This window comes from Microcaecilia unicolor, chromosome 2, assembly GCF_901765095.1.
Source record: "Microcaecilia unicolor chromosome 2, aMicUni1.1, whole genome shotgun sequence".
NCBI classification, from domain to species: domain Eukaryota; kingdom Metazoa; phylum Chordata; class Amphibia; order Gymnophiona; family Siphonopidae; genus Microcaecilia; species Microcaecilia unicolor.
Genome location: NC_044032.1, coordinates 400,106,129 through 400,682,844, shown reverse-complemented (window position 1 = coordinate 400,682,844; position 576,716 = coordinate 400,106,129). Strand labels below are relative to the sequence as shown.

Below are 576,716 nucleotides of genomic sequence, written 5' to 3'. Positions count from 1 at the left end.
TTCCGCCAGAGGCGTTCGGCGGAGCGGGTACAGGAACGTAGGTAGCGGATATTAGAAGTCAGCCAAGGTTGGGGTTTTGTACACCTTACAGGGCGGGTCATCAAAGGTGCAAGAGTGTCTAAGGCAGAGGATAGAGTATTGTTGTAAGAAGAAACAGCCTCGTTGACAGATGTGGATGGTGCCACAGTAGAGAGGAGGTTTGAAACATGGGAGGATAGAGATGAAGGGTCAATATCGTGAAGATTCCTAGATAAATGAGATAAGATAGGACGGGACTGGGAGGGAGGAGATTTAAGTGTGAAAGTTATAAGATGGTGATCAGAGGAGGGAAGATCAGAGGCAAGGAAACTAGAGGGTGAACAGTTGGAGGAGAAGATGAGATCAAGACAGTGACCATTTTGATGAGTGGGGGAGGTGGAGCATAGTTGGAGATTAAAGGAGGACGTTAAAGCGAGTAACTTGGAAATATAAGAGTTGGAAGGATCATTAGCAGGAATATTAAAGTCACCAAGGATGAGAGAGGGGGAGGAAGGATCATGGAAGAAGGCAAGCCAGGCATCAAAGTCACTGAGAAAGGATGAAAGGGACTTATCAGGGGGACGATAAATGACCGCTATTCGAAGAGGCAGAGGAGAGAAAAGGTGGATAGAGTGGACTTCAAAGGAGGAAAAACAGTGAGATTGAGGTGGAAGAAGGGGTTGAAATCTGGAGGAGGGAGAGAGAAGTAGTCCAACACCGCCCCCACGGCCAGCAGGGCGAGGAGTATGTGAAAATAGATAACCGCCATGGCACAGGGCTGCAACTGAAGCAGAGTCATCAGGGCAGAGCCAGGTTTCTGTTATGGCGAGCAGATGGAGGTGACGCGAGATAAAGAGGTCATGGATATAGGCGAGTTTGTTACAGATAGAGCGGGCATTCCATAGGGCGCAAGAGAAGGGCAGAGAAGAGGAGGGGAATAGAGAAATAGAGATGAGGTTACAGGGGTCGCGGGGAGATCTGTAGAGTTGGGATAATAGTTGGTGAGGGGGGCCAGGATTGGGATTGATGTCACTGGCTGAGAGTAAGAGAAGGAGTAAAAGAGAACGGAGGAGAGTAGGAGAGGTGTGGCCACGAAGGCGTCGAAGGTGAGAGGTATTTAGGTGGAATGATGGAAAAAGGTCTCATTTGTCACTGGGATGTGATATCAATTATCAACACCAAATAGATAGGTGAATCCCGCTGGTGACTGATAAAATCATTGACCAAAAACCCCTTCCTACCTAAAAGTGCATATGTTTCTTTCCCATTAAGCTATCATTCTTCAAAAAACATTATTGGCACTCAAAAACCATAACGGAATGACAGGCAATTGGTGCAAAGCTCTCAAATGCAGTATCACTTGTCTGCAGTTTCCCACTTAACTTTGGGGCCCTTGTACAAAGTGGCGATAGGCCCAACGCGGGCTTACCGCATGCCAATCTGGAGCTACCACAAGCCCAACACGGGCACTAGTGATAGTTCCAGCCCCAGCATGTGGCATTTTCCATGCTAAGGAAAATAGGTCCCTATTTTTTAGCACGGCAGTTACCCAGTGGTAATCAGGCGCTGCTGCATGTTACCCGGTTACCTCCAAGTTAGCACAGGAGCCCTTACCGCCATCTCAATGAGTGGTGTTAAGTGTTGCCCCCCCCCCCCCCCATGGCCACATGGTAAGTGAAATCGTACTGCATGGCCATGTTTTTGTTAGCCTTTTCACCCACCACTAGTGCAGGGCTCTTTTTACCACAGCTTAGTAAACGGGCCCCTTTAGGCATGAGCACTTACACCATGTCAAAGGCTGGTGTAGCTGCTAACACCTAACTCCATAGTCTATAACATGTGTGCCTAACCCCTAGGCATGCCCTAGCCAGCCATGCTCCCATCCATGTCCACGCCCACTAGAAGCCACACAAGCAGCTTCTAGAATACTGACTTAGAGCAGAAGTGCACGCATATGCTAATTGGTGCCAACTAAAACCAATTTAAGCCAATAGCTGGCCGTTAACTCCAATTACAAGCCAATTATTAAATTAAGTTGCACTTGCAACTGCCCTTTTTCTATGACCTGCATGTGCATATATCTCGATCCTCATTGTTAGTTGTACTTAGGATAGCATTTAATAATATTAGTCAAATAAAATTCACTATGAAAATACTTAAGAGGAAATATGATGAGAAAAGTGATACATTTAATTCAAGTTTAGCAAGTTAGTTGTAGGAAATGAAGCAAAGAAATACTATTAAGGGAATTAAAATAACGAACGGTGTTAGTGGCTCCCTTGAATAAAATCAAGAATAATTTCTCCCCTTATACAATCTTTCTACTCATTTCAGGCTTCAACAACCTAGCAATTTTCAAGAATTATTTCAATGATTTGGATTTGCTTACTGTGCAGAAAGAACACAAAGTTAAATTAGATGTATACATTATAATGGCCAAGGCTGTCTGTGCAATTAAAAATTTAAAACCTGGAGACTGGAAAACATGAAGGTTTCAGCATCCGGTTAATAAACGTACCAATAAACATAAGATATTGCTGTTCTTGGCCAGACACTTTCAAGGATTCCTAGAGGCAGACTCTACCTGATTCCATGTGTTAGGCTATGGTTACTCTAATTTCTAATGGGGATGTCCCTTCCCCTCCCCGACATTTAACTATTTACTCCAAATGCTAACCACAGTGCTTAAATTTATATCCAAATATTTAGCACTGGACTGAATCCAAAGACCAAGTCAAAAATCCAGATATAGGATCCTTTTACCAAACTACAGTAAAAAGTTCCGTTAGCATGTCCTTACATGGGTCTTTCCTGCATGCTAAGGCACCACAAGGGTAAAATGGCCGAGTTTCTCTTTTTTGAATTAATGGCCACAAGCTAATTTTTCCATTAGCACATGAGCTCCTATTGCCACCTCTTATGTAGGCGAAAAGGGCTCATTTGCTAACTACACTTTAATTGTTTAGTGCACAGCAATGTAGCTGCACTAACCGATTAGTTCAAAACATGCTTGTTCTCTGCCTCCAGTCCTGCCCCAGCACTAAAAATAAGTTTTATTTTTTAGCACATGGGTAACGTCAGTGGCGTTCCTAGGGGGGACGCCGCTGGGGGGGGGGGGTGCCGCGCGCGCCTGTCCTCCGTTGTTGCATGCTTCTTCTCTGCCCCGGAACAGGTTACTTCCTGTTCCGGGGCAGAGAAGAAGCATGGAAAAACGGAGGGCAGGCGCGCGCAGCACCCCCCAGCGGCGTGCACCTGGCGGGGGGTCCTTCGTGGGGGGTGTCCTTTCACCGGGGGGGAGGGTCCACGCTGCATCGGGAGGGCGCTGCACCAGGGGGGCGGGGTGGATCGGCGATCTGCCCCGGGTGCCAGCCCCCCCAGGAACACCACTGGTAACGTGCACCAATCTAAACATTACTGTGGGATGCCTGAGTGTGTCCCACGGTAAGCCAGTTTTTGCAGCAGTAAGCACGCATTAGTGCTTACTGCAGCTTAGTAAAAGCAGTGCAATTTTTATAGCAAAAAAGGTGCTGGTACTCAAATGCCAGGCCACCCTTCATGGGTGGGGTGATCACTGAGGGACTCACTCCACAATAGCCAGGCCCCCTGCAATCAGTCACAGAATATATGACAAGGCAGAATTGGTGTCTTGAGCCTGAGCTCTTTCATTAAAACTTGTGGTCCATGGGTCAGTTTTAGAAGACACTGGAACAGGTGCCGGTACTCAGTACCCCCGAGTACCCCCTCAAAAAAAGCCCTGAGTAAAAGAACCCCATAATGAGGTCACCAGTATTTATCTGAGTACAGGCAATATTCAGACCAGTTCAGTCACTTTGCTGACCTAAATTTATCTGGATAGCTGTGCAGGGGCTGATACAGAAGGCATCATTGTAGAGCAGAGCTTTACTATGAAATTAGTTCTCTTAACATACTGTGGCATGCTATATGCAATGAACATGTAAATTAAAATATGTTAAAATCATGGCAGTAATTGACAGCTCATTGTATGCACTTTAATTTGTAGAATAGGATATGTTCAATCAATTTTGTGCACACAAAATTTCTAAACCACATTAATGAACCAAATGCATGCTAGTAAATATAAATCCCTACCACAAAGCAAACGTTGGACAGGCATGTGGGATCTCTTAGGGAAAGGAGGAGATAGTGGTTGATGAGGATGGGAGACTGGCCCTTATCTGCTGTCGTGTTTCTGTGTTTTAAATTCTCTAACATTTAAAGGGAATACTATAAAGATGTGGAATGATGACTCAGCTATGACACTGGCCAAACACTGTGAAATAAAAGAGAGCAGTACGTTATGCAATTAGGTTAATCTTCCATTTAATACTTTTATGTTTTCATTTATTGTGCTGTTTAACCTGTTTAATTTATACTATATTTTATGAATACTTTGTGTCTCTTATGTATTCTGCCTTGAACTCTAAAGGGCCAAGTAGAATAGTGATGTCTAATTAAATTAAACTATATTAAAACATGAGCAATCTGGAAAAGAAAAAATGTCAGATACTGGTAGTCCTAAGCCTTTCATCTATGTTTAACTATTAGCATAAATAATGCTGTTCCGATAGCATGGAATTGGACTTATATTTTGGGGGGGGGGGATTTTTTCAGTAGTTAGATTTTGTATCATAGCACTTTATGGATAGCTGTGGACCTGTTAGTCTTTTATACATTACAGAATAAAATTTCAATTTTGTAAAATTTAAACATACAGAGCAAAAGGAAAGGAATATCGGCAGGAGTTTTAATGATGTAGAGCTTCTTATGTGAGCCACATTTGCATCTTTTCTCACTGAAATAAGGCTCGGCTGTATTGTTCAGCCTGTATGGAATTCTCCTGGTGCCTTCCTGGCTCTCTGTATAGATACAGTATTTATACTTATATTGTTTCTCATCTAATTGATAGTTTGGTCCTAGGCTTGGTATCAAGCATTATTGATTTTGCCAAGGGATAGATTTTTTTTGGGTTGTTTCTGTTTTTGATTTATCTTTCCCTGAGAGTTAGTCTATTGTTTAGTGATTGTTCTGATAGCATGACAGGTCCTGCAAAAAGCAAGGCTAGTTGTGAGGAACAACCAGAGAGCTGGGGATCCAAAGTCACAAAGGTGCTAAAGTGTGAAATACTTGCTGAACAAGGAGTTTGCGTACTAACCGCAGTAAAAGGGGCCCTGCGCTAGTGGCGGAAGACATTTTTGCTGTGCCCTGAGGTCCTTTTTACCGCGGTGGGTAAAAAGCCCGAAAGAAGAAATGGCCATGCAGTAAGTTTGCACTTACCGTGTGGCCATTTCGGGGGGAGCACTTACCGCCACCCATTGAGGTGGCGATAAGGGATCTCATGCTAACCCGGTGGCAACCAGGCAGCATGCAGTAACATTTTTCTGGAATTTCTGGTAGCACCGGAAATGCTGCACACTGGGGACAGAACTACCACTGGAGGCCGCATTAGGCCTGCGATAGTTCTGATTTGCTGCACAGTAAGTCCGTTAACGTGCGGCAACCCTTAAGTAAAAGGGCCCCTAAACTCTGCAAAAGTACAGCAAATACACAACATAAAGAAAGCCTGAGTTTTTACAATGTTTAATAAATGCTTTGTCAGAAACTCTTTGTTATAAACTTTCAAGCAAAATCCACCATGCAAGGAAGTTTATGCAAATTGCCCATTAATGAGCTGTCACAATCCAACTGCATCCATTTTGTTAACATGCAGTTCTGTGAACATTGACTCATGAAAAAGGCTTTGCATGACAGTTTTAGCAGAATAAAAAATATACCTATATACCTCCCTGAGGTGTAGTTAACTTTTTTTTTTTTAAAGTGCCAGAGTAGGATTTACATGGACCCATGAAAATCCTAGGGGACCTCAGATACTCACACCAACAACCCCTTTAAATTAATATTCCTGCTGCACAAGAGATGCTTTTTAAAACGTTTCAGGCTATGGCAACCCATGAGAAATTTCTCATGAAATCTAGCTATGAGATTTTAAAAACCAGGAGCTTATTTGCACCCTGCAGACAAAATCTATTTATTTTTTGTGGCTTAGTGTACTTGTACTCAAGACATAAACGGTAGAGATTTTTTTTAAATATATTTATTTTATTGCAATGAGCTGCTCTTGCTTTTGCTTTTTGTGGCAGAGATTTTACGGAAAGGGAAAACAAATCCATCACTAAGGGCCCTGTTTACTATGCTGCACTATAGGTGCTCTAGCGTTTTTAGCGCACGCTAATTATAGAGTCGCCCATAGGAATATAGGGGCATCTCTAGCGTTTAGTGCATGTTAATTTTAGCACATGCTAAAAACGCTAGCGCACCTTAGTGAACATGGCCCTTAGCCTGATTTGGTTCTTAGGTTTATTTCTGATGAGCATGGTAAATAATAAGAAAAATGTATATGGCCCACCATTGTCCAAAGTTATTTTGGGGCTGCATTGAATGACTAAACAATTTAAAAAAAACAATAGATAAGTCAATCTTTGCATGACATTTCCCTAACAATTAGGGAAATATAGGGGCCCTTTTACTAAGCTGCAGTAAAAAGTGACCTGCAGTAGTTTGGATGTGTGAAATTGGTGCGTGCTGGGCCATTTTTTTACCACAGCAGGGAAAAAAGGCATTTTTTTTTAAAGAGGCAGTAAATAGCAGTGTGCTATAACATCAGCATTCGCACTACGCTGTGTTCACAAATACACACATACTAATAAACAAAACTACACAAAAAGTCTGACACAATAAAGGGCTGCAGCTTTATTAACAAATAATACTGATTAACAATAACAGTAAAATTGTTCACCTAATAACAAATAACTGCAATACACAACTGCAATAGAGAGGCCTTTTATAAAACTAGCTAAACATTTGTTTACTTTCTAAAAAGTATCTGGGTAGATCAGGACATATAACTGTTCACTGAGCCTCAGCAAAGAGATCCTACTCTCTCTTCTTCCTGGCTAAGACTGGGGAAAAAGCCAATAAAATCCAAATGAAAATGAGCTCCTGGGTCAATCAGAGCCCAGAACAACAACTTTTCAAAAGTTAGTTATATCACTGCAAGCATTTCCTTTATCTGTGTTAACTAAAGAAGGAAAGGTTAGTTCTTTGTAACAGCTTTAAACATAAATTGCATCACCTGCTGGCCAAACTAGAGAAATATACTTCAAGAATTAAGGCCGTTTTACAGGCTTAAACACACTGTTCAGTCACAGTTACTAATTGAGGGGCCCTTTTACTAAGACGCACTGAAAAATGGCCTGTGCTGGTGTAGACGCATGTATTGGACGCGCTAAGGTCCATTTTTCAGCGTGCCTGCAAAAAGGCCTTTTTTGGGGGGCTGAAAATGGACATGTAGCATAATAAAAATTGTTGTGCGTCCATTTTGGGCCTGAGACCTTACTGCCCTCATTGACTTAGCGGTAAGGTCTCATGTGTTAACTGGGCGGTAATCATCAGCATGCGTGCACTGCCGATTACCACCCAATTAACACCACGCAGTAGAAAATAAAAATTATTTTCTATCATTTTGGACACATGTATAAATTAGAATTACCACCTGGGGCATGCGGTAGCCAGGCAGTAGTTCTAATTTGATGTGCGTTGTACGCACGTAGGCGCCTATGAGCCTTAGTAAAAGGGCCCCTGAGTTTCTGCCAGGTACTTATGGTTGGATTGGCCACTGTTGGAAGCAGGATACTGGGCTAGATAGACCATTGGTATAACCCAGTATGGTTACTCTTATGTTCTACACACTTTTGAGGCCTCTAAGGTCCTCTCAAGGAGCATCACTATTTAAACCCTCATAAAAAAAATTACATGATGTAATGCCTTCTAGTGATCTTTCTCAGGAGTAGCTCCCACACTCTGGAACTTACTCCCATGGAAGCTACGTCTAACTTGAAACTGTCTCTATTTCAGAAACCATATGAAAGCCTGGATCTTCTCCCAAGCCTTTAATACATGTGGTGATTGACCATACACTCACTCTGTAGCTGGAGTAACTTGCTGCACTCTCTGTAGCTTAGGCCAGGTCCTTATATCTAGTTGTACATAAAACTTGCCGTGAGTTTAGCCATCCATGTATTTATCCCAGTTGTCTTTGTATTGCCCATCTTGTCCCCATCTATATGGCTGCATTGTATTGTGTTGTAGGAATAGCATTAGCATCCTACTATACAAATAAGCGGTGACCGACGTGCTGCGCATGCGCAGAACAGCTGTGCTGTCACAGGTCTCTCCCGTGCCTTGAAACTTGCAGGTCAGGAGAAGGAAGTGCTGGCGAGGGAAAAGCTGTTCGTAAGGATGCCAGCAGCAATTTGAAAGCCCCAGAAGGGCAAAGGGAGGAGCAAAGTGGCTGGCGAAGATGAAAATACGGGGCGGCAGAGCTAAGGTGAGTGTAGTGAAATGTAGTGGTGGGGGCGGGGGTGCTGAAATGTTCGCTGTCCAGCCTGCCGCTGCCTCTGGGCTCATTTTCCCCGGAGCCCACGAGCTCGATGCCGCACGCTGTGACTGACGCATTTGCTGAACATAGCATTTCCAGAGAAGGGGGGGGGGCTGTTTGCGAGTAATGACATCGTTCACAGATGAAAGGGGAAGCGTTAAACACCTCGCTCTGACTTTGGATCTGTGAAACGTCAGACTATGATGCACAGCTCTCTTCCCCCAGGTTGCAGTTGGCAGATGTGTGCAGCCTGCTGCTTTCCTGTCACCGCTGTACGGGGCTGGCACTGGCTTTTTTTTTTGGCTGCTTGCAGCGCAACACCTCCCCCGTCCCACCAGAGCGGAAGTTCTTCGCCTTTTTTTCATTCTCTCTCTTTTTTCCCCCCACCCATCCCTCTCCTCACACACACACACCTGAAAAACGAGCTCTGCTTTGTTGCAGCCTGCTGCTTTCCTGTCACCGCTGTACGGGGCTGGCACTGGCTATTTTTTTTTGGCTGCTTACAGCGCAACACCTCCCCCGTCCCACCAGAGCGGAAGTTCTTCGCCTTTTTTTCATTCTCTCTCTTTTTCCCCCCACCCATCCCTCTCCTCACACACACACACCTCAAAAACGAGCTCTGCTTTGTTGCAGCCTGCTGCTTTCCTGTCACCGCTGTACGGGGCTGGCACTGGCTATTTTTTTTTGGCTGCTTACAGCGCAACACCTCCCCCGTCCCACCAGAGCGGAAGTTCTTCGCCTTTTTTTTATTCTCTCTCTTTTTCCCCCCACCCATCCCTCTCCTCACACACACACACCTCAAAAACGAGCCCTGCTTTGCTGCCTCAAACAACTGGCTATAAGGAGCGACTGACCTTGCACTGTCACAGAGACTCCTACCATCTCTCTCTCTCTCTCTCTCTCTCACACACACACACACACACACACACTCTCTCTCTCTCTCTCTCTCTCTTAACAAGTGGCTATAAGGAGCAACTGACCCTCCACTGTCACAGGGACTCCTAGCACCTCTCTCACTCTCTCTCTCTCTCACACATACACACACACACACACACACACACACAGACAACTCACAAACGAGCCCTGCTTTGCTGCCTCAAACAACTGGCTATAAGGAGTGACTGACCCTCCACTTTCACAGGGACTCCTAGCAGCTCTCTCTCTCACACACACACACACACACACACACACACACATACACACTCTCTCTCTCTCTCTGAACTCACTCTCTCACTCTCTCTTTCAGACACACGCACACACACACACACACACACACACTTTCTCTCTCACACACACACACTGGGACAGATATTAAAAATCTTGCCCGTTTTAATGGGCTTAACGGCTTGTCATATATTATTTGAATGTTCTAATCTGTGCTTATTACGGGCCCTGTTTACTAAGCAGTGCTAAGGGCATGCTAGCTTTTTTAGCACGTGCTAATGATTAGCACACACTATAAATGCTAAGTCACCCATAGAAACATATGGGCAACTCTAGCGTTTAGCGCACGTGATAAAAATGCTAGTGCACGTTAGTAAACAGAGCCCTAAGTGTTCCATCGCTAGTATGCTGACATCGTATTATATGTTATTTGAATGTTCTTCCATGCTATTATTGTACTGACATTTATCATATTTCTCTAATATGATTGCTGTATAGTGCTGTTAAATGTGTATATTTCTTATTTCTATATCTCTTATTGATTACTTATAATAGTTTGCAAAGGTTTTCACTAAAACAAATGTGTGTATTTCTGATACTGTTTCATGTTAGTCCTATTACTAGGTTTCAATTCACCATTTCCAAGTTAACCTCATTGTTTGTATTTATGCTTATATTTGGTCATTTTACTACTGTTATGCTGTTAACAAAATTGTAATAAAGACAGTTAATAAACCCCAATAAATAAATAGTGGACATTCTGATGAAGACTGATATGACATTTTATTATTCCATTTATGGAATATCTTTTATATAAATCTTAACCATGCCCACGATGCAGGCCTTTGCCAACACATAGCTATGCTAGTTTTTTTGTTTTGTTATTGTTGTTTATAAGAATCCTATGCATTTATTAAAATTTTATCTTTTTCAGTATTACTGATGCATTTATACATTTATAATGAATGTGAATGTCTGTGGAATCCTTGTTTATCTTCTCGCTAGCTTTTGCTCTGAGTTTTAACAGAGTCATTGGGAAAGATGTAAATCTTATGACCATGAAATAATTGGCTTCATAGCTCCAGAATATAATTTCAAAGATTATGTTGTGGTAATTGCAAAGCATGTGTGGTAAATGCAGGGGACATACCCTGCCTCTGTCCTGCATTTTCTACACAGGGCACCCAGTTCATGCACAAAGGGCACCACATTAAGAAGCCCTTTTTATTAAGCCCAGATATAATGCAGCACTTATGGAGGTGGGGGGTTAAAATATATTTTAATGTAAGTCATGCACTAATGTCATTAGTGTGCAGCACCTGCATACAGTTAAGAGGGAGCATATCACTGCCTTGTATTTAGAAGGCACTAGGTGCTCCCACATTAACTCTGCATGTCCATGTAGTGAATACTAATCATAACATATCAGCTGATAACACGGGATTGTTTACTATCCATCTATGATATGCCCCTTCCAAAACTATTTTGAAAAAAGTCAATAATATGCTAGTTAATGCATGCAAACAGGCAAAATACTGCTAAACACTTTAATGCATTTTGCGGTAACCTGTTCTCAAACGTTAACCACACATATACCCCCAGATTCTATATAGGTTGCCAAAATTTGGGTGCTCAGGTCAGATATGCATGGAAATTAATTAGTTAAGAAATCACCAACAATCAATTATTGGAGTTCCCTCTAAGCTGAGCAGGAATCCTCCAACTGTATTACTGCCAATATTGGGGGGGGGGGGGGGGGTTCTCCAATGTTGTGTTTTTAATCTCTAAGGACAGGCAGTTTGCCTATTTCTCTGGAGTCCTACAGAGCTTGCCTGTCCCTCTCTTGCCTGTGTCCCCCCCCCCCCCCCCCCACACACACACACACTGGCAGGACTGTAGGCTGAAGAAACTCACTTAGCTTGGAAGAGTGACCAGGAATATCCAACAATTAGTTGAACTGCCACATTCTGGACAACTTGTGCTCTTAATGAATGCTTCAACAGCCCTTGAAAAAAGGAGTTACAATCATCAGACATTGGATATACAAATGCTTGAACCACCATAGGAAAGTTCACAGGGCTCAAAAAGTCACGTAATTGCCTAAGCTTTTTTAATTCAAAGAATACACGCTGGACCACTCCTTTAAGATTGACATGGGTGTGTCCAGTATAATGCCCAGATATTTCATCTCTCTTAAAATGGGGATTTCAGTTCCCTCAAAAAAAGAAGAAATCTGGAATATCTGGGTTATCAGAGCCTGATAAAAAAAAGAGCTTTTGTCTTTGCTGCATTTAGTCTTAACTTACTGGCTGTCAAGCAAGGGGTTGATATTCAAAATTATTTAACCAGCTAGAAATGGCTTCTGGATGGTTAAATCGCCTATTTGGGGCTAATTGCTGATTTTCATTGGCACTTTTCCAGTTAATACCACTGCAAAAAATGGTTAGCGCCAACCTGCAAACCAGTTATTTTGGGGGTGTTCAGGGGTTGAGTTGGCACTTGGCTGGTTAAATGCCAAATGGGACTGCATAAAAAGCTGTCCTATCTTTGGGGGTCTTTTATTAAGCCACGGTAGTGTTTTTAATGTGCACTAACTGTTAGCATGCACTAAACGTTAGAGACACCATAGTTATATATGGGCATCTCTAGTGTTTAGCAGGTGATAATCATTAGCGCTCACTAAAAAGACTACCATGGCTTAGTAAAAAAGCCCCTTTATGCAGTAACCCATAGCTGGTTAAGTGCTGAATATCAGACTTAACCAGCTATGTGTTAGCTGACTTTGCAAAACTTGATATTCAATGCAGGGCCTGGCACTGAATGTCTGGGAATAATGCTGGAGGCAGGCACCAAAGTGCTCAGTGCCATTACCTGAATATCAACCCCCAAGTTTTTATCAAATACAGGCATAAGTTCAGAAAGGCAAAAGTACCTGAAGGCATACCTTTGATAGGAAATCAGCATAACATCAGCATATAACCAATAGCTGACATCAAGACAGCCAAGAACCTTATACAATGGAGTAATATATATATATTGAGTAACAAAGCAGAAAGATATGAACCCTGAGGTATGCCTGACTGAATATGAGGCAAAGCTGAAAATTCGGAACCAATTTTGACCTGGAACTGTCATCCATGCAAAAAAAGAAGTGAACCATTTCAATACTTGACCAGAAATGCCAAAAGTCTGTAATGGCCTCAGCAAAAGCTCATGATTAATTGTATCAAAAGCTACACTTATTAAGTATAACCACGAGGAACTTATTCTCTTGGTCAAAACCATGATGGATGGGATCCAACACAGAAATCAGAAAGGTTTCTGTATTATGTTTTTTGTTCGAATCCACATTGAAATTGATCAAGAAAAACCTTTGCCAATGAAGTTTTGTAATTGTTCTATTGTGAGCTTTTCTAAAATTTTTTCCAAAAAGGTTAACAAAGAAATCGATGAAGAAATCTCCACTCTTCGGATCATGTTTCAAGTTTTTTTAAACAAAAGTCTAATTACTGCTTGATGCTTGCTTCAAAGGGCATGGAACAATTCCTTCTCAAAAATATTTTTTACAATGTCTGTAATGAAAGGAACTATATCATTATAAATAGATTTCATCACCGTTGTAGAACAAATATTCAAGGCACTTGAAGAGTTGTTGAGTGAATGAATTGTATCAGAAACCTCACCTGGCTTATTGATACCTCAGCAAAACTTTCCCAATGAGCAGCATCCTCACAAACAGAATTAACTGGAGATTCAGGTTGGAGCAGGTGTTTCTGTTGATGTTCAGGAGCTAGAGAATAATTTAGTTCTTAACTCGCAGCTGACTTTCGATGTTCAGCTGTGAAATTGGTGTCCTCAAACTTTTTGTACGGTAATGCAGGTGGTAGTTATGAACTACCTGAATTATTGTAATGTTTATTATGTTGGCCTTCAAAAAATATTGTTAGTTAAGTTACAGAGCATACAGAATTCAGCAGTAAGAGTGGTAGCTAGGCGTGGTAAATGCAAACACATTTCTCCAATTCTTATTACCATTCATTGGTTTTACATCCATTTACAGAATAGGTTTACATTGGTTGTTTGGCCTGTTGAGCCCGTGCTTTTTCGTACTTTAAGTTCTAACCAAGCTCAGATTTTTAAGCTACCAGGATTCAAGGTTTTTCAATCTATCAAACTGGAGCACAGCTGTTTTTCTAGAGTAATCACTTTGCTCTGGAACATTTTAACATGGGCACTGACACAGGACCAAAATTATTTGCTGCGCCACGCCACTTGAAAATGAGTGGGGTTTTTTTTCCTGATTATATATCAGTTAAAGTTCTGGGTGCTCAAATGAATTGTTCTTTGTGGCTAACTTTTCTTAGTTGAATTTTACATTTAATTTTATTATATTTTGATTTTCTTGTATTGTTATTTAGACTTTATTTTATTACAATTTTAGTTTATATTGTTATTTTCATTTGTTTTACTGTTTTTATGTATGACCTTAACCTCTGCTTTGTACATTCTGTTGTACAAAAACGTGGATAATAATTCTGTAAATTAAATTAAATTAAATCTGAAGAGACTGCATGGTGCATTTATCCCCTGTTTACAAACCCAAAATAGCGGTTGCTGTGCGGCATTGCCGACACAACCCATTCAAAGTGAATGGGCTGTGTCAGCAACACCGCATCGCCAGCCACTAGCATGGCTTTGTAAACAGGGGCCTTAGTGGCATAAGGGTAAGTCATATACACATCAAGGAAGCAACGTTTAAGACCTGAATGCCATTGGTATGTGTGAAAAGCCTATTTACATGTGTAAATTAGCATGTATGTATAAGTAGCAAATTTAGCAGAGGTGCTATTTACACACATATATGATGCAGTGCAGGGGTAATTGAGGGAGGCATGCCCTAAGTGTCATTCAAAACCATCTTGGGTTGCAAGAAGTTTGAGTTTTATAGTAGAGCTCCTTAAACCAATGTACAGATTTCCAAAATCCTCCACTTACATGTGGAAATGGTGCCATTTACATGCATAAAGAGCAAAACTGCATGTAGTTTTCTTCCACGGATAAAGGCAATAGGGCTTTTTTTACTAAGCTGCAGTACTGCTTTTGCTCGTGGTAGAAATAAGCTGGCGGTAAAAGCTGAGAAGCCCATAGGAATGTAATGGACATCTCTGCATTTACTGCTGGCTAATTACTACCGCAGCTTAGTAAAAGACCCCCTTAGTGATGCTGGTTTTTTTTGACAGCAGGATAAAGCACTGAGGTGAGTGAATATTGTGTTCAATTCTGGTCGCCACATCTCTAAAAAGATATAGTGGAATTAGAAAAGGTACAGAGAAGGGTGATGAAAATGATAAAGGGGATTGGACGACTTCCCTATGAGGAAAGGCTAAAGTGTCTAGGGCTCTTCAGCTCGGAGAAGAGACAGCTGAGGGGAGATATGATAGAGGTCTATAAAATAATGAGTGGAGTGGAACGGGTAGACGCGAATCATTTGTTTACTCTTTCCAAAATACTAGGACTAGGGAGCATGCGATGATGCTACAAATTAGTACATTTAATACGAATTGGAGAAAATATTTCTTCACTCAATGTGTAATTGAACTCTGGAATTCGTTACCAGAGAATGTGGTAAAGGCAGTTAGCTTAGCGGAGTTTTAAAAGGGTCTGGAGGCTTCCTAAAGGAAAAGTCCATAGACCATTATAAATAGACTTGGGGAAAATCCACTGCTTATTTCTGGGATAAGCAGCATAAAATATATTGAGCTTTTTGGGGTTCTTGCCAGGTATTTGTGACCTGGATTGGCCACTGTTGGAAACAGGATGCTGGGCTTAATGGACCTTTGGTCTGTCCCAGTGTGGCAATACTTACGTACTTATGAATCAATAAACACAAGCTAATTGTCAAACCAAGAAAGCTTTAATCCTTAGTAGTATCAATCAGCGTCCATGGTACAGAAAACAGACTCAACACAGCCGTGTTTTGGCAAACAATGCCTGCATCAGGAGTCATGCAATTCACCTTGGTGGCAAACCATGGTTATATAGCACTGTGCAACAAGTCCTCTGAGTCCCTGCTTCAATAATTCAACGTAACTGCATTTGCTGTCTGCCCAGGCTGATGCAGCACGGCTCACACTGACACCAATCACTCGCCTCACTGCTTTATCCTGCTGTTCTCTGCATGGGGACTTTATCCTTTCCTTATATACCACCATTCTTTTTTGACATTCATTTATAAGCTGGCTGTTACCATTGGGCATACTGTCCCATATACATATATACATATATTAGAAAAGGTGCTGCATTCAGAGCGTCTGTTTTTTTTTTTCTAAATACTGGGGTTTCTTTATAAACTCACAGACCTAATAATCAATTTTCCAACCTAGACAACCTATGCAAATTTATTTTCTAAACAAGTATCCTGGAAAAGGAGAACACATATTCTCTGTCTTAATGAGGATAACGAACCAACATCTGCTGACAATGTTCAAACGAGAAATCATTTGAACTATTATGAATAGGAAATGATTTTGAGCAGAATCACAATAGCACTCACTGTCAACAGACTCAATGTGCCTTTCAAAGGAGAAAGAACTGCAGGACAGCCAGAGGGACTGCACAGAGGGGTCCTTTTACCAAGCTGCGGTAATAAGGGCCAAGCAGAAGCAACTGAGGCCATTTTTGCTGTTCGCCAGGGCCCTTTTTACCACAGCAGATTTAAAAAAAGGCTGAAAATCGACATAGCCATGTGGTAAAATTGTATTTATTGCATGGCCAAGTGGGGAGGATCACATCCACTGACCATTGAGGTGGCAGTAAGGGCTCCTGCGGTAACCCGTCAGTAACTGGGCAGCGCCAATTACCGCCAGGGTAGCGGCACGCATTTAATAATTATGTAAAAAATGTCCATAATAGCAATGGACAAAAAAGTGAGGACAGTTGAAAGAGGATATCAGGAAGTCTTTAATATGAATAGCTTAAAAACAACCTGACGGCACCAAGGCCTGCATCAGGGGTCAAGTGAGTCTACATAAAAAATGAAAATCAAAACCATGACAACTAAACATGTTTTTGATTTTCATTTTTCATTTTTTTATGTAGACTCACTTGACCCCTGATGCAGGCCTTGGTGCCGTCAGGTTGTTTTTAAGCTATTCATATTAAAGACTTCCTGATATCCTCTTTGAACTGTCCACACTTTTTTGTCCATTGCTTTTGTTGTACGTGAGGATTCTTCTCCTCCCTTTTGTTTTCCTGCTAAAAATTTCCATAGCACCAGAAATGGCATGCACTCAAGGCAGAACTACTGCTGGCAGCCATGTTGGGCTGGCAGTAGTTCTGGGTTGCCACACAACAACCCTTTCATGAAAGGGCCCCAGAGTCTTCATTCATACAGAAGCATATTTCACAAAGAGAGATGAGAGAGTTTCAAAGAGCAAAACTTTGACATCAAATTGTGATAATAGTAAAATAGAAAGAGTGGGAATTATGTGGTCCAAACACATACATTTTATATATCAAATTGCAAGACAGAATTAAATAGGACAATATGCTTCTCTATGATAGTGTTAATGGTAACAAATTGATAACTGCAGGTTAATATGTTCCACTCACTAACTGGCAAGACTTTTTATGAGCAGCTGCTGTAGAAGCATTTTCAACTAGGAATTTAATTGTTGGGGCAGGATGTGATATGGGTTTGCTGCCATATTAAGATCATTAAAATTAGAAAATTAGAATAGAAGGTAGAATTAGATCTGTGTTAAAGATATTAGGACACATTTGTATATCCTATATAATAATACTCACCGCCAACGTTCCAACCTGCCTGGGACCGTGGGCCCCTCGATGTGGTCTGCTAAGCCGCTTAGAACGTAATGACGTAAGTAACGTCACTGACAGCTGAATCCAAGGCAAGGGGAGGAGTAGGGAAACACGTAGAGCGTGTTTCCCTACTCCTCCCCCTGCCTGAGAATCAGCTGGCAGTACTCCCTGCAACACAACTCCCCCCCCCCCCCCCCCCGCGCGCATCACAAAAGCAACCAAACAACCCCAAAGAACCGGAGGCAGGGCGAAAATGGCCACACTCTGGACCGGGACCAAGCAGACCAGCCGACAACGGATTACCCCGGGTGCCAAGCACACAACCCGAAGACGAGGCACGGAACAACTCCCGAACCTGCCACCGCCCACAAAAAAAATAAACAGCTGACGCCACTCCCAAAACTGCCGCCCTCCAAAAAAAAAAAAACACCTGAGGACACTGTCGCCCCTCTCTGGCCATCCCCTTCCTACAGCCGCCTGCTTAAAAGTTATTACCTCCTGCACGCAGGGACGCTGGCCGCTTCAAACAGCCTTTTCTTTCGCTTCTGTTTCTGTTCCTGTGGACCCGCCCTTGAGGGCGGGACCACAGGAACAGCTGAAACACAAGCGAAAGAAGAGGCTGTCTGAATCGGCCAGCGTCCCTGCATGCAGGAGGTAATAACTATAAAGCGACAGCCGGCTGTAACGAGGGGGAGGGCCAGAGAGGTAGGGAGGGGGGGCCTGAAATGACAGAGAGGGGGAAGGGGGCCCTGAAACGATGGGGGGGAGGGGATTCCTGGAAATCCACTGGAAGGGGAGGGGCGGGTAATGGAACTGGAGAAGGGGACGGAGGGTGCTAGATCAGGGGGTAGCATGGGGGAGGGGTCCTGTAACTCGGAGAAGGGGGGAGACGCAGAGTGGGAAGGGGAGAGGGGGGGATGGGAAAAAATGGGAGGGGGGTCCTGCAACTCGGATGGGAACACGTGGGAGGGGTTTCTGGAACTCGGACAAGGGTGGAAGGGGAGAGAGAGGGGGGAGAGATGGGGAGGGAAGAGAGAGGGGGGAGAGGGTGAGAGAGGGGAGGGGGGAAGGGGGAAGAGGGGGATGGGGGTTCTGCAAACTCTCGCTCTCACAGTCTGTGTATCGCATACATACTCTCACACTCACTCTCTATCAAACTCACTCTCTCACACACACTGTAATCTGTGTGAAACACACTGTCTCACACTCTCACACACACTGTATCTGTGTGAAACACACTCTCTCTCTCTCACACTCACTGTGTCTCACATACACACTCGCACACACTGTCATTCTGACACACACACTATCTCTCACAGACACACTCGCACCCAGTCTCACTCTCACACACAGTCACTCTCACACACACACAGACTCTCAAACATACACACTACGAGGAAAACCTTGCTAGCACCCATTTCCTTTGTGTCAGAAATGGACCCTAAATGGAGGAGGGGGGTGAAGACCCTAAAAGGAGGAAGGAGGGAGGAGGAGAGGGGGGAGGGGGAGGGAGAAAAAAAGAGAGGGAGGGGGAAAGGGGGCCCCTGCCGCACACTCTCACTCACACAGTCTCACTCTATGACACACACACTCGCACATTCACTCTGTCTCTCTCTCTCTCTCACACAGTCACTCTCACACACACTCTCTCAAACATACACACTTAGAGGAAAACCTTGCTAGCGCCTGTTTCATTTGTGTCAGAAACAGGACTTTTTTACTAGTCTATCTATAAATGTGTAGAGACAGAGATGTGCAAATGTATGTGAATGTGCAACACTGACCATACATAGGCATGGAGGGGCATTTTTAAAATGACATCTAAGTCTGATTTTGTACATTTTGCACAAAACGTTTAAGATCCGAATAGGAAACAAGGTCATTTTCAAAAAAAGAAAAACGTCTATCTTCTTTTTTTTCTCAAAAATACTGTTTCGAACAAGGTTTTGTGCTTTAAACGCTTTGTTTTTTGGTCCATTTTTGAAAACAAAACCTCAAATAAATGCAAAACGTAGAGATTCATGCCTTTGGAATGTAGGAGGAGCCAGCATTTTTAGTAAACTGATTCCCCATATATCCCAGGAGAGCAATGGGGCACCCTAGAGGGCACTTCTATTCACTTTATAAAAATGCTCCCAGGTACACATCTCACCTTTGCACTTTTTTCTTGTCCCCTGAGCCCTCCAAAACCCACTACCTCCCACTATACACCACTACGATATCCCTTATGTGTGAAGGGGGCACCTATATTTGGTTACAGTAGGTTTTTGGTAGCTTTGGGAGGGGTCACAGTTTCCACCACAAGTGTGACAGGTAGAGGAAGATAAGGACCTGAGTCCCCAATTCCATAGTGCACTGCACTGACCACTATACTACTCCAGGGACCTGTATGCTGCTCTAATAGACCTGCCTGGTTAATGCTGGGTTAGTGCAGGAGCCCTTAAATGGGTGGCAGTAAGTGCTCCCCCCTGTAATGGCTGCATAGCAAGTGGTTCACTTACCACATAGCCATTTCTTTTCCAGAAAAAAGATAGCTTTTTACCTGCTGTGGTAAAAGAGGGCTTCAGCATGCGTCAAAAACACACGCAGACACTACCGCAGGCTCCCTTTTACCACAGCTTAGTAAAAGGACCCCATAGTCTTCTCTGCCTAATATGACTGTATCCAAGTGATAGGATGTATTGAACCACATATCCATAACGGCAATAGCACCACATAGGGCTACATCAAGGAGGTTAGATTGAGAACAGGAGATGGTATGAGACTATTATACGGGTTGAAGTCAGTAGGCGTAGCTTGCTGGCAGTAGGCAGTCACAAGTCCATAAGTACATAGGTACGTAAGTATTGCCACACTGGGACAGACCAAAGGTCCATCAAGCCCGGTATCCTGTTTCAAACAGTGGCCAATCCAGGTCACAAATACCTGACAAGATCCCAGAAAAGCTCAATACATTTTATGCTGCTTACCCCAGAAATAAGCAGTGGATTTTCCCAAGTCAATTTAATAATGGTCTATGGACTTTTCCTTTAGGAAGCCTCCAGACCCTTTTTAAATCCCGCTAAGCTAACTGCTTTTACCACATTCTCTGGCAATGAATTCCAGAGTTTAATTACACGTTGAGTGAAGAAAAATTTTCTCCAATTCATATTAAATTTAGCACTTTGTAGCTTCATTGCATGCCTCCTAGTCCTAGTATTTTTGGAAAGAGTAAACAAACGATTCACGTCTACCTGTTCCACTCCACTCATTATTTTATAGACCTACTACTACTACTACTTACTACTACTTATCATTTCTAAAGCGCTACTAGATGTATGCAGCGCTGTACACTTGAACACGAAGAGACAGTCGCTGCTCAACAGAGCTTACAATCTAATTAGGACAGACAAACAGGACAAACGAGAGATAAGAAAATATTAAAGTGAGGATGATAAAAATAAAGGGTTCTGAACAAGTGAGTAAGGGTTAGGAGTTAAAAGCAGCATAAAAAGGTGGGCTTTTAGCTTAGATTTGAAGACGGCCAGACATGGAGCTTGATGTACCGGCTCAGGAAGTCTATTCCAGGCATATGATGCAGCAAGATAAAAGGAACAGAGTCTGGAGTTAGCAGTGGAGGAGAGGTCAGATAAGAGAGATTTACCCAGTGAACGGAGTTCACAGAGAGGAATGTAGGGAGAAATGAGAGTGGAGAGGTACTGAGGAGCTGCAGAGTGAATGCACTTATAAGTCAATAAGAGGAGTTTGAACTGTATGCGGAAACAGATAGGAAGCCAGTGAAGTGACCTCTATCATATCTCCCCTCAGCCATCTCTTCTCCAAGCTGAGGAGCCCTAGATGCTTCAGCCTTTCCTCATAGGGAAGTCGTCCCATCCCCTTTATCATTTTCATCACCCTTTTCTAGTTCCACTATATCTTTTTCAGATGTGGTGGCCAGAACTGAACACAATATTCGAGGTGTGGTCGCACCATGGAGAGATACAAGGGCATTATAATGTCCTCACTGTTGTTTTCCATTCCTTTCCTAATAACACCTAACATTCTATTTGCTTTCTTAGCTGCCGCAGCACACTGAGCAGAGCATTTCAACATATCATCAACAACGACACCGAGATCCCTTTCTTGGTCTGTGACTCCTAACGTGGAACCTTGCATTACGTAGCTATAGTTCAGGTTTCTCTTTCCCACACGCATCACTTTGCACTTCCTCACATTAAACATCATCTGCCATTTAGATGCCCAGTCTCCCAATCTTGTAAGGTCCTCTTGTAATTTTTCACAATCTTCTCGCAATTTAACAACCTTGAATAACTTTGTGTTGTCAGCAAATTTAATTACCTCAGCAGTTACTACCATCTCTAAATCGTTTATAAATATGTTAAAAAGCAGCAGTCCCAGCACAGACCCCTGGAGAACCCCACTATCTACCCGTCTCCATTGAGAATACTGACCATTTAACCCTACTCTCTGTTTTCTATCTTTTAACCAGTTTTTAATCCACAATAGGACACTACCTCCTATCCCATGACTCTCCAATTTCCTCTGGAGTCTTTCATGAGATACTTTGTCAAACGCCTTTTGAAAATCCAAATACACTTAATTAAGGGGCTCATTTTCAAAGCACTTAGACTTACAAAGTTCCATAGGTTACTATGGAACTTTGTAAGTCTAAGTGCTTTGAAAATACACCTCGGACCAACTCGCCTTTATCCATGTTTGTTCACTCCTTCAAAGAAATCCAATAGATTGGTGAGGCAAGATTTCCCTTTACTAAATCCATGCTAGCTTTGTCTCATTAATCCATGCTTTTGAATATGCTCTGTAATTTTGTTCTTTATAATAGTCTCTTCCATTTTGCCCGGCACTGACGTCAGGCTCACCGGTCTATAATTTCCTGGATCCCCTCTGGAACCTTTTTTAAATATCGGCGTTACATGGGCTACCCTCTAATCTTCTGGTACCATGCTCAATTTTAAAGATAATTTACATTTTACTACCAATAGTAACGCCAGTTCATTTTTCAATTCTATCAGTACTCTGGGATGAATACCATCCGGTCCAGGAGATTTGCTACTCTTCAATTTGTCAAATTACCCCATTTCATCCTCTAGGTTTATAGAGATTTCATTCAGTTTCTCCGACTCATCAGCTTCGAATACCATTTCTGACACCGGTATCACCCCCAAATCTTCCTTGGTGAAAAACAAAGCTAAGAATTCATTTAACTTCTCTGCTATGGCTTTGTCTTCCCTGATTGCCTCTTTTACCCTTCTGTCATAAAGAGGCATATTTTCAAAGCACTTTGGGAGGCTAAGTTCCATAGGTTTCTATGGAACTTTGGGAGGCTAAGTGCTTTGAAAATGAGCCTCCTAGTGATCCAACCGATTCTTTTGCCAGCTTCTTGCTTTTAATATATCTAAAAAAGTTCTTACTATGTGTTTTTGCTTCCAACACAATCTTTTTTTTTTTCTTTCCGAAAAGTCCCTTATTGCCTTCCTTATCAGCGCTTTGCATTTGACTTGACATTCCTTATGCAGTTTCTTGTTATTTTCAGTTGGTTCCTTCTTCCATTTTCTGAAGGATTTTCTTTTAGCTCTAATAGCTTCCTTTACCTCACTTTTTAACCATGCCGGCTGTCATTTGGTCTTCCTCCCTCCTTTTTAATGCACCAAATATATTTGGCCTGGGCTTCCAGGATGGTATTTTTGAACAGCATCCACGCCTGATGTAAATTTTTGACCCTCGCAGACGCTCCTCTAAGTTTTTTTTTCACTGTTCTCATTTTATCATAGTGACCTTTTTGAAAGTTAAATGCTAACGTATTGGATATCCTGTGTATACTTACTCCAAAGCTAATATCAAATCTGATCATATTATGATCACTGTTATCAAGCGGCCCCAGCACCATTACCTCCCGCACCAGATCATGCGATCCACTAAGGACTAGGACTTTTCTTTCTCTTGTCAGCTCCTGTACCAGCTGCTCCATAAAGCAGTCCTTGATTTTGTCAAGGAATTTTACCTCCCTAGCATGTCCCGATGTTACATGTACCCAGTAAATATCAGGTGTAGCTGGGTCCCACTTCCAGGACCCTGCCAGGCTCAACGCTGCTTAGCTTCCTTCTTCACCCAACTGTTGCCTCACTCCACACCACCTTGGCCTGTTCTGGGAACTCAGGGCCAGACCCCCTGAGAGCTTGCAGGACTTCCTCCTCTCTCTATTGTTTCCACAGAGGCTCAATCAAGGCAAAACGTTTATTAAAAAAAACTTTATTTTCTGGCTTCCATTCAGCATAGACACAAAAGGAAAACACCTTACTCCCAGGTTGTTAAGGTTTGCTGCCAAAGTCTCATTCAGGGTTTAAACAGTCCATTTAACTTCACTTTAGCCAAAATTATTTCTTTTAGGGAACAGTACATTATCAGAAAGAAAACACAATAGCTTGGTAGGTTGCAGGCCCAGACCTTTTCAGTATGAAACACTTTACACAGTCTTTCTTACAGCACAGCTACACAGCTTTGGTCCCACCTGGTTCAGACTGGGGTTTCAATTGTGTCCAGCCCTCTTTCTCTCCCAGGGGCTGCACCTGTTTCCTCTTTAGTAGAGATCTCCCCCAGCGCCTCAGTCTCTCTCCTCTGGTCTTCCACCTGTCTCGCCAAGGCACAGCTAGCCACCCTCTTACAGCAGCTATTCGGGTTTGAGCCAGAGCTCCAATCTCCATCTGTTCCTCTTCTAGTCCTTCAGTAACCTCCATTTATCCTCCTCTTCAACTTCCCCCGCCCCCAACCTCTCCAGCTGGCCCTCATCACCTTCCTCAGAGACCATTTCCCAATCTTCTATCTCCTCCCCTAACTCTTGCACAGCCGGGTGGGGAAGAGAGGGATTCTGGGACTGGTAGTTCCTCCTCTTCTTCCTTAACCCAGCCAACCTCTCTTCCTCCGGTAGCGCAGATTTCTGAATGTGGGTGTTGTGCACATGAAGTCTGCCCCGTTGGGGTTCCCTGGCTGCCTGCACCCCCCTTCTGCGTGCCTTCCTGGATCCCCTTTCACCTACCCTCTCATACAGGGCAATTGAAATCACCAATTCTTATCATGTTGACCAGTTTGTTAGCCTCCCTAATTTCCGATAACATTTCTACATCCGTCTGTTCATCCTGGCCAGGCGGACAGTAGTACACTCCTATCACTATCCTTTTCCTCTTTACACATGGAATTTCAATCCACAGGGATTCCAAGATGTGTTTTGTTTCCTGTAGAATTTTCAATCTATTTGATTCAAGGCCCTCCTTAACATACAATGCTACCCCTCCACCCTATCACTACGATATAATTTGTACCCCGGTATGACAGTGTCCCACTGGTTATCCTCCTTCCACCAGGTCTCAGAGATTCCTATTATATCTAATTTTTCATTTAGTGCAATATAGTCTAACTCTCCTATCTTATTTCTTAGACTTCTGGCATTTGCATATAGACATTTCAAACTATGTTTGTTGTTCCTATTTACATCAAGCTCAGTACTTGACTGTATTAAATTGCAATCTTTGTCTGATTTTTATTTTTATTTAAGGACACCTGGAGGCTCATTTTCAAAGCACTTAGCCTCCCAAAGTGCTTTGAAAATATGCCTCCTGATCTACTACGGTCTCTTTTGCAACCTCACTATCTGATTACCCTATCTTCCCTGTTTTGGCGATATCTTTAAAAGATACTTTATTCCAAACCATGCGCTTTTGAGCAACTGTCAGCCTTCCCCCAGTCTCTAGTTTAAAAGCTGCTCTATCTCTTTTTTAATGTATTTGAAGTCTTTATTGAATACTGAGAAATACTGATGCCAGCAGCCTGGTCCCACCCTGGTTAAGGTGGAACCCATCCTTTCAGAATAGCCCCCCCTTCCCCAAATCAATAGCAAACACTATTGAAAGCAATGGTAAAAGATTATTAGAAATAATGGACTGCCTATGTGTCATCCATCTGTAAAAAGTCAAAGGTATTCCAGTTGGATAGGCAATGCTTTAAAAGGTGGAAGACAAAGGTTTTTTTGTTTTTTTTTTACTTATTTGACAGCTTTTTAATTTATTTGAAAGCATCCCGTGTGTGAATATAAATATCATGAAATTAAAGTTCAATATCATTAGCTTCAAAAATTCTTCTGCTGGTGGAAGCAGCACTAATATTTTGTGCTCATGTTTCTACACTGCTCTATACAATACAGTAATAAATGACCAAATTCCAGTGAGGATATCCTGTTTACTGATGGGCTCATGTTAACTGTTGTTGTAATCTGGCTTGGGAAGCCTGGTGTTATAAAGATTGGAAGTAAAATTAAACTCTTCTTTCATTGCGGCACATGGAATCAGATCTTCACCTCATCTCTTTCGTACAAATTGATTATTCTGTTTTGAGCATGTTTCAGGGACTAGTGGTTTTCATAAGTCAAAATAATAAAAATAAATATTTTCTTTCATGCAGATCTCTCATTTGTTTAAACATAACCAAATGGGCTATAAGCCCCTAATGCAGTCCATTGGTTTTCCTATATTTTGTCCTTGTGATGGCTTATACTGTGCCAAAACTGGAAATACAGTGAGGCAGAATAATAGAATTCAGTAACATCCAAAACTTAATAAGCATTATAATTGTGTTTGCATTTGGGTAATAACTGAGAAAATGCTGTTGAAAACTGACTTGAAGAAGAAATAAATATATATCACAGAACTGGAAAATATTGGCACATTTAGATTGACTCTGGACTTCTGCATGAAGATAGTTCTGCCCTCATTATTTAGGGTCTTGTTTACAAAACCACGCTATAGGCATGCTAGCATTTTTAGCATGTGCTGGAAATTAGCATGCGCTAATGCTAGAGACACCCATAGGAATATGTGGGTGTCTCTAGCATTAGTGCATAATTTTTAGCACTCTCTAAAAACACTAGTATATCTTAGTAAACAGGGCCCTTAATATCTTTCTTTTAAATAGTAGTAATAAAGTATATTAAGTGAATTCTTATAATATACCACTTCATTCCACAAAACAAAATGAGCAAGTTCCCACAAACCATCTTTCTCTTTTAATCTAGGCCTAGGAAAAAAAAAAGATTTTAGCTCCAGATTTCAGCTTAATTCATGTTTAATGTGGAATTTAACTTGTTCCTTCTCACCCAGTACTTCCCTCGCCCTTAATTGTCTTGTCTGTCTGTATTATTTTAGATTGTAAGCTCTATTGAGCAGGGACTGTCTCTCTATGTCAGGTGTTCAGCGCTGCATGCGTCTGGTAGCGCTATACAAATGCTAATAATAATAATAATATAACTGCCAAAAAATTAGATAGATAGAAACCGTGAATGTTAAGCACCTGATTCTCATAACATGATGTCTGTTTTAGAGGCCCTTTAACAGAAGAAAAAAAAAAATCTCTGCACGAATATAGCACATGCTAGGGTATCCCTATAACCAGCCCCTTCAAATGACACACTGATTATGATTTATAACAAATTACTACTCTACCTATGACAAGTTATTCCTTTATTATACTTCCTCTGTGTACATCCATATGCTGCACAAGCTGGCATGCTTGAAAATGTAAATGAGATTAAATAAAAATGCCACCAACAATAAAGAATGACAATGTGAATGCAGCAGCTCATAGGTTTGTTTGCTTTATTTTGAGTGTACACAGAACAACGGCTGCGCAGGGAAGGAGAAACATAGATTAACCTAAGTGACTTCAACTTTTTGACGTCATGCCATCCCCTGTCCTCATTCAAAGCTCTTTGGGCTAGATTCAGTAAATGATGCCCAAATATGGGTACTGAAAAAAATGGGTGCCCACCGCTATTCTATTTTAAAGGGTGTGTATCTGTGGTATTCTATAATACTGTGCACAATTTTCTGTAATGCCCCTCACCCACCCATGCCCCTCCATTGGGAATGTCCCCTTTGCAGTTTTGCATGGATACACTTAGGTGCTACCCTATTACTGAGTGTGTAAGTGTATATCTATGCTGATCTGATCTGCCATTTGAGCCCCGTTTCAGCAGCTTGCATCCATTGGAACACATTTCTGTGCTGAAATTTGGGTGCGAAATTAGCACCTAACTTAGGCACCATTTAAAGAATTCTCCCAGTAGTGTTCCCTCTTTTAAAAGGTTCAACACATAACAATTGTGCTCCCATGACACACACAAAAAAATGGTCAAGTGGCCAAGTAAAAACAAATAAAATAAACATTCTGGAAACAACACGAGAAATGATACAAAATGAAAACTTTCTGGCTGCCCATCATTAATAGGCACTCATGGTTTAATGGAATAAAATCAACATGGATGTATCCAAGGGAAATTGTACCTCACCAATCTGCTACATGATTTGAAAGCTTGAATAAATGTGTAGGTAAGTGAAATGCAGTTGATGTGGAGCCGCATTTTAGAACGGACGTCCAACTCAGAATGTAGATATCCAAATCAGTACCTCACAAATGGACGTGCACCTCACAAGTTCTCAAATACATGTGAGATGAGCATGCATGTGCTGCATGAACATCCATTTTACAAACTGAAATTTCCAAATTATGAAGAGGGAGGGAAACAAGGTATTATGGCCATTCTTAAGAGATCAGCCTATAGATTAGAGGAGTAGCATAATGGTCAATACACTGAATGGAGCATACACTGAATGGAGCACTAAGGCTGAGTCAAGCAGGAGTTATTGCCAGCCAAAGGCAGTAACTGCTTGAGAGGAGTGCTCTGGGTGGGCATGGTGAACCCAGCTCATGAGCAGGAACAGGGAAGAGCCTGTTCAAGGCCAGAAGGCGCATCTCAATGAAGTGCATTTCTGGATGAGAGGACAGACAAGGAAGTCTGATCCTGGAGGAGTTTGCTGGTGACAACCAATGCTATCAGCACAGCCTTGGATTATACAGTCCAAAGGGATGGATGATGGACTGGAGGAGTTGTAGATATGTACATATTTTGAGAGAGCTATAAAAAAATGTTTGATAAATGGGTAAGCGGTATCAATGGTCTTGGGATTGCTAGAAAACCTCTTAAACCAAATGCTGACTGTACATAGGTAATTGTGGTTTGGATTAACTGCCTGTTTCAGAGTTCAGTAAAGTTTATATAAAAGATAACTCCTTGGTATGGCAAGTATTCCTTGAGAGAGAGAGAGAGGGAGAGAGAAAAGCCTACTCCTGGACTGTTTGAGGATATTCAAGATAAAACACAGCTTAACATCCTACGGCCTTCCAGATCTTTACCCATCCCCCGGCCTGCACCCAAGCTCAGGAGAGAAAGACTGAACTGTGTGTGGAGAGTGAGTTGTGGAAATTTTCTTTTGTGGCCTGGGTCAGTCAGAATTGAGCTGGTTGGTGAGACTCGGGTTACATACATAAGTGCTCCAAAAATACTAATGTGTTAAATAGAGTTTCAATATCCCAATCCAGGGGTAGGGGCTACAGATCTAAGATGGCTGTCAGTTCTTACAGTCCTTACCAAACTTGCCTGTAACAGCAGGCAGATCAAAAGCCCTAATTTCTCCCTTAGGCAAAGTGCTGACTAGTAGAATCTAGGGTGCTTAACAACCTCTATCTCACTGATCTGATACATAAGGCTTTGACATCTCAAGGCAGAGGTGGGACAACAGAGCTAGGATGGCTGTTGGCTTTCACAAGCACCATTTTTACTACCCAGACCACACCCAATAACAGGAGGTATCTCAACAGCCCCTTGGGGAAGAAATGTCTCCTCCAGGCCCATAAAAAAAGCAGTTGTTAGCATGGCATATTCTCTTCAGGGATTGGGAGGAAGAGAAACAAGGAAAAGTGTTTGTTGCTATTCTGGGGTCCCCAGATATCCCAGTAGAAAGGAATTTGAAACAATTTATTTCTCCAAAGTAGTACACAAGTAGTATTAGTAAAGGATACATTCAAAATGCTATCAAGAGTTGCCAATTGTTTGGAATGTATCAGATGATTGGTCGGTTTTTAATGGGAAGAACGTCTTGCATGCCTAAGATACAATGCAAAGGTAGGGAATCAAAGATTCTTGTTCTAATTGTAACTAAACAGAGATATCATCAGTTTCAGTGCCTTGCATCTACCAGCAGGTCAGAGGCAGTGGCACATTGTCTGAAAACAAACAAAAAAAAAACCCCATCCCACCAGTAGCTCTAGAATGCTTCAATTTAGATAAAGCTATCCGGAGAGGCTTAAAGCTCCACAAAATAAAATGGGAAAGCTGCCAATAAACTTGAGTATAGAATGTCTTGGCTTCTTTCAGTTTCATCCGGTATTCCTCTCCGTGTTCCTCATCTTGAGTTTTTCTGTATTTCAGGAATGCCAACTCTTTAGCCTTTATTTTCTCAGCCACTTGCTTGGAGAACCATATCAGTTTCCTTTTTCTCTTGCTTTTATTTACCCTCCTTACATAAAGGTTTGTGGCCCTATTTATAGCTTCTTTCAGCCTGGACCACTGTCCTTCCACTTCTCTTTCATCCTCCCAGCCCATCAGCTCCTTCCTCAGGTATTCCCCCATTTTACTAAAGTCAGCATGCTTGAAATCTAGGACTTTGAGTTTTGAGTGGCCACCCTCCACTCAAAACTCAAAATCCTGTGTGTGAAGGGGATATCCCACTGGGGGTGTATTGCTAGAGAAAAGTCTTTGGTTTGCAATTCTGTAGTTGTGGCACTACCTATATACAGGTTTTCATAAGCTCTAAACTGGTCCGCAATTTTTTGAGCTGGAGTATACAGGGTATCACCAACTTTTATACCATGGATCTTAGATGCTCTTTGTTTAGCTTTTAAGAAGTTGACAAGCATTCATCCTGATTTATTTCCCCCTTCTCCTGCTTTTCTTACAAAGTACACAGATTAAGATCTGTAAGTCTGTCCCCATAAGCTTTATGATGAAGACCACTGACCATTTTAATAGCTATCTTTTGGACCAATTCCACCTTGTTTACATCTTTTTGAAGGTGTGGTCTCTGAAATTGTACATAGTATTCTAAATGAGGTCTCACCAGAGACTTATACAGAGGCATTATCACCTCATTTTTCCTGCTGACCATTTCTTTTTGTGCACCTAAGCATACGTCTAGCTTTTGCTGTCACATATATATTTGTTTAGCTATCTTAAGATCATCACATATGATCACACTGCTTGTTATGTCTCCATATTTATGAAGGCAGGGTACTTTGTTATGTATATTTGACTATTATCTGTATTCAATTGCATTGTCTGTGTAATAGCACTATGTATTAGGACTGTGTTTCCTATAGTTTGCAGTATCCTGTGATTGAATACTTGTGAGCTTTCCCTATTGGCTACTAGCTCTGAGCTAGGGCCAGCCTTCCCTCTCTGAGAGAACCCAGTCTTGCTAGCATGCTTTGTTATCAGTAGCTGTTCTAGGGCTGATCCTTCCTTAATCTACTGTAATTCCATCAAGAGTTTTCACTGTCTCCCCAAGTCATTCCCCTTTTATTTTCCCTTATTCTCATTTGTGTGTTACAGCTTTTCCTGTCAGTTAGGCTGAGGTTCTGGTCATCTCCTTGCCTGGGGTGGCTAAATACAGACTCTGTGCAGAAGGCAGCAATTCTATCTAAGCAACTGAACTGTAAATTAGATTCTCTTTGTGTATTATAAATACTACAATAAAGAAGATTTCCTGAAGAATTGAGAGTCTACTGGTAAAACTTCTACTTGGGGATGGTTTAAGCCTATACTTTGCCTAGAACAGTACACTTCTCTTCTTTGCATACACAAAATCACTTCACCCCCTTGACTGTACTACTCCCTTGGATATTTGCAGCCCAAATTCATGCCCCTGCATGTTTTAGCATCAAATCTTTGTTGCCAAATTCTGAACCATTCAAGCGTTGCTAGGCCCCTCCTCATGTTATCCACACTATAAGGGGTACACTTATAAGGGGTTTACTCAGTGTTAAAAATATATTTTTTGTGCATTTTCACATGGGCAATTGGTCGTAGGACCATCTTGACACTGTTTGTTTGATGATCCACAAAACAGAATGGTACACTGTACAGTGTATCTCCTTGGAAAAATGGCAATGAATGCAAGAAGAGATGAAAGTTGGGTCCAGGTCTGGCATCTCTCCCACACAACTCCTCCCTTGCCCTCTAGGTCCTCCAAAGGCAGCAGTGGGTCATTGCAGAGACAACGCTGAAAGCTGCCTCTCTGGCCAGCGGGACCTGTCCTCTGCCACATCCCACTGCTCTGATGTAACTTCCTATAGGAGGGATACATCAGAGGAAAGGTCCTGCTGGCCAGAGAGGCAGCTTTCAGCACTGTCTCTGTGGCAACCCATTACAGCCTTTGGAGGAGCACGCAGGCAGGTGATGACCTGGGGGGGGGGGATGCCAGACTCCGGTACCAGTGGAAGAGATGCCCATAAATAAGCAATGGATTTTGAATGATCCTCCCTCAAACGTGTGCGGCACACCTGGAGACCTTCTGTGACACATCAATGTGCCGCGGCACAGCAGTTGAAAATCACTACATTAGAGAAAATATTTCATCACTCAATGTATAATTAATCTCTGAAATTTGTTGCCACAGAATGTGGCAAAAGTAATTAGGGTAGCAGGATTTTAAAATGGTTTTGATAAGTTCCTAAAGAAAAGTTCATAGACCATTATTAAGGTGGACTTGAGAAAATCTATTTATTCTTGGAATTTAGTTTACTCTAGTATAGTAGGACACACTTGATGGAAGTTGCTCGCATAGGTTGCACTCTGAATACATGACCTGACAGACCTTTGATCTGATACAGTATGGCAATTCTTATGAATTAAATGTAAACATGCTCTGCATCCACAAGAACCCTATCTCCTTCTGTTATGATTCTACTGAGACAGGCAGGGGAATGACTGGGACTCGCTTCTAATTGGCCTGTCAGGGATTGAGCTGACGTCTGAAGTAGCAGACGTCAGAAGTCAGACCTATTTAAACTTACCTCTCTCTACAGCGTACGCTCTAGCGTTAATTCCTGTCAGCTGAGCCTGGTTCCCTCACTCAGTCTGTGCTTGTGGCACAGTGTGTATTCTTTGGAGTTTGGTTGCTCTTCTTGTTGCTTGTGGTTTCTGTGTGTGCTGGTTGTTACCAGCATGTCCTTGATTGCTTTACTGCACTGTACCTGGCTCTGGTGTTGTTTTGTCATTGGTAAGCTTGTTCCTGCTTTGTTTGTTTCAGTTTCCCTTTCCTCAGTGTTAACCCTTTATGTGCAGAGCTTGATATTTGCCTTCTGTAAGCTCTGCCTCTGTTAGGCAGACTTTCTCTGGTGTCTGCCTTATCCCTTTCTGTACGCGTGTGCTTGCTTCTTTCCTGTCCTTATTTGAAAGCAGCCTTTTCCTACAGCCTGTTTTCCCCTGTTTAGCCATTCCTGTGGAGCTTCGCTCTTGTAGAGTCTATAGTGTCCCATTCTGTCTCTGGCTTTCCCTTTTTCCCTGTGGGGTTTGGTCTCTGCTACCTGAGTTTCTGTGTAGCCTTTGTTTGTATTCTCTCCCTCTGGTCATAGGCTGTATTTGCCAGTTTTGTCTGTCGCCCTTCCTTTGTGTCACTGGCTAGCGCGGAGTGCATTGCTTGAGCTCCAGCCCCTTCGGGGACCCCTCATTGTTCTTTTCCCTTCCCTAGTGTATGATTTGGTTCCAGTTCGGCCATGAGGCCCGTACTTTTGGACTCCATATGAGTGGGATCTGGATAGGCCGTGAGGCCCACCTGAGTGGTCTATCTCCCTTTTCTGGTGGTGCTTGTTGATTGTCCTGAGTGTGCGGGGCTTTGTGACCTGTGGTGTTGCTTAGCTAAATATCAACCAGGACCTGCATAAGCTCCAGCAGCCAACAATGGAAGAATTAGCCCCAGATATTTATTGCCTGCATGAGGCAGTTATGTCAGCCAGGACCTGCAATAAAAAAAAAAGCCCTCTGATTTCCCCCCCTCTCCCTAGCCCTGAATCCTCCCTCTCTGCCCCTCTATATTAGCCCCAGATATTCAGTGGTTTTTTTTGGGGGGTGGGAGGGGGTTGGTGACCACTGGGGGAGTAAGGGGAGGTCATCCCCATTCCCTCCGGTGGTCATCTGGTTACTTTGGGCTCCTTTTCAAGGCTTGGTCATGAACAAAAAGGGACCAAGTAAAGTCGGCCAAATGCTCGTCAGGGACGCACTTTTTTTTTCCGTTATCGGCCAAGGACGGCCATCTCTTAACCAACCCCCGTCCCGCCTTCGGTTCACTGCCGACACGCCCCCTTGAACTTTGCCCATCCCCGCGACGGAAAGCAGTTGAGGACGGCCAAAATCGGCTTTTGATTATGCTGATTTGGCCGGCCCTAAGAGAAGGACGCCCATCTCCCGATTTGTGTCGGAAGATGGGCGCCCTTCTCTTTTGAAAATGAGCTGGCTAGTCAACAAAAGTCAGCAATTAAAAAAAAACAGTGACCTTTTTCACAGTGCTACACATATTTTATTAAGTGATCTAGTTCAGCAAACCTAGTTTGGTAATACATGAATGAAACATCTGTTTTTTTGACAGATGCTTTATGCAAAGTTAGGCTGGATTTATCCCAAGTACAGCAATTGTAACCCTTTTGTTATATTCTTAGATACAATATATATTTATCAACCTGGGCTACCGTTAAGACATGTTATTTTACCACTAACTTGTGCTATTTTAGCACAAGTCCCATTTTATTCAATAAGACCTCATTACTAATAACCAGGGTTAACAGTACAATCATCACAACTTAACTGTAGCCCACGTCGGTAACTATTAATTTCACTATAGGGTGAAGTTATCAATGTGGGCTACTGTTTTAAAATGTGTTATTTTATTGTTAATCTCAGTTATTAGTAACTAGGCCTCATTAAATAAAATTAGACCTATGATAAAATAGCATGTTAGTGGTAAAATAACCCATTTTAATGGTAACACATATTGATGTCTCAATGCCACCTGAAATTAAATATGACCAAAACCGAGCTTCTCATTTTCCCCCCCAAACCCACCTCCCCGCTCCCCCCGTTTTCTATTTCTGTTGATGGCTCTCTCATTCTCCCTGTCTCCTCAGCTCGAAACCTTGGGGTCATCTTTGACTCTTCTCTCTCCTTCTCTGCTCATATCCAGCAGATTGCCAAGACCTGTCGTTTCTTTACAACATCCGTAAAATCCGCCCCTTTCTTTCCGAGCACTCTACCAAAACCCTCATCCACACCCTTGTCACCTCTCGTTTAGACTACTGCAATCTGCTTCTTGCTGGCCTCCCACTTAGTCACCTCTCCCCTCTCCAGTCGGTCCAAAACTCTGCTGCCCGTCTCATCTTCCGCCAGGGTCGCTTTACTCATACTACCCCTTTCCTCAAGACCCTTCACTGGCTCCCTATCCGTTTTCGCATCCTGTTCAAACTTCTTCTACTAACCTATAAATGTACTCACTCTGCTGCTCCCCAGTATCTCTCCACACTCGTCCATCCCTACACCCCTTCCCGTGCACTCCGCTCCATGGATAAATCCTTCTTATCTGTTCCCTTCTCCACTACTGCCAACTCCAGACTTCGCGCCTTTTGTCTCGCTGCACCCTACGCCTGGAATAAACTTCCTGAGCCCCTACGTCTTGCCCCATCCTTGGCCACCTTTAAATCTAGACTGAAAGCCCACCTCTTTAACATTGCTTTTGACTCGTAACCACTTGTAACCACTCGCCTCCACCTACCCTCCTCTCTTCCTTCCCGTTCACATTAATTGATTTGATTTGTTTACTTTATTTATTTTTTGTCTATTAGATTGTAAGCTCTTTGAGCAGGGACTGTCTTTCTTCTATGTTTGTGCAGCGCTGCGTATGCTTTGTAGCGCTATAGAAATGCTAAATAGTAGTAGTAGTAGTAGTAGTAGTAGATAACTACACCCGTATATGGAAATTATCTGGAAAACGTCTTGAAAGTTTCGTAAATATATGAAAACAGACAACAAGCTGTGAATCATATGCAGTTTGTTTATTGTGATGCCATTGTTTTTACTGCAAGATCAAAGCTGGAAATTAACACCAATTTTAACTTTCAGACATCTGAAGGACTTTTGCTCTGTCAGTGCATGATATACAGCTTTCTCTATTGTGAAAAACAGCAACGGAAAATCTGAAGACTGAATGAGAAACTCCTAAATTACACTCAAGAATTCAGTTTTAGTCTTTCAAATGCAATATGAAATATGGTAGTTTTAGTCAAACAGATTGCTCCACCAACATGATCTATAGTCTTAGGATGATGTCTATGGTATGTGCTGTGAATTGTAAAAGCTGTTGCTGGCTGGAGAGATGGCAGAGTGGAAACACAGTATATCAGATAGATATAAATAACATAATAATCTGCAATGAAATCTGACAGTTTACAACAATATCCATTAAAGCGCATACACACAATGATATTGCCTCATTCAGAAGCTGATATTAAAAAGAGATATTATCACAATTGCTTCACCTCTTCTGTCAAACAGCCTCTAGATTTTCTTCTAAGTTGTTTCATTGAATCTAATATTATTCCAGTCAATATTCAAAGCAATTTAAGAGGGCAAAAGAGGTTCCTTACCCATTAAATCGCCTGTCACTGCCTAACCTCGAAGCTTTCATTACTAATATTTTATCCTGTTCCACAGTAAAAGATACCAGGAGGATAAACCTTTCAGATATACTGACTTAACCAGGAATAAAACTCATTAAGTTCAGGTTTTTTTCTAACACCACTAGAGAAGAGAGAGTGACTATTGATTGATTCAGGAATGATACATCCATTGTCATTAAACCAGCAGATCAGGGAGGAGCTGTGGTGGTAATAGGTGGGGCCGCATACATTTTAGAAATTCAGAGACAGATAAGGGTCAAACATTTTACAAGAAATTGAATAAAGACCCTACTCCAGTCATTAAGGTAGAAATAAGTTCACTTCTACATGTAGCTATGGCTGGACAGTTCTTCACACATAAAGATATTGACTTTCTCCACGTATAGAATCCTATTACACCTACCTTATATATACTTCCCCAAAAAAACACAGATCATTGCAGTCACCAACTGGTAGGCCCATAGTTTCAGCAATTGGGTCCTTATTGGAACCATTGTCTGTTTTACTGATACATTTTAACCCTAGAACGCATGACGTTAAAAATATACATATTAACGTCATGGGGGCCTTTTAGGCCCCCATGCACATAATGTAGAAAAACACACTTAAATAACTTTCACAAGTTTATTTCAAAATTGCTCAATAAAATATGAATAGTGGACAACATTTTAATTATAATTTTTCACAGAAAACACCAAAAAATCTTTTTTTTCCCAAATTTCACGCAAAGACATGAAAACACACAAAAATGCATAGAAATCTATAGCAAACTAGCTGCAGCTACATTTTTATTCTAACTTTCTTTTCTATTATATTAGTCTTCCAAACAATTCTGACATGTTATTTTTTCAGAAGAGTGTTCTTTGCAAACAGTTTCCTTACAAGTGGAACAATATCGCTCAGTTTTCCTCTCTATGTTTCTTGGCTCTGGAGTAATCTGAAACTGTACGCCACACCGTTTCATTGCTTCTTTAGTTTTCTTTGGCAAGCATTTCAAGTCGCTTCGCTCTATCATGTGAGGTATTACAAGTTCATGACAAAGGTCCTTCAAGAATAAGCGTCTCCTGTCCTTCCTCTGTGCATGAAATTCAGGATGAGTTTCTGTATAAATAATGAATGAATTTAGGGCTGCTACATCAAGCATATTTGAAAATAGTACTACAGGCCATCGTTTTGTTTGCCTCTTACACGAATATTCTCCCACCATCTCATCCATTTTATCTACACCTCCTTTTGTTGCATTGTAATGCAGGATGATTTCTGGTTTCAATTTTTGGTTATTGCTGTCAACACTGCAATCGTGATGCATGGTACTGAGTAAAATTACAGATTTCTCCTTCTTTGCCTTGTAAGATACCAAAGTCGCTTTGTTATTGAATCCAAAGACACTCTCATAAAGTGCTCGCTGACGATTGTGTTTGAGTGCTGCTGGAATTTCTCGTCTGTTTTGCTTTATAGTACCAACAAGTGTAATAGCTTTTGCAAGCAGAAAATTGCCTAGTTCAACATTGGTGAAATAATTGTCCATGGTGATGTTTCTACCTGAATTGAATATTGGAACAGCAAGAGTTTTGACTATTTCAGACCCCAGATCCTTCTGTACTGGTGCACCAACCTCTTTGCCACAGTAGATTACGCCATTTATGCCATAATAATTTGCAGAATCACACATCCAGAAGATTTTTATACCGTACTTGGCTGGCTTGCTGGGCATGTATTGTATGAATTTGCAGCGTCCTCTGAACGGTACAAGTTGCTCATCTACAGTAACATTAGTACTAGGATTGTAAAGTTTTGTGCAATTTTTGATAAATATGTTCCAGATATAACTGATAGGGGCTAATTTGTCTGTTTCAAACCTCGCTGCACGAGTTCGCTTATCATCAAAGCGAATGATCCTTCTAATTTCCTCATATCTGCCCACTGACATTGTCGCCTTATAGTGTGGATCAGAAAGTGGGTCCAGAAATAATTCTCGTATTGGGACATCATACGATTTTTGACTCCCTGCCAGCAGGAAAAGTCCAATATATGCATAAAGTTCCTCTTTTGAGATATTTTTCCAGGACTTATTTTTTACTGAAGCGATACGTCTTCCTTCTAGGTTTGAACATAATAGGACCTCTTCTGCAATATTGTCAGAAAAATAAGTACAGAATACATCTTTAGGGGTAAAGTAACTGGGACTTCCCACAGCTCCTTGAGCCTGTCTCACAATATTGTGTATTGGAGTACGTCCGACTAATGTAGGATTACTGTCCCAAAAAACATTCGTTTTGGATGTTCTACTTATCACTTCTTGAGGATCCACTAGATTCACTTCTTCATCATCAGAAGAATCACTGGATGAGGATGTTTGATTAGCTGGTGGCAGATATTCTTCATCAGACAAAGATAGTTCACTTTCATCATCGCTTTGAAACATAATCGCTTCAATCTCTTGGTCAGTCAGACACTTGGAGGAAGACTGTGCCATTGCTGACTAGATGTTAGAAAATGAAACAGATTTCCTCTCAACAGCTTATCTTATCACAGGTCCTTCAGCAATTAGCTCACAGTGTATACTGTCCTCAGTGTTCAGAGGACCTGAGGTGATGTCATGGCCTTATCACTCCCTCCAAAAATCACATGACATCCTCACATGTTATTATCCACACCCTGGCCCCTCCACCAGCATTACTGAGTACAAATAAAGTAACTTGAGACACAAACACTTCTGAGAACATGATAAAAACAGCGGGGGCCTAAAAGGCCCCCAATTCGTACAGATGTAGTTTTCACCAAACAAGCATTGTTACACCATAATGCCTATGAAAAAAAATTATATGAACAACTGGATATTATCAACAATGACATACTTGAGTAATACCTTGAGTTTCAAAATTCTAACTAAAGTAATTTTGCAGATAATAGCAAAAATGTAAGCATGGGGGCCTAAAAGGCCCCCAATATGCGTTCTAGGTTTAAAGACCATTTGTGCAAAAGATTCCCTCATATGTCTTATGATTATGCTAGATAGGCAGGGGAGTGTTTGGGACTCACTCCTGATTGGCTTGTCAGGGGCTGAGCTGACGTCTGAGGCCACAGACATCAGAAGCTTGATCTACTTAAGCCTACCTTTCCCTGCAACCCTTGCTTTAGCGTTTGATTGCGCTTGATTGCTGTCAGTTGAAGCCAACTTTCCTCTCTCTCTGTTTGTGCTTGTGCACTGTGTTTACGTTGGAGATTTGCTTTCTCTCCTCGAAGCTCATAGATTCTGTGTAAGTCATGGGTGTTCCCAGCCTATGCTTGATTGCTTCACTACACTGCACTTGGGTCTATTCTCTGCTTGGTTGGTGTTGTATAGTTTGTGGCAGTGGCGTAGGAAAGGGGGGGCAGGAGGGGCGGTCCGCCCTGGGTGCACGCGCTCGGGGGGTGCCGGCCCCACTGGTTCCCTGCTCCCTCTGCCCCAGAACATGCTACTTCCTGTTCCAGGGCAGAGACAGCAGGGAACCAGCGGGGCCGACGCAGCTCCGAGTGACGTGTACTCGGGGCGGATCGGCCCTCCCGCAGGTAAGAATGCGGTCCGGGGGGGGTTGTGCTCCGGGGGGGGGGGGGGTGTGCGCCACAGAAGGGGGGGTCGCGCCGTGCTGCACCCAGGGGGGGGCTGCGCAGCGGTGACCCACCCCGGGTGCCATTAGCCCTCGCTACGGCACTGGCTTGTGGTAAGCTTGTCCCTTGTATTGTTCCAGTTTGTTTGTTTGTTTAAGTTTCCCTTTCCTTGGTGTTAATGCTTTTGTCAGCAGTGTAAGCCCTGCTTCTGGCAGGTTGTGTTTTGTAGCAGTCTTTTCCTTTTGCCTGCTTTTATTCCTTTGCTGTGTCTGTCTCCTGTTTCTGGTGAGTGCTGATCCTTATTTGATCTGTGTGTGTTTAGGCAACGTTCTTTGTTTGCTTACCATTTCCTTGTCCTTGTGTGCTGTGTGGCATAGCCTTGTATATTCCTTTATTGCAGTTCCCTTTTTCCCTTGTGTGTTGTGAGGCCAGCCTGGTGCATTCTTGTGTGTGGATTCCCTTTACCTTTGAGAGCTGTGTGGCACAGCCTTGTTTATTCCTATATAGCAGTTCCCTTTATCCCTGTATGTTGTGAGGTTAGCATTGTGTATTCTTGGGTGAGTTTCCCTTTCCCTTGTGTGCTGTATGGTATAGCCTAGAGTGTTCTGTGTGACTTCCTTTATCCTTGACTGCCAGTGGCACAGCCTTGTGTTTCCTATAGGAATGTCTGTCAGTCCCTTTTCCCTTGCGTTCTTAGCTAGCGCTGTGTGCATTGCTGGTGCTCCTGTCCCTTTGGGGACCCCTCGTTGTTCTTTCTCCCCTTCCCAGTGTATGACTCAGTTCCTGTTCGGCCTTGAGGTCCGCCCGGTTGGACTCTGTGCGAGTGGGTTCCTGATAGGCCGTGAGGCCCTCCTGAATGCTCTATCTCCCATTTTTCTGGTGGTGCTATTTGGTTGTTGTTGTGTGTGTGTGTGCGGGGCTTGGTGGCTGGGGTGGTGCGTAGGGCCTGTTCGATTTACCCTAGGCCTTGGTCAAAACCCTTTACTAGGCCTCAGCCTGGGCTCAAGGGCTCACGACTAGATTAACATTATGTTAGTGACTCCACTGACATCATAAACACTCTGGGTTCAATGCAATGTATAGGAAATTTTCTGCTGGTTACACTTAATGTGGAATCCCTGTACTCTAACATTCCATAGACTGATGCTATTGAAATAATTAGAAATACCATTATAGAAAGAGTTTTTAATCTTAGGATATCACAGAACAAAGCAGTAGAGATGGCCAGAAGCAATCAATGGTACAGTTGACTATGCAGCTGAGATTTTGGATGACAATTCTGTTGTAACTGACGTTTCTCTTAAATATATTTTGGAGAACGTGTATGAGTTTGTTCGATTTTATGGTAGGCTTTGGACCTACAAGGCTTTCAAGGCATTTTTCAGCTTGCTATGATATGTATGCAGACTCCTGATGCAGGCCTTACAGCCAAAACACGGCCCATGTTAAGTCATTTTAAAAGCATCTAATAAATCCAGCTGTGATTATTTCTGGTCATCTCTACTGTTTTGTTCTATGCTTTTGTTGTATGGAGATTGGTTCTTCTTTTACCTATGGCTGATAACCTTAGCATACTGACTGAATTTGTAATAGAGATTGCTACTATCACTCTGACAAAAGAAAAATGCTTCTGATGGTGCTCTTTTTAAATCAACAAATCTAAGGAACGGCCATGGGTGCTCTATGGCACTCTTTATAGCCAGAAAACAGCAGGAATAAAGGATGACACAAACCACACCCAGACTCTGTAAAGGGATCAGAATCCTTTAATGAAAGCACCAGAGTTGGACCCGACATAGTCCGTGTTTCGGCGGTGAACACCCACCTACCTCAGAGGTCAAATGCAAACTTCCACATGAAGGTAAGAAACAAGTGTGACTGGTGCAGTATTTCAAAAATAAATGAACTGGGTGATCCTGTCAAAGAAACAAAGCCATTGGAACTTGGATTGCCCATTTCATTTATTTTCAAAATAGTACACCAGGTACACTTGTTTCTTACCTTTATGTAGAAGTTCGCTTGTGACCCCTGAGGCAGGCGGCTGTTCACCACCGAAACACGAACCATGTCAGGTTCAATTCTGGTGCTTTCATTAAAGGATTCTGATCCCACAGAGGCTGGGTGTGGTTGATGTTATCCTCTACTCCTGCTGTTTTTTGGCTGATTTTATAAAGAGGCAACTGTTGCTTCTATATAAAATCAAACAGTTAAAACTGTTTGCTTGTTTTGACTCTCTGTAGCCAATCTGTATATGGTCAACTTTGAAATTTTTTTTACAGAACACCAATATAGCAAGAATATCACACTTTGGAAAAGATGCATCAATGATATTCTTATCATTTGGCAGGGTGATGTACCTGAACGTAATGAGTTTTATTCCTGGTTGAATCACATATTTATTTGCATTTTTGCTCACACCTTTTCAGTGGTAACTCAAGAGGAGTTGCATTCAAGTACATTGGGTATTTCCCTGTCAGGCTCATAACCTAAGTTTGTACCTGAAGAAACAGAGGGTTAAATGACTTGCCCAAGATCACTGATATTTCAGTGGGATTTGAACCAGCTACCTCTGGAGGTCAAGAACAGTGTTCTAATCACTAGGTTATTCCTCCATTGGCACTTTAATAGCATAAGTGTTCCTTTTTTGGACATTCAGATTTCCCTCCTTCATGGCAGATTCATAACTGATATTTTCAGGAAACCTACTGATATTAACAAACTCTTAGATTACCGTAGTTCTCACAGCCAAGCATTAAAGAGAAATCTCCCCTACAGTCACTTCCTCAGATTGAAAAGTCTGTGCTCCAGCAATGCGACATATGTAAAAAGGTCTAACGAAATGAAAAATAGATTTAAGGAAAAAGGGTAACCATCCAAATGCATTGACACTTGCTGTCAGCGGCCAGCCATCATAGATAGGAAGGAACTGCTGAAAAATACAGTAAGACAGAAATCTGATAGGATTGTGTGTCCCTTACCATTCACACATATGTCAAATGATTAAGTCAAGATTCTTAAAAATAACACTGGTATGTTATTCAAAATATTAATCATTTTTTAGAGAAGGGATTACTAATTGCTTATAAAAGGGAAAGAAATCTGAGGGACATGCTGGTTTCATATTCTTTATAGCCTGGTGTTACAAAAAAAGAAATGACCCTTTGGTCATTTTAAATGTGGGTCTTGCTCAGTATGTATAGATAATTAATTAAAACATTCATCCATCTGGTTCCTGGTGAAGAATTTAAATTGAGACACTTTCTAATTGCAAGACTGTTGGTGTGGTTCATGCTGCAATAAATCCCTGTAATCTCATCTATATTGGTAAGATCAAAAGAAGATTTAAATTGAGAATCATTGAGCATAAGAGTGCCATGAGAAGATGAATTAAGGAAAAGCCGCTTGTGGAACATACTATATAGGCTGGACAATAGGTCTAGGAGCAAACTAGATCTATATCACATGAATCAACAACGTATTTAAAACACATGAAAGCATATCAGTTATATTTTTAAATGCACAATTAGAGCAGATTATAGGACACTAGTGGAACCATGCCTGTTTCCTCAACAATGAAACGGGCCCTAGGAAGGCTGTTCTGTAAGCTTTTTTTTTTCTCTCTCCCCTGCCCTGCCCTCCCCTCCCCTCCATGTCCAGTGATTCTCCTCTTCCCTGCCCTCCCATCCGCGTCCTGCAATTCTCTCCTCTACTGTCCTCCTATCCCATCCATCAATTCTCCTCTGCCCTGCCCTCCCCTTCGCTTCCTCCCTTCCTCCCCTCGATGTCCTGTGATTCTCTCCTCCCCTCGATATGTACCTAAATGTTCTCTGGCTGGCTAGCATTGGCTTCCGTTCCATTCGTAACATCCCTCCTGACGTCAGCTCGCCTCCAGCATTCACTTCCCTCTCACTGTTCCGCCCTCTGACGTCATTACATCTTGTTGCGAGGGTGGGACAGTGAGGGGGAATGGAAATGAAACGCTGAAGGCTGGCTGACGTCAGGAGATGTTAGGAACCCAGGCAGCCAGACATGGAACGTTGGAGGTGCAAATTATTATATAGAATAATGTATCTATGTAGCACTGAAGGTGTGAAAAACTTCAAGATCAAATATATACAGAATGGAATTTTGAAAAACGACTTGAAAAGCAGTGACTAATTATTTAGTTTTATAATAAAAGAGGATTATAAAACTAACATAAAAATGAATAATAAAAGTGAATGCAAACCTAGTAATTAGAAATGTATGTGAGATCCTAATAGCAAAACTAATTATTGGGAGTGACATAAAATATAACTGAATGTGAAACTCTGCTAACAAAACCAAACTGGCATAAAAATTAATAATAAAAGTGAATGTAATACTAGTACTTAAAAAAATACGTGAGACCGTACTAGCAAAACTGATGGTTGGGAGTGGCATAAAATGTAACTGAATGTGAAATCCTGCTAGCAAAACCTAAATATAAGAAGTAACATGAAAATGACTCATGGTGTGATAAAACATAATACTGTTATGTAACTCACAAAAAATAAATGTGGAACACATAGAGGAAGCCCATTGAGATAGTAATATATGCCCTCCAGAAAGGAAAGCAAAGGATGCTAAGGTGGTAGAAAAAGACTAAAAATTTCAGTAGAAAGATAAGCAGTGCTTTTTATGAGGGGGTACTTGGAGGTACTGAATACTTTTTCTATTGTCTGCTAAAACTGATCCATGGTCGCCAAGTTTTAATGAAAGTTCAGGCTCCACACACCAATTCTGCCTTGTCATAGATTCTGTGACTGGTTGCAGGGAGCCTGGCTATTGTGGGGTGGGTCCCTCAGTGATCACCCCCCACCCCTGAAGGGTGGCCTGGCATTTGAGTACCAGCACCCTTTTTTGCTAGAAAAAATGCACTGAATACAAGTATATGATAGCTAAGTTGAATGAACTACAAGAGGCAATCCAATTAGTGCCAATAACAGGGTTATTAACAAGCAATTATTGACACTAATTAGATTTAATTGGATGTTATGCACATGAATGGCCCTGTTTACTAAGCCGCGCTGTAGGAGCATAAAGTTTTTAGCGTGTGCTAAAAATGAGTACGTTCTAATGCTAGACACACCCATAGAAATACAATGAGTGTCTCTATCATTAGCATGTGAGCTAATTTCTAGCCTGTGCTAAAAAGTTAATGCACACTACAGCGCGTCTTAGTAAACAAGGCCCAAAGTTAGGCGCAAGATCCATACCTAAAATTTACACACAGCCTGAAAAAGGGGGCATGGAAAAGGGATGGTCATGGTTGTTTTGGGGTGGAATGGGGGTGTGATTTTGAGTTACACTTGTAATTACAGAAATTGGTGCTCTGCAGATAAATTTAGGTGCGGGCAATTGCATCACATTTTTGTAGGTACAAATGGTGGCACCTAATATTAAGGAAGACACCAGAAAAGTAGAGGATGACACGCGACCTTCAAGCACGGAGTAATGGATAAAACACCTTTATTGTAGCACCAACACTGGAGAGCCGACATGGATCCATGTTTCGGCAGGCATGCCACCTGCTTCAGGGGTCACATTCAAACACTATGTATAAAATGATAAATTATGAATTGGAAATACAATTTTTACAAAATATTAGATTATAAAAAATAAATACAAACTTTAAAACATTATATAGATAAGACTGCTTGTAAAAAGGTGTGACATATTACAAGTGGGCTACCAACATAAAAATATAAATATGTGAAATATGTACAAGTGATCAAACAGTACCATATCTACAGTGCTATGGAGAATAAATACTAAATACAAAAGTCATCTAAATGCATAATTGTAAGAGAAGACAAAAACATAAAGGGCCAGATTCTATATAGCTGGGCAGTAACTCCATTTTGGCACACGTTGGGCACACGTAGATGCTTATGTAGCTTAGAAAAAGGGCTCCTTAGGCGCCAAGATATAGAAGAGAGCCTAAGTGCCCCTAGGGGCCCTTTTACTAAGCCATGTAAGCATCTGCGCACACCCAACGAGCGCTAAAATGGAGTTACCACCCGGCTACCCTATGGCTCTTGCGGTAACTTCAACTTTGGCGCGTCCAATACGCGCATCCAAAAAATGTTTATTTTTGGAAATGTGTATCGGACACGTACCAAGTGGGCATTTGACGCGCGTATGTCATTACCGCATGGTTACCGCATGAGACTTTAAGTCTAGATGAATGGCTGGTGATAAGGTCTCAGACTCTAAATGGACATGCGGCAATTTTGATTTTGCCACATGTTCATTTTTAGCAAAAATGTAAAAAAGGCTTTTTTTACAGGCGCACTGAAAAATGGACCTGCGCACGCCCAAAACCCACGCCTACACTACCACAGGCCGTTTTTCAGCGTACCTTAGTAAAAGGACCCCTTAGGCACCAAACTGCTGTTTCATCCTCATTTTGGAACTTAACATCCATTTAAGCGCCAAAAGTTAAGTAAATCAATAAAGCTAACCTACTATTGATGAATATTGATGTTTACTTTCCTTACAGAATAGGCTCCTGCCACATGTCCTCTGGCCGTCTAATTGTAGGTGCCCGGTTAATAATTGCCCCCATTGGAGGGGGGAATTCTATATATGGCACCATCAAAAATATACACATGGAAAACATTTTCACCTAAGCATATTCTATAACCTTTAGGCTTAGTACATTGGTACACATACGCTTAGTTAATATCCCAGCTCCTAAAACTATGCGCATCCATTTACGCCAATAAAAACATGGTGTAAATCCCAGCACATAGATTTAGGTGTACTGGGCCATATTCTATAACTACGCGCAAATTTTGGAATGCCACCCATTGACCTAGCGTTAAGGTCTTATGTGTTAACTGGGCGGTAACGGTCTATGTGTGTACAATGTCAATTACCACACGGTTAGTGTCGAGCGCTGGAAAATATCCAGCGTGCTTAGTGGACGTGTGTAAAAAATGAAATTACAGACCGGGCCACGCGGTAGCTAGGTGGTAGTTCAGATGCATGTAGGATGCACCTTCGCAGCTTAGTAAATGAGCCCATAAGTTATGTGCATTGTTACAGAATACGCTTGGATTTCGGTGCAGATCTCTAGATGCACTATATAAAATCCAGGAGATTATGTTTTGGTGATTGTACTATGAGGGATTGCTATTAAGTTTGTCTTTTTATGGAATTGGGATATTGTACTCTGCTTTTGATGTTGTAGTTTACCAATAAAAGAGAATTTAAAGTAATGAAAGGTTGGGGGCAGGGATACTCTGCCAGGGATTTTCTTTTTCTCTTTTTTTTAGATCAAGCCATATATGTCACATCCTGGAAAACACACTCCTTTAGTTTAACGTGAAACTGCTTGTTTACCCTACGAGATATCATTTCTTTGCAAGAATAATCATTTTCCTGGAAAATAGTTTTGAAAATATATAAAAGAGTTTTAAAAAAAAACACTATATTCAGACTGTATGAATGGAAACGTTTGGATATGCTGGATTTCAGCTCAGTCAAATGTTAATTATATCTTCACGCTTTATGAAAAATTAGGATGCATAAATTCACAGCAATCTTCAAGACTGGAAGAAACTTATATTTGAAAACTCAATCCCTCTCAGAAAGCCTCCATAGGGAATATGCTTCTTTCACTGTGTACAATTAAATTTGTTCTGAGAACAGGTTAGAATATTAAGGGTGAATGATAAATAAACCTCAGAAAATTATGCATTTTAACCTGAGGCATCCCATAGTAGTTTTGTCATGTATGCTTGCTTCCCATGTGCTAAATAATAATTTTACTTTTTAGTGCTGGGGGCAGAGAGTGAGTGTGTTCAGCGCTAATGGGTTACTGTATAGTCATTGCTGTGCGCTAACCCATAAGCATGTGATTTATGCATAAGCTCTTACTGCCTAGAAAATAGAAAATCACTCACGAATGGATAAATTAGTGCATGGCCATTATTGCTGATATAAAAAAGTCGACCATTTTACCCCCACGTTAAAAAGGTGGCTTCAGAGCACAGGAAACTCATGCATTAGTAATAACGCAGGCCACCTTTTAGTACAGCCTTGTAAAAGGGTCCCCATATTCTTTCCCATATTTATAAGAACTGTAAATTACATGTTAACATTTTTTCACATAAATTCACTAAGAAAACATCTCAAACAACCTTGACGTCCAAACCACAAATTAAAATAAAAACCCCTCTCATATTACCAAATGGCTGGTTCTCATTGATAGGTTTCCATTAATCTGTTTTCTCAGGCACCCATAAAATAACAATTTTGGCAAATAAAATTCACTACATCAGGTCCAAAAACATCTCAGCTCATTTCCCCAGGATCTCCTGACTCCCTGGGGACCAAAAATAATAATTTTTAAAGTATTCCTGGAGCCTAAACGCCAAAGCCCCCAAAATGACCCATAAAAATTAAAATAAATAAAAAGAAATCCCATGAGACAACTTACCTGGATCCCAAGATGTTCCTCAGGTAGCCATCACCCTTGATTCTGGTATGGCTGGACCCTCTCCTTTGCCAATGGTTGTCTGCATTCTTTCAAGGCAGCTCACCAGATCTAATTTTAAAATTAGGCCCTGGCTTCATTTTGGGCCTATTGGAACTCTAGACACCCATTTTCACATGTACAAAAAGCCATGCATGCTCAGAGCTCTGGCAAGCCAGACCCACAGCCTGCCATTTTCTCACTGGCTCCTGCCCCATTCAGCCCAGACTCCCAGCTGATGCGGCAGAGTAGACAGACATGTATGCTGCGACTCAGATACTGGCTACCCCCAGGAACATTCCAGACCTGAAATGGGTCCCAACTTGAATCCACTAGCCTGGGATCTGCCCAGGATCAGCCCAGAAGAAAACAGGACCGGCACCAACTCCCCTGGAGGGCAGGTAAAATTAACTCATCGGCTTGCGTTTTTCTTAAAATCAAGTGTGGTCCCTGAAGATTTGAAGGTGATCAATGTAACACTAACTTTTGGTGACAGGCAAAATGATTGTGACTTGGGACAGAGCCAAGGGAAATCTTACCTCACAAATCTGCTACATTTTTTCAAAGAGGTGAATAAGCATGTGAATAAAGATGAGCTGGTTGATACTGTGTATCTGGATTTTCAGAAATCCTTTGACAAAATACCTTATGAATGAATCAAGGAAATTAAGAGGTGATGGGATAGGAAGTAGTGTCCTATCGTGAATCAGGGACGGGATGATTGGAGGTAGCATTGGGACTAAGGAGCCCTCTTACTAAGGCGCGCCGAAAATGGCCTGTGCTGGTGCAGGCATGTGTACTGGACACACGCAGGTCCATTTTTCAGCGCACGTGCAAAAAAAGCCTTTTTTTTACTGAAACTGGATGTGCGGCAAAATAAAAATCAGCGTGCATCCATTTTGGGCCTGAGACCTTACCTCCACCCATTGACCTAGTGGTAAGGTCTCACGCATTAACTGGGCGGTAATGGTCTATGCGCGTATAATGCCGATTACCACCTGGTTAGTGCCGAGCGACAGAAAATTTCCAGCACGCTTAGTGGATGCATGTAAAAAATGAAATTACCGCATGGGTCACACAGTAGCTGGGCAGTAGTTCAAAACTGACGCGCAAAGGACGCGCATAAGCGCCAACGTGGCTTAGTAAAAGGGACCCAGAATGCTGGGCTTTGATCTGTCCCATTATGGCAATGCTTATATACTTATGTTCTTATACTTCTAATACATTTTTATTTGTGTTTTTATTGAAAACTAGTTTGAATGATAATTGTTTGAAAAAGGCAGTATATAGATATTTATAAATAGATAAATACATAACTAGATAAATATGTGGTTATGAAAACGAGGTATGACTGGCAGAATTTGGGAAGGAAAGCCATGTGTAGTTGCTGAGTGTGCTCCTCATGAGTATATATGAACTTTCAACACATTTACAGAAGACAAGTGCTGTGATGTGCTGCAGCAAGGAACAGGTCTGAAAATGGAAATATTTTCAACCTTTTTTTTGAGACTTTTTCAGATTTTGTTCCAATGAAATTATATAGTGTGAAAGAAAAGTGTATAAGAAACTGAATCTCAAAACGTTTCATGGGAGGAAAAGACAATTTAATTCTTCCCTTGGGAAATAATGGAAGCTATGCAGGGAGAATAGAGCTCACAACAAACTTATTGCTTAGCTGAACTGGAGTAAATATATTTGAGCTAGAGACCTCAAGCAGTTGAATAAAAGACACATATCTACAGGGTGAATAGCTCGCTGTAGAAGTGGATAGAGGCAGAGTGGCCCTGGATAATGGCGAGTATATGGCAGCTCTGCTTCCTGCGTTCTCCAAATATTTGTTTTCAACCTGTTCCAAATAAGGTTTCATTGGTATTATGTTGACATTCACATCATATCTATGTTATTTGAATATGTTTCCATATTATTACACTATCATTTGTATTATACTGACATTAATCATATTTCTGTTATATAATTGTTTTACAGTGCTGTTAAATGTGTCTATTTCTGATACATATCATGTTAGTTCTAATACTAGGCTTCAATTTGGAATTTCCAAGTTTGCCTCGTTGATTGCATTTCTTCTTATATTTGGTAATTTTACTATTGTTAAACTGTTAAAATGAATAGTTAAACTGTATCTGCTGTATTCTGCCTTGGGTGTATGTCTTCATAAAGGTGGTTAATCAACTCCAATCAAAAATAAATAAATAACCCAGTGGGCATCCAGATATCTTCCTTTTCAACAGTACATCTTAAGGGAAAACTCAACATTTGACTGTTCCTGACATGCCTCCTACTAGTTATAAATAAAAACTGGGCCATAAAAAAATAGTTCCTTTGAGTACAAAGGGACAGAACTTATTGACAGTGATAAAATAAGGAGCTGGAATAGCTTAAACATTTACAAGTCCTGGGCTGGAAATTAGATGTCAGGATAAGAAGGAAACCTTTCTTCAGGATAAGGAAGCCTGATTATTGTTTTAAAGAAATTATTCTGTCATAATTTAAAAGGGGAGAAAAAGTGTTTCCTAAGTGAGGAAGAACTTTGATATTGCTCATTTGACCAGCTTGATAGAGCAGAAAATTGTTTTAATGTTAGAGTGTCACTGTGAACAAATCAAAGTGACCAAAAGTGTGAATGCCTTATTGCTGAGGGGAAATGTTATTGTGGGAGGGCCATAAAGGACTCCAATTATCTTTTATTTTCCTAAAATAGCAATAGGGACCCAACTGAGGGACACTTACTTGATGCAAGCTTTGAGATTAGCTAGGGTTTTGCCTACATCAAGATACTTACAGCTAGGGAGTAGGTATCCAGAAAGAAAAGAAGAACAACACAGAAGAGAGCTTCAAGGATAAGAAAGTAGCAAACAGAAACAGCATATAAAAGGCTGGTGAGAATCTGCTGACACAGAGACAGAGACTAGGACAGACAACACACATACGAGGAAAGAGAAAGAAAGAAACACAAAAGAAAAATACTTACCAGTTGTTCTAATTCTTCGGGACCTTTACTTGTAGAAAAATAATATCAAAGAATCAGTTCTTTGCAGAGAAGGATAACTGTAATTTTAAGCTGAGGTTATAGGAAAAGCAATTTCTAACAACACTTATCTGATAATTGTCTTGTTACTTAGTTTGTAAGCTGGATCCAGTTAGGGTAAGCTAAGAGCAAAATATAAACAAATTATTTACATTTAAATCTTTGGTGCTCATTCTTTAACAATTTAATTTTTTTGGTGATAATAAGTTGTTTTCTTGCTTCTTTTCCCTGATTATCCTGTAGTTCTCTATTAGTTTACCCTTTTTCCCTCTTCCCCATTATGTTTATGTGCTTTGCCCTTTTGAGAGCAAAACACACCTGAGGTAATGGCCAATTAGATTACAGGTAACGTAGGCCATGGTTGGCCATGGAGGGCGGGTTACATTTACATTAATAAAATTGCCCTGGGTTAAATTCCTGTAAAAGGCAGCAATCAGAAATGTGGAGGGTAAATCTATTAAGAGGTGCCTATTTTAGGCGCCAAGAATGTGCCTATTCAGAGCCTATTTTATAAGGAAAAGTAGGTGCCTCCTTTTCTTTACAGAATGCTAGTATAATACTTCTGCCTACATTGTTAAAGAATGTGCGTGCATTATAGTATGTTTAAATATATACAGTGGGGGAAATAAGTATTTGATCCCTTGCTGATTTTGTAAGTTTGCCCACTGACAAAGACATGAGCAGCCCATAATTGAAGGGTAGGTTATTGGTAACAGTGAGAGATAGCACATCACAAATTAAATCCGGAAAATCACATTGTGGAAAGTATATGAATTTATTTGCATTCTGCAGAGGGAAATAAGTATTTGATCCCCCACCAACCAGTAAGAGATCTGGCCCCTACAGACCAGGTAGATGCTCCAAATCAACTCGTTACCTGCATGACAGACAGCTGTCGGCAATGGTCACCTGTATGAAAGACACCTGTCCACAGACTCAGTGAATCAGTCAGACTCTAACCTCTACAAAATGGCCAAGAGCAAGGAGCTGTCTAAGGATGTCAGGGACAAGATCATACACCTGCACAAGGCTGGAATGGGCTACAAAACCATCAGTAAGACGCTGGGCGAGAAGGAGACAACTGTTGGTGCCATAGTAAGAAAATGGAAGAAGTACAAAATGACTGTCAATCGACAAAGATCTGGGGCTCCACGCAAAATCTCACCTCGTGGGGTATCCTTGATCATGAGGAAGGTTAGAAATCAGCCTACAACTACAAGGGGGGAACTTGTCAATGATCTCAAGGCAGCTGGGACCACTGTCACCACAAAAACCATTGGTAACACATTACGACATAACGGATTGCAATCCTGCAGTGCCCGCAAGGTCCCCCTGCTCCGGAAGGCACATGTGACAGCCCGTCTGAAGTTTGCCAGTGAACACCTGGATGATGCCGAGAGTGATTGGGAGAAGGTGCTGTGGTCAGATGAGACAAAAATTGAGCTCTTTGGCATGAACTCAACTCGCCGTGTTTGGAGGAAGAGAAATGCTGCCTATGACCCAAAGAACACCGTCCCCACTGTCAAGCATGGAGGTGGAAATGTTATGTTTTGGGGGTGTTTCTCTGCTAAGGGCACAGGACTACTTCACCGAATCAATGGGAGAATGGATGGGGCCATGTACCGTACAATTCTGAGTGACAACCTCCTTCCCTCCGCCAGGGCCTTAAAAATGGGTCATGGCTGGGTCTTCCAGCACGACAATGACCCAAAACATACAGCCAAGGCAACAAAGGAGTGGCTCAGGAAGAAGCACATTAGGGTCATGGAGTGGCCTAGCCAGTCACCAGACCTTAATCCCATTGAAAACTTATGGAGGGAGCTGAAGCTGCGAGTTGCCAAGCGACAGCCCAGAACTCTTAATGATTTAGAGATGATCTGCAAAGAGGAGTGGACCAAAATTCCTCCTGACATGTGTGCAAACCTCATCATCAACTACAGAAGACGTCTGACCGCTGTGCTTGCCAACAAGGGTTTTGCCACCAAGTATTAGGTCTTGTTTGCCAGAGGGATTAAATACTTATTTCCCTCTGCAGAATGCAAATAAATTCATATACTTTCCACAATGTGATTTTCCGGATTTAATTTGTGATGTGCTATCTCTCACTGTTACCAATAACCTACCCTTCAATTATGGGCTGCTCATGTCTTTGTCAGTGGGCAAACTTACAAAATCAGCAAGGGATCAAATACTTATTTCCCCCACTGTAAATATAAATGTGTGCCCCACACATGCTGTACTCAAATGCCATCCATGTGAATGCCCACGTGCAAAATAAGGATTCCATCAAATATTGAAGTATATATATATATAGAATAGCAGATAGCCAGAATATGGTCATTAATATATGCATGTGCCAACATATGCACATATGTGACTGGAATACTGTCATTTATGGTGTTCTATCTAATTCTAGGTGGCTCCTTATAGAAATTGCATGCAAATGAGCTGCTTGCTGTTAGCTCATTTGCACACGATTTCCTTCCTAAGGAGGGGAAGTGTAGTTGACAAAATGTGGATGTTTCTGTGAGAAGGATGTCCATACCATTGCTATGCCTCTGATACCCTCTTTATTTATTTGGATTTTGGATCACAAGCAGCAGCAGTGGGATTTGAACTGGCCAGCTTGAGATTACAACACCAGTGTTCTAACCACTAGGCCACTCTACTTCACCCTATTGAAATTTGGCCATTCCTGTGTGGGGCAGTTGAGGATGTCCAAAATGTTTGAAAGAAGGACATCCACGTCTTCATTATGCCTCCGCTGACACACACATACCTCCCCCCCAGGCACCTGCATACTGCCCCCCCCCCCCTCACAGGGATGGCCAAATTTCAAGGAAGTGGAGTGGAGGTGTAGTGGAGTGGAGTGGCATGTAGGAGTGGTGGACTGGCCTAGTGGTTAGACCACTGGTCTTGAAATCCAGAGGTGGCCAGTTTAAACCCCACTGCTGCTACTTGTGATCCAAAATCCAAACAAATAAAGAGGGTGTTAGAGGCATAGTAAAGGCACAGATGTCCTTCTCACAGAAACATCCACATTTTGGACATCCTCAACTGCCATCGCAGGGACAGAGGCATAGCTAAGGACATACTCTAAAAAAAAAAAAAAAGACAAAAGTTTTTGAAGTTGTTTTTTTCAGGGTGGAAGGTGGTTAGTGACCACTGGGGAAGTCAGGGGAGGTCATCCCCGATTCACTCCGGTGGTCATCTGGTCAGTTCAGGCACCTTTTTGATGCTTGATCATGAAAAAAAATGGACCAAGTAAAGCCAGCCAAATGCTTGTGAGGGACGCCCTTCTTTTTCCATTATCGACTGAGGATGCCCATCTGTTAACCACGCCCCTGTCCCGCCTTCGGTACACTGCTGACATGCCCCCTTGAACTTTGGTCATCCCTGCGACAGAAAGCAGTTGAGGACGCCCAAAATTGGCTTTTGATTATGCCGATTTGGGCGACTTTAGGAGAAGGACGCCCATCTCCCGATTTGTGTCGGAAGATGGGCGCCCTTCTCCTTAAAAAATAAGCAGGGTAGTCTCAAAATGACTCCCCGCACTTCTGTCTTCAGGCATAAAATTCTTTAACTTGGGGGGGGGGGGGTGCTCTGGAGCACCGACTGAGATGGCAGCATAATTGCTGAGCTCCCTAAGACTCCTACAATTAATTGGATTATCAAACTTTTATAAGCAACTAACTACAATCTGACTGTCACATTAGTAACTTTATAGCCCATGGCTTCAGGGAAAAACAGCAAACGTCATCGAGTTGAGCCCGTCTCTCCACAGAAAGGGCCAACAGGTAAACCCGAAGAAATTGGCACAGTGGCCATTTTAGAGGTGATTCAAGTTCTTAAACAATTAATTACAGAAACTAAGGAAGGCTTAAACGACATTAAAGAGGAGATATCGCTCATCAGATCTGATCTATCTTTGCTAAATTCTAAGGTACTCATGCTGGAGCAGAAAATAGACATCTCGGAGACCAATATTAAAACATTACAAAAGCAAGCTAAGAAGATCACATTGCTTGAGAGAGAAATGGAAGACAGTAACAACAGATCCAGATGTAACAATATACTTCTTTTGGGCTTGCCAGAAAATCTAGAAGGCTCCGATGCTGTGCAATTCCTAGAAAGGTTCATACTAGACATTGTGGGACTCCAATTTGCTAAAGAATTCGAACTAGAACATGCACACAGACTTCCTACTCATCGCGGCCCCAAAGACAAATATTCTCGGCCTATCATCATGCGAGTACTGTGTTATCCCCAAGTAACCAAAATCTTTCAGTGCGCCAGAATCCATGCTCCGGTGAAATATGAAGGCCAAGAGCTACAATTTATGCCGGGTGTATGCAAGGCAACGGTTCAAGGTCGGAAGCAACTCCTGGCCTTCCGGCCTAAGCTGAAAGAGATCAATGCCAGATATGGCATGCTGTACCCTGCCAAGCTATGAGTAACATACAACAATGTTACTAAAGATTTTATCTCGGCTGATTTCCTGGCTTCTTATCTAGAAGAAATAGTTCCAAGTAAAATCGACGCAAGTTGAATTTTATTATTCTTCCTTATCATGGCTGCTTGCACTACAGTTTAGTCAGTATATAGGCTATAGTGTAACCTATCTGTGACACTCCTAACTATTATATGTGTTTTCTTTTTCTCTTAGTAATTATAAGATTGTATTTACACTTTTTCAACTGTATTGATAATCCTAGTACCATATATGGTTTCCTAAATCCTCGGAGTCAGTGAGAGGATGCTGTCCATCCGGGTCTCCACATCTCATGGTTGGAACATACTGTGTTTGTTGCTCATGCACTGTTATGTTATTTGTTAATGTACTCAGTGTTACAAATAAGATACTCTCTCCACTTACAACTACCCTGACTTTTGGGAATGTATACATAATGCTGTATTTTTCATTTCACATGCTAGATGTCCCATGACGCTTAATATTTTATCCCTTAATGTAAAGGGATTTAACAATCCAATGAAGCGTAAACTATTTTTAAATTCCTTAACTAAGCATGTGTACGACATAGTCTTTTTCCAAGAAACACATTTGTCGGAATGCGAGTCACTCAAACTTAAAACGTCATGGTCTCTAACCACAGTTTTTTCTGCTGCAGATGGCAAGAAAAATGGTGTGGCCATTCTAATCAGAAAAAAGGATAATATTAAATTAATAGCATATAATAATGATTCATTAGGCAGATGGGTTAAGATTCATCTCATGGTAAACGATGAACCCTTAATTCTATTGAATCTCTATACACCGAATACGGATTGCCTAGATTTTTTCCACACTATTGCTGACTTAATTGTAGCTGAAGGTGATAAGCCTTGTATCATAGGAGGCGATTTTAATCTCATCCTGAACCCTGAATTAGACAGAAAAATCCACGTTCTCTTACAAGAAGACCAGAGCCTGGTTTACATTGAGTGAGATGATACAACAGCTTAAGCTATGCGATGTTTGGAGCCTTCTGCATGATAAGGAGCGTGACTATGCATTTTACTCTCTGACACATAATTCTTACTCTCGCATCGATTACTTCCTAATTTCAGAAGCTTTATTGAGTAAAGTCTCTGATACTCACATTGATACTATACATTTATCAGATCATGCGTACATCTCTCTGCAACTCTTTGATCTTCTAACTAAGTCGCGGGCAAAAACCTGGCGGTTTAATGCTGGTTTACTAGCCCACCCTGAATTTCTAGAGGACATAAATGGCGACATTAACGAATACTTTCAACTTAATACGTTGGACGACACTAGATAACTGGATAACTAGATGGGACATAAGTACATAAGTAAGTACATAAGTAATGCCATACTGGGAAAAGACCAAGGGTCCATCGAGCCCACGGTAGCGGCCAATCCAGGCAAAGGGCACCTGGTGAGAAGGGACGCCTTCAAAGCCTATATACATGGCTCTATTATACGTTTCTCCGTCAAACAAAAAAAGATACAAGCAAATGAACTTATTGAATTGGAAAAATCTATTTCAGGTTTAGAGAAAATACATAAGAAAACACCCTCTGATTTAGGTACTCTGGAACAATTGCAAAAAGCAAGATATAAATACAATCTATTATTAGCTAACAATGCTAGTAAACATGAAATATGCCCAGTATTATGCTAACAACAATAAAGTTGGTCATTTGCTAGCTAGTTACTTAAATCGAGAGTGGAAAAAATGATATCTCTGTTATCAGAGGAGAAGACAATGCAATAATTACAGATCAACAAAATATATTAAAGGCTTTTCAGCACTTTTATGCGTCTCTCTACAAGTCAGAATCTAGCCTAGATGATAAAACTCTGGCTTTTCTTAAGGATCTTGAACATCACACTCTTGATGATAATGATAGTTTGGCATCGATGGCTTCCATAACTGAGCAGGATGTACTCTCTGCCATAAAGTCTATGGCAAAAAAGGCCCCTGGCCCAGATGGTCTTTCATTGGAGTTTTATCTAGCCTTTCAGGCAACACTTGCTCCCATATTAAGTTCATTCTTTAATCACTTAATTATATCTGGTGAGGTTGGGGGGAGTTTCATTGAGGCAACAATTATAGTTCTCCCGAAGCCTGGCAAAGACCCCCAATATATACAGAACTATCGACCATTGTCACTCATTAATTTGGATGCTAAGATATATGCCAAGATAATTTCAGAGAGATTACAAGTGGTTTTGCCCAAAATTATAAACACTAACCAAACGGACTTTATGCATGGTAGATATTCCTATGACAATACTACTCTGTTTTCAAATGTAATTTTACAAGCACAGACCTCAACTACTCCGCTTGTTGGGCTAAACGCGGAAAAGGCCTTCGACCGTGTGGAATGACCTTATATGTTTCAAGTACTCAAGTGGTTCGGTTTTGCACCTGCTGTCATTAGGATGCTCCAAGTCCTATACTCCCACCCATCCACTAAAATATTTATAAATGGCCTTTACTCTCCTTCGTTTTCCCCAACAAGAGGAACTAGACAAGGCTGTCTGCTTTCACCACTTTTATTTAATATAGCACTTGAACCCCTACTATTAACAATACTGCGCTCAGATCAGATTAAAGGTGTAGAACTAGGTAATATCTCGGCTAAGCTATCAGCATATGCTGACGATGTCTTATTGTACACAACACCCTCATCCATCCCACTCATTCTGGAGGTAATTAATAGCTACTCTAAAGCCTCTGGATACAAGCTAAACCCAACCAAAACAGAAATGATGCCTTTAAATGCAGCCAGCCTCCAATATGACTTCACTCAATCCCCCTTTAAATGGGCTCCAACAGGTCTGAAATACCTAGGTGTGTTATTTGGTACCACTTTGTCAGAGTCTGTTAAACAAAATTCTGTGTATCTGTTGAAGTGTATTACTGAACTGACTAACAAATGGTCTCCACTTAAATTATCGTGGTGGGGCAGGTTGGACACCATTAAAATGATGATTATACCCAAAGTGAATTATATTTTCAGTATGCTCCCAATACTGTTTGATGCCTGTACATATAAACGTATGGAACACTTACTGGTCAAATTTCTATGGGCGAATAAACCTCCAAACATTGCCTTAAAGAAACTCAAATGCTCCAAATAACATGGAGGGGTTAATTTCCCCAGCTTCTTGGATTACCACATGGCTTTTATGCTGAGACAGAGTTCTAAATGGATAACTTCCACTGTAACTGCCAATGAACCACTATGGGTTATATTGGGAGTCAGAGAAATACAAATCAGTGCCTTTGCATTTATTAGCTTGGTCATACTTGCCTAAAGTGGAGGAGTGGCCTAGTGGTTAGGGTGGTGGACTTTGGTCCTGAGGACGTGAGTTTGATTCCTGGCACAGGCAGCTCCTTGTGACTCTGGGCAAGTCACTTAACCCTCCATTGCTCCATGTAAGCCACATTGAGCCTGCCATGAGTGGGAAAGTGCGGGGTACAAATGTAACTAAAATAAAAATAAATCTGACAATAATCCAATATTAGCTGCTTCTCAAACAGCCTTCAAATCCATGGACTCCTATGTTCAGTATCCTTTTTATTCGACCATTAACTCACACATATGGAATAATCCAACCTTCAAGATTAATGACAAATGTGTCTCATGGCCTAAATGGATAGAGGCAGGCATCTGGTACATATAGCAACTTCTTGATCGAAGTAAGTGGATTCCATTTACAACATTACAATCGACATATAAACTGAACAACCAATGCTACTTTCAATGGCTGCAATTAAAACATTGCATATGGACTAGCACTGATCTTGACAAGTTAACAAACACTACACCAAGTCTATGTCATCAATTCTCCAATGGAAAAAAAATAGCTTCTAACTGGTATAAGCTGCTACAAGACTGGTCTTTTCCTACACTGTCCGCTGTAGAAAGCATATGGAATAAGGAACTTAATACTTCATTAATTTCTGATCAATAGGAAAAAGTTTGGTCTTCACTATACAAGTCCTCTAAACCAGCAGCATACACTCAATCATCTTTCTTTGTGCTTCATGGAGCCTTATGGACTATCTAAAATTGACAAAACTATCTAAAATTGACAAAAGTTCATCAAATCGATGCTGGCCGTGTAACTCCTCTATAGGCACTTTGGACCACCTCCTCTACTTCTGTCCATTGCTGGAAGAATAATATTGGTCTCAAATTTGGAAAACTATCTCCAATATTCTGAATATTAAGGCCACTTTATCATACACTATCATTATAACGGGAGAGCTTGGTCTGTGATCTTCTATGAAGCCATATGAAGCTAAATTACTCCGCATATTATTGCACATAGCAGTCAAGATGATTTGCCATAGCTGGAAAGACTTCACACAGTTATCATATGACAGATGGTGGAACATGGTGTGTCTGTCAAATATGAACATGCAGCGGCCGAAAGCTGTGGGTCCACCATTTCTTTTAAGAAAGTATGGTCTCCAATACAAACTTACATTTCTCAACACTAACAGTATTACGATGTTGGGTGCTATAGCTATACTCTTATGTATACATTTATCTTTTTGAACATTATCAAGCCTGATGTGGATAACATTAGTAACTCCATTTTCCTTTGTTGTATCATATTTGTTATTCTTGAGTTAATTTCATTACTGTATCTTGGCTAGCTGAGTACATATTATAACTTGTTAAGTTGTCACCACTGGCTATTTACACTTTGTAATTTTGTTATATAAAACCAATAAAACTTATTGAAATGAAAATAAAAAAATCTTTAACTCATAGCCCCAACTGTACCTTATTCCCATACGCATGTAGCAAAATCTCAAAAAGCATATCTAGAGTAGTTACTCTTCACAACAATGAATATTTGATTGTTTCCCTGGTTTGTCCCTTTTGATTGTTTCCCTGGTCTGTCCCTTCACGTGATTTCTGAGAGTTTCCAACTGATTCTTAACAGTGACAGCTGAAAGAAACAGCAAGGCTGCAATGATACTATTGAAAATTCTATTATAATTATTGCTCCACATGGGTGATAAAACAGCTATTCTGAAATTCATTACAATTCAAAAGCTTGACATGACACCCACAGCCTGCTTTGACAAAAAAAAAGTCTTTCCTGAAAGTTTCAGAAGCTTGCTTAATGGTAAAACATTCAGCATTATAGCAGGTGGCATTGGCAGCATTTTCCCCAAAAGACATGTTTACTTTCAGTTCAAAGAAACTATTTAATTATAAATCCAGTCCCCTAGGAGCTGAATCTTTGATCATCCAGGCATGGAAGCTTGATTTCCTGGCTAGATACTAATGGAAAAGAAAACAGCTTTTCATTCTGTGCCCATCAGGAGGAGCAGTCTGTGACATTTGCCTTTCTCTCATTCTTCAGAACAACATATATCCATCAGCAAGCCTGAATTTTTAAATCCCCTCAGATGGATAATACAAGTGCTGGTTCCTAAAGTACAATGCTTATTCTTTAAAGAAACCACTGCACCAAACCAGAACATGGAATTAAAGAACAGCAGACCGGTCTTAAGCAGTAGCATTCTTTATTCACTGCATATGCCCGACATGGCCATGCTTCACCAAGAGGGCTGCTTCAGGGGAAATAGGTTACCAATTTGTATTCAATCTAAATACTCAGCCTCTCTTACCTGAGCTTCTGAGTAGTGAATCTGGTTGAATAATAAGCAACATGGGCAGCTCAAACATATTACATCCAGCAAACTACCCCCCCCCCCCTGTTTACTAAGTCGTGTTAGCGGCTGCCGTGTGCTAATGCCGACACAGTCCGTTCACTTTGAATGGGCTGTGTCGGCATTGCCACGCAGCAGCCACTAGCACAGCTTAGTAAACGGGGGAGGGGGGTATATAATTTATTACTTTGGTTCCCAAATCTGTCCTGGGGAACTGCCAGTCAGATGTAAATTTTGGATATTTTCAGTGACTATGCAACAGACAAATCTGTATGTCAAGAAGGTAGTGCATGAAAAATGTTATGCAATTCTATAAATGGGGCATAAAATTGTGCACATGAATTTGGGCACGTGCCCAATGTGCACTTGCAACTTAATTGAATAATGAACCAATTAGTGCCGATAATTGGGAGGTAACAATCAATTATCAGTGCTAATTAGCATTAATTAAAAATTATGTGTATATTATTATTATTATTATTTATTACATTTGTACCCCGCGCTTTTCCACACATAGCAGGTTCAATGCGGACATTGTAATAAACATAGTAATAGTAAGGTTTTAAGAATATGTGAATTGAACATGGAAAGGTAAACAAGGTATGATGGGCAAAAGGAAAGAGATTGGGAGGGGTATGGTGTAGGGAGATGGAGAAGAGACGATGGGGGTATGAGTATGAAGAGTTTGGGAGACATGGGAGATGTATTTATATGCTTGGATCCACGCGTAATATTTACACATGGATCCAAAGTGGGGTGTGGGAGGGACATGGGTGGGTCAGAGGCATTCCCACATTTTGTGCACACTGCTATTGAATAAGGAGGATCCCTACCTAATTTAGGTGCAGGGATTTATAACAAGGTTTCTTTGGTGTAAATGGTTGTGCCTAAATGTAGTTGCAATTCCCAGTGCCAAGTGCTATTCTATAAACACTGCCTAACTTGTGCGCCATTTATAGAATAGTTTTAGCGTGTTTTTTTAGTTGGTGCCGATTTTTCAGCACTATTTATAGAATTCAGTCCTATGCATTTATTTATTTATTTTATTTATTTATTGCATTTGTATCCCACATTTTCCCACCTCTTTGCAGGCTCAATGTGGCTTACAATACATGAATGGTGGAAATATATTAGAAAATAAACATTTAGTGTTACAGAAGGATCTTGGTCAACATTATAATGATAAAACATGATAGTAATGTTACAAGCAGATATTGTAAGAAGTCCTGAATATATGTGGAGGAGTTGTGTGTATTCACATTGGTTGATCTTTGTGGTATGCCTTGTTAAAGAGATGGGTCTTCAGTAGTTTGCGGAAGCTCGTTAGTTCGTGGATCGTTTTTAAGTTGCGCGGCAATGCATTCCATAACTGTGTGCTCAAGTAGGTAAAGTTTGATGCGTGCATTAGTTTGTATTTTAGACCTTTGCAATTAGGGAAGTGCAGATTAAGGAATGTGTGGGATGATCTTTTGGCATTCCTGGGTGGTAAGTCTATCAAATCTGACATGTAGGCTGGCGCATCTCCGTGAAAGATTTTGTGAACTAGGGAGCATATTTTGAACGTGATGCGTTCTTTAAGTGGGAGCCAGTGTAGTTTTTCTCGTAGGGGTTTAGCACTTTCATATTTTGTTTTACCAAATATGAGTCTAGCTGCAGTGTTCTGGGCTGTTTGAAGTTTCTTGATTATTTGCTCTTTACAACCGGCGTAGAGTGTGTTGCAGTAGTCTAGATGGCTGAGCACCATTGATTGTACCAGGTTACGGAAAACAGTCCTTATACATTTGTCAGCCACCAGTTAACATTTTACAGTCGATATTCAACCCATGGTGGTTAGTGTTTAAAAAAACGCTGACTGTCAAAGGCAGAATTGGCCCCGGATATTCAGTGCTGGGCCATGTCTGGGCACCAGTACTCTTGTGGAATATTCTGCCTATACTTACTAGTACTACTACTTACTACTACTTATCATTTCTAAAGCACTACTAGACGTACGCAGCGCTGTACGCTACGTACGTCTAGTAGTGTAAACTTGAAGAGACAGTCCCTGCTCGACAGAGCTTATAATCTAATTAGGACAAATAGGACAAATAAGAGATAAGGGAATATTAAAGTCAGGATGATAAAATAAGGGTTCTGAACAAGTGAATAAGGGTTAGGAGTTAAAAGCAGCATCAAAAAGGTGGGCTTTTAGCTTAGATTTGAAGATGGCCAGAGATGGAGCTTGACGTACAGCTCAGGAAGTTTATTCCAGGCATATGGTGCAGCAAGATAAAAGGAACGGAGTCTGGAGTTAGCAGTGGAGGAGAAGGGTGCAGATAAGAGATTTCTGGACAAACGGGCAGGCTGGCGGGCGGGCCATCCTAAGGCTCGCCCACTAGCCTGCCCATTTGTCCAGAAATCTGAACAAACGGGCAGATTGGCAAAACCCACCCGGTTGCCCGGACATGTCCTCAAAAAGAGGACATGTCCGGGTAAATCTGGACATATGATAACCCTATCTCTGCTGGGGTTCAGATTTACCAGCCCTTAACAGGGCTCTGTAAACACCAGTGACAGGGTTCCCTCGCTGGACCCCTAGTGCCAATTGCACTCAAGAGGCCTTGCCCCTCACTCGATCCTTAGAGCCAATCACACCCTGGAGGCCTTGTCCCTCATTGGTCCTCTCTTCAAGAGAAGCCTCTGGGGTTTCTCCTTGCTAAGGTTCAGATTTAATAGCCCTTAACAGGGCTCTGCAACTATCAGTACCATGGTTCCCCACTAGAAGACTACCTCTATTCTTCTCAGCCCTAGGCAGCAAGAGTGCCCTTGCAGATGATTTTATTCTGCCCTGAATTGCTTCCAAAGGCCTCCTTTCCATAAGCAATGCTCCCAAGGGCTGCTGCTCCTTTTTCTTCACTGAGCTACTCCCAGAGGCCTCTGTACCTCGAGCAATGCTCCCAATAGCTGCAGCTATTCTTGTCTTCAGGAGGGCCTCTCTGCTAGGGTTCAGAATTATCAGCCCTTAACAGAGTTTCTTCTGTAAACAGCTGCCTCCATCTTAACTAGAAAGTAAGACCATTCACCAAAGATAAACATAGAACCAAAACCCCACAGTGAATTCCCAACCATGCCATCAATCTCCCCCTCCCCTAACCTCATGAGGAGCAGGGTTTCTAATTCCCTTATATTGATCCAGCTCTTTCCATTCAGTGTGTGTGCATCATTTATTCCACAAGCATTATTCCTTTCAGTGAATTAAACCACTCATAATATGTAAAAGAGCTCCAAGCATTCTGCCTGCCTGTCTCCATTTACATGCAGAGAAAGCTGTGGGACCAACCTTCCTCCTGCACATATAACAATGTTCAAACAGAAAAGACAAGGGAGGCAGAATATACAGTGGTGGAAATAAGTATTTGATCCCTTGCTGATTTTGTAAGTTTGCCCACTGACAAAGACATGAGCAGCCCATAATTGAAGGGTAGGTTATTGGTAACAGTGAGAGATAGCACATCACAAATTAAATCCGGAAAATCACATTGTGGAAAGTATATGAATTTATTTGCATTCTGCAGAGGGAAATAAGTATTTGATCCCCCACCAACCAGTAAGAGATCTGGCCCCTACAGACCAGGTAGATGCTCCAAATCAACTCGTTACCTGCATGACAGACAGCTGTCGGCAATGGTCACCTGTATGAAAGACACCTGTCCACAGACTCAGTGAATCAGTCAGACTCTAACCTCTACAAAATGGCCAAGAGCAAGGAGCTGTCTAAGGATGTCAGGGACAAGATCATACACCTGCACAAGGCTGGAATGGGCTACAAAACCATCAGTAAGACGCTGGGCGAGAAGGAGACAACTGTTGGTGCCATAGTAAGAAAATGGAAGAAGTACAAAATGACTGTCAATCGACAAAGATCTGGGGCTCCACGCAAAATCTCACCTCGTGGGGTATCCTTGATCATGAGGAAGGTTAGAAATCAGCCTACAACTACAAGGGGGGAACTTGTCAATGATCTCAAGGCAGCTGGGACCACTGTCACCACGAAAACCATTGGTAACACATTACGACATAACGGATTGCAATCCTGCAGTGCCCGCAAGGTCCCCCTGCTCCGGAAGGCACATGTGACGGCCCGTCTGAAGTTTGCCAGTGAACACCTGGATGATGCCGAGAGTGATTGGGAGAAGGTGCTGTGGTCAGATGAGACAAAAATTGAGCTCTTTGGCATGAACTCAACTCGCCGTGTTTGGAGGAAGAGAAATGCTGCCTATGACCCAAAGAACACCGTCCCCACTGTCAAGCATGGAGGTGGAAATGTTATGTTTTGGGGGTGTTTCTCTGCTAAGGGCACAGGACTACTTCACCGCATCAATGGGAGAATGGATGGGGCCATGTACCGTACAATTCTGAGTGACAACCTCCTTCCCTCCGCCAGGGCCTTAAAAATGGGTCGTGGCTGGGTCTTCCAGCACGACAATGACCCAAAACATACAGCCAAGGCAACAAAGGAGTGGCTCAGGAAGAAGCACATTAGGGTCATGGAGTGGCCTAGCCAGTCACCAGACCTTAATCCCATTGAAAACTTATGGAGGGAGCTGAAGCTGCGAGTTGCCAAGCGACAGCCCAGAACTCTTAATGATTTAGAGATGATCTGCAAAGAGGAGTGGACCAAAATTCCTCCTGACATGTGTGCAAACCTCATCATCAACTACAGAAGACGTCTGACCGCTGTGCTTGCCAACAAGGGTTTTGCCACCAAGTATTAGGTCTTGTTTGCCAGAGGGATTAAATACTTATTTCCCTCTGCAGAATGCAAATAAATTCATATACTTTCCACAATGTGATTTTCCGGATTTAATTTGTGATGTGCTATCTCTCACTGTTACCAATAACCTACCCTTCAATTATGGGCTGCTCATGTCTTTGTCAGTGGGCAAACTTACAAAATCAGCAAGGGATCAAATACTTATTTCCACCACTGTATGTGATGCAAGCACAGCAAAACAAACATCAGCTCAACAAACATAGAGAATGGTAGCAAGGACTTTAATTCTACCAAATACGTGACTTGGCCACGTTTCTGCAAAGACTGCGCCGGAGTCAAAACTGTGAAACAAAACAGCAAAATTATAATCACATATTAAAAGATAAATAAACATTTAAATAAATAAACAACATAAAGAGATAAAAAATTATTTCATATGTAGAACATAGCAAAGTATATAAAAGTATAAAAATTAATCATATCAGAATCATATCCATGTGCAACTATGGAAACATGCAAATTAAAGACATAAAAATTGGTGAATCATTCCAAACAGCAAGCTATAAGTGACTGGCAAGCACAATATTACATTGTGATATAAAGATGTGAGTCAGATTGTAAGGAAGCCAGCACAGCTGAAATTACCTAGAGAGATAAAACACCAGGCACATTCCTCTCTAGAGTCACTGCCTAATTTAACCAAACTAATTAAAATCAATGTCATAAAAATGGTGTTGAAAAGTGAAACAGGCTATAAGAAAGCCAGTGTAGGTATTATTCATACATACCTAGGGTCAGAGAACACACTTCTCTCTAAAATAACAGTGTAGGTGAATTCTAAAAACATTTACCAAACCAATCAAAATCAATTTTAGGTAGAAGCAATTTTTTTTAAGAGACAGGCAAAAAAAAAAAAAAAAAATACAACCTAGCAGCAAGTCCTCAAGGGTTTCTCCATCAAATCATAGAAACTTACCCCCCGTTAGTTTTTTTTCTGAAACTTAGCCAAGTTGGGTCCTGTTTCCATTAAAGTTGACATTTGGATAAACTCTTGTTGTGTTTGTCCTTCCTTGGATCACTGCTGCTGTTTGGTTATCTATCACTGTATTGAACCTGACAATGAACCTCTGTTCTTCTTTTAATAATAATTAGTCCAAGTCCTCACCTCTCCATGAGATGGAAGGTTTGCTGACAATCATAAACCTTAATTGATCAAATACATGATTATATTATACACACTGTTCTACCAAAGGTTTCTCAGCAATCTTGCAGGTGACTGCACTTCTATGTTCTATGATCCTCAGTTTTAGCTGTGGTTTAGTCTTTCCAATGTATAGCAATCCACATGGGCAGATCACTATATAGACATCTACAATTAGAGAAATATCTCAGTTCGCATCTCTCTCCTGTCTTTGAATGTATAAAAACCTTGTTTTTCTTATTTACTCTACAGGTAGAGCAATTTCCACATGGGTAATGCCCCATAACATTCTTTTTTCTTGTAAAGGCTTTTAAAGAAACATTAACACATAAAACAATAAATAAATAAATACCAATTAAGCATCATTCTATAACTTATAAACAGTAAAAATGGGTATTATTAAATAAGTAAATGAATTATCATAAAAAAACCCAACATTCTATAATCAACATCTGAAAAAGTCATCCATTAAATTAACAATTATACAATAAAGATTTTAAAAATGATCAATACTCATGAAAGAAGTAATGATAATAAAATAGTATGCACCTTTGTTATGATCATATGTCGTATGAAATTGTAAAGATTCTCACTATTAAACATGGGATAGTGAAACAGCACCCCCTACTGGTAGGACTGTAGGTGGAGGACTCCTGCTCAGCTTAGAGGGAACAATGGTTGTGGATATGTTTTAATAATGTTTTGAGCTGTTTATATATTAATTATATGATTAATAATTGATTTAATGTCCTTTAGATTGATCATTTTTTTAATCTATTTATTATATAATTGCTAATTTAATGGATTACTTTTCCAGATGTGTTGTTATAGAATCATGTTTTTAATGATAATTCATTCACTTATTTATTAATACTCATTTTTACTGTTTATAAGTTATATAATGATGTTTAATTGGTAATCATTTATTTATATTGTCTTTTGTGTTAATGTTTCTTTTAAAACATTTACAAGTTTGTAACTTTGAATGTCTTTTAATTGAATGAATAAGCAGTGTTTTTTTAAATTAATATTTATTAATTCTAGGTGAGCAAAATATGCATGTTTGATTTTTGTTCAAATTTGAGTGCTTTCTGGCTGACCCTGGTCCTGATGACATTATTGCACTGTATGTTTGACTTAATATGACCATTGATTTTGAATTTAAAAGTTTTTTCTTAAATGGATCAATAGGGATTTAATTGCATTTTTAGAATTCATCTAGACTGTTATTTTAGACAGAAGTGTGCTTTCCGACCCTACCTCTCTAGGTATGTATGAATAATACCTGCACTAGTGTTTTATAGCCTGTTTCACTTTTCTATACCATTTTTTCTGTGACATTGATTTTAATTAGTTTGGCTTACTTAGATGGTGACTCTGCATGTTTTCCATAGTTATGCATGTTTCTGATATTATTTTTATATGATTTATTTTATGTGGTTATATGCTTTTGGTATGTTCTACATATGAAATAATTTGTTATCTTTTTGTTTTATTTATTTAAATGTTTATTTGTCTTTTAATATGTGATTATAATTTTGCTGTTTTGTTTTGTCATAAATATGGTGCAGAAGAGTGAAACAGGCTATAAGACAGCCATTTCAGGTATTATTCATATATACCTAGTCGATTTTGCCTCTGACACACTGTCTTTGGTGAAATGTGGTCATGACAGGCATAAGTGTATTTGGTAGAATTAAAGTCCTTGCTATAATTCTCTATGGGCTCTGTTTACTAAGGTACACTAGCATTTTAGCACAAAATTAGTGCACAAAATTAGTGTGCGCTGTGTAGGCTCCCATAGGAATATTGTGGGCACCTAGCGCGGCCTAGTAAACAGGGCCCTATATTTGCTGGTCTACTGTTTGTTCTACAATGTTTAAACACATTCCTGTGCAGCTCTACTAAGGCAAGCAAACTAACAGTTCATCTTAGAAAGAATAAACCTGTTTGTGTCTTAAAAGCACTTTACTAAGATTTGGGGGGTTTCATAAGTAAACACATAATTGCCTGTGGCAGTCAGCACCGTTAAATTCATTGACCACTGGGAACTAAATCTGACCTGGATATTCAATGCCGGCCCATGAAAAAACAAAGAAATTGACATAAAAAATAGGTAAAAATTAGTTATTAAAGATAGCGCTATACAATAAAAGAACATGTTATATCAAAAATTGTTTTAGTCCTGAACTCGTAAAGTGGGTGCATTTTATGTCATGACCTGAGGTTAGCCCTTGGGCCACAGCCATGTTGATGCTACCTAGTCAACCCAAGGGCTGGCTAGCACCGACTGGTTGGGGGGGATACCTGGGTAAGGCTAGAGCATGAAGACAGGACTGGAGCATGTAGACAGGGTTGGAGCTGGAAGATAGGGCTGGAGATGGAAGACAGCTGGAGCAGAGCAGGAAAAAGATTGGAACACGGAGCAGGGCTAGAATAAGACATAGGCAGGAACAGGAGACAAACTGGAAGAAAGCTACAATTCACACGAAACAACTCAAGGAGACCTGTTGCAAAGGCACTGGCTGGGAGATAGGAACTTCCTTAAATACTACCAAACAGGAAGTGATGACATCAGCCAGTGTCCTCTTGCAGAGCTATAAAGGAAGTGCTGGATTTCCAGGAAGTAAAAAAAATCCCTCTTGGCATGGAATGCTGCTGAAGACCACAGAGAACAGGTGAGGGGCATCACAGTACCCCCTCCCTGGATCTGTGGGTTCAGGTTTGAGGAAATAAAAATGTTGATAATGTCTTATAAATGCAGGGGCATGAACATGGATAGTAGGTTTCCACATATTATCTTCCTTATCCTCCTTACATCTAGAATATCCTGAGTATCCTGTAGTCTTGAAGTTGCCTGTCCCATGCAAGGTCTGCTTCCTTGAAAATTTGGGGTTTGGAGTTCTCTCCAGGAATACAATGATCTGGGAGACAGCAAGAATCTTTTCAGGGTCCATATTAGGTCGGGATTCCAAGATGGAAGGCTTGCCCTGGGATGAATTCAATGTGGGCAGGGTTAACTGAGGTTGAACAGATGTTAAGCAAAACTGAGAACAGGTGGGTCCCCAGGCTAGAATGCCACCAGAGTGCCAGTCAATATGAGTTTCATGTTTCTGCAACCAGGGAAGCCCCAAAATGACCTTCACTTTCCTTAGCCCTCTCTTGAAAGTGGATATCCACCTTGATACATAGGGAAACCAGATCATTCAAACTGGTGGGGAGATTCCATCCCGCCAGTTCATCCTTAATGTGGCCCACCAGGTCCTGCCAAAAGAAGGCCAACTGGTACTACTGATTCCACTGTAGAAGCTTTAAAGTACGTATTTTTGTGTTGTGACAGAGTGTGTATGAAGTTCTGAGTGAGATAAGTTAAACACTGAGCCTCGCGGTAATTTTAAGGCTACAGGTTGCCTAAGCTGGGAAGGAACATTGATGGTGAGTGTAAGTATGTGTGAGTTGATTTGTTGTGAGGGGCAAGGGGCAAGTATGTAAGTTGTGACACTATTGGACTCATTTTCAAAAGAGAAAAAAGTCTAAAAAGTGGCATAAATCTGCGTTTGGATGTTTTTCTCACAAAAACGTCCAAATTGGTATTTTCAAAACCAATTTCTAGATGTTTTTCTATGGAGTCTGTTAGAAGTGTGTTTAAATCACAAGAGGGTGTGTAAGGGGCGTGTTAAGGGCGGGATCTGGGTGTTCCTGACACTTTTTTCAGCCATAATGGAACAAAACAAAAATGTCCAGGACTAAAACTATGATGTTTTGAGTTAGACCTGTTTTTATAACGAATAAGGCACAAAAAGGTGCCTTAAATAACCAGATGACCACTGGAGGGAATCAGGGATAACTTCCCCTTATTCCCCCAGTGGTCACTAACCCCTTCCCCCCCAAAAAAATGTGATTTAAAACATTATTTGTCAGCCTCTATGCCAGCCTCAGATGTTATACTCAGGTCCATTAGAATATTATGCAGGTCCCTGGAGTAGTCTAGTAATGGTGCAGTGCACTGCAGACAGGTGGACCCAGGCCCATACCTCCCCGTACATGTTTCACTTGTGGAGGAAACTGTGAGCCCTCCAAAACTCACCAGAAACCCACTGTACTCACATATATGTTCCCCCTTCACCCGTAAGGGCTATAGTAGTGGTGTACAGTTAGGGATAGTGGGTTGTGGATGGGTTTTGGGGAGCTCAGCAGACAAAATAAGGGAGCAATGGTGTGATGTGTACCTGGGTGCATTTTATGAAGTCCACTGCAGTGCCTCCTAGGGTGCCCTATTGCATTCCTGGGATGTCTGGGGGACCAGGCTACTAAAAATGCTGTCTCATCCTGCATGGCTTGATTTTGTGCATTTTGTACTTGGACATTTTTTGTTTGAAAATGGACCAAAAAAATAAAATGTCCAAATCACAAAACCTTCTATTTTTGAAAACAGACATTTTCCTTTTTTGAAAATGACCTTCTTTCCTATTTAGATTTTGGATGTTTTTTGCAAAACATTTCCAAAGTCGGAGTTAGACGTTACATCGAAAATGCCCCTCCACGTAAGAGAAAATGATGAGTCACAATGTCGTGTGAGAGTTGATGTGTGAGCAGAGCTTTTAGACTTCAAGAAGCTCTCCGATGTATGAGATAAGCAGTAAACAGGGAAGTGTTGCCCTTAAATTGTGGTACAGCAGTGATGTGTTTGTGGAGAAGAAGCTCAAGTTGATTTAAAGTTTTGACACTGGAATTGAAAGAGGGAGTGAGATGTATTACTTTGCCTGAAAGGTAACCAATAAACAAAACATTTAAGGGTTGGGCTTGTTAGGAATAAAAAGTGAATATCTGTTTATTTGTTGGTTAGTTAGAATGCTGGAGCTGAAGCGGAAAGAAAACATTTAAATGGGGTTGTATGCAGGTGTAGAAAGAGGGTGTATTCTCTCCTTTTTTTTTTGTTTAAAGCTAGAGTAATAGGTTTACTTGGTGACAATTTGAGAGAATTGTCATTGGAGTTTGTCATTGGAAGGAAAGGTGTCCACTGTACAAGAGAACTGGATGAAAGTTAAGTGAATGTAACAAAAAGACTGAAACAAAATTTAGAACTTTTACTTACCTGTTGGTTGTCCTTGAGAGTGGACCTGGAAAACAAGATTTTGACGCAAAGCATCAATTCCTGGGGGGGGGGGGGGGGGGGGGGGGGGGAGGAGTTAACTTTAAAAGTTCAGTTATTGTACTAACCTATTGACTTAAAGGATGAAATGTTTGTGAAAGTTCCAGTTTTGTTATGTTGTGGTCATCAATGAGCACCGTAAAAACAACAGCGGGTAAATACTATTGTTTCCTGCATTTAAATATTGTAAAAAATAAACACTTTTATTGTTATACTCCCTGGTATAGCTTACAAAACCATGCTTAATAAATCCTCGGTATGCCTTGGGATTCCCATCAGAGTGCAGTGGTGTGAGATTTGAGGCTGAGTCACTGAGTAAGCTGGAGGTGGCACCGCTGGAGTGGATCCTGGAGATGGGTAGAGACATGGAGAACCTGCAGTTAGCATCACTGCAAGCTGAGCACAGACCCACTGAAGGGTTTCCCTATGCTGCTGGACCTCCTGTACAAGGTCCTGGAGATGCTGGAGCTATTCCATGTGGCTGGTCAGGTCTTGAACAGAATCAGAAAGATGCTGGAGCTGGAGGGCCAGCTACTAGAGCAGCTGCAAGGTTGGTGACTCACCTGTGCTCATGGCCGTTGCAATCTGTCATGACCTGGGGTGAGACCTTGGGCCACAGTTGCGTTGATGCTACCTAGCCAACCCAAGGGCTGGCTAGGCCCCAACTGGTGGCAGGCAAGACACCTGGACAAGGCTGGACTGAAGACAAGGCTGGAGCTTGAAGACAGGACTGGAGCTTGTATTCCTCTTGCAGAGCTCAAAAGGAAGTGCTGGGTTTCCTGGAAGTAAATAGATCCTTCTTGGCACGGAATGCTGCAGGAGATCACAGAGAACAGGTGATGGATATGACATTTTACATAGGGCCCTGTTTACTGAGCCGTGTTATAGCGTTTTTAATGCTCGTTAATCATGTACGCGCATTAACAGTGTACGCGCCTACAATATCCCTATAGGCGACTATATAATTAGCATGTGTGCTAATTGTAGGCACGTTAAAAACGCTAATGCGCCTTAGTAAACAGGGCCCATAGTGTCAGGTGAAAGCTTTCAGAGCAGATAATGTTCAGTTCCATGATGGAAGTAGAAAATGTTTTCTTACTATTTGAAATAAAAGTAAACTTGGCTGGGATCCAGAAAACAGCATTTATTTCTCTGTTTACAAATGGATCAATAAATTTGGCATTTTCAGAATGTCTTTGAGTAGTTTCATACTATAATACAAACAATTGTAGTTTTTATATTATAACTTTCTTGTCCTAAAGGCTTTCATATAATCTTTCTACTGGGAACAGAACGGTTGGGCCATAATAGCATGTGGTTTTTTATTCTGCAATGGTTTAGGTCTTAATACTCTGAGCTTTTCAAAATCCAGAGCTGATATATCCACTGGCCACTGCAGTCTGATAGAGAGGTATTTAATTAAAGGAGAAATCATATTGTTTCCCTCCGTGCCTCCAGGAATTCTCATCATTTTAATGTTATTGAATCTAGTGTAATTATCCAGGCCCCCTGCTTTTTCTGACAAGGCTTTAAGTGATTTCCTGTAAGTGCAGAAGTTTGCGAGAACTCACTATATGCTGTCTTGCGTACCTTTTGTTCAGACTCTGTGATTTTGACACCAACTATTTTCAAGTTGACCTGAATATCTGAAACTATGATGAACCTCATTTTATCTCTGCCCATAAGTTTATGCTCAACTTTCTTTTCAAAAAGTATTTCTTTCAGCGTTCTACTTCTCATCGTGAAGCCAATCTGCTAATCCATGCAACATTTTACTGTTGAGTGGCTGACTTTAGTAAAATTTAACTACAGGTGCTGTTGAACCCTTGGAACACCTGCATCCATAGCTAACTTTCACATGCTTTCTTAGCTGTGGCAACTAGTCATGAATTTCAGCAAAATAATCTTTGTACAGTGGCAATATGTCTTAAAGGAACCAATGGCCCCATGTTAGAGGACCCCAGAACCTCAAATCCCTAGTGGACTAGTGACCCACTAACCTCTCTCTCTCGCTAGGGGTCAGATGCAGATGAAGATTATGGTTCTGGGCCAGGAAGAAGTCCAAACTTTGTAGGTATGGCTAGGATTGGGAAGAGGAAGGGATATTAGCCAGAGCATCACTTTTTAAATTTAATTACAAAGGGAGTGGGGTTTCCCAAGGGATAGACGGAAAAGGTTGGAGTGGTCATATGTATTTATCTCTCAGATGGGGTATGGACAGAAACTCTATGGTCAGATGATTTCTTATACAATTTTACTCTCAACTGGAGAAAAGCTCAGAAGCATACTATTTGAATTCAGCAATCTTATTCTACTAGAGGACAGATAGATAATGTGGCTTTTTGGTCCAGTTATGATCATCAGGAACCTTCTGTTGATTCTCAGAATTTTTTAGATCATTGGCAGTGGGTAAGTGTTGGAATTCTGGATCAAATAGCACCGGTCTGTAACAGATCAAAGTGATTTCACACTTCAGATAAGTGGTTTGATGGGGAACTACTAGAACTGAAATGGTGTTGTTGCTGGATAGAGACACACTGGAATAAAGATTGATCCGAAGCGAACTGAGATCAACAATGCAGGTTTATAAACTGGCAATTCTGTAAAAGTTAGGAGCCATGTCAGTGCACAAAAATGGCAGTAGTGCAACCAGAATGAAGGATACACAGTAAGCGATATTCTATAAGGCATGCTAGAGGCACTTATAGGCAGTGATAATGTGTAAATGTACATGCCATAAAAGGGGTGTTTTGGGGGTGAAGGTTGGGCATGAGCAGGTCGTGATCTTCCAGCGGGTGCATAACGATCTATTCTGTAAACAAGTAGTATGTCATTCTTAATGCCCAATTGTACAACACCTACTAATAGTGACTAAAGGGGTCTTTTACTAAGGCGCACTAGTGTTTTTAACGCACGCTAAAAATAGGCATGCACTGAATACTAGAGATGCCAATGTATTCCTATGGGTGTCTCTAGTGTTTAGCGCACGCTAGCACGCCTTAGTAAAAGACCCCCTAAATGACAGAAAGTGTCTCTTTTGACCTCGAGCATTGTTTAGTGCACTGAGCTGCTGGCTGGCATCTCTGTGCATGCTCAGTGGAGTAGAGGAGTGGCCTAGTGGTTAGGGTAGTGGACTTTGGCCCTGGGGAACTGAGGAACTGAGTTTGATTCCCACTTCAGGCACAGGCAGCTCCTTGTGACTCTGGGCAAGTCACTTAACCCTCCATTGCCCCATGTAAGCCGCATTGAGCCTGCCATGAGTGGGAAAGTGCGGGGTACAAATGTAACAAAAATAAAATAAATATATCCTACTCTACCTACCCATTACACACACTTCTTGAACCAAATATAGCCCTATCACCACCCACTCTCTCCAATTGTCTCTTCCTTTACTATACCAACAACCTCTAACCCCCTGTCTCTTGTGCCCCTTCCCCCCATACTGTACACCTCCTTCATAATAACCTCTATGTGTGTCTCTGCCACTGTATAACCTTGTGTGCTATTGGCCTTGCCAGTGTCATTGCTGCCCTTCCCCTCATTGTTTGTTTATGGGGTTCAGCATGTCCCCTACCACTGTGTCTCTGTCTGTCACTAATCTTGCCTGTAGCACCATTACAGGGGAAAGATGTATCTTACCACAACAGTTACTTTGATTGTAGTTAACCATCACTATGTATGTAAAACTGCAAGAACATATCAAGTGATATCAAAATTAAATAGATCATCACCATGGAAACCTGAATGCGGAGTACCCCAAGGATCACCGCTCTCACCAACCCTTTTTAACTTAATGATGACACCTTTAGCCAAATCGCTATCCAATCAAGGTATTAATCCCTACATCTACACAGACGATGTCACGATTTACATCCCATTCAAACACAATCTAACTGAAATCACAAATGAAATCAAAGACATCCTCCAAATAATGAATACATGGGTGGATGCATTCCAACTGAAGCTCAATGCAGAAAAAACACAATGTCTCATTCTCTCCTCACAATATAACACGAACAAACCCACCACCATCAACTTCCCTGACTATACCCTTTCTGTCTCAAACAGTCTGAAAATTCTCGGAGTTACAATTGACCAAAATCTCACACTTGAAAACCATGCAAAAAATACAGTAAAGAAAATGTTCCACGCAATGTGGAAACTCAAAAGAATAAGACCTTTCTTCCCAAGGGAAATATTCCACAGCCTGATACAATCAATGGTACTAAGCCACCTAGACTACTGCAATGCCATATAAGCCGGATGCAAAAAACAAATCATTAAGAAACTCCAAACTGCCCAAAACACTGCAGCTAGACTCATATTTGGAAAAATGAAATACAAAAGCGCCAAACCCCTAAGAGAAAAACTACACTAGCTCCCACTAAAAGAATGAATTGCGTTCAAAGTTTGTACCCTGGTCCACAAAATCATTTACGGTGAAGCCCCAGTCTATATGTCAGACCTCATAGACTTGCTAACTAGGAACACAAAAAGATCAGCATGTACATTCTTGAATCTCCACTATCCCAGCTGCAAAGGACTTAAATATAAATCCACATATGCATCCAGCTTCTCCTACATAAGTGCGCAACTATGGAACGCACTACCAAAGGCCATAAAAACAATGCACGACCTAGCAATCTTCAGAAAACTACTGAAAACCAACCTGTTCAAAAAAAGCATACTATAATGATTCATCCTAAATACTAGACAACTAGACTGTACATGAACTAGACAAAACCGACATCTTCACATTAGACTGATAACCTACGCACTACTAATGAAAGCTACGCAATACGCCCTACCACTTTATTTCACATACCAGAAATGAACTTTCTATAGTTGATTGTCTAACTTATTCTATAATTCACCCTATCACTTAAGAACTTCAAGGCAATACCACTATCACATATTCTTCTTTACCATTTGTGCACCTTAATGCACTACCACTTGTATTTCTCTGTCCGGAAATGGCAATCACCATTACGGCATAATGTAAGCCACATTGAGCCTGCAAATTGGTGGGAAAATGTGGGATACAAATGCAACAAATAAAAAAATAAATAAAAGGATATGGAGATTACAGAACAAATACCAGTATGGAGAAGGCAGACATCCACACCCTGACAGAGCTACTGACAGTTGATGTGATGCCCTACCCACATAATGATACCTTATTTTATAAGACATATCTAATAACGTTTGTGGTGTGCATTTGACCAGTTGATAAATGTCAAGTAATTAGACATTGTAATTTATAGAATAGCATCTACACATGCACATGTTTGCAATCAGGTGCCTATCTAACACTAGCTATGGCGCACAAATGCCTGAGTGTCATTGTTCTTATGTACTTCCACCCGGAAAATGCTATCACCAATTTTATTCCCTGTTGCCTTGGTTCTAGGACATAATACCTCTGTGAATAGGTAATGATTGTCCATAGGTCTCTCCCATCTGCCTTGCCTAATATCACCGAGTTTGGGGGGGTGGGATTCTGTTTAGTTCACCAAAATCTAGGCACTCATTGGTGATAGCAATCAATAATGGCATTAACAAGCATTTAATTGGCAGTCATTAGTAGTCACACATGGATCTTCCCTATGCAACTTCATGGAAGGAGTATGGGGCAAGGGTCAGGGGTGTTCCCAAAATTTAGGTCTGATTATATAGAATACCTGCATTTCTGCACCTAACTGCCAATAGTTGGGCACTTGCATTTACACCAGCCACAGTACATAAGAAGATAAGAGATAAGAATAGCCATACTGGGTCAGACCAATGGTCCATCTACCCCAGTATCCTGCTTCCAACAGTGGCCAATACAGGCCACAAGTACCTTGCAGAATCCCAAGTACAAGCAACATTCCACATTACTGATCCCAGGAATAAGTAGTCACTTCCTCCATGTCCGTCTCAATAACAGACTATGAACTTTTCCTCCAGGAATTTGTCCAAACCTTTTTTAAACCCAGATATGCTAATTGCTGTTACCATATCCTCCAGCACTGAGTTCCAGAGTTTAACTATTCTTTGAATGAAAAAATATTTCCTCCTATTTGTTTTAAAAGTATTTCCATATAACTTCATTCAGTGTCCCCTGGTCTTTGTACTTTTTGAGAGAGTGAAAAATCGATTCATTTCTACCTGTTCTGCACCACTCAGGGTTTTATAGACCTCAATCATATTCTCCTCAGCCGTCTCTTTTCCAAGCTGAAGAGCCCTAACCTCTTTAGCCTTTCCTTATATGGGAGGAGTTCCTTCCCCTTTATCATTTTGGTCACTTTTCTTTGAACCTTTTCTCATTCTGCTGTATCTTTTTTGAGATACGGCGACCAGAATTGAACTCAGTACTCAAGGTGAGGTCACACCATGAAGCAATACAGAGGCATTATAATATTCCTGGTCTTATTTTGCATCCATTTCCTAATAATTCCTAGCATCTTGTTAGCTTTTATCGTCATCACTGCACACTGGGCAGAAGATTTCAGCATATTGTCTACAATGACACCTATATCTTTTTCATGAGTGCTGACTCCTAAGGTGGACCCTGGCATCAGGTAACCATGATTCGGATTATTCTTCCCAATGTGCATCGCTTTGCATTTGTCCACATTAAATTTCATCTGCCATTTGGATGCCTAGTCTTCCAGTTTCCTAAGGTCTTCCTGTAATTTTCACAATCCGTATGTGTTTTGACAACTTTGAATAGTTTTGTGTCATCTGCAAATTTAATCACCTCACTCATCATTTTGTTTCCCAGATCATTTATAAATATGTTAAATAGCGTCAATTCTAGTACAAATCCCTGTGACACTCCACTGTTCACCTTTCTCCATTGAGAGAAATAGCCATTAAACCATACCCTCTGTATAACCAAGACCTAATCCACAGAAGGACATTGTCTCCTATCCCATGACTTTTTAATTTTCTCAGGAGTCTCTCATGAGTAACTTTGTCTGAGGCTTTCTGAAAATCCATATATACTACATCAACCGGCTTACCTTTATCCACATGTTTATTTACGCCTTCATAGAAATGAAGAAAATTGGTGAGGCAAGACTTCCCTTGATTGAACCCATGCTGACTCTGTCCCATTAAACCACGTTTGTCTATATGTTCTGTAATTTTATTTTTTATAATAGTTTCCACTATTTTCCCTGGCATTGAAGTCAGGTTTATAGGTCTGTAATTTCCCGGATCACCCCTAGAACCCTTTTTAAAAATTGGCATTACATTGGCCACCCTACAGTCTCCAGGTACTACAGATGATTTTAATGACAGGTTACAGATCACTAATGACAGACCAGTAATTTCATGTTTGAGTTCTTTCAATATCCTGGGGTGTATGCCATCCGGTCCTGGTGATTTATTACTCTTGTCAATTTGGCTCAGTACGTCTTCCAGGTTCACCGAGATTTCTTTCAGTTCTTCCACATTGTCACCCTTAAAAACTATTTCCAGTACAAGTAAATCTGTTACATCTTCTTCCATAAAGACCAAAGCAAAGAATTCATTCAATCTCTCTGTTTTGGCCTTGTCCTCCCTGACTGTCCTTTTTGTTCCTTCATGATCTAACAGTCCCATAGATTCCCTCACAGACTTTCTGCTTCTGAGGTACCAGAAAAAGGTGTTACTATGAGTTTTTGTCTCCACAGCAAGTTTTTCTCTTTTAGCCTTCTTTATCAATTACTTTCCATCTAGCTTGACATTGTTTATGTTACTTCTTATTTTCTTCATTTGGATCCTTTTTCTATTCTTTAAAGGATGCCCTTTTGGCTCCAATAACCTCTTTCACTTTACTTTTTAACCATGCTGGCTGTTTGCTCTTCTTTCCACCTTTGTTAATACGTGGAATACATCAAGGCTAAGCTTCCACGATGGTATTTTTAAACAACAAAACTTGAAACTGGTGGGATGTGGAACAAACCTCTCAAAAGTACAGTATACACAAAATTTCCAGAGACCGAAAGGTGCTTGAAAGGTTGAATTACATGATGAGTGCCATCTTCCCCTTGGCCCAAATGGTCTTTATGTCATGTATCAGAGCACATAGGGTGGTCTTGATGCTGAATTTGCTCAGAATACTGATTGTGAGCTGTGTAGTATATTGAATCTCTCCAGGTATTCAGTTAGTAGTATGGTGACTATTCCTTCCATTTAATCAGGAATGGTATGGATGCTATAGGTTGGTAGTTGTTCACATTGGCCCTTGATTCTTGTTTGTTTTTTGATATGGGAGTAAGGATAATATTTCACATTAATGGTGGAAAGAAACCTCCGGACATGGAGTCGGTTAGCCAGTTGTAGATTATATATTTGAACTTTGGAGAGGTGCAGCTCATGAGGGTTGTTGGGCAAATGTCTAATTGGGAATGAGATTTGGACAATTTCCCAATTAGTTGATCTAATTCAGACCATTTGATGGTGTGGAAGTTATCCCATGTTATATCCGTGGGTATTACCATGTCAGAATGTTTGGTTATTATATATTCCTGGTTGATGTTATTGCTGAATTGTGCTCTGATTTTGGTGATTTTCTCTCTGAAATAGAGGGCTAGTTGTTCTGCTGTTGGAGCGGATTCCTGAGTCGGGATAGTAATTCCATCAACGTTTGTTAGAATGGCAACTATTGAGAAGAGATGTTTGGTGTTGTTGATGTCATTTTCAATCGGTTTCGAGTAATAAAGTTTTTTTGGCATCAGTTAATTTGATTTTATATCTGGATGCTACTTTTCTCCAGTTTAGTCTATTTATTGGAGTTCTGTCTTCAGATTCTTTCTAGGCGCCTGCATGTTTTCCTTAGTAGCAAGAGGTCTGCATTGAACCATTTGTTCTTAGTAGCTTTAGATTTTTTTTTTTTTCATAGGGGCCATGCTATCTAGAATGGTCCCACAGACCTCATTACAATGTTCTAGTGTTGCTTTATCACTCCTTGAGTAGTATTCATCTACCTTATCCCAGAATTTTGTGCTGTTGATCTTTCCTCTGGCATAGTATTGTATTTTAGCATTGTCTGGGGTACTGTAGTTATATGTTCGGGTATTTGTGTTTCGTTGTGTCCAGATGATATTGAAATATAGTAGGAAGTGATCTGACCAGACCAGGGGAGATCATTTTCCCATTTCTATATACGGGCTGGGTGTTACACTTTTGGTTTATGCAACTAGGTCTAGTTAGTTACCCATTTCGTGAGTCACCTAGCCTGGTGGGCTATGGAGATCTAGGGATTCAAAGAAGGTAGATAGGTCCTTAACCTTAGGGTCATTTGTTAAATTTAGGTGTAGGTTAATATCTTCTAGTAGTAGGGTACAGGTTGTCAAGTCTACATTCTTGGCAAGGAAATCAAAGAAGTCTGTACTAGCTATGTGCCATTTCCCTGGTGGCAATAGGATACGCATGTCAATGGGTTTAATAGGGTAGTATCCTCTATTTCACATGCCATTATTTCTAGGTTTGATGAGTGAAGTGTGTCAGAGTGACTTTAAACATCCCATTGTACATAATGCCTAGACCTCCTCCTTTCCTCAGTTTTCTCGGGACAGATAATTATTTGTAGCCTAGAGGACAGATTTTATTTAAAAGTGGATCGCTGACAGAAAGCAACCAGGTTAATGTGATAAATACTAGGCCTGGTGTGTGGAGTTCTATCCAGTCCTTGACTGTAGTGGTTTTGTTTCCAAGCAATCATGCATTTAAGTAACAGGCAAGAACTGGGACGTTGTAGAGGACAGTTTGTTCTCCACATTCGGTCTTATAAGGGATCTTTTTTGTGTTTTGGTAGATTGGTGGTATTGTTTTTCCCTCTGTGTGTGCTTTCTGGTGTTTGTTAGTGTTGTGATGTTGTGTTGCATAGAATTGGGTCAATCAGGTTGGAACCTTGTAATTTGATGGTTAGGGTATGTGTAAGGTATGTGTGAGGGAGTATAGGGGTGGCGGTCAAGTGTCAAGCCTGTTGAGAAGCATAAGAACAGGATCCCCAGTATTATCAAGAGTATTGTGACGTGCTTCATCCAATCCATCTTCAATTGTTTCCGTGTCTCTGAGTCACTATCAATGTACTTCTCAGGTCTCGTCTTGTCATGTAGAGGGGTACTGTTCATTTAGTAGATGTGTTTGGATCTTAGGGTGAAATCTTGGTTTAATCCCGGGGTGGATATCTTCTTGTTGCTTGATTGTAGCTGGATGGTATTTTATTGCAGTATGAAGCAGTCAAATTTTCCGTTAGATGTGTATTGGGTGGGCTTCTTCCCTTGGCTTCAGCATGTGCATGTGGGGACCATGTTAGCATGATATGGGTCCCAGGATGAGCTGTCCACTTGAGCGTGGATTCAGGTATCTGGTTCAGCTAGCTGCATTGTTCACAAGGAGCCTTGACAGTCTGCTGCTGTTATGGTGTATTGTCCTGACCTGTAGAAGGAGGTTTTGGCCTCTGAAAGCTCTACCCTCAATGGCCCCAAAGTTGCTCACGAAGGTGCAAACTGAGGTGCATGACATGCCCCTGAAGTGTGCCACTTCAACGGCATGCCTCAGACTAGGCACCCTGATGTAGTTCCTCCATGACAGCGTGTTAAAGACACAGATGATGTCACAAGGGGCGTGCTTTACACCACACCACTAGATTTGAATCTGGAAAAAGTCTGTAGTTGAAATTTCTTGTGCTGCAGCCCATTCTCTTTAAAATAACAGAGGAGACAGTGAAGGTAGTGAAAGTGCCTCAGACTACTGTTACAGTTCTAATGCTAGTAGGAAAAGGATCATAAAATCAACAAAAAACTAACCTAGGACTTTTTCAGTTCTCTCACACAGGGATTCAACACGTGGACCTGTACCCTCTCTCACCCTTCTAAAGGATTTCTCCTTCTTCTCTTTCTTTCCAGGGCTATTCCTTTCCTGCAGCATTGGGGTTTCTTCCTGTTTTAGGCACACTCCTTCCTGCTCAGCTCTTCCAAGTTTTCTGACCTCCCCATTCCTTGGGCATTTGGGTGCTCTCCCAGCAATGTTCTACTTGCCCCCTTCCCTGATGACACCCCCTTCCTCTTGGGTTCCCTACTTAACAATGAAGCCTACTGCCTCCGTGGAATGGGTCACCTCTGAACTCCCATGAACTCTGGGCTTTCTCTTGCCTGCCATAACCTTCTCATCCCAAAAAACTGATTGTAGGATACCATTCTTCCTCCCAGTCTCCCATTTCTTCTTCAGATATTGGCACTACTAGACACCAACCCCAACATAGCCTACTTTCCCATGTTGGTCACCCACTGGCATTCCCTTCGTTCTCCTCCCTGGGGCCTCTTCCTTCTTAGATACCCCTTCAGGCATGCATTTGTGCAGTCCCTGCTGTCCCCTTTCAAAATCCCTGCCCAAGTTCCAGCACCTGGCTCATGGATTTTCATCCTTCTAACCTTGCCATGTCCATTTCTTTAAAACTTGTCTCTGGCTATGGTTCCTTCTGCCTCTGGACTTTCAAGGTCTCAGGTCTTGACTGCCTCCACTTTATCATTGTGCCATCCTCCTCTGCCATCTGCTGGGGTGCTGCCTGCAAAACAGGAGACAGACTTCTCCCCAGTTCTATACTTGCCCTGCTACTTCTTAGTGACTCATTCCAGAACACCAACAAATTAGGCCTTTCCAAACTTCACTGATTACTGCTGCAACTTCCCACTTCAAGGGTCCTCCCATGGCCTCTCAGGTTACCTTTACCTGGGGTAGGCCAGTAAGGTGCCTTTCTCAGGATTGGCCCTTCTCCAGTGTATGAATACTTGTTCCACTTGCCCATCTAGTCTGGTCAGGAACTCCAAGTTGACTCCTCTCTAAAGGGACTCTGGAGTCTGACCTCTCCCTCAGACAGCTGAAGCTTTGGCATGTTTACTGACTGTCAGTCCTCTCCAATGAACAGGCTGCTCTACTGCTCCCACTGATCTTGAGTAGCAATACTGGGTCAGACAATTGGTCCATCTAGCTCAGCATCCTGTTTCCAACAGTGGCCAATCCAGGGCACAAGCACTTGGCAGAAACCCAAATAGTAGCAAGTTGACATGCTACCAATCCCAGGGCAAGAAGTGGCTTCCTCATGTCCAGTACCTTCTTCTCTCAGTTTCTCTCTCTTTCTTCTTTCTGGGGAAGAACCTCTCTAGGGCCTTAGAACTACATCCTACCCTTCTAATGGGGACTCTAGTACTTCCTAGTCCAATTAGGCTCCCTCTGGGATCCACCCACTGATAATCTTCCCATTATGGACAGTGCTTCCTGTGGTGGTTAGAAAGACATCCTTACCTCCCCCTTCTAGAATCCTTCCCTCATATCTGGATTCTGGGAAGCAACAACTCTAGCACCAAGGTTCATGGGAGTTGTAATTTCCTTCTGTTTAAAGGGAAACTACCATTTCCTTTGTTATGTGCAACTCTAACCTATAATCGGGGAGCTGAAGCTCCCTGACAAGACCTTGACATGTCACTATATATATATATATATATATATATATATATATATATATATATATATATATATATATATATATAGATAGATAGATAGATAGATAGATAGATAGATAGATAGATAGATAGATAGATAGATAGATAGATAGATAGATAGATATTGTAATGAGTCCCTTGGTCATGTTGTCACGGTGGAGCTTTGTTGATATCCTCTCTGGGCACCTTAGGTGAGCTATTAAACTGCTGGCATTAGCAAACACAAACAAAAAGAAAGAAAGCAAATGCTACAATCCAAACATCCCTCCACTCCGGGATTTTTGTCTCTCTCCTCAGAGGACTTCTCTAGGTAGGAAAAACAAAAGGAAAAAGCCAACTAAAGCTTCAAACCAGGTTGTGGTAAATCCAGTTCCTTTAACTAGAATGTAATGTTCTGGGAGCAGACAATTCTTTAGGAGGAATACAGGGTCTTATACTAAAGCTTAGCTTGAGTTATCTGTGCAGCAGGGTCCATAGGAATAAAATTATCATTTCACCTGTAGCTTAGAGGAGCTTTTGAGGAGAAAACTGTGCTCACCCCTCTGGCATTGACACCATCTAATTTCCCAAAAGATTTTTAAAATTCATTGACCCTTAAATGGTTAAATGTGTGGAAATGCACAGCCCAAAAACTGTTTGTTTCATGCTGCAAAAAAGATTTTCAGGTTTATTTAAAATAAATAGATCTTTTCTAGGAAAATTTATTTCCGTGTGAAATGCAACTAGAAAATGTCAGACATAAAAGCCAAGAAATCTTAGGTACAAAATAAAAAATGAGAATAAAAACATGGTTTGCTTGGATTTGCTTTTTTTTTTTTTTAAAAGAGTCAAGTGGCTATATAATGGTAATGGTTTAATTTGCCAATGCCTAGCAGTAGTAATATGAAGAGAAATTGCAATGACCTTTCTGCAGGTGTAGCACAAGAGATAGGCAGCCTGAATCAAATGAGATATTTGCATCTTTGGCTCTTACACATGCTCAAGTACCTATTAGCTCTTTATTTGTTCAGAATGAATGCTAGTTTTTCTAATGATGTGACCTAAGGTAGCTGAAAGAATGTGTTAATGGAAATTGATTCCATTTTATTAATGGGAAATCAAGAGATAAGATGGTAAGTTATAATGTATCCCCATTCATTTAAAAAAAAAGAATTATTTAATTGAACCATGTTCCTTACTTACCCGAAGCTGTGCTCATTTTTCTATAATTGCAGTCTGAGCATGTTGCTGATAACAGCATCCTCTTTTTATAACAAAGTAATTATGATGCTTCCTATTTCATTCTACAGCAAAATGTAGTGACTGTGAATTCAATAGTGGTGAAAAAAATCTATTTTCTGATGCAAAAAAGACTCGGGTATACATATAAAGTATCGCATTTCAAGTAAAATGAGTTTATCTTATTGGGCAGACTGGATGAACCGTATAGGTCTTTATCTGCTGTCACTTACTATGTTACTATGTTTGTGACAAGCTTTGACCTGTTATTTGGTTCAAGGACTTTCTGGTCTCTGTACATCTCACTAGAGAATCTGGAGATGATGGAGATGGGATGATATCGGCTTTCTGTGGTTACAATCAAAGCGGTTTACATATTATATACAGGTACTTATTTTGTACCTGGGGCAATGTCAGGCTGGTCGTGAGCCCTTGAGCCTAGGCCGAGGCCTAGTATAGCTTTTAGGCCAAGGCCTAGGATGGACCGAACAGGTACTATATGCTACCCCAGCTACCAAGCCCTGCACACACACACACACACACACGCAACCAACTCGCACTTCCAGAAAGGGGGAGATAGGGTATTCAGGCGGGCCTCACAGCCTATCAGGAACCGATTCAAACCCAGGGAAGGGAGAAAGAAAAAACGAGGCGTCCCCACGGGGACTAGAGCACCAACACACTAAGTGCTTGCTAAGGACACAAGGGAAAAATGAACTAAGAGAAGTAAGTATAGGAAAGACGTCAGGCTGTACCCCACAGCACACAAAGGAAATGAGGAACTGAGAAATATGGATACAGAGAGCAGAGACCCCCCCAGTAGACAGGAAAGGGAAAAGCCAGCAAAAAATAGAGCCGGGCCTGAGACGCACCGCACTCAGAAAGAGCAGTACACAGTAATAGCGAGGGTAGTAACAGCAAAAGAACTAAAACAGTCACCAGGGAAAGACTGCTCCAAACACTCAGCTGCCAGAGGCAGGCAAAATACTGCAGTCATAGGGTTAACCAGGCTCTGAACACACAGCTGCCAGAGGCAGGAACACTGCAGACAAGGGTTAAAGTAAACACAAGGAAGAACAAACAAACAACCCCCACGGAAAGAAACAAAGGTACCAAGTCTGCCACAAAGACAAGAAGCATGACAAAATACAAACACAGCACAAAGGGTAACTCCAAGGGAAACAAAACAAACAACCTGCAACAGAACATAAACAAGCTTACCACAAAGCACCACAGTCAAACAGAGGAAATCACAGGTAAGGGAAAAGGGGTAATCAGACACACGCTGGAAGCAGCAAGTACACTGAGACAGAGCAACAGAGGGCTACAAACAAGGAAGGAGAAAACAAACTCCACCATACACAGAGCAAAAGCTCAAACAGCACAAGGTAAGGCTTCAGCAAAAAACAAAGGGCAACGCCAAAGCAAGGGCTGTAGGGAAACGGTAAGCTTAAGTAGATCAGACTGACATCAGCTCAGCCCAGATGGGCCAATCAGGAATGGTTCCAGGCATTCCCCTGTCTGACTAGCAGAGTTAAACAGAATCATAACAGGCAATGGAGGGTTAAGTGACTTGACCAGAGTCACAAGGAGCTGCAGTGGGAATCAAACCCAGTTCCCCAGGCCACAGCACTGACCATTAGGCTACTCCTCCACTGACCATTAGGCAAGGGTCTGGCAAAATAGATATGGCATATTTTACCTTCACAAATGGGTACTGACTCTTTAAAACCGCAAACAGAATGTAAAATCTATTCTAGCTTGAGTCTTACTGACTTGGGGCAGCTTTCTATGATTATGTTTATTTCATTATTGCTTCTTATATACCATAATGTCCTTGCATTCCATGCAGTATACAAAAATAACCTACACGAAAATGAAAACGTACTTAACACATTTAAATATACAGTGGTGGAAATAAGTATTTGATCCCTTGCTGATTTTGTAAGTTTGCCCACTGACAAAGACATGAGCAGCCCATAATTGAAGGGTAGGTTATTGGTAACAGTGAGAGATAGCACATCACAAATTAAATCCGGAAAATCACATTGTGGAAAGTATATGAATTTATTTGCATTCTGCAGAGGGAAATAAGTATTTGATCCCCCACCAACCAGTAAGAGATCTGGCCCCTACAGACCAGGTAGATGCTCCAAATCAACTCATTACCTGCATGACAGACAGCTGTCGGCAATGGTCACCTGTATGAAAGACACCTGTCCACAGACTCAGTGAATCAGTCAGACTCTAACCTCTACAAAATGGCCAAGAGCAAGGAGCTGTCTAAGGATGTCAGGGACAAGATCATACACCTGCACAAGGCTGGAATGGGCTACAAAACCATCAGTAAGACGCTGGGCGAGAAGGAGACAACTGTTGGTGCCATAGTAAGAAAATGGAAGAAGTACAAAATGACTGTCAATCGACAAAGATCTGGGGCTCCACGCAAAATCTCACCTCGTGGGGTATCCTTGATCATGAGGAAGGTTAGAAATCAGCCTACAACTACAAGGGGGGAACTTGTCAATGATCTCAAGGAAGCTGGGACCACTGTCACCACGAAAACCATTGGTAACACATTACGACATAACGGATTGCAATCCTGCAGTGCCCGCAAGGTCCCCCTGCTCCGGAAGGCACATGTGACGGCCCGTCTGAAGTTTGCCAGTGAACACCTGGATGATGCCGAGAGTGATTGGGAGAAGGTGCTGTGGTCAGATGAGACAAAAATTGAGCTCTTTGGCATGAACTCAACTCGCCGTGTTTGGAGGAAGAGAAATGCTGCCTATGACCCAAAGAACACCGTCCCCACTGTCAAGCATGGAGGTGGAAATGTTATGTTTTGGGGGTGTTTCTCTGCTAAGGGCACAGGACTACTTCACCGCATCAATGGGAGAATGGATGGGGCCATGTACCGTACAATTCTGAGTGACAACCTCCTTCCCTCCGCCAGGGCCTTAAAAATGGGTCGTGGCTGGGTCTTCCAGCACGACAATGACCCAAAACATACAGCCAAGGCAACAAAGGAGTGGCTCAGGAAGAAGCACATTAGGGTCATGGAGTGGCCTAGCCAGTCACCAGACCTTAATCCCATTGAAAACTTATGGAGGGAGCTGAAGCTGCGAGTTGCCAAGCGACAGCCCAGAACTCTTAATGATTTAGAGATGATCTGCAAAGAGGAGTGGACCAAAATTCCTCCTGACATGTGTGCAAACCTCATCATCAACTACAGAAGACGTCTGACCGCTGTGCTTGCCAACAAGGGTTTTTGCCACCAAGTATTAGGTCTTGTTTGCCAGAGGGATTAAATACTTATTTCCCTCTGCAGAATGCAAATAAATTCATATACTTTCCACAATGTGATTTTCCGGATTTAATTTGTGATGTGCTATCTCTCACTGTTACCAATAACCTACCCTTCAATTATGGGCTGCTCATGTCTTTGTCAGTGGGCAAACTTACAAAATCAGCAAGGGATCAAATACTTATTTCCACCACTGTATAGCCATAATCAACCATAAACCATTAATTCCTGACAGAACAGCTGTTGTCAACAACACTTGAAAAAGCTACCTTAACTGTATTAAAAGCCGGAAAGAACAAAAACCCTTTTAACAACTTCCTAAAATTCAAGTCGTTCACTTCAATGTGTAAAATCACTGGCAACAAATTCTATAAAATGAAGCCAATCACAAACCTTCAGAGACAGATGGAACAATTAACATCTTTGTGCCATTTAATCTCAGATCAATAGTAGATTTGTGAACCCTCAGCAAAGTGCGCAAATAATCAAGGGGATCTTTGCTTCCAGGTTAGCAAGGGAGCCCTTACTGCCACCTCAATTGGTGGCAGTAAGTGCTCCCCCCTGAAATGGCCATGTGGCAAGTGCTTCACTTGCTGCATGGTCATTTCTTAAAAAACAAATAAAAAAACCCAACCTTTTACTTGCTGCAGTAAAAGGGGGCCTCAGCGCATGTTTGAGGACCCCCAAGTGTCCCCCTCTAACAGTAGTCAAATCACCAGATAGCACAATATTAAAATTCAATAAGCTGAGAGACTGGGAGCCAATGTAATCATTCCAAATGAGGAGCACAGTAGGTAGTATTTACTGTACACTAAACTTTATTATCATGAGGTAAATGGACATAAAACAGGTGATTTGCAATTATCGTTAATTTCCATGAGTGACTTGTTGACCACTAAATCATGGGCAACATAGCTATGGCAATGAGCTATGCTGCATTCCATGGCAATCACCACGCTATGTCTGAATTTATTTATTTACAACATGCTTGAGAAACCACTTTAGACCTGTGAAGACTTCAAAGCAGTTTACAATAATACAATAAAAATAATGGGAAAGAGAGAAATCAAAGACGCACAGACTAGTTAACAGAGAAGAAAGTTTCTTGAAGAAAGTGGGTCCTTTAATTTAGAAAAAGAAGGTTCTAATCTGGTATGTGGTGGCAGTGAATTCCAAAGCTTGGAGCCCACGTAACAGAATGCAATAAAAGGGGCCCTGTGGTAGCAGCTGTGTGTGGATTTGCCATGCACCGAAGCCCCTTTTACCGCAAAGATCAAATCCTAAGGAAACTACAAACTGCACAGAACACGGCAGCTAGGCTCATCTATGGAAAAACACGATTCGAAAGCACGAAACCCCTTCTACACTGGCTACCAATCAAAACACATATAGCCTTCAAGATTTGTACTCTGGCACACAGAATAATCTATGGCCTAGCTCTGGGCTATATGACCAAACTGATTGACTTACCAATCAGAAATGCATTTAAATCAGCAAGGTCATACCTAACCCTTCACTTCCCCAGATGTATGGGACCTGAAATAGAAATCAACATATGCCTCCAGTTTCTCCTATATATGCACCCAGCTACGAAATTCTTTACCAAAAGACCTGAAAATCACGAACAATTACCTAAACTTCAAAAAAAACCCTGAAGACCTACCTCTTCAGAAAGTCAGACCCCACAGAACCAACTTAAATGCCCAAACTACTGAATCACAACCTAAATAATCACAAAAATGGACAACAATACAAACCTTTCACCACCCAATTCCACCCCATTTAAACTGTATGGAGTGAACCACGCAAGATCTAATCAATTATACTATTCACTCTGTATTCATTGACTCCGGAATCTGTAAGCACCTCTCTGCTACTATGTAAGCCACATTGAACCTACAAATAGGTGGGGAAATGTGGGATACAAATGCAATAAATAAATAAATAAATAAATAAATAAATAAGCTACAGATGTTTTAGTATCATAGTTTGCAAAAGCCATAATAAGCTATTGCGCTATTGTGGACACATTAGCAACACCTCAAGAGTTATAGCTAGCTACCTTCCCTCCCTGAATAATAGTAATGTTCCCAGAGTTACAGTTTTCTGTAATAATCCACTACCCCCTCCTCTCAAAAATCCATTGGTGTTTCATAGGGCAGCTCCTATATCGGGATCATAAATGATAAAAGCTGCCTGCTCTTCAGTTCTACTGCCTTTCAAAAATCTTCTTTCCATCAAAAAGTATACCCTCACCTATAGACCCTCTTTAAGCAAAACCCTAAATCCTGGGAGATTTGACAAGGTAGGATTTAGGGTTATGCTTACAGAGAGTATATGCATAGTAAGTGCAAAATTTACCGCAGTTTAGTAAAAGGGCCCTTTAGTGATGATTGAAATATGTCAGTTTTTGAAATTTATAGTTACCATCCTTGTTATGCGAAATACAGGGAAATGCATCGTGTTTGCTTCTCTGGTATTGCACTGCATGGCTTCTTAGGGTTTCAGTTTAATTTATGTCTATTTATTTCTATTTTCAGTTTGTCATTATTTATTCTATACTTAGCAAGGGTGTTCTGCATATGTGAAAGAGGCCAGGTATTCTGTTAGCACTATACAAGATTTATCTTTTGCAATCTTTGAAAATTCATTAGTCCAATCTTTAATAGGAAACGTCCTTAACAAACGATTTGATTCATATGTCTTTTGTCACAAAAATGTAATCGCAGCCTTTTCTTCGCTAAATGCCATTTTGCTAAAACAGATCTGAATGATGTAATTTTGAAAACAGGGTTATTTCGTTCTTACAGCTTGCAGTAACATCTCTCTATATAAAAAGCAACACCAACGTTCTATGAAGCCTCCAGCCGGAAGTGTGAAGGGGGCGAGATATCCGGTTTTCCTATGAGTGTCTGCCCCGCCCTCTCTGTAACACAGTCAGTGAAGGAAAACAGCAGAGCATGAAATCAAATCCCTGGCTCTGTAACAGTGAAGGACTCAGAGGGGGGAGGGGAGAGAGGCCAGAGGGCAGGGACACACACACTCCCACATGCACACAGAAGAAAACATTGCTAGCCCCCGTTTCATTTACATCAGAAACGGGGCTTTTTTACTAGTCTGTCAATAATAGTAATTTTTTAATAATAGTGCATCTGATTTTCAGTTATTTGGAAAAATGTTGGTGTCCTGTTTGTTCCAAACATCCTCTCCCCAATATTCAGCCAGCATTGGGCTGTGCGGTCACTCAGATGGACCTGTGCTTCCTGCCTACTGTTCCCTGACTCCCCCTATCCAGCTTTCTTTTCTTTTTTTTGTTACATTTGTACCCCGCACTTTCCCACTCATGGCAGGCTCAATGCAGCTTACATGGGGCAATGGAGGGTTAAGTGACTTGCTCAGAGTCACAAGGAGCTGCCTTTGCCTGAGGTGGGAATCGAACTCAGTTCCTCAGTTCCCCAGGACCAAAGTCCACCACCCTAACCACTAGGCCACTCCTCCACTCCAGCTTTCTTGAACTACTGTGTTCACTAGTGATGCTGCCTTTCTGCTATTTGAATTCTTTTTCTCCTATCATCTAATTTGATGGTGTTCTTTTTCATTATATTTTGCTCATTTGCAAACCACTTTGGTTGGCTTGCCCGAAAGGTGGTATATTAAAATGAAATAAACATAGTTTATAAGTATGCCTGCGTATTGCAACGCCATCCTTGTTCTGCCCAAGATGTGCCCCCAGAAATTCCTATGCACAGAGCGTGCATAAGTACAAGTTAACAGCAAACATACTTATACATATGAATACCACCATTCAGTTTTATAAAATACCTTTTCCATGTGTGAAAACAGGACTTACGTGCAAGCAAGATCTTTATAAAATACCACCCACATGTGCAAAGAGATGTGAGGGCAGCAGAAGAGGGATATATGGACAGCATGCAGGAAATTAGCCCAAAAGAGAAATTATAGATGTATGCATACTTTCCATAACATTTCAGTGACAGGATACAAATAATAGACAAAGAGGAAAGATGAAGGTGCAAACAGCATTGATGGAAAAATATGCTAATGATGTGTTTGGGAGGAGAACAAGAAATTAAGATATTAACAGTTCCAATAGCAGTCAGAGTGGCAATCACTTTCAGCTCATGTTTTCTCTCTATTTGTCTGCCAAATGGAAGTGATGGTATCTTTCCGTTCCATAGTAACATGGAAGGGCATAATCGAACGAAAACGTCTATCTCCATGGGCGTTTATCTCCGAGAATGGGTCTGTGAAGGGGCGGACCAAACCGTATTTTCGAAAAAAATAGACGTCCATGTTTTATTCGACAATTTGTGAGTTGGGTGTTTTTGTTTTTCAGCGATAATGGAAAATGAAAGCGCCCAGCTCAAAAACGAATAAATCCAAAGCATTTGTTCGTGGGAGGGGCCAGAATTCGTAGTGCACTGTCCCCCCTCATATGCCAGGACACCAACCGGGCACCCTAGGGGGCACTTTTACAAAAACAAAAAAAAAGGTAAAAGAGCTCCCAGGTGCATAGCACCCTTCCCTTGTGTGTTGAGCCCCCCAAATCCCCCTCAAAACCCACTGCCCACAAGTCTACACCATTACTATAGCCCTAAGGGGTGAAGGGGGGCACCTACATGTGGGTACAGTGGGTTTGGGGGGTTGGACGACTAATAAGCATTAAGCAGCACAATTGTAACAGGTAGGGGAGGGATGGGCCTGGGTCCACCTGCCTGAAGTCCACTGCACCCCCTAACAACTGCTCCAGGGACCTGCATACTGCTGCCAGGGAGGTGGGTATGACATTTGATGGTAAAAATAAAAAGTTGTGAAACATCATTTTTTTTGTGGTGGGAGGGGGTTTGTGACCACTGGGGGAGTCAGGGGAGGTCATCCCTGATTCCCTCCAGTGGTCATCTGGTCATTTAGGGCACTTTTTGGGGCCTTATTCGTGGAAAAACAGGGTCCAGGAAAAGTGCCCTAAATTCTTGCTAAAAACGCATATTTTTTTTCCATTATCGGCGAAAGGCGCCCATCTCTGATCGGCCGATAACCACGCCCCAGTTCCGCCTTCACCACGCCTTCGACACGCCCCCATCAACTTTGTCCGCATCCGCGACGGAGTGCAGTTGAAAACGTCCAAATTCGGCTTTCGTTTATACAGCTTTATTCGCTTTTGTGAGATAAACGTCTATCTCCCGATTTGAGTCACAATATAGGCGTTTTTCTATTTCGATTATAAGCAGGATAGTAACATAGTAGATGATGGCAGAAAAAGACCTGCACAGTCCATCTAGGCTGCCCAACAAGATAAACTCATATGTGCTACTTCTTGTGTATACCTTACCTTGATTTGTATCTGCCATTTTCAGGACACAGCCCGTAGAAGTCTTGCCCAGAACTAGCCCCACCACCCAAACACCAAACATAGGAAGCAAAAATCATTTGCCTTAAATTTCTGAAAGAACAACAATTTACTACAGGTTATTTATATGTTATCTGTCATTTATATTCACCATCAACATTATTGCTTTCAGCCAAATAGCTGTGGTATGATGTGGACAGGTGTCATCTGTAATCACTGTTTGATTTAAATACCTAATTCAGTGAGCCATTAGCACAATTCTGCTTGACAGACTCTCACTTTCTCCTAATCTCTACCATGCTTCAAGATCTATTACTTCTTCTTAAGCTAAATATTATCAATAACTTATAGCTCTTCAGATAAAGCTTAACATAGAGTTGTGGAAGCACAGTGATACCTGGACACTGGAACAAATTTGCATGAATTCTTGTGTGGGGAAGTAATGGCATGCTGCAGTATCTTTCATAGTGTAAGGATAGGAGTCCATTTTAAACATTTTTGGACAGAAACATGCTCCAGGAAGGTGTTTTTCAATGTTGCTTAAAACAGCATATCTATGGTAGGTGTGCATAAGTTTTTAGAAATGATTGAGGATGGCAATTTTCAGGCAGGTTATTTTTCCTGGTTAAATTGTCTATTTACCCACATAAATAGCTCTGAATGTACTTGAATTTAAGTCCCACTTGGCTGATGGGAATGGAGGCTGTGGCTTGAATGACGCCCAGCAGCTAAATGTGGACAATGTTAGCTGAAAGAAGATCTGCAATAGAGTTGAACTCTGTTTTGTCTCCTCCTGATGTGCAAAAATTTTGAAATATTGCCTGCTGATCAGTTTCAACAATCTTCTTTGGAAAAACCCTCAGTTGTAACTCTTGAATTGCTTTGGGTGGCTATTAATTCTCTTGGGAAGCCACTAAGGGAAGAAGTTATCAAGCCACGTTAGGGCTTTATATTATGTTATTTTGCCCCTTAAAGCTATGTAAAAGGCCCTAACGCAGCCTCACATATTTTACCTCAGTGATATTTAACTCACCATGTGTTAAATGGCAATGAGATGCCAATAACATGGAAATGTATGTAAAGCAGCTCATTACTATGTAAACACCATAAAGTGAGTTGTGGTGATGCACTGCAAGTTGTGTTATGGGCAGAAAATGATGGTACAATAACCCCAGCCAAAAGCTGGAGCTATTTTAACATTCTAGCAGTATCAAGACTCAAAACAACAGCCTGGTGCTCCCAGCCAGAGCTGAAAGGGGCCATGGTGCAGATTCTGCCATCCGCAATCCAAACCCCCAATGCCCCAAGCATAGACTCCAACACCCAATCAATGCCCCCGCCCCCCAGGTTCAAAGCCCACACCAGCAAAAGATTCCCCCTCTCCCATTCCCATGCCTAGGCTATACCTCCATTCCCTGGTGGGCTAGGGTTCCCAGGGCAGGAGCACTGAACTTGGACAAGCCTGCCATAGTGCCTCTAAATTAAAGTGCAGGCTCAGTATTTTCTATGGGCAAAAATCAGCAGAAAGATATGTAAGAAATGTAAATGACTGGACATATTGATGTTCCAGCCAAACCCAATGTGTTTGCATTAGTGGGTTGATCTAGCTGTAATCAATTTAATGCAGGTTGCTCATTAATACATTTTAAATTAGGAATATGTAACCCACCCAGAAGTCTGGGCACAGACAAAAAGATCAAATTTTACTTATGCTTCCTACCTTGCTTATAGGCAGAGGGGAGAGGAGAAACCATATTTTAGGCAGTATCAACAATTCTGCCCAAACAACAAATATATAGGTTTGTCTAACCTCGATCCTTGAGGGCTGAAATCTAGTCGAGTTTTCAGGATTTCCTCAAATAATGTGCATAAGATCTATTTGCATGCACTGCCTCCATTGTATGCAAATAGATCTCATTCATATTCATTGGGGAAATCCTGAAAACTGAGGTTGGACACCCCTGGTCTAACCTGTTAATGCAGCTTTAATAACAAAAGGTCTAAATCATTAAAGAAGTAGAGGGAAGATAAATTACACCATATAGTCACCCTGTGACGGTGTTTATAGAACATTGCCCCTCACCCTTAAGAAAGATCCCTCTATAACTAACCAGGGCCACCTTAAGAGCACAGGTCCCACTGTGGGAGGAAGTGAGCTGGGGCGGGGAAGAGTTGAAATGGGGGGGGGGGGGGGAATTTAAAGGGAAGGGCCAGACAGAGGCAAGAGAGGCCCAGGGGAAGAAGACTTGAATCCCAGTATTTTGACGTGGAAATACTGTTCCATAATCATGACAGATGAAGTAAGCCATCTGATTGCCAAAGCAAACTTTATAAGTTGATTTAAAGGTCTGGTGGGAGCCAAACCTGAACTTGAACAGAAAGCCAGAATTTAGCGGCTGTGTTTGGGGCGTAAATACCCCGGCAGCAGAAGATTGTGCCTGGCTTACTGCCAGAGGCTGCTAAAACTAAAATATATTGAACTGAAGGAGTTTTCCTACTCTACTTCTTGGGCTTGTGAGAGGAACCAGTCCGAGGCTTTCTTTAAATAAATACTTCTTTTGCATTCATAACTTTTTGTCCGGTTGTGTTATTTCACTGGCCCACTCCCACTCCTGTTCGGGGTCTCACACACCCTTAGATATCTATTAGAGACCACTTGTAATCTAAAATCTGTAAAACCTCCAAAATTTGATATAATTTGTGAAGTGTAGGGGGCCATAAGTACTGATTTATTAAAATTCCCAGAATAGCCTGCTCAGGTTCCATATGCTGTAATTGACCTCAAAGTGTCCCTCAGTTTGGAAATGAGATGGCTGAGGAGGGATATGATTGAGGTCTACAAAATCCTAAATGGTGTAGAATGAGTAGAAGTCAATCCATTTTTCACTCTTTCAAAAAGTACAAAGACCAGGGGACACTCAATGAAATTACATGAAAATACTTTTAAAACAATTAGAAGGAAAAGCTTTTTCACTCATAGAATAGTTAAGCTCTGGAACTCATTGTCAGAGAATGCGCTAACAGCAGTTAGCGTATCTGGGTTTAACAAAGGTTTGGATAAGTTCCTGGAGGAAAAGTCCATGGTCTGCTATTGAGACAGACATGGGGAAGCTACTGTTGACCAATCACTTGGTCTTAAGAGGATCCGCTCCTCATCACAGACAAAAAACCCTTCCCAATGTCATAAATGAGTAACAAAAACAAAAGGAGGGAAAATAACAGGAAACACCCTATTAGTCCTCAGCCCAATATCTATATGTATCAACCAGGCAGGAGGCGAAACCCTGGCCATCGTTGGGGATGAGGAAGTCGAGCTAACTGTGCGCAAGAATGACCGCCAAAGAGCTAAGTGATTTGTCCTTCAACTCTTTGATTTTTTTGAAATTTATAAGGGATGAGTTGTGGAACACTTGGCAGCAATCCACACCAGGATATTGATACGTATAGATATTGGGCTGAGTACTAATAGGATGTTTCCCGTTATTTTCCCTCCTTTTGTTTTTGTTACTCATTTATGACATTGGGAAGGTTTTTTGCCCGTGATGAGGAGTGGATCCTCTTAAGACCAAATGATTGGTCAATAGGATCAACTGTTGCTTATGAGATCGTCTTGATCTAAGCACCTTGAGACTCCCCCCCCCCCCCCCCCCATATGTCTTAAATGGTATATTTTGCGTGATTATATTGTGTGATTGCACACTTTCCTTTCTATGATGCAGTGGAAGGTTTGAATGTTAGTATATGTCATTGATCAGCCACTTCCACCACCACCACCTTTTATTGCATTTAGAGACTTCTATAAAAGCGCAATGCAAGTACTCAGTTTCAGCTTTCAACTCTACTCGAAGGTCTAGATATATTTTCTTCTAGCCAGCAAAAATAAACATCAAATACTGAGCTGTTTCAATATATTTGAATTTATAAGAATACTTAGGGGTCCTTCTACTAAGGTGTGCTAATGGATTTACCCCCTAATTCTATAAAAGTTGCTAAAAACTGCACGCACAAATTTGGGAATGCACCCAATTTAATGGAATAATGAGCTAATTAGTGGTGGTTATTGGCACTAATTAGATTTAATTGAAATATAAAAGGGGGTGTAGAAATGGGAGGGTCATGGGCAGGTCTTGGGCAGATCAGGATGTTCCTTTAAGTTATGCACATATTTAGAGAATAAGAGCATCTGTGCCTAAATTTACATGTGGGTATTTGCACCACATTTTAATTGGTGAAAATTGTCGCACCTACAGTTAGGCACAATTCCCGGGCATAAGTGCTATTCTATAAACTGCACCTAACTTTAAGCGTGTTTTGCAGAGTAGCATTTTTCTGGTACCAATTATTTTGGCACCATATGTAGAATTTACCCCTAAGTGTGCACTAATGAATTAGTTTTCACTATGTGCCATACACATCATAAGTATAGAATAGGCTACACGGCATTTTGCATGTTAATTGTTAGCATGCCTTTGTAATTTTAGCTGTACTTCCTCTGTAAATAAGTTCTCCAAAATTTGCATTCACTGTCACTCACAGCAGAAATGAAACTTTGTCTCAATTGACAATTTTTCTTTTAAAATCCAACTTCCATTTTTTTTTGAAGTCCCTCACTAATTCAATATTTTCCTGCAATTACATTTTAATCACTTTCACATATGCTTTCTGTCAGGAGTCACCTTCACAACAGTCTTTCTTGTCACCACTCAGCGCAACTGACAACGTACTTACTTTTTTATAGATGGCAAGTTAATTAAATTCTAGTTCTTTTCAGATCTTTTTATTCACTTTCAAATTAATTATTTCCTTTCCAGCAGTCATTCAATCATTCATTCAGTTCTGTCAAGTTCCACAGCAGCTCTTTATACAGCATTTCACCTCACTCACTTTATCTTCTGACCAATTGTTATTGAATCTCAGAGTATCTCAATGAAATATACTTTAAATGATCAATTTAAATACATATATTTCCACTCTTCATTCACCTCAGTCAGTCAATCATCACATTCAACCTCTTACTCTCAGATTCCATCCACAAATAAAAACAAATTAAGGTCTACAAAATCCAGAGTGGTATGAAGTGGGTGGAGGTGAATTGATTTTTCACTCATTCAAAAAGTAGAGAGACCAAGGGACACTCGGGGGCCCTTATACAAAGGTGCATATGCACCTGCGCATCCAACGCATGTCAAATTGACACTACCGCCCGCCTACCACGTGCCCTGGGTGGTAATTCCATTTTTGGTGTGCACCCAAGACACAAGGTAGAAAATGTTTTCTATTTTCTACCGCAAGACCCTTAACCCAGCAGTAATTGGCAGTTGGCATGCACTGCAGGCTTACTACCTGGTTAGCGCGTGAGATCTTACCACTAATTCAATGGGTGACGTAAAGGTCTCAGGCCGAAAATGGACGCACGCTAGTTTTCATTTTGCCACACGTCCATTTTCCAGCACATTAAAAAATCACACTTTTTCCAGGCACACTCAGGAAATGGACCAGCGTGTCTAAAACACATGCCCACACCAGCGCAGGCCACTTTTGGGCATGCCTTAGTAAAAAGGACAATGAAGTCACATGGAAATAATTTTAAAACAAATAGGAGAAAATATTTTTTCACTCAAACAATAGTTAAACTCTGGAACTTGTTGCTGGATGATGTGGTAATGGCGGTTAGCGTATCTGGGTTTAAAAAAGGTTTGGGCAAGTTCCTGGAGGAAAAGTCCATAGTCTGTTATTGCGATGGACATGGGGAAGCCACTGCTTGTCCTGGGATTGGTAGCATGGAATGGAATTGGGTTTCTGCCAGGTACTTGTGACCTGGATTGGCCACTGCTGGAAGCAGGATACTGGGCTAGATGGACCATTGGTCTCACCCAGCATGACTATTCTTCTGTTCATATGTTCTTACCTGATTAGAATGCCCCTTCTCTTCCTACCTGTTCCTTGTGGCAGCATGAGTCTCACTGCTGTCCTGCAAGCTCATGCCTACTCTGTTTCTGTGCTGCGCTCCATCCCCCATACTCACATGTACAAACTAACACATACATTCATCTGCAGTTTCAAAGTCCTGAAGGAAGAGATGCCAGGCGGGTTTGACTACCAAAAAGGAAGGTCTTGAGGCACTTCTTGAAGGTCGGGTGATCAGGAGTAAGTTTGACCAATTGAGGCAGCCCATTCCACAATTGAGTGCTGAGCTAGGAGGAGAATGCATAGGTGGTCTTATACTTGAGGCCACAAAAAACTGGGTACTGGAGGTTTAGGTATGAACGAGCTGATTTGTGAGAGTTCCTAGGCGGCAGGTTAATTAGAGTGTCCATATAAGCAGGGGCTTCATCATAGATGATTTTGTGCACCAGAGTGCAAATTTTAAAAGCGATTCGGTCCTTCACAGGAAGCCAGTGCAGCTTCTCACGCAGTGGTCTTGAACTATCAAATCTCGTTTTACCAAAGATGAACTTAGCCGCTGTGTTCTGGGCAGTTTGTAGTTTTTTTAGGAGCATGTCTGTGCATCCCCCATAGATTCCATTGCAGTAATCAAGGCGGCTTGTAACTAGTGATTGAACTAAGCTGCGGAATACTTCTCTAGGGAAATAAGGTTGTATACGCTTAAGTTTCCAAAGAGAGAAGAACATTTGCTTGGTTGCAGAGTTCGCTTGCTGCTCCAGGGTTAAGGTTCTATCAATAATGACACCTAATATTTTTAGGGACTCTGAGATTGGCAAGACAAGCTCAGGAGTGATTAATGTTGGGGGCATGAATTTGTCATAGGGAGAGGAGAGAATTAGACAATGAGTTTTCTCAGTATTGAGTTTGAATTTAAATGAGTTGACCCAGTCAAGCATGATGTGTAATCCTAGTCGTAATTCATTGGTAATTTCGCTTAGGTCTTTTTTAAAAGGGATAAAGATAGTGATGTCATCTGCATAAATAAACGGGTTGAGCCCAAGTTTGGAAAGGGCTGTGACCAAAGGAATCAACATTATGTTGAAGAGAGTTGGCGAAAGTGGGGAACCCTGCGGCACACCACAGTCTGCTTTCCAAAGTGGTGATAAGCTAGAGCTGGAGTTAACTTGGTAAGTTCTTGAGGTTAGAAAGCCTCTCAACCAGGCTAATACATTTCCACTGGCTCCAAAGTAATCAATGAACCGCTGTAAGATGTTATGGTTCACCATATCAAAGGCACTAGACATGTTGAACTGTAAAAGCAAAATACTCTTTCCAACAGCTATTTCCCTCTTAAAGTTAGTCAGGAGAGTGACGAGCACGGACTCAGTACTATGGAGTGGACAGAATCCTGACTGTGAGTTATGCAAAATATTGAACTTGTCCAAATACTCACTGAGTTGTTTATTCACCATGCTCTCCATTAGTTTCACGAAAAGTGGAATAGATGCAATCGACCGATAGTTGGACAGGTCATTGCTTTTTTCTTGGCATCTTTGGGTACTGGGGTAAGTAAGATGTTTCCATAGTTTACAGGGAACTTGCATGAAGTTGAGATGTAGCGTCAAGTCAGTTAGAAAGCAGATAGGGGCACATTGGAGTAAGTAGTTTGGGCAAACATCCAGCTTGCAATATTTCCTGGAAAATCTGTAGAACTCCTGCTTAACGGAATCTACAGAAAGAGGTGAGAAGCGTGAAAACGAACGGTCTGCTGGATGCTCATCGGATCCCGGATCCAGGCCACTAATAAAATCACTAATGCTTGATTTCAATATTATGTGTAATATTTGGCTGTTTAAATGGTTTTGAATATCCTGAGAAGAGGTGATTGTTCAGGTTGAGCTGCTCCAAGCTGTTGGTGAGAGAAAACCAATTTCTTAACACTGCATTGAAAAGAGGGCTGGAAAAATTACTAACTGAATTGCCAGAGAACCTAACCCACTTGAATACTTGCTGGATAGGAACAGAAAGGCTGATTCATTGGAACTAGTAAAAACTTAATTGACAGAACCTGGGCCAGCTAGTGAGGCTAATTTACATATGTGTTATCTTATACCAATCTGCCTTTGTTATGTTAACCTTTCAAACAAAAAAAAAAGACAGTGGACTGGGAATATCCTGAAAGTATTCTGGTAGTTATTTCCAAAGTTTGAAGTTTTGATGATGAATTGAATTTCACCCTGAGATAAAAAGAGAAGGAAGTTAAAAACTGCTGCAGCTGAAAAGAGAGTCTTTGTTGATTCTTCTGGCTGTTTTCATAGGAGGTGAATTCTTAACATTCTTTTTCCAATGTACCTTTGGCCATTACACATGACAATGCACATATGTACACTGGGTTTACTGTGGGTTCTAAATCAGGTCCTTCTGGCTTCCAGCTCAACTCTCATATTGGGCATGCCTCCTACTTGTGAATTATGCACTCACATACCTGTCTGAACACTGCCAGTTCACCACCGTCTGCCTTTCTAGCCTTTACGCCATTCTCCCCTCCCCCCCTTCAAAAATGGGAACAAATGTGTGCATATGAATGGATATTTCATGTAGTATGTTGGGACTCTAGAGCTGTCCACTCCCGGAAGATACTGCCCTGCCCCAGTGGGCTCCTGTCTCCTTTTCTCTTCCACTTGTGTCCCAACTCAGGGTGTGCTGTCACCATTAATTAAAGTAGACTTTGCATCAAGAATTGCTTCACTTAACACCAGCCTCTCCTGAGATTTGAGACAGTATGAGCACTTTCTAGGGCAGCTAACTCATCTTCTACTTTAATCAGTTTCTGCAGCAGGGCATTATTCTGGTGCTTTGTATGTAGCTCCTCAAACTGTGTCAGCTGTATGTCCACCTCTGTTACCTTACCTATTTTCTTTTTTAATGAGTAAATAATTTCAAAATCATATGCCCTTGAAGAGCTGCTCTCATCATGTCCCAGACAACAAAAATGATGCATTGCTATACCATAATTAAAAAGAACAAGCTCCTGCCAAGATGCTTTAAGTCTCTTCTTGAACAGAGGGTTAATTGGAAAATGCCTGTTGAAAGACTATTTCCATGAGGCTACACTATCTGCCTGTCCTAGAGGGTCATGATCCAATAGGCAAACATGACCAATTTCATATAATTGGGCTAAACTAAGCAGCTCAGCTGGAAGAAACCAAACATGAGTCTAAATTATGATTTATGAGCAGCAGAGAAAAAGGTATAATCAGACTTGCCCTTAAATGCATCTCTGCACAAGTTCTACAACTATATTTTTACTAACTAAGCATGTGTCTATGTCCCAGAGGTATTGCAAAGCTTGCCTTTAGATCTATATGGAATGTTAATGTACAATTAAAATATCCACCAAAAATTCAACCCTTAGCTTACAGTTTTAAAATTTAAAGAAACATGAAAAAATGAGTAGGTCCTCACTTTATGCATACACATTGATAAAAGTAACTAAAACACTGACTAATTCTTCTACCATTATAAAATATTTGCCATTTGAATTTGAGATATTATCATACACTGTAAAGAAACAGTGTTTAGTAAATAATATTGCCCCTACTCTTTTAGCTAAGGTATGTGCTGCAAAGTAAATTTGCTGTTCAAATTCAAGTTCAGTTTAGTTGATATACTGCAAATACAAGGAAAATCTAAGTGGTTAACATAATAAATACAAAAAAATAGGAGAAGGGTATGCAAAGAATAAAAAAATTAGTAGAACAAACAACAAACCACAAAAAAGAAAGAACAAGGGAGGGGGAAGGAAGACACAATCAACAAACAGGAAAAGCAGGGGAGGGAAAACAAAGGGGGAGGGGTCAACAAATATCATCACTGGATGATCTGCAGACAAGAGAGCAGATAAATAATCTTGACCGTCTTTCAATTTAAGATGTTCTGTTATGGAGAGGTGAGTCTCTTGCAGAAAAGCTACTGCGACACAGTAGGCACAGAGTCACCCATTTTGAACTTAGTTCCACCCATCAGCGGCACAGGTGTAATGTAGCTGGTCCAGATCCCCAAACCCCACCATTTGAAGACTCCTGGCATCTCTCCCTTCCCTCCCTCCAGGTAATTGGGGGTCTCTTAACTCTACTCCCCTAACACCCTTTTAAATCCTTCAAGTTCTTCACCGGCAGCAAGTATCAACTCATACCTGCTGTTCACGCTGCTCCAAGCCTTCCCTCTGAAGCAACTTCCTGTTTGCAGGACCAGGAAGTTGTGTCAGTAGCAACGTTCAGGTTGGCACCAAGGAGGTTTAATAAACAGGAGTGGAAGTGAGCCCATCTAGTCCATTGTAAGCAAGGAAGCCAATTAGGGCAATCTGAGTTTCCCCTTCCCAGCGCAGCTGTCATCCCTGTTTACTCAAAACAAAGCAAGCAAACCTATGAGCTGTTGCATCCACATTGTCATTTTTGTTATTGTAGGTCCATCTATAACAAGTCTAAATCTGTTTCAATTGGATAGGCAGTGCCTTAAAAGGTGGAGGTCAAAAGTGTTTTGTTTGTTTTTTTGTTTTTTTTTACTTATTAGACAGATTTTTAATTTATTTGAAAGCATTAAAACAGGATAAAATTATTATAGCTGGTAGAAACAGCAATTTTAAGCTCTGTATTTTGTGCTCATTTTTTCTACACTAATAAATAAATAAATACACTGTATACAAAACAGATGGCCAAATTTCAGTGAGGATATCCTGTTTCCTGATGGGTTCATCTTAAATGTTGTTATAATCTGCCTTGGGAAGCATGGTGTTATAAAGATGATGGAATATATTGAAATTAAATGGAAGTAGAATTAAACTCTCCTTTCATTGCAGTGGCGTAGCCACAGGTGGGCCTGGGTGGGCTAGGGCCCATCCACTTAGGGCTCAGGCCCACCCAACAGTAGCACATATTTAGTGGTAGCTGGTGGGAGATCCCAAGCTCCGCCAGCTAAAGGCTTTCCCCTGATGGTAACGAAAACGCTACTCTCCACGATACTGGTACCTGCACATGGTGGAAAGAAGCATTTTCCCGCCAGCTGAGATTTTTTTTTTGGTGGTGGGGGAGTTTGGTGCCCACCTAGTTCTTGCCTATGCCAACCCAAAATCTGTTTCTGGCTATGTCACTGTTTCATTGGGGCACATGATGTAATCACATCTTCATCTATTTTGTAGAACTTTAACTTTTAGATACACAAATGGATTATTCGGTTGTTTCAGCATGTTTCAGGGACAACTGGTTTATAAGTCAAAATAATAAAAATATTTTCTGTCAAACAGATCTCTCATTTGTGGAAACATATCTAAATGGGCTATAAGCCCCTAATGCAGCCCATTGTTTTTTAAATATTTTGTTCTTGTGATGGCTTATACCGTGCCAAAACTGGAAATACATTGAGGCAGAATAATAGAATTCAGTAACATCCAAAACTTATTTTTTATGTTTTTATTAAAAGCAAAACATGTTGGTTGATAAGGTTCATAGAGAACAAGAAAAAACAGTAAACCATCCAACATGGCACAATAAAAACTTTTACTTTTACCCTCAAGAACTCTTCCTCTCCCATACTTCCCTCCCTCCCTCCTTATAAGCCCACCTGACTGTTTCCACCTGCCAAAATAACACAACACATGTACAGATCAGTAGGACTCAAAGCATTTCATAACAAGTAAAGCCATAAACATCACAGTTTATACCAAATTGTTTAACCACACTTTGGTTTTGCCTTCGGGTTTAATAAGCAATACCATTTGCATGTAACGTCTAGATAAACAAATGTAAACAATCTATGTTTAAGGCATATGCACGAAATATGTAATACTTGGTAGCAATAATTAAACAGTGATAGAATATTCACATAGTAGGCAGCCAACAGATTTATTTTCCACTAAAAATAATCAACTTTGTACAAACTTGGCGACTAATACTGTTCTGCTTGCTATTTTGTATTTTGGCGGTGTGTTGTTTGCCTGCATAATAAAATCGCACGTGCAAATATTTTTCTGACATGGCTTTAATTAACAAAAGCTACCATAAGAGGCAGACATGGTCGTATAATTAACATTATAATTTTATTTGTATTTGGGTAATGACTAAGAAAAATGCTATTAAAACTTATATTACAAAGCATGAAGTTGACTTGGTTAACTTCTGCTGTATATCAACCAGTACTAAATAATTGTAAGAAACAATATTAAGTGCATTTTTATAACATACCACTGCATTCTTCAAAACAGAAGGATCAAGTTCCCATAAACCATCTAGGCACCAGGAAAAAAAATCTTTCAAATGCTCCCAGGTTTCAACCTAATACATGTTAAATGTGGGATATGAATGTCATAAATAAATACATAGATAGAAACTCTGAATGTTAAGCACCTGATTCTCATAACATGATGTCTGTTTTAGTGGCCCATTACCAGAAGAAAATAATCTCTGCACGAATATAACACGTGCTAGGGTGTCCCTGTAACCAGCCTCTCCAACTGACCACTGATTAAGATTTATAACAAATTACTACTCATTTTTATGCTACATCCATATGCTACACAAGCTGGCATGTTTGAAAATATAAGTGAGATTAAATAAAAATGCTACCAACAATAAAGAATGACAACGTAGATGCAGCAGCTCCTAGGTTTGCTTGCTTTGTTTTGAGTATACGGGGATGACAGCTGCGCGGGGAAGGGAAAAGTCAGACTGACCTATTTGGTTTCAGCGTTTTGACGTCACTTCATCTCCTGTCTATTAAACCTCCTTGGTTGGCACAAACAGTAGGTATGTGTCGCTGCTCGTTGATGGCAAAGAACTAACCCCTGGATTCTATACAGCATGCCTAGAGATCTGTGCCAAAATCGAAGCATATTCTGTAACAACGTGTGTAACTTAATGGCTTAACAAGCCAATCAGCATTGATAAGAGCACTTAACAAGCAATGTCAAGCTGGATGATATGAGACTGAGTGCAGAAGGATGGGGAGGTATAGAGAGATGGTGTGACGATCTGGAGGGGTTTATACGCAGTAGAATGAGATAGGGGACTGTGAAGGGGGAAGGAGATGAGATGGGGGGGAATAGGGAAGGTGAAAGAAGAGGAATAGAAAGTTGGTTAAGAGACAAGAGAGGGCTAGAGGTTAGGATGGAGCTGGAGCCGATGTGGGAATAAAAGACAGAGAAAGGTACTGTAGATGAGGGTAAGAAATAAAGGGAGAATGGTAGGACAGGGAGCTGGTTAATGCGGGAACAAGGGTAACAGTGTTGTTTCTTATAGGCATATATGCAGCAAATAATTATTTACTTTGCTTAAAGTTTGTTCTTGTGCTAATTTCCACTGCTTTATCTTTGTGCATCATTGTTTAAAGAAAATAAACGAGGTATCTTGGATTTGTTATAGACTGTTGTCGCCTCGCCCTAAGACCGGCCCTGTAAATCGGCATAATCAAAAGCCGATTTTGGGCGTCCTCAACTGCTTCCTGTTGCGGGGACGACCAAAGTTCATGGGGGCGTATCGGCACCGTAGCGAAGGTGGGACTGGGGCATGATTAAGAGATGGGCGTCCTCGGCCTATAATGGAAAAAAGAAGGGCATCCCTGACGAGCACTTGGCCGACTTTACTTGGTCCATTTTTTCTTGCAACCAAGCCATGAAAAGGTGCCCGAACTGACCAGATGACCACCGGAGGGTATCGGGGATGACCTCCCCTTACTCCCCCAGTGGTCACCAACCCTCTCCCACCCTAAAAAAACACTTTAAAAAACTTTTTGCCAGCCTCTATGCCGGCCTCAAATGTCATACCCAGCTCCATGACAGCAGTATACAGGTCCCTGGATCAGTTTTACCTAGGGTGCCCGGTTGGTGTCCTGGCATGTCAGGGGGACCAGTGCACTATGAATTCTGGCTCCTCCCAAGACCAAAGGGCTTGGATTTGGTCAGTTTTGAGATGGGCATCTTCGGTTTCCATTATGGCTGAAAACCGGGGACGACCATTTCTAAGGTGGACCATCTCTAAGGTCTGAGATTTGGGCGTCCCCGACCGTATTATCGAAACGAAAGGTGGACGCCCATCTTGTTTCGATAATATGAGTTTCCCCGCCTCTTCGCAGGGCCATCCTGCGAGGACACCCTCATGAAAACTTGGGCGCCCGATTCAGTTATGCCCCTCCATGCGTATTCTATAAATGATGCTTAGATTTAGATACAGTATATAGAGAGCAGCTGGGGACGTTTAGGGATTTTGTCAATAATCGAAATTAGGATGGGCGTCCCTGGGATAGTATTTAAGCGCCCTTCTCTGTATTTTCGATTCTTTGCATCTCATTGGTACAATGGCACCAAAACAGTCACCCACCCGCAAAGGTAATTTCACTGTGACCTCTACACTCCTTCAACAGTTCTATGTCTACCCCACCTGCCTGTGTGGCTGTCTTGCACATCAGTCTCTAAAGTGCACTCTACTCCTCCTCTCCATCTGTGATTACCTGCTAATGCCATTCTTCATCATCTGTTTCCTGGGTCTTCACATGTGGGGCTATGCATATGGATGCTGCAAAACAAAACTGGGTTATTTTAAGCAACACACTTCCGCCCCTTTTGCTGTGCAGGTGATGACACCAGTCAGACACAGAAGCTGGTCTTAGTGGGCACCAGCCCCAGCATACTGAAGGGCAGATAGAGCAGCAAACCAGGGACATAGACAAAGGTAACAATAAAGACTTCTCATAAATTTAAAAAATAAAAAAAAAGGTAACAGGGCACTGAACAACTGTCAACTTTCTCTCCCAACAACGATCTCGCCACTCTCCAACTCCACAAAATCGCTAATAGGTCCAAAGACGACTTCCCCCTTAGCCTGGTCGCTTTTATTTCAGGTCTAACTAAGGACACCCATGTTCCCGCCCATGCGAACCCATTTTGCTAGCTGTTATGTGGTGGAGGTGCCCATCTCATAACACTGCCCATAACACGCCCCCTGTGGGGATGACCATAGATGGGCGTCCTCGTGCTGAGGATGTCTTTATGGCCTTGTTTCAATTATTGGATTTGGGCAACCTTCTTTCACGGGGATGCCCATTTGCCTTTTGTGTCGCTTTTTGGACGCCCTTCTCTTTCAAAAATGAGCCTGAAGGGCTCCTTATTTAGCTGGTATTATTGTGTTGGGATTGGTACCTCAAATGATCTGAATAGTTATCTGATGATTTATACAGTGGTGGAAATAAGTATTTGATCCCTTGCTGATTTTGTAAGTTTGCCCACTGACAAAGACATGAGCAGCCCATAATTGAAGGGTAGGTTATTGGTAACAGTGAGAGATAACACATCACAAATTAAATCCGGAAAATCACATTGTGGAAAGTATATGAATTTATTTGCATTCTGCAGAGGGAAATAAGTATTTGATCCCCCACCAACCAGTAAGAGATCTGGCCCCTACAGACCAGGTAGATGCTCCAAATCAACTCGTTACCTGCATGACAGACAGCTGTCGGCAATGGTCACCTGTATGAAAGACACCTGTCCACAGACTCAGTGAATCAGTCAGACTCTAACCTCTACAAAATGGCCAAGAGCAAGGAGCTGTCTAAGGATGTCAGGGACAAGATCATACACCTGCACAAGGCTGGAATGGGCTACAAAACCATCAGTAAGACGCTGGGCGAGAAGGAGACAACTGTTGGTGCCATAGTAAGAAAATGGAAGAAGCCTCCCCGCATTGCGCTCAAGAAACTTAGGTTACCGAAACACTTGGGAGGTCTTAATGTTCCTGATTTTAAACATTATCATAAGGCCTTTCGGCTTGCCCAGTCTTTAAGGTGGTTCCAAAGGGAATTTTCTCATCTCACGCCTCGGTGGTAGATTTTTGAGGCGGCGTTGGTGCACCCTTGCCCTTTATCTCTTCTCCCGAATGTAGATTTGTACCCCTATACCAGACGCACTCGGCTGTTAAAAGCCACTGCCTCTGATATCCATACGTTTAGGGCTGGTCTTGGAATCCGTGCTGTCTCTTTGGAGGATATATCTGTCTGGTATAACTCTGGTTTTCCAGCTGGTCTCCTGCAGTCTCAAACAGTGAAATGGCAGGAGAGGGGTGTATGGCAACTGTCACAGCTGTTTGTTGCTGGTACTCTGTTGTCGCCTGCTGCTCTGTCTGCACTGTATAATGTTTCTATACCAGATTCTGGCACATGGAAGGACTTTTCCACATATATTTCAAATGTTCAGGTCTCCAATTCACTTGTACTGACTCCTTCAGAGTTTATCTCCTTTTGTTGTACAATTACATCAGGTGGGAAGAAGGCTTCTCTGCTATACAAAAAACTTCAGGACCTATATGCTGATGCAGTTGCTCCATTGAGGATGTCTTGGGAAGCGGAATTTGGTTTGGATGCGTCTGAGTTTGATTGGTCCACTTTCTGGGTTAACACCATGCGTCCCACGAAGTCAGCAGCAACATCCCAATCCTCATACTTCATCTTCCACAAAGCCTATTGGACTCCTGCTCGAGTGGCCAGAATCACTAAGAGTGTCAACTTCAGCTGCTGGTCTTGTCAGGAGCGAGATGGTTCACTGGCACACATGGTTTTCTTTTGTAAAAACGTCAGAGCTTACTGGCAACTTATATGGAAAAAAAGTGTTTAATCTTTCACTTGCCTGAGTCCACTGCGCTCTCTTATGAGGTCGTGACCTTAAGAGCTTCTTGTCCTGCTATCTCTCTTTTGGAGTCGGATAAGGAATTGTACAATATACTGCTAGCTGTTGCTTTGCATTTAATTGTCTCCAATTGGAAAAATAATGTGTACTTGAATTATAATGAATGGTGGAGTTATGTATGCGTGATCGGGAAATACGAAACAATTTTGGCCCATAGGCGTAGAACCATTAGGTCTGTTTTGCGGACCTGGGCTCGTTTAGATCTCTTTTGCCAGGAGCCACATAGCACTCATTGACCTGGGGTATCCATACTATTTGTTTACAGGTATTGCCATGGACCTCTGATTATGTTATGCTGATCTTTTTTTTTTTTTTTACATATTTGTGTTTATTTTTGGGGGGGGTTTGTTTGCTTTAGTGTTCACTTTTGTATTATTTGTATGACAAACGCTTTAATAAAACATATTAAAAAAAAGAAAAAAAAAGGTTTCTCTGTGTTAACTGGATGAGGAACTGCTGGAAATACCCTCAACAATGCAGAGGATTTCAAGTTATCAAGCATTTATGGGCCGTTTTACTAAGGTGCATAGGCCCCTACGCACATCCAACGTGTGTCAAATTGGCACTACTGTCCAGCTACTGCATGCCCCGGGCAGTAATTCTATTTTTGGCTCACGCCCAAAACACATGGTAGAAAATATTTTCTATTTTCTACCACAGGGCACTTACCTGGTAATCGGCAGCTGGTGCACGCTAGATAATTACCACCCAGTTAGAGCATGAGACCTTACCACTAAGTCAATGGTTGCGTTAAGGTCTCAGGCCAAAAACGGATGCACAGTGCTTTTCATTTTGCTGCACGTCCATTTTCCGGCACAATAAAAAAAAATCCCTTTTTTTCTAGGCACGCTCAGGAAATGGACCAGCGTGCATCCCTAACACGCGCCTACACCAATGCAGGCCACTTTTGGGCACCCCTTAGTAAAAGGGCCCCTCATTTTGGTAATTGAGATAACTATAAAATATTTGCAATTACGTAAACGTTAGTTTTTGCTGTTAAAGCAAAAGCTTAATACACTTTAATAAAAGGTCCCAGTAGCATCCTAAATGGTGTTTTACTGTACATTAAATTTTTACCCATTCCCACATTAATTGTCTACCACTAGTTGTACTGAACAGATCCCACTGTCTTAGCTGAATCTTTTTTTTTGTTTTTTTTCTGTGAAATTTACAACTGTGCTTTCAAAATATGTCTGTCATCATTTCACAGGTTGGAATTGACTCTTCATGTTCTGCTTTGTTGCCCTCTGGTTTTTCCATCTAACTTGCACTGTCTCAGATGCCAGTTTTGATGGATGTTTCCTACTGCTTCTCTTCATGTAATAAAGCAGACAAAATGTAAAATCTGTCCCTAAACTTGTGCAGACCAGAGTTTTTACTTCCTAGAAATATAAGAAATGTTCAGTTGAGTTCTATATTCATTTCAGAGAGCACAGCGTCGCTGCTGAAAAGACAAATTCATGCTTCCCATTTTCGTTTTCTATTGCATTGCTCTACATGATCACTGGAAAAAAAAATGAAGCAATGTACAATTATATGATCTGTGGGAGTGTGTAAAGACCACAAGATTGTGACCTGCAGTTCAGGTATTCCTCAATACACAAATGCTACAATGTTAGAGTAGTCTAAACAAAAGAAATATACCACAGATGAGAAAATCCACAGATATATAGGAGAGAAAAGCAAGAAAACATGGACTGACTGATTTTCCCATTTCGCTTAAACAAAATTAAGGGGTTCTTTACTAACGTGGAGGGGCATAATCAAACGTCACCGGCCAAATAGATCGCCGGTGATCTATGTTGGCGGCGGCGCTACAGCTGGCCGGAACCGTATTATCGAAAAAGATGGCCGGCCATCTTTTTTTTCGATAATACGGTTTAGCCCGGCCAAATGCCGTGGAGTTTGCCAGGTTTGAGATGGCTGGGTTTGTTTTTCAACGATAATGGAAAGTTATGTCAGCCATCTCAAACCCCGGCCAAATTCAAGGCATTTGGTCGTGGGAGGAGCCAGCATTTTTAGTGCACTGGCCCCCCTGACATGCCAGGACACCAACCAGCCACCCTAGGGGTCGCTGCGGTGGACTTCAGAAAAGCTCCCACGTGCATACCTCCCTTACTTTGGGAGCTGAGCCCCCCAAACCCACTACCACAAATGTACTGCACCCACTACAATTGCTCCAGGGACCTGCATACAGCCTCTAGGACTTATTGCTGCTGTATAACTTTGGCACACCAGTTCACGCCTGAAGACTAATCTCTCTGAAAAAGTCCTTTCTTGAAATAACCATGTTTACTCACAGTTATTTTGTTTTTTTATAGTTTTTTCTTCCTTTTTTTTCTTCCTTTTGTGCATTTTGTATTTTTTACTTTTTATAATTTTCTTTTTTCTACTGTTCTTTTGTTTACCTTTGTTTTTTTCTTTTGTTTTTTCTTTTTTCCTTTTTTCCGTTTTTTGCGTCATCTTCGCTGTTTTTGACTATTGTTGTTTTTTGCGAAGACAGGTTTCTTCTGTATTTTTGATACTCACAGTTAACTGCAGATCAGAGGTTGTGCCCCACTGGCAAAGAGTCCCCTGGTACTAAGATTAGCAGTAGGTCAGAGCTGGCACAATGGTGTACAATGCCCTCTTTCAGCACCATTCAAGGTAAGAACTACGTTCTCTAATGTGGGTAACACAGGAAAGGGAACTAAAACTGGCTTACAAAAATGGCCACTACCGCATGGACTACAACAGGAAACAAAACAGGGCACACTCTGACCCATTTAGCAGGGGGGAAAAGCACCATGGGAGTAGAGCCCAATACCCTACACCCACCACAATGCATTGCTAATGTGACTCTGCAGGGCACACTCACCCGAGAGCCACATCGCAACCAGGGAAAGGCTGTCGGAGGATACAACACATTCTGCTGTCATGAAGGTGGGTACGGCATTTGAGGCTGGCATTCAGGCTGGCAAAAAGGTTTTTAGTTTTATTTTTTTAGATTGGAAGGGGATTGGTGACCACTGGGGGAGTATGGGGAGGTCATACCCCATTCCCTCCAGTGGTCATCTGGTCAGTTGGGGCACCTTTTTGAGGCTTGGTCGTGAAAATAAAAGAACCAAGTAAAGCCGGCGAAATACTGCTTAACGCCGCTTTTTTTTTCCATTATCGGCGAAAGCCGGCCATCTGGTAGCCACGACCATGCCCGCCCATGTCCCACCTTCGCTAATCTACTGACACGCCCCCTTGAACTTTTGCCGGCGAAGCGACGGGAAAGCGGCGATGCTGTCAAAAATGCGGCTTTTGATTATACCGATTTCGCCACTTTTAAGAAATCGCCGGCCATCTCCCGATTTGTGTTGGAAGATGGCCGGCAATCACTTTTGATTATAAGCTGGATAGTAACATAGTAAATGACGGCAGATAAAGACCTGTACGGTCCATCCAGTCTGCCCAACAAGATAAACTCATTTACATGGTATGTGATACTTTATATGTATACCCGAGTTTGATTTGTCCTTGTCTTTCTCAGGGCACAGACCGTCAAAGTCTACCCAGCACTGTTCTTGCACTAAATGTGGAAACTCAAAAGAGTAAAACCTTTCTTTCCGAGACACGTCTTCCGAACCCTGGTACAATCAATGGTAATAAGCCACCTGGACTACTGCAATGCACTGTATGCTGGCTGCAAAGAACAGACTATCAAAAAACTCCAAACAGCCCAGAATACTGCTGCCAGACTCATATTTGGAAAACCTAAATATGAAAATGCAAAACCCCTAAGAGAGAAGCTTCACTGGCTCCCACTTAAGGAACGCATTGCATTCAAGATCTACACGATGTTTCAAAAAATCATTCACGCAGACGCCCCAATCTACATGCTAAATCTTGTGGATCTACCTCCCAGAAACGCCAAAAAAATCATCCCGCAAATTTCTCAATCTACACTTCCCCAGCTGTAAAGGTCTAAAATACAAGCTAATGCATGCCACTACCTTCTCCTACATGAGCACGCAGCTATGGAATGCATTACCCAAAGATCTAAAGGCAATTAAGGAAATGACTAACTTTCGCAAATGTTTGAAAACATATCTCTTCAACAAAGTCTACAAAGAGAACCCTTAGCTCAACAATCCACCTCACCAATCCATCCAGCTGTGAAAGTCCACCTTCTAAACTTTCTCACCCAACCACTTCCTTCTTCTTCCCCTTACTCAGTCTTTACAGGCTACTAATTGTATCCAATTTCCTGGAATGACAATATCATAACTAAACTATGTAAGCCACATTGAGCCTGCAAATAGGTGGGAAAATGTGGGATACAAATGCAATAAATAATAAATAAGTTCTGGAGCTAACGTCGAAGCCCCTTAAAATTTACACTCCAGTCCATCCCTATCTATTCAGTCACAATCAGGGCATAGACCGTAGAAGTCTGCCTAGCTCCCATTTTGTTTCCCAATTACTGGCGTCGCCACCCAATCTCCGCTAAGATTCCGTGGAACCATTCCTTCTAAACAGGATTCCTTTGTGTTTATCCCACACATGTTTGAATTCCATTACCGTTTTCATCTCCACCACCTCCTGTGGGAGGGCATTCCACATATCCACCACCCTCTCCATGAAAAAATACTTCCTGACATTAGTCCTGAGTCTGCCCCCCTTCAACCTCAATTCATGTCCTCTAGTTCTAAGGTCTACTAACAGATTTAGGGCCTTTTTTTCCAAACCGTGCCAGCGATTCCTGATGCGGCAATGCTGACAAAGCATATTCACTTTGAATGGGCTCCATCGGCACTGCCACATGGGAATCGCTAGTGTGATTTGGTAAAAAAGGCAGTTAGCACGAAATAATGAAGTAGTGTGCATTAAGTGCCATACAGCCCATAGGTACATAAATTGGTTAGCATACCTTAGAAAAAGAACACCTAAATTACCAGAGTTAGTCATCCAGAAGCCCAGGTTTCAAAACCATTTCTGAGGGGAAAGCAGGGCTTTACCTGCAAAAACTGGGCTATGATGGAAAAGTTGAAAAACAATAAAAATAAGGTTAGAAAATTGCCAAGCTTATATCCAGATAAAGTTCCTCATATACAGCCTGTATTTGTGTTACTGTACCTGCAGCTCGACAGATATAGGTGTAACTCTTCCATCATTCCTGAGGGCAGGATTGGAAGATGGATGTAGATTTTCAAATATTTTCCCTTATTCTACCTCAGAAATATTGAGGTAAATTCTCTAAATCATGCCTAAAATATCAGTGTGGGAAAAAAACTTGCTAAAACACTATTCTATAAGCCATGCCTAATGTTGAAAAAAAGATTGTGTTGGAGGCAAAAACATATAATAAAATATTTTTTTAGGTATATTAAAAGCAAGAAGCTGGCAAAAGAATTGGTTGGACTACTAGATGACCAAGGGGTAAAATGGACAGTCAGGGAAGACAAAGCTGTAGCGGAGAGATTAAATGAATTCTTTGCTTCGGTCTTCACCAAGGAAGATTTGAGAGAGATACTGGTGTCAGAAATGGTATTCAAAGCTGATGAGTTGGAGAAACGTAATGAAATCTCTGTAAACCTGGAGGATGTAATGGGGCAATTTGACAAATTGAAGAGTAGCAAATCTCCTGGACTGGATGGTATTCATCCCAGAATACTGATAGAACTGAAAAATGAACTTGCAGAACTATTGTTAGTAATATGTAATTTATTTTTAAAATAAAGAATTGGAGGGTGGCCAATGCAATGCCGATTTTTAAAAAAAGGTTCCAGAGGTGATCTGGGAAATAATAGACCGATGAGCCTGACATTGGTGCCGGACAAAATGGTAGAGGCTATTATTAAGAACAAAATTACAGAGCATATTCAAAAACATGGATTAATTAGACAAAGCCAACATGGATTTAGTGAAGGAAAATCTTGCATCCCAATCTATTACATTTCTTTGAAGGGGTGAACAAACATGTGGATAAAGGTGAGTTCTCCGGGGGTCTGTGCTGGGACCACTGATTGTTAACTTATTTACAAATTAACTAGAGACGGGAGTAACTAGTGAGGTAATTAAATTTGCTGATGACACAAAGTTATTCAAGGTTGTTAAATCACAAGAGGATTGTGAAAAATTACAAGAGGACCTTACGAGACTGGGCGCCTAAATGGCAGATGATGTTTAATGTGAGCACATGCAAGGTGATGCATGTGGGAAAGAGGAAGTCAAATTATAGCTATGTAATGCAAGGTTCCATGTTAGGAGTCACTGACCAGTAAAGGAATCTAGGCGTCATTGTTGATGATAAGTTGAAACCCTCTGCTCAGTGTGCTGTTGCAGCTAAGAAAGCAAATAGAATGTTAGGTATTATTATGAAAGGAATAGAAAACAAAAATGAGGACGTTATAATGCCCTTGTATTTTTCCATGGTGTGACCGCACCTCGAATACTGTGTTCAATTCTGGTTGCCATATCTCAAAAATGATACAGTGGAATTAGAAAAGGTACAAAGGGCAATGAAAATGATAAAGTGGATGGGACGACTTCCCTATGAGGAAAGGCTGAAGCAGCTAGGGCTCTTCAGCTTGGAGAAAAGGCGGCTGAGGGGAGATATGATAGAGGTCTATAAAATAATGAGTGGAGTGGAACAGGTAGACATGAATCACTTGTTTACTCTTTCCAAAAATACTAGGACTAGAGGGATGCAATGAAGCTACAAAGGAGTAAAGTTAAAACAAATTGGAGAAAAGCTTTCTTCACTCAACGTGTAATTAAACTCTGAAATTCGTTGCCAGAGAGTGTGGTAAAAGCAGTTGGATTGGCGGGGTTTAAAAAGGGTTTGGATGGCTTCCTAAGGGAAAAGTCCATAGACCATTATTAAAATGGACTTGGGAAAAATCCACTGCTTAATTCTAGGATAAGCAGCATAAAATGTATTGTACTTTTTTGGGATCTTTTGGAAACAGGATGCTGGGCTTGATGTACCTTCGGTCTGTCCCAGTATGGCAATACGTATGTACTTATGTACTTAAAAGTCCTTAAGTGCAGGGGTCGTGGGTAAATTTAGATGAGTCCATTTGCACCAACAAGAACATGGTGCAGATGCACCCGGCAAAATTTATGCATGGAATCCCCTTATTCTATAATTGCACATGTCTCAAAAGGCCCATGACCCTCCTATTTCCGCACCCCCTTTTCTGGGACACGTGTAAAATTTAGGCATGGATCATTTGCCTAAATTTATGTGTGTACATATTAATTGATTTCAATTAGTGCCAATAATTGCTTGTTAAAAAGCCAATTATTGGCACAAATTAACTCGTTTTTCAATTAATTGTGCATGCAAATTGGGAGTGTGCCCAAATTTGCATACACAATTTTTGGTGACTTTTATAGAAATAGGGGATTATGTGCACTTGACAGTATGAATAAATATGTGTGCATAGTTTTCCAGGGATAAATTTTGAAGTGAAAGTGATTTTACATGAAAATCTGTCAGATTCCACATAGTGAAATTACACCTGTGTTTTTCACTAATGCAAGCAATTACAAAATTACCCCAAGATATCGTCTAGGGAATCAGTTCACAGAAATTCCCAGACTCAGCAAAATTTGCAGTAGAAAACTACCTGATTTATCAAGGTATGATTGTTTGAGAAATATTAAAGAGTAGCCTAACGGTTAGAGCAGCAGACTGAGAACCAGGGTGGCATACTAATTTTTATAATCTGACTTCTCCCTAGTTCTGTTTAGGCTATTTTGGTCAGGGTTTGTTTAGTTTTTACATATATGTTTGTAATCAATCGTCTGTTGAGAGTGCCTGGTTGTTATATTGAAATGTTTTGTACAACTCTTATAAGCCTGGAAAAAAACAGCACATAGGGCTCTCAAGAAGGGAACAAGTAGGCTTTATTGATGACCCGACACAGGCCGTGTTTCAGCGAACACTGCGAATATATAATTCTGAGAGAGCTGATATTACTTCATTGTAACACTATTTGTGCTATTCATGTTATCAGGCAGACTGACCCCCTGATGCAGGCGCAGTGCACCAAAACATGGCCTGTGTTGAATCATCCATAAAGCCTACTTTTTCCCTTATTGAGAGCCCTGTATGCTGTTTTTCCTGGCTGTTTGTGTCATGTACCTTGACCCTCTCTGTTGGATGCTGTACAACTCTTTTAAAGCAATAGAAAAGTTGAACTTAAAGTCACTTAATGATTAGAGTAGTGGGCTAAGATCCAGAGAAGCCTGGCTGAATTCCCACTATAGCTCCTTGGGATCTTGGACAAGTCACTTAACCCTCCATTGCATCAGGTGCACACTTATATTGTGAGCCCTCCAGAGATAGGAAAATACCCACTATGTATATTTTTCTTCATTTGAACAGACAAAATAATTCTGCAAATAAATACAACTATATTCTGTGTTAAAAAGATAGAACTCAGAAGCACTCTGGTCAATATACAGCTGTGCAGTCATAAGAACATAAGAGTAGCCATACTGGGTCAGACCAATGGTCCATCTAGCCCAGTATCCTGTTTTCCAAACAATGGCCAAGCCAGGTCACAAGTATCTGGCAGAAACCCAAATTATGGCAGCACGCCATACTACAAATCCCAGGGCAAGCAGTTGCTTCCCATGTCTGTCTCAGGGGCGTAGCCAGACACCCAATTTTGGGTGGGCCTGGGCCCAAGATGGGTGAGCAGAAGAACCATGCCCCATCCCACAGGTGATTTGGTCTCTCCTTCTCTCACCTGCATGCCGTATGGTCTCTCAAACACACACCCCTCCCCTGCATACCTTTTAAATAGCAGATTTTCACCGGCAGCATGCTGGCCCCACAGCCTTCCCTCTAATGCAACTTCCTGTTTCCGCATAGGCAGGAATACATCAGAGGAAAGGCTGTGGTGCTGGTGTGAGCAGTATGCATCAATTGCTGCTCACTGCAGGTGAAGATCTGCTATTCACAAGGTATACAGGAGGGACAGTTGTTGGAAGTTTTCGGATGGTGGGACTTTGGGATCCCTGCCAGCCACATCATAGATGTGATGCTACTGGGTGGGCCTGAGCCTAAAGTGGGTGGGCATGGGCCCACCCAGGCCCACCCTTGGCTACGCCACTGGTCTGTCTCAATAGCAACTATTCGTTGAGTGAAAAAATATTTCCTCCTATTTGTTTTTAAAGTATTTCCATGTAACTTCCTTGAGCGTCCCCTAGTCTTTGTACTTTTGGAATAAGTAAAAAATCAATTTGCTTCTACTCGTTCTACACTACTCGGGATTTTGTAGGTCTCAATCATATCTCCCCTCATCCATCTCTTTTCCAAGCTGAAGAGCCCTAACCTCTTTAGCCTTTCCTCATACGAAAGGAGTTCCATCCCCTTTATCATTTTGGTCACTCTTCTTTGAATCTTTTCTAATTCCACTATATCTTTTTTTGAGATATGGTGACCAGAACTGAACGCAATACTCAAGGTGCAGATGCACCATGGAGCAATACAAAGGCATTATAGCATTTTCGGTCTTATTCACCATCCCTTTCCTAATAATTCCTAGATTCCTGTTTGCTTTTTTGGCTGCCACCGCACACTGAGCAGAAGAATTCAACATATTATTTACAACACCTAGATCTTTTTCTGGAGTACTAACCCTCAAGGTGGACCCTAGCATCTAGTAACTATGATTCGGATTATTCTTTCCAGTGTGCATCACCTTGCATTTGTCCACATTAAATTTCATCTGCCATTTGGATGCCCATTCTTCCAATTTCCTAAGGTCTTCCTGCAATATTTCACAGTCCACATGTTTTAACAACCTTGAATAGTTTTGTATCATCTGCAAATTTGATCACCTCACTCGTTGTTACAATTTCATTATCATTTATAAATATGTTAAATAATACTGGTTCCAGTACAGATCCCTGTGGCACTCCACTGTTCACCCTCCCCTAATGAAAGAAATTACCATTTAACCCTACCCTCTGTTTTCTGTCCAATAACCAATTCCTAATCCACACCAGAACCTTGCCTTCTATCCCATGACTCTTTAATTTTCTCAGGAGTCTCTCATGAGGAACTTTATCAAAAGCTTTCTGAAAATCTAGATACACTACATCAACCAGCTCACCTTTATCCACATGTTTATTCTCGCCTTCAAAGAAATGAAGCAAATTGGTGAGGCAAGGCTTCCCTCGGCTGAACCCATGCTGACACTATCCCATTAAACCGTCTACGTGTTCTGTAATTTTATTCTTTATAATAGTTTCCACTATTTTGACCGGCACCAACATCAGGTTTACCGGTCTATAATTTCTCAGATCACCCCTAGAACCCTTTTTAAAAATCGGCGTCACATTGGCAACCCTCCAATCTTCAGGTACTATGGACGATTTTAAAGACAGATTACTAAAAAGCAGATCAGCAATTTCATGCTTGAGTTCTTTGAGCACCCTTGGATGTATGCCATCCGGTCCAGGTGATTTACTATTCTTTAATTTGTCAATTTGGCTCAGTTTATCTTTCAGGTTCACCGAGATTTCTGTCAGTTCCTCCGCATCATCACCCTTGAAAACCATTTCCGATAAAGGCAGATCTCTTACATATTCTTCCGTAAAGACAGAAGCAAAGAATTCATTCAGTTTCTCCACTATGGCCTTGTCCTCCCTGAGTGCCCCTTTTGTTCCTTCGTGATCTAATGGTCCCACGGATTCCCTTGCAGGCTTCCTGCTTCTGATGTACCTGAAAACGTTGTTACTGTGGGTTTTAGCCTCTGCAGGAAGTTTCTCTTCATATTCTCTTTTAGCCTTCTTTATTAATGCTTTGCATCTGACTTGCCAGTGCCTATGTTGCTTCTTATTTTCTTCATTTGGGTCCTTTTTCCATTCTTTGAAGGACAATATTTTGGCTGCAATAGCCTCTTTCACCTTTTAACCATGCTAGCTGTCGTTTTCTCTTCTTTCCACCTTTGTAAATACGTGGAATGCATCTGGTCTGGGCTTCTAAGATGGTGTTTTTGAATAACATCCATGCCTGATTTAGTGTCCTGACCTTAGCAGCCAATCCGGTTAGCTTTTTTTTAGCCATTTTCCTCATTTTATTATAGTCAGCTACAGTAGATTTCCTTTGTGGGTTCAATGTGGAGAGTTGCCAGTGCTGCTGCCTCTGGTGCCGGCTGGCACCAACTCTCTTAGGCACCTGCTCACTGTGAATCTTGATTTAAAGGGCCCAAGGTGGGGGATCAGCAGGACAACCAGCGATGATATCATGAGCTGGGACCGTTATAAGGGATTTTGGGACTCTTCAGCACTGTCTTTACAATGGGTCTCCTTGCCTTTGCTTGGTGTGAGTTCCTGTTCCTGCTACCTGTTCCAGTCCTTGTCCAGCTTGCTGTGGTCCCAGTTCCATTCCAATCTGTGTCTTCAGCCAGATTGCCCTCGTTCCAACCTGTGTTTCCAGCCATCTGGCCCTCATTCCGGTCTGTGTCTCCAGCCAGCCTGTTCTTGTTGAAGCCCATGTCTGCAGCCAGCCTACCCTTGTTCCAGTCCATGTCTCCAGCCAGACTGCCCTTGTTCCAGTCCATGTCTCCAGCCAGCCTGCCCTTGCTCCACACCGTGTCTCCAGCCAACTTACTCTAGTTCATGCTTCCTTCCTCGGATTGTCTTCTCGGCTTTGACCTCGGTTTATTTACTCTATTCCTCTGGACTGCTGCCTGCCCTAACTCCTGCTAGCCTTATCATACCTTGATCGAAGCCTGTCCCGCCCTCCTATATTGTTTTAACTTTCCTGGCCCTCTCCTCTGGCAGTGTTTGGACTTTCTTGGGGTCTCAGTACCATTGTTGGTATCTGGACCAGCTTGCCTACTATTGGCCTCCATTACGGTACTCCCTACTCTCCTGGTGTACCTCAAGACTTGGTCAACTCTGATCCTAGCCTGGGTATGACTCATCTGCCGCCAGTTGGGGCCTACCTAACCTCCGGGTTAGTTAGGCAGCATAAACTCAGCTGTGGCCCAATGACTCACCCTCCCCGGTCCATGAAACTCTATGGCTGGTATAACTGTTCATGTTTAGCCTTTAGGTTAGGGTTGCAACTGGCCAGTATTCAGCCCGCCTGGCCAGTGTTTGAAAAGCGAGGCCAGCTGCCAGTAGACCTTTCAAACCAGCAATTGAAAAGCTGCTTTTTTTTTTCCTTCAGTCTCCACGGCAATGCCCCTCCTGCCATGGTATTTACCAGCCAGCAGCCTCAAAAAAGATTCTCACAGGCCTTAAAAACAGGAAGTTGCATCAGAAGGCACAACGGGACTCAGCAGAGGGAAGTTCCCGGAGCAGGCTTGTGGGGATCCTGTTGGTGGCTGCTGGCTGCATAAGGTAAATACCATGGTGGGATGGGGAAGAGGAAGACAAAGTGCCAGACGCGGGGTGTAGGGGCCTGAAGGAAAGGGAGAGAGGTGCTGGAGTTTGGGGTGGGGCATGAGGTGGGACAAAGGAAGGGCATGGGCAGGGCAAAGGAGGAGCACAAATCATAACTAGATTGAAATTTCAGCCATTTGTATCTACTCGGGAGCAGGTGTAAATATTAAAACATAAAATGTATGTGGAAATTTTGACTCCATCAATGTTCCATCCATATTCCAATCCTGAACGTGCCTACACATGGGTCACATAAGAGCATGCACCTTCTTGGCACTGGGAATACTTTTAGGTGCATAACCAGTGGGGTAATTTTATGAACGACCTTTTACACATGGAAACAGTTTGAAATAGCTTTCATGTTTAATTCTGTATGTCCTGGCCTCTGCTCCCTCAGACAGAGGGCAAGCTTTAAGAAAGGTTGAAAAGGGAAAGAGAACGAGAAGTTGGGCCCAGGCAGGAAGGGATAAACCTGAGTGGGTGTTTGAGAGAGAGACAATGAGTATGTATGACTGAAGTCTTCCCCTCCCCCACTTCCACAATGATCACATACGTAGTGTATCACGCGCAAGGTCCACTGATCTATTCTACATCGTCTGATAAACCGACAGGCCACTGGAAACAGGAATAGCAGCCTCTATCCTATTGCCAATTTATGTTTTTATACATGTATTAGGATTTGGCTCATATATTTTTCAGTTGCAGCTTATGGTGAGTTACATTCAGGTACTGTAGGCATTTCCTGTCCTGGAGAGCTTGCGATCTAAACTTATCTGCATCTCATGCTCATTAGCATGCACCTCACTTCGACAGTTTTCTGGCAGGCACCTTATTTCTCACATGAAGGCTTTAGTGAATAGTTCATTACAGAATTTATTCTAAATGCTAACCTGGTTTTGAATGCACAATAGTGACCTTTATTGAATCAGCCCTAATATATGTGGCCTTAAAGGCCTGAATTTAAGCTTTACTCTTAGGCTTTCCTGACCATAACAGTATGTGGTCATGCATAGCAGAATCTGCATTAACCTGTGCTTAGTCTGCAGTGAAACACTGAATTAAAGAGCGATTAAAAGAATGTCTGTTCAATCAATGCTGTGTACAGGGGAAAGATTATGTATGAAAGTTTGTCTATTGGCAAAAAAAAGTGTATATTGAAAACTGGAAAACGACAAGGGCTCCTAATGTGTCACAATGAAAAAATAAATTATATCGTTAAAATTTGAAAAAAATGATGATAAAACTGCTGCTCTACAGGTGTGGCAATTGCTTCAGGGGACTGATAATCTGTTTGGAAGGTTCTCCCACACCAGGCCAGCAGTTTCCTCCTGAACCTTTAAAGTACCATAGGGAAAGGGGGGTTGGGAGCAGGAGGGACCACTGCTAGGGTATGGAAATTTGAGGTTCAAGGATTCTGAGAAATAAACACTCTGCTATAAAGAAGAAACAACCTGTGACAGAATGCTGAGAGTGACAGAGGCTGAGATAAGGGATGTTATTGAAGGGTTATGGGTGTTACTCTTAAGTTCCATGTGATTCTAAGAATTTGTTTATGTCATTGTTTTTGTGGTTCTGTGTCCTATATTATATATTGTTTGGCATGTTTGTAACAGTCTGAATGGAAATAAAGATGATTTAAAAAAAAAAAAAAGAATGCCACTGGACTTGTGCACAAAGTTGCCAGGTGGGCGGTTTTTCCGCCCAATTGGGCGGGTTTTCGTCAGCGGCGGCGGGAAAATTTCGCCGGCCGTGGGATGCGGTTTTTTGGCCGGTTTTCCCGTCGCCGCTGTGCGAGTTCGGTGGGTTTTTTCTGGGGCTTCTATTGGTCCAATTTGGTCCAATAGAAGCCTTTCAGGGGCGGGGTTGACGTCAGGGATGATGCAGGGGGCGGGGCTAGTGACATGGGAGGCAGGGCTAGTGACGTGGGAGGCGGGGTTAGTGATGCAGGGGCGGGGTTGTTGACACAGGGCGGGGTTCAGTGACGCAGGAGACGGGGATTGGCTACGGGCGGTTTTTGGGCGGGTTTAAGGCTCGTTTGTTGCTGGGAAAATTTTTCCCAGCTGGCAACCCTACTTGTGCAGTTTGTCATTCTGTTTTGTTTCTCAGACAGCTGGTCCTGCATTCTCAGACAAAAGCTAAGGGGGTATTTTACTAAGTGGTGGTAAGCCCAACGCAGGCTTACCTCTCACTAGGGTTACCATATTTTGTCCCTCAAAAAGGACACATGCCCCGCCTCCACCACACACCTCACCAGGCCCCCTTTCACACCCTCACTCCGCCACCTGTCACATTTCCCCCTCCCCTCCCCCCATGCCCTTACCTTACTACTGCCTTTGTGGTCTAGTGACCTCTTCGGGGCAGGAAAGAGCTCCCTCTTTCCTGCCCGGAGCGCTGCCCTGCATGCATCCTTCCTGTTGCTGATCTCGGTGCCGATTCAAAATGGCTGCCGAGAGTTCAAGTCTCATGAGGTCACTTCAGCTCTCGGCGGCCATTTTGAATCGGCGCCGAGATCAGGAACAGGAAGGATGCATGCAGGGCAGCGCTCTGGGTAGGAAAGAGGGGGCTCCTTCCTGCCCCGAAGGTACAGAGGTCACTAGACCACCAGGGCAGTAGTAAGTAAGTGGAGGGGAGGCTAGCAATCTGCCCATTTGTCCGGATTTCTGGACAAATGAGCAGGCTGGTGGGCAGGCTGTATAGGATGGCCCGCCCGCCAGCCTGCCCGTTTGGCAAAACCCACTCAGTTGCCTGGACATGTCCTCAAAAAGAGGACATGTCCGGGTAAATCCGGACATATGGTAACCCTACCTCTCGCTAATCCGGAACTACTACCGGGCTACTGCAATAGCACAGTAGTAGCTCCCAAACCCAGCACATGCCATTTCCAGTGCTGCAAAAATATTTTTTAATTTTGTAGCGCCAGTGTTTACGGGCTGGTAATCAGGTAGTGCCGCACGCTGACTGGTTACCGCCACCTCAGTGGGTGGCAGTAAGTGTTCCCCCCCAATGGCCGTGTGGTAAGTGGTTCACTTACCGCAGAGTCATTTCTTAGAAAAAAAATGACAGCCTTTTACCCGCTGCGGTAAAAGGGGGCCTCAACGCTCATCAAAAACACATGCTGATGCCAGCTCAGGACCCTTTTTACCACAGCTTAGTAAAAGGGGCCCTAAGTAAGAAACATCCCCTCCCCTTGTTTATAAAGCTGTGCTAGTGGCTGTATTTGGCTGATTGGTCAATTAACAGTGCCGTTTACTTGCGAAACAAATCAGCATCAGAAATATTATACTAATTATGGATTCCAACATCTATAATTAATTACAGCAGTTCAAACAAGGCTGAAAGATTTCACTGCAGACATGTAAATAAGTAGACAGCTTGTCAAGTGTCTCTTTTAAATGAATGCTATAATCTGGTTCAAGCAGACTACCATCTGTTTTTATTAGTTTATGTCAGATTCAAAGGCACTAATGAGTAATAACTAAACTGAAATTAGTTATGCCAATGCATTTATTAAAAGAATAAGTCAGAAAAGATGGAAGATAAAAAGTAAGAATTGCCTGTTATTAATTCACAGTGAATGACCTCTGAGAAGACACTTGCATGCCAATGATTTCTGAGTCCATGTTGAAGTACTCCAAGTATTAATACTCCAAGTATTCTCCTCAAGTTGCTTCACTGGCTCCCTATCCGTTTTCGCATCCTGTTCAAACTTCTTCTACTAACCTATAAATGTACTCACTCTGCTGCTCCCCAGTATCTCTCCACACTCGTCCTTCCCTACACCCCTTCCCGTGCACTCCGCTCCATGGATAAATCCTTCTTATCTGTTCCCTTCTCCACTACTGCCAACTCCAGACTTCGCGCCTTCTGTCTCACTGCACTCTACGCCTGGAATAAACTTCCTGAGCCGCTACGTCTTGCCCCATCCTTGGCCACCTTTAAATCTAGACTGAAAGCCCACCTGTTTAACATTGCTTTTGACTCGTTACCACTTGTAACCACTCGCCTTCACCTACCCTCCTCTCCTCCTTCCTGTACACATTAATTGATTTGATTTGCTTACTTTATTTTTTGACTATTAGATTGTAAGCTCTTTGAGCAAGGACTGTCTTTCTTCTATGTTTGTGCAGCGCTGCGTACGCCTTGTAGCGCTATAGAAATGCTAAATAGTAGTAATAGTAGTAGTAGTAGTAATACTTCAGATTCCATGCTAAAGTTCACCAAGGATGAATCTAACGGTTAGTGCGTTGGCTTCAAAACCAAGGGAATGAGGTTCAATTCCCATTGCAGCTCTTTGTCACTCTGGGCAAGTAGCTCAACCCTCCATTGCCCCAGACATATAATATGTGAACCACTTTGATCATAACCACAGAAAGGCAGGATATTATGGCACTAGTAAAAACGTCATGAGAGCAGGAGCAGGAGAGAGAAAACTCCAGTGCCGGGACCCCCTGGGAGGCTGGGGAGGACTCGGAGCAGACACAGCAGTCTAGCGGGGGTCCACCCGGGCCCTGCCAGCAGAAGAGACCTTCCTCCAGTGTTTCTCTCCTTCAATCTGCTGCAACATTGCCAGGCTGCTTTTCCCCTCAGGCCGTGCATGACCATGTGGCAGAGTGAAGAAGAGTAGCGCAGGAGGAAGACTCTTTGGCTGGCGGGGATTTGGGATACCCACCAGCCAAGGTATTTACAGTTATGGCAGGAGGGCGGCGGCAATGATCCTGGGGGGGGGGGGGGGGCAGTGGCTCTGCCCGGGCCTGGCTCAGTCGCTCAGCGGCCCTGAGCGGATGCGCTATTGGACTGCTGATAGTGTGCTGCACTTAACACCAACTCTTGAGGTTGTGTTAAGTATAGCCGCACTATCAGCAATCGTGATACTTAAGTGTGTAGTATTGATCCACAGACTAGCTGTCACTGCCGGCTACTCCTCTGCTGTGCTTCATCATGTCCATACACTTTCCCCAAGCAGCTAGTGCAGGGTTTTTACTGTGCTGGCTGGGTTTAACACATGTGAACTGTTAGTACAGGTATGCGCTGTTGTCTAATGTTATAAAACCAGTGCTAGCTGCTTAACACAGCTTAGTAAAAAGTAATGGAAGTATCTTTACAGGTGGAATAAAATGTGTCGTGGAACAATTCTGCCAACTTCCTCTCTTTGTACCTTTCTTATGCCTTCTCCTCCCTCCCCCTCTCCCCCCCCCCCCCCCCCAAAAAAAAAAAAAAATCTTGTGACTTGCTTTCTGGCCTTTTCAGTTATTTGTCCTACAAAGATTAAACAACACTTGAACGAATCAATTCCACAATTCCTATCTGACTGCTAAGAATCTTTAATTAGGAAGCTCAGGCACATTCACATCTTAATCCATCTTCCTATGCTAATGGAAAATTCATTTACAGTCAACTAAATGGTGTTAAACAGTTAAGGTATGACAAGAGCTCCCACAGCCAAGAATATTCTCTGTGTGTTGTTAGGACCATAGCTGGGTTTCTTGATCAGGCTCGTATGTGACTGGGCAATTCAGTCATGTAGTAAAAGGATACCAGGGGCCCAATATTCAGACCATCGGAGTTAGCTGGACTGACTCCCGCGGTCTGCACCAGCCCTGGATATTCAACGCCAGGCCATTAGTGACTGGGTGCTTTTTGGTCGGTTTCCATTTAACCTGCCAAGCCAATATTCAGCACTGGCCGGTTAAGATTAAACTGGCTAAAGATAGGCCTGCTATTCAGTGGCCGAATTTGGCCATCAAACTTAGCCAGCGATGTGCTGAATATTATCTGATAGTCAGTTATATTGTGTGATATAAACCAGGGGCGTAGCCAGACTTCGGCGGGAGGGGGGGTCCAAAATCCAAGGTGAAGAGGCACATTTTAGCCCCCCCCCCAGTGCTGCTGACCCCACCGCCATTTTTTACCCCCCCACACCGCCACCACCACCTTTGACCCCCCAATGCTAACACTTTCAATCTCCCTTCCCGCCACTGCAAACCCTCCCCCGCCACCGCCGTTGGGTGCCTTTGCTGGCGGGGGTCCCCAACCCCTGCCAGCCGAAGTCCTTTTCTCCGGCGCAGCCACGTTGCTGATCTGCAAGGCTTCTGTTTCTGTGAGTCTGACGTCCTGCACATATGTGCAGGATGTCAGACTCACAGAAACAGAAGCCTTGCAGGTCAGCACGGGGGTTGAGGACCCCCGCCAGCAAAGGTACGCAACGGCGGCAGCGGGGGAGGGTTCGTGGCAGGGGCACCAGGGCCAAATCTATGGGGGCCCATGCCCCCGTGGCCCCAGGTAGCTACACCCCTGATATAAGCAGTTATCTGCTGAGAAAAAAAATCGGTGCAGAAATCAATGCCGACTAAGTGTAATCTATAAGTGGCACCTAGATTTAGGTGTGGCATATAGAATATATTTAGTTGATATCTCAGTGCCTAAAAGTACGTGCCTCCATTTACACCCACAAAAATGTGGTGTAAATCCCAGCATGTAGATTTACACACACAGGGCCATATTCTATAACTAAGTGCATAAATTTCAGAACATCCACAAAATGCCCATTCCCCTCCCTTAACCATGCCCCTTTTTACCTGCACATGTTAAAAATTAGGCATACTGCATTACAGAATGTGCTTAGTGAGTTGTGCATGTGAATTCTAATTATTGCCAATTAGAGCTCAATGTTGCTTGTTAAGGGGTCCTTTTACTAAGGTGTACTGAAAAATGGCCTGTGCGGTTGTAGGCGCATGTATTGGACATGCAAAGGTCCATTTTTCCAACACTCTGGCTAAAAGAGGCCTTTTTTTTGGCTGAAAATGGATGTGCGGCAAATATAAAATCAGTGCGTGCCCATTTTGGGCCTAAGACCTTACCGCCACCCATTGACTTAGCGGTAAGGTCTCACACGTTAGCTGGGCAGTAATCATCAGCGCACATACACTGCCGATTACCGCCACATGGTAGAAAGTAAAAAAATATTTTCTAATGCATGTATCGGACGTGCATGAAGAATGGAATTACCACCTGGGACACATGGTAGCCAGGCAGTTGTTCCAAACTGACATGCATTAGACACGCGAAGATGCCTACGCACCTTAGTAAAAGGGAACTAAGTGTTGTTTAACAACGCTAATTAGCTTATTAAGCTAAGTTACGCACGTTGTTATCAAATATGCTTGGATTTCGGCACAGCCTCTAGGCGTGCTATATAGAATCTGGGGGGTAAATGCTAACCGGCAATATTCAGTTGGAGATAACTGGCAATCCCCCACTGAATATTATTAGATAGCCAGTCAAGGGGGTCTTTTAGTGAAGGTTAGCTCAAGTTTCTGCAGCAGGTTCCATTTTACTCCAACGGGCCCTGCTGCAGATAACTTGAGCTAATCTTTAGTAAAAGACCCCCCTAAGTGTCATTTAAAAAGCCATGAGCCGTTCCTGGCCAGTTTTTGTTTTATGGACTGGCATACTGGCAGAAGAAAATAGATAAAGGCACGGGACTTAGTTGCTTTTGTTAAGAGTTTTAATTGCTAGGTGCTCCCCAATACAACAAACAGCATCGGTAGTGTCGATGTTGGAAGAACAAGAAATGGGCAGGGTAGAAAACGAAGCAAAAGAAAGCCAAGAAAACAGAAGAAATCACACAGCGTTAACAGTTCAAAGAGTATCTACATCCATACAATTTACAGTACATGTATGTGTGTGAAAAAAAATGGGATGGAAATGTTACTTCTGGAGAATATCAGGGAAAACATAATTGAACACATCCTCTTTGTCTGTTTGAGGCTCAGGGATTGTCTGTACACATTCTACACAGCAACACTAATCTCTTTTTTGACCTTCAAAAGTCTTGCCCAAAAGTAGCGACAATTCTTTAGAGGTGTCAAGTCAAAATATCAGTGGGTTAGTTTACAAACAACAAAGGACAAATCCCTACACAGTGAGATACTGTCGACTTATTGGGGTTAATTTTACCTATATTCTAGTTATATTTAATACTGCCAAACACAGAGTTTTATCTTGGCTTGGATCAGCTATTAATGCAGAAGTCATTTTCTTTTTCAAAAAAATGTACTTGAGTCATAATTTAATTTATAGTAATTGTGTGCTACAAATGTCACTGTTTTGGTAAACAGTTTTCTTTTACTAAACTAACATAATCAGCAATTTTTGTTTAAAAAAAGGAATTGCACATTACATTCGGTAAACTAATAGAAAAACGAGGATCTTGTAATAAAAACCATTGTCACAGAATTTAAAAAATATAGTCCGACATTCATCTACAGTACTTTTGTTAGTTTAGTTTACTTTCCTGTCCTATGCAAATTATATCTTGTGTTCCTAATTATATGTCTCTGCCTAATTTTGGCAAAAAAAAAAATAAAAACAACAACTTTTCATTGCTAAGAGTGTAAATATTTAGTAAATAAAATACTATCAAGAAAATCAACATGTAATAAATATATTCAGTTCTGAATTCTATATACAAATACTTTACAGCAACATATGAGAGAGTACCGCAGGACTGGCTTAACGGTGCATAGTATGATTACTGCTATACATTACTAGGACGTTACTGCAGTCAGATGCCTTGTGGTTGTGGAAATCTGAGGTGAATCATTGTGAAATAAATACCTCTCTCGTCTTTTGATCCATGTTTTAAAAGAGAAAAAAGAAATCAGTACCAAGCCTTGACACAACTGCATATTAATATTTAAGGTTCATGATGCTTGTTAGATTACCTTGGATACACGATTCTGGTCTCTTCTAGATATGGCTCAAATGCTTAAGAGAACCCTATCAATCCAGTAAAATGAACATTTATGGAAGGCCCCACTGTACTGGACCTGATCAATTAAACTACGAATTATAGGGTAAATATTACTTCAAAATGTTAAATTCTGGACAGTTGTCAGACTTGTACATAGTCTGCTTTGATTGACATCATTTAAAGAAAATAAAACCTACTTACAACTAAACTAGGCAATGAGAGTGGATTCTGACCTGTTTTACAGTACTTATATATATATGTTTGTGTTAGGTGTTATCAAATTTGATAATAAGAGAAAATCCTTTATGCCACTAGCTAAGAGGGGTTGGGGGAGATGATTTGTCACAAGGCTGCTTTGAAAATCAGCTCTTGAAAATCATACGGTAGTGCTTAATGGTAGGCACCTTACAATGTTCAGACATAAAGCATAAGCCAACAAGTGTTTGACGATGCATATATAACACTGGTTTTTGCACTATACACTATTTACACAACAGCTGCATGTACGTTTATACAAGATTTGTTTCCAGAGATAAATCAGCAGTGCAGGACCCTTGCTGCTTCACTTTGAAAATACTCTGTGAAAGTGTAAACTTGGCTCTTCCTTGTCCTTTTAATAAGTGATTCACCTAAAAAAAAAAAAAAAAAACAACCCAGCTGATGTGCAAAATTGGTTTTCATTACTTTTCTGTACAATGACCCAAACACTAGCATTTTGTTCACTTATGATTTGAATATCTTTGGTGTTTTTCTCCAATAACGTCAAGCTAACCAGACAATGAAAAATGAAAGGTGAGTGAAAGCAGCTAGAAAGTGAACCAGCACTTTTTGTTCCTTTTATTTACACGTGAACATGAGTTGATGATTGACAGACAGTCCTGCTTTGCAAAAGCAGAATGCACCACAAAATTTTCATTACTCCTCTGAGACCAGCCTTCATCTTTCCACAGTGGATGACCTTAAAGGACGCCTCTTCTCACTTTTTCTTGTGGTTTTGGATGAAGAAAGAGCATCTGTTGAATTAGCGTTGACCACTGCTACAGGAACAACGCCTACCAAGGCCGAGGAGTTACGGGAATGAAAATTTCCAGCTTTGGAGGGTGACTGGTTTGATACCGCTGTTAATCTAATTGGCTTGTTTTTGGCTGAGTGGGTCTTCCTCTGGGGTAGATTTGCAACTCTAGGTTCATTATCTGGAAGAGACTGAACGTTGGAGTCAATGCCTTTTTCCACATAATGGATCTTTCCTAAATGATGTCTTTTAGCAGCCACAACCTCTGTATGAGAAGGTGTGGAAGGTGCCGGCATAATTGCAGCTTTGGTAAGGCCACTTGGATCAAATTTAATTCCATCTTCAGTTTCAGTAGCTTCTGTAAGAAAAGGAGGAGGGGGAGTGCTACTGTGTTTGCCGCACGATTCACAGCAAAGTTTGTTGTAACCAGGAATAGAGCAGTATCGGGCAAGGACTTCCATTTGGCAGAATATTGATTTGTCTCCTAAGCATGGTTCATCTGCAAAACAAGTAAAGCATGGCATTAATACCAAAGATTCACAAGGATAGTAACAACTAGGGATGGGCATTGATTTGCAATGATATGGGACATATCAAAGAAGAATGAGCTGAAAAAAACACAAAAATTGGCGTTTTATTGTTCACTGATAAAAAATGTGTATTCTTTTGAGAAACAGCACACTATTTGCAAAAAGGGCACCTGTTGCGCATGTACAAACCACTGCATGTTTGCACATAGTATGCTCTCTTTCAAAAGAGTGCACACTCAATGAATTTGCTCCCATGCAGTGGCGTACCAAGGGCGGGGTGGTGGGGGCGGTCCGCTCCAGGTGCACGCCGCTGGAGGGGTGCAGAGAGCAGCCGCGTGCCTGTTGGCTCCGCTGGTTCCCTGCTCCCTCTGCCCCGGAACAGGTTACTTCCTGTTCCAGGGCAGAGGGAGAAGGGAGCCAGCGGAGCCAAGAGGCTGCTCCCAGCAGCCAAGAATGCACCGGGGGGGGGGGGGGGGGGGGGGGGGGGGATGGTTGATGCGCCGGGGGGAGGATGTCATTGCGCTGGGGGGGGAGTGCGCATCGGCGATCTGCCCCGGGTGGCAGCCGACCTAGGATCGTCACTGTTCCCATGACAAAAAGAATGGCCAAACAAAAAGGAATAAAGCAATCATTTCTGGAAACAACATAGAAATGATATTAAAATAAAATCAGTATTCTAAGACATGTTAAACCCTCCCCTAAGGAAAGGAGGTTTGGAGAACTAGAAGGAAAGTAAGAAATCAATGGGTATGTTTAAATTTGTTTAATGAAAATTTCTAAAATGTCAATACTGCAAACACAGATGCATAACACAACGTGAGGCATGATACATTCCAACAAACAATGAATAGAAAGAGGCCTTGTTTTTTTATAGCCCTTTCCAGAGCAAGGACACATCTCAACATGTACAACAACACCCTCCCTCCTCCCAAATAATAATAATAATAATGGGGCCCTTTTACTAAGCCACATAGATGCGTACACTTTCATTTTTTAAGCGCATCCGCTACGAGCGCCAGAAAACTTTCTGGAATGCTGCGCTAACTGGGTGGTAATCGGCATTTTACGTGCACTGACAATTACCGCCCGTCAGTGGTTGGCGGTAAGGTCTCAGACCCCAAATGGATGCGTGCCAGTTTTCATTTTGCTGCATGTCCATTTTCGTCCCCCCCCCCCCCCCCCCCCAAGGCCTTTTTTGCAGGTGGGCTGAAAAATAGACCTATGCGCGTCCAATACATGCATCTACACCAGCAGAGGCCATTTTTCGGCGAACCTGCATTAATCTTTGTTATGTATCCTATACTGTTTATTGTAAGCCACATTGAACTGAAACTTGTTTGGGATATAAAGTGGGATATAAATGTCACAAATAAATAAATACAAATAAAGGAAACCACCTCTAGGCAAGGAATGTAGCTGCTCAAACCTTCAAAGAGTTACAGCATGTTTAAAATGAAACTCTAGGTCTGGCATTAGGAGGAAGGCATGATAGACAAGAACTGTTTCTTCCTCTTAAGAGAGAAACTAATCTTTAATTTCTCTGTCAACGTAGTGTGATATAATAGACTTCTCCAACCCTAAAAGGAAGGGGAATCAGACATAGTCCACACCTTCAGAATGGACCATTTACCCAGTAAGGCTTAGAAATCATTGGGTAAAGTGACTTTAAAGGCAGACCTATTCTCTCTGGCTGAGGTAGAAAGACAGCTTTATTACTGACATATTTTGCTCTGAATCCTTGTGAGAGAAATGTAACCACTGGTAAACTGTTACATCACTGAGCTAAAGGAGTCAGTGAGTAGCATTTTGGGAGAGATATATAAATTGCTCACTGAGAGAAACAGACAGGAAAAATAAGCCACATTTGTATACTTTGGGGATAATTATTCCATTAAAAGTGATAAAGTAATGTGATATTAATAACATACACACAAGGGGAAAGGATAGCTGGAGTGGATTGGGGGGGGGGGGGGGGCAGGGCCGCCGAGAGACTGAGCTGGGTTCAGGGCAGGGCCGTCGCTACCGCCACCGTTGGTACCACTCCAGCACGATAGCACATTAGTAACTCTAGGCCTTAGTCTTGAAAAAAGAATTAAAACACCATCACAACCAAGAAGAATATGTTATTGCATAATCTGTTGCTTCCTGTTCCTAGAGCACGTTTCTCAAATTTTAGTCTCTGGTCAACTTATTTGCAGGAGTGAGATGGAGATTGGCAGCAACTCTTCTGCTTTCTTAAAACAAAATTTTAAAACAGGCATATTTATGGGACAATGTAGTAACAGAACACCACTAAACAATCCACAGCATGAAAATATTACTAATATCCAGATATTTATAAAAGGAAGGAAAAAGCCTCAAAGAGCTCAAAATCATACAGATTTAAAAAGCTAACTCAATCAAACGATCTTCTCTTTATCACTGGCAAAAATCCTTCCAAACATTTATATTGCCCATCGTTGGCCTGGGGACAAGGAGAGACCCAACTTAGATGCCTAAACCCTGCAACTCAACGAAACCAAAGCCTGAAACAGACATTGCATAACTCTTCCACTCTATGAATCCCAGTGTGTCTATAACACGTTACAACTCTTTGTACATGTTCTCTCTGCTGGAGATGGTGAACGCCTCTACGGTATTATGTAAGCCACATTGAGCCTGCAAATAGGTGGGGAAATGTGGGATACAAAGGCAACAAATAAAGAAAGAAAGAAAAAAGAATTGTGTTTCATTCCATATTCTACAAGTGCTTTATTTTTGCATCAATAGTAATGGATGGATTTTGAAAGTTGGAAATAACTAAGCACAGTATATAAGAGATTTTTCTCAGACTTTTTTGATCAATTAAAGAATAAAAATAAAAAAACAAAAAAACTGACAAAAAGAGATCTATTATTTATTTATTATCACATTTATACCCCACATTTTCCCAACAGCATCAGCCTCAATGTGGCTTACATCGTACCACAAAGGCTGACACCAATCCGGTAAATTCCTCCCCCACATCTCTCCCTCTCATCCTTCTCTATACAATTGTGTTATCTCTGGGATACTTTGTACCCATACATCGTAAGCCGCACTGAACCTGCTAACGAGCGAGAAAGAGCGGGGTATAAATGCTACAAATAAATAAATAAATTAAACTAATACAAGATAAATCCCACATAAGAAAGAATGGGGAGAAAAGGGAAGGAACAAGAGGGATCAGGGAAAACAGGGAGAGAGATGGGAAGGGTAAGTGTGTCCAAGATTATCAGATTCATGAGCATCATGGCTGAGTCTTTGGAGTAGGCTTTTCTAAATAGGTTGGTCTTAAGAGATTTCCTGAAATTTAGATGGTCTTGGATGGCTTTTATAGCTTTTCGCAAAGCATTCCATAGTTGTGAGCCAATGAAGGAGAAGGACGAAGCATATGAAGATTTATATTTGATACCGGTGCAGCTTGGATAATGAAGATATTAAAAGATATACTTTTTGCCAATGATGAAGAGAAGATCGTTTGATCAAGTTAGCACTTATAGGGGTCCTTTTACTAAGGTGCGCTGAAAATGGCCTGCGGTAGTGTAGACATGTGTTTTGGACATGCGCTGAATGATTTTCTGGCGCACCTACAAAAAATGCCTCTTTTTTTTGGCCGAAAATGGACATGTGGCAAAATGAAAATTGCAGCGTGTCCATTTTGGGTCTGAGACCTTACCGCAAGCCACTGCCCTAGCGGTAAGGTCTCACATGGTAACCGGGCAGAATTGGTCTATGTATGTCAAATGCCACTTGACGCGCGTAGCTGTCGTGGAAGAAAATAAAAAATATTTTTCAGGCGCGAGTAGCGGACGAAGCCAAAATTGAAATTACCGCAAGGGAAACGTGGTAACTGAGTGGTAACTCAAATTTGGCATGTGTTGGGCACGCATAGGCGTAGTGAAAGGGCCCCTTAATCTGTATGATTTTGAGCTCTTTGAGGCTTTTCCATTCCTTTTATAAATATCTGGATATTAGTAACATTTTCTTGCTATGGTTTTTTTTAGTGTTGTTCTAATCTAGCGAATATATTGCATTTGTATCCCACATTTTCCCACCTATTTGCGGGCTCAGTGTGGCTTACAATACATTGTAATAATGGAAGTACAATCTGTTACAACATGATTATGGTTACATTGTGAGGAGTTAAGTTAAAACAAAGTCCAAGTATCGTTAAGCAGAATAAAACAATGGAAAAGAACAACTGAACAATAGAAGAACAACGGATGCTGATAGGGCAACAGAGCAATAGCAAGAGATCGTTCGGGTATAATATTTTCTGTTTTTTACCTGTAAATTAAGGTTTAAATGTGTTAAAATTGCGGGTGATAAGAGTACAGAAGAGAATGTATTGATGCATTGCTAACAGTGTGTGTGGACTTCATGTGTTTTGATCCTTTCGATAGATTATATATATATAATTCCACACCCACATTTTTTTACTGTTCCAATATAATAACAAACAGGATATCCCATAGGTCAGTGTCCCATTTTTGCAAGTGTTTGATATGGAAGCAAATAAGCTCCATTACACATCTTTGCAAGAAAATTGGCATAGAACCATCTGAAAATAGATAACTATACCCCACTGAGGTTTCATCTTCTTTGCAAAAATTGGCAAGCAAAGCTTTATCAAGTGCCAGAATCTGCAAAATTCACTGGCTTTTTGTATGGTTTTGCATTACAATAGCTCGCTACTAGAATAATTAATTTAAATAGCTCATTGCAGATTATCGATTTACCAATCAATGCTAGTGGCTGTCCATGTGCTAGTGCCAACACGGCCCAATCACTTTGAACGGGCCATGTCAGCACTAGCTCATGGACAAGCCACTAGTGCTGCTTCATAAACAGACCCCTATGTATGAAAGTTCATTACCACAGCCAAAATTAGCAATTTATTTTTCTCTCAAGGAAGCTTTGCACAGAAAAATGTGCAAAAATGTCAACATGTCATGCTGTGATAAAGTGAGAGAGCACTGCCCCTATAAAATAACAATCTATGATATTTGTAGTACATAAGTACTGCCACACTGGGACAGACCAAAGGTCTATCAAGCCCAGCATCCTGTCTCCAATAGTAGCCAATCCACGTCACAAATACCTGGCAAGGTCCTGAAAAAGTTCAATACATTTTATGCTGCTTATCCCAGAAATAAGCAGTAGATTTTCCCCAAATCAATTTAATAATGGTCCATGGACTTTTCCTTTAGGAAGTCATCCAGACCTTTTTAAAACCCCGCTAAGCTAACCGCCTTTACCACATTCTCCGGCAATGAATTCCAGAGTTTAACTACACATTGAGTGAAGAAATATTTTCTCAGATTCATATTAAATTTACTACTTTGTAGCTTCATCGCATGCCCCCTAGTCCTAGTATTTTTGGAAAGAGTAAACGATTCACGTCTACCCATTCCATTCCACTCATTATTTTATAGACCTCTATCATGTCTCCCCTCAGCCATCTTTTCTCCAAGCTGAAGAGCCCTAGCCGCTTCAGCCTTTCCTCGTAGGGAAGTCGTCCCATCCCCTTTATCATTTTTGTCGCCCTTCTCTGTACCTTTTTTAATTCCACTATATCTTTTTTGAGATGTGGTGACCAGAATTGAACACAATATTCCAGGTGTGGTCGCACCATGGACTGATACAAAGGCATTATAACATCCTCACTTTTGTTTTCCATTCCTTTCCTACTAATACTTAACGTTCGATTTGCTTTCTTAGCTGCCGCAGCACACTGAGCAGAAGAAAATTACAACAGCTATTGTGGGATTCAAATCTGTGATCTCTGAATCTTTACTCTGATTCTCAGCTGGCCACTCTAATTATTAGGCTACTCCTAGTAATTAGGAATGTAGACAGTTGGGTAGCTGGTGGATGTGAAGAACACTTGGCAACTTACACTCCTGATATAAATGTACAGAAAGAGGCCAATCCGATTAGGGAGGCCGAACACAACTGGGCTGTAGGCAGCAAAAGGAGTAGCAGTAAAGAAAGGGTTAAAGAAAGGCAGGGGCGGAGGGAGGAAGGAAGTCATAAAGGGCAGCTCAACAGGTAAGGAGGGTCTTTTCAAGTGGCCAGCGGCAAGGCAGAGGAGCTGATCCCGGCCCACCCACCCAAGGTTTAGGGCACGATTGTCGCAGCTATGCGGTAAGGGACGGAGATTATGTAAGACTATGGAGGGTACACAGCAGGGCAACACATAAGAGTGCTTCGTGGTTGGGGAATAATGGATGAAATGTTAAGTTCAAGATCAAGTTGAACTGTTACGCCTGCAGGTGGGCAGGTTGAAGTTCATGTACTTTCAATACATTGTCTCCTGGCTTGAACAACCGGGAGGCCAAAAGCTTATGCGGGTTGCTTCCTTAAACGGGAGGCACCATAATCAGCGGGCCCTATAATCTACTGCCCGTAGAGGAGGGGGGTGTGCTTAGACGGCACAACCGGACATGTATTAAAGCGCGGGGGGAATGAAAAGCTGTGTACCCAGGGGTTTGCAATGAGTTGTGATGTTATCGGAAGCTATACGGTTTGCAAATGCTATTTATGAGATTGAATGTTAAATTGCTTGGCTGCGGCCTTAATAAATTCCAAATTCATTCAAAAGAAATGGCTGCTGGGTCTTCCTTGGTGGTAAGAGGAGCGTGAATAAGTTTGCAGTGCCGAATGCACCATTTGTCAACCTCACCTGCTAACTAGATAAGATTTTAGATTACTAGAGAGGAGCCAATGTCTTGTGGGTATCAGCAACATAGGAAAAGTAGGTTTATTGGTTAATTAAGCATTTGCTATACTGCTAAGCTTAAACAAATCAAAGCAGTTTACAATATTAAAAAATAAGGAAGAAAGCTTAAAACTCCAATAACATACAGGAAAAACTATACATACTCAATAATCCAAGCATCAATGTAGCCTAAGAAAGACAATCAGGAACACTGAAAAGTCAGAGGCTGAGAACTAATCACTGATCCTGTAATCCAAATGCTAAAGAAATACAAGATTTTAATAAAACTTTACCCCCCCCCCCCCCCCCCCCCGTTTACGAAGACACGCACTAGCAGCTCCCGTGTGTTAATGCCGACACAGCCCATTCACTTTGAATGGGCTGTGTCGGCACTGCCGTGCAGCAGCCACTAACATGGTTTAGTAAACAGGGGTTTAAATTTCTTAAAAGAGCACTTTGCTAGAATGGAAATAGTTACTTTTTATGGGTAATAAATAGAAATAAAATAAAACAGGGAAAAGAAACTAAGATGATACCTTTCTTATTGGACTAATGTAATACATTTTTAGATTACCTTTTGAAGGTAACCCTTCTTCTTCAGATCAGAAATAAGCAACCGTTGATAAATAACAGTATATATAAGTGAAACATCAAAGCATTCCAATACAGCCTTTTTGCAGATGACCGAAAGATTTGCAACAGAAGGGACACTCCAGAGGGAGTGAACAACAAGGGAAGAGATCTACAAATATTAGATGAATAGTCTAATGTTTGGCAAATAAAATTTAATGCAAAGAATTGTAGAGTGATGCACTCGGGGTATAGAAATCCACAGAAGATATATATGATAGGGGGTGGGAGGCTGATAAGCATGGATCAGGAGAGGGACCTTGGGATGACAGTGTTTGAGAATCTCAAGGTGACAAAACAATATGACAAGGCAGTAGCCAAAGCAAGAAGGATCCCAGGCTGTACAGAGAGAAGCATAACCAGCAGAAGAAAGGAGATAGTAACACCTCTGTACAGGTTGTTGATGCCCCAATTAGAGAATGCTGTTCAGTTTTGGAGGCTGAATTTTGCTAAGGACATTTAAAGAACAATTCAATAAAGATCGCCAAATGTTTGGCACTATGGTATAATGCACGAAGCATTAAGTGCTAGATTCTATATGTAGTGCCTGAAAAATCCACATGGTAAAAAAATACGATAGATGTATTCTCTAAAACACACCTAAATTTTATAGAATAGGTTTAAATTTCCACATGGTATATAAAATAAGTCAAGCGCCTCTCCATGCAACCAATTTAGTTGTATCCATTTAGGCCATGTTTTAAACTGGCAGAAATCCCGACGCCTATATTAGGCGCAGAACAGGTGTATTCTATAATAATGCGCATAGATTTTAATTACATTTTAATTGCCAAACATTCCACACCCATAACCACGCTCCCTTTTCAACTGTGTGACGTGGAATTTATGTGCACCATGTTACAGAATACACTTAGTGAATTGTGTGCGTAAATCATAATTAATGCCAATTAGTGCTGATAATTGCTTGTTAACATCCAATTGACAGTGCTGATTAGTTAAACAATTGAGTTACGCACATTGTTATAGAATATGGTTAATTTCCATGCAGAAATTAAGGTGTGATATATAGAATTTGGGGGATAGTGTACAATGAATCCCTGCATTTAAATCGTGATTTCAGTGCTAAAAAATATCATAATGACATCACCAAGGGTAAAAACTAAAAATCGTTAAAACCATTAAAAATAGGTTTTAAAAACCTCATTTTAATAAAAGGTCCCTCTTTTAAAAAAAATAAGGGGTACTTTTTGTTAAGTTGCTGAGTGAAACCTGATCTGGGAGATATAACTCCTACTAATCACTATTAATATAAAAGATTGTTGGAATGTGCACAGTCTTATACAGAAATACACAGTTCCAACCAAACTATGTATATATCATTGAGTGAACAAGGGTGTAAATATCTCCACACACATATATACTTATGTAAAAAAAAAAAAAGGAGAATCCCCTCAGACTACGTCAAAAGCCACATAGAAAAAAAAGGAAAATACATTCACAGGAAAACTGTATAATCACACATAGAAAAAAAAGGAAAAATCATTCACAAGAAAACTGTATAATCAATCTCTTGATTCATACCATTAGGAGCAATACGGTTAATTTTAAAAATCAATATCTGTTCAGCCTGCAAAAGTCTTCTATTCAAGTCACCTCCTCTCTATGACAGGGACACAGCTTGTAATACACATAGCTTGTATGTCCTAAAATTGTACAGTGTTCAATTATAGGAACTTCCAAATGATCACATTTTAGACAGCTATTATGCTCAGCTAATCTTTGTCTTAATGTAGATGGGGTTTTTCCTACGTACAATAGATCGCTTGGACAGATAACCACATAGACAACACTGGAGGTAATAGAATTTGAAAAATGTGTCAATTTCCATCCTTTAAAACACTGTCTGAATCATCATAACACAAAATGTACAGTTACCACAATTACAGTGTTTAAAAAAAATGGTAGTCTCAAAATGGTCCCCACATTTCCTGCTCAGGATGTCTAAAATGACACGTCTACAGTACTAACTACTTCTAAAGGCCAGTTTTCAAAAGCAAACTTCAGCTTAAGCTTGATATAGATAATAGGATAGCATATAAAGTATCAAACTTATCTATAAATACTTTTATCACAAAATAAATTTTGGGGGGACCTCAGTGGAGAACCTTGGTGGAAATGACTTCTTTATCCATCAAGTAGTGTCCTCCTAAATCATCACTGGTCCTAGCTTTGTTTTGTTTGTTTTGTTGTTGTTTTTATTTTTTTTGTGCATAAGTCTTCATATTACTTTGTGGGTTGTAGTATTCAAAAGATGCAAAAGATTTTCAAAAATTAAAAACATTTAGGGACTGGGGGCGTCACCAAGATGGCGCCGACACGCTGGGAGGAGTGAGGCTGTTTAGGACGGTGTGCTGAAGATCCCTGAATTCATTACCTCTGCCGCTATGCCCCATACCAAAAGAAAGGGGACTGTAAGGACCTTACCATTACCAGCCCTTACGTCCTCCCTGAAGCAGCAAACCTTCGACAGCTTCGCACTCTGGTGCCCACAGATAACAACCAGGGGAAGCTCTGCTGTGTGTGCCGAGAGAGGATCCTCAACACCCCTGGACCATGAAACAATATTATCCCCCCGGAAGCCGAGATACCACCATGTCCCACTGAGTCGTGGGTGGAGATGACAGGTCCCAAGAATACAGAAGGTGCTGGAACTGGTCCCTGTGGTAATGGCTCCTCATCAGAGTGACCAGCTGTGGTAGCTGAGATCTTGGATAAGGGTGTATTGAACCCTCCTGTGGTGGTAACTCTTGATGCCCTCTGGCAGGCAATTGAGAGACTAAACTCGTCTGTTACAAAATCACCCAGGAAACAACAATACTAGTTTCAATGGTGGAGCAGCTTTCCAAATCGATGGATAAATTAAAGCAGGACTTCAATGATCAGGTACAAAAATATCAAACCGATGTTGTTACTATTAAGGACAATGTTTCAGCAGTTATAAAAGACAATTTGCTTATATGTCAAAAAATAGAACAAATCGAAAACTATAACAGACGTCTAAATATGAGGATATTAAATTTCCCAAGGCCTGTTGGAATCCTTCCTTTAGAACTATTTAAAAAATCCCTTACTGAAAATTTGAAAATTCCAGCTCAAAATATTCCTCCTATAAATAAGATATTCTTTCTTTCAGAGAAGAAGAGACAAGCAGGTTCTTATGAAGAAATGGAACAGGTTCAGGAAGAGGAGAAATTGGATGATTTAAGAAATATTTCTTTGATTTTGGAGGACTCATTAACAGAAGTAAAAAAAAAAAAAAAAGGCCACATTATTGGTATCATTCGTATTTGAACAAGACTTTAATGCCATTCTGAAGTTATATTTTAAGAATGTTAACCAAAACGTTTGTGGTCAAAAATTATGGATATTCCCAGATGTCACTAGATCTACCCAAGATAAACAGAAAAGTTCCTTAGATATGAGAAAAGAAACAAAATCGATGGGGGCTACTTTCTTTTTAGCTTAATCTTGTAAATGCATAGTGAAATATTTGGGAATTAAATATGTTTCTTTTGTACCGGACCAGCTTAGGGCTTTCATAGACCTGAAGAGGGTATCAGGAGAATTAACAACTGTTAAATAGGCTGCATAGAATTTAGCGGTGGGTGGGCTGAGCCTTTCTTGTTTATTGTATACTATTTTGATTTCCCAGAGAGAATTTGTCACTCCCCAAGTTAGTGGTCTAAGGAAGGGTTAAATACAAAACAAAAATGATGTCAAAAAAGATTTTTTTTTCTTTTTCCTTTGTATGTGAGGACATATTGAATTTGTATTATTTCCCTGTGTTGCATGTAACAAGTTACTACTTGTGTAATATAAGTAAAGCAATAAAAAAACACATTTTTTTCAAGCTTTTGTATCTTTTGAATACTATACCCCACTTTGGAGGCCAGAGGCATTATTAGGCAATGCAACAACACATACAACTCACCTCCATGGCCCATTTTGAAAAAGAATAACAGTTGGAGAATCACATTGGATTACCATCAGCTAAACAAGCAGGTACCTTTGTCCAGGTGGCCTATGGCACCTTTGGATCAGAACCTGGCTACTATCAAAGGAGCTAAGTATTTCACCAGTTTAGATTTTGCATCTGGATTTTGGATTTTGGACAGTGCCAGTGCATCCTCCTGACCAATATAAATGGACTTTTACTTTTGGGAAGAAACAGTATACTTGGAACAGCCCTTTGGTTTTCTTAATTCTCCTGCTAAATTCAATATCTTCCTATATAAAGCACTTTTGGATGTGGAAGCACGAGGAACTTTGGCCTATGTGGATGACATCCTGATCAAGAGCCCTACCTTTCCAGAGAATGTGGCGGAGATAGAACATGTTTTCCAACAGCTGACAGCTGAGAGTGTTGATCTCATTGAAGTTTGAGATCCAACTGAGGATATTGCATTTTTAAATGGGTTACGGGAATGATATGAATAGTTATCATGTGCTCCAGCATCTATTATTATTATTAACATTTGTATAGCGCTACCAGACGCACGCAGTGCTGAACACCTGACATAGAGAGAGACAGTCCCTGCTCAATAGAGCTTACAATCTAAAAAATACAGACAGACAAGACAATTAAGGGCGAGGGAAGTACAGTGTGAGAAGGAACAAGGGGAGGTAACTGAGTAGTAGCTAGGAGCCAAAAGCAGTGGTGAAAAAGTGGGTTTTCAGCATAGATTTGAAAACAGGTAGAGATGGAGCTAGAGGTAGAGGCTCAGGAAGTCTATTCCAGGCATAAGGTGCCTCGAGGGAAAAGGGACGAAGCCTGGAGTTAGCGGTGGAGGAGAAGGGGGATGACAAGAGAGATTTGTCCAATGAGCGGAGTATGATCTGGCTGTGACCTTGGGTATTGACTCTATATTATGAAAGTGAGCTATCACTGACCAGATCTTGTCCTCTGGAAGAAAGGCTTTGGATTGGATGGTGTCCAACACTATGATCATGGATGAATGTAGGGTAGACATTTAAAAGCAGATAATAAATCCCACAGATTGAAGAAAAACAATTGTTTTCTTTAGGAGACAGAAGGACTGTGACTCTGACAGAGCCACTAGAAGCTATACATCCATGTACAAAAATATTAGATGCCCTTGTTTGTGCAGGTGGGTAGCTGCCACCATGAGGCATTTCATAAAAATGCTGGGTCTAATGAGGGGCCAGGGAGAGGCCTTTGCATTGGAATTGATTGAAGGGTAAACCTGATGTGCTTCTTGTTAATAAGTATGGACTGGAATATATTTGTATAACGGAGCAATGGTAATATGTGTAGCTGGGAGCATTTATTTGAAGTCCACTGCAGTGCCCCCTAGGGTGCCCCATTGCTCTCCTGTGGCAGTCTACTAAGAATGCTGACTCCTCTTACGTCCCAATGGCTTGATTTCGTGCATTTTTCACTTGGACATCGAAAATGAACCAAAAAGATAAACGCACAGAGCACAAAAACATCTAGCAAATAGCGATTTTCGTAAGAAAAAGATAGATGTTTTTCTGTTTTGATAATGGCTATATTCCCAACTTGAATTTTAGATGTTTTTAGCAAAACATTCCAAGTTTGGACTCACACGTCATATCGAAAATGCCCCTCTTAGAAATGTATAACTAGCATTTTTATGACAATCACTACATTATAAATGCTAATTTCTATACGTAACTGTTCCAAAACGGTCTCCAGTGTCTCCTTGAAGGAATGCTACCAATCTGTGCTGCTCTGCTAGCTAATACAGTAGCATATTTTTCCACATGTTGATGCACTGCTGAAAAAGTAAACACTTCAATTAAAATTTAGCTGGTCTCTGCTTTCAAAAATACTTGCTTTGGTTTGAATTTTAAATTTAGTTGTTTTAAATTTGATTCTCATTTATTATACTATTCCAGTTCTGATATGACTGTAAAAATAATTCCAAGGTACATCAGTTCAAAACCATCCTGAAGAGAAATTGTGTGGAAGCTAATTATCTCCTTCTACCTCAGTCTTTATAAAACATTATAAAATAACTTTGGAATTCTGTATAATTACATTGCACACTTATGGTGACTTATAAATACCAGAGCTTCTGGGCAGAATAATTTACTATCCTTTTATCTATGATTTTATGAAAGTTTGTTAAAAGAAAGCAGAACTCTGACTCAAATTTATTTATATGAAAATGCAACTCAGTGATCTTCATGAATATAATCTAATACCCCATAGACTGTATTTTGGAATGTGATTGTCATTTCTCATGGTAAGTCTCTGATACTTTAACAGAGCCAAAAAATTTAGTTTAGTTTATTAGAGCTTGATATACCACCCTTCAGAAAGCATGCAGAGCATTGTACAATAAAAAGAATCATAAAATGAAAGGAACACCATAACATATTAAAAGGATAGACCAGAATGAATATCAGCTACAATTAAAGTGCTCCAGGGTAGGCACCGCAGCTGGATCAGGTGAGGGATTGGGAAAGGAAAGGGAAAGCCTGAGTAAACAGGTAGATTTTAAGAAGGGATCAGAAGCGAGGGTAAAATTGTTGGAGTGAAGGTCAACTGGGAGGGTATTCCAGAGAGTAAGAGCAATGCAGAAGAAGGCTGAGTGACGAGTTGATTCTAATCGAGAACAGTGTAGTGGAGAATGAGTCAACTGGGAGGACAGGGCTAAACGGAGAACCCTGGAAGGACATAGAAAGAAATAAGGGCAGAAAGATAAGAAGAGTTACCAAAGTGTAAAATTTTGTCAGTTAAAGTAAGAATCTTAAATTGTATATGATATGGATTCAAGGGGGTAACTATTAAGGTGTGATAAAAGTTTGGCTTTTACTGCATCTTAATTTCCCATGGGAGTGACTAACCTGTAGTATCTGCGATATAAGATAGGGAACTCTGGAGAGCACAAATCAGAAAGTACAAGAATATCATACAAACTGAGAAACAAAAATACTACTTCCAAAATAATTTTAAAATAGTAGCAACTCCTCTCGTGTTCTCTTTCACTTAGTCAAATCCTTGATTAAGACCCTACAGGCGGTTGAAGAAACAAAGCTCTTCTGAGATGAAATAGCAGACTACTTTCAGTCAAAAGTGGAGAAACTGCTGAAATCTATCCCATCATGGTCTGAGGAATGTTTTGAAAACAGCATCCAAGCTGACCATCACTGGGCCTCGTTTAAGGCACTAGAGCACTATGAATTCAATACCATCCCGTCCAAATTCTTTAAGGAATCCTGCATGCTAGACCCCTATAAGGCTGATCTACTCAAGCTTGCCCATCCTCAATAACAGAACACATCAAAAATATAATTAAATCCATGCCGACTTCAGGAAACGCTTCCAAGAGAGATTGGATGCATTGTACTTTCCCCACTTCTAAAGGGAGAAACCCTTGACATACCAATCCCAAACAACTACTGACCAGTAGTTAATATTCCTACACTAACCAAAATAATGGGAGCAGCAGTTAATAAACAAGTCCAAGATTTCTTATATCAATACCATCTATTAGACCTGATGCAGTCAGGATTCCGTCCATGTTCTAGAAAAGAGACAGTAATAGCAGGACTACTATCAGAATCCTGCTCTTAAACTCAGCATGCTAATCGGAATGAATCCAAGTGCCCATTAATACATATTTATCCAAATTGGCCTTGAAATCTCCATGGTCTTCAATGCTTGGTTTGTGTTAACTGAGTTTTCTGACATGCTTATATGAGGAAGTGAAATGAAAATGGCGTTAAATAAACAACCATGGAAAAACAGGGAGGATCATGATTATCACTGCTAGGGGAAATCCTCCTGTAGCTCAATGGTAAAATTCTTTGCTTAAAACATGAGGAGAAGAAATTCATTTATTGATGTTTCTGATTGTAAACATTAATTTGCAATTAATATTTACAATGTTACAATTAATATGGCAATTAGTTTTCTGCCCACTACACACAAGGTTGCTTTCATTTAGCTTACACCCTCTTCAGAACCTAAATATAATTTCCAAATGTCAGGTTTCCAGTAGTTCAGCCAGCTCTCCCTACTTCCTTGTATACAGAGCACTGCAGCAGGCAGCACTGCTCTCAATCCCATTGCTGCTTGAATAGGAAATAGAAAAAATGATTGCTCAGGGCCCAGAACTGGAACAACAGATACAAGTGATCATTTGACAGGCACATGCTTCAAACTTCTAACTATTTGCATTAATATTTGTTAACTTCCATACTCTGGATAGGATATGGTACAAATTTGTCAAGAGACTTATGAAGTATATTTTACAAACAAGTTGGCAATAAAATTGAAATGCACAGATCACAGACTAACACTGTTATTTCAAAAGAGTGACAAAAGCTTTCATAGCTTTAGAACTCTACCCTATAATGCATAGATCATTCTCTCCTTCTGTAAATCCATCCCTATGGGCGTTATTCAAAAGATCCTATCTTGTTCTTTGTCTATAGACAAACAGCTATCGTTAATAAGTCCCTGTGTGCTTTATTCATTTTAGGATTTTCTCTGCAAACTGTTAATTTTTCAGTAGACACTTCACAATGTGACTCTTGTGCTGACTGGATGGACTATTCATGTCTTTATCTGCAATACATACAGTGGTTAGCGTATCAGGGTTTAAAAAAGGTTTGCACAAGTTCCTGGAAAAGTCCATAGTCTGCTAATGAGATAGGATGGGAACCACTGCTTGCCCTGGGATTAGTAGCAAAGAATCTTACTACTATTTGGATTTCTGATAGGTTTTACTGGTCACTGTTCGAAACAGGATACTGGGCTAGATGGACCATTGGTCTAACCCAATATGGCTAATTCTTACATTCTTATGTACAATGTTACTATGTAAAGTCACATCCATTGAACCATGACCTAATTTATCTTTCTATTTTGATCATAATACCTGCTGCAAATAGACACAGGAAAGAACAGATAAGGAAAAAATTAAAAGAGAAAGACATTTTTGGATTTTTTAAAAAAAATAATCAATGTTTTGATTACATACCACTGCAGGGAGGAAGCTTACAAACTCTCGTAGATTCAGGTTTCTCTCCATCACACTGGTCACCAGCACGGCATAGGATTTGTCTCACCTCTGTCCCTTCGCCACAGGTTACAGAGCACTAGAAAAATAAAGGAGAACAACACATTGGAATGGTGCCCCATGGTTTCAGAATTTTAGCAGGCACGTTTAGCAGGTGGATGTGCGTGATCAATGTGAAAAGCAGATCAAGTTAAGCAAACATTTACAGTGATCAAAATCTGCCTCAATTACAGTCAAATGCAGTGACTGATAGGGATGAGAGTGAAAAAAGTTTTTAGTTCATATTTGGGTCACTCTCCAACTTCTCGGAAATTTTTGCAATTCATTTCTCACATTCAGGTTAATAAAAAATGTTTAAAAACATGTGATACATCTTTTAAAAAGTACACAAATTAACTCAAGGCACATTAAATGGATTTAGCATGCACTAAGGGCCTCTTTTATCAAGCCATGCTAGCGGCTCCTGGTGCGGTAATACTGACAAAGCCCATTCACTCTGAATGGGCTCCCTGCGTTGCTGCGCGGGAACCACTAGTACAGCTTGATAAAAGAGGCCCTACATTTGTTAAGGCGCATTAACAAATTAAATACACACTAATGAATGCATATCCTTACTAATTCCCATCACGACAATTATTTTTATTTATTTATTTATTTAGTGTACTTAATACATTTATATCCCAGGCATCCACATTGAGCCCGTTATTCAGATCGATTTAAGTGGGTTGGAGAGGCTGCAGCCTGCTTAAACTGCTCTGAGTTGCCCAACTGCTGATATTCAGCAGCATTAGACCGGGCAGTGCCACTGAATATCGTATCTGACTGCTGACCAAAAACGTGGACAGGTCAGGGGCAATACAAGGGTGGTAGTAGGGTGGATCTCACAGTTATGCAGGTGCTGGAACCCGCATCACTCTGCAGCCCCTCTCCTTCCCCCCTCCCAGACAAAGTCCCCGCCTTCCCTGCCTCTTCCCCCCCCCCCCCAGCAAGAATCTACTCCCCCTCCTGTCCTAACCCTGGTGGTCCAGCGCTGGTTGTTGGGGGCGGGAGTGCAACCCTTCACTCCTGCCCCATGCAGTGCCCTTCCAAAATGACTGCCTTGAAAGGTAGCTGCAGCCATTTTGGAAGGGCACTGCAAGGAGCAATTTCAAGGGGGCTGCGTTCCTGCCCCCAATGACCACTGCTGAATGACCAATGATACAGGTAGGCCTTGGGAGCGTACCTGGACAGCTGGAGGGGGGGGGGTTGGGGTGTGGGGGAGTTCTAGAGGGGAGGGGGACTAGTTTCTTGCTGCAGGCTGGGGGAGGGGCAGGGAAGGAGAGGACTTTGTTGGGGGGGGGGGGCAAGAGGGTGCTAGGGGATCTGATTTTTAAAAAAATTGCTGGCACTGGCCTGATATTCAGCTGGGGCCTGCGTAACTGTCTTTATGCCAGCTCCAGTTGAATATTAGCCAGGCCTACATAAGCTCTGGGCAGCCAGCTTGCCTGAAATTATTCCCCAATATTCAGTGCCAGTGCCCAAATATGGCTTAGCATTGAATACCGAGGGCTAATTTAGCCTCGACCTCATGCAGTACCCATGGGATTTTTAGTATCTTTAGTGCAATTAGCCATGTCTCATAATTATTTTTTATTTTATGGTCACTTCCTCTATAGGGAAACTTTTCATAGCTTGGTTTGAAGATGAAGATCAGTTGGTCTACTCTCCATTATTCAATATGTTCATTGTTGGTGGCATTTCATCAACAATATTTTTGTAATTTGGAAAGGTACTGAGGAGGGATTAATGGCTTTTGTTGATAAAATAAATCATTGTCACTCCACAATCACCTTTGAAGCTCATTTGCATAATGAAAAGGTAATGTTTTTGGACATGGAAGTATTTTTGAATCAAAGACAATTGAATACTATGGTATATGTTAAGCCGACAGATCGTAATACTTTCCTTCACTTTACCAGCATGCACCCTATTCATTCTTGTTCCAATATTCCTTTTTCTCAGTTCCTGTGATACCGACGGATTTGTTCTTCTACACAGGACTTTAAAGCGTCTGGGCTGCATGAAAAATTATGTTTGAGAATCTATCCTGTCCGGTCAGTTGCAAGAGCTGCTATAAGGGCATTATTTAATTCCAGGGATTATTTGCTACTGGATAGAACTAAGAATTCTGGTATGAACATATTAACTATTGTAACGAAATACAATATTCATACTCCTAATTTGGTCTGCTTAGTGAAGTGTCATCTAGGCCTTTTATCTGTACATCCTTGTTTACAGAGCTTAAAAATTTTGTTTTCTGATGAATGTAACTCTAATTTGAATGATCAGTTATGTCCAATTGAAGTATGGAAGGATGCTCAACCAGGGAGGAAGGGTATGGGTTCTCACAGTAAATGTGGGCATTGTTTGATGTTGGAAGTCTCTCAGTTTACTGATATCAACTCTCGAAAAATTATCTAATTGAGATCATATACATCTTGTGAATCTACTAATGTAATTTATTTACTTATTTGTCCCTGCAATCTTTATTATATAGGTCAAACTTCTAGATCTCTGAAAACACGTTTGATAGAACATAGACATTGTAGGTCTGCACAAAAGAAACTGGAACCTGTAGTACCTCATAGCATTGAATTTAAACATGCTTTTTCTTCTTTCTGCTGTGTGGTATTAGAACAGCTGATTGCAGGTGATCATAGTGGGAACATTCGCCGCCGGTTGCAGCAGAAAGAATAGCGATGGATTTTTGGATTACAGACTGAACTCCGTTTTAGAATGGAAAGTATTAAATGGCAGCTTGAATCCTTGTGTTGTAGAGATCAGGCATTTAAGTTGGATTGGTAGGGTATGCCTTTTTAAACAGGTTAGTTTTTAGTGATTTCCGGAAGTTTAGGTGGTCATACGTCATTTTCAAGGATTTTGGTAATGCGTTCCACAGTTGTGTGCTTATGTAAGAAAAACTAAATGCGTAAGTTGTTTTGTATTTAAGTCCTTTGCAGCTTGGGTAGTGCAGATTTAGATAAGATCGTGTTGATTTGGATGTATTTCTAATTGGTAAGTCGATCAAGTCTGTCATGTAACTTGGGGCTTCTCCGTAGATGATTTTGTGAACCAGGGTGCAGATTTTGAAGGCGATGCGTTCATTGATTGGGAGCCAGTGTAGTTTTTCGCGGAGAGGTTTTGCACTTACAAATCGCGTTTTACCAAATATAAGCCTAGCTGCTGTGTTTTCAGCGGTCTGAAGTTTCTTTAAGGTTTGTTCTTTACATCCCGCATAAATTCCATTGCAGTAACCTAAGTGGCTTAGTACCATTGATTGTATCAGGTTGCGAAATGTTTCCCTTGGGAAGAATTGCTTCATGCGTTTGAGGTTCCACATTGAGTGGAACATTTTCTTTGTTGTGGATGCCACTTGGCTCTCTAGCTCTGGGGTGTTGATACTTGTGGGAATGTCCGCGCTGTGTTGGGATGAGAGGATGAGACAATGAGTTTTTTCTTTATAGAGTTTTAGTTGAAATGCATTTGCCCATGAATCCATGATGTTCAGGACGAGCTTGATTTCGTTGGTGATTTCTGTCAGCTTGGTTTTGTAAGGAATGTATATTGTGACATCGTCTGCTTATATGAAAGGGTTAAGGCCATGGTTGGATAAGGACTTGGCAAGTGGGGTAATCATTAAGTTGAATAGGATCGGTGATAGCGGCGATCCTTGCGGTACTCCACAGTCTGCTTTCCATGGTGATGATATGTTTGAATTTGATTTTATTTGATATGTTCTTGTGGTTAGGAAGTCCTTGATCCAGTTAAGTATGTTTCCACCAATCCCGAATTTATCTAGTAATCTTATTAATATATTATGGTTTACCATGTCAAATGCACTAGACATGTCGAATTGGAGAAGGATGTTTTTGTCTGTTGCTATTTCCTGCTTGAACTTGGATAGAAGAGTGAGTAATACTGTTTCCGTGCTGTGGAGGGGGTGAAAGCCTGACTGTGATTCATGTAATATTGAGAATTTGTTTATGTAATCTGTAAGTTCTTTGGTTACCATGCTTTGACCACCAACGAGATAGATGCTACTGGACGGTAGTTAGTGATTTCATTTGTTTTTTTCTTGGTATCTTTTGGTATTGGGGTGAGTAGGATATTGCCATTTTCCTTAGGGAAGAGGCTTTGCTGAAGCATGTAATTTAGGTGGGATATGAGGTCTGCTATGAAGCGGTCAGGAGCGGATTTCATTAGGTAGCTGGGACAGGTATCTAGTTTACAGTGAGTGTTGGAAAACCTACTAATCGCCTGGGTAACTGTTTCGACGGTAAGGAGGGCGAAGTTTAACCAGGTCCGATCTGCTGGATATTCTCCAATGGTTGGGTCCGATTCATTAAGGAAGTTTTCAATGTCGGTGTTGTTCTGAGCTAGCGTGTTGCGTAGGTTTACAATTTTTTCATTGAAGTACTTCGCAAGTTTATCTGCAGATGGGATGTCTGTATTGGTGGTAGTGACGAAGTTGGTGTCTAGGAGTTTGTTCATGAGTTGGTATAATTTCTTCATGTCTTTGTAATCTGTCCCTGTTTTGGTTTTATAGTATGATCTTTTGGCCTGTTTTATTGCGTATTTGTATTTTCTTTGTATTTGATTCCATGTGTTGAGTGTATGTTCATCTTTTGTTTTATTCCATGCTCATTCGAGTTTCCTGGTTTGTGTTTTTAACTTTTTCAGTTCATCGTTGAACCATGGTGTCGAGTTATGCTTACGTGGGGTTCTTTTTCGTAAGGGCGCAATTTCATCTAGTATGCTTTTGCATCTTTGTCCCATTCTATGAGGTAGTATATGGAGTCTGTTTATGTTGCCCATTCGTTATTGTATATTAGTTGCCAGAATGTTTTCGTGTCTACTTGACCTCTTGTGCTGTAGGATGTGTGTGCTGGTATTCGTTGTATACCCTTCTTCCTCCAATGTAGGGATAAGTTTAGTTTGTAGTGGTCGGTCCAGGGTATCTCTCTGTCCATTTTGTATTTGTTATTGTTAGGTTCTGGTCTGTTAAGAGTTTGTGTGAGATGAGATCAAGTGTGTGCCCTTTGACGTGGGTTGCTTGCATTTGTGGCCATTTGTCTTCAGGATTCCTCAATAAATATACATGAGCTGTATCTGCATATGATGGGTCACCAAAGCATGCAAATGTACCTCAAGTATATTTATTGTTGATATCTTTAAAATGAGACAGATTAGATGCACCTCTCAGACTGGGTTTGGAAACAATGCCATAGACCTTGTCTTGCTTGAGAACCCAGTATGAATCTTACTTATAACATATCACGATTGCACAATGATTTATGATTTCTGTCTTCCTCTACTCTCACCTCATATGAACTGTAGCTAGAATAATATAGATGCCCATAGTTAGGGATAACTTGATTCATTAGGTCTGCCTCCTTAAATTTGTTTGCTATGCTACCACAAGTCCTACATGATCCTTGGTCTTTTCTTTCTTTTGGTCTGCCACTAAGGTCCATTTGTGTCTGTCTCTGCACGCTTGAATTCTGTCAGTGTTTTGGTTCCTTCTATAAATTTTGATGGAAGTCTGTGTTAGGTGTCTGCTATCGTCCCATAAAAAACATTTTCTACCATTCTTTGTGGATTGACATTATAGGATGATGTGCTCCCTTGAGGTCCTGTTATTAAACGAAATCCTATGCGCTAATGCAGTTAACTGTTTTTGTATATGCAGTTGTAATAATATTTGGTGGTCTGGACAGATATCAATTATTTCATGTATGTATGACATGCCAATTTAGGGAAAGGCATACTTTTAGGTACCAGAATACAGAGATGGTCTCAGTGGTGATTTTGCCTTTGAATAAACCACGAAATAGCGTTTATAGATAGAGGAGATGCTCTTTAAACTTCTGACATACATGTCTCATGGTTTTCAGTACAGTAGAGTCTCGATTATCTGACTTAAACGGGACCAACCCACTGTGGGATAATTGAAATGTTGGATAATACAGAAAACAATGTAACCCCTTGAAAAATACACATAGCCAAATCCCAATGCACGTAGCCAGACCTCAATTTCCCTGCTCTGTCCCATTTAGGATTATTCTAAAACTGCTTATGATCATTTTTGTGCTTCCCAAAAAGCACTAGCACTGACCATATGTGGTGAAACTGCTGCTTCACTCATTATCTTCTCAACTTTTACGTCTTCTCCTTTAGGAATGTGTGCTTTAGACCGCTACTGAGACACCAAGTGCAGAGCACATGAACAAATCATGGTGCAGGGCACCCGGCACACTCAACCAAAGCGACACACTGCACCCCTCACCTGATGTCACGTGCTCCCTGCTGTCCCACTCTCACAGTGTGTATGCAAGCGCATCTCATGCCGGGTTCAGTGCTGGTTCTCCCCTTCCCACCTCTTCCTCCTCCTGGTAGACTGTGTTGCTTGGCCAGAAGGATGAAGAAGTCTGCCAGAGATAACAAAATAGTGACGGGCTGCGAAGCTCCCATCTGATGAACGAAAGAGGTGAGCAGTGAGTTTGGGGGAGCACTGCTTAGTGCTGTCCTGAAACCTTCCTCTCGCTATCTCAGCTGCCGGCATGTGTGTGCTGTCAGGCTTTCTCTGTAGAATGGAGAAGAGCGGAACATGGAAAGGGAGCAGAGGGGTTTAGGGTGGGGGGGGGATGCGAGGCAAATATCCCCAAACAGATTCCACCTGTGCAAATGACCCCAAAAATAGGTTTCCAGGACACCATAATTTTAAATACAATTGGAGCGGCAGGCAATCTGAACGTTGACGTCACCGGAGGGCCTGTTGGATATGGCGGATGTCTGGATTACAGAAGACCGGATAATCGAGACTATAGTGTAGCTGTTTCTGGCAACTATACACTGCTGTCTGATAAAAATGGTGCCTAGCCATGGATGAATGTATAGAACAAATGGGTTTGCTCATGAAACCCAGTCATTTTAATAGGTCAGCAGTATCTATTCTTAGCAACATCTTTAAATATGAGGAATTTGTTCTAAACTAGCACTAGTTTTAAACAGGATATTAGATGAATGATCACAATTAGGAGAGTAAAGGGAGAAAATCCAAATATCAGTCCTATTTATTTATTTATTTGGATTTATGTACCGATTTTTTGAAGGAATTCACTCAAGGCGGTAGTTAAACTTGCTTTAAGTGAAATAGATTAAATTTTACGGTGCTCACATCTGAGTTTGTAATCTGATTTGGAGTGATGGAACTCTGCGAAGGGACATTTATTTTGTCACATGAGTGGCACAAATTTAATTAAAAAACTAACATAACATGGTATGTGAGTTTCACTTCAGCTCATCACATTGCCTTGCATTAGGAGTGTCAGTTTATCAGGGAACACTGTATTTGTTTGGAATTATAACCTGGAAAAGTACCACTTACTGTTGTGTGCTTTCTAGCAATAAATTAACCACAGTCATAGCTTCACAAGATGCTTTTACAACAAATTTGTTGCTCTTAGAGCTCTATGGATGTTCCCTAATGGGAAAAGCAGACAAACTGCTGAAATGGAAGTACTGTCAACAGTCACAACCGAAAAGCAGCATAAGAGTTACAGTCTGCACATGCGCAATGACCAACACAATCTACATTTACTGAATAACAACCATGAAAGCTCAGAAAATTAATTGGAAAAGAAGAAAACTGTGATTGCTTATATGGAGCTATAGCTGTTAATTAAGAATGTAATACAGAGTTTGAATTGCTAGGGTCTTCCTATACATGGGTATCTGCACGTTAAGGTCTGAAAATACTGTTGTACTACTAAACCTTTGAACAGAATATCTACCTGATGCTCTCCAGGCCGATTATCTGAAATGACTCTATCTTCAGCATACTGGTTTTCATATTTAAATATTATCCCCCATACTGCACTATTGTTATTATGATTATGATAATAATTATTATTTATTATTTTTTCCCATTTTTATCTTGTGCTGTAACATGGGATTGAAGTTTGCTTCTGTGCCCATGTCCGGCCTTCCATTCTCCTATACTCTCAACTACTGAATTGTAAATTTCCTGTTTATCTTGATTTTTGTATATTGTCTTTTTAAAATTTTTAAGTTTTAATTGATGTTCATTATAGTACTGTAAACTGCTCTGACATGTGCAAAGAGCAGTAGCATAAATAACTAAATGAAACCGAACCTGAATGACCAGTCCATAGCAGGTAGCACCTTGCGGTTTAACTCATTCGAAGAATACCACATGGCAGACGCTGGTGCTTTGGTTAACAATTATGTCCTGAGAGAATGTTGAACAGTTAAATATGCATCCTTAGATGACACTCTTCAACTGGCAAGGCAAGCAGGCTCTGTTGGTCAAAGGTATCATTGTCAACTTTTCTATGTTTGACAGTCCATCTGTCTTTTCCACTTCCTAGGGTTCACCTTTTTGGGGGCAATATTACTTTGATAAATCTATGCTGATTGGCTGTGCCATGTTCTGTTCTTATTTTGAAATGTTTGTAGAGTGATCTTTATTCATTGGGTGATCCAGCGAGTTTCAGGTTGCATCATATTATGCCTTACTCTTCAGTTTGTCAGCTTGGCTGGGATGGATATGTGTGCAAAGTTAAATTAGAGTTTTATTGTGGTAGCAGAGTCAGTCTGCATTCACTTGGCTATAGAAAAAAATTGTAGGCCCAGCAATGTTTTTAACCTTTCTGGAAACTGACATTGATTTTAGGGCTATGATATGCCGACTTCCAGAGAAGAAGGCACAGAAACTTAGGGGACAGCTGTAAGTGGTGTGAGCGGTCAAGAAGGTGATGTTCAGGACTGATGTTGAATTTTGCATGTTGCTTCATTCCAAGGGTTATCCCTTTTCCAGATTATCCATGGGTATAGCAGGGGTCTGAAGTCAAAATCATTTTGTTAGGGTGTCTATGGGGTTGAGGGATGACTTACATGTCAGAGATCATTTTCTGAAACACATCAATGGTGTTTTGGCCATGTAGTGGAAAGAGGTCTCTGTTGCAGATTTACAGCTCTTTGTTGTTACTGATTTACTATATGAGTTATTGATTTTTTATGTCAATTGTGCTATGTTTATTTTAGGACTATTTTTATTTGTACATCGCATTGGTACCCTAATTTTAGAGGAAATTGCAATTGATAAGAACAATATTGACATTGATATGGTTTTGGAGTTTACTGTAGTGGCAAGTGATGTGTAGCCCTGTTCACCAGTTGGTGGGTGGGCATGACAAGACACACTCTGGCTGATATTCTTCACTATTTAATCAGCCAGCAACAGTTACATAAGTACATAAGTGTTGCCATACTGGGACAGACTGAAGGTCCATCAAGCCCAGTATCCTGTTTCCAGCAGTGGCCAATCCATGTCACAATTACCTGGCAAGATCCCAAAACAGTACAATACATTTTATGCTGCTTGTCCCAGAAATATTTAGTGGATTTTCCTCAAGTCATTTTAATAATGGCTTATGGACTTTTCTTTTAGGAAGCTAGCCAAACCTTTATTAAACCCCGCTAAGCTAACTGCTTTTACTACATTCTCTGGTAATGAATTCCAGAGTTTAATTACACGTTGAGTGAAGAAATATTTTCTCCGCTGGAAAAAGCCCAGCATTGAGTATCTGGGGTCAGCGCCAATCACAGCACTTATGCGGGGTGTCTCCTGCGGTCTCAATATTGGACCCATTTGCTTTTGGATCTCTTTCCTATCATGGTGGCCCTGGAGATTTGGTTGGAGAAGATGGGCAACTGGTCTTTTGATGTGATAGCCAGGGTGTGGCCAAGGTAATCAATCAATAATCAGCAAAGTGTCTGAGGATGGCCTTCTTGCTGAAGGAGCGTGTATTCCATTGTCTGTGCATTGATGTTACTGAGTACATGAAACATGTGCTTGGTGCAGTCAACCAGATTGCTGCTTCTCTTTGCTATTTCAAAGGACCTGGCCACAGAAGCAGATGTAGTGAGGAAGTAGATACCAGAATACCTGTGGGGATTTGGAAGTCTGAATTATGGGAGATTTCACATAGATCTCTCACATCATCAACCTTGCAACCTTGCATCCAGTGAGCTTATCTCACTGGATGCAAGAAAGTGATGGAGTTCCTGAGACGGCTGGGTTGGTTTGATGGAGAGGTGCCAGAGGTCTTCTTGATGGACTTTATTACCTCAAACAAGGGGCAGGATGCTCCAAGAGTGCTGTGCTTCTTCAGGTGATGGGGTTCTCTTTCTTTGGCAGGGCTTTTGGGTGGGGAAACCCAGGAGGTGGGTTTTTAGTACAGAATCTTTCAGGGTTGGCCCAGGTCAATTAGGGCCCTTTTACTAAGGTGTGCTGAAAAATGGCCTGCGCTGGTGTAGGCACGTGTGTTGGATACATGCAGGTCCATTTTTCAGCGCGCTGGCCTTTTTTTTTTACCTGAAAATGGACGTGCGGCAAAATAAAAATGGGCACTTGTCCATTTTGGGCCTGAGCCTTACCACCACCCATTGACTTAGCAGTAAGGTCTCACGCATTAACCAGGCAGTAATTGTCAGTGTGTGTACACTGCCGATTACCGCCCGGTTAGTGCCATGAGGTAGAACATAGAAATTATTTTCTGCTGCACATAAAAATTAGAATTACCGCCCAGGGCATGCGGTAACCGGGAGGTAGTTCTAATTTGATGCATGTTGTATGCATGTAGGTGCCCACATGCCTTAGTAAAAGGGCCCCATTAGACAAGTTGGGGATGTATGGAAGCATGACTTGCTAGTGAAGTTGTGGCAGAGCTTATCTCAGGTAGCCAGCTCATTTTTGAAGTGTTGTTATTCCAGGTGGCATTTGAGTAGCTTTCTTTGGTTCTTTTTATGTTGGGAAGTTGGTGGCTAAGTCATGTCGTGTGGGTCTTGAATCTAGACTTTTGATGAGTAGGGTAAGGATTCAGATGGCCCATATCCAGATTTGGATTGCTAGGCCACAAGTGGATCAAGAAGGTAGGGGTCGGGAAGTTCTATTGAATAGTGTTGAGGGTGCTCTCACTTGCTCCTATAAAAAGTAGAAGGTGTACTTGATTTGGTGGCCCATCCACAGGGCCATTTATTCCTCCATGTAGATGGTCCCTCATTGAAATGCTTCCAGATTCTTTTCAGTGCTCAACTTGAAGCTGGAGGCTGTGGAACTTGGTTCAGTATTCATTCCCTTAGGACTGGAGATGCTGCATAAGCTGGGTTGGGGGAGAGGGGTGAGGTAATTAAGAAGCTTGGGAGATGGAGGTCAGAGGCCTACATGGGTTATATTAGGCACGATGAGGGATGTTACACTGCCTTGGATAATTCTATTTATTTTGCAGGTTTCAGGGCTGGTAGGATTGTTCTCTGGCTGGTGGGGCATTTGTTTATTTAAGCTTTTGTAAGGCTTGATATACCACCCAATGAGGGGCTTTTCTGGGCAGTTCACAATAGGACAATCAATATCTCTCAGAAAATATGAAGAAAAAAAAATCTATGGATAGGAAAGAGAAAAGTGGGCTGGGTGGATTGCAGCTGCACACCCATATATATTCATCAGTTGGGTTGTGTCCTGTGGAGGCCTCTGTGATGTGGCAGGGCAAGAAGGACATGCGCTGATCACAGCTGAGTCCTTTTCTTCTTCACTTGCAGAGGTGCCAACAGACTTCAGTATTGACTTGGTTGGACTTGTAAACAATTAATTAGAGAGGTTAAGAAGGAATGGCTTTGTGATTATGCAATGGGGCTTATTAATATGGTTGGATATCATTCCAAAGCTTCTTTTCGAGGGTCAGAAAAGTGGCTTGGTGAACTGGTCAAGGTAAACCAACAGATTAGCCAATGGGTGAGTACAAGCGGAAAGCTGAAAATGATTGTGTCAACTCAGTGCCTAGGCTTGTTTTGGAAAGATGGGGTCCATTTGATGGAGGTGGGTCAAGATTGTTCATTAATGACATCCAAAGCCTTGCAGTGAGTGACCAACCACCCTAGTAGTTGTTCATAATTTTTTTGGTAGGAGGCCAAGGCTGTTCTGAGAACGTCTGCGCCTTTGACAGGGTACCCGAGTCAATGACTACTTTATGGTTGGGGTAGACAGGATACTTATGGAGACTGGGGTATGCTTTGTGCAGGCTGCCATGCTGGCAAAAGTAGTCCATAGCTGTTAATGTGGTGTTGGCTATAGTAGAGGTTTACATTCCGCTTTCATGGCTGCAGGGAGGTTTTGATTATTTGGGCAGACTAGTTTATCATATGGTGGGTGGCTAGACTTTGTTCTGGTTGTAATGTTGGAACTGTTATTTCATATTGCCTTGGGCTAATTTGGTTGGGTCTGTATGATTCCTAATAAAGCTGCAGAAGGGGAAGGGGATGGGACGACTTCCCTATCAGCAAAGGCTAAAGCGGCTAGGGCTCTTCAGCTTAGAGAAAAGACAGCTGAGGGGAGATATGATAGAGGTCTATAAAATAATGAGTGGAGTGGAATGAGTAGATGTGAATCATTTGTTTACTCTTTCCAAAAACACTAGGACTAAGGGGCACACAATGAAGCTAGAAAGTAGTAAATTTAAAACGAATCGGAGAAAATATTTCTTCACAACGTATAATTAAACTCTGGAATTCGTTGCCAGAGAATGTAGTAAAAGCGGTTAGCTTAGCAGTGTTTAAAAAAAGGTTTGGCTGCCTTCCTAAAGGAAAAGTCCATAGACCATTATTAAAATGGACTTGGGGAAAATCCACTGCTTATTTCTGGGATACAAAAAATAAACAGGAAATGGCTACGCTCTGTCTTATAAATCTTTGTAAAAATACACAACATATGAAAGGCAAAGCAATTTACTACAACAGAGATACATTTATTATTGAAGGCGTCTCATACTGTCACAAAGACATGTTTATGTCATACTTCTTTCAAGCTTGTATAATTGTGACTTTGTATAATCATAGACCACCTCCAGCCAGCCAGTAGTCCACACTATCTGCCAATAGTGAAAACATCGGTGTCCATATATCCGAGTGTTTACTGTGATATATTTTTTTTAAAAAAATTTTATGTGCACTACTGTTCAAACATTAAAGCACTGTTGGAATACATTTAATTATGATGCAAAAAATCAACTTATCTTAATGTCTCTGGAAGTTGCAAGCCATATTCTAATCTTCTCAGGCCTCATGCATTTCAAGAGTTCAGCTTGTCAGACATTAATTAAGTCTCCGGTATCGTTGTCAGCCCATTTATTTTTAAAAAAATATATCACAGTAAGCACTCGGATATATGGACACCGATGTTTTCACTATTGGCAGATAGTGTGGACTACTGGCTGACTGGAGGTGGTCTATGATTATACAAAGTCACAATTATACAAGCTTGAAAGAAGTATGACATAAACATGCCTTTGTGACAGTATGAGAAGCCTTCAATAATAAATGTATCTCTGTTGTAGTAAATTGCTTTGCCTTTCATACGTTGTGTATTTCTGGGATAAGCAGCATAAAATGTATTGTACTGTTTTGGGATCTTGCCAGGTACTTGTGACCTGGATTGGGCACTGTTGGAAACAGTATGCTAGGCTTGATGGACCTTTGGTCTCTCCCAGTATGGCAATACTTATGCACTTATGAATATTTGGGTTACAAGATGTGTGTGTAAGTACATTATTGGGTGGGAGGAAGGGATGGGGTTGTGAGCAATGGGGAGTTAAGCGTGGGGAAAGCGGACAGAGGGCTGGTATGGATAACTGGGTGTCAGTTACCCAGGTTATATCAGCTGCTGATGTACAATTAACATGTTTGAGCTTTCCTATTTTTTGTTTCATGCCCAATTGTGTTGTGTTATGCTATATTTAATGAAGTTAGGGGAGTTGGCCTAGAAATCTTTCATATAAACATCTGTTCTTTTCTCGTTTCATGAAACATTCCTTTTTCTCAGAGATAACCTGAACAGAGCTATGAGAGGTACAATTGTTGCCTCCCTGAGCTCCTTCAGTAATTTGAGATTTAGTGCATGATGTTGCCCTAATTACATTTGTGTCACGACGCTAAATACTGACTCCTCAGAAAATGGTAGTATGCTTACCCTGCAATCCCATATGTCATTTTCTCTTGCTTTATGCACAATGGGAGAGATTCTATATATGGCGTCTAAACAATTGGCACTGACTAAGCATATTCTATCATTGGTGTCTAGGACGCTCATTATTGAATATGCTTAGTTGATATTTCAGCGCCTAAATCTATGTGCATCCATTTACACCAACGAAAACATGGTGTAAATCCCAGTGCGTAGATTTAGGGGCACTGGGCCATATTCTACAACTAGGCGCATACATTTCAGAGCACCCACAAAATGCCCATTCCCCCCCCCCCCCCATAACCATGGCCCTTTTTGCCTGCGCACATTAGAAGTTCAGCACACATCATTACAGAATACGCTTAGCAACTTGTGCGCCTAAGTACTAATCAGTGCCATTTAATGCTCAATATTGCTTGTTAAATGCTGTTGTCAGCGCTCAATAGCTTGTTAAGATTGTTAAGTTATGCACATTGTTTTAGAATCCGCGCTGATTTTGACATGGATCTCTAGGCGCACTATGTAGAATCTGGGGGAATTGAGAGTAATTCTATACAAAAGGCAGTAGCATTTATATGCCAAATACATGCATAAAATTTCCAGAATACTGGCATCTACATTCACATACGAACATAAATGCCAATAATCTGTCTATAAGCTATTCTGTAATACACCCATATCTTTGATAGCATGTAGTTTGCATGAATACATGCACATACACATATATGTACACATGGGCAGAGTCTTGGTGGATCATGGGCAAGCTCACACACACCTACCTTATAGAATGCTATAATTTATGTACGTATTAGCTCTATGGCTAGTGTAAATTCTCATGCCTGACTGTATATGCACATGTGTACAGTACTGGCTTAGACTAGTATTCTGTAGAGCAAAGTAGATGCCTACTTTCCTTATAAAATAGGTTTCATAGGCTATTCTTTGCATTGATTCTAGTATCTTCATATCTATTTCCTCCCATTATAATGGCAGTCTCAAGAGTATATCTGCAGGGATATTAACCTTGTTAAATGTTTTTCAAGACAACCTAAAGTAGCTCAACCACTTTTTCTTCATTTCATACCATTCAGACTTTTTATTTGTCTTCAATGCCTCATATCAAGAGAAAGGGGACCAGGATTGATCAATTCATCAACAGACCCTCGAGGCAACTTATCGGGATTGTTGGTTCCACGTTGGAGATGGGTGGAGGAGCATCCCCCTCCATTGGAACATGAAACATCACTATCTCCCCCAGGTTGCAAGCACTCTGCCATGTCCACCAGCACAAACAATGCTCTTGGGTGGAGAATGCGCTGACGATGGCTCAGCAACAAACTCATCTAGTGAGGGTGGAACATCGGAGGGAGAGACGCTGAATGAAGTTTCTATTGGAAGTCCATTAGAGACCCCCATGGTGGTGACTTTAGAGTCTGACTGGAAGGCACTTCAAGCTGTGAGTTTTACGGGGGAGAAAACTTCAATGGAGGTAAGGGATTTGGTGACTAAGTTAGATACTATGAATAAAACAATTGAGAAACTTAAAATGGATTATACAGCTCAATTGGATCAGGTCCAGTTAGAAGTGAAGGGTTTGCAAGATTTTAAGAATGCTACAATTGTGGACAAATTAGCTTTCATAAATGGATTGAACAATTAGAAAATCATAACAGAAGGCTGAATTTACATACTTTGAATTTTCCTAATACCTTGGTCTCCACCCTCCTGGATCTCTTTAAAAAATATTTACTTGATATTCTAAAGTTTTCCTCTGAAGTTTTGCTTCCTGTTAATCAGATTTATTATCTTCCTGTAAATAAAGTCCAAAGTAAGGCGATAGGTTGAGTGCCGGATCCATCGTTGGACTTAATCATATATCAGCTATATTAGAATAATCTATGACAGAAATTCTGCAAAGAGCTATGCTAATAGTGTCAATGGTGTTTGAACAAGATGTGAACCCTATTATGAAAAACAATATTTTAGGTACTTTCAATACCATTTTGTTTGGGGGGGGGGGGTCTAGAATATATGGCTATATCTAGATGTTGCAAAGATTACCGAAGAAAGGAGAAAGGCTTTTCTTGCAATGCGTCAAGAAGTGACTTAGATGCATCTTTTCTGTTAGCATGTCCAAGTAAACATAGAAGGAGTGCCAGTCTTGCCATCCCAAGGTGGCTGGTTCAAATCCAATTGCTGCTCCTTGTGATCTTGGGCAAGTCACAACCCTTCATTGCCCCAGGTACAAACTTAGATTGTGAGCTCTCCAGTGATAGAGAAATACCCAGTGTACCTGAATGTAACTCACCGTGAGCTACTTACTGAAAAAGATGCGAGCAAAATCCAAATAAATAAATATATGGTCAAAGTATGCATTCTTTGCCCCTGAACCACTGCATTCATTCTTGGACTTGAAAAGATCTAATTTTGTTTGTTTTGATTTATACTAGTATTTTCTGTTAAGCCTTGCTTTTTGATTTATTACTTTCATTTTTGTACTCCTATATTTAATATGGACTTCTCTCTCCTCATTATTGTGGTCTAAGGAAGATTACTATATCCTTCTGATTAAGTTTGCCTATGGTGTTATTATTAATCTGTATTTCTGGTTCAAGAGAAATCAATATTGATCAATTTATAAATAAATAAATACTGTGGGCCCAATATTCAGCTGGTGATGACAGTGCTTTTGCTGGGGTTTTTTTTAACTGCTAAAAAGTTAACCAGTTAAGCTGATATTCAGCGCTAACCAGTTAAGTGCTGAATAGCCATGCTTAACCGGCTATGTTGTGCAACGTGGAGGGGCATAATCAAACGGCGCCAGGCATCTATGTGGGCAGCCATCTATATGGCCGGCGCCGCAAAAGGCGGTCCTGAACCGTATTATCGAAAAAGATGGCCGGCCATCTTTTGTTTCGATAATACGATTGGGGCCGGCCAAATGTCAAAGATGGCCGGGTTTGAGATGGCCGGCATCGGTTTTCGCCCATAATGGAAACTAATGCCGGCGATCTCAAACCTGGCCAAATCTAAGGCATTTGGTCGTGGGAGGAGCCAGCATTTGTAGTGCACTGGTCCCCCTCACATGCCAGGATACCAACCGGGCACCCTAGGGGACACTTCTAAAAATTTTTTAAAAAAAAAAGCTCCCAGGTGCATAGCTCCCTTACCTTGGGTGCTGAGCCCCCCAAATCCCCCCCAAAACCCACTCCCCACAACTCTACACCATTACCATAGCCCTTATGGGTGAAGGGGGGAACCTACATGTTTACCACCACAAATGTAACAGGTAGGGGGGGGGGGCTGGGCCTGGGTCCACCTGCCTGAAGTGCACTGCACCCACAAAAAAACTGCTCCAGGGACCTGCATACTGCTGTCAGGGAGCTGGGTATGACATTTCAGGCTGGCATAGAGGCTGGCAAAAAAGGTTTTTTTTTGGGTGGGAGGGGGTTGGTGACCACTGGGGGAGTAAGCGGAGATGATCCCCGATTCCCTCCAGTGGCCATCTGATCAATTGGGGCACTTTTTTGAGACTTGGTCCTAAAACAAAATGGACCAAGTGAAGCCGGCGAAGTGCTCCTCAGAGCCAGCCTTCTTTTTTCCATTATCAGCTGAAGCTGGCCATGTCTTAACAACTCCCCCGTCCCGCCTCCCATACCCTTCCGAAATGCCCCCTTTAACTTTGGCCGGCTCTACGACGGAAAGCAGTTGGAGCCGGCCAAAATTGGCTTTCCATTATACCAATTTGGCCGGCTTCAGGAGATGGCCGGCCATCTCCCGATTTGTGTCTGAAGATGGCCGGCGATCTCTTTCAAATATAAGCTGGATAACCAATTAGCAGCTAGCCACTAACCACAGATATTTAGTGGGAGATAACCGGCTATCTCTCACTGAATATCTACAGTTAGGCACCAATATGCTATTTAACCATTCAGCAGCCATGTCTGGCCAGTTAAATAGCTTTGAATATTGGGAGGAGGGGGGGGTGTCTATATATCTATATATGAATTGGATGTTAATGACTTTGCATAGTTCATAAATACTCAGCTCTTTAAACATTTTTAGGAGTATTACTCCTTTAACATGCAAAGCTGAAAGTACTACTACTACTACTACTATTTAGCATTTCTATAGCGCCACAAGGCACACGCAGCGCCGCACAAACATTCGGTATGAGTTTCTCTTCATTAATGTACTACTAAATATCTGTATGTCTCACTTCAGACCAGGTTCCTGTCTTCCACTGTGCAGGACATGATATTCTGTTGCAAGGTCGTCGATTCTCAGGACGATCTCCATTGCAGTACTTGCTGTGGACAGAGCGATTCGTCCCATCATGGAGAGGCTGAATGCAGCGCACTGTGCGGATCTGGTAGCCAGAACTTCCACAGGTTTTAGTGCAGTGCTCCCACTCATCTGAAATCCAGCTGTTTAACATCAAATGAATTGTTACAGTCCTACATAGTCTGCACATGAATTAATTAACTGCCATTTGCCTACAGTGACTTTCAATTTTCTCAAACTGTACAATTATTTTGCACTACAAAACAATTAATTTTGAGATTTGAAGAATTTCCCAATAACCTCTACTGCATAAAGATGTCAAGATTTCTCAGAACTCCTATATCAAAGCATTTAGTTCTGAAGAAATGATTCTGTGAAAGCTATTATTTTCCTGTGATTATGAAATCAGAGAAAACAGCAAAGAATTTTTTGTTGTTGAAAAGTTACAAAAAATTATCTGTAATCTGCAAAATCAGACCCTTAGTATTGGCACCCTCAAGGTAAACAGAATTGTGCAGGTGAGAGAAGGTTTTGAACAGCTGTGATAAGATCATCCCCAGAGGAGAGGAAGGTAGCAGCTTGGTGTGAGGAAAAGACTGGAGTTTGCAGGAAGGGAGTCTGACAGAAGAGCAATGTGGTGCTACTTGAATTGGTCTAAAGGAAAGAGGAAACTGCTGTTTGAGAAGGATGGAATGAAATAGGAAGACAGCATCTGTAAGAGACTTGAGAGAAGGTGGACAGTATCTTCAGAGGGATTAAGGAGAAGAGGAGGCTGGCGTCTGCAGAAGGGTTGTGAAAATCACTTGGTTCAACTTCTTTCTGTAATAAATTTTAAAAGGTCAAGTTCTGTATGTCAATCGTGCAAGCAAATGTGAGGAGAAAAGTACATCCTAGTTGAAACAATAAACGGGACACTTACCGCGGCTGTGTGCATTCGTGGAGATTGCACATTCTACGGATTGGCTTTGGCTTCTTGTTGGCTTCACAGAAATTGCGATGAACCATTTTACTGTCACCTTTCCGGCGGCACCCATATTTTGTGAACTGAAAACCTGGGAAGCAATTTTGAACATATCATTTTTTTTTTTTACAGAATATGACACTTGCCATTGGCTAGAAATAATTTCCATTTCAATTTCTTCATATGTTGTGGAAAACCCTTAAGAGAAGGCAAAATAATGTTTCCTAATATGTGAGCAAGGCATCTGACTCTTACGCTTGAACTGCTTTATTTTATCTTGTGCTAACGTACTGAAACAACTACTGCAAAAACATAACACAGGTGACAAAATCATTAGGAGCTTTCCTTTAGTTGCAACATTGATTTATAATATGCTGCAATTAGTCACAGAGTATAAAATAAATGTCTGCTTAATTTAAAAGACTTTCCAAATTCCTGATTCTACTTGCATTAATGAAATAGAACAATGGTCAGCAACATACCAAGGGCCCCTTTTACCAAGTTGCAGCAAAAGGGGACCTGTGCTGGTGTCAACATGTGTTTCTGAAGGCATGTCGAGGCCCTCTTTTACCGCAGTGGGTAAAAGGTAGGTCTTGCTTTTCTGCAGGAAACCAATGCCATCCACAAGAAAAAAAAATTCAGAAAACAAATCCAGGCAGGTGAAGACAAGACGGTGCGGGGAAAATGTTACATATCGCTGCTCTCCGGCTGCATGCCTTTCGATCGCCCTTAGCCTGCAGCAGCAGCAGCTACGAGGAGGCTCCCGATGCTGCTGGCAGCTATCGGCGGCTTCTGCTCCGGCCGCCTTGCTCCTTTCTGTCTGCCCCGGGGTGTTAACAGCACGTCCGATGCCCCTCCTCCAGGTCTCTCTCAGCCAATCACAGCGCGTTTAGCTGTCACTGGTGTCATCTAAACGTGCTGTGATTGGTTTTTCATCCATGGACTGGAGGGAGGGACAGATGCGATGAGACAGTGCAGCAAGGACTCCGGAACCTCCCCAGCACAGATAACAGCTGCAGTTCCCGATTGCACCTTCCCCTTGTCCTCTGAATTCCACTTTTCTCCTTTAAATAAAAACTAACTTGAAATCTGCGTTAGGGTTGGCTCTGAGTCCTTCTGCGCAGCACCAGCTGAACCCCCGGCAACAGGATCACAGTCAAGCCTTTGTCCCGATCACAGTAAATCCATTCAAGGAAAAGATTTTGGAAGTGCTCTCTGTAGGTTTCAGAATGCAGCTGATTACGTGGGAGTTGTATTTCTGGAGAATGTAATGTAGCACGCCTCTCCTGTCTCTGTGATACGTTTTTTTTCCCTTCCGATTCCCTCACAGCAGCCCCAACGAGAGGTGCAGACCTCCCGTTAGGTTTTCCACGGTGAGGGGATCGGAAAACGGTAGTGCATCTCATTGTAATACAAATTATACACATTATAATACTAATTTGCTCATCTAAATTCCGTTTTCGTTAGCTGCTACAGTGACAGGACAATGCCCTTTTGTGCATGTCCTGGTTTACTACTTGCACGTTAAACTGGCTAGAACCAGTTTAAAACCCAAGTTACTGGCTCATTTATTTTAGTGCATCTAGCCCTGAGACAGGAAATGTAGAAGTGTACCACGTGAACTTACTAAAACCCTGGAGAGAGAGATATGCTTGGATAGCTATCTGCCAGCATAAAAAAAGGAAGCAGAGTGGGATCCCGAGCCGGTAGAGATAAAAAGATCAGGGAAAGTAAATGTGAATGAGAAGTTATCCACCAAGCAGAAAAGGCAGGTAGAGGATTTACTCATGGATTATCAGAATGTATTATCACCTATTCCTGGCAATATCCTAACAGCACAGCATGACTCATAAGATTTACATGATCCCAGATAAAATAGTCTGATGTCATCCTGAAGTTCAGGAAATGTTAAAGATGGGAATTATTGAGCCCTCCAATAGTCGCTGAACTAGTCCTGTGGTATTGGTCCCAAAGCCAGAAGGCAGCCAGAGATTCTGTACAGATTTTCAGGAAGTCAATGCCATCTCACAATCTGACTCCTATTCAATGCCCTGAGTCGATGAACTGTTGGATAAATTGGGAATGCCTCAGTATCTGATTATGTTAGATCTTACAAAAGGATATTAGCAAATTCCTCTACCAAAACATCTAAGGGAAAAACAGCATTCATTACCCAAGGGAGCTCCATCAGTTTAAATATATGCCCTTTGCTTGCATGACACAGCTGTCACTTGCCAAAAAATGGTAGATATCATTCTTAGAGGACACCAGGCTTATACTGCCACCTATTTGGATAATATTGTATCTTTAGCTTCACTTGGAAAGAACATTTGAATCATCTGAGGGTCATTCTGGAGAGTTAAGGGAGGCTGGATTACTAATCCAAAAAAATGGTTCATGACCCAACAGGAAGTTAAATATCTGAGTTACAAAGAGGGGCATAATCTAACAGCGCTGGCCATCTATATGGCCGACCATCTTTGGGGCCTGCTCCGCAAAGGGGCGGTGCCAACCATATTATCGAAAAAGATGCCCGGCCATCTTTTCTTTCGATAATACGGTTGGGGCAGGCTAAATCTCAACATTTAGGTCAAATGTTGAGATCGCCAGGTTTACAGATGGCCGGCTTCAAAAAAGTGAAAAAAAATCCAAGTGCTTATCAGGGATGTCCTAAATGAAAACTATTTTTGCTTGGCTTTTTCAGTAGTACCATTGGGATTTGAACTGGCCACCTTTGGATTACAAGACCAGTACTCTACCCACTTTGCCACAGCTCCACTTAGTTGGATGTCTCTCCCTTTTGATTATGCCCCTTCAGGTCTTTCTCAGCCAATCACAGACAGGGGTCTCTCTCAGCCACTCACAGACAGCTAAATGCACTGTGATTGGCTGAGAGAGACCCCTGTCTGTGATTGGCTGAGAGAGACCTGAAGGGGCATAATCAAAAGGGAGAGACATCCAACTAAGTGGAGCTGTGCACAAGTGGTTGGAGGACTGGACTTGTAATCCAGAGGTGACCAGTTCAAATCCCACTGGTACTACTGAAAAAGCCAAGCAAAAATAGTTTTAATTTAGGACGTCCCTGATGAGCACTTGGATTTTTTTGGGGGTGGGAGGGGATTGGTGACCACTGGGGAAGTAAGGGGAGGTCATCCCCGATTCCCTTGGATGGTCATTTGGGGCTCCTTTTTGAAGTTTGGTCATGAAAAAAAAGGGACCAAGTAAAGACGGCGAAATGCTTGTCACAAGTCTGGCTTTTTTTTTTCCATTATCGGGCGAAGCCGGCCATCTGGTGAGCATGCTCCCGTCCTGCCCCCATCCCGCCTTCACTACCCTACCGACACGCCCCCTTGAAATTTTGCCGGCTCTGCGACGGAAAGCAGTTGAAGCCGGCCAAAATCGGCTTTCCATTATACCGATTTGGCCGGTTTCAGGAGATCGCCGGCCATCTTCCGATTTGTGTCGGAAGATGGCTGGCGATCACTTTCGAAAATGAGCTGGATAGTAGGAAAACAACAGATCAAACCCATGATAGATAAAGTCAACTGTGCTTTATTTTCCCTTCCTCGGTCCAAATAGCAGCTACGTAGGTTTTTGGGCCTTACAAGGTATTATAGATGATTTATCCCTGCATTTGCAGAAAATCTGCCTTGTTAACTCACATGGGCCAAATCAGTTGACTTGGACCAAGAAGGAAGAGGAATTGTTTTGACTCTTGCAGGAGAGTTTATGTCAAGAATCTGTATTAAAAGGTGTTGGTTTCTCTAAGAAGTTTATCCGACAGATAGACACATCAGATCTGGGTTTAGAGGTTGTCCAAATGTGGGAAGGGGAAGAACATCCAGACTTAAGCCGAAAGCTACCTCACAAAAATAAAAAAAAATGCAACAGTGGAGAAGGAATGCTTAACTATAAAGTGAGCTGTAGAGGCATTGAGATATTATTTGATAAGCTGTCCCCTTTTTCTTAGTTATAGATCATGCCCCTTTAAAGTGGTTAAATCAAATAAAGAATTCTAATTCATATCTTACCCATTGGTATTTAGCATTACAACCTTACAATTTTAATGTTCAACATAGCGCAGATAAAGACCAGGTAAATATAAATATCCTGTCTAGGATACCAACTTAAGGGCCGGGGTATGTGGTGAAGAAGCCTGGGTAGGAGTAAGGAAATATGTACCTAAAAAGAAAACCCCCTCCAGAAGAGAAGTCCTCCCAAAAAATCAAAGATGGGGACGGTGTAAGAAGAAGCCCATCCCCACAACTGGTCTTTGGGGTAATTGTACCGTTTTCTCCATGTAAAGGGAAATTGCTTACCTGTGTCCAATTGCTAGGTGAGTCTGAAGCTAAAGTGAATGGGCTCAGGCCATTCTAGGCCCACCCATGCTTATGTCCCTGCTTAGAAGGATGACAGAAGGAACGTATACAACTGTACTATATTAACCTAGAAATAGTAATCAAATCTAGTTACCTCCATCACAGGCCTTTGAGCACTGAGACCAACTTTTTAAAGCCCATTCATAAGTTACTACTTCTTCCTGAAGCACATTATTGTTGTTGATTGTAGGTACTGAGTCCTCATGGATAATGTACTTGTAGGTAAGACTTGATTTGGTGTTATTCTCCTGTGGAATAACCTATAAGAATGAAATGTAAAGAAAGATTTGTGTTCTGTATATGATGTTTACCTTTCTCTTTGTTTTTGGAGCAGAGCATCCAACAATTATGACCACCTTAATAACATTATGAGGTCCATACCATATTCAAAACATTTATGCTGTTAAAATTGGCTTTAGCCCACACAAATCTAAACCTAGTATAAAATGTTTCCCCTTTGTCTGGGTAATTTGATATGTGCAAATTGTTTGTGTTGATAAAATAACCTAGGCAAAAAGAAAAGTGGCATGAGAATGATAGGAAAAAAATATTTAGCCAGATGTTATCATATTGAGTACAATCCAGCTAAACTTATACCAAAAGATAGCTGGTCTAAAGTTTTCTGGATTACTTTGGCAGGATATTCAGCAGAAAACCTGTCCAGATATATTCTGCTGACTATGGGCCAGATGCACTAACCCCACATAAAGAGCCCTTTCCTTACCGATCCCTTAGCGAATTGGTAAGGAAAGGGCATGCATGAAGGAAATTGCATGCAAATGAGCTGCTCCCTGTTAGCTCATTTGCACGCAATTTCCTTCTAAGGAGGGGAAGCCAGTCGGCCAGCTGAGCATGTGCACAGCAGCCAATTGTTATGCTGGCTGCTCTGTGCATGCCAAAGACGTCCTTCAACAAAAAAAAGGACGTCCCTGACGAGCACCTGGACGTTTTCCTTCAGCTTTTGCGATGGGCATCCTTCTCAGAGCATTGTTGGTTTTGACTTTGCACGTTTGAAACTTGTTCACTCTTGCCTTGATAAAAAGCAGCTTTGTTTAGTGATGGGGGGTGGAGAATATGTGGCTGAAAAGAATGGCCAGAGAAAGCTTTTTGTGCCCTTTATTTCAGCAGTGGTGAAATCCGTCCCTGCAGAATAGTTCTTGGCAGACTTTACATACAGCTTACAACCCCCCCCCCCCCCCCAGGATCGGGACATGCAAGGACGTCCAAATCAAAAGTATTTGGACGTCCCTCCTTCCAGGTCTCTCTCACCAGTATCAGCTAAACGCGCCGTGATTGGCTGAGAGAGACCTGGAGGGAGGGACGTCCAAATACTTTTGATTTGGACATCCTCGCATGTCCCGATCCTGGGGGCGCAAGCTGAAAACAACCTTGGAGGGGACAGAGAATGTTGAGAGAACCTCCATGGCTGTGGTCATTTCAGGTACGTAAGAAAAACACATCTGAGAAGGACGCCCATCACAAAAGCTGAAGGAAAACATCCAGGTGCTCGTCAGGGACATCCTTTTTTTTTTGAGTGGACGTCCAAATGTTAGGCACTTTGGATGTCTTTCACTCAAAAAAAAAAAAGGACATCCCTGACGAGCACGGATGTTTTTTCTTCAACTTTTGTGATGGGCGTCCTCCTCTGCATAGTCCCGCTTAGCAGCCCCAATGAGAGTGCAGACCTCCCGTTAGGTTTTCCACGGTGCATAAAGTTGGAAAATGGCTGTGCTCTTTAGCTGCTACTGTGACAGGAAAATGGCTCAGGGAACCCATTTGTGCATGTCCCGGTATACTACACGCACGTTAAACTGGCTAGAACCAGTTTAAAAACCATGTTGCTGGCTTGTTAAGTTTAGTGCATCTGGCCCTCAATGGATAAATATATTTGGATAACTTTGGGGTCTTTTATTAAAGTTTAGCACAAGTTATCTGCCACCAGATCTATTCCTATGGGAACTGCTGCAGATAACTTGCACTAATCTGTAGTAAAACACCCACTTCATGTGTATAGGTTATCTACATACAAATGTTCTCAGTAGGCACAAAAGCCTTTTAAATGGCTCTATTAATCAGAGAATTAATTGTTTTCACAAAAGAAAGATCCCAAAGAATGAAACCACACAAGAAGGGACTGAAAAGAATTCTGTTTTCAGCATTTTTATATATACAGTGCAATCCGCTTAAGTGCAAGGGTCTGGGACCAAAGAAATGCATGCAGTTAACCGAAGCGTGCACTTAACCGTTCTGACCCAAAGAAGCTTGACATCTGATAAACATATGTACAGTACTGTTTTTATTATTATACGTACAGTATACAGTCTCCGTTAACTGATGTTAGGCTTACTTGAAGTAATCAGTTATAGTCCTCTGTACACTATTGGGTCTGTGAGTTCCATAGACTATGTCTGCCAGATGGTAAAAACTGTCATAGCACTGACATCCAGTGGCCTCCAGATAGGCCCGCACGGTGTTGAGACTCTCCAGCACTCTTGCAAAAGTGACAGGAGGAGGTTGTTGAATTTCGTTAGCTCGCTGCTCATTTCTTCATCTGTTTCATCATCAGCTGTTGTTGCCCGCGTGTAGGCGCATATCTCAATATCAGTGCTGTCGTCAGCTGTTTGTAGATCATAATCAACAGCTACGTAGCGATGAAACTCCTCTTCAGTAACACCGGCTGGGATGTCAATAACCTGTTCATCTGACGCGTTTGCAACAGCTGCTTGCCCGCTTGTAGCAGTTCACAATGGTTGCCTGTGTAACATGATTCCAGGCTGCTTTCTGCATATGTAGGGAATCCAACAGTGATAGATTATGAACCAGTTCAACAGCACGTTTATCCTTGACAGTTTGGTCATCCATAATGCTCGTCAGACGACGTAGCACAAGAGCCCGATAATGTTGTTTGAAATTGGCTATTATGCCCTGATCCATAGGTTGGATCAGAGAGGTAGTGTTTGTGGCAGGAAGACCACCTTGACGTTAGACAGCCTGATATCATCACTGTGTGCAGCACAATTATCACAAAGCAACAAAATCTGATGATCTTGTGCCCGCATTCTAGTGTCTAACTTCTTTAGCCATTGCTTCCAAATTTCCCCAGTCATCCATGAATTTGCATTAGCCTCGTATGACACAGAAAGTCGCTTAACTTTCTTGAAGCAACGGGACTGTTTGCTCTTTCCAGTGACGAGGGGTTCCAACTTCTCACTCTCATCCATATTGCAGCAAAGGAGGATTGTCAGACGGTCCTTCGACTTTTTACCTCCAGTAGTTTTGGCATGTTTGAATGCAAGTGTTCCATCAGGAATCGCTCGCCAGTAGAGACCGTTTTCATCAGCATTGAAAATGTCATGAGGTGCAAACTCATTCAAGATGGTAGGAAGAACTGAAACAACCCAATTTTCAGCACTAAAGTCATCAGTGTCTTGTTTCTCACCATGCTGTTTCTTGAATTTTATGTTGTTCCTCTCCTTCCATCTTTCCAACCATCCAACAATGGCTTTGAATTCAGTTAGTCCAAGACTTTCAGCTAGCTGGTTATCTTTCTCCATAAGCAGTGGACCACTGACAGGAAACTGTCTGCTCCTGACTCGAGAAAACCACCGAAGAAGAGCATCTTCTACTTCCTCAGCTTTTCCCGCCCGTTTTCGTTTCTGTTGTGGATTTGTATTGTTTTGCCACTCTTCCAGAAGCTGGTCTTTCTGCTTCAAGACATGTGAAATTTGACTGGGATTGACACCATATTCTTTAGCAATAGATGCTTGACTTTGTTTGTTTTCTAATTTTTTAAGAACTTCTATTCGTTCAGCCAGTGTTAAAGTCTTACAGTTCCGCCGCGACAGTGATGACGACCCCAGTGTACACTCTAACAACATTCTTTCACTTATTCTGCCTGTGGCAGTTAAAGGGGCAGTAAATTTGAAATGTCGTTGCTGGTCAGGTGCCAATTGGCTTCCATATTCCGTGCGCGCGCTTATGCAGAGTCTTTCCTGCAGATGAGCGGTCTTAAACTATGCATATAAGTGAATCTTGCACTTATCAGTGGTGCGCTAAGCCGAAGTTTGTCCCCATAAAAATTGATGGTGCCAAAAACGGGACCGAAGTACGGCATGCAGTTAAACAGAGCATGCGCTTATCCGACATGCACTTAAATGGAGTGCACTGTATGTATATATATATATATATATATATATATATATATATTTTAATACTGGATTAATTCCTACTGTATGATCATCTTATTTACCCAGGTTAATGATTTTCAGAGAGTTTTGCCTTGACATGATATAGATCAATATTTTTCTGAATGTAAACAACATAAATCACAACAACTTTATAGGAAAACAGAATCTAATAACAATAAATCCATAAGGTTGTATTTCATTCTGAAGGGTTCCCTCCCCCCATTTTTTATTAAATGACAAACTAAAAAATTTGATGGGGAAAGGAGCTGCTCAAGTTCACTAAACTTTCAACTAATTTAGGATCTGATTTATGAAGGTCCTTTCGTGGGCGAACAATCCTCTTTTTCTACTGAACTAAGCATACGACATTCAGTCAACTGGACATGGATGGTACCAGAAACTGAAAAAGGTGGAGGCTCAATTTTTGTCTTTCCATGGAAGAGAAAAAAAAGAAGCAACAATAGGCAAGAAAATTATTAGACCACAACCATTTGCAAGCAAAACTTGAGACAATGGAAGAAAAAGCAACATATTTCATATCACTTTAATGTTCCACATTAATCAGTTGTCACAGGAAGGGCAATTTCCAAAAGCCATTTAACCAGATAAATGAGCTAGGTGATCTCTTGTTTTTGAGCACCTCCTAATGTTTGTATCTGTTTTTTGAATACTCTGTAGTAATTACTGAGATTGTGTTCAATTGTTAAATCAAAACATGAAAGAAGTCACATAATGATTGAGGAGCAAGCAGACTCTTCTTCTAAAATCAAGCATTTGACAGGAAAGAAGAGCCGACAACAGGATCACAAAATAGTGGGCAGCACAGAGTAACCCATGTATTAGAGGATAAAATGGCTCAGTTAAACTTCACTTTACAAGAAATGAGAGAGACAATGGTGGCACAATCCAAGTGCAAGATGACAACCCGCACCAGATTACCACACAGGAAATGGCAGAGGATCTACAAGAGCAAGTGGTGTGCCTGTAAAAGCAAAATGAGGAGCTGACTGCCCGATTCGAGGATCAAGAAAATTGCAGAGGTGGGATAACCTCATAGGCCTGCTGGAGGTGTCAGATAAGGACTTGGTGGACATTTGTGTGCAAGAGCTGCCTGCAACCTTGGGCCTGGAGGAGACAAGGAACCAGACTGTAGTGGAGTGTGCTCTTTGTGTTGGCCAGCATGTATGCCTGAGGCCAGTAATAACGTGTATATTTAATTTTGCAGGTAGCATGGCCTTAATGAGACCCTACAGAGCACAATGCAGTTTGGAGTTAGGGAGAGTAAAAGTACTTTTGTTTCAGGATTTCTCAATGATGGTGGCCTCTAAACAGTGTGAACTGACCCTTTACTGTTTGCAGCTGTTCAAAAGGGGAGTATAATTTGTTCTCCAGTACCCTGCTAAGGTGTGAATGCATCATCAAAGAATCACAAAAGTATATACTATGGTGGGGGAGTTGAATGCTTTTCTGCAAACCCTGGGTTAGGCTGGCCCTGATGAGCAGGATGCATTGGCCAGGACATGAGGTAGAATTCTGCTGTTTAGAGGCTGAAACTGATCCTGTGGAAGGGCTTTTCTGTGCTGCACTTAAGTACATAAGTATTGCCACACTGGGACAGACCAAAGGCCCATCAAGTCCAGCATCCTGTTTTCAACAGTAGCCAATCCAAGTCACAAATACCTGGCAAGATCCCAAAAAGACTCAATACATTTTGTGCTGCTTATCCCAGAAATAAGCAGTGAATTTTCCCCCAAGTCACTTTAATAATGGTCTATGGACTTTTCCATTAGGAAGCCGTCCAGACCCTTTTCAAACCCCACTAAGCTAACTGCCTTTAACATACTGTATTCTCTGGCAACCAATTCCAGTGTTTAATTACAAATTGAGTGAAGAAACATTTTCTCTGATTTGTATTAAATTTACTACTTTGTAGCATGCCCCCTAGTCCTAGTATTTTTGGAAAGAGTAAACAACAGATTCACAGCTACCCGTTCCCCTCCACTCATTATTTTATAGACCTCTATCATATCTCCCCTCAGCCGCTTTTTTTCCAAGCTGAAGAGCCCTAGCCACTTTAGCCTTTCCTCATAGGGAAGTCATCCCATCCCCTTTATCATTTTCGTTGACCTTCTCTTTACCTTTTCTAATTCCACTAAATCTTTTTTGAGATGCAGTGACCAGAATTGAACACAATATTCGAGGTGCAGTCGCACCATGGACTGATACAAAGGCATTATAATGTCTTCACTTTTGTTTTCCATTCCTTTCCTAATAATACCTAACATTCTATTTGCTTTCTTAGCTGCCGCAGCACACTGAGCAAGAGGTTTCAATGTATCATCAATGATGACGCCGAGATCCCTTTCTTGGTCGGTGACTCCTAACGTGGAACCTTGCATGACGTAGCTATAATTCAGGTTCCTCTTTCCCACATGCATCACTTTGCACTTGCTCACATTAAACGTCATCTGCCATTTAGACACCCAGTCTCCCAGTCTCATAAGGTCCTCTTGTAATTTTTCACAATTCTCTCGTGAATTAACAACTTTGAATAACTTTGTGTCGTCAGCAAATTTAATTATCTCACTAGTTACTGACACTCCTAGGCTTGGAGAGTTCAAGTTATCTTGAGCTATAATTTCAGTGGAAAGATAACTGCTTTCAACCATTGAATCTGATTGTTTTACTGGTAATACTCATCTGCTGGTGGGTAGGGAGGATGGCCAGCAGAGACCTGATATGAGGGGTAGCAGGAGATGGAATGCGTGCTAAGACTGAATTGTGTTGCCCCTCTACCCCCTTTTCATGTGGAGGGGCATAATTGAACAGGGACGACCATCTCTAAGGGCGCCCATCTCTGAGGACGTCCCTGCGAAGGGGCCAGGCATCCCGTATTATCGAGCGTCCATCTTTCGTTTCAATAATATGGCCAGGGACGCCCAAATCTCAACATTTAGGTTGACCTTAGAGATGGTTGACCTAAATGTTGAGATGATCGACCTTAGAGATGGTCATCCCTGGTTTTCAGCCATAATGGAAACCAAGGACGCCCATCTCAAAAACGACCAAATTCAAGCCCTTTGGTCGTAGGAGGAGCCAGAATTCGTAGTGCACTGGTCCCCCTCACATGCCAGGACATCAACCGGGCACCCTAGGTGGCACTGCAGTGGACTTCACAAATTGCTCCCAGGTGCATAGCTCCCTTACCTTGGGTGCTGAGCCCCTCAACCCCCCCCCCCCCAAAACCCACTCCCCACAACTGTACACCACTACCATAGCCCTAAGGGGTGAAGGAGGGCACCTACATGTGGGTACAATGGGTTTCGGGTGGGTTTTGGAGGGCTCACATTTACCACCACAAGTGTAACACGTGGGGGGGCCTGGGTCCACCTGCCTGAAATGCACTGCACCCACTAAAACTGCTCCAGGGACCTGCATACTGCTGTTAGGGAGCTGGCATAGAGGCTGGCAAAAAATATTTTTAAAGTTTTTTTATAGGGTGGGAGGGGGTTGGTGATCACTGGGTGAGTAAGAGGAGGTCATCCCTGATACCCTCTGGTGGTCATCTGGTCAGTTCGGGCACCTTTTCATGGCTTGGTCACAACAAAAAATGAACCAAGTCGGCCAAGTGCTCATCAGGGATGCCCTTCTTTTTTCCATTATTGGCCGAGGATGCCCATCTCTTAATCACACCCCAGTCCCGCCTTCGCTACGGTGCCAACACGCCCCCATGAACTTTGGTCATCCCCGCGACATAAAGCAGTTTAGGATGCCCAAAATTGGTTTTCGATTATGCCGATTTAGGCGACCCTGAGAGAAGGACGACCATCTCCCGATTTGTGTAGGAAGATGGGCGCCCTTCTCGTTCGAAAATGCCCCTGATAGTATATTACGTTATCAAACCTGAGGATGTTATAAACTATCCTTCTTCACTTGTTGCTGGTGAAGGGGTGGGGCAAAGTCTCTAATCTTGGATGACAGGAGAAATACTGTCAGGGGATGGGAGGAGTTCAGTTGGGCTGGACAGAGAGAAGGGAAAATGGGATTTATGGAGGGGGAGGGGCAAGTGAATGTTGTGAGAATATGGAAGTGGATTGTTGTGTGTATGAAGTGGAATGACTGGGATGTGTAGGGACCAAGGGTGTGGGCCAACTCATGGGAGGAGGGTGGGGGGGGGGGGGAATTATGTCAGTGTAAGGTCTGGGACATTGACACTCTACCGCACAACGTAACTTTTGTCTTGTGTTCAGGACCAACAGTCTGGGATGAGTGAACTTTGCTTTATATCTCTAAATGTAGATGGTATCCATTCGCCTATTAAGTGTGCCAGGATTCTCACTTTTCTTAAACAGAAGCATGTTAATATTGCCCTTTGACCGACATAGAACATTTGAAACTGAAGAGGGCATGGGTGGGAGAGGTGTTGATAGCATTCTTTAATAGTAGACGGGGGGAGGGTCCATTTTGGTGCAGAAGGGTTTGTGCTTGATAATACATAAGATTTAGAGGGACCCCAATGGAAGTTACTTTATTATGGCTGGGGAGCTACGTGGTAAACAGATTTTGTTATATAATGTATATTCACCTAATACATACAATCATGGTTATTTTTCAAAATTGGGAGTGATGATTAGGCAATAGGCTATCATTATATAGTGTGTGTATGTGGGGGAGGGAAGGGGACTTCAACATGACAGCTAACCCCTCACTGGACTTAAACCTAGCAAGCTCAGCTCCATTAACCCATTAACCCATCAGGGGAAGGGTGTTAATTTTCTTGGGGACCAACTGAAGCTAATAGACGCTTAGCAGACTTTGCACTCCCTAGATCAAGATTACACATTTTACTCTCTTGTTTATGGGTCTACACTTGTTTACATTACATACTAATATCAGAGAAGCTTTTTTTCTAACTTACCATTGCTACCATAGAGCCTACCTCTCTTTCTGACCATGATGCTATGGAAGTAACAGTTCAGCAGATAATAGGGAGGGGAAATTATACCTGGCATCTTAACCCTATTTATTGTCAGAATGATGACTTCAAAACGTTTGTATGGAAAATGTGGAGGGACAATAATAAGCCTGAAGAGGAGGGTGATGCTCACCCATGTGTGACTTCCACAGGGAAACCGCAAAGGTGGTTTTGAGAGGCCATATTATAGCTTATATTAAAGCTCAGTATAAGCAGCGGGACAAGCAAATATTAGAACTCAGAGCCATTGAGGCAGAAACACATTTGTACTTTGTCTAATAGGAAAACAAAGGAATATTATAGAGCACAGACAGCTTTAGACTTACTCATGGCCCAGTTAGCTAAACACAATATACTGATTTGTAAATATAGGTTGCACAAATAGGGGCAGAAATCAGAAAAACTGCTGGTCAATTTGGTTTGCCCAGCTAAGACTTGAGGTTATGTTACTACTACTACTATTTATCATTTCTATAGTGCTACTAGACATGTGCAGTGCTGTACTTGAACATGAAGAGACAATCTCTGTTTGAAATAGCTTACAATCTAATCAGGACAAACAGGACAAATAAGGGATAAAAGAATTACTAAGGCGGGAATGATAAAACCGACATGGGTATTGTACAAGTGAATAGGGGTTAGGAGTTAAAAGCAGCATCAAAAAGGTGGGCTTTTGGCCTAGATATGAAAATGGCCAGAGATGGAGACTGATGTACTGGCTCAGGAAGTCTATTCCAGGCATATGGTGCAGCAAGATAAAAAGAACGTAGTTGGAAGTGGAGAAGGGTACAAATATCAGAGATTTACTCAATGGATGAACACATTTTGGTGATATTATAGAGAAAGAAATGACAGGTTTTAGCAGTCTGTTTGATACCTGCAGAGAGAGAGAGGAGTCAAAGATAACCCCAAGGTTAAGAGCCGATGAGACAGGGAAGATGAGAGTGTTATCCACAGAGATAGAGAATGGGGGAAGAGGAGAGGTGGATTTAGGCGGAAAGATAAGAAGCTCAGTCTTGGCCATGTTTAGTTTCAGATGACAATGAGATATCCAGGCAGCAATGTCAGACAGGCAGGCTGATACTTGGGCCTGGATTCCTGCTGAACGTTCTGGTGTGGAGAGGTAGATATGGGAGTCATCAGCATAAAGGTGATACTAAAAACCATGGGATGAGATCACAGCACCAAGGGAAGAAGTATAGATGGAGAAAAGAGGTCCCAAGATAGAGACCTGAGGTACACTGATAATGGTATAGAAGTGGAGGAGGATCCACCAGAGTATACACTAAAAGTGCAATGCGAGAGATAAGAAGAAAACCAGGAAAGAACAGACACCCAAAATCCAAGTGACGACAGTGTATCAAGGAGTAGGTGGAGGTCAACAGTTTCAAAAGCAGTAGATAGATTGAGAAGGATGAGTATAGAATAGAGACCTTTGGATCTGGCCAGGAACAGGTCATTGCAGACTTTAGCAAGCGCTGTTTCAGTTGAATGAAGAGGGCAAAAGTCAGATTGAAGTGGATAAAGAATAGCTTGAGATGAAAGAAAGTCAAGACAACAGTGGTGAACAGCACATTCAAATATATTGCATAGGAAAGGGAGGAGGAAGATGGGGCAATAATTGGAAGGATATGTAGGGACCAATGAAGGTTTCCTGAGGAGGGGTATAACTATGGCATGTTTGAAGGCATCAGGAACAGTTGCAATGGAAAGTGAAAGATATAACAGATAGAAGGGATGACAGTAGGGGAGACAGTGCTAAATAGATAGGTGGGAATAGGATCAGAGGAACAGGTAGTCAGTTTGGAGGAGAAAAGAAAATGTGCAGTTTCCTCTTCAGTGATTTCAGAAAAGAAAGAAAAGGAGGAAGGAGTTGATGAAGGTGGATGAAGGAGGGGCAGGTGAGAGAGCAGGGTCGTTGGACATGGGTAGCTGGAGGGCGGCAGGGGAGATGATGGTCATTGTTTGATGCGCTGCTCCCTGCCACTTGCTCCGCGTGTTTTTCTACTCCTCCCCCTGCCTGGGAATCAGCTGTGAGTGAAGTCAGCCTGGCTACGGAGCCTAGCTCAGCTGTGAATGACGTCAGCCTTGCTACGGAGCCTAGCTCAGCAACTCCGAAGGAGCCACGGACACAGGCAGACACATTAGAACGTTGGTGGTGAGAATTATTATATAGGATAAGGTACAAAAGGGTGCCCTAAATGACCAGATGACCACTGTAAGGAATCAGGGGTGACCCCATTACTCCCCCAGTGGTCACTGACCCCCCCTTCCATCCCCCATAAATGTGAATACAAATATGATTTAGCAACCTGTAAGACAACCTCAGATGTTAGAGCTAGGTCTATTAGAGCAGGATGCAGGTCCCTGGAGTAGTGTAGTGGTCAGTGCACTGCAGTGCACCATGGTGTGGAGGACTTTGGTCCCTATCTCCCTGTACCTGTCACATTTGTGGTGGAAACTTTAAGCCCTCCAAAACTCACCAGAAACCCACTGTACCCACGTATAGGTGCCCCTTTCACCCATAAGGGCTATTGTGTGCAGCTGTGGGCAGTGGGATTTGGGGGGAGGTTTCAGCAGACAAGATAAGGGAGCAATGGTGAGATGTGTACCTGGGAGCATGTTTTTGAAGTCCACAAGGGTGCCCCATTTATGTCCTGGTATGTCTGGAAGACCAGTCTACTAAAAATGCTGGCCCCTCCTACATCCCAATGGCTTGATTTTCAACGTTTTTCCCTTGGACATTTTTTTTTTTAATGGCTCAAAAAACAAAATATCCAAAGCACAGAACCTTGCTGGAAACAGTAATTTCAAAAACAAAAGGCGTTTTTCTTTTTAGAAAATGAACTTTTTTCTTGTTCAGATTTTGGACGTTTTTTGGAAAACATCTAAAGTCGGACTTCGACGTCATATTGAAAATGCCCCTCTGTCACCTATGCACCATATCAATGAGGTAGTTCTTTGTATTCTTCCTAAATTCTCTACCAAATGTAGTGACACCTTTTTATGTCAATAAGGAAATAATACTTCCTCTGTTTTACCCTAAATGACATAGGACTCTTAAACCACACTCTGGATTGCAAAAGGGCTCTTAATTACTGCCTGAAGCAAACTGATCACATCTACATAGCTATTTGTCACCTTTGACTTCAATAGAATGGGCTTGATTAAATAACTGATGCTCAATGCTATTCAAGTGCCTATTATAGAATTGAGGCCCAGATGCACAAAACCTAACGAGCCCACAACTTGCGTTTTAAACTGGTTCCAGCCAGTTTAAAACGCAAGTAGTTCACCCCGGGCATGCACTAAGGGCATTTTCCCTGCCACGGTAGCAGGCAACGAAAACGGAATGCAAATGTTTGAAAAGCTATTATAATGAGCTGCAGTACCGTTGCAGCCCATTATAATCAGATGCACTACCGTTTTTCCGATTCCCTTACCATAGGAACCCTAACGAGATGTCTGACCTCTTGTTAGGGCTCCTGTGAGGGAATCGGAAAGGAAAAGGGCCCCCAAAAAAGGTAAAAAAGAAAAAATAAAAAAGCAGGGAGCGCATGTGAGGGGCGTCCTTTAAGGACGTACTCTCCCTGCGCTTCTGAGAGACGTCTTTTTTTTTTTTTTTTGCAGTTTTTTGTTCTGCCAGCGCTCGTGTATTTTTTCCCCCTTCTTGAGAGTCTTCGCCACGCCACTTACCCCTCCACAGCGAAATTTTTCTATTTTCCTGGTTGCCGGAGAATCGGGACGTCCCTTTAGATTAGGCTCCTCTTCCTGGTCTCTTCAGCCAATCAGAGCGCGTTTCGCTGACAACAGCCAGCTAAGCCCGCTTTGATTGGCTGAAGAGACCAGGAAGAGGAGCCTAATCTAAAGGTACGTCCCGATTCTCTGACTCAGGTACCGAAGGACTAGAGAATGCAAGTGAGCTACAACGAGTAACTCATTTGCATTCCCTATCGTTGATGCATTCCCGTTCCCTACCGATTCGCTATGGAATCGGTAGGGAACGGGAATTACCAATGTCTTTCATGCATCTGGGCCTGAGTGCCCATTTCGGCGTCCAAATTTAGGCACCAGTAGTGATGAAACCAGGGGTAATTCCCGGTGCCCAATTTGGGCACACATAATACTGCACACAAATTTTAGGAATGCCTCTGACCCACCCATGGACCTCCCATGGCCATGCCCCCTTTTGGGTTACGCACTTTGGAATTTGGGCACATATTGATATAGAATAGATCATTTCAAGATGTGCACCCAAATCTAAAATTGGCTCATTAGCCAATTAAGATGGGTGAACATCTTGGATTGGCGCCCAAATATTGGTGCCCACTTTTGAGCACTATAAATAGAATCCAAGAGAATATGCAATCCAATAGCCAGATACATTTTAGTACACTGGCTACCATCCTGTATCCAATTCTACTCTGAACTGGTACCCCTCTAATCAGTACAGTGAAACCTCACCCAATCAAAGTCAATGCGGCTATTGTGGCTTTCTTGAAATCTGCTTCACTGGACATTAGGGTTGTGCTTTCAATAAGGGCTTCTGTTGCTAAGCCGTGCTAGTGATTCCTGTGCGGCAAATGAGAGGAAGCCCATAGGAATTGAATGGGCTTCCTCTCATTTGCCGCACTGGGAATTGCTAGTGCGGCTTCGTATGTGCATTCAGATAGTTTGGATGCCTAAAAAATTCAGAGTGTGCAAATCCATTGTACTTGTGTATACCTATGAATTTTCATATGTATAATTGATGTGTGTGATGTTCTATCACACATACAAGGTGCATATTAAAATGTATGTGTGAAACAAATTTGAAAAAAAAAACCCTGAAAACTGGTAAAAATGTGGAAAATCTGAAAAAACTGAATTGTTTTTCAATATTTTATTTTGGGTCATGACCATCTCTACTCAACACAAGATACAGAGCAGTGACTTGGTCCTCGATTTATATCTTCACTTCACAATACTGCTTTGCCCAACATTTGATCAAGCTGTGCTGGCCAACCTATCTTTGTAGCATTAGCAATTCTTGATTTTTTTTTTTTCTTATGACCGGTTGCTCCTGGGCCGTGGACAAAGATAAAAGGAGCAGCCCTGAGTTTGGAAGTCAACTTGTGACTTGTAACTTAAATCTGCTTGTTAAGAAAAAGCATTCCCCCAATATTTAACACCATGGTCAGTGCTGGATTTAAACGCCGGCTGTGATGTTTAAATCTATACCCGAACATTTGGCATTGCCCTATGTCTGGGTATAGATTGACCACCAGAAGATATCTGGATATCAGTGATATTCTGCTATTTTGCTCTTCTAAATTTTTCACTTAGTTATTTCATGCCGAGTATCGATGGTAGGCAGATAACGTCCAGCTCTACCACCAGACCATGCCACACTACACCTAAATAGTGCTGGGTGGTCAAAGAAGATTTTCAATGACATTATCTGGATAATGTTGCTGAAAATCCAGGCATGACCCTTGTGAGCAGCACTTATCCAGGTAAGAACTACTTCTACCTAGATATGAACCACTGAATATTGGGCCCACTGTTTCTTGCCTTTAACATGTGTTTTCTGTATATGAGAGCATCGATCAGACACACAATCCTTCCCACCTCCCTAAGGGCCCTGTTTACTAAGCCATGCTGTAGGCTCACTAGAATTTGTAGCATGCGCTAAAAATCAGCACTCGCTAATTCTAGAGACACCCATATATTTCTAAGGGTGTCTTTAGCATTAGCGCACCTAAAATTGCTAGCTCACCTTAGTAAACAGAGCCTTAAGTGTTGCATTCTTTCCTGATCTATAGAACTAAACAAAGGACTGAGGAGACCACTGCACATAGGAAGGTCTGTATATACCGAAAATTTTACACATGGATTTGAGCTCTAGGAGACCTGTTTTAGTCTGGCCATCAGAAGAGATAATCTACTCTTGTGCCTAGTCAATTCTCCTGTCTACAGGAAATAACCAATAGCCTAACTCTGCTCCCACAGTATTCACCTGTTATGATCATAAATTTAGGAATCCAGTGAAACTAGAACCCTAAATTTAAACACTGAGCCCTAGGAAATTTCAAAAGAGGCCAATATTTAGGCACATAACACCTTTGAATATTAGTTTACATATCTACAGTACATAGGGTTACCACATTTTGTCCCCCAAAAAGAAGGACACATGCCCCGCCCCCTTTCACTCCGCCCCCTGTCACATTTTCCCCTCCCCCCTGTCACACACACCCCGTCACCCCCCTCCCCTTATCTTACTACTGCCCTGGTGGTCTAGTGACCTCTTTGAGGCAGGAAAGAGCCCCCTCTTTCCTGCCCGGAGCACTGCCCTGCATGCATCCTTCCTGTTCGTGATCTCGGCGCCGATTCAAAATGGCCACCAAGAGTTGAAGTCTCGCAAGGTCACTTCAACTCTCGGCGGCCATTTTGAATTGGCGCCGAGATCACGAACAGGAAGGATGCATGCAGGGCAGGACTCCGGGCAGGAAAGAGGGGGCTCTTTCCTGTCCTGATGGCGGAAGAGGTCACTAGACCACCAGGGCAGTAGTAAGTAAGGGGAGGGGAGGCTATCAATCTGCCCGTTTGTCCAGATTTCTGGACAAACGGGCAGGCTGGGTGTCTGGACAAATGGGCAGGCTGGTGGGCGGGCCGTCCTATAGGACGGCCCTCCCACCAGCCTGCCCGTTTGTCCAGAAATCCGGACAGATTGACAAACCCGCCTGGTTGCCCGGACATGTCCTCAAAAAGAGGACATGTCCGGGTAAATCCGGACATATGGTAACCCTAACAGTACAGCAGACAAATGAAGTAACTTACCAGTACTACAACAGCATCGTGCAAGGGTCCATCTGTCTGAAGTGTTTCAATGTCATCCTCTATTACGTACTCCCATTCCACTCCAAGATCTATGAATGAGCGAGACTTTGCTTCCTCTCTCTTGCCATTAAGAATATAGTGCCCTGTGGCCTGGTTCTTGATTGCTATAGAGAAAATGTCATGACAATTGTGCATTATGTCTTCCAATTAACAGATACTGGGGTAAGGAAAAGTCACACCATATTTGACAAAAAAGCACTGAGATTACTGCACAGACAGGTATATTAACTTCTTGGCTTCTTTATAATTAATCTTTACACTTCTGTGTACTGCCTTAGCAATGCATGTTCACATCCCAGAGCTAAAGGCTTTCTTATATTGAGCTGAAGTGTTCCCACATCTGTTTATTTTACACTTCTTGGTCTGCCACTAGAGTTCTTTACTCATCTTAAAATTGTGTATCAGGGGAAGTCCAATTGGGGGAGGGGATGTTTCCTGTTGGGGAGGTGGTCAATGTCAGGGGGGTTACAGGGGGTCTCTTGCCAAGTGAGTGTGGGGGGCTGATGCTGCAGGGGACAGTTTCCTCAGGGAACAGCAATTTCTCAAAGCAGCTCCCAAGTCTATCTGTGTTGGCTGGAGGGGAGACGAGAGGAGATCTACATTTGTTGTCAAATCGCTGCTCCTATAGGTATGAAAGAACTGGGACTTGCAGCCCTAATCCTAATTTACAAGAGGCTCTACATTTGGCAGAAACTCTTGTACCACACATTCCAACTTGGAGATGCAACGCCCCCTCTTCAAATCCTTTCTAAAATGTGGCTCTTAATGTGTTGTGTATAATTTTATATTTTATGAAATTTTTGGCACATAATTCTCTGGAGTGTATTCAGATCTAATGAGCGCCTCTTTAAATCTGAATCATACAATAAATGATAGAGAACTGGATTTTGTAATACAACCCTCAAGGGTAGCATTGAGTCTTGACTGTTGTCCAGCATGGCGAATGAGGGCAACTGTAGTGGCCGGAGTAGGAATCAAAGCTATGGTGCCTCTTGAGTGAAAGCATTGTACCCAATACTTTGGAATTAGCTGCAGTCCATTATATCAAACCCTAATTTAGAGCCAGAAGACTTATTTTGACCTGTTTCCAATGTGTCTTACTCAAGCAAGTTATTGGAGAAGGCTGTTGCATTACAGCTGCAGGAGAATTTAGAAGCTGGTAATGTACTTGAACAATATCAATCAAGGTTCACAGCTGGATATATGACAGAGATATCAGTCACTCTGACTGGTGATTTATCATGTGTAAACTTGATAAAAGGGAAGGGATTTTTGAATTTAGATCATGCCTTTTTCAGAAGCTCATGTTGCTGATTTTCTGGATTTCAGTTCTGCCTTCAACATACTAGGTCATAATATTCTTCTAGCAAGCATGGCTGGAATAGGCAACTTGACAGATGCTATAATGATTTACATTCTATCTAACAAATAGATGTCAATCAATATCCCTAGGAAATGATTCCTTGAATTTGTGGCCTGTTACCTAAGGAATTCCCAGGGGTTTGGTCTTTCATTTGAGTGTGTGCTTTTTTTTTTGTTTTTTACTTTAAATTTATCAACCCTGACAAAGCTGATTCAAAGTTTTGAGATCAAATTACTATATGCTGAAAAGTTTTAACTTTATGTGCAATTGGAGATTCTCAAAGTTGGGGCATTACAGAATCTCCTGGCTTGCTTGGTAGCACTAGCATAACAAGTAATATATGCATGCAGTATTTAGATGTGACCATTTATACCAGCCACAGAACTGGTTTAACCGCAGGCACCAAAAATGCTGAAGATACATATGTATTTTATAGTAATTTATAAAGTATGCATTAAGTGAGTCCCACCAGAGACTGCTCATGTGTATAATCCTTGCAAATACACACTGAGATGCACCTATTTATAGTAGCGCTTAAGCAGAAATTTGGCATGCTATCATGTATGTGCACACAGACACATGTACATGCTAGTATTCTAAACATTTATGCATGTTAGCGCCCATTTTAAATAACTGCTCCCTAACAGGGCAAATCTATAACATGTGCCTCAAATTAGTTGCCTCAATGCTGCACACATATCCCCAACTTCTCTAAAAATTACATGCATAAATTTGGGCACATATCAAATTTGTGCATGTGATTTAATTACACAACGAGCCAATTAGTGCCACTAATAGGCTTTTTAACAAGCAATTATTGGCAATAATTAAATTTAATTAGAACTTATGCATGTAAATTTAGGCACGGGAACTGCACCAAAATTTTATGCACAGCCTGAAAAAGGGGGAACAGAAATGGGAGGGCCATGGGCGTTCAGGGGCAGATCAGGGGCATGGTTTTGAGTGATACCTGTAATTATAGAATATGGGGGCTCTTTGTGAAAATTTAGGCATGGGCATTTGCACCACGTTTTTGTTGGTGCAAATGGCGGCGCCTAAATTTAAGTGCGACCCCTGCTCATAAGTGCTATTCTATAAACTGGGCCTAACTTTAATGGGCAGATGATCAAAAGCCCTGCACTGTTCCAAACAACACTCTTCAAATAGCACTGGAACAACGCTTTACTGCACCTATGATCAGAGATAATTGCATTTAAATTTAAGCACACAATTCTCTCTGATCATGAGGTAGAGGTGTGGGAGGATGCGCTCAGGCACAGTCCTCCCACACTTGTTTGAGAGGTCTGGGCTGTCAAAAGCCCAGACCTGTCAAACACAGGGGATGGAGGTCCATAGGACCACCAGACCCCAACTACCCGTGTCCTGAGCCAGGTGAAATGGAGGCTGGAGGTCCAGTGGACCTCTGGTCCCTCCGGCCCCCCCTGACACAAATTCAGAGGAGGCTGGAGATCCGGTGGGTATCCAGCCCTCCCTAGCCCCCCCCCCCCCCATATCCCTCAATGTCCCTGGTGGCCCAGTGGCGACCAATGACCACCCCTCCTCCACTCCACTCCAAATGGTCTTGAAAAAGACCTTTGTAGAAAAGGTGACAAGGGGTAATCATGTTCTCGAGGTGAGTGGCGAGTTGCGGCAGAGACATGCATAACTGACACTATCCTGTAAGTTAACTGCAAAAGTGGAAGCCCCGCCCATTCTGAACCCATGTGTACTCCTTCCCTTGCATTTGTGTGCTATACCACTTACATGCACCATCGTAGAATAGCACTTAGTTGTACTGCTGTTACTTTTGTGTGAGAGAGTATACTGATGCATAGTACAGTATTCTGTAAATTGAAGTGTTTAATTAGTGCATAAATGAAGGGGTGCCCTGTTATGGAATTGCCCTTAAAATGTACATTTGTTTATATATATATGCTGATGCATCAAGTTTCTATGAACAATTATATGTCATAAGATGTTGCCATTCACTAGACAGCAGTAGTAGAAGACAGAGGAATTATGGATGAGATCTATTCTAGCAGGTAGTACACAGTACAAAGAAAATTCAGAAAGAAGCCAAGTTTCTTCTATGTCTAGATTAATTTTAGCGCAGTTCCAAAATAGCATGCTTTTAGCTTCAGATTAGTAAATAATAAATATGCTTAGAATAATCAGTTGTTGATTATTTTAAAATCTGCTATAATATAACAGTAAATCAAGAGGTTGTAAAATTTAGACTGGTTTATGAACAATGAGCAGAGACCAGCTGCAAACTTTAAAAAATTTACAACCCTATAATATACTGTATGTTAATGCTGTTATTTTTTTTTATAGGAAGGCTCACCGAATTGCACAACATGGTTCAAGTTAACATTCAAGCATGAGGTCGAACCTCAGGACAGAAAACTTACCAAGAATATGAGGAGAAACCTCGTCTTCTTGGATAAACACATGTCTGGCCCCCGGAGGTATATCAAACATCTTAAGGTAGCCTTTGCATGTGTAGTTATCATTGAAGAATGCAAAGAGGAAAACAAAACAAAAAAAATAGCTGTTGTTAGTAGAGGCCTATATTACAGAGACCCAACTTGCAGAAGGGGGCATCCATCATCCTCAAGCAATATCGGAAGCAAAATAAGGTTTGTAACAAGTACATTCAGGATGGCTTGTATGGCTTCTGTAGAGAAAACAAAAAATATTAGTCTTCTTACAAACCTGGTTAATTCAACAATCCAAGCAAACACTTACACATTTCTTTTGTGTGGCACTGTAAAGTATTGACTTTCAAGATATCCAATCTCCTTTACCTACAGCAAAAGAATTAAGGGGCATTCCTCCCTGAGGCCTTTATTTGCTAAGATGCATTAGCTGTTTAATATGGAAAGTACTACACATGAACAGTTAGTCCAGCAATGCATTAACAGTTAATGCAACACATGAACTGTTAGCATGTGATAATTACCGCACGAAACAGCTAACATGGAAAAAAGCATTTTGGGGCATGTAATGGGAAGGAAGGTGCACCTTGCAGTTTATACAGTGGTCATTACCACACATTAACTGCAGTATAAAATTTGGAATGCATTTAGCCACGCCTTCCAAAATGTTGGGAATTCCCCCACGGGTTACTTTGAAGTTTTGTAATTAAGGCAAATTAGAGAAGCAAAAACGTTTGAGCAATTGAATAATTAGGGCTTAGTTGAAAGAATGCTCGGTATTTCCAAATTTCTAAAAGAAAAGGGGTACCAATTTGATAACTGCCATTATCGTTAACAAGCAACTGCCTTTTAGGGTATTTTGTGATGCTTAAGTTGAGATGAAGATGCCCATTTTTAACCTATTTTGTAAAGACACTTAGGAGTAAATTCTATAAGTGGCTCTTAAAAATCGGTGCCACATATTTTACGTGCTGAGCGCTATTCTATAAAGGGTATATGTCCTTTATAGAATAGTGCATACGGCAAGAACTGTGCTTAAATTTAGGCACTGACAATTATGCCTTCCCAAAGCAGGTGTAAAAGCCGGTGCCTAATTTAGGCGCGGTTTGGCCGAATTCTGTATTTATGTGTGTAAAATTTTAGAACACCCCCAAGCCACGTCCCCCAAAACTTATGCACGTTAAGATTTACGCACGGATCAGTACAGAATATGATCTGTGCGTAAATCCTAATTAAGACCAATTAATGGTTAACAGCCAATTATTGGTGCTGATTGACTTGTTAAGCATTGTTACATGCACAAATCGGCTATGCATTGTGAATTGTGTGCACAACTTTAGTTGCCGTTTATGGAATCTAGGGGTTAGGGGGGAAGTTATCAATGTGGGCTATCATTGTCAGGTTATTTTACTGCAAGTTGTGCTATTTTAGCACAGGGTCTCATTGAATACAATGGGACCCTGTGCTAAAATAGCATGACTTACTATATATTAATCTGTTTTAACAGTAGCCCACATTGAACTTCCCCTCTTAGGTCTCTATCCCCTGGATTCTAATGCACCTAGAGATCCGTGCCAGAATCCAAGTGGATTCTATAACAGTTTGCATAACTTAATTGGCTTAACAAGCTAATTAGCGTTGATAACGGCACTTAACAAGCAATAATGAGAACTAATTGGCAATAATTAGAATTTACGCACAGAACTTGCTAAATGTATTCTATAATGCATTGCCCCTAACTTCTAATGAGTGCAGACAAAAAGGGGCGTAGTTATGGGAGGGAAAATGGGCATTTCGTGGGCATTCTGAAATTTACACATGTAGTTACGGAATATGGCCCTCTGCGCCTAAATCTACGCACCAGGATTTACACTATGCTTTCACTGGTGTAAATGGAGGCACGTAGATTTAGGCTTTACAATTGCCGCCTAAGCGTATTCTTTATACCCCACCTATGCTTGGAACAACCTTCCTGAGCCCTTACGCCAAGCCCCCTCCCTGCCCATCTTCAAGTCTTTGCTTAAAGCCCACCTCTTCAATGCTGCGTTCGGCACCTAACCCTTACCGTTCAGTGAATCCAGACTGCCCCAATTTGACTGCCCCTATCGGACCGATCGTTCACTTGTCTATTAGATTGTAAGCTCTTTGAGAAGGGACTGTCTCTCTTTGTTAAATTGTACAGCGCTGCGTAACCCTAGTAGCGCTCTAGAAATGTTAAGTAGTAGTAGTAGTAGTAGTAAAAGTAGTAGTAGTAGTAGTAAATCTAGGTGCAGACTATAGAATACGCTTAGGTGGAAATGTTTTCTGTGCGGATTGTTGAGGCACCATATATAGAATCCACCCCTATGTGTCTTTAAACTCTCCCTGGCAATCATGAAGCTGCAGACAGTTCAAATAATGGTCCAGGCTTGATCTTTAATTTTCAAATATACAAAATTGCTACATCCCATCAAGAGTATGCTAAATATAGGATTATTAGCTAAAGTCTCATTACTCTGTTAGTTGCTTGTTATATGTACTTTACCACAGGTTAGGAGAATGGAACACATATTTTTTCTGTTATCTGGATTACTATCTTTTTGTCACCATGATATACCAGTAAGTGGAGGCCCCTTAGTGAATAGACCAGCACATGAAACATGAACAGTTTGCTTGTTTTGTTGCAATGCTGTAGGCAGCTAGCAGAAGAAGTGAGTTGTTGCCAATATGCTGGTGTCGTACGATCTTGGTGGATGCCCAACTTTCTGCAAAGCAAGATGACTTACCCAGGACATTTTTAGACTTCCTTGTTTCAGAAAGAGAAATATTTCGAGCTCCTTTTGGCAAGGTGAATGCTCCTCTGGCCTTCCCTTAAATAAAATGGCTTTGGTTAGTTTTCTTTTGGGGGAGAGAGGTGGGACCAAGTCTTACAGTTTCATTGACTATGATTTCGGTCACAGGCATATTATCACTGTAGTACACTATTTACTATACTAAATTGTCTTGCATGTATTTGTTGAAGATAAAAACAAATTTTAAAACTGGCTCATAAAATGTTAATAGTCAATGAAACCAGGACTAAGGTTTGGAGAATCGTGTAGATGATTTTAAGTCAGATACTTGCATATTTCATTTTCCAGCAACTTGAATTCTTTTTGGCACCGCTTGCTTACATGCTTTCCTGTTGGAAGAGGTGGATTAATCTATTTGATGATCAGAGCACCAACTTAAACATTACTGCAAAGCAATAGATGGTTACCAATGAAAAACAAGCTCAGATTTGTAGGATTGAGAGTTTGCTGCAACCATCAGGTTCAGGTTATTGGTAGTTTCGCAAAGATTCAGCACTTCTCTAGTACTTTCAGTCATTTTGTACATACATTTTAACCACTCAGGGACTAAAGATATCATAACCTAGAATATTAGCACAACCTCCTGAACTATTTCTTTGCTGAAGGACTTAACTCTACAGGACAGTGTAGAAATAAAGTGCATCATTAAAGGCCACAAACAGATACAAGTATGGATTTAGTTCCATGTGATTTTTTTTCTTTAATTATGATTCATGTATGTACAAAAGAATGTGCATAAGCCACAGTGGCTTCAGGAATTACAAACACTAGAATGCCGTGGGCAATGCAAGTCAGGAGTGCAAATATAAGGCTATTATTATAAGACTTCCCAAACCTATCCCGGGGACCCCACAGCCAATCAGGTTTTCAGGATATCCAGGTGAATATGCATGATATTTATTGACATATTTTACATTTTACATTTAAAATTTATTTAATATTCTGCATATCCCAACAGAATCTATGCTTTTTATAATCATGTCTTTTTTTTGGAGGCAGAAACAATTTGTTTGTGAAAAACCACAACATATCATAACCCACTTTAGTCACTTTGTTGACTCCCTATCCATTTCCATATACAGTTCAAACTCCTCTTACTGACTTACACATGCATTCATTTTGCTGCTTCTCATTTCTCTTCTCTCTTATCGGTGTACTGCTTCAGAAAAGCCAGCTGGTATAATTAATTAAAAGTCTAGCATACAATATTCAATACAATATTATTACAGATAATTATCTATCTAAATGGAATTTATAGACAATCCCTTGCCTGAGGAAGAAAATCTATATATAGTGCTAAAGTGAAAAAAACTTCAAAATGAACTGTAAAACTGAGATAAGAAATAATGGGACCCTTTTACTAAGCTGCAGTATGCACTACCATGTACCTACCACCAAAAAGAACTGCCATGGGACTCACTGAGGCATCCCACGGTACATAAGTACATAAGTACATAAGTATTGCCATACTGGGAAAGACCAAAGGTCCATCAAGCCCAGCATCCTGTTTCCAACAGTGGCCAATCCAGGTCACAAATACCTGGCAAGATCCCAAAAAAGTACAAAACATTCTATACTGCTTATCCCAGAAATAGTGGATTTTCCCCAAGTCCACTTAATAATGGTCTATGGACTTTTTCTTTAGGAAGCCATCCAAACCTTTTTTAAACTCCGCTAAGCTAACCGCCTTTACCACATTCACTGGCAACGAATTCCAGAGTTTAATTACATGTTGAGTGAAGAAACTTTTTCTCCAATTTGTTTTAAATTTACTACATTGTAGCTTCATCGCATGCCCCCTAGTCCTAGTATTTTTGGAAAGCGTAAACAGACACTTCACTCTACCCGTTCCACTCCACTCATTATTTTATAGACCTCGATCATATCTCCCCTCAGCCGTCTTTTCTCCAAGCTGAAGAGCCCTAGCTGCTTTAGCCTTTTCTCATAGGGAAGTCGTCCCATCCCCTTTATCATTTTCGTCGCCCTTCTCTGCACCTTTTCTAATTCCACTATATCTTTTTTGAGATGTGGTGACCAGAATTGAACGCAATATTCGAGGTGCGGTTGCACCATGGAGCTATACAAAGGCATTATAACATCCTCATTTTTGTTTTCCTTTCCTTTCCTAATAATACCTAACATTCTATTTGCTTTCTTAGCCGCAGCAGCACACTGAGCAGAAGGTTTCAACGTATCATCAACGATGACACCTAGATCCCTTTCTTGGTCTGTGACTCCTAACGTGGAACCTTGCATGATGTAGCTATAATTCAGGTTCCTCTTTCTCACATGCATCACTTTGCACTTGCTCACATTAAACGTCATCTGCCATTTAGACGCCCAGTCTCCCAGTCTCGTAAGGTCCTCTTGTAATTTTTCACAATCCTCCCGTGATTGTGTGCCAAGTAGTGTGCCAAGTAGTGTGCCAAGTAGTGTGCCAAGTAGCGCGCTACTCCAGTGCTACAAAACAGTAGTTATTTTTTGGCACGGGAGGCGTGACTATAGGTGGAGAATAGGCATGCCCTGAACTATTCAGGTAGCACGAGTACATTGCCGTGAACAGCCCAATTAGCGTGGGAGTCACATGGGAGCCCTTACCGACTTCTAAACAGGTGGCGGTAAGGGCTTCTGCAGTAATGGCCATGTGCTAATTGGTAAATTAGCATATGGCCATTACAGGGACATATACAAATGCAGCCTTTTTTCCACTGTGCTGAAAGTGGCCGCAGTGCATGGTAAACCCACAGGTTACAAACAGCACCGGCCACTCTTCAGTGCGGCTTCGTAAAAGGGCCTCAATATGTCATTTTACATGAATGACCTTCTAATGATATATTAACTCTTGGTATTAAATCTTTTCTTGATCACCAGTAATTGGTTCTTGGTGGACTAGATAATTGCAGTTCACTATTAAAAGTTAACAGATGCAATAAGCCATTACATTGTTAATGTGGGTGAAGAAGAAAATAATATTTCAATCATCACCAGATCAATTCCACGTGCAAGTTAACTTGCAAATCTTTTTAAATTTAACATTTTTATTTCTTAAGTATACAAAATTAACAAAATCCTTATTTAGACCTATCTTTCCTATTCCTGTGTTATTTCCTCAATAAAGATCCTAATTATTTTGCTGCGTTTGGAGTTACAACACAGCTTTTAACGTGTGCTACAATTTAGTGCAGTACTGCATTGACAGTTAGTGGAGATCAGGAGTCCAGGAAAATCTTCACTAAAATAGACCCAATGTGACCATGTTTCGCCAAAAAGGCTGCATCAGGGGTTATATAACCACAAGCCAGGGGCAGAGGCGTAGGTAGGTTTTTCTGCAGGTGTGCTTAGGTTGGGGGATGAAAGATGCACACATATAGACTTCATTTTTAAATCTACCTGAAGTATTTTTTGTGAAAAAATACCTACATAAAAAGTGCAAATGTTCATGGGTTCTTTATGCTCATGAACAAGTTTCAGGGTGAAATTGGTCCAAAGACCCTGAGTTACAGTATCTGCAGACACTGTCCCAAAATGCAATTTTTAAAAACTTCCCCTTCAGTGCATATCCTTCCCATAATTCTGAGCATCATAGCTAAAAGTGAAAGCAACACATTTGAGTGCAAAAACAAAACAATGACCCTACCAGGCTTCTTAGGGCTCCTGGTAAATGTTCCTTTTACAGTTCGACAGTGAGAGTTATCTCCTCCACAGACACCACATTTGTCTTCCACTTTATTAGAACCAATCTCTTTGTCGCATCCCACTTTCTGGAAAAACATGGAAGGACATCCATTCAAGCTTAACTATTACATTAGTGGTTCAAATTAATAGCAAGATCTGACTAGCATTAAGTGATACAAGGAACTTGTGCACATAGGTTTATTCTGTAGTTTTAGTGTACCAAGGGCCTGATTCAGTAGATGGTCCCCAAAGTTAGATGCTGTTAAAATCTGCGCTAAGCGCCAATTCTGTAAAGGTAATTTAATACTAAGCAACCTGTATAGAATAGCACTTATCCCCAAATTCTATATATGGTGCCTTAAGTGGTGTGTACTAATTTGTCTCCATGGCCAAATTGTGTGTACAACTTGATTAACAATCCAATCAGTGCCAATAATGGTACTTAGCCAATTAGCGCCACTAATTGGTTTTAATTAGAATTTACATGCACAACTTTCTAGGTGTATTCTACATCGCAATGTATGTAAATTCTAATGCGTGCAACTGAAAAGGGGGCATGGTCATGGGCGTGGAATAGGCAGGTTGTGGGCGTTTCAAAAAACTATGCGCACTATTAGTCAAGATCAGGAGGCGGGGCTGGTGGTTGGGAGGCGGGGATAGTGCTGGGCAGACTTATACGGTCTGTGCCAGAGCCGGTGGTGGAAAGCGGGACTGGTGGTTGGGAGGCAGGGATAGAGCTGGACAGACTTGTACGGTCTGTGCCAGAGCCGGTGGTTGGGAGGCAGGGCTGGTGGTTGGGAGGTGAGGATAGTGCTGGGCAGACTTATACGGTCTGTGCCCTGAAGAGCACAGGTACAAATCAAAGTAGGGTATACACAAAAAGCAGCAAATATGAGTTATCTTGTTGGGCAGACTGAATGGACCGTGCAGGTCTTTTTCTGCCGTCATCTACTATGTTACTATTATAGAATACACCCAATCTGCGCCTAACTTAGGAGCAGGTATTTAGACCTGGTTTTAGGTGGCCTAAATGGGTGCACCTAAATTTTATGTGCAAGAACGGCATGTGAGCATATTCTATAAACTATGCCTAACTTTAGGTGTAATTTAAGGAATCACACTAACCACGTGGTTTTATGGCGCCAATTTTTAAGGCGCCATATATAGAATTTCCCCCTTAATGCGGATTCCTGCACCTAACTTTGGGCGTGAGGACTTATGCCTGCCAAAAATTGGTGTAAATACTGACAATACTGATGGCAGTTGGGCACGGAAATCCAAGCATTCACTAACATCACGGCTAATTTCTGGGAATGCTCCTGACCCACCCATGCTCCTCCCATGACCACACCTTTTTGTGAGTTGCACGCTATGAGATTGAGGCATCCAGCATTATAGAATAGCACACAAGTCCTAATTAGTGCCAATTAAGTACAATAATTGTTTGTTAGCACTAATTAGTTTCCACATGCATCTGGTATCTGAACCCAAAATTGGGTGACCAGATTTTGGCCACCTCTATAGAATCCAGGGGTGAGTGCACATAAGGCTATAACAAATCTCATGTTCTATTTACTTATTGGTTTATTTTTATTTATTAGGATATATTAACAGGCTTTATGATGTGATTCACCCAAGGTGGTTCTAGCTAGCTTGACATTATTTCTATATTAGTGGTTTAGGCATTTCCTCCTGTTATGGATAGGATGGGAGAATTTTTTTTAATGCACATAAACCCATATTCTGATATAATAATTTGTACTGTCAACGTTCCATGGCTGGCTGGCTGGCTGGGTTCATAACATTTTGGTGACGTCAGCTCGCCTCCAGCGTTCCATTCCCTCTCACTGTCCCACCCTCGCGTAAAGACAAGCTGAGGGTCTTCCGGATTCCAGGACGTACTGCTAGTCGAGAAGAGTGGGTCCAGTGGAGAACCTTATGTCGCCTGTGGAGGGGCACCAATGTCAGTCCTGGAGGGATGGGCTAGTAGCAGTTGCCACAATCTTGGCTGGATCTATCATAAATTGAGGTTCGTCTTGTTGTTCCAGTGACTCAAAAGACCTGGATGGGGCATCAGTTTGGAGACTTTTCTCCGCAGGATGAAAGGTCAAGCAAAAGTTGAATCGTGCAAAAAACAATGACCATCTAGGTTGTTGAGGGTTTAAACGTCTAGCTTCCTATAAATGATCTTGTTGATCATTCTTCTCTCTAGACTCTCAGATATTTGGTTAGGGGGTTCAGTATTGAATTGGTTTGCCTCTTATCTGACCAATCATCCCTTTTCATTTCTTACTTCTACACACTTCATTTCTCATCAATTTACTTGCAGTGTTCCACAAGGTTCAGTGTTATTGCCTTTACTCTTCAATATTTTTTTTAGTCCATTTGCCACATTAGATCTAGACCACAATATCAAGACTTTTTATTATGCAGGCGACATTCTCCTTCTTCATCCAGCTTCATCTCTTACATTGGATATTACACCCTTGCAGAAGTACTTATCAGAATTAGCTCAGTGGCTGCAGGCTCATAAGTAGTATTTAATCCAGGAAAAAAAACCTTCTTGTTGGTTCCCAGGTTATCTTTGTCTTCCAACTTTGCTTCCTCATTTGTTTGGCATGGATATAAAGCCTGTCCAATCTATTAGACATTTGGGGGTCATATTTGATTCATTTCATATACAGTATTTGAGTCACACATTTATCGTGCTTTACAGTTGGGTTTTCTTTCACTATGCTGTCTTTCTGCTCTTCGGGTTTTTCTACGTTTTTCGGCTATGCACACTCTTATCCAAGAATTTATAATATCACATTTAAGTCTAGTCCCTGGTTCACAGACTCTTTAAAAAAATTTAAAGCAGATCTGTAGGCATCTGGGAAGGACTTGGAGGAAGAACTATGATCTTTCTTCTAAATTTAAATGGAAGGAGGCTTTAAGGTCTTACAAATTTTATATTGCAGAAGCAAAAAAGGCATATTATATAAAAGTTGTAGGCACTCATCCAGGTGACCCTAAAAAACTGTAATCTTCTCTCTTCCCTTGATGTTGACATACAGATTAGTGTACAACCTAAAGCTCAGGAATTGGCTGACTTTTTTTTACAAAAGTTCAGCAGATTCGTGATGACCTTATAATAAAAAGTCAGATACAGATAATAAACCCTCATTCTCTAGTACCTGATATAAGTTTAGATAAAGGTATTGCTGATAATCAATTATAGGATATGTTTGAAGCTATTTCTGTAAATGATCTTCAATCCCTGCTCCCCAAATTTTCTACCATTATTCTTTTGACTTTCTCATTTCTCAATAATTTGTTTAAACCATATACGGTTTAAACGTCAGCTTAGCAACATGTTTTTCCTTCCAGGCAGCTGTTAATTGAAATGAATTACCTGTTTCTATCCGTGAATACACTAGAAGCTGAAAACTTTCACTTCGCTCACTAGATGGACATCGTCTTGTCCTTCCATCTCCTGGATTGGCACATTATGATAGTACTAGATTTTCAGCTTTTCTATTTTTAGCACCTAAATGGTGGAATGATCTGCCAAAATATATCAGAGTATAATCTTTATTATTATTATTATTATTAGTTGCATTTGTATCCCACATTTCCCCACCTGTTTGCAGGCTCAAAATGTTTCCAAACTGTAAGTCCCATCTTAAAATATATTTTTTGGAATTAGCTTATGGTCCTTAAATTATGATTTTTTTTCCAGTGAAATTACACTGATGGGCCTGTGAGATTGAGAATAGCCTACCCTAGCTTTGCTTTTTCTTGACTTGCCTAAATGTCCCTCCTTTATTTCCCTTTTAGGGTGTGTGTGGAACTATTTTCTATTATTAGATGGCATTCCTTTCCTTGGCTTTTAATTAAATTGTTAATACTGTAAACTGCTTTAATTAGGTTCTGCATAGTGGTATATCAAGTCAATGAATAAACATAAGCAAACATTTTTTCAGGTCACCTTTACTTTTTCCTTTCCTCCCACCAATGACTACTCTTTTACAGTGTTTAGTATCACCTGAAGAATGAACATATCTTTGTACATTTCTCTAATGAAGGTAGGTACCAGTCCTCAGCCCCAAACACTTGTTTCATTGCTATCAGCACAGTGGATTCCACAGCTGTCAATGCTATTAATGTATTATTACAAAAACAAGGCAAGACCAGATGCTACCACATACCACACATTCTCCTCGAACACAGATGCTGTATGGGTCTTTGTAGGAGCAGCGAGTTCCATCATGGGCCAGCTGTTTCATGAATACTACGTCTCCAGTCTCTTTGGACTTGCAGTAAAGTTGGCATCTTTTGGTGGCTATAGAACATGGAATAAACAAACATTGACTGTGTTTATATGTCAGGGACCTCATTCACTAAAACATGTCTCCTATTCTGTGCTACTGGCAAATAAAGCTCAATGAATTGCCTATAGTATACATATCTTAGCAATTTAATATCTGTACAGCCGGAGTTCTCAACCCAGTCCTTAGGATGCACCCATCCAGTCAAGTTTTCCGGATGCATGAGATAAACGTACGGAGCAGAAAAAAATCTAGCAAGTGGCCATTTTTGAAAAAAAAAAAAAAGATGAGATTTTACTGTTGCATGTACAATGCATGTCAAGTTAGAACTAGCACCCGGCTACCACGTTCCCCCGGACAGTAATTCTAATTTTTATGCGCATCCGATTCACACATCAGAAAATATTTTTTATTTTCTACCTCGTCACGCTAACCGGTCAGTAATCGGCAGTGTACGCATGTGAACAATTACTGCACGGTTAATGCATGACACCTTACCGCTAAGTCAGTGGGTGGCAATAAGGTCTCAGGCCGAAAATGGACGTGCCAATTTTTATTTTGCCGCACGTCCATTTTTGGCCCCCAAAAAGGCTTTTGCTGATAAATGGATCTGTGCACATCCAATACACGCGTCTACGCCAGCGCAGGCCATTTTCAGTGCACATTAGTAAAAGGGCCCCTATATTTGCTATTCGGATTCTGGATGTTTTTGATCAAAACATCCAAAGTTGAACTTAGACATCATATGGAAAAAGCCCCTCCACGGGTAGTATATTAATGTTGATGCTGAATAATACTAAAAAAAAAAAAGCTTACAGTTTAAAAGTGAAAACAAGAGTTGAGCCAGCAAGGAAACTAGTGTCATGTAAGAAGGAAGACTGAGTGTGCTGCAGTTCTTCTCACAGAGATATTAATCAAACTTTAAAAAGTCCAAAGACATTTTTAACTGCTGTTCTTTCATTCAAAAAGTCAGCAATAAAACTGTAGGGAAAACATTCAAAGTGATTTAAATGTTCGAGAGGCTCCTGGCCATTTAAAATCGCTTGTTTTGGGCTAACTTCAGATATTCAGCGGCACTTAACCAGTTAGTGCCCCTAAATATCCATGGTTAGTGCCTAAGCTGAAACCAGCTAATTGTGGGCGGTCCAGAAGCAGAGTCAGCATTTATGTAGTTAAATGCTGATATTCAGTGCTAACCACAAAAGACTGCAAGAAACACAGTCTTATCTATATGTGGTCCACCTTATGTGGTTAAGTGCTGAATATGACAATCGCATAAATGCTTGGATCTGGTCCTTGGTGGCGTGCAGGGTATAGTGCGAGAGGTGGGTCCCCTGGGAGACAGTGATCATAGCATGATCAAGTTTGAGCTACTATCTGAGGCTTATGAACATCAACATGTATACGCTGGAAGAGAGATGGGAGAGAGGAGATTTGATAGAGATGTTTAAATACCTCAGTGGCATCAATGTACAGGAGGTAAGCCTTTGTCAAATGAAAGAAAACTGAGAGGGCAAAGGAAGAAGTTAAGAGGAAATACGCTTAGGAGGAATCTACAAAAATACTCCTTCATGGAAAGGGTGGTAGATGCACGGAATGGCCTCCCAGTGGAGGTCATGGAGACCAAGACTGTGTCAGAATTTAAGAACGTGTGGGACAATTATCTGGGATCCCTTAGGAAAAGGAGGAGTTAGGGCAGACCATTTGGCCCTTATCTGATGTCATGTTTCTATGAACCCACAAAGGAAATCTACTGTAGCTGCATTTAATTTTCAAAAAAGCGACTATAATAATGTAACCTATGGTTAAAAATATATATTTCTTTTACCTGGGGAGGGCTCAGGGAGTTGGGGCAGGCATCCAGAGTGCCTGTGGGTGGCGGTCACGATCCCGCCACAGTTGCACTCGTTCCGAACTGCTCTGGGGTCAGAGAGAGCCGGCATTGGCATTTGGGAAAGCCCCTGGTGGTGCTGGGCCTTGATGTGCCCGAAGAATTGCTGCAGGAGCAAGCGCATCATTGATGACATCACTCATGCATGCGCAGTTGCTCTAACAGTCCCAATGGCTCAGGAGGTATTGTGGAGCCTGAGAAACGCTGTACCACCAATGTTTAATGTAATTTTAAGTAGGGAACATATGTTTTGACCCATAGAAGAGTCTGTTTTATATAAAACTAGTAAAAAAGGCCCGTTTCTGACACAAATGAAACGGGCGCTAGCAAGGTTTTCCTCAGAGTCTGTATGTTTGGGAGAGTGTATGTGAGAGTGTATGTGAGAGTGACTGTGTGAGAGTCAGAGTGAAAGTGTGAGTGTGTGTGTGTGAGAGAGAGAGTGAGTCTGGGTGTGAGTGTGTTTGTGAGAGAGTGTGTGTGTGAGAATGAGAGTGTGTGCAAGTGTGTATGTGAGACACAGTGTGAGAGAGAGTGTGTGTGTGTGCGAGAGAGAGAGTGTGTGTGAGACACAGATTCTCTGTGAGAGTGAGTGTATGAGACCAAGCGAGTGTGTGAGTGACTGTGTGGCACATAGAGAGTGAATGTGATACAGTGTGAGACAGAGTGTGTGAGAGTGAGAGTCAGAAAGACATTGTATATGAGAGAGAGAGTGTGAGCCTTGCCCTCCCAATCCATGCCCATCTGTCCCCTGCCCCCTCCATTCATCCTTTTCCAGCAATTCCCCTCTCTCCCTGAGCCCTGCCCTCCCAATCCATGCCCATCCATGCTCCTCTGTCACCTGCCCCCTCCATTCATCCCTATCCAGCAATTCCCCTCTCTCCCTGAGCCCTGCCCTGCAATCCATATCCATCCATGCCCATCTGTCCCCTCCATTCAATCCTATCCAGCAATTCCCCTCTCTCCCTGAGCCCTGCCCTCCTAATCCATGCCCATCCATGCTCCTGTCACCTGCCCCCTCCATTCATCCCTATCCAGCAATTCCCCTCTCTCCCTGAGCCCTGTCCTGCAATCCATATCCATCCATGTCCATCTGTCCCCTCCATTCATCCCTATCCAGCAATTCCCCTCTCTCCCTGAGCCCTGCCCTCCCAATCCATGCCCATCCATGCTCCTCTGTCCCCTGCCCCCTCCATTCATCCCTTTCCAGCAATTCCCCTCTCTCCCTGAGCCCTGCCCTCCCAATCCATGCCCATCCATGCTCCTCTGTCCCCTGCCCCCTCCATTCATCCCTTTCCAGCAATTCCCCTCTCTCCCTGAGCCCTGCCATCCCAATTCATGCCCATCCATGCTCCTCTGTCCCCTGCCCCCTCCATTCATCCTTTTCCAGCAATTCCCCTCTCTCCCTTCCATGACCCCCCCTCGCATCCATGCTCCTCTCTCTCCCATGTATCAGCCTGGCTCGCCCTCTTCCCCCCCTTCGCATCCATGCCCCCCCCTTCGCATCCATGCTGTCGTTTCTCCCCTGCCCTCCCGCTCCCATTGTTCAACTTTACTGCCCACCCTCTTCTCTCCCCCCAACATCCTTTTTTTTTTTTCTTTTTAAATTTACCTCGGTGGCAGTTCTGGCAGCGCAGCGTCAGGGAAGGAGGCGGCGCTCCCGACGTCTAGCCTTCCCTTCGCTGTGTTCCGCCTTCTTCTGACGTCATCCTTGACGTCAGAAGAAGGCGGAACACAGCGAAGGGAAGGCTAGAGACGTCGGGAGCGCCGCCTCCTTCCCTGACGCTGCGCTTTGTTTGTTTTTTTTTCCGCCCTCGACGTCATGACGTTTGACGCGAGGGCGGGGCAGAGACGGCTGGCAGCCTGGCTGGCTTCACACCATGAATCCACGAACCCTACAGGGAGTGTTTGAGTGACTTCAGAACGTTGTCTTCAGAACGTTCATGGTGCGTTTTATTAGATTAGATTGAATTGTGTCACGATCCGCGCTATTGTGCAATCACACATGTGCAAATGGCGCATTTTGAAGAGTTTTGCCCCTAAGGCTACTGGGAAGTAAGGGGGACTATAAAAAGCCCATATATGACACAGAAACGGCGAAATTTCGGGCGCATGTGCTGTGAGTTCTAAGGAGACTTTCAAGAACACCTCACTAAAATACATATCTAAAGAATTTCTAAAGTGTCTAAAAAGTTTTTAAATAAAGAATTAAGGTGTAGGGAGTTTATAAATAGGTGCTATGATGTAATTTGAGCTCTGTTTGAATATAGATGAATGTAACTGTAGAGAGTTCTATTTGGCAGTTCCTGTGGTGTATAAAGATGCAGATTTTTTATTTTTACATTATACTGCTTAAAGCATGGCTGTAAGGTGTTCTGAGTGATTAAAGTTTTAAAACAAGGGTTTTAAATAGTGAAATTATAATGATTTTGAAAGGTTAGGAGCTGTGCAGAGATCTGTGCAGGCAGGCTATGTCCATAGAATCTTATGGCATGAATCTGATTGGCTGCCCTGCTGACTGTAAGAGCCTGTTTTTAAGGGGAAGTTTAGAACTTCTGGGAGAAGACAGTTGGACTGGAAAGAAGAAACGTGTTGAGTGATTGTTGTCTGTGTGACTGATGTGAGGAAATTTAGCTAAAAGTAAAGTTATTTAGAGAAAAGAGTTAAGGAAAGTGGATGTGCGCTTAAGAAAAATGTTTAGTAGGAAGATTTAATACTTTCCTTGAAATTTTAAGATTATCCTCTCAGACATTGAGAGTAAACGTTTGAATAAATTGAGAATTTAATAAGAATACTTATAATTTCCTCAGAAATTAAAGACTGGGTATAAATCCATTATTTCTGAGGAATTGTAGAAAGTCTGTGGAAATTGTCACTTGGCATCTATAAAGTTAATATAGATTTATTTATAAATTCTTTGAAGAAAATTTGATTCCTGTTTAAAGCACTTCAGACATGTAGAAGAAATTTAATTTAAAGTACAGAAAGTGATGTTTCTAACTTTCTTTGAATTCACTTTAGAGACAGTGATAGTTAAAGTGGTCTCAAATAAATATAACAAAATATATATTTTCAGGAAAATGTTATTTCCAGTTGTGGATATTGGAATTTACTGGTAAAGTTTAGTGAGAAGTGAATGAGGTGAGAGTGAAAGCTGACTGGGAAGAATAAATTCTCTTAAGAACTCAAGTCCAACAGAAGATGACTAGATTAAGATAGGGACTTTAAGTAAAAGACAGTATAGGAAAAATAGTTGAGACTGATATTTATTTTATTTTTGAAAGTAAGATTTTATACAGTACAGGAATCCAGATCCTGACAGGGAACATAAAGTTAATTCACACACATAGTTAAGAAGATAGTTTTCTTCCTTTTATTTTATGTAAGGATAGGTTTAGGTACAGAAGATCACATCTAGAAGAAGGCCGGCCCCAACATTGAAAAGAAATTGAGAAGTTTGAAGTCAGATAAGTTAAATTCTACAGTGCACACATAAGCAACACATTACAAGACTGAAAGAAATACACTGAAAAAGCAAAAGTGACTTATGTGAGAAGAAGACTCTAAGAACAAACAAATAAAATACTTACCTAAAAGGAAATTATTTAAGATACCTGTAAAAGTTTAGAACTAAAGTTTAATTCTTTAGTCATGAGAGATATTACAAAGAACCAGAGAAGAAATTCTTAAAGTCATTATTATTCATGCCTATGAGTAAGGTTTTCTGTGATAAATGGTAACACTTCTGAGTTATAAGTAAAACCTTTATTTGAATAAATCTTAATTAAATGAAAGATCAAGCTGTGTTAAGAAAGATGTAATTAAAATAAGAAGTTTGTGAAATTGAAACACAGTTTATGTACAAATTCAGTAGAATTTACATAAGTTTAACGGGAGGTTACTTTTCAATCCTTTATATCAAACGTTATTTACTGAAATGTGGAATGGGCAGGTTGTGGGTGTTTCAAAAAACTATACGCACTATTATGGAATACAGCTGATCAGCGCAGGTATTTAGGCCTGGTTTTAGGTGGCCTAAATGGGTATGCCTAAATTTTAGACGCAAGAATGTCACATGAGTATATTCTATAAAGTACGCCTAACTTTAGTTTATAGAATCAAGGTAAGCGCATGGTTTCTCGGTACCGATTTTTAAGGCGCCATTTACAGAATTTGGCCCATTGTCTACATTGTTGCAATAACTGCAGGTACTTCGTATCCGTGGATTTTGCAGCAAATTTCAAACTGAAAGTACACATATACTTTCACTTTTAAACGTAGTTACAGGGAATGTCCCTGTAGGTACCTTTACTAAAACAACGCATATAACCTTATCTGTTTAGGCAGAGTCACTGACTATGTGGTCCTAAATGTACATAACCCAGGGCTGCTTTTTTTTCTATGATCCTGTTATTGTGGATATCCTGAAAATCTTACTGGCTTGGTGTGTCCTGAGGACTGGGTTGAGAACCCCTGTGTTTTCCTTCTTTGGATAATATTGGACTTCAAATTCCTGACACCTTTTCATCTGCTACAGATAAGTTTTGAAATTCTTGTCCAGGCGAAATGTATTCATTGGCCAGCACAAAATTTTACTACCTGTCAGAGTTCTACATCTTCAGACTGATACATGGCAAAAACAAGCAATCCCCTCCCCCTTAGTCTACAGCTATTGATCCGATATGCAATGTATCAATGAGGCAGACTCACTATTTTCCTAGCAAACTAGTTTCTTACCATTGCGATGTTCATAAGGTAGCCAGTGGTGTTTGGCCTTTTGGTACTCGAACTGCGAATTGCGTTGTTGACACTGCTGAGCTCTGAAATCTTCGAAGTGCTTTGTACACTCCTCAGTGTTACAGAGCTGATACTCAAAACTAAGACCTGAACAGTCCTGGCCTCCATTGATTGGCCTAAAATACAAAAAAAAAAACAAATCAAACTGAGTTTTTCAATCTCTATATCTATATGTTATATCTAAGACTGGAATGTTAGAAGCATAGCCTGAGATATAAATCTGAGGTTAACAGAGAAAGTGAAAGGACAATTCTATAAATTGTGCTAAGATGTAGGCATTACAATGGCTTGCACTAATTCTGTAAAGGTTTCTGGCCATGCCTGAGCAATTATAGAATGCTAGCGCTAGAACAAAGCCATTTTGGCATGCTGAAAGTTAGGTGCACCAACTTATCGATGTAAGTTGGCACACCTAAGAGCACCATGCAAAACGTACAACTGACAGTATTCTATATGTTGCATGCATCACTTGGTGACCTGCTCATGATATGCCCATACTCCACCCACATGTATGCCCCCCTTGCAGTTGAGAACTAAGGTCTGATATTCAGCCGGCGACAGTCAGCATTAAACCCAGAAATTCAATGTTGGGCCAAGTCCAGGCTCTGACATTGAATCTCCAGGTACAGGGATCCAGCTAAAACATAGCCGGTTAAGTGTGATATTTGGAACTTAATTGGTTATGAAGAACCACATAAAGTTACCACTGAATTTTATGTGGTCCTACTTATGCAGTTATTTTAACCAACCAAGTGCCAAATAGGGCTGTACTGAATATTCGTATTTCATTCGCCCCTGAATAGTGCCCTAAATACGTTATTCGTATTTGGCCGAATAGTGATTTAAATTCGAATGTAAATAATCTGGGGCTCTCCTATGGTAAATCCACCTGAAAAAAACACTTGATCTCTGATTTCACGTTGCTTTTTTATTATTTGTTATGTTAAAGCTCAATGCCCATTGGTATTCAGTATTCAAGTAGGCATAACGCAGTTTACAAAATAGAAAAAGAACAATGTACTACATACATACAGTGTAAAAATATACAAGCATAAAATCTAAATATTAAAAATCCTTACAATAAAAAAAAAAAGGTTGAAAGAAAGTTATACAATGAGAGAAAAGACCTGGGTAAATAAAAAAGTTTTCAGTGCTGGGGGGGGGGGGGGGGGCTGGAAGTCTGGGGAGACCCTGAGCTAGAGGCCTGGGAGCATTGCTCTCGGGCCGAAGGAACAGCGCTGCTTGCGAGCCACCTCACAAGCAGCATTATCCCTCTAAAGCAGGATTCAGCAACCTGTGGTACTGGGATCCCGCAGGTTGCTGAATCCCAGGGGAAATCAACGGGCAGTAAGAGGTGAACTATTAGCACACCTTGATGAATCCCCCACTAAGTGGAGAATTTGGATATGTGCTCTCCCGGAGACTGGCTATAGCTACTGGAAGATGTGAGTGGCAGGGACCGACAAAGTCTGGGTGTCTGTGCATGAGAGCGTTTACAGTGTCAAGGTAAGCAGCACAGTTTTTAGATTGTTCTCAGCACTGTGCGTGTGTGTGATACATATTTGGGAACTCACTTTATATACTCACAACTCCACTTGGGTGCCTCTGGAGTTCGTAAGATATATCATGTGTAGGTAACCTACCCAGGTGTGCACAGAAATTCTTTGTGATGAAGCCTGTGGCACCCAAAATGATGAGAAATACGAGTACTTCTGTATCTTTCTGTCACATTTTCTTGGCCTTGGATTGCATTTCATGGTAATTAAGGATGTTCTCTCTCTCCACATGATTTACAGAGTAATTGCTTGGGACTGACACCTCTATGATTAATTCCATCCTGGTGTTTTTCTCTTTCATCACTACATCTGGTTCTATGACCAGTTTTCGTGCACCCAGCTTTTTATCTGTCAGGATGGGATGTCCCAGGGGTTTCAGTAGGGGGAAGTTGTTGTTTTTCTTTTGAGATATTAAGGTGTCCTTTCCCCCCATTGTTATGTTTCTTAGAGCAAAATAAACCAAACATCAATACCCAGTGTACCTGAATGTAATTCACCTTGAGTTACTACTGAAAAAGATGTGAGCAAAATCCAAACAAATAAATAAATGAAACAAAAGAAATGGAATTTTAAAAAAGTTGTTACTATACACCTCTCTACTGAGGGTGGAAGTTACTAAGCTGAAATAAAATATCACATTTTACTGCAACTCCCAGAGTAAATGAATAATGCAATTTCTGATCAACTTCATAAGGTGTGTTATTCTTCTCCCTGGTGGATGTGAAAATCATTTGCAGATGGCATGGAGAGCATAGGTTGTCTCCACCTTCCGCATTCTTGAAGCATCTGTTGAAGTGGTCCTTCTGCTTAAGTTTTGGAGGAGCCCTTTTACTAACCTGCATAAGTGTCTACATGCGCCAAAATGGAGTTACCACCTGGCTACCACGTGGCTCTTGCGGTAATTTAATTTTTGGCGCGTGTCGGATACACGCGTCCAAAAGATAATTTTTATTTTCAGATGCATGTATTGGGCATGCGCCAAGTGGCATTTGACGTGCATAGGTCATTACCGCCCAGTTACCACGTGAGACTTTACTGCTAGGTCAATGGCTGGCGGTAAGGTCTCAGACCCAAATTGGACGCGCGGCAATTTTCATTTTGTCGCACGTCCATTTTCAGCAAAAATTTTAAAAAGGCATTTTTTTTACAGGTGCACTGAAAAATGATTCTCTGCATTCCCAAAACACGTGTCTACAGTACCACAGGCCATTTTTCAGCGTGCCTTTGTAAAAGGGCCCTGCAGTGTTTCAAAACATTAAGATCATTGGCCTAATATTTTTATAATAGTAAACATTTTTCTGTTATTCATCTAGTCGAGGCCCAAACTTCAAGGGGAGAATCCACCTGACAGACACTGACAGGGAGAGAAAAATAGGCAAAGAACCAATCATATCTGCAGACTTACATTGGATTGTTGCACTGACGTGTTCTGAAACGAACCCCTGTACCACAGGTCCGGGAACAGGAGCCAAACTTAGTCCATGATCCCCAGCTACCATCTTGTTTCAGCTGGTTAGTATTCTTCCACATACAGTGACCTTTATAGCACCACTGAGGAGGAAAAGACAATAGCAATTAATTATAGTGGATTTCCAGCAGCAGTCATATATTAATTCAGCAAACACTAATTCTATCAGAATGGTCTCCGTGCATCACTAGTAACAAGGCAGCTCATACACAGTTTGTATCCTTCATTTTCAGACAACTTAATTTTAGTTAGGGTTTTCGCATGCCAGTTATGGAATGCTCTTCTATCCTGCTACCACTGCTACAGAGACTCTCCTTCCTCCTGCAATCACGTGCTTACCTCATGCCGCTCATGCTTTGTAACAAGGACTTTTAAGTAACTTATAACTTTTGATTTAAACCTGTTGCCTGACTTTAAGCACAGATTCTCTGTAATATCCTTAAAACTACCTCTTGCAATATTATTTACATGATTTTATATTAAATAAACCTTTTCTAAAACTAAATAGATGGTCTTTTGTGTCCTGGGTACATGCTTTTAAATCTTGCAGCGCAGGATATTGCATTTCAACAGAGATAATATTTAATTCATTGCAATTGTGAATCTTGTTGCCTTATAGGGCAACTGGTGGAGAATTATTCAATATATATATATATATCTTAAAACTAATATTAGCTAGTGCTCTGGAGCAATATCCCCAAGTATAAATTATTTCTTGTTACAAGCTGGATAATTACATAGAAAGTTTCAGACATAGGGTTAAATCACAACTTTCCAACAAACAAAAGAGAATTCTGTACAATCTTACCTCACCAGAAAGAGCGGCCATAAGAACTCTACAAACTAACGAACGCATTATCATCAAACCCGCAGACAAAGGAGGTGCAGTGGTAATTATGGACACACAAAAATACATTGAAGAGGGGCACAGACAGCTCTCAGACAATAAATGCTACAGGAAACTAAGTGAGGACCCCACACAGGATTATACAAAACAGCTAAAAGACCTTATCAGAACATTCCCTACACAAGCGCAGTCTCATCTGAAGAAACTCATACCAAACCAGCCTTCTGTGGGCACATTCTACATGCTACCAAAAATCCATAAACCTGGAAACCCTGGCAGACCAATCATATCAGGTATTGGCACACTCACGGAGGAAATATCTGGATTCATACAGGGAATTCTGAAACCTCTCGTACACAAAACTAAAAGCTTCATACAAGACACCACAGACTTTCTGAATAAATTGAAAAATATCAAGCAATTACCACCAAACACCCTTCTGGTCACAATGGATGTAGAATCACTATACAGCAACATTCCACATGCGGATGGCATAGCTGCATGTGGGAGACTCCTAAAAAGATCCACACTGGACCATCAATACTCACCAGAACTGTTACAAAATTAATCAAATTTATTTTAACTCACAACTACTTCCGCTTTAACAATGATATCTATCTACAAATAATGGGCACTGCAATGGGCACAAGGACAGCACCCCAATATGCCAACCTTTTTATGGCTGAGCTGGAAGAGACATTTCTGAATACATACCAGACCAAACCTCTAAAATACTACCGGTACATCGATGACATTTTAATGATTTGGACAGAGGGGGAAGAAACTCTGAAACAATTTTACTATTCCTTCAATACATACCATCCTACAATCAGATTCAAAATGGACTACTCCCCAGAAAAAGTCAATTTTTTGGACACCACAGTCTCAATCAGTGATGGCTGTATATAAACATCTATATACAAGAAACCCACAGACAGATGCAGCTACCTCCACAACTCCAGCTTCCACCTTTCACATACAAAAAGATCCATTATTTACAGCCAAGCCACAAGATACCACCGTATCTGCTCGGACCCAGGGGATAGAGACAGACACCTTGAAACCCTGACTGCATCCTTCAAACAGAAAGGCTACAACCCCAAAATAATCTCCAAGAATATTGCGTCCTCCCTCAAAACACCCAGGGAAAATCTGCTACAGTACAAAGAAAAAAATGCCACAGACAGAATTCCCCTTGTAGTGACATACAACCCAGAGCTGGAGAAACTGAGGAAAATCATAAGAGACCTACAGTCCCTACTCCAGGAAGATGAATTACTGAAAGAGATATTCCCATCCCCACCAGTGCTAGCCTTCCGACAGCTACCAAACTTAAAACACAAGCTGATGAGAAGTAAACTCCCAACACAGACTGAAAAAGAAAAGGGCACGTTTCCCTGTAACATATCCAGCTGCAAGCTATGCCAAAACATTTCACAGGACCCCACAGTCTTTCACAAGGGAAAAATATTCAACATAAAGGAATCTTTTACATGCTTATCTTCCAATGTGGTATATATCATTCAGTGTAAAAAATGTAACAAAGGATGCTATATTGGAGAAACAGTACCACACTACTTTATCTTAAACTAAAAATAAAATTATTTTTGTTACCTTTGTTATCTGGCTATTTACTTTTTTCAATTGTGTTGGTCCTTGTCTTCTCTTAACTCTCTTGTCAGGATTTCCTGTCTGTTTGTCATTTTTCTCTCCTCCTTTTCCTTTTAGTTTTCCTCAATTTTTTTCTGCCTCTGTCCAGATGTAATTCTTTCTTACTATCCAATCTTTAATTTATTTATTTTACTGTGTCTACCTACATCTTGCCACTTCTTTCCTTCACCCTGGCTCTCCTATTTCACTTCCTCTTATTCCCTAGTCTCTCGCTAAATCTATCCTTTCCTCCCCTCCCCTATCCAGCATCTGCCTTCTCTATCCCCCTTCCATCTAGCATCAGCCCTCTTTCTCTGCTCCCTTCCATCCGGTGTCTGCCTCTTTCTCTCCTACTTCCATCTAGCGCCTGCCCTCTTTCTCTTCCCCTTGCATCCAGCACCTGTCCTCTTCCATCCAGTACCTTCCCTCTTTCTCTCCTCTCTTCTATCCAGCGTTGCCCCTGTCTCCTCCCTGCTTCTTTCCAGCTGCTCTCTCTCTCTCTCTCTCCTCCGCCGCACTTCCATCCAGCATCTGCCCCTCTCCTTACTTCCATCCAACAGTGTCCCTCTCTCCTCTTTACTTGCATCCAGCCTCTGCCCTCTCTCCTCCCCATTTCCATCCAGACTCTGCCCCCTCATAATCCAGCGTCTCACCTTTCCAATTTAATCTAGCATCTGCCTCCTTTCCCCCACCCTGCCACTGTTGCTCCTTCCCTAAACTAGCAGCAGCAGGAGTAGCAGCATCAAAACAAAATCACGGAACTGCACTGTGTAAACCTGTAGCTGCTGGCTCTGCCCCGGTGCAAGAAATGATGTTGGAGGGGGCGGGACTGGCAACCACTGGTTTACACAGTGTGGCCCCACGATGGCTATATTTTGTTTTGATGCTGCTGCCAGTCTGAAAAAATAGCAGCAGCAGCAGCAGGAGGTAAGTGGGACAGATTCTGGTGTGCCTGCTGAGCAGTAGACCCAAATTGCTGTATGGCTGCTGAAGAGAAGTTGCCTGGCCGTGTAGCCACGCAACTTAAAGGGAACAGTGCCTGTAGCTTGTGTGAGGGAGGGGTGAGAGGGAAACAGGGCACATACTTTTGAAAATGCCAACTTTGCATTAAATATTTTGCCCCACAATCTAAACAGACTTAAGGGAATACCGCTTTTTAACCCAACTCAATCATATTTTTAGCAAGACAGAAGAGGGTAATTTTCAGTCAAGATATTTTACAGGAGCAAATGACATGGCTAAAAGCAGTATTTGTTAAGTTCATGATTTCTTCTTGTTCCTCCCCTTCATCATTTTCTTTCATAAACATAACCTGGAAGACATCACAAGAAAACGCAGAACAGAATAAAAATCATGTGATACTCACTTTTCCGGGGGCACATTCTGTTCCATCAAGTGGAGGACCTTTTTTAGTCTTACAGAAGTACGGGTTGTCAGGATGACTGCACCACAACTGTTTACAGGGGTCAAATGTCCGGAACTGAAACAATTGAATGTTAAAGCATATGTCATGTCTGACTTGTTAGTAAGGTACACACCAAAATGTATTTCAATTAATTATATGTTCACCAAAATTTTCATTTCACAAGAAGAAGGACCAAACATTTCTTTTATCTATGTTAAAATTCAAGGGCAGTACAGTCTGAAAATTGCCTACCCCAATGATTCCCAAACCTGCCTGGGAGAACCCCAGCTAGTCAGGTTTTCAGGATATTCCCAATCAATATTCATGAGATTGATTTGCATACACTGCCTCCTTGGTATGCAAATCTATCTCATGCATATTCATTGTGAATATCCTAAAATTCTGACTGCTTGTGGTTCCCTCAGGACAGGTTTGGGAACTCCCTAGCCTACCATGTAAATCATATACACAAGGGTCAATAGCACATGTAGGAACAACAGGTGTGATAAAAGTTGGGATTAGGTTAGTGCAGACAACAACATGAGTATTTTTGCATTTTAAAAACTACTTGTGCTGCTCATTAGGGAAAAAAGTTCATATCTCTGTGGATACTTTTTTTTCCTAAGCAATATGTGCCTTCCCTCTAAGACCTACTACATCGTAGTGGGAAATGGATCTGCAACAATCCTCATAGTTTTGAAAACTACTCCTTTTGTAGGCTGTAAAACTTTTTATTTGACCAATTTAAAAATATACTATTGTCAACAGTTACTGTATAAGCCTGTTTTCAAATAGCTCACTATCGTATTTGTGTACATAACCATTTGGATTAAATGTACACTGTACATTTTTATTTCTAAAGAAACCATATGGACATACCGCTGTGCACATTTTGTAACCAACACCAAAATCAAAACGGCATTGTTCATCCATAGAATAATTGATTCCAGGTAGCTCTGGGAGTTTGGGCCAATCATGTTCAAAAGGGTCATCAAGAAGACAGTCATAGGAACTGCAGAGAAAAAAACCACACAGTACATTAAGAAACAGAATATGACAGCAGATAAGAACTACAAAAAAAAAGCATCTAGTCTGTCCATGTTCTCTTTCTTCTGTTACAGTATCACAGATCCTGTTTTATTTCTATTTGTTGCATGCCTTTATTCATGATCCTTTTCTCATGAATTCCCTACATCTTCCTTCTTGACTGAGACCTGTATTTCTTCTGAGGATTCTGCTTCATCTGTTGCTCTCTGTCATGAAGATTATCTCAGTAGATCACTATGGTGGTGTTGCACTGTGACTCTCCCATTTTCTGTAGGTTTCAGCCCCATCTTCTACTTCAGTACCACCACTTTTCTTCCTTTACGACTCATTCTATTCCTATATTCACTCTACAGTTTCTCTGGGTAGTTATCATCTATTGAACTCCTAATACTGTAAGTCCTCCTCCTCCTTCATCAGCTCCTGGCTTCTTTATGCTTGGGGGCTTTAATTATCATTTGCCACTGCTACTGTGACCACTGCATTTTACAAAGGAAGCCCTTGCCAAATATCATTACTTGATCATCACCCTCAATAGTACACCCTCAATAGTACACCCTCATCGTCCCCATCTCATCTGCCCGCAACCTCGGAGTCATCTTCGACTCCTCCCTCTCCTTCTCTGCGCATATCCAGCAGATAGCCAAGACCTGTCGCTTCTTCCTCTATAACATTAGCAAAATTCGCCCTTTCCTCTCTGAGCACACCACCCGAACTCTCATCCACTCTCTCATTACCTCTCACCTTGACTACTGCAACCTACTCCTCATTGGCCTCCCACTTAGCCATCTATCCCCCCTTCAGTCCATTCAGAACTCGGCTGCACGTCTTATCTTCCGCCTGGACCGATATACTCATATCACCCCTCTCCTCAAGTCACTTCACTGGCTTCCGATCAGGTACCGCATACAGTTCAAGCTTCTCCTACTAACCTACAAATCCACTTGATCTGCAGCCCCTCCTTACCTCTCTACCCTCATCTCACCTTACGTTCCTACCCGTAACCTCCGCTCTCAAGACAAATCCCTCCTCTCAGTACCCTTCTCCACCACCGCCTCCAGGCTCTGCCCTTTCTGCCTCGCCTCACCCCATGCTTGGAATAAACTCCCTGAGCCCATACGCCAGGCCCTCTCCCTGCCCATCTTCAAATCCTTGCTCAAAGCCCACCTCTTCAATGTCGCCTTCAGCACCTAACCACTATACCTCTATTCAAGAAATCTAGACTGCCCCAACTTGACATTTCGTCCTTCAGATTGTAAGCTCCTTTGAGCAGGGACTGTCCTTCTTTGTTAAACTGTACAGCACTGCATAACCCTAGTAGCGCTCTAGAAATGTTAAGTAGTAGTAGTAGTAGTAATAGTTTATCCACGTCTTTCAACATAGTTGCTTAGCATCTACTTCTTGACACTCTGGCCTCACTTAGATTTTGGGACTCTGTATTTTGTTTTTTCTCTTATTTCTCCCACAGCAATTTTAGCACATTCTCTGGTGGATTCTTCTTCATTACCAATCCATGGTCAGTCGATATGCCTCAGGGCTATCTCCTCATATCCTCAGCATTTTTCTCTTCTCTATCTACATGCTTGATGCACTCATCTTATTCCCCAGCTTGTTCTATGACATTTAAACTGATGACCCCCATATCTTTCTTTCTGTACACAAGCACTTTTAGCCAGAATCCAGTCCCAGAGCTCAGCCTGGATATTTTTGGATTAGTATCCCACACTGAGTCCATACTACACTTAAAACGGCCAAAAAAAAAAAGTTTACATTAACTCCTATAACACTTCCTCTTTTGACTTTTCTCTATGGATAATACTATTTTCTTTCCAGTCCCCTCTACCTGCATCTTTGGCTTCTCTTTCTTCTTCTTTAATTCATCTAAAACATGCTGACATTGATATTTTCTTGTTCCAAAATGCTTCATTAAGAAAAAGCAAAAACAAGATATTGACAAACACATAGACACCAAGTAACAGATGTTTCCCACATTATACCAAAAATTACACACAGTAAAACATACTTGCATACACGAAGACAGTTATGAGAAAAGCATTAGGTCTTGGGAAAGCCCTCTTTCAACAATAACACAAGATAACCTCTTTTGGACAGGCTTTACAGGAAAACAAATCAAAAGGAGGGAACAGCATTGTAACCATGTCCACACAAAACAAATATAAAACCCAAAAAGGTGGGAGAGGGGGAGGAAAATCACCCCAACTCCCCTCACACTCTCCTCCCAGATGGAGGGCCCTCTAAGGTGTACATGAGACCCAAGAACAAAAAGGGGGAAGGAGTACCCACCAACCTACTGCAACCAACTATTTGCAACAGAGCAGTAGCATTGGAAAACAGCCATGGGTTTAAGTCAGCATACCTAGAAAAGGGGGACCATACTACCCTCTCAAATTAAAAGTGATCTTTTCCATGGGCACAACCTTCCAGGCTTTTCTTAACCTTCCTAATTGTGATGGGGAAGTAGGCCTCTTTCAGCATCTCACCACAATGTTTCTTGCTGCTAGGAGGAGAAAGAGCAATTATCATTTTGCATTAGTTTGAAGTACCCAGCAAAAGATTTCTGTTAAGTGCCATTGAGTCTGTGTTGACTTATGTCGACCTTCTGGATAGTTATCCTGAACTGTGTGCAGTCTTCAGTCAAGCGACTAATCATTTCTATAGCGACAGCCATAGATGCTGTTATTGTATCGATCCATCACATTGGTATCTTCCTGTTTTGCATTAACCTTCAATCTTACCAAGGATGAAGTCTTTCTCTAATGATCTTTCTCATCACATGATGCGTCCTAGGAATGAAAGTCAAAGACTTGACATTTGAGCTTCCAAGGAAAGCTTAGGTTTGATCTCTTAGAATATCGATTGATTCATTCGTCAGGCAGTCTTTTATATACACAGTATTCTTCTCCAGCACTATAATTCAAAGGTATCAGTTTTCTTTCTGTCTTGTTTCTTCCAAGAGTGAGTTGTCATTGAATTTCTTTACTGCTTGTTTTTTTTATTATTGATTATGGATTCAAGCAGGATGAAACTGTCTACTATTTCTACTACTCCTCTATCATGAATGAAATTGATTTTACCAGTTGTCAGGATCTTTGTCATCTTCAGGTTAAGGTGCAGGCCCATTCTAAGACTATGCTTCTTGATCTTGATAATCAGATGTTTCAGCTTGTCTTCATAAGAGTACTGTCCAATAAAAATGCTGAGCTGGCGAGGCTCACGTATTCACTCACAATTTCAGAAGCAGTGGTTCGAACCTCTTTCCAAAACACCTACACTGAGGGTACTTCCAACACATGTGTAAAGGAACTCCTCCTTCCATAAAGTCAATAGAACAGAGTAGACACGTTATCCAATCTGAGCAATTTGTGAGGGGTAATAGGTCCTCATTAAATTCTGAATCTGAATGGCATTCAGTGCAGAGGATAAAGAAAACTTAAAAAGTACCCTCCCAGTTCAGTCTCCAAAGCATATCCAAATTCTGGTGACCCCTCACTCCCCACAAAAAAAGCTTCTCATATACAATATATCTGATTAGAGGACGAGAATTCTATACTTATCATTGTTCAAAATGGACAAAGCAGGGGAGCAATTTTATAACTGGGCACCACAATTCAGGCACCCAGCTTACATGGGTACTGAGCCTATTCTGTAGCAATACTTATACACCTAAGTACATAAGTACATAAGTAATGCCATACTGGGAAAAGACCAAGGGTCCATCGAGCCCAGCATCCTGTCCACAACAGCGGCCAATCCAGGCCAAGGACACCTGGCAAGCTTCCCAAACGTACAAACATTCTAATGGGTTCATTTTCGAAAGAGAAGGACGCCCATCTTTTGACATAAATCGGAAGATGGGCGTCCTTCTCACAAGGTAGTCCAAATCGGTATAATCGAAAGCCAATTTTGGAAGTCCCCAACTGCTTTCCGTCGCAGGGACGGCCAAAGTTCAAGGGGGCGTATCGGAGGTGTAGAAAAGGCGGGACTTGGGCGTGTCTAACACTTGGACGTCCTTGACTCATAATCGAAAGAAACAAGGACGTACCTGATGAACACTTGGACGACTTTACCTGGTCCTGTTTTTCTTACGACCAAGGCACCAAAAGGTGCCCGAAATGACCAGATGACCACCATAGAGAATCGGGGATGACCTCCCCTTACTCCCCCTAGTGGTCACTAACCCCCTCCCACCCTCAAAAAATATCTTTAAAAATATTTCGTGCCAGCCTCAGATGTCATACTCAGGTCCATCACAGCAGTATGCAGGTACCTGGAGCAGTTTTAGTGGGTGCAGTGTACTTCAGGCAGGCGGACCCAGGCCCATCCCCCCCTACCTGTTACATTTATGGAGGAAACAGCAAGCCCTAAAAACCCACCAGAAACCCACTGTACCCACATCTAGGTGCCCCCCTTCACCCGTAAAGGCTATTGTAGTGGTGTACAGTTGTGAGTAGTGGGTTTTGGTTTTTCTTGGGGGGATCAGAACACAAGGTAAGGGAGCTATGTACCTGGGAGCAATTTATGAAGTCTACTGCAGTGCCCCCTAGAGTTCCCGGTTGGTGTTCTGGCATGTCAGGGGGACCAGTGCACTACAAATGCTGGCTCCTCCCATGACCAAATGGCTTGTATTTGGTTGTTTCTGAGATGGACATCCTTGGTTTCTATATCACCGAAAATCAGAAACAACCAAGTCTAGGGAGGACCATTTCTAAGGACGACCAAATTTCAGGATTTGGGCGTCCCTTACCGTATTATCGAAATGAAAGATGGACGTCCATCTTGTTTCAAAAATACAGGTTTCCCTGCCCCTGGATGGGGATATTTTGTGAAGATGTCCCTTATGATTATGCCCCTCTAAGTGTTCTTAGAGAATACTAGCATAAGTTTGCATTAGCACTTGTATTTACTTATTTGGAATTTGCTCACATTCAGGTACACTGGGTATTTTGCTGTCCCTGGAGGGCTCACAATCTAATTTTGGACCTGAGGCAATGGAGTATTAAGTGACTTGCCCAAGATCACAAGGAGCAGTGGTGGGATTTGAACTAGGCACCTCAGGATAGCAACACCAGTGCTCTAACCACTACACCACTCCTCCACTCTGTTATACTAGGCGTGCCTATCTTTGGCAGGTATAAGCGGATGCACATAAATGCCGCACTTCGGTGCATAACTTACAATATGCACAAGCATGTTTTGCATAAATGGGAAATATGCCCATGCCCTGCCAATTCTCCTTCTTCTGTGAATGCCCCCTTGCATCTACGTGCTAAGGCAATTTTGTGTGTAAGTTATAAAATATCGCTGAGCACATGGCAAGCACTTACGTGAGGAAGTTTAACAGCAATGTGCATAAGAGATATTATTCTAATAGTTATGCATGCTAATGGCAACTAACTTTAGGAACCTGTTATAAAATGATTGGGCTAGCCTTTTTGACACTATTTTTCTTTAACAATATTTCCTCAAAACCACTCCTTGACCTTATGACATGAGTCATACGGCCAGGTAAGTTAATAAAGGGCCCGAGAGAGGCTGCTAGTCATTTAAATTGCCTGTCTAGGGCTAATTGGGTATATTCAGCAGCACTTAACTGGTTAGTACCATTGAAAATGTCTGGTTAGTGCCCAACCCCAAACCAGCTATTTTGAGGGTGCTCCGGTGCAGAGTCAGCACTTGGCTGGTTAAGTGCTGATATTCAACAATTAACTGGCAAAGGAAACCGCATAAATAGGACTGCATAAAAGTCAGTCCTATTTTTATGTGTTACTGTCACAAAACGCCTAGCCACCCGCCTGGGGTTACCCCGCGGACATTTAGAGGGTCTATCCCCAGCAAAGTTCAGGTCCAACTACGCCTGCCACTCATGCTCCACACTAGCACCTTTGTCCCACTGACTGGGTCACAACCGCCTCTGGGCGAGACTCCCACCCTCAAATTATCCCCAGTGATTTCTAGGTTACTGAAGCCACACTCCCAGTGGTCCCACAGTTCCTAGAAAGCACTCACAGACCCAACACACAAACCACCAGGATTCTTTACCAGTCCAGACAGGCACAATCAACAAGCAAAATTGTTTACTGTCTTAAAATTGAACAATGAAGAAAAAAAATGTACAGTCTGCAAACAATAACAGGTAACTGAAAATGGATCAATTATAAAACTAACTAAACATTTGCATACTTTCTAGAAAGTACCTGGGGAGATAAGGACATATATAGCTGTTCACCAGCTATCAAATATAACTGTTTTTTACAGGGCTTCAGCAAAGAGCTCTCTCTCTCTCTCTCTCTCTCTTCTCCTGGGCTCAAACTGAAGCAAAAGCCAGCATCTGCTGGGTAACTTCAAACTCCAACATTTAAATTGCCTGTCTAGGGCTAATTGAGTATATTCAGCAGAACTTAACTGGATAGTGCTACTGAAAATGTCTGGTTAGCACCCAACCCCAAACTGGCTATTTTCAAGGCGTTCCGGGGTGGAGTCAGCACTTTGCGGGCACCCTGCAATAGTTTCAAAGTTAGTGCACGCTGTTTCCTGTGCTAGAAAACAATTTTCTATCTTCTACCATCCTGATGGTAATCAGCAGAGCAGCCACATTAACGTGATCTGTCTGATTACCACAGGAGTAGTGCGTGAGCCCTTACATAGTACATAGGTGGCGTTAAGGGGTAAAGCAGAAAGTTGCTGCTTGATACTTTTAATATTAGCGCATGGCAATTTACTGCCCCATTAAAAAAAAAGGCTTTTTTACCCACCATTGCAAAAAATTGCTCATTGCTCGCTAATTTCATGCATCTAAAATAGCGCAGGCCACTTTTTACCACAGCATAGTAAAAGGGCCCATTAACCAGCTATTTTTTCACCGCTCCCATATATCCAGAATTTCAGTGCTGGAGCCGGGACATGGCCTGGCACTGAATTTCGAGGGATAACTCCGGTAACAGTAAGTAAAATGATGATCGCTGCTGGCTGAATATTGGGCCCCCCAAAAATCTAATAAAAAAGAATTGAAAAAAATGAGACACATCTATCCAGTAGGGAAATCAGGAGCCAACATCTGCATGCTTTTACCTCCTTTGGGAGGGAACAGATTTGCCAGGTTACAAGCAGGGTATGTCTATTTCAAGGCATGATCTTTGGCATAAGTTGGCTATGATTAAATATTGAGGTTTAAGCACCCTAGATCTAGCCTGCTAAATCAGTTGTTCTGCCCATTTTTGAAAATTGAATTACATGCTCTGTTTTCCAGCTGTTTTGATTGAAAACACTGTTTTTAAAATTCTTTTATTTACCTTCTTAAGATCAAGAATTGTTATGCTATGGCTGATTTCACGTTTCCTTATGGTACAATCTAAGCATAACACAAAATTATTTCTCTAGTTGACAAACTACAAGTTGTAAATATGTAAACAGTAAAATATAATATATTGTATAGTTGTGTTTATCAGCAATAGCCATCACCAATACAAAACACACTCTTACTGTATATATCTTTTGAGTTCTTGACCACTACAGCGAGACCAGTGATAGCGATGAAATGCAGCTTGTACCAAGGGAGCCATGACACTCCCCATAGCAGTTTCATCTCCACATCTGTTCCCCTGACCATCATGCTCCATACCAAGCCTGAAAGAAAAGTGTAGTACTTAAAACCAGTTTCACCAGTTGCACAAACTAAAATTGCAGTTAGAAAGTAAAATGCTTGAGGCTGACAACCCTGGATCAATTTCATACTCCTGCCGGTACTGCCGTGATCTCCCCTTCAATCGCATTGGAAAGAAGTGTAACCGGTGGCAGTGTTAGCAGGGTTCTTTGAGTTGTCCACAGTGGTTTGTTCGACAGCAATGTGGAGGTGTGACCTGAGAAGGAGTGTGTGTGGGATTGTGGGAGAAACTTTGATATCCTCCTTACACCTGTCAGAGAGATCTCCACTCGCGGTCTCTTCTCCACATGTTGACACCAGAGAACAAACTTTATACTTAAAGGAGAATAGAATGTCTAGAAAATCAGATTTGGAAGAACACTTTAAAATTTCTGAACTTCCTCAAGTCTCCTCTGATTTTTCCTTTAGATATGCTACCCATGTATATGCAAGAAATTTTGGAAATTCTAGTGGAGTCTTTACCACCAGTTATGCGGGTTCAATATTTGACTCTGACAGCTCAATCTGACTCTGTATTTGTGTGGGATACCAGCACTGAAAATCCTGGTATAAAAAGCCCATGATGGCCAGTGTTTCAATTTTTTTTTAAAACGCTAACTTCTATGGGCTGAATATTGACCTGATTACATTTACCGGTTCAACTAATCATTAACAACAATGATTCAGAAAATATCTCCTACCAACCTTCTTACCCTCCATGCTCTTCCCAACTTCTCCTTTATCACCCCACCTCCTTACCTATCCCTATCCTTTCTCTCACACCTCTTCTATCTCATTTACTCCTTGTTCATTTGTCCTATCACATACCTCCTTTGTTGATTCTGATACTACAGATTGTATTCTCTTGTTACTATGTAAGCCGCATTGAGCCTGCGATGAGCGGGAAAACGCGGGGTACAAATGTAATAAATAAATAAATTAGCAGTACAAATTAGACTTTACATTATAGAGGCATCAGGACTTACACATGGCCTGTTTCATGGGCAACTACAAATGCTGAAGAAAATCCGTCCTCATGGTTTAAGGTACAGCTTCTCACTGGATGACACATGCCTGTCACTGGAGCATAACCTGTTCCAAGAAAGAATAGACTGACTGACTGATTGAATACACTGGAAGATAAAACAACATCCCTAATTTTATTGCTGAGGCAGCTCTGGGTTGAAGTGCGCGAGAGGAACACCATCATGTGGCTGTCTCCCAGCACTTCTCCCTCTTGTCTTTCCCTCCATTCTCCTTCCCCCTTCCATGCCCAGTCCGCAATTGTAACCAAAGCCCGACATGAAAATCAAATCTCACTGGGATTCATGGGGCTAGAAAGAAAGATGGGAGATGGCAAAGGACTGGTTGAGGGTTTAAAGCAGTACTTCCCAAACTGTTACACATTAAATCCACATTTCAACAATTAAAAATTCATGTGACCACTAGATGATGAAAACAAAATGGCACGTGTTCATTTCCCTCCCCTCTCTCGTTCATTTCCTCCTTGCTCCACTAATCCAAAGCATTACAAGAACAGCAGCAGCAGTGGTGGGATTCACTGTTCCCTCTAGGCTCCAACTGCATTGCTGCTCTGCCTGGTGTTGCCTTGTTTTCAAAATGGCTGCCGACGACCTGCGATAATCTCACGAGTCTTGGCAGTATCGCAAGACTGCTGTGGTGAAGTGTCAGCAGCCATTCTGAAACTGCAGCGGCGCCGGGCACAGTAGCGGCAGTGGGCAGGAGATAGTGGGGTTCTTTCCTGCCCCTGAAGAGGCCACATGACCACTAGGGTCCCAGGGCCCACCGAGGCTCAGGGGGGGCAATAGTTTGCAGGGGGGGAGAGGAGAGAGCTTCTAGGTCTCCCAGAGCCTCTGGGCCCTCAGGTCTGCCTGGTTGCCTATATAGTATGGTCAGTCCACCCCTGGTAGAAGATGATGTTGTGATGCTTCATTGGAATTCCTCTTCTACTGCTGCTAATGTGGCCTCTACTTTAGCCTTCTGCACCTGAGAGATAAGCATGACTTTTCCCTCAATCACTCATTTAACTTCAGGTCCAAATGACTGATACACCTGCTTTGGAGCAGGGATAAATGATGGCAACTAGTCAGAGCCTACCCAACTACTAGGTGAATAGGCATCTGCCTAGGGTGATGTAATTTGGGAGGCAGTTATCAATGAGTTTACAAGACTTACCACTGCCAGTGCAATGCCTTGAGCATTTGTACATACTCAAAGACTGCTGGGTCACCCCCCCCACCCAAACTTCCTATTTCAGAGGGTGTCAAATACACTTGGGCAGCCCTGCATCTAGTCTTCTTTAAGTATGTCACTGCAAAATTGGAAATTTTGCCACATACAAAAAAATCTCAGGAAGAAAGAGTGTTCAGGTCCACAAAAAGGACTACAAGGAGGTGGACACAGAAGTCTGAGAAAGCAGCATTTATTCAAAGACCCGACACGGCCCGTGTTTCAGCAATTGCCTGCATCAGGGGTCGGTCAAAAGTACAGCATAGCGTATAGGGCTGTAGAAATCTTCTCAGCAACAACAATATCTGAGAACATTCAAAGAAATCTGTAAGTAGTTTCCAAGAACAGGCAATAGCATATGCCAAAAGCCAATAAATAAATAAATAAAACAAAACAAGATAAAAACTAGACAGTGCAAATTAATTAGGAGGTCCTTTTTCAACGCTGTGGTAAAAAAATGGCCTTCGCGCACCCTTATGTCAGTTTTTCCCACAAGCTAAGGCCATGTTTACTGCAGCTAGAAAATGGCTGATTTTCTATTTTCTGTATTAATTGGCCATGTGCTAAAATGTCATTAGTGCACAGCCGTTAAAAAAAATTACCACAGGAGCACTTACCAACACCTATTTTGTAGTTCGTAAGGGCTCATGCGCTAATCCTGCACTAACCAGTTAGCGTGTGGTAATGTGGATGTGGTAACTAACTAATTAGCACTAATTAGGGAGTGGAGGAGTGGCCTAGTGGTTAGGGTGGTGGACTTTGGTCCTGGGTAACTGAGGAACTGAGTTCAATTCCCACTTCAGGCACAGACAGCTCCTTGTGACTCTGGGCAAGTCACTTAACCCTCCATTGCCCCAGGTACAAGTAAGTACCTGTATACAATATGTAAGCTGCATTGAGCCTGCCATGAGTGGGAAAGCAAGGGGTACAAATGTAACAAAAAAAAACCACCCACTCTCCACCCCCTGATATGCCCCCTCCCCCAAAAAATGTGAAAAAAATTAACACCCCAATTATCACACACAGATTCAGAACTTACTACAGGGCACATAAACATGTCCCGTGGTAGGCCATTTTAAGCTGTGGGAAGCACAAGCTAGCACTTAACACAGCTTAGTAAAAGGACCCCTAAACTATGTATAATACTTGAAAAAAAGAGCAGTATAAAATCTAATTGAGCTGGTTACGTCCCAAGGGTCTTCCCTGGGATCACTGAGGTCTCCTTTTTCTCCTATTTAAAAATAAAATAAAAACAAAAATAAAAGCAATAAACAATTTCATGACTATAGAGCATAAGTGATGGGTGTTTGAGGTTTACCTCAGTATAGACCCCTAACTTATCCAAGGAGAACCCAACAAATGCCAATACCCCCTGTCCACCCTTGCCAATCCCAAATTAGACAACACATTAAAAAAAAAAAAGCAAAACCACCATAAATAACACCAATGCTTGTTCCTTCAGGGAGCCCCACTTTGAGCAATTAAAAACAGTTAACCTCTGTAAATCAAATCTGTAAAACCTAAACAAAGCATGATCAAACTAGTATATGAAGCCATATACCATTAAACAGACAATATTTTAACAGTGTTAGCTTTTTAAAGCCTTGAAGATCTGGCTCTTTCAATCAATATTTTGAGTAAAGTGGTGTGGTCTGATCTGATGAAGAAAGCATTGCATTTGAAACCTAATTTAAAGAATGTATTTAGGGCCCCTTTTACTAAGCTGCGTAGGCACCTGTCAGATTTGTGAGTCCCCAGAGGTTGAGCCCCTAGTTGCAGGTGGCCGACAGGACTTAAGGCAGCAGGCACAGAGAGAGTAGTCAGGGAACATGCTGGGTCAAGGCAGGCAGCAAGCACAGAGAGTAGTCAAGGTCCAGACAGGAATCAGCAACGAGGGTCAGTAGAGAGATACACAATAGTAGAAGCTGAAGCATGAATCCCAAGGAAAGATCAGCAGATAAAGTGCTGGCGTCTGACATCAATAGGAGCCCAGCAGGGGAAGAGAGAGCAGCCATAGGGAGAAAGCAGGAGCCAATGGGAACGGAGCAAGGGAAAAGGAGCACCCTGATTGGCCACGCGGGATGAAAGGGGGTGGAGCTAAGTGGACATGTGGCGCATCACGGTGCTGAGGCTCCAAGTAATATCACAAAACTACTAACAGAGTGTATTTAACGAGTTGGCTGTATAGTTTTCTGTGAGGTAGAGTCTCATATACCTGACAGGGCTGTTTTCATTTCACTCCAAGGTGAATCACGTGTTCGTGTTCTTTTATTAATCATAGACTCATCCCCCACCTCCTAATCCTCAATGCACACACGGACGCTGTAGTAAGGAATTCGATGCGGTGATACTCCCCCTTGATAAAGTGTTATGAAACGGGGACCTGTCGGGGTGCAAGAGTACACCAATTTGCATAAGATAAGTGCTGTGTGCATAGTTATAAGAATGGCTATGGTGAAATGAGATGTGAAGATGTTAGAAGTAGATTGAAGCATTTAAATATCTAATGGATTAGGAGGTGGGGGATGAGTCTATGATTAATAAAAGAACACGAGCACGTGATTCACCTTGGAGTGAAATGAAAACAGCCGTGTCAGTTATATGAGACTCTACCTCACAGAAAACTATACAGCCAACTCGTTAAATACACTCTGTTAGTAGTAGTAGTTTTGTGATATTGTTTGAATATCGAGTGAGGCCGTGAATAGTTGGACAGAGAGGCTCCAAGTAGACAGAGGGCAGCGCCGCCAGAGGAGACTGGTAGCGCGTCGCACTGACAAAGGCAGCGCTGCAGCAGAGCCCATGCCACTCGAGGACGCCGCTGAGGTAGGGAACGTGACAGCACCTACGCTCGTCAAACTCACGCCCAATTGGAGTTACCGCCCGGTTACCACATGGCACTTGCGGTACTTTCAATTTTGGTGAACATCCATTATGCGCGTCTGAAATATATTTGTTATTTTCTGGTGTGTGTAACTGACGTGTGCCAAGTGGCATTTGACATGCGTAGGTCATTGCCACCCAGATTCTTTACCGCTAGGTCTATCGCTGGCGGTAAGGTCTCAGACCAAAAATGGACGCGTGGCAATTTTGATTTTGCCGCACATCCATTTCGGCAAAAAAAGGAGGCCTTTTTTACAGGCACGCTAAAAAAATGGATCGGTGTGCAACCAAAACCTGCCCCTACACTACCGCAGGCCATTTTTCAGCTTGTCTTTCTTAAAGGACCCCTTAGTTAGCCCAGTAAAAAAAAGGTATCTTATTTTCTTTTCTTTGTTTTGTTTTATTTCTATTCATTACAATCAATGTTTTGGAATTGATTAATACAATTTTCTTTTTAACTGAATTTTGTCTTTAAGGATTGAGTTGATTACCTTAGGGCTCCTTTTACAAAGCAGCGCTACTGATTAGTGGCGTGCTGAATGTGAAGAAGCACATTCAATTCCCATGGGCTTCTTCACATTCAGTGCAAGCTAATCATTAGTGCCGCTTTGCAAAAGAAGCCCTTAGTAATTTGGGAGCACTTTTACTAAAGAGCATTAAGCCCTTAAGGTGCATTTAGACCTTTTACTACGTGGCCGGCGCTGTTGTCAGCATGTGAGTTTCCTATGTGCAGTGGTAAAACAGCCACATTTCCATATTTTTCTTTAATGGCCATTACCGCAAGAGCCCTTACTGACACCTATTTTGTAGGCACTAAGGGCTCCCACAGTAACCCTGTGGTAATCAGGCAGCACATGGCAATATGCCTGCGCTATCTGATTTACACAGGATACGCCTACTCTCTGCCTACAGTTGAAAATAGAAAATATGGGCACACTGCTGCAGGACGCCTCATCGCGTCCTGTGGCAATGCTTTTGGCCATGCTGTAGGCATGCACTAGTGTAAACTGAGGCTTTACTAAAAGGGTCCCTAAATCTGAGCTTAGTGTGTGGGAAAATCCTGTGTTACAGCGTGTTAAACCCAGATTTTAGTACACTTTAGTGAAAGGGCCCCTTTATTTTGCATTTTTTAAAAGCATGATTTGCACTGATTTTTCCTTTATCTTATTTTACTTTGTACTGAGCCAATAATTTTATTTATTTATTTGGATTTTGGTCACACCTGTTCAGTAGTAGCTCAAGGCGAGTTACATTCAGGTACACTAGGTATTTCCCTGTCCCTGGAGGGCTCACAATCTAAGTGCCCTGTTTACTAAGGTGACTTGCGTTTTTAGCACGGGCACAAAATTACCGTATGCTGTATAGGCACCCATAGGAATATTATGGGCGCCTATTTAGCACACGCTAAAAACGCTAATGTACCTCTAGCATGGCTTAGTAAATAGGGCCCTACGAAGCGGCAGTAATCCGGTTAGCATGGGAGCCCTCAGTCATTTCTTTAAGAAAAGAGAAACCTGCCTTTTACCCGCTGCAATAAAACGGGGCTTCGACGTGCATTAAAAACACGCACCGACGCCAATGCAGGACCCCTCTTGCTGCAGCTTCGTGAAAAGACCCCTAAGTTTGTACCTGAGGCAATGGAGGGTTTAGTGACTTGTTAAGTGTATTTTGTATTTTTTTGGTTTTATTTTGTAAACCTCTTTAATACTTCTCTACTAAATGGTTTATAAAGTATTAAAATCAAATCAGAGAAGAAACTCAATCCTGAGTTTGATGTAACTTAGCATCCTGTCTCACATGACCAACCCATAGCAGCAGCAGCAGCAGTAGATTCCTGCTACAGGCCACTGCTAGCCAGACTTCATGCTTAAAGGAAGCAACTAGAAATTTCTGCTCCTGTGATCTCAGACCTCAGACATCAGTGAAACCACTACTACTATTTAGCATTTCTATAGCGCTGCAAGGCGTACGCAGCGCTGCACAAACATAGAAGAAAGACAGTCCCTGCTCAAAGAGCTTACAATCTAGTTTCACAGATACCCAACCCGGACCATTAAGGGCCTTAAAAATTAAGCGCAGGGCTTTAAACTAAGCATGTCTGGCAACTGGTAGCCAGTACAATTTTGAATGTTAAATGAGATGTGCTCCCTCTATCTACACCCAACCTGCACCTCAGTTGCTGAGTTAGATATGACAGAGAAATAACATAGGAATGAACAGAGACAGGGTATAAAGGAACAAGTACAATGAACTGGAAATGAAAAAAAGGGCCGACCTTATTCAGTACATTCACAAATTCTTAATTCTAACCCCTTTCCCATCCCCTATTCTTCCACAGACAAAAACTGTTATGGATTCTGGGCATGAGACAGACCCTATCTGCAATCATTTAAGAAATTCTTTTACAGGGTAGGAAAGGAAATGGATAAGAAGGAAATGTGGAGCCTAGCTGCTAAGACTGAAATATCATAAATAAAACTGCTTATATAAAGAAAATGATATGCATGAAGATTTGGATAGGTCTGGTGAACGATAGGCATTGATGGTTAATAAAGAATTCACTTTGCAATGCATCATTCTTCAAGACTCTCCCGGTGCTTTTCAGTGTGAGTTATTTAATAGTCAAATTTTCAAGTTGATGGCTGAGGCTGACATTCAGATGGCATTTGCTGGGCAAAATTAAGGAGGAAAGTTTGTCTTGTTAACTTTGGGTAGAAATGCAGCTGTCTGGATAAACTGGATGTCCTCTCATTTATACAGATCAATTTGTCCACCTAGATTCAGACAGACAGCTCTCAATATGCTACAAACAAATGTATTTGTGCATGCCTCCATTCTGTCTGGTTAACTTTGCACTCTTAGCAGTTTTATCCAGGAAAAATTAGCTGGACAAAGAGAGGATATTTCAAAAGAGAAAAACATATGCAAGGAAAAGCCAAATTGACTTGCTTATTTTAATATTAATCACTAATAATGGTAGAAAAAAGGGTATAATTTCTGTTCTACACATTTTCCCCAGATACTATATCATGTGACCGTATTTGTACATGCAAATCTGGTCATATTCTGGATTTGCACATGCAATTTAATTACTCAGCAAGCCAATCAGTGCCAATAATTGCCACTTAAACAAGCAACTGTTGATACTAATTGGCATTAATTAGAATTTACATGCACAACTTGCTAGGCATATTCTGTAAAGCAGTGTGCATAAATTCTAATGAGCGCTGCCAAAAAGGTGGCGTAGCCATGGGTATGGAATGGGCACACTGTGAGCGTTCTGAAAATCCATGTATAGAATACACTAGCTCCACGCCTAACTTAAGTTCCAGTATTTACACCAAGTTTTACTTGGCGTAAATGGACACGCCTGGAGTTAGGCGCAGGCACAGCCGTAAGGTGTATTCTATAAACTGGCTAGGCATATTCTATAAACCGTGGCTAAATCTAGGCGTGGATTACAGATTACACCTAGGCGGAAATATATTTGGCACTGATTTTTCAGCCATATATAAAATCTAGTCCTTTGTGAGTGCATATTATATTGTTTTGTATTTGTGTTCCAGTTTGCATCAGGGGTGTAGCCAGCATTGGATTTTAGGTGGTGCCCAGGTAGAATAGGGGGACAATGTATTTCCTCCTTCTGCCCCCACTACCACAACGTTAATCTTACCTTAGCAGGTGGAGATGCCTAATCCCCGCCAGCGGACAAGATCCGCTACTCAAACTGCACCAGCAGGAAGAAATCAGTGGCCTCCTTTCCAGCCGTCGGTGTCTGCATTCTTCTTGCATGTTCCATTCGCATGTGAACTGAGCATGCGTGAAGAGTGCAGACATCGATGGCTGGAAAGGAGGCTACTGACTTCTTCCTGCTTGAGCAGTTCGGGCAGCGGATCTCATTCCTGCCAGCCATTCAGCTCCAGTTATCCTGAACTACCCATTTTTTTTACTACCTGCTGAGTACATCTCTGAGTTTTATTGGTCACCTCTTTCCATGTGATCTCTTTCCCCCCTCTTTGAGAGAGACCCACCCTGGTCTGCCTGTCTCCTGCCACATGCCCTTTTTCGTTTTGGCCCTCTCCTCTTCTATGGTGCCTTCTGAGTATGCCTGCCCCCTGTCGTTTCCTGTGCAGTAAAGAAGAGAAAGTCTCCATCTTGGCTCTTGTGAGCTGCTCTGCCTTCTCCTCCTCCCCTCATCAATGTACCATCTTTTTTACCATATACCACAACACATCACATCACATTGCCAACACTCTATCTCAGTTCCAGCATCAACTACAGCAGCATCAGACTCATTTTTGATCCCATCATTCTTCCCCCTCCTCTCACACTAAATGTATTTAGCAACCTGTCTTCTTTGTAGAGGCAGGTGCAGGTTTAGCTGTCTGGATACAACAGTGGCATACCAAGGGCAAGATGGTGGGGGTGGTCCGCCCGACCAGGGCCGCTGAGAGACAAAGCCAGGCCTGGGGCAAACACTTCCCTGGGCCTCTGCACCTCCCCACTCCCTCTGGGCCCGCATGCTGACCCCCCCCCCCGGCCCATATGCCACCTTCCTCCAGATCCACGTGCCCCCCCCCCCCCCAGGCCTGCTTACTTGCTTGTCTTCTCTCCTGATAGTTCCACTCTGCTGCACAGGTCCTTCTTCCTGCCGCATCCAAACAGGAAGTACTTGACACAGGAGGTGGGATACGGCAGGAAGAAGGACCTATGGTTGGCAAAGCAGAGTTAACGTGATAACTCTGCTCTGCGGCACACAGGAGCAGGAGAGCCACATTAGCACTGGGCGGGCACCAGGCCCCCCTTAGAGACTGGGCCATGGGGAATTTTATCCCATCTGCCGCCCCCCCCCCCCCCCCAGGTGGTCCTGATATTGACCAGAATATTTTTTTCTTTTTACAGGACTACTAATACCTTTACCATTTAGGTTCTTATTTTAACAGCATCCCCACATGTAAATGACAGCATTTAAACATCGGGAGAGGCCCAGAAATTTTAATGCCATTTTAGAACAAGGGCCATTCATACTTGTGAAAGCCAAGTACATTTAGATGTCAAGGTAGGGCAGGAACAGTGGTCTGGTTGTGTCTACAATACTGATGTGAATTCCCCATTTCATGTAGAGAATCCACATCTGTATTGAAAAAAAATAAGGCCTCGGTATTTACAGCTGAATCCCATGCATATCTAAAAGCTTGCTCTAAATCCTAGTGTCTGGGGATCCCCTGATCTCAGCCCACCCATGATAAGCCCCCTCCAAGATCAGATCCCTTTCCCTTCCCTGAAGGAAGTTGCCCGCCACCTGATGCCAGCCCTCTACCCTGCTCATGGCTCCTAGTGGCATACAACCATGATGGAGGCCCCATACAGTGAAATCTCCCACATGTGGGCAACTGTCTAACTTGGCAGTCTCCCCCAGGCCCAACCACCCCTGAATCTCAACCAATGTAAATAGTGCTCTCCAGGAGCCTTCCCCACCCCCTACCTACTCCCTGGGCTTACTGGGAGTCCTTGGGTCTACTGAGGTGGTGAAATGCCCACTTATTCCCGCCTCGAGGCTCAGGCCATCCAAAATGGTTGCTGATACCTCTAGCAGTGTTATTACCACCAGAAGTCTCAGTGGCCATATATGGACAACGGAAGCCTAACCCCTTCAGTAACAACCAGTTGGCAGACTTTTAATAATGAAAACAAGCCAGCAATGATAGACTGCAGTAAAGCAATATCACAGTGATACAACATAATATAAACATTGATCTTAATGTCAACAGTAAAATGCAGAAAAGCACAAAAAGGTAAATATTCATCTGCTGGCGCTGAGCATTTTTTTTTATCTGCCGCTGGCATTATGTCCCAGTATTCAATGTCAGGCCATGTCCAGGCACCGGCATTGAATAACTGAGTATGTGCAGATGGCCGAGACTTATCCAGTTAAGGCCAATATTCAGCCCTTAACCGGATAGGTGAAACCGGACAAAGATAAGACTGTGTTTTATAGGGTCCGATTTCTCCGGTTACCATATGTGGTTAAGTGCTGGCTATTGCTGGACCACCAGTTTTGGCAGTTAGCAGGGCCGCCGAGAGACTGAACTGGACCCGGGCAGGGCCACTGCTACTGGGCCCGGGGCAGGGCCGCAGTTGCTGGGACTGGGGCAGGGCTGCTGCTGCCCCCCCCCCCCCCCAATCGTCATCTGCTACCACCCGCCTCCGATCGCTGCCGTTCCCGATCACTGCCGCCCCCCCCCCCCCCCCCCCATCACTGCCGCTGCCACAACAGGATTAAAATACATTGACTGGCGGGGATCCTGTGACCTCGCCAGCAGAAGACGTCTTCCTCCAGTGCTGACTACCTGCCTCTGCGGCTGCCTTCCTCTCAGGGCATGCTCAGTTTCAAAATCGAGCACCTGAGAGGAAAAGCAGCCGCTCAACAATGGGCAGAAAAGCAGTGCTGGAGGAAGCTCCAGGTGCTCCCCAGCCTCCAAGGGGGGCCAGCGCCGGAGTTTTCTCTCTCCTGCTCCTGTCGGGATGCAATCACTCGGGTCCCGTCAGGAGCAGGAGAGAGAGACCCCGGCGCCGGGCCCCCCTTGGAGGCCTAGGCAATTTTGCCCACCACGTCCTCTCTCTCAGTGGCCCTGGCAGTTAGAGGGTATATTTACTGGCACTACCTGGTTAAGTGCCACTGAAAATCAGTAGATAGTCCTGCACAGGCGATTTAACCGGCCAGGAGCTTCTCCTGCCTGGTTAAATCGCTTTCAATATCAACCTCACAATTAACAACTGTAATGTACCTGCATTTAAATGAGTTCCTGACAGAGCCTACTCCACAAAAGGCTCACATTTGGAGAATAAATAATTTTGGAGTCCCTTTATTCCCATTTACAGGCAGTAAAATATGGTCTGCCTTACCTATTAAAGATAGTGCTCAATAAATTTAATACATGTGTCAAGTATGTACTGTTATTCAATTGGAACCTTGTATGAAAGACCCTGTTTGAGAAGACAAGGTCTAATTAAAATGATACACATATTCAACTAGAATTGGATATTAGGCTGTAATTAGGTATTTCTCTTGTGCATATAATAACAGATAATGGGAACTGTCATATCAAATAACAATTGTAATAACTGTACCATCTTTAATTAACTTACCGAGTTAAACTTACATTCCTTGATTATTCATTTACATTTTAATTAAAAAAAAAATTAACATTACTATAGCAATTCAAATTGTAATTGTGCTGCTGCCCAGGACCAAGTTAACACTATGCAACATATATTTATGAGCCCCTACCATGGACCCCCATTTTATTTTCTCCTCTAGCATCCCTCCTCCAGAGATATATGTCTCTGTTTGAAGAACAGTACTGCTGCAGTTTCTAGTCTGCAATGCATGGTTATGGCTTCTTTATTCATGTTTTGCTGGAATCTGCTTAGAAATATGGATGTGCAGGATATAAATATTTTAAATGAATAAATATAGGTGCCAATATTCAGATGTGGCAGTAAGTAGTTTGTAAGCTGCTCACAGCTATGGGCTAGACCAGGGGTAGGCCTCACGTATGCCACAGCATTGCACATCTGGGGTTAGTCTAGCCCAGGGGTAGGCAACTCCGGTCCTCGAGAGCCGCAGGCAGGTCAGGTTTTCAGGATATCCACAATGAATATGCATGAACTTGATTTGCATACACTGCCTCCATGGTATGCAAATCTATCTCCTGCATATTCATTGTGGATATCCTGAAAACCTGACCTGCCTGCGGCTCTCGAGGACCGGAGTTGCCTACCCCTGGGCTAGACTAACCCCAGATGTGCAATGCCATGGCATACATGGCTCCTGGCACTTAAAATCTGGGTATGTGCACTGACCCAGAAGTTAACTGGGCACCAGCTAATATGCAGACTGGGGCCTGGTTAGCTCAGCACATTGGGCTTCTTTTACAAAGCCTTGCTACCAATTCTTGGTGCGGCAAATGAGAGAAAGCCCATTCAATTCCTATGGGTTTCCTCTAATTTGCCACATCGAGAATCGGTAGCGAGGCTTTGTAAAAGAAGTCCATAGTTAGAACAGCCTTTTTTGCTGTCCTAATTTTATGCACTTACTTACCCAGTTAGTGGAATGAACATCACTGCTAACCAACTAAGCTGTGGTTCCACCCAAACTCTGCCATTAGACCGCCTCTAAGCTAACTGGTTAGTGAATGTTTCAAGTTTATTATAGATTTGCTATCCCACCCAGCACCAAAGAGCATCTAGGTGGCTTACAGTCTAAGTCGGAAGGAAAGAGGAGGGGGAGACGCTAAAACAACAGACATGGGGTAAAAAGAGTAGAACTACAATTTTGATAAAACAGCATGGGTCACTATGAAAGGAAGAGGCAGAGTTGTCCTGAGTTGTTCAAGCTCACCTCAGAAGGTGAAAGGTATTTAGGAGCAAGCTTCCATGAAAAGGATAGTTAGAGCTGATATTCAGTGGCACTACCCAGTTAAATGCCAGCTCAGTGGGTTTTAAGAGGACAGGAGCCTCTACTGCCCAGTTAAACCCCCTTGGAATACCAGTCCTATAGTAAACAGCAATTATCCGCCTCAGAATGTGCAGAATTTGTAAAAAGCAGTATTTTAAGAAGAGGTGTTGCTCATATTATTCAAACGCATGATGCTTCCTTTCTCGGAAACCTAAAGATAAAGGCAGACACCATGCTGATGTTACAGCTAACCCACATGCATGAAGGTGCCTCCCCTTACGCAATGAAGTGATTATCTCAAAGATTAAAGGTATCAGTGTCTGGAGATTCTGAGCATAAAAGCAGGGTCTGGTTTCCTAGGAATCTGGACAGCATATGGAGCTTCTGCCCAACAACATGCTTTAAAGTTTCAGCCTAATTCATGCAGAAAAAGCTATGTGCAGGGCAGCCCCTATGTTTCATACTAAATTGCATTTCCATCTCTTCCATTTGTCCAAGGCCAAATATATTCCGCGTATTAAAAAAGGAGAATGGAAGACCAAACGACAGCCGGCGTGGTTAAAAAGTGAGGTGAAGGAAGCTATTACAGCTAAAAGAAAATCCTTCATAAAATGGAAGAAGGAACCGACTAAAAATAATAAGAAACGGCATAAGGAATGTCAAGTCAAATGCAAAGTGCTGATAAGGAAGGCTAAGAGGGACTTCGAAAAAAAAGATTGCGTTGGAGGCAAAAACACATCGTAAAATTTTTTTAGGTATATTAAAAGCAGGAAGCCGGCAAGAGAATCGGTTGGAAGATGATCGAGGAGTAAAAGGGGCAATCAGGGAAGACAAAGCCGTAGCGGAGAGATTAAATGAATTCTTTGCTTCGGTCTTCACCGAGGAAGATTTGGGTGGGATACCGGTGCCAGAAATGGTATTCGAAGCTGACGAGTCGGAGAAACTTAGCAAATTCTCTGTAAACCTGGAGGATGTAATGGGACAGTTCTACAAACTGAAGAGTAGCAAATCTCCTGGACCGGATGGTCCCAATCTCAGAGTACTGATAGAATTGAAATATGAACTTGCGGAGCTATTGTTAGTAATATGTAAATTATCCTTAAAATCAAGCATGGTACCGGAAGATTGGAGGGTGGCCAATGTAACGCTGATTTTTAAAAAAGGTTCCAGAGGAGATCCGGGAAATTATAGACCGGTGAGTCTGACATCAGTGCCGAGCAAAATGGTAGAGACTATTATTAAGAACAAAATTACAGAGCATATTCAAAAGCATGAATTAATGAGACATGGAGGGGCATAATCGAATGGGGATGACTATCTCTAAGGGCGTCCATCTCTAAGGACGTACTGGCGAAGGGGCGGGGAACCCATATTATCAAAACAAGATGGACATCCATCTTTTGTCTTTCATCAGTTAACCATCTCTTAACCACGCCTCTGTCCCGCCTTCGGTACACTGCCAACACGCCCGCATGAACTTTGGTCGTTCCCGCGACGGAAAGCAGTTGAGGATGCAAAAAATTGGCTTTCGATTATGCCGATTTGGGCGACCTCAGGAGAAGGATGCCCATCTCCCGATTTGTGTCAGAAGATAGGCGTCCTTCCCTTTCGAAAATAAGCTAGAAAGTCAACCTGGGTTTAGTGAAGGGAAATCTTGTCTCACCAATCTACTACAATTCTTTGAAGTGGTAAACAAACATGTGGATAAAGGTGAGCCGGTTGATATTGTGTATCTGGATTTTCAGAAGGTGTTTGACAAACTACCTCATGAAAGACTCCAGAGGAAATTGGAGAGTCATGTGATAGGAGGTAGTGTTCTATTGTGGATTAAAAACTGGTTAAAAGATAGAAAACAGAGAGCAGGGTTAAATGGTCAGTATTTTCAATAGAGAAGGGTAGTTAGTGGGGCTCCTCAGGGGTCTGTTCTGGGACCGCTGCTTTTTAATATATTTATAAATGACCTAGAGATGGGAGTAACCAGTGAGGTAATTAAATTTGCTGATGACACAAAGTTATTCAAAGTTGTTAAATCGCGGGAGGATTGTGAAAAATTACAAGCGGACCTTACAAGACTGGGAGACTGGGCGTCTAAATGGCAGATGATGTTTAATGTGAGCAAGTGCAAAGTGATGCATGTGGGAAAGAGGAACCCGAATTATAGCTACGCCACGCAAGGTTCCACGTTAGGAGTCACGGACCAAGAAACGGATCTAGGTGTCGTTGTTGATGATACGTTGAAACCTTGTGCTCATTGTGCTGCTATGACTAAGAAAGCAAATAGAATGTTTGGTATTATTAGGAAAGGAATGGAAAACAAAAATGAGGATGTTATAATGCCTTTGTATCGCTCCATGGTGCGACCGCACCTCAAATATTGTGTTCAATTCTGGTCGCTGTATCTTAAAAAGATATAGTGGAATTAGAAAAGGCGCAGAGAAGGCGACAAAAATGATAAAGGGGATGGGACAACTTCCCTATGAGGAAAGGCTAAAGCGGCTAGGGCTCTTCAGCTTGGAGAAAAGGCGGCTGAGGGGAGATATGATAGAGGTCTATAAAATAATGAGTGGAGTTGAACAGGTAGATGTGAAGCGTCTGTTCACGCTTTCCAAAAATACTAGGACTAGGGGGCATGCGATGAAGCTACAATGTAGTAAATTTAAAACGAATCAGAAAAAATTTTTCTTCACTCAATGAGTGATTAAACTCTGGAATTCGTTGCCAGAGAATGTGATAAAGGCAGTTAGCTTAGCAGAGTTTTAAAAAGGTTTGGACGGCTTCCTAAAGGAAAAGTCCATAGACCGTTATTAAATGGACTTGGGGGAAAATCCACTATTTCTGGGATAAGCAGTATAAAATGTTTAGTACTTTTTTGGAATCTTGACAGATATTTGTGACCTGGATTGGCCACTGTTGGAAACAGGATGCTGGGCTTGATGGACCTTTGGTCTTTTCCAGTATGGCAATACTTATGTACTTATGCCCTGTGCCTAAAAGATATCAATGTACCAACTACTACTGTATACTATTTTCTTACAGGCATTGGCATGTCCAGTTGTTCCGGGAATTACAGTTTTGTGCTAAAAATGAATGGGCTAAAACACTTCACTATTACACTAACACGGTACTGACAACAATATACGAAGGAATCTTAGGGGCCCTTTTATTAAGCCGCGTAGGTGCCTACGTACACCCAAAGCGTGCGCCAATTTGGAACTACTGCCCGGCTACCGCATGGCCCAGGTGGTAATTTCATTTTTTACATGCGTCCAGTACACACGATGGAAAATATATTTTATTTTCAGGCGTGCGATGCTAACCGGGAGGTAATCGACATTCTATGTGCATTGACAATTACTGCCCGGCTAGTGAATGGGTGGCGGTAAGGTCTCAGGCCCAAAATGGACAAAGGCCAATTTTCATTTTGCCACAAGTCCATTTTTGCCCCCCCCCCCCCCCCAAAAGGCCTTTTTTACAGGTGCGCTGAAAAATGGACCTGCACGCATCCAATACATGCATCTACAACAGTGCAGGCCATTTATTGGCGCATCTTAGTAAATGGACCCCTTAAAATTTGGGCTTTTTCAGATTTGGTAGCTCAAAAGGCGAAGTCTGGCTCAATAAACATGCCAATGAGCCTTCTCAGGAGTAGCCCCCACAATCTGGAATTTACTCCCAGAGAGGCTACATATAACTCGAGACTACCTCTAGGTCAGGAAGTAGCTGAAAGTCTTGCTCTTCTCCCAAGCCTTTAATATATAGGGTGAATGACTATACACCCATTCTGCACCTGGACTACCTTGTTATACACACTTAGATCAGTTCCTTATCTCTTACTTAAGTATATAACAAACTTGCTTTGACTTTAGCTAACCATCAAATTATCCAACTGACTCTGTATCACGCATATTGTTACCATCATATATGTGCTCTTTGTGCCTCAGCTATATGGTAAGCCATATTGTAGAAAATCTTTAGCATCATATCTATGTGAGTTGAATATTCTAATATTGTTTATTAGGTGTGCCATTAGTATTATGCTAGCATTGTATTATATCTCTGGTATTTGAATTCCAGACATAGAATACAATGCTACAAATACAGTGTATATGAACGGTTTCATGGCAGTTCTGTTATTAGGTTTCAATTTACTGTTTTCAAGTTTATCTTATTTATTGTATTTATGTTTATTCTTGATTATTTTACTACTGTTATGCTATTAACAAAATGTTAAACTGTACCTACTGTACACTGCCTTGGGTGAATCTCTTCATAAAGGCGACTAATAAATCCCAATAAATAAATAAAATAATAAATAAATTGAAGAATGCACATCCATATTGCAATACCCCAAAACACTATCTCTTCCCTGAAACCATGTCTAAGAATACTGTGTGCTGCAAACCTGTACTTATCTGATGATGGAAGCACAGCTCTCCGAAGCCAGTCATAAATGCAATAATAATGTTGTCTGTTGGCATTTAGTTCTCTGTATGTACACTTGGAATACAATGGAACCACAAGGCTATTAGAAACCAAGGGGTCAATTTTCAGCTGGTGGTGGTGAGCAGTGGTGTACCTAGCTTGGGGGATCCCACAGCAGGAAGATTGGACGCATTGAGACAGCTACCAGCAGCGAAACTCTGGCCATAGTTGGTGTGATTGACCGACCACACACACACACGTTCTTGCTCACCTGCACTTTGAAGTTTAAGTTAAGTAAACCTTTTACTTCTTTTTTGTGGATCCATCAACAGTCAGTTCTGTGATGTTTAGCATTTTGAACCAAAGAATTAAGGGTTTTTTATGCCAATGAAGAGAAATAACCCATTGATTTTCCTCAACCTTTGTTTTTGAAAACATTGATTTGGGTTGGAAGCTGGGTTGGGTTCAGAGGCTTTTTCCCTTTTTCTTATTAAAGTTCTATTGCACTTCACAGGACTATAGTTTTGTAAAAGTATTTTGCCATCTATACTAGAGAGATTGTTTTGTTTAGTACTATCAGGACTCTCTATTCATTATTGTGATTGATATGTACCTAGCTTGCTTGCCACCTGGGGCGGGACACTACAGCGCCCCTCCCCGAGGCGCATCACAGCCCCACCCCACCCCCAAGGCGTGTCGCATCCCCACCTCCCGTGCATCACCCCTACCACCTTTCCTCTTAGCAAAGGTGTGCAGAGAGCAGTCGTGTGGCTGTTGGCTCTGCTGGTCCCTTGTCTCCTCTGACGTTATATCCTGCTCTGGGGCAGGGGATGGACAGAGCCGACAGCTGCACGATTCTTTCTTGTACCCTTTGCTGCTTGCACCTGGGGCAGACCATCACCACTGCCCCGCCCTTGGTACGCTACTAGTGGTGAGTGTTTTGCTGACCGCCATCAGAGTTATTGCCGGATATTCAATGCCGAGGCCTGTCTGGATATCCAGCATTGAATATCCTTTTTATTTTGAGTCGGCTAGCACATAACCAGTAAAGGGGTCCTTTTACTAAGACATGTAGGCACCTACGCACGTCCAATGCCTGACAAATTGGAACTACCGCCCAGCTACCACTTGCCCTGGGCAGTAATTCCATTTTGATGCATGTCCAAAACATGTGGTAGAAAATATTTTCTACTGCATGGTGCTTATCTGGCAGTAATCAGCAGTTTACGTGTGCTGGCTGCTTTCCGCCTGGTTAGCATATGAGACCTTACCACTAAGTCAATCAGTGGTGGTAAGGTCTCAGGCCGAAAATGGACGTGCGTTGGTTTTAATTTTGCCACACGTCCATTTTCATCCACAAAAAAATATGCTTTTGTTCCAGGCATGCTGAAAAAATGACCTGCACGTGTCCAAAACATGCGCCTACACCAGCGCAGGCCACTTTTAGGTGCGCCTTAGTAAATGGGCCCCTAAATCAATATTCAGAATATAACCAGCCATGATCTAGCACATAAAAATAGGGCTGTGATTTCTGCGGTCAAATATATGCACCAAACCTGGCTGGTTAAGTTCTGAATATTGGAAGTTATGTAGCCGATTGCTGACTGCGTGCCTGGAATGCTCCCAACATAGTCAGTTTTCACTTAGGTGCTAACTGGTCATTTTCAGCAACGATAACCAGTTAAGTGCTGCTAAATGAGCAATTTAACCAGTCAGCAGTCATTTCTGGATGATTAAATCATTTTAAATATCGACCAGCAAAAGTTTTAAAGAAATAGTTGCATATTCATATGCTGCTTTAATTTATTATTGGTGAAAATAATGAGTTTGTGTTGTTGTATTTTCATAAACACTACTGATTTACCTTGCATTCCAGCAGGTCCAAAATCCTGTCTAGTTAAAAATATGGCATGGTCGTGGTGTTCAGAATGATTCGGGTCAGACTTTTGCTGCTGGTATGCCCAGCGACAGACATTCTCCAAACTCCTCGATGGGTTTCCTCTTTCAATCAAGCTGATAGACTAGAAGAGAGGCATAAATTACACAAAGCACACCAATTCAGTATCAAAAGTATTTTCGAGATGCGTGCAATGTTTGCACTGTTCTTGACAGTGCTTTCCAGGCTATCAAAAACTGTGGCAAACAATGTGGGAAAAAACTCAAAAATGCTGACAAAGACCCTCTGGGTCTGATTTAATAGGTGAGATAAAATGAGGGCAAAAGAAGTCAAAATAAGCCTGAAGGCAGTTTCGAAATAGACAAAAATAAAAAGCCTTCAGTCAGAACTCACATATTCAAATGCAGAAAAATTTTAACTGGAACCAACATTTCAGCTCAAGTGGCATCTTCATCACTATCAATTTTAAAGTACAGTATCTTTTCCTCAAGGATTTAAACTTGAGGGTCCTTTTACTAAAGGGTTTTAAGCCCTTAAAGTGTGGTTAACACATGCTAACAGGTTACCACAGAATGTGTTAAAGCGTTTCACAGTATTTTACCTGTTTGCATGCACTAAACCATAAGTTACCAATTGTTTAGAAATATTTTTATAGAGGGGGATGTCAGGGATAGAGATTGGGCATTCCTGTGTCACCCAGTTAGCTCATTATGATTAGCACTCGCTAACTGGATAACACAGAGTTAACATAGAAGGCAGTAAGTGCTTTCACGAAAAATACTAAAGCATTTCTATAGTGCTACTAGACATAAATGTAGAAATTACTAACATTAGTACCAGTTCTAAAATATGAATACTTGAAAAATGGATACAACTAGTGGACAACTAGTGGGAACCTCTTCCCAAATGCAGTCCTTGCTACTTTCTAGATCTACTGGTCTATACATAAACTTGAATCTAGTATATGTAGAAGGGCATTTTAGAAAGAACGTCAAGTCTATATATCAGATATGAATATTCCCAGTTTTTCTAGCTCTGGATTGTATGTCACTACAAGGGGGATTCTCTCTGTGGTTTTCTTTTCTTTGTACTGCAATAGGTTTTCACTGGGTATTTTAAGGCAAAAGGCAATATTCTTGGAGATTATTTTGGGGTTGTAGCCTTTTTGTTTGAAGGATTCAGTTAGGATTTTGAGGTGTTTATCTTTGTCTCAAGTCAGAGCAGATAAGATGGTTATCGTATGGCTTGGATGTATAATGGATTTTTTTGTATGTGAAGGGTGGAAGCTAGAGTTGTGGAGGTAGCTGCATCTGTCTATAGATTTCCTGTGTACAGTTGTTTTTATATAGCCATTGCTGATGGAAACTGTGGTGTCTAGAAAATGTATTTATTTATTTATTTTCACCCAATGTGGTGTACAGCAGGTGCAAAAGTTGACTTTTTCTGGGGAGTAGTCAATTTCGAGTTTGATTTGTAGGCTGGTATATAGTGAAAGAACTGTAAATTGTTTGAGAGTCTCTTCTCCCTCAGTCCAAATCATAAAAATGTCATCAATATATCAGTAGTAATTTAGGGATTTAGACTTATATGCATTCAAAAATTAGCATATTGTAGAGCCATCCTGGCGCCCATAGCAGTGCCCATGATTTGCAGATAGATATCATTGTTAAAGCAGAAACGGTTGTGAGTTAAAATGAATTTGATTAATTTTGTAATAGTTTCTGGTGAATAAATGCTGAAAGTAACACTACAGGTGATTCATCATACGTCTGTTTACATCTGACTGAGCACAGAAGTAGGATTAGAACTGGAGCTAGTGAGTCACTGGTGGTTTTCAGCCCATTCAGTGGAGGAATGTGAGATGGAGAATAATCAATGTAGTTCAACCTTCTCCTTGTGAACAATATTGGATTCATAGGCTGAGAACTATCCAACCTGAGGGTTTGAATGAGTGTTTAATGGTTGTCCCTTTTATGATTGGCTCATGATAAATGCTAGCCTTTCTGGTTGGATGAAAGGTATTGAATGTTTGAATATAGAGCAGGGCACCATTTTGTTTTATTTATTTGGCTGAACAACAATGGACTAATATAGAGGTTTGAACACTCTTGGATAAGGTTAGAAATTATAAAATAAATCATATGTATTGACAATATTTATAAGGATATACTAATATGGACTTTTAGTTTTTTCAGGATCATGTCACCTGATGCAGAGCACTTCTCAAAACACGATTGTGTTGGTGACTCATGTTCTGGGGATTATCTAGAATGAAAGCTAAGTAGTGCTTTATTTCTCTTTTGTAAACATACCCCATGTTTACAAAGCCATGTTAGTGGCTGGCAGTGCAGTAATGCCAACATAGCCTATTCACTTTGAATGGGCTGTGTCAGCAGTGGCGTACCAAGGGTGGTGGAGGCAGTCCGCCCCGGGTGTCAGCGGGTGTGGGGGGGTGCTCTGCTGGTGCCCCAGTCCCCACCTGCCTACCAGTTCCATGTCGTCAGACGACCCTCTTCTCCTGCCACCCGGCACCTGACTCAGCCTTTAAAAAAAAATCTGTGACGCGGCGGCGCAGTGCAGCACTTTGCATCTGTCTGCTCTGTGTGTAAGGGAAGCAAATCACCTCATCAGCCGGCCTTCCCTCACCATGTCCCGCCCTCGCGGAAATAGGAAGTTACATCAGAGGGCGGGACACAGTGAGGGAAGGCTGGCCGACGAGGCGATTTTTCTTCCTTTACACACAAAGCAGACAGACGCGAGGCGCTGCGCTGCTCCGCCGCCTCACAGACTTTTTTTAAAGGCTGGGTCAGGTGCCGGGTGGCAGGAGAAGAGGGTCGTCTGGCGATGGAGCTGGTGGGGACTGGGTTGGGGAGGGGGGCTCAGATGGGAAGAGGGCTCAGATTGGGAGAAGGGGACTGGGTCGGGGAGGGGGACTCAGTTGGGAGAAGGGGGCTGGAACTGGGGACTGAGAAGGGAGCAAGAGGGAGAATGGGACTATGCTTGGGACAGGTAGGAGAATGGTTCTGGGGCTGAAAAGGGGGGGGCCCTAATGCAAAGCATGTGTATGAAGGGGACTGGGACTGGAACTGGGGGTTGAAAAGGAGGGTAGGTGGGATAAGGGGTCCAGTACTGGAACTGAGGGCTGAAAAGGGGCAGGGGCTGAAACTGTGGGGACTGGGGGCTGAAAAGGGGACAGGGAGAATTGGCTGGGGCTGAAGCTTGGCACTGGTGGGAGAAAAGGGCTGGGGCTGAAACTGGGGATTGGTGTGGGGACTGGGGGCTAAAAAAGGGGGGACAGGGAGAAGTGGCTGGGGCTTAAGCTCGGGACTGGTGGAAGAAAAGGGCTGGGGCTGAAACTGGGGACTGATGTGATAGTGGGGCTGAAACTGGGGGCTGAAAAGGGGGGCAGGTGGGAGATGTGGGCTGGGGCTGGAACTAGGGGCAGGTGGGATAATGGGGCTAGAACTTGGGGCCGAAAAGAGGGAGCAGAGAGAGAGAGAGGGACAGATCCTGGATGGAAGGGGGAGGGGTGAGAGGGAGGGCAGACCCTGGATGGAAGGGGGAGTGAGAGGGAGGGCAGACCCTGGATGGATGGGAGAGGGAGGACAAATGGTAGACTGAAGGGGCAGAGAGAAAGGGCAGACAATGGATGGAAGGGATAGAAAACAAACCCGGCCATCTCAAACCCGGCGAACTCCACGGCATTTGGCCGGGCTAAACCGTATTATCGGCCATCTTTTTCGATAATACGGTTCCGGCCAGCTGTAGCGCTGCCGCCAACATAGATCGCCGGTGATCTATTTGGCCGGCGACGTTCGATTATGCCCCTCCACGTTACATTGTGGCACTGGCAAACACAAAGCTCCACAAACCTCTGTCACTATTGTGTGCCTCACTGAAAAAGAGTATGCACTCTTAATGACACTGCCCCCAAAGCAAAAATGATGGTAGACAAAACAAATAATGTTGCAAACAATATGGGAAATGAAACAAAACAAAAAGGTTTTGATTGCCCATCTTGAAAAAACAAGAATTTAAACAAATTCTGGCTTGAATGGATAGCCAGTGTGACTGTATCAGAGAAAGGGCCACTCATTCCTAGCTGTGGATTTTCAAGATTAGTTTGGCTGTTGTATTCTGCAGGACCTGCAATTTAAATATCAGTTTGCCAAACATCCCTAAATAAAGCATATTGCAATAGTCCAACTGCGATAAGATCAAGGCCTGAACTACTAGCCGAAAGTGATCCCCTATCAAATACAATCTTACTTGTATTATATGTTGTAGCTTGAAAAAGATTTTCCTCACAATATTTCCAACCTGAATTTCCTATTTCCAAATATTTTATTAATTTCCAAGAATACAAATAACAGGAAAACAACGATGGAAAAACATAGGAAGCAATAAACACAACAGGTGGGAAAGGAAAGAAGAGAAAAAAGGAGGGGAATTTCCATGGTTAGAGCAGAGTGTAAAATCACAACCAATGCTTTCAAAGTTTTGCCTAATGGGAGAGTACATTCTGCTAAAGTAGGATTTTCCTGCTGAATCGAATTGGGATTACCACCAATCCACAACAAATTTGCTACAAAGATCAAAGAGTTTCTGCACCCAATCAACTTCCACTTCCAGGATCTGGGCAAAAAGGTCCCTCTATCTTCATGGTTAGAGGGTGATCATGGCATAATGGCCCCTTGTACAGACAGAAAGCTGGAAGTATATGTAAGGGGGCAATTGTGAAGCGCTGCGTACGACTGGTAGCGCTATAGAAATGATTTGTAGTAGTTGTAGTAGCAGCTTCTAGTGCTGTGTTAGGTTGGGGGGTTGGAATGAAGGGTTGCCAATTTGCCTTCAGAGGCAGGGATAGGGGGAACCAAATCCTCCAAGTTAACTAGCCCTATCATTTTCTGTGATTTAGCTATTGAGATTTCAATATGCAGTGATTGTGCAAGCAAATTAACATCTTGTCAGCATGACAACATATGCTGCTGATGAGACAAGAGCATGTTAAGTGGGTATTATTTATTTAAACAATTTAGACCCCGCCTATCCCTAGGCAGTTTACATAAAAAAAAAAACGGTGAACTAGCCAGATCCAATATAAGGCAAATCACCACAAACAGTTGAGCGCCTCGATATTACTCTCAAACCCCAAGGTTGAGGAATGCTTAATAAATACATCTTAAGCACCTTCTTGAATTCCTGCAAAGAAGGACAAAAACAAACATGGCCTGGCAACTCATTCCATAATTTTGGACTACCTGGTTTAACAAGGCAAGTAAGTGGATAACAGCCACTAATTTATGAAGATACACAAGTGCTTATACATCTCTACAAAATCCTGTATGCAGCAGACATCATGGCAGACAGACACTCAAGCATGGTAAATGTCTGTGCCTAAATTATTCAGCTACCTGCATAGATTAGCATATTTTATCATCTACTTGCATACTTGCAAACTCTGCCCATACACTCTTACCTGGATAAGAACAAAGCATCATGTCATGTATACTTTATGTCAGCTGGTATTTTATGAGAGAACATTTACACACAGACACAAAAATGACTATAAAATTATCTTTAAGAGTCCCATAGTAGAGAGTAATATACATACATAAATTGTTTCCTATTGGCAATACTCATTATAAAAAATGATACAGCTCATTACAATGACTGCAGAATGACCGATTTATGCATTTTTCTTACCTTTGCATACCCAAGCATTATCAGTCGCACGAGAACAACATTTATGTGGACGCCAAGAGATTCATCATGATAAATTTCATTCACCTGGGGACACAAATAAATGGGAAGACAATCAGTGGTAGTTTACCGTAACACAATGAATATTATCATACTGAGAATCTCAGGAACAACTTATCAAAAATGCCCCTCCACAATTAACTAGTTACTGTACTTAGGTAAAGGTTTTGTCACTTTTACATGTAAATAAGTGCAGAATTTTTTTTTACTTTTACTGAAGAAATAGTTTCACCCATTTTTACTACATGCTTGCAGTTACAGTAAAAATTAAAAGAGGAAGTGGGATGCAAATGATGGTTCCATGGTAAACCACATGAAGCAGCAAAAACTGGAACAGGATTTTGCTAATAAACATCTCATCATGCAAACAACAGTGGATCATCTCATCTTAAATTTTGCTGTTTAGATAATACAGCCCATGAGATCAGTAGAGTTGCCAGTGTTTAATGGACTGATAACTGGTCTCCAGCCAAACAGAACATTGATGAATTGGGTCACTCTGAAGTGGCGATGAAGCTGAAGCTCATTGCAATTCTTGGTGAACAGACATATCTCTACCACAACAGACTGCTGGTCATCCCATGAAAAATTTTACACTGGGGGTGACTGTCCACTGGATTGATAAAAGTCTTTTGAGAGGAAGTCTCTTTGACTGGCTTTAAGAAGATTGAAAGGTTCTCACATATTTGACGTTCTTGCATCAGTTCTTGCAGATATTCATATGGAATTTTCCATCAGAAGAAAATTGTTAGAACAATGATTCCAACTTTGTGAAAGCCTTCTCTGCAACTGGACATCATGACAATGATGATGAAGATGAAGATGTAAGTGATGGATCAGACAGCACTACTTCTAATGCAGACGATAATGAAAATGACGATAATAATACATTCTTTGCTATAGGGAAGTCAAGTGTTTCAGACAGAGATTCCCTTGACCAATACCTGCAGATCTATTCAGAAGACTTCAGTAATACTGCAGTTTGGCCTGAATTGAAGGAACTTTTTATCAGAATGAACACTCTGGGGCCATTTTGCAAAGCCACGGGAAGGCTAACGCACAGGTAGTGTGCAACAAATTGGAACTACCACCGGGGTAGCCATGCGCCCAGTGGTAATTCCGAGTTTGGCATGTGCCCAATCCCCTGGTAGAAAATATTTTCTATTTTCTACCATGGGGGCGTTCCTGGCAGTAACTGGAAGCGCAGCCACATTGGTGTGCATGTATGGTTATCGTGCGGGTAGCCCATGAGCCCTTACTGCTAGGTCAATGGCTGGCGGTAAAGACACACGCTAGTTTTACTTTTTGTGCACACCCACTTCCCAACCCATAAAAAAAATGGCTTTTTTCCCAGCCGTGGTAAAAAGTGGACCAGCGTGCGCCAAAAAAGACGTGCCCACAATACCACAGGCCAGTTTTTACCATGCCTTTGTAAAAGGACCCCTTTATTTGTTGTTGAATGCCTTTTTAGCTGTAATGGTTTAATAATGATTCACGAGCGCACCCACATGATTGATAGTCATTTTCGAAATTTAGGATCCTGTTTACTAAGCTGCACTATAGGCGCGCTAGCATTTTTAGTGCACGCTAAAAATTAGTGCGTGCTAATGCTAGAGATGTTCATGGGAATATATGGGTGATTCTAGCGTTTAGCAGGCACTAATTTTAGCGTGTGCTAAAAACGCTAGCACACCTTAGTAAACAGTGCCCTTAGTTTACATAAAGCAAAGTGGGTTGAATCGTAGAGCAAATGTTAACAGTAGTTTCATTCATTGTAGCTGCAGTATTTTTATTCAAACAGTATTACATTATGCATATAACTTTTTTACTTTCACTTAAGCAAACATTTTTTACGTGTTCCTCACTGCACTTTTACTTAAGTATTAAAACATTTATTTATTTTTTTCTTTTGCTTAAGTACTTTGAAAAAGACTGTTATTATGTTTTTGGATTATGTATGTTTATCTTTGTAAAACAACCTAAGTGCTGTCAGGAGGATGATATAAATTGTGACATAAATAACAATAACATAAATATATGATTCAGATCATAGAAGCAAAAGAAACCCATCAGATTAATGTGTGAAGCTGGGAACAAGTGTGGAAAGCCAAATAACAAAAACCAAAGGTGTTTACATGTTGGCATAATATAAATTGGGGCATGGCTGAAACAGGGACAAAGATCTACTGTTCAAGCCCTTCTGAAGCTGTGTTAAGAGAACAGGAATGAACAGAAAAATAACAGGATGTCAGAAACATATATCTCAATCCTGTACTAAGTCACTGTATTAGCCAACTGTGAAGCATTCTAGGTTTTTTGTTTTTCTTTGTAATTTAATTTCACAAATATTATGTTGAATGTTAGAAAGACGATAACGAGCCTTTCCACAGACAAACAAAAAGCACAAGGAGCCTTCAAAAATGGGGGTGTCTCAGTTTCACTTTATTCAACAGACCAAACACGGTCCATGTTTCGGCAACTGTAGCCTGCGTCAGGGATCTAATGATGGTATCTAGTTCCAGAACAAACCATCCGATGGAGAACCCACAAAACTGCAGGCTAATCCGAATGCACAACATAGGTACAACTCATTAGACTGAAGATATCAGGAGTGCCGAGGATCACGTGGTCCAGACACTGCTGACCTAAAGATGATATACATATTCTGCACAGCCTTCATCGAGCCCCTAGGTCCTTCAAGTGATCCTTGCCCCAAAAAGCTCATTGGACCAGCAAGGGGTGTGTCCACCATATATAATGAAGTCAGTCCAGCACACCCTTGTTGGTTTGACATGTCATCTGAGTGGCATGCCTTGTGCATGGCTTGTATCCAGCTCTGCTCTTTCACTATTGCTACCTGCTTACTGACCTGCTGTCCATTCAGCCTCCTGCTCCTGGTTCCTGCTGTTTTACCTTGCATGTTATCTTTTACTGTCCTGGCTCCTGGCTCCTGTTCCCATTCTGCCTGACTTCTACCAAATTGGTCTCCATATAAAATGATGCTTTTTCTTTGATTAAAGAAAGTCAGAATGCTTCCCTTATCATCTGCATATATGTTTTTCATTTGCATTTTGATGTTACATAGAGGGGCATAATCGAAAGGGGCGCCCATGTTTTCCTGAGGATGTCCTCGCAGGACGTCCTGGTGAAGGGGCGGGGAAACCTGTATTATCAAAACAAGATGGGTGTCCATCTTTCGTTTTGATAATATGGTTGGGGGCGCCCAAATCTTGACATTTAGGTCATCCCTAGAGATGGTCGTAACTAGACTTGGTCGTTTCTGATTTTCAGCGATAATGGAAACTAAGGACGCCCATCTCAGAAACGACCAAATGCAAGCCATTAGGTGGTAGGAGGAGCCAGCATTCGTAGTGCATTGATGCCCCTGACATGCCAGAACACCAACCGGGCACCCTAGGGGGAACTGCAGTGGACTTCATAAATTGCTCCCAGGTGCATAGCTCCCTTACCTTGTGTGCTGAGCCCCCCAAACCCACTACCCACAGCTGTACACCACTACTATAGCCCTTATGGGTGAAGGGGGGGTACCTAGATATGGGTACAGTGGGTTTCTGGTGGGTTTTGAAGGGCTCACATTTACCACCACAAATGTAACAGGTGGGGGGGGGGGGCTGGGTCCACCTGCCTCAAGTGCACTGCACCCACTAAAACTGATCCAGGAACCTGCATACTGCTGTCATGGAGCTGGGTTTGATATTTCAGGCTGACATAGAGGCTGGCAAAAAATATTTAAAAAAAAAATTTTTTTTGAGGGTGGGAGGGGGTTAGTGACCACTGGGGGAGTAAGGGGAGGTGATCCCTGATTCCCTCCGGTGGTCATCTGGTCAGTTCGGGCACCTTTTTGTGGCTTGCTCGTAAGAAAAAAAAGGACCAGGTAATGTCATCCAAGTGTTCATCAGGGACGCCCTTTTTTTTCCATTATGGGTCGAGGACGCCCATGTGTTAGGCACGCCCAAGTTCCGCCTTTGCTATGCCTCCAACATGCCCCCATGAACTTTGGTTGTCCCCACGATGGAAAGCAGTTGGGGACGCCCAAAATTGGCTTTCGATTATACTGATTTGGGTGACCCTGTGAGAAGGACGTCCATCTTGCAATTTGTGTCGAAAGATAAGCGTCCTTCTCTTTCGAAAATAAGCCTGATAGTAACATAGTAGATGACGACAGAGAAAGACCTGCACAGTCCATCCAGTCTGCCCAACAAGATAAACTCATATGTGCTACTTTATGTGTATGCATGACCTTGATCTGTATCTGCCACCTTCAGGGCGCAGACCGTAGAAGTCTGCCCAGCACTAGCCCCGCCTCCCAATCACTAGCCCCGCCTCCCACCACCGGTGCTGCCACCCAATCTCCGCTAAGCTTCTGAGGATCCATTCCTTCTGAATAGGATTCCTTTATGTTTATCCCTTGCATTTTTGAATTCTGTTACCGTTTTCATCTCTACCACCTCCCGCAGGAGGGCATTCCAAGTATCCACCACTCTCTCCGTGAAAAAATACTTCCTGACATTTTTCTTGAGTATGCCCCCTTCAATCTCATTTCATGACCTCTAGTTCTACTGCCTTCCCATCTACGGAAAAGGTTTGTTTGCGGATTAATACCTTTCAAATATTTGAACGTCTGTATCATATCACCCCTGTTTCTCCTTTCCTCCAGGGTATACATGTTTAGGTCAGCAAGTCTCTCCTCATATGTCTTGTAACACAAATCCCATACCATTTTTGTAGCTTTTCTTTGCACTGCTTCAATTCTTTTTACATCCTTAGCAAGATACGGCCTCCAAAACTGAACACAATACTCCAGGTGGGGCCTCACCAACGACTTGTATGGGGGCATCAACACCTCCTTTCTTCTGCTGGTCACACCTCTCCCTATATAGCCTAGCAATCTTCTGGCTATGGCCACCACCTTGTCACACTGTTTTGTCACCTTCAGATCCTCAGATACTATCACCCCAAGATCCCTTTCCCTGTCTGTACATATCAGACTCTGACTGCCTAACACATACGTCTCCCGTGGATTTCTACTCGTCAAGTGCATCACTTTGCATTTTTTCACATTGAATTTTAATTGCCAAACCTTGAGATTCGTTTGGCACAATTTACCTTTGGTAAAACCATGTTTGCATTAAATGTGACCATCTCTGGGACCACCTCCCCCCCTTTTACAAAGCTGCGCTAGCGGCTACTGCGTGATAATGCCAATACAGACAATTCACTTTGATCGGGCTGTGTAAGCGTTACTGAACTAGCAGCCACTAGTGTGGCTTTGTAAAAAAAAAAGGGGGGGGGGTAAAGTAGGAGATCCAAAATGTTCAGAATGGCTGTTTTTTTCATGTCATGGTTCATAAACAGCCTGCAAAAGTTGCATGTTTGTATTTCTGTATCTTTTTTAAATATATTTTCACATAAAAGGCTAGAGTTTGAACTGATGAATTTACACATTTGCCTATGTTTACTAAAGTGCGCTATGGGTGCATTAGCATTTTTAACGCACATAAATGGTTTACACGTGTTAAACACTAACACGCCCATAGAAATGTATAGGTGTGTTAGAATTTAATGCACCTTAAATTTAAAGGTGCGTTAGAAATGCTAACACACCTTAGTAAACATACCCCATTGTTCTAACAGAATTCATTAAAATCTTTTTTTTGGGGGGGGGGGGGACTTTAGTCATCTTTTCCTAGAGATAGTCACAAATATTTCTGATTATTATCCCGCAAACTGCTAAAAACTACAAATAAAAAAAGAGATTTTTCAAACTTTACTCAAGATAATTCATAAAAAGGAGTCAGTTTTAGTATAATAATACACTGCTGGCAGAAAATATTTGCATTTCTTTATTTAGCTATTTAAATATGTTTCCAGCAGATGGTGCTGTTTGTACAAAAATAAAAAAAATAAAAGATTCCGATGATTATAAAATGCTGAGAAAATGCAAATACAGACTATGATCTGAAAGTGCTGCATATTAAGATTAAGAATTAGCCAGTGAGTTCAAAGCCTTTGATATTTTTCTGACCTGCTTATCTAAATTCAGCTTCACTCGTTTCATTATGGAAATACATTCAGGGACTCTTTTACTAAAGAACAAAGTCTGCATCATTTATTTATATATTTGCTATTTATGTTACTATTTATCTCATCCTCCTGACAGTGCTTAGGGCGGGTTACAAAGATAAACATACGTAATCCAAAAACATAATAACAGTCTTCTGCAAAGTACTTTTGTAAAAGAAAAAAATAAATGTATGTTTTTAAGTATTAAAACATGCATTAAGTAAAAGTACAGTGAGGAACACGTTAAAACAATTACTTAAGTTAAAGTAAAAAAGTTATTTGCCTAATATAATACTTTTTGAATAAAAGTACTGCAACTACAATGAATTAAACTTCTGTTAATGTTTTTATCCCAACAACTTTATCGCTCTACAATTCAATCAATTTTGCTTTATATAAAACGTAGGGCCCTGTTTACTACTACTACTTAACATTTCTAGAGCGCTACTAGGGTTACGTAGCGCTGTACAATTTAACAAAGAGAGACAGTCCCTACTCAAAGAGCTTACAATCTAATAGACAAGTGAACGGTCGGTCCGATAGGGGCAGTCAAATTGGGGCAGTCTGGATTCACTGAACGGTAAGGGTTAGGTTTACTAAGGTTTACTAAGGTGAACCAGTGTTTTTAGCACATGCTAACGCTAGAGACACCCATATCCTCCTAAGGGTGTCTCTAACTTTAGAACGTGCTAAAAACACTAGCGAACCTATCAGTCATGTGGGTGTGCTCGTGAGTCATTATTAAACCAGCACAGCTAAAAATATATTCAACAAGTAGAAGCGCTGTTTTACTAAAGGGTTGGCATTGTGGCAACAGGCTTGCAGCGCACCAATCCGGAACCAATACCGGGCTGCGGGAGCCCGGCGGTAGTTCCCACCCCCAGTGCATGCCATTTCTGGACCTATAAAAATATTTTCTATTTTTGTAGTGCCAGTGCTTACCCAGCGGTAATTGGCACAGCCTGGTTACTGCTGGGTTAGCACTGGAGCCCTTACCACCACCTCAATGGGTGGCAGTAAGCGCTCCTCCCAAAATGGCCGCACGGTAAGTGATTCACTTTCTGCAAGGCCATTTCTCTGTGGTAAAATGTGGCCTCTTCAAAAACACACGCTAACACTAGCGCAGGCCCCCTATTACCACAGCTTAGTAAAAGGATCCCAGGCTGTTCAGTCTGATAAAAAGTTCCTTCAGTTCAGGCCAGACTACAGTATTACCGATGTCTTCTGACTGGATCTGCAGATATTGATTAAGGGGCTCTCTGAAACACTTGACTTCCTTATAGCAAAGAATATATTATTATTGTCATTGTCATTATCATCTGCATTAGAAGTAGTGCTGTCTGATTCATCACTTACTTTAATCACTTTCATCATCATCATCATTATTATGTCCAATTACAGAGAAGGCTTTCACAAAGATGGAACCATAGTTATAACATTTTTCTTCTGATAAAACTTCCATATGAATATCTTCCACACACACACTCTTGGGTAAATTATATTTCAATATAATTACAATACAATCACTATATTACTAAACATAACTATGAAGAACAATTTGTCATTACTTAATTATATCAAAAAACATTTTTTAAACCATTTCTTAAACAATGTAACTACATTTCTCCGAGGACAAGCAGGCTGCTTGTTCTCACATGTGGGTTGACGTCTGCGTCGGCCCGAGAATCGAACGGCATTTTGTAAGCAAAATATTTAAAAAGGGTTTTGCCAGAGTCTTCTGGCGTCCATGCAGCGTGCACCGCGCATGAGCAGACTGATTTCATGCCCATTACCGTGGAGCCCTTACCGCCACCTGTTTCCAAGTGGGAAGATGATAACAAGTTCAGCCATTCTGTTTGTTTTATTTCATTAAGATCGTCTATAAATACTGCCTAGTTTATGCGAAGATCATAGTGCAAGATGAAGGGTGGAATAGGATGGGTTTAGTTTGCATATACTGAGGAAAACAGACCAGGTGGAGGATATAAAATGAATGTGCGTTTTTTCTTGTGTAATGTTATTACTTTAATGGATATCATCAAAAGCATTCCAGAATGTATATACTGAGAAGATGTACTGTTCTATGAAATCTCAATAAAAGCTAAATGAAATGAAGAGGTCATGTTTCACAGGAATTTATGATTTTGTAATTTAATCTCTTAACCTACCACTTAGCAAGGTCAACCATTCCTAAATTCATCTTGCTCAGCAGGTTTTCAAACTAAGTTGATCTACAATATAACCCTTAGAGTCATGTAAGTTTAAAAATCCGTACTTAATGAACTTTCTTGTTTTGAACTAATGCACATCTATCAATTGAAGCCTAAAGTGTTAGTATGAACCACAGTGGTCCAACACACAGGGTTAGATCAAGCTGGTACATCCCCTAGTTACAGCTATACTGTGGTCTATGTTATAACCAAATATCTTTTTACTTCTCGAATATTTCTTTCATGTTTCTTGATATGTATAAATTGGTGCAAAAGAAAGAAAGAAAGAAAGAAAGAAAGAAAGAAAACTAAATTTTCTATGAAGTGCAATGTGAATTACCCATAAGTAGTATAGATGTTTTGTGGAGTGTAGTTATCAACATGGGCTGCCATAAAGACATTGATGCAGGTTTTACATAAATTGAAGCCCATCATTTACTATGGTCCTTTTACTAAGCTGCGGTAAAAAGTGGTCTTAGTGTGCCCTTACACGGGTTTCTTCCCACATACTAAGGCCATTTTTAATGCAGCTAGAAAATGGCATATTTTCTATTTTTTTTCTTTTAATGGCCATGCACTAATGTTGCATTAGTGCATTAGACACAAAAGTACAAACGGCCTTCAATATTAGGGCGTCAACTCAGAAGGTTTCGTAATAAGACCCGACACAGGCTGTGTTTCGGCCAAACCGCCTGCGTCAGGGGTCTTATAAATGTGAAAAGGTTCAATTATAGCAACCCTTCAAAGGAGAATGCCAAGGTCACTAAAAGGCCAACTAAAAGGCGTGAACATGTTTCTCTGCTTCTTGAGAGCAGTTTTGAATGTAGTGTGGAGTGGAGGAGTGGCCTAGTGGTTAAAGCATCAGGCTTGACATCCCGAGGTGGCCAGTTCAAATTTCACTGCTGCTTTATGTGATCTTAGGCAAGTCACTTAACCCTTCGTTGCCTCAGGGACAAAATTAGATTGTGAGCCCTCCAGGGACAGAGAAATACCCAGTATACCTGAATGCAACTCACCTTGAACTACTCCTGAAAAAGGTGTGAGCAAATTCTAAATAAATTCATTTGTGTTTTAGTGACCTAAGAATTAGCATTCTCCTTTGAAGGATTGCTATAATAGAACCTGTTCACATTTACAAGAACCCTGACGCAGGTGGTTTGGCCAAAACATGGACAGTGTCAGGTCTTATTAATAAACCTTCTGAGTTGATACCTAATCTTGAAGTCGCTTTGTACTTTTGTGTCTGGTGCTCTTTTGTTGTGCTTTGGATTCTCTCTATCATAGTTCCCTTGCTATTAGTGCACGGCCATTAAAAAGAATTATCATAGGAGCACTTAATGATGCCTATCTTGTAGGCTGGAAAGAGCTCAACGCTAACCCTGCAGTTAGTGTGGTAATGTGGACATGCTAACTGTTTTAGTGCAGGAACACTTACTCTCTGTCCCCCAGATACACCCCCTCCAACAACAAGTTTTTAAATATTCTTTACCATGCAGTTAGTGCATACCAATTTGGAACTTACCGCAGGACACCTGAGTGTGTCACGCGGTAAGCCATTTTAAATTGCGGTAAAGCACATGCTAGCACTTACCACAGCTTAGTATAAGGGCCCCTATGATACTTAACAAAAAAAGCCAAGCATTTGAAGCCTGGAACTTGGCCCCTTGATTGGCTTCTCTTGCACATGTAGTTTTGCAAAATCAGTACTTACACATGCAATTATAAGTGAGCATCATAAGTCAAAAACCTCCCACCGTTCTTTATTTTTGTACTTTTTGCACTTTTTTTAATATATTTTTTTCACTTAAAAAGTCCAAGTTAAAAATAAACTAACAATTTTTCAACTTAGTTTATATGAAAGCTTTTACTCTGTATGGCATAAGCTTCGTTTCACTGCACGTCACTTCCTCAGAAGCTGCCGGCACCACAATAGCGGTTCCATTATTTATCTTAGCTTAACTATTTGTCAAGGGGCCCTTTTACTAAGCCGCATAGGTGCCTACATGCATCCAACATGCATCAATTTGGAGTTACCGCCCGGCTACCATGTGGCCCGGGCAGTAATTTCATTTTTTACGCGTATCTGCTACGCACGCCGGAAAATAATTTTAATTTTCTGGCGCATGGCGGAAACCGGGCAGTAATCATCATTCTATGTATGTAGATGATTACCACACGATTACTGCGTGAAACCTTACCTCTAAGTCAATGGGTGGCGGTAAGGTCTCAGACCCAAAATGGATGCGCGCCAATTTTTATTATGCCGCACGTCCATTTTCAGCAAAAATTTTAAAAAGGTCTTTTTTACAGGCGCACTGAAAAATGGATCTGCGAGCACCCAAAACACATGCCTACACTAGTACAGCCCATTTTTAAGCACACCTTAGTAAAAGCACCCCTGAATGAAAAAATATTTTCTCCTATTTATTTTTAAAATATTTCCATGTAACTTCATTGGGTGTCCCCTAGTCTTTGTACTTTTTGAAAGAGTAAAAAAAAATCGATTCACTTCTACTCGTTCTAAACCACTCAGGATTCTGTAGACCTCAATCATATCCACCCCTCAGGCATCTGTTTTCCAAGCTGAAGAGCACTAACCTCTTTAGCCTTTCCTCATATGGGAGGAGATCCATCCCCTTTATCATTTTGGTCGCTCTTTCTTTAACCTTTTCTAATTCTGCTATATCTTTTTTGAGATGCAGCGACCAGAACTGAATGCAATACTCAAGGAGAGGTTGCACCATGAAGTGATACAGAAGCATTATAGTATTCTCAGTCTAATTTACCATCCCTTTCCTATTAATTCCTAGCATTCTGTTTGCTTTTTTGGTCACCGTCACTGCTGCACACTGGGCAGAACATTATTTTCTACAACGACACCTAGATCTTTAGCAACAGATAGCTATGATTTGGATTATTATTCCCAATGTACATCACTTTGCATTTCTCCACATTAAATTTTGTCTGCCATTTAGATGCCCAATCTTCTAGTTTCCTAAGGTCTTCCTGCAATTTTCCACAGACTGCATGTGTATTAACAACCTTGAATAGTTTTGTGTTATCTGCAAATTTAATCACCTCACTCGTGATTTCCAGATCATTTATAAATATGTTAAATAGCACTGGTCCCAGTACAGATCCCTGTGGCACTCCTCTGTTCACCCTCCTCCATTGAAAGAAATGGCCATTTAACCATATCCTTTGCTTTCCGTCCAACAATCAATTCCTAATCCACAACAGAACATTACCTCCTATCCCATGACTCTTCAATTTTCTCAGGAGTCTCTCAAGAGGAACTTTGTCAAAAGCTTTCTAAAAATCTAGATACACTACATCAACCATCTCACCTTTATCCACATGTTTATTCATATTTTAATGAAGCAAATTGGTGAAACAAGACTTCCCTTTGCTGAAACCATTGAACCATGTTGTCTATGTATTCCGTAATTTTATTCTTTAAAATAGTTCCCACTATTTTACCCAGCACTGACATCAGGCTTACCAGTCTATAATTCCTAGGATCACCCCTGGAAACCTTTTTAAAAATTAGTGTCACATTAGCCACCCTCCAATCTTCAGATACTATGCTACAATTGAGGGAATTCAGTAAAAGTCACCCAGAGTTCGGTGTGCAAGTATGGGCATGGATCCTACATCCACAAGTAAACTAATTAGCTAATTAGGTACTAATAAATCAATCATTGGCATTAATTGGTAGTACTTGAAGCGCACTTTTCCAAAACTCACTCAGTCCATTTTTTGTCAGTTTTGTCTGATTAGCGACTTTTGGACTGAGTGAGTTTTGCATTGAAACACAAAGTCATTAAAATGCCATGGACTTAGTGAGTTTTGGTTAGGAATAAGCTATAGTGTTAGGAAAAAGCTATAGTCAATGAATCATGCCTTTATGGACAAAATGAATTCCATAGCTCAAAACTGACAAAAAATGGACCGAGTGAGTTTTGGAAAAGTGCTCTTCAATTAGGAGTTACATGTGGATCTGTCTACATCCTATTTCATAGCATGCAACTGCAAAAGGGAGGTGGCCATGGGAGGATCAGGGGTGTACCCAGAAATTAGGCATGATGTTATTTAACACCTGCATTTGTACTCCTAACTGCTGTTAGTTGGGCACCAGCATTTATACCTGCTTTTGGTATTCTGTAAACAGCGTCCTCTGCAGATCATACTGGCTCCTAACTTTGGGTGCTATTTATTGAATTGCTCCCCAGTGGCATCTGTAGACAGAAGTATTTGGGGTGGCAATGGGAATGCAATCCACAGTAACATTTCTGAGCATCATGCACCACATCACAGCTCCCTCCCCTCACATTTAAATGAAATATAAACTACATTATAAGAAATCATCCAAGATCTTTAGTACATAATGAGGGCATTTTCGATATAACGTCTAAATCAGAATTTGGACGTTTTACAAAAACGTCCTAATTCTGAACAGGAAAGGAGGTCATTTTCGAAAAAGATAGACATCTGTCTTTTGTGATCGAAAATACTATGGACGTCTTGTGATTTGGACGTCCTCTTTTTTGGTCCATTTTCAAACAAAAGATGTCCAAATGCAAAACATCCAAAACAGAGGAGGAGTGGCTTAATGGTTAGTGCAGTGGGCTTTGATCCTGGCAACCTAGGTTGAATTCCCACTGCTGCTCCTTGTGACTTTGGGCAAGTCAAATGCACAAGGGGCATTTTTGGATATGACATCTAAATCTGAATTTGGACATTTTTTGTAAAACGTCCAAAATCAGAACAGGAAAGGTCATTTTCTACAAAAAAAAAATCTCTCTTTTCCTTTTGAAAATGCTGTTTGGAAAAATGTTTTGTGATTTGGGGGAGTAAACGGAGGTGAGCCCCGATTCCCTCCAGTGGTCATCTGATCATTTGGAGCACCTCATGTGTGGAGTAGAGGAGTAGTCCAGTGGCCAGTGCAGCAGACCTTCATCCTGGGAAAGTAGGTTCAATTCCCACTGCAGCTATTCATTATAAAACAGATCTAGCTCAAAACATCTAAGTTTTAGTCTTGGACGTTTTTGTTTTGTTTTGTTCCATTATGGCTGAAAGACGTCTAAGTCTTAGGAACGCCCAAGTCCCACCTTGAACACACCCTTGGCACACCCCCTTGAGATTTAGACATCCTTCTGACAGACTTCAGAGAAAGATGTCTAAAAATAGGTTTTGAAAATACTGATTTGGACGGCTTTGTGAGATAAACGTCCAAATGCAGACTTATGTCACTTATAGGACGTTTTTCTCTTTTGAAAATGAGCCTGAAGGTCTCCCCTCTTCTCAGCCAATTTTGACCATGCAGTATAACTATCATTATAATTATTTAAAAGCAATATTCAAACTCTTCTAGGTGGGAGTGAAGTCTGAACTCTGTACAGCATGGGACTGAATCTCAGCATCAGCCCTGAACTTTCAGTTTTATAACATAGGAGTAAAGACATTTCCCCTTACAACAGTATAGCAAACAAAATATTCAAACTGTGGTGTCACCTCATGAACAGAAGCAACACTGTGCTTCCACTTCTGAGCATTTTGTGAATTAAGAGAAAACCATAAAAACCTATATAGCACATTTACTCTATCATTAACAACCCCAAGCTATGAAAAGGCAACAGTGCTTATAGTGTATCAGGTCCTAGAGCACCAATACACCTCCTATTGGGAAAACACAACAAACCAGACTGCTACTGCTCTCTTCAAAGAAACTACACAGTTTCACCTTAATCACACATAGAGAACATGGACAGATCCTCACTTAACACAGATTAAGAGGCCCTTTAACTAAGCTGCGTCAATTTGGAGTTACCGCCCAGCTACCATGTGGCCCAGGCGGTAATTTCAATTTTTATGTGCATCCGGAATCTGGGCAGTAATCATCATTCTACGTGTGTAGACCATTACTGCCCGGTTAATGTGTGAGACCTTACCGCTAAGTCAATGGGTAGCGGTAAGATCTCAGGCACAAAATGCACGCACACCAATATTCATTTTGCCACACATCCATTTTTGGCAACAAAAGGCCTTTTTTGCAAGTGCGCTGAAAAATGAATCTGAGTGTGTCCAATACACACGTCAACACCAGCACAGACCATTTTTCAGTGCACCTTAGTAAAAGGACCCGTAAGGGACTACTAATTAAAAAACAGAAGCATGTAGATAAATATTGAAATAGGAGCCCCCTCCCCCCAAAAAGCTAGACTTTATTAAAGAAAGGGAAAGATTGTATTTTGCAAAACACTGGAGGAAATGCATTGAAGAAAGACAGATATTTCCCAAAGATGACATATTCCAATCTCTACCTTCTTTTCTACCTTTGCTGACTGGGCATTTTTCTCAGGTGGTGTAAATGCTATTATTCTTGACATTTACACATGCAAGGGATGCATAAATGTGGGTGCTTAGATTACAGAATTGCCATTTACATGCATAAGTGTCATGGCGCATACTTTCACTGTAGGCGTGCATGGGATGAATCCACACTTATGCCCGTAGATCACAGAATTCCTAATTTTCGTACGTGCATGTGGAAAACACATGTTTACATTTATGTGTATGTGTAGTGTATGAGCTGGTGCATATGCTAGCATCTACTGGTATGCGCTTTTGTTAAGCTTCCCTTGTCAAAAGGGTACACTATTGATGAAATAGGAATAAACCTGGAATTGCAGGTTTTTCCTTTCATTTCAGATTAAAAATGAAAGGAAGTGACATGGGGAATTTTGTTGACATTTCTCATGTCATTTCAAATGAAAGCACATCCTTAATACTAACAACAGATCTTGAACTTGCCATTGTCAGGACTGGTTTAGATTATTAGTCAACTTGAAAGATAAAAAGTACCAGAGTGGAAAAAAGAAAAAAGTATGCAACATACCCTTAAAAGAAGGCTGCAGATAAAAATGCCTAAGATTTGGTGTTCACTTTCAGCTCAATTAATTTTGATGTGTCCGCTTGAATACCCTTTGATCTACACTATTGTACTGTATGATGTATTAGGACTGCTTACAGAACACCATGGGCAGGCCAAGAAAAATGAAGACTGGTGCTGGAAATACACATGCTGGAGCTTACACAGCAGTGCTGTAACTGCATTCCTATGGCAACATAATTTTTCTGCCATGTAGTCTTTCCATAGGTGCTCTGGATGTAACTAGGTACAGGGCAAGTGTATTTATTTAGCCTATGTCTTGTAGCCATTGTACAGTTTAGCTCACCTAATCTCATGGCATGTAGAAAGCAATTTAATTGTCTAGGTTGGATTTTCAATTAGGTACCTGTTTTGAGGCTATTTTATAAAAACATGTGAAGGCCCATTTTAGGTTGATAGTTTGGGCTCGGACAAACCATGCCCTATCCATGCCCCCTTAAAATCAAGTTTTATTAAGGGTAAATAGATATCTAAAATCATTATTTACACAAGAAGCCAGTCTATATGTTTCAAGTTTTATTATTTGATATACTTCCTTACAAGAAAACTGTCAAAGCGGTTAGTGCAACTATACTGTCTTCAAGCAAAGTTAGACTCTGTGAGAAAAGATATTCACAGTCGTGGCCAACCCAGGAGCTTAACCCCAACCCTGAGCAGAGCAGCTGAAATCACTAACCTTGTCCACAGAATCCTTGAATAAGTGATGCAATTAAACTAAATTTCAGGGTTTTTTTCTTTGAAGGACCAGTCACACATAAGGATAACAATAGTTTTATTTATAAGTTTAGATTTAACTGTGTCCAACACATTTCGGTTTTCAGAAGGCAACAATTTTCCAAATATTGTAACAATTTTTAATTGTAATTCGGCTGAATTATTCCAAATATTGATCAATGTTCTTCTATGCAGAAGCAGAACAGAACCCATGCAGTTGAACACACACACACAGAGCAAGGGGGACCTAAGGATAGTGGACAGATGATAATGAAAAATCCAAAAGATTTATTAAAATCCAAGACTTGACACGGGCTGTGTTTCAGCCTAATAGGCCTGCAACAGGAGTCTAAAAACAAATATAAACAATAAATATTTAAAACACGTGATGTAATATATAAAAAAGACCAAGAAGGACAAAATATATTATAGAGGTACATATTATAATATAATAAATAACTACAGAGACTCTATATAATAAAAATAAAAAGCAATAATGATCATTTTCCATACTAAAAGGACAATAATATATGAAAATATTGTAAAAACAGGAATTAGTAAATATACCCCATGTTTACAAAGCCGCAAGGCAATGCCGACACACCCATTCAAAGTGAATGGGCTGTATCAGCATTAGCACACTGGCAGTCGCTAGCATGGATTTTTAAACGTGGGGGATAATTAATATACAAACTTTTTTTTTACATTATAGATTTCTTGAGAACTCATAAAAGTCAAAATATATATAATTAAAATGACAAAAGTCGCCAAACCATATCAAAAGACTAGTTTTTACAATATTTTTAAATATTGTCCTTTTTAGTATGGAAATTGATCAATATTTATTGTTTTTTATTTTTATTATATAGAGTCTCTGTAGTTATTTATATATTGTAATATGTACCTCTATTATATATATTGTCCCTCTTGATCTTTTTATTTATTATAGTATGTATTTTTAGTATTATTGTTTATAATTGTTTTTAGACTCCTGATGAAAGCCTATTAGGCTGAAACACGGCCCTGGTTGTTGTGAAGAGTGATGGTTTTTTTTTTCTATGAAGTCTTCCAGTAGTTTGAAGGTCACACACTCCGTAAGTTTAGGGTAAATATTGAAGAACTGATCAATCGGATGGTAGTTGGCTTTATGATTGGGGCCAAGCTTAGGGTCCTTTATTTTGGAGTAAATAAAGTCTCATTTTCAAAGAAAGGATACGGTCTCTTTCTCCAAACTTGACAGAATCATTGTGCGAAGAAGAGGGATTAAGGTGGGTTGGAAGGGCTGTATGAGAGTCAATGGTAGTGGGACATGTATTGCAGTTGTGGCTCAAATGATGTGAATAGCCCAGGAAGATTCAAAGGAGTCTCATATAAGATTTGAAGGTGAAAAGGAAGAAAACGAGTACATGCTGTTATTTATCTTGGAAATGTTTCTAAAATAACCCCCACAGTTGTTTATGTATCTTTATAAAACATCCCACAAAAACCTGAACAATAGCAGCTTGAATGCAGACATGTACATAGCTGCTTGGGAACAGACACAAATATACATAGGTGAAGTATGCATTTTATAGACTATCCCTTGGATTCTATAAATGTAACAAGCCATTACTGAGACATGTTCTTCGGATGGAGCTGAACTATGTGTTGTCTGAATATGAAGTTGCTGTGAGATGTCTCTGGAAGCTATATTTTGGATGAATCATCGCTGAATTTAGAGTTATTTATTTAGATTTGCTCACACCTTTTTCAGTAGTAGCTCAAGGTGAGTTATATTCAGATACACCTAGCCTTTCCTTGTCCCTGGAGGGCTCTCAATCTTAAATCTAATTTTATACCTGAGGATTGTGACCATTGCTTAGTTTGAGGCCCAGGGGCTTTGATCTTCTCAGCGTAGAATTGACTGGTTTGTTTGAAATCCAAGAGTCTCACATTTTCTTGGCATGGAACTTAATTATGAATGGATTTTAAAGATGTACATCTGGGTGGACATTGTAAACTGATATGTTTCATCTTCTTTTGAGTGGACCTCTTGAGAAAAGTTTCTGGGATGTGTGTACTGTGACATAATATAAGTTCAAGGGTTTAATGGACTAGCCTGAGACCCCACATTATACTTTTTTAGATCCTTGTATGTTTCAAATAAAATTGGTGTAATTATTTTGAATATCACAAATTTACTTTTTTGGTTAACCTTTTTCTTCGGTTTATATTTATAATCAATTATTGACGTTAATTGGCACTAACATGAATTTCTGCTTGGATCGGGCTGTGTGCAATTCTATAATGATCCACACCCAAATCCTGTCACATGCATCCCAAAAGGGGACGTGGTTGTGGGAGTGGCGTGGGCAGGTCAGGGGCATTCCAAAGAACTACGTACAATTAAAGACTTTTGGAGGATGTGAGCTGAAATTGTGCACCAGGATTTACACCAGGTTTCAGCTGGGTACAAGAATCCCCCTAGGTGCTATTCTATAAAGAGTGTTCATCCCAGAGCACCCTCTATAAAATACTGCTGAGTGTTGATTTTTCGGTACCATTTACTGAATCTGGCCCTACATGCTTACATTTTGACTCAAGTGGTCAACAGAAGGAAGATCATTGATAGAGGAACATCAGTATAGCAAACAAACGTTTATTGGCTGAAACAAACTTCTGCTTCCTCAGAGGCGGGATGCAGTAGAGTGAAGAGGCTGGTGCTGGCAGCACTGCGGCAGGGCAGCCTATGGAGATTGCTGCTGCTACCGTCTTTTGGAAAAAAATATGGCAAACACAGGAAAGAGGGTTGAGGAGGGAAGGGGGGAGATGCTAGACTGGGCACAGGCAGAGATGGGGGCAGCATCTCCCTTCTTCCCTCCTCAACCCTCTTCCCTGCGTTTATCTTATTTTTTTTCCAAAAGGCAGTAGCAGCAGCAATTTCCATGGATGGAAGGAAGGTACTAGATATGGAGGAGATTATGGAGACAAAAGAGATATAAGGAGGTAGAGGGAAGATTGGTCTGACATGGAGGGAAACACAGAAGAGGAGGAGAAATGTTGGACATGGGGGAACAGGAAAATGGACAGGATGCTTGACATTGGGAGGGATAGGGAAAGAGTGCAGATGGTATGTACTTTCTAATTAGATATTGGGGAGTCATTGTAATTTAATTTTTCTTGATATTGTAAGCTACCAGCCTGGTTGACTGGTTTTATCTTATATTGTAATCCACTCTGAACCTATTTAAAGGTGTTGAGGGAAATATAACATTATATAGCATAACATAACAGATGCTGGACCAGTGGCGTAGCCAAGGGTGGGCTCAGGTGGGCCCAGGCCCACCCACTTTGGGCTCAGGCCCACCCAGTAGCAGCACACCTATGATGTGACTGGCAGGGATCCCCACCAGCTGAAAACGCCCAACAACTGTCCCTCCTGCATACCTTGTAAACAGCAGATCTTCGCCTGCAGTGAGACGCAGCTGATATATACTGCTTACTCTGGCCCCACAGCCTTCCCTCTGATGTATTCCCACCTATGTGGAAACAGGAAGATGCATCAGAGGGAAGGCTTTGGGGGTCAACATGAGCAATGTGTATTAGTTGCTGCTCGCTGCCGGTGAAAATTTGCTATTTAAAAGGTATGCAGGAGAGGCGGGGGGGGGGGGGATGTTTGATAGACCATATGGCATGCAGGCGAGAGAGGGAGAGACCAAATCACTTGAGGGACAAGGCAGAGTTCTTCTGCCCACCCATCTTAGACCAAAATTGGGTGTCTGGCTACGCCCCTGTAAGCTGGACATAGGAGGTGGGAATTGAGAGACAGACGAGATACTGGACTCAGGGGGCATAGGCAAATGGAGGGAAGACACTGAATACAGGAGAGGAGAAAAAGGAACACAGATGTGAGAGAGAGAGAGAGAGAGAAAGAGGGAGGGCTCCCTGAAATCCATAGGAGGAAGGTGGGCAGCATAGTAATGATTCATAGTGGGCAGCAAAAAAAAAAAAAAATTAGCACCAGCCCTGCACTACCTCATCTTAGACACAATAGGGTAAATTCTAAAGTTTAGGCGCCAAAATGATTCATGCTGAGCACGAATTCTATAATGACAGTTCCACATGGAACTGCTGCTATAGAGTACTAGAGTAAGTCTGCAGTTTTGCACCTAACTTTAGCTGCGAGCAAAGTCAGTTGTGTGTGCAACTACCAACTGGTCCCAATTACTACCAATTTAAGCCAATAATTGACAGTTAACACCAATTAATAGCCAATTATGAAATTAAGTTGCATGTGCAACTAACCTTATTCTATCAGAGACCCTTTTACTAAGCAGTGGTAGGGCTAATGCGTGGGTAGCACACTCCAAATCGACACTACCACAGGGGTAGATTGGGTGCCCAGTGGTAATTTCAAAGTTGGCTTGTGCTGTTTCCCGAGGTAGAAAATACTTTTCTATTTTCTACCACAGGGGATGTTCCCAGTGGTAATCAGCAGCACAGCCACATTGGCGTGCGCAGCCTGCTTACCACACGAGTAGTGCGTGAGCCCTTACCGCCAACTCAATGGGTGGCAGTAATGGCTCAGGCAGTAAATACCTGCATGCTACTTTTAATATTAGTGTATGGCCATTTACTGCCATAAAAAAGCCCTTTTTCCCAGCTGCAGTAAAAAAATGGCCCAGCACAGGCGAATTTCACACACCCAGACTAGTGCAGGCCACTTTTTACCACAGCTTAGTTGGAGCCCATGTTTATAGAATTAGGTGGAATACAACTAAGACATGACAGAAGAAACATCAACAAAGTATCTAAGACAGAACCTAAAAATCTTGTTAACATGCTCTTGCCATCTGTAACATTTGCACCAGATCTGCTGAATGAGCTGGGTCACACAAGGATCACTCTTAACAAAGTTACTGACAAAATGAGAGCAGGTGAAACACTTAATTCAAGTTCTGAAATGAAAATGTGGTAACAATTTCTCTGATAATCCAGAGACTATTTAAGGTATGCAAATTGCATTTCTTCACAAATGTGTTTGCTAATAGGTTCTGAGTCAGTTTTAATTATTAACCATCTGTTGTGTAGAAACTTCATTTCTACAAAAGGTTTGTTCTTTACAGAGGAAGTTTGTCAATGGGTTTTGCTAGGTGATATGCAAGGACAGAGGAATGCAGAGGGATGATATAATCTCACAACTCTTATGTAGCTCTCACGTCTAAATAAAATGACATTTATTTAATGAACAAAGCCCTAGTCTTTCATGACTTCAGTTCATCACTGTTTTCATACAGGAAAACAATTTTCAAAGCCATTTACTTGGGTAAACAATAATTTATCTACACAGACTGGTGATTTGAAGATAGCGCCCCTACAGTTTGGTTAATAGCTAACACTGTATTCTACAATGAATGTAGTCTAGTTACATTTAGGCAAGGTGTTCTCAAGGGACATGCTTTGTTTGGACTCAGAAAATAATTCACACAGCTTCTGTTTTCAAGTCAACATATATTATTTACCTTGCAAATTCTACAAAAGCAAAAGCAGCTGCAGATATCCACAGCTAGTCTGTACCTATGGCAAGTTGCAAAAGGAAAGCACCCAAGTGCTTTTCCTTCACCTTGCTGCAAAGTCTGTGGGTAGAAAACCTGAGAATTTTGCCCCACATCAGACAAATTTCCCCTTAATTTCTTTCAGTGATAAAGATAAGAAAAATAAATTAAATTCAATGTTCCTATTGTTTCCTATGAAATTGAGCCACTTAAGTACTTTGGGACATTCTTAAATAAGGCAGTATGGAGGGGCATAATTGAATGGCGCCGGCCATCTATATGGGCGGCCATCTCTAAGGCCGGCACCGTAAAGAGGTGTCCCAAACTGTATTATCGAAACAAGATGGCTGGCCATCTTTCGTTTCGATAATACGGTTGGGGCCGGCCAAATGTCAGAGATGGCTAAGTTTGAGATGGCTGGCATCAGTTTTCGCCGATAATTGAAACCGATGCTGGCCATTTCAAACCCAGCCAAATCCAAGGCATTTGGTCATGGGAGGGGCCAGCATTCGTAGTGCACTAGTCTCCCTGACATGCCAGGACACCAACCGGGTACCCTAGGGGGCACTGCAGTGGACTTCATTAATAGCTCCCAGGTACATACTGTAGCTCCCTTACCTTGGGTGCTGAGCCCCCCATATCCCCCCAAAAACCCACTCCCCACAACTGTACACCACTACCATAGCTCTTATGGGTGAAGGGGGGCACCTACATGTGGGTACAATGGGTTTTGGGGGGGTTTGGAGGGCTCCCATTTATCACCACAAGTGTAACAGGTAGGGGGGGTATGGGCCTGGGTCCGCCTGCCTGAAGTGCACTGCACCCACTAAAAACTGCTCCAGGGACCTGCATACTGCTGTCATGGAGCTGGGTATGACATTTGAGGCTGGCAAAAAATGTTGGGGTTTTTTTGGGTGGGAGGGGGTTGGTGGCCACTGGGGGAGTAAGGGGAGGTGATCCCCTATTCCCTCCAGTGATCATCTGGTCAGTTTGGGCAGTTTTTTGAGACTTGGTCCTAAAAATAAATGGACCAGTTGAAGCCAGCCAAGTGTTCATCAGAGCCGGCCTTCTTTTTTCCATTAGCAGCCAAAGCCGTCCATCTCATAACTATGCCCCCGTCCCGCCATCTATACCCTGCCAAAACACCCCCTTTAACTTTGACCAGCCCTGCGACGGAATGCAGTTGAAGCCGGCAAAAATCAGCTTTCGATTATACCAATTTGGCCGGGTTTAGGAGATAGCCGGCCATCTCCCGATTTGTGTCGGAAGATGGCCGGCCTTCTCCTTCGAAAATAAGCAGGATGGTGAACAAAGTATGAACATGTGTGTTTCCCCTTCTTACTCTTATGCTTAGATTTATTAACATGCACTACCACATTAGCACTCGTTATCAAAAAATAGGTCGCAATGCATAAAATGGGACCTGCGGTAAATAATATACATGAATGCACGTTAGCGCACTTTAGTAAATGCAGCCCTTTATACTAACATGAAAGAACAAGCTGACCATATCCAGAAGTGTGTGACATCAGAAAAATGACAGCAGGTTTGAAGGAGGATGATGAGAGTCATGAATATTTTGATGAATCTAATAATGCACTGCATCATACTGGGAATTAATTTGCTCTCCAAGATCCATATGGCCTGGGAGCTGCATTTATTTTTTAACATTGGGAAGTAATATTTTTCTCCTTCAAATTTTGTGAACATTTCTCTGCTGGAAATTATAGTAAGAGACAGATCTGGGTAAACTCACAGAATTCCCCTTGATTTCACTGTCTTCAATGGATACTTGGAGATTGTCCCATAGATATTTCCAGTTCTTCGATAAGCTGATATGTAAATACATACCCAAGAGCCTTTTACGTGATGAAAAAGCTATTAAGTTAGAAGACGATGAATACTTACAATATTCATAAGGGTGAGGAGGTAGTTTTGAACATGTTCATTGCCATGGAAGCGGATGACTGAGTCATCTACACCTAGAAGCACCTCGATATTGTAGTCATTGTCTTCAGCATGCCTGCGGCGTCTGAGTGTATCATTTACACTCCTTTGGATGTTGTTGTAAACTTTATCTAAATCATCAAAACCAGCAAGAGCAGATTCTGTGAAGAAAGAAAGATTTGGTTGTCCTCTGTTGGGAGGTAATTTTATAACTCTACGCTCAGGTAAAAAGCATGCACTCTAGAGATGCACTCCCATTTTGAAAATTATCCCATGAAAAATATGTGCTCTCATTTATACACCTGATATTTGGGTGCACAATTTTTCTGGGGTGAAATACATGCATACATTTGAATTTTCTAAAGAATGGAGGCAATTCTATAACAGGGTGCATCCATTTAGGTACCCCAATGCTTCGCAGTGCATACCTATTCTATAATGGCACCTGGGCACCCAAATTTCATTATATAATACAAGCGTAAGCCTGCATTGGTGGGCCTAAATTTAGGTGTGATCTTTTACACCAGGTCAATGGCATATGTAAATGGGCATGCCTAAGTGCACCATACAATGCATGTAACTTATATTATTGTGCAAGTTGCATGCCCATGCCCATCCCATGTTCCACCCACATGTTTACTCCCTTGCAGTTTCACACTATCTCCCAGATTCTATATAGCACTCCTAGTGTTCCACGCCAAACACCAAGTGTATTCTATAACAATGCATGTAACTTAGTTGACTTAACAAGCAAACAGGGTTCAAGGTTACATCTATTTGATTGATCACCTAACACTGAGGGCATCAAAACAATTTACATATACTAAAAATTCAAACATAATAATGAGCACAATTTGGCAATAATTAGAATTTATGTGCACAACTCACTAATAGAGGCATATTTTCAAAGCACTTTGGGAGGCTAAGTTCCATAGGTTTCTATGGAACTTTGGGAGGCTAAGTGCTTTGAAAATGAGCCTCCATGCGTATTCTGTAATGCACTACACCTAAATTTTAATGTGTTCAGGCAAAAAGGGGCATGGTTATAGGCGAGAAAATGAGTGTTTCGTGGACATTCCACAATTTACGCGCATTGTCTTAGAATATAGCCCTCTGTGCCTAAATCTACATGCCAGGATTTACGCCACATTTTCATTGGTGTAAATGGAGGTATGAAGTTTTAGGTGTTAGGGTATCAAGTAAGCATATTCTATATACCGCGCCTAAATCTAGGCAGAAATGTTTTCCAAGTGGAATTTTTAGGCACCATATATAGAATCTGACCCTATAGCATTTATGTGCTTTCCAATAGATTAGTGCATTTACACATAGAAGTTCTGTTTTACCATGTGCAGGCCCTTCCCAAAGTTGTGCAAAATTTTCATCTCAACCAGTCTATCATACTGCTACTACTACTATTTAGCATTTCTATAGCGCTACAAGGTGTATGCAGCGCTGCACAAACATAAAAGAAAGACAGTCCCTGCTCAAAGAGCTTACAATCTAATAGACAAAAAATAAATAAAGTAAGCAAATCAAATCAATTAATGTGAACGGGAAGGAAGAGAGGAGGGTAGGTGGAGGCGAGTGGTTACAAGTGGTTACGAGTCAAAAGCAATGTTAAAGAGGTGGGCTTTCAGTCTAGATTTAAAGGTGGCCAAGGATGGGGCAAGATGTAGGGGCTCAGGAAGTTTATTCCAGACGTAGGGTGCAGCGAGACAGAAGGCGCGAAGTCTGGAGTTGGCAGTAGTGAAGAAGGGAACAGATGATAAGGATTTATCCATGGAGCGGAGTGCACGGGAAGGGGTGTAGGGAAGGACGAGTGTGGAGAGATACTGGGGAGCAGCAGAGTGAGTACATTTATAGGTTAGTAGAAGAAGTTTGAACAGGATGCGAAAACGGATAGGGAGCCAGTGAAGGGTCTTGAGGAGAGGGGTAGTGTGAGTAAAGCGACCCTGGCGGAAGATGAGATGGGCAGCAGAGTTTTGAACCGACTGGAGAGGGGAGAGGTGACTAAGTGGGAGGCCAGCAAGAAGCAGATTGCAGTAGTCTAAACGAGAGGTGACAAGGGTGTGGATGAGGGTTTTGGTAGAGTGCTCGGAAAGAAAGGGGCGGACTGCCAATGTTCTTCCCTCCACTTAATCCAACTCAACTCCCTACATATCCTGGACCAAGGGTTGGCAACCATGGTCCTCAAGGGTCACAAACCAGTTGGGTTTTCAAGACTTCCACAATGAATATACATCAGATCTATTTGCATACAATAGAATAAATGAATCTCATGCATATTCATTGTGGAAATCTTGAAAACCTGACTGACTTGTGGCCCTCAAGGACGGTGTTTTTTTATTTTATTTTATTATTTTTTTATTGATTTAATTACAGAAGAACAACATAATACAAACCAGTGTAATAATGTACATACTTTAAAAAGCGTAAAAGAAGGGGGGGAGAAGGGGGAAAAAAAGTACAGAAAGAAATGTGTCATCACACAGGACAATTTCAGGGAGCATTAACATATTCAATGATAGCATATAAAACTGAAATAAAACGGACTTACTTGTAAGTGAATGCACTTTAAAAGATTTTTTTTAATTGCCCTCCGAGACATAATAGATTCTCAACTAAGCAGATGGCACAGAAATTTAGTTTAGATAACAAGGAAGGACGTTTATTTGAAATGAAATGGAAAATGTTAACAACATGCATAAGTGCCAGTATTCTATAATCTGAGTGCACAAATGGGGTCAGATTCTATATATGGAGCTAAAAAATCCTTGCAGTAACATTTCCGGCTAAGTGTACACTATAAGCGGCGCCTAGATTTAGGCGCGGTATATAAAACATGCTTAGTTGATATCCCAGTGCCTAAAACTACGTGCCTCCATTTACACGAATGGAAATGTGGCATAAATTCTAGCATATAGCACTGGGCCATATTCTGTAACTATGACCGTAACTTAAGGAACACCCATGAAACGCCCATTTCCATGACCATGCCCTTTTTGAACTACGCACATTAGAATTTAGGCCGGTTCATTGCAGAATACAGTTAGCAAGTTGTGCATGTAAATTATTATTAATAAACTAAAATAATATCAGGGAGTAAGGTTCCACTTCAGACAATTATTCTTAATGTAGATACAGGAAACAAGTCATAAGGTAAGCAAGTATGAAAAGTTTCTCATGAGGAAAAAGCCTCAAGAAGCACCTTGTCCACTAGTGAAGTGGGTAAGGGCTAGGACTTCTTCATCATAGGCAAAAAGCCTCCTGCTGTTACTGGCTTGCCTTCTTACCTTAATACTCAAAAGGAGCTAAAGTTGGAGAGCTATAAAAAAATAGTCTTACTATATTTCTTCCACTATAATAGTTTTAAGGAGAGGTACTTAGCTCAAAAATGTAGCATTCTTCAAAGCTCCTCTGTGTTTCTGACCTGACCAAGTCACAAAAATGTGCCCTAAATGACCAGATGACCACCGGAGGGAATCGGGGATGACCTCCCAACTCCCCTAGTGGTCACTAACCACCTCCCACCCTGAAAAAAACAACTTTAAAAACTTTTGTCTTTTTTTTTTTTTTTAGAGTATAGGTGAAGGATCTCCTTCGCTATGCCTCTGTCCCTGCGACAGCAGTTGAGCACGTCATTCGCTATTTATTTATTTAGATTTTGCTCACACCTTTTTCAGTAGTAGCTCAAGGTGAGTTACATTCAGGTACACTGGATTTTTTTATGCCTCCGTCCCTGCAACGGCAGTTGAGGACGTCCTTTGATATGCTTCCGTCTGTGTGACGGCAGTTGAAGATGTCCAAAATGTGGATGTTTCTGTGAGAAGGATGTCCATGCCTGGATGTTTCTGTGAGAAGGACATCCATGCCTGCTATGCCTCTGACACCCCCTTTATTTATTTGGATTTTGGATCACAGTGGGATTTAAACCAGCTACCTCTGGATTGCAAGACCAGTGCTCTAACCACTCCACTCCCTTGAAATTTGGCCATTCCTGTTGGGGGGGGGGGGGGGTATGTGTGTGTCAGTGGAGGCATAACGAGGGCATGGATGTCCTTCTTTCAAACATTTTGGACGTCCTCAACTGCCCCCCCCCCCCCCCCACAGGGATGGCCAAATTTCAAGGGAGTGGAGGAGTGGCCTAGTGGTTAGAGCACTGCTCTTGCAATCCAGAGGTGACTGGTTCAAATCCCACTGTTGCTACTTGTGATCCAAAATCCAAATAAATAAAGGGGGTGTCAGAGGCATGGATGTCCTTCTCACAGAAACATCCAGGCATGGCTGGCCTTCTCACAAACATCCACATTTTGGACATCTTGAACTGCCGTTGCAGGGACATAGGCACTTCAAAGGACATCCTCAAATGTCGTCGCAGAGACAGAGGCACATCAAAGGACATCCTCAACTGCCGTTGCAGGGACAGAGGCACATCAAAGGACATCCTCAACTGCTGTTGCAGGGACGGAGGCATAGAAATATCCAGTGTACCTGAATATAACTCACCTTGAGCTACTACTGAAAAAGGTGTGAGCAAAATCTAAATAAATAAATAACAAAGGACATCCTCAAATGCCGTCACGGAGGCATAGCGAAGGGCATCCTTCACCCATACTCTAAAAAAAAAGACAAAAGTTTTTATTTAAATATATTTATTAATTTCAAATATCATAAACACCATATTTGAAAAAGAAAAAGTACATTCCTCAGAAATTACTAATGAAGAAATTTAAACATATTAATATTAATTGAGTTAGTACTTCCAGTCCACAAATGGGATCCAAGCTTAACAATTAAGGAGAATTAACAAGAATTTTTACAAGAAATTATAAATCGGTTTTCTGTGGTTCTCATATACATTTAAAGCTTTACCGTTGAGAACTTCTGGCTACTATAAATTCGGAAAGCTGCAAGGAATAAAAAAAAACATATTTGGCTGACTGATAATTTACAATACACTTGCAAGGATATCGTAGGAGAAAAGTAGCTCCCATACGGAGAACCTCTGGTTTTAACAGAAGGAATTGTCTGCGTCTTTTTTGGGTATCTTTAGACACATCCGGGAATATTCGTACTTTGAAACCCAGGAAGTCATTGTCTCTGCTTCTGAAAAATTTTTTCATTATTAAAGCTTTATCCAAAGATAGAGCTAAAGTAACTAACAGGGTTGAAGCAGTTACTAGGACAAAAGTTTTTAAAGTTGTGTTTTTCAGGGTGGGAGGTGGTTAGTGACCACTGCATGCCTTTTTCCATTCAGTTATTGCATCGGTTAGTCCACTGCAGTGCCCCCTAGGGTGCCCAGTTGGTGTCCTGGCATGTCAGGGGGGTCCAGTGCACTATGAGTCCTGGCTCCTCCCACGACCAAATGACTTGGATTTGGTCATTTTTGAGATGGGTGACCTCAGTTTCCATTATCGCCAAAAACCGGGGATGACATCACTAAGGTCAACCTAAATTTTGAGATTTGGGCGTCCCCAACCGTATTATCGAAACGAAAGATGGATGCCCATCTTGTTTTGATAATACGGGTTTACCGCCCCTTCACCGGGATGTCCTTAGAGATGGGCGCCCTTAGAGATTGTCATCCCCGTTCGATTATGCCCTCTAGGCATGCTATATAGAATCCGGTGGATGGCACGTACATTTAGGTGCTCACGTTATAGAGTAAGGGGGTAAATGGTCTATCTGTAGGCTCATAAACAGTTCCCTGACGACCTGAAGGCAACTTATTTTTAGTTTTTCTTTACCCCAATTGATTCCAAATTAGCCCCAACTTGGCCCTGAAGAAGCAACAAAGGAGCACCAAAGTTCCCCTTTGGTCATGCCTTTTAATTCGTATGCTGCAACCACATGCTATGGGGAAGAAGATGTTAAGTAGGCAGAAGCTGTCGGGAAATGATGATATCAACCAGTTCTCATTTATTACATTTTTATATATTGAATTTCTGGGTAATCAATACAGCATACATAAAACATTCACAATTCTAAGCACAAACTCAGTGCAGCCTCAGCCAGAGAGCAGGGGCTGTACTGCAGTATCTCTCAGTTGTCTGCCTGTTCAATATCCATCCACTCCCACGCATGCTGCAGGGAGGAAGATGTTAAATAGACAGTCACTGTCAGGCAATGATGATGTCACCCAGGGGCAAATTGTATCCCACAAAACCAGCTCTACACACATGACACCTCAGGACAGCCTCAGCCAGATAGCAGGTGATTCAGCAGTGTCTCCTGGCTCTCTGCCTCTCCAATAATCTTCACTTCCCACAAGCCATTATTATAAACCACAGTAGCAAAATACGGGAAGAAGCTGAAATATGCCTTTGGTATTTTCTATTAAACTATCTGAAACTTCTTTGGTCCGTGTGTTGTTACACAACCCTGCAACACAAGCAAACCTGAATTAAAAGTTTCCGTGGTACCGAATACACCACTGCTGATTATGCATAGGTACTTGAAAAGAAAGACCAAGGACCAATAAGTTAAGTTTGAGGGGAAGCCGGTCGTATTAGTTGAAAAGCTTGGGTATACAACCATGCCTTATTATCTTTTTGGTCATTTCCAATATAAATTACTGTGGTTAATTTTTAACCTAAAAGCATTAGAGCACAGAGCTAAAAAGGTTTAGTAATCTATGTACAATAGCCGAAAGCTAATACTTAACAAAATGTAATCTTGTTAGACTTTTACAGCACATCCCATGGAGATGAATAGCTTAGTTATAAATACACAGCCATTAAAATCTATGTTCTCGTCAGTGACCATGTTGAAATTCTTCCCAGAACTTGTGTTCAGAAAGTTAAGTATTAGAACATAGAATACTTTTGCTTACAAATTCAACACCTTATAAAGCCTTCATACACTTGCCCATTTTTCATGCTCCTGTCTAAAAAGTAGGAGCTTGTTTCACTGATCCTCACAACATACTCTACAGATTCAATGTCAAAGAACAATTCAAGAAACATTCAGAGAAGCAGAAAGAAAGAAGAGGAGGAGAGAGGAAGAGGAAGAGAAGAAAAAGAAAAGATGGAAAAGTGGGAGGAAACAATGTGCTTACCTCCTCTCCCCACACACGTCTTATATACATGTGAAAATACCTAACTATCCCTCCCCCAAGGGTACACAGATTTAGGTGTTCATCCATAGAGATAAAACACCCCTGATGCAGCACTAGAAAAATGCCACCTTCTCTACCACTCTCTCGTACCTCCCCTGGCTTGTTTTGTATCCTCCACTCCGAAGTCAAGCACAGTACCATTGTAAATGACAAAAGATAAAAACCTGCATGGTTCAACCAGTCTGCCCAATAAGGCTGATAAAAACCACATTATCGTATCTGAGGCATAGTTAAATTCATTATCAACAGATGACTAAACATTTTACTCACTAATTTCAACCTGAAGATGTCTTCCCCTCTCCCACTGAGACACACAGCACTCGCACTCATAGCACAAGATATGAATATGATATCAAATACTCACACTTGATTCTGATTTGTCTTTGCCATTTATGGGACACAGACCAAAGAAGTCTGCCCAGCACCGAACTTCCTTCTCAACTATTGGAGTTGCCATCAAAGCCCACTCCAACTCATCCAGACCTGTTTTGCCATATTGGGACACCAAACATTGAAGTCTGTCTGACACTGGTCTTACTTACCCAACTACTGGAGTAGTTGTCTACACATCACTTCTGTCTACTGTAACACATCAGGAGCCATGCGGTCATTTAAGTTTTGTTTTGATTCAATCCTCTTTCTTTTAGGGATCCTCTGTGTTTAGCCAAAGAATTTTTGAATTCTATACTGTTTTGTCCCCACCACCTCTACCAGGAGGGGATTCCAGGCATCTATCACCCTTTCTATGAGAAAGAATTCCCTGATGCTACCCTTAAGTCTAACACCATGCAACCTCAAGTCAAGAACTCTAGTTCTAACATGTCTCCATCTCTGTTTTTCATATTAATACCTTTCAAGTACCGTATTTTTCAGACCATAAGACGCACCTAGGTTTTAGAGGAGGGAAATAGGAAAATTTTTTTTTTCCTTTTTCCCAACTCTAAAACCTAGGTGCTCCGGTGCGTCTTGTCCGAATCCCGCCCTCCCCCCGGCCCTGTCACCACTTCTCCCTACTCATGCGATCTTCCCTGGTGGTCTAGTGACGTCGGGGCAGGAAAGAGCCCCCCCTTTCCTGCCCAGCGCACTGCTCTCCATCCTCCTGTATGCATTGCTGCCTGACGGTCTCGGCGAGATTCAAAATGGCCACCGAGAATTGAAGTCTTGGCGGCCATTTTGAATCTCGCCGAGACCGTCAGGCTGCATACAGGAGGATGGAGAGCAGCGCGCTGGGCAGGAAAGAGAAGGTCTTTCCTGCCCCGACGTCACTAGACCACCAGGGAAGATCGCGTGAGTAGGGAGAAGTCTACCTTCGGACTATAAGACGCACCCTCCATTTTCCTCCCAAATTTGGGGGGAAAAAGTGCGTCTTATAGTCCAAAAAATATGGTATTTAGGTGTCAGTATCATATTTCATCTGTCCCTCATAAGAATTAAAGAATAGACATACTGGGTCAGACCAATGTTTCCAACAGTGGTTAATCCAGGTCACAAGTATCTGGCAGAAACCCAAACAGTAGCAGCATTCCATGCTACCAATCCCAGGGCAAGCAATGGCTTTCCCTATGTCTATCTCAATTACAGACTATGAACTTTTCCTCCAGGACTTGTCCAAACCATCTTTAAACCCAGATTCGCTAACCACCGTTACATTCTCCAGCAAAGAGTTCCAGAGCTTAAATATTCGTCGAGTGAAAAAATATTTCCTCCTATTTGTTTTAAAAGTATTTCCATGTAATGTCAGTGAGTGTCCCCTGGTCTTTGTACTTTTTGAAAGAGTGAAAAAATTGATTCAGTTTTACCCGTTCTACACTACTCAGGATTTTGTAGACATCAATCATATCCTCCAGCCTTCTCTTTTCCAAGCTGAAGAGCCCTAACCTCTTTAGCCTTTCCTCATATGAGAGGAGTTCTATCCCATTTATCATTTTGGTTGTTCTTCTTTGAACCTTTTCTAATTTTGCTATATCTTTTTGAGATATGGAGACCAGAATTGAATGAAATACTCAAGGTGAGGTCGCACCACGGAGCGATATAGAGGCATTATAATATTCTTGGTCTTATTTACCATCCCTTTCCTAATAATTCCTAGCATCCTGTTTGCTTTTTTTTGCCACTGCTGCACACTGGGAAGATTTCAGCTTAATGTCTACATTGACACCTAGATCCTTTTCTTGAATGCTGACTCCTAAGGTGGACCCCAGTATCAGGCAACTATGATTCAGATTATTCTTCCCTATGTGCACCACTTTACATTTGTCCACATTAAATTTCATCTGCCATTTGGATGCTCAGTCTTCCAGTTTCCTAAGGTGTTCATGCAATGGAGGAGTAGCCTAGTGGTTAGGGTGGTGGACTTTGGTCCTGGGGAACTGAGGAACTGAGTTCAATTCCCACTTCAGGCACAGGCAGCTCCTTGTGACTCTGGGCAAGTCACTTAACCCTCCATTGAGCCTGCCATGAGTGGGAAAGCATGGGGTACAAATGTAACAAAAAAAAAACAATCTGCATGTGTTTTGACATCTGAAAAATTAATCACATCACTCGTTCTGATTTCCAGACCATTTATAAATATGTTTTAATAGCACTGGTCCCAGTATAGATCCCTGTAGAACTCCACTATTCACTCTTCTCCATTGAGAAAAATGGCCATTTAACCCTACCTTCTGTTGTCTGTCCAATAATCCACAGAAGGACACTGCCTCCTATCCCATGACTTTTTAATTTTCTCAGGAGTCTCGCATGAAGAACTTTCTCAAAAGCTTTCTGAAAATCTAGATACACCAGAAAAACTGGATCACTTTTATCCACATGTTTATTAATGCCTTCAAAGAAATGAAGCGAATGGTGAGGCAAGACTTCCCTTGGCTGAACCAGTGCTGACTCTGTCCTATTAAACCATGTTTGTCTACGTGTTGTGTAATTTTATTCTTTATAATAGTTTCCACTATTTTGCCTGGCACTGAAGTCTGGCTAACAGGTCTGTAATTTGGCCACCCTCCAATGTTCAGGTTCTATGGATGATTTTAATGACAGGTTAAAGATCACTAACAGCAGATCAGAAATTTCATGTTTGATTTCTTTCAGTACCATGGAATGTATACCATCTGGTCCATGTGATTTATCACCCTTTAATTTGTTGATTTTGCTCAGTATGTCTTCCAGGTTCACCGAGATTTCTTTCAGTTCCTCCGCATTGTCACTCTTGAAAACCATATCTGGTACATCTCTGCTATGGCCTTGTCTTCCCTGAGTGCCCCTTTTTTCCTTCATGATCTGAAGGTCCCACAGATTCCCTCACAGGCTTTTTGCTTCTGATGTACCTGAAAAGGGTATTACTATGAAGTTCTGTCTTCATTGCAAGTTTACTTTTCCTCTAAGGTATACAGATTCAGGTCTTCAAGTCTCCTCTCATACATCTTTTGGCGCAAACCTTATACCATTTTTGTCACCTTTCTAAAAACTGCTTCAAACCTTTTTATATCCTTAGTGAGATATGGCCTCCAAAACTGCACAAAATACTCCAAATGGGTCTCATCAACAATTTTTACAGGGGTATTAACACCTCCTTTCTTTTGCAGGTTATGTCTCTTGCTATGCAGCCAAGCATTCTTCTGGCTTTTGCCACTGCCTCATCTCATTGTTTCACCACTTTGAGGATCCTCAGATACTGTCACCCAAAGTCCCTTTCCCAGTCCATGCCTATCAGCCTCTCACCTCCTAATTCATATAGCTGCTTTGGAGTTTTAATTCCCAAGTGCATCACTCCTCATTTGTTCACATTAAATTTCAACTTCCAAACATTAGACCAGTCTTCTAGCTTTGCAAATCACTTCTCACTATTTCCTCTGGGGCGCCAACTTTGTCGTAAATATTTGTGTCATCTGCAAAAAAGGCAAACTTCTGTTTCTACCTCTCGCAATTTTGTTCACAAATATGTTGAATAGAATCGACCCCAGTACCAATCTCTAAGACCCTCCACTACTCATCTTTCTTTCCTCTAAGTGAATTCCATTCACTACCACTCTTCACCATCCGTCAACCAATTTCTGATACAGCTTACCACCCAGGGTCCCATCCTCAATGCCACTCGGTTTATTTATGAACCTCCTATGAGGAACTGTATCAAAGGCTTTGGTGAAATCTAAGTAGACTACATCCAGCAATGCCCTCAATCCAGTTCTCTGGTCACCCAGCCCAGCCAAAGAATTCAATCATATTCTGCCCCAGGAATGTCCACAAGTTAGCCAGTTTTGGCACAGGTGCTAACCACGAATATTCAGCAGTGCTAACTGGTTAAGTGCTGCTGAATATTGTCAGTTAGCAACAGACAAGTGATTTAAGTGGGCAGGAGCCTCTCCTACCCAATTAATTGTTTTGAATATGGGCACCCTTCTAGTCATTATTTTGTAACTCCTCCTTTGGTTTTTATTTGGAAGTTCAAGCAAGACTTCAAACACACTGGCAATGTTAGGTTTATAATCAAATAACTGAACAGGAATGAGAACTCTATTAAAACTTACCTTATATCAAGGAGAAATGTGTAGAAGTATGTTAGCAAAGGGAGAGCCAGAGAAGCTTGAAGGGTTTGCAGGATATATGCAACTGCCGTGATTCATGTAGCCACACTTGCTACTCAGAGAAAGCAGATAAAAAAGGTAGGATTCTAAGCTTGTCCCAAACCATTTGTAGGAGAGTTCTGCTCTTTGGGAAAGAGAGAACATGCTCCACAAGGAGCTGTAAAAAAGAAGGCATATTGCCTTGTGAAATCCAACTGAGCACACAATATGGTCCAGTATGACAAGTCCATTCATCAACCTGAAGAGCACCAATTAGTCCACCATACACCATATCACAGTTAGACACCCCACAGAAAAAAAATAAAAAAAAATCTGCACAAAAAAAGGCTTCTGCTGTTTTACAAAAGGACCCGAATATAGTATACTTCTCTCAGAAGTAGTAGTTGCAGGGGACGCAGCTGGTGTAGTTTCCAAGCTCAGAGTGCTATTTAGTCATTACAGTGTTTATTTACAAAACCAGGATTTGCATATTATAATGGGCAAGAGCCGTCCACTCACAGAGACTGGAGAGAAGTGGAAACAGGCATTGCTCCTTCAAGAGTGGAAGCAGGTTAATAGGGAGGAGGATTGTTAGCAGTAGCACTCCTTGGCAGAAGGGTTCCCTATCTTACTTATGTTTAGAAAAAGGGTATGCCGGCAGAAAGAAAGCTCCTGGTACTTTCCCTTTAAGGTCTCTAAAGCAGGAAGCCAGGGACAGGATGCATGTAGTGGAGGAGGTGGTGACTGGGGAAGGACTACTACTACTACTACTATTTAGCATTTCTATAGCGCTACAAGGCATACGCAGCGCTGCACAAACATAGAAGAAAGACAGTCCCTGCTCAAAGAGCTTACAATCTAATAGACAAAAAATAAATAAAGTAAGCAAATCAAATCAATTAATGTGAATGGGAAGGAAGAGAGGAGGGTAGGTGGAGGCAAGTGGTTACAAGTGGTTACGAGTCGAAAGCAATGTTAAAGAGGTGGGCTTTCAGTCTAGATTTAAAGGTGGCCAAAGATGGGGCAAGACGTAGGGGCTCAGGAAGTTTATTCCAGGCGTAGGGTGCAGCGAGACAGAAGGCGCGAAGTCTGGAGTTGGCAGTAGTGAAGAAGGGAACAGATAAGAAGGATTTATCCATGGAGCGGAGTGCACGGGAAGGGGTGTAGGGAAGGACGAGTGTGGAGAGATACTGGGGAGCAGCAGAGTGAATACATTTATAGGTTAGTAGAAGAAGTTTGAACAGGATGCGAAAACGGATAGGGAGCCAGTGAAGGGTCTTGAGGAGAGGGGTAGTATGAGTAAAGCGACCCTGGCGGAAGATGAGACGGGCAGCAGAGTTTTGAACCGACTGGAGAGGGGAGAGGTGACTAAGTGGGAGGCCAGCAAGAAGCAGATTGCAGTAGTCTAAACGAGAGGTGACAAGGGTGTGGATGAGGGTTTTGGTAGAGTGCTCGGAAAGAAAGGGGCGGATTTTACGGATGTTGTAAAGAAAGAAACGAAGGAGAGCTGAAAGCTCCATTCAGAGCAGATATAGAATCTTTACCATTGCCCTCGGCACTGGAGGTGGGGGATATAGTAAGCTCCTCCCCAGGGCAGAGCCTATAGATGTTACCGCTTGGAAGTAAAAGAGGGAAGTAGAAGAAGGGTTAAGATTATGTCTCACACATGATCCTATAGGTTTGGTGAGTAAGCATGGGGAAGGCTGGGGGGACTCAGATTTCCAGCTGTCCTAATTAGCAATCAGGTTTCCTAAGAGCAGAGAGCCCTTTAAAGGAAGGATTTCTCATGAGGAAAGGACACATTCAGAGAAACACTCTCAGGACAGAAAGAAGGGTTTCAGAAGATAAGAAGGCTGGGCAGTAGCTTCCTCCCACCCAGCCAGAGGCAGAAGCATGGGAAGTCTCAGATAGGGGAGAAAGCTGTAACGATTTGAGAAGGTCCCGAGACTAGGTGGAGAACCTGGGGCAAAGAAAGGAATATATTCTTTGTTTTAGAAGGTGACAGACTGAAGCTGAGCAGGGGTGTCAGTTGTTTGGAAGGTAGTGTCCTGAATAATAGAAGTAAAATTCTCACATTAGCTGTATGCCAGCCTAGTTTCAGGTCAGGTTCAAGGGCCATTAGACTATAAGGGAAACTAATGCCACCTCAGACCTGGCAGTAAATTTCTCACATTGTTCTTGTATTAAAATGACCTGTGTACTTCTCTGCATTACCACAGAATAACTAATAGGCTTGTTACCATAGGGTTTTTAATATGTTGTGCACCAATGCCTACCTCATGATTTAATTCAGGCACTGAACCACTTTCTGCATCATTTGCCCACTAACGGGTGAACTGAGGTCTTGTTAACCGTGTGCTTCTGCCTACGGTAAATTTCTGCATCAGCCTCAGAGAATGTAATGTGGGAATATATTTATGCTTCCCATATTAGCAAAGAACTTCAAACACTTTTCTGAGGATGCCATGACTCATAAATTGTTCATGTGTTCCCAATGTCTCATTTCCTGCCAGTGCGCCACCACTGAGATAATTATTATTGCAATTGAAAGCACAATTGTCCTTAATTGTTCAATTGTCACTAAGTGAATTCCAACCTTCTAACATCATAAGCCCATGTTCCTTCCCCAGCCCATTTTAATATATCTTACTTCTTTGGCCTACATAATGACCACCAGGACCAGGACTGGCAGTCTGACATCATGATCTTTCATTTGTGACTAGTCAGAGGGATTTTCCTTCTCTTTTATATAGTCCCCTCCCCCAACTCATCTAGGCCAGTCATTGTAGTGACAGTACTTGGCTAGAGGCCATGCATTAAGGCCCTGAAATCATGGATCCTGAATTTAACCACTAGGCAAGCAGGATTCCCTCTGCAGCCTCCCTAGCCCCAGCCAACCAGGGATCTCTCATATATGAGTCCCCTTACCCAACTCCAGAGTCTGCATATAAAATGTTTAAAGACTACAAGGCAACTTATAAAGCTTACCAAACGTGTGAAGAAACACAGACATATGTGAAACTAGACATTACCTTCCAGCATATGCATTGCTTTCAGTAGTCTAGCCAGGTTGTCTGAAGCAATAATTTTAACTAAGAACCATTTTCCACTTATACTTGTTATGAACAACACAGTATTCTGACCCGGATACCATAAATATTTCATGAAATATTTAGAAAAGGCCAAAACAGCATAGATATATGTCTGGCAGCACAGAATGACAGTTTATACTACCACAAAAGAATATCTACCACTGCCTATTTACTATACAAAATATCCATAACAGTATGTCTTAGCATTACCAAACTAAAACCACATTGCTATCATTACCTTATGAATGCCATGCAATTATCAGACTGTGGGTCCAATGTGGTGTGTGGCATTTTTCACATTTGGAATGCATTGGGAATTAAGTTCAGGGCATCTGTATTCTAAAGTATGGTAAATCTGCTGTCTAGACAGCTTGCATCAGTGTATTTCTTGTGACATTCTTAATGGGAGCCATGTGATTATTACAGTACAATGCACCAGATTTGGTAAGGGAAGGTTAATTCATCAAACTGACAACAAAAATTGCTGTCCCAATCTGAGCTGTAAATGCAAAACCTACAGGGTAACATCAAGAGTACAATTAACAAAAATAAAAGAATGGAAAGCAAAAAGTAGATATAAATGTACAAAATGAAAAGAAAGACGAGTGAACATTGACGCCTACTGTATATCTAATTTCTGAGCTGTTCCCTCCAGAATAATCTGGTCCCAGACATACCTACAGCTCCTGACAGCTGAAGAGCAACAATTAAGGATGTGCACAGTGCAAAACGTTTTGGATCATTTTTGCTTTGTACGGGGCTTTCCCTGATTGTTGAAGACGTTTTTCAATTCATTTCAAACATTCTTTTTAATTAAAACAAAAAGACTTCAACCCACCTCCAATTCACAATACATTTTCTTGTGCGTCTTAGGGATAAGTGCAGTTTAGTTTCATATATAGACTTTCATGGGAGCCACAAGGCAGTTTACAAGTCCAAAATGTCCCAGCTACAAATGCAACAGACATGGTAGAAGTACAATGCAAAACTTAAGGGCAGCCCAAGATGAACACCCGGATGCAAACTATAATAACAAATACCCACAAATCCAGGTAACTCCATCTATTGATGGACTTACTTGGATTTACTACATTTTGTGGTTAAATATAAAAGCTGGAAATAATATTACATATGACTCAGCATTTGTTATCTACATTGTTCTGTGCCCGTGCAAACTGGTATATGTGGGGTGGACAGCCAAATCTATCCACCTTTGCCTGAATGAACACAAAAGTAGAATCAGAACTAGAGTTGAAACCACTTCTCTTGTGAGCCACTGGTGTTCTGCGGCTCACGCAGTGGAGGTCATTAGATGGAGAATAATAGATGTAGTTCACCCTTCCTCCTGAGGTGGACATCAAATGAAAAATTTAAATCACCAGAAACAATATTGGATTCATAGGCTGAGAACTATCCAACCAGAAGGTTTGAATGAAGGGATTGAATGGCTGTCTCTTCTTTGATTGGCTAATAAGGAATTCCAGCCCTTCTGATTGGTACAATTGTACTACATGTTTGTATATAAAGTGGTAAACCAGCTCTTCAAATGAAAAACCCTCAAATAACCTCTGGTAAATCAAAACGAAAAATAAGTAAAAGAACCAGGGTCTACTATGGAAGAAAGAAACGAGGAAAAATATGATCCAGACCAGGCAAATTTACTGCATGCACAAGATATTCTTGTAATGAAACAAAAAAATATCAAAATATTTTTTGTGATAGTGGAGAGATCTCAGAGTTTAAATTCACCCAAACAAGGCTATACCAAAGTGATTTACGCCTCTAAGGGTGGACAAGTTTCTCGATCATAGAACTTCTCCACTAATTTTTATTTCTTGTGAGCAAAAACACCCTCATGTGCTCATATATAACATAAACTTGTTCAATATTTTAAATTATCTGGATCAATTCCCTCATTGACTTGTCCAAAGTCATTGCACCTTAATCAACTACAAGTGTTCATATATAGATAATATCTCTCTTATAGTTTTTTCTTATACCAATTCTTTTAAAAAATACTAAAGTGCTCAATTGCGTAGTGCTGTAGTGTGACATGTATAACGATGTAATCAAATTTGGCACTTAGTAGATCATCGGCCTATACGCTAAGTGCCAAATATATGAACACTTGTAGCGCGGTCTGGTCAGTTCTCCTCCTATTTTGGGATTTCAGGAAGATGGGGGCAGTGCAACCCAGTCGGGATCTCTAGGGGTCCACCGGTGTCCGTTTTCGGATGGTGACCCTGAGGTCTGTGCTTCCGTCCGTTCAGAGAGAGAGAGTTGTCTCTGCTCTTGAGACCAGGGAGGCATAATTACCTTCCCCTCTGCGGGATGCTTCTGCAGTTCTTTTCCAATTCCGGTTCCAACCATTGGGTCTCCTCACGAGTCCAGGGACCTTTTCCTGGGTCGTGCATGTAGCGGTCTTTCTGCGGGGACGTAGGTGGTAATGACCTATGCATGCCAAATGCCACTTGGCATGCGTCCAATACGTGTGGCAGAAATTAAAAATTATTTTTTGGCCGCACATATCGGACGTGTGCAAAAAATGAAATTACCGCAAGTGCCACATGGTAGCCATGCAGTAACTCCATTTTGGTGCACATTGGGCACACATAGACGCTTACATGGCTTAGTAAAAGGGTTCCTAGGATCCTAACACAGCTTAATAAGTATCCCTCTTAATGTTCAGGAGCAAGCACTTACACCAGCCATAGAGCTGACTTGGCAGATACCCATGTAACTTACAGTATTCTGAAAGTTATGCATGCAAGTATGAACCCCTCAACTAAGCTCTGCCCATGTGTACGCCTGCTTGGCAAATACATACTATCAGGCTTATTTTCGAAAGTGATCGCCGGCCATTTTCCAACATAAATCGGGAGATGGCCGATGATCTCTCAAAAGCGGCAAAATCGGTATAATCGAAAGCGGCTTTTTTGACAGCATCACCGCTTTCCCGTTGCCTCGCCAGCGAAAGTTCAAGGGGGCATGTCAGCGGCGTAGCGAAGGCGGGACATGGGCGGGCATGGGCGTGGCTACCAGATGGCCGGCTTTCGCGGATAATGGAAAAAAAAGCGGCGTTAAGCAGTATTTCGCCGGGTTTACTTGGTCCTTTTATTTTCACGACCAAGCCTCAAAAAAGTGCCCCAACTGACCAGCTGACCACCGGAGGTAATGGGGGATGACCTCCCCGTAGTCCCCCAGTGGTCACCAACCCCCTCCCACACTAAAAAAATACAAATCAAAACCTTTTTTTTACCAGCCTGTATGCCAGCCTCAAATGTCATACCCAGCTCCCTGACAGCAGTATGCAAGACCCTGGAGCAGTTTTTAATGAGTGCAGTGCACTTCAGGCAGGCAGACCCACGTCCACCCCCCCCCCCCCCCTACCTGTTACACTTATGGTGGTAAATGTTAAGCCCTCCAAACCCCCCCAAAACCCATGTTACCCACATGTAGGTGCCCCCCTTCACCCATAAGGGCTATGGTAATGGTGTAGAGTTGTGGGCAGTAGGTTTGGGGAGGATTTGGGGGGCTCAGCACCCAAGGTAAGGGAGCTATTCACCTGGGAGCTTTTTTTGTATTTTTTACAATTTTTAGAAGTGCCCCCTAGGGTGCCCGGTTGCTGTCCTGGCATGTCAGGGGGACGAGTGCACTACAAATGCTGGCTCCTCCCATGACCAAATGCCTTGGATTTCACCGGGTTTGAGATGGCCGGCATTTTGTTCCATTATCGCTGAAAAACAAAACCGGCGATCTCAAACCTGGCGAACTCTGGCATTTGGTCGGGCTAAACCGTATTATCGGAAAAAAAGATGGTCAGCCATCTTTTTCGATAATACGATTCTGCCGCCAAAATAGATAGCCGGCGATGTTCGATTATGCCCCTCCACGTAAGTTAAGCAAGTATTTACAGAATAGCACTTAGATGGAATTTTTGTATTTAAACATTTATGTGCACACATACACACATAAATTCCATTACTCTACATATTTATGCACATAATGGGTATGTAAATGTTAGTGCCTATGTTACAGAATTGCTTTCATTGTGTAAAAGCAGGGGCACACTTTCCATGTACACACTTTTTAAATGTGTATACAGATATATGTGGCAATGCCTTTGCATAATGCTTTCAATATGTGAATGCTGCTTACTTCAAAATTTGGAACAATTTCATTGAAATCTCTCATATAAGCAGCTGAGACCTTATATAGGTAAAGAAAGCTGGTATGCTTTGTCTCCACAGGTCTGGACCAATCTGACCTGGATGAACAGGAACAAATTAGATATGGGACTGTTCAGTCATTGAAGTAATCTAATGTAATTAGAGAATAATTCCATCCTAAATATATAATTACAGAAAAGCATGTGTGGTAAGCTGATCTCTTGAAATTAATCTAAGAGCAGACTCCAAGCAGTTTAATGAAATGTTATTGTTTAATCTGCCATTAGAGTCTCCTGTTAGTCATAAAAATATTTAGATTTCTTTTCTTTATTTTCACTAAATTGTCTTCTATTTCTACTAAAGCTACTGTTTCAAATTATAATACATAAACTGCCTTTATTAGCAAAACACACAGCTGGTTTTAGTAAAATAATATAAAAAAAGATTATTTCAAGGTCATGTGATTCTGAATCAACAATAGTAAAAGAGCAATCGTATTTTATATTTATTGGGAATTATTAAACACCTTTATGAAGAGATTCACCCAAGGTGGTGTACAATAGGCACAGTTTAACATCAAACGTATATGATATACCAACACAGAATACAAGTTTCACTGATACCTTACACATATGAAAACTGTCAATTTGAAGAAACTCATGCCTAGATGATGTTTTTGACTTTGTAAATGTGCTACAAATACTACAATATGCTGCAGTACTTTTATTGAATATATGATATGGATGTGCATGGAAAAAATTTTCCTTTTATTTTCGGTTCACTTTTGAACTTTTTCTTGATTTTTGAACTTTTTCAGTCAGTTTTACACTTCTAGTTATTTATTTATTTATTTATTTATTGCATTTGTATCCCACATTTTCCCACCTATTTGCAGGCTCAATGTGGCTTACAGAGTTTGTTATGACATAGTCATTACATAATATCAGATATACATAGTATTGAATAGAGATTAAGTAAGGGAAGAGAGTAGGAAGGTAATAGGCAGGATAGTATGGAAGGTGGACTTTGATAATTGGAAGGATTGGTGAGGTAGTTTTGTGAGGTTATGGGTTCTCTTTGTAGGCCTTGTTGAAGAGATGTGTCTTCAAGGATATGCGGAAGTTGGTTGTTTCGTCAATGGCTTTTAAACACATCAGAACTTTTTACCATGTGAAAATCAAACATAGAAACACAGAAACAGAGAAAAATGTAGACAGACAAAGATCATATGGCCTATCCAGTCTGCCCATCCATGCCATCTACTCTCCCTATCCCTCCCTTAGAGATCTTATGTACTTGTCCCAAACTCTCTTGAATTCAGATACTGTATTCCTCTCCACCACTTCCACTGGGAGGCTATTTCACAAATTCACCACCCTTTCTGTGAAGAAGTATTGGTTGGCCAGGCCCTCACCCCACTTTAATCCTACCAGTTATTCAGACGAATTTTGCTTTGTTAATATAGTCACAGCAAGGTCATTCAGCCAGGTTCAAAATGTCATACAGCAGGGTATCCGACAAGCATAAGATATCATAAACAGTAGAGTACCACCCAAGGATTACTTACAAATAAGATATATGCCCAGTGGTTTATATAATTCCTTATATTCTAGAATCACAGACTGGGAGAGACCGAGGTGGGGTATTTCTTAGAATAGGTTAGTAATATTCTACAGAGTTGCAGAGAACATGCATCTCATTGTGAAGGTTATCAGAAACAGAGCTGGTGGCGGGGGTTATAATAGGCCTTTACAAAGTGGTCTCGATAGCCATATTATCAGAAAAAAAGAAGACATTTAGTAGATCTAAATAACATGGGTGATAACTTGTGCTTTGTGGGGAGTCTCATGGCACTCACGACTGCTGTCAAGCTAAAATACATAGAATTGTTACAAGAAGCCAGAAAACTGCACACTGAGCTAGGATGGTGAGAAAACAAAAAGGTTATGTTGAGCAATATAATAGTTTCTGAACAACATCTCGGCATAAACGTACAAGACATACACCATATAGACAGAAATGGCTGGTGTCTTTTTAAAACAAGTGACTGTCAGCTGTTCACAAGACCTTATATCTATTACTCCATCATGATCATTTTTATGGAATCTTAGATATCAATCAGTTCTACGGTAAGAAAAGTTTCTGTAAACATTGTGAAACGCCTTATAACCATACCCACACGTGCAAATTACGATGACATCTGTGTTTATCTGACACACGTGCTGTTCAGACAGATGGTAGAGAGAGGTGCCTTAACTGCCAGCTGTACTGCCATTCTAAGGAATGTTTAAAACAGCACAAAATCCTGGCATCCAAAAAAGAGATAGAATGCTTGTCTAAAATATTTTATGATAAGTATAACTCTTACACAGAAAAAAAAAGCACAAATATAAAGTCAAAAAATGTTTACAGTGTGGTGATCCTTTACTGAAAGGTGAAAAACATTTACGTTATATGACAAGGCTGGCTAGATCTAAAACATCTCCAATTACATCTTTGCAACGAATCTTTACCGTGAGCATGAATGGAAATTCAAGGGGATGAGCTGCCTCTCTGAGTTCATAGGTTCTTTTATTTATAAACTAGCCGTTAAGCCTGTTAAAACGGGCGAGATTTCCAGCTACCCTCCTCCCTCCGTGCCAGGCCCCCTGCACTGACCTGACAGCGCCTCTCACCTCCGTGTGGAAGCGCTGCAGGCAGCATCTGCTACTGCCTGCAGCGCTTCCACACGGAGGTGAGAGGCGCTGTCAGGTCAGTGCAGGGGGCCCGATACGGAGGGGGCGGGAGTGGCGGCGTGGATGGGGGGAGGGGGGAGGTTGGTGCCTGCGATGTTCGTTTCCACGCTCCAGGCTCCAGCGGCAGCGTCCGACAGTCCGACTTCGTTTCCCTCTCTGTTCCGCCCTCTGATGTCATCATGTCTTGATGCGAGGGCGGGACAGAGAGGGAAGTCTCTACTGCACATTTGCAGGTGAGTCGGTCACTTGCCATTTATATGTTTGATTGTTCAAGGAATACACTTTCATAGCTCAAAATTCGAAAGGCTACGATCATATTTCATCATCAGTCAGCTGTTGCAGGAAAAGATAGATGTGGGTTTGTTAGCTGGACATTCGCTTTATAGATTCTCTACATTTTCTACCCATGAAGCTTAGCAAGCCCCCACAAGCCATGGGCTTTGAAGACAGCAAAGGGTACTTTCCTCAATTTTTTTAACACCTTGGAAAATCAAAGTTATATAGCGGAAATGTCTGATGAAAAATACTAAGTCACTGAGAGCATGATGCCTGATCAGAAAGAGGCTTTCATACAGTGGTACAGCGAAAACAAGCATAAGACATTTAATTTACAAAATGAACTGGCCTTCTATTGTAAACTGGATGTGCATATCTTACAAAAGGCCTGTGTCCTGTACAGAGAATAAATTATGAAAATGATGGAGAGGACTTTGAAAGTAGAAGTAGAAGTAGAAGAAATACCAGAGGGGAGGGGGGAGCAGCTACCCTAAAGAATTGATTAGACCCGTTCCAATACATCACACTCACTTCCATGTGTATGGTCATGCTCAGGTTCATGTGTTTAAAACAGAGAACCATAGCTCTGCCATCAGCCGACGATTATCAGTGGCAGACCGCTGATATCTGTTGATGTACACTGAGGACAAAGAACATATACATATCAGGCATGCTCTAAAGGGTGGCAAAATGCAGGTGGGTGATTTCATTTTCAATGGTTATGTCATCATTAATGGCGAGTGCACTGCCTTTCATTTTAACATGTGCTTTTACCATAGCTGTATGACCTGCTATGATTCTAAAAAATAGAATCCACAGATGGGGGACAACCTTCAAGTTTCTCAACTAAAAAACACAATGCAAGGCAGATTACCTAAAAGAAAAAGGGTTTATGGTCGTTAAGTGTTTGGGAACATGAGTGGGACAGTTTGGTTAAAACAGATAAGGAATGTGCAGCCTTTCTGAGCACAACCGCATTACTTGAACCTTTAGTTCCACAAGTCGCCCTTTTTGGAGGCAGACCGAATGCCATGTGTCTACTATCAGGATAAACAGGGTGAGAAAGTACAGTATTATGATTTTATCAGCCTATACTCTTTTGTCAATAAAAAGTACAGAATATCTGATTAGTCACCCCTAAATCATCTATGAAACTTTCGCCCCCCCCCCCCCATTCTGATTATTTCAGGCTTGCAAAAGTCAAGGTGTTCCCACCGCGCGGACTCTTTTCCCCTGAAATGCCTGTTAGGCTGCATGGTAAACTCATGTTTCTGTTGTGTTGCACATGCACTGTGACAGGTCAGTAGGAGAAATGCGTCCACAATGAATGCAAGAGAGCCGTGGTGAGGACGTGGTGTGCCATAGAATTGGAAAGTCATATCAAAGGGTACAGGGTAGGAGAAATCTATGAGGTCTGGCATTTTAAAGAGACAGCTACTCGCCTCTTTGCAGAATGCTCAAACATGCATCTGTCAAAAGCTGTAAGCATCGGGGTTTTCTTAGTGGTGTGCTGATGCTGAACAACAAAATAGTTACACAGATGATTTCTATCAGAAAGAGGTATGCTTTTATGCATTTATCAGATAACTGTGAACCCTGCAAAATGATAAGTTGTAAAACTGTTCTTAAACTCTTTGTGTGGAAAGATTGGTCAAAGACAAAATCTACCTACCGCAAGTATCGTGAGAGACCCCGATGAGCTGTATATGTACCTGTTTTCTTTGAATACACCGTGTCATCTTGCGATCTTACAGACGATGACACTAACATCCTACAACTGCGCATGCCCGGCTAGAGCTTGATGCTTTATCATGACCCAGACTCTGTGATTTTTGTGAGCAAGGAGGGTGAGCGGAATACTCCTTTGGGAGATAAATTAGGTGAATTAATAAGTAAGATCCCTAAGGGTGAGTATATCACAGAGTTTGTCTTGGCCGGCCATGAAGGTGAAAAGAATCACAATCAACAGTAAAAGCAGTGAGAAAATACATTTTTGCAGTATAAAGAAGATAGTAATAGATTATGATCCAAGGGTGCCAGTGGCTGAACAAACAAAAATATCCATCCAGCAAAAAGGGATTATCAGAAACAAAGCCCAATGGCTCTAGAGTTGTGTGCTTAAAAAAATTCAAAGGATCATATATGATAAACAGGTTGTACTTCAAAATTTTAGCACACTGATTATGCTCAAACTTCTTGTGTAATGCGTTCAAAAAACATATTTGAATGTGCTTTACTTAACTTTTAAAAAATTGTATGCTTCTAATTTCTCCTTCCATTATGTTCCTTCCCACTATTCCAGGATGAGTGGGATGTTCAAAAGCTATCCCTACGAGGGTGGGAAGCCGAACCTGCCACAAGCAGAACTGATACCCCAAATACAGCCGCTGCCTGCGTGGCCCCCGCTATACCATCATGCTACTGACGGAAAGCAAAGAAGCCTTTGCCCGAGATGTAGTCACACGCCCAGGAGAGTGTGCCTTCCAACTTGAGGAGAACAGCCTCCCAGAATACAGGCCGAGACCACGTCCACCTTCACCCACTGGGCAAAGGAAGCCTTGAATGCCATGAGACCCAACTGCTGTTTACCAAACAAAAGGTCCATACAAAAGGCGGAAGACATCGGGAACCTCAAAAAAACACAGGAAAGCCCTGTGAAAGTCCAGAAGCCTGCAAGAGGCATATAGATGACTAAATAAAAAGAAACCAACAAGCACTCGGACAAGAAGGATGGTACTGCCCAAAATGAGACCCCCGCCACCGAAACAAAGACGGAGAAAGGGCCTAAGAAGGAGCCTGAAGTTGCAAAAAGCAACAGGCCAACAGAAGCGCCCCAATAACATCGAGTTCTACGTGAGACCTAACAGGATCACCTAGCGACGGGGCACAAATGGAGAGTGCTGCAGCACCCAAAGGACCAGCATAAAATCCCATTCGGAAAAGGCACGCAAAGGGCAGCGTAAGCGACTCATACCTCTCTGAAAACGAATCACAACCAGAAGAGACGCTAAAGAAGAGGCCTGCCAACTCCAATTCAAAGGAAAATAAGAGCTAAATGTGTGAGGACGAATCAGTGTTGATGTCACAAATACTTTCCCAGAGGATCAATAGAACTCACACTGGATATAAAGTGCATAAATAGTCATTTATTATATAAACAGTGTAAGTAAAAAAAAAAGTGTAAGCGTTTACATTTTCAGTTAAAATGTTATCAACACTTCAAAGATTAAATATAATCCCGTTTAAAATTTCCTGAACCTATAATACTGGATCTAGTTTTCCCACATAACAAAATGCTATCCCTATCTATTTATCAAGGAACTGCAAGCAAGGATTACAATTTAATGTCTCCAGAACTACTCTCAGATATGTTTGTCCTAATTACTTAAATTGCAATTTTATAATTCAAAAATATTTTAGAAAGGGATTTTTATGAAAACATGTGTTTTCTTTTACAGGGTCTCTCTTCAGACTTATTGGGAGCTCCTGACAGGTAAGAATGTATGCATTCTTCATTTCCATTAAATGTAGTATACCCTCCCCCCCCCCCCCATTTACTAAGACATACTAGCAGCTGCCGCGTGACAATGCCGACAGAGCCCATTCAAAGTGAATGAGCTATGTCAGCATTAGCGCACGGCAGCCAATAGCACAGCTTAGTGAACAGGGGGGGTTCTTTTTTTCTCACTTATCTTTTCAAGCTCTCTTATTTGCTTCATCTGTCTTGTATATTTTCTTCCTGTACTGGCTTTAAATAAAAATAAAAAGAGAGAAAACCTGCCTCCCTATGTGAGAGTATTTCTTTAGTGTTCCTGCCTCTCAGGATTCCTCAATTACCTTTTGAACTGAATACAGGGAAAATTGATATTTTAATAATTTTTTTATGCAACAGGCATCCGTGCTGATCTCCTTAGATCTAGAATGCATGTATGATAATTTGTGCCGTTTTGGGGCTATTTATTTATTTATTACATTTGTATCCCACATTTTCCCACCTATTTGCAGGCTCAATGTGGCTTACAAAGTACCATAAAGGCGATCGCCAATTCCGGTATGAACAAATACAGAGTGATGTTGTAGTACAGTAAAGTTCATGTGTGACAGACACATTGGGGAATTGTAAGGAGGAGGAAGAGTTAAGTTATGTCCAGTAAGGCTTTGGCTTCAAAATGGCCGCCGAGAGTTGAAGTCTCGCGATGCAGCTTGAACTCTCGGCAGCCATTTTGAAACGCCGAGAGCTGGACTCCCACACAATGTAGCAAGGATGCTACCACCACCGCTACGGGCAGGAAAGAGGAGCTCTTTCTTTCCTGTCCCCACCGAACAGGTACCTCTAGACCACCAGGGAGACAGGCAGAAGGGAAGGGGAGGGGAGGTGACAGGGGGGGGAGGGACGTTGCTGAGGGTGTGTGGTACCGTGGGTGGGGCGGTAACTTCTAAGGGGTGGGGCTATGTGGGGAAAGGGGACGGGTTGATGTGGACGTCCTGGGCGGCTGGGATTTTTTGGAAGGGGAGGAGTACTGCTCCTCGTGCGTTAATTAGCCTTGTTTTCGTGTTGCGCCCTCGACATCATCACGTGTGACGCGAGGGCGGGGCATGAAGATGTTGTGTGGCTTCACCACCATGAAACCACGAACCGGTGTGTGAGTGACTTCAGTGACGTCAGTGTCCTCAGCACGTTGAGGCTGCGTTTTATTATAGTAGATTAATACTGGTGGCTCAGTGATTATTTTCACTCTGGGTAATCCCTGGAGCCTCTGGCCGACTTCGCTCCATTTTGCACATGTGCATGACATCATTAGTGCAACACCTCACATGCACATGATTAGTGACATCATTGCACATACACACATGTGGTGACAAGTTTCAGCCCAGCCCAGACCCGGAAACAGCCTGGGCCTTTCCTGGACCACACTGCTGGCCTTCCTCTGCACTCAGGTGGCCTGGAACACCGTGGGTTGCGATGGATGCCTGACTACCACACTGGGACCATTCCCACATCAGGCACTACTACCAGAGACCCCTGGAAGCCCAGGTAAAAATTTAAAAAACAGTTTTAGTAACCACTGGCTTACATTTAGCAAACAGGCCCCAATGTGCATTCCAGTATGAATGAAAACTTCACACACTGCACAGGTCTAGACCTTAAACATATGTGAATTCTCAAAAAGTTAATCATTTTCATTTCATCAATAAGTATAAAGCAGAATTTCCAAAATCTTCACATCTGTAAGAACAGCAATAGAAGCTGACATGGGCTAGTCATACTCTGGGGATGTTTGATGATTTCTTCAGCTACTGAATGTCAAGTGATTGCTTCTGCAATGATAAAGCTGTACAGGAACAGTAAATTATATTCACATTGGGCCCTGCAACTGGAGAACAGCTTTGAACCAGATACTGAAGCACAGAATCAAGGTCACATATGTTTACCATATCATCTACATAGCATGCTCACATTACTAAGTAAAATACTGTGCATAAAATCAATATCAAATTTAAAATAGGGATGGAATGAAGGAAAACCAGGTGAGGGTGGGGGTGGGGGTGAGCACAATAGATCTTACCATAGTAAAGACAGAAATTCCCAAGTTATTCAACAGCAGAACAGAATAATTTGTGCCATACAGAAAACAGATCCAACTAGGAACTCTGTAGAGATAATATTTCATTTCTTCTGTGAAGGTTCCCCCCCCCCCCCCCAAAAAAAAAAAACCCCCGACAGAGCAATGTTTTACCTCCCACCTACTTTCTAATGTTGCACTATTCTCCTCTCTTCTATTCTATTTTGATTGTGGTTCCCTAGGGACCCTTTCACTAAGGCACGCCTAAAATTGGCCTGCACTTTTAGGCCTCAATTCGTTTTTTCAGCGCACCTGGAAAAAAAAGGGGGGGGGGGTTGTGGCCAAAAATGGACATGCAGCAAAATTAAAACCAGCGTGCGTCCATTTTCAACCTGGGACCTTACCGCCATCCATTAACTTAACGGTAAGGTCTCACACGCTAACCAGGCGGTAAGAGGCCAGTGCACGTAAACTGCCGATTACCACCAGGTAAGTGCCACGTGGTAGAAAATAGAAAATATTTTCTACCACGTGTTTTCGACAAGTGTCAAAAATGGAATTACCGCCCGGGGCATATGGTAGCCAGGTGGTAGTTCCAATTTGCTGCGCATCGGATGCGCATAGGCACCTACACGCTTTAGTAAAAGGGCCCCTTACTCTTTTACTAAAGCTTAGTGCACACTAACAGAATTAATGCACGCTAACGAAATTAGCACACCCTCACGTAATTAGTGGGCGCTAAATGCTGCACATCCTATTTTCATATCTATGGGCCACGTGGCACTTAGTGCACACTAATATCTGTTAACATGTGCTAAGCTTTAGTAAAAAGGCCCCTTAAATTGTAACATCCCGCTGCTCTCACCACTGGCAATGTTTGTAATTGCCTTCCTTCCCTTTCTCACATCCTCTCCCATAATGAAATGCTTCTACATGAGCATATAGCACTAAAATCTAATGTTATACATAGTTCACACACAATATAAAACCTCCCCCCCCCCCCCAAAAAAAAAGAGGCCACCACAGTCTCAAAATAAAAAGCAGATAGGACAACAGCCCAAATATAAAACTTCTTTATTCTTTGTTAAAATCAAACTTGGGCACAAAAATGCAGTACAACAGACTAATCTCCAATGTATATCTTTATGCCACTATATTCTTAATTCTTGCCCAACACGTTTTGGCATTCTGCCTGCATTGGGGGGATGGGGTGAGGGGTGGGGAAGCACATTTCAGGAAATTTTATAGAAACTCACTGGTCATCTGGTCAATCATAAATTGTAAACACATCCAAGGGAATATCTCTCAGAACATCATGACAAGAAGTCCAAAACCATAGAAAGAGAACTTCTACAAAGTGTTTAAAGCCATTCCCAACCTGAAAGTTCTTTGTCTCTATCGTTGTTGGCAGGCAGTCAGCTATTGATCTTAAAGTGATTATTCTGTTCTACAGATCATTAATGAGATGGGAATAACTAGTGAGGTAATTAAATTCGCCGATGACACAAAATTATTCAGGGTCGTCAAGTCGCAGGAGGAATGTGAACGATTACAGGAGGACCTTGCGAGACTGGGAGAATGGGCGTGCAAGTGGCAGATGAAGTTCAATGTTGACAAGTGCAAAGTGATGCATGTGGGTAAGAGGAACCCGAATTATAGCTACGTCTTGCAAGGTTCCGCGTTAGGAGTTACGGATCAAGAAAGGGATCTGGGTGTCGTCGTCGATGATACGCTGAAACCTTCTGCTCAGTGTGCTGCTGCGGCTAGGAAAGCGAATAGAATGTTGGGTGTTATTAGGAAGGGTATGGAGTCCAGGTGTGCGGATGTTATAATGCCGTTGTATCGCTCCATGGTGCGACCGCACCTGGAGTACTGTGTTCAGTACTGGTCTCCGTATCTCAAAAAAGATATAGTAGAATTGGAAAAGGTACAGCGAAGGGCGACGAAAATGATAGTGGGGATGAGACGACTTTCCTATGAAGAGAGGCTGAGAAGGCTAGGGCTTTTCAGCTTGGAGAAGAGACGGCTGAGGGGAGATATGATAGAAGTGTATAAAATAATGAGTGGAATGGATCGGGTGGATGTGAAGCGACTGTTCACGCTATCCAAAAATACTAGGACTAGAGGGCATGAGTTGAAGCTACAGTGTGGTAAATTTAAAACGAATCGGAGAAAATTTTTCTTCACCCAACGTGTAATTAGACTCTGGAATTCATTGCCGGAGAACGTGGTACGGGCGGTTAGCTTGACGGAGTTTAAAAAGGGGTTAGATAGATTCCTAAAGGACAAGTCCATAGACCGCTATTAAATGGACTGGAAAAATTCCTCATTTTTAGGTATAACTTGTCTGGAATGTTTTTACGTTTGGGGAGCGTGCCAGGTGCCCTTGACCTGGATTGGCCACTGTCGGTGACAGGATGCTGGGCTAGATGGACCTTTGGTCTTTCCCAGTATGGCACTACTTATGTACTTATGTACTTATGAGATCTTGTCTGGAACACTGTGTCCATTTTTGGAGGCTACACCTCTTTAAGGATATATGGAGATGGTCCAAATAAAGGCTATCAAAATAGTGTAGTGTCTAACTTTTGAGATGAGAAAGAAAGATCTAAACATGTATATTGCAGAGGAGAGATAAGAAAGGGAGATCTAGAGCAGCAGTTCCAAAAATGTGGATCAGGACTCAAATGGGGTCTCATCATGAGTAGATAGAGGTCACAGAAATGGGGCTACTCTCCCTTTCTTCTGGATGTTTTCTGTGACCTATGCCCAGTACTGGTAGTCATTCTGAGGCCTGTAAGTCAGTTGGTAGTCAGTTCCACCATTACTAGCATCTCCCCTCCCTCCCTCTACCCTTGTAGTTCTGCATCTTCTCCCCCTCCCCTCCATCTCTCTTCCCTTCCTACCTTTGTAGCTTGACATCTTTCTGTTGCTTCATCTCCACCCCAACATCTTCTTGTCCCATCTTTCTTCCCTCCTGTAGCCCCCCCCCCCCCCCCTCCATGGACCTGCATCTCTTCCTCTCTCTCTCTTCCCTCCCTCCTTATCTCTGTGATCCTTCCTATTAGGCTGGAAACCCATGTAAAGAGGGCAGAGCCACCGAGCCAGGACACCAAGCAAGATAGCCACATAGAGCAGTGTGTCTCAACCTTTTTGCATTCACAGACCATAAACTCTTTGTGGACTGCCCCCAGCCCTGAATATCTATCCTTACCCTACGCATTAAAAAAAAAGAAACAAACAAAAAAAAACACCTGAGCTGGCAGGGATCCCAAGCCCCTCTGTAGGGGTATGTTCAGGAGGACAAACTCCTAATATATATCCAGAGGTACTTAGCTGACAGAACACTACTAAATAGCAATATTCTGGATTCGTGTCTAGGGGAAGCATACCTCTTTGGCCCTATGGTTAGCTAGCTGTGCTGGAAAAGGGAACAATGTCACAGATGGAATAGATTATGATTTATTAGGTATAAAAAATAATAGTTATATGTATGTGTTGCAAATTGCAAAGCAGATTACAAAACTAGATTAGCTTCCAAAAGATATATAATGATATATGATTATCCAAACAGACCAAATGAGTGATTACATAACTAATCACAATACTGATATCCTAATGATTATTATGAGAACTTACACCACACATCTTATGCGAAACACAAAGCAGCTAAATTCACAGACCATAAGTCATGACACCCAATCTGTCACAGACAAAAAAGCCAAGAACTAACTATCCCCTAACTAATAGGTAGTAAACCCTGTTATCTCACCCTGCAGTCCATGGCAGACTTCCAATGGTAAAAAAGTGGATTCCTCCTTGGACTCAAGCTGAAGCCTCTGCGAGTCTCTCAGTCCAGGAATAAAGTCCAAGATCTGAATTCTGGATACAGATGGCACAGTCTTTAGGTAAGGCCATGTATCATAGCTGAAAAACCTTGTTAGTTTATTACAAGGTCTGTAGTTCACTGGTGTTTTAGGAAATCAGTCTCTCGCTCTCTCTCTCTCACGGCCTTCTATCCTCCAGCAAGTCTTCTTTTCTTGTTTCACTTCTTCAGTCCAACATTGGTATCCAAGGGTCAGATGATACCTGTGGATCAGTCACAGATGGTGTAATAATGTCCAGCCAGCTTCATGGTCATGAAGAGAGGCCTTTGCTATAGCAATGAAACTGTTATCGATGACATGCAAACCTCCCTGTCGGATCTCATACTGCTGGAGCCATCTGTGTCTCTCTCCTCCATTCTTGCCAGGAGATAACTGGGTTAGTTTGCAACAAATAATATGTCCTCGGATGAAGTCATCATGATATGCTCAGCAGTAATTTTCCTTTTGTAGAAAAGCTGGTTTATGATGAATACAGATGTATGCAGGCCACAGGCAGAAGTATCCATATTGTTATAACAGAATGGTTCGGCTTGCATAGGCCAAGACCAGTAAGGGTGAGATCGCAGGTAAATACTCCTACACCTCCACCTGAAGACCTCTCTCAGATGGTGCCAAAAATGCTGCTCTCCACCTCAGTAGTCTGTGACAACTCCTTCAGCCACCAACACCAGCATATGCCTAGTGTTGCACATGCACTGAAAACTGAGCATGCATGGGAACCAGTGCCAGTGGCTCGGGGAGCTGCTGCAGACTGTCAAGGAGAACAGCAGCATTTTTGGCACCGTCAGGGAGAGGTCTTCAGCTGGAGGAGCTTGAGATCCCTGCTAGCTACTACTAAAATTAGCTTGTCTTGCATGGATTGGCAAAAATAATTTTGCATACCGGTACCAGTCTGTGGAACAGTGGTTGGAAAATGCTGGCATTGAGTTTGTGCTCTCCTGGACCAAGTGTTTTAATTGCTCTCAACGCTTATTGTATGTGAAAGTTGCCCTTTCTATCTGAAGAGTAGCTAACTGTCCAGTAATAAACTTAATAAGATAGAAGCCATGTTTGCAGTGACAGCGTGAGTAAAAAGGGTGAAGCAAAATGCACCAAACCCTGCCACAACGGCAGCAGCACAAGACGTGCATGAAGTACTAGAGCTAGTACTGAGAGATCTTTCCCACGATAACCAAAAGTTGTTTAAGAATGTTGAAAAACTTTGGAGTTAAATCAGAGATAACCTATTTAGCTATGTAATTTAATGCAGTTCAAGACAGAACAATACACCTTTCGGAACAGGTACTGACCTTGGAACTTGCAGCAAAGCAGTGTTAGCAGATCAGGAAGTTGCTGGTGGATCTGAAGGCAATAGTTGAGAATGCCAACAATCACAGCCAACAGCAACCTCCGACTCCTGGAACTGACAAAGGAATGGAAACACATAATCCAGCGCACTTTGTGGTGGAATTTGTGCCCAAATTGCTGCAGCTACAATTTCAACAAGCAATTGAGGTAGAAAGGGCACACCAAGTGCCTACTCTGAGGCAGTCTTGAGCCACCTAGAGGCTGATCAAATTTTGGACCAAAATTCAGATTTAGCCAAGTTTCAAAACACAACAAAAGCGTTGCCCATTCTCTGCCCCCTAACCAAAAGCGACACCCTCCCATAACAGGTTGGCCCTCCCTGGACCTAACTTAGAAGCCTTGATGGTCTAGTTTCCTAGTTGGGGTAGAAGTGATCCCCCATCACTCCTGCCTCTGCCATCTCTGCTGTCAGAATGGCTGCCGACACCTTCAGCAGCAGTCTCACAAGACTGCCACTAAATGTTGCGACAGCCATTCTGCGTTTATAGCTGGCATAGGCAAAAGCAGGGATCCTGAGGAAGCGTCTTGATGTTCAGGAGGGTGAAGGAGAGGGGATTCTTGATCCCAGCTGATATTCAGAATGTTCCGGGGGGGGGGGGGGGTCAGAAGGAAGATCAGAATCATGGGAAGTCGGGACCTGACTAGAAATCCTTATGTGGGACCAGGCTGATATTCTGCCAGGACCCAAATATCAGCTGGGATCCATATAAGTTCTGGTGGCTAGCACATCATGAATTAACTTTGGGTATTCAATGCCAGTGTCCAGACATGGCCCAACAATGAATGTCTGGGATTAATTCTGCCCATAGTGGTCATTTTAAAATACGCTGACTGCCATGAACTACATATCAACCAGACTGGGTATAAACAAAGGGAGGAATTTTGAAAGCTCAGCTACTCAGAACAGAAAAAGAGCAATGGAAAAAAGTTGACAAAAGCTATCTTGCATAAGGAGTAGTATGCTACAGACAGTCACACTCAATGGCTGGCACTTGGAATACATCTTTGTCAGTGCGGACATGAATAACTGGGTAGACATGATGCACTAATTGGACTTTTCTGCCTCATTTACTATATTAGATTCCATTGCAGTAGTCTAGATGGCTTAGTACCATAGATTGTACCAGATTACGAAATATTTCCCTCGGGGGAAAAAAGGTTTCACTCATTTGAGTTTCCACATTGAGTGGAACATTTTCTTTGTGGTAGCTGTCATTTGGCTCTCTAGTGTGAGATTTTGGTCGAATGTAACTCCGAGAATTTTCAGGCTGTCTGATATAGGGAGGGAGTAATCTGGTGTGGTTATGTTGATGGGTTTATTCGTGTTATATTGGGATGAGAGGATGAGACAATGTGTTTTTTCTGTGTTAAGTTTTAGTTGAAATGCATTCGCCCATGAGTTCATGATATTTAAGCTGAGTTTGATTTTTTGGGTGATTTCTGTTAAATCATGTTTGTAGGGGATGTATATTGTGACATCGTCTGTATATATGAAAGGGTTAAGGCCTTGATTGGATAAGGACTTGGCTAGTGGGGTCATCATTAGGTTGAAAAGGATCACTGAGCACGTCCACAATTTTGGGAATATTCCCTCTTTCAAACCTGTATTCTGTGTATCCAAGACAACTGATGAAAAGGCAATCAGTTCTTTATCAACTTAGGAGGAGTCATAACTGCCAGTAAAGTGGAACTATGTATTGAGGACAGTAGCTTTCTCAATGAGAACAGCATTAATGGAATTAAGTTCTCTTCAGCAGTTAATATAGGATCTATAGGCAAGGAAAGCTTAAAATTATAAAACATGGAGGGGCATTTTCGATATGACGTCTAAGTTGGACTTTGGTAGTTTTGTGCTAAATGTCCCAAATCTGAAAAGGAAATATGATCATTTTTGAAACCGTAAAACATCTTTTTTTTTTTCAAAAATACTGTTTCATACAAGGTTTTGTGCTCTGTGCGTTTATTTTTACGCCATTTTTGAAAAAAAAAATGTACAAGTAAAAATCATCGAAAATCAAGCCATTAGGATGTAGAAGGTGCTGCATTTTTAGCAAACTGGTCCCCCAGACAGACCAGGAGAGCAATGAGGCACCCTAGGAAGCACTGCAGTGGACTTCAAATAAATACTCCCAGGTACACATCTCATCATTGCTTCCTATCTTGTCTTCTGAGCCCTCCAAAACCTACCCAAAACCTACTACCCCCCAACTGTACACCACTAAAATAGCCCATATAGGTGAAAGGGACACTTATATGTAGGTACAGAGTTTTGGGGTGCTCACAGCTTCCACCACAAGTGTAACAGGTAGGGGGAGGTATGGGCCTTCATCCACATAGTGCACTGCACCCGCCACTACACTACTCCAGGGACCTGCATGCTGCTCTAATGGACCTGGCTATAACATCTGAGGCTGTCATAGAGGCTAGTGAGTACTATTTCTATTCACGTTTTTGGATGGTGGGAGGGGGTCAGTGACCACTGAGGGAGTAAGAGGAGGGTCATCCCTGAATTCCTCCAGTGGTCATATGGTCATTTTTGTGTCTTATTCGTTAGAAAAACAGGTCTAGATCAAAACATTGAAGTTTTCACCCTAGATATTTTTGTTTTGTTCCATTATAGATGTAAAATGTCCAAGTGTTAGGCATGCCCTAAGCCCACCCTAATCCCGCCTTTGAAACACCCTGGGCCCCTTTTACTAAGCCGCATAAGCATCTACAAAAGCCCAATGCACACCAAAATGAACTTACCTCCAGACTACCGCGTGCCTCTTGCGGTAATTTCATTTTTGGCATGCATCTGCTATGCGCATCTGAAAAATATTTTTTATTTGCGGACGCGTGTTGCGGATGCACGACAAGTGGCATCTGATGCGCGTATGTCATTACCATGTAGATTCTTTACTGCTAGGTCTACGGCTGGTGGCAATTTTGATTTTGCTGCACATCCATTTTCGGAAAACATTTTTAAAAGGTATTTTTGATACGTGCGCTGAAAAATATTTCTGCATGCGATCAAAACCCGCACCTACACTACCGCAAGCAACTTTTTAGTAAAAGGACGCCCCACCAACATGCCCCCTTGTGATTTGGATGTATTGCAGACAAAATGCATAGATAAACATGCAAAATGGGTTTCAAAAATACTGATTTGGACATTTTGAGAAGAAATCTATCCTAATGGTGATTTATGACACTTTTTGAACATTTTTCTCTTTTGAAAATTAGCTCTAGAGGCTCTGAATGACCATGTAAAGGTAAGATCTTATGTAGCAAATAATCAGCAAACTATTCTGGTAAGATCTCTAGGAAAAAGGAGTGGGAACTGAACCAGGTTCTTCAAAGCGCATAAGTGGTATCATCTTTTATACTCCTCTTGACAATCCCAAGGGTCTTTTTCAAGACCAAAGCGTCAAATTTCAGTGAGTCTCTCCGTTACGTTTTGTCAGACATCTTTTTGAGACAAAGCAATCAGGCTCCTGAAGAAGGCATCTATAGTGCTGAAACAGAGTACCTTGTAGAGTCTTCAATTAATAAATTGTAGTTTGACCATTTCCCACTCTTTTTTCCTTTTGATATATTCGTGGGATATTTTTATTCTTTTGTCCACTTTGGTGGTCTTCTTGCTTCTGTAAGATCTCTACCAGGGGAACAATCATGTTCCCTTCTCGAACAAATAGCAAGCAAACACAGCAGAGGTGACAATGAACCCACACAGTCAGTGAATGGTGCTGTAAAACTTTAATCAAAGCAAGACATGACTCGACATGGGAGTCCGATACCACTGATATTGTCAAAGTAAATGCGCTATGCACCATAAACATTAAAAGGAAAGAATATTGACGATCCTGTCGCTTGTCTAGCTTCAATGTAGCACTCCAATCCAAGATAGAAGGTAGATAAGCAACAATCAAGACAAGTGACCCTTTAGCATCACCCACTGAGGTAGAGGTAAGGGCTCCCACACTACCCTGGTGGTAACCAGGCAGCGCGTGGCACTGCCTGATTAACACCAGGTACACACCAGCGCTACAAAATTAAAAATATTTTTGTAGCACCAAAAATCGCACACTGGGGGGTGGGAACTACTGCCGGGCTGCTGCGGTAGCCCAGCAGTACTTCCATTTTAGCGAAATAAAAGTATTCATGCAAACAATATGGGGAAGAATTTGCACCCATGACAACATAATGAAAAAAAAAAAAAAAAAACCTTCCAAAATGAACATTCTTGGAAACGACATGGGAAATGTCACAGAATGAAAATCTTCTATTTTCACACCCCTACTATCTACCAGAAATCACAACATTAAAGTCTTGGATTAAAGAGACATTAAGAAATGCAGAAAAGTCCTTCTCTTCATTTCCCCAAAATGGTTCCTCTAAAAATCTGTGGACGCCTGGAGCCAGAGATCAGGAATCAATGAATATATGTTAATCTTATCACTGTCTCAGTGTTCAGTAAGATCTCTGGGGCTAAGAAGAATCAATAGACTGGTTAATGGATAAAATCTGCATTATTAATAATGCCCTAATGTGTCTGAAGATAAATGATGTTTACGGGATAATTTTGCCCCTGAGTGTCTGGTGTTCATAGACAATGAGAATTATGGCTGTTTTCAGTTCACTTTTCCTCTGGATTGACTAATAGCTAAGGCCAGTGAAAATGCTTGACAGTTTTTTGCTTCATTAAGGTATTTTAAGAAATAGTCAGCTGTTAGCATCTAACCAGGAACTTGGGATGCTGATGAGTGGCATCTCTAGACAGAAATATTTGGGGTGGCTACAGTGGGGCAAGCTACATATGTAGGGGGGGGGGGAAGGTCAAAGCAACATTTCTGCACATCATAACCCACATTTAAATTAGCAATAAAACACCAGTCTTCTATGCTTAAAAGAAACCCTCCCCCTTTCAGCCAGTTTTAACTACCTAGTAAAACTGCCATTATAATTCATAACATCATTCAATAAATTCATCTATGTGGTCATGGAGTTTGGGTTCTCTACAGGATTGGTCAGAATTTCAATATAAATACTGAAGCTCCAGTTCTGCATCACAAACTCCATATTCTCTAACAATGAAGCCCCCCCCCCCCCCCCCCTACAACTTAACATACAAAAAAATATTCAAGCAGACAGGTTTTTGTTTTTGTAGTGACTTCCAGATGTGGAGACCAAGAGGCCTGAGCATTTTAAATTTTCAAACAAACCAGACATTTTGGAAAATAATACAAAACCCTACAAAAAGACACTCAAAACCTATAAATGAAACCATAATAGCCTAGCCCACCTACGAAAAGACAGTGCTATACATATTACACTGGGACCTAGAGCACCAATATGCCTGCTAATGGGAAACTGAAGCAAGCTGGACTGTTACAGATTCCACAAAACCAGACCAAAGCCAGTGAAGTGCTATGCAATTTATTAAATTAAATGCCTGACGTGGCCACGTTTTGCCCATAGACTGCATCGGGGGCACAAACTAACAGACAGATAAAACAATTAAAATCATTAAATTAATCTAAACCATTAAAAAAATTAATCACAAAATAAATAATTGTAAAAAAGAAATCACGCGTCAGCAATAACAGATTATTGCTTTTGTGTGATTTGTCTTTTTTAAGATCCATAACATCTTTAGCCTTTCCTCATATGAGAGGCGCTTAATCTCCTTTATCATTTTGGTCTGCTAGATCTTATATAGTGACCAGAATTGAACGCTATACTCAAGGTGAGATCACAACATGGAGCAATACAGAGGCATTATAGTCTTATTTACCATCCCTTTCCTAATAATTCCTAGCATCCTGTTTGTTTTTTTGCCTACTTCTGCACACTGGGCAGGACAGTTGCCAGATGGGTGGGTTTCCCACCCAATTGGGCTGGTTTTTAAGCCAGGATGCTGGAAATTTTCGAAGGCTGAAGGCTGCAGGCTGCGGGAAGTTGGGCTTCTTTTTCGTTGCAGTTGTGCGGGGTTTGGGCTCTTTTCCGGGGCTTCTATTGGTCCAATTTGGTCCAATAGAAGCTTTTCCGGGGCTTCTTTTGGTCCAATTTGGTCCAATAGAAGCTTTTCCGGGGTAGGGTTGACATCAGGGGCGGGGTTAATGACATTGGAGGTGACGTCAGGGGCGGGGCTAATGACGGCAGAGGTGATGTCAGGGGGTGGGGGCGGTGACATTGGGGGCGGGGCGGTGATGTTGGAGGCGGGGTCGGTGATGTTGGAGGTGGGATTTGACTTTGGGTGGGTTAAATTGTCTACAATGACACTTAGATCTTTTTCTTTGGTGCTGACTCCCAAGGTGAATCCTAGCACCACCTAACTATGATTTAAATTATTCTTCCCGATCGCTTTGTATTTGTCCACATTAAATCTCATCTGCCATTTAGATGCCCAGTCTTCCAATTTCCTAAGGTTTTCCTGCAATTTTTCACAATCCACATATTTTTTAAACAACTTTTTATGTTATCTGCAAGTTTAATCAGCTGACTTGTTCTGATTTCGATCATTTATAAATATTTTAAATAGCACTAGTCCCAGTACAGATCCCTGCGGCACTCCACTATTCACCCTCCTCCATTGAGAAAACAGGCCATTTAACCCTACCCTGTTTTCTGTCCAATAATCAATTCCTAATCCATAACAGAATATTGCCTCCTATCTCATGACTTTTAATTGTCTCAGGAATCTCCCATGAAGAACTTTGTCAAAAGCTTTCTGAAAATCTACATCAACAGTTTATTCATGCCTTGAAAGAAATTACGTAAATTTGTGAGGCAAGACTTCCCTTGGCTGAATCCATGCTGACTCTGTCCCATTAAACCATGTTTGTCTATCAGGTTTATTTTCAAAAGAGAAGGATGCCCATCTTTCGACACAAATCGGGAGATGGGCGTCCTTCTCCCAGGGTCGCCCAAATCAGCATAATCGAAAGCCGATTTTGGGCGTCCTCAACTGCTTTCCATCGCGGGGATGACCAAAGTTCATGGGGGTGTGTCGGAAGCATATCAAAGGCGGGACTGGGGCGTGCCTAACACATAGGCGTCCTTGACCGATAGTGGAAAAAAGAAGGGCGTCCCTGACGAGCACTTGACCGACTTTACTTGGTCCATTTTTTCTTACGACCAAGCCTCAAAAAGGTGCCCAAACTAACCAGATGACCACCGGAGGAAATCGAGGATGACCTCCCGTTACTCCCCCAGTGGTCATTAACCCCCTCCCACCCTAAAAAAACTTTAAAAATATTTTTTGCCAGCCTCAAATGTCATACCCAGCTCCATGACAGCAGTATGCAGGTCCCTGGAGCAGTTTTAGTGGGTGCAGTGCACTTCAGGCAGGCAGACCCAGGCCCACCCCTCCCCACACCTGTTACACTTGTGGTGGTAAATGTGAGCCCTTCAAAACCCACCACAAACCCACTGTACCCACATCTAGGTGCCCCCCTTCACCCTTTAGGGCTATGGTAGTAGTGTACAGTTGTGGGGAGTGGGTTTTGGGGGGGGGGGGTTGAGGGACTCAGCACCCAAGGTAAGGGAGCGTTGCACCTGGGAGCAATTTCTGAAGTCCACTGCAGTGCCCCCTAGGGTGCCCAGTTGGTGTCTTGGCATGTGCGGGGGACCAGTGCACTACGAATGCTGGCTCCTCCTACCTCCAAATGGCTTGGATTTGGTCATTTCTGAGATGGGCATCCTCGCTTTCCATTATCGCCGAAAATCGGGGACGACCATCTCTACGGACGACCATCTCTAAGGTCGACCTAAATGTTGAGATTTGGGTGCCCCCGACCGTATTATTGAAACAAAAGATGGACGCCCATCTTGTTTCGATAATACGGGTTTCCCCGCCCCTTCGCTTGGATGTCCTGTGAGGATGTCCTCAGGAAAACTTGGGCACCCCGTTCAATTATGCCCCTTTATGTGTTCCATAATTTTATTTTTATAGTTGTTTCCAGTATTTTACCTGACACTGATGTCAGGCTTACTGGTCTGTAATTTCCCAATCACCCCTGGAACCCTTTTAAAAAAATCAGTGTTACATTGGCCACCCTCCAATCTTTGGGTACTATGGGTGAGCTTAACAACAAGTTACAGATCACTAACAGCAGATCAGCAATGAAAGTCAAAGGAGGAATTGTGAGGTCCTGGAGTTTATAAATATGGAGATTTTGATGGGAAACCTATTTTTTTCCCTTCCTCTTTTTTAGCCACCCAGAAACAGGCAGTAGTTATAGTTTAGCAGACGGGGCTCATTTTCGAAGCACTTAGACTTACAAAGTTCCATAGCTTACTATGAGCTCATTTTCTAAAAGAGAAAAACATCCAAAAAGTGTCATAAAGCACCATTTGGATGGATTTCCAAACTTCCGAATTGGTATTTTTTCGAAACCTGTTTTGAAGATATCTATCTATGCATTTCATCTGCAGTACATCTAAATCACAAGGGGGCATGTTGGGGGCATTTCAGTGGCGGGATTAGGGCATGCCTAGCACTTGGATGTTTTCAGCCATAATGGAAAAAAAACCAAAACATCTAGGGCAAAAACTTCAATGTTTTCGTCTAGACCTGTGTTTCTAATGAATAATACACAAAAAGGTGCCCTAAATGACCAGATGACCACTGGAGAGATTCAGGGATGGCCCCCCTTTTTCTCCTAGTGGTCACTGACCTCCTCCCACCCCCAAATATGTGAATAAAAATAGTATTCAACAGCTTCTATGGCAGCCTCAGATGTTATAGCCAGGTCCATTAGAGCAGCATGCAGGTCCCCTATTTAGGAGGCACTAAATGGTCCCATGCTAAATTCAAAATTTCCAATCAGCACATGTTATTTGCAGCGTAGTAATCACAAAACACCCCATTCCACATCCATTCTCCACCCATGACATGCACCTTAACAGAAAAAGCACTGGGGTGGGGGTGGGGAATTGTATAAATAATGCTCAAAACTGGGCACTGGAAAAAAAATCAGTGCTAAGCACTCTTCTATAAAGGTGCGTTCCCTTTATAAAATAATATGTAGCACTGATTCCTACACCTAACTTTGGGCGCCAGACTTGTGCCTGCTGAAACTTGGATGTAAATTCTGGCACCTAAGTTAGGCGCGTTTACAGGGTGCTCTGTAACTACATGTGTAACTTTTTGGACCACCCCTGACATGTCCATGCCCCTCCCATGGCCACACCCTCTTTTGGGATATGCGCTATGGGAGTTAGGCACCCTACCATATAGAATTGTGTGCAGCAGGTGCGCATGCAAATATTAATGAGTGCCAATTATCATCAATAATTTATTGTTGGCCCCTAATTATTGATGGTTAAGTGCTTGTTAACCAATTAATTTGTGCAACCATCTCAGCAGTGCACCTAAATTTGGGTACCATATATAGAATCGGAAGGGGACGACCCTGGAACTTGGAGGGAAGGAGGGAGGGGATGACCCTGGAACTCTGAAGGAGGGAGGGAATGACCCTGGCACTCAAAGGGAGGGAGGGAGAGAGGGGACAAACCTGGCACTCAAAGAGAGGGAGGGAGAGAGGGAGGGAGGGAGAGAACAACCCTGGCACTTGAAGAGAGGGAGGGAGGGGGACGGACAACCCTGGAACTGGGAGGGAGGGGACGACCCTGGAACTGGGAGGGAGGGAGGGGGGGCCTGGCACACACTCTCATTCTCACACACACACTCTCTCTCTCTCACAGACACACTCGCACCCAGTCTCACTCTCTCTGTCTGTCACACACACACACTCGCACATTCACTCTCTCTCTGTCACACAGTCACTCTCACACACACTCTCTCAAACATACACACTCCGAGGAAAACCTTGCTAGCGCCCGTTTCATTTGTGTCAGAAACGGGCCTTTTTTACTAGTCATCAATAATTTATTGTTGGCACCTAATTATTGATGGTTAAGAGCTTGTTAATCAATTAATTTGTGCAACCATCTCAGCAGTGCGCCTAAATTTGGGTACTATATATAGAATCTGGGGGTTAACACGTGGTTTAATGCATGGTAACTGCAAAAATACTGCAAAGCCCCTTAACATGGTTGTGAACTAGCAGTTACTGTGTGGTAGACCATCCAGCTTATAATCGAACGAGAATAACGCCCAAGTTCCGACCTAAATCGGGAGATGGGCGTTCTTCTCACAAAAACAAATAAAGCGGTATAATCGAAAGCCGAACTTTGGACGCTTTCAACTGCACTCCGTCGCGGATGCGGACAAAGTTGACGGGGGCGTATCGAAGGCGTGTCGAAGGCGGAACTGGGGCGTGGTTATCGGGCGAACAGAGATGGGCGCCCTTCGCCGATAATGGAACAGTTTTGAGCTAGAATTTAGGACACTTTTCCTGGACCCTGTTTTTTGACGAATAAGGCCCCCAAAAGTGCCCTAAATGACCAGATGACCCCCAGAGGGAGTCGGGGATGACCTCCCCTGACTCCCCCAGTGGTCACTAACCCCCTCCCACCACAACAAATGATGTTTCACAACTTTTTACTTTCACCCTCAAATGTCATACCCTCCTCCCAAGCAGCAGTATGCAGGTCCCTGGAGCAGTTGTTAGGGGGTGCAGTGGACGTCAGGCAGGTGGACCCAGGCCCATCCCCCCCTACCTGTTACAACTGTGCTGCTTAATGCTACTAGTCGTCCAACCCCCCCAAACCCACTGTACCCACATGTAGGTGCCCCCCTTCACCTCTTAGGGCTATAGTAATGATGTAGACTTGTGGGCAGTGGGTTTTGAGGGGGATTTGGGGGGCTCAACACCCAAGGGAAGGGTGCTATGCACCTGGGAGCTCTTTTACCTTTTATTTGGTTTTTGTAAAAGTGCCCCCTAGGGTGCCCGGTTGGTGTCCTGGCATGTGAGGGGGACCAGTGCACTATGAATCCTGGCCCCTCCCACGAACAAATGCCTTGGATTTATTCGTTTTTGAGCTGGGCGATTTCATATTCCATTATCGCTGAAAAGCAAAAACGCCCAGCTCACACCTTGACGAATAAAACATGGGCGTCTTTTTCTTTTAAAAAATACGATCTGCCCCGCCCCTTCACGGACCCGTTCTCGGAGATAAACGCCCATGGAGATAGGCGTTTCTGTTCCATTATGCCCCTCCATGTGTTTAGGACTTAAGAATTTAGTAAAAGGGTCTCTCAGTTACTAATAATACATGCTAAATGCAGTATCATACAATATTAAGTGTTAGTGATAGTCAGCAGTGCTGAATATGCATGGAAAGCAGTCGCTGCTGTTACGTCTGTACATTTCCCCCCTGATATTCAAAAGCATTTAACTGGCCAGGATTGGCACCTGGCCACTTAAATGTGTCATAACCGGCTATTCAGCAATATTCAGAGGGGAATAGCTGGCTGTCTCCCGCTGAATATCATAAGAACATAAGAATTATCATACTGGGTCAGACCAATGATCTATTTATCCCAGTATCCTGCTTCCAGCAGTAGCCAATCCAGGTCACAAGTACCTGACAGAAACCCAATTAGTAGCCGGATAGCAGCTAACAGATAGTCAATTATATTACCCAATTTTCAGCCCCACTTTAGCAAGTGGCCTTATGGTTAGTGCAGCAGGTTGCAAACCTGGGTAACCAGGTTCAATTCCCACTGCAGTTCCATGTGACCCCAAGCAAGTTATTTAGCCCTCCATTGCCCCAGGTACAATATAATTAGATTGTGAGCCCATCAGGGACAGTGCAAGTATCTGAATACTTATATCTACGGCATAGTCCCAGGATACATGATAGACCTCATAGATATACCAACCAGAAACAGAATTGGATCATCATGATCATACCTAAACCTACATTACCCAAACTGCAAAGGGCTAAAATACAAAACAACTTATGCATCTAGCTTCTCCTACATAAGCGCACAACTATGGAATGGACTCCCGTATGCAGTGAAAACAATACATGCCCACCTAAACTTCAGGAAATCATTAAAAACCCACCTCTTCAAAAAAGCTTATCCCACCAGTCCAACATAAATCTCCACACCCAGCAACACAACATAATCAATAATCGTACTGGACAATTTACTATTCTCTTTCCCCTCGACCGCATGACGCCTGACCACTTCTACCTCATTTGACCACAACACAATCTTGTATCTGTTATCAACCGAAATGGCAAACACCTTTATGGTACTTTGTAACCCACATTGAGCCTGCAAATAGGTGGGAAAACGTGGGGTATAAATGTAACAAATAAATAATATGCAAACCTCCTCGACTCATGGTTTGAAAGAGGCGGTATATCAAATTGATAAATTTAACTATATTTTGCCACGTGAATACATAGGGTATCTTTGGTCGGCTTGAAGTTAACCGGCTAAGTTTGAATATCAACATAGCTAATTATGTTCAAAGCAGCCAAATATTAACCAGATATTCAATGCCAGTCAGCAGAAATGGCCCGGCATTGAATATCTGGGTTTAATGCTCACCGTGGAAGTTAACCGGGCTCCCTCCTGTGATCTGATTATCAGTCCCTTTATACTTTGCTACTATTCAGCAGGTCTAAACTAAATGCATGGCTCATTTTATTTATTTATTTATTGCATTTGTATCCCACATTTTCCCACCTATTTGCGGGCTCAGTGTGGCTTACAATACATTGTGAATGATGGAAATACAATTTGTTACAGTACGGTTATAGGTTACATTGTGAAGAGTTATGGGAAGACAAAGTCAAAGTCAAAATATCATTAGGGGAATAGAACAATAGCATATAGCAATGGGAGAATGATAGGGCGATAGAACAATAGCAAGAGAACATTCGGGTATAACAATTTTGTCTGTCGGTAGAGTTTTAAGTGTGGTGAATAAGTATGTCATCAAGACAGCGGTTAAATATTGGCAGTATTTAGATAGTTTTATGGCACATTTTCGCTCCACCCATTTTTTATTTCACTATATGGGATCAGTCACCGATTTTCAGTGGCCACTCTGAAGGATTTTCAGACTAAAATTATAGTGGCAGAAAATCCATGGACAGCAGTGTTATACTTCATAAGCCACCAGTAAATGCATAAATGCAATTAAACATCAACCCCCCAATTCTATAAAAGGCGCTAAAAATTGCATGTGCAAATTTGGGCATGTGTCCATTCTGCGTGTACAATTTAATTGAATAATGAGCCACTTAGTGCTGATAATTTAGATTTTAACAATTATTGGTGCTAATTGGATTTAATTAAAATTTTCATGCACAAATTTTAGGCATGGGGGTCCAAAAAGGGGGTGTGACCATGGGAGGGTCACAGGCAGATTAGGGGCTTTCCTTTAATTTATGCACATTGTTATAGAATAAGGTGCAGGGTTTTACACCAAGGTGAAAATGGTTATGCCTAAATATAGCCACAGTTCCCGGAGCTAAGTGCTATTCTATAAACGCAATCTAAATTTAAGCACAGTTTATAGAATAGCACTAAGTGCTATTTTTTGGAACCAATTTTTAAAAATTTAGTGCCAAGTTCATTGTTTACAGGATCTATTTCATTTCTTCAGGCTTATAGCATACAGTACATTGTTCAAAATTATGATGGCAAGAGGGTCTAATGTTTTTTAAACTGCCTTATTCTAAATAAACACAAGAGCTGTCACTTCTGCGTTCAATCTCTATTATTTTTATAAATTCTACATGAAATTATTTTTATTTAGAATAGATTAACCCATTTAACTGTGAAATCTTTAGGAGTATTACTAGTGATGCACAGTTGAAAAAGAACATTAGCTTAGCAAAAATAGCTGAGTTTGTCTAAGGATTTTGTGCATGGGGAGGTCAACTGTCAGCCGCCACACAGAACTGCTTTTGAATATTGCATTTCAAATTAAAAACTTAAACTGATCACCAAGGAGGGTGGGAGAGATTTTCAAAAGGATTTCTACAGGTAAAATCCTCTTTAAATAATGACGTGGGAATGGGATGGACTAGATGAAGTATGCACTAGGGCTTCAGTCTTCAATCTGACACAGTCTTTGCCCCCTTATATTTGGCAGCTGCAAAATATACAGCATACAAGATCCCTGCAGTACTGACCAGCCAGAGGATTTTTAAAGGAAACTTCATGGCTTGCTCCATTTTGAAAATCTGCTTGCCAGTCCACAGGAAAAAGATTAGTCCTGTAAGTTACACAGTCACTGGTGAGGCTTACCATAGAAGGGTTTTTTAAAAAAATCCAGGCCACTTGAACGATAATTTTGGACATATAAATAGTTATAGTCACCCAGATTATCCATCCAAAAAAGAAGGTGGAATTTGGCATGTTCCAGGGGCTGTGGGTTGATAACTTCTCCACCATAGATGGTAAACATTATACAAGTATATTTAGCGGCAACCCTTAAACAGATAGCCCTGCTGAATATATGATTTGAAAATGGCTAGGTTAAACTTTTCAAATATAAATTCACTGCACAGCTGAACATTTACCTTTGCAAATGTGAAGACCTATGAAGGTACTTTATGAAAAGTAATCTATGGTTAAGCATCTACTTTTGGCAGGCGTTCTCTTTTAGAGTGTTATAAACGCTGCACTGGTAATATTTGGCAAAGGATTTTTAAACATGCTTGTTCCTGATTTTTTAAAAATACAAATTAAAAAAACATCACCAGAAGGTAATCGGCTTAATCCAATTCTTTTACAGAAGTTCGCATTGGACACCTGTTAATTCTTAGATTTGCATTTAGAAATATGTATAAGATCACCATCTTAGGTTGTAACCAGCTTTAGAATGATTTCCTTTGCAGAACAGCTTAGTTTGTTCTATAAAGCCTGTTTTGTTGTTATTGAAATTTTGCCTTCATGATAATATCTTTGGCACCATAAATTAATACAGCCAATCCTTTCAGACACAGAAAACATTCTGTGAAGTCACTTTTTTTAATTACTGTCTAACAGTGGGAATGATGGAATACACAGTCTTTCTCCTGGTTTCCTTTCAGGATTTTCATTTTCCTCAATGAACCCAAGTGCCTGTTAGGCCGATGTGGTTGTCATGACACTAGGGTTGAGTATCTTTGTCCCAGGTGGGAAACATATAGGAGTAAGGAATGATTTGGGAATTGTTCCTGGTTGCTGGGGAATGCTGAAACTTGGAAGAGAAGCTGAAATAATGGGGAGTCTGTTGCCTTCTTATGAGACCCAAGAGACTTCTGTGACACACTGTGATTCCTTACAGCTATCATTGTACAAGGATATGGCTCAGTTCTTTGTATTTTGAATTTCTCATGACCCACGGTGTGTTCCGATCAAAGAGAAATAATTATTTTAGGGCATCGTTCTTTGGAAAAAATGTAGGGATAGGAGAAAATAATGTTTACTGTTCAACGTGTAGGGAAGTATTTCAGGTCATATGATAGCAGCTATTGTAAAATAATGAAATCTATACGCTAGAGCTGTTGTAGGTGAATGTCATTCAGGATCTCATTCGATCAATCTATATAACCAACAGCACTGTAGACAGTGCATACTGTTCATCTATGTCCATAGAATGACAAAGCATAGGTTATGCATATCACACCTTAAAACAGACATGAACCTGCATTTCCTTATCTTGCAGAATTTGAAGCGATTTGGGGTAGACATACATATCAAAAATAATCTCTGCCACATCTGCATTTAGGAGGAACTTCTAAGGAGGCATTAACATTTGCATACTGATGATATGTATAAATGATTAGAATAATATATGTGTGTGTACATGTATACACATATGTGTAAGTGCCAAAATTCCACTAAGTTCTATAATGTAGGCATCTACACACACCACTCCTTTCCAATAACACAGTAGACAAAATTATGACAAAAGAGGACTGCAGCATTATTTTCATTCATAAACTATCCAAATAATTCTCAATACTATAATAATAATAATAATATAGGGGCCCTTTTACTAAGCCACGTAGGCACGTATGCACACCCTAAGTGTGTCTATTGTGAACTACCGTCTGGCTACTGCATGGCCTGGGCGGTAATTTCATTTTTTATGTGCGTCCACTAAGCGTGTTGGAAAATTTCCGGTGCACGGCACTAACCGGGCGGTAATCAGCATTATTCACGCATAGACCATTACTGCCCAGTTAATGCGTGAGAACTTACTGCTAGGTCAATGGGTGGTGGTAAGGTCTCAGGCCCAAAATGGATGCATGCCCATTTTTATTTTGCGGCACGTCTATTTTCAGCCCCCCCCCCCATTCTCAGCAGATGCACTGAAAAATTTACCTGCATGCGTCCAATACACGCGTCTACACCAGCGCAGGCCATGTTTTGGCACACAGGACCCCATAATTCAGTAATCAGAACATGTCTGCCCTGTCCAGCCTGAACCAATATTATTAGTATGGCATATTATTATTAACCAGAAAACTTTAGGCCACGGATGCAGGAGTTCTGCAAACAGGTCAGGCTCTAGATCTATGAGGATCTATCTCATGCATACTCACTAGGGATATCATGAAAGCTAGGCCTGCTTATGGCACTCAAAGCTTGAACTCCTACATTCCAACTTTAGGCAACAGCCTTAACTGTTATCAGTTGTGAATTACCCAGTCGTGCTCAGTCACTCAGTTAGATGGTGATGACCTAGCCAACGAAGGCCTTACAAAGTATTCCTAGGCCATCTGAAGCTCTTGTGGTGATGCCAGATGTTTAGGTTGAAGGCCTACTGAGACATTAATTGGAAGACCATCCAACTTCCCAGTGGTATTGCTCAAGAGCTGGAGGTTCTCCACAACCCAACATTTGACTGGAACTTACAAGGGTTCACGTACTCGCATCCACAGCTGCATTAAGCTCTCACCTAACCAATTCTCAGCCATACATCCTTCACCACAGGAGGATGGGTGGGCAGACCTCTGCTATCCACCACAGTGCTCTCTTCCCATCAACTGCATTAAGCTCCTCATTGACATTTCTTAAGTCATTTTAAACAAATGCATACCCCTAGCAGTTAAAATCATCCATAGTACCTGAAGATTGGAGGGTGGCCAATGTGACACTGATTTTTTTTTAAGGGTTCCAGTGGTGATCAGGGAAATTGCAGACTGGTAAGCCTGATGTTGGTGCCAGGCAAAATAGTGGAAACTATTATAAAGAATAAAATTACAGAACACAGACAAACATGGTTTAACAGGACAAAGTCAACATGGGTTCAGCAAACAGAAGTCTTGTGGATAAAAGTGAGCCGGTTGATGTAGTGTATCTAGATTTTCAGAAGCTTTTGAGAAAGTTCCTCATGAGAGATGCCTGAGAAAATTAAAGAGTCATGGGATAGGAGGTAAGGCTGTGGTGTGGATTAGGAATTGGTTATTGGACAGAAAACAGAGGGTAGGGTTAAATGGTCATTTCTCTCAATGGAGCAGGGTGAACAGTGGAGTGCCACAGGGATCTGTGTTGGGACCAGTGCTATTTAACATATTTATAATTGATATGGAAATTGGAATGAGTGAGGTGATTAAATTTGCATATGATACAAAACTATTCAAGGTTGTTAGAACATGAGCAGACTGTAAAATATTGCAGGAAGACCTTAGGAAATTTGAAGACTGGGAATCCAAATGGCAGATGAAATTTAATTTGGACAAATGCAAGGTGATGCACATTGGAAAGAATAATCTGATTCATAGTTACCTGATGCTAGAGTCCACTTTGGGGGGGGGGGGGGGGGGGGGGAGGGGGTCAGCACTCAAGAAAATGATCTAGGTGTTGTAGATTATACACTGAAATCTTGTGCTCAGTTTGTGGTGGCAGCCAAAAAAGTAAACTGGATGGAAAAGAGATGGTGAATAAGACCAAAAATACTATAATGCCTTTGTATCACTCCATGGTACGACTACACAAGTATTGTGTTCAGTTCTGGTCGCTGTATCTCTAAAAAACATATAGCAGAATTAGAAAAGGTTCAAAGAAGAGCAATAAAAATGATAAAGGGGATGGAACTCTTCTCGTATGAGGAAGGGCTAAAGAAATTAAGACTCTTCAGCTTGGAAAAGAGGCGGATGAGGTGAGATATAATAGAGGTCTACAAAATCCTGAGTGGTGTAGAACGAGTAGAAGTAAATCGATTTTTTACGTGATCCAAAAGTACTAGGGGACACTCAAGGAAGTTACATGGAAATACTTTTAAAACAAATAGTAGGAAATATTTTTTCACTCAACGAATAGTTAAGCTCTGGAACTCTTTGCCAGAGGATGTAGTAACAGCGGTTAGTGTTTCTGGGTTTAAAAGGTTTGGACAAATTCCTGGAGGAAAAGTCTATAGAGGGGCATAATCGAACAGAAACGCCTATCTCTATGGGCGTTTATCTCCGAGAACGGGTCCGTGAAGGGGCGGACCGAATCGTATTTTAGAAAAAAATAGACGTCCATGTTTTATTCAACAATGTGTGAGCTGGGCGTTTTTGTTTTTCAGCGATAATGGAAAATGAAAGCGCCCAGCTCAAAAACGATTAAATCCAAGGCATTTGTTCGTGGGAGGGGCCAGGATTCGTAGTGCACTGGTCCCCCTCACATGCCAGGACACCAACCGGGCACCCTAGGGGGCACTTTTACAAAAACAAAAAAAAAGGTAAAAGAGCTCCCAGGTGCATAGCACCCTTCCCTTGTGTGTTGAGCCCCCCAAATCCCCCTCAAAACTCACCGCCCACAAGTCTACACCATTACTATAGCCCTAAGGGGTGAAGGGGGGGCACCTACATGTGGGTACAGTGGGTTTGGGGGGGTTGGACGACTAATAAGCATTAAGCAGCACAATTGTAACAGGTAGGGGGGATGGGCCTGGGTCCACCTGCCTGAAGTCCACTGCACCCCCTAACAGCTGCTCCAGTGACCTGCATACTGCTGTCAGGGAGCTGGGTATGACATTTGAGGGTGAAAATAAAAAGTTGTGAAACTTCATTTTTTGTGGTGGGAGGGGGTTAGTGACCACTGGGGGAGTCAAGGGAGGTCATCCCCGATTCCCTCCAGTGGTCATCTGGTCATTTAGGGCACTTTTTGGGGCCTTATTCGTGAAAAGACAGGGTCCAGGAAAAGTGTCCTAAATTCTAGCTAAAAACACATACTTTTTTCCCATTATCGGTGAAATGCGCCCATCTCTGTTCGGCAGATAACCACGCCCCAGTTCCGCCTTCGCCACACCTCTGACATGCCCCCATCAACTTTGTCCGCATCCGCGACGGAGTGCAGTTGAAAACGTCCAAAATCGGCTTTCGATTATACCGCTTTATTCGTTTTTGTGAGATAAACGTCCATCTCCCGATTTAGGTCGGAACTTGGGCGTTTTTCTCGTTCGATTATAAGCAGGAAAGTCTGCTATTGAGACAGACATGAGGAAGCACCTGCTTGCCCCAGGATTGGTAGCATGGAATATTGCTGCTAATTGGGTTTCTGCCAGGTACTTGTGATCTGGTTTGGCCACTGTTTGGAAAACAGGATACTGGGCTAAATGGATCATTGGTCTGACCCAGTATGGCTACTCTAAGTTAAGCAAATATATGGGGGTCAATTTTCAGTCCAAGTGGATATATTATTTAAATAGTAATCCAAAAATTGGCAAAAATAATAATAACCCCCAAAAAGAGCAGGAACCATATCATCATAAATTAAAAAAAAAAGAATTCCATATAGCTCACTCATTTAAACAACAAATTAGTTTTAAGTTATGGTGCCTTAGTGATGGAAATCCCACAATCGTTCTTGTCAATAAGATTTCTCTTGCATCCAGTTCCTCTTAATTTTGTAGCGCCGGATATGACGGTGTGTTAGGGGTGGGAAGTACCGCCGGGCTGCGGTAGCCTGGCGGTATTTCCTGTTTAGGAAGCGGTAAGCCCATGTTGGGCTTACCACCGCTTAGTAAAAGTGGCCCTCAAATCACTATTTTCAAAACCTATTTTGCAGACATTTATCTATGCATTTTGTCTGCAGTGTGTCCAAATCACAAGGGGAAATGTAGTGAGGGTGTTAAGATGTCTCTAATACATTTCTGCCATAATGGAACAAAACAAAAAAGTCCAGGACTAAAACTAAGACGTTTTAAGCTACACCTGTTTTAATAATGACTAAGCCACAGAAAAAGTGCCCTAAATGACCAGATGACCACTAGAGGAATAAAGGAATGACCCCCTTACTCCCTGAGTGGTGAACCCCCTCTAACCTCCCCCCACCAAAAATGTGATAGGAACAGTATATACCATCCTCTATGACAGCCTCAGATGTTATAGCCAGCTCTATTAGAGCAGCAAGCAGGTCCCTGGAGTAGCCTAGTGGTCGTCACACTGCACTGTGAAGAAGGGGACCCAGCCCCATAAGCCACTCTAACTATTACACTTGTGGTGGAAAGTGTCAGCCCCCACAAAAACCTACTCTACCCACATATAGGTGATATATGTAGCCATAAGGGTTATTATAATGGTGTATAGTTGAGTACAGTAGGTTTTTGGCAGGTTTTGGAGGGCTTCCCATACAATATAAGGGGGTAATGGTAAGATATGTACCTAGAACTTTTTATGTGAAGTTCACTGCAGTGCCCCCTAGAGTGCCCCACTGCTCTGCTGGGATGTCTGTGTGGCCAGTCTACAGAGTACTTTATTTTTGTTTATATTTTCTTCATAATTTATTTATTGATTGCATTTGTATCCCACATTTTCCCACCTCTTTGCAGGCTCAATGTGGCTTACAATACATCATGAATGGTGGAGATATATAAGAAGTAAACATTTAGTATTACAGAAGGATCTTGGGTAACATGATAATGCTAAAGCATGATATTAGTATAATGAGCAAATATTATAGGACAATTCTGGATATATGTGTAAGGGTTCATGTTTGTTGGTCTTTGTGGTATGCCTTGTTAAAGAGATGGGTCTTCAGTAGTTTGCGGAAGTTAGTTAGTTCGTAGATCGGTTTTAAGTTGCATGGTAGCGCGTTCCAGAATTGTGTGCTCAAGTAGGAAAAGGTTGACGCATGCGTTAGTTTGTATTTTAGACCTTTGCAATTGGGGAAATTAAGATTAAGGAATATTGGTAGTATGCTGTTCTTTTTCTGTTACAAAATTTGTTTTGTCTTGGGAATATAAAATGTAATTTTTCTTTAAAAAATAAAATAAAACAGAGAACAGCAACATTTTGGAAATTCAATGGATTAAAGGACACAAGGAAACATGGTTTCACTAGAGGCAAGACTTGTCAGACAAATCTGATTCATTTCTTTCTGGATGACCAGAGAGTTGGATTGAGGGAGAACGCTATGGTGTATTTAGATTTCAGCAAAGCCTTTGACACTATTCTGCAGAGATGTCTAAAAAATAAACCGATTGCCCTCAGTATGGGCCCTAAAGGGACTGACTGGGTTAGGAACTGATTGAGTGGTAGGCAACAAAGGGTAGTGGTAAATGGAGCTCATTCAGAGGAAAAGGATGTTACCAGAAGTACCTCAAGGTTTGGTTCTTGGGCCATTTAACCCTACCCTCCATTTTCTGTCCAATAACCAATTCCTAATCCACAAAAGGACTTTGTGGGAAATATTCAGACCACAGGAGTTAGCTTGGCTAATACCCATAGTCAACACTAAACCTGGATGTTCAATGACAAGCCATTTCTGATGACCAGCATTGAATATCCGGTTAATTTTTGGCCAGTTTGAACATAACCGGCTAAAGATATCCTATGTATTCATGTTGCTAAAATGGGGCTGGTTATTGGCTGATAGCCAGTTATATCACCCGATATAACCGGCTAGCCACTAGCCGCTATCTGGCCATATTCAGCGGGAGATAGCCTGCTATCCCCCACTGGATATTGCTGGATAGCCTCTTTTGAGGAATTCTACCGGCCAGGTGCTGATGATAGCAGGTTAAATGCTTTTGCAAGTTGGGAGGCGGGGGTGTCTCCTATCCCTTGATTTTTTAATTTTCTCAGGAGTCTCTCATGACGAACTTTCTCAAAAAGCTTTCTGAAAATCTAGTTACACTACATCAGCTGGCTGGAGAAGTAGCCTAGTGGTTAGTGCAGTAGACTTTGATCTTGGAGAACTGAGTTCAATTCCCACTGCAACTCCTTGTGATTCTGGGCAAGTCACTTGACCCTCCATTGCTCCTGGTACAAAATAAGTACCTGAATATATGTAAACCACTTTGAATGTAGTTGCAAAAACCTTAGAAAGGCAGTATATCAAGTCCCATTTCCCCTTTATCCACATGTTTTATCTGCCTACGTTTTTTAAGTTTTATATATCAAAAGACCTAAACAGCCAATGAAGACGGTAACTTTAATGCTCTTTTTTTATTATTCCACTGTCAGTAATTTTTATTGTATGACAATTTCCCAAAAGTTCTATCTGATGTGGTTTAGCTGACCAAGCAACACAAAAATTTCCTTTTCTGTCCCTATTCCAATTTTCTGTCCTTTCCTATGACCTGCAAGTAATGCAGAAAAGAAAACTCTGCTGGTTTTCAGAAATATGTCATAGGAACTTTGTGCACTTCTTTATACTTCCAGACTACATGTTCCTGGGTACATAATTTATAATTCCATTTAAAGAAGAAATAAGACCATAACGGACTTCGGCATAAAACACAATGTACTAATCCTTTCTGCATTGTCTGAGAACAGGATGACATGCTTAGCCTTTGCCCACAAATACTTTAAAATGATCTGCCCTTCAAAAATGTTCTGTTCTTAATGGATTCAAATTTTGGAGTGTTTTCTGAGTAGCTTGCCTTCAGATTGCTAACAGAGTCCATCTAGCCCAGGGTAATGGTAGTCAACAGTTGTTATCTCTAGTAAGCTTCACAAAGGCCCAGGAAATGAGCTGGTGGTCTTAGTCCATTTCCCAGTAGGCAGGTATTCAAGTAACTACAAAAGAAAAACAGAGGCACACACAAATCACAGCAGGCATTAGTCTACACTGACAAAGGAGAGGTCAAAGATCAAATATTCAGGGAAGCCGAATTACCCTGTCATCTCTCAAAAGAGGTCACTAGATCACCAGTTTGAGGCTCAGCGGAAGGGCAACTTATAAAACCGTTTGCTACAATTGTCCATGCTGTATGTGCTCTGTAGTTGACATGGAGGACTCCAGTTTCCAGTGAGTTGGCAGGTTCCAAGACAAGGGCAACCGTGAATCTAAATTAGCACAGCACCTATCATCCAACATGTAATTTAATGTTTTTTACCGTTTACACATTAGAAACTTACACAGTGCCATCTTTGGAGTGGAAATTCTGGCTAACAAGAGGGACAGGGAAAAGCCTTGTTGCTAGTTAATGAGAGCTGCATAAAGTACAACACAGAGGAGGGATGTGACTTGTTCCTTATGCTCCCACAGAGAAAAGGATTTGCATCTAAGCACCAGAAAAGTCTTTTGCCTCACTAGTCACTGAAAGAAAACACATGAATATAAAAAAAAAGGAATGGAATAAAAAGAGAAGGGGAAGGAAGACAAAGTTCTTAAAGAGACTCAGGAAATTTGAAGAGCTTAGTTCCAAAACCTGTTAAGTGCAAAAAGCTGTTTTCTGGATAAAGTAACGTTTTATTTTGAAGAGTTCCAGTCGACAAGAATTTTTTTTTTCACAAAATATAATATACCTTATGCATAAACGCCTTTTACTGCAAATTTCACACAGCCAATGGCTATCTATGGAGGCAGTTTGTTTCTGGTATAAACTCTTTTATAAACTTGTTTTTGAAAAAAAAATGTTCTTAACAGGTTTTGGAAGAAGTTGTTCAGTTCTACCTATTCATAATTAGCTGTGTTAAGCTCATACCCCCTCAGTCTATGAACTTTCATGCAAAATTGCACATGCAGGTTATAGACTAATGGCAGTTAGATGCCTAACTTAATTGTTAAACTAGGTTTTAATTGGCTTTAAGTACTAATAATGGCTCTTCGTTGGTGTTAACTGGGATTGATTTGCACTTAGGCATTTAAGTACACTTAAGTGCTACTCTATAAACATACCAGCCAGCACTGGGCAGTGTGCTGTCCGCCGGATGCTGGCCCATTTCTGGTGACTGGCATTGAATATCCGGGGGGGGGGGGCTTAAACTTAACTGGCTAAGTGAATATTCAGCGCTGGCCAGTTAAGTTTATAGTGGTCAAAGACAGGCCAGTTAGCTGCTATCCCCTGGATTCTATACAGTGGAAACGGAGTCATATGCGCAAATAAGGTCATATTCTGATTTATACATGCAACTTATTTATCTTAACAAGCCGATCAGCACCAATAATTGCCACTTCACAGGCAATTATTGAGACTAATTGGCATTAATTAGAATTTATGTGCAGAACCTGCTAAGCGTATTCCATTAAGGTCTGTGCGTAAATTCTAAGACACAGAACCAAAAATGGCACAGCCATGGGCATGTAATGACAGATCGTGAGTGTTTTGAAAATCTATGTGTGTTGATATAGAATACACCCACTCCATGCCTACCTTAATCACCAGAATTTATACCAAGTAAATACCTGCAACTAAATTTAGTTGTGTGGATGGGTGCTAGGCATATTCTATAAACTGCAAATAAATGTAGGCGTAGTTTATAGAATATGCCTAGGTGTGGGTTTTTTTGTGCTGATTTTTATGGCATCATAAATAGAAGTTTGCCCTATGCACTGAATACTAATATTCAGTGGGGGATAGCTGCTATCCCCACTGAATATTTGCAAATAGCAGGTTAAATAGCACTGAATATTGGCCAGATAGCACCTAAATTATATTATTTGCATGTATTTACCGCCTTTTTGAAGGAATTCACTCAAGGCGGTGTACAGTAAGAATAGATCAAACATGAGCAATAGGCAATAAGAGCAGTAAAAATATTCAAAAACATTACAAAGTATGGCATGGTATACTACTTACAATGTCAACACAATACGTAATAGAACATTATAGGTGATAGCGAAGGGTAAAGCAAAGTTGTAACATATAGAAGGGTAAGAAAATAGGAAGAGTTAGAAAGTAAGGTGATTGAAGAAAGTTGCACATAAGATCAGAGAGATGGTTAAATATTATCTCAGCTAGGGTAGGAGTGGATAAACATGTCCCGCTGCAGTATATGCGGCCTGAGTACACCTTGCGTGTGTGAGTGAGACTAACGAGTTAGTTACTTCTTCCAGTAAAGGCCTGGTTGAAGAGCCAAGTTTTCACCTGCTTCCCGAAGTAGATTGGCTCACACCTTTTAGTAGTAGTAGCTCAAGGTGAGTTATATTCAGGTACACTGGGTATTTCCCTGTCCTTGGAGGGCTCACAATGTAAGGGCTTCTTTTCTGTGTGGCAAATAAGAGGAAGCCCATAGGAATTGAATGAGCTTCCTCTCGTCTAAAGTACCAGGAATCACTAGTGTGGCTTTGTAAAAGAAACCCTAATTTTGTACTCGAGACAACCTGAGATATGACATACAACTGCAAAGGGGGCATGCACATGGGCGGTCCCAGGGCATGTCTTGTAGTTATGCGCATAAGTTACAGAATGCTATCACTTATGCGCACAACTCCCAACAGTTAGGCACAAGCATTCACGCTAGCCTGTGATGTTGCATAAATGCTGGAGCCCAAAGTTAAGCGTGTAATTGCTGGTTTATGTTAGTGTTCTATAAGGGCAATTATGCACATAGGGGGTCTTTCACTAAGCCACAGTACCATTTATAGCTTGTGGCAGAAATCAGCTGGTGGTAAATGCCGAAACGCACATTACATTCCTATGGGTGTCTTGGTGTTTAACGCCAGCTGATTTCTACCATGAGCTAAAAATGCTACCACACCTTTAGTAAAAGACCCCCTTAATTATGCCATTATAAAATTGGTGCTTAGCCTGCCTATCTTGCTTGAATTTATCTCTGAAATGGCACTTCCTGTCCAAAAGAAAGAATAGTAAGCAGACTGACAGAAATTCCCTTAGCTTCATGAGTTATGCTCTGGTTGGTTTCACACAAAACATTCATTTATGAGGCTGACAATAATCTAACAAGACCCCTCTTTCCTTCTCTGTACTATTTTGTCTATGAGTTATTCTCCTAACAGGTTTAATACAGCTGTGAAGTTCTCCTCGGTATTAATTTGCAAAGACGTTCCAGTCTTTCTGAATATACATGCATCCAGTGTATGGACAATGAATTCTTTTAATAGGCCTGTGATATTTTTAGCAGTAAATAAACCATTAGCCAGTCCAAACAGAGATCCTTCATCCCTGCACTTTGCACTTTGATGTCAGTGGGTTATGGTGTGTTGCCAAAATATTTTATCTGGTGCTTGAATTGGATAGAGCTTCACACTGAATTGTTAATGTCTAACTCCCTCAAGTTTAAGTGTTTTATTTGACTTATCACAAGCAATTATAAAGGAGTTTAGATGTAATAAAAATAAAATTCACTACTCCAGGATTACTGGAAGAGCATGGTATATGACCATATTCAGCTGAACAGCATTCTAACTTACATCACTTTTAGTTCAGTGTAGAGGTTTTGAATCAAATTTAAATCCCCCAGGTACCTTTACTAAGTGAATAATCAGAAAGAAATCAGATATCAACTACATAAAAACTCCAGAAGGAAAAAGCACATATGAACTACATTGGGCAAGCTCTAACATGATTTGCAACCTGTCCAAAAAAAAAAAAAACGGGAGGGTGAGGGGGAGAAGAAAGAAAAAGAAAACCAAGCATGGTAGTGTATTTTAAGGCAAATAACTTCAGACCAGTTACTGCATCACTTCTTTAAGGAACTTGGGCCCAGATGCACTAAACCTGAACGACCCTTTCAATGACCCTTAACGAAGAAATTTTCAAACGTAGCATGCATCAAAGGCCATTTTCCGAGGAAGCTAGCAGCTAACGAAACTGGAATGCAAATGAGAAACTACCATTGAAATGTAGACAATTCGGAATGCACTAACCATACCGACGATAGCAACGATTCACTTACCGCCAGAAATTTAACGTCAGCTCAGACCTGTCGTTAAAGCCTGAGCTGTCATCTCCCCGCTGCCCCCTGCACGATGAAAAACCAAATTGCTGGCTTTGTTTAAAAAGAAAAGTGGCTCCCTGCTTCCCTGTGCCTAAAATAAAAAACGAAACTAAATTAAAAAAGGATCTGGAGGGGGCCACTGCACTCATCAGCAGCGTCCTGTATGGACGGCCTTGCCCCCCCCCCCCCCCGAAGTCCCCGCTGCTCTGATTGTGAAATAAAAGCTTTTAAAAATGAAACCTTTGCAGTTGCTGGGCTCCCCCTCCCTCCCTGTCTCTCTCTTCTTCAGTCGGCAATGCTCCGCCTCCTGCCCTCCTCCACCTCCGTGCCCCGCCCCCCGAATTCATCCCCGCCGTTCCCCCCCTCCACCGGACCCCCCCTCCACCATAATGGCCGGTGCAGCGCCTCTCACCTATGTTTGTAGGCGCTGCACGGGATGGATCAGCTGTTCTTGATCTCTTCTGTCTCCTCCGATGTCTCCTTCTTCTTCCTGTGCCCGCCCTCCTCTGACGTCAGTTATCTACGTAGATAACTGATGTCAGAGGAGGGCGGGCACAGGAAGAAGAAGGAGACATCGGAGGAGACAGAAGAGATCAAGAACAGCTGATCCATCCCGTGCAGCGCCTTCAAACATAGGTGAGAGGCGCTGCACCGGCCATTATGGTGGAGGGGGGGTCTGGTGGAGGGGGGGAGCGGCGGAGACGAACTCGGGGGGGCGGGGCACGGAGGTGGAGGAGGGCAGTAGACGGAGCATTGCCGACTGAAAAAGAGAGAGACAGGAAGGGAGGGGGAGCCCAGCAACTGCAAAGGTTTCATTTTTAACAGCTTTTATTTCACAAACGGAGCAGTGGGGACTTCGGGGGGGGGGGGGGGAGCAAGGCAAGGCCGTCCATACAGGACGCTGCTGATGAGCGCCTTTGCCCCTCCCGATCCTTTAATGTTTGTGGATGCATGCAGGGGAAAGTGGGGAGCCATGTGTTTGTGTTTTCTTTTTTTTCTTTTACGTTTCTGGCATGCGCAGAGCAGCCAGCATAATGCTTGGCTGCTCTGCGCATGCTTTACGAGCCAATTACCGACGGGGATTAGTGCATCGTTCTTTACAATACCGCACCGAACTTGTGCGACTTGTTTTTTTGGAGCATTGGTCGTTTTTTAAAATTCGGTAATGGCTTTAACGATTTTGCTTTTTTTACGTTTGGTTGATGCATCTGGGCCTTGGTCCTTAAAACCCACCCATAATACAGCAACAGAGCCAACTTTGTCATTTTCAAACCAACACATTTTTATCTCTTAAAAGATTCCTAAATAAACTTGTTCCCTTATAATAAACAATCCAATCAATATTCAGCTAGCAGCCATTAGTGTTTTTTTTTTTTTTAACTGTGACGATCACCAGCTAAGTTAGAGCCAGATATTCAACGTCGAGTCATGCTGCTGCTGGCCACCCAAACTTAGGCAGGTTGCTGGTGAATATCAACCCTGCTAATCTTGATCCCCTCTCCTGACTCATCCCAGAGATCAGACATCCTCCCAGCCCCCCCCCCCCCCCCACCCCAATGAGATCAAATCCTCTCCTGAAACCCTCTCATCCACCTACCTGTAGCTCCCCTCCCAGAGCCTACCTTATGATCCCTGGTGGTCCAGTGGGGTACCCGGGCAGGAGTGCCCCTAGCAGTTCCATCAGTAAAATGGCCAACACAAGCTTTAGTGGTAGTCTCATGGTATTACCGCTAGAGTTCAGTCCTCCATATTACTGATGGAGCTAGAGGTCAGCCTTCCATTTTACTGATGGAACCACTAGAGGTGGGAGCGAGCGGGGATCACGCCTACCCGGACTACCCATTGGATTACCAGGGATAGTAAGGTAAGCTGTGGGGCACCTACAGCTGTATGAGTAATGGGGGGGGGTTGGAAGGGGGGGAGTATGATTTATGGAGGGAGGAGTTTGAGGGGGATCTGATTCCTGAGGGGTTCGATCTCAAGGGGGGCTAGAGGAGGATTGCCACATGTTGTGAGGCACAAGAGGGAGGGGAGCACATTTGCATCCCAAAAGCTATGCAAGTACTGGCCAAAATTTAGTGCCTCCACCCACATAGCTAAGCATCCACAGTTAGGACTGCTCTTTATTTGGTCCTATTTGGTTACTTAGCTATGCAGGTACTGGTACTGAATATTACCGGCACTCACATAGCTGCTGGCTCCTTCCCAACTCTGCCCTCAAAATACTTCTCTCCTGCCCACTTTAAAAATGGCCTGTTAGTGCCAATATTCAGTGGCACTGCCCAGTTAGTTGCCACTGAATATCAGTTCTCCTCTCAGAAGGGTGCCTACTAAAAGCATGAAGGTACCTATTTTGAGCCACCTACTTTTCTGCTTAAATAATTGCACAAGTGACTGAAAATGCACCTTAAATTAAAGTGCGATCACTTACACCAGCTATAGAACTGGTGCAAAGGCAAATGCCTAGATGCTAGCAAGGATGCAGATAAATTATAGTATTTTGTAAACTACACACATTCTGGTGTGATACACCTACATTCTGTCTAAACGAGGCCCGTGTGAATGGCCACCGACAGGGCATGCACTTTTATGCTGGCCATGATTTTATAAGAGGTCATTATGTGAATTTATTGCCACATACATGCTTTAATGACTAACCTCCCTGTTTGCAAAGCCACGTTAACTGCTGTTGGTGAGGTAACGACATAGCCCATTCACTTTGAATGTACTGTGTCATCATTGCCACGCGGCTTTGTAAGGAGGGTTTTCTAGCTCATTATAAACCATAAAATTGTATTGCTTTGACACCCTCCTGTCTCCATGCATATCTCCCTGTCTCTCACCTACCCACCCCCATCCTGTTAGACTGTCACTGAAATGCTTTGATGTTTCACTTATATATACTGTCATCTACCAACATTTGCTTATTTCCAATCTGACGAAGAAGGGCAACCTTCGAAAGCTAATCAAGAAATGTATTAAGTTATGTCCAATAAAAAAAGGTATCATCTTATTTTCTTTTCCATGTTTTATTTCTATTGATTACCTTTAAAAGTGGACTAACACGACTACCACACCTCTCTAAACAGGGGGGTAAAACATCTTCCCGTTAGGCATGTACTTCATCCCTTCCTCCATCACACACACATACATAATAAGTGCTTAATCTGGGAATTTTTCAGTGGCAATATACAGATTGTGCTGCTGAAAATTCTTGCTGACCCAAAGGCATTCTAACTACCCTAACTGTTTGAACGTGAACTACATAGCTATATGTACAGCAGCTGAACATTGTCACTAAGGGGTAAATTCTATACATGGCGCCAAAAAAAATCAGCGATGAAAAAAACGCTATACTACAAAACACGCTTAAAGTTAGGCACAGTTTGTAGAACAGCGCTTTCACACAGGAATCATGTCTAATTTTAAGTGCGGCCATTTGCACCAACTAAAATGCATAAATTTAGGTGTGGATGCCCTTATTCTATAAGTACATGTGTAATTTAAAGGAATGCCCCCGATCTGCCCATGACCCTACCATTTCCACACACCTCTTTTTTTGAATTGCATGTAAAATTTAGACGAGGATCCTGCGTCTAAATTTACATGTGTAAATGCCATTTAAATCTACTTAGTGCCAATAATTGCTTGTTAAAAAGCCAGTTATTGGCATTAATTAGCTCATTATTCAATTAAATTGGGCACACAACTTTGGTGACTTTTATAAAATTATGGGGTAACTGTATAGCACAGTGGCCTTCTCCCTAATTTTACAAAACTGGGCACCCATTGGATGCCTAATTTATAGAAAAGGTCAGTTACGCGTACAACTTAATTTAATAACTGGCTGTTAATTGGAGCTAACAGACATCTTTTGCTTACATTGGTGTTAACTGTCACCAATTCGCAGTTGCATGTGCAACTGATCTTAGCCGCTATTCTAGAAACTGCGCTCAATTTCTGTCATGTGCAATTTCTAGGGGGGGGGGCTTGGATGTAGGAAGGGCATGGGTGGCTCAAGGCATGCCTATGAACTACATGCACAGGTTACAGAGTACTAGGAATAACGCATCTAATTGCCTAACATGGCGTAAGCGCTCACGCCTCAGGTTAGGAGTTGCCGCTATTGAATTTGTGCTCAACGTACATCAACCCAGTGCCTAAATTTTGGTGCCATTTATTTAATTTACCCCTATATCATATTCAGTGGTATTGATTATTCAATGTAGTGGTCATTTTAGAAGGGCTTCTGAGATGTGCAAAAACTGGCACTTAAACTTTTTATCTTGCATAAACATCTAAGTCCCCATTTTATGAAGCCAGGATATACACATATCACACCCAAGTGCATGCAATTGGCAAGGGAGGGTGGTCTTCTGGGACAATGGCATCACAAGATACTAGACATGTATTCCCCCATTTCAGAAAGGAACAAAACATCAACGTCCTAAAACATTAATGCCAGGATTTACACCTCCTACCAAGCATGTTTAGGTTTTGGCAAACTGCTTTGATTAAGCAGCACTCCACTGGAGGGATAAGAATATAAGAATAGCCATAGTGGGTCAGACCTATGGTTCATATGGCCCAGTATCTTGTTTCTAACAGTGGCCAATCCAGGTCACAAGCACCTGGCAGAAACCCAAATAATAGCAACATTCCATGCTACCAACCCGATGTGTGTTCTTAGTATTCAAAGACTGCTTCATCTCACTGAGTTTTTGTGTGACATATTGGCACACTATTTGACAAATTACATGCTATTACAAGACTATTTGACAAATTACATGCTATTACAAGACTTCTGAGGCAGGTACTCTTGCAGAAACATGGTACCGTGTCAACTTAGAGTCATTCTATGGCTTTTTATGATAAGTCCTGTGTATGACAGCCATTGTCTCCCTTATGTTCTGGATGTGTCCTGTTGTCCACACCACTCTCTTGATTATCCCTCCACGTTCATAGTGTTCTTTGTTCCTCCACTTTGGTGGTTTATAAATTTAAGCCTGCCATTCATTTAACAAGATTTATGAGCTTAATTTATGAGCCTAGTGCTGACAATAACTGTTAAGTTTCTAATGGACCAATGATCAATTTCCCCACGCCCCCCCCCTACACCCCTAGTTGCACCTTCCCTGTCTCCTACCCTATCCTGGTGGTCTAGTGCCCCCCCCCCCCAGATTCCCCCCCCCCCTCATACCTGGAAGCAGGAATAGGAAGTAACCACTCTTTCCTCCTGCAAGCACTGCCTCAAATTGGTGGTACCATGCCTTGCTTGGTGCATCCTGGGATGCACTGGGTAGGGCTTTAGTACCATTAAGGATGCAGGCAAGGTGCTGCCACTTTGAGGTGGCACTTGTAGGAGGAGGAAGTGCTTACTCCCTTCTCCTGCTTCCAGGCATGAGGGGGGGTGGGCACTAGACCACCATGCTAGGGTGGGAGGGATGGTGCAGCTAGTGGGGGCTTCCGTGTGGTGGGGGTAGGGAAGGGCTGAAGGTCCACCAGCACCTTTGTGTCGGGGGGGGAGACCATAAGCATGCAAATGTATTCTGGACAGGGTCTCCCCATTCTTCCCCAATGTCCTGACAAACCCTAACACCAGCTCCAAGCTGGTGGAGGGTTTGCCGCGAGAGCATCGCCCTAACTTAGGTGCTGGTATTTACACCAAGTTTTACTTGGCATAAATGGCCACACCTAGAGTTAGGTGCTGTCATGTCCACTACATGTATTCTACATACCGAACAGAAATTTTAGCTGATTCTAAATTAAAACTACGCTTAAATTACAAAAAGTGGCCAGGTCACTCAAATCTTGGCCAATTGGCAATCTGAGTCTGTTCTCTGAAGAAATGCATATAAAAATGCCATGCAGAAGGGAGATAGGGAGATGATATTGTTTTCCAAGAAATGTGAGCATTCTTCTGACTTCAGTTCCTTCATCTGTTCAGTCATCATGGTGTAAGCATGCTTATTATCGCTCTTCCAGTCCTACACTATAAGTTGGAAATGTTATCTGAAAGGACACAAGGCAAAAAGAGTGAGAGGAAGGGGGGAGGTAACAGACCATCTAAAATTGGGTAAAGTTAAGTAAAATTGAACATTAAGAGTCTTGAGTCTAATATCTCAGTCAATTCTATTTATAATTAGTGAATTGCAGGCAATGGGCAATTTAAACCAAGCCATGGTGAGAAAATTCATAGTTCAATTACATTTTTACACAAATGTTTAGTTTTAATGTTTAATTATTAAGAAATGAAATATGGCACTGCAGGATTTCCCAATTAAAGTTTAATATTTGTTCAACTTTCTATTATGTCCACTGTGATTGATCAGATTCAGCATACTGTGAAATGTAGGTAGTACATTTTTTCATAATTTACGTTGTTCAGCTGAAATCAGATATTTCAAATTATTAAATTGTAAAATCTATCAATCACCTTTTAACAACAACTTTACAAGGCGATGTAGTCATTAACATCACATCAATGACATAAATATATTACAAATTTTAATACAACGCTCAAACACAGTACATAGTAAACATACAAATCAACATAAAGAATCTATAATCCCCTGTTAAACTGGGATTACTAAAGGAGAAAATCCCTGTGAAGAGTCACAGAGGGGAGTGACTGGGAGGAAGCCCAGCCCAAGGGGAGTAGTTTGGAAATAAAATGCAGAGAAATAGTGCCCTGGTACTGAAGGGGGGGGGTTACCTACCACTGACCTGAAGGACTAAAGGGGAATCCCAATCAAGCGAAATAAACCACTGGCTGTAAAGGAGAGTTGTGGCTCAGCAAAGCTGCGACTGTGATTGAGGAGAGCTCTAAGGGTGTGTGTAGAAAGAAACCCAGTCATGGAGTGGGTCGGAGTGGAGCCAGGGAGTGCCCATCCCAGGACCAGAGTGGTGCCAACGCACAGGACCATTCTTTAGTGAGGTCAAACCACAAAGGGTCTGGACCCAGAAAATTGTGAGGAGAACAGCCTTTGGGGATTGAAGTCTCTGGGACAGGCATGGACAGGAGCTGTTGTCTCTATGTAAAGAGCCTTGACATATCCCTGTACATATATCTGTAAAAAAAAAAAGTGGTATAGGTGTTCCCCACGGAATAACAGAAGTTGGAGAATAAGTTATAACAGAGTGCTACAATCAATTGGGTTGCAAGTAAATCGAGTTGCCATCTGGTTGTTGTTAAACTTTTGGAGTTCTGCGTGGTTCCCGGACTGAAGAGCTGAGTGGAATCCAGAACTGGTAAAGTGTCTCCCAAACCCCCGATCACTATTCCAGACCATTGACCCACTCCCAGCTCAACTGCAAGTGGACTGGACTTGAGGTGTGTGGTAAGAATGGCCCATGTATGAGTGAACACTGTGAGCTCTGAAGGAGTGAGAGAGTACATTTCTTTTGTGGCCTGGGTCCGGAGCTAGTGCCGGTTAAGACCCGGATTACAAACATAAAATAGTCCTGACAAAGGATAAAGACTTAAATATATCAGCAAGTACACTAAGATTCTGCAGTTATGCAATAATAGCCCAAATGAATGCATTTTAACTCTATGGCCGCAGCACTGACAGCTGGGGGTGTTCCCTGTATATTTAAGAAAGTGTCCTGAGGCTTAGTATCATTTGATCTCATGCTGGTACTATATTCACAATTGTGAGTCAACTGACATCAATTTCTGAATTGTTAGATAATTTTAAAATGGACACCACAAATCAGATTCTTCAAGTTAAAGAAGTTAATAATGTGAAATCAACAGTTGATGTTGTGGTTAAAGATAAGATGATAACTGCCCGCAAAATAGAGCAAATAGAGAATTTTAACCGGCGTCTTACACTTAGACTTCTTAATTTTCCTATAGCACCAGGATTATTGCCTTACGATTTTCTTAAAAAATATTTTCAAGAAATTCTGAAATTATCTCCAACAGCTATTCCTCTATGTAATAAAGTTTTTTACCTACCAAAAATTCAGAAACAAGGAGAAATTCCATAATCAGTTAACCTGGTGAATATTCCACAAAGACCTGATATAGATATGCAAAATTTAACAGCATTCCTAGAAGAATCATTGACAGAAAGTTCGTCTACAGGGACATTGATTGTATCTTTTGTCTTCGAGCAGGACTTAAATATGATCATGAAGTTATATTTCAAATATTCCTCTGCTCTATTTTGCGGACAAAAAATTTGGATTTCCAGATGTGACCAAGACAACACAACAAAGAAGAAAACAATTTTTGACTTTAAGACAAGAAGCAAGAGAACTAGGAGCAAGTTTCACACTAGCATATCCTTGCAAATGTCTGATTCGTATGTCAGGAATTAAGTATGTATTTTTTGAGCCGAACCAATTGGTTGAAACAATAGAAACAGCTGTGAAGTAAGAAATAGGGATAAAGATCTGGACTATGCCAATTTGTTAATAATTAAGATAGTTTTTCCTCTGTTTATAATCTCCTTAATTTCCTAAATCTCTCCCCCCCCCTCCCCCAAAAGATTCATTTTGGTGGTCTAAGGAAGAGTCTAAAATATTATATTCGTGGAATACTTTTTTTTCTTTAATAATGATTTCTCTGTATTACCTTACAAACGTATATTTGTTTGTAAAATTGAAAAGCAATAAATAAAAATGTAAAAAAATAAATGCAGTTAACACAGTGAATAACAGAAAATGCGGCTGCCAGTGCGGAAATTCCGACACAGCCCATTCAAAGTGAATGAACTGTGTCGACATTCCTGTGTGGCAGCCGCTAGCATGGCTTTGTAAAAGAGAGGGATACTTATAGTTAGGGGTTAGTTAGTTACTTACATGTGTTAAGGGAATAACATACTATGGACTACATTCTATGTAAGTCGCCTGAAAAATTGGTGCCTAAAATATTTCCGCCTAGGCGTATTCTATAACCCGCGTCTAAATTTAGATGTGGTTTATAGAATATGCTTTGTGGCCATGCCTGCTCCTAACTCTAGGCACAGCCATTTACGCCAAGTTAGGCACAGAGCGGGCGTATTCTATAACCGTGCGCATAGATTTTCAAAATGGGTCTGCCTATTCCATGCCCATGGCCATGTCCCCTTTTTGGCAGTGTGCATTAGAATTTACATGCGCCACTTTACAGAATACGCACAGCAAGGTGCATGTAAATTCTAAGTAGTGTCAATAATTGCTTGTGGCAATTATCAGCACTGATTGGCTTGTTTGGTACTTAAATTGTGCATGGCAATCCAGAATATGACCAGATTTGCACACGCAAATTTGATCACACTTTATAGAATCTGGGGGTATACCCTGGTTTTTATATATGGCTCCCAAATGTGGGCACTGAAATTTACACACGTCAAAGATGCGGATACAAATTAATAAGCTAATATGCTATTAACTAGCAATAACATGATGTCAACAATCAATTATTTCAGTTAATTGGCAGTAATTAGGTTTTGCACATGCATTTTCCTGTGCACTATTATATAACCCCATGCAGTGGAGGATGGCAGGAATTGCCAAGGTCAAAAGGGGCATGAGTGGAAGAAGTGGTACTCTAATTACAATGCTACTCCTCCTTTTAAATGCTATGAACAAAACTTTTGTTGTCCTGCAGTCCAACTTGCAATAAAGTAGTTCCAAGGCTTGAAAGCAGTCTAGAACAGGAATGGGCAACCTTGGTCCTCAAGGGTCACAACGCAGTGGGGTTTTTGGAATTTACCCCAATGAATATGCATGAGATCTATTTCCATACAATAGAGGCAGTGCATGCCAATAGATCTCATGCATAGTCATTGGGGAAAGTCTGAAAACTTGAATGGGTTGCAGCCCTCAAGGACCACGGTTGCCCACCCTGGCCTAGAAGTATTTTTAAAATATATGTTGAAATATTTTTAAAATGCGTACTTAAGTTCAGAAGCCAGTTATATAGCACAGAAAAATGCTTTGACACTGTTTGACACACTTACCAGATATCTGGCAGTCTGTCAAAACTGCATGCGTAGAAATTCTTGGAAAGCAAGCATTGAAATTCTAGGTACTGGGGAAGGAGGGGCACATATTACCCTTTTGCCTTGCAACATTTTGCAATCCTTTGGATAGTCATATGCTGCTGTCTTTTGCAAAAGCAGTCAAGTATACTGCTTATAAAAACTAAAGTTTTACTGAGAACAGTTTGGTATGACATTGAACTTCTTGTAGTTCTTCTTAATTCTAGCTTTCTTCTGTTGAGCAAAATGATGCAAATGGAAAAAACAACCCCAAAACAAAAACAACCCTCTCTAAAGTATAGGTAGGTTTTCTGGGATATTGTCCATCTAAACAATTTTCTGCTTGCAAACTATAGTATGCTAAATTCAAGATCTGATTTTTTTAAATAAACAGGACTAGAAATGAGCCTATCTAGCCCACTGTAAGTAAGGAAGCCAACTTGATAAATCTCTGTTTCCACTCCCCTAGAATTGTCATTGTAACACACTCATTCACAGAAAGTAAACCTTTGAGCTGCTGCATGGAGGTTAATAGACAGGAATGGAAGTGAGCCTACCTAGTCCTCTATAGGCAAGGAAGCCAAGCTTAATCTCTGTTTCTACTACCCCTAAACAACTGTCATCCAGTACACTCATCTCACAGCAAGCAAACCTATGAGCTACAGCAAGGAGGTTTAATAGACAGGAGCGGAAGTGAGCCTATCTAATCCACTGTAAGCGAGAAACCAACCACCAACTGAGAGCACCCGCACGACTGCGAGAGAGAGCGGTGGAGGACTGAAACGTGGACCGGAACCGGGTCCGCAGATTTTAGGGACTCTGACTAATATTGATACTGCTCATGTTCACACAAAATTGCTTAATATATGCTTAATGCCAATACTGCTTGATGTTCACACAGAACTGCTTAATATATACTTATACATGCTTACATATGCTTGATATATGCTTAATGCAGATACTGATTGATGTTCACACAAAATTGCCTAACATATGCTTATATATGCTTAATGTTAATACTGCTCGATGTTCATACAAAATCGCTTAATATTTGCATACACTATGCCTAGACATGCTTAATGTTGATACTGCTTGATGTTCACACAAAATTTCACTCACTAACACCACCAGGCATTACTAACCATTACTAGATACAGCCAACATGAATACCAACAAATTGATCTTGATAATCTACTTCCTCCCCCTAATCTACCACGCTTGGACAACTCCCAACATAAACAACAATCTACCCACAACACACAAACACTACAGACAACCCAATTACAGCTCACCAGTCCAAAAGAATAACAACCAACAAAAAGGAAAAACAAATACATTCGGACACAACCAACAGAAAGGGAAAAAAGGACACAACAAAACCAGATACCAAGAAAACAGGCAAATAATAAAAATTAACACAACCAAGTCCCAAACCGAACCTTACCGACCAATCCAAATGGGATACGCAAACGCCAGATCAGTAGTAAATAAAACAGAGATCATAACAGATTGGATCACCACAGACAATCTTGACCTCCTATCCACGACCTTAAAGACCCTATAATCTTAGATATATGTATGTCCACCAGGATACAAAATTACCCACTGGACAAGGAACGGAAAGAGAAGAGGAGGAATAGCCATAATACACAAATCTGACTTCACCATCACAACCACAGTAATTTGTACACACTGAAAATTTTTAGGGTCCATACAAACTGAATGCATGCTCACGAATGTACATCCTTAAAAAAAGATCATGCTTAAAAGCACCAAATTTTACAAATTAAGGACCCTGTTTACTAAGCTGCGCTAGCGTTTTTAGCACACTCTAAATGCTAGAGTTGCCCATATGTTCCTATGGATGACGTGGAGGGGCATTTTCGAAAGAAACATCCAAGTTGCGATTTGGACGTCCTTGCAAAACGGCAAAATCCAGGGGCGGTTTGAAACAAGATGGACATCTATCTTTCGTTTCGAAAACAGTCAGAGACATCCAAATCCTTAAATTTGGACGTCCCTAGACATGGATGTTTCTGACTTTCGTCGATTTTCGAAACCAAAGACGTCCATGTCAAAAACGGCCAAATGAAAGCCATTTGGTCGTGGAAGGAGCCAGCATTTGTAGTGCACTGGTCCCCCTGAAATGCCAGGACATCAACCGGGCACCCTAGGGGGCACTGCAGTGGACTTCAGAAAATGCTCCCAGGAACATAGTTTCCTTACCTTGTATGCGGAGCCCCCCAAACCCGTTACCCACAAATGTACACCACTACTATAGCCCTTATGGGTGAAGGGGGCACCTAGATGTGGGTACAGTGGGTTTGTGGTGGGTAGGGGAGTATGGGCCTGGGTCCGCCTATCTGAAGTGCACTGCAGTACCCACTAAAACTGCTCCTGGGACCTGCACGCGCTGTCACGGACCTGAGTATGACATCTGAGGCTGGCATAGAGGCTGGCACAAAATATTTTTAAAGATGTTTTTTGAGGGTGGGAGGGGGTTAGTGACATCTGGGGGAGTAACGGGGGTCATCCCCGATTCCCTCTGATGGTCATCTGGTCATTTCAGGCACCTTTTTGTGCCTTATTCATTAAAAATACAGGTCCGGATGAAAACGTCCAAGTATTCGTCAGGGACGTCCTTGTTTTTTTCGATTATAGGTCAAAGACATCCAAGTGTCAGGCACGCCCAAGTCCCACCTTCACTACGCCTCTGACACGCCCCCTTGAACTTTGGACGTCCTTGCGATGGACTGCGGTTGGAGATGTCCAAAATCTGGTTTCGATTATACCAATTTGGACGTCTCTTGGAGAAAGATGTCCATCTTCCATTTTATGCTGAAAGATGGACATCCTTCTCTTTTGAAAATGAGCCCAATAGCGTTTAGTGTGTGCTAATCATTAGCAAGTGCTAAAAACGCTAATGCGCTCTTAGTGCTGCTTATTAAACAGGGCCCTAAAACTTGCAAATGTTATGTCATACTATTTGGACTGTTTGCAAGCGTTATTCTATTTGCAAACCTGTTCATACAAGATCACACATTGGCTTCAGACTGACAATGTGGACAAAAATAGTTGTGCTTCCATTTGTGGAGGGTATCTTTTGTTTCTGGTCAAAAGGCTGTAGGGCTTCATTTTATCTGGAGATTACTAGGCCCTTTTACTAAAATGTGGTAAGATTTTGCACTTATCATACCTTAACCGCAAAAGTTAAGGTGCAGTAAGTACAAAGCTCGTATGATAAATGCAGGGGGTGTACCCAGCATCTGCTCTGCATAGGGCAGACATTAACTGAACAGGTAACCATGTTCATGTACATGCCTGGTGTCAAAAAAAGATAAAACCCTTTCCAATCCCTCGCTTCTCCTCCCCCCTTCTGATCACTACCCCTTTTTCTGATACCCTTTCAATCCACTTGATCACAGCACCTTCCACTGATACCTCTAATAGACCCAATCTCCTTTCCCCTGAGCACTGGTTGGTGGATGGCCTATGAGGGGGATGCAAAACATTGGACTATTTTGGAAGGCAGAGTTATTCAAAGCACTAGATCAAAGTATTTAAGTAAAATTAAAAATAAGAGCATGCTTTAATACTTAAGTAACAGTAAAAGTACAATGAAGAACACATTAAAAATATTTACTTAAGTGAAAGTAAAAACGTTATTGCCCAATATAATACTTTTGGAGTAAAAGTAAAAGTACTGCAACTACAATGAATGCAACTATTGTTAATGTTTTTTATGCCAACAATTTTATTGCTCTACAATTCAATCCACGTTGGGTTAAATTGTATATATCAAGCCTAAAAAATCAGCACTGAAAAAAATCATTATGAAATTTAGGTGTTTTATAAAATATCTTTACACAAAAACTCCAGTACTTATATTCAAATACGTTTTTTTATTGCCTAAGTGTAACTTCACACTATAGCAAAACTCCATATATCATAAAATCATCACATAATACCATTCATACCACATTCACCCTTAATTGCTAACAATTTGCTATCATGAACATCTTTAACATGACTAACGTGACTTTACAGTTCGTGCACTTTATAATATAAATTAATCTAGACAAGAATCAGTCATCGCTTATATCAAAGCACTATTGGAAACTGTCCAAATGCACTGATGTTAATTATGTGAATTACAGCATTATCAATGTCCATCCATGCTGGAAACGTCAATACTGGCGTGCACCATTGGTAAACCTCAATCAAGTCACCATGCACTAATCGTAGATTGATAAACTTCCACTCTTGTCGCCGCGTCCACTGCCGAATTTCAGGCGTGTCAGCCGCTATACTCCATTGACACAAATGTAAGCAATGGGTGAATCGGTATCAAACCACCATCAGGATAAACCTGCCACTCCTGTTGTGCACGATTCCTCAATGCTGGACGGCATTTCGATAGTCTTCTTCAGGAGGAACCGTTTAACATTATTAATCCAATAGACAGCTGCCTGCCTGATGGGTGCTCACTTCAAGTGGGGCACAAAGGTCCCACCACCGACCTTAAAATAAAATATGCCTAAAATCTAGGCAGTTTACACCAATGAAAACTTGGTGTAAATGCAAATACCTAAATTACACATGTGTATATTCCTCCTTATACTAGGCCTGTAAGATGGGCCTGCTAGCCCTCAGATTTGCTAGATTTGTTGTCATCAGCATAATCTAGCAAATCTGAGGGCTACCAGGCCCATCTTACAGGCCTAGTCATCATTGCTGTCATCAGCATAATTTTAGTTTCTTCTTGCAGCTGCATGTAATCAGAGTGCTTGATCAGTAAGGGGAAAGTACATGTTACTTGTCAAGGAAACTCAGGAGGAACTGAGGCTATGCGGCCCATATATGGCAGATGATGGTGAAGAGAGACTGAGGACCCTCTAAAGGAGTTGTTCCTGTCAGAAAGACACCAATTTGGAGGCATATTTTCAAAGCACTTTGAGAGGCTAAGTTCCATAGGTTTCTATGGAACTTTGGGAGGCTAAGTGCTTTGAAAATGAGCCTGTTCAAGTGTTTCATACTACTTGTTTGTTACATGGTTTTTGCACACTGGGATCACGTGTTACTGATAAGGGATTAGCCAATGGCCACTAAGGGTGCATGTGAACACAAGCAGGAGAGGATGATAGAACAGAGAAAATTGCCATTTTTGTATACATATAAAAAATAACAGAAAATAACCATATATATGGAAGGAAACAGGAAAATCCATATATGAACACAAGTTACATTAGGAGAAATCATATGATTTAGGAGAAATGAAATTTGTTACAGTACATAAATGAAAACTGAGAAAGTTTTGCTGACAAGATTTTGTTAGTCTTTGCGCCTGGCTTTTCTGGGTGACAACCTGCTCTAGAGAGAACAATCATTTTGTTTCTTTCACGCTGAAAATGAGATCTTGTCCCTCTTCCGCCACACCAAGCAAACGGTGGCCAGCGTTTCGAAAAAACTGCTTCAGGGTCTTGGTGGCGCAAGACTGGGACAATCGATCGCAAAGTTACGGTGATGTGAGCAACTTTGCTTGGTGTGGCAGAAGAGGGACAAGATCTCATTTTCAGCGTGAAAGATAAGTGCTCTTTCAATAAATTTTGCTGGTTTGAGGTGCAAAACTAACTAATTTTCAGGAGGTTTTTTCTCAGCCTATGATGAACAGAAGATAGCATTGCATCCGCTCAAGCTCCAATAGACGCTATTTTGGTCTAGGAGCTCTGTGAGGCTCTTTTTCCTCCTTTTTGAGAAGGTGGATTGTTAAAGACACAGGCAACCCCATTCACATCATTTTCAATCTAGTGGGAAAAAGTGTATTGTGTCACAGTTATTTAAAAAGATTTTTCCACACCTTATTAGTTAATGTTCATTTCAAAATTTACACATGTGAGTTACAGAATATGGCCCAATATGCGTAAATCTACGCACAGGGATTTACACCACGTTTTCGCTGGTGTAAATGGAGATGCGTAGTTTTAGGCGCTGGGATATCAACTAAGAGTATTCTATATACTATGCCTAAACCTAGGTGCTGCTTATAGAATACGCTTAGCCGGAAATATTTACCGCACAGATTTTGTAGGCACCTTATATAGAATCTGGCCCTTAATGCAGGAAAAATGGCTTAACACAAGGCACGCTAAAGTACTGTGTATTAGTTTTGTCACCTGTGCAGGCCAAGCATGAAGTATTCCTTTTTCTTTATCATTTTGGAGGGCGAATGGCAGGGGAGGAGAATGGGCGTGGAAGTGCTAATCAGCTAGAATGCTGACATTACTGCTGTGATAACTGGTTATCGTGTCTACAATGTGGAAGCTCTAGCGTCTCCTACATAGGAGATGGTAAGTGCTCTCCCGTATTAATTTTTAAAAAATGGCTTCATGCTAACGCTAACATTATTAGCGCATGGTCAGACATGCAACAAATAGAAACAAGCCCTTTTCGACACCTGTATTTTTATGAGTATATCCTAAAACATGAAATGTTCCATACTGCAGCCCACAGGTTTAAAAAAAGGTCTTCTGTTTATCAAACTGAACTTCACTCTGGTTACCCAGGACAAACTGTGAGTCTTATTCAATAAAGATTTTTTTTTCCATAAGCACAGAATTGGGGAAAGTCCTATTTGAATAAGGGGCCTCCAAGCACTGAAGGTATACACAGAACGTTTTGTGCATTAATATGCTTTCTGTTCACAAACAGAGCATGCTCTCATTTCTTTCAAAGGTAATCAAGTCAGCTGAGTTCAAAGTGTTGGTTGTAAAATACATTTCATGCATGAATGAACCTAACAGCTCAACCAAAATGCTTCCTTTTTACTTGTCTTATTTTACTGCTTCTCTTAGCCGTATTACAACTCTACAATCCAGTTTTTAACTGAATACAGAATATAAATACACTTTCTAGTGACAGCCAAGGATACTTCTAGCTGTGTTTCTGGAGTCAGAATGCATATTTTCTGGACTAGCACTTCTGCATCCCTCCCTTCACCGGCTGTCTCATCTTCCAGAAGGGTGTTTGCCTCCAGATTCCACATAGGTCATCTAAATTTGGGTGCACAGGGTAGATGCACGCACAAATTAATTAGTTAATAAGCCATTGATGATCAATTATTGGTGTCAATTGTCACTAATGTAGACTTAAATGTGCATCTGTCTATGCGCTATTCTATAACACTGCGTTCCCAAAGTGTCTTCCGTGCAACCCAAAAGGGGGCATCGCCATGGGAGGGGCATGGGCAGGTCAGGGGCATTCCAAAAATGTAGGTGCAGGGCTATAGAAATCCTGGGTTGCATGCCCAGCTTCTGTGCCAGGATTTATACTAGATTTAAGCAAGTGTAAGTCCTCATGCCCAAAGTTGGGCATGGGAATCGGCGATAAGCTCCGTTCTATACAGGGCGCTTGGCACGGACTGTCCTTTATAAAAAATGAGTTTAGTGCAGATCCTTCCAGCCAGGGGTGTAGCCAGACTTCGGCGGGAGGGGGGGGGTCCAGTGCCCGAGGTGAGGGGGCACATTTTAGCCCCCCCCCCAGCGCCATCAACACCCCCCTGCCATTTTTTACCTCCCCACTGCCACCACCACCACCTCTGACCCCCCCCCCAGTGCCAACCCTTTCAACCCCCTATACCCGTCAGACTCACAGAAACAGAAGCCCGCCCTTGCAGATCAGCAACGCGGCCGCGCCAGCGAAGAGGACTTCGGCTGGCGGGGGTTGGGGTCCCCCACCAGCAAAGGTACCCGACAGCTGTGGGAGAGGGTTGGCGACCGGGGGGGGGGCAGGGCCAAATCTATGGGGGCCCATGCCCCTGTGGCCCCACGTAGCTATGACTCTGCTTCCAGCGCCCAACTTTGGGACCCATTTACTGAATCTGCCCATTGATGTCCAGTCCGCAGGGGAATCATCAAGTGTTAATACTTATTACCAAACTAGTATAGCAAAGCCCACTTTAATCTCTGCTAAATCCCAAATTCCATTTCCCCTTCCCAGTGAATCCATCATTGTGTTTTATTATCAATTATGCTACCTCCTCAGTGTGAGATGGTAGTCAATCGCACAAAGTATGCACTTTGCTCATTAGAATTTGCCACAGTGCTGAATGAGCAATCGCTGGCTTAGAGTTATAGGACAAAAGGGAAAAGGATAATTCTAACGCAACTTAGTGAAATGACCTCTAACTTCCTAAGAAGTGTCCTATGAGGGACATTGTCAACCAGTTCACAATTATCCACTGCTTTATTTACACCTCACAAAAAAAAATCTAATAAATTGGTAGACCACAATTTGCCTTTGCTGAAACAAAGCTAACTCTCATTTAGCCATGTCTATCTATGTGGTCAGTAATTTCAGTATAGCTTCAATCACTTTGTCCGGCACTGATGTCAGAATCACTTGTCTATCGTATCCCAGAGGACAATAAAGGAGCACCTCCAAAGAGGAGGACTGTGATGCACTACAAGCAGGTGTACACAGGAAAAGAGTAGTGTAACCAGCAAGGCTCTTCCGTAAGGATAACAGCAGGACGATTGATTGAGAAAATAAAGCTTTTATTCTTCAAGATACCCGACACAGCGCTGTGTTTCGGCAAAAAAGCCTACCTCGGGGGTCTGTCTGAAAAAAATCACGGAAGGATGTAGGCAATGGTAGTCACTTGGAAAGTTGTGCAGCATTCATATTTCACTACTGCCTTGAGCAGGATACCCAACATGATAGTCAGTTTGGACAGACAGTTCTGCAGAATTTGTTTGGGGTACAGAATTCAACTCCACCATCCTAGGAATGTTTTTATTCTGTTCCCGGCTGCACTTTCACACAGTTGCATATAGTTTTATGTTAATTACTATTTTGCCCTTGCCGCTGCGAGACTGACCTATGGTTGCTATGAAGGCATTCTCCAAGGACAGCAGGCCATTTATTCCCACATACCCTCTCACCTCCCATTAGAGTTGTTTCCATGCTATGTTATTGTACTGCTGGTCGTGTGCTCTTGCAGCAGGTGGGAAGGCACTCTAACATGCATGGTGGGAATGTTGCACGTACTCTTAGTTTTTTTCAAGCTTCACACTGGGCGACATGGATGATGTAACTCACACGTAAGAATCAATGGCTTTCTGTCCTCAGAGAATACCTACTACAGGTAAGTATCTTCGCTTTACCCATCAGAACAGCATAGAAATTTGTTCTTCCTATAAACTGAGTAAGTTATATGTGTAAAAATTATATTTCCATATTATAAAATATACATTTTTCTTATAATATACATTTTTCTTGAGCAGTGTGGCATATCCTACATCTGGATATCAAATAAAGCACGGTGAACAATATTTCAAGTCACTTTAACACAATGTATAAAAGCTAATGTTTATCACACAATAGAGGCCAAAATTTGATAAAATGTTAAAGGAAACAAGTATGATTGCTTCAGTTATAAATAATTATTACAAGAAATGATTAAGGCATGAAAACACAAGTGTATTTCCTTACTAGACCACCTTCTATGCAAAACTCAATTCTTTACCTCTACTACTGTAAAAGTCATCAGATTTGTTGGTCGATTGTTTTTTCACTGCGGACCTCTTGTAAATCACATGAATTCTTCCTTTGTCCTCCTCCATTTGCTTGCCCTTTTCCAAAGGCTCAATAAAGTATTCATCCTTATCTGTTCTTATCATTCCAGCCTAGGGAACAAACACAGTACAAAACATCAAAATTTAATTCACTTGACACTGCAGGCTATACTGATGAACTCATCAAGGATATGAAAGGAAAATAATTCAATATACAATGATGCATTATAGATGCCAGCCCTAAAAGCCTAACCACTTATAGGCTACCACTCATTATCCAAGTCAGTTTTTTTTCTGTATCATCTTGAGTGGATGAGCCTATTATGACCAGTATCAATTTAATTTGATATACCAGTATCAAAGCAGTTAACAATAAAATTCAGTAGTAAAATATAAACAAAGACAAGGGTCATAAACTATCTGAAAATCAGTACAGTTAAAAGTTTAAAAACTAAAACACATAAGGAAAGTCTGTGTATGTATATAATAAGTTTTTAGTGCTGATTTAAATCCAATGCCTAGAAACAGGCCCATCACACAGATTTGGAATATCTGAACGTAAAGGAACATGTAAACCACTGGGATGCAAAAGGTATGGGAATTCAGCATTATTTTTTTTTCAATCCAACCAGAGAGAATGCTTCTAGTTGCTACACATTTGCATCCAGCACATATAATTTATTTTATTTATTTATAGCAGTATTTATATCCTGCATTTTCCAAACATGTTTGGTTCGATGTGACTTACAATTTGGTTAGAGAGGTAGGGAATTACACTATAAAAGGGTGGATGGAGGAGAAGAGAAATAAGAGAATTACATTTTGAGTTCTTTTTTAGCGAGTTGGATAAGTGTGAAGAGGGTCGAGAGGGAGGTCTTAGTTGGGGAGAGACAGGTTAGATGGTTGACTTAGGGACAGGCTGGGTAGGGTCAGTTAGCGTGCTTGTTGTCTGTGGGTAGGAACTTTTTGAACAGGTTTTGAGATGTTTCCGAAAGTTGTTATGAGGTGTTGAGGACCTTAGTGACTTGGGAAGGGAATTCCATAGCTTGGAGCTTTGGTAGGGAAAGTTCGCTGAGTGAACGGACTTATAGATTAGCTTGTGACATAAGGGATAGTGAAGGGACAGGTAGTTCCTCACCTCCTTCAAGGTGCTCTTAAGAGGTAGGATGATCATGTCTGAGAGGTAAGCGGGCGCTTCACCGTGGACTATGAGCCAGACCATGGTTTAGTTTATATAATGAGTGTCTTCCTGAACAAGGTCTTTATTCACAATGGCACAACTGTGCCATTGTGAATAAAGACCTTGTTCAGGAAGACACTCATTGTGAGAGGACTTTTTGTTGGATCCACTGTTTGTTTTACCCTATTGGTTTTCCTGTGGAGAGCTCACCTTCTGTGGGTGTTTGCTTAGTTTATATAAAACAGTGCATCTATATATATATATATATATATATATATATATATATATATATATATATATATATATATATATATATATATATATATATATATATATAGTGATGGACCCTTCAGCCTCCAGACCATGGCGCTCCTGAGGCAACACTTCAACTCCCCCCCCCCTACTGGCAACAAGTTATGTCAGGGGCACGGCTCTGGTGCTAAAGACCTCTGTATTCAGGACCTAAGTTTCCCACAGACCTGACAGCCCACCTTTCTTTAAGCCAATTAACACTCTTTATTATTTCATACAACAGGACCAAATTAAAATAAAACAACTTTACTTCTGTAATATAAGAGCATTTATATTACAGTACCATAGCTTATATTGCCCTTTTCAACTACACCCATTCACAGGGGTTTTTCTGTTCCCCTTCCAAAATAACACCCAGTTGAGGGCTTCCCAGGTGGACAAGCTAACTAGACAAGCAACCTCACTGTTCACTCCTGTTCTTTTACTTCCACCCAATTCACTCTGCATATAATGCAAATACTTCACTTTAAATGGGGCAGGGCTCTTAACTTTCTAGCCCTCAGTCCTTTCTCTCCCAGTTCCTTTTTCCCACCTAGGAACTGGGTGGCCTTCTGCCATTTAATCAGGCTTCAGCCCCAAACATATTCCCTATTTCCAACTCAGAAGGTGGGCTGCCTGACTTGTCTGGGTAAGAGCTACCACCTTTCTCAGTCTTACCCTAACACACAGTAGCTAGTTGTACAGCTCCCTTCTCCCACTGTCTTACCAGGCTCTCAGGGAAAGCTGTGGGTCCACACTCCAGCCAGCAAACAAGGACTACTTTTTCCTTTCTCACACACCATATCAGCCTTCTGCTTCTCCCTAGATTCCACCTGTTGCAGGCTTCCCTGCCCTTCACAGTACTCTGGGAGAAATCCCTTTTCCTTTTCCTTTGGGCAGGCTGTGGGTTGAGGCTCCCTCTCTTCACTAGGCTCCTTTCCTGTGGCTTCTAGGGAATCCAACCCTTCTTTCACCGTGGACCCCTGTTCTTTGCATGGTTGCTACTTTTAACCAGAGAGTGCTTTCCAGCCACACTCTCTCTCTCTCTCTCTCTCTCTCTCTCTCTGGTTGCTGGGTAAACTACACACTCAGGCTACCTTGATTACCAGCCTAATTCCTCTCCCCAGCTCAGCTTGTGCATGGATTTCTCCTGCCTCCTTCTTACTCGGCAAGTGCTGGAGTTTCCTTCCTTTCCCTCTTTCTACAGCAGGTACAAGTGCTAACATTGTCAGCATTACAGTAGGGACGCGTATAGTGTTCCTGCCTCCAGGTTTTACTTTGTTCCTTGTCTTCTCTTTCAGCAGGTTTAAACTGAAACTTTTTGGCACTTTCCTGCATTTTCTCCCTATCCAGGGGATCTGACAGGCACCTATTCTATAAAGGAAAGTAGGCAGCTACAAGTGTAAGTACATGGCACAGATCACTTACACCAGCCAAACAGCTAGTGAGTGAATGCCTAAGTGCTGGTGATACACACAAAACTAATATCCTTCTATTAATTATGCGTGTAAAGGTGCACTCAACCCATACTTCACCCAGAGTCCACTCATTTGCACAACCACCTGTAAAATATGCACTATATAAGATCTGCATATATTTATAGAATAATGTATAGGTGCCTATCCAGCATGTACACACATATGTGCAAGCATACATGCACATATGCTAGAATTCTGAACATTTACATGTTTAACTAGCATGTTAATATAAGCTCCTACTTTACAGAATTACCCCTATGTGCACAGAACTTCTCAGCCTATAGTGAACTCAAAACTGGGATAGGTGTAAATAATTCCCTAGGCAAGCTACGTCTACCCTACATACTACATACTAGGAGAGAGGGAGGCAAAAATAATAAGTTAGAGAAGCGCCTGGTCTGTCATTCCACTGACTCTGCTCTCTTGCTATCAGATGGGATCAGACAGTAGGGTGTGAGGAAGGAATTAGAGTGGTGGGTGGCAGAAGAGGTGATAGAGGGTGCCAATAAGCAGTGGAAAGCTGCATTAACAGGTACATAAAAAAAATCAGAGCCCATTACATAGAGAGGCATATTTTCAAAGCACTTTGGGAGGCTAAGTTCCATAGGTTTCTATGGAACTTTGGGAGGCTAAGTCCTTTGAAAATATGCCTCAGAGTCTCCCCCACCCAGGGCCGGTCCAACCCGGTAAGCAGGGTAAGCACTGCAGGGGGGCGCCTGCCTTCAAGGGCGCCACTTTGCAAGCAAGCAAGCTCTGCTGAGGCTTTTGTTTTTCAGTATCTAATCTCTGCTGCTCATCTCAGTCTGGCTCCAAAGCGGGAGCTGTCAGCTCTCTATCCTGTCCCCTCCCCCCCTCCCAAGCAGAGAAATATCCTCCTTGTGTTTGTCAGAGGACCTCACTGCTCCAACTGAATGTGGCTCCGAAATAACTTGTGGGAGCTCAGCTAACCTCTGCCCCCTGCCCCCCCCTGGTGACAAGCGGCTTCAGGGCAAGAAGGAAAGCCTGAGGAGGCTCCAGCACAGACACTCACTATGCCTGGCTGAGCTCAGGAGTTAAGCAGCAGCATAGTATTCTCTGCAGCCACCCCTTCAACACATTGAGAGTGAAACCAGGAGCTGGAATCCAGCCCAGAGAGGGCTCAGAGACAGCACAGCAGAGCCTGGACCCTTGTTTTGTCAGAGACTGCTGTTTAGTGCGGCACCTGACCCACCCTTTTCCACCCCCCCCCCCCAACACAGCAACTCACAGGACAGGAGGGCTAGATGGCTGCTTTCAATTCCTAACCATCACCAATCTCCTATCTCTCATTCCCACTTCAGTAACTCCTGTTAGTTTGTCCAACTCAGATTGTAGAATATGTTAGTTTATGCTGATTAAGTCTGTCCTAGCTAGATCCTAAGCTGTGCTCGATGGTGTTAGTCTGACCAGTTGACTGTAAGCATTGCTAGTTGTTCTAATTAGATTACTAGAGGTGTTAGTCTTGTTAGTTGTGCTAATCTGTTTGTCCTATCTAGATTGTAAGTCTCTTCATGTGCAAATGTAAAGCGCTGCGTATGCCTAGTAGCGCTATAGACATGTTAAGTAGTGGTAGTAGTAGAGTGGGCCTGGGGGGAGGAATGGGGATGGATGAGAGGATGAATGGGAGTGAGGGAGCCTGGGTGGGAATGGGAATGGATGAGGGGATGAATGGGAGTGAGGGGGTGGGGGTGGGGAGGAATTATGCTGTATGAGAGGATGTAGAGGAGCATAGATGCTGGGGGGGGGGGGGAGAGAGAAAAAGAGGGTTGGGTATGAATGGAGAAGGCTGAGGAAGAGAGACTATAGGAAATGGGAAAGCTATTGTGCTGCATGCAGAGTCTAACGTCTTAGGATTTCAGGTTAATTTTTGAAGAATTTGAAGAGGGGCTATCTCTGTTCTACATGTGTGACTGCAAGGCCAAGTGTCTGAATAGGGATCTGTTTGTTAGATTCTGAAATTTTGATAACACATTGTTTTTCAGAGTTGGCAAGACTGTCTATTCTCCTAATTCCTGGTCTGTGTGCTAAGTTATTTTTCTTCTATACTGGTGTAATATTTTCAATGATGCCATGGCTGGTAAAATGGGTGTGTCTACTGTGGGGGCAGAGCCATAGTGATCCCGCCCCTGGATGGGTAGCGGCGCCGACTAATAGACTGCAGGAAGGCGCTAGAAACCCTAGAGCCGGCCCTGCCCCCACCCCACCCCCAAGAATGATCCTCTAAAAACATATAATTAGACAGCATACTCTTAAAATCAAACTGAGCAGATTCACCATCATCAAGCTGTCTGACTCAAAATGAATCCGGATAGGAGATAATGAATCAATACAGCAGCTCATGGTCTACTGAGCATCTCACAATAACACATTTGTGCAAGAACTCTTGGATCTGGTGACAGAGATAACCTTGGTTATTGATCATGGGAGACTTTAACCTACATATTGAAACTCCAGACATCACCACTGCTGTCTTCCTTGATATGATGGCATGGATTCTTGCTGCTATCAGGGATTCTGACCTGGATTGGGAACTGTTGGACACAGGATAGTGGGCCAGATGGACCATTGGTCTAACTAAGTACGGCTATTCTTATGGTCTTATGTTCAAACCTGCCATACTATTACTGGGGAAAAAAGAACATGTATAATTATTACAGATTCCTACACAGAAATTATATGCCAGTAAATCACTCATCTCTATCACACATGCAAAATATAAATAAATACAGAACTAGGGACAACAATTTAGAAATATGCAGACAAATACTAAATTGGAAACTCCATGAAACCGGACTGGATCTGGATGCAGTGCAACATTAGAGATACACATTTCCCAAAATTGCTGGTCCCAGTTTGGTTTTCTGCTTTCTTCTTTCTGTCTTCCCTTAACCCTCCAGTGTCTGATGTACATGTGCTATTTCTCTTCTCAGTGCTGGCTCAGGGGTTTGTAGTGCCCTGAGCACTATCCCCTCTAAGCTTAGTGGGAGTCCTCCACTTACAGTCCTGCCAGTTGGTGGTGCTGTTTCACTATCGCATTTTCAATAGTGAGGGACAAGCTAGCTCTGTAGGACTGCAAAGAACCTGACTGTGCCTAGTGATTGAAAATACAATATTGAAGCACCACCCCTACTGGCGGCAATGTAATTGGAGGACTCCTGCTCAGCTGAGAGGGAACAGTGGCCCTGAGCCACCTGTTGCTCTGGAACCCCCCTCATCTACATTGGAGGTCTCCCTGCCCTGCTTTCCCATCTACATCAGTGCCCTCTACCCTTTGGCATTGAAACTATCTGATCTTTTACAGAAATGAGAGTATGTCGCTTTGCTCTCACTGCTGTGCTCTCTTTCTGTGCTCGGCCACTAGCACCACTGAAGGTTGAAATGTGAGTAAAGAAAATACCTGTTCTCACGTCCCTGGGGTAGTGCTGGTGGCCGAGCACAGGAAGAGGGCACAGCTGTGAGAGCAAAACACGCTCCCGCCACTGTGAAGGCTGAGCCAGTGAGGCAGGGGCGCTGGCGCTGTCTGCTGTCTCCTCTTGTCTTCTTTGCTTCCTCCCCTACATGTTGCTGACATTGATTTCACTCCTCTTTCTCAGCTTTCAGCCTTCAGTCTTCCTCTTTTTTCAGTTCTCACCTTCCAGTCAATTTCCCAACTCCCTTACCTCTCCCCAGTTCTCCCATTTTCCCAACTCTTTCTCCAGCTTCTAGCTGTCTTCTGTCTTTCACACAATATTATGCCATTTCCACCTTCTGTTTTCACTCCTTCCCTAACCCTTACTAATGTTCTTCTGCCTCTCCTTTATCAACAGCACCTTTAATCTGTTACCTCCCATCAGTTTCCCATTACCGCTTTCAAACACCCCCACCTCTGTTTCTAATCTCTCTCAGTCTTGCACAGACCCCTCTCTTTCCACTGCCATTCACTCCTCCTCTCCTTTTCTGCTTCTTAATCCTCACCTAGGCCTTGGGCCCTACATACCACCTCCCTAACCTTTAACCTCTTCTCATACCTATTTCATATCTACAGCCCCTCCCCAAACCACCACTCATACCCTTCCAGACCCCCATTCAAACTTCCTATCCAAGTGCTGATCTCTAGTGTTACATCCCCAATCCTCACCCAGTCTGGGTATACGTTCTGTCGTCCACCCTACGGTCCTTGCTCTACCCCCTCAGTCTCTATTCAATCTCTGGTTCCTCACTTTTTCACCCAGTTCCTGAATCCTTCTTTCTCTCCAGTCCTACCCCAATCCTATTCAGTCACAAAGCTCTATCCACCCACTTTCCTATCCCAGTTCCTACTTTCCCACCTTAAATCCCTCCACTAGGCTAGGCTTCCTCCAACCCAGTAACCTCCCAGTCACTCCCCCCAGTGACTACTCACAGGGACTCACTCTGTTTAGTAATCCCAATTTAACAGGGGATTATACTCTTCCCTCAGTTAATTAATCCCTTGTCTTCAATAAATTTCCTTGGATTCTGTTCTCCTTTTGCTTCTGGAGCAACAACAACCCATACAACATTTCAACTTTGTTTAACACATGATCCCATTTGTCATAATCACATAACCCTTGTTATGTACAACCATTATTCTCATTGTCTCAATTATCATCTTCCCACATTCTCCATCACTTATCCTTTTGCAAGAAAAAATTCCTTTCTCTTTACATTAAAAATGCAGAGTCTCTCCCATGTGAGATAAACAGTACCACATTTTTTCCTTTTGCACCACAGAGAAGTCACAATCTCTGCCCCTTGGGGTAATCTGCCAGTGGGAAGGTTATACCACTCCTGTGTGCCACACTTACACACACAACCAGTCTCCCCTACAAGGAAAACTCCACTTTTCCTATTTTAAACAGGCTCTCTCCAGCAACCCTAGAGCTGGCAACCTGTTTAAACTGGAGGGGGGGGGGGGGTGCAGGGAGCAGACACGTGGCTGTCAGCTGGCTCCGCCGGTTCCCTGTGCCCTCTGATGTTACTTACTGTTCTGGGGCAGGGAACTGGAGGAGTCAGCCGACAGCCACGCTGCTGCTCCCAGCACCCCCAGGAATTAAGAGCAATGCACCGGGGAGGGGAGTTAGAGGTGATGCACCGGGGGGTGGAGAGGTGATGTGCTGGGGGGGTGCACTGCACCCAGGGGGGAGCGCAGCAGCGATCTGCCCTAGGTGGCAGCTGACCAAGGAACACTACTGCCAATTTAACAGGGGATTACGCTTATAAATAACTAAGATAGGAATTTTGAATCTCCATACAGAGCTTGCAGTCACATCGGCAGTTTGTATCCAGCAGGCATGCACAATAGGTACAGTACATTCGTAAAAGTTTATTTCACACATGCATGAAAACAGGTGTAAAACATATGCCTGGAAAAGGAAAGTTTTGAAAATGGAATCTTGCTGTGTACTTTCACTTCCTGACCTAACTCCATCCACTTTTTGTGTGGGTAAAAGTGCAAAGTCCGTGACATATGTATAAGTAATAGAGAAAGAGTAAGGGGGAACAGTTTGTAAATCTCTGTGAACTTCTTGCCTGCCTGCTGCAAAAGCAAGCTTCTACTGAATAATATTTCTAACAATTGCACAAGAGACATCTGGGAAAACAGTTCTTATGATAACTAAGCAAGTATAAAACTGGAGTGTATGAACCTAGAGAAACGACCAGTCAGTCTAAAGTAATAGCAGCTCTAGAACTGGCAGAGTTTGTCAGTCATAGGGCACATCTGGAACACTCTAATGGATGATTTCCTGAAAGGACTTCTATCTGCTCTAACTACAGGGTATTGCCCTGTAAACAGAGAGGTTTGTGACTGCAACAGAAGTAAGGAAGTTAAGCTTCATCCATTACTGGGAAGGGGGAAAAAGGCCAAGAAAGTAGTTCATTGTACTACTGTATATACTGTTTTAGTCAACTACCAAATATATTGCCTTGATTCACATGATGGAGCTGCCTCTATGAGAGGAACTGTAAATAAACTAACTATTTTCTATTTCTGTTTCTACAAGTAAAGACTTTGTTTAGGGATTCACATTTTCTGTGTTCTGTGATGACCCATCTACATAGTTGAACTGGTTGAAAGAGACTCTATTCACAAGACCAAATTTGGTCGCATCCAGTTAGGACATATTTTACTTGGCGTAAATCCCTACGCTTATATTAGGTGCAGAGGGCCTTATTCTATAAAGGTTATGCTCCAAAATTTACGCTCCTAAATGTATAAGCATAATTTATGCTCCTAAATTTACGCTGATAAATTTAGGAGTGTAATGTATGCTCCTAAATTTATGTAGGAACATAAGAGTATGCTCGTAATTTAGGAGCATAAATTTAGGAGCATAAAATATGCTTATAAATTTAGGAGTGTAAATTTTAGAAGCATAAATTTTGGAGCATAACCTTTATAGAATAAGGCCTAGAGTGAGTATATTCTATAATAATGTGCGTGGATTTTAGAAATGCCCATTCCATGCCCATAATCATGCCCTCTTTTCAACTATGTGACTTGGAATTTACACACACCATGTTACAGAACATGCTTAATGAGTTGTGCACATAAATTTAAAGCCCATAAAAGTCTTATCTTTATTTTGAAGAACATTTTCAACAGTATCCGAAGACTCTCTAAAACAACTGACACATCAAGAGGTGGGCTATTCTGGTCCAAATACTGCTGACCCTCTGCAGGTTTAGATGGAAGATAGATTTGAGAAAACGGAGGAATAGTTTCTCAGTCACACCAAACACATCTTCTAAGCATTTCCCTAGGAGTAACAGAAAAAATCCTAGGAAAATTTAGGAAATGTGAGTTATTGCCTCTGAGAGAATTCTCAAATGCTTCAGCTTTCCTTCTCAAACAGACTACATCCTTTAGTACACTGATTTGAATACTCAGAATATTATCCAAGCCTTCTTCTTGCTTATCTTGTTGGGCAGACTGGATGGACCGTGCAGGTCTTTTTCTGTCGTCATCCACTATGTTACTATCCAGCTTATTTTCGAAGAAGAAGGGCGCCATCTTCCGACACAAATCGGGAGATGGGCGTCCTTCTCTCAGGGTCGTCCAAATCAGCATAATCGAAAGCTGATTTTGGCCGTCCTCAACTGCTTTCCGTCGCAGGGATGGCCAAAGTTCAAGTGGGCGTGTCAGCAGTATACCAAAAGTGGGACGGGGGCATGGTTAAGAGATGGGCATCCTCGGCGAGCATTTGGCCAACTTTACTTGGTCCCTTTTTGTTCATGACCAAGCCTTGAAAAGGTGCCCCAACTGACCAGATGACCACCAGAGGGAATCGAGGATCACCTCCCCTTACTCCCCCAGTGGTCACCAACCCCCTCACATCCAAAAAAACTAATTAAAAAACATTTTTTCCAGCCTCTATGCCAGCCTCAAATGTCATACCCATAAGTACATAAGTATTGCCATACAGGTCCCTGGAGCAGTTTTTAGTGGATACTGCAGTGCAATTCAGGCAGGCGGACCCAGGCCCATCCCCCCTACCTGTTACACTTGTGGTAAATGGGAGCCCTCCAAAACCCACTGTACCCACATCTAGGTGCCCTCTGTTATCCTTTAAGGGCTCTGGTAGTGTTGTACAGTTATGGGTAGTGGGTTTTGGGGGGCTCAGCACCCAAGGTAAAGGAGCTATGCACCTGGGATCAATTTGTGAAGTCCACTGCAGTGCTCTCTAGGGTGCCCTGTTGGTGTCCTGGCATGTAAGAGGGGACCAGTGCACTATGAATGCTGGCTCCTCCCATGACCAAATGGCTTGGATTTGGACATTTTTGAGATAGCTGTCCTCGGGTTCCATTATTGGCGAAAACCGAAGTCGGCCATCTCTAAGGTCAACCTAAATGTTGAGATTTGGGCATCCCCAACCGTATTATCGAAACGAAAGATGGATGCCCATCTTGTTTCGATAATACGGGATGCCCCGCCCCTTCGCTGGGGCACCCTTAAAGATAGGCGCCCGGTTTGATTATGCCCCTCCACGTTACTATGTAAGTGCATGCAAATGGCAAAAGGATGTTTGTGGGTGGGACAAGAGAATGGCAAGTTGATACACATTTATACCCCATTTCAGAAGGGAAGTAAATGTCGATGTCCTAAAAGATCTACATTGGGAGTTGCACCTGCTACCAAGCATGTTTAGTATCTGGTAAACAAGGGCTATTGAGCAGAACTCTACTGAAGGGATTAGAGGAGCTTGCCCCTTAACCCCCCACTGGTTTTTGTCAGTACCAAACTGGCAAGAAAAACTGGTTTCTGTGACAGCGCTGGGAAAATATGTTTATTTTTCTAAAATAGCAGCTAGCAGATACGTACTTATGCTGCTATTCAACAGCATAAATATATACGTGCTGGCTTTCAACTTGTTTAAATTTTCTACTTTTTTAATTAAAATGGATATTTATGCCACCCGCACTTGGTGCATAAAGGTCAATTTCTCATGTATTTTAGAACAGCCCTCTCTATCAGCAGATTCTGTTCTAAAAATACTAGTGAAACTTGAGATATCCTAACCTCAATGTCTCAATTCTGACTTCCACATCCTTTCTAAAGTGAGGCTGCCCACCAGTAGCATGTGCTAACCTCAATGTACTGTAGCTCTGTTTTATGTCAGTTGTCTACTGTGGATTTAAGGGAAGCCCGAAAAAGGCCCTGATATCTAATTGGTGTTTAAAGCAACAGCATGTGGTAACAAATCAACAGTTTCATCCTGTTACTCACACAATGCTGTATTGTTATCAAAAGTGTGGAACCAGACAGATCTGTGAGGTCAAGTCAATTCAAGAATTGGCAAACTCATGGGGCAATGCTCAGAACCTAATGCCGGCACCAGTGACAATTAGCACTGGCGTTAAGCTGAGCAGAACGTTCAGAGGGCCGTACCATCACTGCCAAAATGTACACCAAAGATCTCTGCAATTTGTATTTTAGTGTATTTAAATGCATTCAAATGCCTATTTAATAAGATCAGTTGGTATTTCCACCAATGCTCAGAACATAGCGCAGAAACAGAACGCAGAAAAATAACCACCAACTCAGAGGTGGCGTTCAGGGGTTTGTTGAGTGGATTTCCTCAAGATCAGACTCATGTGACTGCCAGTTTTCTGGTTTTTTGAAGCAGAAGGGAAGCCTATGTAGCCTTTGTCGCTGACATAGTAAGATAGTAACATAGCAAATGACAGCAGATAAAGACCTGTACAGTCCATCCAGTCTGCCCACCAAGATAAACTCATTTTACATGGTATGTGATACTTTATATGTATACCCGAGTTTCATTTGTCCTTGCCATTCTCAGGGCACAGACCGCAGAAGTCTACCCAGCATTCTTCAGTCATAATCAGATCGTAGACTTAGAAGTCTTCCCAGCACTAGTTTTGCTTCCCAGTTATCGGCGTTGCCACCCAATCTCCGTTAAGATTCCATGGATCCATTCCTTCTAAACAGGATTCCTTTGTGTTTATCGCATGCATTTTTAAATTCCATTACTGTTTTCATTTCCACCACCTCCCGCGAGAGGACATTCCATGTATTCACCACCCTCTCTGTGAAAAAATACTTCCTGACATTACTCCTGAGTCTGCCCCCCTTCAACCTCAATTCATGTCCTCTAGTTCTACTGCCTTCCCGTCTCCGGAAAAGATTTGTTTGCAGATTAATACTTTTCAAATACTGTATCATGTCATCCCTGTTTCTCCTTTCCTCCAAGGTATACATGTTCAGATCGGCAAGTCTCTCCTCACACAGTTTGCAACGCAAATACCATACCATTTTTGTAGCTTTTCTTTGCACCACTTCCAGTCTTTTTTACATCTTTAGCAAGATACGGCCTCCAAAACTGAACACAATACTCCAAGTGGGGCCTCACCAATGACTTGTAGAGGGGCATCAACTCCTCCTTTCTTCTGCTGGTTATACCCCTCTCTATGCAGCCTAGCATTGTTCTGGACAGTGAAGAAACAAATGTGAGCAAGTCTGGGCAGGACCGAAAGTAAAAGCTCACATCTGTGCCTGTTTATCTGTGTTTAAATATGAGCTTTTCAAAAATTTTATTTTTGAAAACCTTATATTAAGAGTGCAGAAGGTTGGCAATAGAGAGTTGCACGGGGACAGAAATCTTACCCATCCCCGCCCGTCCCTGCTGGAATCTTACCCGTCCCCACCCATCCCCACTGGAATCTTACCCATCCCCACCCATCCCCGCAAAGATTTAAACCATCCCAACCCGTCCCCACCCGTCCCCGCAAGAATTTAACCCATCCCCACCCATCCCCGTAAGAATTTAACCCATCCCCACCCATTCCCGTAAGAATTTAATAGTACATAAAAGAAAGTTCCAGTCAGCTCCCTCAGTCTCTCTCTGGATTTGGGCCACAGCACTGTAGGCAAGGAAGGAACGGAAGTTGGAACTTGGAACATTCTGGTGCGCACATGTAAGATTTGTCTCTGATTCACTGGCAGTGTGTGCTGAGAGGTCGCCACATGCACGCGCCAGTAGGTCAGGTGACATCTGATTCTCGTGCCTGTGTCAGAGCTGAGGTCTGTGCACCAGCCTGGGAGCAAAGAGGATTAATAGTAACATAGTAAGTGACAGCAAATAGACCTGAACGGTCCATCCACTCTGCCCAATAGTCACACTCATGATCAATTCATCATTAAATCAACGAGTGTGATATTATATACTTGATTATGGTCTTTCTTTCGTGTTTCTGGAACAAAAACCACAGAAGTCTATCTGGCCCCATCCTTATGTTCCAACTGCTGGAGTTGCCATCGAAGCCCACTCCAGCCTATTCATCTTCTCATTTGGAGGACACAGACCATAAAAATCTGTCCAGAACTGTCCTCATGTTCCAGCCACTGAAGTTGCTGTCTAAGCCCTTTCCAGCCCATCCTACACCAGATTGCCATGTATGAGACACATACCATACAAGTCTGCCAGGTATCAGCTCTAGTTCATCACAGCCAGAGTCGCCATCTAAGTGTCACTTGACATATCCACACACATGCAGCCATTTAAGGTTAGCACGCCTTTTTGAATTCCGTCATCATTTGTGACTCTACCACCTCCTTAATGGAAGACTTTCCACATTTATGCTGTTAAAGCAAGGAAGAAGAGGAGGAGGAGGAGGAGACAGCACTCAAATAAATTGGTATTCGGTAGATGAGAGGCTGGTGCAGGTGCAGCTTACACTTCCACGGGAAGCCCACAGAACTGGTTCCATCCCCGCGGGAACCCCGCAGGAACTGCCTCCGTCCCCGCGGGAACCCCGCAGAACTGCTTCCATCCCCGCGGGAACCCCGCAGGAACTGCCTCCGCCCCGCGGGAACCCCGCAGAACTGCTTCCATCCCCGCGGGAACCCCGCAGGAACTGCCTCCGTCCCCGCGGGAATCCCGCGGGTTTCGCGGGATTCCCGCGGGGACGGAAGCCGTGCAGCTCTCCAGTTGGCAACAATGCATGCTTGCACTTCCTGTTTTGTCTGGGCATGTGCACAACAGTTGTGTTTACCACAAAACTACTGTGCTCCTCCACCAGGAATGTTCCTCCCCCCTTACCTTCTCAATGCTCATTGCTAACAGTGCTCATATAATTTGCATACTATTAGTGTTGAGCATTGGGAAGTTTTTCACGTTTTTCTTGTTCCCGCAGTATATCCCGGCACTGTTCCCTACAGCTCTGAAGTTCTGAGCATCGGCCCATCACTGCCAACTGAAGTGTCCCACCAGTCTCTTAGGGCACAGCCACAGTAATTAAGTACCATTAAAAGATGATTCATGCAGTGATAACAGCTAAGAGGTATTACCTAGCATGTTTTCCCACGTTGTGTCTTCCTCTTAAAAGAGGAGTAAAAAGCTAAATGCAATTCAGATTGAATAGGATTGATAGTTTACTAGATCCAGTCTTGAATCCGGACTTTGATCTGGGTTTTTTTTGTTTGTTTTTTTAGCTAATTCTGGCAGCACTGATAATGGTATATTTCATTTGCCCAAATTTCACAAGAGCAGATCTAGAGACTTGGGGGGAGGGGTCATGGGTAATTCTATAGCAGGAGCGGATCCAGAGACTTGCGGGGGGGGGGGGGGGGGATAATTCTATAAAAATCCACCTATATAGCTATATATTTTATAAATGAGCATAGATGCTCTATGTTCTTTTACATTATACTAGCAAAACCAGGTATAATACGTATGTATGCACTTAGGTCAGGAGTGGACTGTATGCGGCCTGAAAACAAATTTTATGCAGCCCACAAGTAGATCTCCCCTCTCCCTTCTGGTTCTGTAGTACCGAAGAAAAATACCTGTCCCAGCTCAGTACCAATGATTTAACTTCAGCAGCCAGGAGCCTTAGTGCCACATATGCAATATCTACGGAACACGTCAGAGGGGCAAGACAAGCAGGGCCTTCGTATATGTGGTGCCAAGGCTCCTGAGCACTGAAGTGAAATCACCACTACTGAGCTGGGCCAGGTACTTTTCTTCAGTTCCACGGAACCAGAATGGAGAGGGGAGGTCTGCTTATAGTGAGTGAGGGAAAGAGACAACGGGAGATGTTGAGATTGGGGGCAAAGAGGAAATACAGAGGGGAACAGGGGCACATGGACTGTGATGCAGGGAAGAGAGAGAGGGGAACTGGGGCACATGGACTGTGGGGCAGGGAAGGAAGAGGGGAACTGCGCCCCCTAGGGATAATGCTGACATTCATGTGGCCCTCCATGTAAAAAGACTGCCCACCCCTGAATTAGGTGCTAATATTCATGTCAGTCATACAGCTGTCGTGTTTTCACCTAAGTGCCATTAATACGTGTGTAACTTATAGTATTCTATAAGTTACATGTGTGAATGTTGGTCCCCACACATGCTTCACTCAGTCTGCCATGTCCATACCCACCAGTAAAATATATGTTACTGAAGTTATGCACATATTTACAAAATAGTGTGTTGGCACATATCCAACATATATGTATACATATGCACACATACATGCATAAGTGCTAGTATTCTGAACATTTACATCCATAACTGATACCTAAATGTTAACGCCTACTTCATGCAATTACTTATGGGAGGGAATTACTAAGCTGTAGTACAATATGGAATTGTGTAATAGTGGCCCCTCCCTCCTCCCATCCCACAAGTAAAGACCTGCCCCTGTACTGATACCACCCCCACCCCCTCACCCCCACCCCATTCCACTGGACCATCAGAGATTGTTCCAGGTAGATCCAGACAGGAGGTCTTGGGGATCTTTGAGGGTTGGGGGGTCTTGAAATAGGACTTAGAAAGTTACTTGAAGAGGTGGGTGTCTTCAGAGGGAGGTCTTTTATGCCACAACCAAAATATAGTGATAAGCAGATTAACATTCTTTTCCTATGGATATTTAATTTTTTTCCCTTTATCTTTAACCTTTCCAGTAAGATTTATGACCTATTTTTCATAGTTGTAAAATGCTTTTGTTTTAGCTCGTTTATGATACAATTTTGTTGTTAGCATGTTTTTCCTGAGGTGATGTCTCGGTGGCTCTTAATTTGCAATCCACAATGAACTAAATTTGGTATTTGCGGACAACAAGCCCTGTATAACATAACATAACATCTCTAACATAGCATATAACTACCCATATGTGTTTGGCATCATGGCAAATTGCTGACTGCCCTATTTGTGGTGCCGATATTTGATCATGAAGGAGTGTAACCTGCACGGGGTGGCAGGTGCAGTCTGGCCACCTTGTTAGGCAGACTAGATGGACCATGAGGGTCTTTATCTGCTGTCCTTTACTATGTTACTGCTATTTATACAGCTACAGCCCCTTAAAAAAGGCACTCCAGTGACGTTGATTGCAAGTTGAATTATTCATTCATCACAGGAGTAGGGTTCAGAAAGTTGTTTACAGTGGTGTAAGGGGGCAGGTTCTGTGTGAGGAGGTCTTTAGGGAGAGGGGGTAGGAGGCCACTATTTATATAGCTCTGGCCCTTTTAAGATGGTACCCAGGGGCATTGGGTAACATGTTAGCTACCTAATGCTCACAGGCAGGAAAAATAATAACAGCTCAATGTTAGTCTTCCATGAATAGCACAGCTTGCAGAGTTCAATGCAGACTGCATTATTTGGGTTCCATAATAATAATAATAAAATTGCAGATCTATTATTGGTAATCTGTAACCTGTCTTTAAATCATCCATGGTTAAGTAGCATGGAATCTTGCCACTCTGGGGGACTTTGAGGGGCATTTTCAAAAGAAACGTCCAAGTTGAGATCTGGACGTCTTTGTAAAATGTCCAAATCCGGGGGCGGGGAACAGCGTATTTTCAAAAACAGATGGACGTCCATCTTTTGTTTTGAAAATACCGTCAAAGATGTCCAACTCCAAAGACATCCATGGATTTGGACGTCTTTGACTTTCGGCGATTTTCGAAACCAGAAACGTTCAAGTCAAAAACGTCCAAATGCAAGCCATTTGGACGTGGGAGGCGCCAGCATTTCTAGTGCAGTGGTTCCCCTGACATGCCATGACATCAACCGGGCACCCTAAGGGGCACTGCAGTGGACTTCAGAAAATGTTCGCAGGAACATAGCTCCCTTACCTTGTGTGCTGAGCCCCCCAAAACCCACTACCCACAACTGTACACCACTACCATAGCCCTTACAGTTGAAAGGGGCACCTATATGTGGGTTTGTGGTGGGTTTTGGAGAGCTCGCTGTTTCCTCCACAAATGTAACAGGTAGGGGGATATGGGCCTGGGTCCGCCTATCTGAAGTGCACTGCAGTACCCACTAAAACTGCTCCTGGGACCTTCATGCGCTGTGATGGACCTGAGCATGACATCTGAGGCTGTCATACAGGCTGGCACGAAATATTTTTAAAGATGTTTTTTGAGGGTGAGAGAGGGATAGTGACCACTGGAGGAGTAATGGGAGGTCATCCCCGATTCCCTTTGGTGGTCATCTGGTCATTTTGGGCACCTTTTTTTTCCTTATTTGTTAAAAAAACATGTCCAGGTGAAAATGTCCAAGTGTTTGTCATGGACGTCCTTGCTTTTTTTGATTATGGGTCAAAGACGTCCAAGTGTTAGGCACGCCCAAGTCCCGCCGTCGCTACACCTCCGACACACCTCCTTGAAATTTGGACGTCGTTGCTACGGACTTCAGTTGGAGACGTCCAAAATCGGGTTTAAATTATACCGATTTGGATGTCTCTGGGAGATGGATGTCCATGTTCCGATTTATGTTGAAAGATGGACGTCCTCTTTTGAAAATGAGCCTGACAGCCAGGTACTTCTGGACTGGCCACTGTTGGAACCGGATACTGAGCTAGATAGACCCTTGGTCTGACTTGTAAGGCAACTCGTAAGTTCTATGTTCTAAGCTGCTTTCTGTGCATTTGCATCTCATTATTATGCACCCCACTGTGACTTACACAAACATGCTTTATGGAATTTTGCCTTATAATGCAGGTTAAAGAGCAAAAAATGCATGGTATTACCTTATCACACATTAGTAACTATGCTCCTTTAGGCTGCTATTATAGCCAAGATTCCAAGAGCGGAAGCTGCTGCCAAAGTGAAGAATGAAATGCCAACCATACTTTAAGAATCTTGTGAGATGCCAGATGCCCCTTACAGCCCCAATAGTTTCTCACATTTGTGTTGCTAGATAATCAATAGAGCTGTCTGTTTAGTACTGTGTAAACAACATGAATGTTTCAAATTTTGGCATGTTGGCATTGTATAAATGACAATTAAAATGCTACCTTGTATCTTCAGAGTTTAAATAGCAGTGCACCCCAATTAGAATTTCAATGAAATCATCAATACATTTGTGTCTGTGTGTGAACAAAGTGGATGAGCTGTGTGTGTGCGCACCATGGGAAAGGGGTGGAAGGCAGCAGGGAGGTGCATGGGATGGTGTATGCCATGGGTGGGGGGGTGGGCTGAAGCAAGGTGGATGGGATGGTATATGCCATGGGAGGGCTGAAGCAAGCTGAATGGGTGTTGTGTGCCATGGGGGGAGGGGCTGTAAAAAGGTGAATAGTGTGTGTGTGTGTCATGGAGTGGAGGGCTAGAAAAAGGTGGTTGGGGGGATGTGTGTGCCTGCAGGGAGATGCCAGGCCTTATAATACGGGAATTCTGCACAAGAAAATTACAAATAAAGAGCTCCTTTTACAAAACTGCACTAGCGATTCTGGCACAGCAAATACGACGAAGCCGATTCAATTCCTGTGAGCTTCATCGCATTTGCCATGCGGGAATCACTAGCACGGCTTTTTAACAGGAGCCCAAAGTGTGCAGAATTTCAGATTTATGTGCAGAATTTTGAATTTTTTTGCGCAGAATTCCCCCAGGAATAAGTATTGGTCAAACAGTGTGCACTATTTCTTAACAGTGTTTATTTATTGTCAATTGCTATACTGCCTGGTCTACAGTATTTATCAATAGGTACACTACTGAAGACTAGTGTGCATTATTTAAGCAATAGTGCGCTCTATTGATGCCATTGTCCCCAAAATAAAACAAAAAAAATGTAAGTGAAAAGCATAAAATATTCCATAAACAAATGACAAGGGAAACAAAATAAATGAAAATGTTTGGTCTGTATGTCCCTAAAAACCCAAACCTTCTATTGTTGTGCAACAAAGGAACAATGACAAAGGAAGAAAATGTACCTTGTTGGGTATAGCATGAGACCAGCATTTTTTGTTAACCTTGATCTGTGTTGTTGAAAACTATGTGGTACTACCTAAGCTACAGAATTACGGCTGAAACACTTCCTTGTATACATACCAAAATTTAAAAGCTTTTAAAAGCATGGTTTGAAGGAAAAAGATAATTCCTTTCTACTGAAGTGCACAAATGTTTACTCAAAGGAACAAATGTTTATTCAAATAACAGGAAGTCTTTTTTGTCAAGAGGATGACTAACAACTCTCCCCCTCAGTGACTAATACTGGGAAATGACCAGATCTGATCACATTTTTGATTTACACATTTTAGCACTATAAAGACATTTCATAACAAACTGACTCTGCATATACACCCTAAGCAGCCCTTTAACTCAGTGTTTCCCAAGTCCGGTCCAGAAGTACCCCCTTGCCAGTCAGGTGTTCAGGATATCCAAAATGAATATGCATGAACTTGATTTGCATATACTGCCTCCATTATATGCAAATCTCTTTCGTGCATATTCATTATAGATATCCTGAAACAAGGGGTATTCCAGGACCGGACTTGGGAAACACTGCTTTAACTAAACCATATTAAGCACTAATATTTATTTATTTATTGCTTTTATATCCCACCTATTTGTAGGCTCACTGTGGCTTACATTGTTCCGTCATGGCGATCGCCATTCCGGAGTGAGAAATACAAGTGGTATCATATTCAAGATCATGATTGACATAGTAGATTATAAAGAGTTCATGTTAGGAGTAAAAGATAGTGTAGTATTTCGTTGAAAGTTCATTCATGGTAGAGTATGCTTTGGTAGTTGAATATAGAGATTTAGGTCCTATTCAGTTCAGGCTTGAGTTTCGACACTCAACACTGGGGAAAAAAGGCTTACCGCAAAAGACGTTAAAGCATTTTGTAGTAATTTGTCAACCTGCATAATCACTTGCTGATTTTTAAAAATATTTTTTCAGGAAGGGGCATGTCTTGGGCAGGAAATGGGCATAGAAGTGTTATCCAGCTAGCATGTTCATATTAGTATGTGCAAAAAGTATAACACAGATTTAACATGGGAACACTTAGCACCTCCTAAATAGGATGTGGTTAGGAGGCGGTAAGTGCCCCCTTGTTAATATTTTTGCAGGTGTGGGACCCACAAAAAGAAAAAGGGGAAAAAAGGGGCATGGCCAAGATGGAAACTGGTAGCGTTGTGCCTCGAAGGGAAAGTTTGCCTGAAATTTTACCTGTTTCCACCCACCCCCCCCCCTTTGGGTGGAATATGCCTCATACTAAATGTAAGGGAGTCGTCAAGGCTGCTACTACAGCGACCAAGATTTCATCTTCCGTTGACCAAATGATCCTGAAGTATGCTGCCAGGATCCAAGAACATTTGTTCACTTCAGTAGAAAAGAATTATCTTTTTCCTTCAAACCATGCTTTTAAAAGCTTTCAAATTTTGGTATGTATACAAGGAAGTCTTTCAGCCGTACTGCTGTAGCTTAAGTAGCACCACATAGTTTTCAACAACACAGATCAAGGTTAACAAAAAAGTGCTGGTCTCATGCTATACCCAACAAGGTGCATTTTCTTCCTTTGTCCTTCTTCCTTTGTTGCACAACAATGGAAGGTTTGGCTTTTTAGGGACATACAGACCCTACTGCACCAAATTGGCACTACCACCAGAGTAGTGCAGGCATCAAACAGTGATTCTGAAGTTGGCACGTGCTGGTTCCCAAGGTATTTTCTACCACGGGGGTTGTTCCTAGCGGTAATCAGCAGCATGTCCACATTGGCGTACTGCATGATTATCTCGCAAGTAGTGCATGAACCCTTACCACTAGGTTAATGGCTCGTGGTTAAGGGGTCAGGCAATAAATAGCCACACATTATCTTTTATTTTAGTGCATGGCCATTTACTGCCCCATAATAAAATGCCTTTTTTTCCCAGCCACAGTAAAAAATGGTCCAGTGTGAGCCAAAAACACTCTCCCACACTACTGCAGGCCTCTTTTTACCACAGCTTAGTAAAAGGACCCCTGATAGAATGTTAATAATTTCATTTGTCTTTGAACAGGATTTAAATGCAGTAACAAAACTCTTTTTTCGTAACTCCCAAGTGATATTTTTATGATAGTAAAATATGGATGTACCCTGATGTTGCTAAACAAACTCAGGCTCGCCGAAAAATGTTCTTGGCTATGAAACAGGAAGTTATGTTATTGGGAGCTACTTTTCCGCTTGCATACCCTTGCAAATGTCTAAATATCTAGGGATAAAATATGTATTCTATATTCCTGATCAATTAAAAGCCTTTCTTGATTAAAAGAAAATAACTAAATAATTGTATTATTAAGTATGATTTGTTGATGCCCTCCAAAGTTCCTTGAAGATTACATTCATATTTATGTTTTTGCAACTCTGAGTAAGTGGAAGAGAGATGAGATTATCTGAGATATTTTGATTTTCTAGAGGCTTGGATTTGTTCACGTTATAGCTTCTATCTTTTATCATTATTTCCTTTAGTGGCGCTCCTTACCTTAATTAGGTCACTCCCCGTATTTGTGGTCTAAGGAGGATTTGTGGGTTTTCTTCTTAAATCTATTATTTTTGTTTGAAATTATTCTTATCTGTTTTGCTTGTTCAACTGTTATGCTTGTAAAACATTCATGAAAATTATAAATAAAGAATTTAAAATAAGCAAAAAGAAAAAAAAAAAAGCCCTATTTAGGGACACATTAGAAACGGGCTTAGCAGCTGGTGGCAGAGGCCATTATTCCTGCGTGTCAGGACCCTTTTTACTTCAGTGGGTAAAAAGCCCCCAGACAAACATGGCCATGCGGTAAGAGAACTCATACCGGGTGGCCATGCGGTGGGGAGCCCTTACTGCCTCCCAATGAGGTGGCGATAAGGGTTCCCACGGTAACCCGAAGGTAGCCAGGCAGTGAAAGGCAATGCTTGATTACCGCCAGTTACTGCTGCGCAAGCCATTTCCGTAGGTTTTCTTTTTCCCCCGGAAATGGTGCATGCTCAGGGCGGAACTACCGCTGGCAGTCACGTTGGGCCAGTAGTAGTCACAATTTAGCATTCGGTAAGCCACTGTATCCTATCTCTGTTATTTGAATTTCAGTGCTGTTAAATGTGTATATTTTTGATACTGTTTCATGTTAGTCCTATTATTAGGTTTCAATTTTTTTTTCTGTTTTCAAGCTTACCTTATTTATTGTATTTATGTTTATATTTGGTCATTTTTGCTATTGTTATGCTGTTAACAAAAGGTTTTATGTTAAACCGTACCTGCTGTGCACCACCTTGGGTGAATCTCTTCATAAAGGTGGTTAATAAATTCCAAAAAATAAATACAAATAAAGAATCTTCTGCTATGTCAGTTCACTCCATATTGCTCCCAGCTGCAATGAATTTCACACAAATTGACAAAATTTTGCAATTTTGTTTAGCAGATGCCACTTTTGTAATAGTACTTGTTATCATGATAGTTGGCATGTATCCTCTATAGTTTTGTCTTTATTTATTTATAGAATTTATAACATAACTTACAACATTTACTTTGGTATTACACATAAAGGAAAAAAATTACAACAATATTAAAAGAAAAAAATTCCAAACTCCTTCTTAGACCACTATAATGGGGGGAGTGGTTCTAAGTAAATCAGGAGAATAACATCAAACAATATCAAGACAAAGGCCCGAAACTGAACTGTACCTCCCGCTAACCATCTATAAGTCATTACTCTTTACAGTGCCCTGGAGATCTTTTTCATATCTAAGAAAGCCCTCAAGTGTTGAGGAACCAAAAATATGTATTTTATCCCCAAATAGTGAACTAGGAGCCCTGTTTCCTAAGCCATGCTAGAGGCACGCTAACCTTGTAGATGCCCGTCATATTCCTATGGTTAGAATGCGCTAATTTTTAGCACACACTAAAAATTCTAGCACACCTTAGTAAACAGGGCCCTAGGCATTTACATGGCTATGATAGCAAGGATGAGCCCTAATGTGCGAATTTCTGCCCTCATTGCCAAAAAAAGGTTTCTTCTTTCTTGTGTAGACTTGGTAACATCAGGATAGACCAGTGATGGCGAACCTACGGCATGCGTGCCAGAGAGGGCGCGCAGAGCCCTCTCTGTTGGCACGCGCGCCGTCACCTCAGTCAGTTCCAGCACCCCGCCACGCCCTCCGAGCACCAGGGCCCATCTCTGAAATTTAAAAGTCATACCTGGTCGGGGTTAAGGCGGCGGCAGCAGCAGCAGCAGCAGTAGTGAAAAACGTGCTTCAGCGCGTCTTCAGCCTTCCTTTTTGTCTCTCAAGCTCTGGTCCCGCCCTCATTTCCTGTTTCCGCAAGGGCGGGACCACAGAGCTTGAGAGACAGAAGGGAAGGCTGAAGGAGCGCCGAGTCAGCACGCTTTTCACTGTTGCTGCTGCCGCCGATGCCGCCTTAGCCTCGACCAGGTATGACTTTTAAATTTCAGAGGGGGGCCCTGGTACTCGGATGGAGGGAGGTCGGGCTGCTCAGGAAAAGCTTTTGTCTGGAACTTGGTGGGAGGGAGGGAGAGGGGAGGGGGGACCCTGGCCCTGGAACTGGGAGGGAGAGGGGACCCTGTGGAACTCAAAGGGAGGGGGGATCCTGTTGAACTGGGAGGGAGGGGGATCCTGGAACTCGGGGGGAGGTGGAGGGGGAATGGCACTTTGCAATAAATAATTAGATTTTGGGTTGCTGTTTGGGCAGTCGGTCTCTGAAAGGTTCGCCAGTCTGTGAGTTATGAAAAAATAGTCTAAGCATAGCATTTAAATCCTGCTCAAAGATGAAGGATACCAAAAGTGTTGCTCGGTCAGTCACTTCAGATAGACAGTCCTCCAAAATAGCTGACAAATCATTCAAATCATCGCCACCTTGCTGAACTTGACCAGTATCTGCGGGGATTGCCCCCAATAATTTTGTGGCAAACGGTAAGTAGTAAACCAAAGGAGGAATAACAATAGAGGAATATTTCAACACTTCATTAGGTATTTTTTTAAAAGAAATCCAGCAGATCTGGGGAAATTCAATACCCGAAGAATCAACCTTCTGTTAAAGTTTTCTACTTGTTCAATTTTCCAATGTATCAGAATATTATCTTTAACAATTGCAGCAGCTGAACCTTTTAATTTCTTAATATCCCCGTCAGTCTGTTCCAAAGTTCTTAAAAACTCCTGCTTATTTGCTTCCAAAGAAGAGGATAGCATATACACCTTACTCACTAGCAAAGATGTATCCTGAGCAGATTTCGCCACTGTAACTATCAGCACCTGAACAGCCTTCCATACATTATCCAGGGGTACCACCATTTCTCTTGGGGAAGCCAGATCTCAAAGTGCTCCCAAATCCATCGACTCGGCATTCACACCATCAGAGTTCTCCTTTCCAGTCTCTTCCGCATGACTGACTGCCTGCTGGACATGGTGGAAAGATGACCACTGGAGGAGACAAAGATTTATCAGTTCCCAGACGTGCAGGCACTTCCTCACCTGCAACCACGCCAAGGATACTAACTCCAGCTCCACTCTGCGGGTGCTTCACGGCATATTGCTGAAGCATCTGCTGTGCTAGAAAGGAGGTTTGGGTTGGCAGTGGCTGAAGCCTCACTACCCCCTTGAATTTAGTATTTAGGGTTTCTTAGTTAAAGGCAACAGAAAGAAACAGAATGTTTCTCCAGCAAGACCACTTGAATGGTAAGAACCATGTAGTGTTATCAAACTCATCACTGTGGTCAGACTTATCTTTTCAATATATATAGAGAGAGATTAAATAGATTTGATAAAGACTATTTTTAAAGGTTGTTCGAATTTTTGGGATCAGCGTGAGTGATGAATCCAGCAGTATCCCACGATTTCTGATCTGTTAGGTACCCAAGGACTTTCTGTTTTGCTTGGGTTTTTGCTTTGTTATACACGAAGATGAGAACAGGAGAGTAAAGAAAGAACCTCCGTCCTGAAGAAGTTGCGAAACCTGGCCAAGTCGGCTGAGGTTCTTAGAGGTCAAAGTTTGCATCTTACATCTTGCTGCCAGTTAAGTAACAGGAGATATTTGCATAAAGTTGTGATAAATTAATGCTGAAGTGAAACTAGTGCTTCTTGAGAATGCCAGAGTAAAGAAAAGGAAAACGATTTAAGATAAATTATAAAAAGATGAACATAAATATAAATACACAAGCTGTGCAGAAGCACATTAAAGGATCAATGAGGATTGGCATCTGACTGCATAAAACACTACAGATTTAGTGGCCAAGATGCATTAGGTCTGAAGATCCTTTACAACATACCATGCTTATTAATGAGGTGAAAGTGTACATAGGAATACATTATTTTCATATTATCCCAAACACTTTACTTTCATGGATAATAAATATTCCCACAGTGTGCTCACAGTCTTCATTTATAAATCAGCATTGTTTAGTGAACGGGGATCCTCAGAATTTCTAACAGCATGCACCATCTAGGAACGCCGTTCCAATATAATAACGGTGCTGTTCACATCGTCATTGATCCACCCGTATACCTTCCTCTATCAAGATCTTTTTTTCAATTTTTTTCAACATTTTCATACAGTTTTCCTTAAATAATTGTCTTCTTAAATTCAATATCTTCAAATTAATTTCAAACTGTAGTATTCTAAATACTTGTTATAATATCGCTTAGCTTTAAGTGGCTTTAAGCAGCAATTTTTCTCCCAATTCAAACCTCTGCCAACACGTCCAGATTTTGAAAGTCTTCTTCAGGGAAGAGGATCACATCTCTATACTTGCTTCAGCATATAGAAAAAATGGTAGGAATACATTGGCATCTTTAGCATTTAGCGCACACCTATTTTTAGCGTGCACTAAAAACACCAGCGCGCCTAAGTAAAAGACCCCCTATCAGCATAGATATGGAATTTTGTGTGCATCGATCGAAACAGCTCAGCCAGAGGCTTGAGGTAGATATTAAATAAAATGTGAGAGAGTAAATCAGTGTTTAGTTGGACCTCAGACAGGATGGTAAGTACTGATCCAGTGTGAGGAGAAGTGGAAAACGTATCACAATTCTGAAGTTTACTTTCGAAAGAACTATGGCTCTAACACTCCACATAAGCAGTTTGTCTCCCATCATGCCAGAAAGAAGAACTGCAAATCCTTTTTTTCCAAGAATTTTCCTTCCCTTTCTCCTTCCCACCCCCAGCACTGGCCTTCTTTGCACTTGGACAATGGCAGGTGGTTGACAGAACTCTACCCTGCCATTACCTACATAGAAGCCTCACTGAAAAGGATCAAGAACCTCTGTGTTCCATCAATTTAACATCAGAGCATCAACGCCAGCCAAGTAGACACTGCAGCCCTGCCAAAATAAACATATGGGGCTGAGTTTAAAGGGGGCCAGTTTTCAGACACAGTGTGCCAGACTAAATTTCTTAAGGAGCCGGTATAAGTATGCTTTTATTGAGAAGGTGCTGCCTCACCTAAAAACACTGATTTCAGTCAAACAGTACCACCTTTCACCCTCTTGTTAGTTTAAGGTGTGTTCAGTTCAATGACTGTGCAAAACCTGCGTCACAGCTACCTGCTGGTCCCTTTCTACCAAAGATGGCAAGAAAGCCTCGGAACCACACTGAACACTGGTTGATTTATTAAAAAGAAAAATAAAAGCAGAAAATGCTTTAGGCACAGTAAAGTCCCCACTCACCCACTCCAAAATAAAGTAAGGTTAAAAAAACCCCTAATATGGGTTTCTCAACAGGCATAGGAGTGCATTTAAAGTGTTAAAATTATTCTATTTTCTCATTTTCTAGATTTTAAGAAGATTCAGGCATCTAATTCAGCTGATGTTTTATTTGCCATATCCATTTTTTAAAAACACAAATGTTTTTTCACACACTGTAGGATACAGAAATTAGATTTTTTTTTTTGGGGGGGGGTGGATTTTATACTCACTGCATTAAGGGGTCCTTTTACTTAGCTGTGCTAATGGATTTAGCACACGCCGATTAGCCCATTATATTTCGATGGGCACCTTGTCATTTAGCGTTCGCTAATTGTTAGCACACATTAAATCTGTTAGCGCACCTTAGTGAAAGGACCTCTAAACTCTTGAATAGCGCCTGCCATGATGTAATATTGTAAGCCACATTGAGTCTGCAAATAGGTGGGAAAATGTGGGATACAAATGCAACAAGTAAATAAATAAATAAATAAATAAACCACTTTCCTTATCCTTTATTTGATAGATTATTGAATGATGAAAGTGGGTACAAAATTAAAATCATGTATTTTTTTGTGTATGTGTCGATTCCCTGTTCTTTCTTGAAGTTGTATGTGATCTGGCATTTTAAAACTAGTTAACAAAACAGAAGTTAGTGTCAGGGGTAATTTCTCCAAATGGGTTAGTTTTGCACACACCGTGACAGGAATGAACCTCACTCCTAAACCAGGGTATGTGGAGTATGATCTCGGTCGGTCAGATTTACAGCTAACGCTCACTGTAGTGCTTGCATTATGACAAAGACAGCTTCCTTCTAGAGTTCATAAAATGTAACATGTATAGGTAATTTATCCAGGTGCACTTGGAAGTTCTTTTTGATCAATTAGAAAACGAGTCAACTTTAAGGCCATCACACTAATTCACAAGATCATCCATGGAGTGTCACCAAGTTACATGGTCAATCTAATAAACCTTCCATACAGAAACATGTCAACATCTTCACGATCATACCTTAACCTTCACCTTCCCAACTGCAAAAGACTAAAGTACAAAACCTACCATGCATCTAACTTCTCCTTCCTGGGATCCCAACTCTGGAATGCTCTACCTAGATACATTTGGTCAGTTAATGAATATCTTCCCTTTAGGAAACAATTGAAAACCCATCTATTCAAACAGGTTTACCCAAGTGACTTGACCTATCATAAACAAACATAAGCTAATCATCTATCTATCGGTTCAAATAACCACTATCTACAATGACTCAGAAACATCTCCTACCAACCTTCTTACCCTCCATGCTCTTCCCATCTTCTCCTTAATCACTCCACCACCTTACCTATCCCTATCCTTTTTCTCATACCTCTTCTATCCCATTTACTCCTTGTTCATTTGTCCTATCACATACCCCTTTGTTGAGTCTGTTATTATTGATTGTATTCTCTTGTTACTATGTAAGCCTCATTGAGCCTGCGATGAGCGGGAAAGCACGGGGTACAAATGTAATAAATAAATAAATAATCAAGACTGTGGCGTCCTGTGCGTGAGCTAGCAATGCGTCAAAGTAGCAACTCTATAAAAGGGTGTGTGGATGTGCTACTACTACTATCTATAGCACTACTAGATGTATGCAGTGCTGTAAATGTTATATGCAGGTACTTTGTCCCTAGAGGGCTCACAATCTATGTTTTTGTACCTGGGGCAGTGGAGGATTAAGGGGTCTTTTTACTAAGGTGAGCTAAAAATGGCTTGCGGTAGTATAGGCATGGGTTTTGGACGCACACTGATTCATTTTTCAGTGCACCTGTAAAAAAGCCCTTCTCTTAATTTTTGTCGAAAATGGACGTGCGGCAAAATCAAAATTGTCGTGAATCCATTTTGGGTCTGCGATCTTACCACCGGCCACTGACCTAGCGGTAAAGTTTCACACGGTAACTGGGCGTTAATGACCTAGCGTCCGATATGCGAGTCTAAAAAAATGAAAATTATTTTTTGGATGCGCGTATCAGATGTGCACCAAAATGAAATTACCGCAAGAGCCATGCGGTAGCCAGGCGGTAACTCCATTTTGGCGCACGTTGGATGTGCGTAGAGCCTTATGCGGCTTAGTAAAAGGGCTCCTAAGTGACTTGCCCAAGGTCACAAGGAGCTGCAGTGAGAATTGAACCCAGGTTGTCAGGCGCAAAGCCCGCTGCACTAACCATTAGGGTGTGCCTATTCTACAATGGCATCTGCAGGCCCAGATTCCATTACAGAAAGCTACCATACGCCTACACTGACCTACCTAAATGTAGGGGTGCCCACTTATACCAGGTCTATGGCCATAGTAAACAGGCATGCCTAGATGAAGCAAGCAGCATGCATAATTTATAATATTCTATACGTTGTGCATAACTGGGAGACACGCCCATGCTACTCCCCCTTTTTTTTAGCTTCTATTTCGCAATAACCTATTCAGTTCCATGCGGATTACATAATTTAAAAAGTACCAGAACAACCATCTGGGAATTTACAAAAAAAAAAAAGCAGTACCCCAAATATAATCATTTCACATATTTTTTGAACAATACTGTCTTCAGTTGTTTACGGAAGGGCCACAAATGAGATAAAGAGCGGACAGAGGAAGGAAGAGAATTCCATATTGTCGTGGTTTCATATGGACTTGAAGCCAAAAGTTCTTCAAGATATTTAACCAACTTGACTGTGGGAAATAACAAAGATATGTGCCCCATATTTACTAACCCACACAATCCAAAATGTTCTTGGTGGCTTACAATAATGACATGCATAATTAAAACAGAGGAATTTTATAGCAAGAAATACATTAGAACAATATTCCACAAGGTTAATGTTGTATCAAAATACTGAAAAAGTACAAACACTACATGTGCACAGAAGAAAATACTACTTAGCATATTCACCCGGATGGTCTCCGTAACTTATGAATTTCTGCAAAGGTATCCATCCAGGTTAACTTGGAAAGTAGGTCAACTGTGGCACAATGTAACTCCCCGACAAGGGGCCCCTTTGTTTTGCATCTGCCTCAGAAGGAATCTATCAAAAACATTTTTTCAGTCTTTCAATCACAGTTGACCTACTTTCAAAGCTAACCTGGATGGATACCTTTGCAGAAATTCATAAGCTACGGAGACCACCCAGGTGGATAAGCTAAGCAGTATTTTCTTCTGTGCACATGTAGTGTTTGTACTTTTTCAGTATTTTGATACAACATTAACCTTGTGGACTATTGTTGTAATGTATTTCTTGCTATAACATTACTCTGTTGTTTTGGCTACAATAGTTTTTTCTCTGAGTTGGAGTTGTTTTCTATTGTGGTTTGTTCCAGAGGATTGATAAAAGCCGTTTAAGTGAAGGCCATCTTTGTAGGCGTCCCTGGCAGTTGAGGTTTCCTTTCTTTAATAAGTGATTTACATGCAATTTCCTTGGTTAATGTTGAGGGCAAATTAAAGAGAATTTGGGTTCACATTATAATTTTGCTCTTCAGTATTTTTGGGTTTTTTGAATATACATAATTAGAAACATATTAAAACATATACTTCTAACAAAATAAAAACTGAGCAAAATCAACCTTTTATATATATATATATATATACACACAATGATGTGCTAGCATGTGGCACTTTTTGCTGTATTTACACAAGGCGTATATATTGCAGAAGTGCAGTTATAGAATTGCACTGCAAGTGTGCTATGCCCAGATCTTACTAAATCATGAAATAATGTGTCTGTCTGTCATATGACCAGAATTTCAGTTCATCTTTGATTGGCAATATACTACTTAGAAATATCTGTAAGTGTCCAAAAATCAGAGCAAGGTAAAATTTGCTGCAAACGCTATAGTTTATTTATTTTATTATTTATTATTAGGATTTATTTACCGCCTTTTTGAAGGAATTCACTCAAGGCGGTGTACAGTAAGAATAGACCAAACATGAGCACTAGGCAATTGTTGTAGGAGTTGTTAATTTGCATGTAGATTTCAGGCTCATTTTTCGTCTTCGTGTTATATATCATGCATCAAACATAAAACTTGAAACAGAAAAGCATAGAAGAAATTGATATAGAAAATGAGTAGCAAATAAATAATTACATGCAAAGTCAGACCAATATATTTGGGAGTGGTGGGGGAAGGCAAATACAAAACCCCAGATGGTGTCTTCAAGCAAACATACAGTAATAAGTGTGATAACCTACGAGAGAGGCAAACACCATTATTTATTAACTGTCCCTAGTACCTTGATCCTTATCCTACCACTGTAACAGGTGTAGAGGGTTGTCCCAAAAGGCTGTTACAATCCAGCAAAAACTTTGATTGAAATAGCTCAAAGAAACTGTGTGGGCCTTTTACAAAGGGTGTCTCTAGTGTTTAGTGCATGCTAAAAACACTACCACACCTTTGTAAAAGACCCCCTGTATCTCACATCTAAGTCAGGATATCTACAAGGAATATTCATGAGATCAGTTTGCATACACTGCCTCCTTGGTATGCAAATCTATCTCATGCATATTCACTGGGGATATCTTAAAAATCTGACTAGCTAGGGTTCCCCCAGGACAGGTTTGGGAATCACTGATCTAAGTACACATTTGCAAGAATAGCAACCTTCCTTTCTTTCTCCGTCGATTTGCAAAGGTCTGGGTACACCCAACTTTTGCCACTCATAAATTCATTTTGTTGTTTCCTAAAAAAACAGACAAAGAATATGATCTCAGTCAAGAGGGAAAACAGACATCACCAGGCAGATGATGGCAGCACCCAAACCTTCCCTTTCTGTTTCTCCATAAGAAAAGATCAAAAAGGTACTATAAAATCAGGCAAAATCTAAGAGTGGATGGAGCCTCGTGAGTCACGTCCTCCTTCTAGGAGACCACTGCCAACAGGTAAATATTTGACTTTTCAAAATATGGTTTTTAATGCAAGTTTTATTCACATTTGGTTTGCAAAACCATGTCAATATGTCCACATTTGGATTCTTGATTTTTATTTTCACTTCAGAAACATGACATTTAGGCCAACTTCAACACGAAGTTGTAACATTCAGGATGGAGTCTCCTATCAAGCAGGGTTCAGAAGTGTCATAGAGGTGAAACCCTGGGTTAATGCAGCTGCACTGGGATACAAGTACATAAACAAATGTATTTATTGTTAGGACCAGGGCCAGAACTGGAATAATCCAGGAGGCCAAATAAGCAGAATTTTACAATAATACATTTGACTCCAAATGTGTTGTTCTGAATCAAGACTTTACTTACAAGTAACTTATAAATGACCCAATGAACAATTCCCTGAGCTGTTCTGAAACAGCACCATAAAAATAGCACTGGAACAGCATGGGGAGTTAACTCCAAATGATCAATGCTAATAACATGCAAATTTAGGCACCTTATTAGCATTGATCATTAGGGGAAGCGTGGGAGGATTGTGCCTGGGAATGTGCTCAGGCACAATCCAAAAGCCCGGACTTTTCAAACATTCCAAGGAGCTGGAGGTCCAGAGGACTCCCAGAGCCCCCCCCCCCCCTCCAATGGCAAGGCCCAGTATCCCCCAAGCCCCCACACTCCCTGGACATCAACTGGACCTCCAGCCCCCCTAACACAGCCCCCAACAGAAGAGAGGGCTGGAGGTACCTGGACCACCAAAATGCACTGGGCAGGGCAGGGCGCCACCATTTTGGAGGTGGCGCTGGAAGGAGGGAGTGCTATTCCCTCCTCTGGCATCTGAAGGTAGGGGGAGGGTTTGAGGTCACTAGACCACTGGGGGGGGGGGTGCACTAGACCACCAGGTGTGGGCTGGAGGTCTCTTCTGTTGGGGGGGGTGTTAGGGGGGGTTGAAGGTCCAATGGGTTTGGGGGCACTAGGCCACCAGGGCCTTGCCTTTGGTGTGCTTGCGCCAGACCCCTCCAATCATGCTGCACTGGTAAATGCAGACACTAGTCCAGCACTAGTGGCCTCTAGCCCCTGCATTTACCTTTGATCACTGGGGCAAAAGAGAGCAGTGGCAAAGGAACCAAAAAACTAGCAACAAATTCCAAACTATTTACAAACTATTAACTCCTGTTTAGCAATAGTACTCCACTCTCCTCAACAACTTGTGGCAGGTCAAACATACCTCTCCTTATCTTCATTCCTGTTGCCCAGCAGACAGGAGGATTAAGTCTCTGATTGGATTAATTTACAGTTCTGCAGAAAGTAGTGGTGAGCCCCAGGGTGTCTGAGCTCTGGTGTAGAGAATGACACGGGGGCAAAGTTTGTCTCTGTCCCCACCTCGTCTCCGTGGGTTCTGTCTCCATCCCCACCCTGTCCCCGCAGGTTCTGTCTCCATCCCTGCCCCATCCCCGCAGGTCTGTCCCCATCCCCGTGGGCTCTGTCCTCATCTGCAGAAGCCTTGAATACTTATTATATTTAAATCTTTTTATAAAAAGGAACAATATGCTGTGCAACTGTTGTGTATAAATTACAAATAGAGAACAATAATAACAATGAGAAGCTATAATAACCCTCCTTCCCACCACCACCCTCTACCCTTCCAACCCCAACAATAGATGATTTCTACTACACCAAGGAATCCTAATTCACACTGTTAAAATGTCCAGGGGTATAAAATACAACCCATTCTATATGCCCTAGAGGGGAAAAATATGCCCTTTTTAAATCTATGGATAAATGAGAAGTCATCAACAATCTCAGGATTCAATCTAACTCTCCCGTTTTCCACAGTCCTTCCTGGAATAGAAGTTGTCTTCTTAGAAGATGTGCTGGTTGCAGGATGTACAGGATCCCCCATGCAAATTTTACTAGTTGTGGCCAGTATGTTTGTTTGTTTTTCCAAAAAATCAAAATATCTTTGTAGGCATCACTTAAACATAAATAACAGTCCAGTTCATTAACAGGCTTCAAAATAGAAAATGACACGGGGACAAAGTTTGTCTCCTGTCCCCGTCCCTGTGGGCTCTGTCCGTGTTTTGAAAACAGTTGGATCTCTTTGTTTTTTTTGGCAGGCTTATTGGCATTCAACTGTTTTCCATTGTACTCGAGCGACTTATTTATCATCAGTTGTACCTTTCTGCACCTATATTGTGTGATTCTCTAAAAGGTGTTTTTATTGATCCTTGGCTGTGAAGATTTCTTAGTCCACCCCTACTTCTTCGCTACAGATGAGGTCAGCCAGAAGGCTTTACACTATTGGTGGGTTAAAGTAGAATTTATTTTTATTTAAGATCTATAATGAGCCCTCTTTTCCATAAAGCATAACAACCAAAACAACAAAGCTATACTTATAAAGTGGTCTTTCTTGCTCTCAAAAACACAGTTACATATTAACATAATAAATGGAATCATAGTAGTTCTCAGATTCTAACAAGGAGATTCTTTCCCTCGTGTACACTCCCTGCAGTGAGAGGTATAATTCCCCAAGTCTACCAAAACAACCTCCTACTGGGAAACTGGTACGAGATAGACTGTTACATAATTCTACATAGACACCACATGCCAGCAGAATCCTTCACCTCAGATGCAGATGCCGAATGTGACTCTCACCTGACACAAATTAGGGAACCACAAAAACATGCAGATAAAAACTAAAAGCAGCGATTCCAGACTCTGCGTGTTATGCAACACAAGAGAAATAGAAAGAAATGCATGTCCTCCTGTACAGTGCAAAATAAAGCTGACAGATGTAAACTCTCAACACCAACATAATTCAATCACTAAACTGAAAATAAAATCATTTTTCCTACCATTTTCTGGTGATTTTATTATTGTTCCCAATCTCTGGTTCTGTTATTCTCTGTCTGTGCTTCTAACTCTGTTTCCAGGGCCCCCTTTCCATTTTATTTGTTATTTCTTTTCTCATCTTCAACCTTCTTCACTTCCTGCCTTTTGTCTTTTTGGCACTGATTTTTCACATTTAGCTTTCTTCAATTTTTCTGCCTCCTTCTCAAATCTATCTAGTTTTTCTTCTTCCCTTCCCTTCAAATGCAGCCTGTCTCTCCTCTTCTCTTCATGTGCAACATTTCTTCCCTCTTCCCTTCATATGCAACCTTTCATTCTCTCCCTTTCCTTCCCTTCCATCCATGTGCATTTCCCCTTCTCCCTGCCCTCTAATCCAAGTGCAGTATTTCTCCCCTTCTCCCAGTCCATTCATGTGCAGACTTTCCCCCTTCCCTTCCATTTATGTACATTTCCTCCTCTCCTAGTCATGTGTAACCTTTGCCCCCCCCCTTCCCTGCCCTCCTATCCAAGTGCAGCAATTCTCCCTCCCTTAACTTCCATTCATATGATGCCTTTCCCCCTTCTCCCTTCCAATCATGCAGTGCTTCTCTCCATCAAGCAGGAGCGATTCTCAGTCACTGGAGCAGCTTTAAGGCAATGTTTAACTCTGCTTTCTTAAGTTCAGAGACAGCAGCAATTGTGGTGGCAGTGTTTTCTGCCACCACCATTGCTTTTTTCCCCTCTTCTTCTAGTTTGTTTCTCAAATTCTATGGTTGCTTCTTGTTTACTATACAGAACTTAGAATTTGACAGCCTCAGCATTATCTCGAACCCGGAGAACTGCTACACTAGTTGCAGACTGATTGGAATGGCTTGTTCTGTGTGATTTTACAGAACTAAAACTTCTAGAATATCTAGAACTGTGTCTGGAGTTGTGTGAATGTTGAGACTGATTTCCCCATGCAGGGGCTATGTGTGTTGCTGTGCCATTAATTACTTCTGCCATCATAGTCTGGCATGTGAGATTTATTGCTTGTGTCTGTCTTTGGGCCAGACTGTCTGATATATCTTTCCTGCTTAGAAATTTGGAGCATTCCTCTGATTTTTATTGATATTGGTTATAGGCTATTTGCAGCTACTCAGTATTGAGGCTCTCAGCCTTGCTCCCCTTAGAAACCTCAAGCTTTTAATGTTCTACTTAGAACCAGAGTTTTTTCAAGAGAGAAACGTGTTTTTCTACTTCAGCTTTATACATCTCTTTGGCACATATGTCCTTCAAGATCTTGAACCCTTCTCACTACCGAGGTTGGCTTGTGATATATTCTGTTCAGATTGCTCAGTTACTTTTTTATCTGCCATAGCCTTGCACTAATAAAATAAACACCTTTCCCTCTTTTTCTTTCAGGACAACTTTGCAGAGTGAACCTTGACTTTTTGCCAAATGTTGCTGGAACAGCAGGAGGGGAGAGTGCAAGAAGTGGGGGAAGGTTGAGATCAGATAGATACTTTGCTTGAAACTGAAGAAAGCTGGAAGTCCCTATATGACAATTCTCTTTTTTCTAAATAGCCTGCAGGCAGAGATTGTGTACCTTAATAGTAACTTTGATTGAAGAAGCAAAAATGAGGGAAGGACACAACCTCTTATTCTGTGCAAAACAGGTGGCTTCAGCTAATTAATTATGCAGGTTTGCCTTTCTTTGCAGGGAAGATGGCACCACACCAGTGGCGTAGCCAGAAGACAATTTTTGGGTGGGCTAGCGGGTTGGATGGGTGAGCACATTTCAACCCCCCCCCCCCCCCCCACACACACACACACACGGTCCAGCACATTTAAAGTTATCGGCGCTGCCTCCACTCACCTTCTCCCACTGTGGCGCTGCCTCCTCTCCTGCACTTCATGGTCTCCATCTCCCACCCCCGCGGCAGCGCTCTATCGGCGCTGCCTGCCTGACAGCTGACAGACGTGGCGTGACGACGTCCTGCTCCGGGACCTTCCCTCTGCCACGTGCAATCCGCCCTGCGTAAACAGGAAGTTGAATCAACGCGGCAGAGGGAAGGCCCCGGAGCAGGAGGACGTCGCGCCGCGTCTGTCAGCTGTCAGGCAGGCAGCGCTGATAGCAAATTGAAAGCGCTGCCACGAGGGTGGGAGACAGAGACCGTGAAGTGCAGGAGAGGAGGCAGCGCTACGGTGGGGGTGGGAGAAGGTGAGGATGGGCCTGAGACAAAACTGGGTGGGCCTGGGCCCATCCAGGCCCACCCGTAGCTACGCCCCTGCACCACACTGTCTAGAAGGCTTATGAAATGTGTACAAATCCTTTGCCCATACACTTGAATGAAATCCCCACAATTCTCAGTTTATTCAAACAGACCAGTCTCTCACTTAAATTCACACAGCAATATTCCAGGTCATACAATTTTTTTAGCTTTGATAAACTGCCTCAGAGTGTTTCCTTGAATGCACCAGAACTGCCTTCTATATAGCTCTCCAGCAGCAAGTGTTATCAGACTTTTCACTTTAACAGTCCAGATTTCCCCTCAAACTGACACCACAATTTCTTTAAGCAATTCAAGTTACTTTAACAAACTTTTATTTGCTCTGCTAGAGATAGAGCTGAGGCTTAGGGCTTTCACACTGCACAGTTCTTTTGTAGAATTTAATTTTCACTTGAGATCACACATTAGAAGCTTTTCAGCAATGCACTTGTAACTCTTATAACTTTCTTTCATACTAAGGAATGCTTATAATTACTCTGTATGCATATGTCCACTAAAATCTTTGTCAATCCATTGAGTGACCAGGATTTTTCACTCCCCCTGAGATTTTTACTGTAGTGTCCAAGATTTTTCATTGCACTGTTCTAGGCAAAGTGTAGAGTAGCTTCAACAGCCAGTTTAAACCATCCCCAAGTAGAAGCTTTACTAGTAGACTCTCGATTCTTAAGCAAATCTTCTTTATTCTAGTACTCCGAACAAAGAAAATCCAATTTACAGTTAATTTTCTTAGACAGAATTGTTGCATTCACAAAACAGAGTCTGCATCTAGCCACACCAGAGGCAAGGAGTTGGCCAGAACTTCACCTACCTGAGAGGAAAAGCTGTAACTCTCAACGGAAACAAGGGGGAGAAACTCAGAGTAAATAAAAGAGGAATGACTTGAGGAAATGCTGAAAAATCTTGATGGAATTACAGTAGATTAAGTAGGGATTAGCTGATCACTAAGGCATGCTAGGAAGGCTGGGCTCTTAACACACAGGCCACAGGGGCAGAGACAGAGGGCTGGCCCTAGCTCAGACCTGAGAACCAATAGGAAAACTCAAAAGGAGTCAATCACAGGATACTGTAAACTACAGGGAAAGCAGCCCTAAACACAGTGCTAACTATTACACAGAGTATGCAATTAACACAAATAATACTCATACTAAATATAATTAACAATGAACCCTGCCTCCATGAATATAGAGGCAGAATCCATATCTCTCCCAAGCCTTTAATACATAGTGTGACTGACTATACACCACTCTGCACCTGGATCAGTTCTTTATATCTTGTTTAACTGAACAAAGAACTTGCCTTAAGTTCAGACACCCATCTTTTTATCCCAACTGACCCTGCACCACCCTTCTTGTCCCCATCTATATATCTGCACTTGGCCCTTGGCTACATGATAAGCTGTATTGTAGAATACCATTAGCATCATATCTATATTATTTGAATTAGATGTTTCATTAGTATTATACTGACGTCATATTATATCTCTGTTATTTGAATTTCAGTACAGTTAAATGTGCATGTTTTTGATACTGTTTCGTGGTAGTCCTATTATTAGGTTTTAATTTCAGGTTTACCTCAGTTATTATATTTATGTTTATATTTGGTCATTTTACTATTGTTATGCTGTTAACAAAATTGTAAGTTAAACTGCACCTGATGTACACTGCCTTGGGTGAATCTCTTCATAAAGGTGGTTAATAAATTCCAATAAATAAATAAGGGCCCTGTTTACTAAGCTGTGCTGTAGGCGGCTGACGTTTTTAACACACGCTAAAAATTAGCATGTGCTAATTTTTAGCATGCACTAAAAACACTAGCACACCTTAGTAAACAGGGCCTAAATGTTTTATGTGGAAATCATATATCTTTGTGGAGGGCTGTATGAAAAAAAAAAATATATATATATATATAATTTTTTTTTTAAGGTTATGACCTCCCTAACATTTCTAATGCCTTTCTGAAACAGCATGCTGAGTGCAATGTCAAAGAAAATAACTGATAGCCGGTAAAGGGATATTTAATAAAGTTGATCTTGAAAAAACACTGAGTACTTCAAAACCACACAAAAAAACATGAAGCACCCGATTCAGAGAAAGTACATTACTTCTCATCTGAGTAAGACCAGGAATCACTTGTACACTAAACAGCTGAAGACAAACTTATAATGTGTATAATAGCCATCCGGCCACTACTGGGCTATCATTTACTTGTCAACACTACAAGCAAAGTGCGTCTTGTGATCATTGTGCAACATCAAAGGCCCATTTGCTCTCAGTGGAAAAAAAAATCCTAATGGGAATTCAATGCTGACCACTTGAATCCTTTTTAGTAATTAAATACAAGATAGCAACAAGATGAATGGGCAAACAAGAATCAGTTCAGCAAAATCAGTCAGAAACCATCCTTTCCATCTTAAACATAATTAAAAGTCTAGAGCAGATAGCACACTCTATCAGCACAGGAACTGAGTGTGCTATCTGCTCTAGACTTGTAATTATGTTTAAGATGGAAAGGATGGTTTCTGACTGATTTTACTGAACTGATTCTTGTTTGCCCATTCATCTTATTGCTATCTTGTATTTCTTGCTATCTTGCTATGGATTAGCACTCCATAAAAAACAACATTCTGTCTTTGATGTTAACAAGAATCTCTTATATATATATCTCAGAATTGTACAGTGGACAAGACTAAGAGAAAAAAAAGGGGGGGTTGATTTATCCTTTTCTTCAATTGCTATAAAATAGGAATGGGAGGGCAACCCAGTGGCGTTCCTAGGGGGGCGGACACCCGGGGCGGTGCCCCGCCCCCCCCCCCCCGGGTGCAGCACCCCCCCCCGATGCAGCGTGGACCCCCCCCCCGGGTGCAGCACCCCCCCCGATGCAGTGCGGAACCCCCCCTCCTGAGTGCATGCCGCTGGGGGGGGGGGTGCCGCAGCGTGCGCCTGCTCAGAGTTCCCTGACTTCGCGCATTCGCTGGAGTCCCTCTGACCCGGAACAGGAAGTAACCTGTTCCAGGGCAGAGGGAGCTGCAGCGAACGCGCGAAGTCAGCGAACTCAGAGCAGGCGCGCGCCACGGCACCCCCCAGCGGCGTGCACACGGGGCGGACCGCCCCCACCGCCCCCCCCCTTGGTACGCCACTGGGGCCACCTTCAGATGACTTCTGTCAAGTCTGCTCCAATCCAGGTTCCACAGACAAATAGATCTGCAGGCTAACTGTATAATTCACTTCCTGTAGCTGGGAAAAAGAAGCTGGGAACAGACAGTGGAAGGATACCTCACAAGCCTTTTTAAACAATGAATGATACTAGATTACGATAGTCAACATGTTATGTCGGCAGATAAAGTCCTGCATGGTCCATCCAGTCTGCCTAACAAGGTGGCCAGATTTGTCTCTGGAACTCTGAAAAAAGTTCTACTTCTTCCAGATTAAACATTGGTATACTTAAGGGTTCATTTTAGAAAGAGGAAAACATCCAAAAACTGTACACAGCGGCAGATGGAATTTTTTTTTTTTTTTGCCAAAACGTCCAAATAGTTATTTTTAAAACACATTTAAACAACATTTTTCTATGCAATACATCCAGATCACAAGGGGGGAATGTTAAGGGTGGGGGTTTCCCAAACTTGGACACTTTTCTGCCATAATGGAACAAAGCCAAAATGACCAGGGTTAAAAGTTAGATGTTTTGTTCTAGACCTGTTTCAATCACAACTAAGTCACAAAAAGGTGGTCTAAATGAGCAGATGACCACTGGAGGGATTAAGGCATGACCCCCACCTTTCTCTCCAAGTGGTCACTGTCCCCCTCCCACACAAAGTTCTGAAAGAAACAGTACATACCAGGCTCTATGATAGCATCAGATGTTATGGCCAGTACTAGCAGCAAGCAGGTCTCTATAGTAGCCTAGTAGTCGGTGCAATGCACTGTATAGAAGAGGACCCAGGCCCATGTCTCACTTTGTTACACTTGTGGTGGAAAGTGTGAGCCATCCCAAACTCACCAAAAACCTACTGTACCCACATATAGGTGACACCTGCAGGCATAAAGGCTATTGTAGTGGTGTAGAGTTGGGTACAGTAGGTTTTGGGTGGGTTTTGGTGGGCTCCCCATACAGTGTAATGGGGTAATGGTGAGATGTGTACCTGGGACTTTTTATGTGAAGTTCACTGCAGTGCCCTCTAAGGTGTCCCACTGCTCTGCTGGGATGTCTGTGTGGCCAATCTACTAAGAATGCTGGCTTCTCCTACATCTCAGTGGCTTGATTTTGTGCGTTTTGGAGGGCTCACCATACAATATAACAGGGTAATGGTGAGATGTGTTTCTGGTTCAAATATGGCCATGTTCACCACTTGATTTCTGGATACTTTCAGCAATATGTCCAAAATTGGATGTCCTATCAAAAATGCTCATTTTAATCTCTATCTCTTCACAACAATTCTGGAGCATAAAACATAGAGTCTGCCCAACACCGGTTCTACTTCCCATCTACTAGAGTTGCCATCAAAGCCCAGCCTTGATCCTGATCGGTCTTTGCCATTTACAGGGCCCAGACCATAGAAGTCTGCTCATCATTGGTCATTTCCCAGTCTCTGAAGTTGCCATCAAAGCTCACTCCAGCTATAATGTCATTTAAGTTTTGCTTTAATTGGATTCCATCCATTTTCTACATAGAGAACTTTTTTTATCCCATGCATTCTTGAATTCTGTCACTATTTTTGTCTTCATAACTTCCCCTAGGAGGTTATTCAAGGCATCCACCACCCATTTTGTGAAAAGGTATTTCCTAACATTGCTGCTAAGTTTCACACCTTGCAACCTCAACACATTACCTCTAGTTCTACTGCTTTCCTGTCTCTGAAAAAGATTGCATATTAATACCTTATATATATATATATCTCAGACATCTGTATTATGTCCCCCATTTCCTCCTTTCCTCTACGGTATCAGGCCCTCAAGTCTCTTCTCATACGTCTTTTGACACAAGCCCCATATTGTTTTTGTCACCTTTCTCTGAACCACCTCATCTTTTCATGTCCTTAGCAAGATACAGCCTTCAAAACTGTACACAATACACCAAATGGGGCCTCACCAATGTCTTGTACAGGGGCATTAACACCTTCTTCCTAGCAGGGGTGTAGTTACGTGGGGGCATGGGCCCCCACAGATTATGCCCTGGCCCCCTCTTCATTTGACCCCCCCACCCGCCCACTGTTGCCGCCCGCCCCGCCGCAGCATCAGGTACCTTGTTTGCTGGCAGAGGTCCCCAATCCCCGCTAGCCGAAGAGTTTTCTTCAGCGCCAGTCAACTCTGGCACCTTCGTTGTGGGATCATCTGTTTCTGACACCTTACGTCCTGCACTGTGCATGTAGCCCCGTGCAGGACATAAGGCGTCAGAAACAGATGATTCCACAACGAAGGCGCCGGAGTTGACCGGCGCTGAAGAAAACTCTTTGGCTGGCGGGGATTGAGGACCACTGCCAGCAAACAAGGTACCTGATGCGGCGGCGGGGGGGTTGCGGTTACGGCGGGGGTGTTGCGGTTACGACGGGGGGGTTGTGGTTGCGGCGGCGGGGGGGTCAGCGGTGGGGGGAGGCAGCTAAACAGTGCCCCTCCACCCGCCGAGGTCTGGCTACGCCCCTGCTTCCTACTACTAGATATGCCTCTCTTTCTGCAGCCTAGTATCCTGGCTTCATCTACCGCCTTGTCACCTTGTTTTGTTGCATTAAGACACTATCAACTCAAGTTCCCTCTCCCATTCTGTGCTTATCAACAATTGTGGAGGCAAACAAAGCAATAGGTAGCGGTAAGAGCTATCCCGGGAAATGGCCGCACAGTGAGTGGTTAGCTTGCTGTATGGACATTTCCTTTAAATCAAAACAAAATGCCTTTTACCACATTGCAGTAAAAATGGGGCCCGCGATGGTATCAGCATTAGAGGGTTTGCCATGCACCAAAGCTGCCTTTTACCGCAACGGGTAAAAGGCATTTTGTTTTATTTGAAAGGAAATGGCCTTGAAGTAATTTAACCACTTGCCATGCAGTCATTTTCCAAGGGGGTCCTTACCACCACCTTTTTAGGTGGCGGTAAGGGCTCCCAAGCTAACCCGGCAGTATCCAGTCAGTATACGGCAAGGCCTGATTACCGCCAGGTAAGCCCCCAGTGCAGAAAATGTTTTTTAAAAGTGGCGCACTGGGCATGGTGCATGGAGGGGGCAGGCACTACTGCCAGGCTCCTGTGGTAGTCTGGCAGTAGTGCCTGATTGGTGCACACCAATGCCGCGGTAGCTGTACCGCAGCATTGTAAAAGGGCCCCTTAATTAGGAATAACACATGAGAATGAATTACAGCACTCGACATTATGAGGCATTTCTATAGACTGGTGCCTCCAGCTTGACACCCCCAATGAAGCCTGGGGTAAATGGAGGGAAAAGACAGAGGGGGGGAGACAGAGAGACTGAAGGAGGGAAGACACTAAACCAGTGACTAGAGAGAGTGAGGGGAAGTGAGAGGAGAGATAAAGTGAGAGAGACTCTGGGCCTGGAGTATGCAGTGTGGAAGAAGGGAAAGTGAGAGGTAACAAGCTGGATAAGCAGAGGGACAAGGACAATGAGAAGAGATACTGGACACAAGGGAGGAGTAGGGACGCTGAGAAGGCAGGTGCTAAACATGAGGGGAGGTTAGGGATAGGGACATATATAGAGAGAAGACAGGAGAACCTGGAAAGAGTGTTAAGAAGAAACAGAGAAAAGCAGAAAAGAGAACCAACAAAGGTAGAAAAAAAGTATTGTTATAAGTATTTACTAATTACAATGTGCCAGCTTTAGGAAATGTGCATCTCTGATATCTTGCATTTCAGTCTCTATTTCTATTACTACGACAGGTTTTCTGTATAGGTCTGGACAGTGTTTGCTTTTTGCAAGGTTTGTCTACTGCAGCTTTGCAAGGGTTTCTCTTCTACTCCCCCCGCCCCCAAGTCTCCACTACTTTGAGAGAGATGGCATTATAGGGGGGCCCATCTTAATTGTTCCACCCAGGGCCCATTCAGTCATAGCTATGCCACTGCTGAAAAGCAAATATGTCACCAAAGCTAATGGAAAAAATTCAAAACACAATTCATATACCTTCAATATCAAATTTGAAGTAACAACACAAGCTCAAACTCTATAGAGAAGAACATTGAAAGGAGAGATATTAAAATATTTAGACAGAAACCAAAACATTTACATGGGGAATAGAAAGAGAATTAGAGCAGTTAAAATACCACTTAAAACTGAAACAAAAAATTTCTAGACACATTTATAGAAGGACCACATAGAGCATAACAGAAGAATATAGTCAATGGTGTGCTGGAGCCGGCTCGCACCGGCTCGCAAGAGCCGCTTGTTAAATTTTGACAGCTCTTGCGAGCCAGTTGTTGTTGGGGGTGAGCCGGCTCCATTGCGGGAGGTAAGCATGGCAGGAGGGCGCCATCACAGGCCATGCTTACCTCCCCTGCCGCTCCGAAGCATATCCAACCATGTCCTTCGCTCCCACCCTCCCCTCCCGCTCCCCTCCGTTTTTTTTTAATTACCTCCGTCAAAGCGCGCGCCATTTAAAGCCCTGCTGTGTGCTGGCCGTCTCCAGGCTTCCCCTGCCCTGCTTGCTTCGGATGATGTTCGTGCCTTAGTCCCGCCTTCGCGAAAAAAGGAAATGACGTCAGAATGAAGGCGGGACTAAGGCACAAACATCATCCGAAGCAAGCAGGGCAGGGGAAGCCTGGAGATGGCCAGCACGCAGCAGGGCTTTAAATGGCGCGTGCTTCGACGGAGGTAATTAAAAAAAGACGGAGGAGAGCGGGAGGGGAGGGTGGGAGCGAAAGACATCTTTGGACATGCTTCGGAGCGGCAGGGGAGGGAGGAGAATCGCTGGATTGGTAGAGGGGGGCAGGGGAGAGACCTGCTGGGCATGGGTGGGTAGAGGGGGGCAGGGGAGAGGCTTGCTGGGCATGGGTGGGTAGAGGGGGGCAGGGGAGAGACTTGCTGGGCATGGGTGGGTAGAGGGGGCAGGGGAGAGAAGAGAATTGCTGGGTATGGATGGATAGAGAGGGGCAGGGGAGAGAGGAGAGTTTCAGGACATGGATGGAGGGGAGAGCAAGAGAAATTCTGGACATGGATGGAGGGGAGAGAAGGGAGAGAGAAGAAATGCTGGACATGGAGGGAAGATAGTGGAAGGAGATTAGATGAGGGAAAAGGAAGTGAGGAGAGAAACTGCACATGGATGGAGAAAATAGGCAGAAGCTGGATCCACTGTACAGTCAAGTCTGCGGAGGACCAGAAATGAAGAAGAAAGGAGGAAAGAAAAGAAATAAATGGAAAGGAAGCCCTGGAAACGGAGTCAAGGGAACAGATAGAGAGCAGCAGAATCAGATACTGGACCAGCATGATCAGAGAAACAAAGTCACCAGACAACAAAGGTAGAAAAAAATAATTTTATTTTCATTATAGTGTTTGGAATATGTCCACTTTGAGAACCAGGTGCTGAACGTTAAAAGTTTATATTTATTTACTTATTTATGGCATTTTATCCCATATTAAACATGAATTAGATTGGAACCTGGGATAATTTAATTTTTTTTTCCTGGAGAGAGTAATGTGTTGGCCGCCCCCCCCCCCCCCCCCCCCGGGGTATAGCCAGCTCTGCAATTTTTTTGGGGGGGGGCACAGAGGTGAGTGGGGGCGCAGTGGTGGACGGGGGCGCAGAGGTGGATGGGGGGGCACCGAGGTGGATGGGGGGGCGCCAAGGTGGACCGGGGGGGGGCGCCGAGGTGGACCAGGGAGAGAGCCTGTTGTTAAAAATTTACCAGCACACCACTGAATATAGTAGTAACCCAGCATGAAGAACAACAAGAAAAAGGCAACCAGCAACAATACAAAAACTGGCCAGGTTAAGAAAATCCCAGAATGGACCACATTGTCCCAACCTTTGGCTCAAACCATTACCTCTCCAACAAGTTCAGCCAAACTGCAGAATTCAATATATTAGACAGCCACAATGGTTCACACCAAAAAAAAAAAATACACCTTGTTTGTTTCTAAAGGAAGACATAAGTACCATCACCAATAACTCGCAAACAGATCCCAGTCAAATATATGATCATTATCAACTTTAATAATATAATGGCAATAGAACAGAAAAGCAACAAAAGAGAAGCATATAAAAAGACCAGTTGATCCTTAACAAATGTTCTGTATTATAAAAACATAAGAATAGCCATACTGGGTCAGACCAATCGTCCATCTAGCCCAGTATCCTGCTTTCAACAGTGGCCAATCCAGGTCACAAGTACCTGGCAGAAACCCAAATAGTAGCAGCATTCCATACTATCAATCCCGGGGCAAGCAGTGCTTTCTCTATGTCTCTCTCAATAGCAGACTATGGACTTTTCCTCCAGGAACGTGCCCAAACCTTTTTAAAACCCAGATATGCTAACCGTTGATACCACATCCTCCGGCAACAAGCTCCAGAGCTTAACTGTTCTTTAAGAGAAAAAAATTGTTCCTCCTATTTGTTTTAAAAGTATTTCCATGTAATTTCATTGAGTGCCCCCTGGTCTTTGTACTTTTTAAAAGAGTGAAAAATTGATTCACTTTTACCCGTTCTACACCACTCAGGATTTTGTAGACCTCAATCACATCACTCCTCAGCTGTTTCTTTTCCAAGCTGAAGAGACCTAACCTCTTTAGCTTTTCCTCATGTAAGAGGAGTTCCATCCCCTTTATCATTCTTGAACCTTTTCTAATTCTGCTCTCTCTTTTTTGAGCTACAGTAACCAGACCTGAACGCAATACTCAAGGTGAGGTCGCAGCATGGAGCAACACAGAGGCATTATAATATTCTTGGTCTTATTTATTATCCCTTTCCTAATAATTCCTAGTGTCCAGTGTGTCCAGCACAGCCACACACTGGACAGAAGATTTCAGCATATTGTCTACAATGACACCTAGATCTTTTCTTGAGTGCTGACTCCTAAGGTGCACACTAGCATCAGTTAACTATGATTCAGATTGTTCTTCCCAGTGTGCATCACTTTTTGTCATGACATGCTGTAAGAAAAATCAAAACCTAATTATAGCATGGATTGACTATAAGAGCTTTCAATAACATGCCATCCTCATGGATAAGGGATAACATGATTGCTTTAAAATATCAAGAGTGAATCCTGGATTGATCAAGTTTATATAGATCACCATGATAAAGTGGAAGACAGACAATTTGACAATCCTAATCTCAAGGTCCAACAATGTATATTTCAAGGACATTTCCTGTCAGTGCCCTTGCTTTGTCTGGCCCTGAATTTATTGATAACTCTATTACAGCCCTGAGATAAGAATTTAGCCTTAATCTAAGATACTAATGACTGAAAGATAACGTCATGCTTTCTATCCTGTTTGCAAACCAATTGAGATTTTTCAACTTCTGTGATGGTTATTTAGTAAAAACAATTCCAAGTAGTGGAGAGTTTCTTAAATCATAATCAAAATGATAGATGGTTTGATCAAATGTGCTAAGATGACTTTCCATAGAGGAAGTCTCAATAAAACTGAAAGCATATATTACTGCTTTCAGTAATGGTTACCGCATCTCAAAAAAGATATAGTGGAATTAGAAAAGGTGCAGAGAAGGGCGCCGAAAATGATAAAGGGGATGGGACAACTTCCCTATGAGGAAAGGCTAAAGCGGCTAGGGCTCTTCAGCTTGGAGAAAAGGCGGCTGAGGGGGGATATGATACAGATCTATAACATAATGAGTGGAGCTGAACGGGTAGATGTGAAGCATCTGTTCACGCTTTCCAAAAATACTAGGACTAGGAGGCATGCGATGAAGCTATAATGTAGTAAATTTAAAACGAATCGGAGAAAATGTTTCTTCACTCAACGTGTAATTAAACTCTGGAATTCGTTGCCAGAGAATATGGGAAAGGTGGTTTGCTTAGCGGAGTTTTAAAAAGGTTTAGACGGCTTCCTAAAGGAAAAGTCCATAGACCATTATTAAATGGACTTGGGGAAAATCCACTATTTCTAGGATAAGCAGTATTAAATGTTTTGTACATTTTGGGGATCTTGCCGGGTATTTGTGACCTGGATTGGCCACTGTTGGAAACAGGATGCTGGGCTCGATGGACCTTTGGTCTTTCCCAGTATGGCAATACTTATGTACTTATGTAAAACTGTAATACAAAGGAAGGTCGAGAAAGACTATATAAACATCTAGGAGTGAAGGGACAGCACAGTTCAGCACTAGGAGACAAGATCGGTAAAGAATACTAAAGAAGGCTGAAAATAATACTAAAAAGTGCTTTAACAGCACACAGTAATATGCAAGCACTATCTTACAGCTTTGGAACTATATGTAAACTAATCTCATAAAGAAATAGATGTACAAACAGTAAAACTACAGGCTCACCAGTGTATACCAAGATTGGGCATCTGAGAGCACAGGTCACACAGATATAAATTACAGAAACAGAGGTACTACTATGGGCCCGCAGACAAAGAGCATCAACAACCCCAAATACTCAAAGAGTGCTTAAGAATGGAAGCGAATGGCCACAATCTGTTTCCATCATTAAGCCTGAACAAGCATTCTGACAAACAGCCGAAATGGGAAGGAATCAATCATCATACAGGGGAAAAGAAGAAGAAGAAGAAACTGAAAATCAAGCCAAAACAGTTTTCAAAGAATCAGATCAGCAAACAAGGAAAAGCAATTACCAAACCACAAGTACAGTGAGAAATACTGTAATACTTCAGCAATCACACATTGAACAAAAGCAGACCCAACAGTTAGTAAGAGAAAAAGTTAAACTTATAGATGAGAGATTGATAACGGCAGTTCAGAACTGTGTTTCACAGAAAGTATTAAAAACAGACTCCGTAAAACAGAACTGGAAACGCTTGTTGCTGGTTGTGACACGCTTGTGTCAGAAGACCTGTATATAGAAAGGCACAACAAGGCAGCACCACTCATTCACTGGAAACTATGTAAACATTTTAACTTTGCCGCACTACAAGAACACTGGGATCATGATCCCGACAGAATTATGGTGAATGAAAATTGTGGTCATATTAACCATTCCAATTCCCACTTTGCTGCAAGAAAACCAGATACAGTGGTTTAGTTTAGTTTATTGGGTACTTGATATACCACCTTTCAGAGCAAGAATCAAAGTGGTATACAAAAGTTAAAATATGAGAAAACCTGACAGCTGACGCATAATTAAAGTCTGGAATTTGTTGCCGGAGAACATGGTGAAGGCGGATAGTTTGACAGAGTTTAAAAAGGGGTTAGACGGTTTCCTAAAGGACAAGTCCATAAACCACTACTAAATGGACTTGGGAAAAATCCACAATTCCAGGAATAACATGTATAGAATGTTTGTACGTTTGGGAAGCTCACCAGGTGCCCTTGACCTGGATTGGCCCCAGTCATGGACAGGATGCTGGGCTTGATGGATCCTTGGTCTTTTCTCAGTGTGGCATTACTTATGTACTTATGGCATCAGGCAAAAACATTTGAGTGTGTGCTCTGTGGTGTTCTCCAGCTCAGTTTGGCTTACCGGTTCTCTGACGCCCGTATGGGTAGGAAGAAGAACAGTGGCGTTCCTAGGGGGGGCGGTGGGTGCGGTCCGCCCCAGGTGCACACCGCTTGGGGGGGGGGTGCCACGTGCCTGTTGGCGCCGCTCGTTCCGTGCTCCCTCTGCCCCGGAACAGGTTACTTCCTGTTCCGGGGCAGAGGGAGCATGGAACGAGCAAAGCCGACAGGCGCATGGCACCCCCCCCCCCCCCCCAGCAGGTAAAAATGCACCCGGGGGGTGTCGTTTCGGTGGGGGGAGGTGTTGTTTCACCGGGGGGGGGGTGCATCGGCGATCCGCCCCGGGTGTCAGCCGCCCTAGGAACGTCACTGAAGAAGAAGAAGAGCAAATCACAGGCTCTCCTCCCTCCCCCCTGAGCACGGGCAGACCCAGCAGATGGTGCAGACAATATTGGAGAAATGCCATTGCCACTTCGGTCCTCAAGGGCCACAACCCAGTTGAGTTTTCATGATTTCCTTAATGAATATGCATGAAATCTATTTGCATGCACTACCTCCATTATATTCAAATAGATCTCATGCATATTCATTGTAGAAATCCTGAAAACAATAGACAGTTTACCCCACAGTTTACAGAATAGGGTCATAACTCACATATATAACTGCAAATTAGTGCCAATTAGTGCTCATTAAGGAGAATTATTGATTGCTACCGCCTATGAAGTGCCAATCAAAGGCAAAGTAAGTTACCTCTGTAAGTGGTTCTATTCTATAACTATGTGCGAACTGTGAGCACCATTTAGAACATAAGAATAGCTATACTGGGTCAGACCAATGGTCCATCTAGCCCAGTATCCTCCGTCCATCAGTGGCCAATCCAGGTCACAAGTACATGGCAAAAACCCAATTAGTAGGAACATTCCATGCTACCAATCCCAGGATAAGCAGTGGCTTCCCCAAGTCTATGGAATTTTCCTCCAGGAACTTGTCCAAACCTTTTTTAAACCCAAATATGCTAACCACTGGTATCACATCCTCCAGCCACGAGTTCCAGAGCTTAATTAATTTTTGAGTGAAAAAATATTTCCTCCTATTTGTTTTAAAAGTATTTACATATAATTTCATTGCAAGTCCCCTGATCTTTGTACTTTTTGAAAGAGTGAAAAATGGATTCACTTTTAACTATTTTACTCCACTAAGGATTTTGTAGACCTCAATCATAACCCCCCTCAGCTGTCTCTTTTCCAAGCTGAAGAGCACTAACCTCTTCAGTCTTTCCTCATATGGGAGGAGTTCCATCCCCTTTATCGTTTTGGTCGCTCTTTTCTGAACCTTTTCTAATTACCTCTAATCAGAGGGATGGTACATATCACATCCTTTGAATGTTGGAAGGGAGCATTCTTTGGCACAATGCAAATACTACGTGAGCATTAGCAGTAAATTTGAGAGTCTGAGCTCATACCCAACATATCGTGGCTTACATGTGAGGTTCATTACTGTCTTGGTATTTACAAAATGAATCCATTTGGAAACACTGCCCCTAAAAGGAACAACAAAACTTCCTTTTTCTTCCACTGTCCACTATCTAATATTGTCCTAGCACTTTCTGCCCACTGTACATTTGTTCTTTTACTCCCTTTATGTACCTCAGACTCTGCAACTCCAAGGTCAGATTCCAGATTAAAGTGAGCACAGCGCTGAATAAACAAGGAACATCAAAAAGCTATGACTGAATGCAGCTTCTGTATTTACTCTCTGCAAAATAGAGTTTCAAATTCAGTACAAACACTACAGTCAGTAAAGAGCACCCAAAGAGGCTATAAAGATTAAACTATGAGAAAATTGACTATTTCAGTATCTATTTACCTTCCTTAACCCAGACACATAGCTCACCCCCCATGATATGTGAGCAAAGATCGTGAATGAGTACTCAATTCACCCGTATGTATCTGCTACTAAAGTCACAAAGTTTTGCCATTTATTGCAAAAACAAAAATCTTCTGCATTTTAGTATGGGCGGTTTGCAATTCATACAGCAGCCATGAATTTACGAAGGCAGGATGTAGGAAAGCATACGCCTACTCATCTTTAACAAAAGCAGAAATCTGGATAGGAAATGATTATCTGTAACACTGCCATAAAGCACCGAGAGCCATAATCTAACAACGTGTGGATCCTATAGCATTTCCAAAGCAAATACTGTATCTACAGAAGCATCCAACTGCTACCCACTTGTTCCAGTTTATGTTTGAACCATCTGTCATCAATTCTCCATCCTCTCCCTCAACCTCTTTGACACATTATGAATTTCCATGTGGAAAGGTAAGGAAAGGGTAATTTAGAGCCCATTCTATAAAGAAAAGTTGGCACCAACCTATTTTGGTTTTCAGGAGAAGGAAGAAACCTGAGGCATGGGAACAGATAGATTTTAGACACGGTAGAGTGGACCTCAGGAAAAAGGCACAGAGTGAGGAGGGAGACAAAGGGGAATCAGAACAGATGAAGGAGAGAGAGGAGAAGAAAGATACGATCCTGGATCAAAGACAGGTGCCTGGGATTCAGGAGAGATCGCCTCAACCCCATAGCCTCTTTGATTCCCCTCACTTATTCATTCACTCCCACCCACCCTGCTGTACAACCTGTGATTCCTTCACTCTTCCCTTGTAACTTCTCTCTGCCTCTCTTTTTCAGTTGGCATTTCTCTAGCAGTAGCAACGATCATAGTGGCACTTTCAGGTTTATGACTCAAAGTGATGCCAATCACTGCAGTCTCCTACCAATAGCAGCAGGCTGAATGCAAGGGGCTGGTGGGCTGTAAATCACCAGTGGGTCTCATATTTTACACCCCTGCTCTAGCTGCTTGCATACCAAACGTTTGTGTGTAGAACACACATTTTTTTTTAAAGTGAGGCCATTTCAACAAAGGCCATTGCTATATTTTAAAAAGACAAAAAATGCAAGAAAACCTAAGTAAATAGGCCCCTAGTGAATCAAATCCTTAGTGTGCCATATATTCAACCAGATATGTCTGTTCCATGGACTAAGAAAAAAGTAAAACAGAGAGAGAGAGAGAGAGAGAGAGAGAGAGAAGACTAGAAAATAAAAACTAACAAGAAATTAAAGAGAGGGAAAACTGCAAACATATAGCAACTTTTCAATGTGTAAACACCTACAGAATCAAGCAAGGAAAGCAAACTACAGAAATCGTCAAGAACTGTCTTTTAAATACCCAATGCAACATCAAATTATTATGATAGGTAATATACATCAGTGGCATAGCCAGACCTCAGATTTTGTGTAGGCCACTGAACAAACTGGGTGGGCACATGGGATCTCTGTATCCCCCCCCCCACCCAAACTCAAAACATTAAATACCTGAGTTGGCAGTGATCCTCAAGCCCTGCCAGCTGAAAAACTCCTTAATGTAAGGAGGGGCTGCAGATCGAGTGCATTTGTAGGTTAGTAGGAGAAGCTTGAACTGTTTGCGGTACCTGATCGAAAGCCAGTGAAGTGATTTGAGGAGAGGGGTGATGTGAGTATATCGGTCCAGCTGAGGGGGGAGTTAGCCGCAACTCTTCTTACGCACCTGACACTAGGACTGAGTTTATCAGCTGCATTTACCTAATGTGAACTCACCATTCAGGTGATTTCTAGAAGTTTGATCAAAGGAATTAACAGCGAATGGACAGAACTTCAACGTGGATATAAGTTCTATGTGATGATATGTTAACTATTTGGACATTGACTTGAGCTGTCTGAGCTATGAACAAATGTAACTGGGAATCTCTTGATTTATTGAGTGCACTAGTGAATGAGTTTTGTGGAGTGTTCACTTGAAATGGTACCCTAGTATGGTGTGTATTAATAAAGGAAGTATGTATACCATGTACTATGTGTAGTGTATGCATGTATTATGTTATGTTATTAAAAGAACTGTAAGGTCATGTAGAGAATGACACTAGGACCCAGCGCATGCTCAGTCTTCATCATCTGTTAACATTTAACAGTCACTTGAAAGCACACTTGCTCTCTTTGGCTTACCACGTTCCTGCTAGACTGGTTAATTGACTCCTTGGGAAGCTTGGACTTCCAACAGTGTTTGACTAGTATTGTCTCGTTTGTTGTGTACTAACATTTAAATGTTGCTTGAAAGCACACTTGTTCTGTTTGGCTTACCACTTGTTGAACTGGCTGCATGGGAAGCTTGGAGTTCAATAATATTTGATTAGTATTGCTTTATGTATTCTAACTGAAAAATTTGATATCAATGTTGTATTTATGTGCTTTTTATTTATGTTTCGTTTGTTCACCACCCTGGATAAGGACGGGTTATAAATAATAAATCCAATCCAACATGTGCCGGCATCACACCACAAAATAGAGCTGCCGCCAGTTGTGGAGCTGCATTGAAGAGAGTCCTGGTAGCGTTCAAGGATGTTTTCAGCTGGTGGGGCTTGGCGATCCCCAACAGCTGCAATAAGAGTGTGCTGCCTCTGGATGGGTTCCTGCTCACCCTGGCCCACCCATGGCTACAAAAGACAAAGAGGGATCAAGAGCAAAAAAAGCACACAAGAGCCTTCAAGACTGGGACAACCAGAAATAGTTTATTCAAAAATGACCCGACATGGGCTGTGTTTCAGCGAGAATCTGCCTGCATCAGGGGTCAAAAAAGTCCCAACTTCCTTAATGAATATTGCAGACAAATCCTTAATAAGCAATACAGAGAATTTAATCTTTATTTAAATATCTGCACAAATGCAGAAAAATAGTAGCTGCTATCTTGATTGGGTGACTTCTTGAAAAACACCATCACTGGGAAAGTGCCACCAAACCAATTCAATGTGCCAACTTAACTCAACATGTTTTGAACTAAGCAAAATTTCTGTATAAAGTCCAAAAATTAAACTGTATACTTATCTTTTTTTCTTAATTCATATTGCTGCCCAACTAGAGCATCTCAAAAACGTTATCATCTCAAGTCTGAGTAGGATAACAGGAAAGGAGAAGCCACCAACACAGCAAAAATGAACAAAATACATGACCTTTTAATTAAACAAAAAAATCGCTCATAACAGTGTAGGATAGTATGATACAGCTGAGAGAGGCCCCCTTTTATTTTTTTTATGAACCAGCTCAATTGCAAACTTTCATTACGAGTACAACTTCAGGCATGGCAATTGCTAACATCTAACTAGTGTTTGAGGAGATTTAAATTAAGGGTCTGAAGATAAGCAGTAGCTTCTTCTTAATATATGTAACTTTGCCTTAAATATCTCTGATAAATTTATGTGCTTTGAATCTCATTCACTGTGGTCTGTAATTTTCATTACTTATTATATTTTGTTTGATGACGTTTGTTTGTTTGTTTGTTTGTATTTGTTCTTTAATATGAAAAATTGCCTATCAAGAATTTAAAAAATAATAATAATTGGGATCATGTCATGCACTTGTGACCTGGATTGGACTCCATTGGAAACAGGAAACCATGCTTGATGGACCTTCAGTCTGTCCCAGTATGGCAATGCTTAGGTTCTTCTGTTCTTATGACAGGATCCAGATGCTGTGCCCCGGTGACACCTAAGGTCATATTCAGGATGTATGTATGGATGAATGATGACCACTAGATAGAAGATGGATTCAAAATGAGGGAAAACCCAGGTGGTTGGGACTGAAAGGTCACAGGGCTGCAGGACTAAAATATACAAACCCTTTTACTAAGCTGTGTTAGGTGCCAACATGCGCATAACGCAGCAAAAACAGCCTAATATGGGACACAATAAAGCGTTCTGCTTTAGTTTTTGGTATATGCATAACTAACGTGAGGAAATTATTTTTTGAATCATATTTCGAGGAGGCGTGTCTGAAGCAGAAAGTAGGTATTCCTGCGCTAACAAGTTAGCACATATACACTACCAAGTGCTAACTGGTTAGTGCACGGTTAACGCGGGAACCCTTACTGCTTACAAAATGGACGATGGTAAGTGCTCCTGGAGTAATTATTTTAAATGGCCCCACACTAATGCTAATGTTACTGCATGGCCATGTATTGAAAAAAAAAATAGAAAATAGCCCTTTGTCAGAGACGCGGTAAAAATGGCCTTAGTGTCTGAGAAAGATCCAGGTAAGGCAGGGGCATAGCCAGACCTCGATGGGGAGGAGGGGGACAGAACCCAAAGTAGGAGGGCACACTTTGGCCTGCTTCCCCACCGCCACCGCCCCCCCCCCCCCCCCCCCCCCCCCCCACTGTGCACCATGATGGTACCTTGGCTGATAGGGGTCCCAACCCCCGCCTGCTGAAGCATTTGTCCCGTATTGGTCTTGCATTGCCTGCCCTGCCCTGTTGTGCTGTGCACGCTCATTTTAATGAAACTGAGCATGCGCAAAATGTCACGCTTGTTCAGTTTCACTAAAACAAGCGTGCAAGGTGAGACTGAGAAGAGCAGGCTAGGCAATGCGGCGAGACCAGCGCGGGACAAACACTTCAGTTGGCGGGGGTTGGGAACCCCCGTCAGTCAAACCAGGGGACCCAGAGCCAATTTGGAGGCCCCCCCATAGCTACACCACTGTTGTAAGAGCACACTAAGGCTAATTCTCTTCACAGCTAAGTAAAAGGACCTCTTAGTTATTATTATTGACATTTTAGCCTAAAACCTTTATTTTGTTCACCGCATAAACTGAATTTCAGTGTTAGTATTGCCAAATTCAATGGAAAACAAAGAGCAGCAAGCTCTGGGATGATGTTGTCATAAGTTTCCAGTGGAACAGCATTTCAGAGCAATTTGTACTCATTTCTATTGTAAATATTGTGCCCTTCAAAGGATGGGATGGGCGTTGATGACTAGATCTGGAAATCTACATTTTAGCTTTCCCTAGCAATTAAGTATGTTATTGTGTTATTCTACAAGCATTTGCGTATGTTCACATTCAAAGCAACCACAAAACTCTGACTGTGGAAAAAAATATATATATAAAAAAATACAACTAGCTAATGGGAATATGTAGAACAAATTTTGCAATACTTGAAAGGGATGACCAGCAGCTGTCCATATCACAGAATTTTCAGAACAGCACAATCTGTCTCGGTTGCTGCACCAACTTTTCTTGTTGTAAAGGTTGATGACACACAAAAGGTTCTTGGGACACATTGTTTTTGTGTGAACATTTTTAAGAATCAAAAGAAAAACACACACATTGACCAAAAGGATGACGCAAGAGTGCGTGTATAGTCTTTATTCACTTTTATACAGAAACTAGTAAAAAAAGGCCCGTTTCTGGAACAAATGAAACGGGCACTAACAAGGTTTTCCTGGGAGTGAGCCAGAGTGAATGTGCGGGTGTGTGACAGAGTGAGACTGTCTGTGTGACAGTGTGTGTGTGAGAATGAGAGTGTGTGACAGGGCCCCCTCACCTGTTCCTAATACCCCTCACCCCGTTCCCTCCCCTCATTTTCCTCCTCCTTCCCACACTTTGGGTTCCTTAAGGCTTTCAAAAGTCTATGTACCCCCGTGGCCCTAACGCCCAGTATCCGGATACCCCACCGCTTTCCTCCTCACCCCTTCCCCAAGATGTAATACTTTCACGTCCTTCATTTTGTTAAAAAAGTGTCCTATCTACCCTGTGTACAAATGCCCGGCATTCAGATTGTGTTCCTCTCGTAAATTTTCATTTCTTTCATTCATTCAGAACTTGCCCACCCCCCCGAACACTTTTGGTTCCTTCAGTCTTTTAAAACTCTCCTATGTATCCTGTGTGCTAATGGCCAGCATTGAGATTGTTTTCCTGTCCCAAATTTGCATGTCTTTCAGTCATTCACAACTCCCCCCCCCCCCCCCCCTTCTCCAGTTTAACACTTTCGTTTCCTTCAGTCTTTTAAAAATCTCCTATCTACCTTGTGTCCTAATGGCCAGCATTCAGATTGTTTTCCTTTCCCAAATGTTCATGTCTTTCAGTCTTTCAGAACTCCCCCCTCCCCCCATTTAACACTTTTAGTTCCTTCAGTCTTTTAAAACTCTCCTATCAACCCTGTGTCCTAATGGCCAGCACTCAGATTGTTTTGCTTTGCCAAATTGTCTGTCACTGATGTCACTGAGGTCAGTGCGTGCCTGCCTAGCAGACCACTTCCAGCAATCACGGTCCCAAGCACATCCTGTTGGAGGTGAGAATTATTATATAGGATAATATTCAGTGAGGCAGTGAGGAAATTAGCAGGATAAAGTTACCCCATTAAATATAATATTCAGCAGAACTTATCCAGATAAGTTTTCCATTGAATATTTAGGTAAAAGATAACTAGACAATGGTGTGGGGTTGGGGGATGTAAAAATTGGAGGAGTGACCTAGTAGTTAAAGCACCAGTCTTGACATCCAGAGGTGCCTGGTTCAAATCCCACTGTAGCTCCTTGTGATCTTGGCAAGGCACTTAACCCTCCATTGCCTCAGGTACAAACTTAGATTATGAGCCCTCCAGGGTCAGGGAAATACCCAGTGTACCTAAATAGAATTCACTTTCAGCTACTACTGAAAAAGGAATGAGCAAAATCCAAATAAATAAATAAAATAAAATTTAAAGGGCAAGCAGTATGTGCTAAAACAACTATTTTACCTGAATAATTCTTTTGAATATGGACTTGAACATTCTTCTCTGAAGGAAAACACTTCACATTTCAGGTTTAATTCTCTTCTCACTGAAATATTCTTTGTTTTCCACTTAATCTAGGAATCCTGGGTACCTACTGTCAGTTAATGGTTTATAATGTGTGACACTTGTGAGGGGGTAGGCAGATCCAGGAACCGGAACTCTGGACCAGGGCACTGGAGAGGCAGGCAGGGGTGGAAACAAAGGAGGGGGTACCGATCCAAGCGTCCTTGGAAAGGATCACCTGAACCCTCTGGGAAGGCGAACCAGCACTGCAATGCCCCTGACTCCCAGAGGAGGCCACTAGACTCCCTTAGAGAAGGTGAACCAGACTACAACTTCCAGGTTCCCAGGGGGGAAGAGGAGGCTTTTAAGCAGGTTCATGATAAAGATTGGGAGCAGCTGGGGAGGGGGAGACAGATAGAGCCTATGGAATGGATACCTGAGGAGGTGAGCACCGAGGCCAAAGAGGTTGGTGAAGGAATGCAGGTAGAGCCCATGGATATTTCTGCCTTAGCCTGGGTGGAAAAGGGGCAATCTCAGGGCCTTTTAGCAACCTTGATGAATCGGTTAATTAAATTCATTGAGAGAAAAGCCCAGAGAAGTATCTGAGCAGGTTCCCTGGGGAAGTAGCTTCCACCTGATCCTGGGCTCAAGCATGATCCTTGGGAAGGATACCAGGAGTTAATGGCTGGTATGAATGGGAGGGGGTCCCCTTTCCTCAGGTTGCTCTGAGGTGGGGGTTTGCTAGGGTGAGTGTGAAGCACGTAGTCAACCCTTTTTTGCTGAATGAACTTTGGGGAACTTTTGGAAGAACTTTGGGAACCTTTTTGCTGGGGAAAGTGCTGGAACTTTTGCCCAAGGATTAGTGGACTGGATGAACTTGTGGAGGGAAGGATTTGGGCTGTGGAACTCAGGGTTGGGTTAATACCTGCTGGAAAAGAGCTTGTTTTTTTTTGTTTTCTTTTTTGTTGCTGAGTTGAAGCTATAAGAATGCTGGAGACATGTACTAAGCCCAGGGAGGCATATAGCCTCAGGGAAGAGACTGTTCCTAACTAAATACAGGAAATTTCTGACTGGTTTGATATTGTTTGAACTGCCAAGTATCCACAGTTACCTGGTGTGAAGTTGGGCCCAGATCTGGGAAAGTCGAAGCACAGCCAAACGGCGTGGGAAGTGTTTACAAATGCCTAGCACTGTATTGTATTTCATCTACAGCAAGACTGTCCAACCTCATTCCTCGAGAGCCCCAATCTAGTCAAATTTTCAGGATTTCCCCAATGAATATGCATGACATATATTTGCATGCACTGCCCCCATTCCATACAAATAGATCTCATGTTCATTGGGGAACTCCTGCAAACTCGACCTGGCGAGGGCCAAGGTTGGACTCCCTTGATCTATAGTACTGTTTAAACCTAAAATTGGCTTGTCGTTCAGGGGCCACAAACCAGCCATATTTTCATGCATGATATCCCTAATGAATATGTATGTTTATTATTTTTGTTGATGAACAATTTACCTTAACATTCACTCCATTAAAATTATAGAAAACTAACACCTCTCTAAACATGCACAAGTAGTGTTCAGTATACCCCCATCATTCCAAACCTGGAACAAGATGGTAATCAGATGAAAATCATAGTACCTACAGCAACTGTAGGTGGTATGATTTTCATCCGATGACTATAAGTGAAGCCATTTATAGATAATAATGCATATGTATGAGAGATCTGCATGTCTACTACCTCAACTGTATGCAAACCTCTCTCTTGCATATTCATTACGGATATTATTATTATTATTATTTGTAACGCTTATACCCCGCATTTTCCCACTCAGTAGCAGGTTCAATGCGGCTTACATAGTACAACATGTTAACAAAGTAATATAGAATGGATGTAGCTGTAATATAGTAAATAAAGAGGTGGTCGTTTAAATATGGATAGGTAAGATGGGCAAGGAAGGAGGATGGTAGAGGTAGGGGAATGAGAGGAGGGTGTGTATTGGGATTAGCGTATTGTTTATCCTGAAAGCGCAGCCTGGTTGTGGCCCTCAAGAACTGAATTTGGACAAGCCTGACCTAAAACAACTTAGCACCACTACAACTACCTACATAAAGAGTTTAGCTTCCTCTTTCCATTTGTTGGGAGACCATTGGGTTCCCTGTTAAGTGGGTGTTATTAATACAGAGCCTGAAACAGTTTCATCTAGTTCTCAAATCGTCCCAATGCCTCAGATTTATTATTTCTTGAATTAATAAATTAACAATCTAGTCATGAGCAGCAATACATGCAACAATAATAGAGTGATCAACATAACAAACACTAAAACCAAATTGAACAAAAGATTCTCATTATCGGTATTCTAATCCTTGTTCTGAAATTATCATAACAAGCAGTCTCCATTAAATGGAGCTCAGGCCAAAAATAGGCACGTGCTAGTTTTAATTTTGCCTTACATCCATTTCCCGGCCCATTAAAAAAAAAAAAAACCCTTTTTTCCAGATGTGGTAAAGAAATGGCCCAGCGTGTACACAACACACGCCCACACTACCGAAGGCCACTTTTTACTATGCCTTTGTAAAAGTACCCCTATGTGACTCACCTACCATCATGCCCCCAACCTCTCTCCGAGGGAGAAGAAAGGTCTTTGGGAGGGGGTGGATGCTTTTTGTGGTGTGGAGGTTCTTGGGGGAAGGCTTTATGGGAGGGGGGTGGATGTACTCTGGGAAGGAGGGGTGTAGGGACAGCCTTGACAAATTTTCATTAAATCTAGGAGCAACCCTAAAAATTAGAGGACCTAGAAGCTGAGACCTCTCTCCATTCCCCTTCCCCACCCCTCCAACCTTGTCCCCAGTGAATTTGGAGGGGGGTATCCCCTTCCATATCAGCAGTAGCTCTTTCAGAACCTGATTTACTAGCAAGTCAATATTCAAAGTGATTTAAACAGGCACAAGAAGCTCCAGCTCTCTTAAATCACTAGTGGCTGAATGTCAGCTCTGACCATGGTCAGGGATAGTACAGGGGATGAAGGCAGGTAGAAGCCAGGAGTTATGTGACCGCATAAAAACAGCCCTAACTTTCCAGGTCCTGGCCTACACTGCTATCCTCTCCTCTACTCCACATATCCTCTAAGGCCCTCTTCTTCTGGCAGATCCTCCACAGACTCCTCCAATTCGAATAGGCCCCCCTGAGCCTACCTTATTCCCTGTTGGTCCATTGGGACGATAGGTGCAAGAGCGAACCCTACTCATTCCTGCCCCTAATGGCTCCATTACAAAAATAGCCATTGCAACCTCTAGTGGTTCACTCCTGCCCCCACTGTCCCATTGGAGTACCAGGGGAAAAGGTAGGACTAGCAGCCCATTCAAATTGGGGGGGGGGGCCTCAAAAGATGTGCAAGGGAAAAGGGCTCAAAGGATGTGCTGGGGTGGCTGGGAGGGGGCCTCAGAGCATGGGTCAAGGCTGGAAGGGCTCACAGAGGGGCTCGGAGAAGGAGAATGTGTCAGGGGTGAAGGGGAACATGCCCACTCATTATTCAGCTGGGACCCACATTTGCCCTGGATGCCTGCATGAATCCAGTCTACCACCAATAGTCAATGCCGGTGCCCAGTCTTGGCTCAACATTGAATATCAGGGCCTAACTTAGCCAGCGATGGTCAGTGTTAAAAAAAATTGACTGCCACTAGCTGAATATTGACCAGTAAGGTTCTTTCCCTATTCTGTCTCCATGGGCAGAGAAAACTTTGGTAAATCAGTCCCTTAAGTTACCTATGCAAATCACCGGCAGATGTCAGCAGCCTCCCTTCCCAAAGTAGGCTGTCAACTATGTGACAACACTCCAATGACAGGTGAAACAAAGAAGAAATTGCCTTTTTGTTTCACATATCACCATGCCCTGGTTCCCCTCCAGTCTCTCTCTTTCTCTCTCATACCCCCTCTCCAACTTTCACCCAGTCTCCCTCTCTCAACTTTCCTCATCTCTGGACAAATCACTGACCCTTCACCCTTACCAAGCCTGTTTCAGAAAGGATCACAGGATAGAAACTCTGTTAATGGCTTTTCATGACACCATTAGGACATCTCTTAATCAATATACTTCAGTGATGACATCTCCTCAGCCTTTGACCTTGCCAGCCATACCCTTCTCTTTCTGTGATTACATCTCTTGAACTGTCTTGCTGGTTTTAAAGAAACCTCTCCAATTGTACACGTCAACTACTACACCATCACTTCCAGTCCCCCACTGTCCCATTTGATCTGGAGTCCCCCGGGGATCTATAATTGCACCCACATTTGTTTGTTTTTCTTGCCCTCCTCCTCACTCTAATTCAGTCTACTCACTGCCTCCCATTCTGCTATGCAGACAACATTCAGATCCTTTTTCGTGCCCCTCCTTCCCAGTCAGATCTGACTGGACTTAACCTCTGTCTTCTAAAAGTCTCTACTTGGCTTTGTGATGATCATTTGTTCCTTAATTCAAAAAAGTGTGAAGCAAATCACTTTCTCAATCCTTACACAGTCGTTTCTCCCAGCCCCATCATTGACCAATGTTCTCTTGACTTCAAGAACTCAGTGAAGATATTAATTTTCATAATCATCTCACCTTCAAAACTCAAATAAATATTAACTTTAAAGTTTAATTCTTTGCTCTTCATCATATTCATGCCACCTACCCCATTCTCCCTCTCTCTATATCTGGTCTTTTCTTCTTTACTTAGTAATTACACATCTAGACTATTGTAATTCCCTGTATGCTAGTTCACCCCTTTATTCCCTCAAGTGACTACAATTAGACCAATCCACTGCAGTCCATCTACTATACAACTCTACACCATTTGATCATGTCACCCTACTCCTCCATTCAGAACACTGGTTAACCCTTTCTGCATGCATCCAATTCAAACTTTTAATTCTGGTTTTCAAAGCTCATCTTCCATCAACCCTTAAATACTTGTCTTGCCTTTTTATTCCCTACACCCCTTCCCATATACTCCACTCCTCCACTGTTGGTCTGTTCTTCCCCCTCCCTCCACTGTCCACCTTGACATTACCCGTGCCACTGCAATCAGTTATGCTGGTCCTAAGCTTTGGAATTCTGTGTCCACTCCATCTTAAACCCTCCTATGCTAAGTTCAAAGCTACTTTAAAAACGCAACTTTTCAGCCTTGTATACCTTGCTGCCCACTAAGATCTCTCTGGTTCTTCTTCCTTTCTACCCCCTTTTCTCCCTTCCCCTCTTATTGCAGAAACCTTGTTTTATGTCAACAGCTTAGACATGTGAGGTATGTCAAGCAAATGTATAAAATAATGAGTGGAATGAAACGCGTAAACGTGAATCATTTGTTTACTCTGTTCAAAAATACTAGGACTAGGAGGCACGTAATGAAGCTACAAAGTAGTACATTGAAAACAAATTGGAGAAAATATTTATTCACTCAATTCGTTGCCAGTGAATGTAGTAAAATCAGTTAGCTTAACGTGGTTTTAAAAAAGGGTTGGATAGCTTCCTAAAAGAAAAGTCCATAAGCCATTATTAAAATGACTTGGGGAAAATCCACTGCTTATTTCTAGGATAAGCAGCATACAATGTATTGTACTGTTTTGGAATCTTGCCAGGTGATTGGCCACTGTTGGAATCAGGATGCTGGGCTTGATGGACTTTTGGTCTGTCCCACTATGCTAATATTTAGCCTTCACCCAGTCTCACTCTCACATAAAGATGGTATAATCAAATGCATGACCCTTACCCTCTCACACTCTCTCCCAAGCCTTACCCAGTCTCTATCTCTCATACCCTCCAAGACTTCACCCAGTTCTCTCTCTCTCTCATACCCACTCCCCAGCCTTCATCCAGTCTCTCCCTCTCACAGAAAGGTAGTATAATCCCAAATGCATGACCCTTACCCTCGCTCACACTCTCTTCCAAGCCTTCACCCAGCCTCTTTCTCATACCCTCTTCCAAGACTTCACCTAGTCTCTCTCATACTGCCTCCTCAGCCTTCACCCAGTCTCTCTCTCATACCTGTCCCCTCAGCCTTAATCTAGTCTCTTTCTCTCTCATTCCCCCCACCACCACCACCAATCCTTTACTCAGTCTCTCTGTCTCTCTCATACCCTCTTGGGAGTCTGGCAACTATTCCCCTTACCTTGGGTTGCCTAACAAATAGCGGGAGTCTCACGTGTGCACCACAATTTGGTTCTTTCTAATCTTGAGCTGTGTGGTGCAGATAGTTCGGGCTGGCCTCGTGGTTTCAAGGCCTGTGAGAATTGAAATTGTGTGTCTTCCCAAAATTCTTGCTCTGCACAACTCAAGTTTACAGACAGCCCAATCATGGAGCACACATGAGAGAGGCGCTGTTTATTAGACAGCTCAACAAACAACATTCGGGTCCAGGGTGAGCAGGGGAAGCAATGGAGAGAGGGTTAAATCCTGGGTGCCAAAGCGAGCAAGGGAGGTAACGGACAGGGTGCAATTTTGGTGCCCCCACCTCCTTTGTGCACTGTGCAGCTGCACTGGCTGCACATACCTTGCTACGGCCCTGCAAAAGGGATATAAAGAGCCCCTAATGAGTTTCTAAATAGTTTTCTGGCGGGAGCTTACAGGGAGGAAGTGACACCAGGAGCTCTCCATCCTGAGAGATAGAAATCACTGTTTCCACAGTTGGAACAAAGATAGGATGCTCTAATTCTAATAAAAGGTTTCACTAAGGGAATGCTAAAAGTTTCTCGGAACCTTACACAGCAGACTGCTGTGTACCAAGAAGAAGAGGAGAAATGAAAGTGTGACTAACCTATGTCATCCTTTCAAGTATACTAATCTGATACTGACTGCAAAAAGAGGAGAGGAAGGGCTGGTGGAAGAGTGTTAAATGTTCTAGGCCAGTGGTTCCCAAACCTGGTCCCGAGGCACCCCAGCCAATCAGGTTTTCAGTATATCTGCAATGAATATTCATTGAGATAGATCTGCATGCAGTGGAGGCAGAGCATGCAAATCTCTCTCATGAATATTCGTTGTGGGTAACCTGAAAACCTGACTGGCCAGGGTTCTTCTAGGACCAAGTTTGGGAACCAGTGTTCTAGGCAATCCTTTAGCCTTGCGTGCCCCTCCCCCTATCCTCAGTTATCTTTTACGCTCCTAGGCAATACCTGAGATTTTCATAATTAAACTCAACAATCATGATTATCTCAACATCACCCATTCAAGAACAATCCAGTAAAAATGCATAAATGGACATCATACTTTTATAAATATTAAGCTCTGTTTGGAGTACACATTCGTAATGAGAGCAATTCTCAAAAGCCGTTTACCTGGTTAGATGGCTGTTATCCAGGTAAGAGGACTACTGGAAAGTTATCCACCCTCCTTGCCCTTAGAAGAATGTGTTGATGGCTGTCAAGATCTTTTGCTTTGCTTTGACTGCAGCTATTTTTGGCCACCCCAAGAAGCGGCCACTCTAAGTGACCACCTAGTTTGCTTAATGGTTAAACACCAGCCCTGGAAAGCGCGGTTCTGCTTGCAGTCTGTAGCATGAAAACCAGTTACGGTGCAGGATCTCCTCATAGTGGGATGTGGGAGGACTGATGGGAAAGTAATCTAAGAGATTTATCCATGCAGAGGGAACAGTTATGGGAACAGCAAAAGAGAAATGCAGAAGTTATAAAATTATCCTCCCTAGGAACAATTCCATGCTCCACTGTGCCTCATTACCTATTTTCCCATCCAATACAGAAAGCATGTTGCATTTCTCCATATATGCTACTAAACAATAAAGGGCTCAATTCACCAGGTTAGCACGTGAGCCTTTACTGCCACATCAATGGGTGGCAGTGAGTTCTGCCCCCCCCCCCCCCCATGGCTACGCTTCACTTGCCGCCCAGCCATTTCTTTTTTTTTTTTTTAAACAGACTTTTACCCACAGCACCCACAGAGTCGGCGCCTATGCCCACAGCACCCATGGAGTTGGTGCCTATGGTACAGTGTGAATTCCAAACAAGGGGGGGTGACTATTAGGAGTTTCCCAAAAGTCTACTTGAAGGGGAGGCACAGACTGGTCATGGTTTTTGTCAGACTGTCCGTGGATCAATGCTGCTGATCAAACTGTTCATGCACCACCTTTTCACAATGTCCATGGACTTTAGCAATACTTGAATGATGGATGGTCACACAAATACACTCTCATTGTTTGCAGAGCACTCAATTGTGTTGAAACAATAGTGCCTGAAAAGCTCAATTCACATGGACTTGAAATCTACTGGAAAAGAGAAGTCAGATCCACTAGCACATGTTGAGGCTATCTACATACTCTAGGTCTGGCATGTTTAGTACAGAGTTTTGTGATGCAGGTTCAGGAAATAGGGACTCAGCCTCCTCCTCAAATTCCCTAGAGTAGCTGTATTTGGCTTTCTGTACTTGCATGGTCCTGACTGCAGATGAAACTGTGTTTGTGTTTACAGCAATATATTGCTACTTGAAACTTCAGAGGTTTTCAGACTAAAATTTTAATTAATCAGAATGAGGTAACAGAGAATGAAAAGCCAAAGTTAATGAGACAGAATCTTGTTGCAAGAATCCCCCCCCCACCCCCACCACCATCACCAGTGCCAGCACACACAACATGTAGGTTACTGACGTCAGACAGGGGCGGGCACAGGAGGAGAAAGACGCTCTATCGCGAAGGCAGGCATCAGCTGATTCAGCGTTCTTCTTGCCCGTGCAGCGCCTTCGGACAGAGGAGAGAGGCGCTGCACGGGCCCGGTAAGAGGGAGGGGGGCCCGATGGAAAAGGGGAATGGCGGCGACGACCCCCAAAGGGGGCGGGGCACAGACGGAGGATGTCGGGAGGCGGAGCTGAGAGTAGTGAGGAAGGGAGGGGGGCAGGGGCTGCTACAATTTTGCTTTTTCGGGGTGGGGGGAGCGGCGGAAAGTGGGGAGCAGCGGCGGGGGGGGGGGCAAGGCCGTCCGTACAGGACGCTCCTGATGAGCGCCCTTGCCCCCTCCCGATCCTTTTTTTAGTTTTATTTTTTTATGTGTTTTCTGAGGTCCTTTGGACCAATCACAGCGCTTTTAGTTCTGCTAATGCGCTGGGATTGGCTCAAAGTTTGTTTATTTTTTCACTTAACACTTTTTCCTGGCACAGAGCTGTCCTAACGAGAGGTCCAGACCTCTCGTTAGTTTTCCTGCCTTTTTCCTGCGTAAAGGCAATCGGAAAAGGTTAGTGCATGTCGTTTCAATGGGGTTTTCACACTAATTGCTCATCTCCATTCCGTTTTCGTTAGCTGCTACTGTCGTCGGAAAATAGGCTTAAGTGCATGGCAAGGATAGGAAATTCTTCCCTGAGGGCTCATTTAACGATGAAAAACGTTTAGTGCATCTGCCTCATAATATCTAGTGGCACCTAACCAGATAGTATCACTGAATATCAGGTCTGACTGCCGTTTGTCCTTTAACTGATGGAACAAGAGAAGAGAATAAACCTTGCCAGTAAACTACAAGGCCTAGCACGTTTTAGCTTAAGGTGGTTACATTTCAAGCATCACATCTGATAAATGGAAGCTGACTGGGGCCAAGCCAGATGAAACATGATCCATATAATACACTGGTTTGGATGTAATCAGACTAAAAAAAAAAAGGAATGCATCTGTTTAGATTAAACCAGTATAGCCAAGGGACTCAGAAACAAACTGAAAAGGGTGGGCAACAGGAAAGAACCCTGGGGGACCCCACAAACCAGTGCTTGGGATGATATAAAAGCAGAGAATGTGTGATCTGCACAGATGTTATTTACGTTAAAACAAGAGAATGCAGGTAATTAAGTATTGGTGTTACAATACCATGCATCTCAGTTGCCTCACTAATGTGTGCCATCTCCCTTTTGGGTACTGAGTATGCCCCAACTTCAAATAAGCAAAGCAAGCTCTTAAGTACCTGTTTAGGCAATGGATGTAGCACTAGACATTGGAGCTTGTTTGGGATAGTAACCTACGAAGGGGAAGTTTGTCCTGTAGTTTTGCTGTCATATCCAACTCCTTTGTTATCGCATGATAAACCGCACACTAATGAATTTCTTTTTCAGGAAATGTGGTGTGGGTGGGAAATGGGCATGGAAACATTATTGAGTTAGTGCATTAAACTTACTGTGTATAGGGTTACCATATTTTGTCCTCTCAAAAAGAGGGCACATGCCCCTGCCCCGCCCACACCCCGCCCCTTTCGCGGGGCAGGACATCAGACTCAGAAACCTGAAAGGAAGGAAGAAGACTTCGGCTGGCGGGAGATGGGGTCCACGCCAGCCCAGGTAGGCAATGGCGAGAGAGCGGGCGGGGGGGGGGGGGGGTCGATGGTAGGGGGGGTCCAGGGCCAAATCTATGGGGGCCCTGGCCCCCGTGGCCCCATAGCAGCGACGCCACTGCTTTAAAGTGGGCTCCACTTTGCCACAACACCCCTGCTACAACTGGCAAAAGCACAGGAGCCACCCCGGGCAGAATCTTCAAGGAGCTGAACAAGCTGCGTCCAACCCTGCTGGGAGATAGAGAAATACTGAGAGGCAGATGGAGCTAGCCGTCCTAGAGGCACTAAGGTTTTCAGTGTTCTCTATCTCCCCCTGCTGGTAGGTGGACACAACCGATTCGTAATGGATTCATCTGCTGCTGATGACAAGGAAGTTACCTTTTGTAAAACAAAAAACTTAGATCTAAAAAGAATCCTAAATAACACAGTGAATAAATATTTTTTTATTGTAACACTTGTATAAAGTTTGTTTTTTAATTAGAGAGGAAAAGACCTCAATAAGCTGTGGCAATCATCTTAAAAGATATGATCAATTACTATCTCAGTGAACAATCTTGCTCAGAGTTAAAACGGTAATCATAGGTCAAAAAATCTCCATAATGTGAAAAGTGTCCAAAACCCCAAATCTTCAAACAATGTAGTCCATATCATCTTCAGTACTGTATAAACAAAGCAATAAATAATGCCACTTATCTTATTAACTTCACAGTGGTATAATGTTCCACAATTTCTGGTAAGGTTGTTGAAATATAGCGATCCGCTGTCATGCAGTCTCAAACAGGAAAGATTAAATACTACGGTCCTGACAAGGACCGTTTCACTTTAGGCTTCTTCTGGAGACCTCACTGCGTCACGCATTCGTCATTGCTTGACCGCTTCACGGTCTTCAGAAGAAGCCTGAAGTGAAACGGATCCCCATCAGGACCACACTGTTTAATGTTTCGTGTTTGAGACTACATGACAGCAGATCACTGTCTTTCAACATCCTTAACAGGAATTGGGAGTCAATAATGACATACACAGATTTTATTCATTGTTAATTGAGATTTCTTTTAGTTCTTCCACATCGTCACACTTGAATACTACTTTGGTGCAGGTAGGTCTCCTACATCTTCTTCTGTAAGACCAAAGCTCAATCTCTCCGCTATGGCCGTGTCCTCTTTGTGTGCCCCTTTACCCTTAAAACCATGCAATCAAAAAAGATCAACAACATGCATTCATGACTAGATTCAGTAAATCACGCCAAAAAAATTATGTGTCAAGTGCTATTCTATAAAGGGTATTCGCATTTTATAGAATACCGCCTAGGCAGCTAAGCTGCAGCTAACTTAAGGCGCTTGCATTTATGCCTGCTGAAATCAGGTGTATATGGCAGTGCTTAAATTAGGTGAGGATCAGGCGTATTCTATAAAAATGCACGTAACTCATAGGAACGCCCCTGAAATGCCCTCTAAACATATCCCCTTAAAAATACATGCTATAGGAATTACGCACACATCATTATAGAATATGATATGTGTGTAACTCCAAATTAAGGCCATTAATTGGTTGTTAGCAGCCAGTTATTGGCACCAATTGGCTCATTAATCAATTACATTGTGCGCACAAATCAGATATTCACGGTGATTTGTACACGCAACTTTAGTCACCATATATAGAATCTGAGGATTAGTATATAATCAGCAAACATTAATAAGATCCTAGCTAAGGTTAGAGCTTCAAACTATAGCCATTTCTTACCCTCCTTCCCTGCAGACTGGAACTCGATAACTATTCAATACCAAACTTCAATATCTTCAGTACCATGTAATTGCCATTACACACCTTGCACCTACATTGGTTCTCCTCACCAATTCCCTCAAAGGTGTGTTCACCTTCTGACAACAGTAACTAAAGACAGCATTGGGGGGGGGGAGGGGAGGGGGACAGCATTATATTCACTATGCATTACTTGGCTCCCAAGGAGGAAGACTCCTTTTTATTCAAAGGTAAACTAACATGTAGTTTGGGATAAGGGGCCTGAGCTGCTCAAAGTAAAGTGCACTGTGCAAATAGATTAACTCGCAGTGCATGGCACAAGAAACATACCTTGTGCCAAGCACTGCCAAATTACATAGCTTGTGTCATTCCATATAGTGTGTAATTTTACCTGCTCAATTCAGAGGCCTTCAAAAGAGCAGGGTTAGATCAAGGGATGAAACATGCACATAGTAGTTTTAGCACTTACCATAATATATTTAACATAAAAATGGTAAGTGTAAAACTTTTGTTGTAAATGCAGGGTGCATGCCCTGAATCTGCCATGTATTTTCCACACAGGACACACAGTTAACACATAGCCATTATGTTACATGCCTGGACCAATAGTACAGGCCCTCAAGCTATAGGCCCAAGCATGGCCATAGATTAACAAACAACATGATAGCAACTAGCAGTGGCACTACCAGTTCATGGGACGTTCCCCATCACAAACCTGACACACACACACACACACACACACACCTCAGATCCCCCTGATGTCCTCAATGACAAAATTAACCCCCTGCTCAGAACCCTGACACACCCTTCATGAAGCCTTGCCCCCTGACAGAAACTTTTGTCCACCCAGAGCCTTACCCTTCCTTGAGGCATACCCAGAGGTCAGCATTGGTGGGGCAGTGGTGCCAGGCCTTGGAATGTGTTTCTAAAATGGTGACCTTGGTATCTTCATATATTGGGTGGATTTTGAAAAATAATTGCTATTGTATTTACCAATCACTGGTAGGGACATATACAGAAATTTTGGAAATTTTCTCAGTTTTGGAGTGTTTTTGGTTACTTTCATTCAGTTGAATAAAAATGTTTAATGCGCATGGAAGCTTTCTAAGGTATACAAATTGATTTTCAGGCTTATTTTCGAAAGAGAAAAGTCCAAAAAGAAGCATAAAGCGGCAGATGCGTGTTTTTCTTGCAAAAATGTCCAAATCACTCTTTTTGAAACATATTTTTAGATGTTTTTCCATGCAGTTCATGTGCAGTGCATCCAAATCACAACTTTGGGGGTGGGATTTGGACATTGGGAGTGGGATTTGGGTGTTCCCACAGCTTGGCCATTTTTCTGCCATAATGAAACAAAGCAAAAACATTCGGGGCTAAAAGTTGGTCATTTTGGTCTGGGCCTGTTTCAATCATGTCTAAGCCATAAAAAGGTGCTCTAAATGACCAGATGACCACTGGATGGATTAAGGCATGACCCCCTCTTACTCTCCCAGATGTGAAAGAAACAGTACATGTCAGCCTCTATGACAGCATCCGATGTTATGGTCAGTACTATAAATTTATATGCAACCATAATGCTTTATTATTCTATAAACCACGCCAAACTTTAGATGCAGCTTATAGAATACCACTTAAGCTGGGGGTTTTCGGTGCCGATTTTTAGGCACCATTTACTGAATCTACCCCCTTACGTGAAGTCCGCTGCAGTGCCCCCCTAGGGTGCCCCACTGCTCTGCTGGGATGATTGTGTGGCCAGTCTACTAAGAATGCTGGCTCCTCCTACATCTCAATGATTTGATTCTGTGTGTTTTTCCCTTGGATTTATTATTTTTTTTTTTTTCCCGAAAACGGCCATAAAAGAAAAATGCACTAAGAATAAAATGTCTAAAAACGTCTAAGGAAACGGCCATGTTCACCACTTAAGTTTTGGGCATTTTCAGCAAAACATCCAAAATCAGACTTAGACATTATATTGAAAACATCCCTCCATGTGTGCTAAATCAACTTTGAGCACTGAAATTTTTAAAGCACGCTAATGAACCAAATACATGCTAACCGATACACGTCTCTGATTACAGGACTCCTCCTGAGACTAGATGTGGGGAAGGTAATTTTAAAAAGCATTCCCTTGAGTAAAACTGTGCTTTACTTCCTGAAATAAGTTTCTATAAAATAGACTATCCTGGTGATAAGTGTGGAGGGGCATTTTCAACATGACGTCTAAGTCTGACTTTGGACGTTTTGCACAAAATGTCCAAAATCCGAATAAGAAAGTAGGTAATTTTTGAAAAAGAACGTTTTATTTTATTTTTTTTTAATACTGTTTAGAACAAGGTTTTCTACTTTGGAAGTTTTGTTTTTTGGTCCATTTTTGAAAAATAAAAGTGCAAAACGTAGAGATTCATGCCATTGGGATGTAGAAGGAGCCCCTGACATCCCAGAAGAAAAATGGGGCACCCTAGAGGGCACTTCTGTGCGCTTCATAAAATGCTTCTAGGTTCACATCTCTCCTTTGTTGCTCGCTTGTCTTGACCCCTAAGCCCTCCAAAACCTAACCAAAACCCCCCACCCCCCCACTGTACACCACTACAATAGCCCTTATGGGTGAAGGGGGCACCTATATGTGGGTACAATAGGGTTTTGGTGACTTTGGGAGGGGGGTCACAGTTTCCACCACAAGTGTAACAAGTAGAGGGATATAGGGACCTGAGTCCCCCACTCCATAGTGCACTACTCCAGGGACCTGCATGCTGCTCTAATAGACTTGACTTTAACATCTGAGGCTGTCAGAGACTGGTAAGTCATATTTTTATTCACATTTTGGGGGGTAGTAGGGGGTCAGTGACCACTTTGGGGGGGGGGGGTAAATGAGTATAAATAGTAACATATAAATGTGCACGCTCAGCAGTATTCTAGAATATGAACATGCATGGTGAATACCCCCGGATACTATATATGGCATCCAGATTTGGGCACACTTCTTAATTGGCTAATGAGCTCAACCATCAATCAGGTGCTAACAACCTACTGACATTCATTGGAAGCAATTAGAATTTGCAGACACATCTGACTGCACCCTATTCTACAACGCCGGGCACCTACATCCCATGGTGCGTGTCTCAAAAAGGGGTATAGACATAGGAGGGGGGATGAGCATGTCAGGGGCAATCCAAAAAGCTGCACACATTGTTACCGAATAATGGGTCAGCATGCCCAACTGCCAGTATTTACACCAGGTTTCAGCAGGCATAAGTCTAGTGTCCACAGTTAGGGCACAGGTATTGGAGCTAAGTGTGATTCTATAAAGAGTATGCTTAGCAGCTATCTTTCCCAGCACCCATTTCTGAGCGCCATTTGGCCATATAGCTCATAGTCGACAAGGGGAGGCGCTTGGGCAGGGCATGGGTGGGTCCTACAATTTGACTTAATGCATGTAACCTGATGAATACTATATACTAGCTTGCTTTTTACATAGTGTAAGTGACAGTTCCTAAATGTTGTTGTGCAAATACCAACTTCTCAAATGGGATCTGGGTGCTCACTTGCCATTAAAGAGTTCAGGCTGAGCACTCAGCAATTTTGGCACCCAAAAGCAGTGAACACACTAACAGGTCCTAAGTAGCATTAGCAAATACATGATAAAGTTAAATTAAGGTAAGCCACATACAAATGAGTTTTAATAAGGGGAATAGAACTTGATAAGGAGGATAGGACTTGATATACCACCTTTCTGTGGTTACAATCAAAGCAGTTTACATATTATATACAGGGTACTTATTTTGCACCTGGGGTAATAGAGGGTTAAGTGACTTGCCCAGAGTCATAAGGAACTGAAGTGGGAATTGAACCCAGATCCAAAGTCTGCTGCACTAACCACTAGGCTACATAGTGTGGTGTACTTTCCTATACACAGTATATTGGGTATGCCCAGTAAAGGTCTATAACTTAATATGCATGCTGTTACTCATAAGTACATAAGTAATGCCACACTGGGAAAAGACCAAGGGTTCATCGAGCCCAGCATCTTGTCTACGACAGCGGCCAATCCAGGCCAAGGGCACCTGGCAAGCTTAAAATCCCTTGGACCCATTAGCCCAAAGTGAATGAACGAGGAATGCAATTCCTTCTCCCCAGCCCCTTTCCTGGCAGAAGGAGTAAGTTGCACAATGGCCATGACATTACCCCAATTCAACCCAAAGCTCTTAACTCAACCCCCATTAAGGGACTCTGAGGTCTTCCAGATAACACTCAATAAGCCTGGATCCCTTTCCCTTAATGAAAATACTCCACACCTCCAATGAAGGCATCCTTACCAGGAAGTCTACCTCTATTCTGGTATCATGTAGGATCCCCACTCCCAAACCTCCTTCCAACCCTTCTAGAACAGTGATTCAATATCCGGAGGATACTCATTTTCACTAGCAGGAGTGATGTGAGATCCCTTTCTGTTAGCAGGCCACAACCAGTAAGAAGGGTTCTTGCAATTCCAGTAGGCAGAGATCTCCTGTCCCTCTTGCAGATGATGACTCGTGCCCTCGGGAATGGTAAGGCGTCATTTAGGTAGGGTGTCTAGGTTTGAGTGCCTTCATTAGGAAGTTGCCTTCATTGAGACAGATCTTGCCTATGGGGGAGTTTACTTTAGGGGGTCTGCTTCTCATGGAGTAAACTTCATGGGAGGTCTTGATGTGGCAGGGCAATGGATAGGGTGTGTTGTTGGGACTGCTAAGGACCTTATTACTTGTATCAGGGGTTGAAGAATGGCATCCTTGTACTAACTCATCCCTTTTCTTCAGGCTGGTTGGATCCATTACATAGGAGATTACATTTTCAGTTTGCATGCATGCTAACTGCATGCGATTGCTCTGAAGACATTTTTATGGGTGTAACCTAAAATTTAGTTCATAGGCCACTAAATTGCATTTTACCTCATACAATGCATAAAACTTTAGTTTGTCTTTTATTGTGCATTGATGAATTTTCACTAAACAGTCTCTTACTGCTTCCAAAAATACTGGACCTTTTAGAATTCGTGAGCTGTTGTTATTAATCATCAGAGTTGAAACAATGAACACTTGGGAACAAGTTTTTTGTTGTTGTTGTTGTTGTTGTTGTTGTTTTTAGAAACAGAACTGCTGAAAACATATTTTTGATTTTGATTTTTATATACTGGATATTTTCTTTTTCTTTCCACAATGTCCTCCCCTCTGCTTCTTCTCTCTCTAGTCTCTTCACCTCTTTTAACAAGCGCAGGATGGTGAAAACAATAGCAATAAGGTCTCATCTGAGCCCTAGGCCAGAGGCAGCAGAACCTCTTTCTTTTTTTTTTTTTTTTCAGGCCCTGGTTGACAGTGGCAGGTCCTTTTCAGCTAGAGACAGCATCAGGTATATGTGACAGGGAGTGATGAAATTCTCATAAATCTGTTCCCCGTATTCTAAGTACCCAGGCGATCTGGCGCCTGGCATTTTTCCAGGACTGTTAAAGCCTTATTAGTTTCTTTTTCACATTGTTCTTCTAAAGTGTCACATTGTTAAGCATAATTAGTAGCCAGTTCATACATGAACGTGCCTCCTTTTTTAATTCTGAAGCACAGCTTTATTTGCAGGACTTAAAACTTCAAAAGCAATTCAAACCACTGTAATGCCATCCTAAGCACATTTTAATTAACTATAGGGTTTCTCCTGCTACCAGCTGGTACCATACCATTTATGACAGATGTTGAAAAAAAATGAATGTAAGTATTCATGAAGCAAAATTTTGCATGCTAATACATTTTAATTAGAAAATGAAAAAAAAATGATTTTTCATTTTCTAGTTCAAAACCAGACTATGTTGTCTCTCATTACTTTGACTACTTAAGTCATCAAGGGCCCTGTTTACTAAGGTGCTCTAGAGACACCCATGCTAAAAACACTAGTGCGCCTACAGATCAACTTAGTAAACAGGGCCCCAAATTTGTCTTACACATTTGCTGATCAAACTATGAGTCTCCTATTTCAGCCTCATTTAAACTGAAATACTTTTCCACAGTTGCCACATATACCTCCTAATTCTATAAAATTTGCCAACAATTGCTTGCACAAATTTGGGTGTGTACCCAATTTGCAACCTTTTCCCACACTTTATCCCCTCTCTCATAGCTCCCATTCACACCCTCCCTCATTCTCCCAGCCCATCAACATACCCCCACCCATACCTACCAGTTGCCAAGTACTCATTATCTCCTCAAAATTCCTACTCCATTTCTCCCATCCAGAATTCCCTGCTCTGCTCTCAGCACTCTCCCACTTAATTACCAAGCCCCAGTCACCTGTTCTATTTTCCTACCTCTGTCATAGTCATCTGCTCTTCTCTCAACCATGATTTGTTTCTGTAACAAATATGTTTCTTTGGGTTGGGAAGTGTTAGGGTGTAATGAAGAAAATGATATGGTGTAATTAAAAGTTGTACAAATCTAATATAATAATTTATACCTCAAGGTTCTCTGGCTGGCTGGGTTCATAACATCCTGACGTCAGCTCGCCTCCAGCGCTCCCTTCCCTCTCGCGTAAAGACGAAATGACGCCAGAGGAGGGCGGGAAACTGAGAGGGAAGGAAATGCTGGAGGTGAGCTGACATCAGGATTTTACGAGCCCAAGTGAAGGAAACAGAACATGGATGGGAGGGCAGGGCACAGGACAATCGCTGTACATGGAGGGGAGGACAGAATCGCGGGATATTGAGGGGATGGCAGGATGGGAGGATAGGAGAGAATCGCGGGACACGGATGGGAGGGCAGGGCAGAGAAGAATCGCTGGATATGGAGGGGATGGGAAGCGGGAGAATCGCGGGACACAGATGGGAGGGCAGGGCAGAAGAGAATCGCTGGACATGGAGGGGATGGGAGGTGAGGGGAGAATTGCAGGACACGGATGGAAGGACAGGGCAGAGGAGAATCGCTGGACGTGGATGGGAGGGCAGAATCACTGGACATGGAGGGAAGGGCAGGGCAGAGGAGAATCACTGGACATGGAGGGGAGGCCAGAATCGTGGAACACGGAGGGGAGGGCAGGGCAGAGGAGAATCGCTGGAAATGGAGGGGAGGCCAGAATCGCGGCACACGGAAGGGACAGCAAGGCAGAGGAGAATCGCTGCACATGGAGGGGAGATCAGAATCACGGGTCACGGAGGGGATGGGAGGGGTGGAAAGAATCTCTGGACATGGAGGGGAGGGCACGGGAGAGAGGAGAAATCGCTAAGACAAGATCCTTCCTAGGGCAGTTTCATTTTTGATGAAACGGGCTTTGTTGCACTAGTGTTGAATAAAGTTTCATTTGCAGGATTCTGGAAAAAGAACAGGTGATGGCTGAGCAGGATACTCCTTGAAGGCCACAGAGGAATCTTGACTCAAGTTGGTTGACAGATGAAATAACCTGACTCCAGTTTAAACAGGTTGCCAACTCTAGGGTTGCTGAAGGGCCCTGTTTAAAATACAAAAAGTGGAGTTTTCCTTGCAGGGGGAGACTGGATGTGTGTGTAAGTGTGGCACATAGGAGTGGTATAACCTTCCCACTGGCAGATTACTCCAAGGGGCGTAGATTGTGAATTCTCTGTGGTGCAGAATGAAAAAATGTGATACCATTTTTCTCACAGGGAAGAGACCTGGATTTTTTAATGTAAAGAGAAAGGAATGTTCTCTTGCAAAAGAATAAATTATGGAGAATGTGGGAAAATGAGAATTGAGATGATGAGAATAATGGTTGTACATAACAAGGTTATGTGATGATGACAAATGGGGTCATGTGTTAAATAAAGTTGAAATGTTGTGTGGGTTGTTGTTGCTCCAGAAGCAAAAGGAGAGCAGAATCCAAGGTAATCCCTTGAGGGCAAGGGATTAATTAACTGAGGGGAGAGTGTAATCCCCCTGTTAAATTGGGATTACTAATTGTGAGAAGGCACTGAGGGGTGTGACTGGGACGTCCCTGGGTGGGAGGAAACAAAATGCAGACGGAAAGTGCAGGGAGAGATTTGGGAGGAGTGAGTGACAGATTTGGGAGGAGTTAGGAGTTTATAAAAGCAGTTGCATGAGAAAGCACATGATCCTTGGTTTTGCCTCCATCTAGAGTAATGTGCGAACTCCAATGATCCACCAGCCCCTGCCAAGTGACTCGGGAGACAAAGGGGGTCCTGGAAAGCTGCTTATATTTATTTATTAGGATTTATTTATTGCCTTTTTGAAGGAATTTACTCAAGGCGGAGTACAAATTATATGCGTGTATGAAAGCCACGTGTAGCACACGCTGTTCAGAGTATGCACAGAGCAGTCATGCTTAGTGGGTGGCTGCTGTATGCATGCTCTGGGTTCAGCTGCTTGTTTTTGCAAGCAGCTCATTTTTATGCGATTTCTTTTGAGAATCGCTCGCTATTGCCACCTCTGTAATTTTTACTGAGGTGGAAATAGCGAGCGGAGCTTTCCAGGGATTTTTGCGCATTGGCCCCTTCAAATTGTAGCTGCAGCCAATATTAACTCAGCACAGGCCCTGCTGCAGCCCCACCCCCTCCTCACTCAGAAGTTACTGTTACCTAGGAAACCCATACAAGGGACTGGGCCAAATGAAGCCATTTTGAAGCGGCGCCAGGAGCGAGAGGTCTGTGGCAGCACCCGGCAGGAAAGAAGGGGCTCTTTCTTGGACCGAAGAGGCCACTAGACCACCAGGCACGATAAGGTATGGGATGGGAGCGGATGCGGATGAAGTGAGCTATAAAAAAGGTGGGTGGAGGGAGGCTGGAAAAAAAGATTGGGGAGGGGACATACTTAGGAGCAGAGGGAGGGAGTCTGGCTTTCTTGAGGGGGGTCAAGATGACACTATGTTGCAGGGGCATGGCGGGGGTGTGACAGTGTCCTCTTAAATATGGTAACCCTATCCATGCTCTCCACAAAGTCCACCCATGCAGACAAAAATTTGACTTTTTTTTCTCATTTCACCACACAGTTTGAATGTCACCAATTTGGGGGGGAAGGGGAATGGAGAAGGGTCTTGGTTTGGTTTTTGTTGTTTCATTGTTGTTGTTTTTTGCCCAATTGGCATTGTGTAGTCCAATAGAATTAAGCAAGTCAGAGTATCTTTCTGACCTGGTAAAGTGTGTGAAAACCATCACCATTAGAAAAGGCATTCACTGTAAATCAATTAAAAATAATTTTATTCAAAATAGTACAAATTGCAATGCCAGACTGGCAGTGTGTTTTAACTAACAGCAATCTGTTCATGTGTACTAGGTGCCACTGCTATGGCTCTACTGTAGCTGACATTTATATGAAAGTCTACAAAATACCTTTTGTTGAACTTTTTTTTTTCAGTGTTGATTGAATTACTATATGTGGCTTACAAACCATGTGTATTTGGGAAACTAAAATGTTTTCCCTGGTAAACCACTGGGTTACCACAGTGAATGCTTGTCTACTTCTGCAGTCACTCAGAAATCATGAAATACAGCGTGTTGCAGAAACCCAGGTCAAAGCATCTATTGGATTTGCTCCCAAATCCTCTAAAGGGTGGGGAAAGCTTACCTTTATAATCAATAGAACCTACAGTACTTCCTAAGAGGAAAATGTACAGAAAAGAATAGTCTAAACTTTGAAACTTGGGTCTGATTTTCAAAAGAGACTAATGAAAATAAAGCTCATATTTTACCATCACGCTTTTTATCACCAGTTTTTATGGGCATTCACTAGCTGAGAGACCATTCCAAATTTTGGCAGTTCATTATTTCACAGTGTGGCACATTTTGAGTACATTTCCTCTCTATTACCCCTCCCCAAACCAGCTCAGCTCTTCTGTCTCACCTCCTTCACCATCTAGAAGCATGATCCATTCTTCACATGAGTATATGTGTATATTCATATGTTGTATGTTTGTGAATGGGTGTAAACAAAGGGGGCTCTATGTATGTATGTGGCTGAGGAAAGAATGCACTTGAGTAGGAGAAGTGAGAGAATGTGGGTGCGTTACAGAGAGAGAGAGAGAGAGGCTATGTGCATGTGAGGTGCGGGGTGTATGTGTGTGCACATACCTGAACACTAATGCCCATTTGCAGCATGCATATTCACTGCAAGGACCCCAATTACCCTCTCCATTTGAGCAGCAATTTCTTACAACAGTTCCCAGTGCTTCCTTCTCTTACTCACACTCCCATTGATCATTTTCTCTCACCTCCTATTGCTCATTCTCCCAACCCATAAGTACATAAGTGTTATATTAGCCCCCTCAATGTGTTATTCTTTCACAGCCATCCACCCTCATGCCCTTCTTAACCTTATTAGTCCTCCTCTAACACCCACAAGTACCCACTTTCTCATCCCGTTGCTCCATTGTTAGATGTAAGAGTTCCTGCAGTCAGTCAGCATTACACAGAACCTTTACTCTCCTACTAGGGCCCAACACTGCTGCTAGCACTACAAGTCAACAAATGGCTCAACCCCACTACTCATAAGGTAATCCTCCCCATCCACAAACCTCTTTACCAAATTCAGAGCCCTACAGCCTGAGACTTTACTGTCTCCCAATGGATCAACCCTGAGATATACAACAGACATAAGTTAAAGCCTGCTATGCTGTAGACAATGCAATCTATTCTACTACCACTAGATGGCACTGTTCTGTCTAAGGGGACTGAAGTATTGTGTGTTAATTACTTTGGTTGCTTATCTTACTAATTCATCACTGAGGAAATGCTATACCCTGTATAATGCTGTACTAAGATAAAAATATTTATATACTAAAAAGTTCTGTTTCAGTTTTCTGCTGCATTTTTTTCTTAAGTATATTAGAAAACATTCGCACTAGCAAATCTGCCACCACCACCACAGGCACTAAGTCTAAACTCAGATCCCTACTGTCAACAGCAAGTTTTCTCTGTCACCATTATAACCTGGTCAGATGTGCTGCATGAAGGAATAAAATTTTACTATATCAGTAGCAGCAGGAACCCAAGATTTCATGCTACACTTTCAGTTCAGCAGTGGCGTTTTGAACTGAGGAGAGGAAGGAAGACAGAAGAGATTTATCTGTTATTCCTTCATTTTTGGATCTCCGCTGGTTACCCATTTCCTACTGCATCTGGTTTAAAATCCTGTTACTTGCGTTCAAAACATTACATTCTGGTAGTCCTGCATATCTTCCTTCTTTAATTATCCCTTACACTCTGTTCCGTTCACTAGATGTTAACCGCTTAGTACTACTGTCCACTAAACAAGCTCACTATGAGTCAATTCGAAACTGCATTTTATTTTTTGGCCCTATCTCTTTGAAATACTGTGCCCTCAGCTATTAGGGCAGACCTTTCTCTTACTAAATTAAAAAAAAAACAATTTAAAACATATTTCTTTCAATTACCCTTTCCCTCCAGTTCTATTGACCTTGTTCAGCTTCTTCATGTTAGATCTAAATGCATTACTGCTAGCAGTTTTAACTGTTGATGTTTGCTACCCTTTTGTGTATGAGTGATTGTTTTCTTTCCTATTGAATATGGTGTTCTGTTTCCTTGTTTGGGATTTTATATTACTATTTTATATTGTTAACCGCTCTGACCTATTGTGATGTAAAGGTGGTATATCAAGTTTTAAATAAACATCTGGCATCTGTCTACTTCTACCACTCTGGTAATACTGGCAGTCATTAAATAAAGCTACTGTGGCAACCACATCTCCAACCACTTGCTTTGATTATAAGAACCTTCTTTTCCTGGGGTTTGCTTTGACCAATAGAAAGCCTCCTATGAGTTTTACAATCAGACAGATTTGCAATAGATTCGATTTAATTATAGCTTTTTTTCAAAGTTATTCTTGTCAATTAGCCAGTTAGGGGTAGATTCAAGAAAGGGGGCCAAAATATAGGTGCTGGGATGATGTGCACTAGGTGTGAATTCTAGAACAGCAGTTCTGTGCGGAACTGTCATTATAGGGTCCATTATTCAACCAGTGGCACTCAGTGTTTTGCTGCCAGAAATTCAATGCTGGGCTATGTCCAGGCTCCGGCACTGAATTTCAGGGTATACAGAGCCTGCAAAATCATAGCCAGTTAAGTGCGATATTCAGCACTTAACCAGCCATAGTGAACTGCATAAAGACAGGACTGACTTTTATGCAGTCCTACATATGTGGTTACCTTGGCTGGTTAAGTGCCGGTTTTGCAATGCGCACTAACTGGACATCTTCAGAGGCACAAGCATTTTCAACTAGAGACTTGTTCCAGCTTGCTAGCTAGTGCTGTGACACAAAGCCCTGCCCCCTGTGATGTCATCAACGTCCTCAACATGCTCTCACAGAGGAACTACATCAGGGTGCCTAGTCTGAGGCACTTTCACCATCTTTACCGTCTCCTCTGCTGTTTTAAAGAGAACTTGCTGCAGCACAAGCATTTTCAACTAGAGACATGTCCCAGCTTGCTATCTAGTGGTGTGGTGTGAAGCCATGACCCCCCCCCCCTCCATGATGTCATTTACATCCTCAACACACTCTCATGGAGGAACTACATCAGGGTGCCAAGTCTGAGGCATGCCGCCTCAGGCGTGTGCTGCTGAAGGGACATGCTTAGGGAGTGTGTCACACACCTTAGTGTGCACTTTTTTGGGCAACTTTGGTGCCATTGAAGGTAGAGCTTTCAGAGGCCAAAACCTCCTTACACAGGTCAGGACAATATACCATAACAGCAGTAGACCATCAAGGCTCCTTGTGAATAACACAGCTAGCTCAACCAGAAACCTAAATCCATGCTCAAGTGGACAGCTCATCCTGGGACCCATATCACGCTAACATGGCCCCCACGTCCACATGCTGAAGCCAAGGTAAGAAGCCTACCTAACACACAACCTCTAAGAGAAAGTTTGACTGCTTCACACCACAACAAAATACTATGCAGCTACAATCAAACAACAAGATGATATCAATCCCAGGCTGAAATCAAGATTTCACCCTAAGACCCAAACACACCTACTAAATGAGTATTATCCCTCTACATGATAAGATGAGACCTGAGACACAGAAACAAATCAAGATGGATTGGATGAAGCACACTGCAATAGTCTTCATAATACTGGAGATCCTGATTTCACACTTCTCGACAGGCTTGACATTCGACCACCACCCCTATAATCCCTCACAGATACCACACACACACATACCCTAATCACCAAATTAAAGGTTCCTAAATGCTTGGCCCAAGTCTAAACAACACAACATCACAGCACTAACAAATGCCAGAAAACGTACACACATGAAAAAATGATACCACCAATCCACCAAAACACAAAAAGATCCCTTATAAGGCTGAGCATGGAGAACAAACTATTACCTGCCTATTACCTAAATGCAAGATCACTTGGAAACAAAACCACTACAGTCAAAGACTGGATAGAACTCCACACATCAGGCCTCATATTTATCACAGAAACCTGGTTGTGTTTTAACAGCGACCCAGTTTTAAATGAAATCTGTCCTCTAGGCTACAAATTCTTATCTATCCCAAGAAAACTGCAGAAAGGAGGAGGTCTAGGCCTTATGTACAATGGGATGTTTAAAGTCATTCTAACTGACTCAATTCATTCATCAGACCTAGAAATAATGGCATATAAAATAGAGGATACCACCCTATTAAACCCATTGACATGCATACTATTCTATTGTCTACTAGGGAAATACAGCTAGTATAGACTTCTTTGATTTCCTTGCCAAGAATATAGACTTGACAACCTGCACCCTACTACTAGGAGATATTAACCTACACCTAAATTTAACAAACAACCCTAAGGTTAAGGACCTATCTACCTTCCTTGAATCCCTAGATCTCCATAGCCCACTAGGCCAGGTGACTCAAAAATGGGTAACCAACTAGACCTAGTTGCATACACCAAAATCGTAACAACCAGCCCACACATAGAAATGGGAAAATGGTCTCTCCTGGTCTGATCAGATCACTTCCTACTAGACTTCAATATCATCTGGACACTATGAAATGCAAATATCCAAAAATATAACTATAGTACCCCAGACAATGCTAAAATACAATACTATGCCAAAAGAAAGATCAACGGAACAAAATTCTGAGATAAGGTAGATGACTAGTACTCAAAGAGCAATAAAGCAACACTAGAAGATTAGAATGAGGTCTGTGGGACCATTCTAGACAGCACGGCCCCTATGAAGATAAAAGAAAAATCTAAAGCTAGTAAGAACAAATGGTTCAACACAGACCTCTTTCTACTAAAAAAAACATGTAGGCACCTAGAGAGAATCTGGAAGAAAGAAAGAACTCAGATAAATAGACGAAACTGGAGAAAAGCAGCATCCAGAAAAATAGACCCCATAACATTCTGGCAACAGATCTACCAGAACGAATGGTCAACAAATGCTGACACCATCCAATTCCTCCAAGAATGGGACGAATTATGTACAACAACATTAGACAAAATTGCCCCAATCCAAACCAGAACATCACACAGGAAAAAACCAAACCCATGGTTCACCGAAGAGCTGAAAAACTTAAAACACAAGTTAGGAAACTAGAACGCGCATGGAACAAAAAGAAAGATGAACAAAAAGAAAGTGCCTGGAAACTACTTCGGAGGAAATACAAATATACTATAAAACAGACTAAAATACTACATTACAAAACAATAATAGGACCAAATTACAAAGACACACAAAAACTCTTCAACCTTGTGAACAAACTATTAGACACCACACCAGTTACAAACAACAGCAAAAACATCCCAGATGTTTACAACCTTGCGAAATACTTCAAGGAGAAAATTATACAACTACGACTTAAAATACCCGCCAGCCCCATTGAATACGCCACACTTCTAGACTGTCTAGACACAGAAGACGGAACATACCCAGCAGACAGAACTTGGACCGAATTTGAACTAATATCAGAAGACCTCATTTTTGAAACACTTAAAAGATTTGCCAAATCCCACTGCAAACTAGACGTATGCCCAAACAACCTCATGCAATCAGCTCCTCAACAATTCAAAAAAGACTTAACGAATCACGTAAACTTCATGCTACAAAACGGACTTTTCCCTAAAGAAAAAGGAAAAATTTTACTCACCCCAATACCCAAAGATACAAAGAAAAGCGCAAGCGAAATAACCAATTACAGACCAGTAGCATCCATACCACTAATAACCAAAATAACCGAAGGAATGGTAACTAAACAACTCACAAACTATCTAAACAAACACTCAATACTGCATGATGCCCAATCAGGATTCCGATCGAATCACAGCACAGAGACAGTATTAATTACTCTCATGACTAAATTTAAACAAATGATTGCAACCGGCAACAATATACTCCTTCTACAATTTGATATGTCAAGTGCCTTCGACATGGTTGACCACGAAATCCTATTACACATACTCGAATATTTTGGCATTGGAGGAAATGTCCTAAACTGGTTCAAGGGGTTCCTAACCCAGCGGTCATATCAAGTCACATCGAACTCAACAATGTCTGCTGCATGGACACCTGAATGTGGAGTACCACAAGGATCACCCCTCTCATCAACCATTTTCAACCTAATGATGACCCCCTTGGCAAAACTCCTATCAAACCACAACCTCAACCCATATATATTCGCCGACGATGTAACAATATACATCCCTTTCAAACAAGACATTAAAGAAATCTCCAATGAAATCAACCAAAGTCTACACATCATGAACACATGGGCAGATGCATTTCGTTTGAAACTAAATGCAGAAAAAACTCAATGCCTGATACTCACTTCCCAGTACAACACGAATGAATTCACTGCTATAAACACACCTAAACTAAACCTTCCAATCTCAGAAACATTAAAAATCCTTGGAGTCACTATCGACCGCCACCTAACACTCGAAACTCATGCAAACAACACTACCAAAAAGATATTCTACAGCATGTGGAAACTGAAAAGAATAAGACCATTCTTCCCAAGATCCATCTTTCGCAGCCTAGTGCAATCCCTCGTACTCAGCCATCTGGACTACTGCAACTCACTATATGCAGGTTGCAAAGAGCATATACTGAGGAAACTTCAAACAGCCCAGAATACAGCAGCCAGACTCATCTTCGGAAAACCAAAATATGAAAGTGCAAAACCCTTACGAGAGAAGCTACACTGGCTCCCACTCAAGGAACGCATCACTTTCAAAGTATGCACATTAGTCCACAAAATCATTCACGGCGAAGCCCCAGCCTACATGTCTGATTTAATAGACTTACCACCCAGAAACGCTAAAAGATCATCACAAACTTTCCTCAACCTCCACTTCCCTAATTGCAAGTGCTTGAAATACAAGGCGCTGCACGCGTCAACCTTTTCTTACATGAGCACGCAGTACTGGAACACACTACCACGCAACCTGAAAGCGATCTACGAACAAACCACCTTCTGCAAATTATTGAAGACCCATCTTTTTGAGAAAATTTACGGAAAGAACTAAAACACATAAAGCCCACACTCATTGTTCAGTCATGCATCAATACAGCCACTCCTGTATTCTCATCCCCCGAAATCATACCACACTCACACCTTTACTCACAGATAATGTATACCAAATGTGTTCCTGCTATATATTGCCCCTTTTTGTCTCCCTTGTTTCCTTCCAATGTCTCAGTGCTTTTCCATGTTTACACTCCTTATCGATATCATCACAATGTAATCCATAACCAAGTTGTAACAAATTGTATTTCCATGATTCATAATGTATTGTAAGCCACACTGAGCCCGCAAAAAGGTGGGAAAATGTGGGATACAAATGCAATAAAATAAATAAATAATAAAATAAAATAAATAAATAAAATAAATAAAATAAAATTAATTGATGCCAAACTGATTGACAAGGACATCAATAACACCAAAAGTCTCTTCTCAATAATTGCCAACCTAACAAACGTCGATGGAATCACTATTCCGACTCAGGAATCTGCCCCAACAGCAAAACAACTATCCCTCTATTTCAGAGAGAAAATCACCAGCAATAATATCAAGGAATATGTAATGACCAAACATTCCGACACAGCAATACCCACGGAAATGACAATACTTCCACACCATCAAATGGTCCAAATTAGATTGACTAATTGGGAAATTCTTAAAATCCCACTCCCTACTAGACATATGCCCAACAAACTTCATGAGCTGCACCTCTCCAAAGTTCAAATCCATAATTTACAACTGGCTTATCGACCCCATGTCCAGAGGTTCATTTCCACTATCAATGGGAAATATTATCTTTACTACCATACTGAAAAACAAATACGAATCAAGGGCCAATGTGAACTACCAACCTTAGTATCCATACCATTCCTGATAAAGCTAATGGAAGGAATAGTCACCATACAACTAACTGAATACCTGGAGAGATTCAATATATTAATATACTGAAAAGCTCACAATCAGGATTGCGAGCAAATTTCAGCACCAAGTCCACTGTATGTGCTCTATACATGACATAAACACCCTTCGGGCCAAAGGGAAGAAAGCGCTCATCGTGCAGTTCGACCACTCAAGCACCTTCGTTGTGGTAGATCACAAATTATTCCTAACGATCCTAAACAACATTGGCATAACAGGTCATATACTAAATTGGTTCCGCTGCTTCCTAACAGATCTTATCTCATTAGGATGAATGGAACATACTCAGAAAGATGGTCCGCAGATAGCGGTGTCCTCCAGGGCTCATCATTCTCTCTCATTCTATTCATCGTCCTCATGGCCTCCCTGGGATACGCCCTTGAAGTAGCGGGCTTCAAAGCATTTATACACGCAGACAACATTGCCATACTAAATCCAACAAATGATGACATTCACTCAATAAAACAACACATAGAGGGGCATAATCAAAAGGGACACCCAAGTTTTGCTGAGGATGTCCTCGCAAAATGTCCCGTGGAGGGGCGGGGAAACCCGTATTATCGAAACATGATGGACGTTCATCTTTTGTTTCGATAATATGGTCGGGACGCCCAAGTCTTGAAATTTAGGTCATCCTTAGAGATGGTCGTCCCTAGACTTGGTCGTTTCTGATTTTTGGCGATAATGGAAACCAAGGACGCCCATCTCAGAAATGACCAAATGAAAGTTCTTTGGTCATGGGAGGAGCCAGCATTCGTAGTGCACTGGTCCCCCTCACATGCCAGGACACCAACCGGGCATCCTAGGGGGCACTGCAGTGGACTTCATAAATTGCTCCCAGGTACATAGCACCCTTACCTTGTGTGCTGAGCCCCCCAACCCCCCCCCCCCCACAAACCCACTACCTACAACTGTACACCACTACCATAGCCCTTACGGGTGAAGGGGGCACCTAGATGTGGGTACAGTGGGTTTCTGGTGGGTTTTGGAGGGCTCACATTTACCACCACAAGTGTAATAGGTGGGGGGATGGGAGGGGGTCCACCTACCTGAAGTACACTGCACCCACTAAAACTGCTCCAGGGACCTGCATACTGCTGTCATGGACATGACTGAGCATGACATTTGAGGCTGGCATAGAGGCTGGCACAAAATATTTTTAAAGATGTTTTTTGAGGGTGGGAGGGGATCCCCGATTCTCTCCAGTGGTCTTCTGGTCAGTTCGGGCACCTTTTTGTGGCTTGGTCGTAAGAAAAACATGACCAGATAAAGTCGTCCAAGAGCTCGTCAGGGACGCCCTTTTTTTTCATTATGGGTCAAGGATGCTCATGTGTTAGGCATGCCCAAGTCCCGCCTTCGCTATGCCTCTGACACGTCCCTGAGAACTTTGGTCATCCCCGAGTCAAAAAGCAGTTGTGGACGCCCAAAATTGGCTTTCGATTATGCCGATTTGGACGACCCTGTGAGAAGGACGCCCATCTTCCAATTTGTGTCGAAAGACGGGTGTCCTTCTCTTTCGAAAATGAGCCTGATAGAGGACTGCATCACCCTAATCACAAACTGGATGGCAATGATCAATTAAAACTAAACTGTGATAAAACAAAATTCCTACTGACAGGCTATAGAGAACAATAGAACAAAACAGTTCCTTCGTAGTGAATGGTTTACCCTACAAACTAGAACCCTCCCTCAAAATCCTGGGCATTACAATAGGCCAAAACATATCCTGGGAAACACAGGTGAATAGGACAGGTGAATAGTCTTGATTCTTCCAACTGCATAATCTCAGACAGATATGTAATACTTTACACAAGAACAGCAAAAAAGTAGCGAGATCAACACGACACTCCCAAGACACCATGGGTATGAGTAATAAAATGTTTTATTAAATGAAAATTAAAAAAGACTAGACACAGAGCCGTGTTTCAGCAAAAAACGCCTGCTTCAGGAGTCTACAAGTCAAGAGAGGTATACAATTATAATATAATCAAATAAATAGTAATTAGAACAGTCATATAAATAGCAGTACACATAAATGTATAAAACCTAGAACAATCATATAAATGGTAATGACTGATAAAACAATAAGGTGTTTTTTTTAAACTGAGACATAAAAACCATGTATTGAAAAGGTAAACATCCAAAGAAACTGTAAATCACATGAGACTAATGAGATGACCTTAAAGAAACTGTAAATTGAACCATGACTAACAGTGTAAAAGTGTATAATTAGGCTCAGCCCAAATAAGTTCCACTAGCAGATATACCAAACAACCCTGCCTCGATAAGAGTGCTCGCATTTCTATACAGAAATAGAAAAGACGCGAGTAACTTGAAGTGTATTAAACATGTGAAAACCTGGTGAAAGGGTTTTCACGTTTGCTACACTTGAATTTACATGTGAGCACTCTTATCGAGGAAGGGCTGTTTGGTATATCTGCTAGTGGAATGTATTTGGGCTCCGCCTAATTTTACACCTTAGAAGAAACTTATCAGACTCCTGATGCAGGCTTTATAGCTGAAACATAGCTCATGTCGAGTCATGTGAAGATGGATTATTAAAGACTTTTGAGCACTTAGTTGTCCATTGTCATCTCCACTGTCTTTGCTTGTGCTGGATTTATCCATAGAGTAATTTTCCTCTGTGTTATGCTTGCCCAAATTTAGGTGCCAGGAAGATCTGCGCTAAACTTGTATTCTATAAAAAGGGCTCTGCAGTCTGCACCAAGCGCCCTGTATAGAATAATGTTTAGCCATGATCTACTGCACCCAACTTTAGGGGCGAGGACTTACGCCTGTTGAAACATGGTGTAAATCCTGGTGCAAAAGTTGGACACATAACCTCGGTATTCTATAACACTGCACCTCATTTCTGGGAATGCCCCTAACCCACCCATCCCCTCCTCACGGCCACTGTGGGTTGCATACAAGACATTTGGGTGAACAGAATTATAGAAGAGGGTGTGGTCAGATGTGCAAGTAGTGTCAATTAATATCTATAACTGAATGTTAACAGCTCATTAAGTAATTAATTTGCACTTGCATCTGCCCTATGTGCCCATATTTGGGAACCTATGTAGAATCAGGGGGATAGTGCCAGGGCAGAGCATAGTGGCAACATTCAGTCTGCTATCCAGATAACTTAGGACAGAAAGCTCGCCTGACTTGCCTAGACAGTAGCAATATTCAGTCTATCTGGATAAGTTCCAGCACTGCCTGCCTTACTCAGATATCCAGCGCCAGCCACCATCCAGATAATAGCATTGAATATCTGTATATTTTTTTATCACAACTGCCAGAATTTTGAAAAAAAACACTGACCAAAGGCTGAATATTGACCTTACTTTTACTTAGGCAAGATGCTGAGCCCAATTGATAAAACTATTTAGATGAGTTAACCTATGGATTGCTATGCATATAGTCAGTTTTTGAGCATTATAGAAGTACATAAGTGTTCCCACAGTGGGACAGACCAAAGGTCTGTCAAGCCCAGCATCCTGTTTCCAACAGTGACCAATCCAGGTTACAAGTACCTGGCAAGATACCAAACATTACAATACATTTTATGTTGCTTATCCTAGAAATAAGAAGTGGATTTTCCCCAAGTATATCTTAATAATGACATATGGACTTTTCTTTTGGGAAGCTATCCAAATCTTTTTAAACCCTGCTAAGCTAACTGCTTTTACTACATTCTTTGGCAATGAATTCCAGAGTTTAATTACATGTTGAGTGAAGAAATATTTTCTCCAATTTGATTTAAATTTACTACTTTCTAGCTTCATTGCACGCCCCCTAGTCCTAGTATTTTTGGAAAAAGTAAACAAGCGATTCACGTCTACCTGTTCTACTCCACTCATCATTTTATAGACCTCTATCATATCTCCCCTTAACTCTTTTCTCCAAGCTGAGGAGCCCTAGCCACTTTAGCCTTTCCTCGTAGGGAAGTTGTCCCACCCCCTTTATCATTTTCATCGCCCTTCTCTGTACCTTTTCTAATTCCACTATATCTTTTTTCAGATGCGGTGACCAGAATTGCACACAGTATTTGAGGTTTGGTTGCACCATGGAGCGATACAAAGGCATTATAACACCCTCATTTTTGTTTTCCATTCCTTTCCTAATAATACTCAACATTCTATTTGCTTTCTTAGCCACTGCCACACACTGAGCAGAGGGTTTCAACGTATCATCAACAATGTACAGTAACAACATTTTTTTTTAAATTGTTAAATAGACCAAATAAATGAATGAAAATCAGGAACAATTCCAAGACTGGAATTAAAATGCCCTATGCGCATCCCTAATGATTTTACATGCATGAAAACATTATAGTTCATGTAAAATGTAGTGCATAGTATTGCAACCAGAATGCAAAAAGATTGGAAGGGAACAATAAGCTCTCCAATAAATGTTTCAGTGATCATACTGAATCTTCTACATATCCAAGTATAAATTCTGGATTATCAGCTCATTCTCTTTACTAATTTGTCTGCTGATGCTAGATCACACCTAGGCAGCCAGACAGATCAACATGATCTCAACACAAGGCTTTCTTGTTACTATGATATTGTATTATGTAGGATTGAGGTATACGTTACGCAGTTGTACACCACTTTGCACCTGTTGGAATTTAGTGTTTATAAATTCCAGAGAATTGAATAGAATGCTTTCTACAAGATTGCCAAAAAGAAAGCTGTGCTTATTGTTATTTCATAGCGTACCTTTCCATTTTAATCAAATGCATGTTTCCATCACACAAATATACTGCCATAACAAAACAATACTCACATTCCTCCCATTAACCAGCTTCAGTACTCACATTCCCCAACCATCGGTACATCCCCCACCTAGCATGCCCACCCCCAGTCATCATCCTCTTCCCCCCCCCCCCCCACAGAATCCCAGTCTCAGCACTCCTCTTCTCAGTCCGTCCTTAGTTTTCTTCCTCCCCACTCCTCAGCACTCTTAAACTCCCCACTTTGATCAATCACTCCCCCTGTCAAGAGGCCTGATGCTCACCACTGGGAAAAGCTGGAGCATAGAACTGATGGCGGGAGGAGAGTTGCATGTTTCCAGTGCTCATCCAGAAAATACCTATTTACTATTTATGCATATGAGGCATTCCATCTGTGTTTAATGGTTAAAATGTTAAACCAGAAGTCCTAGCTATAACTAATGCTAAGACACAATATAAGCAGGTTTACTTCTCCATATTGGTTCCTCCCGTCCCTTAATGTCATCAATCTGCATCACACAACACAGAAAACCTCTAATAAATATCTAGCCGTAATTAAATGGGACGTGTTCTTTGTCAAGGATTTAGATTTCATCTTCCAAACAAAACTACAATTTTCAGACAACCAAAAAAAACTTAAAATAGTAACAATGCTTTTGAAAACAGAACAAGAAACTTAAGGTCATGGAAGAAATCTTACCAGACCATCACAGTTGCTAAGGGCAACCGAAGCTCCTGGGATGTCAGTGATGTCTCCAACATAAGCACAGTTAGTCCACAAGGTCTCTTTTTTCCATGGTAGCTCTGTTGTCATTCCAGTCAAAGTCTCATTTCCGGCATCGGTCCCATTTCCAGTTTCTACCCAGTCTTCGTGCCACTCCACAACTGCCCCAGGAGCAACCAGGCGAGTATTGTGTCTCAGCTTCAGATGAAATTCTCTTCCAAAGACACTGACATTGAAGTAGAGTTGTTTGGGGAACTGAGATACATCTCTTCTTGATCTCCTTTTGTGACTGGCAGACAGAATATTAGAAACATAGTGTCCTTCTGCATCTGTGCTAAAGGGAGTTGCTAGTCCATACGCTTCCAACTTCTTTTTTGGTAAATCTGTTGAAGAAGGAATGAATTTAAAATGAAACAATCGGGCTTATGTCTGATTGTACAGTAACAAGCTATCAACTTTCTGAATTCCCATATAACACTATAAAACCATGTTCATTAACCTTTCACTCTCCATCAGAAATCACAAATCCATACACCTTTAAGACGGTATCCAGTAAAGAAAGAAGGCAAGACAATTCCTGAATCATTTTGCTTTTTTACTTGCAAAATGTACAGTTTTGGTTATATTTCCATATAAAGAGAAATTTTATAAACTAGATGCTAACATTTATATTCCTGTTGCATGCATAAATGTTTAGTATACCATATACGTAGGTAGGTGCTCACTTACATGCGTATATTGCAGTGTGCCACCTAGGCATTACTCTGCATAGCGCATATTTGGATTGGGGTGTATGCATGAGCAGAGCATGGGCAAGACATAGGCTTGGCAGCCATTATGCAAGTAAGTTCCACATGTCTCTGCTGTAATTATACACCCACACATGCCAGTTTTATGGCTGTTGTAACAGCAGGTGCACCGATACCAGCTTATCCTTAAAATTCTATACCAGTATCGAGGCACCTAGGCTTCATTATGGTATAAGCTCCTACCGCCTGTCCTCAGGGCATCTAAATGAAGATGCCTAGTTATAAAATTGCCCCCTCAGAGTAAAACCTTTCCCCCTGATATTCAGAGCTGTTTAACTGACCAGGAACGGCTCCTGATCAGTTAAATAACACTTAACTGGCTATCCGTGAATACTCAGTGGGAGATAGCCAGTTATCTCCCGCTCAATATTTGCGGTCAGTGCTTAATGGCTAACCGGTTATATCGCGTGATATAACCAGATATATGCAAATATTCAGCGCATTGCCAGTTAAGTTTGGTGGCTAAATTGGGCCACTGAAATAGCAGGCCTATATTTGATTGTTTTTAACTTAACTGTCCAGCACTGAATATTGGCTTTGCTGGTTAAGTTTAAACTTGCCAAGAATAAACTGGATATTCACTGCTGGTCACCAGAAATGGCCTGGCGTTGAATATCCAGTCTCACCGTCAACTACGGAAGTTAGCCAGGCTGCCTCCCGAGGTCTGAATACCAGTCCCTTTTACTAACCAAACAGAAATTTAGATACAATACACACACACACACACACACACACACATATACATACATACATATATATATATATATATATATATATATATATATATATATATACACACACACACACACACACACACACACACACACACACAAAGAGGGATCTGCTGATCAGTGCCATGTTATTTAAGTAATTAAAACTGGCAACAAAGTATAAGGCGAGAATAATGGTATTATGAAAAAATAATACAAAAAAAGAGAATGTATGACTAGGGGCCCTGCTTACTAAGCCACACTATAGGTGTGCTAGCGTTTTTAGAAACTGCTAAAAATTAGTGTGTGCTTACCAAGAGACGCCCTTAAGAATATATGGATGACTCTAGCGTTTAGAACACGCTAAAATGCTAAGGTAAAATTATGTATAATCATACCTGATAATTTTCTTTCCATTAATCATAGCTGATCAATCCATAGACTGGTGGGTTGTGTCCATCTACCAGCAGGTGGAGATAGAGAGCAAACTTTTGCCTCCCTATATGTGGTCATGTGCTGCCGGAAACTCCTCAGTATGTCGATATCAAAGCTCCATCCGCAGGACTCAGCACTTAGAGAATTACACCCACGAAGGGACACTCTGCCCAGCTCACCACCGCCGAAATGGGGGAGGGGAATTAACCCAGCTCATCCCCACACAAGTGGGGGAGGGGAATCCGTCCAGCTCATCCCTGCGGAGCGGGGGAGGGACACCACACCCGCCGATGCGGGGGGATCTGGCTTATCCTGCAACCGCAACCGCGGGAGGAGCTGACTGACCCTAACACCGCCGAAGCGGGAGGGGTACAAAGCTGCCCTACAGCCGCACGAAGCGGGAGGGAGTGCCGGCAGAATTTATGTCTCAATCCAGCCCCGTAAAACGGGGGGGAGAGGAATGCAGCAGCTCACTGTAACACAAACTCGTCTCAACTCTTGAAGAATCCAAGTGAAAAAACTTGAACACGAAGTCTTTCTGAAGTAACTGAAGACTAAACTTGAACCTGAAATGCAACCAGAATAAAAACAGTACAGATATCTGGGAGGGGCTATGGATTGATCAGCTATGATTAATGGAAAGAAAATTATCAGGTATGATTATACATAATTTTACCTTCCATATCATCAAGCTGATCAATCCATAGACTGGTGGGATGTACCGAAGCAGTACTCACCCAGGGCGGGACATTGAAATCCCTGACCTCAACACTGAAGCTCCAAACCGGGCCTCCGCCCGTGCAGCCACCGTCAAACGGGTAATGCTTGGAGAATGTATGAGCCGAAGCCCAAGTTGCCGCCTTGCATATCTCTTCCAAGGAGACGGATCCGGCCTCTGCCATCGAGGCCGCCTGAGCTCTCGTGGAGTGAGCCTTCAGCTGGATAGGCGGCACCTTCCTTGCGGCCACATAAGCCGCTGCAATGGCTTCCTTGACCCATCCTGCCACTGTAGGCTTAGCAGCCTGCAGACCCTTACGAGGACCTGCAAACAGGACAAACAGATGATCCGATTTCCGGAAATCCTTGGTCACTTCCAAGTATCTGATGATGACTCGTCTCACATCCAGATATTTAAGAGCAGAGTACTCCTCTGGGTAGACCTCCCTATGAAAGGGAGGGAGACAGAGCTGCTGAATCACATGGAAGCGAGAAACAATCTTGGGCAGGAAGGAAGGCACTGTGCGAATAGTCACTCCTGCCTCAGTGAACTGCAGAAAAGGCTCTCGACATGAGAGCGCCTGGAGCTCGGAAACTCTTCTGGCTGAAGTGATAGCCACCAAAAAGACTGCTTTCAACGTCAGGTCTTTCAGAGATGCCCTCGACAAGGGTTCAAAAGGCGGCTTCTGCAATGCTCTTAGCACCAGGTTGAGATTCCACGCAGGCACCACTGAGTGCAGAGGAGGGCGCAGGTGATTAACTCCCTTGAGAAAGCGCACCACATCTGGCTGCGAAGCCAGGGAAGCACCCTTCAGGCGGCCCCTGAAGCAATCCAGAGCCGCAACCTGGACTTTAAGGGAACTGAGCGACAGGCCTTTCTCCAGACCTTCTTGCAGGAACGCCAACACTGAAGAAATTGGAGCAGTGAAGGGAGAAAGTGAGCCTGCTTCACACCACGCTGCAAAGATACGCCAAACCCTGGCGTAAGCAGTAGAAGTAGAGCGCTTCCTCGCTCTCAGCATAGTGGCGATGACCTTGTCTGAGAAGCCCTTCTTCCTCAGACGCTGCCGCTCAATAGCCAGGCCGTAAGACCAAAGGGGGAGGGATCCTCCATCACCACGGGACCCTGATGTAACAGGCCCTGCACCACTGGCAGCCGCAGAGGATCGTCGACTGAGAGTCTGATCAAGTCCGCATACCAGGGACGTCTGTGCCAATCCGGACCCACCAGGATTACCCTGCCGGGATGCTTTGCCACCCGGTCTAGCACCCTGCCCAACATGGGCCAGGGCGGGAACACATAGAGAAGCTCTTGTGTCGGCCACTGTTGGAGAAGAGAATCTACTCCCAGGGATCGAGGGTCCCGTCCTCTGCTGAAAAAGCGCGGCACTTGGCAATTGGCCGATGACGCCATCAGATCTAGGCTCGGCTGGCCCCAGCGCTTCGTGATGTCCAAGAACGCCTGAGCAGATAGCTGCCACTCTCCGGGCTCCAAGGTATGGCGACTGAGAAAGTCCGCCTTGACATTCATGACTCCGGCAATGTGGGCCGCTGAAAGCTGCTCCAGGTTCGCTTCTGCCCACTGGCAAAGATTCATAGCCTCCTTGGCTAGAGGGGCGCTCTTGGTACCTCCCTGGCGGTTGACATAGGCCACAGCCGTGGCATTGTCCGACAGGACCCGTACAGGCTTCAACACCAGTACCGGGATGAACTCCAAAAGCGCCAACCGAATGGCTCTGAGTTCCAGGAGGTTGATAGACCACTTTGCCTCTGCAGGAGACCAGAGCCCCTGCGCTGTCCTTCCCAAGCAGTGGGCTCCCCAGCCCGACAAAGAGGCGTCCGTCGTGACGACAATCCACTCTGGGGTCACCAGAGGCATTCCCGCAGACAACTTGCCTGTCTGCATCCACCAGCTCAGCGCCTTGCGCACTGCTGGGTCCAAGGGAAGGCGCACAGCATAATCCTCCGACATCGGAGTCCAGCGCTGCAGCAAAGAGTGTTGTAGTGGTCTCATATGAGCCCTGGCCCAGGGCACTACTTCCATCGTGGCCGTCAAAGAGCCCAACAGCTGCACATAGTCCCAAGCCCGAAGAGAAGAGGCTACTAGGAACTAGTCCACCTGAGCCTGACGTTTGACAATCCGATTGTCTGGCAGGAACACTCTGCCCACCTGGGTGTCGAATCGAACTCTCAGATACTCCAGGGACTGAGTCGGGCGCAGCTGGCTCTTCTTCCAGTTGATGATCCATCCCAGGGAGCTCCAAAGAGCAACTACCCGGTCCACAGCTTTGCCGCACTCTGCATAAGAGGGGGCTCGGATCAACCAGTCGTCCAGATAAGGACGGACTTGGACTCCTTCCTTTGGCAGGAAGGCCGCGATGACCACCATTACTTTGGAAAAGGTCCGCGGAGCAGTAGCCAACCCAAATGGGAGGGCTCTGAACTGGAAGAGTCGTCCCAGGACTGCAAAACGCAGAAAGCGTTGATGAGGAGGCCAGATGGGAATATGCAGGCACACTTCCTTGATGTCCAAGGAGGTCCAGAACTCTCCTGCCTTCACTGCCGCTATAACAGAGCGGAGAGTCTCCATACGAAAGGGCCGCACTGTCAAGGCCCGATTGACCCCTTGAGGTCGAGGATAGGCCGGACAGAACCTCCTTTCTTTGGTACCACAAAGAAAATGGAGTAACGCCCCTTGCCAAGCTGACTTTCTGGCACTGGAGCGACCGCACTCAGGCGGATCAGATTGTCCAAGGTCTGCTGCACTAACACAGCTTTGACCGGAGACTTGCAGGGAGAGAGTACAAACCCGTCTCTTAAGGGTCGGCAGAACTCTAGCCTGTAGCCGTCTCTGATGACTTCCAGCACTCAAGCGTCTGAAGTTATTGTGGTCCACTCGCCCCGAAACGAGGACAGCCGTCCTCCAATCTGTCCTGGGGCGTGGACCAAGGCCCCGTCATTGGGTACGAGACCCTGAGGGAGGACCGGAGGGAGCACCTCCGGGACGGCGATCTCTGCGAAAGGAATGCTGCTTGGGGGAGAAATTCCTCTTGAAGGAAGAGGGGGCAGAGGAACCCGACTTGCCCGGGCGGTACCGACGGGCTTCCTGCACCGTCCTCTGGAGGTACCGGGACGAGAACTAGCTCGAGCCCTGACCTCTGGTAATTTCTTGCCCTTATACGTGCCGAGATCGGTCACGATTTTGTCCAGCTCGACCCCAAAGAGCAGCTTGCCTTTAAAAGGCAATCTAGCCAGGCGGGATTTAGAGGCGTGGTCAGCAGACCAATGTTTCAGCCCAAGCCACCGCCGCGCAGAGATTGTCTGAGCCATGCCTTTAGCTGAGGCCCTCAAGACATCATACAGCAAGTCTGCCAAATAGGCTAAGCCCGATTCCAGGGCCGGCCAATCAGCCCTCAAGGAATGATCCGAGGGGGAAGCCCGCTGCACCATAGTCAGGCACGCCCTGGCCACATAGGAGCCGCAAACTGAGGCCTGCAAACTTAAAGCAGCCGCCTCAAAGGACGACCTTAAGGCCACCTCCAATCTTCTGTCTTGGGCGTCCTTCAGGGCCGTGCCACCTTCCACCGGCAAAGCCGTTTTCTTAGTCACCGCAGTGATTAAAGAATCCACGGTAGGCCACAGATAGGCCTCACGTTCACTCACAGCCAAAGAATAGAGGCGGGACATAGCCCTAGCCACTTTAAGGCTCGCTTCCGGGACATCCCATTGAGCCGAAATTAAGGTGTGCATGGCATCATGCACGTGGAAGGTTCTAGGCGGGCGCTTCGTCCCCAGCATAATGGCAGAGCCAACAGGGTCTGAGGGAGAGACGTCCTCCGGAGAGGAAATCTTCAAAGTGTCCATGGCCTGTAACAACAGGTTGGGCAAATCCTCTGGGCCAAAAAGCCGCGCTGCAGAGGGGTCATCCGCTCCATCCGAGCGGGGATCTATCTCCTCCAAGGAATCCGCAAAGGACCGTTGGGAGACCTCAGACACGCTGCCCTCATCTACATCGGAGGAGACAAAGTCCTCCAAGGCCTGGGAATCAACCCGAGGGCGTTACCTCTGGGAACCTCAACCTCTTTACCAGACGAGGGAGCAGGGGCAGCATTTGCATGAGGAAAGCCTGATGCAGCAGCAAAACAAACTCGGGGGAGAAACCCCCCAGACTGTGCACTTCCGCAGCCTGGGCAACAGCCCTAGACGCACCCTCAACCGGCGCTCGCAAGAGCGGGGGAGAGACATGCTGCGCATCCAAAATGGCGTCCGGCGCGACACTCCGCGAAGGAGCCGCGCGGGAAGAACGGCGCTTAACTTTAGCCGCTTTGTGCCGTCGCCCAAATTAAGGGCGTTCATGGCATTAATGTCTCCAACCTCAAGGGCGGCCCACGAAGAAGCCGTCCAAGCCGCGTGGCCGGCCAAGATGGCGGAGGCGAGGAGCGGGGGATGGGCGTTTATGGCGGGAAAAACCGCCACGCCAGAGGAAGGACCGGGACATTCATCGGTCACTAAACTGTCACCCATCAAGGGCGAATCAGGCTGTAAAACCCCCGCATCCCCTCTAGAAGCGCTCCAGCGATCCGGGGAGCGACCCTTTGCGCCCTCGCCCTCCGACGCATATGCCACGAGGAGAAGAATCGGGGAACCCCCTGCCCGCTATAAAAAGGTAAAATTACCTGCTTGCCGCTCCGAGCTGTAACGAACTGGTGTCCCAGTGAGTAGCTGCAATGAACGTTTAAATAAACGTCGAAATAAACGCCTTTAAGGACGTTTAAATTTTTTTTTTTTTTTTTTTTTTTTTAACGGAGCCAGCGGGAGGGGGGAGAAAAGGAGGGACCTGGCACCACCAGGTTTGCACTTGCTCAAAAGAGCCCTCAACCCCAGGCCTCAACAAAACCTAAGGATTAGGCTTGGAGGCCTAGCCAGAGCTGCTGCTGTGTGTGACCACCACCTGCTGAGATAGAGAACATACTGGGGAGTTTCCGGCAGCACATGACCACATATAGGGAGGCAAAAGTTTGCTCTCTATCTCCACCTGCTGGTAGATGGACACAACCCACCAGTCTATGGATTGATCAGCTTGATGATATGGAACACACCTTTATAAACAGGGCCCTAGATAAGTAGAAGAGAGGAAAAGAAAAATAATATGGTAGGGGGGTTTTCAGGCCAATGATGAAGGATATGTCTGTGGCAGTACTAAAGTATCTTTGACGTTGGTCATTGAGTACAACAGATCTTTGAGGCCTTTTTCCTCCATATTGTGGTTAGAATTGAGCAAAGAAATTTCTACCACAGTCTGGGTTGACAGTGTTCTCAATAATCTGTGGAATAGTCCATGAATATTGAGATGGGTAAATTTACCCATTTTGCAGCTCCAAAAGGAGGCTGCGGTGAATGGCTACAGTAGCTGGGCAATTCTCTAAATAAAATATTTGCTCTTCAAAGCTGGAACAGAAGCTGCAAGGAAGGTCAAACAAGGGTACACAAGATGTCAACAGACGTGTAAAAAGAAGCCAGAAAACACCTGACCTCACTTCAGTCTCCATAGCAGCACTTTCCATATTCTCTGGATTGCTAGCTCCATAGCATTCAATGGGAGAAACCCCCAGCACTCACGAAGTATATATTTATGTATTACAGTCATAAAACTGCTAATCCCTTAGCAATCTGGGCATAAGGTGCTGCTGGCATGCAAAACCTCCATGTATCCAAATGAAAGCTCAACACATTTCATTCATATGTATCCTCTCTATGAAGGAACTATATTGAAGGACAGAAGTCACACAGGTATCTCTCATATACACACTGCAATCCTCAACTAACATATTTCTGCCATAGTCTCACTCTTGCAACCAGGGGTGGGCTGGTAAATTTTTAACAACAGGCTCTTTCTCCGAACATATCCAGCTCTGCAGTTGGAAGGGCCAGCGGTGGCCGGAGGGAGGGGGGAGCAACACTTGTCTCCCTCTGCTCCCTCCCTTCGTGCAGGCACACTAGGCATATCTTTGCTGGCAGCCAATAAATGGACTGCCACCACTCCCAATGTCTTCCTCTGAGCAGCATGCTGGAACTTCTCACACATGCTCCAGAAATCCCAGCCTGCTGCTCAGAGCTGGAAACAAGGAGCAGGGTGCAGCAGCAGTCTATTTACTTGGCTGGCAGGGCTCAGCATCTCCACCAGCAAAGTAAAAGAGAATTCAGCAGGGGGCCCAAGCCCACATTTTGGGAGCCAGTTGTTAAAGTAGCCATGGAGGGCCCTACTTTCACAACCGGCTCCCAAAATTCTTAAAAACTTAACAACCGGCTCTTGCGAGCCTGCTCCAGCACACCACTGCTTGCAACCCTCTTCCACACACGTGAGTCAGGTATAGGGTCCCTGGCCAGTGAAGTCATCTGTCACAAGCCAAAGCTCCATCCCTATACCCTGCATCCTCAGCAGTCCAGCCATTATAGATTAGTTTCTCCCTTCATACATCTCACTCCAGCAAACATACAGCAAATATACAGTACCTTCTGCAAGACAGCTATCAAGAACATTGATAGGCATCAAAACTTCTAGACTAGAATATCGTCTACATTTGCAATTGTTACTAATCTGGACTCACAAAAGTGTAACTTGTATGAACAGGTAAAGCAACTGGTTACAAAATTACCCTCCCTATGAATAGAGAAATACAGAGTAATAAGGAGCAAAAGAGAATGGAGGAGTAGCCTAGTGGTTAGTACAGCAGACTTTGATTCTTGAGAGCTGGGTTCAGTTTCCTCTAAAGCTCAGGGGCATAGCTAGGAGGGGCCACGGGGGCATGGGCCCCACAGATTTAACCCTGGCCCCCTCTACATTTGACCCCCCCCCCCCGCTGACCCTCTCCCGCCACTTTCAATCCCCCCTCCCGCTGCCACTGACCCCCGCCAGCTCCTTTGCTGGCAGGGGTCCCCAACCCCCCGCCAGCCAAAGTCTTCTTCGGCACTGGTCTCCGGCGCCTTTGCTGATTTGTTTCTGTCAGTCCTGACTCCAGACGTCTTGCGTGCACGTCCTGTATGTAGCCCCATGCAGGACGTGTATGCAGAACGTCAGGAGTCAGGACTGACAGAAGCAGATCAGCAAAGGTGCCGGAGACTGGTGTTGAAGAAGGCTTCAGCTGGTGGGGGTTGGGCACCTCCGCCAGAAAAGGTACCTGATGGCTACGGGAAAGGGTTGGCGGTGGAAGGGGTGGTCGAAAGTGGCTGGGGGGGGGGGGTCTGTGGCTGGGGCAGGCAGGCTAAACTGTGCCCCCCCTACCTTGGGCTCTGGACCCCCCTCTTGCCGAGGTCTGGCTACGCCCCTGCTACAGCTCCTTGTGACTCTGGGCAATTCAACTTTGAATATAGTTGCAAAAAACACAGAAAGGTAGTATATCAATTCTTTTTCCTATTTTTTGTTTGTTTTGGTTTTTTTGGTTTTTTTTTTGGCCTCTTTCAGCAACTTCTAGAACATCAGCACCACTATAAGTCAGAAAGGAAATAGCAACTTTGGAAAGATAACAATTTTTATGAACATAAGCTTCTGAATTATATGACAAAACTAAAAATGCATGCTTATGAAAATCATTTCATTGCTCAAGAGAAAAGCTAGCAAAATGTTTAGAAACTGCTAATGTTGCAACCATTAACGTACAGTTAATAGATTAACATTTACTGGTAGCCAAATTAGGTCATTGGTTATTTCAAAGCACAAAGTTGACATTATTCAAAATGATATTTTCTCATTCTGTGCCTATGGAAAGTCTTTGTTGAATAAGTGCCAGTGCCATTATTTTAATATACTTAACTCACCATGCAGTTAGTTGTTATTTTTAAACATGTCTTATGTTACCAAGAAATCATTGACAAGAGGGGGAGCTATTTTAGATCTAGCCCTCAGTGGAATGCAGGGCATGATACAAGAATTAACGGTGTTGGATCTTCTGGGAAACAGTGATCACAACATGATCAAATTTGAGCTGATATCTAGAGTGAAGTCACTAAGAAAATCCACTATAGCAGCATTTAATTTTCAAAAGAACAACTATAACAAAATGAGAAAAGTGATTAAAAAGAAGGTAAAAGGATAGGCCACAAAGATTAGGACTTTAAATCAGGCATAGACGTTGTTTGAAAAGATAATCATGGAAGCCCAGACCAAATGGACTCCATGTATTAACAAAGGAAGAAAGAAGAGAGAACAACAGCCAGCATGGTTAAAAGGTGACGTGAAAGAGGATATTAGAGCCAAAACAAAATCCTTCCAAGAATGGAAAAAGAATCCGAATAAAGTCAATAAGAAGCAACATAAGTACTAGAGGCAACGCACTGATAAACAAGGCTGAAAGAGAAAATGAAGAAAAACTTGCCATGGAGACAAAAACTCATAGTAACACCTTTTTCAGCTACATCAGAAACAGAAAGCCTGTGATGGAATCCATGCGACCATTAGATCAAGAAGGAGCAAAAGGGGCACTCAGGGACGATAAAGCCAAAGCAGAAAGACTAAAGTAATTCTTTGCTTTGGTCTTTACGGAAGAAGATGTAAGAGATCTGCCTGTACTGGAAATGGTTTTCAAGGGTGACGATGTGGAGAAACTGAAAGAAATCTCAGTTAACCTGAGTCAAATCAATAAGCTAAAAAGTGAAAAATCACCTGGACTGGATGGTATACATCCCAGGGTACTGGGATGAAATTGCTGATCTGCTGTTAGTGATCTGTATCCTATTGTTAAAATCATCCACAGTGCCTGACGAATGGAGGGTGGCCAACAAAACGCTGACTTTTAAAAAGGGTTCCAGGGATGACCCAGGAAATTACATGATTTAATGGGACAGAGTCAGCATGGGTTCCACCAAGGGAAGTCTTGCCTCCCCAATTTCCTTCATTTCTTTGAAGACGTGAATAAACATATGGATAAAGGTGAGCTGGTTGATGTAGTGTATCTAGGTTTTCAGAAAGCATTTAACAAAGTTCCTCATGACAGACTCCTGAGAAAATTAAAAAGTCATAGGATAGGAGGAAATGCCCTTCTGTGAAAAAGGAATTAGTGATTGGACCGAAAAATAGAGGGTAGGATTAAATTATCATTTTTCTCAATGGAGGAGTGTGAACAGTGGAGTGCCACAGGGATCTATACTGGGAGAAATCGGAATGACAAGTGGGTGATTAAGTTTGCAGATGACACAAAACTATTCAAAGTTGTCAAATGCATGCAGATTGTGAAATGCAGGAAGGCCTTAGGAAACTGGAAGACTGGGCATCCAAATGTCAGATGAAATTTAATGTAGCCAAATGCAAAGTGGTGCACATTGGGAAGAATAATCTGAATCATAGTTACCAGATGCTGGGGTCCACCTCAGGAGTCAGCATTCAAGAAAAAGATCTAGGTGTCATTTTCTGCCCAGTTTGTGGCAGTGAACCAAAAAGCAAACAGGATGTAAGGAATTATTAGAAAAGGGATGCAAAATAAGACCAAGAATATTATAATGCCTTTATATTGCTCCATGGTGCGACCTCACCCTGAGTATTGTGTTCAGTTCTGTTTGATGTATCTCAAAAAAGAATTAGAAAAGGTTCAAAGAACAGCGACCAAAATGATAAAGGGGATGGAACTTCTCTCATATGAGGAAAGGCTTTAAGAGGTTAGGGCTCTTCATCTTGGAAAAGAGACGGCTGAGGGGGAATATGATTGAGGTTTATAAAATCCTGAGTGGTGTAGAATGAGTAAAAGTGAATCGATTTTTCATTCTTTCAAAAAGTACAAAGACCAGGGGATACTCAATGGAATTATGTGGAAACACTTCCAAAACAAATAGGAGGAAATATTTTTTTCACTCAAAGAATAGTTAAGCTCTGGAACTCTTTACCAGAGGATGTGGTAACAGTGATTAGCATATCTGGCTTTAAAAAATGTTTGAACAAGTTCCTGGAGGAAAAGTACACAGTCTGCTATTGAGATGGACAAGGGGGATGCCACTGCTTGCCCTGGGATTGGTAGCATGGAATGTTGCTACTAATTGGGTTTCTGTCAGGTACTTGTGACCTGGATTGGCCACGGTTGGAAGCAGGATACTAGGCTAGATGGACAATTGGTCTGACCCAGTATGGCTATTCTTATTTCCGCACTCCCTTTTTCAGATCGTGCATAAATGTTTTTGCACAGGATACCCACATAAATGCCAATTAAATCTAATTAATGCCAATAATTGCTTGTTAGCCAATTATTGGCACTAATTAGCTTGTTATTAAACCAAATTGTGCGCTCAAATTGGGCGAGTGCCCAAATTCAGGTGCACAATTTTTTGCAACTTTTATAGCATTAGGGGGAGAAAAACCCCATTAAATTAAATTGGAGTCCTTTACTAAGCTTTGCTAAGCATTAGCACGTGCTTACTGTAGCTTAAAAGGGTGTCCCACTGGAGTCACTAAGGGTTCTATTTATAAAGGTGCACCAAACAATTGCCTGCACGGTTGTAGACACGTGGATGCATGCACCTCCATTTTTCAGTGCACCTGCTGGCCTTTTATTTTTGGCTGAAAAAAGGCGCACCGCAAAATGATAATTGCCGCGCATCCATTTTGGGCCTGAGACCTTACTGCCACTTATTCATTTAGTGGTAAGGTCTCACTTGTTAACCCGGCAGTAATCATCAGCTGCGTACAATGTCAATTACTACCTGGGCCAATGCGGTAGCTGGAGAGCGTAGGTGCCTACACAACTTAGTAAAAGGGACCCAAGGCATCCCGTGGTAATTTTGCAATGGTTGAACTAAAAAATAATTTTTCACAGAGGGGGCGTTTCTGCACTAATCATTTACCGTGTCTGTGTTACCATGCTCTGATTAGCACAGGATTAGTGCGTGAGCCCTTACCATCTACAAAATAGGTGTCAGTAATTGCTCATGTGCTAATTTTTGTTAGTGGCTGACTGCTAATGGCAACATTAGCACATGAGGAAAAAAAACAAAAAAGGATCCACACACCTTCCACAGGAAAAAAAGCAGAAAATAGACAGCCAGGGTGGAAGTGGGACAGTACCAAGTAACCAAGGCAAACCACTGGCAAGTGTCCAAAAGTTTATTTGCCACTAGTAAAACTAACCCAATAAAAGAACCCATCACAGGCCGTGTTTCGGCTAGAGAGCCTTCCTCAGGGGTCAAATTCTTTAAAATCGATAACTCCACAGAGTTGTATAGACATGTAGAACAACGTACTCCCGTAGTGGGAGGGGGAGGAGGAGAGTTGGAGTGATGTCGGATCTGGTTACAGAGGGGGAGATCAGGTGTATGCAGCTTTAGACAACCCCTACCATTGGGTGGCCCTGGGAATTTTGCTGGGCTTGCTCAATGGAAGCTATGCCCCTGGTGACAACCCCACCTCTTCCCATGTCAAACCTACAAGCAGATTCGGCACTAGCATGGGACTTTTAAGCATAGGTCCATCCTCAAGCATTGCCACATCCTGCTTCCACCCCAACAGGAAGTCTTGCTTTGGGGGGGGGGGGGTGCAGGACATAACACCTGAACATTGGTCTCTGTTTAAAGCCCCCATGCGAGCACTTAGTGCGCTTCTAGGTTGAGCACAGGAAGAGTTAGGGTTGTGGTCACAGCAGCAGGGGAAAGAGAAAAGGGGAGAGATGCTGGACACACAGGGGGGTTGAGAGAGGAATGAGTGATGTTGGCCACCTAGGGGAGTAGGGACCATGAGAGATAGGGGAAGGAAAAGGAGGTTGACTATGGGAAGTGGGTGGGGGGGTGGGAACTATGGCTGAAGGCTTACATAGGGCATTAGATACCTTTGAGCCAGTCCTGGCTTCCTTAATGGCTTTTCTTTTCTCTGAGCCAGGAAACTCAACTCCTCAGATCCTTTCACTCACAAAAAATCAACAAAATATCTTTTGAAGAAAGAATTGTCCAGAACCAGGCAGCCATCCCTTTTGCGGAGCAGCCTCCAGGAAGATGAGTTTTCCTAAGACAGAGTCTCCTCCTGACTCTTCTCAACAGTCTGGAAAGAGTCTCTCCTTGGAAGGAACACATTGTTCTCCTCCACTCCTGGGACAACCCTTGGAACACAGCTCTCCTGGCTACCTTCCATGGTTCCTCCGGTTCAGCGCCAACATGAATTTAGCAGAGAGAAGTCTTGCCTTGCCAATGTGTAGATTTTTTTTAAGAGGTTAATAAAAATGTGGACAAGTGTGAACCAGCTGATATACAGCATCTGGATTTTCAGAAGTCATTTGATAAAGTTCCTCATAGAAAGCCAAGTCTGGTACATAGGCTCTTGACATGCTCTTTTATAAATATTGTGCAGACTTTGAATGTAAGTTCAGGGCAGTAAATACTAAAATGTACTTGGTTAGGTCTTGGATACTTTTTAAAAATGATCTTGTTCAGGGCTGCTAAGAGACAGAGCTGGGCCTGGAGCAGGGCCGCCGCCACCTCCCCACTTCGTCTGCATCTGCCACCACTGCCGCCCCCCCCCCCCCCCCCACTTGGGTCACAGCCTCCACTGCCACCACCCACCACCCCTTGCCCCCTTTACTTCCTGTGCTTGCTCCTCCCTCAGTTTGTCACTCTCATGCTCCTGTGTGCTGGGACAGGTTATCGCGTTAATGCAATCACCCAGATCCCAACACACAGGAGCAGGAAAGACACAGATCGCAATGCCAGGCACCCCTTGAAGGCCAGGCCCAGAGAGTCTTGCCCCCCCCCCCCCCCCCCACACACACACCCCACTCTTGTTGGCCCTGATCTTGTTTTAAAGTACACCTTTCCTAAACTCTCTTTCACTGCTTTGCATTGGGTAGTGGGGTATAGGATTAAGATGCTCATAAAGGTGGTTAATAAATCCCAATAAACAAATAAGGGGTGTTTGATTAGACGATAACATGTTAAAACTGTGCCAAAATTCAAGTTTCAAATTGTATTAATTCAACTAGGTTTTTTTAATCATTTGAGATGAATTATTTCCGTCTTAAATATCAATATTTTTATATATCCACCCAAACATGAACATTCTGTAGCATACTTAAGCAAAGCAACTAGAGAGGGTGATACAGTATACACAACAAGCATACAGAAGAAAGAGCACAACTAGGTCTTCAAGACTGAGACAACAGGAGTCCTTTATTGAGATCAGACCTGACATGGGCCGTGTTTCGGCGTAAACAACACCTGCCTCAGGGGTCTAGGTTAATTATCAAGATACGCAAGCGGGGGATTCAACTCCCCGCCAGAGAAAAACACAAAACTTCTGTAAAACACCAGTCAAAAAAGACCGCCCAAGTAATTTGCAGAGTGCTGTTTTCCCTGTCTGTCGGCGCTCCTGTTGTCTTCGTCTTGAAGGCCCAGTTGTGCTCTTTTTTCTGTAGCATACTCAAGCAACAGAGACATGATCATACAGGGCAGCCATCTATAACCTTTAAAATCCAATCTTTTGATTGACTGCCTGTTATTTCATATTCTGCACATTATAACTTCTGAAATAGACTTTTCAAAAATGCTTGCCTATAACTTTGGAAGGAGGACAGCCATTTGCAATGAACTTAAACTCTGGAATACCCTTGTCTCTGATAGCCTGTGTATGGAATCTCAACTTTAAGAGTTTTGTTTGGCATTATAATCAAAATGTTTTCTCTTTTGATATGTACACAGGGCCAATATTGAGACTGCGGGAGGTAGCACGGCTAACTCCCGTGGTCAGCGGCAAACCCGGAAATTCAATGCTGGGCCATATCCGGCGACTGGTATTAAAATTCCAGGGGTTTTTTTTTGGCCGCTATGCACATAGCCACTTAAGCCGATATTCATCGGATGAATGGCTAAGTTATAGCATCCAAAGACAGACCTGTTATTTATGTGGGTCTATCTGGCTGCTAAACTTAGCTGGTCAGCCAATGAATATTGGCGCTAACCGGCTATGTCATGCGACATAGCCAGTGCCAAGGCTAGCTGCTAGGTGCTAATATTCACCAAGCATTAGGGAGAAATGTACTACATGTAGCATGCAGTGCAACAACAAACAAATGGGTGTGGATTAACAAAATGATACAATAAAGTCGCATTCAAAAATCCACTCAATGAAAAATAACTAGTACAACGTATTACAAAAAAGGAAGGAAAAGCCTCAAAAAGCTCAAACTCTAAAAAGATTTAAAGAGCTGAAAGGATCCAAACGATCTCTTACTCATTCATCGTTGGCAAAAACCTTCCCAAAAAAAAAAACTTCTTATATTGCTTTTCATTGTATTATTTTTATAATGCTTCTCAGTGTGATATTTTCTGGCCAATTGTGCCTATATCAAATTGGTAATGAGCCAGCAAACAAGCACTTATCTTTAAAGAGCCAGTATAGTGTGCAAGATCAGAGCCAAGCCATCACTCTACGAGCAGTCCACATGCCCCTGGGCCAACAATAGCCAGCGTTTCACTTAGCTGCTTCAGGGTCCCAGATGGCAGGGTGTCTTAGGTATGATACACGACCTAAGTCCTCTACAGCAATCTTTTTGTAATACTTTGTACTAGTTATTTCATACTCCTTAGTGATTTTCATCAAGGGAGGGTGTACATAAACTCTTTTTTTCCTTTTACCTTAGTATAAGTGCTAATATTCAGCCAAGATAGCCGGCTATCTCAAGTTGAATATTAGTGCTTAGCCAACTTAAGGCTATTTAATCTGCAAGGAGCCATTCCTGGATGTTTAAATAGCGCCAAATATCAGGCTGACAGTGCTTTAAGATATTTGCCCAAATGCAACAGTATAAATGTAGATATTTGTTGTTACTCTTGCCCTGACAATGCAATGCATCAAAATATGACTTGCACCGACAACTTGGCAGGTCCCTTCATCTCTGCAATGCTTCATAGATATCAAGGTGTGGGTGGGTAGAAAACAGGGAGAGGGGGGCTCTATGACCTACTTCTCATTTACTTATTTACCTCTATGACTGGGTTCAGTTTTTACACGTGTATTAAAAAAAAGACAATTAACAATTTACATCAGTTCTGGGGCATTAAACTTTTACTCTCTGAATATATGAGGTTAAGAGGGGCATTTTGAAAATGGCCATTTCCTAGACTTTTTAGTCATTTGTGCTCAGTGCGTTTTTCTTTTGTGACCATTTGAAAAAAAAAAAAAAAGTCCAAGGGAAAAACACACAAAAACAAGCCATTGGGACATATGGAAGACCAGCATTCTTAGCAGACTGACCACGCAGACATCCCAGCAGAGCAGTGGGGACCCTAGAGGCCGCTGCAGTGGATTTCACATAAAAGTTCCCAGGTACACATCTGATCGCCATCCCTTTATATTGTATGGTGAAAGTCCTCCAAAACTAGGGTTACCATATTTTGCCCCAAAAAGGAGGACACCTGCCCCTTTCACGCCCTGCCCCTTTCATACCCTGCCATGCCCCCTTCCACGCCCTTGCTCCGCCCCCTGTCACATTTTCCCCTCGCCCCTGTCACACACCCTCCCCGTCACTCCCCTCCCCTTACCTTACTACTGCCCTGGTGGTCTAGTGACCTCTTCAGGGCAGGAAAGAGCCCCCTCTTTCCTGCCCGGAGCGTTGCCCTGCATGCATCCTTCCTGTTAGTGATCTCGGTGCCTATTCAAAATGGCCACCGAGAGTTGAAGTCTCACGAGGTCACTTCAACTCTCGGCGGCCATTTTGAATCGGCGCTTAGATCACCAACAGGAAGGATGCATGCAGGGCAGCACTCTGGGCAGGAAAGAGGGGGCTCTTTCCTGCCCCGAAGGAGGAAGAGGTCACTAGACCACCACGGCAGTAGTAAGTAAGGGGAGGGGAGGCTAGCAATCTACCCGTTTGTCCGGATTTCTGGACAAACGGGCAGATTGGCAAAACCCACCCGGTTGCCTGGACATGCCCTCAAAAACAGGACATGTCCGGGTAAATCCGGACATATGACAACCCTATCCAAAACCTACTGTATCCAACGGTATACTCATAGGTGGTCGGTGACTCAGCTATTTGGGGAGGCTAAAGTGGGTAGGGCTAGGGTGAGATTATGGGCAGGGCTAGGGTGGGATAGATGACAAAGTGCAATGGAATGGAGAAAATTAAAATCTTTGGAGTGGGTGGCAACGCCTGTGTCAGCAGTGAAAGAACGGTGGGACACTTTTCTCATAATACAACATATTAAACAGAACAATATCTTCAGTATTCTAGTAAAATATGAACTTGACTTCCAATCAGCCGTACCTCTCTAGTCCAGCAATTTCTTATTGGCCATGTGAACAGTGGTGTTCAGCAGCACTGTAACAGAAATCTTGTGCTAAATGACCACTAGGCTTCAGATCTGCTGGCTTTTAGTTTATCGTTGAGTTACCAAACATGTTTGGAATGTTTTGTATGTTTTAGCTGTACCTAATACTTAGAGCAGTAGTCTGAGAGCCAGGGTACCCAGGGTTCACATCCCACTACTGCTGCTTGAGATCTTGGGTAAGGAAAATAACTACTGCACCTGAATGTAACTCACATTCAGCTATAACTGAAAGAGGTATGAGTGAAATCCAAATCCAAAATCCAGTACTAGGCATACTGCGAAGTAATACAAAATCCTACAAAATAACTCAGGATCTATAAAGCAATCCTGTCATGCCATACCATAACAGTACTAACTTCCAGTGGCCGAACAACAAGGGCCTTCTTAGGAAAGGCAGCACCATAAACATTGCAGTGGGCACTAGAACATCAATACAACTAATGAAAAACTGAACAATCTGGATTAGTACAGACTAATCCACAGATATTTAGAGTTCCCTTTACTAAGCAGCAGTAAAAAGTTTCCTGCAGTATTGTGAGCACACGTTTTCGGCATGCGCTGGGCCATTTTTTATCGCAGCTGGGAAATAGGGCATTTTTCAATGGGCCAAGAAATGGGTGTGTGCTAAAATGAAAAGTAGCATGCACCTATTTACAGTCTCAGCCCTTACCACCACCAATTGACTTAGACGTGAGATGCTGACCGGAGCTTAATTCATTGTTACAGCTTTAGCTGCATCTTTAATACGTTCTTACGAGAAACCTGAAGAATAGACCGAGCAGAAGCTTCGGCTCAAGTTTTACAATATAATCATTCGTGAATGAAAACAAGATTTTCTGTATGGTGAAAAGACTCCTGATGCAGGCCTGACAGGCCGAAACACAGCTGTGTCGAGTCTCAATCACCTTCCCTTTTTAATTTTTATAAATCAATAAACTTTTTAAAATTGATTTCAGTAAGGTCGTCTTTTTTCATTTTCAATTTTAGTCGTCTTTGCTGTTTTTGTTTTTTGTCTGTTTTCTGCACAGACTGGTTTCTTCTGGGGTTTTTTAAATCTCTCTACCATCTGCCATCCATTATCTTCTCTGTCTCTCCCTCTCTCCACCATCAATCAACATCTCCTCTTGTCCCTCTCTCCTCTGCCATCCAGCATCTCCTCTCTTGTTTCTCTCTCTCTCCCCCCACCCAACCTACACCATCTCGAATCTCCTCTGTCTTTCTCCCTTGCCCCACCATCCAGCATTGCGACTGTCTCTCTATATCCCCTCCCCTGCACCATTCAGCACTGACCCGTCTCTGTCTCACCCCAAGCAGTATTGTCCCTGTCTCTTTCTCCACCCACCATCCAGCATCTAGTCTCCTCCTTTTACCATCCAGCATCTCCACTCTCTATCATCCCCTGCCACCATCCAACATCTCTTTTCTGTCCCTCCACTATCCAACATTACTTTTAAGTCCATCTCTTTCCCCTTGGCATTCAGCACAGCCCCTGTCTCTCTCTCTCTCTCTTCCCCCCCATCTAGCATTGCCTCTCTCTAGCTCTGCCCCCCTTGCAGTATTTTCCTGTCTTCTGTCTCTCCCGGATCCCATCTTCATCCCATCCAGCATTACCTCTGCCTCTCTACCCCTCCCATCCATTATTATCCCATCTGTGTGACATTCTCACTCTCTCTCCTCCCCTCCAGTCTTGCCCCATTCCTCTTTTCCCCTCCTTAACCATCATCCTTAGCATTGCCCCCTCTCTCTCTCTCTCTCTCTCTCTCACTCACTCCTCTACCCCTATCCCCACCGCTACTGCTGTGCAGAACCTTTTGGCTCCCTTCCTCCTATTTCCATTTTTCCCTTCCTCCTATTTCTGCCAGGCTGCGCTAGCTCACAAGGATTGAAGACACACAGGATCATGGCTCTCCATGCACCGCTATTGATTCCTCTGCCAGTCCCACCTCTTCTGATGAAAACTTCTGGGACTCTCAGAGGAAGCAGTAGCAGTGCATGGGGAGCCGCAGTCCTGTAATTCTTCACTTCTTGTGTGCTAGTGTGGGCCAATAGAGGTGGAAAGGGAGGAAGGGAACCAAAAGGTGCTGCACAGTGGCGGGGTAGAGGTGTGACAGTATCTGGAAGGCAGCGGGCTGGTAGACAGGAAAGGTTGCAGTTGGGGCTGGCAAGGCTTAGCCTCCCCTAACCTCTTATATGGGGGGCCTATGTGTACACTACTACATGTCTGCAGGTGTCATCTATGTGTGGATACACTAGGTTTTGGGTGGGTTTTGGAGGGCTCACACTTTCCACCGCAAGTGTACCAGTTTGAGTGGGATATGGGCCTGGGCCTCCTTCTCTACAGTGCACTGCACCAACCACTAGGCTACTCCAGGAACCTGCTTGCTGCTCTAAAAGGACTGGCCATAATATCTGAAGCTGTCATACAGGCTGGTATGTACTGCTTCTTTCACATCTTTGAGGGGTGAGAGGAAGTCAGCGACCACCGTGGGAGTAAGGGAGTTCATGCCTTAATCCCTCCAGTGGTCATCTGGTCATTTAGAACACCTTTTTGTGACATAGTCTTGATTGAAACAAGTCTAGACCAAAACGTCTAACTTTTAGCCCTGGACGTTTTTGCTTTGTTCCATTATGACAGAAAAACGTCCAAGTTTTGGGAAGACTCAAATCCCACCCGACACACCTCTGTGATTTGGATGCACTGCAGATAACTACATAGAAAAATGTCTTTAAAATGGGTTTCGAAAATAGTGATTTGTACACTTTGTCAAAAAAAAAAAAACTGTCCAGCTGCCACTTTGTGCTGTTTTTTGGACATTTTTTTTGTATCAAAAATGAGCCTCTACTAACCTACAAACGCACTCAATATGCAGCCCCTCACTACCTCTCTACCCTCATCTCCCCTTACACTCCTACCCGTAACCTCCATTCACAGGACAAATCCCTCCTCTCAGTACCCTTCTCCACCACCGCCAACTCCAGACTCCGCCCTTTCTGCCTCGCCTCACCCTATGCTTGGAATAAACTCCCTGAGCCCATACGCCAAGCCCCCTCCCTACCCATCTTCAAATCCTTGCTCAAAGCCCACCTCTTCAATGTCGCTTTCGGTACCTAACCATTGTACCTCTATCCAGGAAATCTAGACTGCCTCAATCTTGATTGACTGCACTTTTTGTCCTTTAGATTGTAAGCTCCTTTGAGCAGGGACTGTCCTTCTTTGTTAATTGTACAGCGCTGCGCAACCCTGGTAGCACTTTAGAAATGTTAAATAGTAGTAGTAGTAGTAAATCTACCAAAGTACACTATCATCGTTACTGCATGTTATTCACTGCTTGTCCCGTTTTATACAGTGGGACCTATTTATTAATAACATGTGTTAATAATGTTAATGCGCTAGTGCAGTAGTGCACTTTAATAAATGTAGCTCAAGGAGGTCAGGTTTTATAGTGCTTGAATAGCTTCAGAGACCGAGGGAATGTTTCACCCATTTTCACAGCTGAGGTAGGTGTACAGTTTTGCACTGAAAATTGCCAAAACAAAAAGTGCCCATATACACCCATAAATCTCTCCTATCTGTACTTTACTCCCTCCACTCCCAATGCCAGACTCCATTCCTTTTATCTTGCTGCAGCATATGCCTGGAATAGACTTCCTGAGTTGATACATCAAGTCTCTGGCCGTATTCAAATCAAGGCTAAAAGCTCACTTTTTTGAGACTGCCTTTAACTCTTAACACCTAGACACTTGTTCTGTACCCATGTCTGGTTTTTAATCATTCTCACCATAAGTAATTCCCTTATCCCTTACTTGTCCTGTTTGTCTTGAATAGATTGTAAGCTCTGTCGAGCAGGGCCTGTCCCATACATGTTTAGTGTACAGCATCTAGTAGCACTGTAGAAATAAGTAGATGTTGAAGTAGTAGTGGTAAGTACTTTTCCCAAACAAAACGTGCGCAGTTTTGACAATACGTATGTATATTGTTTCAGTCTCCATCTCCTAGAACACCTCTGTAAAATGTGAGATAACATGTATGCATGGAACAATGCAAGCACTTTCACCTGCACACAAGCCCCCTCATTTTATAAATGGCACCTAAAGTTAGGCGTGCAATCGTGTGCCCCATTATAGAATAGGGTCAGTTACGCGCATAACATAATTAGCTAATTGGTGCTAAATTGGCCAATTAATTGAAGATAAGTACCAATAGCTGGCATTAACAAGCAGTGATTATCAGTTGTGCACGTAACCAACTTACATTCCTATTTTGTCTCCTGGATTCTATATAGGTTGCCCAAATCTAGGCGCACAGGGCAGATGCGCATGCAAATTAAATAGTTAATAAGGCGTCAACAATCAGTAGTTGGAGTTAATTGGCATTTGTATGTGCATCTGCTTTACCTGCTATTCCATAACTCCCATGCCTAAATTTCATAGTGCGTAACTGAAAAGGGAGGACTATGGGCGGATCAGGGGTGCAACGTTATAGTATAATGTCGTGTCTGCACCTAAGTTGGGCACCGGCTTTAAACCAGGTTTCAACGGGCATAAATCCAACGCCTAACGTTAGTAGCAAGATCCATGCTAATGCGCGTGCTCTTTGCAGAATACCAGTTTAGCGCAGGTCTTTTCGGCGCCTAACTTTGGGCGTCATTTACTGAATCCGGCCCTGTGTGCCTAACTCCTCTCATGTGCAACTTCAAGGTGGGCGTTAACATGAAAGGGGAATGGGTGCGTCAGAGGTGTTCTGATTAACCTTGTGCGTGCTTTATAGAATACTTGCTCTGATGCACATAACTGCAACATTTAGGTGCCACCTTTAAAGGGAAAGGGGATGAGACTCGATATACCGCCTTTCTGTGGTTACAATCAAAGTAATTTTTACATATTATATACAGGTACTCATTTTGTACCTGGAGCAATGGAAAGTAAAGTGACTTGCCCAGAGTCACAAGCAGCTGCAGTGGGAAAGGAAAAACCCAGTTTCCCAAGTTCTCAGACCACCGCACTAACCACTAGACTACTCTAGTGGTTAGTGGCATAAGTGGTCGCACCTACAGTTGGGGCGTTACTGGGGCTTACACTAGTATTTTGTAACAGATTTGGCATGCAAAGGTGCATACTAGCTTAGCACCCAGTTTTTTTTTGGGCACCTAACAGTTAGTGCCCTTTACTGAATTGAGCCCAAAGGTGGACAGTTTTCAAGTAGCCCCTTTGCATGACTAAAAATGGGAATGGTCTGGAAAATTGCTCTGCCCAGCCGCAGGCAGAGCAGACAAGAAAGCGAGCTACTGTGTGAATTCCTCTCAAATCTGCTTAAGATACAGACAGAAGCAAGCCTGTGGCATTTAGCCTTCCCTTAAATTGAAAGAATGTCTTTAGTTTTCTGGACCATGCCCAAAGTTCCTCTTCATTAAGACACAAAGAGGAGGAGACTCCATAATAAATCAACTAGCCTGAGCCTGGTTATTTAGCTAACCCCAGTCACTTATAATCTTTGTGAATTAACGGTCTTACCTATTTGGATCAGTTCTTCATTACCAGCCTGGAAGAGGGAAAAAAAAATCATTAGTTTTCCATCGATGCGTGAGTTAGCGTCACTGAGAATGAAGGAGAAGGTGGTTTAATGTAGACTGACAATCCTAAACCTCTGTGTAAATCCAGGCATTCCCCTGCAAATGCATTTATTGGAGTCATTAGGAAAAAAAAATCAGTATCCCTTGCTCTCTCCCTTAATTTCTAGTGAATGAGGACCTGGGGATTCCAATTCAATAAAACCTGCACAAAGGCCAATGGACTGATTAGAAAAGGAGTTTACAATTGCACTCCCAGAACACAAATCTTATTGGGCCGTCAGAGAAGGATAAGAGGGGGTCTTTTTTCTAAAGCTTAGCTCGAGTTATCTGCAGCAGAGCCCATTTTATTCCTATGGGCCCTGCTACAGATAACTCCAGCTAAGCTTTAGTAAAAGTCAAAGACCCCCTTGGTTTCTTCCTCATTGTACAGGCTGATGTTTGCTCCAAACTGTTCTTTAATATCATACTGTTTTTCCCTAATTTTTGTTTTTAGTTACATTTGTACCCTGCGCTTTCCCACTCATGGCAGGCTCAATGCGGCTTACATGGGGCAATGGAGGGTTAAGTGACTTGCCCAGAGTCACAAGGAGCTGCCTTTGCCTGAAGTGGGAATTGAACTCAGTTCCTCAGGACCAGAGTCCACCACCCTAACCACTAGGCCACTCCTCCACTAATTGAATAAGCAGCCTTTACTACCTATATTTTAAAACTTCCAAAATACATTCAAGGTCTTCAGAGCAGCTAAGAAACTTTAATACTGAATATGGACCACTGTCGTGATGCCAAGTAAGACCAGTAACCAAAGCCCTTTATATCAAATAAAGTTTTCATCCTTTAGAGGAACTGAAATTTCATCAAAGAGGGCTCTGATCGTTCAAGCACATGTTAGGGGGTTTTTTGTTTATTTTTTTTTAAGCTAAATAGCTCCATTTGATTATTTTGACATGCGACTTCCTGCTTAGTGACACGGAACCGTGACATTTGCTACTCGCCCTCATCCACAGCCCCTGAGCCAGAACTAATCACAAACTGCTGGGAGAAGTGTGCTGCGCTCAGGATGCATAGAATACAAGGAAAGCATTAGCCTTTCATTCCCATGTAAAAAAAAAAAAAAAAAAACCTGCTTCTGTTTGCTCAGTTTAAAGAAAATGTGACTGTGAGGTCTGGAGCCCCACTTCAGTACTGCTAGCAACAATGAACAGGAACCAAAGAGGAGACCTGTTCCTGTTCTGCACATAGGTTGACAAGAGGCATTTGGACAGTGTCTGTGGATATTCAGGGGCTCCTGCCAACTACTTGCTAGCACTCTGGGATAACTTGCTGATATTGTGAGCATGGCTGCCAGGAATCCACAAATCAGGGCCTCCCAAACTTGTCCTAGTGACCTCACAGCCTATTGGCTTTCCAGGATTCTACAATAGAGGAGTGTGGTAGCCGTGTTAGTCCACTCTTAAGGTTATCAATAGAAATCAAACAAAATAAAACATGGAAAAGAAAATAAGATGATACCTTTTTTATTCTACAATGAATGTGCCTAAGAGACATTTCTGCATGCTAGGTCAACAAAAGATGAACCTTACTCCAGGGCCGCCGAGAGACTGGGCCAGGCCCGGGACAAGGCCGCCCCCCCCCCCCCCCCCCCCCCCCCACCTGAGGTCGCTGGGCCACCCGCCACTGGGCCCTTTTTCCACCCCTGGGCCCTCTTCACTGACCTTAAGCGCCTCACCATCGAAAGCGCAGCAAGCAGCAGCAGACCACTCCTTCCTTCAGTGTCCCGCCCTCGCGGAAGTTATGTCAGGCGAGGGCGGGACACGGAAGGAAGGAGTGGTCTGCCGCTGCTTGCTGTGCCTTCGAAGGTGAGGCGCTTAAATTCAATGCCAGGGAGCGTTGAAGGGTGGGCACCAGCCCTCCCCCCCCCCCCCCGGAAGGCCCGGGCCTGGGGAATTTTGTCCCCCCTGTCCCCCCCTCTCGGCAGCCCTGCCTTACTCCATACAGACTCACTGTAGGTATCCTGCAAAACTAACTGTGGAGTCACAGATTTAAGAACTCCAGTCATAGCCCCAACAAAAAATGCAAATCAGCATGGCAGACACACTAGAAATGAGTTAATGCTTATATTTTCCCCTTACAGGTAGGAAAAAAATGAGAGAGACCACTAGGGGCTTTAAAGTGCTAGACATTACCTAATCAATTGTCACCCTAAACAGTATTTAACTGTAAGTCTTCCATAAAGCTGACAGCACCCCTTCTCAATTGAAAATTACGTGTGTCAAGTTCAGTGTCGCGGATATATTAGCTTTCCGGGGAGTAAGAATTGATTCCTGAAAAGGAAACATTAGTCCTGTAATGGAAAAATCAATCATATGCAGAGCTAGTCCAACATTAACCAAATTAGGCAGTCGCCTAGGGCATCAGATTCTGAGGGGAGCAGCTACAGTCATGACAAAACAATACAGCCTGACAGCCAGACAAACTCAATGAATCGTCAGCACCTACTTTTACCAGTAGGAAGAATGGGCATTTTTCAATTTCCCCATTTGCCATGTAAATGGCTTTTGGAAATTTCTCTCATTATGTATATTTTCACAAAACAATGTTTAATATTTAAAAGTATGATATGCAATTATGTTGCTACTAATTGGGTTTCTGCCAGGTACTTGTGACCTGGATTGGCCACTGTTGGAGGCAAGACACTGGGCAATATGGACCATTGGTCTGACCCAGTATGGCTATTCTTATGTTCTTACGATTGTTCTGGAGTAATGGTGTTTGGATGATCATGTGAGTTGAGTTTAATTATCATCTCTTGATGGGGGGCTGTTGCTAGGAGTGTAAAAGTTTATTAACAGGGGGGCTCAAGGGTGAAGCTTTGCCAGCCCTAGGGTGCCTAGTACTGTGGCACCGTCCCTGATCATATGTTAGTTTCAACAAGGATCTTTGCACCAGTGAAATTTCCACTCAGGTATTATGAGAGAGGCTGTGCAATCACAGAAAGAAACACACTGAGGCTGCCCACATGCAGCCGGAAGGATGGCTGCTATAAAAATAATCTTAGGAAACACAATGCAGGGCATTTAGCTATTTGGATTGACTAATATATCAATTTACGTTTACGGAACCCTTTGCTGTCCCAGTTATTACAGGAACCCTGCGGTTGGTTTTCCAAGGGAAGGCATCCACAGCAAATTATATACTGTAAAAAGGCATCTTAGCTTTGTCAGAGTGCCCGAGAAAACTCTGGCACAATGTTCCTATGGCACGTGTAGAGGAGCTATAACCGAAGAGCTGTTCATATTTTTTTTACTGCCCCTTATGCCTCACTTGCTAAAAAGCACGCTTATATGCTCATGAATAGGAGGAGCAGGATGGAAAAAGCGGTTTGGCAATAGGTGTGTGTGTGGGGGGGGGGGGGGGGGGGGGGGAGATGACAAAATACGGTTGAATAAATTCCCAGGTAAAATTCTGCAATGCTCTCAGCCTCCCCCCACCCCCACCCAAAGCTGCCTGTGTACAGACTGCAGAAGAGATTTACATCAATGAGCAAAAGTCACCGAATACAGTACAGTAAAACGGCAGCCAAATTATTCATGTAAAAGATTCACAGGGATTTTCAGACGGGTAGTCGTGTAAGTCTACAGCAGTAAACCTGAGGCTTACACAACTACCTACCCATTTATTAAGGCATGTGCTTTCAAGGATGAGAGTTCAACAGCAAAACTTTGAAAAAGTGAATCAACCGGGGGGAGGGGGGCAAGCAAAGGTATTCCACATCATGGGGGGGGGGGGGGGGGTAATCTAACCGTGCAGGACAGGAAAGAAAAAGTAAAAGTGCACGTGGAATTCACTTACTTGTTCAGCTGAAGTCCTACACTCTACCAGAGCCGCTACTATAAACCAAAGTGACAGGACAACCATCACGAGTCCAACTCTCTCGCAAAGACAGCCACCCACCCACAAAAATCAGACTGTAAAAGGATCAAAAAGGATTGCTTTGCTTTCTTGACGGATCTTTCAGTAAAACTAGAAGCTTTTTTTGTTTGTTTGTTTTTTATTCCTGGATGCCGGGCTTGGGGGCAGCAGAAGTACACTGCAGGGGCCAAAAACTGGGGAGACACCCAGCCTGCTTTTCTGGTGGTTGAAAAGAAAGGGATGGGTAGGTGGGGGTAGGAGAGCACTAAAGAGAGCTGGAAAGCAGCAGAGTGACTTGGGATTACTTTAAGTTTGTTAAGGAGACCTGCAGGGGATGTTAGTGGGTAGGAAGAGGAAAATGTTACCTCCCGCAGCACATTGAGCGCTCTGCCCTCAGCCTGAGGGCTCCAAGGGCTCTAATACCTTCCTGGCCGACCCCCCGGGACACGCCCCCACGTGACGTCATGGCAACCCAGACTGCAGAGGCAGTGGACCAGCAGCTAAGCGCCCTGATCGTCATCTTCGTGCTGTCTCTGGTCTTCTTTAGTTGAGCAAACAAACTGAGGCTCAGTCTCAGAATTGTGGCTTCAAAGAGTGGCAGTCTCTGAACGCTCTTCACAGGAAGACTCTTCAGTTTCACTGTAAAACACTAGAAAGCATGTAAAGTAGTGGGAGTCAAGTATAGTGTGGGAGGACTGCTCAGAGCTGGGTCCTCCCCGATTCTGCCTCCTGGCAATTCCCTCGTCTGCTGCAGACCTACCAGGTCGGTCCCACTAAAGCAGTTCTTAAGATTCATGCAGATTCTCTGTGATGCAAAGTTTTAATAGAATATTAAATTAATTTTGTTGGCCAAAGTTAGCAAAATAATATTCTGACATAAATTATTCTCACTTTTGGGGGAAAGCAACCCTTAAAACGTAGTTATTACTGTGGTTTTTAATTAGATTTGGCCAGGGAACAAAACAGCCTCACAAATTTCTCAGATCAAGGATGTCTGAATGAAAGATCAAATTGACTGGGAAAAAAAAAGGTCTGGCTCTCTCATGTTCATTAATAATGCAGGCTTTTACAAGAGATTTACATTTCTCCTCCCCACCACTCAGCTATTCAAACAAAAAGCTGGTATCCATAAAGTTGAGTATTTTCATACAAAATGGTAAGATGTATTATTCTATGCCAATTTCAAAACAAAATTTACAAAAACACGTTGCAACAAGGAAAAAATAATGATAGCAATGTACCCAAAATAATCCAGCTGAAAGGTACATATTCAAAGCATCAAACAAAGGTGGGCTTTTCACTGAGGAAGTAGGTGAGTGGTTTGCATGGATAGTGGCTGAAAGGGGGATGATCAGAAGCAAATGCCGGCGCTAGAGGCTGTTAGCGCTATACTAGCGCCGGCGTTTGCTACCGTCCCATGATCAGAGCTCTCGAGCGCGTGAAACAACATGCTTGAGGGCTCAGAATGCAACTAGCATGCAAATGCATGCTAAACAGGGCTAAGCATATTCATCCCCAATGATCAGCGGCCAGCGGACCAAAGATTAGGTCGCTGGCTGTGGCAAACCCTAAGCCAGCTCCGAGCTGGCGTTAGGGTTTGAAGATCATTGGGGAGGAATGGTGAGCCCTGTCCAGCATGCATTTGCATGCTGGCAGGCCCCCATTCCCCCTAACAAAGCAAACCTGCCAGCGACAGGGGGCTGGAGGTCCGGTGGACCCCCCCAATGATCCTCCCCTGGTTCAGAGAGGGTTACAGATACGGTGGGTCTCCAGCCCCCCCTAACTCCCCTCAACATGTCCAAGCAGTCCCTGGTGGCCTAGTGGGTGACCAAATCCCCCTCCCCGACAGGGGGGCTGGAAGTCTGCTGGACCTCCGATCCCCCCTCCGATCCTCAAGTGGGCTTGGAGATGAGGAAAGGGGGAACAGTAGAAAGAGCAGAAACATGGGTAACAAAGAGTTGGTTAGGACGAATAGAGGCTTTATGGACATGACGAGTATAGTAAGTATGCTGGAACTCTTTCAGAGCCGGGCAGAACCGAGAGAGCAGGGCGCTGTATGCAACATGATCAGTAAAGGTCTTTGATTTCCGCCAACAGTGCTCAGAAGCTTGCAACTGATGTTTTAGAGGATGGACATTACTATCATACCATGGTTTTGTGTACAAGCAGTGGAACTTTCTCCTAATACTATGTGATGAGATATCACATAAGTAAAGAGACCCAAGCTTCTGAGCAGACAGGGGAAGGGAAAGAAAATTTGGTAAGAAGGGGAGATAGAGAAGCTGAGTCACAAGAAAGAGACTTCAGATGAGAAATAAAGGAAATAGATACTAAATTGGGAAGGGATCCAGGAATTGACACCCTAAAATAAAGAAGTACATGATCTGTCCAAAGGAGAGAAGTGGAAAAGAAACTTGTCAGAGAAAGGGGATCAGACTGCTGGGTGAGCACTAAGTCAAGGGAGTGACCCGCAGAATGTGTAGGAAAAGAAACATGTTGGACCAAATCTAAATTAGAAAGATGGAGCATAGTTGTCTATTGAAAAGACAACTATACTGTACAGGGTTATCAAAGTGATTGCTGAAATCACCTAAAATAACAAGGTCCTGAAATTGAAGAGTGACATCTGAGAGAAAGGATAGAAATTAATCCTGGTCTAAGACTGAAGAGTTTGGTGAAAGATAAGCATGAAGCATATGCAAGAGCAGGGAAGTAGAGATTCAAAAAAGCATTGTTTCAGTAGTAGATAGGGAAACTAGCATTAGTTGGAAGATAGGGATATCATTAGGGGCCAAGAGTGAAGTGCCACCGTCCCTCCTTCCAGAAGCTCTGGGAGATAAGAAGGTTGTGTAGCCCTATGGAAGACATTGGGTACAAGTACCTGTAGGTTCCTCGCCCTCATGGAGCCAAGTTTCCATCAGAAATAAGCAAGCATATGAATGGGAGTGGAGAATATCCTGAATGAGGGCAGTTTTAGTACAGAAAGCCCTCAGTTGAGCAGAAGGCAAGAGAGAGAAAGTGGAGCAACTGGAACTGATGGGAACGAGGGACCAGAAGAAAACAGAAAATGAGGGAGTAATAGGCATAGAGGGACATAGGGATAGACAGGAGGGATGAAGAATCTGAGGAGGGTGAGGGAGATGATGGCCACAGAAAACCAGGATACTAGACATGGAAGAGACTGGAGATAACCAGGATCCTACTATGGAAAGCCTAAAAATCAAGCCAACCAGAAGTAAAAACACAACGGAGTGTAGACTTAGCAAAAGAGATAACCTTTGTTGCCCAGGAGTTGCCCCAAGGAGCTCACTCAAGGAGCACGACCTGCTCCTGGAGGGAAGGTCCCCAGGATGTCACTAACATATGCTGGATAGTGGCGGGGCAAGAGGACTATGGAGGTCCCAGCACTGACTTCAACCTTGGCAGCAACAACAGTGTGGAGATCCATGGACTGACTCAACCTCGGCAGCAGCAGTAGTAGTGCACATTAGAACTTTTTAATACAGTCAAATCACTTGTACTGTACATGCATGGTTCATGGTTTAAAGTGCATTAAATCAATTTTGCTTGCAGTACATTTTTGAGGTACACAAACAAACTAAGGGGCGCATTTACTAAGTTATGCTAAAAAGTGACACGTGGGTTTCCCAGCATGCTGAGGCCACCTTTAGTGCAGCTGTAAAATGGCTGAGTTTTAATTTCCACAATTAATGGCTACACGCTAATTTCCCAATTAGCATATGGCCATTAAGGCATGAGCCCTAACTGAAAACTATTTAGTAGGCAGAAAGGGCTCACACGCAAACCATGTGCTAATCGGTATGAGCGCGGCAATGTAGATGCACTAACTGATTAGCACTGGGCATGTCTACTCTCCGCCCCCAAACATGCCCCCAACATTTGCAGATACCAACACTACTATGGGACACTTGAGTGCACCCTACGGTAATGCATTTTCCCATATGGTAAGTAAGCATTAGTGCTTTCCGCCGCTTAGTAAAGAGATCCCTCAATGAGCTCCACCAAATCCTGGATTCTATATATGACACCCAAATTTGTGTGCACTTCCGAGATGTGTTCAGCTTATTTAGCTAACGAGCTGTTAACTATCAATAATTAGATACTATCATCCAATTATTGATGTTAATTGGCACCAGTTAGGAGTGTTCATGCATCTGGCTGCACACTGTTCTATCATGCTGGGCACCTAAACCCACAGCACGTAACTCAAAAGGGGGGGTGTGGTCATGGGAGGAGCATGGGTGTGTCACGACATTCCAAAAAGTTGTGTACAGTGTTATAGAAAATTGGGCTTCTACGCCCAGTTTGGGCACCAGAATTTACAGCTCCTCACCAACTGGGGGACTAATCTGCCCCTGGGACCTGGCAGGGCAATATGTGGTCTCTTGACTCAGCTCAGGAAGGGCTTCACTTCCACATGTCCTACAGTCTTCTGGGGATTAGGGGAATGGTTTGAAGATAAATGTCAAAAGGAGAACTTCCTCTAATTTAGCTACAGCTACCTGGACATGAAAATACAAAGTAGGTCACAGAAACAGCATTGTGGGCCACAGTATGGGGGCAGACTGCCCACCTATATCACCATTGCACTCTGTAGCCATCTGTCCTCTGGGGGTTCACAATCTGCCCATCATCCTATACCAATGCTGCCAACAGATATCAGGTCTGAGGGAAAGCTGGGGTTTGATGGGACTGCATGGTCCATAACATTAATATATATATATTTTTTAATTTTCTTTATTAAGCTTTTAACAAACATAATTTCACATGAGTGATAATACACAATTTGGAAATTATACAGCAGGTAATAAATTCTAAATAAAGGTTTAAGACATTTATCGACCACAAGTTAAAGAAATTGATCCAAGATTAAAGGTTATTCAAATAATCTAAAAGGAAATAATTAAACAAAACAAATTTCATTAATGAAGCACCCGTCCTGGGTGTTTCCACCAATTCCGGTTAAACAGTGTACATATAGGATTATACCACTACATTTACTTCTTCCCTACTTACTAAAAATTCCTCCAATTGTTTGGGGTCAAAGAATTGAAACTGTTTAGATTGAAATACAATTCTACAAACACAAGTAGAGAGGTGTGGTAGCCGTGTTAGTCCACTCTTAAAGATTATCAATAGAAATCAATTTCTATTGATAACCTACAAACACATGGAAATTTCAACAGGAAACTAGCTCCTATTGCCAAAGTTCTTGTGCGCAGAGCCAAAAAGGCTTTACACCGCTTTTGAGTCTCTCTTGATAAATCAGGATAAATTCTTATTTTAGACCCCAGAAAATTTGAATCCAAATGTCTTAATGAAAGCCTCAAAACTGCATCCCTATCCATCTCCAAAGCAAAAGTGACTAATAACGTTGCTCTCTTCGAAATAACCTCTAAAGATGACTCCAAGAAGGTAGTTAAATTCATCTCTCCACCATCTTGAGGAAATTTTTCTGATACTCTTGGGTCAGTTTGTAAATAAAATGCACGAGTAATTGGTGGAAGAGATGTATCCGACATACCCAATATATCTACAAGGTATTTTTTTTTACCATTTGTACTGGGGTAACTAATGGTGAACTGGGAAAATTTATTAGCCTTAAATTAAGTCTTTTAGACTGGTTCTCAAGATATTCCAGCCGTCAGAAAGTAAGGTTCATATCTTTAACCAGCGTTTGACCCACAAGTTCCATCTTTAAAGTTCTTTCGGTAAGACATTTTACTTCCTCGGCTTGGGAATCAGTCTTTTCCATTTGGGATAGTGCAGCTTCTGATAAAGTTTTAATAGTTGCTGCATTCTTAGCCACCAAAGATTGTAGGGAAGAATATGCTGTAAAGGTTAAATCCCATAGTGTCTCTAAGGTCACTACGGCTGGCTTTTCCATTTTCCCAACTGTTAACTCAAGGAGTGGTGCATTTGCAGCCTGCTCCAGGGTACTCACTGTCTGTGAAAGCAGCATAGGAGAAGATGTCGTCTCTGGAACTTCCATGCTGACAGCACTTTGGTCTCTATTCGTCTCCGACCAGGCTCCCTCCCTGCACACTCCGATCTCCATTCCGGAATGGGGCAACAGGGCTCTGGAGGAAACATCCACTTCCTGGTTGCAGGGGTGCTGCACGTTCAACGGGGCTCAAGGAAGCCCTGTCTACACTGTCAGCCAGTGTCGAAGTGCCAGCCTCTTCGGACGGGGTAGAAACTCTCCCGGGGCCCAGCAAGACACCAAAATCCTCCATTTTCGCTTGCCGAAGCTGGCTTGACCCGCCAGGGAGAGAGAGAGTCTCCCTGACTTTGCCTCTTCTTTTCCCCATAACAAAAATCAGGTAGGGGACCGCTACCGCAGCGATTAAAAGGAGGAAGTAGGATGCGTCTGGTAGCGCTTCTCAGACCGTTGCCATCTTGGTTCCCTCCATAACATTAATATTTGGTGCAAACCTAGCATGCTGGTCTCCCAGTCCAGCTCCATGCTGGAGGCTGGAACTAAGTTCCCATCACAGGTATCCTTTGAAAAAGATCCTAGGTAGACATTTGCACTGCTGGCCTCAAGTAAGGGGCCACATCTAATGATGTGGCCCACAGTTTCCCTGTTTGTTCCCAAAGGCTTGCAGCAGGAGACGAGCCGCATAAAACCCATTCACCCTGTAGCCCCACACCCTTTTGGCAGACTGCATAGAGCTCCTCAAAGTAAACGTGTGTTGTCTCATGCTAGCCATCTGGCTGGTACCAACCAGCAGATGTGCATATGCAGTGCCTAAACTATCATTTACTCTCTGTTATGCATGCTTCCTTACTCACAACCAACATGGCTGAGGGTTTCGAAAAATGTACAAACAGCTGTTTCATATCTATATATTTACAACAATGGTGGACGTTGGAGGGGAGGAAAAGGAAACAAACTACATACAACTGTGGAGGATGTATACATGAGGAGGGAAAGGATCTATTATTCACATGTCTGTTGTCTTGCAATAGCGACTAGTCAAGTAGTAACCAGAAGGTGTGCTTAGCCATAGCTGAGACTAGAGTTTACCCTGTGTTCAGCAGGTCAGAGGGCAGGGGAATAGTGTAGTCATCAGCCAGGAGCTGCCTGCAGGGGAGGAAGAGCAGGAACAGTTACTGGAGGAACCCACACTTCTCCTGTGGAATTTGCAGATGACCCTGTAGAGGGTGAGGGGCTCCACCTCAGAGCCTACTGAACTTGAGGGGCAGGACAGGAATAAGGTTAAAAGATGCTTTAATTTGGATGATTATTGGAGTGAGCTAACTTGTTAGGGAATGAAAATAGATACATAAAATAGTTACTCTCAACCCTGGGAATGGATGGGCACATGGGCAAAGCTGAATGGGGTTTACCACACAAATGGAGATGTGGAGGTCTGCCACTAAACAACAGGAGCCAGCTGAAAAGAGACATGAAGTGCAAGGCTGGAGAGAAGCCACCAGATGTGGATCCCATGAACCTCAGGCCTGTGGAGAACATGGTACCCATTCCCAGGGCATCCCCCCTCCTCCTCCTTCCCCTACCCCTCCCCCCTGCTGGTCAGGCAGGCAGCCACAAAATGGGTGTTTCCATGACATTCACAGCTGCACCATGGGCATAGTTTGGGGGGGGGCGAGGGGGCATTGCCCCCCCCCCAAATGCAGGGCTGGCGCAATGCTGCAGGCAGCTCTTCCAGCCCTCAGCTCCTGGACAGGCTTCCTCTTCGTTCCTTCCTGCCCCCCCCCCCACGCGTGTTTAAACCTTTTATTTTCTTCGCAGTGATGGCAATGAAGCACACAACACAGCGGGCTCGCCTCCAGCCTTTCCCTTCCCTCACTCAGTGTCCCGCCTTCTTGCGATGATGTATTTCCTGTTTTTGCAAGAGCGGGACACTGTGTGAGGGAAGGGAAAGTCTGGAGATGAGCCCGCTGTGTTGTATGCTTCACTGCCATCGCTGCGAGGAAAATAAAAGGTTTAAACATGCGCGGGGGGGGGGGCAGGAAAGAACAGAGAAGAAGGCTGTTGGGGAGCTGAGGGATGGCAGGGAGAATCGTTGGACATGGATGGGAGGGGAGGGGGAGAGAAGAAATTGCTGGACATGGAGAGGAGGACGGGGGGGAGAAGAGATCGCTGGATGTGGAGAGGAGGGGAGGGAAGGGGAGAGGAGAATTGCTGTACATGGATGAATGGATGGAGGGGAGGGCAGGGGACAGAGGACAATTGCTGGGCATGGATAGATGAATGGAGAGGGCAGGGGAGAGAGCAAATTTGCTGGATATGGGTGGATGGAGGAGAGGGCAGGGGAGAATGGAGAGTTGCTGGACATGGATGGATGGAGGGGGGAATGGAGAGTTGCTGGACATGGATGGATGGAGGGGGGAGGGCAGGGGAGAGAGGAGAATTGCTGGATATGAATTAGAGGGGAGGGGAGAGAAGAGATCATTGGACATGGAGAGGAGGGAGCGCAGAGGGAGAGAAGAGATCACTGAATGTGGAGAGGAGGGGAGAGCAGGGAAGAGGAGAATTGCTGGACGTGGAGAGGAGGAGAGGGAAGGGGCAAGGAGAATTGCTGGACATGGATGTATGGAGGGGAGGGCAAGGGAGAGAGGACAATTGCTGGACATGGATAGATGAATGGAGGGGGCAGGGGAGAGAGCAAATTTGCTGGATATGTGTGGATGAAGGAGAGGGCAAGGGAGAATGGAGAGTTGCTGGACATGGATGGATGGGGGGGAGCAGGGGAGATAGGAGAATTGCTGGACCTAGATGGATGAGGGGGCAGGGGAGAGAGGAAAATTGCTGGATATGGATGGATGGAGGAGAGGGCAGGGGAGAATGGAGAGTTGCTGGACATGAATGGATGGAGGGGAGGGAAGTCAGGAAGGAGATGCACATGGATGGAGGGGTGGGAAGAGAGGAGAAATGCTGGACATGGATGGAGTGGAGGGCAGGGAAGAGAAATGTTGGACAAGATTGGAGGGAAGGAAAGACAAAGGAAGGAGATGCATATGGATGGAGTGGAAGGGAGAGAGGAGAAATGCTGGACATGGATGGAGGGCAGGAAAGACAGAGGAAGTAGATGCATATGGATGGAGGGTAGTGAGGAGAAATGCTGTATATGGATGGAGGGAAAACTGCTGAATTTAAGGGCTGGATCCATAGGCACCCCGTATAAGAGGCTTGGGGAGGCTAAGCCTCCCCAGCCCAGCTGTGACCTTTCCTGCCTATGCTGCATTGCCTTCCCCCCCCCCCCCCCAAACGTAGCCACTTTCCCTCCAGGCCCGAGGCCCGCTCATCCAGACCTGCCAAGTCGGGAGTCTCCCGCACTCCCGAGTCTGGGCCGGCAAAGTGGGAAAGTCTCCTCTTCAGCGCGAGTCGCGCGATAAAACAAAAAAAAGAAGCAAGAGCGGGGCCATGGCAGTTTTCAAGCATGGGCTGTCTGCGCTGCAGCCGCTCCTCTCTCTGCCCCTGGAGGAGCAGGAAGGAAGTTGACATAGACTTCCTGCTCTGCTCTGGGGACAGAGAGGAGCGGCTGCAGTGCCGATAGCCCATGCTGAAAGCTGCTACGGTACAGCCCCGCACTTGTTCCAGCAGCCAGCTGTTGCTCCTGGGGCTCCAAAGCGGTTGAAGCTGCATGTGGTGTCGGTCCTCCCAGCTGATTCCTGCACTTTGGGTGCGTGTAACGCGTGTTACCTTTTTTTTTGTCAGGACCCGGGGCGCTGCTGCTGAAGAGGAGAAGCAGCAGCAGTGGCCAACAAATTAATACCGGGTGGAAAGGGGAGCGGGAGGCACTAGGCAGGTATAATGGAGAGAGTGGGAAGATGGGGAGAGAAGGAGGGGACATGGAGAAGGGCTGGAGTCCTGGAGAAAGGGAGAAGCTGATTAAAATGAGGAGAAAGTGGGAGGGGGGAGTGAAAGAGGGAAGACACTGGAAGGAAGGGTAGGGAGAGAGAAACTAACAGGAGGAGAAACATTGAAGGATGGGGAGAGAGAGGGGGGCATGATGAATGGAAAAGAGTAGAGAGAGAGACACTGGATGGAAAAGGGGATAGAGAGAGAGAGACACTGGATGGAAGGATTTGGAGAGAGGGGGTAGACGTTGGATGGCAGGATCGGGAGAGGGGGTAGACGAATGGAAGGACATGGAGAGAAAGAGGGAATAGGAAGACAGAAGGATGGGGAGATAAAGAGGGAAAATGGATGGAAGGATGAGGAGAGGGGGGGTAGACGGGACAGGGGAGAGAAGAGAAATCACTGGACTGGACATGTAGGGGAGGGCAGGGGAGAGAGGAGAATTGTTAGATATGAAAGGATGGAGGGGTCAGGGGAGAGAGGAGATTTGCTAGATGGATGGATGGAAGGACCAGGGGAGAGAGGAGATTTGCTAGATATGGATGGAGGACAGGGGAGGGAGGAGAGTTGCTGGACATGGATGGATGGATGAATGGAGGGGAGGGCAGGGGAGAGAGAAGAGTTGCTGGACATGGATGGATGAATGGAGGGGAGGGGAGTGAGGAGAAATGCTGAATATGGATGGAGGGCAAACTGCTGAATTTAAGGACTGGATCGAAACGCTTTGAGGGCAGATGCTGCACCTGGAGGAAGGATAGGGACAGGGTGCTACAGATGGTAGACAGAACGCATAAGGACACAGGAGGATGGTGGACATGGTGAGTGAAAGAATATCAAATGGAAAGAAGACACCATAAAACAGACGACACTGGGACCAAAGCGAATAGAAAAACTAAATGCTCAGAAAACAAAGGTAGAAAAAAGTATTTTATTCAGAATGTATTAATTGGAATATGTCAGCTTTTGGAAATGTGCATCTGTGATATTTTGCACGTAAGATTCAATTTCTCTAGTATTGCTACATGCCAAGTCTGACTTCTTGAGGTAATTTTCCAGTTCAATATTTTGCCTTCATATCTTTTGATTTCTAGTTCCTTTTGTCATATCTGTTGTCATGTGTTTTTCATGTGTGATCAAGGTGCAGTATTCTGCTAGCGTGTACTATTTGCAGCCCTTTTGGTTTTGGTTTTTTCACTAGGTAGTGTATTGGTGTTTTAGAGCCTGGTGTAATTACAGTGCTGTCTTTCCACGCATAAGGTTGTAGCTAGTCCTGTCCTTGGAATTAGTGCTGTTATGATTTGGTAAGTTTCTGAGTGTGTTTTTGCCCAAGTTTGTCTATAGTGTTTTGCACTGGAAAGATTGTGTGTTGGCCGTACTAAGGTGACATCAACACTTTAAATTCATTTTAGTTTGTTTGTCATAACATCAGACATAGTTTTATAATATTTTGGAGGATCTGATGTTGAATTGTTAAAGGTATTAATTGTGACTATTTTACTTTTATTTATTTATTTTTCCTGTGTGTTGTCGGACAATTATGGATATAAGCCCCGCCCCTGGTACCACCCATAACCCCGCCCCCTTTAGCCTCCCCAAACAGTTGGGCCACCGACCGCCTATGGCTGGATCGGAACACTTTGAGGGCAGATACTGAAACTGGAGGAAGGAAAGGGACAGGGCTACCGATGGTAGACAGGACGCATAAGGACACAGGAGGATGGTGGACATGGTGAGTGAAAAAATGTCAAATGGAAAGAAGACACTGCATAAAACAGAAGACACTGGGACCAAAGCGAATAGAAAAAGTAAATGATCAGACAACAAAAGTAGAACAAGTATTTTATTCAGAATTTATTAATTGGAATATGTCAACTTTTGGAAATGTGCATCTGTGATATTTTGCATGTAAGTTTCAATTTTTCTGGTATTGCTGCATGCTGAGTCTGACTTCTTGCGGTAACTTTCCAGTTCAGTATTTTGCTTTCATATTTTTTTTATTTCTAGTTCCTTGTGTCATATCTATTGTGTCATGTGTTTTTCATGTGTGATCAAGGTGCAGTATTCTGCTAGCATGTAGTATTTGCAGCCCTTTTTATTTTGTTTTTCACTAGGTAGTGTACTGGTGTTTTAGAGCCCGGTGTAATTACAGTGCTGCCTTTCCACGCATAAGGTTGTAGCTTGTCCTGTCCTTGGAATTAGTGCTGTTATGGTTTGGTAAGGTTATGAGTGTGTTTTGCACAAGTTTGTGTATAGTGTTTTGCAGTGGAGAGATTGTGTGTTGGCCTTACTGAGGTGGCACCAAAACATCAGAAACGGTTTTAGAGCCTAAATCATAACACACTACTACTCTTGAATGATCTACATATAGAGCTTATGCATTTCTAAGGTCTACCCTGGCATGGTATGGGAAAGGGGGTGGAGAAATACTACTGGAGAGGAAGAGGGAGTGCTGGGTAAGGCGGAAGGAAGGGAGAAAGAGCTGGCTTTTTTGGGAATAACCATAATGAATATGTATGGATTATACATATTCATTATGGTTATTAAAAAAAAACAGCTCTTTCTCCCTTCCTTCCTTCCTTCCTTCCTCCGTATTAGCATATATATATATATATATATATATATATATATATATATATATATATATATATATATATATATATATGCAAATGATATGCTAATATGCCCCGCCCCATCCTTTGCCCCCCCCCCCCAAATGAAACAGTCAAACTACGCCCATGAGCTGCACATATCCCTACAGTACCATAGTGTTGGTTTTAAAACAATAAATAGGTAAATAGCATAAAAACAGTTTGTATCACAGTCCACTGCTGTCACGTGGGTTCCTGATGCCTGGGCTCAATCTTATCCAGCAGCCAGATCCTGCAAAAAGTAAGGAGTTCTTTGTTAGAAGATACATAAGACAGACCAGGTCTCAGGTCAGCTGCTTACCAGAAGAGGAGTGTATGATCAGAGGTCTCTGATTACCTGCAGACAGTGGCAAAAGGGGATTCCAGCTGGCTCATGGCTTCCAGGGTTCAGCTGTCTGATGCTGCAGAGACAGAATGGACAGCAAACGAGTTAGTTTCCCAGGTATGGAAGATTCCAGGCAGATGAGAAGCCCAGGGCTGCTGAGGGAAAGGGGACAGAGGGGCAAGATTCCCCAGGCTTGGCACACAGGAGCAGATTCAGGAAGGTAAGGAGGCTACCTGAGAGGGGAGAGGACTGATCAATTGGATTGAATTTTTGTGCAACAATTAATAAATATGTTCAATTTTTACTCTTTTTCTGAGAGAGACCTTTTTGATTTGCTTTTTGCACACTATGTGGTGTTCTCTTGCTTCATCCTTCTAGCTTGTAGGTCTATTAAATTGGTCACGTACCCCAGTGATAGGCCAAAGATTATTCTATGGACAATAGATCAGATCTTGAATGATATGAGTGCTTTGATTGGTAGCCAATGCAATTTTTGTAGAAGGGGTTTGGCGCTTTCGAATCGTGTTTTTCTGAAGATGAGTCTGGCAGCTGTGGTTTGTGCTGTTTGTAGTTTCTTTAGGATTTGGCCTTTGCATCCTGCGTAGATTCCATTGCAATAATCCACATGGGTCATAACCATGGTTTGAATCATGTTGCAGAATATGTCTCTTGGGAAGTATTGTTTTATACGTTTGAGTTTCCACAGTGAGTGGAACATTTTCTTTGTTGTGGCCTTGGCTTGATTTTCAAATGATAAGTCCCGGTCTATGATGATTCCTAGGATTTTCATGTTGTCTGAGATTGGGAGAGATAAACCCAAGACATTGATCATTGTGATTTTTATTTGTAATGTGAGGGGATGAAAGTATGAGGCAGTGTGCTTTTTCCCTGTTTAGTTTCAATTTAAAGGCTTGATGCCCAGGAATCCATGGTATTCATGCTGTTTGTGATTTTAAATTTGATTTCAGATGGTTTATTTTTGAAGGGGATAAAGTCTGTAATATTGTTAGCATATATGAAAGGATTGAGGTCATGCTTGGCTAGTGACTTGGCTAGTGGAATCATCATTAGGTTGAATAAAATGGGTGGAAGTGGTGAGCCCTGTGGGACACCACATTCCACTTTCCATGGTGAAGAGATTATGGAATTAGATTTTATTTGTTAAATCCTGATGGTTAGGAATTCCTTAATCCATTTGAATATCTTCCCTCCAATTCCTAGTTTATCTATTATTCTTAGTAGAATTTGGTGGTCTACCATATAAAATGCACTTGACATGTCAAACTAGAGTAATAGGATGTTTTTGCCCATTGATATTTCTTGTTTGAATTTGTCCAGACTGTTTCTGTGCCGTGGTGAGATCTGAAACCAGATTGGGATTCATGCAGTATGGAGAATTTGTTAATGTGTTGTTAGTTGTTTGGCCATTAAGCAGTGGCGTACCAAGGGGGGGGGGCATGGGGGCGGTCTGTCCCGGGTGCACACCGCTGGGGGGGGGGTGCCGCGCGCCTGTCAGCTCTTTGTTTTCATGCTCCCTCTGCCCCGGTACAGGTTACTTCCTGTTCCGGGGCAGTGGGAGCATGGAAACGAAGAGCCGAGAGGCGCGCGGCACCCCCCCCCAGCGGCGTGCACCCGGGTGGGTTCTTTCGCCAGGGGGGTCGTGTGCACCCGGGGGTTATTTCGCCAGGGGGTCTCACTGTTTCCGGGGGGGGGGGCGCTGCACCCGGGGGGGGCGGGGCGCATCGGCGATCCGCCCTGGGTGTCAGCGCCCCTAGGAGCGCCACTGCCATTAAGCCTTCCATTGTCTTGGTAATTAGTGGTGTAGATGCGTCTGGTATGTAGTTTGAGATATCATTGTTTTTTTTCTTGGTGTCCTTTGGGATGAGTATGAGCAAAATGTTTATATTGTCCAGTGGCAACAGTTCTTCTTGAAATAGGAAGTTTAGGTAGGATGTGAGATCTTTGATGAAATGTTTAAGGTTCTGGTTCTGTGTTAGTTATAAATGATTGATTTGTAGGGTGCTGGGAAAGTTATAAGGGGTATTTTGGGGATGGGCAATGAATAGTTGTAGGGTGTATTTTGGGGGGTGGGGCAGTTAGATTTTGGCTTTGAGTGGTGGGGCAGTTGCAGTGAGTATTTTTGTGGGTGGTGATGGTTTTTTTTTTTTTTTGTTACATTTGTACGCTGTGCTTTCCCACTCATGGCAGGCTCAATGTGGCTTACATGGGGCAATGGAGGGTTAAGTGACTTGCCCAGAGTCACAAGGAGCTGCCTGTGCCTGAAGTGGGAATCAAACTCAGTTCTCCAGGACCAAAGTTCACCACCCTAACCACTAGGCCACTCCTCCACTCCGCTTGGTGGGGTACTTGGGGTAATTTTTAGAGGTAAAGTAGTTGTGAGGTTTTAATTTCTGGGGATGAGGCAGTGTGTAGGTGATAAGGCAGTTGAAGGGGATACTTTTGGGGAGTGGGGCAGTTTACAGGGTGGAGGGTAATTGAAGGGGGTAGTTCTGGTGGTTGGAGTGCCTTTTGGGGTGGTGGAGAAGTTGAGTGGGGTACTACTTGGGGGTGGAGACATTTTGATGGTGGAGATAGTAGAGAACTAGGAGAGGCAGTTTGAAAGGAGGGATTCTTTAACTGCTACATTTCACTGTAACTTTCTATGCTACAGCGGCTGAATCTCCTTTTGCCGAAGAAATGCACTATGGGTAGGGGAAGGCTTATTTCTCTAGAACCTCTGATCCAATTTGGTCCATTTTCAAACTTGATATCTTTTTACTGGTTTTACACACAGGCTAAATTTCATTCATTCTGTTAAATTTTCTGTGCTACAACAGCTGGTACTCCTGCTCCCATAGAACAATAAGTCTACTGTTAAGGCTACTTGGCTTGTTTTTTCTAAGTAGCAATACGTATTACATTTGTTTGTTACTCCATACACTGTATAAAATACATAACTGTACATGTTTGTCATGTTCTTTTGTATTCTTTTATAACTGAAAATTCAATAAAAAATTAAGAGGAGAAAAAAAATGTATTAGGCCATTTTTGGGAGGTTGGAGAGGACAGGGGCTTATTTCTCTGGAGCCTGTCTGATTTGGCCCATTTTGGAACTTGATGTGTTTTTGTACTGGTTTTCCCCACATGCCAAGTTTTATCCCATCCTATTAAATTTTCAGTGGTACAGAAGCTGGGATTCCTGCTCCTGTAGAAAAAAATTGGTCCATTTTTTTGTGGGGGGAGGGAGGGCTTATTTTTCTGAGACGCCTGCTCAATGTTGCCCATTTATGAGCTCAGTGTATTTTTCTTCATTTTTCCAATATGTCAGATTTCAGCCCATTGCATTACTTTTTGGAGAGTTATTTTGCCTCCAGAGGCAGGCAGACAGACAGACAGACCCTTTTGGATAATTCCTTCCAACTTTCCTGAACTGGAAAAAATAAAAACAGTCCTTAAAATTCAGAGTTTATTATTTTCTTGTCTTTTCTTTTCTTTCTTTCATCCTTCCTTTTTTTTGCAAAACTAAACTTTTTGTGCAATTTACATTTCACTAGAAAATGGATGCAGATTCCAAATGTAAAGTTGACTCATCGTATGTAAAAGGACAGATTATGTGGAATAAGGTGACCTAAAGTCAGAATGAAAGTGATTGTAGATTCCTATGATCAGTCATTGTGTCATCCTGGGCTTATCCAGATGTTTCTTTTCTTTGTTTTGTCTGTTCACATCTTTTTTTTCTTTTGTAATTACAATCCCTATCACTGTTTACAGTAATAATATTGGCAGTGTGGCATAGAGTGAATTATTGACGCAAGCTTGGAACATGTTGACCTCGTAACAATGAGCCATCATTATAACACTGTTAGTTCATCTTCCCCCATTGACCTTGCTTATTACCCTCCTTGGAAATATTACAGTTCCTTCTGAGATCACTGTTTTTCTTTCCAACATACAGTGTTGTAAAATTAAAAATAAATATATTGTAACAGTTAAGTCAGATCAAGCGTACTGTTCTTTTCAAGATAATATAGGGAAACAGAATAGATCTTCAGCATGAGTATACATTTTGAAACTGAAATTAGCTGTCTGCTGTACCAGGGCATTTGTAATTGTCAGAGATTATAGTATGTTTAGCAGAGCAAAATTCTACCCCTGGGCCTTCCACTAACTGTTTTAATTATACAACCATTATCTAATATTTCATCCCCGTAGAGAATTCCCAGTTCCCATGCCTCTGTGGTCCCAGATGATTAAGCAAGTCTTTTTAACCTAGTTGTAGATCCTGTTAGCTTGATTTCCTGGGAAAATGATGGGGAATGAGCTCTCCAATACAGGCTTCAATTCTTACTTCTCAGCATAAGTCGGCATCAACACCACCTATATTTAGGCGTGCTCACTTTCATCATGTCAATAGCAGGCGTATATATCACAAAAGAGAAAGAAAGCAATACTCCCAAGTAATCAAGTAACAAGCAGGAAACAGACCTGTGTCAAAATTTGTGGTAAATACACGTCCTGATACAGCGATTTTTGGCCGAAGCTGAGGCCTGAGTCGGTGTGTTTGGAACCCATGACACTTCTTTATCTTTACCTGCATGCTTAAAAGTTAAGTTCAACCTGTTATTATTAGTTCTTTCGATATGGATCCCCTCCTTTTTTGATTTTGTGGATTCTTTTAGTATCCTTTACCTTTTGAAACACAAGGGTTTTTCTGTCTGTGATGAGAACCCCTTCCGATGTTAGAAGAGCACTACGGCTCTCAATGTGAAGCCTTATATATATATATATATATATATATATATATATATATAGGCTGGAGGTTGGGGAATTCTGAGGCTTTTCCCTTGTTGTATTTTCAAAATTAGAACAGATACACTCCATAGAATCTTTAGTGGGATAGATTCAAGTACTTTTTTCTGTGCCACAGCTATTTTAATAGCAGGCATATATACATGCACCTAAATGCAATAGTTCTGCACATAGTATACAGTGTTCTGTAAGTTGAGCATGTGAACGTCAGCCCCATCTATGCCACACCCATGCTTCTGCCCCCCCCCCTCCCCCGTGAACACCACCTTGAATTTACACGCTGAGTGCATGGCTAGCACTTCTGCACATAACTGTTAGAGTCATGTGTGTAAGAGTTAGCATTCTGTAACATACATGTGTAATTAGGGCTAGATCCTATATATGGTACCTAAGAAATTTGATGTGGAACCCCCTCCTTCCCCCCCCCCCTACATAAGCAGTATTCTATAAGCCGTGCCTAAAGTTTGGTGCGGTTTATAGAATTAACGCTTACATGGAGAGGTTATGCGTAAATTTAGGCGCTGCCATTTGCACCAATGAAAAGTGGTGCAAATGCCCACGCCTAAATTTATGTGGTGATTGTTTGCATATCTGCAAAATCTTGCCTGAGTGCCTTTTTGGACATTATTTTGGATTGTTTTGGTTGGGATATCTGCTGCTCTAGCTAGCTTTTGCTCCATTCTGGTTGGTGGTTGACTTTGCTCCCCCTCCTTTTTTCTGTTTTGGGGGGTGAGAATTTTAGTCTGTTTGTGGTGCTATGGAGTGTTCATGTGGAGTTGATTGAGTAGGTGGTTCTTTGTTTGTCGGGGGCTCCTGCCACTTTTCTTCTCTTTGGGATGATGCTGGAGAGTTGCGAACTTCCTGTTTTGGACCCCTTATAGGTTGTCCCTGGTGTTTTTTCAGAGGGGGGGTGGTGTTGCATGGGGGGGGGGGGTTGTTGAGGGTAGAGAGGAGGTAGGGATTTTTATGGGAGGGTGGGATTTAGTAGGGGAATAGTTGTTTTGGTAGGTCTCCAATCTTCAAGGTTTCCACTGGCTTCATAGGCAGTTCTTCCAATGTATGTGGTTTCACTATGCAGTTGTATCTTCGGGGATGATGGCTGGGACACTCTTGAGGACTGCTTTGTGAAGAATGAATTAGAGTTGAAGACACTTGGAGTGATAATTGATCCTCTCTTGTAATTTGAGTCCCAGACCAATTCTATAACAAAAATGTTTTGGGGAAATTGAGACAACTAAGAATGATATGGAAGTATTTTTCAATTGAACAGTTTAGGCTTATTGTTCAAGCCTTAGTGCCAAGTCATCTTGATTATTATAATCTGCTTTATGTGGGTTGTTCTAAGTTTTAAAGTAGACGCTTGCAGATGCCTCAAAATACATTGGCTAGGTTGATATGTCAAGTTGCAAAATGGGGACACAAGCAGAGCAGATCAATCAGTAGTATTGTTCACAACTTTATTATAAGATAATCGCCCGACTCAGACTGTGTTTCACCCACAAGGGCTGTGTCAGGGGCTCTTGGCTGCTGGAGGTGGTGCATGTGGCTGCCAAAGCTCCGCTATCCTCCGCTACTGCTCTCGCGGTGTCCAGTGCTTGGTGCGCACTCTCCCTGCCTCGCTCGGGCCGGAGAGAAGGAGAAGGAGGTAGTGAATGGGAGGGGGGATGGAGGAGGTGCTGCATGCTGTGAGCACTGTGCAATGTGTGTGCAGCACAAAAGAGCCCGGCCGTCTGCGCATCCTGAACAGGTGAAATATAAAAGGGTGCATAGTGTACCATTTTCATATTAGTCAGCTAAAATTTGGAATTCATTACCAGATGGAGTGAGGTTGGAAATGATCTATCCCCCCGGATTCTATAAATGGTGCTTTAAGTTGTGCGTGATCATTTGGCTGCATGGCCAAATTGTGCACACAACTTTAATTGATTAACAAGTCAATCAGTGCCAATAATTGGTACTTAACTGATTAGCAGCACTAATCAGCTTTAATTAGAATTTACTCACACAACATTCTAGGCGTATTCTATAACATGGTGTGCATAAATTCTAACACATGCAGCTGAAAATGGGGCATGACCATGAGTGTGGACTGGGTGGGTTGTGGGCATTTAAAAAAACAATGCGCACTATTATGGAATACACCTAATCTGCACCTAAGTTAGGTTTCAGATGGCCTGAATGGGTGTGCCTAAATTTTAGTCACAAGAACGGCCCCATGCACATATTCTATAAACTACACTTATTAGGCATAGTTTATAGAACTGCACTAAGCACATGGTTTTTTGGTGTTGATTTTTTAGGTGCCATTTATAGGATTTGACCCTATTTGAGGTTTAGGAAGAAATTGAATGCATTTTTATTTACCCGCTATTTGTATAATTAAGTAATTAATTTTTGAATTGTTGGACTACGCTATATATGTTACTATCCCCCCTGTTTACAAAGCTGCGCTAGTAGCTGTTAGTGTGAATTCCCTCCCGCAGGAGGTGGTAGAGATGAAAACGGTAACGGAATTCAAAAATGCATGGGATAAACATAAAGGAATCCTGTTCGGAAGAAATGGATCCTCAGAAGCTTTATGGAGATTGGGTGGCAGCACCGTTGGTTGGGAGGCTGGGCAAGTACTCAGAAGACTTCTACGGTCTATGCCCCGACAATGGCAAGGATAAATCAAGGTCAGGTATACATATAAAGTAGCACATATGAGTTTATCTTTTTGGGTAGACTGGATGGACTGTACAGGTCTTTATCTGCTGTCATCTACTATGTTACTATGCAATGCTGTCACAGCCTTTTCATTTTGAATGGGCTGTGTTGGCATTGCCATGTGGCAGCCGCTAGCGCAGCTTTATAAACAGAGGGGTATGCTTGTAACTTCGCAGTTTAACTCAACTGGTTGCTTTGATGATATCTGCAATGAATCCAATAGGTAATTGCAGAATATAAGCATAATGTAATGTGTAAGCAGCAAATGCAGAAATAAGCATTTTGGAACACTGAATGGGCAGGGACTGTGCCTTACAGTAACTGTTAATATGGCAGATGATGCAGAGCAGGCAGTGGCATAGCTATGTGGGGTCATGGGGGAGCCTGGGCCCCCGTAGATTTGGCCCTGGACCCCCCTGCCGACGACCCTCTCGACCCCTCCTCCCGCCGCCAACCCGCCGTCGCCGTCGCCTGCCTTTGCTGGCGGGGGACCCCAACCCCCGCCAGCCGAGGTCCTCGTCTTCTCACAAAAGGCTTCCTTCTGTTTCTGTCCTGCGAGAAAAAGAGGACCTCGGCTGGCGGGGGTTGGGTCCCCCGCCAGCAAAGGTAGGCGACGACGGGTTGGCGACGGGAGGGAGGGTCAAGAGGGTCGTCGACAGGGGGGGCAAAGTTGGTGGTGGCGGGGTGGACAATGGTGGGCAGGAGGAGGGGGTCGGCAATGGCGAGGGGGGGGGGTCGGCGGCGCTGGGGGGGGCTAAAATGTGCCCTTTCACCTCGGGCTCTGGACTCCCCTCCTGCCAAAGTCTGGCTATGCCCCTGAGAGCAGGTAATTCTATCTGAAGAGGTTTACCTAATTGCATAGCATGCTATTTGCTGTGTGTTGATGCACACTAGCTCCTTTTTCTCTGCTTTAACTGAATGGCAGCTCTCCAAAAGTGAAGAGATGAGTTCCAAAACCTGTTAAGTACATTTTCTTTGAAAATGAGTTCATACCAGAAACAGACTGCCTTTATAGACAGCCACAGGATGTGTGAAATTTGCATTATTATGTTAGATAGAATTCTTGAAAAAAAACCTTGCATTTATTCAGAAAACAGCATTTTTATACTGAACAAGTTTTGGAACTCACACCTTCAAATGCCCTCAACAGTTAACAGAAGTCTTGCAGTTACCCCGCCATCATTTTAGTAATCAACATGTAGCAAATGCCAAAATCTATTACAGCTTGATAAATAGGGGCCTCAGGGGTCCTTGTACGAAGCCATGGTAAAAAAAACCAAAAGTGTCTTGTGGTAGTGTAGGCGTGTGTTTTGGCATGTGCTGGGCCATTTTTTACCACAACTGGGTAAAAGGGTTTTTTTTTTTAATGGGCCGGGAAATGGGCGTGTGCTGAAATTAAAACTAGAATGTGCCTATTTATGGCCTCAGTTCTTACCACTATCCATTGACTTAGCGGTAAGGGCTCACAAGCTACCCACAGTAGAAAATAGAAAATTATTTTCTACCACGGGCTTCAGCACGCACCAAACTTAATTACCACTAGGCACACATGCTAGCCCAGCGGTTGTGCCGATTTGGCGCATGCTACCCGCGCATTAAGCCTCCTGCGCCTTAGTTAAAGGGCCTCTCATCAATCTCTAATTCTGCCATCATAGGGGCCCTTTTAGTAAAATGCATTAAAATCAGGGCTTAATATATTTTAATGTAGGAGTTTCTCTGCCATTTGTCTTGCTGGAATTCCTGTCTTGCATGGAGCTGGACCTTTTACATTTTTGATGATTGCATTTGAAACCCCCTGAAGAAGCAAAAAAAAAAACACAAAAAGAAAGTGAAACACAGCCTGTGTTGGGGAAGACTGCTTTAAAGCACAGCATTTTTCAAGTCTGGTGAAGACAGCATTTTGAGAATGTTTAGCACACAAAACCCACTACCCCCAACTGTACACCGCTACCATGGCCCTTACAGGTGAAAGGGGCACATATGTGGGTACAGTGGGTTTCTGGTGAATTTTGGAGACCTCACAGTTTCCTCCACAAGTGTAACAGGTAGGGGGAGGTAGGAGCCTGGGTCCACCTGTCTGCAGTGCACTGCACCCACCACTAGACTACTCCAGGGGCCTGCATGCTGTTCTGATGGACCTGAGTATAACATCTGAGGGTGGCATAGAGGCTGGCAAGTATTGTTTTTAATCACATTTTTGGGGGGTGGAAGGGGGTTAGCGACCACTGGGGGAATTAAGGGGAGGTCATCCCTGATTCCCTCCAGTGGTCATCTGGTTATTTAGAGCACCTTTTTGTGCCTTATTCATTATAAAAACAGGTCTAGCTTAAAACATGTTAGTTTTAGTCCTGGACAGTTTTGTTTTGTTCCCTTATGGCTGAAAAACGCACTGTCCGCTGCTAGCTAACTATTGGGCCCAAACAATCTAAAAAATATTTTTTTATATCATAATAGATGTTTGGGTGGTTCAATATAGTTCCTCATTACAAAGATTTGTAAATATCGAATGCTGTCTACTGGTAGGATTTTGGGTGAACATATATTTATGTAAAATTGTTTTAGTGTATGTTATGCTTTGGCTATATGTATCATCATTTATTTTTTAAATATTTGTATTTTAATCTCATTGGACTCATTTTACTAAGATGCACTAACGGATTTAGGGAGTTTTTTTTACAAAGCGGTGGTAAGGTGAATGCGGGCTTACCACATGCTAAATCTGAACTACTGCCAGTCCAACTCAGCTACTGGCGGTAGGTCCAGGTCAAGCATATGCCATTTTGCTGCCGCTTCTTCTTAGCTCTATGTACAATGCATTCAGTGGCGTAGCTAAGGGGAACCACAGGGGCCTGGCCCCCCCAAATTGGCTCTGGGGCCCCCATTTTGGCTGGTGGGGGTACCCAACCACCACCATCTAAAGCATTTGTCCCACGCTGGTCTCACATTGCCTGGTGCCCTCTCCTGTTTTCAGTAACTGTGCACGCTTGTTTTAATGAAACTGAGCGGGACAAACGCTTTATCTGGTGGGGGTTGGGGACCCCTGCCAGCCAAGATACCTTCACAGTGGCGGAGGTAGCGGCGGCAGGGGGACGGTGGCGGGGAAGCAGTGGCGACCGCTGGGGGCGGAAGTGGTAGCGGGAGGGTGACGGCGGGGAGGCGGGCCAAAATGTGCCCCCCACCTTGGGCTCTGGCCCCCCTCCTGTCGAGATCTGGCTATGCCCCTGATTACGCATTTTATACACAGAACTATGAACTGACCACTGGCCTCGATCCCCTGAAGAAGCGGCAGCAAAATGAGTGCCTGAAGGGATCCAGCGGGTTACAGATAAGTGTCACTCTGAGTTCAATGAATTTTTGCCAATTGCCAGTCACTTTGTTCACATTGATAATAGTAAATTATGTTTATAAAAAAAAGACATTGAAAATAGCAAAAATATGCATTATGAGATAATTAGGAAGGAGTAGGTTTTTGGTTGCTGATTACAATATTCACTGGTGGGTTTAATGTGCTGACCCAATTTTAATGGTCAGGGCATGAGAGTGAACCTAAGGTCTGCTGTTGTCTTAAACATTCTAATGTTGCCATTAGTGTAAAGCAATTAAAAAATTTACCATGTGAGCACTTACTGCCAATAATTTCGTAGACAGGAAGAGCTCATGTGCTACCTGTGTGCTAACCAGTTAGTGTGCAGTAATGTAACTGCGCTGATTAGCACAAGAATGCCAACTCTCCACCCCCTGACATGCCCTTCAAAACATTTTTTAGTGCGTGGTTAGCGGGGATCAGATTTGGCAGTTATTGTAAGACGCCTGAGCATGTCTCATGATTTGACATTTTAAGCTGTGTTAGGCATGTGCTAGTGCCTAATGCAGTTTAATAAAAGGGTCCTTAAATAATAGAAATAAATGAAACAACAATTAGAATTTTATATGTAAAAAATATGAAAATTAAGTTCCAGAATCCATTTATCTGGATAAATGGCTGCTTATCCACTTAAATAGACTATTTGAAAAATGCCCTCCTCCCTTGGCGTAAAACTGCAGAGTAAAGTTTGTGTATTTGTGAGGTCTGACTGTTTTGCTTTGACTGTTGCTGCTGCTCTTGGCCGATCTTTATGTTTACACGGCCTAAAAGGTTGACCCTGGACACACACCATTCAATATACCTTAACTGTTGGATCACGATATCCCTCTGACCCTTTTCCAAACACTAGGGAGCCTTTGTATCAATGAACTCTAAACCAGATATACAAATGAAGGTGGTCGTGTGAACACGTCTGACCTAAAATCCTGCTTATTCCGTTTCTCAGAGATGTGCAGAGCCTTATGACACTTTTGTCAAATGTAGGATTTTAATATTTTTTATTATTCCGACGTAGCAAATAATGGTCATGCATGTTTCTGAGCTCTAAGCAGTGCTGAATCAAACTTATAATGTAAAAACGCGCGGAAGTGATTATGTAATTAATGTATGTCTCAGTGCATAAACTAGGGGATGCAAGGAAAGGAAGTAAAGCCATATAATTGATGCCCAAGGCGTTGAATATCCTCTTAAATTGGTAGCGTTTTAGTGTTTTTAATCTGTTGACATACAGGCCCTATTATAACAACATAAACTAACTCTCCTTCTGCTAGAAACAAACATAATTGTTTTCCTATGTCCAATAAAAATGTCTAGGAAATTTAAAGAACAACATTCATAGGCAAGAAAAACAACTGAAACCCAATTTAATAACAAGTTTGTAAACCGATAGATTATATAACTGCCCTGCGTTTTTGAGGCTTCCTCAGTGGGGGAGCATCTCTGCTGCCCGGGGGTCCAATATTTACATTTGTGTCCGCCTCCCCTACAGTCAATCACAGCTGAGAGCAGGAAAGCACAACTGGCAGCACAGTGGGCTCAGCACTTTTATAATTCACTCCTCCTGCAATCAGTGCCTCTCCTGCTCATGCAGTTCATAACTCAGATCAGCTGTTCAGCCCACAGGCTGCTCCATAGATTCACTGAGGGGGACTCTTACAAAGCCGGCTAGCGATTTTAGCTCACGGGAAAAATGTCCATGGGTGTCTCAGCATTTACCGCTAGATGATTTTTACCGCAAGCTAAAAATGCTAGTGCAGCTTAAAAGGCCCCCTGAATGAGCAGAGGAATCACTAAGAGGATCTTTTACAAAGTCACGCTAACGTTTTTAGCTCGTGATAAAAATCTGCTGGCGGTAAATGCTGAGAAGTTCATTATGGTCATCTCAGCATTTACCGCCAGCTGATTTTTACCATGAGCTAAAAACGCTAGTGTGGCTTTGTAAAAGGGTCCCTTTTACTAAATCGCACTAGCATTTCCCGTGCGGCAAATGCGATGAAGAACATTTGAATTGAATGGGCTGTGTCACACTTGCCGCACCAGGATTCACTAGCGTGGTATAGTTAAAGGGGCCCTAAGTATGTAAAAGAAACAGAACTCAGGCTCATAGAACTCCAACCAAAATGTTGATTACTAGAATACTGGTCCACACCATCAAGAATGATCTTGTAAAAACACATAATTGGACATCAGGATATTATTAACACACCGGATCTCCAGCCCTCCCTGAACCTGGGGGGGGGGAATCATCAGGGGGGACCGGAGGTCCAGCGGACCTCCAGCCCCCCCCTATTGCTGGGGGGGGGGGGGTTGGTTGGTCGCCCACTAGGCCACCAGGAACCGTTTGCTGGGGGAGTTAGGGGGGTCTGGAGACCCACCGGATCTCCAGCCCTCCCTGAACCTGGGGGGGGGGGATCGTCAGGGGGACCAGAGGTCCACCGGACCTCCAGCCCCTGTTGTTCTGGGCAAGGGTAGTTGGGGTCTTGTGGTCCCATGGACCTCCAGCCCCTGTGTTTGACAGGTTTGGGCTTTTGACAGCCCAGACCTGTCAAAAAAGTGCGGGAGGATTGTGCTGAGCACATGCTCAGGCACAATTCTCCCGCACTTCTACTCCATGATCAGAGATAATTGCATGCTTAAATTTGCATGCAATTATCTCTGATCATAGGTCTAATAATGCCCCGCGCTGTTCCAGCGCTACTTTTGGAGCGCTGTTTGGAACAGTGCGGGGTTTTGATCATCTGTCTGTCAGATTTCAATGGCCTGGTGTGTTTTCCCATAGATAATAAAACAAAAATCCTGAATGGTGTAGAACGGATAAGAGAGAATCGATTTTTCACTCTGCTTTGAAAGTACACCTCAACCTGGGTTAAGAGTAAAATAACAGTTATGTGCTTCAAAATTAGATCCTGATTCACACTCTGTAGTTCTACAACTATACACTCAGTGAATCAATGCTTGTACACTCACAACCAATGAATCATTTTATGTCTATGCATGCTTTATGTGAAAGGAAAAACCTCATACTGCTGTGGCCACACTTGGTTAACTCTAACCAAAAAAATGTTTTATAGTGGGCACACAGTGAAAAGTAATCACGGGTAAAAAAAAAAAACCTCTCATTAATCTCTTCAATTAACGTTGTATGGCAATTCAAAATAATCAAGAAACCACTTATCTTAATGAAACTGTGCTTTATTGTGTTATATATCTTCTGAAGGTACTTCTGTAAATGTAAAGAAGTACATTATTCCATGGTTACCTTAGAAAGTAAAAATGTTGTTAATTTTATTATTTACTTATTTTTATCATCTTTTTGGCAAGTGTAGTTTTATTATTTTCTTTATAGAATGTAACAACATTTATTATATTAAGGGAACCTAAAAAGAAAAAAAAGCCAAAATGCTATATCAGAAATGAAAGAAGAAAGGTACAATTACCCACTAAGCAAATAAATTAAGTACTTTAGCCATATCAATCCACTATAAGCCAGAATGGGGTGGGGGTGGGGGAGGCAGATAATGAAATCAGATCACCCATAGAGAAGAATATAAGAAAAAGAATTTACCATGGAATAACAGCACAATACAACCTGCTTTATAACATACATTTAGATTTCACCTTATCACCCAGAGACCATTGAACTAGGCAATTTCTTACTCTGTAGAAACATTTTAAACTATTCTGGGTCAAAACACATTCATCTACATTAAGATATTTAATTATACATCTACAAGGAAAATGTAGAACAAAGGATGCACTAAGAGAATGGGTTTCTTGGCACAGAGCAAGAAACATTTTTCTCCTTAGTTGAGTTTACTTAGCAACATCAGCGAAAACCCGGATCCTCTGACCCAGAAATAACATTTGAGATCAATGAAAATAGAGCTTCATGATCATGTCAGCATCTTGGGGAAAAAAAACAAATGACACTAACAGAGTTGCCCTTTTTAGCTCTTCCGTCACTGATTGCTCGAAAATGACTGAAACACCAAACTGTCCAGAGAAGAATCCAAGCCAGCAGCTTGGTCTTGCACTTTAGCCCCAATTCTTCCAGGGAGATGGTAGATCTTGCCAAATGGTAGAATACCAGTCAGAGGGAGTAGCACCTTTTCTAAAATAATAATCTTAGGAGTCTTTATGGTTTTTTTTTTAACTTTTCTAATGTCAGTGGCCAAACACCAAAGACATTTTTTAAAAAATACTTGTTAAAATTTTTCTTTGGTGTTTGGCCACTGACATTAGAAAAGTTTAAAAAAAAAAGACTCCTAAGATGATTCTTCAACTGTTCTAGATGATGATGGGCAATTCTTGTATCTTTCAGCTCATCGTGTACTTGGTTGAGCTCCTCCACACTCACTCATCTGTTACTGATCTACTATTGACCGAGTCTGGGTCAATTTATCCATACTTTTCTCTATAGATGAAACATTCTTAGTAGAAATATTTAACAAACCATTGAGTCTTACCATCACAGACCAAATTGTTTCTAGAACAATACAGCCAGTAGGGCCCCCACCCCGGTGGGACAGCACTTCACAGAACCAGGACACTGTACCAGTGATTTCACAGTGAGAATACTGAAAGGTAACTTTAAAACCATACAAGAACGTAAGACCTTTGAAGTCAGAATGATTGAATATTTTAACACCCAACAGAAAGGACTTAAGGATCTGGGGTTCCTAACCCATTATAAACCATAAAGCTGTATGTCTCTGTTGATCACCCCACCCCTCACCTATCCACACCCATCCTGTTAGAATATCAATGATATGCTTTGATGTCCCCATGCATATCTCCGACCCACCCCCATCCTCCCACCCTGTCAGACTGTCATAGTAATGCTTGAATGTTTTCACTTATATACACTGTCAGCTAGCACATTTGCTTATTTCCAATCTGACGAAGAAGGGCAACCTTCGAAAGCTAATCAAGAAATGTATTAAGTTAAGTCCAATAAAAAAGGTATCATCTTATTTTCTTTTCCATGTTTTATTTTGTTTGATTTCTATTGATAACCTTAAGAGTGGACTAACACGGCTACCACACTCCTCTACTTCGAGAAATACTGAATGATCTTGAGAAGGAATAGTAGGCTATGGCGGAAACAGACGTCTCATGTGACAAACCACCTCCACCTCATTCCCAACAGCCTTGGTCTCAACTTCTCCTGTTGGACATTCCATGCGCCCCTCCTTAAATAAAAATTAAGGGTTACAATATAAGGTGTATTAATGATGTATAGTGCTTTTAAGTAAGCTGGGTTTTGGCTAAACTCACTGATATTTAAGCTATGCTGAATTCTCCTTTTGTCCCTTTTTCAATCAAGTCCAATTAAGTGCTACAGGATTGTGTAACTCCGTAGGCATCTGATATACTTTCTATGTTTTGGGATTGACTATTTTTTATCTTTGTATTTCTATTTTTTTGTCTCTCCCCTGGGATTTTTGTACAGTTGGTAGTGATTTACTCCTTAATCTGGGGCACTGCACCATATCTTGCTATCTGTCTCCACTTTCAATTGCCACACCTCTCTGCACAGTAGGGGCCATAACCTGATCAGGTTACAACTTTGCTGCAATGGCATTCTGAAAGAACTCATCTCCAGAGATTGAACCGCAGATCCCAACTGAATATTGCTGACAATCCAGGACTGCACTGAGTAAACTGCTGAAGGGTCACGTATATAACTCTTTCATTTACAGGACATTTTGAAGAGGCAGAAGTTCGGGAAATTACTTCACAGAACACCGTCAGCCTGTGAAATATATCACCATCTTGCTCTGCCCCGGGCCAATGTAATTCAAAAATAAATCTTTAATTTTCTTAGAAATTATGCCTTCATCGTTTTAACTGTATAAAACTTAATATGGAGTGGCATGTTAGAAAGTATGTACAGATTAGAATTGAGATGTCTAGCTCAGGATGTGTCAAGGTCCATTAATATTTTAGAACAGAATCTACAGATGTAGAGCCTGTTCTAAAATACATTGAGGAACGGATGTGTATGTGCCAGTTATATTCGGAGGGAGCATCCATTTTATAACTATAAGCTTCTAAAGTATCATCAGGGTCAACACGACAATGTAAACATGTATGTTCTGAAATACCAGCTGTGGTATTAGTGGCTGGCTGCAGAGCCTCACAAACTATCGCACGTACAGGTTGCAGGTAAAAGTCAAAGCACTTTATTTATGTACACAAGGGAAAATAGGCAGCCCTGTTTCCTTCACAGGCCCAAGTAGCTCAGTTCCAGCCTCTGTGCGGAAGTGCCCTTAAAGAAACCCTGCCTTGTACCACCCACTCCCTCACACCAACTTACACATTTCTAAATATTGGGGGTGCTCAAGCACCCGCAGCACCCACAGAGTCGGCTCCTATGCCGGAACATATATGCTTATGTGAACGTCTCTCACCTGTTTTCCGTGGTCTCCAGCAGCATTCTGTGCCAGAAGAATCTGTTCAACTTCCTGGAACTTTTGCACTTCCTTTTATAGCCCTACAAGAGGATGCTGACTGATTTCATCACTTCTTTTCTTGCGGTGTATATAAGGAAGTTCCTGACTCTTTACCAGTGCCTTTGCAATGGGTCGCCTAGCCTGGTCTAGTGAGTGTTGCAGTCTTGCTCCAGTCTGTGTTCCAGTCCTGTCCCAGCCTTGTTCCGTTCCGTCCAGCCTTGTTGTAGTCTGTGCCTTCAGCCTTCTTCCAGCTACTCCCTGGTCTCGACTCCATCAGGCCAGCCCCAAAGAGCCACTCTATGCCCTGACTTGTTGGGGCGCCCCAAGGGCTCAGAGCTATTCCTGTTCCAGATTCTGATAGGTCAGCCCCCAAGGGCTCATTTAAGAGCCAGCCTCTGGTTTGGTCTTTGTCATGGTGTGATTCACCTGCCACCAGCCAGGGCCCACCTAGCATTCAGGTTGGGTAGGCAGCGTAAATCCAACTGCGGCCCAAGGGTTCACCTACCCTGAGCCTTGACAGATTGCAAAGACCAAAAGCTTGGGCAAGTCACCCATTTTGCAGCTGCTCCAGCAATTGGCTCTTCAACTCCAGCAATTTTCTGGATCTGTCCAAGATCTGAATACCTGCCTGGGCCACCTGTAGGAGCTGGCTTATCCAGTGCCTCAACCTCAAGTCTCAGCACTGCTACGCTTTGATGGGAACCCCAAGGTGTGTTGAGTATTTATAAACCACTGCTTTATGAACTTTGAAATACAGCCCTCTAGATTTCCATCTGATCAGGTCAAAAGTACCTTTATCATCTCACTCCTTTCTGGGCAGGTATTGGCATGGGCATCTCCCTTGTGGGAGCTGAAAGACCCACTTATGTCCAACCTGGTGGCCTTCCTCACATGTTTCCATCGGGTATTTGGCAAGCCCCTCACCTGTTTTCTGTGGACTCCAGCAGCATTCCATGCCAGAAGAATCCAACTTCCTAGAACTTTTGAACTTCCTTTTATTGCCCTGCAAGAGAATTCTAACTGATGTCATATCTTCCTGTTTTGTGATATATAAGGAAGTTCCTGACTTTCTACCAGTGCCTTTGCATTAGGTTGCCTGGCCTGGTCTAGTGTGTATTGCAGCCTTGTTCCAGCCCTGTTAAAGCCTTGTTCCAGTCTGTGTTCCAGTGTTTCCAGTCTTGCTCCAGTCTGTGTTCCAGTCCAAGCCTTCAGCCTTGTTCTAGTTACTTCCTGGCTTTGACTCCGTTGGGCCAGCCCCAAAGGGCTCTTCCTGACTTGGGATGACCCAAGATCTATTTTAAGAGCTATTCCTGGCCTAGATTCTGTCAGCAACAAAAAGAAAACAGTGAGGTAAACCAAGGTGGATAACAAAAAATTATGCTAAAAAACGACCCAACACTGCCGTGTTTCGGCCCGAAGGCCTGCCTCATGGGTCTTGATGAATCTTTGATGTTGCAATGTAGTACTCAACAACAGGAAAGATTATATGCAAGGATATAGCTGTGAAATCCTTCTGTTAACCTCTGACTTGCAAAAATGCTAAAGAACAGTAGCCGATTAGTTGGCTAATACAAATGATAAGTGTAGCCAACTAATCGGCTACTGTTCTTCAGCGTTTTTGCAAGACAGAGGATAACAGAAGGATTTCACAGCTATATCCTTGCATATAATCTTTGCTGTTGTTGAGTACTACATTACAACATCAAAGATTCATCAAGATCCCTGAGGCAGGCCTTCAGGCCGAAACACGGCCGTGTCAGGTCGTTCTTTAACATAATTCTTTGTTATCTTCCTTGGTTTACCTCACTGTTTTCTTTTTGTTGCTCACAGTTTCATGATGTTTTTTCCTCCTGTTTGGTTGTTTGCTAGATTCTGTCAGGTCAGCCCCCAGAGGATATCTGTTAATGTTGTAGGCTGTGGCAGAAAGTTCAAGCTAGCCTTTGCAAATATTCTACTTCCTCATGCCTTAATTAACACCTAATTCAGGTCAGTAGCAGTTCTACCTCTCCAGAAGCCAAAGAACAAAAAATAACTGTCTTTTAGAACAAAATTTGAGCCTTACTACTCTCCTCTTTAATGTTCTTTGGCTGATAAGTTTCTACCTGTAGAAAAAGTTTCAGTTTAAAACTATGGGAAAAGTTTCTACCTCTAAAGAAAGTTTCAGTTTAAAACCATGGGAAAACCTAGTTAATAATGCTTGCTTCTCCACCCCCCCCCCCCCCCCCCCCCCCCAAAGACTGAACTAGGCACTGCTGTGCCTGCTAGAGACTATCTGTTAATGCTGTGGTACAAAGTTCAAGTTTTAAAACTAGGTGGAAAAGGATATGGAGACTAGTTGATAAAGTTTGCTTTATTTTTTTTTAATTCTGCCTATCAATAACCTACAATTCCTCCTTTAAACCCCAATCTTTAAGTTCTCAAAGCACAGATATACAGCAAAACTTGGGCGTCCTTTTCGATTATGCCTCTCCACATGTCCTCTTTTGAAAGGACATGTCCTCCTTTTGGATGTCTTCAGATATGTTCTCTGCATCTTTTTATTTTTAGGAAAATATCCTCTTTTTCTTTTATGTGCCTATGAACAACACACCTACTCACATAATGAGAGAAACAATCTCTGGCCTATTAGTCAGTCTGGATATATGAAGGTGCTAAAGAGAGAGAAGGACATTGCTGATCTCTCTGCTTCCTGCTGATTTAATTTGTCAAATGAATTTCATTTGTGCAGAACAACTTTAAGGATACGTCATGCAAACATTTTCACACATATCTCAGAAGCCAGCCAAAGTTGTTGAGGGATATTCGCTCTTCTGTACACTTGGGCTGACTCAAGTCAAACTCAAATCTGGAAGTTTTTGAAAAGTAGATTATTGTCTACTGCTGTACTGTAAGTCAGTCACTGATTGATGTGTGTTCATGAACTAAAAGCCATTTACATATTGCTATGATTAAATATTTCTTCAGAAAAGGTAACAACCATTTTTTTTGTGTCCTCTTTTTTTGTCTCCACAAATGTGGTAACCCTTAGAAGAACATTCTAAGGAGTCTGCTTGGAACCCAAGAGGACCATTTAGGAGTTTGCTCATTGCTGTTGCCCTTTGCCTTTGTCTTACATTTTCTCATGTATATACTTTATTTGGGGGGAATTGCCAAAAAGAGGTATTTTTACTTAATGATACGCCTTGGCATGGACTAGCATTTCTTGCAGGGCTTTGGAATGTTTTGGGTTTTGGATGTCATTCCAATAAAAGCTTTGAGGCATTCTGCTGCTGCCCTTCATCAGAACCCTTAAATCAGATGTTTCAACTATTTTTGTTTGCTCCTCAGGGATTACCCTCACAATAATATGAGAACATCGCTATACAAATATCAGTGAATTAAACAAAGCATTATGCCCTTTTGCAGGCTGAATGCTGTTTAAGAAGAAAATTCCTATATAACTTTTATGTGGTTAACATTTTAACAAAATGGCTGCCTCACAGGGAGTTTCAAAGCTTTATAACTCCAGCAGGGCCACCAGAGTCCATATGTGTGTGAAGCAACATAGATTCTGATGAGCCAGCTGAAGTTAACATTTTTTGAAACTCCCTATGAAGCTATTCTGTCTTTTGAGGCTCTGCTGTAGCCAGACAATGCTTAGTAGTGTCTCATATTTCTGTAAAATTTTCTGATTGGTTCTTCACCCTTTTGTGCTGGATGCTGTTCTTGGAGGTTCAATGACGTTTAAAACTTTCCTTGAGCAATCCTAGTTCTTGTCTTGTTCTAGTCTACTATTAAAGCCTCAGGAGTCCATTCTAGGGACTCTGTGACAGAATGAACCAGCCAAAGTAAAAATAAAAAAGCAGATAGAAGAACCTAACCAAGAGTCTTCTACAACCAGCCTATGCCGAGTTTCGTCTTGTGTTTCTGCTTCAGCGTTGTTCTTGTCCAGTTATGGCCTTTAAAAATGTTATAAAAATAAAACAAAACAAAATGAAAAAGCCTGCAAATGAAACAGGAAACTAAACAAAACCATTTTTTTTTTTTGCCTGCACAAATAGTTTTAAAGGAATGGTCTCAGTAGAATAACTAAACAAAAGAATGCAGGTTTTCTGAGCCTTCAACTTTAGGTAACTTGAGATGGCTCATTGTTGAATGGGCTTACTAACAGCACGAAGCATCAAGTACTAGTGACATTCTGGATCATCTTCATAGTGGTGAATCTATTCAAGGTGTGTGTGTTGCGTAATTACCCCCTGTCAGACAGTTTATGTGCATTTTCCCCTCCTGTTCTCCACCATGGAGAGCAGGAAAAAGAATGCAGATAAACTGTCTGACATCTCTCACTTCCCTTCCTGGCAAAGTTTTGCAATTCCCCTCCCCTCCCTCCATGAACCTTCCCTGCACACACACTTTAACATCATCTCTGATCCAGTCTTTGCCCGGCCTGCGGCAGCAGCACTCAAGCGCTGCCTGCGCCTGCATCGGGACTTTCTCTTATTCTGAACCATCCCACTCCCTTCTGAAATGACTTCCTCTTTTGTGAAGAGCGGAACAGTCATGGTGCAGGCGCAGGCAGCCTATGAGTGTCGCTGCCTGTACCCAGGCAAGACTGGAGTGGATCTGATTTGAAGGTACAGACAGGGGAGAGGGGCATAGGAGCAGAGGGGGGAAGGATATGCACCCCCTGTGAAAAATCCTGGATACGTTGCTACATCATCATTATATATATTATGTCTGTCTTTTATGGTACTTCTCTGGAATTAAGCTTTATTTTCTGAATCTATTCATTGTCTGGCCATGACAAGAAGACAGTATGCAGCAAGTCTGAGGAATTATGAGATACATTGCTTAATCTCTTCACATAAATCCTTACTGCTCTAAGCCTTCTGGTGTATGTTATTCACAATCAGAATCAAGACGGTCAGAGTCAACATGTGGATGTCATTTATTCTGACCCAGGGAATACACTTGTTAAATACACTGCAGACAAATTGCTGCACAGTGCACAATGCATATTTTACCAGTTATGGTATTAGTAAAGAAATGCATTTTTATTCCATGTTAAAACCTAGATGTAATTCTAGTAAAGGTATCTAATAATCTATCATCTGTTGTTTGAGTCAAGTATGTATGTATGTATGTGATATAAGATGTGTTATAGCAGATTGGATTACCATAGTCAAATTATCTAAAGTGTCTGTTGAGGGAAGGAGCAGTAAGGGGGAGCTGGACAATTGCTTACTGAAGCACTGTAGCTCTCAGACTACAGAGGAAAAAACCATGCTGATGTTAATGAGGGAGGTGTATTCTGGGGCACATCCCATGCACCCGCAGAGAGAAAATAAGACAGCTACAAGCATCCTGATCCCAAACTTTAGAAACAGTAGAAATTGCTATGGAGAACACCCCCCCCCCCCCCCCCATCATTTAAAACGTCTACGTAAAAGAAAGGAAACACAATCTGTAAAACTTTAAAGTAGACCAGCATCCATTTACCATACTTATTGCATATGATTTTGCTGTGTTGTGCAGTTTTCAACTGTCAAGGCATTGTATCCTAGGAGGGATGGAGTGAATAATAATTCTGCTGCTTAGTAAAAACAGACATTTGATAAATTAGAAGGTATGGTGTCTCCAAAACATGTGGTACAGATGATAAGGTAATGAGAAATGCTGGCTTTAGTATAGTGTGTGCAGGGTGGTCGCCCAGGGTGCCATATGCAAGGGGCACCACCATCTAGGAGTTAATACCAGCACTGTTGTATGGTAACTAAGGGCCCTGTTTACTAAGCAGCATTATAGGTGCATTAACGTTTTTAATGTGCATTAACAATGTTTGGACAAGTTCCTGGAAGAATAGTCCATAGTCTGCTATTGAGATAGATATGGGGAAGCAACTGCTTGCCCTGGGATCTATAGTATGGAATATTGCCACGATTTGGGTTTCTGCCAGGTACTTGTTTACCTGGCTTGGCCACTGTTGGAAACAGGATACTGGGTTAGATGAACCATTGGTCTGGCCCAGTATGGCTACTCTTATGTTCTTATGTTCCTATCCCTATAGGCGCCTACATGGCTAGCATGCGCGCTAAGTGTAGGCACACTAAAAACACTAGCGCACCTTAGTAAACAGGGCCCTAATGTTGTCTATGCAGTGTTGTACAGTAACTAAGGGCAGGAATCGCTAGCACAACTTTGTAAAAGAAGCCCTAGGTAAATGTAACTACTGTACTTAAGTAAAAGTTTTATTACCTTTACTTGTAAAGAAGTACAGGAAAAATTTGTTACCTTTACTTCTACCAAAGTAATAATTTTACCAATTTTTGCTACTTTTACCTAGTTACTTCTGATGCTTGCAGTTAAAAGTAAAAAGTAAAAGTGGCAGAGAGACCTAAATGATGATTCCTCAGTAAACCAAATGAAACAGCAAAATCTGGAACAGGATTTTGCAATTGCAATCGTTGTCACACAAACAGTGGAACATCTCATCTTAAATTTTGATGTTCAGGGATTACAGCCTATGAAAACAGTAGTGTTGACTGTACTTGTTGAACTGGTTACTAGTCTCCAGCCAAACAGAACAGTGATGCGTTGGGTCACTTTGAAGCAGAGATGAAGCTGGTTGCAATTCTTGGTGAACGGACATCTTGGGATATCCAGCAGTCTATCACACAACAGACTGCTAGACATCCCATGGAAATTTTTACATTGGCTTGACAGTCCACTGGATTAATAGTCTGCTTGCCTGGCCTTAAGACTGAAGAATTTCCATACATATGACATTCTTGCATCAGTTCTTGAAGATATTCAGAGTTTGCCATCAGATGAAAAATAGGACAACAGACAATGATTTCAACATTGTGAAAGCCCTCTCTGTAATTGGACAGCATGACAATGATAACAAAGATGAAGATGCAGATGATGAATTAGCACTACTACTAAGGCAGGTGATAATGACAACAATGATGATAAAGCTTTCTTTGCTATAAGGAAGTCAAGTGTTTCAGAGATTCCTTTGATCAATACCTGCAGACCTAGTCAGAAGGCATCAGTAATATAGCAGCCTGGCCTGATTTGAAGAAACTTTTTATCAGACTTGAACACTCCTCTTCCTGCCAGTGCAGTTGTTGAATCTTTTTAGCTGTGGTGGATTAAAGACTCACAATTACAGTCACATGCATGACAGACATTTTCAAAATTTAGTTTTATTATGGGGGCCTTTGTTGAAGCTGTGCCAAAAGGGGGCCTGCGCTGGTGTCGGCGTGTGTTTTTGATGCATGCCGCGGCCCCTTTTTACCACAGTGGGTAAAAGGCAGGGTTTTTTTCAAGAAGTGGATGTGCAGCAAGTGAAGCACTTGCCACGTGACCATTTCAGGAGGGAGCCCTTACTGTTACCTATTGAGGTGACGGTAAGGGCTCCCGTATTACCCCAGCGGTAACCGGACAGCATGCAGTACTGCCCGATTACCGTCAGGTATACACCAGCGCTACAAAAATACAAAGACAGAAATGGCACGCACTGCGGATGGTAACTACTGCCAGGCTGCTGAGGTAGCCCAGAGGTACTTCCCTTTTATTGAGTGGTAAGCCCGCGTTCAGCTTACTGCCACTTTGTAAAAAGGCCTCTGTGAAGTAGATTGAACCGTAGAGCAATAAAATTGTTGGGATCAAAATGTGAACAATAATTGCATTCACTGTAGTTACAGTACTTTTACTTTTTACTCAAAAATCATTATATTAGGAAGTAAGTTTTTTACTTTTACTTAAGTAAATTTTTTCATTGTACTTTTACTTAAGTATTAAAATATACATTTATTTGCACTTTTACTTAAGTACTTTGACCTAGTACTTAGTACATTGAACAACACTGCCGAGTTGCCAAGTGACAAAGAACCCCAGAGAAAGCTGCTCCCCCATCTACAGAAAAGGAATTCTCCTTGATAGAGAATACTCCTCTCCCTATCTGGTGAGGACACTAGAAACACCAGTGTTCCTCCACTAGAACTGAAGGAGTTAGGTCTGGCATTACTCCACCTCCATCTAGGGCAGGGTTCTCAACCCTGTCCTTGGGACACATCTAGTCAGTTAAGTTTTCAGGACATCCACAATGGATAGGCATGATATAGATTTGCTTGCAACTGAGGTAGTGCATGCAGATCTCTCTCCTGAAAAACTGAGTGTGCCCAAAAACTAGTTTGAGAACCTTTAATCTAGAAAGAGGTGGGAAATGAGGTAAGAGAAAGAGTGCAAGAACATGCATGATTTAAAGAAATTCCCCATGCCTTGTATACCTTGGAAGAAAGGAGAAACAGGGGTGACATGATACAGACGTTCAAATATTTGAAAGGTATTAATCCGCAAACAAACCTTTTCCAGAGATGGGAAGGCGGTAGAACTAGAGGACATGAATTGAGGTTGAAGGGGGGCCGACTCAGGAGTAATGTCAGGAAGTATTTTTTCACGGAAAGGCTGGAGGATATGTGGAATGCCCTCCCGCAGGAGGTGGTTGAGATGAATACGGTAATGGAATTCAAACATGTGTGGGATAAACACAAAGGAATCCTGTTTAGAAGGAATGGATATTTGGAATCTTAGCGAAGATTGGGTGGCAACACCGGTAATTGGGAAGCAAAACCAGTGAGAGGCAGACTTCTACGATCTGTGCCCTGATCGTGACTAAATAGATATGGATGGGCTGGAGTGTACATTTTAAGGGGCTTCCACGTTAGCTTTAGAACTTTTAGTACAAGAGCAGTGCTGGGCAGACTTCTACAGCCTGTGCCCTGAGAATAGCAAGGACAAATCAAACTCAGGTATACAAATAAAGTATCACATACCATGTAAAATGAGTTTATCTTGTTGGGCAGACTGGATGGACCGTACAGGTCTTTATCTGCCATCATTTACTATGTTACTATGCCAATCCATAGAGGCAGATAAAGTCCATATGCACCCCACAATATCCTAATCCACCCTAAAGATTGGGGCTGTGGACTAGGTGGAAGGGGTGGGGGGAGGTTCAACTGATGATTCCCACCTTTCCAGAGCCAGCTCCAGCAATGAAGAAAAGGCAGAGGATTCTAAGAGGATTAGCCATTTCTTCATCTTTACTGTTATTCTGTGGAGTTGTGATCCAACCCCATCTTGTCTACAACATGATGTTTCCATTTTATTTTTTTCTTAACAGTGTTTATTTTTCACAAGGGTTAGAAGATTTATTTTTATTGCCCTTATTGTTTTTTGTAGGAAGCGTTCATTTTCCAATGAGGCACTGTGGCTTATCAAGTTTGGCCATGCTGCTTTGGCTTCTTACCTTTAGTCAATGCTCATATCACAGCATGACTGGCACATCATTTCCTCAACTACAGTGGTCAGATCTATTCTTTGGGATTCACTAGATGCTTCCTAGTAACCTGGATTCATCTGTGTTAGAAACAGGATGCTGAGCTCAAGAGACTTTTGATCTCAGTCAGCATAGCAAGTCATTTTTATGCCTGCGAGTGGGCTTCCTTCTGTTTTGGACTCCTCTGCACTTCAGGGGCTTATAGGTTAGGACAGATGAGAATTTGTAGGACTATTGATAAAAATCTGTTTTAGTTTCATTAAATAAAGCAAACATTAGTTAGTTAGTTAGTTAGTTAGTTAGTTAGTTAGTTAGTTAGTTAGTTAGTTAGTTAGTTAGTTGCTTATTTAAATAGTCTAACATTCTTTTTCCATAGTTCCAATTTAATTGTTAGAGCCCTAGAACAGTAAAAAGCAAAATGGAGGTATTAGATTCTTATCAGGTTTATATCATATTTCCTGATTCAGCTGGGTGGTTGATGGATGTCAGAACCACTTGGTCACTTCAATGCCTGGCATGAAGGTGGCAAACCTCACACTCCACCTAGATAAGATTTTAGACAATGCTGGGGAAGAGTCTGCTGTATTGGGACATGTGGGTATCAATGACTTAGGAGAATGTGGGGGAGAGTTTCTAGAATTCAAATTTTGGTGCCCTTTTACTAAAATGGACAAGAATCTGGGCTTAATGCATGGTAACGTGTGATTTTACTGTGCACTAAGCCCAGATTTAATGCAGCACTTTTGAGAGATTTAAAAAATATATTTTATTGCAGGTTGTGTGCTAATGATGCCATTAGTACTCAGTAGCTGCACAGAGATAACAAGGGAGAACTTACTGCCTCCTACTTAGGAGGTGCTATGTGCTCCCACATTAATTCTATATTAGCTTTCTTAGCACATATTACATAGCTTATACGCTAGGCTGCCTATGAAAATATTTTATTACGTATTGTGTTGACATTGTAATATAGCGTACTATACCATACTTTGTACAGTGATACCTCGGTTTTTGTCGATAATCCATCCGAAAACAATCAGCAAAATCCGAAACCGACGAAAACCGAAGCAATTATTTCCATATGAATCAATTTAAATCCAATTAATTTGTTCTAGACACTCCAAAATACATACCAAAAACACATTTTATGGAGAATAAATATAGTCCCATGATAGAGCTAAAGGGAAAGGGTTAACTTATTAGCAAGGGAAACACTTAACAGGGACAATGAGATTTGAGCACATGTGATTTTATCTTACGTGCATTGCATTACACGCACAGGGTGATGCTCACACAATGAGAAACAATGCCACAATGAGCAGGAGAACGCGTGGGTCGCCCTTTGTTCTCACAAAATTAGCAGCGAGGTCACGTGGGCACGCCAATGAAATCCGAGGCAACCGACAAAATCCGAGACACATTTTTCACTGAAAAAATCAATGAAAACCGAAACCAACGATAACCGAAGTCAACGAAAACCGAGGTATTACTGTATTATTGTTTGAATATTTTTACTGCTGTAATTGTGTATTGCTTATGTTTGACTTATTCTTGCTGTACACTGCCTTGAGTGAATTCTTTCAAAAAGGTGGCAAATAAAGCCTAATAAATAAATTAAATAAATATATATATAAGATACTAGGGGGTCCTTTTACAAAGGCGCACTGAAAAATGGCTTGCAGCAGTGTAGGTGCGAGTTTTGGGCGCGCGCCGATCCATTTTTTAGCACACCTGTACAAAAGGCCTTTTTAAAATTTTTTGCCGAAAATGGACGTGCGGCAAAATGAAAATTGCCGTGTGTTCATTTTGGGTCTGAGACCTTACCGCCAGCTATTGATCTAGTGGTAAAGACTCACGCGGTAATCGGGCAGTAATGACCTACGTGTGCCAAATGCCTCTTGGCGCGCGTCTGTTACGTGCACCTGCAAATAAAAAGTATTTGTCAGACGCGCATATCGGACGCATGGCAAAAATGAAATTACAGCAAGAGCCACACGGTAGTCAGGTGGTAACTCCATTTTGGCGCACGTTGGGCATGCGTAGACGCTTACGTGGCTTAGTAAAAGGGCCCCTAGGTGATTAATATTTCCAAGCCCACTCCTTGCCCATGACATGCCTCTCCCAAAAATGATTTTTAAAATTCAGTAAAAAACAAAAACCAACAAAGAGTGGAGAAACAGGATCTGCTACGTGGATAAAAATAGAAAAAGAGCAAAAAAGTAGTGAGATGAACACGACACTGTCCGTCCCTTGTCATCCTCACTCTTTCTTAATTACACTGCCTGCCCTTTGTGGCCACGTATGCTCTGTGTTTACTCTTTCAGTTTGTTTGACCACGCCCTCTTTTTTGCTGCCTTTTCTTCCTTTTAAGAGACCAGCTGGTTTCCTCTCCTTCATTGCTGCCTCCACGCTGCTAGTTTAGCGACACTGCGGCTGTTTTCAGCTCCAGTTTTGAACGATTGTTTTTTAAGCGCATTCATCTGTCATTAGTCTTTTTAAAGGCTTGATTTGACTACCTCATTTATGGGGCTCCATTCATTGGTTTACACAACAAACAGACTCCTGAAGTAGGCGTTTTTCACCGAAACACGACTCCGTGCCGAGTCTTTTTAAATTTTCATCTAATTAAACATTTGATTACTCGTACCCACGGTGTCTTGGGAGTGTCGTGTTGATCTTGCTACTTTTTTGCTGTTCTTCTATATTTAAAAATCAGTAACATGAGTTAGCATGTTCTATCTTTGCTTACACCCTGTGCTGTCTATTAAAATGTTTTAATGTGTTATGTGTTGAAATTGTAATGTAGCAGACTATACCATACCTTGTATTGTTGCTTGAATATTTTTACTGCTGTAATTGTCTACTGCTTATGTCTGACTTATTCTTGTTGTACACTGCCTTGAGTGAAATCCTTCAAAAAGACGGTGAAGAAATCCTAATAAATAAACAAATAAAATAATACCGCAAAACACTTTAATGCATTTCTGCAGTAGCCTGTTTGTGCACGCTAACTGCGTGTTAAGAGCTTGATGCCCGTTACTAAAAGGGCCCCTTAGGCTGCAGGGTAGAAAGTAGAAATTCAAACCCTTCGGGGTAGCATTTTCAGGAATGCCCCCAATTTAATGCACAGGACTGAAGAGGCAGGCAGAGCTCCAGAACCTCAAGGCGTGGGTGAGAAAATGGTACAGGGAAGAGGGATTTACATTTGTTAGGAACTTGGCAACATTCTGAGGATGGGTTACCTCTTATCTGGTGGCTGTTGGTGCTAACATTCAAAAAGGAGATAGAGCAGCTTTTAAACTAGGACCTGAGAGAAAACCAATTGCTCAGGAGCACATGGTTCGGAGTAAGGCATTTTCGAAGGGTATTATCAAAACAGGGAGTTAGGGCATTCTGTTAGAGAGGCTGTAGCAGAGGCAAAAGTATGTTAGGATACTTTAAGGAGAGAGCAGAGTAAAGATAACAAGTTATCCCTGCAGACTGCTAAGCAGCTTGTACAAATAAAGCACACTTGTCTATATACAAATGCTAGAAACCTCAAAAATATAGCACTAAGGGGCCCTTTTACTATGTAATGTGGGCTTCTCACACACCAATATGGAGTTTTCGCCGGTCCAACGCAGGCACCATCAGTAGTTCAAGCCCCAGCTCGCACCATTTCCTGCTCTAGGGAAAATAGGGACTAATCTTTTACCGCAGCTAACCGGTTACTGCCAGGTTAGCATTGGAGCCCTTACCACTACCTCAATGCAGGGGCATATCTGCGTGGGGCCACAGGGGCCTGGGCCCCTGCAGATTTCGCCCTGGACCCCCCTACCACAGACCCTCTCCACCTCCCCCTCCCGCCCGCCAGCCGAAGTCCTCTCTTCCGTGCAGGATGCAAGTTTCAACGCTTCCTGTTCTTCTGAGTCTGACGTCCTGCACGTACAACGTACAGAACGTCAGACTCAGAATTTGGAATTCAGTCTGACGTCCTGCGCGTTGTACGTGCAGGACGTCAGACTCAGAAGAACAGGAAGCGTTGAAACTTGCAGCGGCGCAGCCTGCATGGAAGAGAGGACCTCGGCTGGAGGGGGGTTGGGGTCCCCCGCCAGCAAAGGTAAGTGACAGCAGCGGGGGAGGGTGTCATTGGTGGCGAGGGGGGGTCCGGAAATGGCGGGGGGGGGGGGATCGGTGGCGCCGGGGGGGGCTAAAATGTGCCCCCTCCCTCTGGCTCTGGCCCCCCCCTACCGCCCGAGTCCAGATACGCCCCTGCCTCAATGGGTGATGATAAGTGCTCCCCCCCCCCCACATGGCCACACAGTAAGAGCAATCTTAAGGATCCTTTTACAAATCTGTGGTAAAACGTGGCCTGCAGTAGTGAGGGCACGTCTTTTGGGTGCATGCGCTGGGCCATTTTTTAATGTGGCTGGGGAAAAGGCTGTTTTTTAATGGGCCGGGAAATGGACCTACATTAATATTAAAACTAGCACACCCTTATTTATTTCCTGAGCCCCTACTGCCACCCATTTACTTAGTGGTAAGTGCTCATGTGCTACCCATGTGGTAACCATGCATCACTCCCCAATGTGGGCACACTGCCGGTTACCACTGGGAATGCCCCCTCATGGTAAAAAAATAGAAAATTATTTTCTACTGTGGGATTCGGCGTGTGCCAAAATCAGAATTGTCACCAGGCATACACACTACCCCGGCGGTAGTGCCAACTTGGAGTGCGCTACCCACATTTTAGCCCTCCTATGCCTTTGTAAAAGGGCCCCTTACTGCATAGTCAAGTCTTTTTTCAGCCTTTTTATCCGCTGCGGTAAAAGGGGCCTCGGTGTCTTGGCAAAAACGGCCCCCGTCGCTAGTGCAAGGCCCTTTTTACCTCAGCATAGTAAAAGGGCCCGTTAATGAAAGATAGATATAACAGGCATCTCTGAGACCTGGTAGAAGAAGGATAACCTTATGTTACTGGGGTACAAATTATATCATAATGACAGGTTGGATTAAATTGGAGAGGAAGCGGCACTATATATTAAAGAGAAAATTGAGTCTAACAGAATAAAAATTCAGCAGCAATGTGGAATCCTATGGATAGAAATTCCATGTGTGAAGGGAAAGAGAATACTGGTTGAGCTATCAAAAACAAAAAACAAGAGGCACTGATCTGCCTACTGAGATACGAACAAAGTTTTGGTATTTTGTATGCAATCTGCTTTTACTTTGTTAGTACTGGTTGAGCTATACTACTGTCCACCTGACCAAAAGAAACATACAAATAAAATGTTAACAGAAATAAGTGGGTTAACTGTAATAAAGTGTGATTGTTTTGTGCCAGTTGACTGAGTTTTACACCATTGTTAAGGTTTTTTTGGTCTTATGATTGCAACAATTCAATTGTTTTTCCTTTGAAATGTGGGGATTTGAAAACTGAGAATCTTCCACCTCTTCCATTTTTTGGGGTTAAAGTTTATAGTTGATTGTTTCAGCCAGTATATAATTTACTCAGCCAGCTGTGTGCTTTAAGCAGAACATTTTGTTTTTGCTATGGTTTTGAAATAGTTTTGCCTCCTTTCTACCTTTTGACTGCAATTACCCCAGTATTGACTGGACAAATGTCACATCAGGAAATACTACTACTACTATTTGACATTTCTAAAGCGCTACTAGGGTTACGCAGCGCTGTACAATTTAACATAGAAGGACAGTCCCTGCTCAAAGGAGTTTACAATCTAAAGGACAAATGTACAGTCAGTCAAATAGGGGCAGTCAAATTGGGGCAGTCTAGATTTCCTGAACGGTATAAAGGTTAGGTGCCGAAAGCAACAACTATAGAGTACTAGGTCAATCTTTTCACTATTAGGGCTCCTGGAGTATGTTTAGGAATAAGCACTCTTAAAACTTCAAGCAACGCCAGCATTTTTGAAGTGTGGATATCTTGAGGCCTCTTTGGGGCATATGGTTTGGACATGCCCATTAAATCAAACATTTTGGGGCATGTATATTTCACTAAGGATGTAAAGTTCTTAGATGAAATAAATGACTGCAGAGCTAAAAGGAAGGGGAGTTATTTTAAATCTAGTCTTAAGAGAAATGCAGGACTTTGTGTGAGAGCTTACGATGCTGGGTCTGCTTGGCAATAGTGATCATTAAATAAAATCTGTGTTAATAACTAGAATGAAGACACTAAGGAAATATACTGCATCAGCATTTAGCTTTAGAAAGGGCAAACTATAACATGAGAAAATGGTTTTAAAATAGCTAAAAGGAGCAGTTGCTAAGTCAGGAGTTTAAATCAGGCATTGTTGTTGTTGTTGTTGTTGTTATTATTATTATTATAATATGGATGCTGTCTAAAAATACCATCTTGGAATCCCAGACCAGATATATTCAATGTATCAAAAAAGGTGGAAGGAAGGCCAAATGACAGCCAGCATGGTTAAAAGGTATGGTGAAAAAGGCTTTTAGTGCCAAAACAATGTCTTTAAAAAATGGAAAGTAGTTCCAAATGAAGAAAACAGGAAGCAGCATAACCACTGGCAATTTAGATGCAATGCATTGATAAGGAAGACTAAAAGAGAATGTGATAGCATGGGCAGGTGTTGGGTGTGGATCTTCCACAGACACAGCCAAACAATGTACAGGTAAAACAAAACTCTTTATTAGGTTGCCCATCAAACATATACCCGGGTATGTGCCCCTCACAGACCTAGTAACTTAGGAGTGAACAAAATCTTCTTGTACTTCAGTTCAAATCCAAGGGTGTGGTTCCTGTCAGGCTACTCTTAGTGAAACTGTGCACTTAAAGGTCAGCAATTTTCAGACAAGGAAAGGTGTAGTTTCTATCAAGCCACAGGGTTAACAGTTCACAATATTCAGTTGAGAATTCTCCTATCTTAGCCACTCTTTTGGTTCATTGTGCATTACTCACATATGTGATAGGTTTTGCTTCTCTCTCTCTCTCTCTCTCTCTCTCTCTCTCTCTCTCTCTCTCTCTCTCTACTGCACCTCCTGGCTAAACAGTCTAAAGGTAGAATTCTCTTAAAATGACCCTGTGAGAGAATGTATTTAAGAGGAACAGGGTTTATTCCACACTCTGTCATAGAGATTTTGAAAACAAGCTTTCCATAAAGACAAAAACTCATAGTAAAAACATTTTCAGGTACATTAGAATCAGAAAGCTTAAAGGAAGTCAGCTGGACTGTTCAACCAGGAGTTCTCAACTCAGTCTTTACTATATACCAACCCAGTCTGGTTTTCAACATATCCACAATGAATACACATGACATAAATTTGCACACGCTGCATCCATTGTACACAAATTTATCTCATGCATATTCATTGTGGGTATCTTGAAAACCTGACTGTTTGGTGTGCCCCAAGGACTGGGTTGAGAACTCCCTGTATTGATGATGATGGTCCAACCAGTCTGTCTAACATCCCAGAATATAGAGAGGGTTTTATTGAGTAAGATGTAAGGGAGCTACCTGTTCCAGAAATGTTATTGAAGTGTGACAATATGGAAAATCTAAAACAAATCTCAGTGAACCTGGAAGATGTAATAAGCCAAATCAGCAAGTTAAAGAGAAATAACTCACCTGGACAGGATGGTATACACCTCAGACTATTCAAAGAACTTGGAGTTAGGAGAGTCTGGGAGTGAAGAGTCTGTATTACCTGACATGGCATACATCCCAGAATATAAAGAGGGTCCATGTATGCTTCATGACCTCCTGCCAAGTTCAGACACCCACTGGCTGTCACATAAAATTGGCAGCTACCGCATGGTCTATTCCCACGTTAAGTCGTAACTATACATTTTACCATGGTTTAGTAATCCCATAATTACTAATAAATTGGGTTAACAGTAAAATAGCACATCTTGATGGTAACTTCCCCCCCCCCCCCCCCCATCAGTCTTTTATGGTTTTACATAGTAACAAAGTAGATGACGGCAGAAAAAGACCTGCACGGTCCATCCAGTCTGCCCAACAAGACAAACTCATATTTGCTAGTTTTTGTGTATATCTTACCTTGATTTGTAACTGTCATTTTCAGGGCACAGACCATACAAGTCTGCCCAGCACTATCCCCGCCTCCCAACCAACAGCCCCGCCTCCCACCACCGGCTCTGGCACAGACCGTATAAGTCTGCCCAGCACTATCCCTGCCTCCCAACCACCAGCCCCGCCTCCCACCACCATCTCTGCCACCCAATCTCGGCTAAGCTCCTGAGGATCCATTTCTTCTGAATAGGATTCCTTTATGTTTATCCCACACATGTTTGAATTCCGTTACCGTTTTCCTCTCCACCACCTCCTGTGGGAAGGCATTCTAAGCATCTACCACTCTATCCGTGAAAAAATACTGCCTGACATTGTTTTTTGAGTCTGCCCCCTTCAATCTCATTTCATGCCCTCTAGTTCTGCTGCCTTCCCATCTCCAAAAAAGGTTCGTTTGCGGATTAATACCTTTCAAATATTTGAACGTCTGTATCATATCACCCCTGTTCCTCCTTTCCTCCAGGGTATACATGTTCAGGTCAGCAAGTCTCTCCTCATACGTCTTGTAACGCAAATCCCATACCATCCTCGTAGCTTTTCTTTGCACCGCTTCAATTCTTTTTACATCCTTAGCAAGATATGTTTAAAGGATGAAAATCATTTTCCTATTCCTAATTGTTATTAGTAAATAAAAGTTTAGTTAATCCTGTTCCCCTTGATGTCCTGCCTGGAATTTAATTGACTCATTCTCTATAAATCCTCCACAAATTCCATGCATATATGAGTTAGATTTACTAAAGTGCGCCACTGTTAATGCAAACTATTAGCAAATAGGCCCCGGTGCAAGGGCTTGCAGTAAGCAATGCACAATAGTGAGTGTTAGCATTCACTAACCCAGTTGTGCCTAGCAGTGTTTTCATTAATTTGAGAAAATTCACTGAAATTCTACTTATTTATTTTTATTTAGTAAACATACCCCTTAAATGGTTGCAGCTGCATGATATAAACTTTTCTAAGCCACTTGTGTCCCATAAACTTAATACCAATTATGACTGAGATCTAAACTTATGGACATGCTGCATCTGCCATTTATAAATTACTAAGCAACTACATTACTCAGCTAATGGCTGATTGCATAAGGTCTGGGCAGCAGATACAGAAGTTAATGCATATCTCATAAACTGGAGTGCTTCAGAGATAAAAACTAATTAGCCTCACTATTTGACGTTTGAATCAATCTCTGTTTTTTGGGGAGGTTTTTTTTCCCTCCAGATGCATTAGATAACTTGGACTCCCTTGAAACTTTGGAGTTCTGATATCAGAAATTTGAACTTGTGCTGATGTTGTGGTGCAGAGGCAGGAACTTATGGACAGGTTATTTCATTGCACTAAGATCCGTCCACTTTGGTCTAGTACAGGGGTTCTCAAGGGATACACCCAATCAGTCAGGTTTTCAGGATACCCACCATGAATATATATGATATAGATAGATCTGCATAAATGGAGACAGTGCATGCTAATTTTTCTCGTGCATATTCATTGTCAATCTCTTGAAAACCTGAGTGGCTGGGTGTGTCCCGAAGACTGGGTTAAGAACCCCTGGTCTAGTATTTGGTAAATAATTATCAATACTTTGCAGCTAGACTGTGGCATTACTTACAGTCTTCTGACCTTCAAATCTGTAATTTTAGATATTAATCTTTCCCATTTTCAAAAATATACTTTGCATATTTTGGTATCTTTGGCCTGGCAGATGATTTTAACTAACTGGAAAAATTCAACATTACTCAGTTTTCAATATTGATGAAGTATTATTTGTTCTGTCCACAAATATGAATTAGTAGCTGCTGAAAAGAGTAACGTGGAGGGGCATAATCGAACGGCACCGGCCATCTATATGGCTGGTGCCGCAAACAGCGGTCCCGAACCGTATTATCGAAAAAGATGGCCGGCCATCTTTCGTTTCAATAATACGGTTGGGGCCGGCCAAATGTCAGAGATCGCCAGCATCGGTTTTCGCCGATAATGGAAACCGATGCCGGCCATCTCAAACCTGGCCAAATCCAAGGCATTTGGTTGTGGGAGGAGCCAGTATTTGTAGTGCACTGGTCCCCCTCACATGCCAGGACACCAAGCGGGCACCCTAGGGGGCACTGCAGTGGACTTCAAAAATTGCTCCCAGGTGCATACCTCCCTTATCTTGTGTGCTGAGCCCCCCAAACCCCATTCCTCACAACTGTACAACACTACCATAACCCTAAGGGGTGAAGGGGGGCACCTACATGTGGGTACAGTGGATTTTTGGGGTTTGTAGGGCTCCCATTTACCACCACAAGTGTAACAGGTAGGGGGGGGGGATGGGCCTGTGTCCACCTGCCTGAAGTGCATTGCATCCACTAAAAACTGCTCCAGGGGCCTGCATACTGCTGTCATGGAGCTGGGTATGACATTTCAGGCTGGCATAGAGGCTGGAAAAAAAATAATTTTTAATTTTTTTTGGGGTGGGAGGGGGTTGCTGATCAGTGGGGGAGTAAGGGGAGGTGATCCCCAATTCCCTCCGGTGGTCCTCTGGTCATTTGGGGCACTTTTTGGAGGCTTGGTCCTAAAAATAAATGGACCAAGTGAAGTCAGCCAAGTGCTCGTCAGAGCTGGCCTTCTTTTTTCCATTATTGGCCGAAGCCCGCTATCTCTTAACCACACCCCCATCCCGCCCTCGGTACACTGCCAACACGCCCCCTTGAACTTTCGCCGGCTCTGCGACGGAAAACAGTTGAAGCCAGCCAAAATCGGCTTTCGATTATACCGATTTGACCGGTTTTAGGAGATGACCGGCCATCTCCCGATTTGTGTCGGAAGATGGCTGCCCTTCTCCTTTGAAAATAAGCAGGATAATGTGCCTTTTACAAAGGCACACTAATCATTAGCATGCACTAAACGCTAGTGACACCCATAGAAATATATGGGAGACTCTAATATTTAGTGCATGCTTATTTTTGCATGTGCTAAAAACGTTAGCGTGCCTTTGTAAAAGGACCCCAGAGTGAAGCTGGTTCTTCATGTATGGAAAAAAAATTGATGACTATTTACAGTATTACTCACCTTACATACTGTTTTTTTTCTCTCATACTGCCTGGTATCAATATTAAGGGGCATGTTTACTAAAGAGTGGTAATTTTTTAAAAGCACAGAAAAGGTGACAACAAAAATTAGGAGCTAGATTATGTGTAGGTCATATAAAGGTTTTATTCAGACATCCAAAGGACTCGACATGAATCGTGTTTTGGCCACAAAGGCCTGCCTCAGGAGTCTCTAAACAGTGAGAAATATATACATATAAACAGTGGCATACCAAGGGGGTGGCGGTGGGGGCGGTCCGCCCCGGGTGCCAGTGGGTGGGGGGTGCTCCGCTCCCGCCGCCTCCTTTAAACAAAAATCGGCGAAGCAGCGTCGCAGGCAGCGCCTCGCCTGCCCTGCTTGTGAAAAAAATCAAATCTCCTTCTCCTCATCTTGACGTCTTGACGTCGACTCGGGCCTTCCAATCAATCACTATGTCCCGCCCTCCTCTAAGGTAAATTCCGCGAGGGCGGGCGGGACATAGTGATTGATTGGAAGGCCCGAGTCGACGTCAAGACGAGGAGAAGGAAATTTGATTTTTACAAGCAGGGCAGACAAGGCGCTGCCTGCGATGCTGCTTCGCCGATTCAGACAGTAGTGAGAACGGGACTGAGGTGGGGAAGGAGAGGGGCGAAAGGGACTCGGGTGGGGGTGTTCAGAGGGGAAAAGGGGAGGGGAGAAGGGGACTGGGGTGGGGATCTCAGACAGGGGAGGGGGAGGGGAGAAGGGGACTGGGGTGGGGTCTCAGACAGGGGAGGGGGAGGGGAGAAGGGGACTGGGGTGGGGTCTCAGACAGGGGAGGGGGAGGGGAGAAGGGGACTGGAGTGGGGATCTTAGACGGGAGAAAAGGAGGGGAGAAGGGGACTGGGGTGGGGGTGTTCAGAGGGGAAAAGGGGAGGGGAGAAGGGGACTGGGGTGGGGGTGTTCAGAGGGGAAAAGGGGAGGGGAGAAGGGGACTGGGGTGGGGATCTCAGACAGGGAAGGGGGAGGGGAGAAGGGGACTGGGTTGGGGATCTCAGATGGGAGACGGGAAGGGGAGAAGGGAACTGGGGTGGGGGTCTCAGATAGGAGAAGGGGATGGGAGAAGGGGACTGGGGTGGGGGTGTTCAGAGGGGAAAAGGGGAGGGGAGAAGGGGACTGGGGTGGGATCTCAGACGGGGAGGGGAGAAGGGGACTGGGTTGGGGATCTCAGATGAGAGACGGGGAGGGGAGAAGGGGACTGGGGTGGGGGTCTCAGACAGGGGAGGGGAGAAGGGGACTGGAGTGGGGATCTCAGACGGGAGAAGGGAAGGGGAGGGGAGAAGGGGACTGGGGTGGGGGTGTTCAGAGGGGAAAAGGGGAGGGGAGAAGGGGACTGGGGTGGGGGTCTCAGACAGGGGAGGGGAGAAGGGGACTGGGGTGGAGGTCTCAGACAGGAGAAGGGGAGGGGAGAAGGGGAGGGGAGAAGGGGACTAGGGTGGGGGTGTTCAGAGGGGAAAAAGGGAGGGGAGGGGACTGGGGTGGGGCTCTCACAGGGGAGGGGGAGGGGAGAAGGGGACTGGGTTGGGGATCTCAGATGGGAGACGGGGAGGGGAGAAGGGGACTGGGGTGGGGGTCTCAGACAGGAGAAGGGGAGGGGAGAAGGGGACTGGGGTGGGGGTGTTCAGAGGGGAGAAGAGGACTGGGGTGGGGGTCACAGACAGGAGAAGGGGAGGGGAGAAGGGGACTGGGGTGGGGGTGTTCCGAGGGGAGAAGGGGAACTGGGGGCTGAAAAAAGGGGCAGAAAGAGAGAGGGGACAGATCCTAGATGGAAGGGGAGCGAGAGGGAGGGCAGACCCTGGATGGATGGAAGAGGGAGGGCAAATGGTGGATTGAAGGGGCAGAGAGAAAGGGCAGACAGTGGAGTGGATGGAAGGGAAAGGGCAGACAGTGAATGGAAGGGGCAGAGATAGAGGGCAGATGTGGATGGAAGGACCTTGGAGAGAGGGCAGACATTGGATGGAGGGAAGAGCAGAGAGGGCTGACACTGGATGGCAGAGAACGAAGACAGATGATGGATGGAAGGAAGATGGTGAAAAGAAGATGAGGAAAGCAGAAACCAGAGACAACAAACTGTAAATAAAATATATATTTTTGTTTTTTGCTTTAGGATAAAGTAGTATTGTAGCTGTGTTAATAAATGTTTATAACAGAACATGTAAACAAGGTAATCTTTATATTGGACTAATTTTAATACATTTTGACTAACCTTCGGAGAACAAACCCCCCTTCCTCAGGTCAGGATAAGATACTGTAACAGCACTATACTGTACTGACCCGAGGACGGAGGTTTTGGCCTCTGAAAGCTAAATGTATTAGTCCAATAAAATGGTATTATTTTACTTTCTATATTTGTTTTATTTCTATTTGTTAATTTGTAAAGTGGTGATTGGTACTTGTTAGTTTTTTTCAAATTTACATCTGTTGTCTTTATATTTTGCACAGTACTAGGGGACAGTTTCTGTTTCTGTGGTGTTGCATTGTATGCAGAGTCTGGCATTGGGGGTTCAGTTTAATTTTTGTCTAAATAGAACGTTTATGATTACTTATCCTATAGTGGATTAGGGTGTATCTGTGTTTGTGAAAAAGACATGGCTTTCAGTTGGCATTCACTGTGCAGGATCTATGATCTGTACTATTCTGTCTGGTTTCGTTTTACAATAGGTGAATTGATGTTCTAGTGCTCACTGTAGTGTTTAAGATGCTTTCCTTTTCCTTGTGTGACTCGTAGAAATGACTGCTTTATGGTATGGTAGAATTGCTCTAAAGGTCCTGAGTGTTTTGTATTCTCGGCATGCCTAGTTCTGGATTTTTTTTGGGGGGGGGGGGGGGGGTTAAAAAATGACCGGCCCCGGGTGTCAACTACCCTAGGTACGCCACTGCATATAAATGATATAAAAGAAATACCAAATTAAAAATGACACATTTACAAAATGGATAATTTGAAATGAACATAAAATGATAAAATCATTATATATCACTTTAACCCAAATAAGAACATATCAAACGTATAAGAAGTAGTAAAATGACTAAAGATATATACTGATAAAATCAATGGATATCACTTTAAAACATATAAAAACACATCAAACAGGTGTCAGAAGTAATGAAGTAACATCTAAACACTTGTATACTTAGATACTTTCTGTCTATAAAAAACATTTCTATAAATTTGAACTAAAAGGCAAATTTGTCAGGAAATCAATTAAGCTGTCTATATTGATGGAGTATGGATGATACCTTCAATATGGATGTGTTCAACACTCTAGCTCTCGTATAGCATCAAATGTCAACACACCTAAAAGGTGAAGTAAAATGATATGACCAATTCTGAATTCCCATCAATGGCTACACAAAGTTGCACATGTATTTATAAAAATACATCTAAAGAGGCACATACTTTGAAACTTGATCTAATCTTGATCTTAAAACCAATACAAATCACAAAAAAAGGAAGAAATATATTTGCAAAAACGTGTATTTATTTTTTATCCGGAGCCATGTGTATATATCTGATTTGTGCAAGGAATTTTGTTCTTTTTTTTTCATTGAAATTTTTGCTTTCACCATGCTTTATGGTTTACTAGGAAAAAATGCCCGTTTCTGAGCGCGATGAAACGGGCGCTAGCAAGGGGCCCTCTCCCTCCATCCCTCCGAGCTACTTGCCTTGTTCGGGGTTCACCTCGCTGTGTGTGTGTGTTTTTTTTTTTTGCTGCGCCTCCGTGGCCGTGCCTGTGGCGTTTCCGTTTTGGCCCTCGAGTGTCATAGCTCCGCCCTCAACGTCATGACGTTTTGAGGCGAGGGCGGTGCAGACACTCCAGGGCACACCGGATATCTCGGGCGCCTCAACCTCCGTGGAGGCTTCATAGAACGTTGGGGTTGCCTTTTATATAGAGAGATGGTTATGGTTTATTACACATCCAAAACCAATTGTAGACGCTTTGCTGAAAACGTCTAAAATCCTCATGCTGAACATAGCAATTTTCGCACCAGAAAAACTTCTATATTTTTTTTTGTTTCAAAATTCACTATTTTTCAGATGTTTTTGTGCTCAGTATGTATTTCTTTAGGTACCATTAAAACAAAATCCAAGAGAAAAATGCACAAAAACAAGCCATAGAGATGATTGTGTGGCACCATTCCTAGTCTTCTGGCCACACAGACATCCCAGCAGAGCAGAGGTGCAGCCTAGTGGTCGGTTCAGTGGAATTCTCATAAAGGGACCCAGGTTCAAATCTCACTTTAACACTCTTATTTTGTATTGTGAACCTTCCAGTAACACTTAAAAACTACTATACCTAACTACACCACTACAACAGCCCTCATGTGTCTCCTATCTATAGGTACAATTGGCATTTTGTGGGGTTTGGAAGGCTCACAATTTCCACAAGTGTACGAGTTAGAGTGGGATATGGACCTGGGTTTCTTTCTCTACAGCAGTGGCATAGCCAAGGGTGGGCTCGGGTGGGCCCAGGTCCACCCAGTAGCAGCACTTCTATGATATGGCTGGCAGGGATCCCCAAGCCCCACCAGCCGAAAACTCCCAACTGTCCCTCCTGCATACCTTGTAAATATCAGATCTTTGCCTGCAGTGAGCAGTGACTGATACATACTGCTCGCACCAGCCCCACAGCCTTCCCTCTGATGTATTCCCGCCTATGCGGAAACAGGAATTTGCATCAGAGGGAAGGCTGTGGGGTCAACATGAGCAGTGTGCATTAGTTGCTGCTCGCTGCCACTGAAAAGCTGCTATTTAAAAGGTATGCAGTGGAGGGGGGGATGTTTGAGAGGCCATATGGCATGCAGGTGAGAGAGAGAGAGACAAAATCACTTGCGGAGTTCTTCTGCCCTCCCATCTTGGGCCCAGCCTAACCCAAAATTGGGTGTCTGGCTACGCTCCTGCTTTACAGTCCACTGCACTGACCACTAGCCTACTCCAGGGACCTGCTTGCTGCTATAATAGGAATGGCCATAATATCTGAAGCTGTCACAGAGCCTATTCTGTACTGTCACATCGTTGGGGGGGGGGGGGGGAAGGGGGTCAGAAGGGGGAAGTAAAAGCAGCTACAAAATTGGTAAGTGGTCTCTGCTTATGAGCCTCAACATGTGTATGCTGGAAGAGAAGGGATATGATAGAGACGTTTAAATACCTCAGTGGCATTAATGTGCAGGAGGAGAGCCTTTTCCAACTAAAGGAAAACTCTGGAACGAGAGGGCACAGGATGAAGTTAAGAGGAAATAGGCTGAAGAGGAATCTAAGAAAATACTCTTTCACAGAAAAGGTGGTGGATGCAGGAATGGCCTCTTGGTGGAGGATGTGGAGACAAAGACTGTGCCAAAATTCAAAAAAGCATGGGACAAGCACATGAGATCCCTTGGGAAAAGGGGGAGTTAGTGGTTACTGAGGATGGGCAGACTGGATGGGCCATTTGGTCCTTATCTGCCATCATGTTTCTATGTTTCTCTCCAGTGGTCATCTGATCAGTTAGGGCACCTTTTTGTGACTTAGGCAAAATTGAAACAGGTCCAGATAAAAACATCCAAAATTTTGGCCTACTACTACTTACTACTACTACTTAACATTTCTCGAGCGCTACTAGGGTTACGCAGCGCTGTACAAAATAAACAAAGAAGGACGGTCCCTGCTCAAAGGAGCTTACAATCTAAAGAACGAAATGTCAAGTTGGAGCAGTCTAGATTTCCTGGGTAGAGGTGTAGAGGTTAGGTGCCGAAGGCGACATTGAAGAGGTGGGCTTTAAGCAGAGATTTGAAGATTGGCAGGGAGGGGGCCTGGCGTATGGGCTTGGGGAGTTTGTTCCACGCGTGGGGTGAGGCAAGGCAGAAAGGGCGGAGCCTGGAGTTGGCGGTGGTGGAGAAGGATACTGAAAGGAGGGATTTGTCTTGAGAGCGGAGGTTACGGGTAGGAACGTAAGGGGAGATGAGGGTTGAGAGGTAAGGAGGGGCTGCAGATCGAGTACATTTGTAGGTTAGTAGCAGAAGCTTGAATTGAATGTGGTACCTGATCGGAAGCCAATGAAGTGACTTGAGGAGAGGGGTGATATGAGTGTATCGGTTCAGGCGGAAGATAAGACGTGCAGCAGAGTTCTGAACGGACTGAAGGGGGGATAGGTGGCTAAGTGGGAGACCAGTGAGGAGTAGGTTGCAGTAGTCAAGGCGAGAGGCAACGAGAGAGTGGATGAGAGTTCGGGTGGTGTGCTCAGAGAGGAAAGGGCGGATTTTGCTAATGTTATAGAGGAAGAAGTTACAGGTCTTGGCTATCTGCTGGATATGCGCAGAGAAGGAGAGGGAGGAGTCAAAGATGACACCGAGGTTGCGGGCAGATGAGACGGGGACGATGAGGGTGTTATCAACCAAAATAGAGAGTGGAGGTAGAGGAGAAGTGGGTTTGGGTGGGAAGACAAGAAGTTCGGTCTTGGCCATGTTCAGTTTCAGGTGGCGTTTGGACATCCAGGCAGCAATGTCGGATAAGCAGGCCGATACTTTGGCCTGGGTTTCCACAGTGATGTCAGGTGTGGAGAGATAAAGCTGGGTGTCGTCAGCATAAAGATGATACTGGAAGCCATGAGACGAGATCAGGGAGCCCAGGGAAGAGGTGTAGATAGAGAAAAGAAGGGGTCCAAGGACAGAACCCTGAGGGCTCTAACAGAGAGCGGAATAGGGGTGGAGGAAGAACCATGAGAGTGTACTCTGAAGGTACGATGGGAGAGATAAGAGGAGAACCAGGAGAGGACAGAGCCCTGGAACCCAAAAGAGGACAGTGTGTCAAGAAGTAAGTTGTGATTGACAGTGTCAAAAGCGGCGGATAGGTCGAGGAGAATGAGGATGGAGTAATGACCTTTGGATTTGTCGAGGAACAGGTCATTACAGACTTTGGATAGTGCCGTTTCTGTCGAGTGAAGTGGGCGAAAGCCAGATTGAAGCGGATCGAGGATGGTATGAGAGGCGAGAAAATCAACGGCGCGTTCAAGTATTTTGGAGAGGAAGAGTAGGAGGGAGATGGGGCGGTAGTTGGAGGGACAGGTAGGGTCAAGTGAAGGTTTTTTGAGGAGAGGTGTGACAACAGCATGCTTGAAGGTGTCAAGGACAGTTGCGGTGGAGAGAGAGAGAGGTTGAGGATATGACATGGGGGGGGGGTGATAGTAGGAGAGATGGTGATAAGTAAGCTGGTGGGGATGGGGTCTGAGGAACAGGTGGTGCATTTCGAGGAGAGAAGATGGGCAGTTTACTCTTCGGTGATATCAGGAAAAGAGGAGAAGGAGGCCTGGGTTGATTGGTTGAGGGAGTGGGTGATAGGATGAAGAGGAGGAGAAGGTTTAGTGGTGAATTTGAGGTTGATCTTCTGGACCTTGTCGCGGAAGTAGTCAGCCAGTGATTGAGGAGAGAGTGAGGGGGGGGGGTGGTAGCGGAGGGCACTTTGAGGAGGGAGTTGAGGGTGGCGAAGAGACGACGAGGGTTAGAGCTGAGGGAATTAGTCAAATGAGTGTAGTAGTCCTGTTTGGCGAGGAATAGGGAGGACTGGAAGGAGGATAGCATGAATTTGTAGTGAATGAAGTCAGTATGGATGCGAGATTTCCTCCTAGATGTTTTTATCCTGGTCCATTATAGCTGAAAATGTCCAGATTTTGGGCCTGCTCAAATCCCTCCCAAAATATGTTCCCAACAAGGCCCCTTGCAATTTAGATGAACTGCAGAGAAAACCCCATCTCAAATCTGAGTTTGAAAAATCGCAACTTGAATAGGTTCCCACAAAAACCATCCATCTGCCCCTTTGTGCTACTTTTGAGACATTTTCTCTTTTGAAAATGAACACCATAGCACACAACCTTTTCTGAAGGCACAACAAGATGGTGAACTAACAGTAAGTACAAAGGTTGTCTGATAACTATTGGGTATGTGTCCAGCATATCCTCTGCAGTTAAAATTAGCAGCAGAAGCACAAAAACTGCAGAGATATGATGAGAACAGAAAAGAGACATATTAACATAAACTGTTCAGAAAGAACCCAAAACAATTCTACAAGGAACTGGGAAAAATTTCAACCAGGGACACTGAGACGGGGGGGGGGGGGGGGGGGGGGGGTGATGGGGGAGGGCAAGACAGGGGGTCTGTCTTTCTCCTGCTCCTTATGGGACCTGGGTGATTGCATCCTGACAGGAATAGGAGAAAGAAAACTCTGGTGCCAGGCCCCCATAAGAGGCTATGGAGGAGCAGACACAGGACTTCAGGGACTCTGGTTTATTTTATTTTTTGTTACATTTGTACCCTGCACTTTCCCACTCATGGCAGGCTCAATGCGGCTTACATGGGGCAATGGAGGGTTAAGTGACTTGCCCAGAGTCACAAGGAGCTATCTGTGCCTGAAGTGGGAATTAAACTCAGTTCCTCAGTTCCCCAGGACCAAAGTCCACCACCCTAACCACTAGGCCACTCCTCTAGGTCCCCAAGCCCTGCCAGCAGAAGTCTTCCTCCAGCACTGTTCTCTGCTGCTGTTCTCTGCCACATTGCCTGCCCTGAGGCTTCTTTTCCCCTCACTTTGTGCGACATGAGGTGAAAAGCAGCTGTAGGGCAGGCAGTGCGGCGGAGAACAGTGCTGGAGGAAAGCTTCTGCTGGCAGGACTTGTGGACCTCCGCCTGCCAAGGTATGTGGAATTCTGGCAGGGGCATGGAGGTGGGGCAAAATGTACCCACCTCTACTTTGGGCTCCAGAATCCCCAATTTTTGTGGTCTGGCTATGCTGTGGTCCGGGGGTGTGGCATGACGGCCCTACCTCAGGCGCCGCTCAGTCTCTCTGCGGCCCTGAGATCAACTACAGGGAATTGGGAAAGATGTTAACTACAGTGCAAATACTTCAAGCTGAAATTGAAACATTCTGGAGAAGCTAATATGACAACCCTGTTGAGCACAACTGAGAAACAGAGTGGCTACCCAGAATAGAGGAGAATCTGGAAAAGGCAAACATCAAAGCTATGGACTAGCCAGATGTAAAATCGAAAGAGCTGGAACATAGGTAAAAAAAAACCTGAATATCTATACCCTAGAGGAGAGGATGGACAGGGGAGATATGATACAGGCATTTAAGTAAAGGTATTAATATAGAAACAAATATTTTCCAGAGGTGGGAAAACTAGAGTACATGAATTGAGCTTGCGGGATGGAAGACTCAGGAGTAATGTCAGAAAATGCTTGTTCATGGAGAGGGTTGCTGATGCCTGGAATGCCCTCCCGAAGCAGATGGTGGAGAAAAAACTGTGGCAGAATTCAAAAAGGCATGGGATGAATACAGAGGATCTCTAATTAGAAAATGAATGGCATAAATAACAAAACTAGGGTTGAATATATATTTGCATGTCAAGTGGTGATGGCAACTCTGACTGCATCAACTAAGGCCAGTGCTGGGCTAACTTGTATGGTCCGATTCCCGCATTTAGCAATCTGGTTGTAGGATGGGCTGAAGAGAGCTTCGATGGCAACTCCAGTAATTTGGAAAGTGAGGATAATGCCAGGTGGACGTTTGTGGTCTGTGTCCTGCAAATGACAGGATGGATTCGGATAGGCTGGAGTGGGCTTTGAAGGCAACATAAGGACAAAGCCAGGCAGACTTCTATGGTCTATGTCCCAGAAACACCAAAGAAAGACCATGATCAGGTATATAATATCACATTCATTGTTGATTTAATCTTGGATTGATAATGAATGTGACTGTGTTGTGCAGAATGGATGGACCATTGAGGTCTTTATCTGCCATCACTTTCCATTTTACTATGCTGCTTTGGAAGAGTCCTGGCCCAGATGGAGTGACCAACAAGTTCATTTACAATTAACATGGATGGATGTGCAGTCCACAGCTAATCCCTGCCCATTCCACACCTAGTTCCTGCCTCATCCCATGCTAAGCAGTTAGTGCTGTGCAGGATTTTTAGTGTGCTGGCTTTTTCTAGTGTGATACCCAACCAATAGCTAATTTTCGTTCAATGACATTCAACACGAATCCGAAAACTACATCAACTAGAATATTATTTCTATGGGATCCAGTATAGATTCAGTAAAGTAACTTTTTGTTCAAAACTAAAGATTCTTCAGCAAAATAGTCTCACTTTTACTTTTTACCCAATTTTGGTAACCTCAGCGGTGCTCATTGCTCAAGATGTAGATTATAGCAATTTAATTAGCACCAACTTCTTCATCGGCACACCCGATTATTACATTTTTATATTTTTTCTACTACGTATTTTTACTTATCTTTTTATATCAGACCCAGATAAGTAAAAATAAGTAGTAGAAAAAATATAAAAATGTAATAATCGGGTGTGCCGATGAAGAAGTTGGTGCTAATTAAATTGCTATAATCTACATCTTGAGCAATGAGCACCGCTGAGGTTACCAAAATTGGGTAAAAGTGAAAGTGAGAATATTTTGCTGAAGAATCTTTGGTTTTGAACAAAAAGTTCAAAATAGTTCATAGAAATAATATTCTGGCTTTTTCTAGTGCACAGTAACTGTTAATTTAAGCCCGTGCTAACGGCTAGTGTTCATTAAAGCCTGTGCGTTCTTTGCTTTTCTGTTTCTTTTCTATTTGACTTGGCTTTCTGCCTCATTTTCATTGTGTTAACAGTCAAATAACACTTCAATAAAATATTTTACTTTAAAACAAACAAATACTAGTGGTAAAGGCAAGGCAGAAGATTTGCCATGGTTCCTCCTATGTGCATTTGTCTTGGCCCGATTTCAACAGCTCTAATTAAGAGCAGCCTTGGCCCCTGGTTAATCAGCATTACTGTTCCAGCAGCAATCACCTCCACAGTGAAGGAAATCAAGTGAGGTGCTTGGCATCAAATTCCCATTCATGGTCACAAAGGCAGTGCTGCAGAGGGATTGAAAGGGGCATTAGACAGAGCTGATGATAGATAATGGACTTCAATAATGGATTGGCATTTAAAGGAGAAGAAAAGGAGGTGTGATCTGATTTCCTCATCATTTGCTCTATAAATGTATATGGATATGGATGCCTGACTGACCAGTTTTTACTGGTGCCTTTTTATTTTGTAGGAAGGTTTTTCTTATCATTGTACTTCTGGGGGGTAGGGTGGTCTACAAATGGGTTCGTTTTACTCATACCGTGACAATAATAACCTTGCTCCTCAGCCAGGGTATGTGGAGTACTGCCATTAGATGGTTCACTTGCTCAATGAAGATATGAGCATCCAGTTACCCATTCAGTTCTCCTAATCCCCATTGTTACTTCCTCTTAAATATAAAAGTCTTTTTGGCACCAGATGTGAAAGATTTCCATTTGCACCATCCTTATTTCTTAATTGTTCCTTATGGAGTAAGCCTACATAAGTAGGATAATTGAAGTCTTCAGAATAATTTTTGTTGTTTTTGATTTTTTTTTTTTTTTGCCTTTTAGCGACAGTGCTGGATCAAGAAATGAGAATCAAGCTAAGTGTAGTTTTTTCATGTTGCGTTCATGTTAGCAATTTATATCGCTGAGAGAAGTAGCATACAACTTCGCCTTTTGAAGTGAATTTTGGTTAATCTTTAAAAGCATAATCAAAACAATTTAAAAAATCTCTTTGGGAATGACCAGGATAAAATGTGAAAGGCCAGGATAAAATCACAAGTCCTTTATTGAATGTATATGATAGTACTTGCTTGAAAACAACACATCAGTGAAGTGCAAAAGTCCATTTGCTTGGAGCTGGTGGCAGGGAGGAGGGGTTAGGGGTCAGGTGGCCGATCGACTGACTGGCCTTCTTCCAGGGGAGGGAGTGTGGCAGTGGAGGCTGGCCTGCAAGGACCCACAAGGTGCCAATTTCAGTTTTGGTTCCAGTTCTGGCCGAAACTGAGTGACATATTTCAGCTGGAACCAAAACCATCGGTTTCGGTCGGCCTCTACTGGAAGCCAATTCCGAAGATGCACTATTCTCTCTTTAAAGAACTATTTCCTTAGATTACGTCTGAGTCTACCCCCTTTCACCATCATCCTTTGATCCCTCATTCTGTAACTTTCTTTTAATTACAAGTTAATCCAGAATCAAGCATGTGCCATAAAAGCTGAGGTATGTTTCATTATCTCAGTAATTTAGATCCTTCAGAAGATGTTTATCAAGAAATTTGGATATTAGTCTGTATCCCTAATGCAGTCATAAGCCAAAGTGGCCACACTGGGCTTGTTTGAATGCTTTGGACCATGTTTTGATATTCAACTCCTTTCCATTGTTGTCTGTGCTTAGAATATTAAATCATACCATCCAGTGATTACTGAATATTATATAATGACCCACTACAGTAGGGATATGCATTCATTAGTATTTATTTGGCTCATTAGTGCTTCTTAAAAATGAATTAATGCTACAATAATTTAAAACACATTAACCTATGAATTAATGTGTATTGATTTCAAGTGTGCTAAAAAGTTGAAATGCATGTTAAAAATTTTAATGAGGTGAATGTGTACAACAAACTGGAAAAAAAATGCAAATCATGGGGGAAAGTCCAAAAACGATCTGAAAAAAACAAAAAACTTTTCTATACACTATTCAGCTGGTGGTGGTTAGTGGTTTTTTGTTTTTTTTTAATGCTTAGTGCCATTGGCTAGATTAGCCCCAAATATTCAATGTTGGGCTATGTCCAGGCTGGAATTGAATAACAGGGGCTAATTTTGGTGGAGCTGGCTGCCGGAGCTTATGCAGGTCCTAGCTGATATTCAGTCACAACCGCATAAGACAGTTATGCAGGCTCCAGCTGCATATCGGGTCAGTACCCACATAACTTAAAATTCCCCCCCCCCCAGGCCTTCCAAAACCCCCTTTTAATCCTCATTCCCCCCCCCCCCCCCCAACGAGCAGGCTCCCCCCAATTCTCCTCCCTGAATAAGCAGGCATCTTCTGATCTATCTCTCCCTCCCCCATGAAATGACCCCCCCCATTGGGCCTACCTGGTGGTCCAGTGGAGACGTTGGGGGCAAGACCCGCCTAGTGGCAGCTTCCAGAAAATGGCTGCTGAATATCATCTCTTAACTGGCTAAGTGCTGCTGACTCTGCCCTTGAATGGCTCCTAAATAGCCGGTTTTAAGTTCAGTATTAACCAGAGGTTGTTTTAGTGACACTATCCGGTTAAGCGCTGCTGAAAATTAGTGGCTAGCCCAGAATAAGTGACTGAAGCACTCAGGAGCTGTTTCTGTTCAGTTAAATCACTTTGAATATCGACCTGACAGATATTTGTACTCTCATAGAACCCCAAATTTGCTGGAAAATAAATACTAAAATTTACAATGTATAAATGTCTATTTATTTAGATTTTGCTCACACCTTTTTCAGTAGTAGCTCGATGTGAGTTACATTCAGGTACTCTGGATATTTCTCTGTCCCAGGAGAGCTCACAATCTAAGCTTGTACCTGAGGCAATGGAGGGTTAAGTGACTTGCCCAAGATCACAAGGAGCAGCAGTGAGATTTGAACCAGCCACCTCTGGATTGTAAGACCGGTGCTCTAACCACTAGGCCACTCCTCCACAATCCCTAATTTTACACACATTTGTAAGTAGGTTAGGGTATGCATAGATAAAATTTTGCTCTGTGCCATTATTTTGTTCATTTTGTTTCATTTTTAGCAAGTACAGTTTTTTGTTTATATCTTGTAGTGCATATTACTGTGGCCAGTCATGCAAATAGTGCCTGTTCTGTGTTTCTATGTTTTCGGTAACTTGACATTAGTTTAAAGTAGTTTGATTAAGATAGGCATTTCTTTTCTGCCTTTTTGTGTTATTTCAGAATAGATCTGTGAATCTCCCATTGCCTCAGATGTCTACCACTGTAGACATTTTTTCTTGGATGCAATTTATTTTAAAGCACACTGCTGAAGAGCAGTATCTAATGCTGAAGTTAAAAACATACAAAGTCCCGCAGTATTGCCATGACTGTTGACGTTGTGCAGGTTACCTAGCTGCAATCGTCCTTCTGTGTCTTGAGTAAAAATGATAGCATTAATAGAGCATTATTTACATATTGTAGGGCATTGGTGGTATAGTAAGCCCTGCAGGAGATAAAGTGCAGGGCACAAGGTTCTTTCCTCAAGTTGTTTAGTCTACATTCTTCAAAGGGATTTATGTTGTTTGCTTAAGGCTACAGATTAATTTGTGCAGAGAACTGGATTTGGGTCTGCAGATTTCATGGAACTAGAGAATAGAATGCCAGATAAAGACTGTGAAATACATCTAGCCTGCTCATTTTGTATTCTTACTACAATACCATAAACCATACTTTGCATCTGGTTTAGTCCAGCTTCCTATTACTAAGGATCCTCTGTGCTTGAACCATACTTTTTTAAACTTTTCTATCCATGCATGCACAATGTTTTGTGAAGAGGTAATTCCTCCCGTTGCTTCTGAAATTATCTTCTTCCATTCAAATATCATGATTCTGTACTCTAGAACTTTTTTTTTTTTACACAAGCCTTGTCTCATGCGATCTTTCCAACAATTTGTCCGGTTTCTCCTTTTTTCTGCTCATTACAGTACATCTCTCTATAAACACCCTAACATTTCACTATCTCCTGATACTGCACTGTCACACAGTTTGATAACCGTGAATTCATCAGATATGATCACACTAACTCTCTCTCTTCCTTGGTTGTGCTGTCCTCCTTGTCAATAACTGGCTTGTTATTAACTCATAGGTGCCAAAATCCTGAGCACTCTTGAGGCTTCACTCCATTCCGTTCTCTGCTCTCCCTTCTGAAAAATTTCACTCTTAGTCCTTTGCCTCATCTCCCTTTCCTTTAAGAGATCCTTCTGTTCCAGACCCCTTAGGTACCAGTGCTTTTCTGTATGTATTAGTGAGAGACTGCTCTCCTTACCTTCCAAGTTCTTAAGGGCAGGGGAAGGACAAACTTCAACACTGCATACAGTGGATGTGTGTGTGTGTGTGGGGGGGGGGGGGGGCATTTCATAATAAGACATCTATTGTCAATGTTCCAAAAGGTGCCTATTTTATAAAGGATATTCTTTAGAGACCATGTGATGCTCTGAGCTGCTTGGACGTGGCATTCTTGCTCCAAAGAGCCCTATAAGAATATTCAGTGGCACGATCCATGTAGTGCTGCTGAATATCCATGGATAGTAGTGGAGCATGGGCGTGGCTATGAGTTACATGTGCAATTATAGAATATGGGAATTCCGCACATAAATTTAGGCTGGGCATTTGCACCAAGTTTTTGTTGGTGCAAATGGATGCACTAAAATTTATGTGTGACCCCTGCGCTTAACCCTAGAACGCATATTGGGGGCCTTTTAGGCTCCCATGCTTACATTTTTGCTATTATCTGCAAAATTACTTTAGTTAGAATTTTGAAACTCAAGGTATTACTCAAGTATGTCATTGTTGATAATATCCAGTTGTTCATATAATTTTTTTTCATAGGCATTATGGTGTAACAATGCTTGTTTGGTGAAAACTACATCTGTACGAATTGGGGGCCTTTTAGGCCCCCGCTGTTTTTATCATGTTCTCAGAAGTGTTTGTGTCTCAAGTTACTTTATTTGTACTCAGTAATGCTGGTGGAGGGGCCAGGGTGTGGATAATAACATGTGAGGATGTCATGTGATTTTTGGAGGGAGTGATAAGGCCATGACATCACCTCAGGTCCTCTGAACACTGAGGACAGTATACACTGTGAGCTAATTGCTGAAGGACCTGTGATAAGATAAGCTGTTGAGAGGAAATCTGTTTCATTTTCTAACATCTAGTCAGCAATGGCACAGTCTTCCTCCAAGTGTCTGACTGACCAAGAGATTGAAGCGATTATGTTTCAAAGCGATGATGAAAGTGAACTATCTTTGTCTGATGAAGAATATCTGCCACCAGCTAATCAAACATCCTCATCCAGTGATTCTTCTGATGATGAAGAAGTGAATCTAGTGGATCCTCAAGAAGTGATAAGTAGAACATCCAAAACGAATGTTTTTTGGGACAGTAATCCTACATTAGTCGGACGTACTCCAATACACAATATTGTGAGACAGGCTCAAGGAGCTGTGGGAAGTCCCAGTTACTTTACCCCTAAAGATGTATTCTGTACTTATTTTTCTGACAATATTGCAGAAGAGGTCCTATTATGTTCAAACCTAGAAGGAAGACGTATCGCTTCAGCAAAAAATAAGTCTTGGAAAAATATCTCAAAAGAGGAACTTTATGCATATATTGGACTTTTCCTGCTGGCAGGGAGTCAAAAATCGTATGATGTCCCAATACGAGAATTATTTCTGGACCCACTTTCTGATCCACACTATAAGGCGACAATGTCAGTGGGCAGATATGAGGAAATTAGAAGGATCATTCGCTTTGATGATAAGCGAACTCATGCAGCGAGGTTTGAAACAGACAAATTAGCCCCTATCAGTTATATCTGGAATATATTTATCAAAAATTGCACAAAACTTTACAATCCTAGTACTAATGTTACTGTAGATGAGCAACTTGTACCGTTCAGAGGACGCTGCAAATTCATACAATACATGCCCAGCAAGCCAGCCAAGTACGGTATAAAAATCTTCTGGATGTGTGATTCTGCAAATTATTATGGCATAAATGGCGTAATCTACTGTGGCAAAGAGGTTGGTGCACCAGTACAGAAGGATCTGGGGTCTGAAATAGTCAAAACTCTTGCTGTTCCAATATTCAATTCAGGTAGAAACATCACCATGGACAATTATTTCACCAATGTTGAACTAGGCAATTTTCTGCTTGCAAAAACTATTACACTTGTTGGTACTATAAAGCAAAACAGACGAGAAATTCCAGCAGCACTCAAACACAATCGTCAGCGAGCACTTTATGAGAGTGTCTTTGGATTCAATAACAAAGCGACTTTGGTATCTTACAAGGCAAAGAAGGAGAAATCTGTAATTTTACTCAGTACCATGCATCACGATTGCAGTGTTGACAGCAATAACCAAAAATTGAAACCAGAAATCATCCTGCATTACAATGCAACAAAAGGAGGTGTAGATAAAATGGATGAGATGGTGGGAGAATATTCGTGTAAGAGGCAAACAAAACGATGGCCTGTAGTACTATTTTCAAATATGCTTGATGTAGCAGCCCTAAATTCATTCATTATTTATACAGAAACTCATCCTGAATTTCATGCACAGAGGAAGGACAGGAGACGCTTATTCTTGAAGGACCTTTGTCATGAACTTGTAATACCTCACATGATAGAGCGAAGCGACTTGAAATGCTTGCCAAAGAAAACTAAAGAAGCAATGAAACGGTGTGGCGTACAGTTTCAGATTACTCCAGAGCCAGGAGAAAGAAAACGAAAGCGTTGTTTCATGTGTCCAAGAAACATAGAGAGGAAAACTGAGCGATATTGTTCCACTTGTAAGGAAACTGTTTGCAAAGAACACTCTTCTGAAAAAATAACATGTCAGAATTGTTTGGAAGACTAATATAATAGAAAAGAAAGTTAGAATAAAAATGTAGCTGCAGCTAGTTTGCTATAGATTTCTATGCATTTTTGTGTGTTTTCATGTCTTTGCGTGAAATTTGGGAAAAAAAAGATTTTCTGGTGTTTTCTGTGAAAAATTATAATTAAAATGTTGTCCACTATTCATATTTTATTGAGCAATTTTGAAATAAACTTGTGAAAGTTATTTAAGTGTGTTTTTCTACATTATGTGCATGGGGGCCTAAAAGGCCCCCATGACGTTAATATGTATATTTTTAACGTCATGCGTTCTAGGGTTAAGCTATTTTATAAACTGTTCCGAACTTTAAGCACGGCTTATAGAATAGTGCTTATGCATTTCATTTCAGCACCGATTTTTAGGTGCGATTTCTAGGATTCACCCCTAAGCATTAAATTATGTGTGCAAATTTATACAATTAGGGGAATAGTGTGTAATTTTTTAAGTGGGTGCCTGGTACAGCCTATTCCATAAAGGAAAGTAGATGAGCACAGGTAAGATAAGCATCTATAACTTAGGTACAAGCCCTTATGGCAGCCATAGGGCTGGCGTAAGTGTGTGTGCCTATGGTTCTGGCATAACTTTGTGCCCCTTCCATGCCCCACCCAGACTCTGCCCATATGTATGCCCACACTCAACTTTGCTCTGTCAACAAAATACATGTATTTCTAGAATAGTGTGTAGGTACATATTTGGCATATATGTACATATGTAAAGGTTTATATACATATCTGGATCCTAACTATAGGTGCCTTCTTTTTAAAATGACCCCTATAGCAGCTACCACTATATGGATATTTGCTTTTGAATACTGGGGCCTAAATATCTATATCTATAGATCAAAGTATCAGCCTGCCTGTCTGACATTCCTGCCTGGATGTCTCACCACCATTTGAAACTAAACATGTCCCAGACTAAGCTTCTTATCTTTCCCCCTAAACCAACTTCTCCTTTTCTCCCATTCTCTATCTCTGTTGATAACACTCTCATCCTCCCTGTCTCATCAACTCGTAACCTTGTGGTCATCTTTGACTCCTCTCTCTCCTTCTCTGCACATATTCAACATACTGCTAAAACCTGCTGTCCCTTTCTCTATAATATCACCAAAATTTGTCCTTTCCTTTCTGAGCACACTACCAGAACCCTTATCCATACTCTTATCACCTTTCGCTTAGACTATTGCAACTTGCTTCTCACAGGTCTCCCATTAAGCCATCTCTCTCCAATCTGTTCAAAATTCTGCTGCATGACTTATATTCCAACAGTATCACTATGCTCATATTAACCATCTCCTGAAGTCACTTCATTGGCTCCCTATCCATTTCCGCATACAGTTCAAACTCCTCTTATTCACTTACAAGTGCATTCACTTTGCAGCTCCTCAGTACCTCTCCACTCTTATCTCTCCCTACACTCCTCCCTGTGAACTCCATTCACTGAGTAAATCTCTCTTATCTGCACCCTTTTCCTCCACCACTAACTCCAGACTCCGTTCCTTTTGCTGCACCATATGCCTAGAATAGACTTCCTGAGCTGATACGTCAAGCTCCATCTCTGTCCATTTTTAAATCTAGACTAGAAGCTCACCTTTTTGATGCTGCTTTTAACTCCTAACCTTTACTCACTTGTTCAGTACCCTTATTTTATCATTCTCACCTTAGTAATTCTCTTGTCCCTTATTTGTCCTGTTTGTCTGTCCTAATTAGATTGTAAGCTCTGCAGTGGCATTCCTAGGGGGGGGGGCGGTGGGTGTGGTCCTCCCCGGGTGCACGCCACTGGGGGGGTGCCACGCGCACCTGTCCTCCGTTGTTGCATGCTGTTCCGGGGCAGAGAAGAAGCATGGAACAACGGAGGACAGGCGCGCGTGGCACCCCCCCAGCGGCGTGCACCCGGCAGGGGGGGGTTCTTCGCGGGGGTGTCCTTTCACTGGGGGGGTCTGCGCTGCATGGGGGGTGCTGCACCCGGGGGGCGGGGCGCATCGGCGATCCGCCCCGGGTGCCAGCCCCCCCAGGAACGCCTCTGTCGAGCAGGGACTATCTCTTTATGTTCAAGTGTACGGTGCTGGGTATGTCTAGTAGTACTATAGAAATGATAAGTAGTAGTAGTAGTAGTAATAGTAGTAGTAGTTCTGCATATCTATCTATATATGTATTCACCATGTTTCAAAATAACAGAACCCCTTTTGTTTTTCTCTATAAAAAATAAATGGCTGATTATGCAATAATAAAACCTGACTGACAAATATGCCTATGAAAGAGCTATAAAATGGTCATGGAATAAGTATGTAGTGTGATAAATACTCTTTCTAAATTTCACATAATAAAGGTATGTGACAGAGTGCCTAGAGGAAGCCCAGATTTCCTTAACAGCACACCTTACTGGGTTATACAAAGGGCTGAAAGGCAAGCCTGTCTAGCAGGAGGCAGGGCTCAGGCAGAAAGGAAGTTAAAATTCCTAGAGTGGGAACAGAACAGAAAGGCCCATAACAGGGAGGAAGAGTTCTCCAGGGGATCGCCAGGAAGGGCAGCAATATCCAAAGATGGACACAGGGAAAAAGGGAACTACCCCTCCGCATATACCTGCACTGCAAGTATTTAAGAGAATAGAGGACTGCCAAGGTGGGAACAGTCTTTTTCATGAAAGGCCTGATCATGTATGTCCAGGTTCAAGTTAGGCCTGGGACTGTGTAAGGGCTTAAGCCTAGCAAGACACCAACCTATGGAGGACTTTTTAACTGTTCCACAATAGACTTTAATGACAAAACAGCCAGTCTGTGCAGTAACATGCTTTGGGATATCTGACTGAAGCAATAAATAGTTTTTGGTTTACTCCTTTGTCTGGCTGTTTCTGGTGAGGCTCAGTGCTGCTGCCATGCCCATGTTACCAAAGGGTACTTCAAAACGTCATGAGAACAAATGAAAAGGAAAAATGTGAATGCTAAAGATATTATGCTCATAATCAATTTGTATACAAAAATTTGTCAAACATAAATTATCTGCACTGACAATTTACAGAGTATATTTGAAATGTATTGCTTGGAGTAGATCTGCTGACTTAATACCAGATTTTCAACTTGGAAAACAACATTGTCGGTGGGTGTGCTTTGGAATAAACCGCTATGAAGGTAGCATTTGAAATTGCCAGTAATATCGATTTTGCAAATAAGTTTCTTTAGTCCACCAAGAGGGGCATAATCGAACGTCGCCAGCCAAATAGATCGCCGGCGATCTATGTTGGCGCCAGCGCTACAGCTGGCCGGAACCGTATTATCGAAAAAGATGGCCGGCCATCTTTTTTTTCGATAATACGGTTTAGCCCGGCCAAATGCCGTGTTCGCCTGGTTTGAGATGGCCGGGTTTGTTTTTCAGCGATAATGGAAAGTTATGTCGGCCATCTCAAACCCTGGCCAAATTCAAAGCATTTGGCCGTGGGAGGAGCCAGCATTTTTAGTGCACTGGCCCCCCTGTCATGCCAGGACACCAACCAGCCACCCTAGGGGTCACTGCGGTGGACTTCAGAAAAGCTCCCACCATGTGCATAGCTCCCTTACTTTGGGAGCTGAGCCCCTCAAACCCACTACCCACAAATATACTGCACCCACTAAAATTGCTCCAGGGACCTGCATACAGCCTCTAGGACTTATTGCTGCTGTATAACTTTGGCACACCAGTTCACACCTGAAGACTAATCTCTCTGAAAAAGTCCTTTCTTGAAATAACCACGTTTACTCACAGTTAACTGCAGATCAGAGGTTGTGCCCCACTGGCAAAGAGTCCCCTGGTACTAAGATTAGCAATAGGTCAGAGCTGGCACAATGGCGTACAATGCCCTCTTTCAGCACCATTCAAGGTAAGAACTACATTCTCTAACGTGGGTAACAGGAAAGGGAACTAAAACTGGCTTACAAAAATGGCCACTACCACATGGACTACAACAGGAAACAAAACGGGGCACACTCTGACCCAGTTAGCAGGGGGGAAAAGCACCATGGGAGTAGAGCCCAGTACCCTACACCCACCACAATGCATTGCTAATGTGACTCTGCAGGGCACCTAACAGAAAAAGGTGTCATACTCACCCGAGAGCCACATCGCAACCAGGGAAAGGCTGTCGGAGGATACAACACATTCTGCTGTCATGGAGGTGGGTACGGCATTTGAGGCTGGCATACAGGCTGGAAAAAAGGTTTTTATTTTTATTTTTTTTGTTTGGAAGGGGATTGGTGACCACTGGGGGAGTATGGGGAGGTCATCCCCATTCCCTCCAGTGGTCATCTGGTCAGTTGGGGCACCTTTTTGAGGCTTGGTAGTGAAAATAAAAGGACCAAGAAAAGCCGGCGAAATACTGCTTAACGCCGCTTTTTTTTTTTCCATTATCGGCCATCTGGTAGCCACGCCCATGCCCGCCCATGTCCCGCCTTCGCTAATCTACCAACACGCCCCCTTGAACTTTCGCCAGCGAAGCGACGGGAAAGCGGCGATGCTGTCAAAAATGCCGCTTTCGATTATACCGATTTCGCCGCTTTTAAGAAATAGCCGGCCATCTTCCGATTTATGTCGGAAGATGGCCGGCGATCACTTTCGATTATAAGCTGGCAAGTAACATAGTAGATGACGGCAGAAAAAGACCTGCACGGTCCATCCAGTCTGCCCAACAAGATAAACTCATATGTGCTACTTCTTGTGAATACCTTACCTTGATTTGTATCTGGCATTTTCAGGGCACAGACCGTCGAAGTCTTGCCCAGCACTAGCCCCGCCTCCCAAACACCAGCCCCGCCTCCAAATCTCGGCATAATACCTTTCTTGTGGAAGTGCAGCTGCCAACAACACTAAAAAGAGCTATGGTGGGCCCCCTACTGAAAAAGAGGTCACTCGACAAAGACAAGGTAAAAAAATATCAACTAGTCTAACAGTGGCCTAGTGGTTAGGGTGGTGGACTCTGGTCCTGAGGAACTGAGTTTGATCCCACTTCAGGCACAGGCAGCTCCTTGTGACTCTGGGCAAGTCACTTAACCCTCCATTGCCCCATGTAAGCCGCATTGAGCCTGCCATGAGTGGGAAAGCGCGGGGTACAAATGTAAGAAAAATAAAATAGATACTATTGGAGATTCTACATGGAATGTTGCTACTATTGGAGATTCTACATGGAATGTTGCTATTCCACTAGCAACATTCCATGTAGAAGGCTGCGCAGGCTTCTGTTTCTGTGAGTCTGATGTCCTGCACGTGCAGGATGTCAGACTCACAGAAGCAGAAGCCTGCGCGGCCACATTGGGTGATCTGCAAGGGCTGACCTCTACATGGAATGATTGCTAGTGGAGGAGTAGCCTAGTGGTTAGTGCAGTGGACTTTGATCCTAGGGAACTGAGTTCAACTCCCACTGCAGCTCCTTGTGACTCTGGGCAAGTCACTTAACCCTCCATTGCCCCATGTAAGCCGCAAAGCGCAGCGTACAAATATAACAAAAATAAATAAATTCCTTTCCTAGCAAAATTTATAGAAAAGACAGACCGCATTCAACTCAATGAGTGGCCAATTGAAAGTAATTGGCCAGACCTATGTCAGTTTGGCTTCAGACCTGGGTACAGAACAGAGACAGTTCTTGTTGTTGTTCTTCTAGATGATCTGCACAGGGTGACAGGGGATCTGCCTCGATATTAGTGATGCTGGATTTCTCAGCCGCCTGTGGATCATATTATCATGCTAACAATACTGACAGAAACGGGTATCAGTAACACAGTATTTACATGGTTCAAATCTTATTTGTCAGGTAGAAAACAATTAGTTCTGTTCAGCAACAGCACATCATTACCTTAGGCACTAAACTGTGGAGTGCTACAGGATCCATACTGTCTCCTATTTTATTTAATATCTGCCTCAAGCCTCTGGCTGAGCTGCTTCAGTCAATGGACACAAAATTCTATATCTATATTAATGATATGCAACTACTCGTGCTCATCGAACCAGATCTACCCACAGCCCTGAGTAAATTGTCTGCCTGCCTAACCACAACTCAGGAATTGTCAAACAACAACAAACTCTGCCTGAACCCAAGCAAAACAGAGATTCTTTGGGTACCTAACATAAGTGGACAAATACCTGACTTCAAAATACCTTTTGGGAGGTATGAACTCCCCCTAAAATCACAGGTCAGAAATCTTGGGATACTGTTAGACTCATCACTCACTCTGATCCCACAAATTCAAAAAACCTTTAAAAAAATTGTCTCTATCACCTGTGGCAGCTACAAAATCTATCTCCATATATTGAAAAGATGAGTCTGACCAGGGCCGCCAAGGGGGGGGGGGGGGGGCAGGGGGGACAAAATTCCCCGGGCCTGGGCTTCCAAGGGGGGCCCAACGCCGGGGTCAGGTCACCGGCGCTGCAGTTCCCGGTCTCACCTGCCTGCCTCCTTGGCTCCGGGCCCCCTGCATTCGAAGTGGCAGTCACAGATCGCCTCCCTTCGGCCTTCCCTCCCTGTGTCCCGCCCTTGCGGAAACCGGAAGTTACATCAGACGAGGGCGGGCCACAGGGAGGGAAGGCCAGAAGAGAGGCGATCTGCGACTGCCGCCTTGAATGCATGGGGCCCGGAGCCGTGGAGGCAGGCAGGTGAGACCGCGGACTGCAGCGATGGGGGGGGGGCAGCAGTGGCAGGGGAGCAATGGGGGGCGGCAGGGGCTGGGGGAGCGGCAGGGGGCAGCAGAGGGAGCGACGGGGGCGGCAGCGGCAGGGGCGGCCTTGCCCCGGGCCTGGCCTAGTCTCTCGGCAGCCCTGAGTCTGACCACAGTGGTCCATGCCATGATAACATCATGACTAGACTATTGTAATGGCCTGTACACTGGTCAAACGAAAAAGAGTTTGTATCAGCTCTAATTCAGAATGCTGCAGCACGACTGATAGAAGGCTGCAAACGGTGTGACCACATCACACTGTTCCTGTATAAATTACACTGGCTGCCAGTACCTTGCAGGACTAAATTTAAAACTCTCTGTTTGATTTTCAAGGCCCCCCAGACAAAATGGACCAGAGTACTTATAGAATAAGTTAGCCCAGTACACACCTTTCAGACCTCTAAGATAATCTCAAGGATCATCACTATCTGTCCCCTCATTAAAAAAATTGTATGATGTGATACCTTCCAGCAAGCCTTCTCATGAATAGTCCCCACACTCTGGAATTTACTCCCAGAGGGGCTACGTATAACTCGAGACTACCTCTACTTCAGGAAGCAGGTAAAAGTCTTTAATACATAGGGCGACTAACTATACACCCATTCTGCACCCGGACTAGCTTGCAGCACACTGAGGGGCATAATCGAACATGGACGCCCATATCCATGGGTGACTATTGTAACCAGGGTTAAAAAAAAAAAAGAGAGAGAAAAAAACTGACCTGGGAGGAATTTGGTGGCTCCGGAGGGTTCTGGATGCGATTGTTGCCCTGGTGGGTGAGGGCTGAGGGGTACAGCGCTGGCTGGGGAGTCGGCGATTTTTGGGGCCGATTTTGAGCCCATTTTTGTGGATGGGAGCGCTGCGGGGGACGAGTGGCGCTCCCGAGAGATTTTTGGGCCCTCCGGTGCCTGGCAGTGGGGTTCAGGCCCATTCTCGGGAGGGAGGAGCTGCGTCGCTGGTTTTGGCTCCCGGGGTTGATTGGAACCGGCCCCGGGAGTGAAGAGGATGGCGCCGTTGTTTCCGGGGCCGGGAGGAGCACGCAACATCTGGGTCCCGGGCCGTCGTGCGAAGAGAGGCAGCGGCGGTTTTTTTTTTTTGTGCGAGTTTGTTTTCTTGGAGGGTCCGGGTCGTGATGTGGTAGGAGCGGAGAGCAGCGGCGGGTGGGTGCGCGTGCATGGGAGCGCGCCGTTTCGTTTTTGGAGCTGGGTAGGACATTTGAGGCTGGCATACAGGTTGGCAGAAAAAGGTTTTAAAAGTTCTTTTTCTTTTGGTGGGAGGGGGTTAGTGACCACTGGGGGAGTCAGGGGAGGTCATCCCCGATTCCCTCCGGTGGTCATCTGGGCAGTTGGGGCACTTTTTGGGAACTTATTCGTGGAAAAAAAGGGTAAAAAAAAAAAGCGGCCCAAATTCTTGCTTCTCTCGCCCTTCTTTTTTTCATTATCGGCCGAGCGCGCCCATCTCTCCTCGGCCGATAAACACGCCCCAGTCCTGCCTTCACCACGCCTCCGACACCCCCCCCCGTCAACTTTGTTCGTTCCCACGACAGACTACAGTTGGAGGCGCCCAAAATCGGCTTTCAATTATACCGATTTGGGCGCCCATGAGAGAAAGGCGCCCATCTCCCGATTTGGGTTGAAATATGGGCGTCTTTCTCTTTCGAAAATAAGCTGGACTGTAACTTAGACCAATTCCTATGTCTTGATTAACTGTACAAGGAACTTACCTTGAGTTTAGTAACCCATTTATTTATCCCAACTGACTGTACCACACATCTTGTCCCCATCTATATATGTACATTTGGCCCCTCAGCTACATGGTAAGCTGTATTGTAGAAAAGCATTAGCATCATATCTATGTTAGTTGAATGCTCTAATGTGTGCTTATTAGATATTCCATAACTATTATGTTTACATTGTATTATATCTCTGTTATTTGAATGTCAGTGCTGTTAAATGTGTATATTTTTGATCCTGTTTCATGGTAGTCCTATTATTAGGTTTCAATTTGCTGTTTTCTAGTTTTCCTCTTTCATTGTGTTTATGTTATGTTGTTAACAAAATTGTAAGTTTGATGCCTACTGTACACTGCCTTGGGCGAATCTTCTTCATAAAGGCAGTTAATAAATCCCAATAAATAAATAAAAACTAAGTGTTATTTTTGTAGGTACCATTTATAGAATGTAGTCTTTATAGTTTTTCTTGCCCTAAAGGTGTAGCATTGTATAAAACAGTACCACTGTATATAGCCACAGGAAAGTATTTCTTTACGTTAGTATATGCTGTGATTGCTGCTCCAATAATTTTCCAGCTGTGTAGACAGAAAATCCTCGGAGTAATGTATAAGTAAGAGGGCTTAAGAGAACTTGTTATGTGATCTGCATTGAATTCCCTCTGTGTCTTCTGCAGGCCCCACTAGAACGTGCAGTATGAAAAACATTAATCTTGGTATGAGAGAGGCCCCGTGCTGAGGCAGGGGGGATAAGTTTGTGAAGGATGATTGTTCGTCCTAGCAGATTAATGCTGATACACATGGCAACCTGTTTGATTTATACTGTTTCTTAGCCTTCAGTGTTTAAATCCAATTTATCAGCCACATTGGAGTCTCTTAAAGTGGTTCTGTCTTCTGGAGGTCCTCCCTCTTTCCATTAAAGGAAAGGAACGGGGGGAGTGTGGAAGACTGATGGAAAGTATTTAAAAGAGATCGCTTTTTACAAATCACAAATCTTTTTCTTTTTGAATAAAGCAATACATTTGTCTCATATTCCTCCCAGTGTACTTGTTTATGGTAGTTAGCTAGCTGGATCCTGGCAGTAAGGCAACATCAGCTCATCTGTATTCTTCAGTGAGTCTCCTGAACCCATCTTATTCTTCATGTGTAGATTATAAGACAAGTTATTTTGTATAGCCACATATTATAAACATGAAAACTCTCAGCTGGCAGAGGTGAGTGTTTTTTTAGGCACTGCTGGCAATATTCCCAGATATTCAATGCAGGAATATTCAGGTTTATATGTCCAGCTTTTTCTGATGCAGTTAAGTGCAATATTCAGCACTTAACCACATAAGCGACACTGCATGAAGATAGGACTGGCTTTTATACAGTCCAAGTTGGCCCTCATACTTAAGTGGTTATGTGCTACATATCAGAACTTAACTGCAGAAATGCTGACTCCACCCTTGGACTGCCCACAAAAATAGCTGGCTTTGAGTTTAGCGATCTGGGGTGATATTCAGCAGCACTAACCGGTTAACTGCTACTGAATATCAGCAGATAGTCCCGAACAAGCGATTTAACTGGTCAGAAGCCGTTTCTGGTCGGTTCAATTGCTGTGAATATCGACCCCTCAGCGAATAATAAACCCAAAAATAATGACACCAAAAAAGTAAAATATAAGCTTAGGTTAAAGTGCAGTTACACGAACACATAACTGTGGAATGCACTACCAACTAACCTGAAAACAATTAACGAAATAACTAACTTTCGCAAATCCTTGAAAACATATCTCTTCAACAAAGCCTACCTCGAGAATCCATAGCTTAACTACATGACTTCATCACTCCACCCTTCCTTGAAAGTCTTCTTGCTATAACTATATGATCAGTTATTTTTGTTTTCCTTGATCTTTTGTAACACCAATTGTATCTTTTACCCTGGAATGGCAATGCCATAACAGGCCTGTGTAAGCCACATTGAGCTTGCAAATAGGTGGGAAAATGTGAGATACAAGTGCAATAAAATAAAATAAATAAAAAATAAAAGTTACACAGAGTGAGAGTAATTCTATAGAGTGCACATACACATGTAAATGGCAATATTCCGTCTATACGCTATGACACCTATATGTCATGGGATATTGTGTGAATGTGTGTATACAAATGTGCTGAGTCTGAGCAAAACATGAGTGGAGTGCATAGTTAAGTGCATAAATTAATACTATGATTTATTCATGTTTTTAACAATCTAGGCGTGAATATTTATACCAGCTCTATGGCTGGAGTCAGTGGTCTCACTTTAATTGTATGTGAACATGTACTTGTTTCACTAGTAGTTACCTACTTTCTTTTATAGAATAGGATCCAGGTAGATACCCTTTAGACACCTAAATATAGGTACACTCGTTTAAAATTGCCCTCAATATATTACTTATCATTATTGGTCTCATTATTTTGAATAAGGTTGATGTACTGATAACATTCAAGTAACCTATATAAACATGTATCACAAGGATTGGAGTGGAGGAGTGGCCTAGTGGTTAGGGTGGTGGACTTTGGTCCTGAGGAACTGAGTTCGATTCCCACTTCAGGCACAGGCAGCTCCTTGTGACTCTGGGCAAGTCACTTAACCCTCCATTGCCCCATGTAAGCTGCATTGAGCCTGCCATGAGTGGGAAAGCGCAGGGTACAAATGTAACAAAAATAAAATAGATACTATTGGAGATTCTACATGGAATGTTGCTATTGGAGATTCTACATGGAATGTTGCTATTCCACTAGCAACATTCCATGTAGAAGGCTGCGCAGGCTTCTGTGAGTCTGACGTCCTGCGCGGCCACATTGGTGATCTGCAAGGGCTGATTTCTACATGGAATGTTGCTAGTGGAGGAGTAGCCTAGTGGTTAGTGCAGTGGACTTTGATCCTGGGGAACTGAGTTCAATTCCCACTGCAGCTCCTTGTGACTCTGGGCAAGTCACTTAACCCTCCATTGCCCCATGTAAGCCACATTGAGCCTGCCATGAGTGGGAAAGCACAGGGTACAAATGTAACAAAAAAAGTTACTGTGCTTTCAGAAGCCAGTCTCAAGATGATGGCAATTTTATTGGATTAGCTTAGATTGGTGTTTGCTATTGAAAAACTTGGCCCCCACCATCCAGTGCTGGCAAAAACAATGGTTCTAAGGGTGGGACCAATGCCACACAAGCAAGGAACACACAAGGAATTCATTTTTAGCATCCTGGGCATACTTCCCAACTATAGTTTTGAACCTACCAATTGGGTGGGTAATTCTTTATTATTTATTTATTGGGATTTATTAAGTGCCTTTATGAAGAGATTCACCCATAGTGGTGTACAGCAGGTACAGTTTAATATAGAACTTACAATTTTGTTAACAGCATAACAATAGTAAAATAACCAAGAATAAGCATAAATACAATAAATAGGGTAAAGTTAAAAAAAGTAAATTGAAACCTAGTAATAGAACTACAGTGAAACTACAGTGAAACAGCATTAAAAAATACACCTGTAACAGCACTGGAATCCAAATACCAGAGATACAATACAGTGTTAGCATAATACTAATGAAACACCTAATAAGCATGCATTAGAACATTCAACTAACATAGATATAATGTGAAAGATTTTGTACAATATGGCTTACCATATAGCTGAGGGATCAAGAGCAGATATATGATGGGAACAAGATGCCTGGTACAGAGTCAGTTGGGATAATTTGATGGTTTGCTAAACTCAATCAGGTTCATTGTATAGTTAAGCAAGAGACAAGGAACTGATCTAAGTTACAGTGTGTGTAGCAACCTAGTCCAGGTGCAGAAAGAGTGTATAGTCAGTCACCCTATGTATTAAATTCTTACAATTCTCTGATTATAACCCTCATCCCCTTAAATGAAAACTCTGTAGGTCATGGGTGCAGAGTACCTGCGGGCTTATTACCTCCCTGCACTTTCTCACAATTGTCTTCCCCAAGGCTAGTTTTCAGGAGATGACACTCCCTTTCTCAGGTCCAAAGAGAATGAACAAAAGATGCCATTGTCAGAAATTTCATCACAGTGTTAGTTGAAAGGTATGAATAAAAGAGGAGGTTGTGATAGAGTTGTGGTTATCAACTGAGGTGTTGCAACACACTGCTATGTCATAAAGACCCAAGGGGTCAGCGACAGGCTGCTCTCTCCTCTGACTGGTGGTGGCAGCGCATCATGAGGAGTTAAGAGTGGCAGACACTGATCTTACTTCTGGCAGTGATGCCCCATCCCATCTCTACTGTCCACTTCAACTGCTCCAGCAAGACTAGCAGCAGGAGAAATGCTTAAGCGTAAATCATCTCTTCCTGCCTGTGGGCTAAGTCTTGCAGGATGATCCATTCTATATTGGGTATAATTTATCAAATTATTATTTATCATTTGATAAGTATTTTCAATTGATACCTGTAGAATTTTTCTGTGTATTAACTGATAATTTTCTCCAGGTACTGATGGTAATTATCTTGGGATAATTATCATTACTGTCGAGTAATTATCCTGAGCAATGATACCAGGGTAAGGACCCCAGGATAGTAATAAAGTTTTAGTCATATATTCCTATGGGCATTTCTAGTGTTTAGCATACAGTAATCATTAGCGTGCATTAATAACGCTAATGCGCCTTTGTGAAAGAACCCCTAAGTACTGACTTGTTAAGCCAATTAAGTTATGCAGGCTGATATAGAATCCACTTTGATTTCAGTGTGTAATGCTAGCCACACTATATAGAATCCGGGGGATTGGGCCTTATTCTATAAAGGTTATACTCCTAAAATTTATGCTCCTAAATTACGAGCATAATTATTTTGGAGCATAGATTAGGCTCGTAATTTAGGAGCATAAACTTTATAGAAGAACGCCTATTGCACATGTCCTCCTTATTCTATATATGTTGCCCAAAGTTGGATGCACAAATTTGGTCACCTAGGGCAGACACATGTGCAAAATAATTAGTTAATAAGGGGTGAAAAATCAATAATTGATGTTAATTGGAGCCAATGTGGAATTACAAGTGCATCTGTCCCAGGTGCTATTCTATAAGGTTTATGCCTGAAGTTTATAGTGTGCAACGCCAAAGGGATATGACCAGGGGAAGGGTATGGGCAGATCAGGAGGCATTCCCAGAAGTTAAGCACGATGCTACGGAATACTAGGATTTGCACATCCATCTGCCAGAAATTGGGTAGCAGCATTTACACCAGGTTTTGAGAGGCGTTAATGCTGGCACCCAAGTTAGGTCACAAAATCTGCACTAAGCTAGTATTATATAAAGGGCACTATGAGCTCCTTTCAGTATTGGCCCGAATGTTATTAAGGACGTAATCTTCCTTTAAAAATGTTCACTTACTGGAATTTTTTTGATTTTCAGACATTTATTCCAACCTGAACATAGCATTATGTTTGTTTGTTTAAATAAAGACACACACACACACATGTTAAGCTTTTATCTTGTTCTCTCGGTGCCTTTGCAACAAATTAAGCCTTTTGAGTGCCTGAAAGTCTATCTTATGTACTAAAATCAGCAAGATCATCTTCAGCCATTATTTCTGCAAGGCTGCAGCACAGCTTGAACCCAGTTTGAAATATACCCCTTCCCTTCTACATGATGCAGCTGAGCTGGTGGACTCCAAAGTTATAAACTATTTTTTCACCTCCTGCTTCCAGCAAGGTGGAGGCAGGGGGCCCAGTTCCACAGGCCTGTTTTCTTCTGGCCCACTACCAGTGAAATGGAAAGGAAAAACATAGAGTGCACCATGGTTTTCTTAGAGAGAGAGCTACTGAATAAGACAGAGCAAACAGCCAGTGTAAACAGTATGAGCCCTGCTGCTTAAAATATACTATTTCAGAGGCATAGCCTACAGCCCAGTTTGGAGGGGTGGGCTCTGGAGTAGACTGGGGGGGGCACCCATTCCTCTCTGTTCCCTCCCCCTCCCCCCTTAAAATTTTTACCTTTGCTGGTGGAGGTGCCCAAGCCCCATCATCTGAAGAGCTTCACGAACCGAACCTCCCCCAGTGCAACGAGCATGCGCAAGGAGTGCCAGTATCAGTGTCTGTAAAGCACGTTGGCAATTTCCTCACATTGGGGGAGGTTTAGACCATGGAGATGTTTGGCTGGAAGGGCTTAGGCATCCCAGCCAGCCATTCAGGGTACTATAGTTCAGGGGGACCTGAGCCCAAAGTGCAGGGGCCAGGTGAGTTTGCCACCGCACTATTCATTTTCAGGCCTTAGGCCCTCTCTCCTCTGAGAAACTCAACTATCATGACCACCCCATCACTACTATACTGAAAATGAGCTGTAAAAATGCACAACTGAATATCAACTTTTTTTTCTAATAAACTATGTTTCACATAGACATCAAGTAATTGTATAGCAGTGTAGTATATTGTACCTTTAGACAATTAATAGTAATGTCCTCTTGACATTTATAGGACTGCAGAATAAATGTGAATTCTTTATTAAAGATGACAATTCTAAAAATTCCATAGAAAGAAGAGGCGAGGAACTCATTATCTCTAAAACCTCAGCTGATGCAACAATGAACAGCAGAATGGAAAAACCACATTGCCAAATGAATTCAGACCCATTTATTGCACCTGTCATATGTCTGAGATATTATATTTTGGCCATTCTCTGGTTTCCTTCAAATGATATTTGTTATACAGTTGTTGAAAATGCCAAGTCCAAGTACTTCATAGCTGATCTTAAGCAGAGTGATTGCCATGAACCAAATGAAACATAGGTAGCACTCCTGAATGTACAGTACATGTGGTGAAAGGAGCACGTAGTCATGATCTGTTTAGCATCTGAATATTACCGCTAACATGATAATTTTAGGGCCATTTCTGCCTTGTGGATAACCCAGCCCATAATTATATGGATAGTATCTGGCCCAGTATTATCCATATACTTTTCAAAACTATATAGGAGATTAAGGTAAGTGTTCATATAACTTAAGCTATTTCCCTGCCCAGATTTAGGTCACACTCTTAAGTAGCAGCTCATGGTGAGTTGCATTCAGATACAGTCTGCCTGATATTCAGCATTATTTAACCACCCAGGAAACATAGTAGATGACATCAGATAAAGACCGCTACAGTCCATCCAGTCTGCCCAACAAGATAAACTCATTATGTATGGTATGTGATACTTCGTATGTATACCTGATCTTGATTTGTCCTTGCCATTTTCAGGGCATAGACTGTAGAAGTCTGCCTGGTTCTGTTCTTGTTCTAAAATTTCTGAAATTGTCATCAAAGCCTCTGAAAAGCTCCACTGCAGCCCATCCAAGTGTATTCAACCACGATCAGGGCACAAACCACAGAAGTCTGCCCAGTATTGGCTTTGTTTCCCAATTACCAGTGTTGCTACCTAATCTCCACTAAGCATCTTTGGATCCGTTCCTTCTAAACAGGATTCTTTTGTGTTTATCCCATGAATTTTTTAATTCCATTACCATTTGCTATGGAATTAGAATTAGACCCTACATCTAAATTACAACAGAGAATCTACCAGATTATGGGAGAGAGGTGTTCACTAGGATATTTAATGCAAAAACAATTTCAGTTTCTAAATATTGTATACCCAAAGATGCCTGTATTGTACATTTTGCCAAAAATCGACAAGACATTGCTGAACCCTCCAGGATGACTGATAGTATCCAGTCGGGGTTCTCTTTTATAACTTTTATCCATGTACGTGGATTGTTTTTTGGCTCCTATTGTTTCAGCAGGATGGTCATATATACGAGATTCTACAGATTTTATGAGACAGGCTCATTTTCAAAAGAGATAGATGTCCAAAAAGTGACATAAGTCAGCATTTTGACTTTTATCTCACAGAAACGTCCAAATCAGTATTATCAAAACCTCTTTTTGGACGTCTTTCTCTGAAGTCCATCAGAAGGATGTCCAAATCTCAAGGGGGCATGCCAGGGGCGTATTCAAGGTGGGACTTGAGTGTTCCTATGACATGGACGTCTTTCAGCAATAATGGAACAAGACAAAGACGTCCAAGACTAAAACTTGAATGTTTTGATCTAGACCTGTTTTTATAATGAACAGCTGTCATGGGAATTGAACCCACTTCCCCAGGATCAAAGTCTGCTGCACTAACCACTAGGATACTCCTCACAAGAGTTGCCCCAAATGACCAGATGACCACTGGAGGGACTTGGGGAATCACCTCCCCTTCCTCTCCCAAATCACAAAACATTTTTCCAAACAGCATTTTTAAAGGAAAAGATAGACTTTTTTTGTAGAAAATGACCTTTCCTGTTCTGATTTAGGACATTTTACAAAAAATCAGGGCCGTGCCAATGCGGTAAGCGGGGTAAGCACAGCAGGAGGGCACCCACCTCTGGAGGGCGCCGCCGCGGTGCTTACCCTCGCCCCGCGCCGCCGAGGCCTTTAAATCTTTTACTTGCAGTCGCAGCAGCGTCTGTGAAAGCGGAGCGCTGCCGACGTCTCCCATCCCTTCGTGCTGTTGGTTCCCTCAGTGTCCCGCCTTCTTCTGACGTCAGAAGAAGGCGGGACACTGAGGGAACCAACAGCGCGAAGGGATGGGAGACGTCGGCAGCGCTCCGCTTTCACAGACGCTGCTGCGACTGCAAGTAAAAGATTTAAAGGCCCCCAGGGCGCGCCGCGATCATCTTCACGGGGGGAGGGGGGCGCGCGCGCCAACTGTTCATCTGCGGGGGGGGGCGCCAACTGTTCGTCTGCGGGGGGGGGGGCGGCACAGACCCTTGGCACGGGCCTGCAAAAAATGTCCAAATTCAGATTTCATATCCAAAAATGTCCCTTGTGCATTTGACTTGCCCAAAGTCACAAGGAGCAGCAGTGGGAATTTGAACCCATGTTGCCAGGATCAAAGCCCACTGCACTAACCATTAAGCCACTCCTCCTCTGTTTTGTATGTCTTGCATTCGGACATCTTTTATTCAAAAATGGACCAAAAAAAAAGGATGTCCAATTCACAAAACATCCAAATTACAAGACGTCCATAGTATTTTCGAACACAAAAGATAGACGTCCATCTTTCCTTTTCGGAATTTGGACGTATTTGTAAAATGTCCAAATTCTGATTTAGACGTTTCTTTTGAAAATACCCCTCCATATATTGTTATTTGAATATTTTTACTAATGTAATTGTCTATTGCTTATGTTTGATTTATTCTTACTGTACACCGCCTTGAATGAATTCCTTCAAAAAGGTGGTACATAAATCCTAATAAATAAATAAAATGAGATGACTTGCTGAAGCTGACTACGATCAAAGGCGATGTATTCTAGCAACATTAGATGTGCTATCTTTATACACTGTAATTCTCCAAATTGAAGCACTAGATGTTTAAAAAAAAATTTCTGGATAAGAGGTCCCAAATAGATGTTCCTACATCTTTTATTCTTTGCTTGGCAGGTTTAGCTATGAAGAACAATTTTTTTCAATATGAGGCATGAGTTTTCCAACAGGTATTGGGGTCGCAATGGGGGCTACAATGGCGCCCTCTATTGCTAACCTGTTTATGTGCTTTTTTTAGGAACGTCTTGTTTATCCCACTGAAGCGTTTGCTAAGATTACATTTTGGATTTGTTTTATAGACAACATTTTTCTGCTATGAGAAGTAGAAGAGCAAGATTTACTTTCCTTTTTGGATTATTTGAATAGATGCCACATAAAAATTAAATTCACTCTATATTTTGATATGGATTTTATTTCCCATTTGAATGTCATTATTAGAAAAGATCCTGCTGGATTTTCTATGGCAGTGTATTGGAAAGAAACAGACAAGATCACATTCCTAAATGATGAAAGCTGTCACTCTAGGACTCTACGAGACAGCCTTTCATTTTCACAATTTATTAAATACAGAAGAATCTGTGCAGAAGATCATGGTTTCAAGAAACAAGCTAGAGATCTGTCAGCCCAGTTACTCGACCAAGGGTATCCTGCTTCGTTAGTGAAGACAGCATATCGGAGAGCAAACTTTAATAATAGAAAATGTTGTTAGGCCCCCTGTGCTAAGACAAATTATATGAGCACTGATAATATGGATGTAGACGTACTTACTTGTGTATTGAAATATATGTCTGGTGCTTCAATGATTACAAGAGCAATTAAAAGACATTGGGTTATTTTGATGACAATACCTGCTTTTTCAGAGACTAAAATTAGGTTTGCTTACAATAGGAGCAAGGATTTGAAAGAATTATTATGCCTCTCTGAGCTTCCAAGTACTAATAGTGTACCAATGAATACTTTTCCTGTTCAAGGACATAAGAAATTTGGTTGGTGCTCTACTTGTGACGTGATGTTTGAGTGCTCTTTTTTCACAGATCCTATTACAAATTATGTTTACCAATTGACAGTGAACACTACAAGCACAACGGATCATGTTGTGTATTGCATACTCAGTCCCTGTAATAAGTTTTATGTGGGCAAACAACAAGGAGGTTGAACACTCATCTTTGAAAAAGAGTAACAAATCAAAGATATTGTAATCTGATCTCACAGGAATTTAGAGCTATCGATTCATTGGCACTAAATCAACAGTGTTATAGGCCAAAGTACTTAAGTAGAAGTAAAAATAAATGTATATTTCAATATTTAAGTACAAATAAAAAGTACAGTGAACAACACATTAAAAAATGTACTTAAGAAAAAGTAAAAATGTTATTGCCTAATATAATACGTTTTGAGTAAAAAGTAAAAGTACCACAACTACAATGATTGCAACCATTAACGTTTTTACCCAACTACTTTATTGATCTACAATTCAACCCACTTTGCTTTTAGTAAAACTAATGGGTCCTTTTGCTAAGGTACGCTGAAAAATGGCCTGCGCTGGTGTAGACACGTGTATTGGACATGCGCAGGTCCATTTTTCAGTGCATCTGCAAAAAAGACCAAAAATGAACATGCAGCAAAATAAAAATTAGTGTGCATCCATTTGGGGCCTGAGACCTTACCACCATCCATTGACTTAGCGGTAAGGTCTCACGCGTTTACTAGGCGGTAATTGTCAGCACACGTACACTGCCAATTACCGCCCGGTTAGCACCACACGGTTGAAAATAAAAAAACATTTTCTGCCACACATAGCGGACGCACGTAAAAAATAGAATTACCGCCCGGGACTCGCAGTAGTTCCAAATGATGTGTGTTGGATGTGCATAGGTGCCTACGCACCTTAGTAAAAGGGCCACTACATTTTTGAAAATTACTGTCACTAATGAGTCATTAATCCAGCACAGCTAAAAAGGTTCAAGAACTACACTAGAAGAAAGTAGATAGTCCAGGTGATAAAAAGTCCATTCAATTCAGGCCAGTTTGGATAATTGTGGGATAGAAGTATGTATGAATAAATAAATAAATAGGCTCTCACAGTGCCAGGGCCACCTTAAGATCCTAGTTATGATCAAGGGAATCTCTGAAACACTTGAGTTTCATATAGCAGAGAGTACTTTATCATCATTATTGTCTTTATCATCTGCATTAGAAATAGTGCTGTCTAATTTATCATTTGCAAATTCATCTTTATCTTAAGTACATAAGTACATAAGTAGTGCCATACTGGGAAAGACCAAAGGTCCATCTAGCCCAGCATCCTGTCACCGACAGTGGCCAATCCAGGTCAAGGGCACCTGGCACGCTCCCCAAACGTAAAAACATTCCAGACAAGTTATACCTAAAAATGCGGAATTTTTCCAAGTCCATTTAATAGCGGTCTATGGACTTGTCCTTTAGGAATCTATCTAACCCCTTTTTAAACTCCGTCATGCTGTCCAATTACAAAGAAGGCTTTCACAAAATTGGAATCATTGTCAGTTGCTATTCTAAAATTTTTTCATCTGATCACAAATTCTGTTTGAATATCTTCGAGAACTGATGCAATTACATCAAAAGACTCTTATCAATATAAATTTCCCATGGGATGATGTGTAGTCTATTTTGGTAGAATCATATCTGTTCACCAAGAATTGCTACCAGCTTCAGCTTCATCTCCACTTTAAAGTGACCCAACTCTTCAGTGTTTTGTTTGGCTGGAGACTAGTAACCAGTTCAACAAAGACAGACAACTCCACTGTTCTTACGGGTTATATTCACTGAACAGCAAACTATAAGATGAGATGATCCACTGTTTGTGTGACAAGGCTTACAATAGCAAAATCCTGTTCCCAGTTTTGCTATTTCACTTCATTTCATTTACTGAGGAATTGTCATTTACATCCCCTTTCACTTTTACTTTTTACTTTTAACTGCAAGCATCAGAAATAACTGAGTAAAAGTAGTAAAACTTGGCAAAATTATTACTTCAGTAAAAGTAAAAGTAGCAAATATTATCCTGTATTTCTTTACAAATAAAAGTTAGAAAACATTTACTTAAGTATAATAACTAGTTACATTTAGGGCCCTGTTTACTAAGATGTGTTAGTGTTTTTAGCACTCCTACACTTAGCAAGTGCACTAACCATGCAGGCGTCTATAGGGATATTGTAGGCACGTACATGGTTAACGCGCGTACATGGCTAACATGCGTTAAAAACATTAACATGCCTACAAAGCTGCTTAGTAAACAGGGCCCTTAATTAGTTACTATACAACAATGAAAATCAAGATATTGTTATAAAACCTGCCAGCAAAGGAGGGAATATTGTCATCCTAAATAGGGCAGATTATATACAGGAAGTACAGAGATAATTACATGATAAGGAGTATTATGTTCCCCTAACTGAAGATCCCACTCTGCTTCTACAGAAAGAGATAGCTGAAATTGCAGACTTTTTAAATTTTTTTTTTATTTGTAATATTTGTACCCCGCACTATCCCACTCAATAGCAGGCTCAATGCGGCTTACATAGTAAAACGGGTTAACAAAATGATATAGAATGGTTCAATATGGCTTAGGATAACAAATTGACATATAGTTATTATAATAACTTGTAGTTCTATATTTCCTGCACAAGCTGGGCATGTGACTCTAAAGGAGAAAGATTTTTGAAAGTTAAGTTTCCAGTCACATTTACTATCTGTATTTTATCTAAAATTCATAAATCAGTTACACACCCTCTAGGCAAACCTATTGACTCTGGCTATGGATCTGTCCTTGAACCATTTTGTAAATTTGTTGTTAATTTTTTTTCTGCTCACACGTTCTGTTGATTAAATCATATATTAAACATTCCACATACTTTATTAATATTTTGAATGATTTTGACGGAGACCTGTCAGAGGTCATTATGGTCACGTTGAATGTAGAATCTTTATATACCAATATTCTCCAAATAGAAGCCCTATTGATTATAGAAAATATTCTAACAAGTAGAACAACTTATTGAAGAATTCCCAATCACTTGATTTTGACCATATTCACATCTGTGGCCTCTTTATCTAACTCTAACCAATCTCTGGTTATGTGACCTCTCTCTACATCTGAAGCAGGTGAGGAAGTTTGGTTCCTGCAGCCAGGTCAGCAAAAGGCATGGCATCTGAGGGGATGAAAACCTCCATTGCTCTGACTCCTTTCTTGGGAATGCTGGGCTAGAAATCTGTTTCAGGTCCTTCAGGTTCTCAGAGCCTACTTTCTCTCATTTCTTCCCAGGACATCCAGCCCGCTTCCTCTCTTTGTAGAGTTCTGACTCTGGTTGTGCTTGATAGAAGGCCTTGGCCACCTCTAAAGCACTTTCTGGAGTCAATTTAGGGTGCCACCTCACCCTCTGTTTCGTAGACATGGATAATCCTTGAAGGAACTGCTCCAGAAGGATAACTTGTGATCTCTGGGCCCATCTTGCCTTCCGGTTGCAGCCGCCTCCAGGCCACTTCTTTTAGTCGGTAGAAGAAACTCCATGGGTTGTCTTTAACCCTTCTGGAAATACTGCTGATAGGCCTCTTGAGTGCAGCTTGCCCTCTCCAAAATGGCAGCATTTACTTCCACATAGGTGGCTGTTCACTGGAGTTGACATCTTGAAATGCAGTTTGGCTGCTACCAGTCAGTAAATCCCTTAGGTATGTGATGGATGCGTATAGTCTTTGCTCCTTCCCTCTGGGCCTCCATGGCCTAGCTGTGCCCAGAGCTTTATATTTCCTAGTTCCTCCCTGGCTCTACCCTTCACACGGCACTTCCCCCTTGGGAGAGACTAGGATCTTACTGTGGCCCTGACACTGTGAGAGCATAGTTATTTATTTTAATTATTTATTCATACTTGTATCCCACAATTATCCAAAAATGAGTTTCAGTTCAATGTGGCTTACATTTAACAGTTGTTAGAGATTACATTGATTCAATTACATTTACAAAGTTGTATGATACTGTGTTTTATAGTGGTTGGCAAGATAACTATTAGTGTGTATGGATTAGTCATTGGGTTTCTTGAGAAGATATGTTTTAGTTCATTTCTTAAAAGAAAAGATGTGTTACAGTTAGAGGTTGCGTTGTATATTGTTGTTCCAGAATGATCAGTGCATATTTTATTCATAGAATTTCCTGAAGAGGCAGGTCTTTAGGTCTTTTCTGAACTGGAGGTAGTTCATGATGCTTCTTATGACTATGGGAATTGAGTTCTACCATTTTGAGCCCAGGTAGCTAAATCCCATCGTGTAGGTGGACTTGTATAGTACGTTTTTGCAGTTGGGCAGATGAAGAAGTAGGTAACCTCTGGTTCCTAGGTTTCCATTTCTTGGTGATAGTTTGATCATGTCTAGCATGTAGTCCATTGACATGCCAAACAGTATTTTGAAGATGATTGTGCTTGTTTTGAAAAATAGTCTGGCCTTGATTGAGAGCCAATATAGCATTATGAGTAGTGGGGTTGCTCTATCGTATTACGAGCTTTTAAATATCAATCTTGGTGCTGTGTTTTGGATGGTCTGCAATGATCATAGTAGGTTTTCTTTGCAGCCTACATATGTGCATTACAGTAGTCTAGTTGGGACAATATCAGCATCTGTACTGTAAGATGGAATGACTGTCTGGGGAAATAGTCTTTGATTCTTCTCAGTTTCCAAAGTATTTTGAAGCTTTTTGATGTGATTGCAGCAACTTGCTCTTCAAGGGTCAGATGTTTGTCAAGAATGATTCCTAGTATTTTTATTTGTTTTTCGATTCTGTAGGATTGTTGATTTATTATGAGGTTTTGGTAAGTAGTGGGATTGTGCTGGCTGGATAAAACCAGGAGTTGGTTTTGTCTTGGTTCAGTTTAAGTTTGACAGTTTCCAGCAGGGGGAGTGGTAGCGCCCTATAGACTCCCTCACAACACCTACTACCAACAGATTAAAGGCACGATATGGGTGTGATCATGGCACCAGACCTTTCAAATTTATATGTCGCTTCTTTTAAAAATACTTTTTTGTACGACCATCCTTTCAAAGAAGAAATTTGTCTATATAAATGATATATTGATGATGTTTTTCTGCTATGGAAAGGATCTTTTGGCTATCTATGTCAGTTTTATACCTGATTAAATACCAGAGATATTAATCTTAAATTTAAAATGCATTTTGACAGAAAGGAGAGACAGTTCCTTGATATACTGATTTAAAGGGATGCCTATTTTTCACTACATCTATCTACAAAAAGCCTACAGATAGAAATACATATTTACATTACACTAGTCTTCATGATAAGACTTTTAAGAAAAATTTTCCTTTGGGTCAGTTCCTTAGATTATGAAGACTTTGGGGTAATTTTGAAGATTTTGAGACAAAAGCCTCTTTGATGACTTCTACGTTAAGAGGTACCCAAAATATATAAAATCAGTGATAGAAACGTTTTACTTACTAATAGGGTGAAGAGGCTCAACTCTGACATTGTCTGCACTTTAAGGTATTCTTATCTAGCCAGGGATTTTAAGAAAATTATTCACAAATACTGGCATGAATGTTTTAAAACAAAAAACTCATTGTAGCTTATTCTTAGGATCGTAATTTTAAAAAAATCAGTTGGTACCATCTTGTCAACACAGACAATGCAATTACTTGGGCACTGTCCATTCTTGCAGTGTCTGTGTACATACATTCTTTTGATAATAAGGAATTTGCACATCCCAAAATGAGGCAAATATTCAAGTTACAGCATATATCTGATTGTAATACATCTCTTGTGATTTACATTATCATATGTCCCTGGTTCTTTAAACTATGTTGGAAAAACTGAGGGGTTCTTTCACAAAGACGCATTAGCAGTTTTAGTGCGTACTAATCATTAGCATGCACTAAATGCTAGAAATTCACATAAAAATATATGGGCAACTCTAGCGTTTAGCGTGTGCTTATTTTTAGTGCACACTAAAAATGCTAGAGCACCTTTGTAAAAGGATCCCATAGGGGCCCTTTTACTAAGCTGCGTAGGCACCTATGCACGGCCAACATGCACCAAATTGGAGTTACCACTCAGTTACTGCATGGCCCTTGTGGTAATTTCAATTTTGGTGTGCGTCCGCTACGCACGTCTGAAAAATATTTTTTATTTTCTGATGTGCGGCAGCTACGCGTGTCAAGTGGAACTTGATGCGTGTAGACCATTACCGCCCGGTTACCACGTGAGACCTTACTGCTAGGTCAATAGCTTGTGGGAAGGTCTCAGACCCAGAATGGATGCGCGTCAATTTTCATTTTTTTGCACGCCCATTTTTTGCAAAAATTTTAAAAAGGCATGTTTTGTAGGTGTGCTAAAAAATAATTCTGCGTGCACCCAAAACACGCATCTACACTACCACAGGCCATTTTTCAGCACACCTTAGTAAAATGACCACTGAGTGTTTAATTAAGACCAGGATCATTGAATATCATAGTTGTATTAGCAGGAACATTCTCTCAGCACCACTTGCACAACATTGGAATGATTTGGGATATTCCATTAGTGATATACTTTTTTTTTTTTTTTTTACTTTCAAACCATGGTGGAGAGATACTTTGATATATATCTTCTTAGAGAGGAAAAGAGATTAATCTATTTGTTGAACACTGCATCACCCTAACGTTTGAATTTGGAGATTGATTATAAAACATTTCTATGATTTTTTTGTCCTTTAAAATTTTTATTCATTGTAGATTATTCTCTCTTTAATAGGGCCGTAGTAAAATTGTTTATAGATATTTGAATTCCATTCATTTTCTGAGGTGTGTCTTTTGGTTTTATGCATCCATTTTTTTAATTGAGTCATACAACTGTGAGGTTAAGGTATCTTTGTAATCTTTTTATTGATATCTCTCCTATTGGGTGTTTCTATATATTATATATTTATTCACTCTATCGTTTTTGTTTTTTTGTGGGGGTTTTTTGTTGGTATGTGTATGGGTTTTTTTTGGTTGGTGTGCTGTTGGATGAAATCTTTTACGAGTTTTATAAATTTATATTCTAGTTGTGCCAGCCTTTGGCACAACATATAAACTCAAAATTATATTTAAAAATTTGGTTATAATCATGTTTTGGTTTTATTCTTTTTTTTGGTATATAGCTTGGCATTGTGACATTTTAGGATAAGTCTTGGTATCATGTAGAATTGACTCATAGTTGCCCCTTGCCATATACAATATGACGAGACTTGATACTGTGCCAGTTTGAGGCTTGTATTTCCTCAACAGCCACAAATGATGTCTCTCTTTAAAAATACTCATTGGATGCCTTTGCCTTTACATCACTCACGATTTTGTTAGAGCTATGCTGTGTTTTGCATGATTGCAAGCAGTTGGTAAACATGTTCCACATTTATACGCGTTTCTGTTCATTGTCTTATTAGCAGGTGCTGGGCTTGTCATTTTCTTCTTTTTGCTACAATTGATGACTTAAGCACCCACATATAGTTCTTATTCTGTAGTAATGTGCTGTTTGTAGTTGCCAGTATGTCACTATTTTGAATAACTCAATTTTGTAGTTTTTTTGTAACTATGTGATGATACGCCAATATGCAGACGGTACTTACGTGTTTGATGCTGCAGTCTGTGAAATCCAGCTTCTTTATTTCCACCTTTGTTACTCGGTACCTCATTTTCTCCCCACATTTTGTTGTTTTTTTAAGATTCTCTCTTCACTCCATAGCCAAGTAGAGTTTTTTTTTCATGTAATTTGATTGCTTGCCGATGGCTTTTTTTGCTCTCTGTTACAATTTTTACTGTCATTCCCATATCAGACTGAATTATTGTCCACTTGTCCACTTGTTAACTTTTGAGTGGACAAGTAGTGATGGCTACCTGTGTGATAGCAATTGTATGTTTTAAGGTGTATTTATTTCTCTTGCTATATTTGAGAAATAGAGTGCTAGAGAACATCCATTTGGAACACTTCTGAAGCAGGCCATGTCGAGTCTTTGGATGTTTAAAATAAAAAATCTTGTATGATTTACACATCATCTAGCCTTATCCTTTTTCATGTCACCTTCGCTATGTTTGTTAAACTTGTGTTGTGCAATGGACTTTGTTCTAATGTTTCTTGTTGATTTATGTTTTTAGTATACATTTCTATACAGATTCACCTATCACATGTGACTTCACTCATATTATATGTGAGAGATTTCACATGATATATATTGTGTACACCAAATTCAGGTACATTTGGAGTTGTATATTTTAATCATTGGAACTATGTTCTTTTTTTCCCCTTTTTAGTGGTTCTTTGCATGTTTTATATGAAATTTGGAATATTGTTATTTAGAATCATTTCTATGGGTATGCCTGTTTTATTTATCACTGCTATTTTAGAAATCATTTTTCATTGGTGCAATTCTTATGTTCTATCATTTTACATTGTATTTTTCTATACTTTTTATATATACTAATTGGTTTCTACGATTGTTAAATTCTTTTCCTCAGAGGTGTTTTTAAAAGACCAAGTTATTGTATTTATGTGTTTATTTATATACCGTTTTAGTATATATATATGGATATAAATTTATATAATTAAGTGTATGTCTTATATTTTTATTACATTTGTGTTTATTTTTCTAAATATTGTTGCCTCTTGAGACAGGTGCTTGTGCACTGAAACTCAGAACTGCATCGAGTCTAAAGTTTGCATTCAATAAACTTCTTTTGGTTACCCTTGTGCTAAGATTGGATTGGTCGTCCCTTATGGGGTCTATTACTAAGCTGCAGTAGCATTTTTAGCTCACGGCAGAAATCAGCTAGCGGTAAACGCTAAGACCCCCATTATATTCCTATTATATTCCTATGAACATCTCGGCATTTACCGCCAGCCGATTTCCACTGCGTGCTAAAAACACTACCCTGGCTTAGTAAAAGACCCACTTACTTTTGCGTTAGAGGAATATCTTCTTTGCTCTGTGATGCTAACTGCTAAGGTGCCACATTAACAGCATGGTTCCTATGTTAACTGTCAGCTTGCATTAATTGCTTCATTAACAGCTAATGCAGCTATGTCAGTGGGGCCACACACTGATAGTTCTTTGGGTTTGTGAGACTAACAAAAGCATATTGATTTGGTTTGACCGTAGCTGCTCTTTGCCACCCCCCAGCAGTGGCCACCCTAGGCAATCACCAGGGTTAAGTTTGTCCTGGTAGCACTCATGTCCAGACTTACAATACATATTTCAGTTGTTTGCCCTTCAAAATGGACTGTAAACAAATGAATTTTCAGTCTTAAACTGTATTTGAAATCCAGGCAAATGCACTTCATATTTATTTTGCTGCATTTATATCCCACATTTTCCCACCTATTTGCAGGCTCAATGTGGCTTACAATATAATACAATTACAATCACATTGATGGAATAGAGAATCAGAGTATATATAACAGATAAGGTGCATAGGAATATTATGGCAATCATATTAACGGAGAAGAATTTCAGAATTATTGCTATTAAGGTTCATACGAAAATTATGAATCTAAAAGGTGAATTCCTCATGATATTAAATATGAATCTAAAAGGTGAATTCCTCATGATATTACCCTAGTATAATATATAAAGATTTTTTACTCTGTACAGGTTGGTTGACTTTCGTAATGTGGTATATAGATTTGTGATTTTTTTTCCTTTTATTATTGATGATGGTATTGTTTTACTTGTTACAAATGTGAATTTTCTTTGTAATTAATTTGAAAATTTAGTAAAAATAAAGTTTAAAAACGTGGGGGGAGGTTGTCAACATTATAATACCCTAGTATAAAAAGTGAATTCCTACATTCTGGAGATCTATCATAATGCAGGCTGCTAGGCAGAAGATGCTGGTTACAGTGACATTCAAATTGTAAGCCAGTGAAGGAATTACAGAGCAAGCCTTCTTCCCAAATACACATGACAAAATTTTTTTTTTTTAAAGGAAGTCTGTACAATAACAGTGCATCTTGCCATCCATCTGACTCCAGTTTATTTCATTTTCTCATGACACCACCTAATGAAAATTCAGAAAGGAGGTGAATGATTACCAAAATCCATGAGGCTATGTCCCAGAGCAAAACTACCCAGCTGTATGACAACAAGGTTTTCAAGAAAGCTCTGCCAGCATCCCTGGGAGGCAGTTCACATGGCGTATGATCTCACCTAATTCAGTTCGCATGAAAGCCGCCAAGAAGATCTGACAAGAGCAGTTGTATTGCTACTGAATAAGAGGTTCCGCTACCCCCTCCCCTCTCACCCTTATGCCTTTTTGCTCTGGGTTTCTCTTTCAATTTTGTTTTGTAAAGATGACCTCAACACTTTCCTCGCAGAAGGCTTTTCTCTAATAAGAACACCCTGCATCAAAGAAATGCCTATTCTGTTTCTAGGTTACCACAGACCAAGAGCTCCACGCTTGTAATGCACAATCCTTCTTGTAGGGTCCTGCATCCTTGCCTTTCAGAAGAAAAGCCTTTTCCTTCCCACAGTCTTCCTGTTTCAAACCTAGCACATGTCTTATATTTAGTACCAAGCTGCCAAACTAGAAGATGGGTGTAAATCAACACAACTTAGAAAAAACATACTGGTAGAAAAGAACAAATATATGAATATCCACTGAAATATTGCTAAGCATGCAATGTGTAGCTCATAAACCCATGTATTTATTTAAAAAAATCTCCTAGGGGTCCTTTTACTAAGCTGCGGGAAAAAAGGGCCCTGCACTAGCAGTGGGGGCCATTTTTCCCGTATGCCAGGGCCCTTTATACTGCAGTGGGTAAAACGCCCCCAGACAAACATGGCCATGCAGTAAGAGAACACTTATTATGTGGCCATGCGGCGGGGAGTCCTTACCTCCACTCATTGAGGTGGTGATAAGGGCTCCCATTCCAGGGGTGTAGCTAGGTGGGGCCACGGAAGCCTGGGCCCCCGCAAATTTCATCCAGGCCCCTGGTTTTGCTGGCTGGGGTCCCCAACCCCCACCAGCCGAAGCCTTCTTCAGCGCCAGTCTCCGACGTGCCACGTTCCCAGCCCTGTGCTCTTTCTTCCTCCTGAAGAAACTGTGCTCAGTTTCACATAAAGGAGCGTGCACAGGACGTCAGCAAGAAGAAAGAGCAGGGCAGTGAACGTGGCTGCGCCGGTGAACGGTGCTGAAGAAGGCTTCGGCTGGCAGGGGTTGGGGACCCCCCACCAGCAAAGGTATTTGCTTTTTCGGGGTGAGCGATGAGGCGGTGAGAGGAAGTGGTGAGGCGGTGAGAGGGAGTGACGAGGAAGTGAGGGGGAGCGGTGAGGCGTCAGGGGGGCAAGGTGGCGGGGCGGCAGACTAAAATGTGCCCCCCACCTCAGACTCTGGCCCCCTCCCAACACAAGGTCTGGCTACGCCCCTGTCCCATGGTAACCCCGGTGGTAACCGGGAAGCATGTGACAATGCTTAATTACTGCCACACACAAGCCATTTCCGGGAATTTTCTTTTTCCCCCGGAAATGGTGCGCACTCAGGACGGAACTACCACCAGCGGCCACGTTTGGCAGGCGGTGGTCCCGATTTAATGTTTGGTAAGCCTGCATTGGGCTTACTGATGCTTTGTTAAAGACCTCACTATTGCACTGCAAGAAGGGGACTTTATTATCAGTATCCCCAAGTTTTCCTATTACTTTACATTTCTACTGAAAAAAACTTTTCTAGCTATATAGAGGGTAATTTTATAAGAAGGTGCCTAGGCTAACAGGGCATATTCAGCTTGGAGAAGAGACAGCTGAGGGGAGATATGATAGAGGTCTATAAAATAATGAGTGGAGTGGAATGGGTAGACATGAATCGCTTGTTTACTTTTTCCAAAAATACTAGGACTAGGGGGCACGCAATGAAGCTTCAAAGTAGTAAATTTAAAACAAATTGGAGAAAATATTTCTTCACTCAGCGTGAAATTAAACTCTTGAATTTGTTTCCAGAGAATGTAGTAAAAGCAGTTAGCTTAGCAGGGTTTTAAAAGGTTTGGCTAGCTTCCTAAAAGAAAAGTCCACAAACCATTATCAAATTGGACTTGGGGGAAATCCACTGTTTATTTCTAAGATAAGCAGCATAAAATTTATTCTACTTTTTTGGAATCTTGCCAGATACTTGTTACCTGGATTGGCCACTGTTGGAAACAGAATGCTGGGCTTGATGGACCTTCAGTCTGTCCCAGTATGACAATACTTATGTTCTTATGTTCACTATTGCCTTTGCTCATGCAGTGTCTGGATTCTCATTTTGTCCGCTACTGACACCTAGCCCATGATTGCCGTTCCAATCCAAAATGCTGTTAAAGAAATTATCTGTAAATTATCATATTATCAAATACAAATTATTCAAATTTAAA

General features: G+C 42.3%; 1 protein-coding gene across 1 annotated transcript; it reads right to left on the bottom strand.

Annotated features, from left to right (window-relative positions):
* Positions 1-131,361: 131,361 nt before the first annotated feature.
* ADAMTS3 (ADAM metallopeptidase with thrombospondin type 1 motif 3) lies at positions 131,362-477,890 on the bottom strand. The gene is made up of 22 exons (XM_030190629.1): positions 477,453-477,890; positions 473,545-473,572; positions 449,049-449,455; positions 355,565-355,724; positions 276,319-276,518; positions 252,860-252,943; positions 247,121-247,277; positions 228,227-228,332; positions 227,081-227,224; positions 219,416-219,548; positions 218,498-218,611; positions 214,572-214,717; positions 211,551-211,726; positions 204,806-204,939; positions 200,578-200,701; positions 194,083-194,163; positions 190,249-190,412; positions 174,362-174,527; positions 169,847-169,979; positions 168,863-169,070; positions 150,528-150,645; positions 131,362-134,128 (listed from the first exon to the last, which is right to left on the bottom strand). The coding sequence occupies exons 1-22, from the start codon at positions 477,516-477,518 to the stop codon at positions 133,554-133,556; spliced, it is 3,624 nt and encodes a 1,207-aa protein (XP_030046489.1). The 5' UTR covers positions 477,519-477,890; the 3' UTR covers positions 131,362-133,553.
* Positions 477,891-576,716: the final 98,826 nt, after the last annotated feature.

What these genes read in the sequence shown, in the direction of transcription:
- ADAMTS3 (XM_030190629.1), bottom strand. Translation starts at nt 477,518, where the DNA reads ATGGTTGTCCTGTCACTTTGGTTTATAGTAGCGGCTCTGGTAGAGTGT. An exon ending in TTAGCAACTGTGATGGTCTG is followed by an intron (nt 355,725 to 449,048) that starts GTAAGATTTCTT and finishes TTTGTTCCCTAG; the next exon opens with GCTGGAATGATAAGAACAGA. An exon ending in CTCAAAGGCCTGTGATGGAG is followed by an intron (nt 169,980 to 174,361) that starts GTAACTAGATTT and finishes ATTGCTTCCCAG; the next exon opens with GTTTTCAGTTCACAAAATAT.